The 576716-nt window shown below is 39.9% G+C and overlaps 9 protein-coding genes, 2 long non-coding RNA genes and 2 pseudogenes across 25 annotated transcripts; 6 read left to right on the forward strand and 7 right to left on the reverse strand.

Moving 5' to 3' along the window:
* Positions 1-1961: 1961 nt before the first annotated feature.
* TMEM156 (transmembrane protein 156) lies at positions 1962-79849 on the reverse strand. 4 transcript variants are annotated; one of them, XM_055384801.2, is made up of 7 exons: positions 79666-79824; positions 47849-48118; positions 42935-43195; positions 38094-38213; positions 35608-35691; positions 20326-20431; positions 1962-2097 (listed from the first exon to the last, which is right to left on the reverse strand). In XM_055384801.2, exons 1-6 carry the CDS (start codon positions 79751-79753, stop codon positions 20364-20366), a joined length of 891 nt encoding a protein of 296 aa, XP_055240776.1. In that variant the 5' UTR covers positions 79754-79824; the 3' UTR covers positions 1962-2097; positions 20326-20363. The 4 variants fall into 4 exon arrangements, with proteins under 4 accessions (XP_055240776.1, XP_004038602.2, XP_018880658.1 ...); XM_004038554.5 differs by lacking the exon at positions 1962-2097 and adding an exon at positions 15305-16885 and having other exon boundaries at positions 20326-20428; positions 79666-79849; XM_019025113.4 differs by lacking the exon at positions 1962-2097 and adding an exon at positions 15305-16885 and having other exon boundaries at positions 79666-79849.
* Positions 79850-92129: 12280 nt separating this feature from the next.
* Positions 92130-169921, forward strand: KLHL5 (kelch like family member 5). Of its 4 annotated transcripts, XM_055384804.2 has the most exons (12): positions 92313-92520; positions 109985-110461; positions 123354-123536; positions 128469-128605; positions 129332-129528; positions 133882-134094; positions 144032-144218; positions 150642-150866; positions 154939-155101; positions 160709-160921; positions 162847-163018; positions 168719-169921. In XM_055384804.2, exons 2-12 carry the CDS (start codon positions 110079-110081, stop codon positions 168773-168775), a joined length of 2130 nt encoding a protein of 709 aa, XP_055240779.1. In that variant the 5' UTR covers positions 92313-92520; positions 109985-110078; the 3' UTR covers positions 168776-169921. The 4 variants fall into 4 exon arrangements, with proteins under 4 accessions (XP_030866186.2, XP_055240780.1, XP_055240779.1 ...); XM_031010326.3 differs by lacking the exon at positions 168719-169921 and having other exon boundaries at positions 92130-92520; positions 162847-166051; XM_031010327.3 differs by lacking the exon at positions 109985-110461.
* LOC129533086 (uncharacterized) lies at positions 114195-229680 on the reverse strand. Its single transcript, XR_008679117.2, has 5 exons — positions 229471-229680; positions 189770-189907; positions 188304-188446; positions 149072-149186; positions 114195-116567 (listed from the first exon to the last, which is right to left on the reverse strand). It is a non-coding gene; the product is annotated as an uncharacterized lncRNA (long non-coding RNA).
* A 3-nt stretch (positions 229681-229683) lies between these two features.
* On the forward strand, positions 229684-333273 carry WDR19 (WD repeat domain 19). Of its 2 annotated transcripts, XM_019025463.3 has the most exons (37): positions 229684-229968; positions 233130-233221; positions 233928-233993; positions 236992-237117; positions 241897-242012; positions 246834-246949; positions 251007-251087; positions 252520-252632; positions 252929-253102; positions 261947-262017; positions 263191-263363; positions 263446-263560; positions 264481-264587; positions 265330-265452; positions 272292-272441; positions 275631-275778; positions 275907-276111; positions 279226-279385; positions 279594-279704; positions 282200-282309; positions 287701-287758; positions 291672-291812; positions 291894-291976; positions 292787-292870; positions 300520-300666; positions 301279-301403; positions 303230-303342; positions 304857-304925; positions 313434-313511; positions 315373-315469; positions 317484-317608; positions 320499-320580; positions 322332-322482; positions 324546-324669; positions 325655-325731; positions 326063-326187; positions 332957-333273. In XM_019025463.3, exons 1-36 carry the CDS (start codon positions 229963-229965, stop codon positions 326172-326174), a joined length of 4029 nt encoding a protein of 1342 aa, XP_018881008.3. In that variant the 5' UTR covers positions 229684-229962; the 3' UTR covers positions 326175-326187; positions 332957-333273. The 2 variants fall into 2 exon arrangements, with proteins under 2 accessions (XP_018881008.3, XP_055240781.1); XM_055384806.2 differs by lacking the exons at positions 229684-229968; positions 233130-233221; positions 233928-233993; positions 241897-242012 and having other exon boundaries at positions 236991-237117.
* Positions 333274-334908: 1635 nt separating this feature from the next.
* On the reverse strand, positions 334909-412409 carry RFC1 (replication factor C subunit 1). Of its 4 annotated transcripts, none has more exons than XM_004038561.4 (25): positions 412151-412409; positions 397310-397438; positions 391409-391484; positions 388355-388477; positions 373521-373753; positions 372564-372641; positions 369340-369417; positions 367273-367360; positions 366373-366659; positions 362903-363010; positions 358736-358915; positions 357427-357531; positions 354611-355007; positions 352580-352692; positions 350809-350923; positions 349052-349143; positions 348729-348866; positions 348492-348587; positions 348270-348368; positions 346253-346407; positions 346014-346131; positions 343075-343220; positions 339092-339305; positions 337297-337488; positions 334909-336297 (listed from the first exon to the last, which is right to left on the reverse strand). In XM_004038561.4, the coding sequence occupies exons 1-25, from the start codon at positions 412151-412153 to the stop codon at positions 336214-336216; spliced, it is 3447 nt and encodes a 1148-aa protein (XP_004038609.1). In that variant the 5' UTR covers positions 412154-412409; the 3' UTR covers positions 334909-336213. The 4 variants fall into 4 exon arrangements, with proteins under 4 accessions (XP_004038609.1, XP_018881010.1, XP_030866091.1 ...); XM_019025465.4 differs by having other exon boundaries at positions 352580-352689; positions 412151-412322; XM_031010231.3 differs by lacking the exon at positions 369340-369417 and having other exon boundaries at positions 352580-352689; positions 412151-412305.
* A 20919-nt stretch (positions 412410-433328) lies between these two features.
* LOC115934278 (adenylate kinase isoenzyme 6) lies at positions 433329-434116 on the reverse strand. Its single transcript, XM_031009928.3, has one exon. It carries the CDS (start codon positions 434105-434107, stop codon positions 433589-433591), a length of 519 nt encoding a protein of 172 aa, XP_030865788.2. The 5' UTR covers positions 434108-434116; the 3' UTR covers positions 433329-433588.
* Positions 434117-440620: 6504 nt separating this feature from the next.
* LOC115934408 (uncharacterized) lies at positions 440621-440720 on the forward strand (annotated as a pseudogene).
* A 7737-nt stretch (positions 440721-448457) lies between these two features.
* KLB (klotho beta) lies at positions 448458-492263 on the forward strand. The gene is made up of 5 exons (XM_004038563.5): positions 448458-449302; positions 475713-476223; positions 479245-479513; positions 487071-488214; positions 489034-492263. Exons 1-5 carry the CDS (start codon positions 448478-448480, stop codon positions 489417-489419), a joined length of 3135 nt encoding a protein of 1044 aa, XP_004038611.1. The 5' UTR covers positions 448458-448477; the 3' UTR covers positions 489420-492263.
* LOC129533089 (uncharacterized) lies at positions 483678-487227 on the reverse strand. The gene is made up of 2 exons (XR_008679120.2): positions 487113-487227; positions 483678-484085 (listed from the first exon to the last, which is right to left on the reverse strand). It is a non-coding gene; the product is annotated as an uncharacterized lncRNA (long non-coding RNA).
* A 2554-nt stretch (positions 492264-494817) lies between the features above and the next one.
* On the reverse strand, positions 494818-500003 carry RPL9 (ribosomal protein L9). Of its 3 annotated transcripts, XM_019025176.4 has the most exons (9): positions 499912-499967; positions 499543-499619; positions 499415-499461; positions 499217-499332; positions 498608-498703; positions 497417-497549; positions 495561-495641; positions 495227-495343; positions 494818-494919 (listed from the first exon to the last, which is right to left on the reverse strand). In XM_019025176.4, the coding sequence occupies exons 3-8, from the start codon at positions 499458-499460 to the stop codon at positions 495237-495239; spliced, it is 579 nt and encodes a 192-aa protein (XP_018880721.1). In that variant the 5' UTR covers position 499461; positions 499543-499619; positions 499912-499967; the 3' UTR covers positions 494818-494919; positions 495227-495236. The 3 variants fall into 3 exon arrangements, with proteins under 3 accessions (XP_018880721.1, XP_004038615.1, XP_063561301.1); XM_004038567.4 differs by lacking the exon at positions 499543-499619 and having other exon boundaries at positions 499912-500003; XM_063705231.1 differs by having other exon boundaries at positions 499543-499919.
* Positions 499961-518592, forward strand: LIAS (lipoic acid synthetase). 3 transcript variants are annotated; one of them, XM_004038565.5, is made up of 11 exons: positions 499961-500183; positions 501832-502004; positions 503238-503331; positions 504578-504658; positions 506100-506256; positions 506339-506396; positions 508562-508690; positions 511057-511202; positions 512277-512347; positions 514121-514232; positions 518063-518592. In XM_004038565.5, exons 1-11 carry the CDS (start codon positions 500139-500141, stop codon positions 518113-518115), a joined length of 1119 nt encoding a protein of 372 aa, XP_004038613.3. In that variant the 5' UTR covers positions 499961-500138; the 3' UTR covers positions 518116-518592. The 3 variants fall into 3 exon arrangements, with proteins under 3 accessions (XP_004038613.3, XP_004038614.3, XP_030865911.1); XM_004038566.5 differs by lacking the exon at positions 514121-514232; XM_031010051.3 differs by lacking the exons at positions 503238-503331; positions 506100-506256; positions 506339-506396.
* Positions 518593-518650: 58 nt separating this feature from the next.
* LOC129533088 (WD repeat-containing protein 5-like) lies at positions 518651-522933 on the forward strand (annotated as a pseudogene).
* Positions 522934-539918: 16985 nt separating this feature from the next.
* Positions 539919-568718, reverse strand: UGDH (UDP-glucose 6-dehydrogenase). Its single transcript, XM_055384808.2, has 12 exons — positions 568223-568718; positions 562509-562677; positions 555240-555341; positions 551830-552030; positions 551522-551719; positions 550929-551076; positions 549735-549829; positions 546775-546905; positions 546400-546533; positions 545580-545671; positions 545042-545152; positions 539919-541425 (listed from the first exon to the last, which is right to left on the reverse strand). The coding sequence occupies exons 1-12, from the start codon at positions 568252-568254 to the stop codon at positions 541315-541317; spliced, it is 1524 nt and encodes a 507-aa protein (XP_055240783.1). The 5' UTR covers positions 568255-568718; the 3' UTR covers positions 539919-541314.
* Between the last annotated feature and the right edge of the window lie 7998 nt (positions 568719-576716).

Here is a 576716-nt window from a genome sequence, read left to right on the forward strand (position 1 = left end):
ACTGTCTAACATCCTTTATATCCTACCGATTTTTCTGTTATCTGCCTTGCACGAGGATGTAGATTCCAGGAAAGGAGGGATTTTTCTGTGTTTTGTTTGTTACCATATTCCTAACACCCACAGCAGTGCTTGGCAAATAGTCGGTGCTCAATAATGATTTGTTGAATTAACAAATAGGTCAAAGTCTTCTGTGTATAATCTGTAAACGCTGAACGAGAGAACGGAAATAGCTGTAGTATAGGGTAATTTGTGGGAAAATATCTGGTTGGGTTACATTAGGAAATGTTAACTGTGAAGTAATGGTGCTCATTTTAATGGTATTTGGTGGTATAGCATAAAAGAGTATGATTGGGGAGCTTAGAAATGAGTAAGCTTTTTCCCAATAAAATTAATACGATGTACTCTTTTTTTACTTTGAAGAATTCGCTGTTTGAGGGGTCTTTCAAGATTCTTCAGGGTAAGGTAGACTGCAGTGAAAATTCAGAAGCCCTGAAGAAGTTAATGGTGGTGCACCAATACTCTGGAATATTATGCAACAGTAAAAACAAATAAAAAGAATGGAATAGATCCCTGTAGTGACAGCTCCAAGATGTGTAACTGAGTGAAAAAAAAAGAAGCTGTAGTATGATATTTGTCTACAATAACATGTTTGTACACACACACACACACGCACACACACCCCTAGAAGATCCAGAAGGATACACATGAAACTGTTAACATTGCTTATAACCAGAAGTGAAAGGGGGTGCCATGGGTGGGGGAAAACATCAGAATTTCACAATCATCAAAAGGGACTGCAATGTTATTTGCAATAATTATGTTTGTATAATGAAATATATTAATGGAATACTTATGTAACTAAATTTTTAGAAATCAAAACAGGAAGCAAAAGAAATTGCTTCTGATCAGGGAGGTAAGAGGATAGGGCCCTGCCAGAGACAGAAAGTGTAAAAACACACAGATTGTTTTTCACTAGAAGAGCCAGAAGTGTCCATGAGAGTGTCTAAATGATTTGAATTTATTTGTCATCGATGTGCCTGTAAGTTTCTAACACAAAGTTGATGACTCTACACATCTCTCCTTGCTTTCCTCAGAAAAGCCCAAACCAAGTACTTCAAATGCGTAATTTGTAAAGATTGTGATGATGTACACAGAAAAATTTGTCATTTCCATCTCATTGAAAAAGGCCTCTCACTTCCTTAGCCAGATCGTCTCTCTAATCCTCAGACTAAAACTGAACAGCTCTGGGATGATACATAATGACTACAGAAGCAATTTCAGAAACTTCTGGAGGGAAGCATCACACAAATGAATGATTCTGTGGTTCAGAATTATTAGCTTGATGCCCAGATGCATATCATATTTGCAAGAGGCAGTTTACAATCTGCTCATCTTAACAAATGCAGCACAAGGGGATTTAAATCCCTGCATTTGCCGTTTCTGTCTCTCCCTCTCCAAATTTATGGTGAAATTATAGACGCCAGTAATGTGTCAGGGTTGAGTGAACTGAGGTCTCTGCTCTGCTCTCACAGCTCCATTTCACTCAAAGGAGAGTAATAAATGGAAAGCAACAAAAAAGTCTCAGCAGATAATGAATCCGTGTCCTAATGACCTTCCCAAACTACAAAATGGATTCATAATTTACCTGATATTGCCCAAACCATTTGGTGCCTGTTGTGAGGTGTTAAACTATTTTGGACATTTTAGACCACAAATGTGCATTTTAAGCAGTTCCTCAATGATTCAAGAAGGCTCCGAACTACCTTTCCCTGTCAAGGTAAAATTTTCCATCAATGACAGTGGAAGGCATGTTTCCACCCTTCCCTGTTTACTGCCTTGATAATGATGTGATTGATTACTAAGGAGTCTTGGTCTGTTCTGCAGACCCTGGGACTACAGTGTGGCCATTTATATAAGATACGGGTGTTACAAGCCAATGCGTGGTATCACACATCTGTCTTTATTTTAAAACCACTTGGTCTCTGGCAAGGATTGTAGAGTGGAGGCTCACATTTATTCAAGGGAAGTCATGTGCAAAATAACATGTTTGCTTGCTGAACAGGTCTGTCACTTGCTGGTCATCTCCATCTGGGTTTGCTGCAAAGGAAGCAGTTGATCGGTCACTACTAGGGCATCAATACCAAATAGGAATAACACATATGAAATGGTCTGAAATTAGTAGGCTTTAGAAATGAAAAGCAGCTAGGCACAGTGGCTCACGCCTATAACCCCAATACTGTGGGAGGCTGAGGCGAGAGGATCGCTTGAGCCCAGCAGTTCGAGGCTGCAGTAAGCCATGATCGTACCACTGAATTCCAGCCTGGGGAACAGAGGGAAACCCTATTTCTAAAACTAAAAAAAAAAAAAAAAGGCTCACTGATTTTTAAAGATCTCTGTGTATTGCATCCAAATGTTGCCTTTTTTTCCATGCCAGAGCTAAAATGGAAATAAGTCATGAGATAAAGTAAAAGAGAACATCTACTGATTTTCATGAACTCATACTTTTTATTCATTTAATCACCTCTCTATCCTTATGTTCATCCAGTCAGTCCACAAACATTTATTACAATTGTTGTACACTTTCCCAAGTAAAATAAGGTTCGATTTGAAATTTACTTTGCGCTTCTTTCATCCAAAATTATATATTAGCTTGAGCAAAGCAATCCATTGGATATATCTATGGCTTCTGCAACCACCCACTATGCGCTGGTGACATTCAAATTTCTACATGGAGCTCAGATATCACTCTTGAATTCCAGCTTTATCATCAACTTCCCACCAGACCCCCGTTCATCAGTATTTAAGTGTCCCACTAAACTTAATCGAAACACATCCAAATTGAATTCATCCTCTTTCCGCCTCCTCTTATTCTCTATCTGAGCTGGATGTGTAGTGTGGCCTCTGCCAGAAGCCCAGCTATGGCCATAGATTGTTGCCTTTCCCCACCCTCAACACACAGTCAGTTTCCAAGTGCTATTAACTACTCCTTTGTGTACCTTCCTCCATCCCATTGCCTTGGTCTTGCTTCACTTTCTTCTCATCCTTCCTGCAAACTAGCATGATAGACCAGCCTGGTCTCAGCACAGGTCTCAGTTCCCTTCCAAACCACCCATGACATTCGTGTCAGCATAGTCTCTCAGAAGGTGCAAATCTGGTTATTCTTCTGTTTCAAACCTTCACTGGCTCATCCCAGCATTCAGGAATATGCCCAAACAAGGCCCTTTTATGGTCCGGCCCCTGCCTATCTTTTCAGGCACCTCCCACAAGACTCAAGTGTAAAATCCTCCAAAATCCTCACGAGTTATCCCTTGCACCGTGAGCCTTCTTACCTCTATATAGTGGCAATTTAACCCATGCAGCTACTACTACGTATTTTTTAGAGACCATGAGGGACTCATATGAATTGAAAGATTCACTAATATTGATGTCACAGACCAATGTGTTTGTAAAATCAGCATAGCATCATTAGCACAAATGAAACTGGGCTTTAATGGAATTTATCTTTGGCTAGATTGTTTTTTAATCTGGCTGTGGCACCACCCTAGAAGAGTAAATGAAATTCCACATGTCAGCCAGGCATGGTGGCTCACTCCTGTAATCCCAGCACTTTGGGAGGCCGAGGCAGGTGGATCACGAGGTCAGGAGTTCAAGAGCAGCCTGGCTAAGATGATGAAACCCCATCTCTGCCAAAAATATAAAAAATTAGCCAGGTGTGGTGGCACGCACCTGTAATCCCAGCTACTCTGAGGCTGAGGCAGGTGAATTGCTTGAATTTGGTTTGTGGAGGTTGCAGTGAGCCACGCCGCTGCACTCCAGCCTGGGCAACAGAGACTCCATCTCAAAACAAAACAAATAAACAAACAAACAAACAAAACAAAAACAAAAAAAAATTCCACATGTCCTCCTATGTCTCAGTATTCTTATTGTGGTGATTCAAGAACTGGTTTTTAGGGAAAACTGGAAAGAAAACACAAAGGATTTTTCTAGAAAATGTGTTTGCTCAGCCATTAATAAACTTGTTTTTCCTTAACCATCAGGACTTTGTTATTATGCATTGGAACCCTCCAAGAGAGGGATTTAAGGAGCAGCTTTTCTTCAGGTTGAACAGGGAAGCCTGGTTTCAGAGCACTGATTAACAGCTACCCATAGTGATTTTCTTTGAATGCAATCTGGCTTCCCTGTATTCCAATGTAATAAATCATTCTTTCAGCTGTGCAGTAGTATTTAAGGACTACCTGCTTAATCTTTAATTGGCTAAGTAGTTACAAGCTCAAATTATATAGTGTAAAAATATTGCAATAGATCACAGTGCTGTCAATTTTCTCCTACAGAACTCTGACATTCTCAAATGTAACAAAGCTCACCTCTCTCACATTAATGACTGAAATGTCCTTGGAATAGAGAATGGCATAGTTATTATTTGCAAAAAAAAAGTATACTTCTGTCTCCTGAATGTCAGGAGCCCACACGTCATGTGCATGTGAGTGTGTGTGTGTGTGTGAGTGTTGGAGGACATGTAGACCTTGAATTAGGGCTTCATTTTCTGTACATCACTGATGAAGTAGCTTTATATGTGTTCCCTTCACCACAGCCAACTTATCTTTTAACTAATCCTACTGTAAGGATCATTTAACTTATCCCTATCAAATGTGTCTCCTCCTCCAGGAAGTCTTCCCTTACTTCCGTCTTCCACCTAGATTCAGGTGCCCCTTTTCTGGGCTGCCACAGTGCTCCATTCATTGAGTCAACACTTACTGGGTAATTTTTATGTCAGGTACATGGCTTGGTACTAGTAACTTAGAGATGGATAAAACTAGTCCCTCAAGGAGTTAAGACCCAGCCTACCCCTGTCCAAACTACATTGTAATTGTTTGGGTCACCTGTCTCTGGTATCGGACTGTGCCTGGTATATGCTAGGTGTCATATTAACGAATGGATGGATAAATAAAAGACCTTTGCTTCAGCAACATGTTAATATCAAAAGGGAGACCATCCCGGGCTTTAATATGTAATAAATTTCCATTAAATTTCACTGGAAAAACTGCTAATAAACGAGGTCTGGGTGCTAAGGCGATGGAGGAGTCTCCACGCTGCTCAACTATTGTGTTGGGGTTAAACAGGTAAAAAACTAGCTTGTTTGGGGTACAGGTGGGCCAACCTGGGTCCCCAGCGAAGGGAGACCTACATATTCACGGCTCATACAACTGGGTCCCAAGAGAAGTCACATAATCTACTGTTAATTATACTAGAGGCACCATTAAATCACATTCCTTTCCTTATTTAAGAAGAAAACTAGCTCTTTAGCTCACTGCAGACCACCCCTTCCCCCTTTCCCCTCTCTCCCTTACAAACCCACCTTACCTAAGAAAAAGTTCAAATGTTTAGCCAATCAAGTCTAGCTTAGATTGTGCAATCTGACCCCAGCCAATAAAAAAAGAGCACAAGGGCAAAATTTACGTCAAGAATAAAAACTTTCACTCTCCTTTGTTCTGTGTGCTCTCATAGCGACTAGCCAAACAAGAAGCTCCCCTCTGCACAGAAGGAAATTTGCTTTGTTAAGAAATCCTTTTGTCTAAGTACTCGTTTTCCTTACGACTCCGAGCTTTTTTTCAAATATCTAATCTTCTCTTCTTCTCTCACCTCCTGATATGGTTTGTACCCGTGTCCCTACCCAAATCTCATGTTGAATTGTAATCCCCAATGTTGGAGGTGAGGCCTGCTGGGAGGTGATTGGATCATGGGGCAGAGTTCTCATGAATGGTTTTGCATCATCCCCTTGGTGTTGTTCTCATGATAGCGAGTGAGTTCTCCCGAGATCTGGTTGTTTAACCGCCCCCCATCTCTTGCTCCTGCTTTTGCCGTGTAAGACACCCACTTCCCCTTCACCTTCTGTCGTGACTGTAAGTTTCCTGAGGCCTCCCCAGAAGCAGAAGCCACTGTACTTCCCATACAGCCTGCAGAACCATGAGCTAATTAAACCTCTTTTCTTTATAAATTACCCAGTCTCAGACAATATCTTTATAGTAATACGAGAATAGACTAACACACCTCCCTACTGCGCCTGCTTCCCCATCCATCCCATCCCAACCAGCAGAGTCTCTAGAAGACATCCTGTGTGATTTCTGTCTCTGATGAAACTGCCGGCACTAAAGCATGTCATTGAAAGAGGTCTTTTTTGCTTACATTGATCTAATTCTTCTGTAAAGAAGCAACAATTACTAAATCTGGAGAACTTTTCTTCTAGTATGAGTCTAATTGTCAGAATAAAGTTAGTAGAAATAAAGTAGACAATTTTTGTTTTGTTTTGTTTTGTTTTGTTTTGAGACGGAGTCTTGCTCTGTCACCCAGGCTGGAATACAGTGGCACAATCTCGGCTCACTGCAACCTCCGCTTCCTGGGTTCCAGTGATCCTTCTGCCTCAGACTCCTGAGTAGCTAGGATTACAGGCGCCCGCTACCACGCTTGGCTGATTTTTGTATTTTTAATAGAGATGGGGTTTCGCGATGTCGGCCAGGCTGGTCTCAAACTCCTGACCTCAGGACCCGCCTCAGCCTCTCAAAGTGCTGGGATTACAGGCATGAGCCACTGTGCCCGGCCAACAATTTTTTAAGTATCCTTTTTTTCCTACTGAATTTTCTACACTGAATAAAGACTAACACAAGAAAAATATCTCGCTGTGATGTAATCGTTAAGCACTGTTGTTTTGTTTGACATACTGGAACTTTGTAAAGCTAAATTGCTTAAAAAGAAACCCTACATTGTTTGCCAAAATAAAAATGGAACAGAGATGATTTCCTTTCTCTCTGTAGACAAGAAATTTCAAGTAGAAAAACGTCTTTTGAACCCAGCAAGGGGAAAGGGGAAAGGGGACTTTCCAGAGACTCAGTCCATGACTTTTTCTTATCATTGCTTGGGTGTTTTTGTATCGTAATTAATTTTTTTTTTTAACCACAAAGGATCTCGACATGGCTTAAAAGAATTTCTCTTAAAAAATCAATTAACACATTGCTTATTGATCCTATTTTATGAGCATCCAAAGCAAAAAGCTTAATTCTGTGCAATTCTTCTCACAACTACCAAATAATTGAGTTCTTTGAGGTACTTTGTTACATAGGTAGAGATGAGAGAATGTTTGTTGTGTAGCGAACTTGTGGTAGAGTATGGTTTATAAGTAGGCCTTCCAAGCATTGTTGAGATCAAGAGATTCGCAATACGGAACTCTCTACTAGAAGTGTTTATGAAAAGGTATTTGTCTGTATTGAACAATCTTTTTTTCCTAAGAAAAAGATCATAGCCAGGCAAGGTAGCTCACACTTATTATCTCAGCTCTTTGGGAGGCTGAGGCAGGAGAATCACTTGAGGTCGGGAGTTCAACAGAAATGATTCACTTTTACCTCCATGATTCAGTGATTAAGATGCAACAGAGCAGTGGGTTAAGAGCACAGACTTTAAAACCAGACTGCCTGGGTTTGAATTTCAATCCTGCCACTTAAAAGCTGTGTGACCTTGAACAAGTTTCTTAACCTCTCTTTGACTTAATCTCTTCACTTATAAAAAGGGGTAATAATAATGGTACTTACCTCCTAACCTTGAGAGGAGAATATTAATTCATTAATTAATACATGCTAGGTGCTTCATATGGTACCTGGCACATAGTCAATACTGTTCTAAATTCCCTTCCCAACTCCTATCCCAACCTTGGGCTATTTTTTACAGTGGTTGCATGAGATATGGCTACCCTAAAGCAGCTGAAAAAGTAGAGCAGCTATATATCCTTTAGTGTGAGTGAAGGGAGATCCTTTCCCAATATACACAGCTTACAAGGGGCAGACTTAGAAATGGTAGATAATCACTTTCAGAACTCTAGCCCATATGTTTCCCTAGAGCAAACCACTTCCTTTCCAAACATGAATTTCATGTAAGAGAATAAACATTTACAGATAGCTGGAAAGAAGCAAGGCTCCATATAGGGACATAAACTAATGCCTGTCTTTGCCAGATACCAAGTCCCTGAGAGGTCTATCTCTGAAACAAGCCTTTAAACTACACAAAGCAAACTGTCAGTTTGGGGGGAAAATGAGGATTTTAAAGTCACTATCTCCTATTAAATATTGCAGATAAACACACACAGAGAGAAAAAGAAGAGAAGTTGTGCTTTACACTAAAAAGAGACTTGGGGAAAAAAAGCAGGCTGCACTACCCTAGGGAAAGGAGACCTTGTCTTCTTTCCAAGTTCCATCATTGACAACCTCTGTGATGTGATCTTGGGTGAAACCCTCAACCGCTGGGGGCATCAGCTTCCTCAGCTGTAAAATGAGGGAGATGAACTAGATCTATAAGATTTCTTACAGCTCCGACATCCTATGACTTTATAAAATAAAATAGATGTTAAATGTATCCAGCAGGCAACAGAAACTAACTCTGGAAACGTAAGCAGGAAAAGGATATTTTTGCAAGAATATCACTGGTAGCCCACAGAATCAAAGGGAAGGCTGGAGAACCAGGTTCAGAACTGATGTGGTTTGGCTGTGTACCCACTCCACTCTCATCTTGAATTGTAGCTCCCATAATTCCTACATGTCATGGGAGGGACCCAGTGGGAGATAATTGAATCATGGGAGCGGGTCTTTTCCATGCTGTTCTTGTGATAGCGAATAAGTCTCACGAATCTGATAGTTTTAGTAAGGGGATTTCCCCTGCACACACTTTCTTGCCTGCCACCGTGTAAGACGTGACTTTGCTCCTCCTTCACTTTCTGCCATGATTGTTAGGCGCCCCCCAGCCACGGAAAACTGTGAGTCCATTAAACCTCTTTCCTTTATAAATTGCCCAGTCTCGGGTATGTCTTCATTAGCAGCATGAGAACAGACTAGTACTAGAACCAAGGCAGTTTGGTGAGGATAGGGGATGTGTTTGGGGTTTAGAGGCAGGAATAACTGAACTATGTTACTGAAGTGAATGAACTTCATTTTTTCCACCCTTACCTCACTGAATCCAAAACTCAAAGTCCTAAGATAGAGGGCCAAATTAGTCTAGCTCAAGTCACATGCCACTCATTGGCTGGTGGGCAAGAACCCTTGATTAATAGTCCCACCAAGACATTGTTCAACCTGTGAGAGGTGATTCCCTAAGAGGACATTGGGGTATGATTATGAGAAGTGCAACGACTACTGGGCAGCTCTTCACTACAAATGTTGTGTCTGTCTTTGTGATACCACACATTGATAGAACTTTTCTAAGTCAAAATTGATGGACTATTTTCACAGCCCATCCGAAAACAGATGTAACTTTGGATAGAGATATTGGCCCCATGACAGCACTGTATCCATACACAGATGTGACCACCCATCACAAAATGTTAGACAATGACACATGCTTGCAGAACAGCCTTCGCATGCCTCAAGAGATTGTTCTGGGGGGAAAAAACACAAGTCTGTGTTTTGTTCTAAATGTTTCTCTCGGCTGGGCACAGTGGCTCACACTTGTAATCCCAGCACTTTGGGAGGCCAAGCCGGGTGGATCACAAGGGCAGGAGTTTGAGACCAGCCTGGCCAACATGGTGAAACCCCGTCTCTACTAAAAATACAAAAATTAGCTGGGCATGGTGGCACTCACCTGTAATCCCAGCTACTTGGGAGGCTGAGGCAGGAGAATCGCTTGAACCCAGGACGGGGAGGTTGCAGTGAGCCAAGATCACGCCACTGCACTCCAGGTCTGGGCAACAGAGCATGACTCCATTTCAAAAAAAAAAAAAAAATTGTTTCTGTCTTTGCACATCTCCTTGGATGTGAGAAGGAACATTCACAGAGGCACCCAAGAGTCATTTTCCTCTTCTTCCGTGTTTACAGAGCCCTGTTTTTATTCTGATGGTCAATTCTCCTCCCCAACTTGAGAATCAGGTTTATCCTGATTGGTTGTAATTAGTCATGATGGTCCCATACCCCCTGCCATTGGGTGGTTTAAGGGTAGCTCTGTGACCTTGCTCTAGATGCTCTGACATGAGAATAAATCTGCTGGGGATGGAGGAGACTTCTTGTAAAGGTTTCTTCACTTGTATAGAGGACACTGTGCCTATAGGTGTGGTGGCTCATGCCTGTAATCCAAGCTACTCAGGAGGCTGAGGCGGGAGTATAGTTTGAGCCCAGGAGTCCGAGACCAGCCTAGGTAACTAAAAAAGAAAAATCATGGTGTAAAGATATGATGATTGGGCTGGGTGCGGTGGCTCATGCCTATAATCCCAGCACTTTGGGAGGCCAAGGCGGGTGGATCACGAGGTCAGGAGTTCAAGACCAGCCTGGCCAACATGGCGAAACCCTGTCTTTACTAAAAATACAAAAATTAGCCAGGAGTGGTGGTGGGTGCCTGTAATCCCAACTACTTGAGAGGCTGAGGCAGGAGAATTGCTTGAACCCCACAGGCGGAGGTTGCAGTGAGCTGAGGTCACGCCACTGTACTCCAGCCTGGGTGACAGAGCAAGACTCCGTCTAAAAAAAAAAAAAAAAAAGATGTGATGATTGTTGCTGCTATGGCCCCATCATTTAATATAATTTTTCCTTGAAACCATGAGAGGGGAAGCCTGAACACAAACACCAACAATCTGAAGATGGCAAAGAGGAAAGAGAAGAAAGAACTTGAGTGCTTGATGATGAGTCTTGAATTAAGCAACCCTGGAAGCACCCTATTTAGAATTTCCCATTAGACAACATAATAAATCTCCTCATCATTTAAATCACTTTCACTTAGACCTTCTACTATTTGCAGAAGAATTATCTTTTTTTAGTTGACATATAATAATTGCACATATTTGTGGGATATAGAGTAATATTTTGATACACATGTAATGATTAAATCAGAGTAATTAGCATGTCCATCACCTCAAACATTTATCATTTGTTTGTGTTGGGAACCCTCACATACCGTTTTGTTAACTATAGCCACCCTGTAGTGACTATACAGTGACTTCCTCTCTGTAACTTTTTAACCATTAACCAATCTCTCCCTATCCTTCCCTCTCTCTACCCTTCCCAACCTCTAATAACTACAATTCTACTCTCTACCTCTACAAGCTAGTATTTTTTTAGCTTTTGCATGAGTAAGAACATTTGGTATTTATCTTTCTACATCTGGCTTGTTTCCCTTAACGTGATGTCCTCCAGGCTCATCCATGTTGCTGTGAATGACAGAATTTTATTTTTGTGTGTGTGTGTGGCTGAATGGTATTCCATTGTGTATATTGATATGGTTTGGCTGTGTCCCCACCCAAATCTCATCTTGAATTGTAGCTCCCATGGTGGGGAGGGACCCAGTGGAAGATCATTGAATCAGGAGGGCGATTTCCCCCATACTATTGTTATGGTAGTAAGTCAGTCTCATGAGATCTGATGGTTTTATAAGGGGAAACCCATTTTGCTTGGCTCTTATTCTCTCTTGCCTGCCGCCATGTAAGACATGCCTTTCACCTTCTGCCATGATTGTGAGGCCTCCCCAGCCATGTGGAACTATGAGTCCATTAAACCTCTTTTTCTTTATAAACTACCCAGTCTTGGGTATGTCTTTATTAGCAGTGTGAAGACAGACTAACACATATATGTACCACATTCTCTTTATTCATTCATCCATTGATGGATCTGTAGGTTGGTTTCATATTTGGGGTACTCTGAATAGGGCTGTAATAAACACTGAGGTGCAGGTAGTTCTTTGATATATTGATTTCCTTTCCTTTGGATAAATACCCAGTAATAGCACTGCTGGATCATGTGGTAGTTCTATTTTTAGTTTTTTAAGAAACTTTCGTACTATTTTTCATAATGGCTGTACTAATTTACATTCTCACCAACAGCACACAGTGGTTTCCTCTTCTCTGCATCCTCTCCAGCATTTATGTTATTTTTTGTCTTTTTGAGGATGGCCATTTGACTTGGAGTGAGATGATACCCCAGTATGGTTTTGATTTATATTTCCCTGATGATTAGTGATGTTGAACACTTTTTCATATACTTTTCTGTTTTTATGTCTTCTTTTGAAAAAAAAAAGTCTATTCAGAACCTTTACCAAAGTACGTAATTCCCAGTTCACAGATTTTTTAAATGTATATTTTAGTTTTCATGGCTCTAGGTTAATCTGGTAATACACCTTACTTAAATTTTCAAAACTTAAGAACTCCTTTCCACTCATTATCCTAAGATTGCCATCCATCAGAATAGTACAAATAGTTGGAGATGGCGAAGAAACATGTAGACAGAAAAAGATGTAAAATAGACAAGGAGACAGAGAAGGAAGTAAATGGAGTCAAATTATGAGAATAAACTGTGTCAGAAAATTGAGTCCAAGTCTTTATTCCACAATGTTTGACAGAAAGGGAAAGGAAGATAGTTCAGAGAGAGAGAAACAGACAGAAGTTATCTACTGACAGAAGGAGAAGGAAAAGATGGATGCAATTCAGTAAAATATTTGTCTATTTTTGAATTTTATTTTACTAAATATTAAGTAGGTACTAAAGTTCATTTTACAATATATATAAGCTATATAGAATTGTGACCCAATGAACTCTCGTACACCTGCCCCCAAGTTTATAAAAGAACATTATCCTTGGGCTAGAAGGCCCTGATGTGTGGGCCTCCAATTCCACCCCCTTACAGATAACCTGAATCTACAGCCAACATCTGGCTAACTCCATTAACCCAGATGACTATTGCTTGGGAGAAGCAGGTTGGAGAGAAGTGAGTACCTATCATCAGAGACTCAGAAGCTGGAGATGATATGGTTCCCTCCCTCACTCGCAGTCTGGTAGGGAAAGAGAAATGAATACATCTAGCTGTGGTACAAGGCAAGATGTGAGAAGTACCATGATAAGAGGACTAAATCCTAGAAAAACACAGAAAAAACAGACATTGTTCCATCTGGGGTGAGCAGGAGAAACTTCATGGACAAGGTGGCCTATCTACCTTTGGTGAAAAGGATTTATAAAGATGAAAGGAAAGGGCAAATGTAACAATCATTAAAAAGGCAGGGAAGAGAAGGTGGTCTGAATGACTATTTCATCCAGGGATGACTAAGTATAGGAGAGGGAGGAGTCCAACTTCAGGCTAGGATGAAAGTACAGAGTTTGGTAGAAATCCTCTGGAAAATAAAAATTCTTCTAGAAACTAAAAACTAGCCATAAGTTTGGGCAATATTTATTTTCTGCACACGGGAGTCTGGAAGGTTGTCATGTGTGTCTCTTCTCTCCTCCTTTCTCTGCCTACCCTGACTATCACCCCTGCATCAAATCACTTACCAAGCACCACCAATTCTTCATCCATATCCTCTCTTCTATCTCTTCTTTTTGTCACTCTAATTCCACTGTGTGCTTAATGACTGAAAGACTCCTGCATGGTGCCACGTTTCCTCTCTCCCTCTTCAATCTACACCTGAATTCTTTGAATGGCAGGCTAGGGACCTGGCTGCTTAGCAGGACGCAGAGGTCAAGGAGGTGAGTGTGGCTTACAGCTGGGGAGGAAAGCCTGCAGTGAGAGCCACGAACACAGGACTAAGCCACAAGTCATAGGGAGGGGGTATGGGTGGGTCAAGGTCAAGTTTGGAACCAACTGGAAAGCAGGGTACACGAAAAGCTAGTGGTGTCAATGGGAAGCCATCAATCATACCAGGCACCAAGGACCACTGGTTGGTTTTTACTGGGGCCAGTTGTATGGAGAGGGAGACAGAACTACCAGGCCAGGGGAGGCACACAGAACCAGTGACCACATAGCAATTCCAGTGAGATGTCTTCTTCCAGGGCCCAGTTCACCCAGCCTCCTTGTGCTCCTTGAAGACATCTTTGACAGTGCTCTCAGCCGCAGCCACTTCTATCAGGCACGCCCTCCATCCATTTTGCTCCCTTTGCCCTGTCTCTACCCCACAGGGCAGATTGTAGAAGCTGCACAGGGTTTGCAGCCTGACCAACCTAAGACTGAAGAATATCAATCAATAGGATTGGTAAGCTTCCCTTGGCCTCAGCTTCCTCAGAGAGAATGACACCTGATTCAGGGCATCATTGTGAGGAATAAATGAGAGTACATGGGGCCCATGCCACGTGTAGAGTGAAGGCTCGATAAATAGGTCTTCTTTATTTTTCAGAGACAGGGTCTCGCTCTGTTGCCTAGGTTGGAGTGCAGTGGTACAACCATAGCTCACTGCAGCCTCACACTCCTGGCCTCAAGCAATCCTCCTGCCTTTGCCTCTCACAGTGCTGGGATTACAGGTGTGAGCCACTGCACCCGGCCTAGTTCTTTACCCAACAAATATTTACAAAGAACCTACTGTGAGCCAAACACCTTACCAGCTGCTGGGGATATTATGGTGAGCAGAACCAGACATGTTCCCTGTCCTCATGCAGCTTCCAGTCTAGAGAGGAAGACAGACATTAATTTGTAACCACAAAAATAATCACAAAGTAATAGGTATGAAAAGGGCTATGGGGGCTGAGAACGTGTTTATTTGAGAGGTTTGGTGATTCTGAGAATCAGGAAAAGCCATCTTCAAAACCCTGCTCAAAAGCCTGCCCTAATTCCTCCCAACTAGAAGTGATCCTATTGGCTTGTAAATTCTCAGCAGGAAGCATGCATCCTGCAACTGACACTTAGCTTACCGTATTGTGTCCAGTATTTTCACCAGTGGTGTACACATCCTGTCTCCTCTGCCAGAGTGTAAATTCTCTGTAGGCAGAGTAGGCCATCTACATCTTTGTGTGCTTCACAGTATCTGTTAAAAGTCGATTATTTTAATGAATAGGCGAAATTAGCTTCCTGAAAGCTGCCACAATTTAACTGGACTCGAAGCTTAATGTATGCTTTTTGCAAGCCAAGTTCTCATTGATTTCTAAGTCATTGGTCAGAACATAAGAGGTGGTGTGTAGGGAAACAATAATTTGGCTTCTGAGAAATTGCATAATATCCATACCTCATAGGGTGTAATGCCCCTTCACTACTGCTGAAAAATCCCAGACCTGAGTTTGACTCACCTATTATTTAGGGATACACAGACAAGAAAAAGTGAGACTACTGTAATTCCGTTTGCAAAATCTTCAATCTCTAAATTTTACAATTAGAATCTCAATTTGTGATCTAGAGAAAAAAATAATCGAATATCAGAAAAAAAGCCTCTGTGTGCTGGAATATTCATGCCTGTTAGATTGCTTATGTAGGAAGGGAAAAATATCTTTTCCTTCTACCCTTTTAAATTCAGAGCTGAATCCTCTATAATAAAAGATTAACCAGAGAAAAACATAGTGGTTTATTTAAACAAGTTCTACGTAACACAAGGGCCATCCTCAGGAAGTGAAGATCAGAGGAAACAGTTACACTTGAGTGTTTTTAGTAGTAGGTTTGATGAAGAATGGAGAGACACTTGCAGAAATATGATCAGGCAAAAGAGTACTAGATCTATAGGAATAAATGGAGGGAAACTTAGCAGAGCCCGTTTGTTCAGATTCTCCTCTGGGTCCCTGTGTCTTGGGCGATAGGGAACTGCCTTTCCTCTGTGGATACAGGAAGAGCACCTCTCACATGAGGGTCCTATGATGTGTTTTAGAGGAAGGTCAGCAAAGGTTTTATTACCTGCTTCTGGGGAGAAAGGTGGCAAAGGAAGGTCAGAGTAATATTTCCACTTAAAATTTGCCATTTTCTCAAATCCTTCAGCTTAAAAAATTCAATTTGCCAAGGTGCCATATTTTTGGGCAGCATGTCCTCAACCCCATCACTGATTATTAAATCTGACCCTGCAGTTAACCCTGTAAATCAACTCAGATAAGCAACTGTAACCATATAATGATGGCCAGGAGATTAAGTTCCACCTTAACTCTGGAAAAGCATTTTTATATTTTAATGTCAAGAGCTGCCCTCTTGTCTATATGTGCTTTTTTATTGTCATTAGTAACTATAATTATGCTTGACATTAACAATGGCTATAACAAATATGAAAGCCAAAAGAATCAAAGGAAACGTTTTGCTATTAAAGTACTTAAGTATTTTATTTAAATTCGTTTTATTGGTATCTTTGAATTTTTTTTTTTTTTTTTTTTTTGAGACAGAGTCTTGCTCTGCACCAGGCTGTAATGCAGTGGCGTGATCTTGGTTCACTGCAAACTCTGCCTGCCAGGTTCAAGTGATTCTCCTGCCTCAGCCTCCTGGGGAGCTGGGACTACAGGCGCACACCACCACACCCAGCTAATTTTTGTGTTTTTAATAGAGACAGGGTTTCACCATGTTGGCCAGGATGGTCTCGATCTCTTGACCTCATGATCGTCCCACCTCAGAATCCCAAAGTGCTGGGATTACAGGCATGAGCCACTGCGCCTGGCCTCTTTGAATTTTTTTAAAAACATCCTGGTGCCAAAAGGCAGCAAGATTCATAAATGTAAACAAACATATAAATAAACAACCAGGCCCTCTTCCCTTTTAAATAATCTGTGAAATAAAAATAATCTATCTGCATAGGAAACAATTATCAAATCAGCATCTACAATGTGGCCCAATAAAAGAAAGGGTTTTCATATTTGATCCTGTTTTTGGTTCCTCAAAATTAAAAACTTGGCTCCATTCTGTGCTGTATAATGATAGATTTTTTTTTTTTTTAAGAAGAGAGAGAGTGGGAATTCTCTTGCTGTTTCCATGGGTTTCATCATCTTTTTTTCCATGACTCATAATGGCTTCTTGCAAACACTCTTGTTCCCTTGATCTCATGGAGCAAATGAATGCTCTTAAGCTAGTTTTCAACAACCAGTCAGCATTCCTCCTGCTTTCCAACTGTGCATCCTCAGCTGGACACAAACATTTTCTAGTCTACTCATTCACAAAATAAACTTATGAGTATTCTTCAAAGGGCTCAGTCCAACTTGCCCGGGGATATTCTGAAGATTTAAATAAAAGCAAGAAAATATTATTCACACAAAATTTTGTTAAGTGTTACTTGAATTAGAATGGGTAGAAAACAATTTTAAAACCGTTTGTTAAAACTATGCCTTATAAGACCACCAAAAAATGTTCTCAAGTCTCTGATTCAGGGCTCTTTCAGGGCAACCTGACTGCCTCAGCCTCCCAAAGTGCTGGGATTACAGGTGTGAGCCACCACACCCTTCCATGACTTCTTTTCCTTTGGGTAGATACCCAGTAGTGGGATTGCTAAATGGAACAGTAGTTCTATTTTTAGTTTTTTGAGAAATCTTCATACTGTTTTCTGTAGTGGCTATACTAGTTTACATTCCTACCAGCAGTGTATAAGAGTTCCCAAAGTTGGGACAGTTATTCTCTCTTTTCAGGGTGACCCCAGGACTGATTCTGTGTTACGCCATGGCACCCCCCATTATATCCCTGAGAAGACATTGTGCTCAGTGATAACAAACTTCTCAGCCTAGGACCAAGGAAACCTAGAGTCTCCTCTAACCTCTGCTGCTACAGCATGTTTGGTTTATTTTCTATATCTATCAAATGAAAGTGTAAGTGTTCATGCCAGTTTCTTTCAATTATAACATTCCATGATTCTAACACAGAGACATAGAAATTGGGATTTATTCATTTACTCAACAAATCCTTATTGAACATCTAAACGCTAGGCATCATGTCCTCTGAAGGAGGAGTCTCTCTATCGTGCTCCCCAAGTCCCTCTCTTCCCATGTGAACACCTTTATCATGTTACTTGAGTCTTTATTGGGATTAGGGCTTCTCTAATCTGACTCCTCCATTGACTACATTGTTGTTTTTGCCAATGAGTAGGATTCTTAACATACAGTAGGTGGTCAAAAATCATTTGGTGAATGAACAAAGAAAGAGGAACTCTTCAGATGCAAAGATAAGCTTCCCAGAATGAACAACCAGAAAGAGAGGTCTCAAGCATAATAATATCCAGTAATGTTTCATTGACACAATCACATGACTACACTATATGCTGCTTAGAAATTTCTGAGCCAACAGCTGACCCCGGTTGCACTGAGACCCAAAGTACTAAGACCTGCCTCTCTTTCACCTTGAACACAGACAGATTCTTGGCACTTAGTTTCATTTTGGCGTATTGAGCCATCTACGCTGGATCCCTTTGGCTGCCTCTCCCAATCTGCCCTCCACTCGTTTCCACCCTACTTGGTGCCCTGGGAGGCCAACTTACATAACTGCCTCCACTGGGCTCCAGTGCCCTCTGGCTCTGGCTGGGTTTGGTCAATGGGGGAGTACTAGCACATTAGAGGAAGAGAGGATGGCAAAGTTGGGGTTTGTTTGTACAAATTTATGGGGTACCTGTTAACTTTTGTTCTATGTATATAACGCATAGTGATTAGTGATCAAGTCAGAATACTTAGGATATCTGTCGCCCAAGTACAACACATTTTTGTGTAATTATAGTCACGCTACTGTGCTTTCAGACATTCAATGTATTCCTTCTATCTGACTGTACATTTGTACCCTTTAACCCATTTCCCTTCACTTTAATCCATTTCCCTTCATCCTCTCCCCACAACTTACCTTTCCCAGTCTCTGTTCTCTATCTTTCCACTCTACCTCCATGTGATCAACTTTTTTAGCTCTCATGTACAAGTGGAGAACATGTGATATTTGCCTTTTTGTCCGTGGCTTACTTCACTTGAGATAATGACCTCCAGTCCCATCCAAGTTGCTGCATATGGCACGATTTCATTTTTTATGAATCATTTTTATGAATTCATTTTTTATGTATATATGCACCACATTTGTTTATCCATTCACCTGTTGATGGGCACTTAGGTCCATTCCAAATCTTTGCTATTGTGAATAGTGCTACAATAAACATGTGAGTATAGGTACCCCTTTGCTATAGTGATTTATTTTCTTTTTCCGTTTCTTTTTTTTTTTTTTTTTTAGACATGGTCTCATTTTGTCTCCCAAGCTAGAGCGCAGTGGCATGGCATGAACACAGCTCACTGCAGCCTCAACTTCCCAGGCTCAAGTGATCCTCCTGCCTCAGCCTCCCCAGTAGCTGGGATTTCAGACACGTGTCACCACGCCTGGCTAATTTTTGTATCTTTTGTAGAGACAGGGTTTCACCATGTTGCTCAGGCTGGTCTTGAACCCCTGAGCTCCAGCAACCTGCCCACCTCAGCCTCCCAAAGTGCTGGGATTACAGATGTGAGCCACCACACCCTGAGGTGATTTATTTTCCTTTGGGTAGATACCCAGTAGCGGGATTGCTGAATGGAAGAGTAGTTCTATTTTAAGTTTTTTGAGAAATATCCTACTGTTTTCTGTAGTGGCCATACTCTTCCTACCAACAGTGTAAAAGAGTTCCCAAAGTTAGGATAGTTATTCTCTCTTTTCAGGGTGACCCCAGGCTATAGTGTCCCTTGACCAAATGTCACAGCTCCTGTCGGACAGCCCTCCTCACACACTGTGTGTGTGTGTGTGTGTGTGTGTGTGTGTGTGTGTGTGTGTATGTGTGTATACATGCATGCATGTCTGTCTCTGTCTCTGTCTCTCTGGGTTTCTTTCCCCTTTAGTCTTAAAGACAGTAGCAGGGCCCCACTATTCCTAGTCTCAGGGTGCTGCATTCTCCCTTTTTGTTTTTCCCACACCCTAGTTTAATATGCCCTTCATTAAACTAATCTCAAATTATTCAATTTGAGTGCAATATCAATTTCCTGATAGGACCTTGACTGAAAACCACCCACGTATTCTGAAGAGTAAATGATATAACCAATTACCACAAAGCACAATAAGGGGGATGCTTATAAATGCTAGTTTCCCTCCCCTTCCCTGTTATAATTTTTATACCCCCTACAATGGCTATTCCTAGTGTCTTTAACATAATTGCTACTTAAGAAAGATTTGATGAATGAATAAAAAAAAATTTCAACACTTTTGACCATACTTTTAGACTTAAATTCATGGAAATCAATGTGCATTAATTTAGATTATCAGCTGTTACATTTAGAGAAGTTTTTATTTCAATAATTGGGGAGGAGGCAGTTTGCTTTACACATCTCATTCTCTATTTTCTCATAGTCTAACTAAGTTATGGCTCAACTCCAGGAAAAACAGGGCCAAGGGATAAGCTTGTTAGCTTATCCCTTTTAAACTGCTCTCAGGGGCAGTTTAAAAGACGAACAGATTAGTTTAACAGACTAAGAGATCCATATACTGATCCTTCCTAGATCTTAGAGAAAATAGTCATTTTATTTCATGTCATCTAATTCATATGAACTGACTTTGCAAATTCATCATTTTCTACCTCCTACCAGATAGAAATGGAGTTTGGGATCAACTGTGCATCCTTGAATCTATCTGTGTTTATAATGAATAAAGTCGATAAAGCCGAATCATCACTCACCGTGTATATTGATCTCACTGATGCACTGTGGAAATAACTTATAGTTCTGGTATTGGGGGAAGCACTTCCTGGACTTGATCCAAAGGCAGCCTCTGCGTGGTCTCTGCTATTTAAGAAGGAGAACTGTTTTAGTCTGTATGTAGTAAATAGCAAAAAGAGACATGCTTATTCTAATGTAGTAAGTGTAGCAAGAGAAGCATGCTCTACCTCTAGAAAGGATTTTGGGACTTTCTACCCTCACTAATTTTCCTGCCTACCTCTCTAACACCTTTCACCCATTTCTCTCAACTCCTCACCCCACGTCCTGGGCACAAATACCTGAAGCATACGTAGAGACAACGTAGAGACAACGTAGAGACAACATAGAGAACAAATTTAAAGTCCAGTGTCAAGTAGCAAGCAAAGAATCTTAGTTTGGAAACTGACTGCAAACACTTTATTCTATCACATTTTCTTGAAATATGTCCCTAAGGAGAATATTAATGATGTCTTTGATCTCAGGGACAATTTTGCCAAGAAGCAAAGTCACAAATTAGATGAATTCTAATCTGTCTTCCTGCTCATGACTGTATGACTTTTTAAAATTCTTCTAATATTATCCTCAGCTGACTTCGAGGTGGAAGATGAAACTTTATTTCCTACATCATGGCATCTCGTTCATTCTCCTAAGATCCATGGTCTTGTTTTTCTAGCTTTTATATTGAGAATTGAGTTTTTGTTTCATAGACATCTCTACTTTTGATACAAAGCCCTGAACACAGGTGAAATTGAGGTGACCTATAATTTTTTTTTTTTAAGATGGAGTTTCGCTCTTGTTGCCCAGCCTAGAGTGCAATGGTGCCATCTTGGCTCACCACAACCTCTGCCTCCCGGGTTCAAGTGATTCTCCTGCCTCAGCCTCCTGAGTAGCTGGGATTACAGGCATGCACCACCATGCCCGGCTAATTTTGTATTTTTACTAGAGACGGGGTTTCTCCATGTTGATCAGGCTGGTCTGGAACTCCCAACCTCAGGTGATCCACCCACCTCAGCCTCCCAAAGTGCTGGGATTACAGGTGTGAGCCACCGTGTCCAGCCGAGGTGACCTACAATTTAAAGAGAAGTTTGGGTGGTTGCTACTTAAGAAGAGAAATCAGAAAGGGAGATTTAGTGTATTCAAGAAAATGATGCTTCTTGTCCATGAAGATGATCAAACACTGGTACAGAAATACTGTAGAACCTTCTCTGGGAATTTTTTTTTTTTTTTTTTTTTTGAGACAGAGTCTCACTCTGTCACCCAGGCTAGAGTGCAATGGTGCGATCTCAGCTCACTGCAACCTCCGCCTCCTGGGTTCAAGCAATTCTGTCTCAGCCTCCTGAGTAGCTGGGATCACAGATGTGTGACACCACACCTGGCTAAGTTCTGTATTTTTAGTAGAGATGGGGTTTCACCATGTTGGCCAGGCTGGTCTCAAACTCCTGACCTCAAGTGATCCTCCTGCCTCAGCCTCCCAAAGTGCTGGGATTACAGGCATGAGCCACCATTCCCTGCCTCTTTCTTTTTTTCTGGGGAGTAGTGGGGAGGGATTCACTGCCTTCTATACCCAGAAGGTCAATATTCTTGGCACATAGTAGGCTCACACACAAAAAACTGTTTTTGGAAGAATTTATTCTGAATGAGCCTGAGCAAACTTTCACGTGTGTAAGCACCAGCCGTTTGTATTTCCTTTTCTGTAGGCAGTCCAGTCTTATCCTTCACCATTTGCCTCCTGCATTGTGGTCTTTTCTTCAATTATTAGAAGCTCCTTATTTACTAGAGATTTAGTTGCTTACTCGATAAACTGCAAATAATTTTGCCCATTAGTTGTTGGTCTTTTATCTTAGCTTGTGATAGTTTTTTTGCTGTGTACATTTTTTTCCACATAGTGAATTTGATGAGTCTCTTCTCTGAGTTTTGTGTCATGATTAGAAAGACCAATTTTGCAGTTATAAATGAGTCATAGCATTGATTCTTCTATTACTTTTATAGTTTAATGTTTAAATTAAAATCATTGATCCACTTAAAAGTCACCCTAATGTGAGTGTGAGATCTTGATTAAGTTAACTTGTTGTCCTAAACGATTATTCAGTCGTCCCAATACCAGTCAGTTTGTAATCCAGTACCTTGATGGAATGAATACCTCTCCTCTATTCTTCTATTTCATTTTTTTCCTGGCTATTACTCACAGTTTACTTTTCATAGGGATATTGAAATGAACTTGTTTATTTCAAAAGATATTATTTTTATTTATTTAGGAAGAATTAGCATCTTTATATATTCATCTTCCTCTTCAAGAACATGATACACTTTTCCTTTATTCAAGTCATTTTTATGTCACTCAGCAGCATTTTACTGAAGTTTTCTTCAGAAAGATCTTGCAAATTTCTTACTAAGTTTATTCCTAGTTACTTTATTTATAATTGTTTTAAATGCAGTGTATCCTCTAACTGGTTATTGTTTAAATAGGTGGATCCCATTGATTTTTTAAATATTTTTGTACCCTGTCCCTTACTGAATTTTTCTTTTTTCATGATTTTTTAAGGGAATTATCTTAGGTTTTCCAGGTACACAATTGTATCATCTGCAAAATAAGTGATCATTTTACCTATTCTTTCCAATTTTGAAACTTCGTATTTCTGATCGCTTAACTAACTGTGTTGACTAGTACTTCCAATACAATGGTAGATAAAATGGCAGTAGTGGACACCCTGGAAAATTTCTGGCTCGGCAGGGCACGCTTTTAGTGTTTCCCTATTAAACATATTTCTGGGGTTTTTTGTTTGTTTGAGAGAAATATATTTTATCATTTTATCACATTAAGGAAGTATGTATTTGTCTTATTTTTATTAGAAGTTTTAATGAAAAATGCATTGTATTTTGTCAAATGCATTTTTAATATAACCAACCATTTATCTCTTTACATCTATAAATATGATGATGAGTAACAGGTTTTCTAATGCTAAACTGTCCTGTAATTCCTGGAATAGGCCCCCTTGATCAGGCAGGAGTGCGTATGTGTGTGTGTGTGTGTTATTTTTAAACTGTGCTACTGGATTGCTAATGTTTTATTTAGGATTTTTGCATGGATATACACAAGTAAGATTTCTCAATGATTTATTTATTTTTTCTTTCTTTCTCTCTGTTTTTTTTTTTTTTTTTTTAGACAAGCTCTTGCACTGTCACCCAGGCTGGAGTATAGTGGTGCCATCATGGCTCACTGCAGCCTCAAACTCCTGGGCTCAAGCAGTCCTCCTGCCTCAGCCTTGCAAAGCCCTGAGATTACAGGCATAAGCCACTGCATCCAGGCTGATTTCATTTTAGATTCAATCTTTCTTGGATTTGAATATTATTAGTAATGTTTATTTCAAAAATAGAATTAGGAAATATCTTTGGTCTTGCAACAGTTTAAATACATTGGAAATACCTATGTCTTAGAGATTGGTAACATTCTCCTGCGAACTGCTCTTCCTGTTACTTTTTGAAGGACAACTAACACATTTTCTATTTCTTCCATGACAATTTAGATTTTCTATTTCTTCTGGTGTTGGGTTTTATACATTTTTCCCAGAAAATTATATATTTTAACTGAAGATTTTTTTTTTAATTAAAAGTAACTTTTTTTTTTTTGAGATGGGAGTTTCATTCTTGTTGCCCAGGCTAGAGTGCAATGGCATGATCTTGGCTCACTGCAACCTCTGCCTCCCGGGTTCAAGAGACTTCCTGTCTCAGCCTCCCAAGTAGCTGGGATTACAGGCACACACCACCACGCCCAGCAAATTTTTTTGTATTTTTAGTAAAGACAGGGTTTCACCATGTTGGCCAGGCTAGTCTCAAACTCCTGACCTCAGGTGATCCACCCACCTCGGCCTCCCAAAGTCCTGGGATTGCAGGCATGAGCCACCGCGCCTGACCTGAAGATTTTTAAAATTAAGATAGTAACTACTCTTTAAGGGGCAAGAATAAATAGGCCATTTCCAGCAGATATTGAGGGCCCTTAGATGTCTATGGAAAAACTAAAATCACCACTAAAGTTAGAATTTCTTCTTACCCTTTAGACTTCTAAAGGGTAAATGACAAAACTTCTTTTGACTTATTAGGACAAAGAGGGGAAAATGAGACCCGAGGCCATCTTTACCTGGCCCACAGCACTCATCTCCTGCTCTCCTCCACACACATCCATTGCATTTGAGCCCCTTGGCATCCTTAACTTTTATTTTATTGTCATTAAGTACCAACCACATCTATGGGGCTATGTCTGTCAGCCCAGTCTCACACTAGAAGTTCCTAGCAGTCTGTGATTTTTTTTCTTTTCTTTTTTCTTTTCTTTTTTTTTTTTTTTTTTTTGAGAGAGTCTCGCTTTGTCACCCAAGCTGGAGGGCAGTGGTGCAATCTCGGCTCACCGCAACCTCCACCTCCCGAGTTCAAGCGATTCTCATACCTCAGACTCCCGAGTAGCTGGAATCACAGGCATGTGCCACCATGCCCAGCTAATTTTTGTATTTTTAGTAGAGATGGGGTTTCATCATGTTGGCCAGGCTGGCCTCGAACTTCTGATCTCGGGTGACCCGCCTACCTTGGCCTCCCAAAGTGCTGGGATTACAGGCATGAGCCACTGCGCCTGGCCTGTGATTTTGTCTTTCTAAAAGAATGGCTGTGGATCATTCTAAGATGGTCCCCAGGAGTCCCACCCCCCTGACGTGCAATACTCATTATAATCTCCTCTCCTTGAGCGTGGGCAAGACTATGAACCAGATGGGATTTCACTCCTGTGATTAGGTCATATTATAAGGCATAGATGAAGGGATTTTACAGGTATGACTAATATCCCAAATCAATAAAAGGGGAGGCCATCTTGGGTGGGCCTGACTTAAAGAGGTAAAATCCCTTAAAAGAGAAACAGCCCTTCCTGAGGTCAGAAAGACTCTCACTAGCCTTAAAGAAGCAAACTGCAGGCTGGGCGCAGTGGCTCACTCCTGTAATCCCAGCACTTCGGGAGGCCAAGGCGGGAGGATCACCCGAGGTCAGGAGATCGAGACCATCCTGGCCAACATAGTGAAACCCCGTCTCTACTAAAAACACAAAAATTAGCTGGGTGTGGTGGTGCATGCCTGTAATCTCAGTTACTTGGGAGGCTGAGGCAGGAGAATCCCTTCAACTCACTCGGGAGGCAGAAGTTGCAGTGAGCCAAGATCATGCCACTGTACTCCAGCCTGGTGACAGAGCTAGACTCCGTCTCAAAAAAAAAAAAAAAAAAAAAGCAAACTGCCATGCTGTGAAATGCCTATGGAGAGGGACTCCTGGTGGTGACTGCCAAGTGGCCTCTGGGACCTGAGGACAGCCTCCATGGGACAGCCGGGAAGACGCCAAGGCCCTCAGTACACAGCCGTAAATGAATTCTTCCCATAACCCGAGTGAGCGTAGATGCACAGCATCCAGATGGGAATGCAGTCCAGCTGACATCTTGATTTCAGCCTGTGAGACCCTAAGCAGAAGATCCAGTTAAGCCACGCACAGATATCTGACCAACAGAAACTGTGAGATAATAAATGTGTGCTGTTTTAAGCCACAAGTGTGTGGTAATTGGTTACACAACAACAGAAAGCTAATAAGTACAGTGACTGACAGACCCTTGGCCTGAAAATCAACAGAGGTAGTTATTTAAAATGCATGTTGCAGATCTATTGAATTAAGAATCTCTCTTCATAGAAGCCTAGGAGCCTGGATTTTTATAGACATCCAAGTTGATTCTGACGCACATTAAAGCTTCAGAATGAATTTACCATGCAAATAACAAAGCATCTTATAACCCACAATTCAACATTTGACATTGTTCTTTTGTTGTCGTTGTTGTTGTTCTTGTTTGAGACAGAGTCTGGCTCTGCCTCCCAGGCTAGAGTGCAGTGGCACAATCTTGGCTCACTACAGCCTCCACCTCCCAAGTTCAAGCAATTCTCCTGCTTCAGCCTCCTGAGAAGCTGGGACTACAAGCGTGCACCACCACACCGGCTAATTTTTGTATTTTTAGTAGAGATGGGGTTTCACCATGTTGGCCAGGCTGGTCTCAAACTCCTGGCCTCAAGTGATCCGCCCACCTCGGCCTTCCAAAATGCTAGGATTACAGGCTTGAGCCACTGGGCCCAGCTGAGATCATTCTTTATAAAGGTTAAGATATCAAAAGAGCCTATTCATGAAACTAAATAATTATCCAAGGAAATTAACAGAGTTCTTTTGGTTGAAAAGCCAAACCGCTGGTTTGGCTGGTGTTTGCTGGTGTTTATAGCATAAAATATAACTGTAATTTACAACAGAAAGCGATTGCCTGTCAAAATGATGGCTAGTCTAAAGTAATTCTCTAGTGGGGCATTATCTTCAGTTTCTTTCAGTATCCAAAGTCATGTAACTTATATGGTAATAGCAAATCTTCTAAAAATTGATTAAAAGGCAAAAAGGTAGGATATATGTCATTTTAATGCCTTCTTCAGAATAGCTAAAACGGGTGGAAATTTTTTCTAGTTCTACATAAGAAATACAATTTCTTTCAAATAATATTAATTCACCAACACTAGTTAAGGCAGTAGAAACAGTCAGAAATATTTTAAAGCTTCACAGCAGTCTTTTCATTAATTTATCAAATCTCTGAAACAAACATTTCTATGACTTCTTTTCAGAAACTTCAAAGAGCCTTAAAAAATTTTTTTAAATCCCAGTCTGAATTTTGACCTGGCTGAATCTAGTGAACAAAATGGATTTTCAGGAGTAGAAACTGATTAAAAATAAAACTCTATGCCTTATGCTCTCAAATAAAGCCCCTATCACGCTATCCCTGACCATGCCCAGGTGGCCCTCGGATGCTTCTTCTTTTTCTTCTTTTAGAAAAAGATTTCTATCGCTTTTCAAAGGTGCTTTATATCCATGACATCTGGTATCTAACCTCAACTCATCTTTCCCAAGTAACTTTTGATTCCCACTGAGTAATGGAAACTTGCAAGGTGTTTTCGTTACTTTGGTCCTGATGATTTTCATGTCAAAGACAAGGTCCATCTCCCACCATGAAAGCTCATCTAAAACTTCTTCATCCTAGCCAGTCTCTCTTGACTGCTAAGGGAATTTGCCCCAGCCATTTTTTTTTATTCTCTTATCTCCAAAACTACTTGTTCAGCTACATTTTATATGGTTATTAAATTGGAAAGCCAAAAGTAACTTTTAAAAAAATACCAAGAAGGAGTAAATAGGGTTAGGAGATCACACAGTATATGTCCCTCTGTGCCCTCCACTTCCCAAATAGAGAACTTACCCAACTTTGTTGTAATTACTCATTTGTCTGCCTCCTTGAGCACAAAGCTGGTATTCTGGGCACTGTTTTATTCCCCAGAACCTACCTTAGACACATAATAGGTACTCAACAAATATGGGCTGAATGATCAAAAGAATATCATTTAACGCCTCTGTGCCTCATTTTGCTCAGTAACAGGGTATGGATTCAGGCAGTTCAAGGAGCAATTCTAGAGGGCCACCCATGATTTGGGGGTAACAAAAATAAAATGGTCCTCTGATTTTAATCTATAAAGTCAGCACACGATCAGCACACAGACACACAAATTCATCTTCAAAAAATTATTCCCAATCCAAAGCTTGTTAAATGTTAAAACCTCTCTGTTAAATGAGCTTGTCAGGCTACCCCTAAAATGGGGAGAAAGTCTCAAGCTATCTGCCAAGGAATGCATTTTTTTTTTCTTTTCAGACAGGGTCTCGCTCTGTCACCTAGGCTGGAGTGCAGAGGCACAATCACATCTCATTGCAGCCTTCACCTCCCAGGCTCAAGGGATCCTCCCACCTGAGGCTCCCAAAATGTTGGATTACAGGTGTGAGCCACCACACCTGGACTGGCAAGGGAATGCATTTTAAGAACTAACCAACATCTGTTTCCTGTGATTTGACTTCCCACACGGATCTGATCTGTCTTGGGAGAGAAAATGCACATTTGCTGTCAGAAGTGTTTGATCTGTATTTCTCTCAATTGTATCATTCTTTATGGATTAATGCACTGGCCTTGAGGTTTTATAAACCTGTTGGTGTGAACTGCATTATACAATGGATCCTTCTTGATGTGCTGCCATTGCAGGAGGCTAAGTCCGCAGGCCTAAAGGGAAGCACTGGACCAGATAGATTCACCAACATGAGGCACCTGTGCAGCCTTGTGGGCAGCAGCAGCCAAGCAGCCAATCCTGGCAGGGTCCTGGCCTTGCCCCACACGTTCCATTCAAAGTTTTGGCAGTGGGGACTGACACGTGCACAACCAAGATCACTTCCCTGTGGCTTTCGCAAAGCTAGTGTGGCTGCCTTGAGGCTAAAAGGAGGAAAATAAAGGTAAGGATAAAATGAGATGAGAACTGTGAATTTTGATATATTATACTTGGGAAAATAGAAAGCACTATGAAGCACAAAAAATATTTTCACCAGCATCTTTTTAAGCCCTCCCAGGGGGCATGCACAGAATTTAGGAGGAGCCATATATATTCAGCAGGGGAGGCCTATGGGTAACTGACCTTGGAAATGATGTCCCTAGCTCCTTCTTTTCTCCATCACACTTTGGGAGATGCAGCCATCATGACTCTTCATGGAAACTATGGCAATAAATGTCTGAACAGTTATCCATGAAGCATTTGGGTTTCCTCACAAGAGCTTCTCCAAAAATGAAAGAATTCAAGTTAGTCTTCATAGATTACTCAGGTCAAGACAGCTGTGAAAATTTTCTGATGGTTTAGTGATTCTTATTCAGTTCAGTGATCTGGCTTCAAAAAACCTTCCAGTCTTAATTATGTCTCCTTATTACCAGAGAAATGCAGAACTTCAATATTGCTATACATCATTCTGACCTTTTCATCACATAAAAACATTAGCAGTTTTCTGTAAGCCCAAGATAGCGAGTAGCCTTTTAGAGCTAACAGAACCAATTATGGCCGCTTAAAATAGATTTCTGTTATTCAAGGTGCCAACTTCTTCCCATGTTCAAAGCTCCATCTGTTATTAACAATGATCCTAAAACTAGTCGTCTGCTCCAAGTCTAGTCAATGTGAAAATAAAATGAGGATGGAAAATAAATGACTGCAAAATTTTCCAGATTAACTAAAAAAAAAAAAAAAAAAAATCTTGAACTGACAGCTGCCAATATTCTGAGACACTGATTCAGTTTCTGGTTAATTCACACTGCAGATATCTTTAATACTCCAAAGGATAAAACTGATGAAGTGTTTAACCATTTTCTTTTTATTATTTTGGATAGGCATAATCAAAAGTTATAAGTTATAGGTGAAAGTATTTGAAAGGCTTTTGTAAGACAGCAGCAGCCATTCTTTCAACACAGTCAATGTAGAGTTGTATTTATTTGGCAAATATTTATTGGGTACCTACGACATGCCCATATATATGCATTATGCTATGAGCTGGGGATGCAGTGATGAGTATCATCAGATAGTGTCCTTGACCTCAAAGAGCCAACTGGCTCATGGGAGAAACACTAATCAAATAATAACACAAAGCACAATAACACAAAAATGTAAAATAGCAACAGTGATTGTTGCTGCAAAGAAAGATGTACGGTGTTATGAGGGTGTGTAATAAGGAGAATCGACCTAGTCCAGGAGGTCTGAAACAACTACGTTAGTTAAGCCAAGATCAGATGGGAAAGGAAAGATGAGAGCTAACGAGACAACATCAGGGTGGGAGGGGAGCAGGTTTGTAGAGGGTGGCAGGAGAGGCGGGATGGTTCAGGCAGGGACAATCTATATTAAGATGAAGGAGATGTTTATGTGCACATGTTTTACCATCAATTCTTCCAGACCTGACATATATGCCTGTCACGTAAAGGCATTCAATGAATGACTAGAATAAATCATCCTATTCCGCCTATAGATTCTTCACATTTGTGAATTTCTTCCTGCAAAAAGAATCATCCTCTTCACTTTGATCCATTCTGTAACCAAGCAGATGGCTGTAACCTTTCCTGTTTTATGAACCCAAATCTGTATTTTAAGAGTCATAAATAAGATAGTTAAGCAAGTAAAAATTAAATTTTCATGTTATCTTTCTTGGTTGCAGGACATCTGGCACCAGTAATTTATCTTCTCATCTGCAGGAAGTTGAAACCTGCTTAGTATTTATTATACCGGCCATAAACATGTTGCAAATTATAATTTTACATTGCCATTAGTTTTATTTTGGTGTAATATAAATTATTGGGTCATCCACTTCCTTTTGACATTTAGTAATTCTCTTTCACAATAAAACTCCGTTTTCTTTTGCTTCATGTTCCCTCAGAACCCACTCACATTAATTGCAAGAAAATTTCAGCCAGTGCCACAATGAGGATGACTCACATTGTTATACACAAGCTCTTAGGACCTTATATAGACAAAATGTTTCGTCTCAGTTTCCAGTGAGAAACTGAAAATGCAAAAGAGCAGGAAGGCTTTTGATCTGTGGCTTAAACCCCCACTCCCCCAGTTCACTATTGACATTACATGGCGTGCTAGAAAGTGCATCAGTTGGACAGAACTGAGTTTGAACCCTGGCTCTGTTAGAAACCAGCTATGAACCAGTTACTTAAACTCCCTTATCTTCAGTCTTCTTATCAGGAAAAAAATGAAGTTTTGAAATCAAATGAAATGATGTGCATGAAAGTACAGAACATACGGAAGGTGCTTAATAAGATATTAGTTTCCCTTCTCCTATGTCAACCACAGGTAGAATCTCCTTAATTACGTTGGAAGCTCTATAAAGGCAAGGACTGTGCCTATGGTATGTGCCCATTATATCACCAATGCTTAGTATAATGGCTGACCCATAGTCAGTATTCAGTAAATATTGGTTAAATACTTAATGGTCGTAATGGTTAATATCGAGTGTCAACTTGACTGCATTGAAGGATGCGAAGTATTGTTCCTGGATGTGTCTGTGAGGGTGTAGCCAAAGGAGATAAACATTTGAGTCAGTGAGTTGGGAAAGGCAGACCTGCCCTCAATCTGAGTGGGCACCATCTAATCAGCAGCCATGGAGGCCAGAATAAAAGCAGGCAGAAGAACGTGGAAAGATTAGACTGACTGAGTCTTCTGGACTCCATCTTTCTCCGTGCTGGATGCTTCCTGCCTTGGAACATCGGATTCCAGTGTTCTTCAGCTTTGGGACTCGGACTGGCTTCCTTACTCCTCAGCTTGCAGATGGCCTATTGCAGGACCCCACCTTGTGATCACGTGAGGCAATACTCCTTAATAAACTTCCCTTTATAAAGACTCGGCCTAGAGTTACTTTTGCATAGTTTTCAAAATCCCTTCTTCAAGACAGTCAATTTTTTTTATGATTCTTTGATATCCATAGCCCTTCTACAAAGCGTACTATGCCTTCTTTAATAAAGAGGAATTATATGCCCTGTAATTACTCTGTCTCTTTATTTGTTGTCTTATTTCCCAATCTCTCAGACTCATTTCTTGCTCATCCGCTCTTTTCACTCTATACTCATTTCCCTTGAGGGTTTGTGAGATTTAATAAGCTTTTATAGTGCCAGATATTATGCTAGCAACAACAATCCACAGATAAATAAGACAGAGATCACCTGTGTGAAGACGATAGTTAAATGAATAACTATCATTTAACTATCCTATTAGTTCTGTCCCTCTAGAGAACCCTGACTAATCCAATGGTGAAGAATTTCAAGTTTTAAGGATTTCACTCTTTTTGATGGACATATAGGGGAGATATGAAATGAACTTTTCACTGACCCACGCAGCAGGAGTGGATGGAAACTCTGATCCCGGAAACCTGATGTCGATATTTATTTGGCAGTCCAGCATGTGGACATGTCAGGGGTGATGACAAGTATGCAGAAAGCCAGAAGAGCAGATATTATCCCCTCTCCCTGCTTCCTGGCACCTGGAGTACCACTGTATGGCCTCCCCTCATACTCCTCCTTGGAGCTTGCAATCCTGAGGAGAGATGCAAAGCTGCAGGGTAGTCATAGGAGTGGCCCCAGCAGTTCAGAGGGGGGTGACACCAGCGGGAGCATTCTCACCAGACCATTCCTGACATGCAACTTGGGCTGTATTTTTGGTTTCCTGCCCTCCCTCACCTTAATGCCTGTTTATTTTCCATGCTCTGTTTCCCTAGCCTCCTGTTGTTTCTATGGGCTACCTACTGGTTTTCCAACAAATGTCCTCTCTGCAGTCAGTCAAGTGGGCTTCTATCATTTGCATCCAACGATTCAGATTCTAATCCACTCCTCCTGCCCCTGGCTTTGGTTTCCCAACATGGTCAACTCATTAAGCACTCACTGTTTCTAGGGGTACGTTTTAAAGTTACTTTTTTTTGAGACACAGTCTTGCTCTGTTATCCAGTCTAGAGTACAGTGATGTGACCTCGGCTCACTGCAGCTTCGACTTTCCAGGCTTAGACAATCCTCCCACCTCATCCTCCTGAGTAGCAGGGACTATAAGCATGTGCCACCACATCTGACTAATTTTGTTTATTTTTCATAGAGATGGGGTTTCACTATATTGCCCAGGCTGGTCTTGAACTCCTGGACTCAAGTGATCCTCCCACCTCGGCCTCCTAAAGTGCTGGGATTACAGGCGTGGGCCACCACACTCGGCCTAGAGTTACTTTTGCATGTTTTTCAAAATCCCTTCTTCAAGACAGTCAATGTTTTTTATGATTCTTTGATATCCACAGCCCTTCTACAAAGCGTGCTATGCCTTCTTTAATAAAGTGGAATTCTATGCCCTGTAATTACTCTGTCTCTTTATTTGTTGTCATATTTCCCAATCCCTCAGACTCATTTCTTGCTCATCCGCTCTTTTTACTCTATACTTATTTCCCTTTAGGGTTTGCGAGATTTAATAAGCTTTTATAGTGCCAGATATTATGCTAGCAACAACAATCCACAGATAAATAAGACAGAGATCACCTGTGTGAAGACGATAGTTAAATGAATAAGATGGAAAGTAGATTAATGCCCAGCCAGGAAACATAAGCTCTCACGCTTCTCAAAGCAAGGAGGAAAATATTAGAGACACATAAAAGATGGGGATTTGATTCAGTTTGACATCTCTTTCTACAGCAGCAGGATGCATTTATTCCATCAGTGTCCACCGTGCCCCTAGAATCTGCCAGGCACAATGTGGTGCCTGCGTCCTGGTAATCTCTCCTTATTTCTCTCTTGTAGGATGAATAAGCTTCTTTTGGAGGTACGAGCCCATTTATCTCTCTCTCTCTCTTTCTCTCTGTCTCTGTGTGTGTGTGTGTGTGTGTGTGTGTGTGTGTTGAACAATACTCACTTTTAAATGCATGAACAAATGGAGAGACATCCTGGAATGTGTGGCTAGTGTCGACAACAAGCTGCTTCTGCTGAATGTGACACACAGTCACCACTGCTTTGAACTACATTTTTTTTTTCTACCCATGTTACTGCATCTCCAGAGAACCATGCTGACACATTTTTCCCGTACATTCTCACTGCTGCCTATAATCCATCACTACAAAGAGAGCCTTAAAAACGGCACTCAAGGGAGACATGATTTCCTTTCCATTTCTCTGTCAGAAAAGCAACTTATAATAGGGAAGGAAAAGATTGCATTTAGGTTAAAGGAATATAAATAAGAAAGAGTCTGCCTCTTTCTCTCTTTAAGACGCTAAGCCTCAAAAGGGTTCTTGGTTTTAAAAAGGCCATCATCCCTTGACCTACACTAAACATTAATATTATATACCTGGTAATCAAGCCAGAGGATTTTTAGTGAGCGCTATTAAAGGGAAAGGATGGCTAAGACAGGTTTCTTTGGTGGATGAAAGTCACAGGCTCATAAATACAACTTTGTGAGGTTAGTCTTGTGGTTAGCTAGTACTTAAAATTTGTGATTCCCTCGACTATATGGGTTGACAGGGGAACTATAGACTTTTTCTCAGACAAGACGGCAGTGCTCAAAATTATGACTTGAAAACAGAAACGACCAGAATTCCTAAGGTGACCAAAAAGCCCCACAGAACTGTGTTAAAACAGTCCTCATATTTGGACACATGTACTGAGTAAGAGGGGAGCCCAGGGAAAAATGCCATTTTCGCCTTTTAAAAATTAATTTTGCCTTTGAAAACATCGTTATAGCTTTTAATTTATTAATCAAATAAGATTTTCATTGACTGGACAAAATTTCTACCAACTTACCCCACATTTAACTGGTGTCAAATGATTATTTAGCTAATGCTTATTATCAGTCATAGCTTAATACTTTCACTGCTAATGCTGGGTAGAAAGCCTAAATTTTTAAAATATTTGAGCTCCTTAGGTGCACTCAAGCTAGGGTTCCGTGTATCTGCTAATTTAAATGGCTAACAAAAGCCCCCAGTGAACAAAGTCCCCAGTGAAATGCGGTGCAAATCTCTATGTCGCTACTGATGCAGCTGTAGGGTGGGGGACTGGAGGTTTGCTCGGCATCCTCCCATTTTTGAAAACTGTTTACATGCCAGACTTGAAGCTTCCTTTTTTTTCTAACTTCTCACAAAGTACGAAGGCACCTACTCACTGGCTGTGTACAAGGAGCTTTGGTAACAGCACTCATAATTCTGTGGTTTTCACGGTCAAGGATATTATTTCTCTCTGCTAAAGAAGAGGGCTTTGTCCATGTCACATTCTCCCTCTTTCTCTTTTTAACGTGATTTGACAGCTTGAATCCAAAAGAAGGCTTCACAATTAGAAGAAAGGGATTGAACCACAACATCTGTGCTAACAGCCCCCATCACTGCTCTAATTAGAATTCCCTTATTCCATTTCTGTTTCTCAGGAGAGGACAGGGGGCTTTTTAATTGGGGCTATTAGAAGTTCTCTTTACACAATGACACCCTCTGCTAAGTGAAGGCTCCAGCGAAAGCCATGCCCACTCTGCAATTACTTCTTGCAATTCTGGGGAATAATGGTATCTTGTCTCATTTAAAAATAAATCTAAGGCTTATCCCTATCGCTTTCTCTCCTCTGCCTACTTACATGAATTTCTTCTTGCCAATTAAGCAAACTTTCCATTATTTAAGGAGATAGTTTAGATTGCTACTGTCCCCTGATAATAAGACATATTAAACTGGATTTCATTTGCCCACAGCTCTGTTATTCCAGATACAAGGCTAATTTACATAAGCTCAGATCTCAGATCTTGAGTTTACTGTGTAGTGAAACCATGCAGCTTTGGAATTTCCTGAGTGCCATTTTGTTTACATGCCACAGAACTTACCTGAAATAACCTGCACATTCAATGCTCTCAGTTTCTCCGAATCACTTCCTCTTAAGAGAACAGATGTAGGTTTGTCTCTATGACCTATTCCCAGAAAAGAAATGAAGTATTTAGATGATAAACAAGCGCATTGTTAACATATATTCCCCATGTTGGTTCAAACGATTACCAAAAAGAATGGAGCCATTCATGGCCAGGCACGGTGGTTCACGCCTGTAATCCCAGCACTTTGGGAGGCTGAGGTAGGGAGATCACGAAGTCAGGAGTTCGAACCCAGCCTGGCTAATATGGTGAAACCCCATCTCTACTAAAAAATACAAAAATTAGCCGGGCGTGGTGGTGCATGCCTGTAGTCCCAGCTACTCAGGAGGCTGAGGCAAAAGAATTGCTTGAACCCAGGAGGTGGAGGTTGCAGTGAGCCGAGATCATGCCACTGCACTCCAGCCTGGGGGAAAGAGTGAGACTCCATCTCAAAAAAAAAAAAAAAAAAAAGGAAAGCGACAGCTCTTATACACAGAAAAGTATATTTTTATCTTATTATATACATAGATATGATGTGAAGAATATTTAATGTATATTTAATATTCAATAACATTTAATGTCCTAAGTAGTGTGACATTGTTATTACTTTGTATGCTTGGATTTGCAAGCCTTTGAAAATCACTAAGTCTGTCATTTGGGCAGATATTTGTAAGAATTTAATTTGACTCCCCACTACTGGTCTCCTTCTAGACATTTTTTCTAGCTCACTTCTATCTCTCTTTGCTTATAGCTTTTCATACGGGAAAATGGGTCAAGAAACTCAGAACTATACACTATTTATAAATAACACACATTTACTTTAAATAATAGAATTTTCAAAACTAAATACCCTACATCTTAGTTCTGACATTTTACTAGCTGTGCAGCTTTGGATAAACACTTAACCTCTCTGAGTCTCAGGGGATTTTTATCTACAAAATAAAAATAGCATATATCCTGTTTACACAGTTTAAGAATCTGGTGAAAATGCTCTGAAAATGGTTATTCTACAAATAAACAGTATTGATTATGTTATTAACCACTGCACAAAGGGCTTTATTACTAAGGTATCAATGATAACACTTGATATGAAACTGCTCTCGAAAATATCTGCAACAAATACCTAGTCAAAAGAATGAATTGCAACTTTACTGAAACCTGGAGGCAACCACTTGTTCTGCCTACTGAAATGGCTAACACAGCCTTGCCTGGTAAAGAAGGAAAGAGTCTTGGGAAATCATACAACCACCACAATACTACTGTCCTTTAATGAAAACTAATTATGCACTAGACATTGTGGTAAACTTCGTAAGTAATCTCTGTATTTCCTTACCTCAACCCTGTGTGGTAGTGGTGATTATGCTTGTTTTACAGAGGAGGTAAGGGATGCTCACATAATTTAAATAACTTGCTTAATATCACATAGCTATTAAGTGGTAGTACTAGGACTCTAACATAAATCTATTTATTTTTAGTGCCTATTCTTATAGTAATACATCTTGCACTGTCTTTAAGAGACTAGCTACTCATATTATGAATTGTCCATTGGGCCTGATAGTCATCCATTTTATGCACTGGGGACATGCCAGTAGAGCCAGTATTTGCATGGGTACACACTGGTAGCATCATACCAGTAATTTACAATCAATGTCCATCCTGATAGGTGGGTGCCCAGGTCATACGAGTTATTAAATATTTTTAACGTTGCTCCTACTGTCCTGATTCCTAATTTCTAATTTCCTTTAGCTCAGCCCTGCCAAAAATCTGATACCCCCATGCTTATTAAAGATTGACTCTGCCTCACACCTGTCACCTACAGCCACTCTGCTCAAGATCTCCAACTCTGAAATTCTTGTTTTTGTGACTGAGTCTTGCTCCATTGCCCAGGCTGGAGTGCAGTGGCGCGATCTCAGCTCACTGCAACCTCCACATCCTGGGTTCAAGTGATTCTTGTGCCTCAGCCTCCTGAGTAGCTGAGATTATAGGCTTGCGCCACCATGCCTGGCTAATTTTTGTATTTTTAGTAGAGACGGGGTTTCACCATGTTGGCCAGGCTGGTCTCAATCTCCTGACCTCAGGTGATCCGCCTGCCTCAGCCTCCCAAAGTGCTGGGATTACAGGCATGAGTCACTGCGCCCGGCCTGAAATTCTTTATCCCCACTTCCTGTTCTTCTCTCTCTCTCTGCCCTCACTTCCGCTAAGCCCTGCTCAATGTCCAGCCCATCAGCTTCTTCCTATTCACCCAGTCTTTCTTCCTCTCTTACTCACTTGCCCGAGTAGAAGAAAGATGAATGAAGCTCCTTGCATGCTGGAACTGTGTTTTATCTATGTTTTTATTCCTTGAGTTACCAAGAATCACCGCTTATTCATAGTAGGTGCACAAGAAATGCTAAATTGTACTAAAAAGGAAATTAAATCCATAGAAGAGATCGGGAGTTCCTCAGCACTACAGGGATTATACTTACTCTGCCACTTTTGCACTCTTCTGTGGCCTTCAAGTATTTTGCGGATAGTGAGGATGATCAAAAATATAAAAACTAATAGAACTAAAATATACCAAGTGATCTTCATAGAACAAGTGATATCTGTAAAGAAAACAAATACTGTAAAAACCCAGTAAAATTATTCAACAGATAAAAGGCAATGTGGCAGCGTAGCTGAGTTCTACAACATATTCTGCCCTGAACTGAAAAGCTGAAATTATGACCATCACTGTTACAGGGTCACTAGCTCTCCTGAATTCTTTCTTGATATATGAAATGAAGGTATTATACGGGAAAACTTGAGTAGGTAGCTTCCAGCTATCCATGTAGTTCCAAAATTCTAGGATTCCTTTCACTTACAGGTTATGCTGATATTAGTTTCACTATCCTCGCTGTAACTAAGGTAAGACCACAACATAGCAATCCCAGAATCAGAACCACTTACAATTCATAATTTTGACCCTGGGCCAGGCAGCCCAAAAATATGTCCTCAAATCAGCAAAGATGCAGTGAGTACAAGGAAGATGGGGAAGAAAGAGAAAGGCAGGCAAAGGACTGGTCTGAGGCATATAAGTGGCCAGGACAATGAATAATCAGACCCTCTTTCCACAGGGTAATAGGCGGTAAGTACAGTGCTTTGCACGCCAATGATCAGATCAAGTGCATGTGCTAATTAAACGTAGTTGCCCTGGCCTAAATTTAATAAGGATACAGGTATAAACTCATTCATTCAGATGACAATGAGGCAACATGGGAAGGATGGTCACCATGCAGCAGTAGCTTAGCACGGTCTCCCGTGGTCTCATAAAGACACACTGGCCAGCAGAACCAGGAATCAGTGACTCACACAAGGGTGGCATCATCATAGCTAACACACAACTGTCTACTGACTCATTTTTTTAATTTTATTTTATCTTACTTTATTTTATTTTATTTTATTTGAGACAGAGTTTCGCTCTTGTTGCCCAGGCTGGAGTGCAATGGTGCGATCTCAGCTCACCATAACCTCCACTCCCCAGGTTCAAGCGATTCTCCTGCCTCAGCCTCCGAGGGGATTACAGGTGCCCACCACCACGCCCGGCTAATTTTTTGTATTTTTAGTAGAGATGGGGTTTCACCATGTTGGCCAGGCTGGTCTTGAACTCCTGGCCTCAGGCAATCCACCCGCCTCGGCCTCCCAAAGTGCTGGGATTACAGGCGTGAGCCACTGCACCCGGCCTGTCTACTGACTTTCTAAGCCCACCCTGTGTACACTCTTCTTTGCATACAAAACACGGCTGGTACTTATGCACCTTAGCAGAATGTATACCATGTTTATACTCTTGGTATGAACTGCCTTTGTGGGGTTCATAACCTGGGTGTCCCCTTTACAGGAACCCAGATGTGCACTAAATAGGCATTAAACATTCATTTAGAGAGGTGGCTAAGTAGAAAAAGGGCAGAGGTGGATTAGGATGGCAGTACTCAGCCTCCCCAAGACTATTCCATGCTCTTCAGCTGCCAGGCTTGCATTCCTCACGCAGCAAAATAAAAGCATGAAGTTAAATAGCAGAGAACACTGGCAGTGCCAGCAACGATCAGGATGGGTCCAAAGACCAAGGTGTCACTGGGCACTGATAAAGCTATGGAAACAGAACCAACTTCATATTGCAATAGCACAAGACACATGATGGGGAGCAGACGAGCCAGTGCAGCCACCAGCATGATCTCAGAAGAGTGTATCTCCTAGGGTCCTGTGCTGCCCACCCATCCCTGCAGCCTTCTTAGAGAGGAGCAAGGGGAAACAGACAGAAATCTGGGGGGAACATCAAGGAACAGTTTAAATTATTATCTCAGAGTAAATTTGCCAGACTGGATCACATTTAGTTTCACCCCCTGATGGAGAAGGCTTTTACTCCCACCAAAGTACAAAGTTTGTTGTTGCTGTTGCTTTGTTTTTTTGGTTTTTTTTTTTTTTTTTTTTTTTTTTTGAGAGAGAGTCTCACTGTCACCCAGGCTGGAGTGCAGTGGTGCGATCTCGGCTCACTGCAACCTCCACCTCCCAGGTTCAAGCGATTCTCCTGCCTCAGCCTCCCAAGTAGCTGGGTTTACAGGCGCATGCCACCATGCCCGGCTAATTTTTTGTATTTTTAGTAGAGACAGGGTTTCACCATGTTAGTCAGGCTGGTCTCGAACTCTTGACCCCAAGTGATCTACCCACCTTGGCCTCCCAAAGTGCTAGGATTACAGGCGTGACCCACCTCGCCCAGCTAAGAAGGCTTTTAAGCAAGATCAAATTAGTTTTTGCACAGCAGAGTAAACTATGAATAAAGTTTTAACTGTCTTTGTTTTTTTTTTTTCTTTTCTTTTTTTTTTTTTTTTTTTTTTTGAGACAGTGTTTCACTCTGTTACCCAGGCTGGAGTGCAGTGGCCTAATCACAGCTCACTGCAGCCTTGTCTTCCCTATCTCAAGCAGTCCTCCTGCCTCAGTCTCCAAAGTAGCTGGGACTAAAGGTGTGCACCACACCCAGCTTATTTTCATCCTTTTTGTAGAGTCAGGGTTTCACCATGTTGTCCAAGCTAGTCTCGAACTCCTGTGCTCAAGCAATACACCCACCTCAGCCTCCCAAAGTGCTAGGATTACAGGCATGAGCCTCCACCGTGCCCAGCCACCTTTAACATTCTACCCATGGCAAAATGAATACACTTTTCGCAGAATACAAGAGTACATATTTGTGCACCACTGCTATCTTTCTTTGTGGACACCCAAAAGCTGTTAACTATTATTTCACTTTGATTCTAGAATTTATGGATTTTTTTCCATGAACACACACACAAAAATCTTAAAATTATTATTATGGAAGTGCTTATTTTTTCTTTATTTTAGAAAAAATATAAAATACAGTTAGATGGATATACAAACGTACATTGAAAAAAATATGTTTTTGATGTCTATAATCTAAACTTCTTTACCCTTCAGATTTCACTACAGTCACCTTCTCTAGGCAATCTTTCCAGAGTCCATCTTCCAATTCATTCACTCCTCAGTCAGAGGGAACTGATCCTTCTGTTCAGATCTACTCAGATCCTCTTCCATAGCCTCCACTCATGCACACACCTTGAAATGACCCCTAATTGCAGAGGTTATAGGGCCGTGGGAAAACTTAGTCACAGGAGAAATTTCTTTGAAGTCTCACATTTTATCTTAAAAATGCATGCACATTATATATTTCTGTTTGCTTTAAAGTGAATGTAATATTTTGAAAATCATTACCTTTACAATAATTAAAGCTTTAGGAAAGCAATCTGAAAGGCTTCCGTATGTCTGGAATATCAAAAAGGACAGCAAATTACTCTCCCATAGCACCTGTGGCACTGGAAGGCACTTGCTGGTGTAGGTGAGAGGTCGCCCTCTTTCAGATTGTTTCATATCACCTAACTTCATGACCCCAATACCTGACACACTGCCTAGCATACAGCAGGCACTCATTAAATGCATGTATCAAAAGATGCTCTCCAGGAATAGATTTTTTGGGTGAAGTAGGGCATACTGCTTAGTAGAAAGGAATAATTGTGGTATTTCAGAATAGGGTAACTAGGAAGTTAATCAACCTTAAACAGAATTAATTTATGCAAGTATGTAAGATTTGTCTTTTAATCTCCTATTTTTTCCTCTAGGTGCCTAATCTGTACCTCACCCTATCTTCACAGCATTACATCAAACTCCCATTTCATCCAGGCCTGGTTCTCAGCTCCAAGAGAGAACATGTTAAATCAACTCAAAACAAAAATTTAATAGCATATCACAATGTGCTACATATATATAATATATATTATATATATTATGTATATAGTATATTATGTATATATATATTTTTTTCTTTTCAAGACAGAGTCTCACTCTGTTGCCCAGGCTGGAGTACAGCAGCGCGATCTCGGCTCACTGTAACCTCCGCCTCCCGGATTCAAGCGATTCTCCTGCCTCAGCCTCACAAGTAGCTGGGACTACAGGCACATGCCACCACACCCAGCTAATTTTTTGTATTTTTAGTAGAGACGGGGTTTCACTGTGTTAGCCAGGATGGTCTCGAACTCCTGACCTCATGATCCTCCCACCTCGGCCTCCCAAAGTGCTGGGATTACAGGTGTGAGCTGCCGCACCCAGCCAATATTCATATTTTAAAAGAAATGCCTCCCTTTAGTACACAAATATGGTGGTATTATTTCACTCACAGAAAATAGGCATGTTTCAAAGTTATTCTGTGGTGTCTCATACCTGTAATACCAGCACTTTGGGAGGCCAAGGCAGGTGGATTGCTTAAGCCTAGGAGTTCAAGACCAGCCTGGGCAACATGACAAGACCCCGTCTCTATTAAAAATACAAAAAATTAACCAGGTGTGGTGGTGCACACCTGTAGTCCCAGCTACTCAGGAGGCTGAGGTGGGAGGATCACCTGAGCCCAGGGAAGTCAAGGCTGCAATGAGCAGTGATCGTGTCACTGCACTCCAGCCTGGGCAACAGAGTGAGACCCTGTCTCAAACAACAACCACCACCCCACTGCAACAATAAAAAAAAATTATTCTGAGGCAGAAGGTCTTTCCAGTGCTCCTCAAATCGTGACCCATAAGTGCCTCCTCTTTCTCAGGTTACAGGTAGGCCCCATAAAAAGCATATTTTGAAAGAAAAATAAACAGATAAATAGACTAACATTCTTTCAGGCTATATTATTTCATCAGTAAAATTCTTCAGCTATTTGGCTTTCAGTTAATGTGATAGCCCTTACTTAATTTTACATATCTATATCGGATAACTCTTTTTCCCTTTAGTTTCCTTAAAAACTTACTTTTTATATCCATCTCCAGGTGCAAAGAAATGTGTATACAATCATTCGGGTATTCCATGATTCTACAAGTGTAGTTTATAGATTTCTCCTTGCTTGGCTCATCCTCCATGATTGTTGACCTTCCAGTGTGGTTTTTTAGATGACAGGTAGTGTTATATTCCTCCAAGTGGTCAACCAGAGGAGCTACACTGAAGTTAAAGTGCTGACAAGGTGAATGAAAATCATTTGCTTTCACTTCCATTGATCCTCTCCTGACAAGAACTAGAAAGTGATTAAGAAAATGTTATTTGCAAAATATTAATACATAGCAAGAAAACGCATACAATTCAAAACTAAATCTCTTCCTTTCTATACAAGAAAGTAGAAACAAGAAGTTACCCACACCAAAAATATATACAGATTTTTGAGACAGGGTCTCACTCCGTCTCCCAGGCTGGAGTGCAGTGGCGTAATCATGGCTCACTGCAGCCTCACCCTCCCGGGCTCAAGCAATCCTCCCACCTTAGCCTCCTGAGTAGCTGGGACTACAGGTGTGTGCCACTATGCTCAGCTGATTTTTTTAATTTTTTGTAGAGATTGGGTCTTGCTATGTTGTCCAGGCTGGTCTCCAACTTTTGGACTCAAGGGATCCTCCCTCCTCAGACTCCTGAATTGCTGGGATTACAGGCGTGAGCCACTGCAGCCAACCTAAACATAATCAGTAAGGTGGTTATATTTTTTAAGATCATGAAAACCAGGTTGTGGTAGTGTTGGAATAGGATTGGAGCATCTCAAAGAAAATACACACATTTCCCCAGTGACTTGTGGGACAGACTGTATTGTGTGACCAGTATGGCCACAACAATATTTCCCATTCCACACTGTACTAGTTTTTTAGGGCTGCTGTAACAAAGTACCATAAACTGGGGGGTTTAAAGAACAGAAGTCTGGGCCAGGCACAGTGATCATGCCTGTAATCCTAGCCCTTTAGGAGGCCGAGGCAGGCAGATCACCTGAGGTCAGGAGTTCGAGACCAGCCTGGCCAACATGGCAAAATCCTCTCTCTACTAAAAATACAAAAATTAGCCAGGCGTGGTGGTGTGTGCCTGCAGGTGTAGCTACTTGGCAGGAGAATCGTTTGAACCTGGGAGGCAGAGGTTGCAGTGAGTCAAGATTGCACCACTGCACTCCAGCCTGGGTAACAGAAGGAGACTCAGTCTCAAAAAAAAAAAAAAAAAAGAGCAGAAGTTTGTCTCACAGTTCTAAAGCTAGAAGTGTGAGATCAAGGTGTTGGCACGGTTGATTTGTTCTGAGGGCTGAGCCCCTCTCCTAGCTAATGGTGGTTTGCTGATAACCTTTGGCATTCATTGACTTGGAGATGCATCATCCTGCTCTCTGCCTTCATCTTCACATGTCATTCTCCCTGTGTCCATGTCTCTGTGTCCAAACTTCTCCTTTTTTGTAAGAATATCAGTCATATTGGATTAGGGCCCATCCTAATGACCTCATCTTAACTACATCTACAATGACCGTATTTCCAAACAATGTCGTATTCTGAGGTATTGAGGGTTAGGACTTCAACATGTGAATTTGAGAGGACCCAGTTCAATCCATAACACACGTTACCCTAAAAACTTCACCATTTGCTCATTAAGGAATCTAATTCCTTTCCCCTTGAATCTGGTAGCATTCGTGATTTGCTTTTAATTCCTTTTCCTGGCTGGGCTCAGTGGCTCATGCCTGTAATCCCAGCACTTTGGGAGGCCAAGGCGGGCAGATCACGAGGTCAAGAGACTGAGATCATCCTGACCAACGTGGTGTAACCCCGTCTCTACTAAAATACAAAAAATTAACTGGGCGTGGTGGCCCACGCCTGTAATCCCAGCTACTCCGGAGGCTGAAGCAGGAAAATCACTTGAATCTGGGAGGCAGAGGTTGTAGTGAGCCAAGATCACGCCACTGCACTCCAGCCTGGTGAGAGAGAAAGACTCCATCTCAAAAAAATAAATACATAAATAAATAATTTCTTTTCCCTTGAATCTGGGAAAGTTCGTGATTTGCTTATAACCAATCAAATACAGAGGAAGTGACATTGCATGACTAAGTCAGAAAAGGCAAAGAAATTCCTGTCTTGCTTTTCAGAACACTCATACTGGAGCCGTGAACCACTATGTATAAGTCCAAAACCTTAAGGCCACCATGAAGTGAAGACACCCAGACTAGCCCAGGTAGAAAGACCACATAAAGGAAACAATCAACAGAGTGAAAAGGAAACCTACAGAATGAGAGAAAATATTTTCAAACCGTTTATCTGATAAAAGGTTAATATCCAAAACACATCAGGAACTCTTATAACTCAATCGCAAAAAATATATATATCAAATATTTTTAAATGGGCAGAGGACTTTCATAGACATTTCTCCAAAAAAGATATATGGCCTATTGATATATGTGAAAAAGTGCTCAATATTACTAATCATTAGGAAAATGAAAGTCAAAACTACAATCAGAAACACCTCGCACCTGTCAGGATGACCATTACTAAGAAAAAAAAAAAAAAGAACAGGTGCAGTGGCTCACACCTGTAATCCCAATACTTCCGGAGGCCGAGGTGGGTGGATCACATGAGGTCAGGAGTTTGAGACCAGCCTGGCCAACAGATTGTGAAACCCCGTCTCTACTAAAAATACAAAAAAAAAAAAAAAAAAAAATTAGCTGGGCATGGTAGCAGGCGTCTGTAATCCCAGCTACTCAGGAGGCTGAGGCAGGAGAATCGCTTGAAACTAGGCAGAGGTTGCAGTGAGCTGAGATTGTGCCACTGCATTTCAGCTTTGACAGCAGAGTGAAACTCCATCTCAAAAAGAAAAGAAAAGAAAAAAAAAACATAAGCGTTGGCAAAAATGTGAAGAAATTTAAGCTCTTGCACAGTGTTGGTGGGATTGTAAAATGGTCCAGCTACTACGGAAAACTGTCTGGCGGTTCCTCAAAAAATTAAAAACAGAACCACCATATGATCCAGCAATTCTACCTCTTGGTATGTAGCCAAAAGAACTGAAATCAGCATTCCGAAGACACAATCTGCATTCTCATGTTCATTGCAGCATCATTCACAACAGCCAAGAATAGAAACAACATCAATGTCCATTGATAGATGAGTAGATAAAGAAAAAGTAAACTAGATAGATAGGTATCTAGAGAGATGGATAGATAGATAGACAGATAGATCAATGTCCATTGATAGATGAGTGGATAAAGAAAATGTAATAGACATAGCTAGGACCCACACAAAAAAAGAAAATTTATTTAATAAAATTATTGCTGTTTAAAACCATTGAGTTTTGGGGGTACTTTATTACAGAGCCACAGCAACTGGGACAATGTGTCAGTGTGCTGTTTTCACCTTTCAAGGAGGCAGAGAAGTAAGATCTGTGAGCTACCAACCCTTAAAACACTTCCTAGTTCTCTGTCATCATAGAGGCATTTTCACAATTTGCTTTCTGTTGGATTCAGCCCAGAACCTGGAGGAGTTACGGCACTACTTGAGTAAGAACTTCATCCAAAGTCAATGCCAAGGGGCAGAGGGGTGAGGGTTGAAACATTACCTATTGGGTACAATGTTCACTATTTGGGTGATGGGCGCATTAGAAGCCCAAGCCTCACAATTATACAAAATATATTCATGTAACAAACTTGCACATGTACCCCCTGAATCTATAATGATAAAATATTTTTTAAAAGAAGAGATACATAAATGCCCAATAAGTACATGAAAACAACAGAAAAATAAAGTAAATGCCAAGAAATTATGTTCCCATTCTCAAAGAATGTCAAAAAAATAAATTCCAGTATCTAGTGATAAGGAGGCAACCTCTCTCACTGAATAAATTTAAGTAATAAATTTGAGTTTGGGCTTGAGGCCATCAGCATATTTTATGATTGTAAAGGAATTATTTAATTTCTCAATGATCCATTTTTATTTGATTTAATTAAATAATATAGATTGGTCTCATGATAACTGCAAGGTTCAGTTAGGCACTGCAGATAATAAGCAGTTATTCTTTATCTATTCAGCTGTTCATTCCACAAAAATTTACTGAGTGTCTACTAGGTATTATGTCAGGCATTGTGCACAAAGCTTGAAATTTAGTAGTAAGCAAAGACAAAGGCCCTGCCCTCAAGAAGCTTACTGGAGAGTCAGAGAAGTAAAAAGACTTCACATACAATGACTAAATGTTAAGCAGGAGTAGGTATAAATGCAAGGGCTCAATGATTCCTTAGAGAATCAAAGTTTGATTTTACTATAAGAAACTACAGATTCACTTAAAATTGTTTTTTAAAGATTTACTACTTTTGAAGAGAGTATATGCCAAATAATCCTCTACCCATCATGTGTATGTGAATTACAGTGGCATTTTGATGTATTTTAAGAATTCTTTGTTTTCAATAAGTCAAAGTAAACCAAAACCAAGTAACATCCCAAAGCCCAGCAAGTCACTCATCAAGAGCCACATCACTGAATGTTCCAATGCCACTGGATCTAAAAATGGAATATATTGGCCGGGCGCTGTGGCTAATACACCTGTAATCCCAGCACTTTGGGAGGCCGAGGTGAGTGGATCACAAGGTCAGGAGTTCGAGACCAGCCTGGCCAAGATGGTGAAACCCTGTCTCTACTAAAAACAAAAAATTAGCCGGTTGTGGTGGCAGGCGCCTGTGGTCCCAGCTACTCGGGAGGCTGAGGCAGGAGAATTCCTTGAACCTGGGAGGTGGAGGTTGCAGTGAGCTGAGATTTCACCACTGCACTCTAGCCTGGGTGACAGAGCAAGACTCCATCTCAAAAAAAAAAAAAAAAGAATATATTATTAATATGTTTTTAACAGAATAAATTAATTTATACCTGATACCATTTTATTCTCACCTTCACTTTGTGTTTACCTTTTGATGTTTGTTCCTGAGAAATAAAATCCATGTTTCCTTTAGACTCACAAACCAAACACGAGGAGCACATTTTAAATTCACCTGTGATGTCTTGGCAAGTCCTGGTGAAGTTACGAAAATTGGAGGGATTTAGAAAGATTCTCATGATAATCTGAGTTTCCCTTACTGGTTGCAGAAAAGTCACAAAAGAAAAATTTAAGGAGGAGAGTGAATAGGTAAAATTAGATTGCAAACACACTTCCAGACATGATAGCTCCAATGTTCTTTCTGTAAAGAAAAAAGAAAAACACTTTTTTTACTGTAAAGTTTTGAGTTTTTGGCATTCAAATAAATACACAGTATGCTCCCAGTTTTTCTTAGGTGGATTCAGTACATTTCAGCTTATCAGAGACAAGACTGTTTTTTAAACTTGAATTAACAATAACTATTCCATTTAAATATTTCTATTTCATTATTTTTATTTATTTATTTATTTATTTGAGACTGGATCTTGCTCTGTCGCCCAGGCTAGAGTGCAGTGGTGTAATCATAGCTCACTGCAGCCTTGGCCTCCCAGGCTCAGGCAATTCTCCCAACTCAGCCTCCAGAGTAGCTGTGACTGCAGGGGCATGCCACCATGCCCAGCCAATTTTTAAAAAATTATTTGTAGAGACGGAGCCACGGTGCCCAGCAACATTTCTGTTTTAAACCTGTGAACATTCCCTATTAACTTTCAGAGAACAGGTGTCTTTATAAAGAAGCGCTTGGAATCTCAGCATTTTAACCATTCTCTATTCTGGGGAATTTTTTATGGACAAACCTTAGATTCTTCTGAATCCATCTGTTCCAAAATAAAGACTCAAGTCAATTGCATGGAGTTGAACAGGGTATGAAAACTTTGAACAGTATCTCTGTATCAGTTTCCTGGGGCTGCTGTAACAAATTTCCACAACCTTGGTAATTTAAAACAAGAAAAATTCATTCTCTCACAGTTTTGGAGGCCAGTTTCCAACATCGTTTCAGTAGTCAGAAGTTGAGAGGTCTACGTGATTGTACTACCTCTGGAGGTTCTAGGGAAGAATCTGTTCCTTGGCCCTCTGGTGGCTGCTGGCATTCCTTGGCTTGTGGCCACATCACTCTAATCTCTGTCTCCATAGTCATATTGCTTTCTCCTCTGTGTCTCTGTTTCTACTCTTCTGTCGTGTGAAATCGCCGTCTGCCTCTCTTGTATAAAGACATTTGTGTGGGATTTAGGGCCGAAAAGGCTAATCCAGAATAATCTTCACATCTCAAGACCTTCAACTTAGTCACATTTGTAAAGACCCTTTTTCCTTATAAGGTAACATTGACAGGTTTCCAGAATTAGCACCAGATATCTTTAGACGGCCATTATTCAGCCTACCACAACTTCTAAAGATGAAATTTAACAAGATGACAGCCTAATTTTTACTTTTGTCTGAAGACAAACATCAGATATGGAAATTATGGTATAATAGAAATAATACTGAGTTCAGAAACAAAAGACAAACACTCTAGGCTGGGTGTGGTGGCTCACACCTGTAATCCCAGTCCTTTTGGAGGCAGAGGTGGGCAGATTGCTTGAGCTCAGGAGTTTGAGATCAGCCTGGACAACATGGCCACCCCATCTCTACAAAAAATACAAAAATTAGTCAGGTGGGGTGGTGCACTCCTGTAGTCCTTACTACTCAGGAGGCTGAGGTAGAAGGATCACTTAAGCCTGGGAGGTTGAAGCTGCAGTGAGCCATGATCACACCACTGCACTTCAGCTTGGGCAACAAAGGGAGACCATGTCTCAAAAGGAGAAAAAAGATTCCAGTGCTATATCTGTCATTAGTCAAGATACTTAGACAAGTTACCTAATCTCCACGAGTCTAATTTTCTTACTAGCAAAATAGAGATAAGCCTGCTAATCTCATGGGGTTATAGTAACATCAAATTGTATAGTACATATGAAAACACTTTTGAAATTTGTACAAATATATGTCATTTAAAATGCAAATCCAGGCCAGGCGCAGTGGCTCATGCCTGTAATCCCAGCACTTTGGGAGGCCGAGGCAGTTGGATCACTTGAGGTCAGGAGTTCGAGACCAGCCTGGCCAACATAGTGAAACCTCATCTCTACTAAAAATACAAAACTTAGCCAGGCATGGTGGTGGGCACCCATAGTCCCAGCTACTCAGGAGGCCGAGGCAGGAGAATTGCTTGAACCTGGGAGGTGGAGGTTGCAGTGAGTCAAGATCGCACTACTGCACTCCCGACTGGGCAACAGAGTGAGACTCCATCTCAAATAAATTAATTAATTTAATTAAATTAACTGCAAACCTACATTCCACAGTAAAAATTTTAAATTCATCTTTCCTTTAGGACAAAATTATCTATGATTTAATTCATAAAAATAATCAAAGCTTACTGTGTAAAAATTGGGAATTCCTATTTAGCAGTAATGATCAACTAAGGAATAGGCAACCTATCTTTCAGAAATTCCCAGTCTGATAGTCTTTTGTTAGCATAAGAAAACAACTGACCACTTCAGGAGGCTGAGGCAGGCGGATCACGAGGTCAGGAGATGGAGACCATCCTGGCTAACACAGTGAAACCCCATCTCTACTAAAAATACAAAAAAAAAAAAGAAAAAATTAGCTGGGCATGGTGGCGGGCACCTGTAGTCCCAGCTACTCGGGAGGCTGAGGCAGGAGAATGGCGTGAACCCAGGAGGCAGATCTTGCAGTGAACTGCGATCATGCCACTGCACTCCAGCCTGGGTGACAGAATGAGACTCCATCTAAAAAAAAAAAAAAAAAAAAGAAAGAAAGAAAGAAAGAAAACAACTGACATGGTTAATTCCACCTTTATGTAGCATCTTCACCATTTCTCATATAATCGTTTGGGGCAAAATATATTTTTAAGATTTCTAAATAATATGGAGCACAATGAAAGAATTACTTCTCTTTTTTTTTGATAATTACCCCTACTCTCAAGTCAATCCTAAGCCAAAAGAACAAAGCTGGAGGCATCACACTACCTGACTTCAAACTATACTATGAGGCTACAGTAACCAAAACAGCATGGTACTGGTACCAAAACAGAGATATAGATCAGTGGAACAGAACAGAGCCCTCAGAAATAATGCCGCATATCTACAACTATCTCATCTTTGACAAACCTGAGAAAAACAAGCAATGGGGAAAGGATTCCCTATTTAATAAATGGTGCTGGGAAAACTAGCTAGCCATATGTAGAAAGCTGAAACTGGATCCCTTCCTTACACCTTATACAAAAATCAATTCAAGATGGATTAAAGACTTAAACGTTAGACCTAAAACCATAAAAACCCTAGAAGAAAACCTAGGCTTTACCATTCAGGACATAGGCATGGGCAAGGACTTCATGTCTGAAACACCAAAAGCAATGGCAACAAAAGCCAAAATTGACAAATGGGATCTAATTAAACTAAAGAGCTTCTGCACAGCAAAAGAAACTACCATCAGAGTGAACAGGCAACCTACAAAATGGGAGAAAATTTTTGCAACCTACTCATCTGACAAAGGGCTAATATCCAGAATCTACAATGAACTCAAACAAATTTACAAGAAAAAAACAAACAACCCCATCAAAAAGTGGGCGAAGGATATGAACAGACACTTCTCAAAAGAAGACATTTATGCAGCCAAAAAACACATGAAAAAATGCTCACCATCACTGGCCATCAGAGAAATGCAAATCAAAACCACAATGAGATACCATCTCACACCAGTTAGAAAGGCAATCATTAAAAAGTCAGGAAACGACAGGTGCTGGAGAGGATGTGGAGAAATAGGAACACTTTTACACTGTTGGTGGGACTGTAAACTAGTTCAACCATTGTGGAAGTCAGTGTGGCGATTCCTCAGGGATCTAGAACTAGAAATACCATTTGACCCAGCCATCCCATTACTGGGTATATACCCAAAGGACTATAAATCATGCTGCTATAAAGACACATGCACACGTATGTTTATTGCGGCATTATTCACAATAGCAAAGACTTGGAACCAACCCAAATGTCCAACAATGATAGACTGGATTAAGAAAATGTGGCACATATACGCCATGGAATACTATGCAGCCATAAAAAATGATGAGTTCATGTCCTTTGTAGGGACATGGATGAAATTGGAAATCATCATTCTCAGTAAACTATCGCAAGAACAAAAAACCAAACACCGCATATTCTCACTCATAGGTGGGAATTGAACAATGAGAACACATGGACACAGGAAGGGGAACATCACACTCTGGGGCCTGTTGTGGGGGGTGGGGACGGGGGAGGGATAGCATTGGGAGATATACCTAATGCTAGATGATGAGTTAGTGGGTGCAGAGCACCAGCATGGCACATGTATACATATGTAACTAACCTGCACATTGTGCACATGTACCCTAAAACTTAAAGTATAATAAAAAAATTTAAAAAAAATAAAATAATTACCCCTACTCATATATCTTGCTTCAAACTTGAAAAAAATCAAGCTCATGATTGATATTAAAGCATTTTTAAAATGTATATAATTTGTATTTTGATAGTAATTCCATAAGTGTTTAATTACTGGTGATTTTTGTTTTTATTTAATAAATTAAGAGCTCATTTACTAGCCTTCTATATTTGAAATTTCTTCTGTAATAATTCACATTTAATTTCCAGCTATACAAAATTTACTCAAATACACAATTTCATTATGTCTTAATATATTTATTTATTTTATTTTATTTTAAGATGGAGTTTTGCTTTTGTTGCCTAGGCTGGAGTGCAATGGCGTGATCTCGGCTCACTGGAACCTCTTCCTCCTGGGTTCAAGTGATTTTCCTGCCTCACCCTCCTGAATAGCTAGGATTACAGGCATGCACCACCACACCCGGCTGATTTTGTATTTTTAGTGGAGACGGGGTTTCTTTATGTTTGTCAGGCTGGTCTTGAACTCCTGACCTCAGGTGATCCACCCACCTCGGCCTCCCAAAGTGCTGGGATCTTAATATATTTATAATCAAAGTTGTAATCAGATTGTAACTATAATAAAAAAAATTGCCTTCACTAATAATGCCCCAGGAAGGATATGGAGATGCACCATCTGATGGAACTCCATAATCTATATCTTTTTTAATATCACTAAAATACATGAAAAACTGATTCCTTGCCATCTTTCCATTTTCCTCACTGGCACTTTTCATTTTATGAAACTTTCAACTTCTTCAATTTATATTGCTATGATATGACCTAAAAGAGAGATAGAGAAATGTTTACTGTCAATATTGCAGTCTTCTTATTCAATAAGTGACCAACTGAGCTTTCTAGAATTGATGACAGATCCTTTATATTCAGCTATGGGGTACTTTCGTGACGATTTTTAAACCTCAGCTTTTAATAATTCAATTGGAAAAGAAATAAATAGAAGACACATCCTTCCCCAGTATAATTTTAAGAAATAAATAAATTCTACTCAATCATTTTTGCTATCAGGTGGACTATATTCTCATCTCCATAAGCAAGGATTTATGAATTTAACTGCTGCCATTAATACTGCTGAGAGTCAACATCTAAATGTTCACTCTCAGAGATGGAAATGCATTCCAGAATTACTCCAGTACTAAGACTGCAACCTCTCAGAGGAAGTACATAGAATACTAAACAGAATTGGGAAAATACATGGCACTATAGGACAAATGCTCAAGTCAATTATTTTTTCTTTTTAAAGAAAAGCAACAGTAAAATTAAAGAAACATCAACTACCTTTCTTTTTAAACTTTTATTATAAAAATATATTATACACACATATATCAAATGTATTGTGCCAGTTAAATAATAATAACTAAGACCCATGTACCTATCACCCAGATTAAGAAACAGAATATTACCAATGCATCTGAAGCACCCCTATCTCTTCTCACCCCTACACTATAGCATAGTTTAGAAATATATACATATATATGGAATATACCGTATGTATTCTGTGATTTGCTTTTACTTTGCTTAACATGTTTTAGTCATGTTGATACATAGAGCTGTAGTTAATTATATATGGTATTTTTATGAATGAATATACTATAATTTATTTATTCATTCTTCTGACAGTGAACATTTGTGTTGTTCCATTTTTTGCTATTATGAATAATGTTGCTGTGAACTGAAACTCTCATACATTTCTGGTAGGAATGTAAAATAGTATAATCATTCTGGAAAACAGATTTTCTTATGAGTTAAACATATACTTACCATATGACCCAAAAATTCCACTCCTAGAAATTTACACAAGAGAAATAAAAACATATGTCCACACAAAGACCTGTACGTGAATTTTTATAGCAGCTTTCTTACTTATAATAGCCAAGAACTGGAAACAATTCAAATGTCTAAAAACTAGTGAATATATAAACAACTCTTGCTATATTCATGTAATGGGATACCACTCAGCCACAAAAAGGAACAAACTACAAGCAACAGCGTGGATGAATCTCAAAGGCATTATAAAGAGGACAAAATCAAGTGACTATATATTGTATGATTCCACTTATATGACATTCAAGAAAATGGAAAACTGCATTGGCAGTAGGAGAAGGGCTCTTCTGTAATGGAGCTTTGTAATGTACGATTCGGCTTTGTGTCCCTACCTAAATCTCATCTTGAATTATAATCCCCAGATGTTGAGGGAGGGACCTGGTGGGAGATGACTGGATCATGGGGTAGTTTCCCCCAGGCTATTCTTGGGATAGTGAGTGAGTTCTCACAAGATCTGATGGTTTTATAAGAGCCTCTTCCCTCTTTGCTCTCCCTTCTGTCTCCTGCTGCCTTGTGAAGAGCTGCCTTCTTCCCCTTCACCTTCCACCATGACTGTAAGTTTCCTGAGGCCTCCCCAGCCATGCAGAACTGGGAGTCAATTAAACTTCTTTCCTTTATAAATTACTCAGTCTCGGATAGTATCTTTATAGCAGTGTGAAAACAGACTAATACAAGCAAGAAGAAACTTTCAGGAGTGATAGAAAGTGTTATATCCTAATTGTGGTGGTAGGTACACTGGTGTGTACATTTGTCAAAACTCATCAAACTATACATTTAAAATAGGAGCATTTTGCTGTACGTAAATTATATGTCTGTGAAGTTGATGTTAAAATAATGCTACTCTGAAAATTGATGAACATGTCTTTAGTGTACACTAAGGGTTTAATTACTGGGTATTTAGTGTTTCTTCAGTTTTACTAGAAATGCCATATCATTATACAAAAATGGTTTGTATCAATTTATATTCCCACCCGCAGTGTATAAAAATTCTTTTTCTTTTTTGAGTCAGACTCTCACTCTGTTGCCAGGCTGGAGTGCAGTGGTACGATCTCGGCTCACTGCAACCTCCGCCTCCCGGGTTCAAGCGATTCTCCTGCCTCAGCCTCCTGAGTAGCTGGGATTACAGGCATCTGCCGCCATGCCTGGCTAATTTTTTTATTTTTAATAGAGATGAAGTTTCACAATATTGGCCAGGCTGGTCTCAAACTCGTGACCCCAAGTTATCTGCCCACCTTGACCTCCAAAAGTGCTGGGATTACAGGCACGAACCACTGCCTGGCAGTTCTTTCTTTTTGACACATATTCTGACCAGTGCTTTTCAGATTTTGCCAATTTGGTGAGTGTTAAATAGAATCTCATCATGGTTTTAATGTATATTTTCCTAATTTTCTCGATTTTTTCTAAGTTTTGATTTTTTGTTAGGTTGTCTTTTATTTAATTAATGTTTAGAAGTTATTTACGTTTTCTGCTTAAAATTTCAATGAATTCTCTAAATTTTTTATCAGGATATCTTCTCACAGTACCTTATCTATTTTTTTTTTATCTTTCAGTTAAAGGGAGCTCTTAATGTAGTGAATTTATCAACCACTTTCTTTCTAATTTGAGCTTTGTGTCTGAAGTCCTTCTTCCTTAAGGTTAAAAAGATCTTTACCTATATTTTCTTCTAAAAGTTGTTTTTAAAGTTTCGCCTTTCACATTTCATTTCTTAATATATGGAATGCCTGGGCACAGTGGCTCATGCCTGTAATCCCAGCCCTTTGGGAGGCCAAGGTGGGTGGGTCACTTGAGTCCAGGAGCTTGAAACCAGCCTGGCCAACATGGCAAAACCCCATCTCTACAAAAAATACAAAATAATAATAATAATAATAATAATAATAATAATAATAATAAGCCAGGCGTGGTAGCGCATGTCTGTGGTCCCAGCTACTACAGAGGCTGAAGTAGGAGGGTTGCTTGAGCCCGGGAGGTTGAGGCTGTGGTAAGCCATGATCATACCACTGCACTCTAGACTGGGTGACAGAGCAAGACCCTGTCTAAAAACAAAAAAACAAACAAACAAACAAAAACATGGAATTGTATACAGTATGATGTGTGGAACTAAATTTGTTTTTTCTTTATGTATAACCAATTACACTAGCATTTATTGAGTAGTCTATCTTTTCTTATCTGTAATGACACCTCTGTCATATAAAGTTTGCAGGTACATATAAGCATGTTTCTGGTTCTCAATTTTGTTCCTTTAGTCCATTTTTCCATCTTTGCAAAGATATCATGCTGGCAAACTACTTTTCCTGTATAAAAGCTCTTATATCTGAGAGGAAAAAGTCCCGTCGCCTTGTTATTTTTCTTCAGAAGTATCTTAGCAATCCTTCGCTCATTTCAATAAATTTTAAAATCAGCTTAAGTGGTGAAGTACCCAGTGGTACTTTTGACTTGATTCTAGAAATCAGTTGGAGAAGAAAGATATGAAACTGAATCCCTCCTATCATTCATTTCTTCCTTTCTTTTTATTTATTTATTTATGTATTTATTTATCTATTTTTTATTTTTTTATTTTTATGTTTCGAAACAGAGTCTTGCTCTGTCACCAGGCTGGAGTGCAGTGATCTTGGCTAACTGCATAACTGCAACCTCTGCCTCCCGAGTTCAAACGATTCTCCTGCCTCCGCCTCCCAAATAGCTGGGACTACAGGCGCATGCCACCACACCCAGCTCATTTTTTTGGTATTTTTTGGTAGAGACGGGGTTTCACCATGTTGGCCAGGATGGTCTCAATCTCCTGACCTTGTGATCTGCCTGCCTCGGCCTCCCAAAGTGCTGAGATTACAGGCATGAGCCACTGCACCCAGCCCTTTCTGTCTATTTATGTAGAGTTCTTTGGTTTCTTTGATATCTTTCAATATGTTTTCTAAATTTTCTCCATTATGATCCTATGTATTATTAGATTAATAATTAGTTAGATTTCCTCCCAGGTGCCTTGCTTTTTGTTGCTATTGTCAATAGCATCTTTTAGGAAATATGTTTTCTGTCTGTTGGTAGTATATGGAAATACAATTGACCTTTAAATATCAATCTTATTTTCTGCCATTTTATTAAACTTTTTTATTAACTTTAATTTTTATAGCTTTTGGGCTTTCTATGCAAATATGCATATTGACTGCAAATAATTATAACTTTATTTCTTACTTTCCAATCTTCATACTTTTTATTTCTTATACTTGTCTTACTGCAATGTCAAGGACGTCCAGTACCATGTCAAATAGAAATTATGAGAGTGGGCATTCTTGCTTGCTCCTGATTTTAAGAATGCTTACAATGTGTCATCATTGATAATATTTCTTATAATTATTTTAGATGCCCTTTATCAATTTAAGCAAATTCTCTTTTAGTCCTAGTTTGCTGGGAATTTTTAATTACAAGGGCTATTGAATATAATTGAATGCTCTTTCAACAATTATTAAGATGATTATATAGTATTTCTTCTTTGATCTGTTAATGTAGTGAATTACATTATTAGATTTTTCTAATGCTAACTTAATCTTGCACTCCAGTAATAAATCTAATTTGATCATTCTTCTACATTGCTGCTTGTGTATTCTTAATGTTTTGTTTCAAAGTTCTATGTCTATATTTATAACTGAGATTGGCTTGTAAATTTTTCTTTTTGTCTCATTTTTGTTGAGTATGAGTAACAAGGTATACTAGCCTTAAAAAATAAGTTGAATACCAAGAGGCACTCTTAAAACCAGACAAATACATGGAAACTCAACAACTTGCTCCTGAATGAAATCAAAAAATTCTTTGAAACAAATGAAAATAGAGAATCTACTACAACATCTAGGTTACAAGAAAAGCAGTGTTAAAAGAAAAGTTTATAGTGCCAATTCCTATATCAAGAAGATAAATCTTAAATTAACAACCTAAGCATACACCTAGAGGAACTAAAACATAAGAACAAACTAAACCCAAAGCTATCAGAAACAAAGAAATAACTAAAATCAGTGTAGATGAAATGAAATTGAGGCCCCAAAAAACCATACAGAGGTTCAATGAAACAAAAGTTGTTTTTTCAAAGGATAAACAAGATTAATAAACTGCTACCTAGATTAAAAAAGAAAAAGAGAAGATCTAAATAACCATGATCAGAAATGACAAAGGTAACATTACAACTGATCACACAGAAATACAAAAGACCCTCAGAGACTACTATCTCTGCATACAAACCAGAAAATCTAGAGGAAAATGGATAAATTTCTGGAAACACACAACCTCCCAAGACTGAACCAGGAAGGAACAGAAATTTCAAACAGACCAATAATGAATAAGGAAATTGAATCAGTAATAAAAAACCTACCAGCCCAGAACAGCCCTGGACCAAATTAATTCACAGCCAATTTCTACCAGACATAAAAGAAAGAGCTGCTACCAATCCTACTGAAATTATTCCAAAAAATTGAGGAGAAAGGATTCTTCCCTAATTTATTCTATGAAACCAGTATCATCCTGACACCAAGATCTAGCAAAGACACAACAAAAAAAGAAAACTATAGGCTAATTTCCTTGATGAACATAGATGCAAAAATTCTCAGCAAAATATTAGCAAACCAAATCCAACAGCATATCAAAAAATTAATTCACCACAATCAAGTGGGCTTTATTCCTGGGATGCAAGGATATTTCAACATATGCAACTCAATACATGTGATTCACCACATAAACAGAAATAAAAACAAAAACCGTATGATCATCTCAATAGACGCAGAAAAAGCATTCAATAAAATCCAACATTTTTTCATGATAAAAGCCCTCAACAAACTAGACATTGAAGAAACACACCTCAAAATAATAAGAGCCATCTATGGCAAGCTTACAGCCAACATTGTACTGACCAGGCAAAAGTTGGAAGTGCTCTTCCTAAGAATGAGAACAAGACAAAGATGTCAACTCTCACCACTCTTATTCAACAAAGTACTGGAAGTCCTAGCCAGGGCAATCAAGCAAGAGAGAAATAAAACGAAACCAAATAGGAAAAGAGAAGTCAAGTTATCTCTCTTCATTGATGATATGATTATATACCTAGAAAACCCTAAAAATTCCGTTAAAAGACTCCTAGATCTAATGACTTGAGCAAAGTCTCAGGATACAAAATCAATGTACAAAAATCAGTAGCATTTCTATACACCAATAACATTCAAGCTGAGAATCAAATGAAGAATGCAATCCCATTTAAAATAACCACAAAAAAACATGAAATAAAACACCTAGGAATACACCTAACCAAGGAAATGAAAGATCTCTGCAAGGAGAACTACAAAACACTGCTGAAAGAAATCATAGATAACACAAACAAATAAAAAAGCTTTTCATGCTCATGGATCAGAATAATCAATATCATTAAAGCATCCATACTGCCCAAAGCAATCTACAGATTCAACACTATTCTTACCAAATTACCAATGTCACTTTTCAGAATTAGAGAAAACTATTCTAAAATTCATATGAACCACCCACCCACCACACATACAAAATAGCCCAAATAGCCAAAGCAATCCTAAGCAAAAAGAACAAAGCCAGAGGCATCATATCTTCCAACTTCAAACTATACTACAAGGCTAGAGTAACAAAAACAGCGTGGTAATGGTACAAAAGCATTAACAGACACATAGACTAATGCGACAGAATAGAGACCCCTGAAATAAAGCTGCACACCTACAACCAACTGATCTTTGATGAAGCTGACAAAAACACTGGGGAAAGGATACTCTATTCAATAAATGCTGCAGAGAAAACTGGCTAACTATAGGCAAAGAATGAAACTGGACCCCTTTCACTATATACAAAAATTAACTAAAGGTAGATTAAAGATCTAAATGTAAGACCTCAAACTATAAAAATCCTAAAAGAAAACCTAGGAAATACTTTTCTAGACATGAACTTAGGCAAAGAAATTATGAATAAGTCCTCAAAAGCAAATGCAACACAAACAAAAATTGACAATTGGAACATTATTAAACTAAAGGATTTCTTCACTGCAAAATAAACTATCAACAGAGTAAACAAACAACCTACAAAATGGAAGAAAATATTTGTAAACTATGGATCTTACTAAGGGCTAATATACAAAATCTATAAGGAACTGAAACAAACCAACAAGAAAAAAACCAACCCCATTAAAAAGTGGGCAAAGTACATGAACAGACACTTCTCAAAATAAGACATCCAAGCAGCCAACAAATATATTAAAAAATGCTCAACATCACTAATTATTACAGAGATATAAATCAAAACCACAATGTGATACCATTTCACACTAGTCAGAATGACTATTATTTAAAAAATCAAAAAATCACAGACATTCACAAGGTTGCAAAGAAAAGGAAGTTTATATGCTGTTAGTGGAAATACAAATTAGTTCAGGCCCTGTGGAAAGCAGTTTGGAGATTTCTGAAAGAACTGAAAATAGAATTATCATTTGACCCAGTAATCTTATTACTGGGAATATACCTAAAAGAAGATAAATCGTTCTACCAAAAAGACACCTGCACTCATACGTTTATCACAGCACTATTCACAGTAGCAAAGACATGGAATCAATCCATGAGTGGTGGCTCGTGCCTGTAATCCCAGCACTTTGGGAAGCCAAGGCAGGCAGATCATGAGGTCAGGAGTTCAAGACCAGTCTGGCCAAGATGGTGAAACCCCATCTCTACTAAAAATACAAAAATTAGCCAGGCATGGTGGCATGCACCTGTAATCTCAGCTACCTGGGAGGCTGAGGCAGAGAATTGCTTAAACCCAGGAGGCAGAGGTTGCAGTGAGCCGACATCACACAACTGCACTCCAGCCTGGACAACAGAGCGAGACTCCATCTCAAAAATAATAATAATAATAATAATAATAATAAAAGAAAATATGGTACGTATACACCATGGAATACCATTCGGCCATAAAAAAGATTGAAATCATGTCCTTTGCAGCAACATGGTTGCAGCTGAAGGCCATTATCCCAAGCAAATTAATGCAGAAACAGAAAAACAAATACCACATGTTCTCATTTATAAGTGGTAGCTAAACGTTGGGTACACACAGACACAAAGATGGGCTCAACAGACACTGGGTATTCCCAAAGTGGGAAGGGAGGGAAGGAAGCAAGGGCTTAAAAACTACCTATTGGGTAATATGTTCACCACTTGGGCAATGGGATCATTAGAAGCCCAAACCTCAGCATCACACAATATATCCATGTAACAAACCTGCACATGTACCCTCTAAATCTAAAATTTAAAAATGATATAGTACTTAAAAATATATTAATGAAATACATTACATCAGTGGGTCTAAAAGAATATGAACTACATCTAGATGCTTCAAAATCACTTAATAAATATCACATTTATTTGCAAATTACTATATTCTCTTTGTAAAAGAGAAATATTCTTACATTATAAAGTCTATCTGTCTCAGACCAAATTATCAATATATTATAGCACTAAGGATACTGATGTAAATGTATTTTAGTGATAAACACTATAAATATTTATGTCAAAGTTATGAAAAAGCAAGAAATTTTCCCTACAAATATTTGCCAGGAAAATCTGCCAATGCAATTAGGAGAAAACATTGATTAGAAATAGGTGGAGAAGGCCGGGTGCGGTGGCTCACACCTGTAATCCCAGCACTTTGGGAGGTCGAGGCAGGTGGATCACCTGAGGTCAGGAGTTCGAGACCAGCCTGGCCAACATGGCAAAACCTGGTCTCTAGTAAAAATACAAAAATAGACCGGGCATGGTGGCTCACGCCTGCAATCCCAGCACTTGGGAGGCTGAGGCGGGCAGATCACTTGAGGTCAGGAGTTTGAGACCAGCCTGGCTGACATGGTGAAACCCCATCTCTGCTAAAAATACAAAAATTAGCCTGCCGTGGGGCAGGTGCCTGTAATTCCAGCTACTCGGGAGGCTGAGTCAGGAAGAATTGCTTGAACCAGGGAGGCAGACGTTGCAGTGAGCCGAGATCACGCCACTGCACTCCAGCCTGGGCAACAGATTGAGACTGTGTCTCAAAAAAAAAAAAAAAAAAAAAGGGGGGGGGGAAGAAAAAAAGAAAGAAGTGAAGGAAACAATGCTTGGAAGTGTTGGAAAAGAGTAGTATGAGGCTGGACATGGTGGTTTACGCCTGCAATACTAGCACTCTGGGAGGCTACTGTGGGTGGGTCTCCTGAACTCAGGAGTTCGCGACCATTCTGGGTAACAAAGTGAGACCTCGTCTCTACGAAAAAATACAAAAATCAGCCGGGCGTGGTGGCACATGCCTGTAGTCCCAGCTACTTGGGAAACTGAGGTCGGAGGATGGTTTGAGCCTGCGAGGCAGAGGTTGCGGTGAGCAGAGATCTTACCACTGCACTCGGCACTCCAGCCTAGGCGACAGAGCCAGAACCTGTCTCAAAAAAAAAAAAAAAGAAAAGAAAAGAAAGAAAAAAAAAAGAGTACTATGACATAATTGGTTTATTTATTTATTTATTTATTTATTTATTTATTTATTGAGACGGAGTCTTGCTTTGTCGCTAGGCTGGAGTGCAGTGGCACGATCTCGGCTCACTGCAACCTCTGCCTCCTGGATTCAAGCGATTTCCCCTGCCTCAGCCTCCCGAGTAGCTGGGACTACAGGCACACCCCGCCACGCCCGGCTAATTTTTTGTGTTTTAATAGAGACGGGGGTTTCACCATGTTGGCCAGGATGGTCTCAATCTCCTGACCTCATGATCCGCCCGCCTCGGCCTCCCAAAGTGCCGGGATTACCGTCGTGAGCCATCGCGCACGGCCAATTGTTATAATTATTTACAGACAAAAGTATGTATTTAAAAAAGCTAAAACAGTCAACTGAAAAATGGTAAAAATTAAGAGGATATATCTGTAATGTAGATATACCTATACATTTCACTATGTAAGATCATTCATCCAAAGGTTTAAAAACTGTCAAATACCTATATTTTATAATTGTAGTGTAATGTAAATATATAGGCCATGGTCTGCAACTTAGTTTCTATAAGGGATCATTTAGTAAGTGTTTTAGCCTTTGTGGGTCATATGGTCTCTGTTGCAACTACACAATTCTCACCTTATAGGATGCAAACAGCCACAGAAAATGTACATAAAAATAAGTATGGCTGCATTCCAATAAAACTTTATTTATGGATACTAAACTTCAAGTTTAATATAATTTTTATGTCATAAAATATTCTTTATTTACCAACCATTTTAAACAAAAGAGGCTGTAAAAGACCATAGTTTACTGACCCCTGAATAAGCTATAAGTGATATTATCACAAGTCAATCTGCCATGTATTACGACATCAAAAACAGCACTGTCAAAGTCCATATCATGTCATGAAGAATTTCATAAACTTAATGGAAGAAAGATGATTGACTAACAGATATATAGGCAGGAAGATAATTTTGAATGTAAAGGTTAGGAAGGGCAGGTAGAAGACATTGAGGGGTTTAATGAATCAATGAAATCATCTTCTCCAGTTTCTGTAGATAGAATCACAATAAATTCTGATATTGCTTTTGTCACACCCCTATGCAAAAATCAGCAACAGCCAGGTGTGGTAGCTCACACCTGTAATCCCAGCGCTTTGGGAGGCGGAAGTGGGCAGATCACTTGAGGTCAGGAGTTTGAGGCCAGCCTGGCCAACATGGTGAAACCCTGTCTCTACTAAAAATACAAAAATTAGCTGGGTGTGGTGGTGTGTACCTGTAATCCAGCTACTTGGGAGGCTGAGGCAGGAGAATCTCTTGAACCCAGGAGGCTGAGTTTGCAGTGAGCGGAGATTGTACCATTGCACTACAGCCTGGGCAGCAAAGCGAGACTCCATCTCAGAAAAAAAAAAAAAAAATCAGCAAGAATTTCCCAGTAAATAAAATTTTCATCTTTTTTTTAAAAAAGAAATAAATAAATGTCTCCTCTTTTTTATGCTTTGAAAAAAATTACATAAAATTGCATTTATCTGTTTGGTCTGTTTCGTGAAAGTTTGGCAGGACTTGCCTGGAAAATCATCTGAAACTAGTGTGAAAATCATCTGAAACAGAGAAGATTAAAAACCGCGGACTGAGTTTCTTTAATTGTTGTAAAACTCTTGGGCTTTCCATTGCTTCCTAAGTAAGTTTCCTAGATATGTGTCTTTGTGTTTCAAATTTATTGACATAAATTATTCACAATATCCTCATTACATCTTTAATTTTGCTATGTCTGTAGTTATATCCCTTTTTCATTTCTAACATTAGTTACTTGTACCTTCTCTCATTTTTTTTATTATTCAGTTTTGGCAGGCAGAATAAATGTCCCTATTTTAATTCCTGGAACCTGTAAATATATTACATAACATGGCAAAGTGGAATTAAGGCAGAAGATGGAATTCAGGTTGTTAATCAGCTGATCTTAAAATAAAGAAATTATCCTGGATTATCTGGGTGGATCCAGTGTAATCATGAATGTGGAATTGGGTAGCAGAAGAGTCAATGTCAGAGTGATACAATATGAGAAAGACTCAGCAGGCCATTGCTGGCTTTGAAGACGGAAGGAGGCCACAAGCCAAGGCATTCAGACAGCTTCCAGAAGCTGGAAACAGCCAGAAAATGGATTCTAGTCTAGAGCCTCCAAAAGGAACACAGTCTTACTGATACCTTGATTTTAGCCCAGGGATACCTCTGTTGAATGTCTAACCTACACTGTGAGACAATACATTTGTGTCATTTTAAGCCACTAAGTTTATGATCATTTGTTACAGCAACCCTAAGAAATTAACTGATATGGTTTGGCTGTGTCCCCACCCAAATCTCATCTTGAATTGTAGCTCTCATAACTCCCTCATGTTGTGGGAGGGACCCAGTGGGAGATAATTGAATCACGGGGGCTGTTTCTCCCATACTGTTGTCATGAACAGTCTGGTGAGATCTGATGGTTTTATAAGGGGAAACCCCCTTTTGCTTGGCACTCATTCCGTCTTTGCCTGCCACCAAGTACAAAGTCCCTCCACCTCCACCATGATTATGAGGCCTCCCCAGCCACGTGGAACTGTGAGTCCATTAAACCTCTTTTTTCTTTATAAATGATGTATGTCTTTGTCAGCAGCATGAAAATGGACTAATACATTAACATATGAATCTTTCCAGAGGTTTATCCATACAAATAGTCCTTTAAAATAACCAACTTGGCCAGGTGTGGTGGCTCACGCCTGTAATCCAGCACTTTGGGAGGCCAAGGCAGGCAGATCACGAGGTCAGGAGATCAAGATCAGCCTAGCCAACATGGTGAAACCCCGTCTCTACTAAAATACAAAAAATTAGCTGGGCATGGTGGTGTGAGCCTGTAGTCCCAGCTACTCAGGAGGATGAGGCAGGAGAATTGCTTGAACCCAGGAGGCAGAGGTTGCAGTGAGCTGAGATCACATCACTGTACACCAGGCTGGGCAACACAGCAAGACTCTGCTTAAAAAAAAAGAAAGAAAGAAAGAAAGAAAGAACCAACTTGTGATTTTATTGATCCTTTCTGTATCTATTCTTTTAAGTTCATTGACTTTTGCTCCTGTGTTTATTATTTCCTGCCTTTACTTTCTGGGTTTATCTTATTGTTCTTTTTCTGATGTTTTAGGCATAAGCATTTAAAGTTATATGTTTTGGTAATATTGCATAGGTTTAAACAGATAGCATTTTTTAATCATTCAGTTACTAGTATTTTCTATTCTCCATTATAATTTCTTCTCAACTATAGGTTATTTAGAAGTGAATTTTTTTAATTTCCAAATATATTACCTATTTTTAGCTTTCTTTTTGTTACTAGAATCTAATTTAATTTCATTTAGTCAGAGAAGTATATTAAAGATTGTTTGAAATGTATTGAGGCTTGTTTTTATAGTCTGGTATTATTGTATTAGTCTATTCTCACACTGCTAATAAAGACATACCCAAGACTGGGTAAATTATAAAGGAAAAAGGTGTAATGGACTTAAGTTCCACATGGCTGGAGAGGCCTCACAATCATGGCAGAAGATGAAGGAAGAGCAAAGAGATGTCTTCCATGGTGGCAGGCAAGCGAGCTTGTGCAGGGGAACTCCTATTTATAAAACCATCAGATCTCAGGAGACTTATTCACTATCACAAGACGCAGTATGGGGGAAACCGCCCTGTGATTCAATTACCTCCACCTGGTCCCACCCTTGACAAGTGGGAATTATTACAATTGAAGGTGAGATTTGGGTGGGGACACTGCCAAACCATATCAAGTATGTATATATATATATATTTTTTTGGAGACGGAGTCTTGCTCTGTTACCCAGGCTGGAGCACAGTGGCGCCATCTTGGCTCACTGCAAGCTCTGCCTCCCAGGTTCACACCATTCTCCTGCCTCAGCCTCCCGAGTAGCTGGGACTACAGGCGTCCGCCACCACACTTGGCTAATTTTTTTTGTATTTTTTTTAGTAGAGACGGGGTTTCATCGTGTTGGCCAGGATGGTCTTGATCTCCTGACCCCGTGATCCACCTGCCTCGGCCTCCTAAAGCGCTGGAATTACAGGTGTGAGCCACCGTGCCCAGCCCAAGTATGTATTTTTATTCCCTGAAAAGAATATGTGTTCCAGATGTTGAGTTCAATATTCTAAATACATCCATTAGGTAAAACTAGCTATTTGAATTGTTTGAATTGTCTATATTCCTATTCTTCACATGGTTGTATTTTATAACTGGGAAGTATGTTTAAAATCTCCCACTAAATAATGGATTCATAATTGTCTTTTTAAAGCTATCTTTGTTGGGGCATATAAATTTAGAACTGATGCATATTCTTGTGAATTGAACCTTCTATCCACATATCCCGACCTTCTTTATTGCTAGTAATGATGTTAATCTTAAAATCTTACATCAATACAATGGCATGTGCTTTCTTCAGTTACTATTTGTTCTGTATATTTTTCTCATCTTTTCACTTTTATCTTAATGCTTTAGATAGGTCTGTTTTAAATGGCATATTTCTGGAAATTGCTTTTTTAATCTAGTCTGATAATTTTTTGTCTTTTTACCTGGATAGATTTGCCCACTTACATTTACTGGGATCATTGGTATATTTAGATTTAATTATATCATATTATTAATGCTTCCTATTTGTACCATGCTTTCTCTACTGTTTCTTGCCTTTCTGGCTGTTAAATTGATTCAGTGATTTCTTTTTTCTCATTCCATTATTTTTCCCTTTAGTTATGTGAGGTTAGATACTATATTTCTATTATTTTAGTAGTTACCATAGTAATTTTTAACATGCATTCTTAAAGCCTAAAGTCAATCAACAGTTAACCTCTCTCAAACAATACAAGGGTCTTAGAATACTTTAACTCGGATCATCTCCTTCCTGACTTAAATGCTACTTTTATACAGCATTTTAGTTCTATCTTGTTTTTTCACTGACATACAAATTAGTTGAGTTTTTAAATTTTATGCAACTAATATTTTCAGGATTTGTTTAGATTTACTCACATGTTTATAATTGTTGTTGAGGTTTTTTCCCTGCCATTTCTTCTTGCATCTCTGCCCTTCCTTCTGGGATTACATTCCTTCTCCTTAAGCTAATTATTTAGTTCTTTCACTGAGGGTCTGATGATTGTAAACTCTCTGTGTTGTTTACCTGAAAATATACATCTCACCAATTCTAGGTCAACAAAAATTTTGCCTCAGCACTTTGCAGGCATTTTTCACTGCCTTCTGATTTTCATTGTTGTTTTCAAGAGATGAGCTATCAGACTATTGTTCTTTTAAACTTTTTAAAGACAATCTGCATTTATCCCTGGTTATTTTAAGATCTCTTGGCCAGGCACGGTGGCTCACACCTGTAATCCCAGCACTTTGGGAGGCCAAGGTGGGCAGATCACCTGAGGTCAAGAGTTCGAGACCAGCCTGGCCAACATGGTGAAACCCCATCTCTACTAAAAATACAAAAATTAGCTGGGTGTGGTGGTGGGCGCCTGTAATCCCAGCTACTCAGAAGGCTGAGGCAGGAGAATCACTTGAATTTGGGAGGCAAATGTTGCAGTGAGCCAAGATCACGCCACTGCACTCCAGCCCGGGCGACAGAGCGAGACTCCATCTTAAAAAAAAAAAAAAAAAAAAAAAACCTCTTCAGTTTTCATGCTCTGCAGAATTTCTCATCACTTATTTTGCTTAGGATTTGTTGGGTTTCCTGAATTTGAGGATTTATGTCTTTCAATGATTCTGTAAATTTCTTAGCCATTGTCTCTTCAAATATTGCCTTTACCCTATTCTATTTCTTCTATCCTTTGCAGCTTTGATTAGAAATAGCTCCCTTTGCTTTCCATGTCTCTTAACTTCTGTGCTGTGTTCTAGGTAATTTCTTCAGATCTCTATTCCAGTTCACTAATTCATTATTTAGTTGCATCTGATCTGTTCATTTCATTCCTTGCATTTCTAATTTATTATATTTTTCACAATTAGAACTTCCAGTTGGTTCTTTTTCAAATCTGCCTGGTAACTTTTAATAGTCTTTGTTCCTTGCTCATATTGTTTTTTAGAATCACAAAATTTGGCAGAGTATTGGATCTCCCCACGTATTTGTTTTATATTATTTTTAGGCTGGGGGAATAAACGACTCTGTTTGTCCTCCCTATTAACTTTGTGTGTATGAATTGTTGCTATTTTTGCTATTTTCCCAATCATAGTACCTTACATTTTGTTTTAAACTTCATACGTTTTCAGGTGCCTTTCCCCAAGTTTTATTAAGGTATACTTAACTGACAAAAAAAATATATATATTTATGGTATACAATGTGATGTTTTGAGATATATATATTGTTAGGTGATTAAATCAAAGCTAATAACATATCCATCACTCACATACCATTTTCATTTGTGTGTGGTGAGAACATTTACTCTCTTAGCAATTTTCAAGTATATAATCCATTATTATTAGCTATAGTCAATATGCCATACAATAGATCTCCAGAACTTATTCATCTGTCTAAATGAAATTTTGTATCCTTTGACCAACAACTCTCCATTCCCCTCACCCCACCCTGTCGTCCACGGTAAACATCATTCTATTCTGTTCTCTGCCACTGTGAGTTCAACTCTTTACAACTCCATATATAGTGAGATCATGTGGCATTTTTCTTTCTTTGCCTGGTTTATTTCACTTAGCATAGTATCCCCCAGATTCATTCATATTGTTGCAAATGACAGAATTTTCTTCTTTGTTAAGGTGGAATAGTATTATCTTGTGTATATGTACCACGTTTTCTTTATCCATTCATTCACTGATGGACACTTACATTGATTCCGTATCTGGACTATTGTGAGTAATGCTGCAGTGGATATGGGAGTTCAGAGTGATTCCACATCTGGACTACTGTGAGTAATGCTGCAGTGGATATGGGAGTTCAGAGATCCTTGGACACACTGATATCCTTTCCTTCAGATATAACCAGAAGTGGGATTGCTGAGTGATATGGTAGTTCCACTTTTTTTTTAAAGAGACAGGATCTTACTATGTTGCCCAGGCTGCTCTCAAACTCCTGGCTTCCAGCGATCCTCCCAACTCAGCCTCCCAAGTAACTGGGACTACAGGTGCATGTCATTGTGCCTTATTAGTAGTTCTTATTTTGAATTTTTTTTTTTTTTTTTTTTAGTTGGAGTCTCACTCTGTTGCCAGGCTGGAGTGAAGTGGCATGATCTCGGCTCACTGCAACCTCCGCCTCCTGGGTTTGAGCGATTCTCCTGTTTCAGCCTCCTGAGTAGCCAGGACAACAGGCACATCCCCCCACGTCCAGCTAATTTTTGGATTTTTAGTAGAGATGGGGCTTCACCATTTTGGCCAGGATGGTCTCGATCTCTTGACCTCATGATCTGCCCACCTCAGCCTCCCAAAGCGCTGGGATTTCAGGTGTGAGCCACCGCACCCAGCCTAATTTTGAATTTTTTGAGAAGCCCTTATGCTGTCTGTCATAATGGCTGTACTAATTTACATTCCCACAACAGTATACAAGCGTTGCCTTTTCTCCACATCTTCACTAGCACTTGTTATTTTTGTCTTTTTGATAATAGCCATCTTAGGTGTGAGATGATATTTCACTGTATTTTCACAAAATTTCAATTTGCATTTCCCTGATTAGTGATGTTGAGAACTTTTTCATATATGTATTGGCCATTTGTATGTCTTCTTTCAAGAAATGTCAGCCTGATGCAGTGGTTGATGCCAATAATCCTAGCACTTTGGGAAGCCAAGATTGGAGGATTGCTTGAGCCCAGGAGTTTGGGACCAGCCTGGGCAACATAGTGAGACCCCATCTCTACAAAAAAAATTTAAAAATTAGCCAGTGTGGTGACCCACACTTGTAGTCTTAGCTACTCTGGGGGCTGAGGTGGGTGGATCGCTTGAGCCCTGGAGGTCAAGAATGCAGTGAGCCATACTACACTCCAGCCTGGGCAACATAGTGAGACCTTGTCTCAAAAAAAAAAAAAATGAAAAGAAAAGAAAAAAATGAAAAAAGAAAAAAGTAAAAAAGAAATGTCTCTTCAGTGTCCTTTGCCCATTTTAAAATCAGGTTATTTTCTTGCTGTTGCATTGTCTGAATTCCTTATATATTTTGGATATTAAACACTTATATATATGGTTTGCAAATATTTTCTCTCATTCCGTAGGTTTCTTTTCACTCAGTTATTTCCTTTGCTATGCAGAAGATTTTTAGTTTGATACAATCTCATTTGTATATGTCTGCTTTTGTTGCCTGTTTTATGGGTCATAACCAAAAAAAAATTGCCCAGAACAACGTCATAGATATTTTTCCCTATGTTTCCTTCTAGTAGTTTTACAGTTTAGGTCTCCAAGTATTTAATCCATTCTGAATTGGTTTTTGTACATGATGTGAAATGAGTCTAATTACATTCTTCTGTGCTTACTCATACTTTTTGATGTAATAGTTTATGTACTGAAACAAACTAAATATTTTCTATTTTATATCTCATGATTCCAATACCTGAATTCTTTGAAGATCCGATTCTGCTGTTTGTTGTTTCTGTTGATTCTTGTCCATTGAGTCTTCATGTGTTTTATGATTTTTGATAATAGCTATTGTTCCTTGGAATTGTACTTTGGGAAATTATTTGAGGAATGGTGTAAAGATGTTTTCCTCCAGAGAGGATTGGTGTTTTCCTCTGGTGAGTGTCTAATGGCACCATTAACCCAAAGTGACTTTAACTACATTCCTGGATTGGACTTTTCACACATCACAGGTAATGATCCTCAACATCCAAGTTATGGCCAGCTCTGTTTACAAACTCTCAAAGGACTCTTCTGTCTTTCTCCACCCATAGCCAAAGTGAAGACAGACAAATTTCCTCAAAGCCAGACATAATTTGTGCTAGATTACTGTTTTATGGAGCATATCACTTTTTAGTATCTCAGTCATATCTCAGTCTTAGAGTTTGCCTTCTGTCTCCTGACATATGACCCAGTGAAACTGAAATTCCAGGCCACCAGAGATTTGCAGATGCTCCTGAGGCACTAATTTGTTCACTCTTGCTTACCCATATGTATTTATAATTCCTACTCATTTTCTGCCTCCAAGAAGTCTTATTGTCTTACCAGTTCAACTCTACATTTCTAAAGTTTTAAACACATTTTATTTCACATTTTTAGATATTTTGTGCCAGGAGTATTTTTCAGGGTATGGCTGCAAGAAAAGAAATCTCGACTATCCGTTGACCTCTACAAATAAGTGAAAACTTACATTAAAATCTTCATTATTTGACAGATAGTAGGCACACCAGAGGCTACTCTAGATCAACTCACATTTTCCCAAGACCTCATTAACTAGTTGTCAGGGAACTTTGGAAGAAATGTAGATTATTTCTTTGACTATACATATTCTAAGTGTTATTCATTCAGTATATTAAACTAGAGAAAATGAGAATTTTTTGCTACTAGAAATATTGCTAGTACAACCACTTTAGAGAAACATTTGGCAGCTTCTTGTAAAATTAAACATACCCAGTGAAATGGACTAACCGTTTGTGTACACCTAAAATTCCAATATGATGGTATTTGAAGGTGAGGTCTGTGGGAGGTAATTAGGTCATGAGAGTGGAGAGCTAATGGATGGCATTAGTGCCCTTATAAGAAGAGACCAGAGAGGTAACTAGTTCTCTTTCCATCCTGTAAGAATACAAAGAAAAGTCAGCATTCTGCAACCCAGAAGAGGACCCTCATCAGAATCAACCATGCTGGCATACTGATCTTGGACTTCCAACCTCCAGAACTGTGAAGGCTGTTGTTTACAAGCTACTCCATCTACAGCACTTTGTTACAGCAGCCCAAGCTGACTAAGACACCCAGGTATTCCACAACTAGAGCATTACTGAATAGAAATAAAAACATATACTGACACAAACATTTGTACAATAATATTCATAGCAGCATATTTATAATAGCCCAAACTTGAAATAACCCAGTAGATAAAGGGACAAATGTTGTGTATTTATATGATGGAGTACTTTGCAACAAAAAGATAGGAGCTACTGAATCACTCAGCATGGATGAATCTCAAAAACATGCTAAGTAAAGAACCCAGACCAGGCCAGGCACAGTGGCTCACGCCTGTAATCCCAGCACAGTGGGAGGCCAAGGTGGGTGAATCACTTGAGGTCAGGAGTTCAAGACTAGCCTGGCCAACTTGGTGAAACCCATCTCTACTAAAAATACAAAAAATAAAAATAAAAAAATCCAGGCATGGTGGTGGGCACCTGTAGTCCCAGCTACGCAGGAGGCTGAGGCAGGAGAATCACTTGAACCCAGGATGCAGAGGTTGCAGTGAGCCAAGATCTCACCACTGCACTCCAGCCTGGGTGACAGAGCAAGACTGTGTCTCAAAAAAAAAAAAAAAAAAAGATTGGAATAAACTCAAAAAGATTATCCACTTCAATAGCAAAAACTAGATTATATTTCAATTTGGAGGCCAATCATTGAAGGCTCTCTGGTAATATTGAGCAGAAAAGAGGGAAAAACATATCATATTGTGTATGGGTGATATATCTGTAGTGTCAGCCAGATCAGGAGCAAGGGACTACGGATTTATTCATAGGATATTTGGGAAAGACCATTTGAAATGTTTGCTGGAGGCAGGGAGCAAAGTTTGGGATAACTTTCGACATACCACAGCAATATTTGAAAGGCAGGTTTGAGACATAGGAGACGGCTCATTTTACTTGTCAAAATAAGAGAAGCAAATGAATATTAGGAAATTCCCTGTAGATAAAGAAAATGGCAGGAAAATGACTCAGGGTAAAAAGACACATACCTTTCAAGTAAAATATTCTGCAAAATAAATTTCACACGCTAGCACAACCTAAAATCTCTAGGTTTGTGATGAAATTTAATCTTTCAAAAATATGAGGATAACACTTGGCCTGCCTAAATCACAAGATGGTTGTGAACATCAGATCAGAAATGCCTCCTTCAAGGTTTTCTTTTGATTTCCTTAACAGTATGATTCAGCAAGTTTGCTCCCTCAACAGATATTCATTGAGTGTCCTTAATATGACAGACACTCTCTTAATTGCTTGAAACACATCAGTAAACAAAGCAGACAAAACCTCGGTTTCATGGAGCTTACATTCTATTTGGAGAAATCAGATAATTTTTAAAAATGCATAATAAATAAATCATATAGGTGATAAAATATAAGTGATAAGAGAAAAGAAACAGAACAGTGTAAGGGGAAGATATATCACCATATGAATGTTTTAGAGAAAGTCTTTTTTTTCTATTAAAGCAAAAAAGATATGCTACTCAGGAGGCTGAGGTGGGAGGATCACTTGAACCCAGGAATTAGAGTCCAGCCTGGGCCATAAAGCAAGACCCTGTCTCTCTTAAAAAATTTTTTTTAAAAATTAAAAAGCAAAAGAGATATACTAAGGGAGCATTTATCCACCAAAACAATGAGACAAGCAGTTAGAAAGCACCCTAAGCAAGGATTGTTGGTAGGTATTGCAACCTAACAGATTAGAGAATAAAGCCAGTTCTGTCAAAGTGATGAAAAGTGTTATATTTAACACATTTTTTTGCCCACACTTAGTGCCTAAAATATATACACGAAAATATCGTGTCCATTAGTGGCCATTTTAAAACTGTAATGATTCAGAAAATTCAATAAGAAACAAAATCTGGCTGGGTGTGGTGGCTCACACCTGTAATCCCAACACTCTGGGAGGCTGAGGCGGGTGGATCACTTGAGATCAGGAGTTTAAGACCAGCCTGGCCAACATAGCAAAGCCCCATCCCTACTAAAAATACAAAAATTAGCTGGACATGGTGGTGCGTGCCTGTAGTCCCAGCTACTTGGGAGGCTGAGGTGGGAAAATGGCTTGAACCCCGGGGTTGGAGGTTGCAGTGAGCCGAGATCACGCCACTGTACTCCAGCCTGGGTGACAAAGTAAGCTGTTGTCTCAAAAATAAACAAATAAATAAATAAAAATTTTTAAAAAGAAGCAAAATCTTACCACAAAGTACATTTATCCATCTAGTTTTATTCCTTCTTTCTAAAGATTTTCAGAACATTCTCTCTTGAGAATGATGCTGCGCCATGAGTGAGTAGAAATATTTGATACATTACAGTGAATTATTATTTTGTAAAATATATGTCAAAGTACTTGGCATATTACTGGCACATGTAAATGTGTTTGTTAAAATAAAAAAATTGTTTAAATAGTCATAAGGCCTTATTGGGGATTACTGATTAAATATTTATGAATAAGAAAAAGAGCATTCATTTTTGAAAACTAGAATAACACTTTCAGGAAATTAATTGCAATTACCTTTGATGTGGTGGTCATTATAATATAGACTTAAACACTGTGAACATATGCTCGTATTACGTCAGTTTATCCTATAGTTCCTTTATCCTTTGTTTTCTTCAATTTCACTGTTCATTATACCACCATTTCCATCACAAAGCGTGAAATAGAAGGGGAAATGAAAGCTGGTAAACAGAGTTTGTGTCAGTTTGGCTCTTAAAAGTGAGGAAGTCAAAACAGTTAGATAAAATTAGGTCTGAGGTGTTTTCATCTATACTATTCCTTTTTTTTTTTTTTTTTTTTTGAGACGGAGTCTTGCTCTGTCACTCAAGCTGAAGTGCAATGGGGTGATCTCAGCTCACTACAACCTCTGCCTCCCAGGCTCAAGCGATTCTCCTGCCTCAGCCTCCAGAGTAGCTGGGATTACAGGCACATGCCACCACCATGCCCAGCTAATTTTCCTTTTTCTTTCCGTCTTTTTTTTTTTTTTTTTTTTTTTGAGAAGAAGTCTCGCTTTGTCCACAAGGCTGGAGTGCAGTGGCGTAATCTCAGCTCACTGCAACCTCCGCCTCCCGGATTCAAGTGATTCTCCTGTCTCAGCCTCCAGAGTAGCTGGGATGACAGGTGTGCACTGCCATGCCCGGCTAATTTTTAGTTTTTTAGTAGAGACAGGGTTTCACCATTTTGGCCAGGCTGGTCTTAAACTCCTGACCTCAAGTGATCCACCCACCTTGGCCTCCCAAAGTACTGGGATTACACCGCGACTGGCCCCAGCTAGTTTTTTGTATTTTTAATAGAGACGGGGTTTCACCATGTTGGTCAGGCTGGTCTCGAACTCCTGACCTCAGGTGATCCACCCGCCTCGGCCTCCCAAAGTTCTGGGATTACAGGCGTGAGCCACCGCACCCAGCCTCATCTGTGCTATTCCTATCCTGTATTGCCACAAATCACTGGGAGTACACTTGTGTGACTCACTGCAATTGCCACTTTCAGGAACTATTGATATACTGATATGAGAATATTTTATTTAATAATCGTCATCATTTCTTCTCTTGAAAAGTGCTTTTGCAAGCAGGTAAGAAGGAATACTAGGTGATCATTTGAACTCTGACAATTATTTATTTCTCTTTGCAAATGGAAATACAAGGAACGTCCTCCCAAAGACTGACGTGGAAGCAATATTTATGTTTCCATTGCATCTTGTTTACATCCCTGTTTTAGTTAATTCCTGTATTTTATTTAGTTGTTTGCCAGTCAGTTGTCCTCCTGACTGAAAACTCCTTGATGGAAGAGTTGCCTTTCCTTTTTGTAGCCCCAGCTTTCTAGCACAGGTGAAAGAATAAATAAATAAAAGATCACTGGGATTTACATGAGGGTTAGCCAAGTTCTCTCTTAAACACTGTAAGTCCAACAAAAACAGGTTGGAAAGTTTCTTATTTGGGAGTAAGCTAGCTCCCTTAATTGCAAGAAACTCTGAATCAAAATATATCCACCACTCCCTTTTGTATCTCCATTATCTACATGTAATATAAATGCATCAAACCATTATATTAACTACTATATCTTAGCTGCCTTTCAAATAAATGGAAAGGTTAAAAAACACTGCTGTAAAATAGGTTATCTTGCTAATAGTGCATACCCAATGCAAACCCATTAAAAGTCTCACACAGTGTTGAAGTAGCTCCCTTTTTTGGTAAAGTTAGACTAAATAGCTTATACTGTGTGATTGTGATAATGGAATATTCCTACTAATAATTACTCAGAGACTCAGATACATTCTTGATGAAAAATGATCAAACAAGTTGCTTTATTTTTAACTTAGGACTTCAGAGGGCTTATTATTTCAAAATAAAATATATTAAACCTCATGAGTATATTATTCCTCATTAAGATTCCTTTTGAATTCATTTCACATCTTAAAGACAGGGTATCAGTGAATAATTTATAAGTAAAAATTATTTTATAATATTTATCTTAGAAATTAAAGTGAATAGAACATGAGAAAAAATGAAAAAAAAAAGGACAAGAAACAAATGGAGTAAGACTAGGCAGGGGAATTTCACAAGGTTAATTGCAGCACTTCTAGAGCACTCTTAGCTTACCATCAAATAATTTTACTAGCTATTTTATTTAGCATTAGTTGTCAATTTAACTCATTTCATAGGTCAACTATTATTGTGATTAAGAACTAATTTTTAAAAACCAAGACAATTATGTCCAAGTTTTCTTCATTTAATCAATATGGGACTATATTAAATGAGGCTATAAAAAGATGTTACTGGTGATCCATAAACCATTAGAAAAAAATAATGGTTTTTATTATTATTATTTTATTATTATTACACAATTGCATGTGTATAACATTCTGCCTAGTAATCAACTTTTTGTTTATGGCAGCTCTGTGCAAAATTCCTTCTACCACTAAATAATGTAAAAGAAGACAGTGGTTTTTGAACATTTTTGTTTGTTGGCCCCAAGTAGGGTTCCTTTGAAACAAAATTTCCCAATAAATCCACCTGAGTGAGGTGGTATGTGCCTGTAGTCCCAGCTGCTTGGGGACTGAGGCAGGAGGATTGCTTGAGCCCAGGAGTCAGCCTAGGCAACACAGCAAGACCCTGTCTCTTAAAAAAAAAAAAAATCCATCAACCCAGAAAGAGTTTGGAGTATTATCTATGCTGTTCTTGGACCAGGAGAAGAGAAACAGCTATTTTAAGTTTGGGAAGGCAGTAAAGGTAGTATTGGGAGCTGATATAACCAGTTTTGAAAGCAAGAGAACAAACATCATTATAAATGATGGTTGATTATTGACAAGATGAAGAAGAACTGACACATTACTATTAGGCCAAGGAAGTTTGGCTAAGATGGATTTTATAAGAGCTCTTTCTTCTACCTACCAATAGAAGGGGCTCCCATCTGTCCCCCACTAAGAATTTCTCTGTGCTTCATCTATCTTCTTTCTGCTCACCACTGCCCCAGAAGGCCATGCTTCTCACTTTGAGAAACAAAAACTAAAAGAACTATGTGTCTGCCCCAAAATGAAAACCTTTAACATGCTCCTATAGTCACCAGTTCTCATAAAATACTAACCAATAGTTAATTAAGTCATTTTTGGGATGATTACCTGGTTTTTATTAGATCCAACCTGATTTTTAAGAGGTGCTAGGTGTAGATAGATAGCTAGCTAGCTAGATAGATAGATATATAGATAGAACCTACTCCAGATAACTATTAAATGAGCTTACTCTCAGCCCACAATATCTTAAAAATAGATTATCTTTATTCTAACTATTCTCTTTATAACACATTTTCACCCAGTGGAATCAAGCACTGAAAATATGTGCTATGATTGCCTCATCTAAGTAACATAATGCCAGAAAACCAAATTGTAGTCATAGTGTTTATTTAGCAAAAATATTTTTAACTCGCTACTTAGCATCATGTAAATGCAACATCAAATAATCACTGAAATATGTCATCAAATATAATTAGGAAAATATTTTTATCTGGCTATTTAGCATTACATATATGCAAGAATAAATATTAATTGCAGCAAATAATCAAATATGAGTTTTTCTCTGATTTTAATCAAATTCATATAAAGACTATTTAATGATAGAATACAGCGTTTTCTTTTCACCTTTTCTTCTCATTAAATGCTAGGGAGCACAATTACCATCTGAACCTCACATTAATAAATGTTCAAGTCCTTTGCTAACATCAAAATAGTTTAAATTTATACCTATTTATTTTCCTAATCTAGGTTTCAGCAATTATATCACAATTTTCTGAAACATTCACAAAGTTAATTTTGTTCCATTTTTCTCCAGTTACAAATATATACACACACATCTGTTTAAATTTCCACTCACCTTATTTTAATTGTATTTTCAAAATATATAAATGCTTTTTCTTGTCAAAAGGTGACGGTAAGTTATCTGTGTGAAATAGTTGTAGTAAAGGGAATTCTAGCATTTTTAACACAATAAATATCACTTTCTTCATTAAAGAATTCCAAAATGTAAAAGCATACTTAAAGCTGCTTTGGGCCAGGCGCAGTGGCACAAGCTTGTAATCTCAGCATTTTGGGAGGCCGAGGTGGGTGGATCACAAGGTCAGGAGTTCAAGACCAGTTTGGCCAACATGGTGAAACTGTGTCTCTACTAAAAATACAAAAATTAGCCAGACATGGTGGTGGGCGCCTGTAATCCCAGCTACTCGGGAGGCTGAGGCAGGAGAATTGCTTGAATCCGGCAGGCAGAGGTTGCAGTGAGCCAAGATTAGGCCATTGCACTCCAGCCTGAGCGACAGAGTGAGACTCTATCTCAAAAAAAAAAAAAAAAACTACTTTGAAGAAAGTGTTTCAAAGAGCAAAATCATGATGCAATTATTGTAATCTCAATGTCTGAAATCTAGACTACAGATTTTAAATATTTTCATTTTTAGGTATGCTATGATAATTAAGTACTATGAATTAGGTTACTGTACTATATAACAGTCAACTAAAATTGCAATCTTGTTTTATTTTATTAGTTTTTCAGATCTAGAACTTCAGCCTATGCAGCATGTGTCCAAAAAGAGGATCTTTTCTGTAACCACTAGCTGACACTAATTTTTTTTAAATTAAGAAAGGAAAGCTAGATTACAATTATATACTCACCTTTCGGTGTCTTGAAATATTCCGGCAAAATTAAAATGAATGTGATCACTATTGCCACAAATAATTTAAGGAGGGCTGTTTTTGTCATGTCTCTTCACATGACACAAATGTGTTCCTTGCAGTACATTCATGGTATGTTGCTTCCTGCTTTAAGTTTCATCTCTGCAGTACTTTAGGTTAATGCAGTTCACCTCATACTCACTTCCTTTTGAGTAAGACTTAAAAAAAAAAAAAGGTCTTGAACTGAGACTTCACTTTTGAGTCACTTTCCATTAAAAAAAAAAAAAAACTACCCCCCAAATAAGCACTTTCAGACCATTTATTTGTCTTTCTAAGCAAGAAAGGTAAATAAATGATCTCAAGAAGCAAGGGGATCTTCTCCCCACCCAATTTATAAATATAAACCCACAGTATACTCACAAAAATAAAACGGTGGGTTGGGCAAAGTGGCTCACATCTGTAATCCCAGCACTTTGGGAGGCCAAGGCAGAAGGATCACTTGAGTTCAGGAGTTTGAGTCCAGACTGGTCAATAGAGCAAGACCTCCTCTCTACAAAAATAATTTTAATATAGCTAGGTGTGGTGGTGCACTCCTGTAGTCCCAGCTACTCGGGAAGCTGAGGATCACTTGAACCCAGAAATTTGAGACTGCAGTGAGCCATGACAGGCCACTGCACTCCAGCCTGGGTGACAGAGTGAGATCCTTTCTCAAGAGAGAAAGAAATAAAAGAGTGAATGTCAGTCATGTCTAGGTTGCATGGACATCACTCATTCATTTACTTATTAAATGATTGTCGATCCTGTTTGGTGACAGGTGCTGTGCTGAATTCTGGTGTTCAGAAAATAGTACATCTAGAAGATAGAAACATTTTAACCATTGCCAATTTAAAAGGAAAAAAAAGTATTGTTTAATTTGCATTTGCTTGGCTGATAGTAATTCTAAACATTTTTAATATTTGCTGGCAATTTGAATTTCTTTTGTTAATTGCATGTTCATGTCTTTTATTGCAGCATTTACATCCTTCCTGTTGATCTATAAGACTTTTTTCTCTATTGGGAATATGAAATCTTTGCATATGTTTTGCAAACATCTTTCCCAGGTTGTCATTTGCCTTTTCATTTTGTATATGGTGGGAGTTTTTCCACCCAACTATTTTGTAACAGATTATAAAACACGTACCTAAAAGTTTTATGCAGAGAAACACAGTTCTTCATTGCATTTCTAATATTACACGAAATAATGTATAGTTTATCAATTTAATCATTTATTCTTTTGTTTTTGTTTTTTGTTTTTTGAAATGGAGTCTCAGTCTGTCTCCAGGCTGGAGTGCAGTGGTGCAATCTTGGCTCACTGCAACCTCTGCCTCCCGGATCCAAGTGATCCTCCTGCCTCAGCCTCCTGAGTAGCTGAGACTACAGGCACGCACCACCACGCCCAGCTAATGTTTTGTATTTTTAGTAGAGACGGGGTTTCACCATGTTAGCCAGGATGGTCTCGATCTATTGACCTTGTGATCTGCCCACCTCAGCCTCCCAAAGTGCTGCAGTTAAAGGCGTGAGCCACCAAGCCGGGTCTCATTTATTCTTAAATACAAAGTTTACTTGCAGCCTGATTTTGGCTTCCTGAAATGCAACAAAACTTGGTCATCTCCCTTGAAGTGGCAGCATCTGACTCTCTAACATCCTGTTAGGGTTGATGATAATACTAATGGCCCACATCTCCATAGTTTTGTTTTACAATTTCCAAAGCACTTTTACAAATATTAGATTATTTTTTAAAAACACAAATATTAGATTATAAAGGGGATTCTAGGAACTGCTAGAAATGGCTACAAATCTGCAATTACTTACCCACTGCAAGCTTCTCCTTCCTATTTCAATGAAGGAATAAGAGATTAACGAATCTCAAACACAAGAGGTTGTTGCTACTACGCTAGTGTTTAACTTTCCTAAGTCTTATATCTCATATCTGAGACCCAGGTTCTCAAAAATACTTTAATGTGTTTATATTTCTAATCAAGACCAAACATCTTAATTAAATAATTATGCATTCTGTGTTAGATACAAATGTTTAAAATTGAGAGGATCTTTTATATCAAGGAGGTGCTCTACCCTAGAAAAGCAAAAGCAATATACTTTTTAGAAAATTGTAAATAGCAGCCTTAAAAAGGATAGTTTAAATTTAACTTCTACATATTTATTAATATACGAAATATATGCTTTTATATACTTTATATGAGTAATTTTTTTTCCTAGTTGAAACTGTCCTCTATCCCTTCACTATATTCTGTGGAAAGGTCTTTATTGGATCAACAGCAGCAGCAACAATCAATGGCATTTATTGAACATTTACTATGTGCTACTGCAGTGTTGAATGTTTTGTATGAATTATTTTATCCAATTCCCCAGCAACTCTCAGGGAGTTGCTGTTATTCCAATTGGATAGACAAAGAATATGGGGTATAGCGAAGTCAAGTAAGCGCTCAAAAGTCACATAGTTAATAAAGGGAAAAGCTAGGTGTCAAACCTAGCTCTCAACCCAACACTCCATTATACCTCCACTGTCAGGCTGTGTGGGAACATTTGTCAAGAAGGGCCACTTATAAAATAATAATCATAGCAAACACCAATACAGTTTTTACTATGTGCCTGATGCTGCACTAACCCAGGGTTTCTCACTGGTGGCACTATTGATATTTTGGAACAGGTCATTCTGTGTTGTGCGGGATATCCTGTACATTGTAGGATGTTCAACAGCTGGTTCCAGTAGCAGCCCTCTCCACCCCAGTTTTTATTTTTTTAACAAAAAAAAAAACAAAATTAAGAGACAGGGTCTCTATCACTTATGCTGGAGTGCACTGGCATGATCATGGCTCACTGTAGCCTCGAACTCCCAGGCCCAAGCAATCCTCCCACCTCAGCCTCCTGAATAGTTGGGACAATAAGCATGTACCACCGGGCTTGGCTAATTTTAAATTTTTGTAGAGATGGGGCTTCACTATATTACCCAGGCTGGTCTCAAACCCCTGGCCTCAAGCAATCATCCCACCTCAACCTCCCAAAACGCTGAGATTATAGGCATGAACACCACACCTGGCCTCCCCGCCCCAGTTTTGACAAACAAAAGAAAAAAAATGTTTCCAGATATTGCCAGATGTCCCTGGGGTGACAAAATAGCTCCCAGCTGAGAACCACTGCATGAAATGCTTCACTTATATTAGGTCATTTAAAAAAAAAAATTTATTTCCATAGATTTTGGGGGAAGAGGTTATATGAGTAAGTTCTTTAGTGGTGATTTGTGAAATTTTGGTGCACCCATCATCTGAGCAGTAAACACTGAACCTAATTTGTAACATTTAATTGTTGTAACCACCTTATGAAATAGTTACTATCATTATTTCCGTGTTAGTCACTTCAGGCCAGTTCTATTCTAGGTAACCTAATCAGCCAGAAAGTAAACTTAAAAGACAATCCATAACCTGGATCAGCCTAATTACTTATTTTTCTTTTCTTTTTTTTATTTTTGAGGCAGGGTCTCGCTCTTTTGCCCAGGCTGGAGTGCAGTGGCACAAGCAAGGCTCACTGCAGCCTCAACCTCCTGGGCTCAAGCAATCCTCCCAACTCGGCTTCCTGAGTAGCTGAGACTACAGGCACACATCACCAGGCCCAGCTAATTTTTGTATTTTTTATTTTGTATTTATTTTGTATTTGTATTTGTATTTTAGAGAAGAGGTTTCGCCATGTTGGCCAGGCTGGTCTCAAGCTCCTAGGCGCAAGTGATCCACTCAGCCTCCCAAAATGCTGGGATTACAGGCGTGAACCACCGTGCTTGGCCCCTAATTACCCCTAATTGTGTTACTGGCAGATAATCATCTACTTTGGCAACACAGCAATTCTTAGATTAACACATTTTTGTGGGGAAAAATAATCTCTTTTTAACAAGGTCTACCTGAGTATGGAGAGGGTCCCGGGAAATTCCAGTATCCTCATTCATTTTGTGGTTCATTCAAAAAATATTTACCCAACACTAACAAGACACCAGGCAGCGTCCTGAACGCTGGAGATCTAGCAGCAAGCAGGCAAGGTTCTCGCGCTCACATTCTAGTGAGAGCGTACATTCCAATGAGAGAGAGTAATTAAGTAAATAATAATTTATTTTCAGTTATTGTGGGTGTTCTGAAAAAAAAATCGGGCAAAGTATGAGGGAGAGATGTGCCAGCAGAAAGTTGGGCAGGGCACATGTTGGTGTAAATAAGGATGTTAATGAAGGCCTTGTCATTAATACAACACTTGGGAAAAGGCAAAACCACAGAGACAGAAAATAGATCAGTGGTTGCCAGAGGCTGGAGACAGAGGGAGGGGTTAATGACAAAGGGACACAAGGGAATTTTTAGGGTGATGGAAATGTTCTATATCTTGATTATGGTGGTGATTATACAACTGTGTGTTAGTCAAAATTCTAGAACTGTACCCTAAAAAAGATGTACATAATTTACTGTATATAAATTATAATTTAATAAACATAATTCTGTCTCTCTCCACTCACACAGCCTGTTTGCTATTTTAGAAACAGATAATTAAGAAAGGGGCTGTGGTGTCTTTGAGACTGGCGGCTCTCCCCTGGGCTGGAGCTTGAACTTAATAGAGCAGAAATCTAGAGAGAACCTCTGAGCAGGCCAACAGGAGACAGCAGTGGTACCTTCAGTGGCTGTGGCAAGGTTGCTGCAAAGAACTCCATGACATGAGTGCACACAGGAGGTCACCCCTTCAACAGCCAAGTTGAGTCAGCCCCTCAGAGAACCGCAAAAGGTGCTCAGCACTGCTCAGACCCCAGGCTGTGGGTCACTGAGCTGCCTTATCTTTGTTCACTCAGTGCATTTCTTTTTTATCATTATTATTTTGTTTTTTTGAGATGGAGTTTCGCTCTTGTTGCAGTGAGCGTGATCTCAGCTCCCTGCAACCTCCGCCTTCCAGGTTCAGGGGATTCTCCTGCCTCAGCCTCCGGAGTAGCTGGGATTACAGGTGTGCGCCACAACGCCTGGCTAATTTTTGTATTTTTAGTAGAGATGGGGTTTCATCATGTGGGCCAGCCTGGTCTTAAACTCCTGACCTCAGGTGATCCACCTGCCTCGGCCTCCCAAAGTGCTGGGATTACAGGCATGAGCCACTGCGCCTGGCCCACTCAGTGCATTTCTCCTCTAAGCGGGGAAATATGGTTTGACCTGCCACCACTGGGTTTAGAATCCTCAGAAGGCAGTTTGCCCCAGGCCCTCACACTCAGGCCTCCTGAGACATGGCTGGCCTTCTCATGCGCAGCCCACACAGGGCTGCTTGGCCCATTGTGTCCTGACCCCAGTCATCTGTGGCTGGAAAGGCAGTTTGTTTTCACTAACAAAACCCCCTGCACTGAGATTGCAGCTTAGACAGGAAAGAACCTGTTGGAGCCTCTTTCCTCAAAAGAACTATGAGTCAGGCTTGTCTGCCCAGCTGTATACTCACAGAGTTGGGGGGGGGGCAAGGAGGGAAAACCACCCTGGAACAGATTCTGGAACCACTGTGGTATATTTCAGCCTCTGGAAACAAAGTCTGGCAACCGAACCACAGAATTCATTATATTGTTAATTACATGCATAAAGAGACAGGAAAACATAACCAAAACATTCTTCATGATGGTAAATATAACAACCATTGAATATGTACGAGATAAAGTAAAATAAATTGCTCAGAGTTTGAAAGTATCAGGCCTGATAGATCCAGTATCAGGCCTGATAGATCCAGTCTCAGATAAAAAGAACTGGCTGCAACAAGAGAGCCCGTCTGACTCTAAGTAATACCATTTCTTGGTTTTCTTGGGGATAGAGCAGAGGAGAATGAAATGCTTGGTTTTGTTTTTTGTTTGTTTGTTTGTTTGTTTCTTCCTTCTTTGTATTGCTTAGCCCATTGACTCTGAATGTCTTCAAATGTGTACAGAGAGTGCCACCTTCTATTCACTCACTGTTTGTGTATTTCAGGTCAGCTGCTTGTTACTTAGCTAGAATCTTTCCCCAAGAATTCTGTGCTAAGTATAGTCACTGAATATAGAATGCAAGTGTGAATACAGGGATATGTGCTTTTACAAAGATGAACAAGATGGAGCTAGAAGAAGCTTAATAGTTGATAAGAACTTTACAGTTTACATATCTGTCCGATTCATCTTTATTCATTCTCTCCCTCATAACAAGTAGCAGTGTTTTCTATGCTGTAGCCCTCTTTATAATATTTGGTAAATATTTTGTGATTTCTGTACACAAACTGTCAGCACAGTAACAAACCTAAATGCTTAAACTTGTATAGTGGTTATGAACTTGTTCTCTCACACCATGAAAACAGAAGTCAGATTGAGTAGTTCCATTCTGTTAGTGAATCAGGAAGTAATATATCAAATACAAAGATTCATCCTGGAACTTTTTTTTTTTTTTTTTAGATGGAGTCTCCCTGTGTCGCCCAGGCTGGAGTACAGTGGCGCGATCTCGGCTCACTGCAAGCTCCTCCTCCTGGGTTCACACCATTCTCCTGCCTCAGCCTCCCGAGCAGCTGGGACTACAGGCGCCCGCCACCACGCCTGGCTAATTTTTTTTTTTGTATTTTTAGTACAGAAGGGGTTTCACTGTGTTAGTCAGGATGGTCTCGATCTCCTGACCTCATGATCCACCCACCTCGGCCTCCCAAAGTGCTGGGATTACAGGCATGAGCCACCGCGCCCGGCCCATCCTGGAACATTTTTAACTCATGAGACATCAACATCAGTTAGTAGTCTTGCAACTGTTATTTTCAAAATGTAAAATAATTATATAGAGATGCTGAAATAATTTTTAATACATGAAAGTATGAAATAATTTTTTCAATGCATGGAAATAAATACAAGAACTTTGTGTTCATAACCTTGTCCTTGTAAGTTTCTGAAATCCTAAGTTAATGACCTTCTAAAGTTTAATGAAACTTGTAGTAAAACACTATAGAGGAAAGGTCCTGTCTGTATATGTTATAACACTCAGTGGAAAAATGGCCATACTCAAGTAAGTTTTTGTTTGTAAAGGCTTCATATGCAGGGGGAGGGTGGATTTCATTCATTCATTCATTCATTCAGAAATATTTCTGAGTGCCTGCCATCAAAGACCTCTCAGCTAGTCAAGGAGATAGACAACTAAGCCAATGTTCACAGCCCATTGAGTAACTGCTACAATGAAAGAGGCATCCGGTGTACTTCGGGGGCACAAAGAAGGAACTCGCTCAGCTTGGAAAGTTCAGAATAAAGATCACCAGAGGAGGTGACCCTGGAGCTGAGTCTTGAGGGCTAGCAGATAGTGGAAAGCAGGGTATTTCGGAAGGAGGAAACTTATTTAAAAGCACAGCTGTGGGATAAATGATATGTTCTTGATGCTGCAAATAGTTCAGAATGGACATAGGGCTAAATAGGTAGATAGGGGTTAGATTACAAAGGACCTTACAACAATGCTAAGGTGTTTGAACTTTACTTTTAAAGCAACAGAGTCACTAAAGCATGTTAAACAAGGTCCTGAGGGATGAACAGAATTAAATTTGTATTTTAGAAAGGTTAAGGAGACTGACAGGAAGTACGGAAAGTCTTTTTGCAAAGACCTTTTTATTCAGTCAGTAACTATGGCCTGGTTACAGGAGACCTACTTATAAATGGGTGAATGGAAATACATGCATGAGAGAATGCACATTCCTTCCCCATGTCCCCAGCGCTGTGTTGGGCAGTTCTTTGGGGACTGCAAGGAGTGGCCTGACAGTGGGCCGGTGATGACCTTCCCAACACATGTAAAGAGTGAGTCACACCTGAAGAAGCAGCTCATATATTAGGACAGTCACCATAGTCCCACAGTTTGACCCGGACTATGCCATATCCCTCTAACCAGAAGAATGGGGACAGAGGACAAGTGGGGCTTTTAGTCTTGGCTGTGATTGGGACAGGCTTGTGGCGGCCATGTGAAAGACAGAAAAGTGGGCCAGGCATGATGGCCCATGCCTGTAATCTCAACACTTCGGGAGGCTGAGGAGGATCACTTGAGCCTGGGAGTTTGAGACCAGCCTAGGCAACATAGTAAGACTCCATCTCTACAAAATAAATAAATAAAATTAGCCGGCATGGTGGCTTGTAGTCCCAACTACTCGGGAGGCTGAGGTGGGAGGATCGTGCCACCGCACTCTAGCCTGGGTGACACAGCAGGACCCTGTCTAAAAAGAAAAAAAATAATAAGACAGAAAAATGACCTTACTGTGCAGAGAAAGAAAGAGAGCCTAGAGGGAAGGAAACTAGGCAGGTTGCCTGCAAATTTATATCTCCCCTTGGGGATGGAAGTTTGTTCCTGGAAGAATGGAAACTGAGAAGAGAAGCTGAGCAAATGAATAAAGTTATCGGTGTTGCTTATATTTTCCATAATATAGTAATAATTTCGTTTTTATTCTCCTTTAGATTTTAGCAAAGTTCACTTAGAAATTCTAGATTGGTTTAGCTGTGGTGAAGAGAGCTGAGGCTGGGCGTGGTGGCTCATGCCTGTAATCCCAGCACTTTGGGAGGCCGAGGCGGGCAGATCACGAGGTCAGAAGATAGAGACCATTCTGACCAACATGGTGAAAACCCGTCTCTACTAAAATACAAAAAGTTAGCTGGACATGGTTGTGCAGGCCTGTAGTCCCAGCTACTCAGGAGGCTGAGGCAGGGGAATCACTTGATCCTGGGAGGTGGAGGTTGCAGTGAGCCGAGATCATGCCACTGCACTCCAGTCTAGCAACAGAGCAAGACTCCGCCTCAAAAAAAAAAAAAAAAAAAAAAAAAAAAAGAAAGCTAAGGAAATTCCTTTCTTGTCTTTTCTTTTTTTCTTTTTTTGTATTTGGGCCAAACTGACAGGTGAACCAAGAGAAACCAGAGTGAGAATATAAGGTAAACTTCAAGGGACACACTTTTAGTTGGATTTACTTGGCCACCTTTCTCTCCTGATTTGGAGATTTGCTTCCCAGGGGTATGATCTGGTCATATTTATATAGCTCTCTATTTTAATGAGACTGATTCCACAGGAGGCTGTTCATGTCAGAACTTGGAGAGCAGAAATACTACTAAAAGAACTCCTAAGTCCTCTAAAAAAGATCACATTCCTGGGATCCAGATTTTGAACACATGTACTGTATATAATCATACTTTAATCTTTTAATCTTCCCCACCCACACACCCAGTAGGCAGAGTACAAAATGAAAAATCAAGCCGTTTCTTTATTAAGCGCATTTACATACTAGGGTTAAGTTCTCTTTACTATCTATTGGTATTACACTTTAACCAGACTAAAACATTGTTAACCTCATCATCATAATTATCAATTAAAATTATTTAAGCATTCACAAAAGACATCCTACTGACATCATGTATCAAATTATCAGTAGAGTTGTCAAATTTTCTGATTATGGCTGTGTTTCCTCTCATGGAAAATTATTAAGACTTTCACAGCATGTATTGATCCATCATTCCCTCTGATTCTATGGATCCATTTATGGGCGAAGTTATAAGATCTCAGCGTAAATTCTTAGCTGTGAATGCTTCTTCAAATCCTGTTCCTTAGTATTGCCAGAATGAGAGATAAAATGCCTTTTCAAATTCTACGTTTTTTTTCTTTTGAGATGGAATCTCGCTCTGTCTCCCAGGCTGGAGTGCAGTGGCTCAATCTCAGTTCACTGCAACCTCTCCCACCCAGGTTCAAGCAATCCTCCTGCCTCAGCCTCCCAAGTAGCTGAGATTACAGGCATCCATCACCACGCCCAGCTAATTTTTGTACTTTTGGTAGAGGTGGGGTTTCACCGTGTTGCCCAGGCTGGTCTTAAGCTCCTGACCTCAAGTGATCCACCCACCTGGGCCTCCCAAAATGATGGGATTACCCGCATGAGCCACCGCTTCCGGCCAAATTCTACTTTTAAATAAGGTAAATGTGAGCTGTGTTTTAGACCTTATTAATACATCTAAGTCATATGATTCAGTTATAAGATAAATTGCACGAAAGCTGTTTGGCCACTACAAAAGGAATACGAGCTATCTCTCCTATTTGGATTCATTAATTCATTCAAAAAATGTTTGTTGATTACCTACTATATGACAGACGTGGTGAATAATAGAGATTTAAAAGTAACAAAGCAAAGCTCTGCTCTCATGAAGTTTACATTCCAGTGGGAGCACAGAGATAAATAAACAGATGTATATGTCAGGTGGTGCTCAGTGCTGAGAAGTGAGGAGTTGGGGGGCGGGTTACAGGTTTACATGGATAGTCAGGAAAAGTGACATGATGGAGGAGGGAGTTAGCTGTGAGAACAGCTAAGAGCCTGCTAGACAGAGGAACATGTGAAGGCTGCATGGGCAAGCACTTGGCCTGTTGGCAGAAGAGGAAGGAATCCAGTGTCTGGGAGTAGCGTGAGAGCCCATGGAGGCAGCCAGATCACAGGTGATGTTTTATGTAATTGTTTTTACTGGGCTGATGGAGCAAATGAGCTGAAAATACATATCAGTAAATAAAATAAGTTTCAGGATAGAACAAACAATATATTTCACCAGGAAAAAAAAAAGATCATGTATGGGAATGCCTATTTCTTTCTCTCTTTCTTCTTCTTATTATTATTTTTTAGATGGAGTCTCGCTCTGTCACCAGGCTGGAGTGCAATGGCACAATCTTGGCTCACCGCAGTCTCCACCTCCCTGGTTCAACTGATTCCCCTGCCTCAGCCTCCCGAGTAGCTGGGGTTACAGGCACGTGCCACCATAACCAGCTAATTTTTATATTTTTAGTAGAGACGGGGTTTCACCATGTTGGCCAGAATGGTCTCGGATCTCCTGACCTCGTGATCCACCTGCCTTGGCCTCCCAAAGTGCTGGGATTACAGGCATTAGTCACCACGCCTGGCCGGGAATGCCTGTTTCTTAAATCAGGAATTTTTACTGCAATTGTAATCTGATTAGATTGCAATGCTTTTCTAGTCTTTCTCATTATAAACCTGAAAGAAAAATGCTGAACTAAAAATCCAAAACTGAACAAGTAACTATGAGCAGGGAAGGAAAAAAAAACAACTATGAGAAGAATGTCATTTGCGGTTAATGTACACAAAGGTAAACACTGAAAAATCCAATAAGGGCTGAAACGTAGTACCAAATTCCAAAAATTCAAGCAGTGGGTTTGTTTACACAATTGTCTTTTGTGTTTAAAAACAAAGTTACTGAGGTCATTTTTATCTATGGGCATAGGTGTCATTGCATAGGAGGTGGAGGGTGTCTGTTCCACATAGCTCCGATAAAAAATGTATCCTGTACTTTGTGGTTGGAACCCTCCTTGGGAGAGTTTGTCATGTATCTTCTTCCTGACTGTAACAATCTTAAATTGTCCCATCCGCTTCCCTTTGAACTAGCTGTCCATGTGAGTACTTCATTCTTTTACATCATATTGTTTTTTCCTAACCACTTCCCCAAGTGGAAGTGCACAAAACATCCCTAAATAGATCTCCCAGCCACCCCAGGCTACCACAATTTGGTTATGTTATTTGATTATCAGTCTTCTAGACCACTTGCTTTGCTTGCATTGGGTTTTTATTATGGAGACAAACTGAAGAGCTCCTGAACAAATGTCATTTGGCGGGGAATGACCACATTCAACCATCACGGACGGAGAGCATACAGCTAACTCAGAGTAACAAACACTAATCTACGAATAATGAACATAGGCATTATTTTAAGAACCAAAAGAAAGCACGTGGGCATTTGGTTTACACATCACTCAGAGACAAAGTAAGGAAATCCCTCCCTTCCTAATGCATCATGAGCTACGGGGGGCAGGGACCATAGCTGTTTTGCTCAAACCTGATGATGAATTAATATGTAAAGTACTTTAGTGTTTTCATAAGGCGCCAAATAAATTGTTATTCTCACAACCTAGCATATAGGAGTTCAATGTTGGGTAGAGGAATGAATAAAGAACCTACTTTTTCTGATTCTTATTATTCCACCACTGGAAAACAATGATTATGGTCACAGTGCTGAGGATCATAATTGCGATGCCACAAACCCACCACCTAGAGCACAATAATTATCAGATTATTGCAAGGGGAATGGTTACTGAGGCTGGAGAAGGGAGGCGAGTCTTAGTGAGTTCCCTCTAAGCTCTGAGACAACAGAGGCCGCCTCTCTCACGGCCTTCCAGCCCTGCAGAGGGACCTCTTGCTAACTTCCACCCCCAGGAATTCCCCTAACCCCAGTTTCAAGGGGCGGGGAACAACCAGAATCTTTGTCAAGTCCTCTACGCCACGCCCCCTCCTCGCCAGAGCCCCGCCCAGCCTGACGTCCCCTTCCCCCACTAGCTCGTCTTGCCACAGACGCTCCCCTTCCCCCACCCCCTTCCCCGGCTCGGGCAGTCCCCACACCGCGCAGGAGAGCAAAGAAACCCCCGGCGGGGCAGTGGCGGCCGCGGCCTCTCGGGGCGCGCGACCCGGCGAGGGGGCGGGGCCTGGCGGGAGGGGGCGGGGCGGGCAGCCGATTGCGCCGCGCCGGGACTGACGGGCTAACCGGTCCCCTACCCCCACCTACTCGCCCGCCCCCTCCGGGGCCACCCGGGAACTCTGACCCCCCGGCCTGGCGCCGCCTGACGGAGCGGGAGTGGCTCGCTCCGGGCCGGCCGGCGCCGGGGGTGAGGCTGCCCGGACGGGTCTAGGGGCGCGCGAGGGGCCGAGCATCCCACTCAGCTCGCCGGCCCCGGCCCCCGCCTCCCCCGCTCCTGCCGCCTGGCCGCCCCGGCCCGCCGTGACCCACGGCCGCCTCCGGAGCCCGACGCGGTAAGTGCGACTTCCTTCTCGGCGTCGGGAAGGGGGCCGCCTCGGGCAGGGCCCGCTCCCCGCCCCCACGCGACTCTCACGCCCCGCTGCGGCCGCCCCGAGCGCGCGGGGCGCGAAGACGCTGCCCCTCCCGGAGGCGGCTGCGAGGCCCTCGGGTCCGGAGGGGCTGGGTCGGGCGGGGGCCTCCGCACACCGCGCCCGGGGCTCGAACCCCGGCCCGGCCTCCCCGCTGCGCACCCCCGAGCACCGGAGCCGGCGCCCGGGCCGCCCTGGAGTTGTGGAAAGTTGTGGACGTGGTGCTGGTGGCCGGCAGTGAGGAGCGGACTGCGGTGCACACGTTGCTGCTTTCCCGGACTGTCCCTGCCAATAAAACAAACTGGAAACCATTTCGGATTTTTTTTTTCTCTCCTTAGTACTTGCAGGCAATTTTGACCTAAGTTTTTAAGCTTTTCTTTTAAATAATAGCCTCGCCCCCGGAGTGTGGAGAATAAGACGGGGACTTCATTTTCCCGAGACCCGGCGTGCCGGGTGAAACTTTTGCATTTAGGCATTTATTTCAGTGCATGCTCTGGGATCAGAAGCTGGCGGAAAAAGTTTGCTGTCAGAGAGTAAAGCATTACTGTCGTTTTTTATCGCTTCATTTCATTTTCAAAAATATTCTTTAGTAGTCGACAAATTCACAGAATTCAAAAGGTACAAAAGGGGCAGACAGGCTCACCCCCCCCCCCCCCCCCCGCACCCTCCCAATATTCTGTTTCTGGTGTCTTCTTCCAGAGGTTAGATGTGCGGATGCCCCTCCTGCTTGCTTTGAAAAATGGAGCTGCTGTTATGTGCCTGGCATCTGCTGGTGCTAAATAAATGTTGATTCTCCTTCCTGTTAGGAAACAGTTTAATAACTCTTTTTGGTTATTAGACCTCTGGCGGCAAAAAACCAATCATGACTTTTTTTTTTTTTCTGGTTTTCAGCATTTACAGATTTGACTGTATTGTGAATGTGTATGTCCTATTGGCTTGTTATGACTTATGTGAATACCTTTACACAAAGATGAATACACTGACGTTGTTGGGTAATTGGGCAGGGAGGGCAGAATCAACATGAAATTGTAAGATGCAATATGTACAATATATAGTTCCAGAAACTATATATTTGAAGCAATCTAGCGACCATGTAGTACCATAGGATAAAACAAACTAAATGGGAAAATTGAGGTAGAGCAGGAAAAGAAGAACACAAAGTCAAGAAAAAAGATAATACCAAGTTCCTATTTAAAAGATCCTGTACTAGAGATGAGTCACAGTTTGGGCCTTGGGCTTCCTGGGAGCTAGGTAAAAAGAGAAAAAGGAACAACATAAGTTTCAGCCTGTTTTGTCTGGGCGCGGTGACTCACGCTTGTGATTCCAGCACTTTGGGAAGCCGTGGCGAGCGGATCGCTTGAGTTCAGGGGTTCAAGACCAGCCTGGGCAACATAGTGAGACCCCTGCTTGAAAAGATAAAATAAAATAACAAAGTTTCATTTTGTTTCTAATTCCAAGATTAGAAACAAACCAGTTCTGCCCTAACCAAGGCGTTTTCCAGTAATGAGGCCTGAGAGGCGTATTTTCCTCATGGGCCCTAATGAAAAAAGGAGATATGGGATGCAGTTGACAATATCTTTAAAACGCCCCTAAGGAAAATAGTGAATTTTGCACGACAGTGTTTTTCAATACAGGAGAGTGATAAAACTGTTAACAATAAGTTTTCTGAAGGAGTGGAGTCACTTGACCCATTTATAACATTTAGAATGATCTAGAACAGTATTTCCCAAACTGTGTTCTAAGGAATGAGAAAATATTTCCTTTCTTGCAACAAGATTCTGAGCTCAAGTAAGTTTGAGATAACTAGATTAGAAAATTGGCTTTACTACAGAATTTCTTGGAGATTTACTATACTAATGTTCAAGTTGCTGTTTTAAAGCGGGATGTATTTTGTAATATTTTCCAAATCTATATGACTATGTAACACAAATTGAGGACCACTGAACCTAGAAAAATAGATGAATTAGCTGGGCACGGTGGCTCACGCCTGTAATCCCAGCACTTTGGGAGGCCAAGGTAGGTGGATCACTTGAGGTCAGGAGTTCAAGACCACCCTGGCCAACACGGTTAAACCCCGTCTCTACTAAAAATACAAAAATTAGCCGGGAGTGGTGGCACGTACCTGTAGTCCCAGCTACTAAGGAGGCTGAAGGAGGAGAATCGCTTGAACCTGAGAGGTGGAGGTTGCAGTGAGCTGAGATGGTGCCACTGCACTCCAGCCTGGGCAACAGAGTGAGACTCCATCTCAAAAAATAAAAATAAAAAAAGACGAGTTATCTATTCTTCAGGCAGTTCTTCATTAGTATTTCTTACAACTGAGGTTTAATGAGAATTGGAAAGCAAAGAGTTGAAGTTAGCCAATTTGTTAAGGACCAAAGTGAAGATAATCTAAAAGTCGGGATTTTAACATACTGTATAGCAAAGGAGAACACTACTTTCCCCCGAATTCTTTCACATTTCTTCATTGTTCTGCAAGTTGCCTGTTGAAGGACCTCTAGGGCACCTTCTTCTGTGCTTCGGGGTACTTAGTGTCTATGAATTAGACTAGGCATAGGCAAGTTGAAGTCCTTGAGGAATGACTTTATTCTTGGATGTAAATATGGGATTGACATTTTTTATCACAAACACTATTTGTACTGTTAATTTACTATCAAATCATAAGCATTCCATAGCTATGAGAAACCTAAGAGAACACAGTACAGAGTGGAAAGAGCGAAGATTTGAAGCCAGAAAGTCTGGGATTGTGTCACTGCTGTATGTACAGGGTTGTTTCCATCAGGTTGATGAACCTCCCTGAATCGATTTCCTTATTTGTAAAATTAGAATGATGAGAGCACATAAATTCATTTATGGAATAAATGTTGAGAATCTACTGGGTACTGGGTAGTAGAAAAACAGCTTTAAGAGAACAAATGAAATAATGTATCAAGAATCCTTCACTGTCTAAATTTATTCCATTCCTGAGTGCAGGTGGCAAGAGCATGGAAGGCAAGGAATTGCACCTATCCAAATGTATTTGGTTCCAGAGTTCGAGATGGCAAGCACAGAGAGTTGAGAGAATGAGGTGTTGGTCCAAAAATTTATCAGAATCCATTCGGTTCTTGTGTTCGGGTGATGAGTTTGGATAATGAGGGGCACTTCCATTCCAAAGTATTCTCTAAATGATAGTGCTATACAAAATGATACCATTCTGAAAATAGAGGGCCAGAGCTGTTCATTGCTTCACTCCATTTATGAGAAAGGGGTTTGCTGAGTATACCAGGCAGGATAGATTATGCTGTGGTAACAAAAGAACTCTCACATCCTATTGACTTTAAACAGCAAAGATTTTTTTCTGTTATACTACGTGCTGAAGCAGGTCAGCAAGAGAACTCCATTACAAATGGTCAGTCTCAGGCTGTTGGAGGCTGTATCTCAACACATGCTTCCGCAGTTGTTAGGACAGGGAAAAGGATTTGGTGATTTTTACATTGGCTTTTTTTTTTTTTTTTTTTTTTTTTTGGAGATGAAGTTTCACTCTTGTTGCCCAGGCTGGAGTTCAATGGCATGATCTCAGCTCACTGCAACTTCTGCCTTCCAATTTCAAGTGATTCTCCTGCCTCAGCCTCCCGAGTAGGTGGGATTACAGGCGCCCACCACCATGCCTGGCTAATTTTTGTATTTGTAGTAGAGATGGGGTTTCATCATGTTGACCAGCCTGATCTCCAACTCCTGACCTCATGATCCACCTGCCTCAGCCTCCCAAAGTGCTGGGATTACAGGCGTGAACCACCGCGCCTGGTGTACATTGGCTCTTCAGGGCTTCTGTCTGGAAGTGACACTTAACTTCCACTGCTGTTTCATTGGCCAAAAGTCACTTGACTACACCCAGCTTCAAGGAGATGGGGAAATGCATTTCTACCATGTGCCCAGAAAGAGGAGAACTGGAATAGTCTGTGAACGGTCTTAATGACTACTAAAGAGGCTTCAGAGTCCCATGAGCTAACACAGAATCTAAATAAATCAAAAGCCAAATATGTCAGTACAATATTCTATTTAGAAAATAGAAAACAGCATTTCTTTGTGTATGTGAGTGTGTTTAAACAGAATTATGCTAATGAGAATTATAAAGAACGTCTTTTATTAGTTTGAAATGAAATGCTTTTGAGAACTTCACAATTAAGTTTGTTATTTTGGCCAAATGAATTTCATTCTTTTTAAATTGTATGTCCATTCAATAAACATTTGTTGAATGTGTATAAGGGGCCAGGTGTAGTGGCTCAAGACTGTGCAGTCCCAGCACTTTGGGAGGCCAAGGTGGGAGGATTCTTCAGTCCAGGAGTTTTGAAACCAATCTGGACAACATAGTGAGACCCTATGCCTACAATAAATAAATAAAATTAGCTGGGTGTAGTGGCATGTGCCTCCAGTCCGAGCTTCCTTGGGGGCGGGGGTAGGGAGGTGAGATGATTGATCATTTGTGCTTGGCAGGTCAAGGCTGCAGTGAGCCATGATCAGGCCACTGCACTCCAACCTACGGGACAGCAAGACCTTGTCTCAAAAATAAATAAATAAATAAATATATAAAAGTGTATAAGGCACTGTGTTAGGCCTGTGAGGATAAAAAGATAAATGAGGGTCGGGCATAGTGGCTCACGCTTTTAATTCCAGCACTTTGGTAGGCTCAGGTGGGCGGATCACCTGAGGTCAGGAGTTCGAGACCAGCCTGGCCAACATGGTGAAACCACATCTCTACTAAAATTACAAAAAAAATTAGCTGGGCATCATGGTGCACGCCTGTAATCCCAGCTACTCCGGAGGCTGAGGCAGGAGAATCGCTTGAACCCGGGAAGCAGAGGTTGCGGTAAGCTGACATCACGCCACTGCACTTCATCCTGGGCGACAGAGTGAGACTCCATCTCAAAAATAAATAAATAAGTGGGGAGTTTACAATCACAATAGAAAATAGCTATACTTGAGTTTTCTCTCCCTTTCTCTTTAAGGCATCATTTACAGTATGTAAATGATGTGTATACACACATATATAAAATAGTGAAAAATACTAAATATATAAACTGTTGCACTTTGTTCCTCTCTGCCTTTTTGGACTTAAGGAGTATTTCATGACAAATTAAACAATATTACTTAAATTAGCGTAAGCAAAAGGAATGTTATGTTAGAAAAGGAATATAGTTTGTATCAGAGTCCAAGAGCAAGAAGTACAGCTGGGCCTCAAAGCAACTGGCACCAATAACAGACAGCTAGGAGCTAGGGCTACTTTCTCTCTCTCCAAGTCTATATGATTTCTTGCTAGTGTCTCTCTCTGCACATGTATTTCTTTCTTCTTTTTCTCTATTGATTAATTTTTCTCTATTTTGCTGTTACATGGATGTTTTAATCTAAGAGTTTATGAACTTGAAACTAGAGGCTTTAGCAATTTCAGACAATCTAAAAATTTTTAAGTGCGTTGTCTTTGTGAGCTGTTAACCACCAGACTTAGGAAATAATGCAGTTGACTCTAAGGTATAACAAATTAGTGTAACTGACAACTTTGTAGTAGAGAAAGAGGCAGTTATAATAGCTTTCAATCAAAGAAACCAAGGTGCCATGGAAAGTTCTACACAATTAACATCAGCTTGCAAATTCTAGTGGGACAGGCTGATTATGATAATCAGGATAAGAAGGTATAACTGGATCTGACTTAAGTAACTACGATATTCCCTCCCTGAACACTGGCAAATGCCATCTCCATTGTAATCCTTTCATCCATCCCTTCTTCCTCTCCCAGGGTAAGGATTGACTGAATTGTCTAACTCTTATAAGTCATCTGCTTTGATCCTCATACAGAGCTTCCTGGCTTCTCCTCATGGGTAATAATGCAGGAAGAACGGCACATGTAATATACTACCTAGCTCTGCTCTTTTCTTCCATCCAAACTGGTCTCCTAGACACTCTTTATCTGGACATTTTACATTTTAACATGCTATTATCATATCTCTTCACCAATTTAATCTAATTTTATTCTCAATAAATTCCTATCATTTTCTGTTAGACTCGTGTACGTAGCTTCGCTAGCAGAATTCCCTTGCATTTTCAAACTATGCGATAATCTCCTTTCTTCATGTTTGAATAATATCCATGGCTTCACCTCATCAGTGGCCGAAGAGATTAACTATGGGGAGACGGTATATGTTACCTGAAGAGGATTTCCCAGAAAAAAAAAAAACAAGAATATGAGTAAAAGCTGTGTATGAGATTAGATTCAGATTGTAGACTATCTGGAATGTCATATTAAGACTCTTAGACACTTGTTTCTGTGCAAATGAAGGGGTTTTCTTGGGTTTAACTAAACTTCAAATTCAGAAAGCTTGTTTACTGAGAAGGCTATCAGACAGGAATCATAGTTTGCCAGCAGGGCAGCATCAAATGTTCCTCCTCAGTGGGAGTGATTTTCACAGCAGTCCACACAGGCAGCTCATAGCCATCTGGGCAGCACCTCAGAGGAAGCTCACACTAGGTGGTGCAGGAGCTGCCTTGGCTTAAAAAAAGAAAAAACAAACAAACAAACCAGGTCCCACAGGAGCCAGTGTCTCTTACACAACTCCATAGACTGAGTTTCCAGGGTTCTGTAAAAGCTATGCTAATTAAAAGAGCCATCACAGGGAAGTCAAAGCTATAGCTTCCTTATGAGGTATTTATGGTTCATTTATAGTTCTTGAGTCTTGATGCAAATTTACTAATCACAGGGATCATTTTTACTACAAGTAGTGTTACCTAGTAACAGTTGAGGTACCTAGTTTTACAGATGGCCAGGGAACAGAGCCAAAAGAGTTAACTGAAGCTTAACTCTACTCATACTTGTATTATCTGCAGTGCCTTTCATTAAGAAGTATTCCATAATATTTCTTTTGCTTATTTTGATGTAGTGTGTTTTTACTCTTTTTAAATTTATTATTATTGTTATTATTATTTTTGAGACAGAGACTCGCTCTGTCACCTGGGCTGGAGTGTGGTGGTGTGATCTTGGCTCACTGCAACCTCCGCCTCTCAGGTTCAAGTGATACTCCTGCCTCAGCCTCCCGAGTAGCGGAGATTACAGGTGCCCGCTACCACGCCCAGTTAATTTTTTGTATTTTTACTAGAGATGGGGTTTCACTATTGGCCAGGCTGGTCTTGAACTCCTGACCTCATGATCTGCTCCCCTCAGCCTCCCCAGAGGGCTGCGGATCACAGGTATGAGCCACCACACCTGGCCCATTTACTCTTTTTTATAATGGAGAAAGTGAAATAAGTTGAGAGGAAGGTGAGCCTGGAAAGGCAGGCAAAGACTACTAGATCATTAAAAATCCTGAATTCCATGCTAAAGATCTTAGCTTTTATTTATCTTGTAGCTGATCAAAAACAAACAAAAGTAAATGTTTTAAGTAGAGTGATGTAGTCAAGAATTGCACTTTAGAAGGCTACTTTGGCGATAGCATAGAGAATAAGAGAGGATTTAGACTTGAAGTTGGTTGGTTCATTTCTACTTAATATTTGCCTTTCTTTGGGGAGCTATTTCTCTGATAAGCAGAAAGAAGGAATACTCAAGTCCATGCTCCGCAGGAGTTTAGAATTGCTGGCCTGGTTTCTGCATGGTTCTTTGGAGACGCCTGAATCAGTTTGTCCTAAATTTATTTGTCATCTCCTTCCCCCCATTGGAGTTTGGGAGGACTACTCTGAAGTGCCTCCTAAGAACATTGGATTTAATCTAATGCATGATTAACACTAAGAAATTCTAGCCTCAACTGATCTCCACTAATCTCCATTTGACCACTAACATCCTCATTTTGCTTTTTGCTGAAGTTAAATTACTGAACAGGTTATTGGTGGCTTTTCTTTGGGTCTAGTTTTAGGGCAAGCTAGACAGTTTCTTTAATGGTTAACTGGTTTAATTAACATTTGTAGTGATTAACCATTTCTAATTATGAGCAGTTGAGAAATAGTGCTTCACATTTTCTCCTCTTTATTGCTTTCACTGCCCATTACTACCCTTTCCCTACCTGACTTATGCTGTTCTAACAAAAATATATAATTTACAAAATCTGGATTGGTCCTACAGCAGAATCAAGTTGATCTGTGATTGGCTCATTATGTGATCAGGGAGCCCAGGCAACTTTAATTGATTATACTTGTGTCTGGAGAGTACTGATTGATTACTTTTCAAAAAAAAATTTTTTTAATCTCCATCACCATAAAGCTACGTGAAAGACAGAAACACTTCTGGATTTGGTTGAAGTCAGTAAAAGACAAATTTGTGGTTATCCAGATTGTTACTTTTTATGGCACATAAGATAATTGGGTGTCTCAGCACATGCCAACTGTAATGGATCAGGCAAGAATTTAGCAGTGGTTTTCCATCATTTTTTAAATGATATTACAGTTTTCATCCTTGTGCACAGCAAATATGTACTTAACATTGACAAAAATCTAAGGAGTGGATAGCAAGGGAACCTTGTGTTTTACCAGTCATCAAGCTGAAGGACTGTTTTCAAAAGTAACGATTTTGTAATATCATAGTAGTATCAGCTGTAATAACTTTTACAGGTGAGCTTAAAATAAAGGCTATATAATATTAATTTAGCTGAGTTTTAAAATGTCCCTTGCTTTACTACCAGGTATCAGTACTGATAGGTAGTTGTGGAATAAGACGATTCTTTTGATGTTACTGTGGGCCAGTACTTTGTAAGAAACAGCAGCAGCAATTGGGAGGGAGCTAAGTAGGGAGAAATCTGTGAGGCACTTGTACTTGGTGAATAAATGTCATTTTGGCATTTAACTGCAGTTACGATGAACTTAATTTAAGTTTCTTCTTATTTAAGAAATCATGTGTTCCTTAAGTATTCTGTTCCCCCTCCCCGCTGCCTTTTGTGCCTTACTTGCTTTTAGTTTGGTCAGATATTATCCGCAAAGAATTTATCTGCTCTGCTACTCTCTACTAGACATCTAACCTTGTCCAAGTCAACTATACTCTCAATCTACTTCCTCATTTGCACAACTACTCTACCTGCCTCACAAGGTATTTTTGAGTAGCGAATGAGAATACTTCTTGCTTTGAAAGCAAGAAGCAGTGTGGTGTATTCGAAAGTATATGGTTTTTAGGGTCCATCCTGGACCCTGCCACTCACCAGATATAGGTATTAAGTCAGGTTAATTAATCTCACTTCAGTATCTTCATCTATAAGGAGTGGTGGGCTGGGGGCAGGAATGACCCCTGTTGGACAGAGTTTTTCTGACAACAAAATACCCCAGTCAGTGTAAAGTATTTTATATATTATTGTGCTCATTTGGGCACTTAAGAGATAGTAGCTGCTGCTATAAATCCTGACCATTACTCAATACTTATATGTGCCATTTACTTAATCCTATTACTGAAGAGAGAACTGAAGACAAAGGAGGTGAAGTGATTTGCCCAAATTATACAGCCAGCTGGTGAGTGGCTTAGCTGTTGACTCAGGCTCTTTCTGCTGTGTCACTTAGGCTACCATTAATAAGTGATAATGTGGGAAAATAACAGCAGAAGCGCTCTCCACCAACTGCTTCTGAACTGACTGACAGCTCTAACCTGATGCACACTCTTCTGCTGTAAAATGTACTTACTGATACCATGGGCCAGCTGAACACTCATGGGTAAGCAGGCAGCTCCATAGCTGACCTGTACATCTCTGCTTACTCGTTGAATTGAGTACTTACCAGAAGTTGGTTCTGTTTATTCACAAACCTGTTTTTAACAGTTATACTTGTTATAGTAATTATAAAACATTAGTAAACATGTAAATTGATGAAAGTGTAAAGAAAAGAGAATTCTTCCTATGAAAATTAAGTTGAATGCTTTGGGATGCCTCTATATAAATGAGTTACTTTAAAAATTCTATCAAATTGGATAAAGGCTGGATAATTGTAAGAGACTAGGGAAAAAGTCATCAAGGTCTAAAGCAGGGCCTGTCAAAGGCCATCAACCAGCTACCTGGTCTTCAGACTACTAGGGGTCCTCAAGGATATAAGGAGTGCACATTAGAATATTAATTAACTACATTAGGCAAACTAATGCACACTGGTTCAGCAAATGTTTTGTTTTCATGGTGAGACTTTCTCCTTGAAGAAAGCGATACATTAATTTACAATCTGGCACAAGTTTTTCCTGTGGTGGACAGACCACTGGTCTAATGGATTCTGTATTCATATTATTTCAGAAGTGCTTTTAAGTTCTGTTTCCATTTATAGAAACCATAAGTGGAAATCATAGATGATGGATCATTGTGGGTACAGCTTATGCAAGAAAAAGGACCCAAACTCAGTAGGAGACCCCTATCAAATATATGGCATTAACCCTATATGAAAAGATTTACAAATGAATGTGCATGTATATGTTCAAGTTAAAATAACATCTTTAAAGGAATGTATTTATTATTTTTATGATTATTGACTTTTTTCTTTAGTGGACCATCTATAGGTTTCATCTGAAAAGGGGGCTTTCACTGTACTCAGAGTTCCAGGTTGACTGGAAATAAATCTTTGACCTCTGCAGCTGTCTAAGCTTGCCTTGCTATATCTTAGCTTATTGTATGCATTCTGTGTGTATCTTCGTCATGCTGTATTATAATTTTTAAATTTAATGTCAGTTCCTGCATTGTACGTGATATGGTAAAGGGACATAGTTTAGTTTAAAGGTTAAAGTTTACTCCATTTACTTTTTTTGCCTCGATTTTTTTCATCTTGATCTTCCCTCGTATACTTATAGGTATATATTACAGTGATTTATTTAGGATACACAAAGAAATAAAATCCCTATATTACATGGCTTTTACCATGAAGTCATCTTCAGTTTTCAGCATATATCAAAGTTCTTGACTGCTTAGTTTTCAGTCTACCATGTGGTTTGTAGAGCCAGATCTCTTGATATAATACAACTGAATTTAAATTGTGTGTGTATATGTGTATGTGTGTCAATCTTGCCCTGTTGTCCGAGCAACCGTGCAATGGCACAGTCTTGGTTCACTGCAGCCTCCACTTCCCAGGTTCAAGTGATCCTCCTGCCTCAACCTCCTGAATAGCTGGAACTACACTGCATCCGACTAATTTTTGTATTTTTGTAGAGATGGGGTTTCACCATGTTGGCCAGGCTGGTCTCGAATTCCTGACCTCAAGTGATCCACCCTCAGGGGTGCTGGGATTATAGGCATGAGCCACTGCACCCGGCCTGAATTTAAATTTGACATTTTAAAATTGTCATTTACCAATTAAATTAGAAGTATTTCCCAGTTGTTTTTAACAAAGTGAAAGATTTAACATGATGCTAGAAATCTTAGTTTTGAATTTCAAACTATAAGTTTTTTTTATTACAGAAGAAATTTTGGTGCCATGTGTTTGTGGTATCGAGTGAATGAATAGAATACAAAGATAACCAAAGATAACCAGTGTTAACCCAGGGCTCACTTGTTCACACTTTAAATTTCCAGTTTCTTAAATAGATTAATTTTTGGCTCTAGACTCCTATCCTAGCTGTTTGATTGCTTAATATATAATTAAAACCAAACATGTCTAAAGCCACACTCAATCCTCCTGAAACAATATCCTTACCTCCTTACTTATGTTAATTTTAGTGTTCTTCTTCCAGTCACTCAAATTTGAAAATGCTGTCATCTTTGACTTTTTCCTCTCCATTTGCCACAGCCATCCTGTAAGGTCTCTGTAAAATCTTCAACTTCTACCGCCCTTTCAGATCTTGTTGCTTCCAGTCAAGTTTGAGCTGTGCCTCTCACATGGTAGAGTTTTCTAACTTGTTTATGAGGTATCTTCCCTTGTAAATCCATTTTTCACCATTGCCAAATTAATCTTCAGATATTATCTGTAAATCCTCACCTCAAAAACCTCAACTTCAACCAAATAAAGGACATACTTACCTCTTCTTAATTCAGTAAGAGTTTCATTCAAGACCCTCTGTTCCTGGATTTTAAAATCTTTCAAGTCAAGAGCTGTGCCATTAATTTATTCATTTTTTAAAATTTAAAGTCAGAAATTATTTAAATACCATGCACTGTACAGGTTGTTAGGGATATAGTGGTCCCTGTCCTGATTGATTTTTGTGGTCTATTTCCTTATCTTTGCATTCTGTTCTGCTTACAGAACAAAAGATTTGTTGCATTTACAGAAATACAGGATATTTTTTACATTTTTAATGTTTGCTTTTTATGAGAATGGAGAAGCAGTACAGAATATCTGGTATATTTCTAGAATTAAAGTCAAGGTTAGTAAAAGTAGATCTCAAATCTTTTAGGGTAAATAACTGAAATTTTCCATCATACATTTTTAAGTGTTAGGGAATTTACATGTTGGTAGAATTATACTAATATTCAAATATTTTAAATCAAATTCTAATAGACCTAATTTGACAAAGTTTAAAAAGTATCCCAGAATTATTAAACTTTGGAGGGTGCTTCAAAATCATGCAATGCAACTTACTCTTTTTATAACTGAGGAAAAACAGAGGTGAGAGCTGCTGGGTTAGTATGGTAAAATTCTTGATTTTTTTAATGCAGTGTATATCACACACTTAAAACTTTAGAAATAGATTTATTAAAATTGATGAGCCATAAATACTGTTATCTAAAAAACTCTATGTGAAGAGAGATTGATGTAATTATGATTACTAATATAAACTAGTTACCAAATAGCCATGATTTAAGTTGAGTGAAGACATAGCTTTAAAAGCCACACTGTTGAAGTGAGCTCACCTTCAGTCTATCTTAATGACATTTCAGTGTTTCTATTGTAATACTGAATAGTGTCATCTTTTAAATTCACAGACAAGATTTGAGCAGTTTTGAAACAGAAGTTGCACATGGGTCCTTTAATTACATTCTGAAAAATGTATTCATAATTGACACATATTATCTATTTTAAATAATACGTGAGCTTTTGTATCTCAAGTTTAACCTGAAATAAAGCAAGGTTATAAAATTAGAGGTATAGAATATAATTTTGTAATTAGTTTGAAGAAAGTGTGTCCATTTGAAAAGACATCTGTTTAGCCATTGGATTTCAAGTGATAGAATTTTATGCCTTAAGAATGAATAGAAAAAAGAAATTCTTAGAATAACATTGTGATTTTTCTCCTAAGTTGAAAAAATACCATACGATTTTGTCAGCCAGGCACCATGGCTGTAATCCTAGGACTTTAGGGGGCCATGGCGGGTGGATCACTTGAGCTCAGGAATTCGAGACCAGCCTGGTCAACATGGCAAAACCCTGGCTCTACAAAAATTAGCCAGATGTGGTGGTGCATGCCTGTAGTCCCAGTTACCTGGGAGGCTGAGATGGAAGGACCACCTGAGCTCGGGAGGTTGTGGATGCAGTGAGCTGAGATCAAGCTACTGCACTCTAGCCTGTGTGACAAGAGTGATACCCTGTCTCAAAAAATATATATATATTTTGTCACCAAGGTAAATGTGTCTGTAATTTTAAAATTAGATTCTTAATTTATTTTATAATTTAAAAAATAGACAGTATAAGTGTATACTTTTATTATTGCTCTTATAATTGTTGGATTTTATTATAGCTCTTATAATTGTTGAATAATTTATGTATTCATTAGAGAAATATTTATTGAGCACCTACTGTCTCCTAGGTACTATTCTAAGTGTTGGGATTACAGTGATAACCAAAACAAAGCCCCACTTAAGCTTACTTTGTAGTGAGGATAAAGACAATAAGCAAATAAACATCTAATATGCCAAGTGGTGGTAACTGCTATGAAAAAAATTAGGAGGGTCAGCGGGCTTGTGAATGATGAGTCTAATTTACAGAGAGTAGTCAGTGAAGACCATTTTGATAATTTAACAATGTAATGATTTTTAATACGTATTGATCTTTTATAAATAATTTTCCTGGGAAATACTTGTCATCAGAGCTGGATAAATTTTGGGGCAAAACAATTTTATACTGTTGGTGAAAGTTGTCGGAACAGGAGAAAAAGTGTTATTTAAGTAAATGCTGAATTTCATGCCATAAAGGCATTAATGTTTAAGCTTACTTCATATTTTTATAAAGAAAATATCAGAAATATAAGAACTACAGATCAAGAAGATAAAGATTGATAACTTAATAGAAAAAAAATGAGGCCTAAATAGCCACTTCATGGAGGATATCCAAATAACCAATAAACATGAAGAGTTACTCAGCCACATTAATAATGAAGAAAATGTAAAGGAAAACCAAATGGGATACCATTACACACCTGTCAGAATGACCAAAATTAAAAAGACAATATGGCCAGGCACGGTGGCTCACGCCTGTAATCTCAGCATTTTGGGAGGCCGAGGTGGGCCGCTCACTTGAGATCAGGAGTTTGAGACTAGCCTGGCCAATATGGTGAAACCCCATCTCTACTAAAAAAAACAAAAATTAGCCAGGCTTGGTGGTGCACGCATGTAATCCCAGCTACTCAGGAGGCTCAGGCAGGAGAATTGCTTGAACCTGGGAGACGGAGGTTGCAGTGAGCCGAGATCACCCCACTGCACTCCAGAAACCCTGTCTCTAAAACATAAAAAATTAGCTGGACATGGTGGTGTGTGCCTGTAGTCCCAACTACTCAGGAGGCTGAGGCATAAGAATTGTGTGCACCCGGGAGATGGAGCCTGTAGTGAGCCAAGATCACACCACTGTACTCTTGCCTGGGTGACAGAGTTAGATTCTGTCTTAAAATAAAACAAAATAAAATGCACATACCTTCAACCCAGCAAGTCCACTCCTGGCAATAAATTCTGTAGATATAAAAGCCTCACAAGGATGTTTCTTTCAACATTATTTTAATGGCAAAAACCCAAAAACCTGAAATCAACCTGAATGCCCATTAGCAGGGAGATAGTTTAATAAATTGGTTTTTTTACAGTAATGAAATATCATGTAACTCTTAAAAAGATTATTAATTTATATTTCCATGTATATATAAAATTAGGTGAGAAGAGCAAAATGCTAAAAGATGAATACAATATGATCTCTCTTATAACAATAGCAAATCTCTTATATATGTGTATATAAGTTTGTCCATGATTTATAAACATGGAGAGAGGTGTGAAAGGCTATATGTACCAAGCTTGGCGTCAGCAATGATTACCATGGGAATGAGTGGAGGAGGATTGGCAAAATAAAGGTATCATTTTTCATTGCCAGATGTTTGCTGTCTCTGGCCCCTGCACACTCAATGCCTATAGCACTCTGGTCATTCCAACAACTAAAAATCTACCACCACCACCACCACCTATTTTCCAGAAGCCTTTAGGAGCAGGTTGATGCTTCCCTTGTTGAGAACCAGCTACTTAGAGTAACTGAAGTGTTTACAAAGATGATAGTGCCTGAGCTAAACGTTGAAGGATGAAGTGTGTTTTTTAAACCAGAGTTTCTTTGGGAGGCAGTGTTATAAAAGAGGGAACACCATAACGTAGACTGCCTTGACCAATGAAGTGGTGTGTCTATGTTGGAAAATGGTTAGAAATAAAGTTGGATAGCTAGAGTGAAGTTAGAAGGATGTTGATCAGAAGGAGTCTGACAAAGGTGAGAGGAGAGGGGAAAGTGTCATTTCACTCTCTAATGCGTCCTGCACAGTACCGCCAAGTTAATTTTCTAAAACATTGTCCTGTTCAACAGTCCATTCAATAATGTCTTTGCTGCATGCTCAAGGCATTTTATCTCATCGTATTCATCTAACTTTATCTCTTACTACACCTTAAAATTAATTTGGTATGGCTGGCTGATCAAACTGATTATTTCCCACTTCTTCCTTGTAGATATGCCCACTTCATGCTTTTATTAGAATCTTTTTCTATAGAAATCTATCATTCTACCTAAACAACGTTTTACTGTTCTTAGCAGCCTTCTCCCTAATGAAACTGGCCCATACCACTCCATTGCCATCCTGATATCTCCTTTCTTTCTTACAGTTTGTATGGTTTTTCCCGTATTATTTAGCATGAAATCGTACTTGGCTTTTTATGCTTCTCATTCTTGTTTCTCTGAATAATTTGTATTCTCTTAAAGAGTTGTGTGAGGTTAAGATAGACACCTCACAATATTTTTGTAAGCCTCCAAAGTAGTTTTTGTTTTTGTTTTTTGGTCAGCTTAGATAGGCATTGCCTTTTGTATGGAATTAGTTGATAAAGGAGTAAATACTGAGCACCCTGAAAACTCAAATTCTGCATTGATAGATCACACTTTAATATTGCAGCATTTTAATGTTTCTTATTTTACCTTATCAAATATTTTGTATTTGGTTCAATAGCTAGATTTAATTATTTTGGGGGTTAGGAACCAAGATATATATATCTCTGTGTCCCTGACAATGCCTAGTAGATTGCATTGTTCACAATAACTACTCAGTATTTTTGAGTTTATTTGTATTTGCTTTATCAATTTGCCTTAACTGTAACCATGTTCAAACCATTGTTTGTTTTGCTAACAACAGAGGGCACCATTAGGGCACTTGTACACCCAATAGTCCTATCCCAGTCCCTGGTAGCTTTTTTGAGCCGCACTTTTCCTTTTCCTAAGTAATGTCATAGAAATTTGGATGTTATACTAACTGGCAGTGGCCCATTTCTACTTATAGAGAAATCCTGGCCTCAGTTTATTTGAAAAAGAGTATTTGTTACATTTTGATCCTTTGTAGTTTTCAAACTTTTTATTCTCCTCATTATTCTTTATCCGAGTGAAATCTTACCCAGGATCTTACTGTATTAATTAGATCCATTTGTTTTCTGAAGGGAGAAGATAGAGGTGAAGGCAATAGTCTGGAGCCCCACCTTTGTACTCCCCTTTCCTCCTCATTCCCCATCCAAAGAGCACACCTGGAAAATCACCATAACTCATCTAATTTTACAAATGCTTTTTTAAAAACTTGTTTTGTGGTATTTCACTTAGGGACTTAGTTTAGAAATAGAAACATTTTAGTTTTAAAGTGATTATTTTTAAGTACAAAGGGAAATGCTATAGAGTACATTTATTGTTTCAGCAATGAAAGAGTTAATATACTAAGCAGCAGAGACTGAGATACTGCAACGGGGATAGTGTTTTCTGTCTCTGTCATTTGTGGTTTAAGAAAAAGGGGGTGGTGTTCTGCATTTGAAAGGACTTTAATGAATGCTGTCAGTGTTTGTGAGACCTAATGGTCAGTATGGGAAAGGAGAGCTGGGAAAGTGGTCTAGCTGCTTCAGGATAGGTGGATGAGAGTTTGCTCTGATTGAACGGAATGTTCCACCGTGTTTCATCTTTATTCATTATCCTTTGTTCTTTAAAATCTGATATATTGGCATAAAAGTAATTGTAGATATATATATATGAATGTGATTTATTTTCCTTTACATCTTTTTGTTGTGTACAGCAGGGCATATACTTCTCTTGTCTTGGTTGGATGCACAAATCTGTGTGCAGTGCTTTTTGCCCGTTGCCTAGACGATCACTTGGTTTCTCTGAGGATGTCTGGTTCTCGTAAAGAGTTTGATGTGAAACAGATTTTGAAAATCAGATGGAGGTGGTTTGGTCATCAAGCATCATCTCCTAATTCTACAGTTGACAGCCAGCAGGGAGAATTTTGGAACCGAGGACAGACTGGAGCAAACGGTGGGAGAAAGTTTTTAGATCCATGTAGCCTACAATTGCCTTTGGCTTCAATTGGTTACCGAAGGTCCAGCCAACTGGATTTTCAGAATTCACCTTCTTGGCCAATGGCATCCACCTCTGAAGTCCCTGCATTTGAGTTTACAGCAGAAGATTGTGGCGGTGCACATTGGCTGGATAGACCAGAAGTGGATGATGGCACTAGTGAAGAAGAAAATGAATCTGATTCCAGTTCATGCAGGTTGATTATCTTCTTACTGTTAGAAAAGGGGTGTGGGGGTATGGCTCTATAATGTTTTTAAATAATTTAGTATTTATTATTTAAAATCTGATTATATATGTACATCTGCATACATATATATAATATCTTGGTATGAACATGTGATACTTCTGCTAGGGTTTTTTTAATGTTCTAATATTCTGTAAAATTACAAAGACAACAAATAGCATTCATTTTGAAATATCTTGTGTTCTATATATAGATCTGGCTCAGCTTTGAAAATAATATATAGTAGCAATTTCATGTATCATTGCCTGTGGTTTGCTTCATTCATTAACCTTCTATATTCATATCAAAACTATAGAAGATATTTCTATAGTGTGAAATTTTATGTGACATTTTAGTTTATAACAGATGATAGAGTCATTTTTTAATTTAATGAAAAGGAAAGGTTTTACAAAGAGATGCACATTATAGTTACCAATTTTTTGACACAATTGTAGTTGTCAATAATATTTTTCTTATGGTTATTTCTCTTTGTCCTGTCTGTGTTACAGCTCTCCAGACTAATATAGAGAATACTAAGTAACATGTCTCTAAGATGACAGCTACTAATTCCTGTTACCTTCACTTTCACTGAAATGTGTGCTATTTAGGGAAATGAAGGACATTCCTTCAGGAGAGTTTAAGGGAATGTAGAGGGGCTAGATGTGATTATCTGGTGAAAAGGGGACAGGAAGAAGGGGAAATCAGTTAGAAGAAAGAAAATAAGGGAAAAAATTGGTAATTTCATAGTGACTTTATCTACCTTTATCTTGGAATCTGGCTTTATCTTTGAAATGGATTTTCTTATTCATCAGTTTAAACTACAATAAGATTATATAACAAGTTAGAGCATGAAAGTCATCTTTCTGATTAATCTTCATTCGAAAATATTTCTAAATATTACAGCTTATCATTTGTCTAATTTGATTATTATATTTTTCTCTTAAAATTTCTGTGCAGCTTTTGATAACACTTGTAATTTGTAAGTTGGTTATTAATGATGTAGGTGTCATATGGATTGAGACAAAATGAATTTATATATTTAAGTGTCTCTTACTTGAGGACATTTACCACCTTTTCCTCTTCTAACCTTAAGAATATGGAATTGGAAGGATAAAAAATGTTTACTCTAGTCATCTGTCATCATTTGTGTAATGGAGAGAGGAGAATATCTGTATGTAGGTAAATAGTGTATTTAATTTAATTTTTTTTAAATTAGTTCATGACTTGGCATTATCTTAAGGGAATAGAAGCCACTAATTTAATTTGGAGATCAATTGAGCTAATGTGGTTTCATTGTTTGTATTTTCTTTGGGGACTTGTTGCCATAAAGAGGACAATTTATATAGTAAAAGATTCATCATTTTTGTGGAGAACCAAAGAGTAAATGTTTCATTTGAAAATCAATATATCAAGAATATTTTAACAAAATTAGAAAAAATAAAACATTCATTTACCAACATAAGTAAATTCACGTATAAAACTCTTAACATGTTATCTACTACTGGAGAAATTATAATGTGAATATAAAATTTTTATACATGTGTAATCTTGGAAAAATTATACACACATTGGTTGCTATAATTCCTTACAACAAAGGTAGTTTGCATGGCTAATGATTACTGAAATAAAATTAAGCTATTCTTTAGTATGCATAGAGAAATATCTTGGTGGGCTCTTCATTATGAAATAAAAAGATTATCCTTTTTTGACTGAGAGATTGCTATGTGCATTCTTCAAGAATTTTAAATTGACGTTTTTCATTTATAGGAGATATAAAAATAAAATGGCATTTTTAAAAATCTAAAATAAATGAAGTTGTTTAAAAAATGCTACTCAAGAAGACTCATCAAAGTAAGACGGGTGTGGACAGTTTACATCTTCAGTGACCAAACTATTCCAAAAATAAAATTTCAAAAATAAAATGTACTGTGAGAAAATGTTTTTGATTTTTAGATATGAGGGGAAATATGTCAAAGGAATTTAATATTTTGGATGGTTTGAAATTTCAGTCTTCTTATTGCAAATAAGAAAAAAACATTCAAGATTTTAGAAAAGTCCTTTGTGTGTATATTCTTTTTCTCTATTTTTTTCTAGATTAAATAGATCTAATTTTTACATCTTCCTTCAACGCCCTGGCTGAGTCTTTGACCTTTGTCATAAAGATACATTTATTTGCCCTCAGCTTTTTGATTAAGTGAGCAGTCAGACTTCTCTAAGTAGTTGTTCACCTACTGTAAACAAATCAAAGCCTGTCACTGTTAATGTCACACTGACATTCATCAATTTTTTTTTTTTTGAGACAGAGTCTCGCTCTGTTACCCAGGCTGGAGTGCAGTGGCGTGATCTTGGCTTACTGCAACCTCTGCCTCCCGTTCAAGCCATTCTCCTGCCTCAGCTTCCCAAGTATCTGGGACTACAGACATGTGCCACCACGCCCGGCTAATTTTTGTATTTTTAGTAGAGACGCTGTTTCACCATGTTGGCCAGGCTGGTCTTGAACTCCTGACCTCAAGTGATCCGCCCACGTCCACCTCCCAAAGTGCTGGGATTACAGGCGTGAGCCACCACACCTGGCCTCATCAATTTTTTAAATATAACTTTGGAACAATTCTTTTTCTTATATAATATTTTGCAAATATTATATAGTAAATATATAGTAAACATTCTGAGCATACTACAGATTGATATCTTAAAATGTTAAAGACATAATGAAGAAATGCATATGATATACTAATTACTTGTTTTAACCGTCATAATATTTACATGGATTTCAGAACTTAAACTGAAGTTTTGAGTTATTAGAAAAAGGGGAAGACAGCTAAGTGGTCTTACATACTCAGAATCTCATTAGCCATGGTGGATCTGGACAGTTTAAAGCAGAAATTAAGGGACAGCATATGTTGGTCATGTTTTATCAATTGTATTCTAACAAGGAAAAATGTCTGTCTGAGTCTTAGACTTCTGGTAATTTCTACTGCCATCCACCTAAGTGATTTAAAAGTTTCTCGTCTTTTAACTTCGAGTTTGCCTCTGTAGCCTAGCTACCTTTTCTCCATGACAGTCATCTAAGTCATTACTTTGCTATTAAAATACAAACTTAGTCTTCTTATAACATGAGGAATTTTAGACCTTAAGTAACAGAGCCGTCACCTTTTATGTGAGCAATAGGATCCTAAGTCCTTAATTGAGGAATTCATACCAGGGCTAGCAAAATCTATATGGCGGCCCACCATGTAACCATAGTATAAACATGATTTATACTTCCCTTGATTTACTGACCTTGAAATTATGTAATTTTTGACATATTTTCAATTGGAGGAATTTTATTTCAAATTTCATTTATAAAGTTAGAGTTTAATATCAGGCTGTTTTTTACTCCTTTTGCATACAATTTTACTGCACTTTACAAGTACAGACGCCTCCTGACATAAAATTTTTCAACTTTACGATGATGGAAAAGCAACATGCATTCAGTATATTCCTCAACTTACAATGGGGTATGTCCCAATAAACCCACAATATGTTGAAAAAATATCCTAAGTTGAAAGCGCATTTTCTATTTTTGATGGGTTTATCCAGACATAACACCATCATGAGTTAAGGAGCATCTGTGTTAAAAAATAATCATTGCTGATACTAAGCAGTGCTTCCTAACTGTGAGGCACTGTTCTAAGCACTTTACTATATTAACTCATTTAGTCTTCACAACAAATTCTTGAGTTAGGTTGCTGCTATTATCAACCTAATTCTAATTTTATAGATGAGTCAAGTGAGACACAGAAAAGCTAACTTGCTCAAGGTTAGTAAGTAAAATAGCTGCATTTTTTAAAAAGAAACTTTATTTTTTTAGAACCATTTTACATTTACAGGAAAATTATAAAGATGATACACTAAGTTCCTATATACCCCATACCCAGGTTCCCCTGTTATTTATATCTCACATTAATATAATGCATGGGTTATAGTAATGAACCAGTGGTGATACATTATTGTTAACTAAAGTCCATACTTTATTCACATTTCTTTAGTTTCTTACCTAATGCCCTTTTTCTGTTCGAGGATCCTATCCAAGATATCGCATTACATTAAATCATTATGTCTCCTTAGCCTCCTCTTGGCTGTGACAGTTTCCTAGATTTTACTTGCTTTTGATGACCTTGGCAGTTTTGGGAGTACTAATCAGGTGTTTTGTAGAATGCCTTACTCAATTGAGATTTGTTTTCCCATAATTAGACTGAGGTTATGGGCTTTGGGGAGGAATACCACAGAGATAAAGTGCCATTTTTTTCACATCATATCAAAGATACACACCATTAATCTGTCTTACCACTGTTGGTAGTGACCTTGATCACTTGGAAATAGTTGCATTTTTGAACTCAATCAAGTTGTAGATTTCATGCTCTTAACAAACACTGTACTATTAATATATTGCCTATATACTTGTGACTATTCATTTAATCACAGAGTTCAGCTATAGCATATAGCTAATTATTCATTCTAACTAGTTTCACCTTCTTTCTTCAGTTAATTCTCTTCTCTTAGTTCTTGAGAATGCCAAGCTTGGCTAGGTTACAAGTATAATCTCTTGACTCACCCATAACTCTTTTTTTTTTTTTTTAGTGAGACAAAGTCTCACTCTGTCACCCAGGCTAGACTGGAATGCAGTGGCAGGATCTTGGGTCACTGCAGTCTCTGCCTCCTGGGTTCAAGTGATTCTCCTGCCTCAGCCCCCAGAGTAGCTGGGATTACAAGCATGTACCACCATGCCTAGCTAATTTTTCTGTATTTTTAGTAGAGATGGGGTTTCACCGCGTTGGCCAGCCTGGTCTCAAACTCCTGAGCTCAAGTGATCTGTCCACCTCGGCCTCCCAAAGTGCTAGGATTACAAGCATGAGCCACCACACCTGGCCCCATAACTCTTTATCCACAGTCTTCTACCCCATCTTACTGGTTGCTTGCCGCTCTGTCTTTCCACTGCAGATAGCCCAAACTCTTATTTTTTGGTCAGTTGATTTGCTACTCTTCAACTCATCCTGAAGGCATAGGTCCTCCTCCCCTCCCAACAAGAGGTTATCTGCATAATATCACCACTCCTCATGGGCATTCTCCTTTTTCTTGACCTTCTTTATGTTGTCTCTGCATCTTATTATTTGATCTAGTCTATTAATTCTGGTTCAGTTTTAAATTAAATTCCTCTAATGAAAAAAAAATGTGTTTCCAGGGATAGCAGAAGAAGTTTATAATGAACTTGTATCTGGAAAGGATAATATTGCATTGTCTCCCCTCTCACATATATGCCCACATCTTATCATGGACTCCATTGAGAATGTGACATAAGCTATGTGACCTCTCCCCAGAAAACACTGTGTGTGTGTGTGTGTGTGTGTGTGTGTGTCTGTGTGTGTGTGTGAAATATTTCATATAGGGTTCAAGGAGTTCATGAACCCTCTGAAGGCTATCTGTATGCTGCATCCATCAAAGTTCTTAGTTTTAAGCAACTGAAGTTGACTGGATGATTTAAACAGAAATAGGAAGTTATTGAATCATAATAGTTCCCAGAACTGCTGGGAAGGCTGAAGAATTGGCATACGAAAAGGATAGGTCCTACAGTTACACAGTTGACCTTTTAAACTCCAAATTGTTTAAGCAGAAAACCTGTCTTTATGCCATTTATTGCTCACATTTTATTTTACCTGTGTTTCACTTGGAACTAGAGAGTGAAGTTTTAAGTGTTTAGAATCAGATATATTAGGCATGAAAACAATGGTATGTACATACACACACCTCATAGTTAACTACATAACTACATAACTTGCTCCTTTAACTTTAGGAAGTATATTAGTAAGGCATAGGCTAAAATGATGTAACAAAGAGATTCAGAAACACAGTGGCTTAAATTAGATGGAAGTTTGTTTTTCTGTCACCTCACAGGTGGGCAAGTGGCCCAGGGCGGATAGGTAGCTCTGCTTCACAAGTTCATTCAGAGACCCAGGTTCCTGTTATATTATTTCTCCTTCCTGTAGGATATTATCTTTTCTCCATGATTGAAGCTTACTCAGGTGTCCCTCAGCATGCCAACCTGTAGGAAGGACCGAAGAGAGGAAGGGAAAACATTAAGCAAGCAACACAAGTTGCACGTATCAGTTCTGCATATATTCATTGGTCACATGGCCACAACTGGTTACAAAGGAGGCTCAGAAATACAGTCTCACCCTAGGTAGCCATGTCTCCAGCTAAAAGTCATTTACTGTGGTAGATATAAAGAATGGATCTTGGGTTATAATCAACAGAGTGCAGGAAGTGAAGATGGCTGAATAGAACTCTTCAGAGTTCTTTGGATCTAATTTTTAAGTGAATTTTTCCCTATTAACATTATATATATATACACACACACACATACATATTTATACTATTTTAATACTTTTTTACCATATATATATAATATATATATATAACCATAGAGCCATCAGAAAATAGAGATAAGTAAAAATGAAAAAAGTAAAAATCATCAACTACCCAGCCACCTCAAAATACCAACTGTTAATTTGGGGAAGTGTCCTTCTGGTATATTTTCTATACGTGTATAATGTGTTTTTAAAATAAAAATCTCAATCTTATTGTACATATTGTTTTGTAGCCTGCTTTTTTTGCCCTAATGTAAGTTTTTAAATTAGGACTCGTTGAAAATGACAGAAGCCCAAATCAAACTGACTTAAACAAAAACTAGAAATTTTTGGTTCACATAAATAAAAAGTCCAAGGATAGAGTCTAGCTTTAGACATGGCTGGATCCAAATGATCAAATAACACCAATAATCTGTTTTTCTCCATTTCTAAATTCTGTTTTCCTTTGTGATGGCATTATCTCAGGTAGTCTCTCAGTGCAGTAGCAGAAAGGCCATTAACAGCTCCAAGTTTACTTTTTGTCAGCTTAGCAAGCTCAATGGAAAGAAAGTGACACTTTTCCAAGAGTGTGATCAAACATCATGAAATTGACGCTGATTGGTCTTGTTTGGGTCCTGTGCCCACGTGAACCAACTGTTATTGCCAGGAGCTACAATACTCTTATTGGCCAGGCCTCATTGGCTTCTACACCTCTGACCATTCCCTGTAGACTGAGGCAGGGAATGTGTGGTTTCCCAAAAAGTAGAGGTGGGTTTTATTACCGTAAGAAGGAATGCTGGATAGGAAAAAACAATGTCCACTACACAGTTCTCCAGGCCATTAAATATTCTATATCTTTTCAAATGGCTCCATCATTCTTCCATGTATGGATTGTTGTTTTGTTTATTTAACCAGTATTCTATTTTTTTGAATGTAGATTGTTTCCGGTATTTCTCTATTAGAAACAACCTGTGATAAACCCTGTAGCTAGATCTCTGTACCTATTGATGATTCTTTCCTTTGGACAAAATCCCAAGGATGTTCACATTTGAGGGGTTTTGATTTGTATTTTCAAAGTCATTTCAGGAACATTGCTATTTTAATTCTCACCAGCATTGTATAAAAATGTCCATTTGCCCTTCCCCTTCATACTGGTTATTATTTAAGAAAATTGGATTCTTATAAACAGCATTTAACTCTCTTCACCACAGATATTCTGGCGCTATCCCAGGGGAAAAACGCCCTATAAATTTCCAAATCAAAATATATTTCTCTTGAGGAGGGAAAGGGTGAAGACATCCATTTTCCTTAGCTCTTATTATTTCTCTTTACACAATTGCCTTGTCTCCTCTTCTTCCTCACCCATATAAATGTCAAGACATATTTCATTTCTCACCTACTACTTGTTGACTTTTTAAACACTAGCCCATACTGATCTTCCCCTTTTCTGTATTCCAATAGCAATTATACTCCAATTAAAGATGCACAAGGTGATCAATTGGAGTAATGGTTAAAAATATATATATAAGCTTCTATTTATATTTTATCTTTTAAATTTCTGTTTTTTTCTGTATATTATATAGAAATTGTACAATGGTGTCTATATCTTTTATAAATTAGTAATTTTGGGCACATGCTTAAAAGTATACTGAAAAGGATATGTATCAAATTTAGAGACTGCTAGCCTATACCTAGCAACTTGTAGTTTTGAATATTTGTAGAAGATGACAAAAGATTCATAATATAGTAAGCACACTTCTTCAAAAACATGAGTTCTGAATGCCACAAAGTAGGAGTAAATCACTTACCTAGAGAGTGAGCCAAACAGACTATTTAGAGTTTCGGAAGAGCTTTTTTTCCTACTCATAGACAGTATAACTTTTATAAATTAATTTGTAAAACTTCTTTTGAAAAATTACTCCATTAAGAAATTCTAGTGTAAATTCTGGCGATAAAAGTAAAGGGATCTAAATAGTTTACAATAAAAAGGTGTATTGGCCATGGTGTGTATTGTGTGAGCACATGTACATGTAAGCACATTTAAAATCTGGGGAATTACAAGGGTTAGAGTTGCTATTTCACTTTTTCCAGATATGGAGCTTGACTCTTCAAATTCCAAATCCCTTCACTAGGGAATAATATATTTCTTAGCATTTCCCCAGTTTCTAACTGGTGCAGTGCTGCACATTGGTAGTTGCTCTGTGAATAGTTGGTGACTTGTTTCTATTTGATACTTGCCTCTTTTCTATGTTTAGGCATATTTATGACTTTAAAATTCATTGCCTACTGCAGAGAGAGACATAAGCTACAAATTAAATGTTTCCCTGTAGACTAGAAATATTCACCAATGTATTCATTACAGTGAAAGTCTAATATAAAAGATTTGAATGATCTTATGTAATTTTCTGAAATATGATTTACTATCTTAGTGGTATCATATAAGTAAAACTAAGCAGAGATGTTAGATGTATTTCCTCTGTTGTTATGTAAAAGATCAAGTAGAAATTAGAGAGAAATATATTTTAAATGCTTCAGGAATGGCCTATTCCCAGATATTTGTGTTGTGGGTTAGGATGTCTACTGAGTTTACTAAAAGCCATTTTAAATAAGAAGTATGAAATTTGGTTATAAAAAATGATAATGCCAGGGATCATTTTTTAAAAAAGACAACCATCCAAACAACATTATATAAAGACAAAAGACTGTAATTACAGGCCTTCCCATTGGCCACTGAAAAGCAGGGTTCTACTAACAATAGCTTTCCTTGATTGTGTACTAATCTGCACTAGGGCTGTGCGTGCATTAGATCGTTTAATAATCTTCTCTTGAGGGATCCCCTAAAAGACAGCACTATGTATTATTTCTGTTTTGCTGTTAAAGAAAGTAAGCCTTAGAGAAGTTAAATAACTTGTCCAGAATTATACATAGTGAGTGACAGAGTGAGAGTTGAACCGAGGTCTATAGGAGTCTAGACCAGCACTGCACAATGGAACTTTCAGCATTGATGGAAATGTTCCATATCTGTACTGTCCAATTTGGTAGCCACTAGCCCCAAGAGAGTACTGAACACTTGAAATACAACTAGTGCAACTAAAGAACTGAATTTTAAATTTTTATTTAAATTAAAATAGACTCGTGGGGCTAGTGGCTACTGTATTGGACAGCACAGCTCTAGAAACTTCCTAAAATGTGCTTCATCGCTCACCAATACCTCCTTAATTCTCTTTTCCTATTATATGCTAAACAAAAGATATAATAGGAACAAAAAGAGTAAGGAAGTCTTACCAGCGGTGCTTACCAGAGGCTGAGGATGGGGAGTGCCAAAGAGAGACTTGGGTCAGTGTGCACAAAGTTACAATTAGGAGGAACAAGTTTTCGTGTGCTATTGCACAGGAAGGTGACTATGGTTAATAGCTAAAAGAGAGGGCTTTAAATAGCTAAAAGAGAGGGCTCTAAATGTTTTTCACCACAAAGAATTGATAAATATTAGAGTTAATGAATTTGTTAATTAGCCTGATTTGAGCAGTTCACTACATATACATGTATCAAAACATCACATTATACCCTATAAATACATATAATTGTTATTTGTCAATAATATTAAAAAAAGTTATTTTTAAAATATGGTGTTCAAATCTCGCCTCCGACCTATTGAATCAGTCTCAGGGTATGAGGACTGGAACACTGCGACTGAAATGCTCCCTGGGTTGTCCTGACTTGTTTCAGCATCTGAACCAAAATACCCTGAAAGTTCTTGACAAGAAAATTATTAACTGGGCATATGCCAACATCAGAAGTAGCCTATAATAACAGTGATGATAGTATTACAAAGTTCTGTTGTTCTTTCAGAACTTAACATTGATTAGCATCTGTGTTAGATGATGGCAGTTCATCACTCAAACATTCAACTAATTTATTTGTTTAATCATCACTTGTAGTTTGGTATGAAGTACAAGAAATGTGATTCAAAATATAGGAGCCTTAAGAAAGACGTACTTGATTTATTTACTTGTTCTTGAATTTATGGCTTATAAAAATTAGATATTATAATTTCTTCCCCTCCTTAGGTCGCTAATGCTCTTATAATCATTTGTCAATATTTTAACAGTATAAAACTTTATCAAAAAATATTTTAAATCTTCAAGTTATTATTATTTTTATTTGTTTATTTATTTTTGAGATGGAGTCTCACTCTGTCGCCCAGGCTGGAGTACAGTGGTGTGATCTCGGCTCACCGTAACCTCCGCCTCCTTGGTTCAAGCGATTCTCCTGCCTCAGCCTCCCAAGTAGCTGGGACTACAGGCGTGTGCCACCACGCCCAGCTAATTTATTTTTATTTTTATTTTTATTTTGTATTTTTAGTAGAGACGGGGTTTCACCATATTAGCCAGGATGGACTCAATCTCCTGACCTCATGATCTACCCGCCTCGGCCTCCCAAAGTGCTGGGATTATAGTACCTGCGAAATCTTCAAATTATTATTCATCAAAACCACCATTATTTTTTTGCTTATGTTATCCTGTCTCCTAAATTTTAAAATAGTTTCTAATTCTCATTTATTTGTATAAACATATATAATTACATACTATTCAACCCATTTTTATAATAATGATCTTAAATGTGAAGTTGAGTATTACTTGACTTGGATTTTCCAAGTCATTACACCAGTAATATTCATAGTGTACAACACATCCTTTCTAGATAATATACATTTGACTTCTGTTGTCATTATTGACAATTATCCTCCAAGGGCATTTATCTGATGCCCATGTTTGTATGGTACTGAAAATACACTGGACTAGGAAGATTTAGGAAGGAATATTTATCAGTTAAGGCATTGTTAACTTCTAAAACAGATAAATCTTAGTTCAATGTGAGTGTTCTTGCTTGAGTGATCTTTTATGTATTTTACTTCTTCCTTTTTCTAAGTCTTCAATCCTCTCCCTTCAACCTGTGGATAGAGAAAGAAAATATGGAAAAGCCATATCTGTTCTTAGCCACTTTAAGGTGAACTGTGTGATGTAATAGTTCATTTCCATAAGAACACACCTATTTGCAAGAGAGGCCGGGAAATGTAGTCTAGCTATATTCTCAGGCGGAAAAAAGGATATTTTGGTGAACACATAGCAGTTTCTGTGATAGCCCTATCTCTGCCATAAATGAACTCTGACTCTTGGCAAGGCACTTAATCTCCTTAGCTTAAGTTCCCTTTACTTTAAAAGTAAGAAATATGGTGACTTTTTTCTTTTTTGATAAGGTTATTAGTTATATTAACAAGATTCTCTTAAGATATAGTGGGGCTTGATTCAACAAAGCATATGTCACAACCATCATATCCTTAAAAGAAGATCTGATGAGAAATGAGAACTAAGTTATGGCACAGTCACTGGTTTTATAGTTAATTGCATAACCAACCGACTTTGATTACTTGATTTAAGTGATCCTGGAGAGGAAAACTGGGTATGAGGGTGAGGAGGAAAGAACTGGACTCAGGACTTCATTCTTAGTCCTAACCTTTTCACTTTTTCACAGTTTTTATCAGTAAATCATATGAAAACAGAACATACAGGTGGGTGCAGTGGCTCACACCTGTAACCCTAGCACTTTGGGAGGCTGAGGCGGGCAGATCTCCTGAGGTCAGGAGTTCGAGACCAGCCTGACCAACATAGAGAAACCCCATCTCTACTAAAAATACAAAAGTAGCTGGGCATGGTGGTGCAAGCCTGTAATCTCAGCTACTTAGGAGGCTGAGGCAGGACAATTGTTTGAACTCAGTAGGCGGAGGTTGTGGTGAGACGAGATCGCGCCATTGCACTCCAGCCTGGGCAACAAGAGCGAAATTCCGTCTCAAACAAAAAAAAAAGAAAGAAAGAAATCAGAACGCCTACTCTTCAAATTATAATTTAGAAATTTCAAATAATTTTTTAGACAGCTGTATTAGGCTATCAAATTCCTTTAACCTGTAATATAAGTTATAGATTACCTGGGCTTTTGAGGACTGGACAGAGAACCAAAATAATTATTTATAACACTATTTTTATGACAATATATTTTTTAATGAACTTGACTTGAATTTGTATTTCCAAAATAATTTAATTGCCTTTCTGCCTTCAAAGATGAATGATCTCTTATATCCTTAAATATAACGTTAGGAGATGTGGTTATCAATATGAATATAGCTTAGCTCTTTTTCAGCAGAGACATTGGCTTTAACAGAGAAAAGACCTCACAAAAAGATACTACAAAGAATATATGTAGCAATTAATTAACAGTTTATATTCACTTACAGTGTTTACAAGAATCATATGACTTAAGGCATCATTGATTTTTAAGAGACTAAAATGATGAATGATTATACATTAATATTGATAGGTAGCATTGATTTCTTCTATTACATTTGAAGGCTTTCAAAGGACTTAATAGGAAAGATCTTTTTAATGTGATAGTGATATTTCAAAATGTGTGTTTTTTTTTCTTTTCAGGACTTCCAATAGTAGTCAGACATTATCATCCTGTCATACTATGGAGCCATGTACATCAGATGAATTTTTCCAAGCCCTTAATCATGCCGAGCAAACATTTAAAAAAATGGAAAACTATTTGAGACATAAACAGTTGTGCGATGTAATTTTAGTCGCTGGTGATCGCAGAATTCCAGCTCACAGGTAGTTGTTTTCTATATTTCTGTATGTGTGAAATATTTCCTCAGTAATTTAGATATGTATATTGAGGTAACCTACTTCAATTGACTATTATGTTTTTGGGAAGGGGTGTAGTTCATGGAATTTCCATCAAGAAAACAGTGCATATGAAATTATTACACATTTGGTGATCCTAAAAGGGTCATTTTCCTGCCGTAGAAGCGCAATAACAAAACATACTAGCCTCATATAAGTTGGTATTGTTTGGTGTAGATTGCAGCTACTATAAGAAGCTTTTATGCCATATTCTACCTATTAAATACTTTAAGTAAACTCAGTGGCAATTAAAGTTTGTGGATATTTAGAAGAAGAAAAGCTGGTGAAGTGGAGTAGCAAAAACTCTTAAGAGTTTTTAAAATAGCCATATCTATTCCAACTTCTGTTTGCTGATTTCCAAGAAGTATGAAAAGCAGTGCTGGGGAAAAAAAGCCTTTCCTACAAATTACATATTATTTCTTGAAGTAGGAAAAGGAAAAGAGCCATTTAATAAAGAATAATTCATTTTTTTATAATTATGTATTCAGTTGTTCATTGTTAATCACCACTATGATTCTCAAAGTTTTTTTTTTTTTTTGGATGCCCATCAAAACTAATTGACACTGTGTCCCAAAGGTTTTTTTTAAAAACCTTCCAAAGAGAGATAACATCGGAAAAAGCCTTCTAGACATTGGCTTAGGCAAAGACTTCATGACCAAGAACCCAAAAGCAAATGCAACAAAAACAAAGATAAATAGATGGGACTTAATTAAACTAAAAAGCTTCTGCACAGCAAAAGAAAGAATGTCTGTGAGTTAACAGACAACCCACAGAGAGGGAGAAAATCTTCACAATCTGTACATCCGACAAAGGACTAATATCCAGAATCTACCAAAAAACTCAAATAAATCAGAAAAAAAAAACAGTCCCATCAAAAAGTGGGCTAAGGACATGAATAGATAGTTCTCAAAAGAAGATCTACAAATGGCCAACAAGCATGTGAAAACATATTTGGCCGGGTGCGGTGGCTCACGCCTGTAATCCCAGCACTTTAGGAGGCTGAGGCAGGCAGATCACGAGGTCAGGAGATCGAGACCATCCCGGCTAACACAGTGAAACCCCGTCTCTACTAAAAATAACAAAAAAAAATTAGCCGGGCATGGTGGCAGGCACCTGTAGTCCCAGCTACTCAGGAGGCTGAGGCAGGAGAATGGTGTGAACCCAGGAGGCAGAGCTTGCAGTGAGCCAAGATCGCGCCACTGCACTCCAGCCTGGGCAACAGAGCAAGACTCTGTCTCAAAAAAAAAAGAAAACATGTTTAACATCACTAATGATCAGGGAGATGCAAGTCAGAACCACAAGGCAATACCACCTTACTCTTGCAAGAATGGCCACAATCATAAAATGAAAAAATAATCAATGTTGGCATAGATATTGGTGAAAAGGGGACACTTTTACACTGTTGGCAGGAATGCAAACTAGTGCAAACACTACAGAAAACAGTGTGGAGATTCCTTAAAGAACTAAAGGTTAAAAAAAAAAAAAAAAACTAAAAGTAGATCTACCATTTGATCCAGCAATCCCACTACTAGCTATCAATTCAGAGGAAAAGAAGTCATTATATGAAAAAGATGTTTGCACACAAGTTTATAGCACCACAATTTTCAATTGCAAAATTATAGAACCAGCCCAAATGCCCATCAATCAACAGGTGGATAAAGAAAATGTGGTGTATACATATATCGTGGAATACTACTCACCTATAAAAAGGAATGAAATAATGGGATTCTCAGCAACCTGGATGGAACTGGAGACTTATTCTAAGTGAAGTAACTCAAGAATGGAAAACCAAGCATCATATGTTCTCTCTCATAAGTAGGAGCTAAGCTATGAGGATGCAAAGGCATAAGAATGATACAATGAGGCCGGGCGCGATGGCTCACACCTGTAATCCCAGCACTTTGGGAGGCCGAGGCAGGTGGATCATGAGGTCAGAAGTTCAAGACCAGCCTGACCAAGATGGTGAAACACCATCTTTACTAAAAATACAAAAATTAGCCCGGTGTGGTGGCAGGTACCTGTAATCCCAGCTCTTCGGGCGGCTGAAGCAGGAGAATTGCTTGAACCCAGGCGGCAGAGGTTGCAGTGAACTGAGATCACGCCTCTGCACTCCAGCCTGGGTGACAGAGTAAGACCCTGTCTCAAAAAAAAAAAAAAGAATGATACAATAGGCCAGGCTTGGTAGGCTCAGGACCTGTAATCCTAGCACTTTGGAAGGCTGAGGTGGGTGGATCACTTGAGGCCAGGAGTTCCAGACCAGCCTGGCCAACATGGCAAAGCCCCGTCTCTACTAAAAATACAAAAACTAGCCAGTCATGGTGGCGTGAACCTGTAGTCCCAGCCACTTGGGAGGCTGAATCATGAGTATTGCTTGATCCTGGGAGGCAGAGGTTGCAATGAGCCAAGATCATGCCACTGCACTCCAGCCTGGGCGTGGAGACAGAGTGAGACTCTGTCTTCACCCCCAGCAAAAAAAAATGATACAATGGACTTTGGGGACTTGTGGGAAAGCGTGGGAAGGGAGTAAGGGATAAAAGACTACACATTGGGTACAGTGTACTCTGCTTGGAGGATGGGTGCACCAAAATCTCAGAAATTACCACTAAAGAACTTATTCATGTAACAAAACACCACCCATTGCCCCAAAACCTACTGAAATAAAAAAAAAAAAAACCTTCCAAAGTGGAAATAAAATCATTAGGAGGAATTGGCTTGGTATTAAAATTTTCAGTGACTCAATTAGCTTACATTTATTGAGATACTACTATGTACTGTGACAGAAAGTCCAGGTTATGAACGTGGGTTTGTTAGAAAAACTATTTCAACCCGAATTTCATAGAGGCACCTCAAATTCTGTATTTCCAAAACTGAACTCATTCATTACCTTACCTGCCATGCTTGTGTGAGCCATCAACATCTCACTTAGATGACTGATGCAAAAGCCTCCCAACTGGTCTCCCTGCCTCCACTCTTTGCCCCTACATTCTGTTTTAACATAGCTACCTGAGTGATCCTTTAAAGTGGAACTCAGATTCAGTCATTTCTTTGATCAAATCTTTCATTGACTCCTCATGTCACTGAGTGTGAAAGGGAAAGTACATGCAATGGCGTACACAATCCAGCCTGCCGTATCTCTCTAGTATTGTCCTATTGGTCTCTGTCTTGTTCAGTCAGCATCAGCCACTCAGAACCTCTTGTAGTTCCTTGCATGTGCCAGGCATGCTGCTCCTACCTTTGGAATTTCGCACTATTTCTTCTGCCTGAAGGCTATTTCCAGATACCTGCATGACCAAATCCTAAACCTCCTTCACATCTTTGCCCGTGTCACTTTCCAGTGAGACCACCTATTTAAACTTACCACCCTTTCCTCATTTGCCTTTGCCCAAATTTTTTTCCCCTTAGCACTTATCACCTCTTAATATACTACAGAATTTACTTCTACTGATCATTGTCTCCCTACCCTATAAATGTAAGACTCCATAAGAGAAGGGATCTTTTGTCTTATTTTGTACCCAATGTATCTCAAGTATCTAGAACAGTACCCAGTATTTACTGGACACACATCAGTATTTGTTCATTGAATGAATGAATGAATGAATGGGCAATTTTCTGAAGAAGCAACCAATGACCAATAAACATTTGAAAAACCTCACTAGCAATCAGATAAGTGAAAATTGAAACAACAATGAGATATCGTTTAACACTTTATGGCCAAAAATTTTAACATCTGATAGTATTATGGGGAAAATGTTAGTCTTATACAATGCTGGTGGGGTCTAAATTGGTACCTTACTTTGGCAAATCTTATGACTCAGCAGTGCCACTCCTGGGGAGGTAAGAAAATGGAATTAGAGAGGGAGCCAATGATTATCTGTATCATAATTTTTATTACTTTTAAAAATGAAAATGTTTATTTAAAATCTATTTAAGTGTGTTGACATGGAAATATCTTCAAGACATTATCCAGTGAAAAAATGCCTGTTTCAAAAATACGGCCAGGTGCTGTGACTCACTCCTGTAATCCTAGCTCTTTGGGAGGCTCAGGTGGGCTGATCACTTAAGGCCAGGAGTTCAAGACCAACCTGGCCATCATGGCGAAACTCCATCTCTACTAAAAATAAAAAAATTAGCTGGACATGGTAGTCACGTCTGTAATCCCAGCTACTCAGGAGTCTGAGGCAGGAGAATTGCTTGAACCTGGGAAGCAGAGGTTGCAGTGAGACGAGATCATAGCATGGCACGCCAGCCTAGGAGACAGAATGAGACTCTGTCTCAAAAAAAAAAAAAAATTATAATTTAAATGTATTATATATGACCATTAAAAACTTAGAGACATAGCTAATATATTTTATAATTATAAAAAATATAGTTTTATAGTGTTATTACAACATAATTTTTAAACAAAATGCAGACTAAGATAATAATCGAATATTATAAAAGTTTAAAACTTGCTAGCAAAAACCATTTTCAAATGTCTCCCATATATTCACTACTTCTATAATTAAATTTTTTAAAAAATGGCTTAGTTAATTTTCAAAAATGATAAACAAACAATAACTTTTACATTTTTTCCTTTATATAGTTGATTTGATGCTATGGGCTTGTAGCTTGTTTTCTGGATGTTATATAGCATTATTTGAGTAGTGAAGTGGTAAATCATTCACCTCAGCAGAAAATTTGGTAATGGTAATTTATTATTCAAAGGAAGGAACTAGAGCATAAAGCAATTTGTCAAGCTTAAAATGCATTTCCTAGTACCATGCACTGTGAGTAACAAATAAAAAAGAAACAGCAGCATTTATTAATGAACATCAACTCGAATGTGGTCATTGATTTTTTTTTTTCCTAATGTGTTCACAGATTGGTGCTCTCCTCTGTCTCAGACTATTTTGCTGCCATGTTTACTAATGATGTCAGAGAGGCAAGACAAGAAGAAATAAAAATGGAAGGTGTAGAACCGAATTCATTGTGGTCCTTGATCCAGTATGCTTATACAGGTAACAAGTCTGAAAATGTAAATTAAAACCTCTTAGATTTATGTTGTATTATTAGATTTCAGATTTCTGTTTTTAGAAAGCATGCCATAGCTAACAGTTAGTTCTGCTATTGTCATTACTACCCTTTGTATTTAACCTGGTGATGAATTAAAATTTCCATACTAAAACCTTTAAAATGGTTATCATAATTAAGTTTTTGAATGGCCCTTTAAAATGTTAATATAAAAATTAAATGAATTATGTAGTGTCAAATTTTTGCATTTAAAATTTGAGAGTTGGCCAGGTGCAGTGGCTTATGCCTGTAAATCCCAGCACTTCGGGAAGCCAAGGCAGGACGGATGATCGCTTGAGCCCAGGAGTTCGATGCTGCAGTGAGCCATTGGTTACACCACTGCACTCCAGCCTGGGCAATAGAACAAGACCGTGTCTCAAAAAAAAAAAAAATTGAGAGTTATACAGGTATATAGTAGACATAAGTTACTAACTAATGTATCATTTTAAAATTCTGAAAATAAGCCATTAGTTTTTATTTTAGTAGATGTCTCAAGGAGCTAATAATTTTTTCCCCATTTAGTCCTTTTTTTCTTTTTGGGATGTCTTAAACCATGTAGGTCTGTAATGCATGTAATGAGCTCTTATATGGAACCACTACTGTTAACATCAATTATTTTATAAAATAAGGTTAATGTAGTTCCGTGGCTAATGGAATTTCTTTTTATCATTAAGGCCGCCTTGAATTAAAAGAAGATAATATTGAGTGCCTGTTATCTACAGCTTGCCTTCTTCAGCTTTCACAGGTTGTAGAAGCATGCTGTAAGTTTTTAATGAAACAGCTTCATCCATCCAACTGTCTTGGAATTCGTTCTTTTGCTGATGCCCAAGGTTGTACAGATTTGCATAAAGTGGCTCACAATTATACTATGGTATGTATTTTTTGAAAGTGAGAAAGTCGATCCTCCATATGCATATTTCTTATTGTTGCAGGCTTATCTACATGTTACTGTTTTCCCATGGCTCTGCCACGTGTCTTGCGATTGAGCTTCATTGCCTAGTGTGTCATATTTTCATTGAGTTATAATGGGAAAGCACCAAGTAATACTTCTCGTGGGTATCTGAATCAAGCCCTAAGTTATTGCAGTCACTGGGAAGCAGAACAGTGGCCTAGGACTGTTCCATTAAGATTTTCAGATTTGCTGCTTTTTAAAATAGGACTCTCCCCAAACATTTTACTTTGCTGCACATGGATGAATTTCAGGATTGTTCACATATTCACTGATAGAAATTGGTGACAGAGGTTGCAGCATATTGGTAGAGGACAAATGGGAGGCTTTTTGTTAAGGATAAATCTGACTATGTATAAACTATTTACAGCCATGTAGAATGATGTTTTTATTCATTATAGAAAATTATGTGCTCAATAAATCGTAGAAGAGGTTCTGATTCAGTAGCCTGAAGTATAATAAAAGGAAATAATCTGTACAACAAACCCCCATGATACAAGTGTACCTGTATGATAAACCTTCACATGTACCCCTGAACTTAAAAGTTAAAAAATGGATTGACCTAGGATAGTAAGAAAATAAGGGCATGTTGAGAGCATAGTGTTAGGACCACCCTCTGTGGTCTTAACAGTAGAGGGGTGCAGGCAAGGGAGGGTGTATGGGTTTTTGAGGAATGTTCATGTTGCCACACTGTAGCAGTTAGTTCTTCACACCTGGGCAATGACTGAAGAGTGTTGCTTTAAATGCTTTAGTTTAGGGCAATACAGTTTCTAAGAGAAGAAAAAATTTGAATATTCACATACATGTGTACAGTTATGGATATTACCAATTTTATCAACATTGAGGAAATGTTATTTTGCCTACCCTCTCCTCCGTCGTTCCACTGAGTTGGGATATGAAGAGATTGAGAGTGCTTTAGGAATCTTTCATTAGAGAAATAGAGATTTGGAAAAATTGTAAGAATAGGTATTTACAAACTATTGGCAAGATCAGTTCTGTCTACTTCATGAGCTTGGTGTGACGATTAGATGAGTTAATGGAATTTTAACACTCAGAACATTGATTGGCGTGTCATATATCCAGTCAATGAGTCTCATTCCATTGTTGTCATCATCATTATATAGATTTCCTCTATCCAACACAATAGAAATTTATGGGAGGGAACAAAAGCACTCACAAAACTACAGCCTTTATGATTGGTTTTCCTCCCTGTGGTGTAATCATTTCTCAGGAATTTTTTATGATAGTCACAGAGTCTCAACTGCAAAAATAAAGAGATTGTACAACAGGACAATAATATATAGCCCTAGCATGCTATTATGTTGACATTTTAAAAATTAAGTCCATTGAAATGTTTTTTTCCCTCAGTCTTTATCGTTCTTTATAGATTCTCATTTTAACCATACACCTGCAGTTTCAACTACTTTTTTGAATGAGATGAATATAATTAAAGTTGGATTTTTTTCTTCAAAATCAGTTTATAATTTGAATAATCGTCTTTCTTCTAGGAAGGTGTTTTATTCAGGTGAAAACATTTGTATGCATTTAGGTCACTCCTGTTGTTTACAGTAGAGGCATGATTGCTGCTTTAAGGCTTACACAGAAATTAAATTTAAATTAGCTGGATGTTTTTAAAGCTATTTTCATAGCCAATTAGTTGTGGTAGATTTTTTTTCTCAAGGCCATTATTTAACATTATTCAGTTTTAACAGAGACATGAAATTGAATTCTAATAACAATAAGTAATTTAGAGGCAGATTGTCTGATTTGAATTGTTGCTATGGGAACCAAATGAAAATGTATAGCAAAATTCAATCTTCAATTTAAATAAATCCCTCCATAATTTCAGTTGCCTAAAGACTATTCCAAAGGGGGAAAGGTCACAATGCTAGCAAGTGTTTGGTAGCATGATAGTTGTGTATATTATAATATGGATTTAAAATATAAAGCATAATGCCACGCCAGTGAGTTCAATCAGCGAATGGTGCATGGACTGGGGATGTTCACTGATCCTGCACGAATACAAGTGGTAAAAGATGAGGAGTCCTCCCCAGGATCCATGAATCTGGAAACCTGTTTTCTCATTCTGCCTGCCACTGAACATGACCTGGAGCAAGTCATGTAACCTCTAAAAAAGTCAAGACTGGTTGTATGATTACAACTATTTAATGTCATTTTGAATTTATGACACAAATAAAAACATTTAATTTTAAAACTTAAAATTGTCTTTCTCAATCTAGAAGACTTATAAAAAACATTGAGATCTGCTAAAGTAGCTGCTTCAAAACCAAATTAATACTTTTGAAAAATACTTTGTATTCAACCTTGAGTTCAGTAGTATTTCATAAGTTGTTGAAAAACTCAGTTTTCACTTAATGTAAATTATACTAGAATGGAATGGGCATTATTCTGAAATAGATATATCAACAAATAATTCGTCAAGTGCATATTTACGTGATAGTCCTTTTGTTACTGATGAAATCCAATTAATGCCATTTGAAAGTATGGCATAGTTATACCAATGTATAAATCTGTTGATTATACTTTATATGTTTAAGGAATTGGAAATATATATTATTATTTCAGTTTCTTCACAATCTCACATAACATTTTATCATAAGTACCTTTCCATGTACCTACATGATCTTTGTCTTTGAAATTTTTAATGCTTATTTAATATACAGCTCCCTATAACTGAACATATAGGCTATTTCCCATTTTTTACCATTGTAAATAATAATACAGAGAAGTATTGTTAGGTAGTCAGCTTTGCTTTTTGCTTACAAATTATTATTAAGGTTTAAATTACAAGTGGGATAACTGGGTTTAGAGTTTCAACATTTTTATAGATCTTGCTATGTGTTACCAAAATAATGTCAGTATGCAATTCAATAGAACCTTTCGCTTGAAGCCATTCTAGCACTGAAGTTTTATTAAAATATGTTTCTGAAAATGATAATCCATCATTTAAAATAGACTCATTTAGACATCCTTGAACAAATCATGATAAATTGAAGCAATTGAAATTCATTAATTATTCATGAATGGTATTCCCCTTTAGAACTTCTACTGATAGGAATGTCAAGCTAATATATATTTTAGATCAGTACCTCACTCAGGTTACCACAGGCTATATGGAAAATATAATTCTCATTTTAATATAGAAGATAGTTATTGATAGTCCTTATCTCTAGCTCTAATTTAAACAGCTTTAGCTTCTTTAGTAAACCTCTGCATGCTGAGACAGCGATAATACATCAGGAAATATGAGAAAAACATTAAGGGACAATATGTGTCTAGTATTTGCATTTATAACTATGTCAACTATCCATTCATTAAGACTTAAAACCTTTCAAATCAGGTGGTATGTTTTCCTTCTCTCCAGATTATTTAGCGTAATAGCCTATCAAGGTCATCTCACACCTAAGGGCATTTTTATTTCCCATTTCAAATTATAGAGGATTTGATTCTAACGTGAGGCCAGGATTGAGTCATCTTCAGTCTAATGTCCTGATCCCAGGGCATTATAGGTCACTACTTTTTTTTCCACCTTTGGTCCTTTTTCCTATGAGACCAAAAGAACTTTGTAAATAAATTATATTAGAAGAGATTAAAAATTTAAAAACAGACCCTTAAAAGAGATTAAAAATTCGAAAACAGACCCAAAATCCTAGATGGTCTTATAAATATCATTAAAACGATCTTGAAGACCGATTTGACTGTCATATAACTCTAAGAACAAATACTCATTCCAGGGAGGATCTGAGAAGACATCTGTGGTCTAGAATGATTCTGGGAAATGTAGCCACTCTGGAGGCCATTTCTTAGTAGAGAAGTAACCAAGCTCTCTAGGTATTTGGCTCCACTGCTGGCCAAATTCTTCAGCACCCACAAATCCAAACCGCAAATCCACCCACTTCTGGTGTTAGAGTATCATACATCTCAGTGTCTAATTCATTATTTCTCTCTTCCTTCAAAAGAATTGCCAAAAGTATTTCCTAACTTGAGTGAAGCAACACTTAAATGTCCTAGGTCCATTTTTTAAATGTAATAAGTGATACAACACTTTAATTCTACTTGCGTATGTTTAACAACATAATTGCAGTTTTTTTTTTTCTCTGCTGTGTTTCTTTCCTAACAAGTAAGTATTACATTGTAAGGTCTAAAATATAAATTGTGTGTTGGTGGCTAACATAAAAAGCTTTTACTGTCTTCTAAGTAAATTGTGATGGTCAGAAGGAACAATATTGTTTATCTGCTATTTCTTCCCTCTAGGAGCATTTCATGGAAGTAATCAGAAACCAGGAATTTGTATTATTACCAGCCAGCGAAATTGCAAAGCTCTTGGCTAGTGATGACATGAACATTCCTAATGAGGAGACAATATTGAATGCACTTCTTACTTGGGTCCGTCATGATTTGGAACAGAGACGGAAAGATCTAAGTAAACTTTTGGCTTATATTAGGCTACCTCTTCTTGCACCACAGGTAATTAATAGGCACTTGTTTATAGGAATTTTTCTTTGCCTATTCTATCAAAGAAAGTAATTGTACATGTATTCCTATGAAACGTGTAGGTGAAAAGATAGTGAGCTAACAAAATTCTGCTTATGCTTTCAGTCCAGAAGATCTGGCTACCTAAATTGCTTCAATTAAGTAACATTTTTTTTTTTTTTTTGAGATGGAGTCTCACTTTGTTGCCCAGGCTGGAGTGCAGTGGCACTATCTCAGGTCACTGCATCCTCCGCCTCCCCAGTTCAAGTTATTCTCCTGCCTCAGCCTCTCAAGTAGCTGGGACTACAGGTGCATGCCACCATGCCTGGCTAATTTTTGTATTTTTAGTAGCGATAGGGTTTCACCATATTGGCCAGGCTGGTCTCAAACTCCTGACTTCAGGTGATCTGCCTGCCTCGGCGTCCCAATGTGCTGGGATTACAGGCATGAGCCGCTGTGCCTGGCCTCAATTAAGTAACATTCTTGATTTTGGGTTAGTAACTTAATTGACTCAGCTACAAACCTATCCTACCAATTGGAGGAGAATTACTAAAACTGCTAATGAAAGGAGCACCCGACTCTTGAAACCAGAAAATTTAGATTAATTTCTTTGCCACATGTTTATTAAGTATCCACTAAATATTGGATTCTGGTGATATATAGATTAACAAGGTATATTAATAGTCAAAGCTCTGACATTTTAAAACTCTGTGACTTGGCATATTCACACAGCTGAGTTTCTTCATCTGTCAAGTAGAGATAACATCTTCCCTGACTACCTCACAGGATTGTTATAAGGATCAGAAACATGCTCTATGACATAAAATGTGCTATGAATAAAAATATTATTTCAGAATTAAGAGATATCTAGTTGGTGTGTTCAAGGCAATCAGTCATAACATTTACATGCATAGTTTTCCCCTTTTTACAATTTTCACTGGAATATATAAAAATTTTCCCTGCATACTTTGCTGCCTATCTCAAGGCCTTGAATGGTGACATTCTTTCTTGAAAGCAGAAAAAGAATGAGCTGTTACTGTTCAAGTTCAGACTTTCTTTTTCTTTTTTTAATTTAAAGTGTCACAAATGTTCTCTTATTTGCAGTTATCTTGAGCATAATGTATTATTTCCTGCTGTTGTGAGCAAAAGTTACTGTTTGTTTTTTACAGAGACAGTAATCAATGTGGATGCTTTCTAAGACCTTCCTCTTCAGAAATAGAATATTGTATGAATACATAGAACTGAAACTGCATGTGTTGATGATAATTCAGAAAAAGTAACATAATAAAATGTTTCTCTTGAAATCAGATTTTTAAAAGGGAGTTACATTTTTACTGCTACTTAGCAGATTTTTAAAAATTCTTTCTAGATGAAATCAAACCAAATTTGAAAAATCCAATTCGACTTTGAGAAGAATCTGTGTAATTAAGTAACCTGACAATTGACTTCACTTCTGTAGTTTCAGATATTTATGATACTATATTTGCATGACTCTCATAGACCTTTAAAATATCTCTTATCCAGGATACTGCTGATAATCCTAGCCATAAGTTCTTAGGGTTGAAAGGCATTTTGGATATCATTTTTTCCAACACCTGTTATACAAATGAAGTGACAGACCAAAAAAGTAAATCCGTATGTTCAAAATTACAATGTGATTGCATAAATTCCTCTCTTTCTGCATTGTAGTTTTATTTGGTTTTTGCTATTTGGCTAACATCATAGGGCTAATAAGAGGCAGAGGTGGGACTTGAACCCAAGTACAGTTCTGTGCCTTGTCCACTAAACCATTCTGCCTCTTGAGTGTAGTGTGTGTAAAATTGCTGGGGGTGGCGGGGAGATGGTATGATGGTGGAAGAAATAGATTAAAAAATAAATCAGTGATTATAATGAGATGAAGACTGTGACAGATACATGAATGTGGCATTCTGAAAATAATAGAAGTAGCCCACCAAAAAGAGGGGGTTTTGACGAGAAGGCAGGGAGAATTTCTTACAGTGTTATTTGATCCACATTATGAATTAGCCACCCAAAAGAGGGGGCATGATAACCAGGAGAAATAGGAGCTTGTACTTCATCATGAAGTCATGAGCAAATATATTGTGTTTTGGAATTTGAAGGTAGTTTGCATGGCTGGAGTGCAGAAATAAAAGGGGATAAAGAGATGAGGCTGAAGAGGGGAATGGACCAGAACATGGAGAACCTCTAGTTATGCCAAGGAGTTTGAATTTTATCCTGAAAGCAATGAGGAAGCACTAAAGGATTTTTTAATAGGAATTTTATTTCAGAAATTTTATTTTATTTCAGAAAGATTACTATAACTGCATTGTGGAGAATGGATCTGAGGGGTCAAAGCCAAAAACCAATTAGGAAGGCTTTTGGAATTCAGACAAGTGAATTAGGCACACTGTGGCAGTGGATATGGATAGAAATTACCAGGCTCAAGAGCTGTTTATGAGGTCAGATTGACAAAACTTAATGACTGAATGGTGAAGGTATACAAAAAGAGGAATCGAGAATGACTCTGATTTGTGCGATTAGGTTAATTAAAAGGTGCCGGCAATTGAAACAAGGAATATAGAATGAAGAGCTAATTCAGGGGATGGGGAAGGAAGTTGAAGAATCATGTTCCCAAAGCTTCTTGGCACCTTTAATTCTTTTAGAGTCTAAGGACTCTGAAGTCCTTAGACTTTTTTGAAAACTACTTCCTTAGATTGTTGAATCCAAAGGCAAGAGAATGACACTGGCCAAGGAGTACACAAGAGTGCTTGGGATGGAACCCTAGGAAACACAGTATATAGTGGTTGTTCCCAAACCTGGCTAATTAACTGAGTGTTATTAAAAATTGATGTCACACTTGAAAAAGGACGAAGTTTTATCATCATCCTTTGCTACAGAGAAGACAAGGAAGAAAAATCCAGTGGATTAGCCCAGTGGTTCTTAAAGTGTGATCCCTAACAGGAAGATCAGCACTACTTGGGAGCTTCTTGGAAATACAGATTAGGCCTCACCCCACACCTACTGAATGTGAAACTGTGGGGCTGGGGCCTGGCAGATGGTGTTTTAATAAGTCTTCCAGTGGCTTTGATGCATCCTCGAGTTTGAGAAACATTATCCACCACAAGTAGTGGTGATGGAAGCCACATTGCCTTGTATAATTTAAACAAGTTACTTTACCTCTCAGAACATTTTTCTTTCCTACAGTGATAATACTGTGCTGCAGTATTGTGACATTTAGAGATATTGTCAGGGTTGATTTTTTTTTCATTGCCAAAAGTGAATGGCAAGATTGCAGAATTAGAGTTATCAAGTAATAAAGTTTTGAAGTAGACACTAAAATAATGAAGAAAATGTTGGATTGTATTCTGTATGTTTTATTTTAAAAGGTAGGAAAATATAACAATCACCAAATTGCCATATGCCAATCAAATAATAAATGACTAATATTTTAAAAATTGGGATTAGGTCTGTTTACCAAGAGAATTTATTTTTGTGAAATAGTTCCTTTTCCAATGATACCAAGTAAATGAGATTTTATTCTACTCTGTTAATATGAAACATTCCACTTACCCTAGCTAGAAGGGATTCAACTTACATACAGTAATTTTATCATCGTGTCTCCAACAGTAGATCCTTAAAATAATACAGGAAATAATGCCTGTGATTGTAATCCTCTATCAAATGATCATTTTTGTATGGTTTTTTTTTTCTTTTTAGACTGAGTTTTGCTCTTTTTTGCCCAGGCTGGAGTGCAGTGGCGCAATCTCATCTCACTGCAACCTCTGCCTCCTGGGTTCAAGAGATTCTCCTGCCTCAGCCTCCCGAGTAGCTGGGATTAACAGGCACATGCCACCACGCCCAACTAATTTTGTATTTTTAGTAGAGATGGGCTTTCACCATGTTGGCCAGGCTGGTCTTGAACTCCTGACCTCAGGTGATCCACCTACCTCAGCCTCCCAAAATGCTGGGATTACAAACTTGAGCCACCATGCCCAACCTTTGTATGGCTTTTTAAAAAACTCTGAATAATCCAGAAGAGAAGTATTTATGGTCATTTTATTTTATATTTTGAGGCAGGGTCTCACTCTATTGCCCAGGCTGGAGTGCTGTGGTATGATCATAGCTCACTGCAGCCTCAACCTCCTAGGCCCAAGAGATCCTCCCACTTCAGCCTCCTGAGTAGCTGGAACTACAGACACACACCACCACCACGACCATGCCCAGCCAGTTTTTAAATTTTGTTTTTTTTTTTTTTTGAGACAGAGTCTCACTCTGTTGCACAGGCTGGAGTGCAGTGACACGATCTCTGCTCACTGCAACCTCCCATCTCCCGGGTTCAAGCGATTCTCGTACGTCAGCCTCCTCAGTAGCTGGGATTATAGGCGCATGCCACTACGCCTGGCTAATTTTTGTATTTTTAGTAGAGACAGGGTTTTACCATGTTGGCCAGGCTAGTCTCGAACTCCTGACCTCAAGAGATCCACCCACCTTGGTCTCCCAAAGTGCTGGAATTACAGGTGTGAGCCACCATGCCCAGCTGGTTTTTTAAATTTTTTGTGGAGAAAGGGACTCACCATGTTGCCCTGAGTGGTCTTCAACTACTGGACTCAAGTGATCCTCCCACCTCGGCTTCTCAAAGTACTGTGATTGATTTTATTTTACTTTTGAAAGCATTCCAAACATTTCAATTTGATCAAATTTTAAACCATGTGTATAGAAATATAGGACATATATACATTATTTAAAAGATTTTGACACCTAAATTATGAACGTTTTCAATGTTTAGCCTGAATTTATAAGTATCTGAGTCTCCACTATTCTGCTCTCAGTTTAGTATTGTTTTCTACAGAAAGTCAGAAATATAAAATGAGTCAGTATTTACCTTTAGCATTCTTTTAGTTTACAAGGTCTTGATACTAAAACAACTTTTTTTTTTTTTTTTGGACAGGGTCTCACTCTGTCACCCAGGCTTGAGTGTAGTGGCACAATCATAGCTCACTGCAGCCTCAAACTCCTGGGCTCAAGTGATCCTCCCACCTCAGCCTCTCGAGTAGCTGAGACTACAGTCACTGTGCCCCATCACACATCTGACTAGTTTTTTTGTTTTTTGTTTTTTTTTTTTTGTAGAGACAGGGTCTCACTTTGTTGCCCAAGCACTCTCAAACTCCTGGCCTCAAGCAATCCTCCTGCCTGCCTAAGCCTCCCAATATGCTGGGATTATAGGCATGAGCCACCTCGCCCAGCCTCCAAAACATTTTTTTTAACATCTATAGAGTTAATAAATTATTCACATTCTATTTGTGTTTGAGGGGACAGTTTTAGAGCAATAGTCATAAGGTGAACAAATACGAAAGTGAGGATAAAAATTTACAAAATGAAAATTTATTCCGGTATTATGAATGCTTTCAGTTTAATAATTTGCTCTTCTTTTGTGGCAGAGAAGGCATTTAGTATTCACCAAAAATGCAGAGTTCGTGAAAGTATATATTTTGTAGTTTTTCTCTCAGTGTCTTCTGAATAATTTTCTAAATGATATCTGGTTCCTCCCATTTGATTAATCTGATACTTAGATTAATGGCTTTTTTTACTCAAATAAAATGAATCCTACTTATTCATAATTTATAGATACTATCTGTATATTAGGAAATATACTTTGCTTCAAATTGCAGTTACTATTAAGTCTCCCAAGAGTTTACTTTCTACATTTTTTTCACATTTATTTTTATTTAAAAACGACTAAAGTAATTGTATATAATAGAATTAACATAAACATTAAAATTAACCTTAATGAGCCAACTTTATGCATATTCACTAATGGTTTCTGTGACAAGTATAACTAGGTTTTGCATGCATAGAAAAAAATGTGGAGTAATTAATACCAAAATGTATATTCTGGTGTAGGTCAGGGGACTTAGGTCTTAATTTGGCTTTTTTGCCTTTGGTATGCAGTGCTAGTTTCCAAATACCACCAACTTTTTTATAGTGACTCTTCTTAGAGACTGTTTCTCTCTTCGTCTATAAAAACATGGACATATCATCAACATCATTAGTCACTAGGAAAATGCAAAATAAAACCACATTTTCCACCTTTCCGAGTGGCTAAAATAGAGACAAACTAACAATTGGCGAGGATGTGCAAAAACAGGAACCCTCGTATGGTGCTGGTGGGAATGTAAGACGGGGCTGCCACTTTAGAAAACAGTTCGGTTGTTTCTTAAAAAGTTAAACATAAATTTGCCATATGCCCCAGCAGTTCTACTCCTAGGTAATAATTACCCAAGAGAAATATATCCACACAAAGACTTGGACATAAACGTTCTTGGCAGCTTTATTCATAATAGCTTGAAACTGGAAGCAACCTAAGAAGCATCCATCAACTGATGAATGGATAGATAAAATGAGGAGTACCCCGATGGTGGAATATTACTCAACAGTAAAAAGAAATGAAGCACTGATAGGAGGAGCTACAGCAGGGACAAGTCTCAAAAGTGTGCTAAGGGAAAGAAGCAAGACACCAGAGTCTCCATATTGTATGATTCTCTGTATATGAAATGTCCAGCAAAAGCAAATCTGTAGAGACAGATTAGTGCTTGGGACAGAAGACGGGAATGAGGATCAACAGTAAATGGGCATGTGGGATCTAATTGAGGTGATGAAAATGTTTCAAAACAGTTTTATGGTAATGGTTCCACAACTTGGTAATTTACTACAAATCATTGAATTGTATACTTTGAATGGATAAATCAGGACACGTAAAATATGCCCCAATAAAATTGTAAAGAAATATATTGTCAAATACAACCCACAGTGTATCAAAAGGATACACTCTGACCAGAAAGGTCTTTTTCAAGGAATACTAAAATGATTATTAAGAAATCTATGAAGGGGCAAGGCATGGTGGCTCATGCCTGTGATCCCAGCACTGTGGGAGGCCAAGGTGGGAGGATCACTTGAGGTCAGGAGCTCAAGACCAGCCTAGCCAACATGGTGAAACCCTGTCTCTGCTAAAAATACAAAAATTAGCTGGATGTGGTGGTGCATGCCTGTAATCCCAGCTACTCAGGAGGCTGAGGCAGGAGAATTGCCTGAACCTGGGAGGCAGAGGTTGCAGTGAGCTGAGATTGCGCCACCACATTCCAGCCTGGGCGACACAGAGACTTCCCGTCTCAAAAAAAAAAAAAATCTATGGAAGTCTATATTATCTTTATTGAATATAATAAAAATAGATGACTAAATGTTACAGCAACTATTATCCTAAATAATGAAACACTAAAACCATATCAATTCAAACCAGAAACAAGATACTCTGTATCAGCCTAATTATTTAACATTGTTTAGAAGGCTTTAGCAATTGCAATAATAAAATAATTGGCATACACATTAGAAAAAGATACTCAACTATCCCTATTTGGCGACAGTTATGATTATTTGCATAACACGTAGAGTTTAATAAGGGAATTTGGTAAAGTAATAGGTTAATACAAGTGTAATCAGTAGATTTTCTCTCCTGCAAAACATATATGAAATAAACTTTTAAAACCCATTCCCAATAGCAATGAAAATAATAAAATATATAGGAAATATATAATCAAGAAAGGTATAATATGTAGAAACCTATAGAATAAATGGAAAGGCTTCTTGAACAGAAAGACTTAATATAAAAATGTCAGTTCTCCAAAAATTAAGAAAATTAATAAATTTAATTAATAAATAAATTTAAGTTCTTATTAGAATTCCAAGAGAATCAGGATAAAAAGAACTGAATAAATTTGTCTTAAGTTTACATGAAAAATAAAGGCACAAAAATACTGAAGGAAGCTATGAAAGTTAACAGCGAGGGAAAACTTAAAAATATTGGGTATCAGAATATGCTATAAAGACACTGTAATATACTATTTAGAAATAGGAATAGACAAATAGATCAATAGAACAGAATAAAGAATAAAAAAACAAATCTCATATACTTTGAGATCTATTTATGAGAATGTAGTATGGCCAAGATTCAATTCAGCTGGAAATGGGGTTATTTAATAAGTGGTACAGAACTGGCTATTGATCTTAAAGAAAATAAAAATGCTCTTCCACTCATACTCTATTTAAACATTAATTTAAAAAAATGAATTTCACATGGATCAATGGCCTAAATGAAAGAAAGCAATAAAATCTTGCCAGATAATCCAGAAGACTACATCTACAAACTGAAGCAAAAAGACAAGACTTTGTAACCAGGACTATGAAAAGAAAGACACATATTTGATGACCTAAATATGAAAAATTATTTGAATGGCAAAAGTATTATGAAACAACCTTAATAGAGAAATGATTAAAAATCTAGAAAAATACAATTGAAAAATAAAGGATTAGTGTGTGTATTACAAGGAACTCTTAAAATTTTTAATCAAAAGATAGTAGAAAAGAGGCAGATAAAGGAAGAAAAAAGTACAAATGGTCAAAATATTTTAAAATTCGTATATTCACTTATCAGGAAAATTCAAATTAAAGGGAAAATGTGATATCATTAACAAAAAGAGCTAAAACACTTATTCCTGGCAGGAATGTTGTGCTCTTTTGCTCTTATACATGGCTGTAATGGAATGTGAGCCACTTTGCTATACATGGCTATAATGGAATGTGAGCCACTTTGGAAAATCTGACAACATTGATCATACACATAGACACACACAGATACACATATATGTGCACACATATGCATACATACATACATACCTGGAGTCAATTCAATTCTTATAAATCTATCCTATAAAGGTAAAAATTAATACATAAGGACTTCTGTACTGGACTTGTTTTTAGTAGCAGAAAAAAGTATGTTTACATATACACGTATATATATATACATATATATACATATGTATATATGTATGTACATACTGAAACAAAATTAATGTCTGTAATAAGGAAATGGCTAAAAAATTAGCATATCTATATACTATGGAGTATTATTCAGTTATTAAAAAGAATAAATCAGAACTATACCTTTTCAGAAGACCTGGAGGAATTTTCTTGAGATAATGTTGAGTAAAGATGGTAAGATGCAGCAAAGTATATAATAAAACAATTAGTAAAAGAAAAAACTGTAAAAATTATTACATATATTTATATATGTTATATATATAAATGTATGAGAATTATGTCAGCAGAGGTTTGCATAAATATGAAGAAAATATGAAAGGCTGCACACCAGGTTGTTTATAAGGCAGGGAAGAATTGCAGGATGGGGAGGGGCAATGGAGAACCAAGCACAAAAGGAAAAGATTTTTAATTTTTTTGTTTTATTTAATTTCCAATGTGATCATATTTTCATTTTATTTTTTAAAAGACAAGGTGTAATCATATTTGTGCTAAACATATAGAAATTGTATTTGTGTTATATAAATATATAAAGCTGGATTCAGTGACACAAAAGGGATTTTAATGTTTTTAGACCAATCACTGTTTGGAGTTCTTTTCCCCTTGAGAAATTGGTAACTTTTGTTTTTGCAGTTGTTAGCTGAACATGGTTTAGCAAAGTTAAGTGAATGCAGCATAATTAGTCAACTCCTACTTATAATTATTCTTCCATTAGAATTATTTCTGATTTTAATAGTAAAATTATTTATTTTAGAAAATCTGGAAATTATAGAAAAGTAGTAGAAAAAACTTTATTTAAAAAGCACCAGTATTCCTACTACCCAGAGATAAGCATTACAGTACTAAGATTTTAGAGCATACCATTTATGCTACTCGTGTTTTGTTTTTCAATGAAATTTAAAATGTAAATCTTGTAAATGTTGCATATTTTAGTTAAAAATATGTGCCTATGCTTGAATTTTTTAAAAATATGTAAAATCCATTTGAGAACTATGTCATTTTTTTCTGTAAACCCTACCATTTTCTTAGTCATTCAGTATACATACCTACTATTCTTTTCTAGTTCCTGGCAGACATGGAAAATAATGCGCTTTTTCAGGATGATATAGAATGTCAGAAACTCATTATGGAAGCAATGAAGTACCATTTATTACCAGAGAGACGACCCATGTTACAAAGTCCTCGGACAAAACCTAGGAAGTCAACTGTTGGTACATTATTTGCAGTTGGGGGAATGGATTCAACAAAAGGTATCAAATAATCTTTTATTTGGGGGAGGGAGGACCAGAGAAAAAGATATTTTAATAAGTGTATATATGGCCAAAGAACTCTTTGGAGAAATGGCTGGCTGCAGGACAGGGGCAGAAGAAGTACCAGATAATTGTGTAACATCCTCTAGGCCAGAAAATAAGGAAGTGCTCAAAGAATGATGGAGATAGGTCAGAAGACACAGGAAACAGCTTGCAGGGGCTACTACTGTCCAAATCTGGGATAATTTGAGCATCAAAATAAATAATAGTAAAAGATTATAACCTATGAAATCAGTAAGTTTCCATGGTTCCACACCTATACAAATAAACAAGGGAGAAAGGAAGGCTCTTCCTTACAGAAGAATGCCAATGAATGAATATAGAAGGAAAGATGAGATTACAAAAGTTACCATTTAGTAACCACCAATAACCAATTCAGTCAAGAATTATCAGCGGATGCTGAGACTAGTGGGAAAAGTTTGAGAACAAGATAGTCTAAAAGTGTCTCTCAGCCACATGTTTACTAGTTACAAAGAGTAAAATAGTGTATTTACAGTAGAAAAACCTGGCACACAGCACTTAAGCAAACGATCAAAGATAATGTTGACAGAAATCAGACTAAGCAGCAGCATTGTGCAAGATAGGTTGCACGGAGAACTTAGCCGCCCATCTATGCCGTCCTTGCCAGGAGCATATAACCTGAATCTAATCATGAGGAGGAAACAAATCTAAGTTGAGAGACAGTCTACAAAATAACTTATCTGTCTATAGTATTCAAAAATGTCAGTGTCATGAAATATAAAAAAGATTCAGAAATTGTTCCAGATTATAGGAGACTAAAGAGACATGACAGCTATTATAATGCATCATCTTGGATTTTCTTTTGCTGTAAAGGACATAACTGAGACAAATGATAAAATCCAAACAAGGTCTGTAGATTAGATAATAACATTGTATAAATGTTAATTTCAGGCCAGCTACTGTGGCTCATGCCTGTAATCTTAGCACTTTGGGAGGCCGAGGTGGGTGGATTGCTTAAGGTCAGGAGTTTAAGACCAGCATGGGCAATATGGTGAAACCCCATCTCTACCAAAAATACAAAAAAATTAGCCCAACAATGGTGGCGCATGCCTGTAGTCCCAGCTACACGTGGGAGGCTGAGGCAAGAGGACCACCTGAGGCCAGGAAACAGAGGTTGCAGTGAGCCGAGATTGCACCACTGCACTCCAGCCTGGGTGACAAAGCAAGACTCCATCTCAAAAAAAAAAAAAAAAGTTAATTTCCAGATTTTGATTATTGTATTTTGGTCTTATAATTTCTCATTTTGAGGAAGATACACTGAGTATTAGGGGTATAATGCCATCATTTCTGCAAGTTACTGTTTTTTTGGTTTTTTTGTTTTGAGATAGAGTCTTGTTCTGTCACCCAGGCTGAAGTGCAGTGATGCTATCTCAGCTCACTGCAACCTCTGCCTCCCAGGTTCAAACAATTCTCCTGCCTCAGCCTCCTGAGTAGCTGGGACTACAGGCACATGCCACCACACATGCCTGACTAATTTTTGTATTTTTAGTAGAGATAGGGTTTCACCATATTGGCCAGGCTGGTCTCAAACTCCTGACCTCAAGTGATCTGTCCGCCTCAACCTCCCAAAATTCTGGGATTACAGCTATGAACCAGCGCACCGGGCCACAACTTTTTTTTTTGAGATGGAGTCTCGCTCTATCACCCAGGCTGGAGTGCAGTGGCACGATCTCGGCTCACTGCAAGCTCTGCCTCCTGGGTTCACACCATTCTCCTGCCTCAGCCTCCCGAGTAGCTGAGACTACAGGCACCTGCCACCATGCCCCGCTAATTTTTTTGTACTTTTAGTAGAGACGGGGTTTCACCATGTCAGCCAGGATGGTCTCGACTTCCTGACCTCGTGATCTGCCCTCCTCGGCCTTCCTAAGTGCTGGGATTACAGGCATGAGCCACAGTGCCCGGCCACAACTTACTCTTAAAACAGTTCAGGGAAAAAAAAATACCTACATAGCAAATACAGTAAAAAGTAAACATTTGGGAAAACTGGGTCAAAGGTATCTTAAGAATTCTTTGTACCACTCTCACAAGTTATTATTAATATTAAAAATAGGCCAGGATTATGCCTTTAATCCCTGCACTTTGGGAGGCCAAGGCGGGTGGATCACTTGAGGTCGGGAGGTTGAGACCAGCCTGGCCAACATGGCGAAACCCCATCTCTACTAAAAAATACCAAAAAAAATTAGCCAGGCATGGTGGCAGGTGCCTGTAATCCCAGATACTCAGGTGGCTGAGGCAGGAGAACCACTTGAACCCGGGAGGCGGAGGTTGCAGTGAGCTGAAATCATACCACTGTACCCCACCCTGGGCAACAGAACAAGAGTCTGTCTCAAAAAAATAATAATAACTAAAAATAATAGCAATAAACACTATGCATAGTGCCTACAGGGTGTCAGTATTATGCTAGAAGCTTTCTGTGTGTTATCCCTCAATATGCATTGATCTCCCCTTTCTTTGAACTCCTAGTACTAGCAGTCTGCAATCTCCTGACAATCTCTCTGACTTCTGGCTACCTCTCTGATGTCAGCTCATTCTATTAATACTTCTTCCCTCACTGATGCTTTTATTTCAACCCCATTGGCCTTTTCATTCATCTAACAGGCCAAACATTTTATCCATATCCAGGATATTGCTTTAGCTGATGCTCTCACTGGCGTGCTCTGCCCCCGGATATTGAAGTGCCTAGCAGAAATTATTCACTCAAATCTCTCAAATGTCAGCTTACCAAGGAGGCCTTCCATGACCATTCAATAGCAACCCCCGACTACCACTTTCTAACCTGAATAACATATAACGTAGTGCTATTTATTTGTAGATGCTTAAGTTTTAGATATAGGCCTGATGACTGCATGGTACAGAAATAAATAACTTAAGATAACTGATTAGGGTTACAGTATAAATATTTCAACATTGGAAAAGACTTTCCATTGTTCAGATAATCTGCAAATACTTATTAAGTATCATCTGTGTACCTGGAACTGGTGCTAGCTTTTGTAGTCATTACCAGCACTCTTCTTCTCCCTCTTTTTCTCTCCTTTTCAAGGCTTTAACTGTTATCTCTATATGTATGTATCATACCCTCACTTTGATTTTATTCTCATATTTCCAACTTGTATAAAATATCTATTTGATGCTCAGCTTTTAACTCAAACTTGGTACATGGAAAGGCAAGGAAACTTGCCTTGGTACATGGCAAGGAAAATGCATATCTGTCTTTTCAGCTTTCTGGGAGATGAGTTCCTGCTTCCCATCAAGGCTCATACATACAGTGGAAAATTCCCCAAGCTTGGGAAGGGGACTAGATACTAAGCACCCAAAGTAAACAATTCTCATTCTCTCTCTGTCTCTCTGGAACCTTAAATTCTGACAGTCATCAGGTCTTTTTTCAAATGGGCCTTATATCTAATTCTTCCAAATTTCTGCTGCCATTCTTCTAATTCCAGTTAGCCTTCTGTCAGCCTACATATTTTGGTCATGTTAATTTAGAGGGAATAGCATTCATTATGTTGTTAATATATGGAAGGCATTATGCTAAGCACTTAGCCTATATTATTTCATTTCATCTTCTTAACAGTTCTCTTTCATAGATAGGGAAGCTAGGACTTGGAGAACTTAAGCAACTTTCCAAAGATTACACAACTAATTAGTGATAAGATCAAGATTCAAACAGGCATTTTGGCTTTGGAGATGATACTCTACTCCATTAACTCTTCAGTGAACATGCCATTATTCTGCTCAAAAACTCCAGCAGTCTATTTCTTACCACATAAGATGCAAATGCCTCATTTAAGACTTTCTCTAATCTGGCCCTTCTGTTTGACCAACTTTATTTCTGAGTTTTTTTAGTGATTAAATACTCTGACCTATCCTGTTCAAGCTATCTGCCTGGCCCTAATTTATGTTATTTCCCATCTTTGTAATGAAGAGCAGTTTGCCTTAGTCGGATGGTAGTCTGACAATTGGGCTCTTGGTCTCTTCATATATCTGTTTAGTATAGGGCCAAACAAATCAGCTAATACGGGCTCCAAATAGCCACTGTGAAAATGTTAGAGTATATTTGTGCTTACTTTTATAAAAGGTTAATTATTTGGTATAAATTAGGGAAGTCCCAAGTGTTTACATAAAATTTTATAATTATTAGGATTTTGTTAATTTTGGATATTTGGATTATATATATATATATATATATATATATATATACACCTGAGACTGTGTTTTAATATTTTTATGTTTGAAATTAGCAAAATAACTTTTAGTTACCAATTCATATGAATATGATACTGCTTAGTAAACTAGATCTAAAAGAAATAACTTAAAATTCAAAAGAAAAGTATTCCCTAAATGTATTCGTGAAGAAAGATGATTAGCTTTTTATTTGTTGGAGGGAATTTTCTAATTTGATTTGATTTATTTGATGGAAGGGATAATATTTTAAGATCAAATTTAGAGTAATTAAATATACTATTACTATGTATGTTACTATTATAATGTAAGCATATGAGTAAAAAACCTCACTATAGCTAGAAACTATAAAGAAAAAGTATTCAAACATATTTTTCAACAGCTGTACTAAGTATAAGGGACTCTATTTGGTGCTGTGAAAAATACAGAGGTAAAGGCCGGGCAAAATGGCTCATGCCTGTAATCCCAGAACTTTGGGAGGCCAAGGCGGGAGGATCACTTGAGGCCAGGAGTTCGAGACCAGCCTGGCCAATACAGCAAAACCCGGTTTCTACTAAAAATACAAAATATTAGTTGGGAGTGGTGGTACATACCTGTAATCCCAGTTTGGGAGGCTGAGGCACAAGAATTGCTTGAACTTGGGAGGTGGAGGTTGTGGTGAGCCGAGATCATACCACTGCACTCCAGCCTGGGTGATAAAGCAACAGTCTGTCTCAAAAAAAAAAAAAAAAAAAAAAAAAAAATATATATATATATACACACACACACACACACACATATATACACACACATATATATACATATATACACACACATATATATACACATATATATACACATATATACACACACACACATATATATATATATGCATGCAGAGGTAGAAAAAGACTTGTCTATCCCAAATAATTTAGAATTCTGTAGGGTAAATAAAAAATAATAAAAACTATAACACAAGAAAATCTATATGTATAACAAAACTATTTCTAAATTTTAGGAAGTTATCAATAATACTAGTGCTCTGATGACCAAATTATAACAAATACTTTAGAATAAGTGTTAGTCAAGATTATAATTCTATAAGGCTAGCACGGCTTACATGATGTATTAGAAGCTTAGAAGAGAGAAGTGGGTTCTAGTTGAACTCTTCACAATTGGGGGTTAGGTTTTTTTAGAGGGTTTTGTTTCTTTTGTTTTTTTAAACATCTGCTCATCTTAACTCATAAAGAGAACAAAGGAGTCCTGGAATCTTCCAATTCTTAAAAAAAAAAAAAGAAAAGAAAAACATAGATGCCTTCAGGCAGCAACTTCCTGAACTCGCTACCATCATAGTTCCCAAAGTACCCGATCTGTACTTACCCCTGTCCTTGCTTATTGCAATAGAATATGTTCCCCTCCTCCCGTGAAAGACAGCTCTTCTGCCTATGCCTTGGATACTGTGCTTTCCTGCCTCCCCACAAACCATAATGAACATGGTTCATTATGTTCGTTATGATCCCTTTCATCTCCTGTATTTTTAGCTGCTTTCCTCTCAACCAGATCCTTTTCATTCACATTTAAGCAAACTCTGAGTTTTCAAATTTTCAAAGCAAAACAAAACAAAACCTTCCTCAACTCTTCTAGTAATTTCTATCTCTCCTTACTTTGATAGCCAGACTTCTCAGAAGAATCTTCTATGCTCACTGTGTTTCTTCATCTCCCAGTCACGTCTCAACCACTCAATAAGGAACCTCTCCCTGAAGTCATCAATGACCTCTGTGTGGCTAAATCCAATAATACTTCTTAGTCTTCATCTTATTTGATCCTTTCAGTAGGATACTGTTAGCAGACCTACTGCTATAAACTTTCTTCCTTTGGCTTCCATGACACTTAACGCCTCTGCCTTTTTTCCCCCCCACTTCTGGGTGTTGTTTCTCACCCTCCTTTGACAGTTAATCCTTGTCCATTTGACCTTTTCTTACTGGGGCCTGTGTATGCCCTGGAGAATAGTAGGAGATGAGGACACAGAGGTAGGCAGAGGCTAGATCATGCAGGACCTTCATGAAAGATAATAAAATTATTATTCTCAATGCTAATAAGATTATATTTTTGTATCTGTAATTTCATAAATTACCAATCATGGTATAATTTTTATTTACATAACTCCTATATATTACTATGAAGGAGCAACAAGCATTGAAAAGTATGATCTCCGTACAAATATGTGGACTCCAGTAGCAAATATGAATGGGAGGAGGCTACAGTTCGGTGTTGCAGTGCTAGATGACAAACTGTATGTGGTTGGAGGAAGAGATGGACTGAAGACTTTGAATACTGTAGAGTGCTACAACCCCAAAACAAAAACTTGGAGTGTGATGCCACCTATGTCCACACATAGACATGGCCTTGGTAAGTACAACTATGCAGATTCACTCAAAATATCACATAGCTCCCATGGCACATTTACATTCTGAACCTGGCAGAGGACCTGTGTGGCAGCCACTGCGTCAGCAGCAGTCACCAAGCATTCCTCACATGCTGCAATAAAGAATTTGGTAGGTCATCATAAAAGATGAGGCCGGATGCAGTGGCTCATGCCTATAATCCCAGCAATTTGGGAGGCCAAAGCAGGAGGATTGCTTGAGCCTAGGAGTTCAAGACCATTCTGGGCAACATAGGAAAAAACAGTCTCTACAAAAAATTTAAAAATTAGCTGGGAAATTTTTTTTTTAATTAAAAAATTTGGTGGCTTGGGCCTATAGTCCCAGCTACTCAGGAGGCTGAGGAAGGAGAATCATTTGAGCCTTGGAGGTCAAGGCTGCAGTGAGCTGTGATTGTGCCACTGTACTCCAGCCTGGCAAAACATCTATCTCAAAAAAAAAAAAAAAAAAAGGATCAATACCAGTGAAGGTATGGTTGAGTTTAGATAGTATGGTTTATACAATACTCAATTTATTAATACCACCAGAGTAGAGGCTTCCCCCAAATAACAATAGACAGTAATGAAAACTCTCTAGGGATGAAGATTGAAATGGGTATGGTGGTGGGTACAGTAAAAGATCAAAGAGACATAGATTTCCACTAGTTGTAATTAGTTCTCAGTGAAAGATGATCTTAAGTTTGAAGTTTGATAAGGAAATAAAACCAGAGGGTTAAGGCAAAGACACAGAGAAGGAGCTTAAAATTAACTATATGAAATTTAACACAGTAAACTTGTAAAACATTACTCCTGAGTCCATAAAATCAACTATTATATAGGCACAGACTGGGAAAATGTGAGTTAAGCATGAATGAGACTTAGAAATTTGGGTTGACCATAAAATCCAGGGTAAATAGAGTGAGTCAACTGCGTGCTTCCCCTCCCCTACCATGGGGAAGAAAATATAATTCTAACACAGGCTAAATCCTTATGGATATAGTACATAGAATGTGATTGCTCATAGTCCAGCTGTTTTGTGCAAATGACATTGTGCATTGAATACTGTCATTAGTTCTAGGTGCCATACAAAAGACTTTATTGAACTGCAGCAAGTTGAAAGGAAAATGATCACATAGCTCAAAACTGTCTTCTTTAAGCCCTAATTTAAAATTTTTGTGTCATTCAAAGCAGCAATGTTCTTATTAAGTTACCTTATAATTAAATTACTGTTACAAATTTGAACTTATGAAATAAACTTTTTTTTTTTGAGACGGAGTCTCGTTCTGTTGCCAGGCTGAAGTGCAGTGGCACAATCTCGGCTCACTGCAACTTCCGCCTCCCGGGTTCAAGTGATTCCCCTGCCTCAGCCTCCCTAGTAGCTGGGACTACAGGCACACGCCACCATGCCCAGCTAATTTTTGTATTTCCAGTAGAGACAGGTTTCACCATGTTGGCCAGGATGGTCTCGATCTCTTGACCTCGTAATCTACCCAACTCAGCCTCCCAAAGTGCTGGGACTACAGGCATGAGCCACCACGCCTGGCCTAAAATAAACTTTTAAGAAACATTCCTTTTATCTCTTCATATGTGGTAATTATATGAAAATTTCATTAAAAAAAGGAGTTCTGCTAAATTTTTTTTTTTTTTTTTGAGACAGGTTCTTGCTCTGTCACCTAGGCTGGAATGCAGTGGTACGTTTTTGGCTCACTGCAACCTCTTCCTCCTGGGCTAAAGCAGTCCTCCCACCTCAGCCTCTCTAGTAGCTAGGACTATAGGCATGCACCATCACACCTGACTAATTTTTTTATTTTTGGTGGAGACAGGGTTTCACTATGTTACCCAGGCTGATCTCAAACTCCTGGGCTCAAGCAATCTGCCTGCCTCAGCCTCCCAAAGTGCTAGGATTATACTTGTGAGCCACTGCACCAGGCTTAAAATTTATTTTCAAAGTCATTTTTTAATGGGTTGAATTAGGTGAACCCCTTAAGTTTTCTGCCCCCTTTGACATATTATGCATTGCATATATATGTATATATGTAAAATTAGAGAGATATACATATATCATAAACATGTATATACAGTATGTGTATATATTATATATGTATATTTTAATGTGTATTTATATTTTATGTTTATATATACACATAAAATGTGTATATGCACATATATAATGTGTATATGCACATATATACATATAAATAACATGTATGCATATTTATATACACATATGTGTGTATATATGTATACGTGCACACACACACACACACACATATAAAATCTCCAAAAGCTAGTACTGGTGGGGCACAATATATGACATATGAGTGGAACAATCTGTTGATTTGGATCATGCATGAATGGTGAGTATTTTTCTTATCTGGCTGTGATTTCACAAATTAAAATATACCTGTAATACAGGGGTTCTTTTGGCCCCCAAGTGACATATTTTATCTCACCTGGCCATGATCATGTTGCACCTCTTCTCAAATCCCTCTACCTCAAAGCCATCTCAAAGCCATCATGGAGACCGTTCTCCATCTCATTCAGAATAAGATCCAAAGTCCTTACAAGAGATAAGATCAGAGTCCTTATCTGCAGTCTCCGACTGTCCTGCATGATCCGGCTCCACACTCTCCCCCATCTCTTACATTTTCCCCCTCACTCACCCTGCCTAGCCAGATTGGCCACCTTGTTGTCCCTTAGACACAGTGAGCATACCTCAGGACCTTTGCACGTGCCGTTTCCTCTGCCTCACCTTCTCTTTCCCCAGCTATCTCCAAATCTACTTTCCCAACTTCATTCACATTCCTGCTTAAATGTTACCTTATCAGAAAGGTCTCCCCTGACCCTCTCTATCCTTTTACTCTGCACCACTTTTTAAATTAGCACTTGTTATTACCTAAAATATATTTTATGTCTATTTCCTGACTATAAGATTTATGAGGGCACAGCCCTTACCCGTTATATTCTATTGAGTGCCCAGTACTTAGTAGACATGCAGTAGATATTTGTTGAATAAATTAACAAATGAGTCTAGCTCAGCTCCCTGCTGATGAATCATACCAATAGATTATGGTATCAAATCTAACTGTAGTAAAATCTCATGAATTTGAATTAATAGGGGGGAAGGTATAAAAATACTTTTCCAAATATATCTTAAATCCAAATTGTTGAAAAATGTTTTAAATAGTAGCAGTGTATGCATCTGGTGCAGTTTTAAAATAATTTTCCACTGTTGTACCTAAAAATATTGCCTCTAAAACTTTTAATTTTTTTTAGAGACAGCGTCTCACTCTGTCATCCAGGCTGAAGGTGTGATCATAGCTCAATGCAACCTGAAACTCCTGAGTTCAGGGGATCTTTCACCTTAGCTAGGACTATAGGTGATGCCACCACGCCTGGCTAATTAAAAAAAAAAAATTGTAGAGATGGCACTCTTGCTGTGTTGCCCAGGATGACCTCAGAAGAGATCCTTCCACCTTGGCCTCTCAGAGCTCTGGGATTACAGGCTTGAGCCACCGTTCCCAGCCTCTAGAACTTTTTTCTTTTTTTTCTTTTTTTTTTTTTTTTTGAGACGGAGTCTCACTCTGTTGCCCAGGCTGAAGTGCAGCAGCATGATCTTGGCTCACTGCAACCTCTGCCCCCAAGGCTCAAGCGATCCTCCTGCCTCAGCCTCCCAAGTAGCTGGGATTACAGGTGCCCGCCACCATGCCTGGCTAATTTTTGTATTTTTAGTAAAGAAGGGGTTTTGCCATATTGGCCAGGCTGGTCTCAAACTCCTGATCCTCCCACCTGGGACTCCCAAACCGCTGAGATTACAGGCATGAGTCACCGTGCCTGGCCAGTCTCTAGAACTTTTAAAACCAGAATTACCGTGCTATTTCAACCCACCCACCCACCCACCGACCTACTAAGAATAGTGAGGAGGACACTTGTCTGCATCATAAATGTTTACTCAGTTCTATTTGTATGTTTAAGGCTTATTGTACTTATACTTCAATTAAAATGTGATTTTTAAGACAGCAGCCAATCTGAAGTCGTTAATTGTTTCCTTTCTCCTCATAGGTGTGGCTGTACTGGAAGGTCCCATGTATGCCGTAGGAGGACATGATGGCTGGAGCTATCTGAACACAGTGGAAAGATGGGACCCTCAGGCTCGCCAGTGGAATTTTGTTGCCACTATGTCTACCCCTAGGAGTACAGTAGGTGTGGCAGTACTAAGTGGAAAGTAAGGAAATATTTAAAGTTCCATTTAAAATGCAATACACCAAATTTATTAAGCTATATCATTTCTAATTTAAAGATATACATAAATACAGTGATTTGAAGAAACTTTTAAAACAATGTCTCTTTCTATAATAGTTGTAAATATATTGTTTTAATAGTTGTTAAGCTAGGCTTTCATTTTAATGTGCAGATACTATACATTTCTAGTTATCATTTTGAGTGAAGACATTTTATATTAATGTTCAATATTAATAAGTTGTACTATAAAAATGGTATATCTATATTAAAATAATATACTTTAAAAGTATATTATCTATATTATGTTTAAAAGTATATATGGTCTTTGAAAAGTAGTGTAGTCTTTCTCAGTGTTTCTCTAAAAATTCCTTCCATCTTTTCTACTGATTTATCTTGACTTTCACCTCTTTTCTTTCTTATCTTGGAAAACTGGTGAAAACTAGAATGGATTTATAAAGAGGTACTCTCTTACCTCTTGTCTGCTCTGAATAAACAAATACAGGTAGAGCCATCACTAATAGCTCTCAGTTACTCAGAGAGTAAATATTTTTTCAGTTCTTTCTTCTTCCATAAAATGAAGTTTTATGTGGTTGTTAAAGAAAGTTATTTGTGGGGTACCTTTTGCTCATTTAGAATGCTTTATCATTGTTTCCAGAAAAAGAAATGAATCAAGGTTAAAATAGAATTAAAATTATGTATAGAATTGTGTTATTGATTATTATAAGAAAAATGAAAAAAATAGTGAAATTTTTTATATTTTAGGACCTAAGATCTTGTTTCTTCAGGACCTGTCAGTTATGTTCTATTTTTTGATACTTTTTGTAAGCACTATTACATGTGATAAGATGGATAAATGGAAATCACTTTTTAGATGTTTTTTATCTCCATGCCCCTCCCCTCATTTATTTTAGCTAAAGAAATCACTTCAAAGTTCATCACTAGGTATCTTTCTAAACTCTTTGGTAAGAGTCAGCCATTAAAGAATCTAGTAAATGAGAAAAAAAGAAAATGAAACAGTATCTTCTCGGTTTTGACCCTTCGGTTTAAACCTTTGGGATTGATTCATTGGATTAATTTTTGTTCGGCAGCATATTTCTTAGCCCTTATTTCTAATAGAGGACAAAAGAATAACTGCCTTCTCTAAAACCTGATTTCTGGACCTACCGTAGCTTAGATTTCTAGGCATAGAAACATCTTACTTACTTACCTTTTCTTGCCCTCTAATGAGAAATATTTCAATCCTTAACCCACCTAAAGTACAGTTAATTGAATATAATTCAGAGACAACCTAATTAATCATATCAGAAGCTAAGGATCTCTAATCTACTAACTATTAAGAAATTTGATTTTGAATGTATAGTATAACTAAAGAATCTGGAGTAAGTAGAAAGTATGCAGTTGGTTGAAAAAAACCAACGATGCATCTTTTCTTATCATTGCTTTGTGATTTAGAACAAATCATTTCTCTGTGCCTCAATTTTTTTATTCTGTAAAATGAAGAGCTTTTATTTTTGTGGTTTTTGTTACTTTAACTTATTACTTATTTATTTCTTTATTTTGAGAGAGAGTCTCACTCTGTCGCCCAGGCTGGAGTGCAGTGGCATGATCTCGGCACACTGCAGCCTCCTCTGCCTCCCAGGTTCAAGCGGTTCTCCTGCTTCAGCCTCCCAAGTAGCTAGGACTACAGGTGTGCACTACCATGTCCAGCTAATTTTTGTATTTTTTGTAGAGACGGGGTTTCACCATGTTGGCCAGGCTGGTCTCGAACTCCTGACCTCAGGTGATCCACCCACCTCGGCCTCCCTAAGTGCTGGGATTACAGGCATGAGCCACCGCGCCTGACCTATTTTTACTTATTTATAATTTCTTTTTCTTTTTTTTTCTTTTTTTTTTTTTTTTGGAGGGGGTGGTGGGGAAGTGGACAGAGTCTTGCTCTATCTCCCAGGCTAGAGGACAGTGGGCAATCTCAGCTCACTGCACCCTCCACCTCCTGGATTCAAGCGATTCTCCTGCCTCAGCCTCCTGAGTTCCAGTGATTCTCCTGCCTCAGCCTCCCAAGTATCTGGGATTATAGGCACCTGCCACCATGCCCAGATAATTTTTGTATTCTTAATAGAGACAGGGTTATTTACCATGTCGGCCAGGCTGGTCTCAAACTCCTGACCTCAAGTGATCAGCCCACCTTGGCCTCCCAAATCTTAAAATTTTTAAGGTGTTAAAATTTTTCTTCCTACCATGTTTGACAGAAAGAAACCTTATTTAGACTTCCAGTTGCTCAGGCTACCTTTAAGCCACTGGCTGGCAAATATTTTTAGCAGTTGAATCTCTCTTTCAAATGAAATCTTAAAAATACCTCAACATTTAAAAGGCAAATGGAAGTTCAAGTCTATTTTAAACTTATTTAAAATGTATTACAAGTTCAAGCATATCATATTTACTTATTATAAAAATCTGTGAAGAAGAGTAAGTGCTGAAGAACAGAAGAATAAACTTTAAAGAACACAGCTTATTTCTGTGTTTTGTCTTGATTGTCTAAAATGAGGAAAATCTTGATCCACAGATAAGAGGCTGAAATGGTAACAGTTATTTTAACTACTAGAGTAATTTAATTGGAATTTCAGGAAATTCTTCAGTTAAATTGCCCAGTTTGAAAGTAGTAATAATTTTTTTTCTAAGTTGAATCTCAAACAGTATCTGCCAATTACTTGCATTCCTTTTACTTTTGAGACAGGGTCTAGCTCTGTCGCCCAGGCTGGAGTGCAGTGACACGATTACAGCTCACTGCAGCCTCAACCTCCCTCCCAGGCTCAAGCTATGCTCACACCTCAGCCTCCTGAGTAGCTGGGACTACAGGCATACACCACCATGCCTGGCTCATTTTAAAAAAAATTTTTTTGTAGAGATGGGATCTCACTGTGCTGCCCAGGTTGGTCTCAAATACCTCGGCCCAAGTAATTCTCCCATCTTGGCCTCCCAATGTGCTGGGATTACAGGTGTGAGCCACCGTGCCCAGCCTACTTGCCTTCTTGATCATAATTTTAAAAGTCAGGCAAGACCTAAATCTTATTATTAAAGTATATATAGGTAGTACAATACTTTCACAACTTGACATAATATTTCTCTTTTTATTGTAATAGACACTATCGTGGTGAAGAGAGATGAGTTCTGAGTCTTACATGGCATTTAATTGAGCCAGGTGATAGTTTTGAAAATTAAAAATAATTTTTAAAATTTGAAATTCAAATGAACCATTTTTTAGACTCCCTCAATTTCTTCATAGAATCCTATTCTTAGAACACAGCTTGAAAATCATTGCTTGAGATAATGATTATTTAGGAAGTGTTACCAATTGATTTTAACCCTTAATATTAGCTGAATATAAACATTGTTTGTACACTTAAGATCTCCTGTAAGTGCTATTTTCTACAAGAACACAGAGACGTAATTAATTTTTCTCTGTAAATGTTTATGCCATGATTATCATGTACTAGGCAGTGTTCAAAGTACTTTAAATTTAATTATTAAGCATCCTGTGAGGCAGGGTTTATAGATGATGAAATTTAGTTGGAGGTTAAATAACTTGTCCATAGTCACACTAGTAAGTGGTAGAACCAGAATGCAAACCCACAGAGTCTGGTTCCAGAGTTCATGCTTTTAATCATTGTACTATGCCATTCTTTACAATAAAGTCCCACAAATCCACTGTTCAAGAGGGTAAGATGCTTTAAAGCCTACTGTGTGTGGATATGTGTGGGTGTGCACATGTGTGCACACACATATGCATGTGTGAATTATTTTAAATCATTGATATTCCTTAATTGTTAAAGGCTTCTCATGTTCTGTGATCCGTACTTAGATAACTCTTCTACCAAGTATTAGTTGATGATAAGAATAATATTAAGAACTAGAACATAAACAAGTTACTAATAGATAAAAGTTTTTAACAGATAAAAAGTTTTATGATAAATTTTAATAGATAAGTTTCAAATAAATTTCAATTTCCATACTATTAATATAGTTTAAGTTTAGAACAAGATATTGCTACAACCATATGTTGCTGTTTAAGATATGGTCATCTTGGCCGGGCGCGGTGGCTCATGCCTGTAATCCCAGCACTTTGGAAGGCCGAGGCGGGCGGATCACGAGGTCAGGAGATCAAGACCATCCTGGCTAACACGGTGAAACCCCGTCTCTACTAAAAATACAAAAAATTAGCCGGGCGTGGTAGTGGGCGCCTGTAGTCCCAGCAACTCGGGAGGCTGAGGCAGGAGAATGGCGTGAACCCGGGAGGTGGAGCTTGCAGTGAGCCGAGATCGCGCCACTGCACTCCAGCCTGGGCGACAAAGCAAGACTCCGTCTCAAAAAAAAAAAAAAAAAAAAAAAAAAGATATGGTCATCTTATTATTTAAGAAACAGTTTCAGTGACACAGTGGCATACCTTAATTAGGAAATCTGTGGTTAAGTATGTAGATTTACCCAAATATAAATAACTAGAGTTTTAATTGGCAGAAATTTGGGATACTTAAAATATTATTTCTTGAGAAATGATAAAAACAGTTAAGTATTAACTAACATTTGTAAATTCAAAATGTATAATCTTTTCTATGAGCAACAATGTAAATTTACTCTTTTAAAAAACTAGTAGAGAAAATATTTATGGAGAGCTTACAAATGAATAGTAAGTACAAGAAGATTTTTGCTTAACAAGAAATATTGTGTTCAAATATTTAAAATATTTTACAAACTTTTAGGTTCAGAGTAAAAGACTTTCAAATTAGTGCAGTGTATTGATTGATAATGAATTTAAATTGATCTACTAGGTAACATTTAGGTCACTCACATGATAACCTATATCCTTTTCTGCAGTAATTTAAATTAATGAAGGATCATTGTTCATACATAACAAATGCTACTTTTTATGCCATTGTTTCAAGCTATATTTTTAATCTCCCATTTCACTATTACAAGTACATTCTACATGACTGTGTTGACTGTCCAACTGTTCATTAATGAAACTATGTGTCCCAATTCTGCTGCTTACTGGGTGACCCTGTGCAAGTCTCTTACTCTCTGTGAACCCTTGTTTCTTTACACTGTGAAACAGGGATTCAAACAGTTTCTCATATCACTGTGATGATTAAATTGGTACATGTGAAGTGCCTAACCTATGGTAGGTGCTCAGAGAAGGTTAGCTTCTTTCCGTGATAATAAAGTCTTAACTATTAAAAAAAAAAAGCCATGGTATATTTATATACCATATTTTGTCTATTCTAAGACATATTTTAACACCTCTGAATTTCCATGCATATTACAACCAATGGTGACTTGTCAAAGAGATGGCAGTGGTGAAACAGTTGTCATTGCCTTCATGTGCAGTTTGTTTTCCTTTTCATGTATATACAGAGTGATATATGATACTTACATGTGTCATTTCAAACATAGCATACTTTTTTAATGACACACACATTGACAGTGTGTTTTATAACTGATGGCATCTTAAATTCAATGAAATAACAACATAAGAAGAGCCTCTTTGTTCTAAGCATAATGGCACATGTCTTATTTATCATTTCATATATTCTTTTTGCAGACTTTATGCAGTTGGTGGTCGTGATGGAAGTTCTTGTCTCAAATCAGTAGAATGTTTTGATCCTCATACTAATAAGTGGACACTGTGTGCACAGATGTCAAAAAGGAGAGGTGGCGTAGGAGTGACGACCTGGAATGGACTGCTGTATGCTATAGGGGGGCACGATGCTCCTGCATCCAACTTGACTTCCAGACTCTCAGACTGTGTGGAAAGGTAATTTCCTGGGAAGAAAAACTAGGAACAAAAAAGAGATATATAAGTCTCTGATACTTACATATATTTGGAGAACGTGTTGGAGAATTGGAAGGGAAAGTCGGCATTCAAAAATGCAAAGCAACTTCACTTTATAACAGCCTGCTCTCACAGGAAGTGATACTTCCAGAAAAATAAGTTTGTATTGAGCATGCACTACATGCAAGGCAATTTTATTTTATATGGGATATTGGACCTAATAAGAAGAGGAGCTTGATGAATTTTAGGCAGAATGACTTAAGGGCTGTAGGCTAAATAAAAAGCAAAAAGGATAGGGACATTTCTATGTGTTTTGATATGAAATAAAAAACTAATAATAAGGCTTACAAACTTAAGTCATCCCAACTGGCCTCACAAAACTCAAGTGTGGTGCCAGGTAGACAGCCAAATAGCAGTGGAAGATTTGGATGGTAGGTCAGGTTCCCATTTATTATGTTTAGTCTAGTACAAGGAATACAGAGAATTGAATGGATTTAGGTGGTACAATCAATAGGAGCTTGTCTGAACACTCCAAAGCAGAAAGAAATACTGAAAGGCAGCCATTGTGGCTGGAGAGCAAAGAGTGATGGGGAGGGAAAGGCAGGAAAGGAGGCGGAGTGGGCAGGGTGGTGCAGATCATCTAGACTCCTTGAGACATTGTTAAGGGTTTTGGATTATAAAGAAAAATAGGAAGTTAATGAGTGCCCATGTGTGACAGAGAGTGTGTGTGTGTGTTTGTGTCTGTTGGACGTGATCAGATTTTTTTAAAGATCAGTTTGATGTATTTAAGTTGCAAGTGACCAAGTGACCATAAGAAGGATAAAAAGTAAAATCAAAGTTTGTTGATGATAATGAGCGCTATCTTAGTCTGTTTCCCATTGCTATAACAGAATATCCAGGACTGATTAATTTATAAAGAAAAGAGGTTTATTTAGCCCACAGTTCTCCAGGCTGGGAAGTTCAAGATTGGGAGGCTGCATCTGGCAGGTTCTGGTGAGGGCCTTGTGCTGTGTGATAACATGTTGGAGAATTGGAAGGGAAAGTCAGCATTCAAAAATGCAAAGCAACTTCGCTTTATAACAGTCTGCTCTCACAGGAACTAATGCATTCACACAAGAACTAACCAAGGAGAAAAACACTAATCCATCTTATCAACCTAATCACCTCTTAAAGGCCCCACCTCCCAACACTATTACATTGGCAATTAAATTTCAACGTGAGTTTTGGTGGGGATGAACCACATCCAAACCATAACAAGTGCTTTCTGTATTGGTGTTGTTTGAGAAAGCAGGAAAGTTACAACTGCATTTCACTATATTAGGGGGAAAACAATTCAGACCTATGCTCGTTGCATGTTGTAATCCAGGAAAGGAATGTGGAAGTGTTTATATACTTGGCCCCATGAATTATGGGCTTGCTGTTGTACTACACTCAGTGGAAAGCTGTTCATTGATACAACAGATTTTAGGAGCAGTATCAGTCATCTTAGCATGATGTATCTGCTCTTAGCTATACAACTTTGGGCAATTCTAGTTAAGACACCTCATGAAAGGAGCAAGACAGCCCAAAAATGGACAGCTACAATGATTGAGGGTGTAAGTCATCTTACATAGAGCTTAATGCATTGCTTTCCCCAAATTTTCAGTAGGTAATCTAAGGTCTGAAAGCAGTCTTCAGTATTGACACTAGCTCCTTTTAAGTGTTATACATCTGTTAAGTGGATCTATTAATATAATACTGTAAGTTAAAGTTTTCAGAGAAATACTGATATTTTTCTCTAAAATATGTTCAAATGTATTTGATTACATAGTAGATAATGAGTCAGAAGATAGACTTGAAGAACAAAACTGTTTTTACATAAATATTTTAAGAATAATGTCAGCTCCGGTTCTAAAATTTTCTTTCAGATATGATCCCAAAACAGACATGTGGACTGCAGTAGCATCCATGAGCATCAGCAGAGATGCAGTGGGGGTCTGTTTACTTGGTGATAAGTTATATGCTGTTGGGGGGTATGATGGACAGGCATACCTTAATACCGTGGAGGCTTATGATCCCCAGACAAATGAGTGGACCCAGGTATGGCATTCATGTTTCATTATTACACTGACTCTCTTTTTATTAAAACAATTCTTATGGTAAAACAGATCCCCTCAATCTTGTCCAATACTGAAATATATGGCATAAATATGACAATCACGTTTGGATTAACGATGAGAAAAAGAGGCAGTGTTTAATTTTACAACATAATTAAAATCCAGAATTACCTTTGAGATGTAAGTTAATACTCAGAGAAATTATTAATTATCTGCTACCACTTGCATGATGAAGTGTTCTAGCCTGATTAAAGCTGATAGGACTACAGGAGGGCTGTAACAATGGGAGGGGAGACTGGAAAATAAAAACAAGGATAGTAGTCAGAAAACTTTGAACAACTTGCCCATGTATGAGCAGTCGGATTTTTAAATACTCAACCCATTGATATTTGGGAGCAGATTAAAGTCCTGATAACCTAATGAAGATGGCAACCCTAAATTACACTGAGTAAGAAACCTGATCTGGCAGTCTTACTAACAGAAGAATTTCACCCTTGTGTATTTCTGGGAGGGTCTAGCACTTCTAAAAATGATCTTTTGAGATCTTTGCTTCCATCATCACCAAGAACAGAATCAGGAATTTGTGCTTGTGTCACCCAGTTCAGTACTTGGTACATAAAAGACAATAAATGTTTAACTGAGCCAAGATTTTCTTGTATACAAGGAGCCATGATAAGTATGGTCAAGAAAACAAAGCTTCTAGGCCAGGCACGGTGGCTCATGCCTATAATCCCAGCACTTTGGGAGGCTGAGGCGGGCAGATCACGAGGTCAGGAGTTCAACACCAGCCTGACCAATATGGTGAGACCCCGTCTCTACTAAAAATACAAAAAAATTAGCCGGGCATGGTGGCATGTGCCTGTAATCGCAGCTACTCGGGGGGCTGAGGCAGGAGAATCGCTTGAACCCAGGAGGCAGAGGTTGCAGGGAGCAGAGATCGTGCCACTGCACTTCAGCCTGGGTGACAGAGTGAGACTCCATCTTAAAAAAGAAAAAAGAAAAGAAAAGAAAGCTTCTGAGAAGACCCATGGTCATGTAACCTAAGGTCTTGGGTAGGTAAGATCTACATGTGCAAGAGGAGAATGCACCACACAAGGCAGTGGGTATTTAGTGTCCCGTGGTACAGGCGCCAAGTGATACGGGAGATAAGAGAGAAAAAAGAAAGTGGTTATGGGGAAAGCTTTAGTGAGAATGAAGTGGGATTTAAACCAAGCCTTAGTGAATTGATCCAATTCAAAAAGATTGGAAAGAAGAAATTGTGAGAAAATGTGAAAGAAATGTCACCAAAGCAGAATTGTGTAATACATGTTGAAGTATGACTGGTTATAAGGATCTGTGCTTGAGAGGAGAAGGAGTGCTTACTGGAGAGGAAGATTGGGGTCAGAATGGAGATCTGTGAGACCAAAGTGGGAGGATCACTTGAGGCCAGGAATTCCAGACCAGCATGGGTGACAAAGTGAGGCGCCATCTCTGCAAAAATTTGTGTTTTTTTTTGTTTTGGTTTTGTTTTTCAGACAGAGTCTTGCTCTCGTCACCTAGGCTAGAGTGCAATGGCACGATCTCAGCTCACTGCAACCTTCACCTCCGGCATTCAAGCGATTCCCCTGCCTCAGCCTCCCCAGTAGCTGGGATTACAGGTGCCCGCCACCACACCCAGCTAATTTTTCTATTTTTAGTAGAGACGGGGTTTCGTCATGTTGGCCAGGCTGGTCTCAAACTCCTGACCTCATGATCCACCCACCTTGGCCTCTCAAAGTGCTGGGATTACAGGCATGAGCCACCATGCCCAGCCCCAAAAATTTTGAAAAATTAGCAAGGTGTGGTGGCATGCACCTGTAGTCCTATCTACTTGGGAGGCTGAGGCGGAAGATCGCTTGAGCCCAGGAGTTGAGTCTGAAGTGAACCATGATCATGACACTGCACTCCAGCCTGGACGACAGAGCAAGACTCTGTCTCTTAAAAATAATTAATCATATAATAATGATTTTTTAAAAGAATGGGGATGTGTGAAGGCCAAGCTAAAGAGTTTGGTAACAAGAAGCCAGCAGAAACTTTCAACCAAGAGAATGATGCAGTTGGGGTCGCATAGGTTGGGTTAGGGGCAGGGGAAGTGAGGGCTGGATAAAAGGAAAAATATTTAGAGGATTGCTTCAGTTGCAAGGCTTGAAGCATTCAATGTAGATGGATTCAAGAGATATTGCCAAGTCTTGTTGATCTTTCTTTATATACACACACTTACTGGGTTGAATTGGGAGGTGTGGTCTCTGAAGAAAACAGGAAAGGAATGATGAGGGAAGTTCTCAGAAGACAATGGAATAGAGCATCTAAAGGGAGGAGTAGGAGTTTCAACAGTGTAAGAAAGAACGAAGATTTGTCATTTTTAAAGTTGTGGGACCCTCTGAAAATCTGATAGAAGCAGAAGCCAGCACACAGTTTCAAAAGTAAACAGAAGAGGCCAGGCACGGTGGCTCACACCTGTAATCCCAACACTTTGGGAGGCCAAGGTGGGCGGATCTTTTGGGGCCAGGAGTTCAAGACCAGCATGGCCGACATGGTGAAACCCTGTCTCTACTAAAAATACAAAAATTAATGCTCCTGTAGTCCCAGCTGAGGCACAAGGCTGAGGCAAAAGAATCGCTTGAACTCAGGAGGTGGAGATTGCAGTGAGCCAAGATCGTGCCACTGCACTCCAGCCTGGGTGACAGAGCGAGACTCCATCTAAAAAAAAAAAAAAAAAAAAAGTAAACAGAAGAATAGAGTGTAGGAGCTAGAGAGGCATGCAGTTTTTAAATGATGATGATAGAAAGTTAGTATTTATTGAGCATATCTTACAGGCCAGGCTCTGTTCTAAGCACTGTAAAGAATTTAATCTTCAGCAACCCTATAAGGTTGAGTTCTGGTATTTTTGCACTGTACAGGATGAGGAATCTGACACAGAAGTTAAACAGCTAACCCAAGGCCACATAGCAAATAAATGGTGGAGTTAGAATTAGAGCCAAGGGTTTTTTTTTTTTTTTGCTCCACAATAGAGATGACAAGAAGAGGGTAGAGAGAGATTCCAGATACTAGAAAGAAAGAAAAAGTGAAACTGAAGGGCACCTTTCTGAGAAAAGGGCAGGAAACAGAATTAAGAGCAAAGACTGGGGGCAGGGCACAGTGGCTTATGCCTGTAATCCCAGGACTTTGGGAGGCCAAGGCGGGTGGGTCACCTGAGGTCAGGAGTTCATGGCCAGCTTGGCCAACATGGTGAAACCCCATCTCTACTAAAAATACAAAAGTTAGCTGGGCGTGGTGGCATGCACCTGTAATCCCAGCTACTTGGGAGGCTGAGGCAGGAGAATCGCTTGAACCTGGGAGGCAGAGGTTGCAGTAAGCCAAGATCACGCCATTGCACTCCAACCTGGGTGACAAGAGCAAAACTCCCTCTCAAAAAAAAAAAAGCAGACTAGTCACCCTCAGACTAGAAAAAAGATCTTACCCTCCAAGGCTTGGGAAAAGAGAATTTGAGTGTAGAAAGGTACAGGGAGTTTTTAAGTGAAGAGAAAGAGAAGAAAAGGACTTAGATTGTGTGGGCTTTATCCTGTTTCTTAAGTGAGATCACTTGATGGAGGGAGGAAGGGATAAGATTGAGAGCTACAAGATTTCATTGGAAATTAGATGATTACCTAGTATCAGCTTCCCACTATGGCAAAAATAGTTGTGAATGACACCCAAGGAGCTCAGAAAGATAAGAATCTCTTTTTCTGACATGTATTTAAGCCCTAAGTCCAGTTATATATATGATTTAAGACCTATCAGCCAGTTATTTGAGACTTGTTATTATTTATAATTAATGCTTTATGCTAAATCACCCCATATCAAAATTGATCATCAGTGTCCACATAGCTATTTTGCTTGCAAGCCACCTCTCTATGTTAAAGCACCTAAAAATGTGAACTCATTATCATAGTATCTGAAAAATAAAAGTTTTCCTGGGCCAGGCATGGTGGCTCACCCCTGTAATCCCAGCACTTTGGGAGGCCGAAGCAGGTGGTTTGCCTGAGCTCAGGAGTTCGAGACAGCCTGGGCAACATGGTAAAACCCTGTCTCTACTAAAATACAAAAAATTAGCCAGATATGGTGGTGTGTGCCAGTAGTCCCAGCTACTTAGGAGGCTGCGGCACGAGAATTGCTTGAACCCAGGAGGTGGAGGTTGCAGTGAGCCGAGATGCGCCATTGCACTCCAGCCTGGGTGACAGTGCAAGACTCCATCTCAAAAACAAGCCAAACAAACAAAAAAATTTTGAAGTTTTCCTTTCAGTGTTCTGACAGATGGACATTTGTATAGCCACTAAAATGAGATGACAAAGTCCTAAGCCACTACCCACCTCACTACCAGCCTTACCTCAAAGCAAGAGGTGATTGCATTGTATTTAACAAATTCTCTAAGCTACACTTTCTAGCTAGTAGTCATGACAGTGTCAACTATTCACAATGTAGAGACTAAATGTCTTGGATGATTTGAGAAGAGCTACTAATTATAAACTGACATTTTGATATAAATGATTTTTGAGGTCAGTTCGATAATGCTATAAATAAGTATGGTTTTAAAATAGGTTATTTGATTGTTCCAAGAGACTTGCAGTGATCAAAACAACTGATTCAGATGGAGAGCTACTGAGAATTCTCTTATAACTGAAGTCTGACCTGTTCTTAAAATCTACTCATTGGTCTAGGGGGTCAAACTGATTAGGAAGTCATTTTGGCATTTGACAAAAATACTTTAGTACATACCCTAACATATATAAGTACAAAGCAAACTTTCTTAGTACTTTGCATTACTCACCCCCTCAATCCATGTTAACATTTTAACTCTCCTGGGTCAAATGCATAGATTCTTACTGTGTTCAGAGTAATTCTTCAGAACTATTTTTGTCCACACTTTTATTTCCACTATGAATTACCCAGTGTCTAGAGTTCCTATGGTTCAAAAAAGAGGTGAAAGATTTAAGAATTGTTCTTTATCCATAAATTTAGATTGTATTCCTTCCCCTAGCAACCCTCCCCCGACTTCTATCTCACTGTAATAGAGCTCATTCACCGAGTTTGTTTCCACTCCCAGGGGAGTTGGATGGGTAGCATTTATTATTTATTTAGTCTGCTAAAAAGTAGTAGAATGGGTTTAGACTTTTCAGCCATGCACGTAGAAGGTAGTCAAAAAATGTGAGGTTATGAGTTCTTCTAGAATAAGCAGATCCCCAGGCATTCAGAGTATTGTGTGTGCTATCTCTGAGATAGCATGGCTGTTAGAGGACCTCTCTAGATAACACTTGATCTTCCCTCCATATTGGTCACAGAGTTACTGTAAGTGTTCAGCATTTCTTCATATCCATACTGTGTATCGTTTTGGCTAAAATAGAGTGTTTCATGTAGATTAATTCTTGAGCTGTTTTAAAAATCACCTTTAAAGAAGAATGAATGCTACACAATCATGATGTACCCAAAACAACTTAGTCTATGAAACTTTGCCATGGAAGGTGGCTCTTGGGAAGGGGACCAGGCCAGAAACAGCGCTAATACAGCAGGGGCCAGGGCAACAACCCTTTGCCAACAAGTACAGGCTGTTTCAATATTTCACCAACTGGCATAGTAGTGTTGACATTTTAACCTACACATCCAATACATATCTCTTTTTCTTTTTTAGGTTGCTCCACTGTGCCTAGGAAGAGCTGGAGCTTGTGTTGTGACTGTAAAATTATAATTTAGTGCTCTGTTTTCTACATGAAGACACCGTCTTCCTTTATTAATGTAGTATAATTTTTCTATCAATGGATACATTTTTAGTAAATGTGCATTGTCACAATCCTGGGCACAAAGTGCCTGATGTCAAAGTGAAGATAGTAAAACAAGGGAGGAAGCAGTGGATGGACCAGGATTAATTCCTTTCATTTCTTAGTAAATTAAAACCTGCAGCTGGTGGATTGTGAACACACATTCCCGATGTAATAAGTGAGGACGAATGCACTGCTCTGGAACATAACCCAGTGCTAACTGGGGGTTTCATTTATTCAGTCAAGCACATCTTACTCACATCCAGATTTATTTTCCTACAGTGCAAACACACCAGATGAAACTTTAAAATGTTACTTTTTGTAAGCTTATCATAAATGAGTTGCAGTAATTTGTTTGCTTGTTTGTTTAACCACAACCACTATTTTAATGATATACTAAAGATAACACTATTTAGTTTTTTCAGAAACATCTGCATTGTATGTGTGTTGGTTGTGGATTTTGTTTCTAAAATTGGCTTAGTCCAATAAATAAAGAAAAGCATTAAGGACTTAAAGCAACAATAACCAAATAAAAACTTGATAGGATCTTTGAAGTCTATTTAAATATTCATTCCATTACATCTAGACTCACCAAGAACTACATGTTATGATGTTAAGTTGAAGTTGAAACATGATGTTTTGCATTAAATTTAAGATATGCAAATTTATGTAGAGAAAATAAATGTTATATACCCTATAATGTTCTTTCACCTAATTAGTTTTTAATTATATGGATTTGTTTTATATTATAAAAGATGTTTTGATTTTGTCTTTTGATATTGACAAAATTGTTTGGATATCCTTATGTTCTCAAGTCTGTATCTGCCTCCCCTGCCTTATTTCTTATGTTTTGCCACAGTTAACCCATTGTGCTTCTTTGTAATCAAACAGTTTGTGGGAGAATGGGCTTATTGAATGTCTAAAAAATAAGTTTAAAGTGTTTGTTACCCTAAGTTTTTTACATTTTTAAACTCTAATTACATATGTGAATGTTATTACTCTCAGTGAATTGTTATTGTTTGCAAAAATGCACTGGGCAGTAACATTTTGTGATAAATCCTATAAGATATAAGTCATTGAGATGTCTAAGATGCTTTTTATTTTAACCCCAGTTAATAACCACCTTATGGAAAATAATATTTGCTAATATTGTTTATTGTGAACTAGGAATCAAAGTTTTTGTATGCATCAATGCACTTAATCCTTATAACAACCTTATGAGGTAGTTCTATTCCCTTTTTATAGCTAAGGAAATTGGGGTACAGAGAAGTTAGCCCCAAGGTTATATATTGCAAGTAAGTGGCAAAGCAGGGATTCATACAAAGACCTTCTCACTCAGCAGTCTTCACTCTTACTATTCCTGCCACTAGGTAGAAAAGAAAGATTTCGGCCGGGCACAGTGGCTCACGCCTATAATTCCCAGCACTTTGGGAGGCTGAGGTGGGCGGATCACGAGGTCAGGAGATGGAGACCATCCTGGCTAACACAGTGAAACCCCGTCTCTACTAAAAATAAAAAATAAAAAAAATTAGCCAGGCATGGTGGCGGGTGCCTGTAGGCCCAGCTACTCGGGAGGCTGAGGCGGGAGAATGGCGTGAACCCAGGAGGAGGAGCTTGCAGTGAGCCGAGATCGCACCACTGCACTCCAGCCTGGGTGACAGAGCGAGACTCCATCTAAAAAAAATAAATAAATAAAAAATAAAAGATTTCATTTTATGTGAGGAATTATTTTAATAAAAAAAAAGAGGGTTTATGCTCTATAGTAATAAAATTTACCAGTAACACCCAATCAGAAAATTTTGGTTCCTTAGTATTTAGGGAAGACTTTTGTTTAAATCTCTTATGGAATTTTACATGTTTTGATTTAGAAAAGTAGATGCAATATAATATATTTCAAGTTTTATACATATTAGATGAATTGCATGGTATTTTAGGCAACTTAACTATAAACAAATTTATTCATAGAAGCATTGTTGCCAACAGTTTAGATGACCTAGATGAAAAAACACACCAATTGACAAAACTGGCTCAAAAGGAAATAAAAAATCCAAACAGACCTGTAACAAGTAAAGAGATTGAACCAGTAATCAAAAATCTCCCAACAAAGAAAGTCCAGGACTAAATGAGTTTACTGGCAAACTATGCCAAACATATAAAGAAGAATTAACACTAATCCTTCTCAAACTCTCCCAAAAAATGGAAGAGAAAGGAGCACCCTGTGACATTCTATAAGGCAGACATTACCTTAACACCAAAGCCAGACAAAGACCTCACAGGGTCTTTGTCTACAGACCAATATCCCTTATGAATATAGATGCAAAAAAACTTCAAAATACTAGCAGGCCAAATCCAGCAGCTTATTAAAATGATCACACAGCATGACCAAGTGAGATTTATCAAAGAAATGCAGGGATGGTTCTACATACAAATGTCAATCGATGTAATAATATACCATATTAATAGAATGAAGGGGAAAAAACAGCATGATCACCTCAATTGATAAGAAAAAGCATTTGACAAAATCCAACACCCTTTCATGGTAAAAACACTCTGCAAACTAGGAAGAAAAGGGAACTTTCTTAACCTGATAAAGACATCCATAAAAACCCACAGCTAACAACATAATAGCAAAACATTGAAAATGTTTCCCCTAATATCATGAAAATTCCTGATTTCCCCACTGCTATTCAACATTATACTAGAAGGTCTAGCCAGAGCAATTAGGCAAGAAAAAGAAATAAAATGAATCCCAAATAAGAAGAAGTAAAACTACATTTGCAGAAAACATGGTCCTATATATTAAAAATCCTAAAGAATCCACAAAATGATTCCAGCTGATTTTAAAAATTCAGCAATGTTGCAGGTTGCAAGATCAACACACAAAAGTCTAAGAAAAACCTGAGGGGAAATTAAAACAATTTCATTTACAATAACATGAAAAAGAATAAAATACTTAGAAATAAATTTGACCAAGAAAGTGCAAGACTTGGACACTGAAAAGTACAAAACGTTGCTGAAAGAAATTAAAGAAGACCTAAATAAATGGAAGACATCCTGTGCTGGCAGGCTGGAAGACTTAACATTGTTAAGATGGCATTACTCCCAAAATTAGTCTATAGATTTAATACAATCCCCATTAAAATTCCAGTGACCCTTTTACAGAAACCGAAATGCTGACCCTAGAATTTATATGGGATTGCAAGTTACTGAAGGTACTCAAGTCTGTTCAAAACAATCTTGAACAAGAATAAAGTTGAAGGACTCGCATTTTCCAATTTCAAAATTTACTGCAAAGCTACTTCAATCAAAACAGTGTTGTGCTGGTATAAAAATATATAAAGCAATAGAGTAGAATGGAAAGTCCAGAAACAAATTACGCCAATACACTATGGTCAACTGATTTTTGACAAGGGTTCCAGGGCCACTCAATGAAGAAAGAACAGTGTCTTCAACTAATAGTGCTAAGACAAGTGAATATTCACATGCAAAAGAATGAATTTGTACCCGTACTTCATACCATATATAAAAATTAATTCAAAATAGATCAAAGACCTAAATGTAAGAGCTAAGACCATAAAACTTTGAGAAGAAAATATAGGAATAAATCTTCATGACCTTGGATTTGGCAATAGTTTCTTAGACATGGCACCAAAAGCACAAGCAACAACAGCAAAAAAAAAAAAAAAAAAAAAAAAAAAGGACTTCATCAAAATTAAAAGCTTCTACATATCAAGGGACACTATGAAGAAAGTGAAAAGACAACCCACAGAATGGGAGAAAATATTTGTAAATCTTACATATCTGGTAAGGAACTAATACCTAGAATATATAAGGAACTCCGATGCTCGACAACAAAAAGACAAACCAATTTTAAAATGGGCAAAGGACTTAAATAGGCATTTCTCTAATGAAGATATACAAATGGCCGACAAACACATGGAAAGCGCTCAACCTCATCAGTCATTATGCACATCAGCGCCACAAGAAGGTACCACTTCACACCTATTAGAATGACGAAATAGACCTAGGATCTAAACCTACAGGAAAAAAAAATGAATAATAGAGAAAATAAATGTTAGAGAGGATGTGGAGAAATTGAAAACCTTCATTCATTGTTGGTGGGAATGTTAAATGGTGTAGCCACTGTGGAAAACAGTTTGGCAGTTCCTCAATAAGTTAAAAAAAAGAATTACCATATGACCCAGCAAGTCCACTCCTGGGCATATACTGAAAAGAACTGAAAACAGGTGTTCAAGCAAAAACTTTCACGCAAATATTCATCGCAGCACTAGTCACAGTAGCCAAAAAAGAGGAAACAACCCAAATGGCCATCAGCTGATGAATGAATAAACAAATTGTGGTATCTCCACACAGCACAATAGAATATTCAGCCATAAAGAGAAATGAGGGACTGATGCATGCTAAAACATGGATGAGCCTTGAGCGCATTTTTGCCAAGTGAAAGAAGGCAGACACAAAAGGCAACGTATTGGGTGAGTGCATTTATGTGAAATATCCAAAATAGGCAAATCCATGGAGACAGAAAGCAGATAAATGGTTGTAAGAAGCTGAGAGAAAGGAGTGGGGAGAGATTGCTAAAAAGGAGTTTCCTTCTAGGGTGATGAAAATGTTCTGGAACTACTTATTGGGGATGATTGCACAACATGGTGAAGGTACTCAATGTCACTAACGGTAAATTTCACATACACTTTACCATAATTTTTAAAAAGCTTTATTAGCTACATTGTGTTATGATACTTAAATGTCATAACAATAGCATTCTGTACGCTTCACTAGGATAAAAACTTTGGATTTATATGCATCTGGAAGAGAAATTTTTCACTGTAATTTGCAAATAAATGAATTTCTAAAAATCTAACAGAAAGGCTCTTAAATCTTAATTTCAACCTAAGAAGGGAGTGAGAAACAACGAGAACCATGAGGGGAGAGTTAACGGGGAACTTCCCCACCGTCCGGTACATGGCAGGCATTCTACAAATGTTTTCTAAAAGTTGAAATAGACATCTTTTCATGAACTCTGTAATATTTGAAATTATTGATCACTCTTACACAAAAACAAATATTCAATAAAATATTTAATTTTACTGTGACTAGATAATACTCATGTAATATTTTTTATTTTTTAACTGGAGTAAAAAAAATCAAATGCCATGAAAAATTACAGGCTACTTATGGCATTTTCATCATTCTGAATCTTAAAGAACTTATATGAACGCACCACCTCTTCCATGACAGCCTCTGTCCTCATTCCTAAGATGTAGGAGAGTACCGTGTTTATTTTGTATCTTCTCTTGGGGCTGAACAACTTGCGAGCCTCTTGAAGAAATGCCGTATTGACTGATGTGGGTATTGGCATCATCGCTAGACTTCACTGCCACCCTCATTTCCCCCTAGTCCTGGGTAATTATTTGGGCTAACGAGGTATAATCTAGAAAGCAAACCCAGGGAAGCTCGGGAAGCAAATCTAGTGCCCTGGATCTTTGCCCAGGCTCAAGCTGGTTCCATTTGACCATATTTCTTTGTGGATAATAAACAATTATATTTAATTCAGGTATTTTCACATAGTTTTGAGGACAGCAAAGATCACCTGGTGGCCATCAAGCAGACCATCTGGAGGCAAAACTCCTTATCTGAGGAATTCAGAAGTCATTAGACTGCCCTATTGTCTAAAGCCGGCATCTTGTACTAGGCTTCTTTACCAAAAATGTATTTAATGTAAGTAACTAGAATTTTTATACATCTCCGGAATGAATGTGTGTCAGAAGTTACTGGGCAACCCTTGCTGATGTCAAGGCACCAAAATGTCTACAAATGTAATCATTTACCATGACCTGTGTAACGAATGTGGTCAAAATTACCCTTACGCTCCTGCTTTAAGGTCCATAAATACCTTGTTATTACTCCATTTTCACACTGCTATAAAGAACTCACACCTGCAATCCCAGCACTTTGGGAGGCTGAGGCTGGGGGATTGCTCGAGCTCAGGAGTTCGAGACCAGCCTGGGCAACATCTTGAGACCCCTGTCTGTACTAAAAATACTAAAATTAGCCAGGAATAGTCCCAGCCACTTGGGAGGCTGAAGTGGGAGGATCGCTTCAGCCCAGGAGACAGAGGTTGCAGTGAGCTGACATTGCACCACTGCACTCCAGCCTTGGTGACAGGTGACCTTGTGTCAAAAAAAAAAAGTTACAAATAATACAACTTAAATGAGTACTGATTTTCAGGGAGGCGTTCACCTTCAGGGGAAGAAAAGGAAAAACAAAAAGGACGTAGAGTAAATTTGGGGGTTTTTTGTTTGTTTGATTGGTTGATTTTGTTTTGAGACAGGGTCTTGCTCTGTTGCCAGGCCTGATCATAGCTCACTACGTCCACAACTTCCTGGGCTTAAGCAGCCACCTCAGCCTCAGCCTCAGCCTGTCAGTAGCTGGGACTACAGGCATGCACCACCACGTTTGGCTAATTTTTTTTTTTTTCTGTTTTTATTTTTTGTAGAGACAGGATCTCACGTTGTTGCCCAGGCTGGTTTCAGACTCCTGGACTCAAGCGATCTTCCCGCCTCCTCTTCCCAAAGTGCTGGGATTGTAGGCCTGGGTCACCACACCGACCTGGCGCAAATTTTGTGGAAGGAAAGAGGTCCCTGCTTAGTGGTAGCTGGAGTGATGAGGTTAGGGAGAAGCTGTCATTCAGAGCCATCTCTGCAGTGACAAGAATAGCTGTGCTGTGTGAGAACTTCAGAGAAGAAAAATGTTGGGTAATAAGTTTGGCAAAAGCTGACCTACCTATTTTCTGATTCCATATCAAACTCAGTAGCAAAGCAGCAGAGAAGGACTGGCAGAGTGAGTTAATCCAATAGAGAATCCCTTGACCTCAGAAACTTTCTGATCAATAAGGCATTGAGCAAAACAATAGGGAGACTGAGATCCTATACAGTAATAGATGATAAAACAAAGGAGGGGAGAGAATGGTAGTTCCTTAAGGCCACATATGGCGGTATATTTTTGTATTCCCTGCAGCACTTAGCATTTTATCTATTGTTATACCTTCACATAATTAGCTTCCACTAATTATTCATCGAATATAAATATGAAGTAGATTTGATCTTTTGAGGTAAACCATCTCCGAGGTATTGGAGTGTGAGTTTATAGTATCACAGATTCTGAAACACAGAACAGAAAGAATCCTTGCGGCTTCCTTGTTCACATGTTGGTGGGGGTGGACTAGGAGAGGGGTGGAAAGCCTGGGCATGGAAGAGGGAAAGCCAGGATACCTTCAGAAAGTAGTGAGTGGCCCAGGCTGGCTGCAGTGTGGAACATGTGCAGAAGGATGGAGGGAACTATCTGCCAATTTATTGTTTTTAAAATTAATTTTAACGTTAAAATTTGTAATTCATTGTTTCAAATTAAAAATGCCAGCCATTCAGTGCTGGGATAAAGACTGCCAGCAGAATAAATAAAATAATAACAAAACTAATTTTTAAAATGCCAATCATGCCTTCTGTCTGTACATGACTAATATTATGGATGCTAGACGCAGTGGCTCACACCTGTAATCCCAGCACTTTGGGAGGCCAAGGCAGGAGGATCACTTGAGGCCAGGAGTTCGAGACCAGCCTGGGAACACAGGGAGACCTCATCTCTACAAATATGTTTTTTAAAAATTAGCCAAGCGTGATGGTGTGCACCTCTGGTCCCAGCTACTCAGGAGGCAGAGACAGGAGGATTGCCTGAGCCTGGGAGGTCAAGGCTGCAGTGAGCTACGATCAGCCTGGGTGACAGAGTGAGACCTTGCCTCAAAAAATAAAAAATAAAATAAAATATATGGAGACACAGCAGCTGGTCATAAAATTGCCAAAGATGCAATCAGCAAGCGGGCCCCCATACACTCAGTCCACCTGCTCCTCCCTCCCAACCTTGTTTAAGTAGCCATACGGACTGCTTCCAGCTGAAATACATTAACTAAGCGGTCTATTTTCTCTTCTCCCAGCAATATTACAACATATTTTCTTAAGAAAAAAAAAATTACAACTTTTTTTTTTTTTTGAGACGGAGTCTCGCTCTGTTGCCCAGGCTGGAGTGCAGTGGCACAATCTCGGCTCACTGCAACCTCCGCCTCCTGGGTTCAAGTGATTCTCCTGCCTCAGCCTCCTGAGTAGCTGGGATTACAGGCATGTGCCACTACATCTGGCTGATTTTTTTGTATTTTCAGTAGAGACAGGGTTTCACCATGTTGGTCAGGCTGGTCTCAAACTCCTGACCTCGTGATCCGCCCGCCTTGGCCTCCCAAAGTGCTGGGATTACAGGCATGAGTCACTGTGCCTGGCCTCAACTTTTATTTCAGAGTTAGGGGGATACAAGTGTAGGTTTGTTACATGGGTATATTGTGTGATGCTGAGGTTTGGGGTACGGATGATCCTGTCACTTAGGTGGTGAGCACAGCACCCAACAGATAGTTTTTCAGCCCACAGCCCCTACCTCCTTTTGCTCTCTAGGAGTCTCCAGTGTCTATTGTTCCATCTTTATGTCCTTTATAACAGATTTTCAAATGTTATTGTATTTTACTCAATATTTGGGTTGTGGAGAAATTTTATAATTTATTTGCATTACATAAATCCTTCACAATGAGAAACAGTCATTGCAAAGATTGTACCAGATGATTGGTCAGATCCCTTCCAGCTCCAGTATTCACTAAGGTAGATTGAATATTACATGACTGTCTCTTGGGAACCCACCCAGCAACTATAACATCTTTGAATATGAATCCCAGCCAGAACCTGGAATGCCACAGGAGTTGTTACCCCATTGCTTGAACTACAATCCAGTGATTCTCAACTACAGTGTCATGGTAGGATTACCTGTGCCGAGACTAGCTCAGTCGGGGAGACCCTAATCCAGTGGTGCTAGAGGAATTAAAGACATATACACAGAAATATAGAGGTGTGAAATGGGAAATCAGGGGTCTCACAGCCTTCAGAGCTGAGAGCCCCAAACAGAGATTTACCCACATATTTATTAACAGCAAGCCAGTCATTAGCATTGTTTCTATAGATATTAAATTAAAACTGAAAGTATCCCTTATGGGAAATGAAGGGATGGGCCGAATTAAAGGAATAGGTTGGGCTAGTTAACTGCAGCAGGAGCATGTTCTTAAGGCACAGATCACTCATGCTATTGTTTGTGGCTTAAGAATGTCTTTAAGCAGTTTTCTGCCCTGGGCAGGCCAGGTGTTCCTTGCCCTCATTCCCGTAAACCCACAACCTTCCAGTGTGGGCATTATGGCCATCATGAACATGTCACAGTGCTGCAGAGATTTTATTTATGGTCAGTTTTGGGGTCAGTTTATGGCCAGATTTTGGGGGGCTTGTTCCCAACAACTCGAAGAATTTTAAAATACATAGATGCCTGCACTTCACTCCAGGTGTGACATCTTGGGATGCCAATCCCAGCCAGAACCCAGGTGATTCTAATGTGCAGCCACCTTTAGGAGGATGACCAGGCCCCATTCCACACAATGGTGCCGTAGGCTCCTCTCACACCGTGTCCCTGACTCACCAACTTCTTCAAATCCGGGCCCTTTGTGTTATTCCACGAGCAAGCTTTTCAAGCACCCTCAAGCATGTTTACAAGAGCCAGTTATTTACATAATTATGAGATTACAAATAATTCTTTTTTTTTTTCTTTTGAGACAAGGTCTCACTCTGTCTCCCAGGCTGCAGCTTAATGGTGTGATCTCGGCTTACGGCAACCTCCACATCATAGGCTCAAGCAATCCTCCTGCCTCAGCCTCCCAAGTACCTGGGACTACAGGCATGCACTACCATGCCTGGCAAATTTTTGCATTTTTTTTTTTTGTAGAGATAGGGTATCACCATGTTGGCCAGGCTGGTCAAGAACTCCTGGACTCAAGAGATCTGCCTGCCTCGGCCTCCCAAAGTGCTAGGATTACAGGTGTAAGCCACCGTGCCCAGCCTGACATTACAAATCCTTTTTATCTGCTAAAGTTCCCTGAAGACAACTACTAGGTACTTTACTAGTTGTATCAAGCCGGTGCAAGATATACAATTTAATTTGTTTTAAAACATCATACCATGTGGAGGTTTCTACTAATTTAGTTGAGCTTTCCCACATTATACCAAATCAGTGAGGCTGACAATCATATTTTTGTAAAAGAAATGGAATATTTTAATCAAAGTTACTTAAAGAGATATTTGTGAGAGTCTAAAATGGATCAGAGCTTTTAAAGCCATGAACAACTCAGCAGACATTGGTTTCTGGGTACCATGTTTGAGTAGATTATTCAGAAGAATCATGCTGCTTAAAACCACCACAAATTCAGAATGAAACATAAAATATGTTATCTTTAAAGCATTAAAGCACAGACAAAATTTTCAGGATTAAGAGGTCAAAAATCTAAGTGAAAGCCAACCAGGTGCAGTGGTTCATGCCTGTAATCCTAGCACTTTGGGAGGCCCAGGCAGGATTGCTTGAGCCCAGGAGTTTGAGACCAGCCTGGGGCAACACAGTGAGATCTGTCCCTACAAAAAATACAAAAATTAGCCGGGTGTCGTGGTGCATGCTTGTAGTCCCAGCTACTTAGGAGGCTGAGGTGAGAAGATTGCTTGAGCCTGGGAAGTTGAGGCTCCAGTGAGCCAAGATCACACCACTGCAGTGCAGCCTGGGTGATAGAGCGAGACCCTGTCTCAAAAAAAATAAAAAAGAAAAAAGAAATCCAAGTGAAAGGAGAGAAGACTTGGAAAAATAAGTAGAGAACTGAAGCTCTTTTGCCCCAAGGGCATTTGCCAAACTCAAAATTTCCCCTTCGGTTCTGTTGACCTCCCAGGGGATGGGATAGAGAACTCAAAACCTAGGATCTGTCCAAGGTGGGAAGATCCTACTTCTACATAGCTGGGACCTCTAAGTACTACAGCTTCGAAGGTGAGGACAAACCGGAAGAACACCTACCTCACTCCCCATTATCAGGAGACTACAAAAAAGGAAAGGAAATGCATTGGAATGTCCAGGAAGAGGTGACCACAAACCAGTCTCCCCGGAAAGCTGCAGCCCAGATTCACATTACTTGAAAAAGGAATCTGAATAATCCTATTTATTTAAAGGAAATCTTCCCACAAAGAAAACTCTAAACTGGACGTGTTGGCTCACTCTTGTAATCCCAGCACTTTGGAAAGCTGAGGCGGGTGAATCACTTGAGCTCACAAGTTCAAGACCAGTCTGGGCAAAATGGCAAAACCCCGTCTCCACTAAAAATAAAAAAAGTGGCCAGGTGCCGTGGTGCGCACCTGTAGTCCCAGCTACTTAGGAGGCTGAGTTGGGAGGCTCGCTTGAGCCCAGGAGCAGAGGCTGCAGTAAGCCGAGATCACCCCACTGCACTCCAGCCTGGGCGACAGAGTGAGACCTCATCTCAAAAAAAAAAAAAAAAAAAAAGAAAGGAAAAGAAAACTCTAGGCCTTGATATTTTCATTGTCATTTTCTACCAGTCAAGGAAGACTAGACTATCTTTCTGAAAGGTATTTAAGCAGAAAAATAAATGCCCACAGAAAATAGCACAAGGGAAATGCCCTAGCTACGCAATTTTAGTACATTTCTCATTCATATTCCCTTCAACAATGCTAAAACGTGTTCATTTCATTACACTAAGCAATTCTATAATTACTCAAAATATGGTGAAAAACTTTCTTCTCTAATTCTATCTAGTCTTTCATATTGCTCACTAGATTGACTACCACTACTATAATCTGTTAAATAATGAGCATTTCAGAAAGTATTGTAATACCTAAAAATGTTAAATGATAGTCTAGTCGCAGGAATCAAAACCACAGTACATCCACATCTGCACACTGGTGACAAGTCGTCTGACCATAATAAAATAATAACTTAATATTATATATTTTAATAGTCATAATTTTAAAATTATTCTCTCTTGTTAGTAATAAAAATTATTCAGGTCAATTTTTCTTTGGCTTATCCAGCAGATGTTTTAGATTATATCAAAGTGTCAAAAATTATGCTAATTTATGATTCTTGGTTGTTTGCTGATTCTGCATAGTTAATGCTATTTAGCACACTGTCATTTTTTCAACTAATTACATTGTGCTTTAAGATTTGAGCTAAAGATTTTTTTGCACTGAATTATCTACATTCATATAATAACCTGTGAGTATAGACTCCCAGGGAGCCAGGTAGAACTATTCAATTAAAGTTCATGATAAAAATGTGACAAGTATTACTGGCATAAGGAATATACTTAAAATTAAGGGTTTCATCTGTATGACTCACACCTGTAACCCAAGTGCTTTGGGAGGCTGAGGCAGGAGGATTGCTTGGGGCCAGGAGTTCAAAACCAGCCTGGACAACATAGCAAGACCCCATTTCCTAAAAAAAAAAAAGTTTTTAATTAAAAAAAAATTTTTTTATCTGTAGTAAGGCAAAGTTCCCAAACAAATACATATTTAAATGAGCACCTTTCTGAAGGACAAAGATAGAGAAAAATGCCCAATATAAGATTATACCTCAGCATTCTAGGTCAAAAGACCTAGAAACTATAGCTCTATAGTCAGCAAACTACAGCCCACAGGTCAACTCTGTCTGCTATTTGTTTTTATAAATAAAGTTTTATTGGAACACAGACATGCTCATTTGTTGATGTCTGTAGCAGCTTTCGTGTTATGACAACAAAGTTGAATAGCTGTGACAGCGACTATATCTTTTTCTTGACATTTACAGAAAACATTTCCAACCTGTGCATGGGGGATCATTCTTCCATCACCTAGAATATGAGGCCTCCGAGAGGATGAGAATGAGGGAAAAAACTACAAAGAAAATGGTAGCAAATACTAGCAAAGAAAATGGTAAGCCAAGGTAAAGCTTCCAATGATAAGAAAGTAATTGAAAGAAGAGAACATGGGGTGAAAGACTGAGGAATGAGGGCCTGAGCTCCACATGTCAGGGCCACCCTGAGGAAGTCTCTAAGAGCCTCTGAGAAAGTTTTCTCTGGGTGTGAAAACAATTAGGGACTATCTTAGCTGTGGAGGCACCTAAATGAAATTGAGTTAAAAATTCATATTTTATTAAATTGCTTTAGACTTGTTCATTTGATTATTTTAACATAGGGAGGTTGAGTCAACTTGATTATGTGACAGACACTGTACTAAGTAAGCATTTCATATGTATGTTAACTCATTTAATTTTTACAACAGCTGTATGAAGTAGATATGACTATTCCCAGTTAATGATACGCAAACTAGCTAGTAAATGTCAGAGCCAAATTTCAAAACCAACCAGATCTGTATGACCTTAGAGCCTTTTAAAAAATCTTTGCAAGATTGCTACATGGAGGTGAGTTTAAGCTGTCTACATTACACAGGATGATACATACTTGATGCCAAGATACATCCTCACCACATCTGTGCTACATTTTAAGTTTTTACTTTTAGTGAGTAGAAACAGGCTATATAATTCTGCCTATTGTGTGCCTGAATGGATACACACACAGAGAGGTTTCATAAGTGCCTTTCTATTTTCTTTTTAAATATGTTCTGTGAAAGGACAAAAGAAGGGCATTTTAGAAAGGATGGCATAGTTAATGACTTGGGTGCAGAGGGCTGTTGCTGTCAATAAAGCAGAGAGCAGGGATGCTGAGTGGAGCAGTCATGAATGGAAATGAGAGGATGAGCCATTAGCAGGAAGTCATAAACCCATTATTAGAAGTTTCATGTCATTGAAGGGAGCCAAATGCTTTACAATTCTAAGGACTATGAATAGCCACCTAAGGAGGATGTGTCTGCTGCTGTGATGTATCAGACAGAGTCCAATCGGGAGACAGAAATCACAGGGTAATCTGAACAGGGAAGATTTTAAATAAATAATCATGTCCCATAACAGAGGATTGGACTCAGAAAGGATTGGCTGGTTATCAGGATCTGAGATTTGCTTTTGCCCTACTGGAGCTAATAAGCTGACCTGTTATGGTTTCATGGATGCTGGCAGAAGACATCCATGGGTTGAAGGAAAAGGATTTTATTACTGAAGGCACAGAAAGCAGTAGGAATATCGTGTTGGGGTCACTTCCCTGTGCCCTTCAATTCCCACAGGAACAAGACAGAGGATGCCAGGTGGAAATCCACGGAGCTTGGGAAATCCATGCTTTTATAGTAAGTGGTAGGCTATCCTGCTCTCTCTCCTGGAGATTTCTCCCTGCAAACACAACCCTGAGAAATGGCCCAGCTAATCAGTAGTGGGCGGGGACGCTCAGAACCCGCAGCAGATTGCCTCTCCCCTTCCTTCTGCAATGTCTCCAGCACCCTCTACCGACAAAATTAGCACTGTGCAGGCTGGCGAAGGAGAAAAGGGCTCATGTCCACGTTGACTGAGCAGGTAATGAAGACTGGATTTGTAGATGAGAAGCACTAATTAAAAACTGGTGTGGGCCGGGCGCGGTGGCTCATGCCTGTAATCCTAGCACTTTGGGAGGCCGCGGCGGGTGGATCACCTGAAGTCAGGAGTTCGAGACCAGCCTGGCCAAGGTGGTGAAACCCTGTCTCTACTAAAAATACAAAAATTAGCCCGACGTGTTGGTGCGCTCCTGTAATCCCAGCTACTTGGGAGGCTGAGGCAGGAGAATCGCTTGAACCTGGGGGGCAGAGGTTGCAGTGAGCCGAGATCACACCATTGCACTCCAGCCTGGGCAACAAGAGCAAAACTCCATCTCGAAAAACAAACAAACTGGCATATATGTTTATCAGCAGTACCAGACATGGCCGAATTATGATATAGTACTTAAATAATTTAAAGTTTATTTTTAAAAATCATTTCCCTTCCTTAATAATAATAATTTTTTTTTAACTGAGTCTTTCTCTGTCACCCAGGCTGGAGTCAGTGACATGATCTCTGCTCACTGCAACCTCCACCTGCCGGGTTCAAGAGATTCTCATGTCTCAGCCTCCCGAGTAGCTGGGATTACAGGTGCCCACCACCAAGTCTGGCTAATTTTTGTATTTTTAGTAGAGACACGGTTTCACCATGTTGGCCAGGCTGGTCTCCAACTCCTGACCTCAGGTGATCTGCCTGCCTCAGCCTCCCAAAGTGCTGTGATTATAGGCGTAAGCCACCATACCCAGCCCCTTCCTTAATAATTCAGGCCTAAAGCCATTAGGTAGTGTATAGGAAGGATGGCATCCACAGTGGTGTCGAGAGGACTCATGGTGACCCAATGTGGGGTATTGGAGTCCAAGCAGGGTGAAGAGGGTGGGTGACCTGGCACAGGGTCTCAGACCCCCATCAGAGTAAGGACAGCGTCCACACAGCACGGCAGCCTGGCCCGGACTGTCAGAGCCTGAGTAGGATGAGGGAGATATCCACACCTGAGAACAGCCCAGCACCTGGGGGATTAGAGCCTGGGCACGATGGGGAAGGTGCCTGTCCAGAGGACAGCCTGCAGTGGCTAGTTAGCCAGGGCCCAGGGAGGGAGAGGACAGCACCCCTGTGCATGGTGTGGGCTTTCAGAGCCCAAGCGTTGCAAGGAGGCCATCCACGATGGAGAACAGCCCGGAAAGGAGAGTGAGAGCCAAGCAGGAAAACATGGGCATCTGGGCCGGAGTGGGTGTGGTAGCAGAAATTGGAGATTGTTTCCATAGAAGATTGATCAAACTAGTAATTATCTTAAGGAAAATGAAAGACAAGGTTTTCACTGTTGGAGAAGGAAGTTACAAATACAGCAGAGGAAAAAACAAGGATGACCCCCGTGGTGTTGAATTGGAATTCGGCATATTGTTGTAAACTCACGGTTTTCAAGATAGAGACAATAGATTAATAAATACATATGCAAATATGTTCGTGTGTGTGTGTGTGTGTGTGTGTGTGTGTGTGTGTGTGTAGAAAGATAAGTAGACAGATATAGACCAACAGATATTCCTTAGGTAGACAGATATAGACCAACAGATATTCCTTAACTCTGAACTGAGCCAGCCTGAGAATAGCAATAAACACACCTCATGTCCAGGTCTTGGCTTCTAAATACCACTTTTTACAAAAAAAAAAAAAAGAATGATCTTCACTTTGGGAGGCCAAAGTGGGGAGGATCACTTGAGCCCAGGAGTTTGAGACCATCCTGGGCAATATAGTGAGTCCCCGTCTCTACAAAAAATAAATAAAAAATTATCTGGGCATGGTGGTGCACACCTGTAGTCCCAGCTACTTGGGAGGCTGAGGTGGGAAGATTGAGCCCAGGAGGTCAAGGCTGCAGTGAGCCATGATCACGTTGCTGCACTCCAGCCTGGGTGATGGAATGAGACCCTGTCTCAAACAAAAACAAACAAACAAAGAATAAAATATCTTGGAGAAATGGCTGATTCCAGAGCTGGGGCATGGAAAATACAAGGTGAACCAGGAACATCTTACCATCTAACCAAAAAACGAGGTTGTGCTCAAAGATTGATGAAGACATTGTGGCCCAGTTGGATGGGCTTCCACTGGCCAAATAGGAGACAATTTAAGCATAAAAATAAATAAGATCTAATATCCAGCATCTATATGGGACTTAAATTTACAAGAAAAAAACAACTCCATTAAAAAGTGGGCAAAGGACAAGAACAGACACTTTTCAAGAGAAGACATACATGCACCAAGAATCCATGAAAAAAAGCTCAGCATCACTGATCATTACAGAAAAGCAAATCAAAACCACAATGAGATACCATCTCACACCCCACTATTATTACAAAGTCAAAGAATAACAGATGCTGGCAAGGAAAAAGGAGCACTTATACACTGAAGTGCTCCTTTTACATACAAGTGAAAAAGGAGCACTTATGCACTGTTGGTGGGAGTGTAAATTAGTTCAGCCATTGTGGAAGATGGTGTGGTGATTCCTCAAAGACCTAAAAACAGAAATACCATCTGACCCAGCAATACCATTACTGGGTATATACTCGAAGGAACAGAAATCATTCTGTTATAAAGACATATGCACGTGTATGTTCATTGCAGCACTATTCACAATAGCAAAGACATGGAATCACCCTAAATGCCCATCAATGATAGACTGAATAAAGAAAATGTAATACATGCACACCATGGAATACTATACAGCCATAAAAAATAATGAGACCATGTCCTTTGCAGGGACATGGATGGAGCTGGAGGCCATTATCCTTAGCAAACTAACACAGGAACAGAAAACCAAATACTGGATGTTCTCACTTATAAGTAGGAGCTAAATGATGAGAACTCATGGACACATAGAGGGGAACAACATACACTGGGGTGGAGGGTGGGAGGAGGGAGAGGATCAGGAAAAATAACTAACGGGTACTGGGCTTAATACCTAAGTGATTAATTAATCTGTACAAGAAACCTCCATGACACAAATACCTATGTCACAAACCTGCAAATGTACCCCTGAACTTAAAATAAGTTAAAAAAATTAAATTAAAAAATGAGAACCATGAACTATAACCATTTGAATAAAATAGGAACACATAAAAATATAAATAAAATAAATACATAAATTGAAAGTTTGATGAGGAACAAGATGTTTACATCGTTTTAAAGTAGCTCCCCCCAAATATTTACTTTTTTCAAAGGTCAGAGAGTAACTTTCAGTTGAGAAGCCTTTCAGACATCACCTTAATTAAGTCATCAAACTGCACACCATCAGCTGGGTGTGGTGGCTCACGCCTGTAATCCCAGCACTTTGGGAGGCCAAGGCAGGTGGATCACCTGAGGTCAGGAGTTGGAGACCAGCCTGTCCAACATGGTGAAACCCCCTCTCTACTAAAAATACAAAAATTAGCTGAGCATGTTGGCAGACGCCTGTAATCCCAGCTACTTGGGAGGCTGAGGCAGGAGAATTGCTTGAATCCAGGAGGCGGAGGTTGCAGTGAGCTGAGATCACACCACTGCACTCCAGCCTGGGCATCAAGAATGAAACTCCATCTCAAAAAAAAAAAAAAGAAAAGAAAAGCCCATCATCAATACTGGGACAAATGAAAATCTTGCCTAAACTATGGAGACAGTAAAAAGATCGGTGGGCACTAGGGGTTAGGGGAGAGGGAAGGATGAGCAGACAGAGCACAGGGTTTTTTCAGGGCAGTGAAACTATTCGGTATGACACTATAATTATGGGTGCATGTCATTATGCATTTGTCCAAACTCATAGAATGTACCACACCAAGACTGGACACTAATATAAACTGTGAACTTTAGGTGATGATGCATCAATGTGGGCCTCAGTTGTAACAAATGTAGCACTCTGGTGGGGGATGTTGATGACGGGGGAAGGCTATGCATGTGTAAGGCAGGGGATATATGTGAACTCTGTACCTTCTGCTCAATTTTGCTGAGAACCTAAAAAACAAAATCTATTTCTTTAAAAAATCTTACTCCACATGATAGGATGCAATGAGAGGACGCAATAGTATCACTTCTGTGATGTTCCTGCCAAAGATGCATAATCTGGATCTAATCATGATAAAACACCAGACAAACTAAAATGGCAGATCATCCTGCAGAATAGCTAGCTTGGAACTTTCAAATGTGCTAAGGGATGAGATCTGAGGAAAGACTGAGTAACTGTACTAGATCGAAGACAAAAGAGACATGAGGCCGGGCACGGTGGCTCACACCTGCAATCCCAGCACTTTGGGAGGCCGAAGCAGGCGGATCACTTAAGCTCAGGAGTTCGAGACCAGCCTGGGCAACATGGCAAAACCCCATCTCTAAAAAATAAACAAAAATTAGCAGGGTGTGGTGGCGCATGCCTGTATTCCCAGCTACTTGGGGGGTGCTGAGGCAGGAGGATTGCTTGAACCCAGGAGGTCGAGGCTGCCATGAGCCAAGATCACCCCACTGCACTCCAGCCTCAGTGACAAAGTGAGACCCTGTCTCAAACAAAACAAAAAAGAAACATGACAGCTAAAAGCAGTGCATAATCCTGGATTGAATCCTTTTGCTATAAAGGACATTATTGAAACAACTGTCAACTTGAATGGCTCTGTGAATTAGATGATAGTAATGTATCAGTGTTTACTGCCTAACTTTTATGATTGTATTATGGTTTTATAGATAAGTGTCTTTGTAGGAAATACAAACTATTTCAGGGTGATGGACCAGCATGCTGGCAACTTATTCTCAAACAGTTCAGGGGAAAAGGTTTATTTAAACTATACTTTCAATTTTTCTGTAATTTTCTGATTGGTTCAAATTTTGGTTAAATAGTAAAAAAACAAAAATAGGCCCATTTTCAGGCTTGATACATGTTCTCCACATCCTAGGCTTCCTCCTTCCAGCTTCCACACAGCAAATATTTTTGTCTTCCTCAGATGCATAAGAAACATTAGTAGAGTTGAAAATAATCTACAAATAATTGATTATTGAAAACTGCACATCTGATCTCAGAATTGCCAGTGAAGGTTCTCTGCACATTACCTCATCAACTCTTTCATCCCAGGGGTATGAGATGAATTTTATGAAAATGATCCATACTTGTGACATTGCAGATGAAGCAGATAAAATTCTATTTTCCATTTGTTCCTTTTGGGGAATTCTTAGAAGTAAATTGATACCCTTCCCTGTGGAAGAGATAAGAGAAAGTGAATGAAGGTTTGAAAAGAAGCATGGAGACCTTCAAAATTATCAAATTTTTGAGTTTAAGGTGATATTTACACTAAAATAGCTTGCCAGTGATGAGCCAATGAAGGGAAAAGCTTACTTTTCAGTTAGTTATGATTTCCAGGGCAGAGGAAAAGTAACAAGGAGACAGGGTCAAAGGAAGTGAGAAGCTGAACAGAACTTTTAAAGTTTAAACTTAAAGAATAAAAACACAAGAGAACCAGAAACAGGTTCAATTATGCTGAATACTCTATTTCCCAAACCTATCTTCTACTTGTCTCATTAATGTCTATATTTCTGAGCTATATTAAACATTCCACTTCCTTCATTCCCGCCTTCATTATTTTTTAGTCTTTTTTTTTTTTTTTTTTTTTGAGATGGAGTCTTGCTTTGTTGCCCAGGCTGGAGTGCAGTGGCGCAATCTCGGCTCACCGCAAGCTCCGCCTGCCGGGTTCACGCCATTCTCCTGCCTCAGCCTCTCGAGTAGCTGGGACTACAGGCGCCCGCCACCACACAAGGCTAATAATTTTTTGTATTTTTAGTAGAGACGGAGTTTCACCGTGTTAGCCAGGATGGTCTCGATCTCCTGACCTCGTGATCCGCCCACCTCGGCCTCCCAAAGTGCTGGGATTACATTACAGGCATGAGCCACCAAGCCCGGCCTATTTTTTAGTCTTGAGACAGGGTTGAAGGTGGGTGTGGTGGCTCACACTTATAATCCCAGCAATTTGAGAGGCTGAGGCAGGAGGAACACTTGAGCCCAGGAGCTCGAGACCAGCCTGGGCAACATAGCAAGACACTGTATCTATTTAAAAAAAGAAAAGAAAAAGAAAGAAAAAAGAAGAAGCGGTGTTGAGGCTAGCGGCAGCCACAATTCGACTATATGAAGGTGTTGTGCTACTGAATCATGAGAGAACATGAGCAACTCATTTAGAATTCAGTGGGCAAAAAGAGACAATTATGTTGTCTTCTAAATCTTTGAAAATATTGTTTTCATGATTCTTTTAACCAAAGTACCCTATAAACAATTATTTTTATCTCTGAGCCATTATCACTCACAACCACCTCCACCATTCTGTTATGTTTAGCATGCCGTGAAATCACAAACTACACAGGATCAACTGCTTTTTGACAACATCTGAATCATGACAGAGAAATTAGAAAAATAAAATGTCTGAGTTCCAAATAAAATTTAAAATACAGTATATTCAAACTCAACATTTTAAGAAAATAATTGTATTTCCCTTTTCTTTTAAAAATTGATTTATTTATACAAAAATTACCTGGGCGTGGTGGCGGGCGCCTGTAATCCTAGCTACTCCGGAGGCTGAGGCAAGAGAATTGCTTGAACCCGGGAAGCGGAGGTTGCAGTGAGCTGAGATCGCGCCATTGCACTCCAGCTGAGCGACAACAGCAAAACTCTGACTCAAAAAAAAAAAAAAGATTTATTTAGAGAAATGTGGGAGACTTCTTTGGTAAAGTCAGTACTTCTGAAAGAGTATTTTCTCTCTTAAAAGACTGCGTCCACTCTGGAGAAGCACCCAGCTGTTCCTTTTGAAACTAAGCATGGACTCATCCTATGATCCAGCAAGGGCACTCGTGGTGTCACTCATGGTGTACCAGAGAAAATGAAGACTGACTCCCAGCACCTTCATTCATAACAGCCCAACACTAGGAACTACCCAAATGTCCTGTAATGGTGAATGGTTAAAGAACCTATGGGACATCCATACCATGGAATACGATCCAGCCATAAAATGGAACAAACCTTTCACACAGGCAACAACTTGGAAGAACCTCAAGGAAATTATGCTGAGTGAAAAGAAAAAAAAAAGCCAGTCCCAAAAGGGTACATACGACATAGTTCTATTTGTGTAACATCCAAAAAAATAACATAATTACAGAGATGAAGAACAGATTAGGGATTGTCAGAGGTTAGAGATATGGGGAGAGGATGAATGTGGCTGTAGAGGGATAGCTCTAGAGAGTCTTGTGGTGATGGTAGTATAGTTCTTGATTGTGGTGGTGGTTATGCAAGGCTATGGATGTGGTAAAAGTGTATAAAGTTACACACACACATGCACACAAGTGCATATGTAACTGGTGAAATCTGATTAAACTGTATGGATTGGACCAGTGTCAATTTCTTAGTTTTGATATTATTTTACAGTTGTGTATGATGCTAATATTTAGGAGGCTGAGAAAAAGGTACATGAGAATTCCCTCGACATTTCTTTGCAACCTCCTATAAATCTATCATTATTTCATAAGAAAAGAAAAAAAGCCCACATACACACATTAAATCTTTATATTTAAGGTGACTTGTTTGAAGATACAAAGACGAGCAGGGGAGCAGGGGAGGGAATTGCTAGCTGTTTGGTATGTATGGTGGCCACTCCCTATGTATTGCCATAGCAATATGGCAGCATTTCCTATGAACAGTGTATTTTTAATATATTAACCAGGAAGATAAAAATGTGTTCTGCATTCAGTGCTAGCCACAGAGTTTCAAAGACCTGATGGAACCAAAGTGTGTTAAGGCCTCAGCTCTGTGTTATACTTGCCAACCTTCTAAGGGTATGGGTATCACATAGAAGAAATCTAAGGACAGGTTTCAGGGCCCTTGATCATTCCTCAACCTGTCAGATCCTGAGTGTTTATCACAGAATGTTTCAGTAAATCAGTTATATTACTTGCCCACCACTTTCACTCCTCCAGAAGATTATTTCTCAAACAATAACAACTTTTTCTAGGTTCCAAATATTATATCCATTGTTTGGCCTTAGTTTGTGTGTGTGTGTGTGGTTTTTTTGTTTGTTTGTTTGTTTGTTTGGAGATGGAGTCTCACTGTGTCGCCCATGCTGGAGTGCAGTGGTGCGATCTCAGCTCACTGCAAGCTCTGCCTCCCAGGTTCACGCCATTCTCCTGCCTCAGCCACCCGAGTAGCTGGGACTACAGGCACCCGCCACCACGCCCGGCTAATTTTTTGTATTTTTAGTAGAGACGGGGTTTCACCGTTTTAACCAGGATGGTCTCGATCTCCTGACCTCGTGATCTGCCCGCCTCGGCCTCCCAAAGTGCTGGGATTACAGGCGTGAGCCACCGCGCCCAGCCTTGTTTGGCATTTTTAAATACCACTAGAGTATCCTTATATCTTTTTATGAAGAAAAATCTAGATTTCTGGTATGTTTTCAAAACCTGAAGTCTCTAGCTACTTGTAACATTTTCACATCTCTTATGCTGATTTTTCCTATTCTCTTAATTTTTAAAAAACTTTTTTTATTTCATTAGCTTTAGGGGTAGGAATGGTTCTGGGTTCCATGGATGAAGAGTGGTGAATTCTGGGCTTTTAGTGCACCAGTCACCCCAATAGTGTACATTGTACCCAATAGGTAGTTTTTCACCCCTCATCCCCCTTCCACCCTCCTCCCCCTTTCTTAGTTATTTATTTATTTATTTATTTTTGAGACAGAGTCTCGCTCTGTCACCCAGGCTGGAGTGCTGTGGTATGATCCTGGCTCACTGCAACCTCCACCTCCCGGGTTCAAGCGATTCTCCTGCCTCAACCTCCCGAGTAGCCGAGATTACAGGCACGCGCCACCACGCCCAGCTAATTTTTTTTGTGTTTTTAGTAGAGACGGGATTTCACCATGTTGGCCAGGCTGGTTTTGAACTCCTGATCTCAAGTGAGCCACCTGCCTCAGCCTCCCGAAGTGTTAGGATTACAGGTGTGAGTCACCACGCCCGGCCCATCCTCCCCATTTCTGAGTCTCCAGTGTCCATTATAGCACTCTGTATACCTTTGCTTACCCATAGCTTAGTTCCCACTTGTGAAAACATGTGGTATTTGGTTTTTTGTCCCTGTGTTACTTCACTTAGGATAATGGCCTCCAGTTCCATCCAAATAGCTGAAAATACATTATTTGGTTCTTTTTATGGCTTAGTAGTATTCCACGGTACATATACACCACTTAAAAAAAATAGAGACAGGGTCTCACTTTGTTGTCCAGGCTGGTCTCAAACTCCTGGCTTCAAGGGATCCTTCTGCCTCAGCCTCCCAAAGTGCTGGATTACAGGCATGAGCCACTGTGCTTGGCCTATATACATCACACTTTCCTTTATCCACAAGCTGATGGGCACCTTGGTTGACTCCATATCTGCAATTGTGAATTGTGCTGCGATACATATATGTGTGCAGGTATCTTTTTGATATGGTAACTTCCTTTCCTCCTTTTGGCATGCTTCTCCTCTGTCCTTTTGGGGAAGGCAGTATCTTCAATATTTTTAGCCTCAGAAGACATGGCCAGAAGTTTTGAAATCACCAGCATGAATTATTGAGACAAGGGATATCCCTTGGTCCCTGAGTGCTCCCCAGTGAAGACCTAAACACAGAGTTTAAAAAAAAATTAAAATTTCCAGATACAGTATCTTCTTAGATGTATTCAGAATGTGGGCAAGTCACAGCTTCTACCTAAGGCTGGTTATGAGACAAACAAAAAGCCTGGATCACAGAATTAAGTTAATTCAACAGGAGTTTTATGACAAGTTTTAATCTGATTTCCAGAAAAGCTAGTTTTTTGAGGTTTTTTGTTTGTTTGTTTTGCTTTGTTTTTGTTTTTTGTTTTTTTTTTTTTGAGACGGAGTCTTACTCTGTCACCCAGGCTAGAGTACAGTGGCGCAATCTTGGCTCACTGCAACCTCTGCCTCCCGGGTTCAAGCGATTCTCTGCCTCAGCCTCCTGAGTAGCTGGGATTACAGGCGCCTGCCACCACGCACCGCTAATTTTTTTGTATTTTTGGAAGAGACGGGGTTTCACCATCTTGGCCAGGCTGGTCTCGAACTCCTGACCTCGTGATCCACCTGCCTTGGCCTCCCAAAGTTCTGGGATTACAGGTGTGAGCCACTGCACCCAGCCGAAAGCTAGTTTTCTTTAATCAAGAAAAATTAAAAGTAAAGATTTAATGTTTGTAGATAGGTTTTTTTTAATTAAGGCAAAATTCACATCTCATAAAATTAACCATTTTAAAGTGAACAATTCAGTAGCATCCAGTACATTCATACTGTTGTGCAACCAATACATCTAGTTCCAAAAGGTTTTCATCATCCCAAAAGAAATACCCATACCCATTTAGCGCTTACTCCCCATTCTTCCTTCCTCTCAGCCCCAGCAACCACCAATATGGTTTCTATTTCTAGAAATCTACCTATTCTGAATATGTCATATAAATGGAATCATACAGTGTGACCCTTTGTGTCAGGCTTTTTTCATTTAGCATGTTTTCAAGATTCATCTATGATGTAGCATGAATCATTACTTCATTTCTTCTTGTGGCTGAATAATATTCCATCGTATATACCACAGAGCGTTATTCAAGGACCTTTGGATGCTTTCCTCCTCTTAGCTATTGTGAATAGTGCTGCTATGAACATACATGTACAAGTATTTAAGTATCTGTTTTCAATTCTTTGAAGGTATATCACCTATGAATGGAATTGATGGGTTATATGGTAATTTTATGGTGTTTAATTTTTTTTGAGAAACTGCCAAACCAGTTTCCACAGCAACAGAGCCATTTTACATTCCTGTGCATTGATTTTTAAAAACAGAAGCTATGAATCTTCAGAAATGAAGTAGGCTTTCCATCTGCTTCCTTGGATTTGGCATACTCTAGAATAAATCGGTGGTTCTCAACTCTGGCTTGACAACATAGGGAGCTCAAAAAGAAGAAGGTAACAGCCTCCATCTCTAGAAATTCTGTTTATTTCTAATAAATCTGGGTTGAGCCCATGCCACTCCAAGTGACCCTCAAGTAACTCTAATGGCTGCCAGGATTGAGAACTACTACTCTACATGAACTCAGGGGAAATAGTGCAAGAATTTTTTCCCTACAGAATAGGAATCATTAAATTGTCATGGAAACAGAACTCATTTCCATTTCTTAATTCCCTTGGCTGTTTAATTCACAGCCGTGTATCTGCACCTAGAATCATTCTTGGCACAGAATTGAACAAATATATTGGCTTAATGTTGAATATCCAGTTTTATTTTAAGCTTAAATGGATCATATAAAACAGCAATTAATAATTTTAAATGACATCAGTATTTTTAGCTACCAATAGTTAGAAAACCAGAAGGAAACCTGAAATTCTCTGGTTAGATGTTATTTTTAAATACACTATCTTTCTCTAGTTATTAACTATGTTTTTTAGACTTTATATGTAATATTGGTAGAAAATGATTTGTTTCCTCAAATAACCTTTATTTTATTTTTTATTTTTTATTTTTTATATATTTTTTGAGATGGAGTCTCACTCTGTTGCCCAGGCTGGAGTGTAGTGGTGCGACGTCGGCTCACTGCAGCCTCCACCTCCCAGGTTCAAGCGATTCTCCTGCCTCAGCCTCCCAAGTAGCTGGGATTACAGGCATGCGCCACCACACCCGGCCAATTTTGTATTTTTAGTAGACATGGGGTTTCACCATGTTGGCCAGGCTGGTCTCGAACTCCTGACCTCAAGTGATCTGCTCACCTTGGCCTCCCAAAGTGCGGGATTACAGGCATAAGCCACTGCGCCCAGCCTAAAATAGCCTTTATTTTAAAGTATGCAAGGCTAAATGATAAATTGGAAGCAAAAATATAAGATGATCAAACAATCCTGACATTTTCTAGAATTGTAGTATGCAATTAAAAATCCCTATATTTATATTTATTTATTTTTATAATGTGAATTCTATCTAAATGTCCCAGTTCTGTACTTAGTATTAAATGTGATTTTTCTCCATCCCCAATGTCACAGCTATCCCCCTTTCCCTTACCTTGGAAACTCTTCCTCCCCCACTCCAATCCCTGTGAATATATTTTTCTGATTTGCAGCAAACCATGCTATTAATTTTTCGCGTATCTTTCTGTTGAGCTTCGCATAATCTTGACCAGTTTTTATAGCAGAGTCTGACAAATATTACTTTCTTATTATGCCATCCTTTCCCAAATAAATTAGAGGTTTCTGAAAATTACTATAACAGGTATTTATTTATACTTAAATAATCAATTTTAAATTGCATAGCTATTAAAAAGCTCTGTGCTCTTTAGAATCACCCTTCCCGCCCCCCCTCCACACACACACACACACACAGGTTGTATAATGGCTTCACTAACTCTTCAATGAATATCCGAAACAAGTGGATGCCAGATTCTTTCCCAGAGGCCAGGTTTCATCATGTTCCTGGTTCTTACATTTTAGAATAGGAAGCTGAATTTCCCTTTTTATCCAGAAATTATATTTACAAAAGATTATTCAGATAAGGATACAACTATTTGCAACACAAATATTTTCAAAAGAATAGCACAAATAAAAATATCTTTAAGTTTCAAATAAATTATATTTCAAATGACTTTAAAATAAGTGTTTTGTAAGTTGGCCAAATCTGAAGATATTTCTCCAATTAAAAACAGAAACTAGGCCTGGCACGGTGGCTCACACCTGTAATCCCAGCACTTTGGGAGGCCGAGGCAGGAGGATCACTTGAGCCCAGGAGCTCGAGACCAGCTTAGGCAACATGACAAAACCCTGTCTCTACAAAAGAAATACAAAAATTAGCCAGGCATGGTGGTGTGTGCCTGTGGTCTGAGCTACTTGGGAGGCTGAGGTGGGAGGATCACCTGAGCCTGGGAGGCCAAGGCTGCAATGAGCTGTGATCGCGCCACTACACTGCAGCCTATGTGATAGAGTGAGACCCTGTCAAAAAATAAATAAATAAAATTTAAAAATAAAGAAAGAAAAACGAAAGCTCTATACTTATTTGTTGGAGAACCTAAAACACATACATCAACAAGGACATCTTCCTGCAGTGGATCATCATCATCTGGAAAATACTGACTTCAGATATCTTACTACAGGGAGAGTGTGAGAGAGAAATGCAAAGAGATAATGCTAGACCTGGATAAACACAATCTTTAGCAAATCTGGCCACATTTGCTGAAATAAGAATTCTGTCCGTTGAACTTCAGTGGCCTCCTGCCATTTTCTTCCTTCTGATAAAAGGTTAACATATCTAAAGCATTCTAGCAAATAGATCTTGATGACCTCATCAAGGGTAACTGTATCTTGATCCCTTGACTATATTAAATAAGAGGTACTAACTGCAGAAGGAATGAGAAAATGAATGAATGAACAAATGGACCCAATTGTTTCGTCCTAGGACTGCCCAGAGAAGGTGAAGCAAGTAGAGTCCCTGGTGACGTGTAAGCGTAAGTAGCAGATGCTAACCAGATGTCTCAAACTAAGCCTTGGTGATCAGATGGAAGACCCCAAGGGAGAGGAGTGACAATGACAGATACGGGGAATCCCCAGATCAGGGGTTGGGGTACAAGTGGGGGTTACAAGTGGGCTGACCTTGACAGTGTAGTCACAGGCTACCGATGCATCAGGTGTGGTGCACTCAGGTACATAGATGAAGCTGGAAACCATCATTCTCAGCAAACTAACACACGAACAGAAAACCAAACACCGCCTGTTCTCACTTATAAGTGGGAGCTGAACAATGGACACAGGGAGGGGAACATCACACACCGGGGCCTGTTAGGGGGTGGGGAGCAAGGGGAGGGAGGGAGAGCATTAGGACAAATACCTAATGCATGCAGGTCTTAAAACCTAGATGACGGGTTGATAGGTGCACCATGGCACATGTATACCTATGTAACAAACCTGCACGTTCTGCACATGTATCCCGGAACTTCAAGTAAAATTAAAAAAAAAAAGAAGTATAGACTCTCTGAGCATCAGTCTGGACTTCAAAACTAGGATACTGAGGTTAGAAACTAAGTTATCTCATGCTCTTAGCAAAAATGGGCAGGACCAAGATACTGATCATCAGAGCCCACTGACTGTCAGAAGGTAGGGAGAAAATTCAGCCACTCAAGCTGCATCACCCAGTCTCTGAATGCTAACCAACTCAGGGCTTCAAGCATGTAGTTCAAAGAAGATCACTTTGAAGGATATGTGGACAGATAGGAAGGAAATGTGGACAGTTAGCAAAGCACCAGGCATAGAACTGACCCTCAAAAACTATTTAAGCTCATATGTCAGAACTAGAAAGGAACCAAAAGTCATTTAATTCAGTTCCATCAGTATCAGTTAGAATTCGTGTAGGCTGCTTGTAACTGAAAGTAACATGGCTTAAACAAGACAATGGTTAACTTTATCTGTGTAAAAGAAGCCCATATAAGTGGCTTTTGAAAATTGTTATAACAACAATGAATGTATATAATTACAAAATATAGGTGCAGCACCAGACAGGGTCAAATTCTTAACACTGAAACAACCAAGGGAAACTCTCTACCTAGTCAATGACAAACCAGTTCAAACTTCTGAGATCTTAATTTTTTTTATCCTAATCCTAAGGAGTCTTGCTCTGAAGATTAGGGTTCAGTCCAAGTGGGGGCGGGGGATGGAGAGGGAGGAAGGGGACAACAGCTCCCATCTCCAATCCCTTCTATTCAGTTATTATGTCAGATCTGCCCGGAGGAACTCTACTGTCAATCTTCAAGTACGGATATCTTGGACAGAAATCAACTTTCACAACTTCTCACTTCAGATACAAGAAGCACAGGTAAAGGCCAGGCGTGGTGGCTCACGCCTGTAATCCCAGCACTTTGGGAGGCCGAGGAGGGTGGATCACTTGAGGTCAGGAGTTTGAGACCAGCCTGGCCGACACAGTGAAACCTAGTCTCTACTAAAAATCCAAAATTAGCCGGGCGTGGTGGTGCTCGCCTATAATCCCAGCTACCCGGGAAGCTGAGGCAGGAGAATTGCTTGAACCCGGGAGGCAGAGGTTGCACTGAGCCAAGATCATGCCACTGCACTCCAGCCCGGGTGACAGAGCGAGACTCTGTCTCGTTTAAAAAAAAAAAAATCAAAAGGCTATTTCTAATAAGAGAGACAACTTTGGCCACTGGAGAACATAAAGGAGGGGAAAAACACCTCAGTTTACCAAATTATGCTTTAAAATTACAAATTAAACATCAAAGAAGTTTCCAATGATGGTTGTTCCTCTTCTCAAATGTGCTATTGGAATTGATTTTTTTTTTTAATTAGCCTAGGGCAAAGAAGAGCTCTACTTAAATGGGCCAAGCACATACAAACATGCCAAATGGGCACTCTACCCCACCAAACTCTGAATTTAAAACAGCACTAGGTCCCAGAGACAGTAAATAAAATCATTAGTATATACACCTATTAACTTCTCCCTTTTCATACATTAGTTAGGCTGCTCAAAAAGACAGATGAATCCAGGAACATTAACTATAAATTACAGGAAATAAAATGGGGATCTGGCAACTATGGTTAGTGTTGCATCAGACATAGTTTCTGTATTAGATCTTTGTAAAATGCTCCTTGAGTAGTATGCCATGATTGGTCTTACTTAGTAAGTTACTTACTAACTTTAATTTATTGGTATTAAAATACCAATAAATTTCAGCTTCAAACAATAGTCAGAATAGAGACTGCACTTTACTTTCATTGTGCTGCCATAAAGATATTTAAATTCTCTAATGTGTGTTATAATCTGATAAACAGTGTTTAAATAGGTTGCAGTTTCTCATTTTATTGATGACAGGCTCATTAAGGATGATTCAGAAACCATAATATTAGAAGTTCTGTCTTCCTTCATTGCTTTCATGACTGAAGGGAACAGGGCACTAAAGAGAAGTACAGAGAAGTAATTTGCCCATAGAGACACAGCTCAAATACAGATAATGTGGCTCTAGCACCCTTGCTCCTAACCACTCCTCTATGCAGCATTAGAAATAAGAATGTTGGCCGGGCACAGTGGCTCACGCCTGTAATCCCAGCACTTTGGGAAGCCGAGGTGGGCAGATCACAAGGTCAGGAGATCGAGACCATCCTGGCCAACACGGTGAAACCCTGTCTCCACTAAAAATACAAAAATTAGCCGGGCGTGGTGGCACGTGCCTGTAATCTCAGCTACTTGGGAGGCTGAGGCAGGAGAATCGCTTGAACCCAGGAGTTGGAGGTTGCAGTGAACAAAGATCGCCACTGCACTCCAGCCTGGAGACAGAACGAGACCCCATCTCAAAAAAAAAAAGAAAAAAGAAAAAAGAAATAAAAGAAAGAATGCTTGGCTGAGAGCGGTGGCTCACGCCTGTAATCCTAGCACTTTGGGAGGCCGAGGCAGGTGGATTGCCGAGCTCAGGAATTCGAGACCAGCCCAGGCAACACGGTGAGACCCTGTCTCTACTAAAATACAAAATAATTAGCCAGGCATTGTGGTGTGCGCCTGTAATCCCAGCTACTTGGGAGGCTGAGGCAGGAGAGTCACTTGAACCTGGGAGGCGGAGGTTGCAGTGAGCCGAGACAGCACCACTGCACTCCAGCCTGGATGACAGAGTGAGGATCCGTCTCAAAAAAAATAAAAATATAAAAAAGAATGTTCATTGTTGCATTTTCTAATTTAAAAAACCTTGCTGGAAACTAAATGTCCATCAAAAAAAGAATGTATAAGTATATTGTGATGTAGCCATACAATGGAATACTGTTTAGCAGTTACAAAGGTATGCGTCAACATAATGAGTCCCAGAAACATAATGTTGCATTTTGTTTTAAAGGCATGTGGCTACGCACAGTGTCTCATGCCTGTAATCCCAGCACTTTGGGAGGCTCAGGCAGGAAGATCACTTGAGCCTAGGAGTTCCAGGCTGCAGTGAGCTATGATCATGCCACTGCACTCCAGCATGGGCAACAGAGTGGGACTCTGTGCCTAAAAAATAAGTAAATAAATACATAATTTAAAAGCATGCAAAACATGGTTCAATATAAAACCATGTATATATAAAAATTTGTCAAAAAATTCTATACAGTCTATATATTCCTTCCATATATTCTATGTAGTGTTTCCAGATACATATATATATAGCAAAAGTATTAAAATATTCATAGCAATAATAAATACCAAATTTGGGATAGTGGCTGCCTTTGAGAAATAGAATCAGGAAAAATAGGCATGCGGCCTTAAACTTATCTATAAGGTTTTGTTTTTAAAAATGTATTAGGCCAGGCGTGGTGGCTCACGCCTGTAATCCCAGCACTTTGGGAGGCCGAGGTGGGCGGATCACCTGAGGTCAGGAGTTCGAGACCAGCCTGGCCAAGATGGTGAAACCCCATCTCTACTAAAAAAAATACAAAATTATCCAGGCATGGTGGCGCATGACTGTAATCCCAGCTACTCGGGAGGCTGAGGCAGGAGAATCGCTTGAACCTGGGAGGCGGATGTTGCGATGAGCAGAGATTGCGCCATTGCACTCCAGCCTGGGCAACAAGAGCAAAACTCCATCTCCAAAAAAAAAGTATTAAAGTCCTCATCAAATAAGGAACAATGCTAAGACTATTCCGAATCTGGGTGATGGGCGTAAGAGCATTTATGATATTTATTTTCTTTATTGTTCTGTGTCCCTGAAATTTTACATGATAAAAGTCCAGCATTTGTTCACATTAAAATGGTTAATTTTATGTTATATGCATTTTACCTCAATAAATATTTTCTCTTTTTTTTTTTTTTTTTTGAGACGGAGTCTTACTCTGTTGCCCAGGCTGGAGTGCAGTGGCATGACCTCAGTTCACTGTAGCCTCTGCTTCCCAGGTTCAGGCGATTCTCTGCCTCAGCCTCCTGAGTAGCTGGGATTACAGGCATCACCTGTACAGTGTACAGTGCCACCACACCAAGCTAATTTTTGTATTTTTATTAGAGATGAGGTTTCACCATGTTGACCAGGCTGGTCTCGAACTCCTGGCCTCAAGTGACCTGCCCACCTCAGTCTCCCAAAGTGTTGGGATTACAGGCGTGAGCCACTATACATGGCCTCAATAAAAATTTTCTTAATATTTAAAAAATGAGTTCAGGTGGAACTTAAAGCTCTCACAAACGTTAATGACGTTTTCTTTGACCATATCTACATAATGCAAAAAAAAACACTTAATAAAAAGATGTAACTTTATTTTGTATTAATTATACCAGTGTGGGCCAGACAAGGTGGCTCACACCTGTTAATATAGTTTGGATTTGTGTTCCTACCCAAATCTCATGTGGAATTAGAGGAGGGACCTGATTGGCGGTGACTGGATCATGGGGTGGATTTCCCTCTTACTCTTCTCATGATAGTGGGTGAGTTCGCAAGAGATCTGATGGTTTAAAAGTGTGTGGCACTTCCCCCTTCACTCTCTCTCCCTCTTCTGCCACCATGTGAAGAAGGTGCTTGCTTCCCCTTTGCTTCCGCTATGATTGTAAGTTTCATGAGGCCTCCCAGTCTTGCAGAACTGTGAGTCAATTAAATCTCTTCTTCATAAATTACCCAGTCTCAGGTAGTTCTTTATAGTAGTGTGAAACAGACTAATACAGCTGTAATCCCAACGCTTTCGGGCGCCAAGGCAGGAGGCTCTCTTGAGCTCAGGAGTTCAAGACTAGCCTGGGCCACGTAGTGAGACCTCATCTCCACAAAAAAATTTAAAAATTAGTCAGGCATGGTGCTGCATGCCTGTAGTCCCAGCTACTTGGGTGCTGAGATGGGAGGATCACTTGAGCCCACCATTGCACCATCACACTCCAGCCTGGGCAACAGAGTAAGACCCTGTCTCAAAAACAAATACAAAATTGTATCATTGTGGTCCTCATAAGTGTGATTTTTAATAGGTGTATGGTTCCATATTCAAATCATTCTGGAAAAAGAATAATTAGGACCCTTTAAATAAAATATTCTTCATTCAGTGTACTACAAATAATAACTTGTCATTATCTACCTCCCTTACTCACTGGGTGACTTCATGTCATCTGAACCCTGGCTGAGACAATTAACTAGATGTAAGGGATTAACACAAATTGTTCACAATTTTTCTAAGCAGTCAAATATCCTCCAACTGAAAAAAATGTTCCTAATAAGAATGGTTTTTAATTTAGCTATTGACTAATTTCCCACCAATGTAGTATCACATTTATAATTTAGATTTTATTATTCTAAATGGCTATTTGAGGGCATATTAAGAAAGAAGCTACAATATAAAGAACAAGTATTAGAGTTAAAAAAACTAATAATTACATAGCCTCTTTGAACCTTTAAGGCCCTTATTTACAAAATGTACAACAATGCTTAGAGAAAAGGATAACTGAGATAATTATTCAAGAAGCATAAATAAAAGCTTTTTATAAATTCCAAATCACCCCACAGAAGTGGGTAATTTAAATTTAAAAACCAAACGATTGAATCAAAATATCAGTTGGCTTCTTTGCAGAAATCAACAAGCTGAATCCAAAAATTAGTATGAAAATTTAAGGGACCCAGAATAGGCAAAACAATGTTGAAGAAAAAGAAAAAAGTTGGAGGATTCACACTTTTTCATTTCAAAATTTATCACAAAGCTATAGATATTGAGACAGTGCTGTACTGTCATAAAGATAGACATGTTGATCAATGGAATGGAATTGAGAGTCCAGAAATAATCCTTAACATTTATGATCATTTTTGACAAGAGTGCTAAGATGATGGGGAAAGAATAGTCTTTGCAACAAGTGATGCCATACACATGCAAAAGAATGGACTTGGACCCTATTAAACAACATATACAAAAACTAACTCCAAATGGATCAAAGATCTAAATGTAAGAATGAAAACTATAAAACTCTCAGAAAAAAACAGAGGCATAATTCTGAATGAACTTGGATCAGGCAATCATTTCTTTTTTTTTTTTTTTTTTTTTTGAAACGGAGTTTCACTCTTATTGCCCAGGCTGGAGTGCAATGGCGCGATCTCGGCTCACTGCAACCTCCGCCTCCTGGGTTCAAGCAATTCTCCTGCCTCAGACTCCAGAGTAGCTGGGACTATAGGCACACACCACCATACTTGGCTAATTTTTTTGTATTTTTAGTAGAGACGGGGTTTCACCACGTTAGCCTGGCTGGTATCGAACTCCTGACTTCAGGTGATCTGCCCACCTCAGCCTCCCAAAGTGCTGGCATTACAGACGTGAGCCACCTCACCCAGCCAAAAATTTTAAAACTTCTGTGCTGCAAAACACATCAAAAAGTTGAAAAGATAACTCACATAATGGGATAAAGTATTTGCAAATCATCTACCTGATAAAGAAAGGATTTGTATCCAGAATATATAAAGAACATGTACAACTCCACAATAAAAACTTAAATAACCCAATTTTGAAAATGGACAAAGGATCTGAAAAGTCAGTTCTCTGGAGAATATACACAAATGGTCAATAAGCGCATGAAAAGGTACTCGACATCATTAGTCATAAGAAAATGCAAGTCAAAACCGCAATGAAAAATCACTTCACACTCACTAAGATGGCTATAATAAAAGGAACTGATAAGTGTTAGCAAAGATGTGGAGAAGTGGACCCCTCATACAGTGCTGATGTGATTGTACAATGGTGCAGCTGCTTTGGAAAACAGTATGGCAGTTCCTTAAAATATAAAACATAGAGTTAACACATGACCCAGCAGTTTCACTCCTAGGTATCTACCTAAGAGAAATAAAAACATATGTCCACAAAAAAAAAAATGTGTACACCAATGTTAATTGCAGTAATATTCAAAATAGCCCCAAAATGGAAACAACCCAAATAGCCATCAACTGATAAATGGAAAAAGAAAATGTGGTGTATCAATTCAATGAGATATCATTTGGCAATTAAAAGGACTGCAGTACTGATACATGCTATGACATGGATGAGCCTAGAAGACATTACACTAAGGGAAAGGGGCCAGGTGTGGTGGTGCACACCTGTAGTCCCAGCTACTCGGGAGGCTGAGGTGAGAGCCTGGGAGCTAGAGGCTGCAATGAGCCGAGATCACGCCACCGCACTCCAGCCTGGGCAACAGAGAAAGACTGCCTCAAAAAGAAATATATATATATATATATATATATATATATATGCAATCTGAGTATTAAATCACCTCCAAGAACCAAGTGTTTTTTCAGGAAAACATGGAGCATCTTTCTTTCATTCAGTTGCCAACAACTGTCCATCATTTACCATCCACACAGTAAAATATTAATGTTTACAAAAGAAAATACTTACTTTTATTGTACCATAGAACTTGATTTTTAAAATACAGGGCCATAAATTCCTTACCACAAAATGATCTTAGCCAGGTAGTTATAAACCTTCTATTTTTAAACCAAAAAAAAATCAAATAGCACTTACATATTGGTAGAAATATATGTCTGTGAGTGACCTATTACCTATTGATTTGTATTATACATCATATTAGACATTGCCAATGTCTTGTAGTCAGGAACAGACCTGTGGTTGAACAAGTTGTGTTTATTATTCACACACACTATGAGGCTGTGATCCCAGCTATGTGGGAAGCTGAGGCACAAGAATCACTTGAACCTGAGAGGCACACCATGAGGCTTGGCGCACCTCTTTAAGAGGCTGTTAGAATATGTCATGTCTGGTTGTGATTTGAGAGAGAGTTCAAGGAAGCAGGGGTTCACCGTATACTGAGTGTTGGCAGAATATGAGGACAATTCTGTGACTAGCTACCTCAATAAATCTTATCTATACGGAGGGCACTAGAGCATAGCTCAAGCTATAATTGGTAGAGAAGCAACTGTCACTAATATTAGCCAGGAAGGGGGATGTTTGGTATTTTGGGGATGACACAGTAGCCTTATTTTTTTGCACATTTAGAAAAAAATGTGTGTTTATCTTGTATTGCATCACTTTAGCATGGTCTCAGATTGGCCTTGTCTAATGCTGATGTTTTGTGAAACTATGTCCAACAGGAGAGCGCCAAAGCCTACCAGTGAGTGCCAGGCTGGCCCTGCAGGTCAAGGGCTGCCCTTCTCTTTCTCAGCATCCCTAATATGGTACATATGATTTTAATTGCCAGCACTTATAATGAACTTGTGATAAAATAGCTGTTTGGAAGGTAATTGTGAATAACTGTCATCAGAAAATGTTTAATAATAAATAATATGTTTAATACACAAGTCTTTTATTAAGAAATTTATAAAAGTCAACATACCAATTTGAAATAAAAACTTAGGACAATAATAAAATATTCTCAAAAATAATGATTTTTTTCTAAGATATTTTTGTAGAGGTTACTTTCCGACAAAATATCAAGAATAGCACAAAAAATTCACATCTACCGTTTACTTGGATTTACCAACTGTTTACATAAAGTGTCGCTTTGGCCCTAAATACTTCAATATGCATTTTCCTAAGAACTAGGACATTTTATGATATAACCACAGCACAGTCACTGAAATAAAGAAATCTAATGCTGATACAAAACGGTTTTGAGACTTGAGTCTCCCTCTGTTGATCAGACTGGAGTGCAGTGGTGCCATCTCAGCTCACTGCAACCTCCGCCTCTCAGGTTCAAGTGATTCTTGTGCCTCAGCTTCCCACGCAGCTGGGATCACAGGCGTGTGTCACCATGCCCATCAAATTTTTGTATTTTTAGTAGAGATGGGATTTCGCCATGTTGACCAGACTGGTCTCCAACTCCTGGCCTCAAGTGATCCACCCACCTTGGCCTCCCAAAGTGCTGGGATTACAGGTGTGAGCCACCGCACCAGGCCCTATTTTCTAACTTATGGTCCGTCCATATCCAAATTTCATCACTTGTCCCAATAATTTTTTTTTTTTTTTTGAGACGGAGCCTTGCTCTGTTGCCCAGGCTGAAGTGCAGTGGCACAATCTCGGCTCACTGCAACCTCTGCCTCCCAGGTTCAAGTGATTCTCCTGCCTCAGCCTCCCAAGTAGCTGGGATTACAGGCGCCCACCACTACGCCTGGCTAATTTTTGTATTTTTAATAAAGACGGGGTTTCACCATGTTGGCCAGGCTGGTCTCGAACTCCTGACCTCGTGATCCACTCACCTCGGGCTCCCAAAGTGCTGGGATTACAGGCATGAGCCACCATGCCTGGCCCCAATAATGTTCTTATAGATGTCATCTTCACCTGGAGCAGGATCCAATCCAGGTTTATGCACTGCATTTAGTTATCACATCTCCTTTGTTTTTTAAAAAACTTGCAAGTCTCTCAGCCTTTGTGTTGCTTAGCCTTGACATGTTTAAGGAATCCAAGCCAGTTATTTTGTAGAATGTCCCTCACTTTGGGTCTGTCTTATGTTTCCTTATGATTAGATATAGGTTACACACTTTAGGCAGGAATGCATTTTTATGTTATATCTGATTCTTGCCAACAAAGACAACTCAAGTATAGTTGCATAAATATACAGAGAAAATACAGTCCCAAGAGTGATTCATTTATTTCTTTCAATTGCTAATTGTTTATAATTTAAAAGTCGAGATCTAGAATATGATGTGGTGTATGTCTGTGGTAGCAAGTAGAGTAAGAATCTTTCTTCATTACATGATTATTTCAGTGCGGTATTTCCTTACAAAATAAACACTCTCATCAAGTTGATTTAGCAGTGCTGAGAGAGAGCAACTTTTACCAATTTCTAATGTAGGCCCATGGTTTACTTTATGGCAAAGCTGCACTCCAGGTAAACTCCAACTAGGAAGCCCAACAAAGGTACCTGATGTGAAGCAAGACTGGGTTTAAGGGATCTAAGCCAATTCAACATATTATTCATGATTTCTGCCATGCAGCAGCTTCTCTAACTTCTTTTGTTAATAGAGGCCTCCTGAAATCAATGTCTTGGTTATTGTGCTGGTATTTCTACCCATTTATTTTCTCCTTATAGACATATTCTAGTTGTAATGTACCAAGAAGATCTAGAAATTTGATATGTGCTTTTTTCTAAAACAAAGCTTAACTTATGGTCTTCTAGTGTTGTGGGGGGTGGGAAGAGAGAAAAAAAAAACAGAGAAACTCCACCTATAAAAATACTACCTACACAGATTCTACGATTTAAAAAAAAAAAAAAAACAGTTTCTGGGTACAGTGGCTCATGCCTGTAATCTCAGCACTTTGGGAGGCCGAGGCAGGCAGATCCTCTGAGGTCAGGAGTTCAAGACCAGCATGGCCAACATGGTGAAACCCCATCTCTACTAAAAATACAAAAATTAGCTGGGTGTGATGGCACACACCTGTAATCCCAGCTACTTGGGAGGCTGAGGTGGGAGAATTGCTTGAATCCGGGAGACAGAGGCTGCAGTGAGCCAAGATCATGCCACTGCACTCCAGCCTGGGTGACAGAGCGAGACTCCGTCTCAAAAAAAAAAAAAAAGTTTCTACATGTCAGCAATACGTACTACCCCCCAAAATCTAATAATGCAAAATATTTGAGGAAATAGGTTTTAAGCTTCACATGTATGAAATTGTCTTAAATGTTAAGCCCAAAAGATAATGATGATTTTATATCCACAAGTTAAGTCATAAGAAAGTAAATTATTTTTTGTTCAAAACAAAGGAGTGTGTGTGGATGGACACAACACAAAAGGAAGAAAGGAGAAAGGTGAGGGTGAATGAATGGATCAATAAAACAAAACAGCCCCAGAAAGCACAATACTAGTCTTTATAAAGCTGAACCATGAACTTGAAGAAAAGATGCACAGGTGAGAAAAATCATTCTTTAAATGCTTTCAGTAGAAACGGAAAAAAAAATTCTAGTTATTGCTATTTTATATGACTCATAGCAACTTAGTTTACACTGTGGAGGACAGTATAGCTCCCTACTTCAATCTTAGGTCAAATTTCTACCCACAAAATGTCTTGAACTTGTCTTCACCCTTCCATTTCTACTGCCAATACTCATAAAGTCCTTAAATTAGTTCTTATTTCAGTAGGTTCTAAGTATCGTAACTAGTCTGTCTCTAGCGTCTTATCCTTCCGATCTTTTCTCAAACTCGTAATCAAAGTTATCTTTCTTATGTCTATTACCTTGATTGTGTTGATAGTTGATAGGTATGTGCATATGTCCAAACTCAGCAATTGTATGTGTAGTTTATTACATATCAATTATACCTCAATAAAGTTGTTTTCTTAAAAAGCAAAGTTATCTTTCTACAACACATATCCAATCACATCCCTCTCCTCGGAAACCTTCAGTTGAAGACATGTAGTCCAGACTTCTCAGCATGACATACAAGGTCCTTCCAGCCTCAGCTCCCACAGGCCTGCATATTAGGAAAGGCATCAATCATGGAAAATGCCAGGACTTTCATATCGCCATGCCTTTGTTTAGATTGTTCTCTCTCTGGAATACCCATTCTAATCTCTTTTCCATCCAACCAAACCCTACTCGTCCTTCAAAGCCCATATCTTCAACATTATAAGCTTTTCCTGATTCTTTCCACATACCCTCAATCCATTGATATTAAACCCGTCCTATGCTCCACACTTCCTTCACACCTCAGTAACAGCAATAGGATTGAAGTACAGTTCAATGTAGAGCAAGGCACTTGATAAATGCTCAAAAAATGTTTGTTAAATGAGAGCATTGATTTTAAAATAATTTTGTGGGGTTTTTTTGTTTTTATGAGACAAGGTCTCACTGCAGTCACCCAGGCTGGAGTGCAGTGGCATGATCTTGGCTCACTGCAACCTCCACCTCCTGGGTTCAAGCGATTCTCCCACCTCAGCCTCCCGAGTAGTTGGGACTACAGGCGTGACCCACCACATCCAGTTAATTTTTCTTTTCCTTCCTTCCTTCCTTCTTTCTTCTTTTTTTTTTTTCTTTGGTATTTTTTGTAGAAATGGGGTTTCGTCATGTTGCCTAGGCTGGTCTCGAACTTGTGAGCTCAAGTGATCCACCAGCTTCGGTCTTCCAATGTGCTGGGACTACAGGCATGAGCCGCCACACCCAGCCCACCCAGCTAATTTTTAAATTTTTTTGTAGAGGCAGGGTCTCACTATGCTGCCCAGGCTGGTTTTAAATTCCTGGGCTCAAGCAATCCTCCTGCCTTGGACTCTCAAAGGGCTGGAATTACAGGCGTGAGCCACTGCACCCAGCCTGAAACTTTTTATTATGAAAACGTTCAGGCATACATAAGAATAGACACAATAGTATAATAAATTCCCATGTGATTATCCCCCAGCTTTAACAATTATGAACATTTTCCTCCAATCTTGTGTAATCTCTATTGCTTCCTGTCATCACTGTCTGGATATTCTCCTCCATACATTTTCTTTTTTGAAGAAATTGCATCTGTCATTTTTCAACCTAGAAAATATTTTTTATTAGTTTGATGGGTATTATACTTTTATTTTTATCAAGATTTATTGCGATATACATGAATTATAATGTTGAAATAAAAAAACAATTTCAACCTTGAACTTCTCGTTGCTTAATAACAGTAACAACATTACCTCACCTATTACTTATTGAGTGCCTACTATAGACCACGCATGGCTAGCAACCATCATATATGTTATCTCATCTTTTTAACAACCCTCTAAAGTGGATATTATTAGCTGTATTATAGACAAGAAAAGTGAAGCTGAGAAAGTTAAGTATATTTCCAAGTTATTAAAGGATTATTACTGAGTTCAAATCAGTTTGTCTGTGTTTTCCACTCTACCTCATTACCTCTAAATATCCCTTCCCTCATATCTACCTACTGAAATCTTCTTATCTATTCTGTCAGCCTAACGAGAAAAAACAGAATACATAATAAAAATCAGAAAATGAGGCAGTAATCAGGGTCCCTAATTTTAAAATTATAAAATGATATAAGATAATAAAATTATATAAAATATCAAATGCATCTTGCAGCTTAAAAATAATAAACTGAAAAGTGACTTTCAGAAGGCATATAATAGGAAAAGATTTGTTGCTTCATAAACAATCAATATTAAAAAATACATGCTGTTTTTCATATAACTCATATGACAAAAAGTGAATGGGATTTTGGAAACAATTATCTAGGGATCAGTGACCTCAAAGTGTGCTCCCTGGACCAGCAAAATCAGCATCAGCCAGGAACTGCAATTTGAAATGCAAATAAGTTGACTTATTTGTTATAAGAAAACTAAAAATCTATTTAAGATTATATACTTTTTTATTGCTCGATACTGAACAGCATAATAAATGTGTTAAATTTTTTATTTGACCTAAATAAACGTGTTAAATATACACATATACCATATTCATAAATACATAGTAAAATAGATATACATAGGGGCAAAAACCAGAAGGAAATATGCAAAAAAAGTAATATACCTTGATAATGGGATTTTGTTTTCTTTTCTCTTTTTAACTAATTAAATTGTCTCTAAAACTGAATTCCATAAATATTTTTATTCCTATTTTATACATGGGAGCACAGATACAGAGGAGATAATTTTCCCAAGGTCAAAGAATCAGTAAGTTCCATGAACTGGGTTTAAAGTAGAGGTTCATGACCAAGTTCAATTTGCTATTACACCATGTGGTCCTTAAGCAAGTCTTAAGGACCACATTTTACAATAGAAACACTTAAAATATAAATATGTATTGTAAGGCAATGCACAAAAATAAATTTTTTAAGAACCCAAATGTGATGTTTAATATCATGTTTAAAGATTAAATGTGCAATGGTCATTATCTACCAGCTTTGTTTAGTTACTAGGTTTTTGCAATGTTGAAAAAATTATGCTCACAAGCTTGAAAAATGTCTCAGCCAATTTCTCGAAAATATGTTAAATTGACCATATTATTATGGTCAATTTATTATTATGTAGTTTTTATTTATTATGTAATTTTTATCAAACTTCAGGTAAAAGTGAATAGTAAAAATGAAAAACTAAGATAGTAGAATTTTATAATATAATAAAAAAGATAACAATGGGTATAGTACATCAGTAAGTTCTAGCATTCCTAAAAGACTTCCAAAAAAAGTCCTTTGGTAGGACTAAGGATTGTTGAGTGGGCAATATTAATCATAAGGAAAATGATTTAGAAGAGGGAGAAATGTAAGGTTAGTTAATAAAAATAGAATAAAGTCAGTGAAAGTAGGGGAATTACGTAAGTTACTAAGACCTTATAGAAAACAAAAAAACAAAATCCAACCAAAAAAAAAAAAAAAGACAGAATAAAGAGGAGACTAATGTGGAATGTTTACATTCTTGCCTCTACCAGAATTCTAGGCCAAAAGTAGAGCATCAGTTTGACTTTCTGGAAAGATTTCTTCTGAGACTGAATTAATTGATATGGTTTGGCTGTGTCCTCACCCAAATCTCATCTTCAATTGTTACTCCCACAATTCCCACGTGTCATGGGAGGGACCCAGTGGAAGGGAATTGAATCATGGGTGCGGGTCTTTCTCGTGCTGTTTTCGTGACAGTGAATAAGTCTCACGCGATCTGATGGTTTTATAAAGAGGGGTTCCCCTGCACAAGTCTCTCTCTGCCTGCCGCCATCCACTGAAGATGCGACTTGCTCCTCCTTGCCTTCTGCCATGATTGTGGGGCCTCCCCTGTAAGTCCATTAAACCTCTTCTTCTTCCCAGTCTCGGGAATGTCTATATCAGCAGCATGAAAACGGACTAATACACTAAATAAATATAAGGTGTCCTGGCCATAGGACCCCCTCCTGAGTATAATAAAAATATATGTGGTATTTTAACACAATTAGGAGGTAGCAAGCTCTCTACCCCGGGTGAAGGTCTGGAGAGGAGTTTGGGCTGTGTTTAGTATAAAAGAAGATCTGCATCTGATACCATATGTAAAAACTAATTCTCTCTATATTAAAGACTTAAGTGTAAAAAAATTAAAATCATTCAGTAAAGTCTCCTATAAACAGATAAAAACTTCAAAGCCAAGACTAGAAACCAAGTAGCTATTTTTAAAATAGACATGTTTAACTACACAAGAATATGAAAAAGAGCTCTTACAAATTGACAATAAAAAAAGAAAAACAACTCCATAACGTTAGATAGCAGAAGAACAAATTGAAATAGCCAACAAACATATGAAAAGTGTTCAAATTCATTAGCTCTCAGGCAAATGCAAGTTAAAGAATGAAACCTTATTCCTACCAGACTAGCAAAAATTAAGAGAACCTATGAAAATTGTTGATTGTTTCTGGTGAGAAAGTGAAGGAAAAGTACTTTCATAAGTTGCTAGTGGGAGCATTAAGCATTATAATCTTTTTGAAAATCACTCTGATAAATCTATTAAAATTAAAAATACATATACTCCTCAGCCCAACAATTCTACTCATGGGAATTTATTCCAAAGAAATAAAAGTATGATTATGTTAAACATAAGGACCTCAATGTTCTAGTAGCAAAACCCTGAGCATAAAGTGGATGCCACAGGGGAAAGATGAAATGGGATTTGGAGCAATATCCGGAAGATATTGTCGAATGAGAAAGGTAAGATACAGAAAAAAAAAATGTGTATACGTTACCATTTGTTCAACAGTGCCACAAAAACACCATTACATATATGGATACACACACACAAACACATATACATGTGTGTGCCACATTTATGATTTATGACCATAGAGGAAAAGTATGGCAGAATTCATATTAAGCTGCTAACATGTATTGTCTTCTTGTAGGGAGGGGGAAAGGGTTTATGAGGAGGAAGAAGGGAAGGGAAGAAATGGTGAAAAAAAAGGAAGGAAAAAAGCTACACTAAAAATTATTACACTCTTTTTAGTAGATCTTACTGCTACCCCTATTTTCCCTTCTGCTGACCAAGGTGGTCCACCACATTCCTAAGAAACATGAAACATATTACACTAAAAATGAGGGCTGCAAAAGCACTAAGCAACTGGAAAAAATTATACAGGTTAAAGAATAGGTAATTCTTATATGAAAAGAGCAAAATTATATCCATTCTTTCATTTTTTTAGCTAGCTAATACAAGGAGTTTCTTTTATCAATAAGTATCTTATTGATGGCCAATTCCTAGCTAATAAATGCCATCAATTCATATTAAAATATAAACTGAGTGTTTATTCTGTGCAAGGCACTACTCAAGGCACTGTAGAAAACACAAAACAATCAAGGTCCCCCACTTTCCTTTCTGTTTTAACATGTGGAAGACTGGAAGACTTCCATTCTCACATCTTCTAGTCTGCTCAAAGCACTATAGAAAATCCTAAATGCAAAAAGTAGCATCCTCTTTTTCACAAGAATGGGAAATGTCATTCAGTGTAGAGCTCCCATTAGTTACGACTAGTTCTAAAAGTATTCAGTATCTTTCATATTGTAGCACTGCCTGTATTCTTCCAGTCAAGCTAAACTGTCCTCAGCTCCTTTGGTGTCTCTCCGTGAAAAGATTTTTCCTGTGTGCTCCTTGAAGCTACCCAATGAAACTTAACCACCCAGCTTCCACTGGCTAAGGGTCTTTTCTCATTCAAAAATCTCCTATACTCTATGTGAGCTTCAGTGAATTCAGTCTCACTTCCTCATGCTATTCAGTTCTATTACAAGCCTTCCATCAAACATTTAAGAAGAGGAAAAAATAAAGACAAAAACCAACGCCCTAACCCCCAAATCAAACCAAGTGAAACACATTTTACTTCTTTTTATTTCCCTCTGGGGAAAAACATTATTCACCCTCATGGCTTTAACTGCCAATGACTATATGCCAATGACAACATGTCTAGCTGTGACCCCTCGTAAGGCCCACTTCCAAGTTAGACATTAGACATCTCCAACTTGATATCCCATGAGTCCCTCATGATTTAATATACTCCAAACCAAACTGATACTCCCCAAATCTCATCTATCTGTATATCTTAGCTACTTATTCGGCTGCAGAAGCCAGAACCCTGAGTCCTGCTTGATTTATAATTTTGTTTTGTTTTATTGCTTATTACTGTACAACTATGTAGCTTCTCGAAGACTGATTGAGTCTTTGATCTCTGTAACTGGCATGATGCAGTATCTGGCATATAAAAGTTGAACAGGTCAGGCATGGTGGCTCACACCTGCAATCTCAGCACAAGGGCAACAAAGCGAGAACTCCACCTCCATAAATAAATACGTAAGTCAGCCAGATGCAGTGGCATGTGCCTGTAGTCCCAGTTACTCAGGAGGCGAAGGCAGGAGGATTGCTTGAACCCAGGAGTTTGGGAGCAGCCTGGGCAACATAGCGAGGCCTTGTTTCTGCTAAAAATCAAATAAATTAGCCAGGCATGGTGGTGCACACTTGTTGTCCCAGCTACTCAGGAGGCTGAAGCTGGAGGACTGCTCGAGCCCAGGAGATCAGGGCTGCAGGGAGCTATGATTGTAGCAGTGCACGCCAGCCTGGGCAACAGAGCAGAGGCCCTGTCTCAAAAACAAAAAAAAGTGCACTATGAAAAATGTGTATATGGATTTTAAGATTATTTTGCACCAAAATAAACTTGTATCAGCTTGTTACAACATGTCCGAACAAGATCTAGTTTGAGGTAGTAAAAAGAATAAGACATCGGTTTTAAAAAGATCCCTATCAGAGCAACATGCTACTGAAATTGAAACGAAACAAACATTGACTTTATGGTGGGGCATGGGTGGGAGAATGGTGAAATCACTGATGCTTTACGGGAAGTTTATGGGGACAATGCCCCAAGGAAATCAGCAGTTTACAAATGGATCAGTCCTTTTAGGAAGGAACAAGACAAGCTGAAGATGAAACTCACGGCGGCAGACCACCCACATCAATTTTTTAGAAAAAAATGATAAAAATGTTTGCAGTGGTTCACACCTATAATCCCAGCACTTTGGGAGTCCAAAGTGGGTAGATCACAAGGTCAGGAGATCGAGATCAGCATGGACAACATGGTGAAACCCCATCTCTACTAAAAATACAAAAATTATCCAGGCATGGTGGCGTATGCTTATAGTTCCAGCTACTCAGGAGGCTGAGGCATGAGAATTGCCTGAACCCAGGAAGCAGAGCTTGCAGTGAGCCAAGATTGTGCTGCTGCTGCTGCACTTCAGTTTGGGCAACAGAGTGAGACTGTCTCAAAAAAAAAAAAAAAAGGATGTGGCTCAAGATCCTGAAGTATTGCTTTAAAGAACTGTAATGGGAAATGAAATACGGCTTTACCAGTACAATCCAAAAGGCAAAGCACAATCAAAGCAATGGCTACTAAGAGATGGAAGTAGTCCAGTCAAAGCAAAAGCAGACCAGTCAAGCGCAAAGGTCATGGCAAAAATTTCCAGGGATGCCCAAGGCATTTTGCTTGTTGACTGTCTGAAGGGCCAAAGAACAATTAGATCTGCTTATTATGAGTGTTTTAAGAAAGTTAGCCAAGGCTTTAGTTTAAAAAAAAAATGCCTGGAAAAGCTTCAGCAGAGTCCTTTACCATGACAATGTTCATGCTCATTCCTCTCATCAAACAGGGGCAATTTTGCAAAAGTTTCAATGGGAAATCACTAGGTTTTTGCCTTACGGTCCTGATTTTGCCCCTTCTGACTTCCTTTTGTTTTCAAATCCTAAAAAATCTTGAAAAGGCACCTATTTTTCTTCAGTTAATTATGTAAAAAAGACTGCATTGACTTGGTTAAATTTCCAGGATTCTCAGTTCTTTAGGGGTGGACTAAGTGGCTATCATTGCTTACAAAACTGTCTTGAGCATGATGGAGTTATTTTGAGAAATATGTTTACATTTTTAATTTTTATCTTTTAATTTCATCTTTCAAAAACTTTTTGAAGTCCCCTTGTATAGTACACTGGATTCTTGACATTAGTGACCTCAGAGACTTTTTTTTTTTTTCTGAGACAGAGTCTTGCTCTGTCACCCAGGCTGGAGTGCAGTGGTGTGATCTCACCTCACTGCATCCTCCACCTCCCAGATTCAAGCGATTCTCCTGCCTCAGCCTCCCAAGTAGCTGGGATTACAGGTGCATGCCACCATGCCCAACTAATTTTTGTATTTTTAGTAGAGACAGGGTTTCACCATGTTGAACCACTCATATTCATGAGTATGTCAACATTTGTACAGGTTTCTGGCTTTCTACTGTCAGTTTGGCTCTGTAACATATTTTTTTCCTCTTGAGAATTATTTACCCCAAAGAAATAAATTTAATCACTTATTAATACAAATGATAACATGTAGAATAAAACAAATTCCAAAAAGTTGCAAATGCCAGATAGGAAACTAAGCTCACTCACAAGATAAGTGATCTGATGGCACTACACATCAGCCTCAAAGCTTGTAATTCAAATACTCCATGACTTTCAGAGCCATTTGCAAGCAGCTGAAACTGCAAATGCTAGATCTGTAATTGTCAGTGGAGTCTGTTTTTACATGTTAAAAGAAAACAAATGTACTATGCACAATAATGTCATTGATTTTTAAAAATTCTTTGTTGAAAGAAAACCAATATTTTACACTGTTTATGTTTAAAAATAATACTTCTCAGGTCTTTCTACATAGTAATTTTATGATTTGTTTTTAATGAAGCTTTCAAAGAAAAACTTTGGTCTCAAACTTTAAAATGGGTGAATTGCATAGTTTTGAATCTTCGCAGCTTGAGAAAAATTACTGGTAATTATGTTTAAAATTAGAACTGGTTGCATTGTGCTTTGCTTCTGATTTCTGTTGGCACTTGTGATAGCTTTTAAATGACCATAAATTCTTTGTGATTATTTGCATTGAGCAGTGGAGTATTTTTCCCCTCCTCTTATCTCTGGGTTGAATCTATGAATCGGTTAACCAAAAGATTGTGGCAGAAGTGGGCATCATGCCAGTTGACAGCTTCCAATTTTACCTCTTTGAGCTTACTCTTGGGATGCTCTCTCTCAGAATCCAGCTACCATGTTCTGAGAAGCCCAAGCCACGTGGAGAGGCCACATATTAAGTAGCCACATGTAAGTAAGCTTTGGCTAATAGCTCCAGGTGGGCTCCCAGCCAATAGCCAGCAGCCAGTAGCAAACATCAAATGTCAGCCATCTGAGTGAGCCATCTTGGACATTCCAAACTAATCAAGCCCACAAATGACAGGAGCCTATGCCAACATCACATAGAGGAGAAAAACCATTGTGGAGAGCCCAGTCAACCATAGAATTGTGAAATAATAAAGTGGTTATTACTTTAGACCACTAAATTTTGCTGTTGTGCAACAACAGATTTATTTATTTATTTATTTATTTACTTTGAGACAGAGACTCACACTGTCACTCGGGCTAGACAGCAGTGATGCAATCTCAGCTCACTGCAACCTCTGCCTCCCGGGTTCAAGTGATTCTCCTGCCTCAGCCTCCCAAGTAGCGAGGATTACAGGTGCCCGCCACCATGCCCAGCTAATTTTTTGTATTTTTAGTAAAGACGGGGTTTCACTGCGTTGGCCAGGCTGGTCTCAAGCTCCTGACCTCGTGATCTGCCCACCTCAGCCTCCCAAGTGCTGGGATTACAGGTGTGAGCCACCACACCCGGTCAGATTTTTTTAAAATGCTATTGCATGCTTTCATATCAGTTGGCCCTATTGAACACTACCATTGGGGGATGAAAGTTTATTGTTCGTATGGTCCACAAATAAAGGCTTAAAACTTGCTTCTTAAATGTGCTATTTTAATTCTTCTGATAGTACACACATCATCTCAGACTGTACTGCTACTGAATTCTTTCATAATAACTGATGTGGATATGATATTTGCATGACCTTGTGAAATGAAACCACATTCTTTCATACTTAAAAAAACACTTTCTTGTTACGTAAGCACTCAGTTTCCCCACTCTAGAACCTCTCTGATTGTACGTACTTCTCATACCCTCTCTGATCGTACGCGCTTCACACACCCTCTCTGATCATATGCGCTTCTCACACCCTCTCTGATCGTACACGCTTCTCATACCCTCTCTGATCGTAGGTGCTTCTCACACCCTCTCTGATCACAGGTGCTTCTCACACCCTCTCTGATCACAGGTGCTTCTCATACCCTCTCTGATCATATGCGTTTCTCATACCCTCTCTGATCATACACTTTTCATACCCTCTGATCACATGCACCTTTTCGTGCCACATTGCTGGCATACTTACTAGCAAATTAATAACATTTGACACTTGGTAGGGATAAATTTGTCAAAAAAATTTGACACTTGGTTTTTTTTTTTTGTTTTTTTGTTTGTCTGTTTTTCTTTTTTTTTCGAGACGGAGTCTCACACTGTCGCCCAGACTGGAGTGCAGTGGCGCGATCTCAGCTCACTGCAACCTCCACCTCCCGGGTTCAAGCAATTCTCCTGCCTCAGCCTCCTGAGTAGCTGGGACTACAGGCACGCACCACCAGGGCCAACTAATTTTTGTATTTTTAGTAGAGACGGGGTTTCACAATGTTGGCCAGGATGGTCTCGATCTCCTGACCTCGTGATCCGCCCGCCTCGGCCTCCCAAAGTGCTGGGATTACAGGCGTAAGCCACCGGCGCCCCACCAAAATTTGACACTTTGAAACTGCTTGTCATGAATCTTTTTTAAAGTCACATGAGTCAGGAACTGTATCTATCACAATATCATATCTATAATAATGATGATCTTGCTACACAGAAGTGCTATAAAATTTAACCAGTTTATTTTTGCATATAAAAACCAAAGTTTGCTTCTCAGATTTTAGAAAATACTATTTCCCTTATTGATCATAACACCTATGTTTTATGAAGTGTATCTGCCAGTTTTTTACAGCTTAATTGATATGTAATTTATAAGCCACAAAATCCACCATTTAAAAGGGTGCAATTCAATGGCTTCAATATATTCACAGAATTATACAATTATCACCACCATGTAATTTTAGAAAAATTTTCATCACTCCCCAGAATAAAAACATCCACACACCACTAAACTACTTTCTGTCTCTACAGATTTATATATTTGGGATATACAGTATAAATGGAATCATACAATATGTGGCCTCTTGTGACTGGCTTCTTTCACTTAGCATAATCCTTTCAAAGCTCATCTCATAGTACATGTTGTAGCATGTACTTAATTCCTTTTTATTGATTAATAATACTTTGTTATATGGATTTGCCACATTTTGTTTATCTATTCATCAGTTGATGCACATTTGTGTTGTTCTAACTTTGGGGCTATTATGAATAATGCTATTATGAATGCTGCCATATCCTTCATTTTTGGACATATGCTTTCATTTCTGTTGGGTAGATACTTAGAAGTGAAACTGCTAAGTTAAATGTTCATTCTATGTTTAACATTTTAAGGAACTACCAGACCGTTTTCCAAAATGGTCACACCATTTCAAATTTCTGCCAGCAATGTATGAAGGTTTCAATAGCTCAACATACTCACCAACAATTGTTATTGTCTTTTTTATTTTAATCATCTTAGTGGGCATGAAGTGGATCTGTGGTTTTGATTTGCATTTCCCTAATGACTAATAATGTTGAATAACTTTGTATAAGCTTATCAGCCATTTATACCTTCCTTGGAGAAATGTCTATTCAAATCATTTTCCCATTTTCAATGGGTTATTTGTCTTGTTTTAGGGTTGTAAGATTTCTTTATCTATTTTGGATATAAATATTTTATCAGATATATGATTTGCAATTATTGTCTTTCAATCTATGGGTTATCTTTTTACTTTCATGATGTCTTTAGAAGCATAAAACTTTTTAATTTTGATGAAGTACAAGTTGTCTATTTTTTTCTTTTGTCACTTGTGATTTTGTTGTCAGGTCCAATAAATAATTGTCTAAACCAAGGTCAGGAATTCTTAGGCTTTTTCTAAAAATTTTATAGTTTAACTCTTACATTTAGGACTTTGATCCATGTGAGTTAATTTTTGTATATTCTGTGAGGTAGGGGTGCAATTTCATTTTTTGCATGTCCCAACACCAATTGTTGAAAAAATCTATTCTTTCACCCATTGAATTGTCTTGACAACCATTGAAAATCAGATGGCCTCAGATGTATGGTTTTATTTCCGGACTCTCCATTCTGTTGTGTTGATCTATATATAGTATCCTATGCCAATACCACACTATTTTAGTTGCTGCAGCTTTGTAGTAAGTTTTGAAAATGTGAGTTCTCCAACTTTATTCTTTTGTTTTGGGTATTCTGGTCCCTTAAAATTCCAGTTTAACCATAGTGGCACATTGGTTGAACTAAGTACAGTTGATGAACTAAGGCTGATATATTTTTGTCATCCAAAGTCCACAGTTTACATTGGGGTTCACTTTTGGTGTTGTGCAGTCTATGGGTTTTCACAAATGTATAATGATATGTATTCACCATAGTAATACAGTATTGTATAGAATAGTGACACTGCCCTAAAAATCCTCTGTGCTCTGCCTATTTCTCCTGCTATATCCATAGTTTTGTTATAGTTATATCCATAGTTTTGCCTTTTCCAAAATGTCATATAGTTAGAATCATACAGTATGTGGCCTTTTCTGAATGGCTTCTTTCACTCAACAATTTGCTGCTAAGGTTCCTACATATATTTTCACGGCTTGATAGTTCACTTCCTTTTAGTGCTGAGTAATATTCCATAGTCTGGATATACCATGGCTTATTTATCCATTCACTTACTAACAAACATCTTGATAATCTTGATTGCCTCCAAGTTTTAGCAATTATGAATAAAGCTGCTATAAACATCTTTGTACAGATTTTTGTGTGGACATAGTTTTCAATTCATTTAAATAAATACCAAGGAATATGACTGCTGGACTGTATGTTTGCAGTATGTTTAGTGTTGTAAGAAACTGCCAAACAATCTTCCAAAGTAGCCGTACCATTTTGGATTCTCACCAGCAATGAATGAGAGTTCCTGTTGTGCCACATCCTCACTTGCATTTGGTGTTGTCAGTGTTCTGGATTTTGGTCATTCTAATGGGTGTGTAATAGTCGTTGTTTTAATTTACAATTCCCTAATGATATATGATTTTGAACATTTCTTTATCTTGCCATCTGTATACCTTCTTTGGTGAGGTGTCTGTTCGGGTCTTTTACACATTTTAAAATCAGGTTTTTTTGTTTTCTATTGCTGGGTTTTAAGAATTCTTTGTATATTTTGGGTAACAATCCTTTATCAAATGTGTTTTTTGCAAATATTTTCTCCCAGTTTGTGGCTTGTCTTATTCTCTTCACAGTTGTCTTTTGCAAAGCAGAAATTTTAAATTTTAATGAAGTCCAGCTTATCAATTATTTCTTTTTTTTTTAATTTTATTATTATTATTCTTTAAGTTTTAGGGTACATGTGCACAACATGCAGGTTTATCAATTATTTCTTTCAGGGACCATGCTCTTAGTGTGATATCTAAAAAGTCATCACCATACCCAAGTTCATCTTAGATTTTCTCCTATATTCTAGAAGCTTTATAGTTCCACATTTTACATTTAGGTTTATGATCCACTTTGAGTTAATTTTTGTAAAGGCTCTGTGTCTAGATTCATTTCTTGCATGTGGATGTCCAGTTGTTCCACCACAACTTGTTGAAAAGACTACTTTTGCTCCACTGTATTGCCTTTACTCATTTGTCAAAGATTAGGCAGGGCACCGTGGCTCACGCCTGTAATCCCAGCACTTTGGGAGGCTGAGATGGGTGGATCACCTGAGGTCAGGAGTTTGAGACCAGCCTGACCAACATGGTGAAACCCCATGTCTACTAAAAATACAAAAATTGGCTGGCCGTGGTGGTGTGCAACTGTAGTCCCAGCTACTTGGGAGACTGAGACAGGAGAATCACTTGAAGCCAGGAGGTGGAGGTTGCAGTGAGCCGAGATTGTGCCACTGTACTCCAGCCTGGGTGACAGAGTGAGACTCCATCTCAAAAAAAACAAAAAAAATCAGTTGACTAAATTTATGTGGGTCTTTTCTATGCTTTCTATTCTGTTTTATTGATCTATTCATCAATTCTTTCATCAGTATCATGTTCTCTGATTACTGTGGCATAAGTCTTAAAGTCAGGTAGCGTCAGTCTTCCAATTTTGTTCGTCTCCTTCAAAACTGAGTTGGGTCTTTTGCCTCTCCGCATAAACTTTAGAATCAGTTTGTCAATAGCCACAAAATAATTTGCTGGGATTTTGATTGCATTCAATCTGTAGATTAAGTTGGGAAAAACTGACATCTTAACGATTCTGAGTTTTCCCATCCATGAACCTGGACTATTTCTCCAACAAAGTTTTATAGTTTTCTTCATATAGATCTTGTACATATTTTGTTAGATGTATAGCTATGTATTTCATTTTGGCGATGCTGGTGTAAATGATATTGGTTTTTAAATTCAAGTTCTACTTGTTTGTTGCTGGTATAGGGGAAAGTGATTGACTTTTGTGCATTAACACTGTATCTTGCAAACTTACTATAATTACTTATTAGTTCCAGGAGGGCTTTTTTGTCCATTCCTTCAGATTTTCTACATAGACAATCACATCATGTGCAAACAAAGACAGTTTTTTCCCCCTCCCTTCCCAATTAGTATACCCTTCATTTTCTTTCTGGTCTAATTGCATTAGCTACAACTCTCAGTATGATGCTCAAAAGGAGTGGTAAGAAGGGGACATCCTTGCCTTGTTCTTGATCTTAGTGGGAAAATCCTCAAGTTTCTCACCAGCAAGTATGATGTTAGCTGTAGGTTTTTTTGTAGTCAGTCTTTATCAAGTTGGGAAGTTTTCCTCTATTCCTAGCTTGTTGAGAGTTTTACCATGAATAATGTTAGATTTTGTCAAATGCTTTTTTCTGCATCTATTGGTCTACAAACATAGCTTTTCTTCTTTAGCCTGTTGATGTGATGAATTATATTCATTGTTTTTCCAATGTGGAACCAGCCTTGTATGCCTAGAATAAATCCCACTTGGTTATGGTGTATAATTCTTTCTATATGTTGCTGGATTTGATTTGCTAACATTTTGTTGAGAATTTTTGCATCTATGGTCATGAGAGATATTGGTCTATAGTTTTCTTTTCTTGTAATGTCTTTGTCTTGGTTTGGCATTAGTGTAATGCTGGCCTTATAGAATGAGTGATGAAGTATTCACTCAGGTTCTATTTTCTGAAAGAGACTATAGAGAATTGGTATAATTTCTTCCTTAAATGTTTGGTAGAATTCACGAGTGATCCTGTCAGAACCTGGTGCTTTCTCTTTCAGAAAATTATTATTATTATTATTATTATTATTATTATTATTATTATTTATTTATTTATTTATTGAGACCAAATCTTGCTCTTGTCACCCAGGCTGGAGTGCAGTGGTGCAATCTTGGCTCACTGCAACCTCCACCTCCGAGGTTCAAGCGATTCTCCTGCCTCAGCCTCCCGAGTAGCTGCGATTACAGGCGCCTACCACCATGCACGGCTAATTTTTGTATTTTTAGTAGAGGCGGGGTTTCACCATGTTGGCCAGGCTGGTCTCTAACTCCTGACCTCAGGTGATCCGCCCGCCTCAGCCTCCCAAAGTCCTGGGATTACAAGCATGAGCTACTGCACCCAGCCTAGAAAATTATTAATTATTGATCTGATTTTTAAAATAGATACAGGCTATTCATTAGTAATTCATTAGTACAGCTGACATTAGTAATTTTTGAGCTTCTGTCTTTTCTTCTTAGCCTAGCTAGAGGCTAGTCAATTTTGCTCTTTTCAAATAACCAACTTTTGGTCTCCTTTCTCTATTGATTTCCTATTTTCAATTTTATTGATTTCTGCTCTAATTCTTATTATATCTTTTATTTTTCTTACTTTAAATTTAAATTTTCTTTTTCTAGTTTCCTAAAGTGGAAACTTAGATTATTGATTTTTAGAGCTTTCTTCTTTTCTAAAATATGCATTTGATGCTATAAATTTCTATCTTCCCCAGGCATGATGGCTTATGCCTGTAATCCCAGCATGTTGGGAGACCAAGGTGGGAGTATAGCATGAAGCCAGCAGTTTGAGGCTGCAGTGAGGTATAATTATGCCACTGCATTCCCACTTCAGCCTGGGCTTCAGAGCAAGACCACAACGCCAAAAAAAAAAAAAAAACTAAACAAAAACAAACAAACAAAAAAATCCCCTCTAAGCACTGCTTTCACCACATCCCACAAATTTTAACAAGTGTATTTTCACTTTATTTAGTTCAAAATATTTTAAATTTCCCTTGAGATTTCTTCTTTGATCCATGTGTTATCTAGAAGTGTATTGTTTAATCTCCAAGTATTTGGGGATTTTCCAGCAATTTTTCTGTTATTGATTTCTAGTTTAAATACATAAGGATTGAGATCAGACATTGTATGGTTTCATTTCTATTTGCTCTTCGTTCTTATTTTTGTCTTCTACACTTTTTTAACCTGCCTTTTGTGGTTTTAACTGAGCATTTTATATTATTCCATTTTCTCTCCTTTCTTAGCATATCAATTATACTTTTCTAAAATCTTTTTTATGTAGTTGCCCTATATTTAGCAATATACATTTACCAAGTCCACTGTCAAATAACACTTTACCACTTCACAGGTAATGTAAGTACCCTATATAATATAATAAAATATTTCTATTTCTTCCCTCCCATTCCTTAAATCATTGTTATCATTAATTTCCCTTACATATAAGCATATATTTATACATAAGCATGTCATTGAATATATTATTGCTATTCTTATTCAGAACTGTTACCTGTTAAATCAATTAAATATTAGAAAAAATAGTTAATTATACCTTCATTTATTCTTTTCCCAATGCTTTCTTTCTTTACGGATATCTGAGTTTCTGACATATATCATTTTCTTTCTCTCTAAAAAAAAAAAAACTTCTTTTAATATTTCTTGTTCAAGGCAGGTCTACTGGCAACAAATTCCCTCAAATTTTTTTTTTTTTTTTTTGTCTAAGAAAGTCTTTACTTCTTCACTTTTTAAAATCTTTGATTTTAATTTAAAAATTAGCTTAATGATAAGTATAATTTAATGTCTATATGTAATACCGTGTGTACATCTACATGAACACTGTATGTTTTACCTTGGTTTTATATCAAAGTTTTTACTTAAATCTTTACCAAGAGAAGAATCACCATCTGTTAGTGACATATTGCAATTAAACTATGAAACGATTCTGAATTTTTTTTTCTATTTTGAAGATACTTTTATTTTTAAGGAGGAATTAGTTTCTCTTCAGATGTTCATTTTTGACTCTGAAAATTTTAATTTTTTTTGGTCTAGACTGGTTTGAAACAGTGACATTATTTTGTGTACTAGGATGTCCTCTTGTTTGGACAGATTTATATACTAATTAGAAAGCTGCTAACACCCTTATTTCAACTCATTGAGAGAATTTAGATTCTTAAAACATAAGGAAAGATAACTTGTTGGAAACATTTTTATAACTTTAGTTAAAAACAGTATAAAAAACATAAAACACTTTTTTTTTTTGAGACAGGGTTTCACTCTGTCACCCAGGCTGGAGCGCAGTGGCGTGATCATAACTCAATGCAGCCTTGAATGCCATGTGATACCCTCAAAGGATTCTCCTGGCTTAGCCTCCCAAGTAGCTGGCACTGTAGGCACATGCCACCATGCCTGGCTAATTTTTATTTTTATTTTTTTTTGTAGCAAAGGGGTCTTGCTTTGTTGCCCAGGCCATTCTCAAATTCCTGGGCCCAAGTGAACCTCCCACCTCTGGCCTCCCAAAGTGCTGGGATTACGGGCTTGAGCTGCTACTCCTGGCCATGAAACACATTAAAACATTTTTAAGTCTACATGAAACAACTGTACCTCCTTCATAGTACAGGATCAACTTCCTCATCCTTACACAAAAATATTTCTCAATTCCATTTACTGATATTCAGGGATTTGAATCCTCATATAGTGTTCCTGTAAAAATGTGTGTGTGTGTTTTACATTAAATCATAAATCAGTAGTATTGTTTGAGTAACCCCCAAATAATGTTTACATGAAATACTCTTTTTTTTCAAGTCTTGATCTGATTACTGACCACTACATCCTTGTAGTATCAAAACACTTAGAACTAAAGTAGCTTTACTGTTGAGTCAGGAGGAAAATGCATGGCAAGAAGCAGTTCCAGTTTGAAAAAAGACAGGTCAAGATCCTTTCACCAAAGTTAGCCATTTTGAGTTTGGCATCTAATCAATGAGGAGTGGACTCCTTCACTTGTGAAGGATAATTTTACAGGATACAGAATTCTAGATTTGTGGGTTTAAAAAAAATTCTCAGTACTTTAAATATTTTATTCCGCTCTCTTCTTCCTTTCATGGTTTCTGAGAATTCAATGTAATTCTTATCTTAGCTCCTCTATACGTAATGCCCCCCTCCCCTCAGCTTCTTTCACGATTTTTGAAAAATATTTTATTTTTCAAAGTTTAAATACGATATGCCTAGGTGTGGTTTATTGAGCACTTATCCTGTTTGGAGTTCTCTGAGCTTCCAGGATGTGTGATTTGTTGTCAGACATCAACTTGGGGGAAATTAATCATGAGCATTCTTCATTTCTGTTAGTGTTTTTGATCTCTAGCATTTCTTTTTGAGTCTTTATTAGAATTTCTATCTCTCTGCTGGTATTTTCCATCTGCTCTTGCATGTTGTCTACTTTTTCCATTACCTCCAGTAGCACATTCATCTTAGTTTTTTTTTTTTTTTAAATCCTGGTCTAATAATTTCAACACTCCTGCTATATATGACTCTAGTTCTCCTGCTTGTTCAGTCTCTTCAAGCAGTGTTTTTTGCCTTTTAGTATGCCTTGTAATTTTTTGTTGAAATCTGGATGCTATGGTTTGAATGTCCCCTCCAAAGCTCATGTTGAAACTTAATCACCAATGTGGCAATATTGAAAGGTGGGGCCTTTAAGAGGCAAATGGTTCCTGTGTGCCCTGCTTTCATGAATGGATTAATTCATTCACAGATTCATGGATTAATGGGTTAATGAATTAGTGGGTTATCATGGGAGTGAAATTGGTGGCTTTACAAGGAGACCTTAGCTAGAACGTTAGCACACTCAGCCTCCTTGCCATGTGATATCCTGTGCTGCCTCAGGACTCTTCAGAGAGTCCGCACCAGCAAGAAGGATCTCACCAGCTGCACTCCCTTGACCTTGGACTTCTCAGTCTCCGTAACTATAACAAATGAGTTCCTTTTCTTTATAAATTACCCGGTTTTATGTATTCTGTCATAAACAATAGAAAACAACTAAGACACCAGACAGGATATACTGGATAAAAGGAATACTTGTAAGTAGGCTTTTAGTGGTATGTGGTAAGGTACAGGATAGGGCAAGTGTTCTATAGTCCTGTGATTAGGCCTCAGCCTTTAGTGAGCCTATGTGGATGGTAAAAGTCACCAGTACTTCCTTTTTTTTTGAGACGGAGTCTAGCTCCGTCACCAGGCTGGAGTGCAGTGGCACAATCTCGGCTCATTGCAACCTCTGCCTCCCAGGTTCAAGCGATTCTCATGCCTCGGCCTCCTGAGTAGCTGGGATTACAGGCATGTGCCGCCACGCCAGGCTAATTTTTTTTTTTTTTTTTTTTTTTAGCGGAGTCTTGCCTTGCTCTGTCGCCAGGCTGGAGTGCAGTGGCGCGATCTAGGCTCACTGCAACCTTCCCCTCCCGGGTTCAAGCGATTCCCCTGCCTCAGCCTCCCGAGCAGCTGGGACTACAGGTGTGCACCACCATGCACAGCTAATTTTTTGTATTTTAGTAGAGACGGGGTTTCACCATGTTGGCCAGGCTGGTCCTGAACTCCTGACCTCAAATGAGCCCCCCACCTCGAACTCCCCAAGTGCTGAGATTACAGGTGTGAGCCCCTGAGCCTGGCCACCAATACTTCTTTTTGTTGTTTTTTTGACGGAGTCTCGCTCTGTCGCCCAGGCTGGAGTGCAGTGGCGCCATCTCCGCTCACTGCAACCTCCGCCTCCCGGGTTCACGCCGTTCTCCTGCCTCAGCCTCCCGAGTAGCTGGGACTACAGGCGCCCGCCAATACTTCTTAATCTCCCACACTTAAGTGGAACAGGATGGTTTATGGAGGCTGAAGTTGAGTATTTCCCTTCTCCCAGGTAGTTTAGGCTCTGATAAAACCCCAGCAGACTAGGCTTTGGTAAAAATACTTTCTCCTGAGGGCAGGTCTTGTTAAGAACTGATTGCTCTGGCTATTTTTAAATGGTTACCCTTTCGGCAGAGGAATCTTTCAGTAAAAATTTAAGTAATTAACCTAACTGTAAAGAGGCGTTTGAACCAGAGCGATTCCATTTTGAGTGAGGGCTAGGAAAATGAGGCTGAGACTTGCTGGGCTGAATTCTCAGAATTTAGGCATTCCTCGCCTCTAGATGTTTACGATTAAGGGAACAAATTAATAATGTTTACTAAAACAGACCCAGACTTGGGAGTGTCCAGATATCCCGATATCTGGAGAACAAAGGCATTCCTAATTTTGCTTTAAAGATAATAATATCAATTCTTGCAAAATAATTAAGAAAATTAATCTTTGATCACAAACCCTTGTAGCAGAGCACATCTCCCCATATATACAAGCATCGTACCTAGGGTGGATGCGTCCCTTCTCTTACTTTCAGGAATGTCCTACTCTGTCTATGGAGTAGCTGTCCTTTCACCACTTTACGTGTTTTAATAAACTTGCTTTTACTCAGCACTGAGAACTCGCCCTGAATTCTTTCTTGCGCGCGATCCAAGAACCCTCTCTTGGGGTCTGGATCCGGACCCCTGTGGTAACATAACTGAAAACCCCAGTGCAATGGCATAGCATCCTACTTAAGAATTTGCAAACATTCATCATTAGTTATTTCAAATCATTGATTAACTTTCTCTAAGCCAATCAGATTCCTACCTGATGTCGAAAAGAAAAGCAAAAGGTAGACTGTTTCAACACTTTCAGACGCTTGGGTAAAAGATGCACTTTCATGCTATAAATAATGCAGCGCAAATACTATACAACAGGGCTTTATGCTTGGGGAAAAGCTGCCAGATCCAAACTCTAAAGGAAAACTATTGGAGCTCATTTTTCCTGCCCACGTTAGCTAGCACATTTTGTTGAAATTGAAAAAAAAAAAGATTTTGGTGAAACTGAAAAAAAAAAGCACCAACAACCCTACCTTGAAATAAACAATTGTACCTCTTATGCCTCTTCCCTTCTACCCCAGAAACCTGGAAGAAAAAAAGATATACCCGAGCTCGTCCAACACCTCTTTGAGTGGACTGTATAGGAGTATTTGGCCCATCCTGCCTCCTTTAATCCAACATTCTGCGTCTTTTTTCCTTCAGCTTCTCGGCGCCCCCTTTGGCCAGCACTGACATCTCAGTCATCGCGGCCCAAAATTTACGCACGCGCCTTTGAGGGCTCACAGAGCCCGTCTCTCCAGGACGAATCTCATCCAATCAGAGCCAGCCAGGAAGCCGAGGCTCAGCAAGGCCTCGCGACTCCCAACTTCCCAGGGTTAGCGTCTCTGATGTCATGTGATTCCACCCTCCGCCTCTCACCCACCCTCGCAGAGGGCGGTGCGCTTGGCCCGGCCCCGCGAGGCACCGCCTTTGAATTAGCACTCGCTGATTGGTCGCTGCTCGCGCAGTCTCCTGGGTGACGGGAACGCGGTAGCCTGCTTGGTGGAGACCGGGTGCGCCTGCGTACTTCATAGTTCGCGTAGCGGCTCGAGCGTGGAGATGAAGGTAAATAACTTACAAATCCCCAGGGTGGGGCGGGAAAACGCGACTACTGGCCCTTGGTCGCTTTTAAAAGAGGATATCTGTCCCTCTCTCTTCTGAGTTCGTTGGAAATGAGGAAGAGAGAGAGGTGGCCAGAGAGAGCGGGGGCGAAGCTGAAGGGACGAGAGAAAGGAAAGAAAATAGGAGGAGAGGAGAGGGCGGAGAGAGAGGCCTCTCGTTTTGGGGACTGCAGACGCCGTAGAAGCGGTGCAGAAAGTGGGAACCCCTCCCTGGCCGAAATGAGCGGACTGGATCTAAAGATACCCCAGCTTCGCACGCGGAAAGAACTGGTCGAGTTAACGCGTTTGGAGGGTCGCTGTGAAGTTGACTGGGTCCGATGTCACGAGCTACCTCATTTCTTGGGGCTAAGCCTCTGGCAAGCCGCGCAGCTGCCCAGCGCCTTAAAAAGAATGAAAAGCCTCCTAAAGAATAAACTAAAAATCTATTACCTGTGACCAGTCCAATCACCTGCTAGCGAGTGTACATTATTGACGGGAAATCTGCACCCGAACACTCAGGTCTCACGCTCATGTGCCTCGTCCTCTGCACGCACGGTTTCTAGGCTTGGGCTTCTTGTTCACCCCACTTTCTGATTTATCAGAGCAGTCCCCCCTTGCTCTGCTCTGGCAAAGAAATGGAAGGCTTTTTTTTTTTTTTTTTTTTTTTTTTACAGAGTCTCGCTCTGTTACCCAGGCTGGAGTGCAGTGGCGCAATCTCTGCTCCCTGCAACTTCCACCTCCTGGGTTCAAGCGATTCTCCTGCCTCAGCCCCCCGAGTAGCTGGGACTACAGGCGCGTGCCACCACACCCAGCTAATTTTTTGTATTTTTAGTAGAGATGGGGTTTCACCGTGTTGGCCAGGATGCTGTCACTCTCCTGACCTCGTGATCCCCCGACCTCGGGCTCCCAAAGTGCTGGGATTACAGGCGTGAGCCACCGCGCCCGGCTGGAAGGCTCAATTTTAAAATTATTTTAGATGTCCTCATGCTTCTTCGTGGCTATTAGTGTGGAAATTGGAATTGACGGACCAGTAATCATAACTCCCATTTTTATTTCTAAAGCTCTTTACAATTTATGAAATATTAGAAGTGAAGAGTTATTGTTCATGATTTACAGTTGAGAATTTTTTGCTGGAGGCAATTTAAACGACTTACTTAAAGCCCTACAGCTAATAAGCGACAAACAAAATTTAAGTCTTGGTTTTTTGGTTATGAAACTAGCAGTTTTTCCTCTGCACGGTGTGTGGAGCATCTGTAGAGCTCCACTGAAGAAAAATAATATGAGATGACAGCTAGAGGCAAGTCAGCCATTGAAGGTAATGAAATTCAAGTTTAAGGACTTCTCACTTGCATGAAGGAGTTCCAGGGTGAAATGGTCACAAAATTGCAAAAGTAAGATGCTTTTAAATATTCTTTCTTCGTGAGTTTCTTTATGCTCTATAAAACTTTTATGTCCCATGATCGTAGCCCACCTCTACTTTCAATAGAGGGGAATTTCTTCTTTAGCATGTAAAATGCTCATTGGGACAGGGTGCGGTGGCTCACGCCTGTAATCCCAGCGCTTTGGGACGCCGAGGCAGGTGGATCACTTGAGGTCAGGAGTTAGACACCAGCCTGGCCAACATGGTGAAACCCTGTCTCTACCAAAAATATTTTTAAAATTGGCCGGACGTGGTAGCATGTGCCTGTAATCCCAGCTATTCCGTAGGCTGAGGCAGGAGAATCGCTTGAACCCAGGAGGCGGAGGTTGCAGTGAGCCAAGATCGCCCCACTGCACTCCAGAGCCTGGGCGACAGAGCAAGACGCTGTCTAAAAAAAAATAAAAATAAAAGTAAACAACCTCATTGCTTTGTGTTTGTTTGGTTGGTTGGTAATTTATTTATTTTGAGACGAAGTCTTGCTCTGTCACCCAGGCTGGAGTGCAGTGGCACCATCTCGGCTCACTGCAACCTCCACCTCCCAGGTTCAAGGGATTCTCGTGCCTCAGCCTCCCAAGTAGATGGGATTACAGGCGCGCGCCACCATGCCCAGCTCATTTTTTGGTATTTTTAGTAGAGACGACGTTTCGCCATGTTGGCCAGGCGGTGTTTAATTTTGAGCATTGTAAGAGTTTTGTGTTGCCACACAGATTAAGTCCCGTGTAATAGTATCCAAATTTCATATGCCTAGAAACGGGCATCATTGTTTAATCTATAATTTAACCTAATATTGAAATCTAAATTTTTTCACTGAAACTCATATTCCTAAATTTTCTAGATCAACACTGTCTGATATAAATGTACTGTGAGCTAATGTAATTTCATATTTTTATTGACCATTAAAATTTTTTAAGAAAACAGGTAAAATTTATTTTAATAATATATTTTATCTTACCCAGTATATCAAAAATGTTATTTCAACATGTAATCAATATAAAAATTAACAATGAGATAGTTTACATTCTTTTTCCAGTTGTTGAAATCTGATATACGTTTTATATTTACAGCACAGCTAGGTTGGGATTACTTATATTCCAAGTCCTCAATAGCTACATGTGGTTTGTAGCCTCCATATTGGACATCACGTTTCTTGATTGTTTCAAGGAAAAGAAAGAGTTTTCAGTTGATAACATTATTCACCCAGTAGCCAAGTTAAACACTTAATGATGATGTAAATATAACTAATGGAACTAATAGAAGAAAATAATGTTGAAAGGAGTGAAGACATTTTGTGTTTTTATCATGTTTAAGATAGCAATTTTTGTTCAGTTTAATCACCAGGAATCCGTGCCACAGATAATTAACTGAATTCAGGCTTCAATTATTTTAGTCTTTAACATCTGCAAAACACTAAAATTACATATTTTTGTAAAATTAACATTCAGAAACATTAAAAAGCCAAAAAAATTTAAAATAGAAGCCCTCCTATATCTTGAGATCTGTAATTTACCAAGTAGTTGTGTATGTTTAGTTGGTTGGTTGATTTTGTTTTATTTCTTTTGTTGTTAACTTCTAGATAAGCTCTAACATAATCCTCACTATCCTGAATCCTATGAAAACATGGTTTTCATGACCATGTTTTGATACCTTTTCTGGTCAACACTTGATTGTATGTTTTGAAAATATTAAAAATTGTGTTTATTTTTTAGCGTATTTTCTCACTGCTAGAAAAGACTTGGCTTGGCGTGCCAATACAGTTTGCCTGGCAAAAAACATCAGGAAACTACCTTGCAGTAACAGGGTAAGAAACCAATGAATGTTTTAAGCAGTGGTTTTATGCCCATGTATCACACCATCTACTCAGTAGAAGTTTTTTTTGTTTTGTTTTGTTTTAAATGGAGTCTAGCTTTGTTGCCCAGGATGGAGTGCAGTGGCACGATCTCAGCTTGCTGCAACCTCCGCCTCCCAGTTTCAAGTGAACCCGGCCTCAGTAAAAGTTTTTGTCTAACAGTTATATGATAGGAAAAGGAATATATTCATCTCCATTAACATGAAAGTTCATAGAACCTTTTCCCTGGTAATAACTTTTTATGCAAATTATGAAACTATCAGGAGAAAACACTGAAATCATTTGGATGGCAGCTTTATATACATAGATAAATGAAAGAAACATTTAGGCCAGGTGCAGTGGCTCATGCCAATAATCCCAACACTTTGGGAGGCCAAGGCAGGCAGATCACTTGAGGCCAGGAGTTTGAGACCAGCCTGGCCAACATGGTGAAACGCCATCTCTACAAAAATACAAAAATTAGCCAGGTGTGGTGGCAGGCATCTGTAATCCCAGCTACTTAGGAGGCTGAGGCAGGGGAATCGCTTGAACCTGGGAGGTGGAGGTTGCAGTGAGCCAAGATCACACCACTGCACTCCAGCCTGGGCAACAGAGGGAGACTCTGTCTCAAAAAAAAAAAAAAAAAGTAAATCATATCTTTATGTTCGATTGCTTTCAGAGCTGATTATATTGTGAAAATCTTTGATCGCCATGGTCAAAAAAGAAGTGAAATTAACTTACCTGGGTAAGTACAGAAGTAGATTTAAAAAAACCTGTCAAGTTTTGTTGCCTAAAAGATTAAAAAAATACTGCCTTAAAATTATAATCAAATAGAATCTTTTGCTTCTTCCATTTGCAAAGGGATTTGTTTTTTTAGCCATAAGTAGTTATGAAATATGTAGAGATATAGCATGAATTAGAGTTTCTATCTATAAACACCCATATACTCACAGAGAAGCCTTACGGCAGGATTATAAATCAGACCGTGTGAAAGAATTAGAGTCCACACGAAACAATTCTTTTAAATTATAAACAAGTCTTAGTGTTTGTATAGGCAGGTAAGATAAACCTGTATCTACTTTAGTTTTCCATCTCTAATAAATTGTTGGAAAATAGTGACTTTCCACATAACTTTGTAAAGGGTGAAGGCTTTATCCATTTTCAGGAAATCATTCTACATTATACTAAGCATAATTGAAGCATTTTTAATGATTCAGTGTAATCACTACCTGTATTAGTTATTCTACTGATGGTCTCAGTGGTTATTAAGATGTATAAAGGCTGTGTGTGGTGGCTCATGCCTGTAATCCCAGCACTTTGGGAGGCCAAGGCAGGTGGATCATGAGGTCAGGAGATGGAGACCATCCTGGCTAACATGGTCAAACCTCGTCTCTACTAAAAATACAAAAAAATAGCTGGGCGTGGTGGCATGTGCCTGTAGTCCCAGCTACTTGGGAGGCTGAGGCAGGAGAATCACTTGAACCCAGAAGGTGGAGGTTGCAGTGAGCCGAGATTGCACTACTGTACTCTAGCCTGGGTGACAGAACGAGACTCCATCTCAAAAAAAAAAAAAAAAAAAAAAAGATGTATAGAGCCCCTCACCTAAACTGACTTATGCTGCTGTGCTTTTAAAATTCATGTTTCTTTCTGTAGTTTATTGACCATTTTTGAAAATTAGGTTTTACTTCTCTTGGTCTCTAACAGCCTTTCCTACCTCCTGCCCTGCCCCACCCACCTAATGCTATCATTTTGGCATTTTCCATTAACTCTCTTAATTGTGGCTTCTGGTTTCTATATTCCTGCAAACAGATCAAAGAAGCTATAATTATATGTGAAATGAAAGAAGGCACTCAGTGAAAATTGTCTTGGAGTAAATTGCGTGAGCTTTATTGTGTGATCTCTGTGACATCTATTTCTGTTACATAATGGTCTCATTTCTTCTGGATTGTTTTGCTGTATTCATAATAGTGGAATTTGACTGACAGAGGATCTCCAGATAAGGAAAATGCTGTTAAATACACAATCTTTAATTAGCAGATGATTTTGTCAATAATTTGAAAGCTTCCCTCTTCCATACTCCCCAAATCTCTGAATATACTTTAGAAAATGAAGATCCTAAAACATATTTCAACATTTTGAAAAATAAAATAATTGAAGTAATTCCCAACTGTCTTAAATATAAATCAAAGTATGGGTTATTTAATACCCAAGAATGAAAAATAACATCAGAGAAGAAAAGGTAAATATTTGTATTAAGGGTTTAAGAAATTGTAAAGTTTTTTATAATATACATTTGGTTATTTAATACCAAGATGAAAAATATATGTAATACCAAGATGAAAAATAACATCAGAAAAGAAAAGGTAAATATTTTTATTAAGGATTTAAGAAATTGTAAAGTTTTTTATAATATACATTTTGGAATAATAGCAAGAATCGTGTTAAATAGACCATTTCCTGTTTATAACTATGTTGTTACCTTAATCAAATTACTCTCGTTATTTTCCATCAAGATATAAAATGAAAATAATGACCAGGCACAGGGGCTCACACCTGTAATCCCAGTACTTTAGGAGACTGAGGCAGAGGATCGCTTAAGCCCTGGAATTCAAGGTTATAGTGAACTATAATCATTTGAGCCCAGGAGTGTGAGGTTATAGCCAAGTATAATCGCACCACTGCACTCCAGCCTGGGCGGCAGAGCCAGACCTTGTCTCAAAAAAAAAAAAGGAAAGAAAAGAAAATAACATTTCTTATTCACCACTTTAGAATTCTATCTTTCCCTTTTTTACAATCCTATATCTATCTACCCAATCACTCAATTTATCTAGCTATAACTTTGCTGCTTTTCTTTTTTTGAAACAGGGTCTCTCTGTGTCTCCCAAGCTGGAGTACAGTGACACAAACATGGCTCACTGCAGCCTTTACCTCCCGGGCTCAAGTAATCTTCCCACTTCAGCCTCCTGAGTAGCTAAGTAGCATGTGCATGCCACCACGCCCTGCTCATTTTTTTTTCTTTTTTTTTGGTAGAGATGGGACCTTGCCATGTTGCTCAGGCTGGAGTGCAGAGGCGCGATCTTGGCTTACTGCAACCTCTGCCTCCCAGGTTCAAGCAATTCTCTTGCCTCAGCCTCCCAAGTAGCTGGGATTACAGACATGCACCACCATGCCCAGCTAATTTTTGTATTTTTTAGTAGACACGGGGTTTCTCCATGTTGGTCAAGCTGGTCCCGAACTCCTGACCTCATGTGATCCGCTTGCCTCGGCCTCCCAAAGTGCTGGGATTACAGGTGTGAGCCACTGCACCCAGCCACTTTGTTTCTTATCAATACCTTCTTTTCCTCTCTGTCAATCTAAAATAATCTTTCAAAAGTTGATTATACAAATTATGTCTCGATTCCAGATGTGATTCATTTGTAAAGGTGCGTGGTGAGTTTGTTTTATCAAAAGGCAGGGTTCTTTATAGGATTGAAGAAAATCTGCTAACTTAAGTCTGATTATATTTAATGTAGTATATGAAAATGGTATTAAAAGTAAAATTTTAAATTTTACCATCCCCTCAACCACAGCAAAAAATTGAAGTTAACATTACCCATGCAGTGAATAATGAGTTGTATTTCTCACTTTAGAGAGTGTATTATCTGTTCAAAATAGATTGAATAATCTTGTTGTAGACAAAAATCACAAATAGTAATTTTACTTTAAAAAACTGAATAGTGGTATTTTGCTCTCTTTTTTAAAAGTAACTGTGTTGCCATGGATTGGGATAAAGATGGAGATGTCCTAGCAGTGATTGCTGAGAAATCTAGCTGCATTTATCTTTGGGATGCCAACACAAATAAGACCAGCCAGTTAGACAATGGCATGAGGTAAGATAACTTTTTAATTTTTTAAAGCTTCACTTAGAAACATGAATATTTGTAGGTTTGGTGCTAACAATTCTTTACTACTTTCATTTTAAAGATTCCTCAATGAGTTATTTTCTTAGAAAAGGATTATTTTTATTATTGTTACCCAATTAGAATGAAATTGTTACAACTGTGAAATATAAATAGCTTCTTAAAAAGTTGCTTTCAGTGGAACAGACTAAGAAGTGCAGAGATGAGACAAAATATATATGGGAAAATCCAGAGATGGGCTTGACCATAGGCATGGCTGGATCTAGGAGTTATAATGGTGCAATCAAGACTTTTTCTCCATCTCTCAGCTCCTCTTTTCTCTATATTGACTTCATTCTAAATCAGATTCTCACCCACGACTACTGGTAGCTATCAGTATGTATCATTCTTCACAGCAAGTCATGCCAGAGAAAAGAGCATGTGCCTTGACATCACCAGAGCCCATTCAGTTCCTCAGCAGGTCTCTGAGTGGAGTAGGCAGGGCCATGGATTGGTACTCCCACCAAGTGAAAGGAAGAGCAAAGGGCAGGGCAGTTCCCAAATGGAAAAAAATCTTGGGCAGACACAATAAATGACAGATATCTGCTAAAATAGAAACCAGTTTCCAATATGGAAAAGAAAAACTTGTCAGCATTTCCAACTAAAACTTTGCCATTTTGACCTTGGACAAATTGCTTAACCCCTCTCCAAGCCTCAATTTCTTCATCTGTATGACATGGGTATAACATGCTTCATGGCTTCATGTACCCCTCATGTGGGGAGGAAGAGATCATATACATGCTATGAGACCAGACTATAAGTTTTCAAGTTATTTACTAAGGAATAACTGAACCCAGAGAAAGCAAGGCAGTCATGTAGCGCAGGATCAGATACAGCCTAGTGAGTGCAGTGCCTTTGACCCTCCAAAGTGACTGTTGAGGCAAGTAGCTGCAGAAGATACTGTCTACCAATGTAAAGTCTTCCTGAGTCTAAGAACCTTCATTTCTTGCTCTGTCCTCTTACACTTTGGGTTTACATCACTTTTCAGAAAGACTTTATATACTCTCTGTGCTTCCATTCAAGGGAAAGTTTAATAAACTTCAAGTACTGGTTCTTGAGCCAAATTCAGCAACAGTAAGGCCATGTTCTCAGTCAGAGCAAAGTGCATAATTAATCCCCTGGTGTTTCTAACTGGTCTATCTCTGCCTCCAGCTCTCTGTCTTCCTACAGTGTCTGTTTCTCCACATCATCTCAGGATTGTTGTGATGTTTAAATATATGTCATGGCCAGGCATAAAATTAAGACCCAAGTAAATGGTAGATGTTATCGTAATTGTCATTAAAATAAAATTAAGGTTGCTTTACTGTTGATGTTTATATTTAATGTCTAAAGGACTTTTGTATATACAAAAGCATACCCACTGTTTGTTCTTTATTCAAAGGTCAATCTGTTACACTAGCTAGTTATTAAACAAAACTTGGAATATCAATTTTTCTTAAGTATTTTTATTTAAGAAGGTCCTGTTGTACATGGCCACCTTGCTTCCTCTGGGTTGTTATTCCTTAGTAAATAAATGCTTTTAAGCAATTTAGGTTTTATAAAATTTATCTGAAGTGAGTCTTTTGAGCACTTCAAACACCTGAAATATTACCCAAAACCTATCCAAATGTAATTATCACAAAACTTACTGTGGTGCCACTTAACTAAAAATATATTAATTCAATGAGCTGAATTCATTTATTTTTGCTATGTATGCATTTATACTCTTTTAGAATTATAGCAGTATTTACTCTGCTCCTGCCTAGGCCTAACAGAAGTAGTCATTTAATTATGTAACTGGGATATAGCCATTTCTTTCCAGAGAAAACCCTATATGTAACATCTGCTTCATCAACCAGTTCATTCTTGGATGGATCACAGAACATGGTTGCTTCTCCCAAGGCAATTTGGACCTGAGTACTAGGTATCCTACTCAGTGTCTTTCTAAATTGACCTTGAGTTGTCGTATTAGTAAAATTCTTTTAAGCCCATGCCTTATACATAGGTTGCAATTTTTTGTAACCTGTACATTTCCCTAGCATGATATATTCTTTAAATTTTGCTTGGCCAGAGATACATGTAATTGTTATATGTTGTCCTGATCCAATGGCATTATTGGAAATTTACATATGCTTTAGTATCATATTGTAATTTGCAAGGGTTTCTACAGGCCTTATATCCTAAGAGAATAGGGATGGAGTCTGTTCAGTTAGCTCTTCTTTTGAGAACATTTGATTACTTGATCTTCTTAGAACACATTATTTAACACTTTCTTTCTAGTTGGTTGTTGAGTAACTGTCAGTGCTGATAAACTATTGAATGGACTAATGTTATATTTATCTTATTATATATGATCTCTGTTGCTGATCAGATCTTGTTATACAGTTCTTTTCTCTGATACTATTTTTAGCTCATGCAAAATTATTTTTATTCATATTTTCTTTGAAGGAGTCTCCAAGACAGGATTAACTGTGTAAGAGATTTCTTACAGGAAATGCCTATGAGGGAACATAGAGAGGTTAGAAGAGATTGGAAGAGCTGTTAGACCTCAGTGCATGCCTGACCCTTATAAATGAGAGAGGGAAAGAAGTAAGGTTGGGAAGAAGTATCTTAAATTGTAGCACAGTTGTTTGTTTGTTTGTTTGTTTGTTTGTTTGTTTGTTTGTTTGTTTTTGGAACGGAGTCTCCCTCTTTTGCCCAGGCTGGAGTGCAGTGGCATGATCTTGGCTCACTGCAACCTCCACCTCCCGGGTCAAAGCGATTCTCCTGCCTCAGCCTCCCAAGTAGCTCGGTGCCCACCACCACGCCCAGCTAAATTTTGTATTTTTAGTAGAGATGGGGTTCCACCATCTTGGCCAGGCTGGTCTCGAACTCCTGACCTCAGATGATCTGCCCACCTGAGCCTCCCAAAGTGCTGGGATTATAGGCGTGAGCTGCCGTGCCCAGCCTATTAAATTGTAGCACAGTTCTAATTAAGAAAGTTCAGCTAGGTCTGTGGGGAGTCTTTGGGCAAAAGTTACCTGTCAAAGGAGTTCTGCCCAGGAATGGGCCCAGCAGTTATCCCTCCCTCACTCAGTCATTGTCTGGGAGCAGCCCATGAGAAAGCACAGCCCAGCTCATTGAGGTGATGGATTCCAAAGCCTAGCAGCTGGGGCTCATGGGCAGTTACACTTTCTGCAAACAGAGGGAAATCTGAGAGGCACATTATTGCAGCTACGGCATCTATTTTAAAAAAGGAAAAAAAGATTAAAATGCATATTTATCTTTTGTAAAATAGATACTTAATAGAAGAACCTAGCAGCCTGGTATGTTACTACTCCCTTACTTGCTAAAATTAATTTTTTTTCTTTTCTTTTTTTTTTTTTTTTGAGACAGAGTCTCACTGTGTCGCCCAGGTTGGAGTGCAGTGGCACAATCTTGGCTCACTGCAACCTCCGCCTCCCGGGTTCAAGTGATTCTTCTGCCTAAGCCTCCTGAGTAGCTGGACTACAGGTGCATGCCACCTCACCCAGCTAATTTTTGTATTTTTAGTAGAGACGGGTTCACCATAATGGCCAGGCTGGTCTCGTACTCCTGATCTTGTGATCTGTCCACCTCGGCCTCCCAAAGTGCTGGGGTTACAGGCGTGAGTCACCATGCCCAGCCTAAAATTAATTTTTTAACTAAGCATTTTATTATATGCTTCTATTATTACAACTAATTTTTCCACATACTTTAAATTATTTTTTCTCTTCCAAGTAACATCGTGATTTTACGACCTTTCACAAACTCAACTTGTATCAAATAAGTATGTAATTTTTAATCCTCAAATTCTCCTAATTTAGCCAGAGGAAACCTCTTTAAACTTACTCTTTTGTCCTTTTATCACTGCCCTCAACATTCTTGGAAGCAGTGCTGCTTTCTGAAAACCATACCATGGTCTGTCAGTGGTGCTCAAAGTTTAGCTGCATCAGAATCCCCTGGAGGGCTTATGAAAACACAGGTAGCTGGGTGCCACTTTCAGAGTTGCTCGGTCAGTATGTCTGGGCTGGGATCTGAGAACTGGCATTTCTCACAAGTTCCCAGATGATGCTGCTGGTTCTGATTTCAAATTTTGAGAACCACTGTTCTTGACTCATTGTGATTTCTTTTCTCAATATATGGAAAGAGGTACTCTCCAAGAAGTTCTGCTTCCCCTTAGTAGGGAATTGTATAACACTTCAACCTCATGAATTGTAGAATGCATGTCAGAACTGGTGGTGGGCAAAAGTGTTTTCTACCTGCTTTTGAGCTACTCTTAATAGTGACGGAGCTGGAAAAGATATATCATTTTTAAAGTCACGAATTCCCAATGATTTTTACCATTTAATATGTTATTGGGTGCCACTTTTTTTAAGTATGAGGTTTCACCATCCATTAATATTTTTGTAATCACATTTAGAGCTGAAACTATCATTAATAGACAAATTAATAAATATCTCATCATAGGTCATCTCATGAATTTTGAGGTTCCATCATAACTGAAGTCTACATTCATTATACTTTTGTATTTTGAGTCTAACTGACCCTAAAATCATTCTGTAGCATCTCCAAAATATCTTTAGCATTTAGTCTTTGTCCTAAAGCATTAAGTTGTATTTTGTACTTTGGCTTCTAAGTAGATGTTAAAATTATCCAAGGAGTACTTTTTTAAAGGACTGTTTAGAGGTTATGATCGTGAATTGTTTAGTAATTTATATCTTAATGTTACAGGGATCAAATGTCTTTCCTTCTTTGGTCAAAAGTTGGAAGTTTCCTGGCTGTTGGAACTGTTAAAGGAAATTTGCTTATTTATAATCATCAGACATCTCGAAAGATTCCTGTCCTTGGTAGGTGATAGCTGGAAACACTGCTAAATATTTGAGATGCTCTACCTCAATGTAAATTCTGCCGCCTCAGGTTTCCCTGATCTTGCAAGGGAAATTTTGCAGTACAAACCCGCTCCCCATGTCCCCTGCAAGTCTTACATTTAGCTAAACATGAAGATCCCTCTTCACTGCTTACTAAGAACTTGCCAGGGTACATAGAATAGATTGAGTTAAAGTCAGGCTGTGCCTTTCGCATCAGGACATTAACAGCATGGCTTCCATTTGTCCTTTCCCACCCAGACTGTACCTCTGGACGAGGAATAGCTCATACACATATGAACACATTTTGATAATATGTGCTATTTTTGTTATTAATTTTAGTTAATTTAGTTGCATTATAATATGTGGTCATTTTAGTCCACATAGTAGGTAGATTAAAACATTTACTGCTTGGGTCCGTGGTGGCTCACGCCTGTAATCCCAGCACTTTGGGAGGCCAAGGTGGGTGGATCACGAGGTCAGGAGTTCAAGACCAGCCTGGCCAAGATAGTGAAACTCCGTCTCTACTAAAAATACAAAAAATTAGCCGGGCGCGGTGGCAGCCACCTGTAATCCCAGCTACTCGGGAGGCTGAGGCAGGAGAATCACTTGAACTCGGAGGGTGGATGTTGCAGTGAGCAGAGATCGCGCCACTGCACTGCAGCCTGGGTGACAGAGTGAGACTTCATCTCAAAAAAAAAAACAAAAAAAACACATTTACTGCTTGGATAGAAGCAAGATTTCTAATTCTGACCCCTCACCTTCTCCAAATCCTAGTTAAATCTAGATGTGGACTGTGAGTTCCATTTGCCTCAGGATATGCAGCCAGAGGGTGTTTTTATGTCCCTCCTTGTTTGACCTTCTTGTTTTGGCTCTTTGATTCCCCCAACCTCTGGTCACTTGGCGTCTGCCCTCTGAATAGCCAAGAAGAAACATCTATTCTTGTCAATTATTGTAACATCATTGTGATGAATGGTAGAACCTAGTGGGCTTAATTGCATCCAGGTGGCCAGGAAAAGTATGACTTACTGCTAATAAAGGAATTACACTCTGGAGATCATGGCACCCACAGATACTTGAGAAAGTGCCCTTCCATTCAAGACGATCATTTCAAATTATTTTTACATATATGTATCTCTTTAATGTTAACATTAATTTTGGGTGCTATAGCTAAACATTAATGTCATTGAACTATTTGAAAAGTTAAACTAAATTTTTTTAAGTTACAAATATCAACTTTAAATTAGTTTGTCTATTAACTGTTATTATTGGTGTTAAGACTAACTTGATTTCTGAGCACTGGAAGCAAAAGGGCTTTGAGGTATATAAGGAGGAGGAGGAAGAAGAGATTTTCTTCTCCCTTTCTTGGGTATAGAAAGATGTCTTTGGCATCTTCCTACTTGTCATTGTATAGTCTTTTCCCCTTCCTAATGCCTATTTCTTTGGACACCCAGTTCCATTTAACACCCAAGTCCCTTAATCTATGATCAGCAAAATCTCTGTAGCCCCAGTCTCTTCTCTGAATATTTCCTTCACTTTTGTGTTCTGGTCTCCTGATATGACATACTGTCTATATCCTGAAAACTCCCAAATTTATATCTTTTCCACAGTGTAGACTCATACCTCCAACGCTTACTCAACATCTTCAGTGAGGTGTCTAGTATACACTTCAAATTTAGTATCTCCAAAACCTTCTTGACTCACAGCTTTTCCTTCCACCATTGTTGACATTCCATTCTTCCAAATCATTAGGCCAATGTTTAGGGCCATCCTTGACTCTTTTCTTTCTCATACTCTCCATAACTAATTTGTCAGAAAATCTTACAGACTCAACCTCCAAATATCTCCAGAATCCAGCCGGTCTCACCATCTCTACTGCTGCCACCATGGTGTGGTCTCAGACATTTTCTACCTTAATTTCTGCAGTCTCCTCTTTACTGGCCTCTCCATTTCAACTCTTGCCCCACTCTAGAATCTTCTCAACCCAGAGGCCAGAATGAGCCCTCTGCTCAGAACTCTTCAATGGTTTCTGTCTCACCCAGAATAAAAGCAAAAGGCCTTAAAATGGCCAGAACAAATTTTCCATAATCTGGCCTTCACAACCTCTCTGACCTCATCTCATGTTCTTCCCTCCTCATTTGTCTGCTCCAACCACATTGTCCTTGCTGAGCCTCTAACACACTAGGCAAACCCCTGCCTCGGGGTCTACTCACTTAAACCATTCATTTAATACCTGCTTTCTGCATAGGTACTGTATTAGATTCTATGAGGGTACGAAGAATAAAATGAATGTGGTCTCTGCTCTCAGTAACAGCTAAAATAGCTGACACTGTGATAGCATTTCATATGTACCTTGCACTTTGGTCAGTGCTTTAATTCAATTGATCCTCAACCCTATGAGAGGTCCTACTATTATTCCCAATTTATGGATGAAGTGAGTAAGGAATAGAAAGGTTGGCTGGGCATGGTGGCTCATCCCTGTAATTCCAGCATTTTGGAAGGCCGAGGCAGGCGGGTCACTTGAGGTCAGGAGTTTGAAACCAGCCTGGCCAACGTGGTGAAACCCCGTCTCTACAAAAAATACAAAAAAATTAACCAGGTGTGGTAGTGGGCTCCTGTAATCCCAGCTACTTGGGAGGCTGAGGCAGGAGAATTGCTTGAACCCAGGAGGCAGAAGCTGCAGTGAGCTGAGAAGATTACACCACTGCACTCCAGCCTGGGAAACAGAGCAAGACTCTATCTCAAAAAAAAAAAAAAAGAAAGAAAAAGAAAAGAAAAGGTTAAGTAACTTACGCAAGGTTTTTTCAGTAGGTAGTGGAGCTAAGATTCAAAGCTAGGCAGTCTGGCTCCAGAATCTATACACTTAACTATTCTTCTCATTAGTAGAATTACCCTTGGGACTCTTGAGGATTTATCTATCCCAAGACCTTCAGAAATGCCCATAGTGTCAAGCGTGTAATTTCCCTGAAAAAAAAAAATATATAGTTTTTGCACTGACTGGAAAGCTCAATGAAAAAGCTTCCCAGTAGTTAGTGGCTATCTGATATTACTCATTAGCATAGTTACACAGTTCTTAACACAAGTCTTACTGAGGTGCATTCAAACAGGTACATCAGTATTATCATAAATTATTATATATCTTTTAGTTGTTACTGTTTTTGTTTTTCTGAGAGATAAGGTCTTGCTCTGTCACCCAGGCCAGAGTGCAGTGGTGGGATTACGGCGCACTGCAGCCTCAATCTCCCAGGCTCAAGGGATCCTCCCACCTCAGCTTCCCGAGTAGCTGGGACTACAGGTGTGTGCACCAGACTTGGCTAATTTTTTTTCTTTAATTTTTGTAGAGATGAAGTCTCACTATGTTGCCTAGGCTGGTCTTGAACTCCTGGGCTCATGCAATCCTCCCACCTCAGCTTCCCAAAGTGCTGGGATTATAGGCATGAGCCACTGTGCCTGGCCTCTTTTAGTTATACCTGAACAGTTAAACTGCGAATGTTAAATCTGCTTATGTCAAAGGTATACCACACCATGAAGCTGAATATAAGTAAAGTTAACTTCACTGCTCTGGAATTTACTTCTCTTAAGACATTAACGGCCGGGAGTGGTGGCTCACGCCTGTAATCCCAGCACCCTGGGAGGCCGAGGCGGGCGGATCACGAGGTCAGGAGATCGAGACTATCCTGGCTAACATGGTGAAACCCCGTCTCTACTAAAAATACAAAAAAAAATTAGCCAGGCATGGTGGCGGACGCCTGTAGTCCCCGCTACTGGGGAGGCTGAGGCAGGAGAATGGCATGAACCCAGGCGGTGGAGCTTGCAGTGAGCCAAGATCGCGCCGCTGCACTTCAGCCTGGGCGACAGAGCGAGACTCCGTCTCAAAAAAAAAAAAAAAGACATTAACTTTGGAGCCAGGCACAATGACTCGCGCCTGTAATCCCAGGACTCTGGGAGGCCAAGACGGGTGCATCACTTGAGCTCAGGAGTTGGAGACCAACTTGAGCAACAAAGTGAAACCACATCTCTACAAAAAATACAAAAATGGCCAGGTGCGGTGGCTCACGCCTGTAATCCCACCACTTTGGGAGGCCAAGGCAGGTGGATCACCTGAGGTCAGGAGTTCAAGACCAGCCTAGCCAACATGGTGAAACCCTGTCTCTACTAAAAATATAAAAATTAGTTGGGTGTGGTGGCTCGCCTGTAGTCCCAGCTACTTGGGAGGCTGAGGCGGAAGAATTGCTTGAACCTGGGAGGCAAAGGTTGCAATGAGCCAAGATCACGCCACTGTACTCCAGCCTGGGCAAGAGAGTGAGACTCTGTCTCAAAAAAAAAAAAAAAAAAAAAAAGAATTAGCTGGGTGTGGTGGCATGTGCCTATAGTCCCAGCTACTTGGGACCTGAGTTGGGAGGATGGCTTGAGCCTGGGAAGCAGAGGTTGCAGTGAGCTGAGATCACACCACTGCACTCTAGCCTGGATGACAGAGCCAGAATCTGTCTCAAAAAAGAAAAAAAGACATTATCTTTGCAGGTTTGGTTATATGATAAACAAAGAAATCTTGTCAAGGAGCAGAATATCTTTTTACATTAGGGCTTGTATCCAGATAAAAATTTGGAAAACAGTAATGCCTTTATATGCCATTATTTTATACCTTGGTAATAAACTGTTTTAAATAAGGTTGCTTAGACATTAACTGCTTTGATGAAATTCTAAATTCTTGTCTGTTTAATTTCTTGGTATATTCAGATTGGCATCACAGATTTTTTTCTTTGAGAAATCCATATGTCTGTATAAAAATAATCTCTTTTTCAGGAAAACATACTAAGAGAATCACTTGTGGATGTTGGAATGCAGAAAATCTGCTTGCTTTAGGTGGTGAAGATAAAATGATTACAGTTAGTAATCAGGAAGGTGACACGATAAGACAGGTAATACAGTAACGTCTCTTTGGTCTGATATATTCAAGCTTTCCCCCCAAATAAATAGTTTGTCTATCAAACTAATCTATACAATTTTTAAAAATCTATATGTGAGGTATATATGTGTGTGTGTGTATACACAATAACTTCAAAAACCTTTCTGTTTATGTGTCAGAACATTTTTCTTTGATATGAATATGTTATCCAAATATCCTCCTTTGTATATTTCCCTTTGGTATTAACATGGATTATCAGCTCTGTGGTTCTAGTCAGACAGTGTATTTGTGAAATAACTCTTATTTTATATATGTGTATTTATAATACAAATGTTAATAACTGGTAGATCTTGAACTCAGAGTCAAATCTGCCTAATTCTAAAGCCCATACCTTTAACTGATAAATTGCTTCTAAACTAATCCTAATGGAATTTAATTTTAAGATTAAATGTTTCTACTATTCACATTTCTCAAGATTGATTAGCTCTTTCAGAGGCTCCCACCTTATGGGAATTTGTATCACCAGTAGCTACATAATGTGACCAATGGGAAATTTCACTTTGGACTACTGCTTATGATTTAGTATTGCTAGAGCAATATTGACTAACACATTCTTTGAATACCTGCTAGGCACATGGCACTGTGCTATATACTATAGAAAGAATATGAAATATGGCTCTGTATTAGCCAATCTATTGCTGCATAACAAATTAACCATTAATCAAAATGTAGAAGCTTAAAACAACACTTACTATTTCATGGGTTTGTGGATGAGGAATTTAGATGCAGCTTATCTGGGTGTCTCTGCCTTAAAGTCTCTACAAGCCTGCAATCGTGTTGTCAGACAGGGCTGCAGTTTCATGTGAAGGCTCAATAGGGAGAAAAATCTGCCTCCAAGCTCACTTATATGGGTGTTGACAGGGTTCAGTTCCTTACAGATTGTTAGATTCAGGGCTTCAGTTTCTCTCTAGCTATTCACTGGAAGCCTTCCTCACTTCCTTGCCACATGGATCTCTCCATAGAGTGCCTCACAACACAGCAGCTGGCGAGAGAGTGAGAGCAGCCATTGAAGACTGAAGCTGCATCTCTTTGTAACCTAATCACAGAATCACTTTTGCCATATTTTGTTCTTTAGAAGTGAACTACAAGGTATAGCCCACAAAAAGTAGGGCAGGGATGGGGACCACACAGGCATAAAACCAGAAAGTGGGGATCATTGTGGGCCATCTTAGAGGCTGCTGATCATAGGGCCCCACTCTTAAGAAGACATTACTAATATTATAAAACATATACATGGCCTTATTGATTAATTGTCACATTTTGTGGTACAAATTACCTGTCCTACAACATTTGGGAGATAGAGGAGATCAATGAAAGTTTGATTGTGAGTCTCTCAAAGATAGAAGGCTATCTGAATCAGTCAGGGTATAGACTAAACTGTTGGGACAGAGAGTCCTAAAACTTCAGGGGCCGGAAGAATATGATAGTATGGGTTGGGGTCGGGGGTTTCCTCTCTCTTTTTCTCATGTAACAGAGAGACAAAGTCACCTACGTACCTCTGCTTCACTAAATTGTACCGAGTCTCAGGTTCCTTCCATCTTATTGCTCTGCCATTTTCTAGCGTATTGTACCCTCATCTGCATGATTGAAGCTAGTGTACCAGGATCACATCTGCATTTCGGCTCCAGGGAAAGGACAAAGAGAAGAAATAGAGTGTAAGAAATTTGTAAAGGACTTGATCTGCAAGATGCATTTATTATTTCCCTTCATATCATATGACTAGAACCTAGTCATGTGGCCAAATCTACCTGCTCCCAGGAAAGCTGCAATTTTAGTCCAGCTAGATGACTATGTACCTTGCTAAAACTTATTTTAGTAGATAGTGCAAAACATTTACTCATTCAGTACAAGCAGAACAGCAAGGAAAAACTACAGCTTGTTCCTGGGTTGTTCAAGCCTGAACTAACTGAAGATATAGGTTTTGATTGGGCATTTTTAGAAAATAGGGCTGAAGAAGAAAGTCGATTCCTGTATTTGTTTTAATCATTCTATTTTCAATGCCCTTTAGAAATAGAATGGTAGATATGGTATAAATGCTACAACTCCCCTCTCTTGTGTCCATATCAGACATTACCGATAGATAGTGGATTTTTTTTCCCTCCACTGAATCAAAATATGGCCTTAGAATATTTTTTCCGTATAGCATCCCAGGAAGTCACTACAATTCAGCCATTATTTACATACAAGATAACTGTTTTTCATTTCTAATCCTTAAGAAGTCTGCTTCCAAAATTAGACATACTACTTAAGCTGTCATGTAGTAAGCAAAATATACATTATAAGTGTTGCTTTGTTTTGTGTTTTTCCTTAATTGTTTTAACTTTGGCGTTCTGAAGATCACTATGGTGTTACTTGTATGGATTTATTTTTATTTATCCTGCTCAGGATTTGTCTTGCTTCCTGAATCTGAAGATTGTTATCCTTTGTCAATTCAGGAAAATTCGTAGTCATTATCTCTTTGAATATTACTTCTTGCCCTTTCTATTCTGTTTTTCGGGAGTGTCTGTTAGATAGCTGTTGGACCTTCTTATGTCTCTTAATCTCTCCTCTTCATAGTTTTATCTTTTTATCACTCTGCAACCTTTTGGATGATTTCCTCATATTAGTTCACATATTCTTTCTTCAAATTTGTCTAATCATCTGTCTATACATTGAGTTTTTTTATTTTAATGACTCCTCATTTTTAGAAAGTACTTTGTAGTTCTTTTAAAAATCCACTTGAAATACATGAATAGACAGTTCACATAAAAATGTATAAAAATGGCTCTCATACACATGAAAAAAATTTCAAAGTTACTCATAATTAAATAACTACAAATTAAAGCCACACTGAAATACCATTTTTCACCTATCAGGGTGGCAAAATTATATAAAATATGACAACATATTCTGTTGGTGAAACTGTAGATAAAATTAGTATGTCCCTTCTGGAGGAAAATTTGGAAATAGCTAACAAAACTACATCTGTATGTACTTTTTGACCTAACAATACCATTTCTAGGGTTCTACCCTTCAGATACACCTCCTATAATACAAAAGTACATATGCACTTAAAAAAAAACTGCCTGAACTTAAAAAATTCTTTTCTCATATTTATGAGTTCTTTTACAGCTTTAGTCATTTTTAAAATATTTATTTTAGAATTTCTCTCTCTGATAATTCTATTATTTTTATATCTGCTAACTCCTTCTCTTGATGCATTGTTTCTTTACGAGTTTTGTAATTTTGAATTATGAGCTCATCTTTAGCAAAGTTTATGTGTGGAAATTTTTTAAAACCTTGGTAGAGGTTCTGGGTTAGTTTTTTCCAAAACTGCAGGGATAGTATGAGCCTGGATCCTTCCATATTTTATGTTAATTTCTCATCTTGGGAGCTACCAAACGACCTAACATACACATTTGAACCTCAGACTATAATGAGAATAGGAAGGGAGGTCTTTAATTAAATCCTTTTTCCTTTTTCTTTTTCTTTCTTTCTTTTTTTTTTTTTTTTTTTTTTGAGACAGGGTCTTGCTCTGAAGTGCAGTGGCATGATCATAGCTCACTGCAGCCTCAAACTCCTGGGCTCAAGCGATCCTCCCATCTCAGCCTCCCAAAGCACTGAGATTACAGATATGAGCCACCCCACCCATCCTTTAATTAAATTATTGAAATGAACTTTGTTTTGTCTGACTCAACACTCAGGCCAAAACAAATGGATTTCCTTATTATCTCCCATAGCTAGCTGCTCTGGATAGCTGCAGCATCAGTTTCTGCACACACTCTGGTTTTAGTGTGATCTTTGCTGATGGTCCCTGTAAATTTCCCTTTTCTTCTTTCAAGCTTATTTATCTATTTAATAAGATATATTTTCTGTTTCATCTAGAATTTCTAGATATTTGTGACAGTAGGATTTTCAGGTTCTTAGTCCAACATTAGTCAGGAATGAAAGCAAGTTATCCATTCTATTAATATTCAGAATGAATTTAAATATTGGGTTTGTTCATAGTGATGATGTTTTTACTCCTTTAGACACAAGTGAGATCAGAGCCTAGCAACATGCAGTTTTTCTTGATGAAGATGGATGACCGAACCTCTGCTGCTGAAAGCATGGTAAGAATTCTAATCAAATCCATGTGCAAATCATTTGGGTAATTTTGTGGAATGTATAATTTACTTTTCTTGGATGACTAAAATAGTGATAAATAAATTAGGTCCATTGACTGTATTTTAAGCCAAGGTAGAGCTAGGTCTTTTAGTCCCGAAAAGTTGTTTTAATTGCTACTGACTACCTGGCATTACAGCAAATGAGGACAGCTTTCTGTTACAATTGGTATTGCTCTTTTCATTCTTGTGATAGCAAAAACATTAGGGGTACCTTGCAGAACAGAAGTATTAATTCATATATTATTTTTAAAATTTTTACTCTATGAGATGTGGTTAGCAGACCTCTTGAAGTTGTAGGCTTGTTTGTTTTTTTTTTTTTTTTTGAGACAGAGTTTTGCTCTTTTTATCCAGGCTGGAGTGCAGTGGTGCGATCTCAGCTCAGTGCAACCTCCACCTCCTAGGTTCAAGCGATTCTCCTGCCTCAGCCTCCCAAGTAGCTGTGATTACAGGCATGCGCCACCACACCCAGCTAATTTTGTATTTTTAGTAGAGATGGGGTTTCTCCATGTTGGTCAGGCTGGTCTCAAACTCCCGACCTCAGGTGATCCACCTCCCTTGGCCTCCCAAAGTGCTGGGATTACAGGCATGAGCCACCGCACCCAGCCAAAGTTGTAGCTTTTGGTTAATACTTAGATGCATTTTCCCTGCCACATCTTAACATTCTGAAATCAGGATGATTTTCACAATCAATATGAATATATTTAATAAAGTAGTAGTTCTTTGTTTCCTAAAAACCTATTAAATTGATAGTGACTTACAATTGAGAGCATCTTATAATCAAGAAAATACATGATAATGAGCCCAAATAAGTAATGTACTTTTTTTCTCCCCAACATAATTACATCCTCCACTGGGAATTACACTTAAGAATTTACTTGCATGAGTAGCAAAGAGACACTAGTTTAGCCAACACTGACCTGCAGGTGATGGAACCAATGATGATATAAAAGCCAAGCTGGAGTATCCACAGGAGTGTGGACCTATAATCCCAAATGGCTTAAGAGCAGAACAGCCTCTTAGAGTGGAAGAGTCTTTATAATCTAAATATGAATTCATTTGCAGTGGAACTGTCAGACTTACAATCCTGTAGTGTGCAGTACTCTAATGAAAGGTATAGAAAATTTAAATGGACACTCCACAAAGGAATTGTAGTATATTTCAAAGGGTATATTGAAGATGTGTAAAACCAAGGACGCTTACCAGTTTATATATTAGTAAATACATTTTTAGCCATATTATTATACTAGTTACAGCATTTAGCACATCTAAATTGGGCTTATTATTTTCACAAATTAGGTTCAGCTGTTGGATTTGCTTAATGGTCTTTTCATGAAGTACTAAGTAACTCATTTCACAGTCTCCTAATCTTTTCTGGCAGATAAGTGTGGTGCTTGGCAAGAAAACTTTGTTTTTTTTAAATCTGAATGAACCAGATAACCCAGCTGATCTTGAATTTCAGCAGGACTTTGGCAACATTGTCTGCTATAACTGGTATGTCTGCTATAACTGGTATGTACAAAAAGCTCATTACAGAAGGACATCTGTAGATTTTTCCTTACTAATTGTATTCAATTTTTGTTTGTAACATTCAATTCTATAAGTAACATTTTCTGATTCATGGTCTGTGATTTAGTGTGCAAAACTACCTAGTATATTATCTGATACAAAGTAGGCCCTTGATAAATTATATTCTATAATTCCTTAATTTTAAGGTACTTGCTAATTTACCATGTTGCCACTGATAACTAATCTCCTTGTTTACCATATTGTTGCCTTCGTTGCTATAGGTATGGTGATGGCCGCATCATGATTGGTTTTTCATGTGGATATTTTGTGGTCATTTCTACTCATACTGGAGAGCTTGGTCAAGAGATATTTCAGGCTCGTAACCATAAAGATAATCTAACCAGCATTGCAGTATCACAGACTCTTAACAAAGTTGCTACATGTGGAGATAACTGGTAAGTTATTTTCACATATTTTTAGGAAAGTTTATATAGTAAATACTTAAGTGAATCAGCCAAACTTTGTTAGCTAATATGAATCTGGCAATCATGTTTACAATTTAAAACGTCTAAGACTACTTTGCTCCTGATTTTAATATTCAGGGCAAAAATATAAAACAAAGTATAGTTGAAAATCAATCTTAAAAATAAAATAGGTAGTTCTGGGTAACATGGAGTAAGCACACTCCACCCCATGTCTCCCACTGAGTACAGCTATAAAACGTGAACAGAATGCATGGAGCAGATATTTAAGGACTCTGAAAAGTAAATAGTAGCAGGCAGATTGGAAAAGAAGACGGAATTTGAAGTGCCAGCTAACCAGCAGGGAGTCTCCCACTTGTCCTCTGCTGTCTCACAGCCAGGACTCAAGGAAGTCTGAAACCTAGAAGTAGGCACCAAAGCACAGAGAGAGTTTTAAGGAAACTCTCTGGTTCTGGCTTAAGTTGCAGGAAAGAGAACTTATAATGCTGAAAGGCAGTTGGGGAAATCCCCTGGTTTTCTTTTCTTTTTTTGTTCTTTGTTCTCTAATGCTCCAGCCACCAAGCAGTCTCCCCATGGCAGTGGCAGCAAGAACAGTGGCACCAAGGACCCACAGGCACCTAAAACTCTGATGGAGGATAATATTCTCTCCAATTAGAGGCTGTGGCTTCAAGAAGATAGGGCAAACCACTATTGCCTATTTTTCTCTCTGTCCTCCCTTGGTCACAAGTGCTCATACAGTGTGGGAATTATGTGGTAGAACAGAGTAACTAGAGATCAAGCATTAATAGAGGACCAAAATTAGGAGCCCTAGGGACTGGAAAGTACTAGATTGATCACAGGGAGGAAGGAACTCAGGAAAGCAACCCTGTAAAGATATTTATGAACTCCTGGGTTCATCCTTAAGCGCATATGTATAGACTTATCCTAAACATACACCAAAGACCCTGTGAACTGAACTGAGACATAGATCATAGCCAAGGTCTTATACTAGCCACTGAGTGGGCCATAGAGGGATATATCTGAATACCACTGCAAAGGTGTTGAAAACAGAATTGACATTGAAACCGTCAGCTACAGAAGGCTCCTTGAAACTTGTGGCCTGAACCCAGCCAGGTTGATGGCCTGCTGAAACAGAAATATTAACCTTCTCCATGGGATTTAGATTAGACACAATCTCATAATTTCGCAATGTCCAGAATAGAACCCCAAATTACTTGACATATGAAGAATTAGGAGAATTTTAACTCGCTCAGGAAATAACAATAAAAAGACACCAATGCCCAGATTATGCAGACAGCAGATATAGAAATGCCCCAAGAGGTAAGGGCTAATGCTCTTGAAACAAATGGAAAGCTAGAAAGTCTCAGAAAAGAAATAGAACCAGTAAAGAAGAACCAAATGGAAATTTTAGAACTATAAAATGCAATAAATTTGATAGACTTAGTAGCAAATGGAGAAAATAAAGAGTCAGTGAACTTGAAGAGAGATCATTAGAAAATATCCAATCTGAACATGGAAGAAAAAAATGAAACAAAATTATTTGTCCCAGAGACCTATTAGACAGTAACAAAAGGTCTAGTATTTGTGTCTTCAGAATCCCAAAAATAATGGCTGGAAACTTTATGGCAAAAGACATAAACCTGCATATTGTAGAAGCTCAGCAAGTCCCCAAAAGGATAAACCAGAAGAAATCTAGGGCTATTCACATCATAATCAAACTGTTGAAAAATAAAGACAAAGAAAAAATCTTGAAAGCAGCCAGAGAGCAACATTTTGAATGACAGTGGATTTTCTCACCGTAAAGCATGGAGGCTAGAAGGAAATGCCACAATATTCTTAAAGTGCTAAAATAAAAGCATTGTCAACTGAAATTCTTTATCCAGTGACAATGTATGTCAGTAAATGAAAGTGAAATAAAAGCATTTTTAGATGAAGGAAAATGAAGAGACTATCTTGCTCTCTAAAAGAACTGCTGAAGGAAGTTCTTCAGATAGAAGAGAACTGAGAACAGAAGGAAATTTGGGACATTAAGAATGAAGGAAGAGCAACAGAAATGGTAAATATCCGGGTAAATATAATAGACATTTTTCTTTTGAGATCTTTAACGTATATGTGATGGTTTAAAACAAAAATTATAATATTGCTCAGTAGGGTGTTTAATGCATGAAAATGCAATATATAAGACAACTATACTATAAAGGGGAGAGAGGGTAAAAGCTTTTGTATGCGATAAGACTTCTACATTCCACTTGAAATGGCAAAATATTGATTCTAAGTAGACTATGAAAACTTAAATATGTGTATTATAATCTAGAGCAACCTCTAAGAAAACTATTCAAAGAAATATACAAAAGCACAATAGATAAATTAAAATGGAATACTAAAAAATGTTCAAATCTAAACAAAGGAAAGAAACAGGAATAAAAACAAATAAGACAGAGGGAACAAATAGAAAGCAAATAATAAAGCAGTAGACTTCAATTCAAACATGTCAACACATTAAATGTAAGTGAAAAACTTATTAGACATAGACTGAGTGGAATTTTTTTTTTTTTTTTTTTGAGACAGAGTCTCACTCTGTTGCCCAGGCTGGAGTGCAGTGGCATGATCTTGGCTCACTGCAACCTCCGCCTCCCAAGTTCAAGTGATTCTCCTACCTCAGCCTCCCAAGTAGCTGGGATTACAGGTGTGCACCACTATGCCTGGCTAATTTTTGTATTTTTAGTAGAGACGGGGTTGTACCATGTTGGCAGGCTGGTTTCGAACTGACCTCAAGTGATCCACCCGCCTTAGCCTCCCAAAATGGTGGGATTACAGGTGTGAGCCACCACGCCCGGCCTAGAATGTATTTTTAATGACCCTATTAAAAGGGTCATTGTAAGAAATTCACTTCAAATATAATGATATAACCATGTAAAAGGATAGAAAAAGACCATACAAATGCTAACCAGAAGATAGCTACTCTAGCCATCATTTACATTGATATGTTTGAACTTGGCACAGCATTTAACCTTGTATTAGGTACTGTAAGTGACCTAAAGATGACTCAAAGTATATGGGAGGATGTGTATAGGTTATATGCAAATACAACATCATTTATATAATGGACTTGAGCATCTGTGGATTTTGGTATCCACAGAGGGATCCTGGAACCCAATCCTCTTGGGATACTGAGGGACAACTGTAATGTATAGAACCAACTACGCAGAAGGTCAACAAGGATATAAAAGACTAGGTCAGCACTATAAACCAACTAAACCTAATAGAACACTGCACCCAGCAGCAACAAAATTCACATTTTTTTCAAGTGCCTGTGGAACATTCACCACAATAGACTACCCTGGCTCATGAAACAAACCTCAGCAAATTTAAATTGAATCATATAAAATATGTTCTCTGACCATAATGGAATCAAACTAGAAGTCAGTAACAGCAGGAAAACCTGCAAACACTTGGAAATTAAACAACATATTTCTAAATAATTCATGGGTCCTAGAGCCCCAAAGCAATTAAAAAATACATAGAACTGAATGAAAATGAAAATATATCAAAATACGTGGGAGGCAGCTAAAGCAGCATAGAAGAAAATTTATAGCACGAAATGTTTACATTAGGGGGAAAAAGGGCCTCAAATCAGTAATCTAAGTTTCTACCTCAAGACACTGAAAAAAGGAGCAAGATAAACATAAAGCAAAAGGAAGAATATAATAAAAAGAAAATTGTGAAATGGAAAATGAGAAAATTTTAAATATCAGCCTGACCACCATGGAGAAACCCTGTCTCTACTAAAAATACAAAACTAGCCGGGCATGGTGGTGCATGCCTATAATCCCAGCTACTCGGGAGGCTGAGGCAGGAGAATCGCTTGAACCCAGGAGGCAGAGGTTGCGGTGAGCCAAGTTCGCACCATTGCACTCCAGCCTCAGTGACAGAGCGAGACTCTGTCTCAAAAAAAAAAAAAAAAAAATCAATTAAACAAGAAGCTGGTTCTTTGAAGAAAATAAAATTGATACGCTTCTAACAAGCCTGACAAAAATAAGAGAATAGACACAACAAATCACCAATATCAAGAATGAAACAGGAGTATCCCTACAGATCTGAAAGCCATTATGAGAATAATAAAGGAATACTACAAACAATTTTACACTCAAAATTTGACAACCTAGAAGAAATGGGACAATTCTTTGAAAACTGCAAACTACCAAAACTCAACCCAAATGAAAACAGATCATCTGGATTAGCCCTATAACTACAATAAAATGGAATTAGTGATTTAAGTGCTCCCAAAAAATAAATCTCAAGGCCTGTATGGTTTCATTGAAGAATTCTGCCAAACACTTGAGAAAGGATTAATACCAATTTTTTTAAAATCTCTTCTCGAAAATAAAGAGTAGAGAACACTTCAACTTATTTTATAAGGCTAGTATTACCTTTATACCAAGACCAAACAAAGACAGTGTATTAAAAAAGAAAAATACAGGTCAATATCTCTCATAAACTTGAGCATGAAAATTCTCAACAGAATTTAATAAACTGAATGTAGCAATGTATAAAAAGAATTATACTTCATGACCAAGTGTGATTTATTTCAGATACTGAAAATATCAAATGGTTCAATATTTAAAAATCAGTGTAATCTATGTCAGGTGCAGTGGCACATGGCTGCTGTAATCCCAGCGCTTTGGGAGGCTGAGCCAGGAGGATCACCTGAAGCTAGGAGTTCGAGACCAGCCTGGGCAATATAGCGAGACCCCATCTCTAAAACAAAATAGCCAGGCATGGCGGCATGTGCCTGTATTCCTAGCTACTCAGGAAGCTGAGGTGGGAGGATTGCTGAGCCAAGGAGTTTGAGGTTGCAGTGAGCTGCAGTTGCATCACTGCACCCTAGCCTGAGCAACAGAGCAAGACCCTGTCTCAAAAAGAAAACAAAAAAAAATGTAATCACTCTATCAGAAGCTAAAAAAGACAAACCATATATATAATCACATCAATTGACACAGAAAAAGCATTGCACAAAGTCCAGCACACCTTCATGATAAAAACTCTCAGCAAGTTAGGAATAGCAGGTAATTACCTCAATTTGATAAAGAACAATATAGGCCGGGCACAGTGGCTCACACCTGTAATCCCAGCACCTTGGGAGGCCAAGGCGGGAGAATCACTTGAGCCCAAGAGTTCAAGACCAGCCTGGGCAATATGGCGAGACCCCATCTCTACAAGTTGCCTGTAGTCCCAGCAACTTGGGAGGCTGAGGTGGGAGAATCACTTGAGCCTGGGAGGTTGAGGCTGCAGTGAGCTGTGGTCGTTTCCTGTAGTCCCAGCAACTTGGGAGGCTGAGGTGGGAGGATCACTTGAGCCTGGGAGGTTGAGGCTGCAGTGAGCTGTGATCGTGCCACTGCACTCCAGCCTGGGCAAAAGAGTGAAACCCTGTCTCAAAAAAAAAAGAACAACTACAAAAAACCTACATCTAATATCATGCTTAATGGTGAAAGACGGAATGCTTGTCCCTTAAGATTAGGAACAAGACAAGAATATCTGCTCTCATTACTCTTACTCAACCTAGCATTAGAAGTTCTAGCCACTGCAATAGGCAAGAAAAAAAAATACACAGCACTCAGATTAGAAAGGAAAAAGGAAAACTATCTCTCTTTGCAGATGTCATGATCATCTTGGGATTTTCTACATAAAAATCTTGGAATTTTCTACATAAAAGCAACTCCTGGAACTAAAACTAATAAATGAGTTTTAGTTTATTTTTCTGCAAAAAAGCAACTCCTAGAACTAAAACTAATAAATGAGTTGAGCAAGATTGTAGGATATAAGATCAACACACAAAAATTAATCACATTTCTATATACTAACAATGAACATTAACAATGAAAACAAAAATGAAAACCAATACCATTTTCAGTCACTCCAAAGAAACTGAACTGCTTAAGTGTACCTCTAACAAAACCTGTACAGTGTCTTTGCTGAAAATGATAAAATGCTGATTAAAGAGATCAAATTAGACCCAAATAAATAGAGAGATATACTGTGTTCATAGATTGAAAAGCTCAACAAAGTGAAGATGTCAGTTCCCCCAGGTTGATCTATTGTTTAATGAAATTTATATCAAAATCCCAGCATGCTTCTTTGTAGGCATAGGCATGCTTATTCTAATATAGACAGACAGATAGAGATAGATAGATAGATAGATAGATAGATAGATAGATAGATAGATAGATAGATAGATGTAGATAGGCACAGATCCTAAAATAGCCAACAGCAATCTTAAAAAAGAATGATAAAATGGGAGAAATCATTCTTCCCAATATAAAAACTTGTTTAGCTACAATCATCAAGACTATGTATCATTGGCAGAGGAAAAGACATATCAATCAATGGAACAGAATAGAGAAGACAGAAATAAACCCATACAAATATGCACAGTTGGTTTTTGACAAAGGTGAAAAATAATTCAATAAAAGCAAGATACCCTTTTCAACAAATGGTACTGGGGCAATTAGACATCCACAAATGAAAAAAAAATTTTGACACAAACCTTACACCTTAATAAAAAATTCACTCATGGACTTAAATATAAAATGTAAAACATAGGAGGATATCTTTTGGATCTAGGGTTAGGCAAAGAATTCTTAGACTTGAAACCAAAAGTACGATCTATAAAAGGAAAAATTGATAAAGTAGATTTCATCAAAATTTAAAACTTTTGCTTTGTGAAATACTCTGTTAAAGATGAAAAGATGGCCGGACACGGTGCCTCACATCTGTAATTCCAGCACTTTGGGAGGCCAAGGCAGGCACATCACCTGAGGTCAGGAGTTTGAGACCAGCCTGGCCAATGTGGTGAAACCTTGACTCTGAAAATAAATAAATAAATAAATAAGATGAAAAGATAAGCTGCAAAATGAGGAAATATTTGCAAACCACGTATCCAACAAAGGGCTAGTATCTAGAATATGTAAAGGACTCTCAAGACCCAACAGTATGTCATATGTTTAACATCTGTATATGTTATCAACCCAACACTATGTTGATACTATTTTTGTTTAAATGTCAATTATCTATTTACATGTCAATTTATGCAACACGAAAATAATACATTTACTTATATAGTTACCGTTAAACAAAAACCCAACGGTAAAAAAAGCAAACAACCCTATTAGAAAATAGGCAAAAGACATAGATTTCACCAAATAATAACAAATACATGAAAAGATACTCAACATGATTAGCCATTAGGGAAATGCTAATTAAAACCACAATTAGCTATTACTACCCATCTATTAGAATGACTAAAATGAAAAATAGTGATAACACCAAATGTGGGTAAGGATGAGGAGAAACTGGATTACTCATACATTGCTGGTGGGAATGCATCATGGTACAGCTACTCTGGAAAACAGTTTGGCAGTTTCTTAAAATACTAGACATGCAATTACCATATGATCCAGCAGTTACACATCTGGCCACTTATTCCAGAGAAATGAACACCTACATTCAGATAAAAACCTGTATATGAATGTTTATAGCAACTTTATTTGTAATAGCCAAATACTGGAAACAATCCAGATGTCCTTCAGTGGGTGAATGGTTCATCCATGCCATAGAACACTACTCAACAATAAAAAGGAACAACCTGTTGATACACCCAACAACTTGAATGAATTTCCAAAGGATTGCACTGAATGGAAAAAAGCCAGTCTCAACAGGTTGCATATTATATGATTTCATTTATATAATGTTCTTAAAGAGATAGAATTATAAAAACAAAGAACAGATTAGTGATTCCCAGAGGTTAGAGATGGAGCTGGGGTCAGAAGGAAGGAGGTGAGTGTTTATAAAAAGGCAACATGAGAGATCCTTGTGGTCATGGAACTATGTATATCCTGACTATGGTTGTGAGTCTCATGAATCTCATGTGTGAGAAAGTTACTAAACACACACACTGAGTACAAGTAAAACTAGGGACGTCAGAATAAGATTTGTGGTTTCTATCAATGTCAGTATCCTGATTGTGGTATTATACTATAGTGTTTCAAGATGTTACTATTGGGAGAAAAGGGGACATGGAATCTCTCTATCTCTCTATATTGCCTCTTACAACTACCTGTGAATCTGAAATTATCTTAAAAGTTTAATTAAATGAAAATAATGAGGGAAAAAATGTAAGAGGAAAACACTGGAAGAAAAGAGAAAGGAGAAAAGGAGATTAGGAGGAAAGAAATGTTACAACTATTAGTTCCCAACATTGTACTACACAACTTTCATTTACATCAACTTACTTATTCTTATTACAACCTTATGAAATAATGTTATGCCCGCATTTTTCAGCGCTTTCAACCTGATCCTTCTGATCCAAATTTAATGTTATTTCTATACTATAATTCACTTCCTTTTGTATGAAAGAACTCTGGGCAGGGGAGAAAGGGAACACATTGTAAAGAGAAACCTGTATCATCTTACAATAATTAATACTACTCAGGAGAATATTTTCGTACCCAAATTTCTTCAGGACAATTTTAACCTCCTTATTCCTGAAGCTATAGATCAGAGATTAAGCCAGGCACAACCCTGCCCGCCCCCCATCTCTGCACACAGTAAGCAAATGAACAACGACAACAAACCCAAAAGTTTAAAGATAAAATATAATGAAGTACAGAAATTCTAATATTTTCTTAACCCAGTAGATCATTCTGTACATCACATTTTGGAGACCAGTAACCTATTCCATGGTTTATAATTTTTTGTGAACTAAAACAGTTTTATATAAAGATCATATATATTTTTTAATAATACATTTTTGTTTTTCAGCATTAAAATCCAAGACTTGGTTGACTTAAAAGACATGTATGTTATACTCAACCTGGATGAGGAAAATAAAGGTATTGATTTTTCTGAAGCAGATTGACACTTTATCATTCCAGTTACAGAGAGTAAGGTTGTGTTTGTTATTGTGTGATTTGCATTCGTTGTAGGAGGAATACATTTTTTTTTTTTTTTTTTTTTGAGACGGATTCTTGTTTTGTAGCCCAGGATGGAATGCAATGGCATGATCTCTGCTCACTGCAACCTCCACCTCCCGGGTGCAAGTGATTCTCCTGCCTCAGCCTCCCAAGTAGCTGGGATTACAGGCATGTGCCACCACGCCCAGCTAATTTTTGTATTTTTAGTAGAGATGGGGTTTCACCATGTTGGCCAGGCTGGTCTCAAACTGCTGACCTCAGGTGATCCGCCTGCCTTGGCCTCCCAAAGTACTGGGATTACAGGCGTGAGCCACTCTGCCTGGCCAGAAATAAATTTTAATACTCTTCACTAGAGTTCCCTAAAATAGTCTCCTTATTTTAGTAATTATATTGTCATACTGCTTGACTAGAAAGATATGTCTACTTTGATCCAGAGATTTATAGTGAATTTTATCCTAATTCTAATGTAAAGTATAAATTCTTATATACAGTCATGACCCACATAATGACGTTTCAGTCCACATACATGGTCCATATTTACTACCTTTTCTTTCTTTCTTTCTTTCTTTTTTTTTTTTTTTTTTTTGAGACAGCATCTTGTTTTGTTGCTCAGGCTTACTGTACATTTTCTATATTTAGATATGATTCAATGTGCAAATACTTACTGCTGTGTTACATTTGCCTGCAGTGTTCAGTGCAGTAACATGCCATACAGGCCTATAGCCTAGGAGCAATAGGCTATACCATATAGCCTAGGTACATAGTAGGCTATTTGATCTAGGTTTGTGTAAGCACACTCTATGATGTTCACACAACAACAAAGTCACCTAGTGACAGATTTCTCGGAACATAGCCCTGTTGTTAAGTGACACATAACTGTACTTTCCCTTTGAGCCACAGGGAATGAGCCAGTGCTCATATTCTTATGCCAATCCATGGCAAATTTCCTAGTCTAAAAAAAAAACTACTTAAACTAGTAAGGAAAATATTTGAAAATTGTTATGTCTCTGGTAGCTTAAATGAAAATATTTGTTTGCTGCCTGCAACTATATATTGTTTTTGAATAATCATTTATTTTGTCGATTATTTCAGGATTGGGTACCTTGTCCTGGACTGATGATGGCCAGTTGCTAGCACTCTCTACCCAAAGGGGCTCACTTCATGTTTTCCTAACCAAGCTTCCCATACTTGGGGATGCCTGCAGCACAAGGATTGCCTATCTCACCTCCCTCCTTGAAGTCACCGTAGCCAACCCTGTTGAAGGAGTATGAAAATGGTGTTATTTTTCTTTTATTTATTAATAAAATAAGTTTAGCCGTTGATTTATTACTATTTTCTCTATTATAGGAGCTACCAATCACAGTTTCTGTTGATGTGGAACCCAACTTTGTGGCAGTAGGTCTTTATCATCTGGCTGTAGGAATGAATAATCGAGCTTGGTTTTATGTCCTTGGAGAGAATGGCAAGTCTAAATCCAGTTGTTTATTCTTATCTAGCACATAATTTCTGTTATTTGGGAAGCACTGCAAGTTTCTTTTAGGACCAAGTCTTTCACTCTTTTTTATTCACATATCTCATTCTTAGCTTAAATGGTTTTGTAAGTCTTCTAAAAATTTGCATAATTTTTAGAAAGCTTTTATTCTTTACCTTTGTAGTGATGGCAGCATAGCATAGTGGGTAGAGTGTGAGCTTCAGAATTAGAGAGGCCCTGGATTTAATTTCCCCTTCTGCCTCTGTTAGCTAAGTGACTATAGACAAATCACTTTACACTTGTGAGCCTTACTCATCTGGAAAATGAGGATACTTCTACTTTTAATGGATCATGAGGAAGATTAAATAAAATGCGTGGTCTCACTTGGCACAGTGACTTTTTTTAAGCACTCTTAAACCTAGTGGGTGCTTAATAAATGTTAGTTCTGTCTCCCCTTTTATTCTTTGAATAATAGCTATTAGCATGTGAGGAAAACCTTGTTTTGTTTTTTCTTCCCCTGCCTCCTCCCCATCACCTTTCCCCAATTCTAGGTCAGATAACCCTCAGGAATAGAACAAACCTGAAAATTAACCTGTTAAACAGGAAATACCATTAAGTTTCTTGCAACTTAAGGTTTAATTCTTTAATTGTTTTGCATATAATTTTATTTTCTATTACTTTGTTTCAGGTAAACCATAATGGAATGCCTGAAGGCAAATTTATATGGCAACTAAGATTAAAATGAAATTTAATCTTTAAGATTCAATTTAATTATTTAATCATTTAAGATTAAAATGAAATTTTAAGTTCAGAATATTTTTGCAAAAGCACACCTTTTAAAATTATTTGCAAGTATGTATGAGATAGTTTTACCAATATTTTAATGTGTTGGTTTTTAAAAATTGCTACAGCTGTGAAAAAATTGAAAGATATGGAGTATCTGGGAACAGTAGCCAGTATTTGCCTTCATTCTGACTATGCTGCTGCACTTTTTGAAGGCAAAGTCCAGTTACATTTGGTAAGTATAATTTTGATGTCCTGGAGACGCACTAAGTTATAATGAACAGCCTAATGTCTGATTATTAAGAATATTGGTCAGGAAGCAAGGATGTACAGACTAACTGGAAAGCCAGGTGTGAGTAAAGGATTAACAAAACCCTTCCCCTTCTATATTAGAAGTTCTGTTGACTTTCTAACCCTGTTCCCCAAAAACCTGATAAATACCAACAGTGCTACTCACAACATAGCCTTTAGTAAAACAGTAATAATAATAATAATTACCCTGTTAGTAAATTGGAGCTAGAAGGAACTATACATGAACTATAAAAACCTGATGGGAATGCCATACCTTTGGGCTTCCTGGAAGGTGTTGACTCATATTCGGGCATTTTGTGTGTGGGGGTCTTTGAAACCATGCCTGCTGAGTTGTTCAAGAGATGTTGGCACCTGTGAAGAGGGGGCTTCTAAGTCAGGGCATCTCTCACATCTGTTTCATGGCTCTTTACATCTAGGAAGACAAAGAGATTAACGATTAAATAGCTGCAGAGCCTGCAGTAAAGACTGTTCACACTAAGAGGGACATCTGTGCTACCTTGCTGGCAAGCCGTGGTTCCTGTCTGATAGCTTTCTGACTAAACTGACCTCTGGTAGTCTTGGGAGCCTGAATGTTTAGTTGAACTTGAGAAAAAGACACCCCTAGATGTTGTATAGATGGTTTACTCAAATAAATCTGTGAGCCATTATTATTCTTTACGTTTTAGATAGAAAGCGAAATCTTGGATGCTCAAGAAGAACGTGAGACTCGGCTTTTCCCAGCAGTGGATGATAAGTGCCGTATCTTATGCCACGCCTTAACTAGTGATTTCCTCATCTATGGTACAGATGTATGTATTGCCTTCTTTTTTAGAGAACACTGGGAATTTTTAATTTTTATTTTGTGATCTCAGTCATTCTCTTTTCCTACCAGTCTTTTTTCTATATTGAATCCAATACAATTAATGAAGTTATCTGTGATTAATTATATACATTCATGTGTCTCTTTGCAGTGGGGATACATTCTGAGAAACGTGTCATTGGGCAATTTCATCATTGTGTGGATGTCATAGAGTGTGCTTACAGGAACCTAGATGGTACAGCCCACTGCACACCTAGCCTGTGTGGTAGAGCCTATTGCTCCTAGGCTACAAACCAGTACAGCATGTGACTGTACTGAATACTATAGGTAATTGTAACACAATGCTATCTAGACATAGACAAGGTACAGTATATGTGTGATATAAAATATTTAAAATGGCATGCCTGTATAGGGCACTTACCATGATAGGAGCTTGCAGGACTGGAAATGGCTCTGGGTGAGTGAGTGAGTGGTGAGTGAACGTGAAGGCCTGCAGCATTACTGTACACTACCATAGATTTTTATCAACACTGTACAGTTAGGGACACTAAATTTATTTAAACATTTTTTCTTCAAAAATAAATTAACCTTAGCTCACTGTAACTTTATAAGCTTTTAAATTTAAAAAAACTTTTTGACTCTTTTGTGGTAACACTTAGCTTAAAACACAAACACATTGTACAGTTACACAAAATATTTTCTTAAAAAATATTTTCTTATATCCTATTCTATAAGCTTTTCCTTGTTTTTCACTTTTTTTAACTTTTAAACTTTTTATAAAAACTAAGACACAAACACACACATTAGTGCAGGCCTGCATAGCATCAGGATCATCAGTATCACTGTCTCCCACCTCCGCATCTTGTCCCACTGAAAGGTCTTCAGCGGGAATAACATGCATGGAGCTGTCATCTCCTGTGATAACAATGCCTTCTTCTGGATACCTCCTGAAGGACCTGGTTGAGCCTGTTTTACAGTTAACTTTTTTTTAATAAATAGAAGTGCACTCCAAAATAAAAATAAAAAGTATAGTATGATAAATACATAAACCGGTAACAGTCATTTATTATCATCATCAAGTATTATGTACTACACATAATTATATGTGCTATACTTTTATATAACTGGCAGCACACGAGGTTTGTTTACACCAGCATCAATACAAACTTCAGGGTAATGCCTTATGCTCTGACATTATGACATCCATGATGTCACTAGGCAATAGGAATTTTTCAGCTCCATCCTGATCTTATGGGACTACTATCATGTACATAGTCCATCGCCAACCGAAACATTATGTGGCGAATGACTGTACATATATAGAACACACAGGTGGCACGATTTGTTAATATCAGTGGTTTTGTGATTTTTAAGCAATTTTGATGGCCTAGTGAAAAGTTCAGACTTTGGAGCCTGGCAAATCTGGGTTCAAACAGCAGTTCTATTACTTGCTAGCTGGTGCTTAACCCCTCCAAGCCTTGTTTTCCTTATCTGGGTGCTTTAAGGATTTAATTTGGTGATGAACATAGACAGTTCAACTTCAGATCTCTAATGCCTGCATTTAGTAGGCATTCAGCAAATATTAAAATTAATTGAATATTGAGAATCTGACTTCAATTTCTTAGTCCTTTGAACCATGGGTACCCTAAATCTCCAAATATTACATTAGCCACATGCACATAAACTAGTTATAGCATCTTATATTTGTAAACAGTTTTCACAGATTTTTCAAAGCATATCATGCCTGTTACCTTGTTCAGTCTGTAAAAGAATTAAGTTGTTAGAAAATGCTTTGTTTTCCACTTTAGCAAAATAGTGGCCGGGTGCAGTAGCTCCCACCTAAAATCCCAGCATTTTGGGAGGCCGAGGCGGGTGGATTGCTTGAGCTTAGGAGTTCAAGACCATCTTGGGCAACATGGCGACACCCCCATCTCTAATAAAAATACAAAAAAATAGCCGGGCGTGGTCATGTGTGCCTGTGGTCCCAGCTACTCAGGAGGCTGAGGTGGGAAGATCACTTGAGTCCCAGGGGTGGGTTGCCAGTGAGCTGAGATCACGCCACTACACTCCAGCCTGGGTGACAGAGCAAGACCCCGTCTGAAAAACAAACAAACAAACAAAAAAACAAAAAACAACAACAAACAAAAAGTTTTTACTACTTTAAAAGTTTCCACTTTCTCACATGAAATTATCATTATCATTATTGTTTTTTAGAGACAGGGTGTCACTCTGTCGCCCAGGCTGGAGTGCAGTGGCACAATCATAGCTTACTACAATCACAACCTCCCGGGCTCAAGCAATCCTCCTGCCTTATCCTTCTGAGTAGCTAGGACAGATGCATGCCACCATGTCGTGGTAATTTTTAGTTTTTTAAATTATTTTTCTTTTTTCTTTTCTTCTTCTTCTTTTTTTTTTTTTTTTTTTAGAAACAGACCTCCTTGATTTTTTTTTTCTCTTTTTTTTTTCTTTTTGAGACAGAGTCTCTCTCTGTCGCCCATGCAATTCTCTGCCTCAGCCTCCCTAGTAGCTGGGATTTCAGGCACCTGCCACCACACTCAGCTAATTTTTGTATTTTTAGTAGAGACGGGGTTTCATCATCTTGGCCAGGCTGGTCTTGAACTCCTGACCTCGTGATCCACCTGCCTCAGCCTCCCAAAGTGCTGGGATTACAGGCGCAAGCCACCGTGCCCAGCTGAAACATTTTTTATATTTTCTTTTTATTTATTTATTTATTTTAGAAACCTGCTAATTAGTTAAATTTTTTTTTTTTTTTTTTTTTTTTTTTTTTTTTTTTTTTTGGTGGGGGTAGAAACTGGGTCTCCCTCTGTTGCTCGGGCTGGTCTTGAACTCCTAGTCTCAAGTGATCCTCCTACTTTGGCCTCTCAAAGTGCTGGAATTACAGGCATGGGACACAGGAGCCTGGCCTAAATTTTTTTTTTTTAACGAACATGTTTTAAAGCATGCTTGTTGCCATCTGAGAGACTTTTTAAAATTTATGTTTGACCTAAACTAGTAAGTCTTTGAGATAATATACATCAGTAAGGTAGGTCTCATGTATCAGGTAATTTGGTGATATGGAAAAATATGGAATAGGAAATTTGTATGACACTAATAGTTTATAGAGCCCTGATCTCACTTATTTTATCTCATTATCTATAAAATACACAGGGAAATTTTCAGGAGGAAGATACTGAAGATTGAGAGGCTAGCAAGTCTGTAGCAAAGTGGAACTTAAACTAAGATTTCCTGATGGAAAATCTACTCTTTCCACTATGCCACAGTGCTTTTGGAATAAGTGTAGTAGTCTGTTCATAAAGCAGCAACTGTCCTGGTTTCATTCTTGAGTGATTCAGAAAATATCATGTTTTTTGGCAGCTTTATTGAAGTTTAATTGATATGCAAAAAAATGCACTATTAAAGTTATACAGTTTGGACGGGCGTGGTGGCACATGCCTGTAATCCCAGCACTTTGGGAGGCCAAGGCAGGCTGATTGCCTGAGCTTAGGAGTTTGAGGCTCAGAAATAGTGAACATACTCATCACCCCCAAAAGTTTTCTCCTGCTCCTTTATGATTCCTCCCTCTCATCTGTCTCCACCCCATGCTTTTTCTGTAACTGTAAATGTAATAAATGTTTGTATATTCTAGAGTTTTATATAAATGGAAACATAAAGTATGTACTACTTTTTGTTTGTCTTTTATTCAACATTAATTTTTTTGAGCTGCATTGTGCTGTTGTGTGTGTCAGTAATTCATTTCTTTTTATTGCTGAGTAGTAGTAGTCTATAGTATGTATATATCATAATTTGCTTATCCAAGAAATATAGGTGAACATTTGAGTTATTTCCAGTTTGGGGTATTTACAAATAAAGCCTCTATCAACATTCGTGTTCAAGAAACTGGCAAACTGTTCTCTAAATCGGTTGTACCATTTTACATTCCCATCAACAGTGTATGAGTGTTCCAGTTCCTCTCTGTCCTCACCAAGACGTGACATAATCAGTCTTTTTCATTTTAGCCACTCTAATAGATGTGTAGTGGTATCATTGTTATTTTAATTTGGATTCCTAATGAACTAATGATGTGGCACTTAGCATATTTATTTGCTTTCTGTATATCTTTGGTGAAGCGTCTGTTCAAATTTTTTGACCAATTTTTGATTGAGTTGTTTTCTTATTGATTTATGAGAGTTCTTTATATATATTTGGATTCAACTCCTTTATCAGATGTGTGCTTTGCAAATATTTTCTTCCAGCGCACAGATTGTATTTTTATTCTCTTAATAGTGTCTTTCAAAGAGAAGATTTTTTTTAATGTTTACAAAGTCCAGTTTATCAATTTATTTTTTCATGGATCATGCTTTTGGTGTCATAGCTAAAAAATCTTTGCCTAACCCAGCGTCACAAAATTTTTTCCTATGTTTTCTTCTAGAAATTTTATAGTTTTATGTTTTGCATTTAGGTCCATGATGCTTTGAGTTAAATTTTGTTTATGCCGTGAGGTATAGATCACTTTTTGCAAATGATATCCAGTTGTTCCAGCACCATTTTTTGAAAAGATTATCCTTCTCTATCTTGCCCTGAATGGAAGTCCAAAATGTTATCTTTTTTTAAATTTTAATTAAACTTTCTGTTTTGAGATCCTTGTAAAATTCACATGCAGTTGTAAGAAACAATGCAGAGAGAAGTCCTAGGTACCCCTTTACCTAGTTTCCCGCAGTGGTAACATTATAGTAATCACAACCAGGATGTTGACATTGGTACAGTCAACATACAGGACAATTCTGTTACCACAAGGATCGCTTGTGTTGCTGTTTTATAGCCACTTCCCTCTTGCTGCCACCCCATTCTTAACCCCTGGTAACAAATAACTTGTTCTCCATTTCCATAATTTTGCCATTTCAATAATGTATAAATGGAATCAAACAGTATACAATATTTTGAGATTGGCCTTTTTTTCACTCAGCAGACTTCTCTGGAGATTCATCTAAGTTGTGTGTATCCGTAGTTTGTTCCATTTTGTTATTGAGTCGTATTCCATGGTATGGATGTACTAGTTTGTTTAACATTTGCCCATCGAAGGGCATATGGACTGACAGCCAAGTGGAGTTTCTTTTTGAGGTTATGAAATGTTTTAATATTGATTGTGATGAAGTATTGCACAACTCTGTGAATATACAAAAAACCATGGAGTTGTATCCTTTAAGAGGGTGAATTTTATAGTGTGTAAATTATATCAATAAAGCTGTTAAAAATAAGAATAAAAGTACAGTCCTCTTTGTTTTTCATTTTTTGTTTTTGTTTTGAGATGGAGTCTCGCTCTGTCGCCCAGGCTGGAGTGCAGTGGCGCGATCTCAGCACACTGCAACCTCCACCTCCTAGGTTCAAGAGGTTCTCCTGCCTCAGCCTCCTGAGTAGCTGGGATTACAGGCACACGCCACCATGCCCAGCAAATTTTTGTATTTTCAGTAGAGATGGGGTTTCACCATGTTTTAGCAGAGACGGGGTCAGGCTGGTCTGGAACTCCTGACCTCGTGATCCACCCACTTTGGCCTCCCAATGTGCTGGGATTACAGGCATGAGCCACCATGCCTGGCCAAATACAGGCATCTTTAAAACAGGAAAAAGAATCAGTTGAACATATCTGTCTCTATTTCAGGCTTCCATTGATCTGTGTATCTGTTCTTCCACCAATACTACGCAGTCTTGATTACTATAGCTATAAAAAGAAAGCCTTAAAATTGGGTAGACTAATTTCCCACTTTATTTTCTAAATTGTTTTAGCTCTTCTAGTTTATCAGTCTGTATAAATTTTAGAATAATTGTGTGTCTATCTACAAAAAAATCTTGTTGAAATTTCTTTTATTAGAATGATATTAAACCTTTATATCAGATGGGAATAATTAACATGTTAATTTCCCATCCATGAACACAGTATACCTCTCCATTTAGTTAAATATTTTGTGTCTTTCATTAGTGTTTTGTAATTTTCAGCATACAAGTCCTGGGCATGTTATGTTTAAGTTTATACCCAAGTATCTCATTTTTTGAGTAATTGTAAATGGTATTGCATTTTTAATTTGGTATGTACATGTTCATTGCTAATATACATTCAGTTGATTCTATCAGGTGGATTTTTTTGTCTTAAAATTAATTTTCTAATTTATTAATAGCAAAAAAATTGAAATAATGTATTTAAAAGTTACTCCTATATAATAGGGGTATTTCTAGCAAGTAGGAAATCTAAAAATCAATTATGCTTTAATATCACTAAGAATGTTAGAATTAATAGACTGTTTAATCACAGGTACATTCCCATTTTATTTTTATTTTTATTTTTTTGAGTCAGAGTCTCGCTATATTGCCCAGGCTAGAGTGCAATGGTGCGATCTCGGCTCAGTGCAACCTCTGCCTCCTGAGTTCAAGCAATTCTCCTGCCTCAGCCTCCCAAGTAGCTGGGATTACAGGCACCCGCCACCATGCCCAGCTAATTTTTGTATTTTTAGTAGAGATGGAGTTTCACCATATTGGCCAGGCTGGTCTCTTGGCCAGGCTGGTCTCGAATTCCTTACCTTGTGATCCGCCTGTCTTGGCCTCCCAAAGTGCTGGGATTACAGGTGAGAGCCACTGCGCCCAGCTTTTCCCATTTTATTTATTTTCTTGAGTCTGTACCTTTCACATATACTAAATATTATTCTTAGATACTTCATCAAAAACATGACATTTTTCTCTTAAAATTAGAACATATGTTTAATTTAAATGTTGAAAGTTAGGATTTCCTTGACTACCTTTTATATTTTCATGGCTGGATTTTTTTTTTTTTTTTTTTAGACTGGTGTCGTTCAGTATTTCTACATTGAAGACTGGCAATTCGTTAATGATTATCGACATCCTGTCAGTGTGAAAAAGATTTTTCCCGACCCAAATGGGACCAGATTAGTTTTCATTGATGAAAAAAGTGATGGATTTGTTTACTGTCCAGTAAGTCTAGAACATTTTTAAATGTTTATTTTTTGAAATGCAATATAGGGGAAAAAAGTGTGTTTAAAGCCTATCTCATGTAAAATTTTCTATTAATTAGTGCCAAGGATTGTAGTTCTTTGCTGTCATCTTCATAATATCATGTTTATGATAGATTTCTCATGAGTATATCAAGAAAACTTTTTCCATTATTCTGTAATTTTTCATAGTGGCCATCCCAGAAAGATTTTTAATGGGAAAAATAGTTATATCCTATACCTCTTTCAAACTTATCATATACTTACTGCACAATACAATAATTATAGTGTATCTGCCTGTATGTGACTTTTCTCTCCCGATAGGCAGTGAGCTTATCTGTGCCTTCTGCCCACCTCAGTTGATTTCCTCTTTCCTTGAAGAACCTGAGCACAAGGAACAGGTATTTCTGTATTAGATGAATAAAAATGGATGAACCCATTTTAAAAATCAGTCACTCATATTTTTAAACATCCTTAACTTTTTTGAAAATAGATTTAGAAAAAAGGAGATGTGCCTTTACGTTAGTTAACTATAATTGGATTTTTCATTTACTTTTTATATCCTGTTAATGGTTTACTATGTTTTTGGTCAAATTCACATAAGCTACAGCTGCTTGTGGACCCATCCTTAATACTGTTTCCGGGTGCCTAGGTCTCACTGTGTTGTCTCCCCAATGTAAACAGCCTGCTCCTCACTGCTACACTTCGCTTGATACAAAGACTTACTTCCTCCCCATGCCCACCCCTTCTTCCTTTCCTTTCCTTCCCTTCCCTTCCTCTTCCCTTTCCCTTCCCTTCCTTTCCTTCTCTTCTCTTTTTCTTTTCTTTCTTTATTTGACAAGTATAACAAATTTCCACAGATGTACCTGGATTATATATGCCAAATTCCTAATCTGCTAGTTCTTACTCAATGCATTCCTCTCCCAATTGCAAAGCAAATGAGGAAGGATGACATAAATGAAGATAAACCTCGAGTTTCCTCTACTTAATACAGAAATTCCACCTTGTATAGGTTTCCTTTCTATAACAGGGAACTAATTAGAGCTGCCTTGAATTTCCCCTGTGTGCGTTCACCACAGTTAGAAACTGTGGCTTAGACAGAATACACAAGAGAGTAGGAGGGTAAATCAGGTATCTGTGAGGAGTTAAATTCAGAAATAGGGTGTAGCTGCTAGGAAAAGGGTAAGGAGTAAGATCAGCCTTAAACAAGGTGATTTCAATCATTTTTACTTTCTCCATTTACAATTCTCTTTTTCTTGATAATTTCTGTTAAAGAGCTCTCACTTTGATTGGATTTCCAGTTTTTCTGTCTGTCTAAGATGGAGACAGTTCTAGTACCTACTTTGTAGGGTTGTTAAATGAAAAGTAAATAGGATGATGCATGTAAGCTTTTAGTATAGTGTTAGCCACATAATAAGCACTAAACCTTTTTTAAAAACAGTTCGGCCACTAGTCCAGTGGCACTGATGTGCTCATCTATACAAAGTGAGAATCAGTATAGCATAGTGGTTAGAAGCAGAGACTCAGGAGCCAGACTGCCTGGGTTCAAATACTGGCTCGTCAACCTACTAGCTGTGTGACTTTGGGCAGATTTCTCTGTACTTTAGTTTCTTCATCTGTAAAATGGGAATAATAATAGTATCTGTCTTCTAGAGTATAAGGTTAGAATTAAATGAAGTAATTAGTACAATATCTTGTAAGTAGCACTGTCCAATGCAAATATAATGTGAACCAAATATGTAATTAAAAATTTTCTATGAGCTACATTTTTAAAAGGTAAAAAACAAACAGATGAAATTAATTTTAATATATTTAATTTAACCCTTGAGGAATCGCCACACTGTCTTCCACTATGGTTGAACGAATTTACATTCCCATTAACAGTGTAAAAGCGTTCCTCTTTCTCCTCAGCCTTGCCAGCATCTATTGTTTCTTGACTTAATAATCGTGATTCTGACTGGTGTGCAATGGTATCTCAATATTATCATTTCAATGTGTGATTGAATATAAAAAAAAGTAATGAGATATTTTACAATCTTTTTTTCATGCGAACTCTCTGAGTGTGTAGTTTACACTTAAACATATCTCAATTCGGACTTGGCACATTTCAGTGCTTAATAGGTACATCTGGCTACATGTAGATGTTGTAATAGCAACTACTATGTTAAATAACACAGCTTTGTAGTATGAATTATTATTTGCAAGAATTTTATATTTCATTCTCATTTTGAGAGTAGGATGAGGCAGATATTTTTCAGTTCCCTATTCAGGATATATATAAGCCTACCTGCCTGAGTTCACAGGACTTATATGGACTGATTTTTGTAAATAGCTTATTTAGTATAATATTACAGTCAGCCCACCCTATCTGTGGGTTCCTCATCCATGGATTCAACCAACTGTAGATCAAAAATATTCAAGGGAAAAATGGATGGTTTTGTCTATGCTAAACCTGTGCAGAAAACTTTAGTTGCCTATATTCCCAATACAGTATGACAACTATTTACATAGCATTTATATTGTATTAGGTATTATAAGTAATCTAGAGATGATTTAAAGTATAAGGGAGGGTGTACATAGTTCATACACATATTACACCATTTTATTCAGGGATTTGGCCATCTGTGGGTTTTGCTATCCGTGGGAGATCCTGGAACAAATCCCTCATGGATGTTGAGGGATGATTGTATATTTATATTTGTTGACATGCATTTTAGAGAAGCTTTTGAAATAAAGCATCCCTAGTGTAATTTACTTCAGTCGTGTGAATTAATTTGTTTCTTAATACCCAGTATTATCAAATACTCAGTATTATTGAAAAATTTCTAAACACAAGTACAAGTGTGTTCGTAGTTTAAATTTCTGTCATCCTGAGCAGCTTTAATTTTTTTTCCTTAACCTGAAGCTTTGTGTCTAGACTTGTGGGTTCTCCTACAAATTTGCCAGATTTTAGATCAAACCTTGGATTTTCCAAATAACTATAGTTTTTTCAAGCCAGACCTAGGATAGGAATGGAAAAAGAAACTTTCTTTCATGTTGTTGTTGGAGTGATGCTAGGTTGAATATGACTCAGTAAGCTAAGCCAGCTAAGGCTGCAAACAGACTTCTACCACGGCAAATGATAATGATTCAAGTACAGACTTGGGGCAAATCTGTAAATTTTATTTTGTAGGTTAATGACGCTACCTATGAGATTCCAGATTTTTCACCAACCATTAAAGGTGTTCTTTGGGAAAACTGGCCAATGGATAAAGGTGTATTTATTGCTTATGATGATGATAAGGTGTACACTTATGTCTTTCACAAGGACACTATACAAGGTACTAAACCCCTTTTGTGTGTATTCGCTGACAAATGAATTTCCCATTGCAGTAAAATTAAAACATTCTTTCTGATGTTTGTGCTGAGTATTAGCTTTCAGCATTGCGATGTCTGTTTTATAATGTAGGAGCCAAGGTTATTTTGGCTGGTAGCACCAAAGTTCCTTTTGCTCATAAACCTTTGCTGCTATATAATGGAGAGTTGACCTGCCAAACACAGAGTGGAAAAGTAAACAACATCTACCTTAGCACCCATGGCTTTCTCAGCAACTTAAAAGATACGGGGCCTGACGAACTGAGACCAATGCTGGCACAGAATTTAATGCTAAAGAGGTAGGCTTTCAAACACTTCTTTTGGAACTTCTCATTTGCTTTTGTGATTTTAAAGGTCAAATCCTATAATTATTTTATCTTATTTTATTGCTTTATTCTTTATCCTTGCAAGAGTTTTTTTTTTTTTTGTAAATGTAGAAGTACAAGTGCAGTTGTGCTACATGGATATAGTGCATATGGTGAAGTCTGGGCTTTTAATGTACCCATCACCAGAATAGTGAACACTGTACCCAGTGGGTAGTATTTTATCCCTCAACCCTGTCTCACCATCCCACCTTTTGGAGTTTCCAGTATCTATTATTCCACCTGTATGTCCATGTGTACCCATTGTTTACCTCCCACTTCTAAGTGAGAACATGCAGTTTTTGACTTTGGGGCATTTCACTTAGGATAATGACCTCGAATTCCATCCATATTGCTGCAAAAGACATGATTTCATTTTTTTTAATGGCTGAGTAGTGTTCCATAGTGTGTATATCTATATATACACACCACTTTTTAAAATCCAGTCATCTGTTGATGGACACTTAAGTTGATTCCATGACTTTGCTATTGTGAATAGTGCTGCAGTAAACATATGAGTGCAGGTGTCTTTTTGATAAAATGTCAAATCCTATTCAATAGATGGAGATAACAGCACTTACCTTGTTCATTTTGCAGGGATATTGTGAGGCTCAGATAAGATAGTCAGCTGTTTTTATTATGAGTACTTTATTACAAGAAAAGCCCTTAAGAACAAAACGGTTTCTAAGCTTCCAAAGAGCCCAGTTATTGGGAAATCCTAATAAAATAAACCTAATTATTTCAACAATATCTTGACTTCATCATAGCGAGGTTTGATTTTGCTTTGCTTATAATTTCCTTTTCCTGTTTTTTTCTCTTGTCTCCTAGAGCCACCGTGAATTCCTTTGACGTTCTAATTCTTCCGAGCCTCTCTTAAATGTTGCTGTTTATTGGGGTCTCATGAGTTTCCTTCTCTTCTTACTCTAATTATTCTTCCTGAGTGAATCTCCTCTGCTTAACATGGCTCAACATACCACCCATATGAAGCTGACTCTAAAATCTGTGTCTTTATCTTAAACCTGTACTTACAACTACCTTCCAGTCATGTGTCCTTAGAAGTCCATGAGCTCTTCAAACTTGCCCTTTCTAAAACTGAACTCATCAATTTCCACAGGCCCCTATTTTCCCTCACTGTAATCACACATGCACATGCCTTAACACACATATACACCAGCTCCTTTCCTCCTCCTGTGTTCCCTAGTCTTTACCCAGGCCCTCACCTGGAATAATGTGTAATGTAACTACCCACTTCCTAGCTGCTCTGTCTGCCAATAGCCTTGTAACGATCTCATCTGTTCACACACTTTTGAAGATGTGATTTGATCCTCTTATTTCCCTGCTCAGGATCCTTCAGTGACTTTCTATTGCCTTTACAAACAAATCCAAATTCCTGGGGGACCTCCATGACCTACTAGGCACTTCATGATTTAACACCAGCTCAACTGTCTCCACTCAAGTCCCTCTCTGTTCCACTGGCTGCTGAAATTGCATATATTTTATGATTCTTCCTGGAATGCCCTTTCCCTGTCTCTGAATGTAGTAACCCCTCTTTCTTTACCCATCAGCGATAAGTGGAGCCATCTCCTGCTCCAGGAAGCCTTCCCCGACTTCCCCACCACCACAGGCAGTCCTGCTTGGGGTCTTTCTGATGTGTTGCCTCAGAGCCAGGATGCAGTATACACAGTGGTGAAGAGCATGACACCACTTACCTCTGTGTGCCTTGGGCTAGTCTTTTGACGTCTCTAAGCCTCATTTTCCTAATCTATAAAGGAGACATAATAATAATACTTAGTGGGTAGGGTTATTAGGGTAAGAGAATTTATGCAAAAGACTTAGCACAAAGAGTTACCTATTGTAAGTACTCAGTTACCTCTGTCAAACTATGCTATAGTCATTTGTTTTCTTATCTATCTCTTCCACCTTCCCCAATTGTGACTGCCTTAAGGACAGCAACTGTGGTTGATTTTTGTATCATGTTTCCAAGCACGTAACAGGAGTTCAGTAAATGTGTGTTGGATGAAAAAATGGATAGGTGAATAGATAAATGGATGAATGAATAGATAGATGGATGTAATATATTCACTCATGTAGAGGTTCCACAAAAAGTTTAATTGGCATTTATGTTCATGTTTTAAACCAGAGGTCGGAAAACCTTTTGTGTTAAGGTCCAAATGGCAAATATTTCAAGCTTTACGGGCCATAGGGTCTCTATCGCAGCTACTCAGTCTGGCTGTTGTAGCAGGAAAGTGGCCACAGACAATCCATTAAAGAGTGGGCTGGGCCGGGGACGGTGGCTCACACCTGTAATCCCAGCACTCTGGGAGGCCGAGGCGGGTGGATCATGAGGTCAGCAGATCAAGACCATCCTGGCTAACATGGTGAAACCCTCTCTGTACTAAAAATACAAAAAATTAGCCGGGTGTTGTGGCATGCGCCTGTAGTCCCAGCTACTCGGGAGGCTGAAGCAGGAGAATAACTTGAACCCAGGAAGCCGAGGTTGCAGTTAGGTGAGATCACGCCATTGCACTCCACCCACCCTGGGCGACAGAGTGAGACTCCATCTTCAAAAAAAAAAAAAAAAAAAAAAAGAGTGGGCTGATCAGTGACTTTGTTCCACTCAAGCTGTATTTTCAAAACAGCAGCTGACTAGATTTGGCCCATAAGCCATAGTTTGCTGACCCCTGTTTTAAACTTCTAAATTTATAGGAATAGAATACTAATTTTATTAGACTTATATGACAACACAAATAATATTCATCTATGTGTGAAATAAAAAGAAATAAATGAATAGGATTAGCTTAGTTGTTAATTGAGTAGGCTGATTACAGAGTAGATTCAGATTAATAAAAGAAATTTAGGGAAAAACATTTATCTGTATAAAAAAGGAAGAAAGCTTAAGTGTTTTTTCATTACTTGTAAATGACAATTACAGGTTAAGAAAAGTTTTAGACAGTTTATCTGGGGCACGCTATTAGATGACATGTAGTCTGAAAATTGCCTAACATGTGGCAAGTGGAGCATTCTGATTAAGCTTATGTTCTTACATCCCAGGTTTTCTGATGCTTGGGAAATGTGCAGGATTCTGAATGATGAGGCTGCCTGGAATGAGTTGGCCAGAGCTTGTCTACATCACATGGAAGTGGAGTTTGCAATCCGTGTTTATCGGAGAATTGGAAATGTTGGCATAGTGATGTCCTTGGAACAAATAAAGGTAAACAGCATGTTATAGAATTATCAAGTTAAGATTTAAATGCTATTTTAAGTTAAATGCAGTCTAAATTTTTTGCGTTTAATCTTACCTCTTAAACAAGTGAATCGATAGAACATTACCACTTCCTACTGATCAAAGTCCTTAAAAAAAAAAAAAAAAAGTTAAACTCTTGCATTTTTTTTCTCATCAGAATTGCTTTTATTTGTAGGGAATAGAGGACTACAATCTTTTGGCAGGACACCTTGCCATGTTTACCAACGATTATAACCTGGCTCAGGACCTGTACCTTGCATCCAGCTGTCCTATTGCTGCCCTGGAGGTATGGCAGCAAGTAAGAATGGAAATTGTGTAAGAGGTATCCAGTGGGGAAATGGGGAAAAAAAAAAATGGGGCCGGGTGCAGCGGCTCACGCCTCTAATTCCAGCACTTTGGGAGGCCAAGGTGGATGGATCGCCTGAGGTCAGAAGTCCTAGACCAGCCTGACCAATATGATGAAACCTCATCTCAACTAAAAATACAAAAATTAGCCCAGACGTGGTGGCATGTGCCTGTAATCCCAGCTACTCGGGAGGCTGAGACAGGAGAACTGCTTGAACCTGGGAGGTGGAGGTTGCAGTGAGCCTGTAATCCCAGCTACTTGGAGGCTGGGGCAGGAGAATTGCTTGAACCTAGGAGGCAGAGATTGCAGTGAGCCAAGATTGTACCACTGCACTCCAGCCTGGGTGACAGAGCGAGACTCCATCTCAAAAAAAAAAAAAAGGAAAGAACATAAGAACATCAAAGGAGGATCACCCCTTCTATATAATTAAAATTTCTCAGCACAGACACTATATGCCTTCCCCCTCCTAAAATTCAAACATGTCAGTTTAAGAACCCCTGAGTACTCATTAATTTGTAATGTTAATCATTAAAATTATAATTCAAAAATGTTTATTCTGCATTTTGTGGAGGTATAAAATGCATGGTATTATAACATTACTAATTGAAATCTAAATGTGTCCAAAGAGAACAGATTGTGTAAATTACAAAAACATATACAAGGAAAAATATCACCATATATTGAGTGCTTACGTGGGCCAGGCACTTTTCTAAGCACTTGTCATGTATTAATTCATTTAACCCTCCCAACAATCCTATGAGATAGGATTGGTTTTTTCTCTATTTTCCAGATGGGAGAACCGAGGCACATTTATCCTTATTGTGTGAAATTCTGTTGTGTATTAAAAGGTGAGCTAAGGACTAGTGTACCATCACTGGTTTCCCAGAGGTGAGCATTGCAGGAGAGGGCCTAGAGCAGGATGAAGGGCCTGGTTAGTTCAAGGGCAGGGAAGAAGGGAAACCTGGCAATATAGACTAGCAGTGAGGAGCATAGACTTCACAGTCAGACATGTCTGGGTTCAAATTCCAGCTCTGCGTAAGCTTGGACATGTTATTCAACCTTTCTGAACCCTAGATCCTATTTCTTTAAAGTAGGAAGAATAATATCTAACCCATGGGATATTTGTAAAGATTTAAAAATCAGAATGAGGTCTTTTAGCACAGTGCTTGATCAATAGTAAAGACACATAATTAGCTATTGTAATCATTAATATTATTTCACCTAAAACTGGCATTTCTACAACTATGTAAAAGAGCTTGTTTTGGGAGCATTTGTTATTAATTTTACCACTTTCCTTTTACAAATCATTCTGTAGCAAATTTTCATTTTTAAATTTTAAGTGAACTAAATTAACTTTGTTATAAGAAAAATTTAGGTAATTTTACAGTATTATTTAAGATAATTGGGACACCCTGAGAAGTTTTCAAAACTTGGATTAATACTCACTGAAATAGGAATATGGCTGCGATGACTGAGGGGAAATATGTCATCTCAACTCTTTTGCATTTAACTGTGGGCACTTGTCATGTGCTGCTAGACTTGGAAAGGATTTGAGGTAATGGATTGATAATGGAGAGGGGTGATTACTCTTTAACCTCACTTTGAAATCTGATGAGTTAACCAGGTGAAGAGTTCAGAGGCAGAGCCCTACTGCCCAGCTCTGTCATGTACCAGCTGTGTAACCTTATATACAGAGGAGCCTCTCTTTGCCTCAGTTTCTGGATCTCTAAAATGGATACAAGAAAGTATTAATACATTGCAAAAGGGTAGTTGTGAAAGATAAATAAGCTAATCCCCTAGAACAGTCAGATAATAACACTTGAAAAATGTTAGCTATTATTGTTTAGGAAGTATGAATAAAGTGAGGAATGAACTTTAAAAGATTAATGATGAGTTTATATTTAGAATTATGTACCAGGCAGAGAAAAAAGACCACAGGAACTAGGAAGAAAGATATATTTACATTTTAGTTACATTTGCTATTACTCTTGTGATAGAGCTTCAGATTTTCTAAGAAAAACACACCAATTCCTATAGCAAAGTGTTCTCAACTTTTTAAAATCACTACCTTCTAAAAATAAAAATTAATTTTAATTTAATTGATTACATTAATTTAATTTGATTACTCCCTGTGAGAAAAATTAAATACTAAGAACTAAGATTTTGTTAGATAAGACTGAGTTTTGGAGGGCCACAAACCATAATAATAGCTAAGATTTTTTTGCCCCTCCAAGAATCAATTTTTGCCTCCTTCAGGGCTCTATCAAGACCCTATTGAGAATGCATACTATAGTAATATATTATCATTGTAAAGATCAAGTTTCATTATTTAAACAAAAAGGTTTTGTAATTAGTTTTATTAAAACTAGCTCTTTGTGGTAACTTTGCAAAATACTTTTGCTCATTTGAAATTAAGGTCTTTCTCTTCTTAACAGATGAGAAGGGATTTACAGCATTGGGACAGTGCTCTACAACTGGCAAAGCATTTGGCCCCAGACCAGATACCTTTTATATCAAAAGAATATGCTATTCAGCTTGAATTCGCGTAAGTCTTTGTTTTTATACATTTCAGTCAGTAGCTAATGACTGCAAATATCTTCAGTTTGAAACTTCCATTAATGATAAGGCCCTCCATTGATTTAATACTTTTTTTAGAGAAAAAATACTGTATTAATTATATATCTGAAAAATGTTTTTTCTAACAATGTCTTATCCATGCATTATCCACTTTAAGTTTTCAGCATCAAAATCTAAGTCTGGATCTAAGCTGTTTCTGCATTTAGAATCTAAATGTTATTATTATTTTTTTTAATAGAGACAGGATCTCTCCCTGTTACCCAGGCTGGAGTGCTGTGGTATGATCATAGCTCACTGTAGCCTTGAACTCCTGTGCTCATGTGATCCTCCCTTCTCAGCTTCCTGGGACTATAGGCATGCACCACAAGGCCTGGCTAATTTTTAAATTTTTTTTAATTTTTAGAGAGACAGGGTCTCACCATCTTGACCAGGCTGGTCTCCTGGGCTCAAGTGATCCTCCCAGCTCACATTCCCAAAGTGCTAGGATTATAAGCGTGAACCACTACGCCCAGCCTAATTATTATTTTTAATCACATGTGGCCATCAACAACTATGCATAGCATCACACTGCTTTTCCTAACTTATGTTCATGGTTCTGACCTCCTTTAACACTTTGAGGATTTGCTCTATAATTTCAAACCATAGTGAAAAACACCGAGGTTTCATCTACATTTTCTATTTGCTTAGAATTATAGTTTTTTCTAACAAAAGTAGACAAATGGGACTTAATTAAACTAAAAAGCTTCTGCACAGCAAAAGAAACAATCAACAGAGCAAACAGACAACCAACAGAATGGGAAAAAATATTTGCAAACTATGCATCCAGCAACAAGCGAATATCCAGAATCTGCAAGGAACTCAAACAACTCAACAAGAAAAAAAAAATAACCTATTAAAAAGTGGGCAAAGGACATAAATAGACATTTTTCAAAAGAAGACATATAAGCAGCCAACAAAAATATGAAAAAATGCTCAATATCATTAATCATCAGAAAAATGCAAATTAAAACCACAATGAAATACCATCTTATACCAGTCAGAATAGCTATTATTAAGAAGTCTAAAAATAATAGATGTTGGTAACGATGTAGAGAAAAGGGAATGCTTATATACTGTTGATAGGAATGTAAATTAGTAGAACCTTTATGGAAAACAGTATGGAGATTTCTCAAAGAACTAAAACTAGAACTATCATTCAACCCAGTAATACCACTACTGAGTGTATACCCAAAGGGAAAGAAATCATTATATCAAAAAGATACCTGCACTCATATGTTTATTGCAACACTATTCATAATAGCAAAGGTAAAGAATCAACCTAAGTGTCCCATCAGTGGAGCACTGGAGAAAGAAAATGTGGTATACACACACACACACACACACACACACACAGACACACACACCATAGAATACTACTCAGCCATAAAACAAGAATAAATTGTGTCTTTTGCAGCAACATGGATGGAACTGGAGGCCAAAAAGAAGTAACTCAGAAAGTCAAATACTGCATGTTCTCACTCATAAGTGGGAGCTCAGCCATGGGTACACAAGGACATACAGAGAGGAATAATAGACACTGGAGACTCCAAAAGGTGGGAGGGTGGATGAGGGTTGAAAAATTACCTGGGTACACTTAAAGTCCAGACTTCACCACTACCCAATATATGCATGCAAAGACCTGCACTTGTACCTCACAAATACATATATTTTTTTAACTAAATGATTTTTTTATTACAGTTTTTCTTTCGTGAGTTGCACATGTATGAAAATTAGACAATTGCTGTTGCAATTCAAGCCAAAAACTCTTCCCAGGAGGATATCGAGTGCTTGAGTAATAGTCCTTTATGATGCATGAATAGGAGTCACAAATCTCTCTTGCCTTTGGAAATTCCATAATCTATTCTGAGAAATTTAGAATTTTCTAGTGATCTTAATTGCTAGACCCTCTTAATTGTCAATAGTCTTAATTGACAGACTATACATTTTTATTGCAGTGTTGCATCGAAGTGTAATTTTAGAGGCATTTAGGATCCAGTTTTAAGTTAACATTCAGCCATGGTTGGTGCTACCAATGCAAATATCTGCAGAGAAAATAAATGAATAATTTATTTGCAAATATAATTTTGTACATGTATGTGTAATGACAACCAATTTCTTTTGACATTTATTATGATACATTCCAACATTCAAAAATATTAAAATATGGAAAAAGATTAGTCTTTAAACAAAGAAAGTATAGTTCTAACATTTGATTTTTTCTATAAAACATTTTTACATAGTTCCACTTTACTGTCATAGAGACTTTGGATTCATTGAGAATACTGACACATAAATTCGTGTTGTAGGAGTTATTCTGTCAAAAAGTACTCTTTGGACCAGGTACGGTGACTCATGCCTGTAATCCTAGCACTTTGAGAGGCCCAAGGGAGGAAGACTGCTTGAGCTCAGGAGTTTGAGACCAGCCTTGGCAACATAATGAGAACTTGTCTCTACAAAGAAAAAAAAAAGGAAAGCTAGCCAGGCCTGGGGTCACATGACTGTAGTCCCAGCTGCTAGAGAGGTTGAGGTGGGAGGATCGCTTGAGCCCAGAAGGTTGAGGCTGCTGTGAGCTGTGATCACGCCACTACCCACCAGCCTAGGCAGTGGAGCAAGACCCTGTCTCAAAAAAAGAAGTACTCTTTCATTTCTAACCATGATATCTTATTTCAAATTTTCTATTCTACAGATTGAAAACATTATAGAGATTTTATTTCTTCTTAACCAATCTTGATTTCAGTTTGCCACATTTCTGTTCCTTATAAATGCCTATACCAAAAAGTGATGTTGGAATCTTAGTACATAACACAAGAGACAGAGCCCCATTGCCCTGGCCCTCCACCTGCATCCTGAGGATGACTGAGTCTTAGAATATAAAACTTCTGTGCTAAGAAGGAAAGATGATCCACCAAGTCCTGTCAGAGTACAGACACCCCAGTAAGCCCTCGGACCATCCAGAACTCTTCGATTTTCACTTCCTTCAGGAAAATTGCAGTTTTGTAACAAATTCTCAAACTTGTCTCATTATGGTCAGATGAATTGAGTTCAATTGAAAGCCTCTGTGTTGTTGTTTCTAACCCTTTCTGCTCATCACTTGACCATAAAGCCACCGATTCTCAAAGCTTTCACTGATATTTTTATGCAGATCTTCGGACCCTAATGTACACACACCCTAGCCCCCAATAGTCTGAAGGAATTTCCTTGTGATAATAGGAACTAACCTAGGTATAGTTCATTGTCATCAAATACCTGAGTAGCCACCAGCTATGACTTTGACACCTAAGACCCTAGGCCTGTGTTCAATTTCAACAGTCTGTTTAATTATGCATCCAAGACAGTGATTAGGTCAAAGCAGGGCCAGTCTATCAGGTCTGGGTGAGATTTAACTTACTAAAGTCTGGGATTAAACTAATGAGTTAGTTCCATATGAGAGCTTCAAAATAAAATAATAAATAATCCAGTGAGCTAAAAATAACATAAAAATAAAGTGAGAGTTCCAAAGTATTAATTTAGCTTGCCCAAGGAAAATCTCAGGCTCCTGTGGGAGGAACTGTCGACTCAATTGATTATATCAGCTGAGCTAGGGATATCTCCTGAGAATGTCTCCTCCCTATTCTCAGGAAAAATCCCTAGCTTGGTTGAAGTCATCAGGTCCATACTGGTAATTTCCACTTAGGAACATTGCTGACTATGGAGTCCTAGGCTGACCAAAAGAAAGTTCTCAACTGCAGAACAGCTTCTTTTCCAAAAATATCCTTGTACATTAATAGATGAGGAAAGTGAATGAGGCTTAGAGAGGTTTAGTAACTTGCCTAAGCTGATAAAGTAGTGATAAGGTAGATCTCAAATCATGCCATTTCAGAGCTGATTAATTTATTCTGGAGAAGATGGTTTCTTAGAGGAAGATAGATCCCAAAAAGTATCTCAGGCAAATCACTGATTCATTCTATCCCAAACAATGAAAATAAATTGAAATAATAAAAGTCTTCTGTATATGAAGATCCATGTTAGCATCAGTCATGGGAAGAGAATATTATTATTGTTATTTTTTTTTTTTTGAGATGGAGTCTCACTCTGTCACCCAGGCTGGAGTACAGTGGCGCAATTTCAGCTCACTGCAAACTCTGCCTCCCAGGTTCAAGCAATTCTCCTGCCCTTAGCCTCCCGAGTAGCTGGGATTACAGGCACATGCCACCACACCTGGCTAATTTTTGTATTTTTAGTAAGAGAGGGTTTCACCATGTTGATCAGGCTGGTCTTGAACTCCTGACCTCATGATCCGTGTGCCTCGGCCTCCCAAAGTGCTGGGATTACAGGTGTGAGCCACCGTGCCTGGCCCGGGAATATTATTTATATCATGTATATTAATACTTTTTCTCAGTGTAAGAACCAGAGCCCTCAGTACTGTAATCTCCAATGTATTCCTCCACTTCTACCCTTTAATAAATTGACAGCCCTCCAGATTCCCTCAATATATATTCCTGTAAATATTGGGCCTTTGGTTAAAAAAAAAAAAATGTGTTTTATGGTCACATGATTGTCATTTAGTGCCCCAAAGGAAATAATTAACCAAAAGTAGCCAATAAAATTAATGTAGCTTCTTATCAGAAAAAATAGCTAATACATGCTAGGCTTAATACTTAGGTGATGGGTTGATAGGTACAGCAAACCACTATGGCACATGTTTACCTATGTAACAAAGCTGCACATCCTGCACGTGTACCCCCGAATTTAAAAAAAAAATTAATGTAGCTCCTCAAAATGCCTAGCATACCACACAGTAAGTACCTTATAGTATAGCATAACCCGGCTTAATAATTACTTTTAAAATAGCAACATAATGACAGACTGCACTTTGAAAGAATGCATCTGTAGTGTTCCACATCTTTTGTGAGCTTAAGCAACTCAGTGACAAAGATTATCTTTTAAATCTTGTATTTGTAAATTGGTCTACTACTCCCCAGTGGTGGCTCATGCCTGTAATCCCAGCACTTTGGGAGGCCGAGGTGGTGGATCATTTGAGCCCAGGAGTTCAAGACCAGCCTTGGCAACATAGTGAGACCTTGTCTCTACAAAACATTCTTTTAAAAATTTGCAAGGCATGGTGGCGCATGCCTATAGTCTCAACTACTCAGGAGGCTGAGGCTGGAAGATCACTTGAGCCAGTGAGGTCGGGGCTACAGTGAGTTGTAATTGTGCCACTGCACTCCAGCCTGGGCAACAGTGAGACCCTGTCTCTAAAAAAAAAAAAAAAAAAAAAGGAAAAAGTATATGTAAATAAAATTCTAAAATATATATTAAAATTCACTCTTTTTTTTTTCAGGGGTGATTATGTAAATGCTTTGGCTCATTATGAGAAAGGAATAACAGGTGATAATAAGGTAACCTTGGATAAAGATAAGATATGCCTAATTATGTCTGGGTTTGTTTTCAGTTTCATTTTTAAAAATCATGGTCTTATTTGTATTGTATTTAATATCTAGCAGGTGAGCGTTTTCTTTGGTTTACTAACAACCTTGCAAGGAAATAGTTAAATCATTTTAAAACACTTCAAGCTCTTAAAATCTGACGATGACAATATTTTTATCAGTCTGATAAGTTTTACATCCTTAATATAAGTCTAATTAAAGTTGGAAATAAGATTTTTATCCTTTCTTACTTATAGGCTATGATTTTCATAAGGTTTTTCCTTTTGCTCTTTTTAAAAGTTTCAGTAGGCTGGGCGTGGTGGCTCACACCTGTAATCCTAGCACTTTGAGAGGCCAAGGTGGGCGGATCACAAGGTCAGGAGTTCAAGACCAGCCTGGCCAATATGGTGAAACCCCTTCTCTACTAAAAAAAAAAATACAAAAATTAGCCAGGCGTGGTGGTACACGCCTGTAGTCCCAGCTACTCAGGAGACTGAGGCAGAAGAATCGCCTGAATCTGGAAGGAGGAGGTTGCAGTGAGCCAAGATCATGCCACTGCACTCCAGCCTGGGCGACAGAGCGAGACTCCATCTCAAAAAAAAAAAAAAAAAAAAAGTTTCAGTAACCATTTTGAAAGTGAATTTCCAATCCGTAAAACTTCATTCTGCTGTTTCTTTCTCATACTGTATCTTTTAAGATGACCCTGGAGAGCATGACCCACTGTGCCACCTCTTTTTCCCATCCCAGAATTCTAGCTTAAAAAGCTAAGATTTATAATAATAATTGCTGTTTTTAAGCTAGGTAATGTCTTGTGAAGCTTGAAAATCTTTTGACTTTCTGTTTTATATATAGCATTTTTATTACAAAAGTCATGCAACCTCATGATAGCTAATTTGAAAAATCATCAAAATATGTTAACATGAAAAGTGAGTCCAGGCCAGCCTGGCCAATGTGGCAAAACCCCATCTCTACTAGAAATACAAAAATTAGCCAGCCGTGATGACGGGTGCCTATAATCCCAGCTACTTGGGAGGCTGAGGTGGGGAGAATCGCTTGAATCCAGAAGGCAGAGGTTGCAGTGAACTGAGATTGTGCCATTGCACCCCAGCCTGGGCAACAGAGTGAGACTATATCTCAAAAAAAAAAAAAAAAAGTGGGTCCGGGGCCAGGCACAGTGGCTCACGCTGGTAACCCCAGCACTTTGGGAGGCTGAGGCTGGTGGATCACTTTAGGTCAGGAGACCAGTCTGGCCAACATGGTTAAACCCTGTCTCTAATAAAAATACAAAATTAGCCAAGTGTGGTGGCACATGCCTGTAATCCCAGCTACTCGGATAGCTGAGGCAGGAGAATCACTTGAATTGGGAAACGGAGGTTGTAGTGAGCTGAGATCACACTGTTGCACTACAGCCTGGGCGACAAGAGGGAAACTCTGTCTCAAAAAAAAAAAAAAAGAAAGAAAAGTGAGTCCAATATTCTCTCCTCCATCCACACCCCGTAATGGTAACTACTGTTAATGATTTTATATATTTTCTTCCAGAAGCTCTTCTACGCATACTTGTAATATGGATTTTTTTTTTTTTACCAAAAATGAAATCATTCATTTCCATTCACTCAGCAAAGATCATTGAGTATTCACTCTGTGCAAAGCAGCATTTTGCTTTCTTCGTGGCCTTTCCAAATCAATACATATGACTCTGTCTTAATGTTTTTATTTTTGAGACAGGGTCTCATTCTGTTGCCCACATTGGGGTGCAGTGGAAGAATCACAGCCCACTGCAGCCTCAAACTCCTGGGCTCAAGTGATCCTCCTGCTCCAGCCTCCCTATTAGCTGGGACTACTGGTACATGCTACCACACCCAGATAATTTTTTATTTTTATTTTTGTAATAAAATTAAAAATTTTTATTTTTATGTTTATTTTTGTCTCAGTTTGTTTCCCAGGCTGGAATGTAATGGCATAATCGTAGTTTACTGAAGCTTCAAACTCCTGACCTCAAGCCATCCTCCCGCCTTAGCCTCCCTAAGCACTGCGATTACAGGCATGAGCCACCATACCCAGCCAGTCTTAATCTTTTAAGAGCTTCTAATATTCCATTGTTTGGATGTACTATAATTTTTTGTATCCACTACCTTACTGAAGTATAGTTGTGGGGTTTTTTCTATCATCAAAAATACTGCAGGCTAGACACAATGGCTCATGCTAGTGATAACCAGTACTTTGGGAGGCCAAGGTGGGAGGAATGCTTGACACTAGGAGTTCAAGACCAGCTGGACAACAAAGCAAGACCCCTATCTCTACAAATTTATTTGTTTATTTTTCTTTTGGAGATAGTCTTTCACTGTGTCGCCCAGGCTGGAGTGCAGTGGTGCAATCCTGGCTCACTGCAACCTTTACCTCTTGGGTTCAAGTGATTCTCGTACCTCTCAGCCTCCTGAATAGCTGGGATTACAGGCATGGGCCACCACGATTGGCTAATTTTTGTATTTTTGGTAGAGACAGGGTTTTGCCATGTTAGCCAGGCTGGTCTTGAACTCCTGGCCTCAAGTGATCCGCCCACCTCAGCCTCCCAAAGTGCTGGGATAATAGGCTTGAGCCACCGCGCCCGGCCCATCTCTACAAATTTAAAAATAAAAAATTAGCTGGGTATGGTAGCATTGCATCACTGCACTCCAGCCTAGGCAATAGAATGAGACCCAGTCTCTTTAAAAAAACAACAACTTTTTAAAATTAAAAAGTAAAAATTAAAAAATTAAATTCATTTTTTAAAATCACTGCAATGAATATTCTACCTAGTACATGTATCTTTAGCTACCTATGATAGTATTTCTGAAGAATATTTTCTTATAAGTCACAAAGTGTACTTTTCATTTTTGACATGGCTAAATTGCTGTTCAAAAGAAATTGTAGTAATTCACACACACTCCATGTATGATAGTGTCCCCTTCATTCTCAGCAAAACTGAATGTTATCAGTTGTTTTATCTCTACCAAATTTATAAGCAAAAAAATATATTTTATTTTATGTGTATTTGATTATTGGTGAAGTTGAGCGTGTTTTTATTTATTTATTGGCCAATTGTATTTTGTTTCCACTTGTATTTTTTAATGAATTGTCTGGTCATGTCCTTTGCTCATTTATCTCTTAGGTTTTTGACATTTTCTTTGTCTGGCTACATCAATTTTAGTTCATTCTTTATTTACACCGTCAAATACAGTAACCACTAGCCACATGTGTCTACTTAAATTATTTAAAGTTAAATAAAATTTAAAATTCAATTCCTCTGTTGCACCAGCCATATTTCAAATGCCCAGTAGCTTCCATATCAGACAGGGCAGATACAGAGCATTTCTGTCATCACAGAAAGTTTTACTAGACATGCTGATTTAGATAAAATATAATCTGACATTACATCTTACTAGTAGAGATTAGTTATTTGATAAGTTTCTTTAGCTGTCTTTGGTACCTTTAATGAATTTAACAATTACTAACGAAGTTTTTATGTTTCATCATGCCTCATAGAGAAATCTTCAATTTGATAAATGGTTTTCTTCTTAATTTTATTCATAGCATTTATGCTATATAGCCAGTATATTACTTTTTATATTAAATTTTATACCAAAAAGACATATGAGGGATAGTAAAAATTTGGTCTTAAGCATAAAGTTGATCTAGGCTTTCGCAGAACAAAATATAATTTTGTAATAGCTGGGTTTTTTTAAAAAAAAAAGTCTCAAGTGTTATTTTAAAATCATGAGGCTTCCCTGAAAAGATAAAAGTAAACCATAACCTTTGGACTCATTTTAGAGTTAAATTCATTGTTCTGTCTTAAACACATCGTGTTAAGCTAGAATCTGATTTGTTAGTGTTTGCCTTGTGATTGCAGGAACATGATGAAGCTTGTCTGGCTGGAGTGGCCCAGATGTCCATAAGAATGGGAGACATACGTCGAGGGGTGAACCAAGCCCTCAAGCATCCCAGCAGGGTCCTTAAAAGAGACTGTGGAGCCATATTGGAGAATATGAAGGTCCTCTTTTCTCTGCATCAATATTCATGTGGTCTTTTATACATAATAACTTAGTATTTTAATAATCCTGTCTTATTTTAGCAATTTTCAGAAGCGGCCCAACTGTATGAAAAAGGTCTCTACTACGATAAAGCAGCATCTGTTTACATCCGCTCTAAGAATTGGTAAGAGCTGCCTGCGGTTTGTTTCTGAACAGGACTGGAAATGAATGTGCCTCTGGGGTCTCCCCACTTGCCTCCTTGCCATGCTTTCTCCCTGTCCATTCTGTTCCCCTATCTAGACCTACCCTTCATCTCTTTTGTTCTCCTTAGATAAGTTCATATTAATAGTTCTTTTTCCAAAGAATAGCACATTCTCCTGGTTTGGTGTGGAGAAATCCTTAATCAGATAAATTAGTAGGAAAAAACAAAAACCCCGTTGTCCTAAAAGAGTTAATGGACTAACCATTTTCCTAACTTTAGGGGTGGGAGTGGAGTGGGTGTTAGGAGTAAAAGCAATTAAATCAGCTTTTACCTATAGGAGCCAAGATTTTCTTTTTTTTTTTCTTTTTTTTTTTTTGAGACAGAAGCTCTCTCTGTTGCTCAGGCTGAAGTGCAGTTGGCATGATCTCAGCTCACTGCAACCTCCACCTCCTGGGTTCTAGCAATTCTCCTGCCTCAGCCTCCTGAGTAGCTGGGATTACAGGCGTGCTGCCACAATGCCTGGCTAATTTTTGTATTTTTTTTTTTTTCTAGTAGAGGTGGGGTTTCACCATGTTGGCCAGGCTGGTCTTGAACTCCTGACCTCAGGTGATCTGCCCGCCTCAGCCTTCCAAAGTGCTGGGATTACAGGCCACTGCACCCCGCCAGGAGCCAAGATTTTTGAAAGATAGTAATAACTGGTTTTTGAATCCTAAAACCTAACATTTGGTTATAGCAGGCTACTTTTGGAGTGAACACAGTACTCATACTGTTCTCCTGGACCTACCTTTCCAGGGCAAAAGTTGGTGATCTTCTGCCCCACGTTTCTTCTCCTAAGATCCATTTGCAGTATGCCAAAGCCAAGGAAGCAGATGGAAGGTTTGTACACTTTCTCAAATTTATACCAATTTAAAGTAATGTAAGCTTTACAAATTAACCATTGATATTTGCAACCTTGTAAGAAAGGCAAACCAGAGAAAGACAGAAAACACCTTTAATTACCGCTTGTTGGCCTGAAGTGCCAGACTATTAAAATCCTCCTGTACCTCATATACTTCAAGTGTTTCCTTTACATACTCAAATATAGACTATTATCTCTTTTTATTTGAGGGTTTTATAATGGAAGTTGAAATTTCGATATGGCATGAAAATAAAGTGATTGTTATTTTATTAAGAAGGATTATTATTTTATAAATCACAGATGCAGGGGAAAAGAAAAGTGAAGAAACACGAATTCCACACATACAGCTGCTTGCTTAAGCCACATATGGCTGCTTGTTTAAGCCTGCTTAAGCTGCTTAACTATCCATTGCTATATTTTAACCGTATTTAAAAATGTATAACTCTATTGTAATACAGTTAAAATATAGCAATGGATAGTTAATATCCTAAACATACAAAGATCTCCCACTACTTAATACAAGAAACTCAAAGACACTAATAGGAAAATGGGCTAAAGACAAGAACACAAGCGCCAGAGGAGGAAACACAATTATGAAATTGTATTTGATGTAAACATGAAAAGGTCCTACCTCACTAATAGTAATTAAATTAAGGCAACTTGTCATATTTGGAAATATTTATTTTAAACTAATAACCATGTTGTCAAAATGTGCTTATATTACACAACTGATAGAAATGTATCTTTTGGGCTGGGCGTGGTGGCTCACACCTGCAATCCCTGCACTTTGGGAGGCCAAGGCAAGAGGATCACTTGAGGCCAGGAGTTTGAGGACAGCCTGGGCAACATAGAGCCTGTCTCTATAACAAGTTTAAAAATAAAAAATTTGGGGGGTGGAGCCAAGATGGCCGAATAGGAACAGCTCCAGTCTACAGCTCCCAGCGTGAGCGACGCAGAAGACAGGTGATTTCTGCATTTCCAACTGAGGTACTGGGTTCATCTCACTGGGGAGTGCTGGACAGTGGGTGCAGCGCATTGTGCATAAGCCGAAGCAGTGCAAGGCATCGCCTCACCCGGGAAGCACAAGGGGTCAGGGAATTCCCTTTCCTAGTCAAAGAAAGGGGTGACAGACGGCACCTGGAAAATTGGGTCACTCCCACCCTAATACTGTGCTTTTCCAATGGGCTTATCAAACGGCACACCAGGAGATTATATCCTGCACCTGACTCGGAGGGTCCTACACCCACGGAGCCTCACTCATTGCTAGCACAGCAGTCTGAGATCAAACTGCAAGGCAGCAGAAAGGCTGGTAGACGGGCGCCCGCCATTGCTCAGGCTTGAGTAGGTAAACAAAGCGGCTGGGAAGCTCCAACTGGGTGGAGCCCACCACAGCTCAAGGAGGCCTGCCTGCCTCTGTAGGCCCCACCTCTGGGGGCAGGGCACAGACAAACAAAAGACAGCAATAACCTCTGCAGATTTAAATGTCCCTGTCTGACAGCTTTGAAGAGAGTAGTGGTTCTCCCAGCACGCAGCTTGAGATCTGAGAATGGGCAGACTGCCTCCTCAAGTGGGTCCCTGACCCCTGAGTAGCCTAACTGGGAGGCACCCCCCAGTAGGGGCGGACTGACACCTCACACGGGGCTGGGTACTCCTCTGAGACAAAACTTCCAGAGGAACAATCAGGCAGCAGCATTTGCAGTTCACCAATATCCACTGTTCTGCAGCCACCACTGCTGATACCCAGGCAAACAGGGTCTGGAGTGGACCTCCAGTAAACTCCAACAGACCTGCAGCTGAGGGTCCTGACTGTTAGAAGGAAAACTAACAAACAGAAAGGACATCCACACCAAAAATCCATCTGTAAGTCACCATCATCAAAGACCAAAGGTGGATAAAACCACAAAGATGGGGAAAAAACAGAGCAGAAAAACCGGAAACTCTAAAAATCAGAGCTCCTCTCCTCCTCCAAAGGAATGCAGCTCCTCACCAGCAACTGAACAAAGCTGGACAGAGAATGACTTTGACGAGTTGAGAGAGGAAGGCTTCAGAAGATCAAACTACTCCGAGCTAAAGGAGGAAGTTCGAACCAATGGCAAAGAAGTTAAAAACTTTGAAAAAAAATTAGATGAATGGATAACTAGAATAACCAATGCAGAGAAGTCCTTAAAGGACCTGATGGAGTGAAAACCATGGCACAAGAATTACGCGATGAATCCACAAGCCTCAGTAACTGATGTGATCAACTGGAAGAAAGGGTATCAGCGATGGAAGACGAAATGAATGGAATGAAGCGTGAAGAGAAGTTTAGAGAAAAAAGAATAAAAAGAAACGAACAAAGCCTCCAAGAAATATGGGACTATGTGAAAAGACCAAATCTACGTCTAATTGGTATATCTGAAAGTGACGGGGAGAATGGAACCAAGTTGGAAAACACTCTGCAGGATATTATCCAGGAGAACTTCCCCAATCTAGCAAGGCAGGCCAACATTCAAATTCAGGAAATATGGAGAATGCCACAAAGATACTCCTCGAGAAGAGCAACTCCAAGACACATAATTGTCAGATTCACCAGTTGAAATGAAGGAAAAAATGTTAAGGGCAGCCAGAGAGAAAGGTTGGGTTACCCACAAAGGGAAGCCCTTCAGACTAACAGCTGATCTCTTGGCAGGAACTCTACAAGCCAGAAGAGAGTGGGGGCCAATATTCAACATTCTTAAAGAAAAGAATTTTCAACCCAGAATTTCATATCCAGCCAAACTAAGCTTCATAAGTGAAGGAGAAATAAAATACTTTACAGACAAGCAAATGCTGAGAGATTTTGTCACCACCAGGCCTGCCCTACAAGAGCTCCTCAAGGAAGCACTAAACATGGAAAGGAAGAACCGGTACCAGCCACTGCAAAAACATGCCAAATTGTAAAGACCATCAAGGCTAGGAAGAAACTGCATCAACTAATGAGCAAAATAACCAGCTAACATCATAATGACAGGATCAAATTCACACATAACAATACTAATCTTAAATATAAATGGGCTAAATGCTCCAATTAAAAGGCACAGACTGGCAAATTGGATAAAGAGTCAAGACCCATCAGTGTGCTGTATTCAGGAAACCCATGTCACATGCAGAGACACACATAGGCTCAAAATAAAGGGTTGGAGGAAGATCTACGAAGAAAATGGAAAACAAAAAGCAGGGGTTGCAATCCTAGTCTCGGATAAAACAGACTTCAAACCAACAAAGATCAAAAGAGACAAGGCCATTACATAATGGTAAAGGGATCAATTCAACAAGAAGAACTAACTATCCTAAATATATATGCAGCCAATACAGGAGCACCCAGATTCATAAAGCAAGTCCTTAGTGACCTACAAAGAGACTTAGACTCCCACACAATAATAATGGGAGACTTTAACACCCCACTGTCAACATTAGACAGATCAACGAGACAGAAAGTTAACAAGGATATCCAGGAATTGAACTCAGCTCTGCACCAAGCAGACCTAATAGACATCTACAGAACTCTGCACCCCAAATCAACAGAATATACGTTCTTTTCAGCACCTATTCCAAAATTGACCACATAGTTGGAAGTAAAGCACTCCTCAGCAAATGTAAAAGAACAGAAATTATAACAAACTGTCTCTCAGACCACAGTGCAATCAAACTAGAACTCAGGATTAAGAAACTCACTCAAAACCATTCAACTACATGGAAACTGAACAACCTGCTCCTGAATGACTACTGGGTACATAACGAAATGAAGGCAGAAATAAAGATGTTCTTTGAAACCAACGAGAACAAAGACACAACATACCAGAATCTCTGGGACACATTCAAAGCAGTGTGTAGAGGGAAATTTATAGCACTAAACGCCCACAAGAGAAAGCAGGAAAGATCTAAAATTGACACCCTAACATCACAATTAAAAGAACTAGAGAAGCAAGAGCAAACACATTCAAAAGCTAGCAGAAGGCAAGAAATAACTAAGATCAGAGCAGAACTGAAGGAGATAGAGACACAAAAAACCCTTCAAAAAATCAATGAATCCAGGAGCTCGTTTTTTGAAAGGATCAACAAAATTGATAGACCACTAGCAAGGCTAATAAAGAACAAAAGAGAGAAGAATCAAATAGATGCAATAAAAAATGACAAAGGGGATATCACCACCGATCCCACAGAAATACAAACTACCATCAGAGAATACTATAAACACCTTTACACAAATAAACTAGAAAATCTAGAAGAAATGGATAAATTCCTCGACACATACACTCCCCCAAGACTAAATCAGGAAGAAGTTGAATCTCTGAATAGACCAATAACAGGCTCTGAAATTGGGGCAATAATTAATAGCTTACCAACCAAAAAAAGTCCAGGACCAGATGGATTCACAGCCGAATTCTACCAGAGGTACAAGGAGGAGCTGGTACCATTCCTTCTGAAACTATTCCAATCAATAGAAAAAGAGGGAATCCTCCCTAACTCATTTTATGAGGCCAGCATCATCCTGATACCAAAGCCTGGCAGAGACACAACAAAAATAGAATTTTAGACCAATATCCTTGATGAACATTGATGCAAAAATCCTCAATAAAATACTGGCAAACCAAATCCAGCAACACATCAAAAAGCTTATCCACCATGATCAAGTGGGCTTCATCCCTGGGATGCAAGGCTGGTTCAACATACGAAAATCAATAAATGTAATCCAGCATACAAACAGAACCAAAGACAAAAACCACATGACTATCTCAACAGATGCAGAAAAGGCCTTTGACGAAATTCAACAACGCTTCATGCTAAAAACTCTCAATAATTTAGGTATTGATGAGACGTATCTCAAAATAATAAGAGCTATCTATGACAAACCCACAGCCAATATCATACTGAATGGACAAAAACTGGAAGCATTCACTTTGAAAACTGGCAAAAGACAGGGATGCCCTCTCTCACCACTCCTATTCAACATAGTGTTGGAAGTTCTGGCCAGGGCAATTAGGCAGGAGAAGGAAATAAAGGGCATTCAATTAGGAAAAGAGGAAGTCAAATTGTCCCTGTTTGCAGATCACGATTGTATGTCTAGAAAACCCCATCGTCTCAGCCCGAAATCTCCTTAAGCTGATAAGCAACTTGAGCAAAGTCTCAGGATACAAAATCAATGTATAAAAATCACAAGCGTTCTTATACACCAATAACAGACAAACAGAGAGCCAAATCATGAGTGAACTCCCATTCACAATTGCTTCAAAGAGAATAAAATACCTAGGAATGCAACTTACAAGGGATGTGAAGGACCTCTTCAAGGAGAACTACAAACCACTGCTCAATGAAATAAAAGAGAATACAAAGAAATGAAAGAACATTCCATGCTCATGGGTAGGAAGAATCAATATCATGAAAATGGCCATACTGCCCAAGGTAATTTATAGATTCAATGCCATCCCCATCAAGCTACCAATGACTTTCTTCACAGACTTGGAAAAAACTACCTTAAAGTTCATATGGAACCAAAAAAGAGCCCACATCGCCAAGTCAATCCTAAGCCAAAAGAACGAAGCTGGAGGCATCACACTACCTGACTTCAAACTATACTACAAGGCTACAGTAACCAAAACAGCATGGTACTGGTACCAAAACAGAGATATAGATCAATGGAACAGAACAGAGCCCTCAGAAATAATGCTGCATATCTACAACTATCTGATCTTTGACAAACCTGACAAAAACAAGCAATGGGGAAAGGATTCCCTATTTAATAAATGGTGCTGGGAAAACTGGCTAGCCATATGGAGAAAGCTGAAACTGGATCCCTTCCTTACACCTTATACAAAAATTAATTCAAGATGAATTAGACTTACATGTTAGACCTAAAACCATAAAAGCCCTAGAAGAAAACCTAGGCAATACCATTCAGGACACAGGCATGGGCAAGGACTTCATGTCTAAAACACCAAAAGCAATGGCAACAAAAGCCAAAATTGACAAATGGGATCTAATTAAACTAAAGAGCTTCTGCACAGCAAAAGAAACCAACATCAGAGTGAACAGGCAACCTACAGAATGGGAGAAAATTTTTGCAACCTACTCATCTGACAAAGGGCTAATATCCAGAATCTACAATGAACTCAAACAAATTTACAAGAAAAAAACAACCCCATCAAAAAGTGGGTGAAGGATATAAACAGACCCTTCTCAAAAGAAGACATTTATACAGCCAAAAAACACATGAAAAAATGCTCATCATCACTGGCCATCAGAGAAATGCAAATCAAAACCACAATGAGATACCATCTCACACCAGTTAGAATGGCGATCATTAAAAAGTCAGGAAACAACAGATGCTGGAGAGGATGTGGAGAAATAGGAACACTTTTACACTGTTGGTAGGACTGTAAACTAGTTCAATCATTGTGGAAGTTGGTGTGGTGATTCCTCAGGGATCTAGAACTAGAAATACCATTTGACCTAGCCATCCCATTACTGGGTATATACCCAAAGGATTATAAATCATGCTGCTATGAAGACACATGCACACGTATGTTTATTGTGGCACTATTCACAATAGCAAAGACTTAGAACCAACCCAAATGTCCAACAGTGATAGACTGGATTAAGAAAATGTGGCACATATACACCATGGAATACTCTGCAGCCATAAAAAATGATGAGTTCATGTCCTTTGTAGGGACATGGATGAAGCTGGAAACCATCATTCTCAGCAAACTATTGCAAGGACAAAAAACCAAACACCTCATGTTCTCACTCATAGGTTGGAATTGAACAATGAGAACACATGGACACAGGAAGGGGAACATCACACACCAGGGCCTGTTGTGGGGTGGGGGGAGGGGGGAGGGATAGCATTAGGTGATATACCTAATGCTAAATGACGAGTTAATGGGTGCAGCACACCAACATGGCACATGTATACATAGGTAACAAACCTGCACGTTGTGCACATGTACCCTAAAACTTAAAGTATAATAATAAAAAATAATAAAAAAAATACAAAAACAAAAATTTTTTTAAAGAAGTGTAACTTTCTATAGCCTCTGGAAATTAACTTAGAAATATCTATTAAGGAACTTTTAAAGGAGATTTAATACCCTTCACTTTTAGAAAAGTAACCTTAGGAAATAGAGATATACACTGAATGTCTTGTTGAAATGGAGCTGAGAGCTGGTCAGGAACTGAAGAGGGGTCCTGAGCTCTATCTAGAGGTCAACACTAAAGTTTGAGCTTTGTGACTGAGGCTATATAAAGGTTTTATATATCAACATTAAGCTGTATCTATAATTGTGAAAAAAATCTACATTTTTTATATTACTATTATAATCTTCCTACTTAAAAGGAAAAAAAACAGTAAAATGTTTAAAAATATATAGCTTTGATTCAGATGGGAAAATACAATTTAATATTGATATTTTACTGTTCATTTATCAAATTCCTAAACAGAACATTTTAGTGGGATGGTTCCTGGTATTTTTCTGATAAAGGAAAAAGAAGTTCAGGAAAAATAAGCAGTCACCATCAATAAAATTTAAAAGTGTCCTAAACATTTATCAACATTTTCTCCCCAAATTGACAGTGTTAAAAAAAGTTTATCTGAGCTATTTTTTTACAGATACAAAGAAGCTGTTGTGGCTTACGAAAATGCAAAACAATGGCAAAGTGTAATCCGCATCTATCTGGATCACCTCAATAATCCTGAAAAAGCTGTCAATATTGTTAGAGAGACCCAGTCTCTGGATGGAGCCAAAATGGTAGCCAGGTAACATAATACATTAATATTTTTGGACTTTCAAAAACTAACCATGAAAGTAAGCCTCTGCCTTCTATCATCAAATATATTAATTCAAAAGGAATATTTAGTCTTTATTTTTTTATCAGGTCTAAGCGTTTAAATTCAAAGGCTGTCGTGGTCAGCAGACGAGAGTGTGTCTTTCAAGTGTAAGCATATAATATAGAACTACACGCTGGGTGTGGTGGCTCACACCTGTAATCCCAGCACTTTGGGAGGCTGAGGCAGGTGGATCACCTGAGGTCAGGAGTTTGAGACCAGCCTGGCCAACATGGTGAAACCCCATCTCTACTGAAAATACAAAAGATTAGCTGGGTGTGGTGGTGCATGCCTGTAGTTCCAGCTACTTGGGGAGGCTGAGGCAGGAAAGTCGCTTGAACCCAGGAGGCGGAGGCTGCAGTGAGCCGAGATTGCACCATTGCACTCCAGCCTGGGTGACAGAGTGGGACTCCATCTCAAAAAAAAAAAAAAGAACTGCAATTTATCTAAAAATTTTGATTTTTAAATGGTTTCTCCTGGTTGAAAAATTTTGTAAATCACAAATTTATATTGAGTCTAGCTAATTAAAGTACTTTGCTTTAGGTTTTTTCTACAGCTTGGTGACTATGGGTCTGCCATCCAGTTTCTTGTCATGTCCAAATGCAACAATGAAGCTTTCACACTGGCTCAGCAACACAACAAAATGGAAATCTATGCAGATATTATTGGTAAATATCATTTTTTCCCTGGTTCTCTTCAAGATGTTTATCATAAAAACACTCTGTCTCTTATGATCTAATTATCAGATTGGTATACATACAAGAATGCGCCTGGTGTAAATGTTTACCATTTATACATAGACACACATGTATCTATGTTATGTGTTGGATTTGAAGATCCCTGCTACTTCAAGGTGAGATGATATTATTAAAAAGGACTATTTTCAAAAATTAAGGGTTTTTCTGTGTGAATTCCAAGAGAGGCTAGATTTCCCAAATCCTGCTATTTTTATCAGCCAGTAGTAAATCAAAGATTTCAAAATGAAGGTGATAGGAAATGCAAGATGATTTTTGAAAATGTAAATATTTTCATTAAAAAATTGAGTTACAGATTAAGAAAAATGCTTACTTTGATGAAGAGTGATATATACAAGATGTGTTTTTCAAAGATTTGGACAGTCCAAAGGATAATTTGATATTCTGAGAATGCCTGCTTAGAGGTTTTCTTCTCATGTTTGCAATTATTTTTAGAAACTACTGAAATAATTTTCAATTTTCATTTCATGGACCATACATAATGTTATTTGTGTTTTGTTTTCTTTTGTTTTTTTATTGTGCTAAAATATATATAATATAAAATTTCCATTTAAAAGTGTACAATTTGGTACATTCATTCACGTTGTTATGCGGCCATCACCACTGTCCATCTCTAGAACTTTTTCATCATCCCAGACTGTCTCTGTACCCGTTAAATAATAATTCCCCATTGCCCTCTTTCCCCCAGACCCTGGTAACCATGATTTTACTTTCTGTATCTGTGAATTTGACTATTCATGGTACCTCGTATAAGTGGAATCATAAAATATTTGTTCTTTTTGTGTTATTCTGTTTTTTAAAATCCACGAAATGACCATAAGAATTGATGTTAGGATTCACAAGAAAATATTTATTTCAGTCTTCAAGGAAACAAATTAATTAGGTAAAAGCTTCTTGGGATGCTTTGGCTTCCCAAATGGCTTCTTGCGAAGTCATTAAGATAATTAGAGAAAATAGAGTTAAAAAAAAGAAAACGAGTACAGATAGGCAACTTTAGAATTGCCAATGTTTAACTTGACAGATGACATTTCTGTCCTAACATTACTACCACCATTTCACTAAAGCAGTTTTTCTAAGTTCGTAAGAATATGGTTTGTCTTATATAAGATGTGTATATTGGGGGGGCGGGGGGTGTGGGCCTCCTCCCACCTTCAGAACACACACATACTTTTCCCCACTTTGCTTTATGACTTTCTCTTATAAACTCCCTCTTCCTCCAGCTGGAGGCGCAGCATGGTTGTTATACTTTAGTATTCTATTGGGCCCCAACTCCCATGGGTAAATGTAAACAATGAGTTGGAATTCCAGTAGCTTTTGGGGTCCTTCTTCCTCTATGCTTAATATATTTAAGCCCCAAGCCAAAGGAAAGACAGTCATATCTTTAACCAGCATCTACTGGCTACTTGAATGTCATCTTCCCTACTTGTCTGACAAATACACAGACTATTGTTTAAACCAGGGATTGCTGAGAGGGATGCATTCCATTTGTATTACTAACAAAAACCTTATAATTTCCTCTCCTGGTTCACATTTAGAGTTAAAAAAAGAAGATGGAACAGAATTAATATTTGGAGTAATTGTGATAAGTACGTTTTGTGATGAAAACAGATATTAATAATTACATTGATGTTTGCTGTTAAGAGTTTTTAATCACCTATTTTTAGATTTTATTTTCAGGTTAGCAATAAAAGGTAAACAAATTTTGCTCAGATATTTTACTCAGTAAACTTCTGTTATAGGTTCTGAAGACACTACTAATGAAGACTATCAAAGCATTGCCTTATACTTTGAAGGAGAAAAGAGATATCTTCAGGCTGGAAAATTCTTCTTGCTGTGTGGCCAATATTCACGAGTTAGTATTTGCCAAGAAAATATACACTGACTCCGCAGGAATAATTGTAGGAAATATATGTAAATGCCAGGAATAATTGTAGGAAATATACGTAAATGCCAGTAACTCCCACTCAGATTTGAAATCTCAGAGCTAACTCTGAAATCTTCCTCTCCCTCCCACACCCAGTCACAACCTTCCTTCGTAATACCTCTCACATCTGTCACTTTCATTCTAACTACTGTCAGCTCAATCCAGGCCCAGATGACCTTGCTTCTGATTATTGCAGTAGTTTCTTATTTTTCCTGTTTTTAGTTTGTCCGCCTTTAGAGTTTGTCATCCTTCACTTTGTTCCCCAAATAATAGTTGCTTTCACTGTTACAGAGCCCCTTGGCCTAAGGCAGGGGTTACAGTGTCCAAAGAAGGGACATCATAAGTGAAGCTATGGGGTAAAGCTGCGCTTTGTTCATGTGACAGGGTAGGGACTACTGAATGGCACATGTCTTAAGAAGCCAGCTGTTTCTCACCTCCATAAAGTTGTTGTCATTTAGGAATCCAGGCCCTGTAGTGCCAGATCATATGATTTTTTCAAGAGAAACGGAAGCTTGGGGCTGCCAGTTTTGAAATATGTGCCCCAATATTTATAGAATACCTCACTGGCCAAAAAAAACATGTCTGTGTGTGAATTCAGCCTACAGGCCACCACCAACTTGTTGTTGCTGGCCTCTTAGATAAAGTCCAAACTCCTTAGCTGGCACTTAAGAGAAATTTCCATAGTTTGACCAACCAGCCAGAACTCCCTAATCTGGCACCCAGCTGTTTCCATGGAAGAGTCCCACACTCCTCCTTCATCCATCCTGTTCTCCATCTGGGTTCCTCTCTGCTCTCTACACCACCTACCACAAACCTATTTGTCCTTCAAGTGACACCTTCAGGATCATCTCCATGCAAAACCATCTTTTCTTCCTCAGAGCACCTATTAAAAAAAAAACACTAACAATCCAGTCCATTTGTCTTTTTATAGTTGTAAATTTCTTCCTAAGTGTGGTGTTACGGTGTTCAGGAATTAGACAATTATAACTTAAAATAATCGGTCTCATATTATCATCATATCACACAGATCTTCTTAGCAAGATTGTACATAACACAGAAAATAGGGGCCGTGCCATACCATTCCTTGTATTCTCCACGGGATCTAGCGAAGTCCCACACACATAGTAGCAGGTTGTCAGTAACTATTTGTTGAAAGAATAAATGAATGAAAATAATTAAATCTTCCTACTGAAAAGGGCACATTTTGCCTTTTCATTTCATCAGGACTAGATTCTTCAGAGGGTTAACTGGGTTCTTCCATTTTTTAAACTATATCCAGCTTTTAAGGACATATTTAAGATCCAACACCATGCAAGCCCCTGGTTGAGATGAAGATACTTTCACAGACTGTAATTACTTTGTGTAAAAGCTGTGTGAAAGCTTTGTTTTCCCTAATGTGAAAACATTCTGAAAATTTTTAATTGCTGTAATTCTCTTTTCAGGCACTTAAACACTTCCTGAAATGCCCAAGCTCGGAAGATAATGTGGCAATAGAAATGGCAATTGAAACTGTAAGTACGCTTTCAATGAAACTTTCAAGAATGCCAATTTTTTAAAAAACTTCTTGAAAAAAATTTTAAATATATGCAGAAGTAGACCAAACAGTATTACAAACCCCTACATACCTATCGTGTAACTTCAACAGCTGTCAATACATAGACAGCCTCATTTTTTTCATACCCTCACCCTCTTTCCCTGGTTTTTTTTTTAAGTAAATTGCAGTCACCATATCATTTCACTTGTGGATACAATATCAGTGTCTAAAAGATAAGAACCTTTGGATTTTCTTTTAGGTGTAACTTGCATACAGTAAAGTTCACAAATCCTAAGTGTACAACTCGATTAGTTTTTTCCTCTATGCATACCTGTGTACCCCCCACCCAGATCAAGATATAGAACATTTCCAGCTCCCGAAAGTCTCCACATGTCACCCCCCAGTCAATATCCCCCACCAAAGGTAACCACAATTCTGACTTATATTCTTATAGATTCGTTTTGCCTGTGTATAAACTTCATAGAAACAGAATCACACATGTCTCCTCTTATGTCCAGTTTCAGTCAGCATTATGTATGCAAATGTGTCCATTTGTGTTATTGCACATAGCAGTAAGTCATTCTTTTTTTTTTGAGACAGAGTTTCGCTCTTTTGCCCAGGCTGGAGTGCAGTGGTGCAATCTCGGCTCACTGCAACTTCCGCCTTCCAGTTTCAAGCGATTCTTCTGTCTCAGCCTCCCAAGTAGCTGGGATTACCGGTGCCTGCCACCTTGCCCAGCTAATTTTTGTATTTTTAGTAGAGATGGGGTTTCACCATGTTGGCCAGGCTGGTCTCGAATTCCTGACCTCGTGATCTGCCCACGTCAGCCTCCCAAAGTGCTGGGATTACAGGTGTGAGCCACTGCGCCCAGCCCAGCAATAGGTCATTCTTCTTCATTGCTGTGTAGTATTCCACTATATGACTGTACTACAATTTATTTACCCCTTACTCTGTTAATGGACTTTTGAGTTGTCTCCAGTTTGGGCATATTATGAATAAAGCTGCCCTAAAGCTGTTCATGTCTTTTGGTGAACAAAAACCCTCAGTTTTATTGGGTATATATCCAGGAGTAGAATTATTAGGTCATAGTATTCTAAATACAGGTCTTTTTGTCAGATATATGTTGCAAAAATCTTCAAAGGCATGGCTTGCCTTTTTATTCTCTTGACGAACATAAATTCTTAACTTTTAATAAAGTCCGACTCATGAATCTTTTATAGTTAGTGCTTTTTGGTCCAATTAAGAAATTTTAAGCTGGGTGCAGTGGATCACTTGAGGTCAGGACTTCAAGACCAGCCTGGCCAACATGGTGAAACCCCATCCCTACTAAAAATACAAAAATTAGCTGGACATAGTGGCGGGCACCTGTAATCCCAGGTACTTCAGAGGCTGAGGCAGGAGAATCACTTGAACCCAGGTGGCAGAGGTTGTAGTGGGCCGAGACTGTGCCATTGCACTCCAGCCTGGGCAACAAGAATGAAACTCCATCTCAAAAAAAAAAAAAAAAACAGAAAAGAAATCTCTGCCTATCCCATGATCATGAAAATATTTCCCTTACATTTTCTTCTAGTAGTTTGTTCTATCTGTCTCATTTAGGCTTATGCCCATCCCGAGTTAATTAGGTATATGGTGTAAGGTAGGGGTCAAGGATATTTCTTCTCAATGTGGATATCATGTTGACCCAGCACCATTTATCAAAATACTATCCTTTCCACCACAGAATTGCCACAGAGCATTTGTCATAAATGAAATTACCATGTGGTATGAATCTGGTTTGGGATCCTCTAGTTTTTTCCATTGCTTTAGTCATCTGTCCTTGTACCAATACTCCATTGTCTTGATTACTATATGGATTATATATTATAATCTTTCTGTTTCTGTGGATTTGCCTATCCTAGACATTTAATATAAATGGAACCATATAATATGTGGCCTTTCGTGCCTGCTTCTCTCATTTAGTGTCATGTTTTCAAGGCTCTTCCATGTTGTAGCATGTGTCAAGAATTCATGCCTTCTTATGGCTGAATAATATTCCATCGTATGAATATACCACACATTGTTTATTCATCAGTTGGTGGGCATTTGTTGTTTCTTCTTTTTGGCTATTATGAGTAATACTGCTATTAACATTTGTGTGCGAGTTTTCATTTCTCTTAAGTGTATTACTCAGGAGTGGAATTTCTAGGCCATATGTAAACTCTGTATTTAACATTTTGAGAAACTGTCCAACTGTTTCCTGAAGCAGCTGACCACTTACATTCCAACAGGCACTGTGTGAGGGTTCCAGTTTTTCTAACAACAATTCCTTGATATTGTCAGCTATCTAGTTAGGGTTTGAATTTCTTCAACTCTTGCATAAATGCTTTCATACAGTTTTTAGTTCACCTCAGTATCAAGACAAGGCTCATGTATTACATTTAGTTTATATGGGCCTTAAGTCTCTTTTCATCTCCCTTCCCCTCCCTTATTCTCTCCTTCTCTCTCTCTCTCTCTTCAACTCTATATCTCCTAAACACCGCCCCACACACATACTTGCTATTTATTTGTTAAGAAAATGGGTCATTTATCCTGAGGAATTTCTGACATTTTGATTTAGCTAATTACATCCTTGTGGTATAATTTCCCTGTATTTCCCACTAACTAGTAGTTAAATCTAGATGCTTGATCAGATATGGATGATATTTCTGTAAAAACAACTTCATAGATGGTACCGTGTACTTCCTATTCTCATCACAGCAGTAGAGCCACATCTTTTTTTTTTTTTTTTTTTTTTTTTTTTTTTTTTTTTTTGAGACAGAGTCTCACTTTCTCACCCAGGCTGGAGTTCAGTGGTGCGATCTCAGCTCACTGCAACCTCTGCCTCCTGGGTTCAAGTGATTCTCCTGCCTCGGCCTCCAGCAGTAGCTGAGATTACAGGTGTGTGCTACCATACCCAGCTAATTTTTTTGTACTTTTAGTAGAGACAGGGTTTCACCATGTTGGTCAGGCTGGTCTCGAACTCCTTACCTCAAATGATCTGCCCGCCTTGGCCTCCCAAAGTGCTGGGATTAAAGGCATGAGCCACCACACTCAGCCTAGTAGGGCCATATCTTAAATCAACTTGGGCTGCCATAACAAAATACCATAGTCTGGTTGACTTCTGGAGTTCGGAAAGTCCAAGATCAAGGTGCCAGTAATTTGGTTCCTTATGAGGGCTCTCTTCCTGACTTGCAGACAGCAGCCTTCTCACTGTGTCCACACGTGGCCTTTCCTGTACATGTATGCAAGGAGAGAGATTTCTCTCCCTTCCTCTTAAGGCTACAATCTAACCCTAATTACCTCCCAGATGCTCCATTTCCAAGTATCATTACATGAAGATTGGGGCTTTAACAGATGAATTTGGGGGATGTAGGGGGACAGAAACAGTTCATAATAGCCCATATTTTTTTGGTCTCTTTTTTGTTGTTTTTTTGTTGTTGTTTTTTGTCGCACAGGCTGGAGTGCAGTGGCACGATCTTGGCTCACTGCAAACTCCACCTCCTGGGTTCAAGTGATTCTCCTGCCTCAGCCCCTTGAGTTGCCCACCACCACACCAGGCTATTTTTTTTTTTCTATTTTTTAGTAGAGACGGATGTTTTAGCATGTTGGCCAGGCTGTTCTCAAACTCCTGACCTCCGGTGATCCACCCACCTTGGCCTCCCAAAGTGTTGGGATTACAGGCATGAGCCACCGCGCCCGGCTTGGTCTCTCTTTTTATGGTGTTAAGATTGATTATTGGGTGTAGGTGTGGTCAGCCTGATCAATCTATGATAAGCTTTCCCATCAACTTTTCACCTAATGATCTCAGCAACCATTGATGATTATTACTTAGATTGGGGTGTCCAATCTTTTGACTTCCCTAGGCCACATTGGAAGAAGAAGACGACTTGCCTTTAATTAATAAGTCCAGAGGGCTCTGATTTGGGTAGTTCAAGTGTCCATTGCAGGTTTAATCAACTGGTGGCCACAGGGATGGAATATCATGCCTGGGCAAATTGGGTCAAATTCCCACCACTAGACAAAGTTCAGTAGCCATGGAGATGGGGTCTGTTAAGACATGGAATTTCCACTAGAACTCCATGGTTGAAGTGAAGTAGAAGCATCTCTCAGAAGAGCTGAAGGAATGAATATTAGACAAAATTATGGATGTCCCTTGCAGCTGTCAAATTTCTCTCCTTTCATTAGTATTCTGTAATCCCACAGTACTTTCTCATTGTTGTGTTTCTAATGGATTTTGTTAAATTTTATTAAGGCCAAGGACATGCAGTCAGTGAAACCAACATATTTGTACTTATTGCTGGGATTACTTCATTCAGACAAGTCCATTCTGAATTTTACTACTGGATTTTTTTTTCAAGTGCAGCTGCAAGTCATTTTATTCTCAAGCTGCAAAACCTGTAGTGGCTCCCCATTGCCTCCACAATTCATTCCCAAATTATCCTTCATGGATCATAAAATCTTAGAAATACCTGGAAGTGAACCAGTCTAACCTTTTTCACTTTACTGATGGGGAAACTGAGGTACCAGAAGATGATATGACTAACCTACAGACACCCAGATAGAAAGTAATTGATCTGGGACTAAAACCAAAGCTTCCTTTCCTTCCCACTTACCTCTTACACTCCTCTAGGTCAGCAGCCTGTGCTACAACTAAATTGGCCACTTTTTTCCCCCCGTTTTGAGACAAGGTCTCTCTCTGTTGCCCAGGTGGCACAATCACAGCTCACTGCAGCCTTGACCTACTGGGTTCAAGCAATTCTCCCACCTTAGCCTCCCAAGTAGCTGGGACTACAGACATGCCACCGCACCCGGCCAATTTTTTATTTTTTGTAGAGATGGGTTTTTGCTATGTTGCCTTGGCTGGTCTTGAACTCCTAAGCTCAAGTGATCCTTCCACCTTAGCCTCCCAAAGTGCTGTGATTACATGTGTGAGCACAGTGCCCAGCCTTAAACTGCCCTCTTTTATTTGAATAGTTCCGGGCTCCGCTTCCTTCGTTCCTTCGCTCTTGCTCCTTACACCTAAAACACCCCTCCCCCTGCACCTCTGCATGTCATACCCCTACCCAATAAGCCTTTCCTAAACTGTCCTCGGGATGAAATTTCACCCTCCCTAGAATGGTCTAAGCACTTTGAATGTCACTTATTGCTATAGTAAGTCCCTTCAGATTTACAAGTTCCTCAAGGTCCAGAACCCATCTCTTCAACAGAGTGTTTAGCACATGGCGGTCACTCAGTATTTGTTGAATTGAGCACATGTTGGTCCCCAGCTCAGTGAAAACAGATGATACAAGTTTCCTTCACAATCCTCCATTTCTTTCTTTCTTTCTTGGGGACCTTCCCCTGGGGGAAAAAAAAATCACTTTTACTCGTGACTTGCATTTTCTCACAATCTGTGTGCTCTTTCACCTGCTGATTCGCAGCCAGAAGCCACACCCCTGAGTTACTGGGTACATCGTCAAAATGCTTGTGCTTCACCCACCCCCACCCACCCCTATCCTCAACACCTCAAGGCTCTGAAATGCCTCCTTGGTTTATGGAGGGGGAAGGGAAGTACGAGGCCCCTCACTGGGAGATGATGGGAAAGGTGGGGCTCACTGGTGTCCCTCAGGTGAGTTGGGAGAGTCCTCCTTACCTCCTTGCACTCAGCTTCTGCCTTCCCCACTCCATGAACTTGCTTGAAAAGGTCCCCACAGATTTCTCACTTGCTAAATATAGAAGTCTCGTCTCAGTCTTCACCCTACTCCATGTTACAGTCACATTTTACCCTATTATACTACGTCTTTCTGGACATTTTTCCGCTCAGAACACTGCATCTTCTGTTCTCCACTTCCTTCTCAGATGGTCCCTTCTCAGCCTCCTTCCCTGGCCCCTCTGCCCCTTCAATGCCAGCGCCCCTCAGCATTCCATCCGCACCCTGCCGTGAGTTGCCTTTGCCTGGCCACATCTATTCCCTGCTGGCTCTCCTGTCTGCCTGTCTGTCCTGACACTTCAAGTGTGCTCCGCTCTCCCTGGGGGCAGCTGCCATTATTGCTGGTGATAAAAACAATAGGGACAGCCGGGCATGGTGGCTTACACCTGTAATCCCAGCACTTTGGGAGGCTGAGGTGGGCGGATCACCTGAGGTCGGAAGTTCGAGACCAGCCTGACCAATATGGAGAAACCCCATCTCTACTAAAAATGTAAAATTAGCCGGGAGTGGTGGCATATGCCTGTAATCCCAGCTACTCGGGAGGCTGAGGCAGGAGAATCACTTGAACCCGGGAGGTGGAGGTTGCGGTGAGCCAAGATCATGCCATTGCACTCCAGCCTGGGCAACAAGAGCGAAACTCCATCTAAAAAAAAAAAAAAATAGGGACACCTATCGAGTGCTGACCCTAGCAGTGGAGTAGCCACATTTTGCATATGTAATAGTGAAAATTACTTATTGCTTCTCTGAAATTTAAATTTAACTGGGAATCCTGTATTTTTATTGTCTGTATTTGACAGTCCTGTCTACTTGGCACCTGTCCAAGCCCTGTACATGTATTGACTTATTTAATCCTCACAACGGTTCTGTGAGTTAGGTGCTATTATTGCCCACATTGAGGCCCCAAGAGTAATCTGCCCGCGATCACATGGGTCTCAAGTAGTGTCACTAAATTGACCTCCAGCAGGCTGGCTCCAGAGCCTTTGCTTTAACCATTTCTCTGTCCTGGCTTATTCACCCAAAGCCATCCACAGAAGCCATCAAGAGAACAAGCTCTATCATTTATGTACCAACGTCCCTGCTTTACTGAAGTGGCAAGAGCAGAGGTGACACAGATTGGTGAAAGCCTAGCTTTTTCCCCTGACGATGACCACAGGCAGGGCAGTGTGCAGAAATCCTACAGCCTGAGAGCCTCTGCACCTGCAGGTTCAGGGTTATCTCTTTATTACTCAAGTCTACTGATTGCATCCTTCCTCTGCCAGACAGATAACTTGCAGACTTGTCCTCATACCTCCCCTGAGGTGTAGCAAGCAAGGCCATGTGTGGCTGAGTCCCCAGTGATCATCTCCTCCATTTTCCAGTGGCTTTTCTCATTGTAATGTCATTACCATGACAAGACTGTTCAGTGTTCCTTCCCCTAAGCTGAGCTCCAGGTGTGTTTTTGGCTCACCCCTTTTTAATAGACACAGAATTCTGAAGCCTCCTAATTTTGTCAGTAATTCCCTAGTGCCTCTCCTAAATTCCTGACCTCACACATTCTGTTCCTGTTAAACTCATACATGCCCATCCTGCAATGTGGTACATTATTTTTCCTGCTCAACACCACCCAATACTTCAATGATTTAACTCACCTTTATGGAGATAACTTTTTTTTTTTTTTTTTGAGACAAAGTCTCACACTGTCGCCCAGGCTGGAGTGCAGGGACGGGATGTCGGCTCACTGCAACCTTTGCCTCCCAGGTTCAAGCCGATTCTTGTGCCTCAGCCTCCCGAGTAGCTGAGATTACAGGCACGCACTACCACACCCAGCTAATTTTTGTATTTTTAGGAGAGACAGGATCTCGTCATGTTGGCCAGGCTGGTCTTGAACTCCTGGCCTCAAGTGATCCACCCACCTCAGCCTCCCAAAGTGCTGGGATTACAGGCATGAGCCACCGTGCCTGGCCTGGAGATGACTTTTAAGTAAAGATTTCTAAGCCAGCCTTCTCTCCAGAACCCCACCCACGTTTCAGCTGCTTGCTCTTGTCCAGGCTCCCCTGGCTGGGACCCTCACTTCTTTACACTTTCAATGACATGTAGTCATGCGCAAGTACATTTCCTCAGGGAGCCGCTGCAGAGGAGGGCACCTGGAATGATACCGATGTGTCAGCGCTTGTGCTTAAGATGCTGTCCTCAAGGTGTCATAGTCATTTAAGAAAGTTTTTATTAAAACATCCAAGGTCCAGGCACGGTGACTCATGCCTGTAATCTCAGCACTTTGGGAGGCTGAGGCGAGCAGATCACGAGGTCAGGAGATCGAGACCATCATGGCCAACATGGTGAAACCCCATCTCTACTAAAACTACAAAAATTAGCTGGGTGTGGTGGTGCGTGCCTATAGTCCCAGCTACTCGAGAGGCTGAGGCAGGAGAATCGCTTGAACCCGGGAGGCAGAGATTGCAGTGAGCCAAGATCATGCCACTGCACTCCAGCCTGGTGACAGAGCGAGACTCTGTCTCAAAAAAAAAAAAATCCAAGAAGTACATTCTCTGTGCATGTGAAAGAAAATATGGTATTTTGATACAGCAGCTAAGAAAAAGCTTCTAAGGATGGATTTTTATTAATGGAGACTCTAGCAACAAATGAAGAAAGGCCCTGATCCTATGTCATATTTCAGGCACTTTACTATAGATACTATTAATGTTTTTTATTCCGTCTCCCTAAGCAGAAGATTGTCTTTTTCTCCACTCTTGCTCGGTTTAAGATGCTGAATTTGCTGGGTTTTTCTCTCTTATTAAACAGGTTGGTCAGGCCAAAGATGAACTGCTGACCAATCAGCTGATAGACCATCTCCTGGGGGAGAACGATGGCATGCCTAAGGTACTGAACACGTGGGCTTCGTGTGCATCCTCAGGTCTCAGTTACAGTTTGATTCTGCCTGTTTTTACCCATCATGCTTTTACAACATAGACATGAAAAATTTTCTCTCTGCCAGTAGTGTAGATCATCTAGACCAGGAGCATCCAATATTTTTGCTTCCCTGGGTCACATTGGAAGAAGAAGAATTGTCTTGGGCCACACATAAAATACACTAACACTAACAATAGCTGATGAGTTTTAAAAAAAAAATCGCAAAAAAAAACTCATAATGTTTTAAGAAAGTTTACAAATTTGTGTTGGACTGCATTCAAAGCTGTCCAGGGCCACATGTGGCCTGCAGGCTGTGGGTTGGACAAGCTTGATCTAGACAGACCCTGCGTTTTGGAGGATAACGTATATTCACTCTTTAAAATTGGCTTTGCCACCTATGAGATAGCCATGCCCCTCTAGATAACAATCCTCACCACATACAATTTTTCTCAAATGTTATAATTTTGTTTATTCTAGGAACTATGAAAAAAAGATCACTGACGTTGCAACTATGACCTAGCACTCATCTCTAAAACTCAGAGGGTGCTTTGTTTACATTTCAAAAATTATGGAAGTTAACAAAAATCAGATTAAGCATAAAGGTAGTTCTCTATAACATAAAATAGAAATAAATTGGCCAGGCGCGGTGGCTCATGCCTGTAATCCCAGCACTTTGGGAGGCCAAGGCGGGTGGATCACTTGAGGTCAGGAGTTGGAGACTGGCCTGGCCAACATGGCGAAACCCCGTCTCTACAAAAAATATAAAATTAGCCAGGCATGGTGGCATGCGCCTATAGTCCTAGCTACTCAGGAGGCTGAGGCAGGAGAATTGCTTGAAGCCAGGAGGCAGAGGTCGCAGTGAACCGAGATTGTGCCACTGCACTCCAGCCTGGGCGACAGAGTGAGACTCCATCTCAAAAAGAAAAAGTAAGAAAGAAATCATTACAAGCATATTTTCAAAATATGCGACTCACTGTGGCTTCCTACAGAACGTCCATCTTCTCCCAGTCCTGGTGAGGAGAGATCCACACACCTTTGAGAATGCCCCAGACCTCCTTCTTCCCCTTTGCTTTATGTTCAAGGAGATTTGCTGGTGAAGAACTCAAGTCACTGATTGGAAGCGAGGGCAATAGAATGTCACAGCTGGAGAGGACCGTAGTGGTCCCTGAGTCCATTTTCTGCATCTTACAGATAAAGCCACAGAGACCCAGAGCAGCTCAGTTAACTTGCCAAAGGATACAGGCCCTTCAACTGCTCCAGCCACCTCCCATGGTGTCCACTTATTCCAATAATCTGAAAACCAGCGTCAGATGCTCGCAGCTGTCTAGAGTTGGAATAGGAATGGAAAATGGCCAAAGGCCAAAGAAAATGTTATAGGTCAGAGAAAATTGATATGCATATAAAAATTATTGAAAGTTTGCAAAGTTCATATATCATGTAAGAATATATTTTGTTTCCAAGTACATGAGAAATACTCTGTGGAGTAGGGTCAGGAATAGACTCAGATCCTGTGGTTCAAATCCTGACTGGCCCCCTCCTGTTGTTTCAGCTTCTTATCTGTGAAATCGGGATAACAATAGTGCCTTCTTCCTAGGGTGGGTATGAGGATTTAAATGCATTAGTATTTCTCAAGTACTTAGAATACCACCTGGCCATATTGAGCTCTGAATAAATGTTTAATAAATAAACTAATTCTTTATTCATTGAGTTTTTAAAGCAATATCAATTCTCAGTTACTGGCAGATGAATGTGATTCTAACTGAAATACAAAAATGTAATCTCCCCTTAGCTAATGAAGAAAGTAATGTTTCTATAATGGTTTATGTGTCAGGATGCCAAGTACTTGTTCCGCTTGTACATGGCTCTGAAGCAATACCGAGAAGCTGCCCAGACTGCCATCATCATTGCCAGAGAAGAGCAGTCTGCAGGTAGGTCCGTGATACGTATGTGTTACTTCCCAAGCAGGCAGCAGAATCAAGCCCCAGCCCCTTTTCTGTGTAGGAAAGAGTAGCCCCTACATTTCTAACATAGGCTTGCTTTGAACCCAAAAGACTAAAGAGATGACCATTTCTAGGTTTCAGAGGGGTTAAACAATGTACTGTCCCAGGAGACTGTATAAATGTAAGAGACTAAGACCATCTCTTGTCAATGCTATTTCCTCTCCTCCCCCACAACCTCAGAGGTTCTGTCTCATGAATGATGTCTCCTCTCACCCCTCCAGCCCACAACCCCCTTCCTACAGTCTCACGGCATTTTCTTTCCATTCCCTGTGTTTGGCCTTAACAATATGAGACATTAGGCGATGGAGGGTAATGATGCGGTGCTGTTACAGACCTAGTTCTTTATAATATGCAGAGGCTTGATAGACTCTTCAGGATGGTTCTGCTCACATGTGCTCTGTCAATACTTATTGAGTGAGTAAGAGGATTAGTCTGATATCTTCATTAATTTTTATGAGCTGATCTTCTTAAATCTTTATAAATGTGGACACAATTTTGGAAAATATGCAGTCAAATAAGTCATTACTTTATTCAGCTTACGTTGATCTAACAACACCTTCTTTCTGTCAGATGCATGCTAGGAGCTCAGGATACAGAGAGAACTGAGCCACAGTTCAGCCCTCAAGGTCATGATTTGATGGGAGAGACAGAAATTAAATTCAGAGTTGGACAGGATGACAAGTGCCGGACTAGAAAGAAAAATAGGCTGAAAAGGCACAATTAAAATAAGAGCGACTGCTGGGTTACCCACAGCATCCTGAAGGTTAGGGTAGGGAGAGTTGGAGGATGGAGACGAGAGAAGGCAATGAAAGCTTTAGCTGAGTTTTGAAAGGATGGGGGAGCAGGTGACGAGGGGAGTGGAGGTTGCTGGGAGCCAGAGTGCTGGGATTTGGGGAAATGGGGAGGTGGGGAAGTGCTGGGATGAGGAAAAGTGCTGGCAAGGCTGCAGCATTTACACACCTGGAGAAGGAAGGGAGGGAAAACCAGGCCAGAAAGGAGCACAGAGGCCAATCCTGAAGGGCACAAGTCCTCTGCTCAGGAATTTGCACTTCCAGGCGTGAGTGGCGCCATTGGAGGGTTTTATGCAGGGGTGTGACCTTGAGGTGTTTGGGTGTGGATCAAGGCTTGAGGGTTTTGAAGGCATACTCTGACATCAGATGTGGGCCCAGAGCAATCCTGATGAGCACTACAGCAGAAGGAAATGATGAGAAGCATTCACAGTGGGCATGGGAAGGGAGGCTGGAATTGGGAGACTGAGAGTTATACTCAGAACTCCATGGCCTGGTGGACCTCAGGGCCGGGGCGTGCCCTGAGGAAGAGTAAGACATCAAGGAGGGCACCACCATTTTTCACCAGAGCAACTGGCTAGATGTTCATAACATCAATTAAAATAGGAAATCTGGCCGGGCGCAATGGCTCATGCCTGTAATCCCAGCACTTTGGGAGGCCGAGGAGGGTGGATTTCTTGAGCCAAGGTGTTTGAGACCAGCCTGGGCAACATGGTGAAAACCTTGTCTCTACAAAAAACACAAAAATTACCCAGGCATGGGAGGATCACTTGAGCTTGAGAGGCAGAGGAGGGTGGATTTCTTGAGCCAAGGTGTTTGAGACCAGCCTGGGCAACATGGTGAAAACCTTGTCTCTACAAAAAACACAAAAATTACCCAGGCATGGGAGGATCACTTGAGCTTGAGAGGCAGAGGTTGCAGTGAACAGAGATTGTGCCCTTGCACTCCAGCCTTGGTGACAGAGCAAGACCCTGTCTCTGACAGACAGACAGACAGACAGATAAATAGGAAATCTGCTGAGTTGCTTTGAATAAGACATTATTAAGAGATTACTAATAACAAGATTAACAAAATCCACTAGTAAGATGGGGGTCCATAGAATGTCCTCAGATGTCACCCTTTGCAGTAATGTCGTTTTACCACCTTTTTTCAAGGCAATTACCGGAATGCACACGATGTTCTCTTCAGTATGTATGCAGAACTGAAATCCCAGAAGATCAAAATTCCCTCCGAGATGGCCACCAACCTCATGATTCTGCACAGCTATATACTAGTAAAGGTGAGGCCCATGGAGTGACTTGGGACATAACCTGCCAGGTGTTTGTCCCCCATTGAGATTTTCTCCAGGCCCTTCTCCGTTGGATTCGAGTGATTGTCTAGATCTCTGTATTGTTAAGTAACAAAACAAGATACAGAACATATCTACAATACGCTGCTTTGTGTGGAATGAGGCACGGGGCAGGAGGCACAGCACCAAACTCCAGTGTGGGGACAGGGAGACAGGGAGATGAGGGGGACCAGGCTTCATCATGTATCTTCTTATAGTGTGTGCGTTGTTTTGTTTTGTTTTTGAGACGACGTCTTGCTCTTCACCCAGGCTGGAGTGCAGTGGCACGACCTCAGCTCACTGCAACCTCTGCCTCCCAGGTTCAAGCAATTCTTCTGCCTCAGCCTTCCAAGTAGCTGGGATTACAGGCACACACCACCACACCCAGTTAATTTTTTTGTATTTTTAGTAGATATGGGGTTTCACCATGTTGGCCAGGCTGATTTCAAACTTCTGACCTCAAGTGATCCGCCCGCCTTGGCCTCCCAAAGTGCTGGGATTACAGGCATGAGCCACCACGCTCAGCTTTCTTATATTGTTTTGATTTTGAAACATGTAAATGTATTACCTGTGCCAGAAAAATAGATTTACTTAAAACATCTTTCTTTATGCAAAACTTGTTAGTTTATTTATTCTGTTAGTGGATTTCATAAAATTCCACTGTTTTGTAAATATTGTTTAGTTTTCATCCAAATATAAAAATAATACGTATTCCCTAAGAAAGTTTAAAAAATATAGAAAAGAATTTTTTTTTTTTTTTTTGAGATGGAGTCTCGCTCTGTCACCCAGGTTGGAGTGCAGTGGCCCGATCTTGGCTCACTGCAACCTCCACCTCCCTGCTTCAAGCAATTCCCCTGGCTCAGCCTCCTGAGTAGCTGGGATTACAGGCAAATGCCACCACACCCGGCTAATTTTTTTGTATTTTAGTAGAGATGGGGTTTCACCATGTTGGCCAGGCTGGTCTCGAACTCCTGTCCTCAGGCAATCCACCTGCCTCGGCCTCCCAAAGTGCTGGGATTACAGGCGTGAGCCACTGCGCCCAGCCAGAAAAGAATTTTTTAAAAATTCGTCCTTTAAGTCCATCACCCAGATATAACAATTGTTAATAGTGTTGTATATATTCTTTGTACTTCTATAAATGCATGTTTTTTACCAAATTGGGATTATGTTTAGTCGTGTATATTCTGTTTTTTTAAATCAGTAATTATCAATACAAACAAAAATAGATCCTGCAAACATGAAGTACTTGTATGTATAATTTACATAAATGAGGCTGGGCATGGTGGCTCACACGTGTAATCCCAGTACTTTGGGAGGACAAGGCAGGAGGATCACTTAAGCCCAGGAGTTTGAGGCTGCAGTGAGCTATAATCACACCATGGCACTCCAGCCTGGGCAACAGAGCGAGACCTCAACTCTAAAAAAAGACACAATACAACTTACATAAATGTCATGTATATTCATGTGTACATTTATATATATACATATCTCTGTAAAGATACAGGCAGACTCCAACTTACATATTTTTTCAAATATTCATTTATGTCACAGTACATCTTTCCATATTAATGCTAAATTGGTTCTCTGACCTGTCCACAAGAGCAGTCATGTTATGAATGATTTACATCCTAATTATTGTCTATATCAGCACTGTCCAGTAGAATGTTCTACAGTGATAGAACTATTCTATACTGTACTGCCCAATATGGTAGCCACTAACCTGGCTATGGAGCACTTGAAATGCAGCTAGTACAGCTGATAAACTACATTTTTAATTGTATATGATTTTAACTTTTAAATTTAAGTAGCCATACGTGATTAATGCCTACCACAGGAGACTGCACAGGTATATAATGCTGATTCTAAGGGAAATGCATCTGGAGTTATAACTTGCAACCTCCAGGAGTACATTTCCCTTCAGAGAGGCAGGAGGATCCTTCTTCCATAAAGAAGGGGGTTTGAAGGAGAGAAGTCTTTCTCAGCTGCAGACATGAGTGGTGATTCAATGTCCTGGAAGCACAGAATCTAACAAAATGGAGTCTTTAGGAGTGCAGGGGGCACAGAAACACATTGGTGGAAGATGCGGGGCAAAAATAGGAATTCCTATAAGAGGCCCTCTTGCAACAGAGCTTTCTAGCACCATAAGCCACAGGGGTGCTTCTTGAGTCCTTTTCTTTTTCTCTGGCCCCAAGGGTTGGCATCATTCCACACTCACCCTGCACATTCTCACCAAGTATCCTCAGCCCTGACCCCACATCTGTCTGCTTCTCTCCATCCCCACTGCCCCACCTTTTTGGCCTCCTTGTCTCACCCCTGGATGACTGCAGTGGCTTCATGGCCTGGCCCCTGCTGACTCTCGAGGCTCACCCCATCCTAAACGCACCCCTCGATGTGTCACTGACCCTCCTGGCCCTTGCCCAGTCTCAGGCCTTCCGCCCATCATTGCCCTCTTAGCACAGACACGGCGCCTTTCCTTTAGCAGATCATTCTCTCTCTTTCTACCTGATTCCTGACTCACACAGCTTTTGGGTCTTACCAGAACTTGGTGAAGTTGGTCCCCCAAGAATGGCCAGTAAGAGATAGATCGGGGATTAGAACCCATACCAAGTGGGCTAGGGCAAAGTGAAAAGCAGAGCATAGAGTAGGTGAGGCCATGGGGCCAGGCAGCAGCTGTTGAAGAGAAAAAAGTGGAGGGATCTCTAGTGGCATCAGCCAGGAAAGTCTACAAGGATCCCACAGTGACCCTGGGCCATCATCAAGGAGTTGTTTATTTAGGGGAACAAAGCATGAATTGGGGCTAATCAACGACTATAAGAAGAGTAAAATATGTCATTTGTTTCAGATTCATGTTAAAAATGGAGATCACATGAAAGGGGCTCGCATGCTTATTCGGGTGGCCAACAACATCAGCAAATTTCCATCACGTAAGTACCACTGACCAGAGCTCTCACCCATGCCCCATGCCCCATGCCGCATGCTAGCACAGCGCCCCTTTTGCAGGCTTCCCTCATACACTAACTCGTTTAATTCTCACAGCAGCTTCATGAAGTGGTATGTCAGGGCCCCAAGACCACTCCCAGGTTTGATGACTCTTCACTGGGAGGATTTACAAGAGTCAACACACAGTAGTACCAAAGCCGAGATTTATCACAGCAAAAGGATCTGAGGCAAAATGAGCAGAAGGATTCACGCAAAGGCGAGCAGGTGCAGGCACGGACCTCCAAGAGTCCCTTCCCAGTGGAGCACACAGGACGCAAGTTCCGTAACTCCTCCACAACTGACTTGTACAACATGGTGAAACGTAGAGTGCCAAGAAGCTCATTAGAGACTCAGCAGCCAGGAGTTTTATTGGGGTGTGGTCACATAGGTGCCCCCTGCGTGGCATGTGCCCAGTTTTCCAGGCTCCCAGAGAGCAGGTGTTCGGCATAAACCACATTGTTTGTACAAAGATTTTAGGCACGGTGAGCCACTCATCAGTTCTGGAAACGGTGGGAACCGTCTCCAAATCTATGTTCCAGATGCGAGCCAAGGGTTAGCTGTTCAAGCCTTTCCAAGGATGACAGTCTCAGGCCTGCACACACAAGTACTTTTCTGAACAAACTGGGACAAAAGAAGTAACATTTGCCCAAGATCACATTGTCAGCTAATAATAGTCTGACTCTGTGTTCGCAAGCACGGTAGGACGTTGCCTCTGAAAAGGCCTCACTATTCCAAAAGACATGTCATGATAACATTCTTAAGTGATTAAATACTGTCACATTATATGACAGGGATCAGCAAACTTTTTCTGTAAAGGGCCAGATGTTAAATATTTTAGACATCGTGAGACATATGGTCTCTGTCACAACTGCTCAACTCTGCCATCTTCTCATGAATAATACATAAACGAATGGGCATGACTGTGTTTCAATAGAGCTTTATGTTTGGACACAAATGTTAACCACATACACTTTTAACATGTCACAAAAATATTTTTCTTTTGATGTTTTTTCAACCATTTAAAAATGTAAAAATCATCCTTAGCTCATGGACCATACAAAAAGTCAGAGGGCTAGATTTGGTCCATGGCTCATAATTGGCCAACCCACATTCTCTAAGTGTATTTTTGTTGTTGTTACATCAAAGTCTACCATGCGGGCAAGGTATGGGATAGGACAGGCACTCTCATGACTGCTGGTGGGGATGGAAATTGGTATGGCCTTTGCAGAAAGCAGTTTGGCAATTTGTGGTAAGAGTATTTTTTAAAAGGTCCTGTTTTTGAGCCAGTAATTCTGGGTGTCTGTCCTGAAGAAAGAATTTGATGCCTGCAGAGAGATTAGTGTATAAAGTCATTAATCCCCCTAATGCTTTTATCAGCAGTCCTGTCAGATGCAAAAAATATATCTAAGAGGCGTGAAAGGAAACTCACGGAAGTATTGCCTCAAGGGGTGCAGGTCCTAGTGTTACAAGGCAGAACATGGTGGTGTCATCAAAGGAAAAGCACTTGATGGGCAGTTAGCCTGACCCCACAGCTACGTACTTTCCTCATTAAACAGATCATATCTGGTTCTTTGCAGAAAAAGCAAAGTTCAGAGACCATGACCCTGTTTTCCTACAGAACCAGGGTGGAGTCCCGCCTGTATCACTGAGGACAGGAGACACTGTGCTGTTGCTGCTCTCCCCTTTTCTCTTGCAGACATTGTACCCATCCTGACGTCAACAGTGATTGAGTGTCACAGGGCAGGCCTGAGGAACTCTGCTTTCAGCTTTGCAGCTATGTTGATGAGGCCTGAATACCGCAGCAAAATAGATGCCAAATACAAAAAGAAGATCGAGGGAATGGTCAGGTAGGCAGAGATGGCTATTTCTGCTATCTAATCATATTTCTCAAAGGTATTTCCAAAAATGTAGCTGCCAATATGCAGGCTCAATAAGAAAACGGTGGGGGGCCAGGTGCAGTGGCTCACACCTATAATCCCAACACTTTGGAAGGCTGAGGTGGACAAATCACTTGAGGTCAGTAGTTCAAGACCAGCCTGGCCAATATGATGAAACCCTGTCTCTACTAAAAATACAAAAATTGGCTGGGCGTGGTGGCGCACACCTGTAGTCCCAGCTACTCAGGAGGCTGGGGCAGGAGAATTGCTTGAACCTGGGAGGCAGAGGCTGCAGTGAGCCGAGATCATGCCATTGCACTCCAGCCTGGGCAACAGAGCGAGACTCCATCTCAAAAAAAAAAAAATGGGCATAGCAATTAGGATTGTATTCAGCTCTAAGCATCAGAAAACCTAACAGCAGCTTGATCAAGTCAGTATTTATTTGACTCATACACAAGGCATCACAGTCCAGGGCTGGTATCACCGTGCCTTGATGCCACCAGACCAGATCCCCGTCTTCCAGCTTTGACATCCGTAGCATAGAGGTTTCCTCCTCATGGTGGCAAGACATCTGCCACACCCCCAGACATCATGTCCTCGTTCCAGGCAGGAAGAAGTAGGGAAATGAGACGTCAAAGGGATCTTCGCCTTTTCGTTCAGAAAGGTACCATCCTCAGGACCTTCAATTTTCACCTCCGTGGCCAGTACTCTGCTTCATAGGATTTAAGGCTGCTAAGTGGAAACAAAGTTCTGTTGGCAAGGAGATGGAGAGAAGCAGCGAACTATGTCTGCCAAAGAGGGATGAACAAAATAGTGGACATTCAGTGGAAGTTCCTCTCAGTGTGAGGAACTTCATATTCACAGGGCCCACTGCCAGCAGAGAGCTCATTTCCAAATCCTGTGCAGCCCCAAAAGCCCTTAGGCACATCCTTGCTTCAGAAAGCAGTCAGTAGCCTGGTTTTTCTAGGTTTTTCTAAAGGAAAACTAGGAAAAAGTAGCCCTTGCATTTGGAAAAGAAAAAAGTCATTGCAGTCATGGAGTAATTCTAAACAACCACTTTTTCAGAAGTGATGACATTTGGGGTTCCTGTTCATTGTTCATTACATTATGACGAGACCCAGGTACCTGAATCTTGGACCCAGACCTTAGCCCAGGGAGATGACTGGATTGGTAATGACAAATGGAAGCAAATGACACTTCACTGGTAGCTGGGCTTGGGAGCTACCCTCATGGCAGAGAGCTCTAAGCTGGATAGGAGTACATGGAATACTCCTTTTTTTAAGTCTAAGTAGCTTCAGACCAAATCGGTCTGACCCAGAATACCTGCTAGTATGGAGAGTGGGATGGGGAGAAGGTAACTAGAAAATGCAAGATCATGTTTACCCCAACAGCATAGAACCACGCTAGCTGGGGCTCTGGCTGGGAGGAGATGCTAGTCATTCTCTCCCCATGCACAAATGGTTTATAGCTATGTGGTCCAATATGGTACCTGCTAGCCACATGTGGCTATTTTAATTTAGTTAAAATGGAATAAAAGTTAAACTTAGTTCTTCGCACTACCCGTATTTCAAGTGTTCAAATGTGGCTCATGGCTACCATATTGGATAGCACAGAATCCGAACATTTCCACTGTCACAGACAGTTCTATTGGACGGTGCTGGTATAACTTGTACCACTTCTGTTACACAAAAGGGAGAGACAGAGGGAAAATACCAAGCTCACCACTCCAGTAGCACAGGAAGAGAGAAGACTGCAAGACCTACCCATGCTTTCTGCCGTTGAATGTGCTATGAACTCCAGTTCCCAAAGGTGGCCCATGTAACACCCTAGAACCTAACCGATCCTAGGTACTCTTCCTCCTCCCTGGAGTGGATCAAGGGCTGGTGTGAGCTTGTAAGTATCTCTCTAAGCCCAGAGTCTGACTATGAAGTAGGTGTGTCATATGTCCCTGGTTTTCTAAATATGCTTTCTCTTTGCCATCCCCGGTACATGAATAAAACGGCATTTTTAAATGACATGATTCTTCCTCACAGGAGACCCGATATATCTGAGATAGAAGAGGCCACGACTCCATGTCCATTCTGCAAATTTCTTCTCCCAGAGTGTGAACTCCTCTGTCCTGGATGTAAAAACAGTATCCCATATTGCATTGCAACAGTGAGTTCCTTTATAGTAATTTCCCTTTCTTTGCATATATATTTGTAACCCATTTGAATACTTGATGTATGTCAATATTTTCTTCACTTTTAAAATAATCTTATCCCTCAAATTTCCTGCAACATCTAGCATTTTATTTAATAGTCAATACAGTTAAAGGTGATATTCAAAGCAAATAATAATAGTGGAGGCACTATCACTGCAGGACCAAATAGCACAGACTCGGGGATCAGACCGTCCCGGGCTCAGTCCTCTGTAGTAACACCTGCCTACTGAATCAACCACAGATTGACGAGCTACACAATTCCTTGGTGCCATCCTGGCAGGCTGCAGCACTTAATAAGCAGTAGTTTTTATTATAATATTGAGACCTAGTATCAGAGAACTTTAACATATCAGGTTATTTATAATTTACTGGATTAATTTAAGCTTTATTTTAAAGAAAACTAAATTCAGGTAATATCACAAAACTGAATATTATTCCTTTAAACATGAATCTGATAAGTAAAACCTAGCTTTAATCCTTTTAATGCTGTCTCTCTGTTACCCACACATGTGAAATAGCAATGATTTTATAATTTAGAGGTCTGACTTATAACTGGAATTCAATTATTATAATTGAATAACAGGCAGGGTGCAGTGGCTCATGCCTGTAATCCTAGCACTTTGGGAGGCCGAGGCAGGCGGATCATTTGAGGTCAGGAGTTCAAGACCAGCCTGGCCAACATGGTGAAATGCTGTCTCTACTTAAAACACAAAAATCAGCCAAGCATGGTGGCGCACGCCGTAGTCCCAGGTGCTCAGGACTCTGAGGCAGAAGAATCGCTTGAAGCCAGGAGGTGGAGGTTGCAGACAGCCAAGAGTGTGCCACTGCACTCCAGCCTGGGTGACTGGGCAAGATTCCGTCAAAAAAGAAAAAAAATTGACTAACAGTGGGAGTTTTTAAAATAAAGATGAATTTAACTCTTAAACATCCTGTTTCCAGGGTCGACACATGTTGAAAGATGACTGGACGGTGTGTCCACATTGTGACTTCCCTGCTCTATACTCAGAATTGAAGATGTAAGTGTGCATCACGTCACTCAGTCTCACTGATTTCTCCCGACACAGGCCTTTCATTCTACCTCTTTTGTTCTGAAGCATTCTTCTATTTGTGTTCCTAAGGATCTCTAAAGACTCAAATTGTCTTCTGGGAAGAACCTCCTATGACCTTTGAGAATATTATCTTTAAAGAGGATCTTGCATGAGACTGAATAGTTCTGATTCTCAAATTGCATGGTGGACATGTGTTAAGAGGTGTAGACAGAAAGTAGTTGTCTTTCTCATTAGAGTAACCCAAAGCTAAAGGAATGTTATATATTTAATTTACTCTGCCTTTCCCTCCCCTAAACAGCATGCTAAACACTGAAAGCACATGTCCTATGTGTTCGGAAAGATTAAACGCCGCTCAGCTGAAAAAGATTTCAGACTGTACCCAGTACCTGCGAACGGAGGAGGAACTGTGAGTGGCATGTGCAGGTGAGTGGCAGAGCGCCCACGCACCTTCTGGGCGCAAGGGTCCACAGCGTGCATGCAGCTTTTTACTGTGTATCAGTATCAACTCCTTTTAGTGCATCATGGAACTTGCCAGATTTGAACAATCTGACAACCACCTTTTGATGTATTTTTTTTAATGCTAAAATGCAGGTATTATCATCTCCATAATGACAAAGGTTGTTTAGCCAAGCAGTATGATTCTGACTAGACCAGATTTTGTCAAATCTCACAGGGGTCTTTTTAATCACTCCATTAAAACTAGAGCCAGCTAATAAAAGTTTTTTTTTTAGGGTCTGTGATATAATTCAGGAGAATATATTGTAAAAATGTTGGCTTCCAGAGATTTGGAAATAATCTCCATTTCTTTTTCTTTCCAAGTCCCATTTTTGTCACGTGGAAGCTACACATATTCCTTCTACTTCATTCCATTGGAAGCACTTACTCGTGGCCACACATACTGCAGAGGAAGGCAGGGAAATGTAGTCTTTAATTGAGAAGCCAAAAGCCGTGCCAAAACTCAGGATATTCTTTTACCAAAGGGAAAAGTGAAAGTAATTCATCTCTGACACAGCATCTCACACTTAGCCTGGTTAGACAGGAGTCAGATGTCCCTCCACAACCTCTCTGTGTTTTCCCTTCCTCCGGAAGCGGCAGCTCCAGCCAACCAGTTGGACAGGACAGAAACCTACATATTATCTAGATACCTCTCACCCTCAGCCCCCATGAGCAAGGGCTCTCAGGCTATCTCCAGTATATCTGGTTCGTGGTTCTCTTGGCTTTTTATTGCACCTGCAAAAACAAAGAGCCTCCAAGTCTGTCCATGAATAGGCCCAGCCTCCTCCTCCTGCCTCAGGTCTGATTACTCACCATGTTGCAGCCCCGCTGGCCTTCTTGCCCTTCCCTGGCCACTCCAAAATGTTTTCCACAGAAGTTGCACCCTCTTACATTCCCACCATCAGCACACAAGCGTTCGTCTCTCCATTCCACATCCCTGCCAACAGCTGCTGTCTGTGTTACTTTTTTTTTTTTTTTTTTTTTTGAGACAGTCTTGCTCTATTGCCCAGGGTAGAGTACAGTGTCATGATCTCGGCTCACTGCAACCTCTGCCTCCCAGATTCTAGTGATTCTTGTGCCTCAGGCTCCCTGAGTAGCTAGGACTACAGGCGTGTGCCACCACGCTCGGCTAACTTTTGTATTTTTAGTAGAGACGGGGTTTCACCATGTTGGCCAGGCTGGTTTCGAACTCCTGACTTCATGCGATTCGCCGGCCTCAGCCTCCCAAAGTGCTGGGATTACAGGCATGAGCCGCCACACCCAGCCGGGTGTTTGTCTTTTTATTGTTCAGTTCTAAGAGTTCTTTATATGTTCTAGATACAAGTTCTGTATCATGTATATGATTTGGAAGTATTTTTTTGTGGGTTTTTTCCCTTTTCTTGTTTTTTTGTTTTTTTTTTAATAGAGGCAGGGTCTTGCCACATTGCACAGATTGGTCTCGAACTCCTGGGCTCAAACAGTCCTCCTACCTTGGCCTCCCAAAGTGCTGGGAATACAGGCATGAGCCATCATGCTCAGCCTTGATAGCATCTTTGATGCACAAGTATTTTATTTTGATGAAGTCCAATTTATCTGTTTGATTTTCACCCCCTTTGGTTGCTTATGCTTTTGGTATTGTATCAAAAACCATTGCCAGGCTGGGCACAATGGTGCATGCTTATAATCCCAGTGCTTTGGGAGGCCAAAGTGGTAGGATCACTTGAGCTCAGAAGTTTGAGACCAGCCTGGGCAACATAGTAAGACCGTGTCCCTACAAAAAAATAATTAGCCAGGTATGGTGGCATACACCTGTAGTCCCCGCTGCTTGGGAGGCTGAGGCAGGAGGATCACTTGAGTCTGGGAGGCTGAGGCTGAAGTGAGCTGTGATCAAGCCACTGTACTCCAGCCTGGGCAACAGGCTCAAAAAACCAACCAACCAATCAACCATTGTGTAAAGTAGACACAGTGGCATGCAGCTGTTATCCCAGCTACTCAGGAGGCTGAGGCAGGATTGCTTGAGTCCAGGAGTTCAAGACCAGCCTGGGCAACCCAGCAAGATCCCATCTCTAAATAAAAACAGTGCCTACTCCAAGGTCATGAAGATTTACACGTTTCCTTCTGGGAGTTTTATAGTCATTACTCTTATATTTAGGTCTTTGATCCACTTAGTTTTTGTGTCTGGTGTGAGATAGGGATGCAGCTTCCTTCTTTTGCATGTAGATATCCAGCTGACCCAGCAGAATTTGCTGAAAAGACAAATTTTCCTCATTGACACTGGATTATTGTCTATTTGAATTGTAAGTTTTTTATGTATGTATTCTAGATACAAGTTCTTTGTCAGATATATTTTGCAAATATCACACTCTGTGGCTTCCCATTTCTTTTTCTGAATGGTATCTTTTGATGAGGTTTTGATTTTGATGAATTATAATTTATTAAATTTTAAATTTTTTGGTTATTGCCTTCTTTGTCCTAAATATATGTGTGTGTGTGTGTATATATATATATATAGAGAGAGAGAGAGCCTACTAACAAGTCAGGAACATATTTTTCTGTTTTCTTCTAGAAGCTCTAGATCTGCAATTTATCTTGAAATAATGTTTCCAGTGTGAGGAAGGGTTGGGTTTTCTTCCCCTCAAATGGATATAAAATGTGGGCCTATTTCTGGACCCTCTCTTCTTTGCCGTTGACATGTTTTTCCCTTATTTTAATACTACACTATCTTCATTACTGTGGCTTTATAGAATCTCTTAAAGTCAGGTATTGTGGATCCTCCAATTTATTTTTTTTCCAAGATTGTTTTGGCTGTTATTCTTTTTATCTTTGTAGACAATTTTAGAATCAGTTTCTCAAATTCTGTTTTAGAAACCTGCTCAAATTATGATTGGGGCTTGTATTAATTTTGTTGCTCTACAACAAATTATCACAAATTTAGCATCTTAAAACAACACACATTTATTATCTCACAATTTCTATGGTTATGGGTCAGTAGTCTAGGTGTGGCTTAGCTGGGTCTTCTCAGGGTCTCTCAAGGCTATAATCATCGTGTTGACTGGAGCTGAAATCTTATCCGAAGTCTGTTTCTAGTCTATTTGTTAGGTTTTGTTTTCTTTGGCGGGGGGAGGATTCTGATCTTTGTGGTCAGAAGACTGAAGCCCTTAGCTCCTACAGGCAGTTTCCTGACACGTGACCCTCCCCACAACACGAAACTGCTTCAAGTCCAGTGTAAGAGCATCTCTCATATTTACAATCTCTCCCTTCAGGTAAAGTCTGGACCCTATTATAAAGGGCTCACCTGATGAAGCCCACAACAAACTCTCTTTTGATTCGGTGTCCGTTGATTGGGACCTTAACTACATCTGCAAAATTCCTTCATCTCTATCATATAATTAAATCTAATATGGTTATTATCACATCATATCACAAGCCCTGCCCACACTCAAGAGGAAGGTATTACACAGGATAAGTATCACTGGTGTGGGAAATTTAGGGACCATCCTAGAATTCTGCCTATCACAACAGTTACATTGATTCTGTAGATCATTTTGAGAACTGACATCTTTAACAACAGCAGTCTGCCAATCTATGAATATGGTATATCTCTACATTTATTGAGATCTTTTTCAGTTCCTCATCACTGTTTTGCAGGGTTGTTTTTGAGATGGAGTTTCACTCTTGTCGCCCAGGCCAGAGTGCAATGGTGCAATCTCAGCTCACTGCAACCTCTGCCTCCCGGGTTCAAGCAATTCTCCTGCCTCAGCCCCCCGAGAAGCTGAGATTACAGGCACTCGCCACCAAGCCCGGCTAATTTTTGTATTTTTATTAGAGATGGGGTTTCACCATGTTGGCCAGGCTGGTCTTGAACTCCTGACCTCAGGTGATCCACCTGCCTCGGCCTCCCAAAGTGCTGGGATTACAGGTGTGAGCCACTGTGCCCGGCCTATTTTGCAGTTTTGAATAAAGAAGTCTTTCGTGTCTTTTGTTACATTTATTTCTAAATAATTTGGGGAGATTTTAATACTCAATGAAATTTAGTTTTTTTCCATTTTCTAATTGATTAAATAGGAAAGTGCAATTAATTTTTATATACTGACCTTGCATCCTATAACCTTTCTAAATGGACTTATGTCTAGTAGTTGTACTGTAGAATCCTTAAGATTTTCTGTGTAAACAGTCATCTACAAATAGACAAAAAATTTACTTATCTTTCCAATCTTTATAACTTTTATTTTTCTTCTCATACGCACTGGCTAGGACCTCCCCTACAATGTTGTGTAATAGTAGAGTCAACATCCTTGTCTTGTTCTCAGTGTTGGAAGAACGCATTTAGTATTTCCCTATTGTGATGTAAGATTTTTCAGAGAGGTCTCCTAACAAATTGTGGAAGTTTCCTTCTAGTTTACTAGGTGACAAATTTTGTCAAATGCTTTTTCTCTATCAATTGAGATGATATGGTTTTTTCTCTTTAATCCATTTATATGGTAAGGTATATTGATTTTCAATGTTAAAGCCAACTTTTACTCTGGAGATAAACTCACTTGATCATGATGTATTATCCTATTGCTGGATTATTTTGCTAATATTGAGAATATTGTGTCTGTGTTCATGGGGGATACTGGTCTGCAATTTTCCTCTGTTGTGATTTTTTTTTCAAGTGTTTGTTATTATCAGGCTGAATTTAGGTCTACAGTTTTGTTACTTGTTTTTTATTTGTCCTATCCACTTTTTGTTCAGTTCCTCTTGTCTTGCCTTCTATTTGACTAAATATTTTTTCGTATTTGATTCTTCTATTGACTTTTTACCTGTTTTTACAAAATTTTCTACTTGATTAATATCCTATTATATATATATATACACACACACAAATATACATATGTACACATTATAAATCCTGTAATACAATGATACAATTTTTCTTTAGTTGTGTCTTTTTAAAGGAAATTATAAAGAAAAAAATACAATGTAGCTTTACATTTACCCACATTTATAACTTCAATGTTATTCTTGCCTGAATCCAAGTTTCCATATGGTATTATTTCCTTTCAGCCTGAAGTACTTCCTTTGACATTTCTTACATGTGCAGGTTTGCTGGTGACTTCTTCTCTGTCTTTATTTTCCTTCATTTTTGAGGATATTTTCGCTTGATATGGAATTCTGAGGTTTTCTTAAAGCACTTTCACGACTGTCTCCAGTATCAAACTTCATTGTTCCCCTGTATTTACTGGTTTCTTTCTGGCTACATTCAAGGCATTCTCTATTTTTGGTTTCCAGAATTTTGACTATACTTGCCTGGGTGTGGTTTTTAAATTTTTTTAACTTAGGATTTTCTAGAATTCTCGAATCTGTATGTTTATATTTTTCCCTCAATTGGGACATTTTGAGACATTATTTCTTCAATCACTTTTTCTATCCCTTTCTGTCTTCTTATTCTGGAACTCCAGTAGTATCTGTGTTTGACTACTTGATGCCCAAAGGTCACTAAAATTCTTTCCTCTGTCATCTTTTTTTTCTGTTCATATTGGATAATAGTTTTGATCTATATTCTAGTTCACTGACCTTTCTTCTAAGTAAAATTTTTTTTTTTTTTTTTTTTGAGACAGGGTCTCACTCTGCTGCCTGGGCTGGGGTGCAGTGCCACAATCATCGTTCACTGCAGCCTCAAACTCCTGGGCTCAAATGATCTTCCTGCCTCAGCCTTGCAAGTAGCTAGGACTACAGGCATGTGCCACCATACCCAGCTTTTTTTTTTCTTTTTTTTAGACATGGGGTCTCACTATGTTGCCCAGGCTGGTCTTGAACTCCTGGACTCAAGTGATCCTCCCACCTCAGCCTCCCAAAGTGTTGGGATTACAGCTGTGAGCCACCATTCCTGGCTTTCTAAAAAAAAAAAAAAAATTTTTTCAGATTTTGTCCCAAGTTTATAACTGTTATCTATGGGAAAATTAAACTGCAAGTGGAACCTTGTATTTTTAAAAAACATCCACAGAATCTCTCCAAACACTATCAATCACGGCATTAGATTATGCTTTATAGAAAACTTCAAGTAACCAGACCATGGTACATCATAGCTCCTTGCAGATATGTCTTCATTGAGTTATAATTATGCACTATCCTTCAGAAACGTCATTATAGCCAGGCGCAGAACCTGTGGCCATAGTCGCAGCTACTCAGGAGGCTGAGGCGTGAGGATCACAGGAGCTCAGGGCTCTAGGAGACTATAATCATGCCTATGAACAGCCACTGTACTCCAGCCTGGGCAATGTAACAAGACCCCATCTATCTCCTAGGAAAAAACACACACACACACACACACACACAAAGTCACTGTAAGCATCCTTATTCAGTGAATACTGGTTGAAGCTGTTGTTCACTGGCTTTTAGACAATTATAACAACTGTTTAATTTCAGGAAAATTTTTTCTCTACAAATTGCTGAGCACTTTGCATTTGTTCTTCCCAGTGAGATGGCTGTTATCAGCATCCTTACTTCATTACAAAGGCTCAAGAGCTTACCCACACAATTTTAGTCAGTTGGCAAGGCTAGTACTGAAACTTGATGCGGATTACAGTCTGGAGATTTCTAACTTGAATGTTTCCTGTTCCACATTCTAGAAACAGGCAAAAAAAAAAATTCTTCTTAGTATGTTTGGCTTTATTACTAAATGCCAGCCATTACTTGAAACGCTTCTAGAGGCATGTGTTCTGTTTGTCCTTTCTAGATACAATGCTCCTGAGAAGACGGCATTTTCCACAGGAGGTTGTTTCCTCCACTGGTGGATTTAAGAGACGGTCCTTTCTGGATACAGAGAAATGAAACAACAGTGACCTCTCCAGGTCGGCACTTTCCGCTTCTGTACGGTGGCAAAACGATGACATGTAACCTTGCTGTTTATTGTACTTTGTATATTTCCCCTTCAAAGTCTTACACACTCTAGCCTCTGCATTGTTAATAGTAACCTATGACATAATTGTAAATATTCAGCTTTTTGCTAACTTTTGTATTTTGAAAAACTTTAAAATAAAATTGTTGACTAGATATCTGTGATGTTTTCCTGGATTTGGAGACAGAAAAAGAGATAAAGGTAGTTCTGAAGGACATTGTCAAGTTTGAACAACACAGATGTGAACAGCGTAAAAAGCTTGAAATGAAAAGTTGTTGTTTATACAAATCACAGCTATTAAGCAGAATCAGCCCAGAAGCAAAACATCAAAAATTAGGAAAACCAATCTTGTAAAGAATGAATGAAACTATCATCAGCTTATATCTGCCGAGTCATTCTACTGCATACTGCAGAATTCCCGTCACAAAATTAAGTCATTTGACTTCCCCTGAAAACATACATTGTTTGGAATCTCTTCTCTGAGGCTGTGTGAAGGTTCTTTCCCCATATCACACATACAACACACACCATCCGTACACACACACACTCTGTCTCTCGCTCCAAGGGAGTCCACACTTTTCCCACATCAGTATATGCTTCCTTGCCATCCAAGGCCAGTCACCAAAGTCTGAGCAGCTGACAGAAATGAGTCAGGGAGTCAACTGTGAATGAATCCGATGACATTATTTTACAGTATGGCCCCAGCAACCTGAGCATTACAGTGGTACCCAGGGGCCTAAGCTAGGGCCCAAGGTGCCAGTAATGTTTGTTGTATAGCATCCAAGTATCCCAACCGCATGATGCCTCCAGCTTCAGGACCTGTCCTTCCCTCCCAATGGCCGGCCAGAGAACAGGCCAGAGGCCTTGGCCTTACTACGTGGTACAAAGGTATTATCATAAAACCTACCCACAGTCCCCTGCTTCCTCTAATATGCCTGGAGGTATACTGTAAGGCTGTAGGAATAAGAACCACAGGCACCTGGGACTGTGAGAGTGGGCAAATAATTCTCTTAGGAGTTACAGGCCTTAGACTTTTCACCATGAGCATACTCATACTGGAGCTTGTTTAGGAAGCTACTCATCCTAGTACAAATAATCTACCCCATCAGTAACTTTAAGAGATCAAATCATGGTGGTGCTACACAACTGCCAACATTTAACAAGATGAAGGCTAAAGCTGAATGGTGTGTAAGTAACAAAATGGCCGTGTCTCAATGGATCTCGAAAAGAGCAAGTATACAGTTTTATGCTGTAAAGATGGCATGTGCCATCAAGTGGCTCCAAAAGGCCACATCATCGGTGGCTCCAATGAAGACTCAACCCCAATACAGACCATTCAGATTCCCATCCAAACTGCTGCAGAACCACCAACTGCCTCCTACCATGAATCTCACTCATTCACCTCATGGTCAAGAGGGCTTCAAAGAGGAATCAAACAGACCTATGCCATCCTCATAAAGGGCATATTTACAATTTCTAATTCTAAAAGAAATGCTATTAATTTTACACACATATTATCCCAATCTTGGGTTTAAAACATTTAAAATTACAAACAAAATCATAATGAACAAGTGAAGGACACTATGACGCATCCTGGCTGCATGGAGGTTCAAGTCCCTCTCCTGGGGGCTGCAGAAGACATAGGGAGACGTGACTTGCATATCCAAAAGGCATAGAAATGGAAGAACAAGAATAGGAAAGCCAGCCTCACCCTACTGGTGAGAAAACCTTTCCTGAAGCATAAGAGTTTCAAGATGGACTTTACAAAGACAGGGTCGTGACTCAGCAGGCAAGGGCTTAGGCAATGTTTTATTTCCATAATGAATTAATCTCCATAAAAGACATTTTTCACACTGGTAAATACAGTTTAAATGTCTCAAGAACTTTGTCTCATCACCCAAACAAGACTACCAGTTCCTTAAAGCAGGGAATACGATCCTTATTTTACATTCATTTTAGTATATACCTCACAGAGGTAGCACAGACCTCTGAGCATTTACCAACAAGATTAAAAAATAGCTAGACATCTAAATTCCAGGCTAGGTCCATAGCCTCATGGCCACTCAACACATACAGTTATAGGAATAACCTAAACTTCCAACAGGGTTTGTGGAAGCCATCACAGGACAGGACGAGATCTCTCAGGGGCAAAGTGAACAAAAGCCAGTGTTCATTTTGTCCCCCACCGTAGTGAACTTAAGAGCCTGACCCAGCCTGGTTCCTACTGGTTTGAACCTGATGGGTTGAGACTCCAGAAGGATAAGAATGTCTGAGAATCTTCTGCAGCCCCCCACGCTGCAAAGCCCCATAACAGACCACTGCATGAAATCCTATTCACAGCAGAGACGTGGTCAACACACACAGAGGGAGTGAGGCTGGGAATCCGAGTTCTGACTCCTCGGCTGCCAATGTTATGTTTCACACAACAGGTTAGTAAGGAATACAGTGAGCTTTTTTAATCCAATCATTTGCAAATTAATAAGGAAGTAATATACCAACATAATATTTTGCTGTACAAGATGACAATCTTAAAAAGAATTTGTACACATATCATGTGGAACATTTTTATTCCTAATTTATACTTTGAAAGATATCTGACAATGTACAAAGAATACCCAGTTCTAGGTGGTGACTGTTTTGTATAATCATTTATTTACAAAATTTCACCACATAATAGGAACTGCCTTTAAAAAAAATCAGCATTGGTCCTATAAAGGCCATTAGGATAAATTCTTAAGCCTACAAAAGACGCCTTAGTACTACTGCTCCCAGGCTCATTATTGTTAACTAAAATCTGACTCCAAAGCCCAGGTGTAGTTTCTAGTTCCAATTCTACAGTCATTCAGAAGCACGTCTAACTAGATTGACAGAGGACAGTGGAGGACCCAAGCAGTCCTATCAACCTCTATAAGAGGTGTACATAAGCCTACTGCTCATACCCTTCTAGCCATACCACCCTTTATTTATAATGGGACACTAGGTCATCCCATTATGCTAAAACATGGTTGCTCTGGGAAAAAACAAGGCTTTCTCTAGACCAGCTGGACTGGTCAGGAGGGAGAGTAAAAAGTGGCTGTCGCTAGTGAAAAATGGTTTCATTTCTTCGAACTTTTTCCTTTTCCTTTTCTGGGCTCCTTATCTTTTTCTGGTTTTGAAGGCTTTGAAGATTTTGTCTTTTTCTGTTAGGGGGAAGATAACAAAATAGTTAATAGCTGTGTTTATGAGTAAATGAAATAAGTTCATCTCTATAACAAATCTAATCTTTACCTGCAACTTAATTAAAAAAGAAGAGAGGCTGCAAACATCGAGATCTTGAACTACTGTGACCCATGAAGCGCTTACAGCAACAACTGCGCCACTTACAGCCTTTAAAAGCTGGCAGTAAAAACTTTTAGTTTAGAATTTAGAACTAGGATCCGTTCCCCATGTAAGGCAGTTTCTTGGATTTAGAACAGAGGTATACTTAGGAAAGACAAAATAAGCAAGAGATAATTGACAAATAGGGTAATGTTTAGATGAAGAATTTCCTCTTCTTTCAGTTTCAGATTAGAGGTGTAAACAGTCATTTTGTGAAAGCAGAAGAGAGGGAGGGAGACCACCTGTTAGGGTCGACATGAGAGCCACAGTGAAGAAGGCCACTATTCCTACTCCTGCATACAGAAAACAGAAATGAAGGGCAAGAAGCACCCACACCCAGCAAAGGACAGAGAAGGATCGGATGAGGTTCCTTGGCTCAGCCAGCTGTACACAGCAGGCTGATACCACAATTGGTTTTCATCTTTCCCATCAAAAGACAAGAATGTTTTGCTCTAAGAAACTTCTACAAAGCAGTTTAGTGGCTATAGCAAAACATAAGCAACAGAAGAAACTGTTTTGTTACAAACATTTTTCTTGAAAGCATACACCAATGGCTAGATAAATAAAAATGGTACTTTTTCTAACAGAACATATGGCCGTCAATATCATGGCCTGTTTTCTTGCTGTTTGGCTCTTCGACTACCATAAGAAACTTTATAAAAATGAAATCTCTACCTTCTCCACCCTCAACCATGATGAACAAAAAAACTTAAGAAGTATTTTCAAGTTATTCTGCTATGTGCTGAAAAGGCCCTATTATTCACCAGGCAAGGAAAGATCATCTATTTTGAGGTTCTCCTGTCTGTGGCTTAAAATACTACCTTGATCATGGCATCAGTTTCTATAGCATCTTGGTCTTTCTCATCAGATTGAGAGTCATCTTCATTTAATTCTTCGTTGTATTCCGAATCCAGGGATGGGCTTGTGCTGTGTCTAGATGCCTTTATAGCTTGAAGTGAGTATGGAGTAAGGTGGGCTTCCTTATTGTAAGCTCTTGTGAAGGCTGCTTTCACCTATATGAAAGGAGTAGATGGAGTTTTTAAAAATCTAAGTCCCAAACAATTCTTTTAAACTCTGTAAGCCTAAAGAGACCCTGGGAGCCCCTTGCAACTGTTTGCAAAGTATTTATGTATATACATGTAAATCTAAGTACGTGCATTTTTCTATGGATAAGTTCCATATTTTTCATAACATTCTTAATAGAGCCCATGACAAAAAGATTGAAGGCAGGGCACAGTGGCTCATGCTTCTCCATGAGAATCTTGAACCCAGGAGGTGGAGGTTGCAGTGAGCTGAGATCGCGCCACTGCACTCCAGGCTGGATAACAGAGTGAGATTCTGTCTAAAAAAAAAAAAAAACATATATATATATGTATTTGGGAACTTTAGGCAAACAAACAAACAAAAGGTCACTTCAAGTCATCATGTTTACCTATTCAGCATTCTCCACATTTCTACAAAGTAGTAAGCAAAGTTAATCAGTGAATCAGTAAATCAAAAACGGGCTCGGCTGGGTGTGGTGGCTCATGCCTGTAATCCCAGCACTTTGGGAGGCCAAAGCAGGCAGTTCACATGAGGCCAGGAGTTTGAGACCAGCCTGGCCAACATGGGGAAACCCCATCTCTACTAAAAATACAAAACTTAGCCAGGCGTGATGGAGCGCACCTGTAATCCCAGCTACTTGGGAGGCTGAGGCATGAGAATGACTTGAACCCGGGAGGCAGAGGTTGCAGTGAGCCGAGATCGCACCACTGCCCTTCAGCCTGGGCAACAGAGCTAGACTGTCTCAAAAAAAAAAAAAAAAAAGGTTGGGGGAGCTCATCACAAGATATAAGTTGGCCTTTAATTTCCGCAAAACACGAGATACCTTTTCCATAATAATAGTAGTTACTTCAAAATACTAAGTAACTTGAAAGTCTTACCTTCAAGCTTCTAAACATAATTCCTGAATTAGTCCATGAATTCTAACAATGGATGTCTGCTGTGAGAATTTACTGATAACCATAAAGTCGGGTCAAAATTCTGGGGAGGGCAAACTACAGAGAATATGTCTTCTAAAACGCATTCATTACATAGGTGCAAGAGTTGGGTATTGGATGTTACATATTCATGATGTATCACTTTAGTTTTTTGGTCTCATTATAAGAAAAGTGGGGATACATTATTACAGAGAAGATTATCCAACTGGAATAAATACTGAATCCACAGATTAGGTAGACTAAGAAAAAGAAAATTTGTACAAATCCTCAGCCAATAAACACATTTTATTTTTACAACCCATTACCACCAGAGCTCACAGCTCAACTTTTAATTCCCTAGACTCATCCTCTCATCCTTTATAAAGAATATATTTATATTTGCTCCTCAAATTTCACTTCTTGCTTTTCCACTGAGCATAAAGCAAAGATAAAAATACAAATTGTAAAGTCAAGCCCAGAAGTCTACTCTTAATACTGCATTCAAATAGTATCTTTGGAAAATATAGGCCATAAGAAGCAACAAGCATTTGAGGGGAAAAAGAAGTAAATCTTAAAGCATCTAAAACACCTCTGAAGTATTGTCAGTACAAACCTGGTATTAGAAAGTGACGGAGAACCAGTGAGTGACATGATTTACCTTGGGATCCAGCTTTGAAAAGGGACTAGGTTTGCCACCCCAGCTGCTGATTTCCATGATATTCTCAAAGTCTTCTTTCATCAAATAATATGTGTCCATAAGTGCAACAACATCCTGTACTCCGTCTACTCCTTGTGAGGTCAAGGGCTGTACAAGTGCATCCCTTAGAAGCGACAGATAATCCATGTTTACAGTCCTTTTGCTGGAGTAAGTTCTGAAACCACAACAAAAGAGACATAGTCAACAGCAAAGTATCAACTCAAGTCATACTGTGCATAACAGCACTGAGTTAATCAGGCAGAGTTCAATCCAATTTCAATAATGCTGAATGGAATGCCTACTATTTGACAGCCAGCTGGTGTAGTTTAGAAAGCCCAGCACCACAGCATGAGGGTAATGGGTACACATCACTGTGCCCAAAGGAAATTTTCTACTTACCTACATCAGTGACTGAAAAACATACATGGATTCTACTTCCACCCTACTCTTAAGGCCCAGGCAACAGAATGTTTCTTTGTGTTCATAAATATGACTCGTTCCAAGTTCCAAAATATTAAAAGCATCAGTATAAGGCAATGAAATTCCCTATCTCAAGTGTGTGAATGTGTATAACACCTTTTGGTCCCTGATTATAACACACAAAATCATATATGAATGCTTCCCTCACATTTCCTAATACTGTTACTCTGAAATCGTCAGTTCTAGAGCCGGCTTTTCCCCAAATCTAAGAAAATTACAGAGTGTTCCCACAAAATCAAAAAGTGATCCACAGTTGCCAGAGGAAGGTTTAGGGAAATAGTCTCTGGTCTGCTGAGAACTCGAATGTTATCATAAAATGACTCTTTCTTTCTCTCTTAAATGTTGTCACTTCTTAAAGACAGAAAGCCACTGAACAAAACAATATTTCAAATGCCACCATCCTAAATCTTTCCAAGCCAGCTGCCTCTATCTTCAAACCAGGCATTTATATGTATACATTATTTATTTATTTATTTATTTATTTATTTATTTATTTATTTAAAGACGAAGCCTCACTCTTGTTGCCCAGGCTGGTGTGCAGTGGCGCAATCTTGGCTCACTGCAACCTCCACCTCCCGGGTTCAGGAGGTTCTCCTGCCTTAGCCTCCTGAGTAGCTGGGATTACAGGCACCCGCCACCACACCCGGCTATTTTTTTTTTTTGTATTTTTAGTAGAGACAGGGTTTCACCATCTTGCCCAGGCTGGTCTCAAACTCCTAACAGGTGATCCACCCGCCTTGGCCTCCCAAAGTGCTGGGATTACAGACGTGAGCCACCGCACCCAGCCTGTATACGTAAAACTTCAAAAGTTGTTGTTATCAGAACCAGCATCAGAAGCAAAAAGAAATGATTCTTTACAAATTGTCTATGGGTCCTGCTCCTGCCTTCAAGGAATTGAATGTGTGAACTATAAGAAGCCACAGCTTTCCTCCTGATCAGAAATCTAGACTCACCCTCGCAACTATTACCTAGACAAAGAGTTTTTAAAACTCTCCTATTTTAATTTCATCCATTTCCTCTAGATTGTCTTCCATAATTAAGCACGCTAGTACTTAAAGGAAGTAGTGTGAGTCCCTAAGCCACAGTACCCCCAGAAATCATGAAACTATTTCCAAAACTGTTCTACAATGTTTTACAGTATCATCATCTTCTAACAGACTCATAGAAAAGTCAAAGATGCCATTTAGTGTACCTAAACCAAGGGTTCTTAACCTCAGGAATCTGTAATTCCCCTAAAAGTGTTTTCTTTGTGGATCTGTGCATTGTCAGGGGAATAAAAATCAAAGCATTCAGATTCTCAAAAGCATCTATGACTCCCAAAAAGGTTACAAACCAATAAGATCACTCTTCCATTTTTTAAAGAAGAGAAACGGACCTACAAAAAGTTCAGTGACTTGATCAGCGTTAAAAAGTAGGGAGGTCTTAATTTACTTTAAAAATTATGAATTCACTATAAATGTCTTTGCTGATAATAATGGCCTAAATATGACCCAACTACTAGATGAGGAAGCCTCAGTTCCCACCCCCAAAAATGTTTGGTCTAATGAGGGAAGAGGACAGTGAAGAATAGCCATAAAACAACCCGGAAGTCCAGGGCTCAAAATCTACATGGAGTCAAGCGGGAGCATCTTAGAGGGCTACCCTAGGGCAGAGCGACCCATGACCTTTAAAAACGCCAGGTAAGGAGCAGGAAAACAGCAAGAGGCAGCCGCAGCCTTGCCAATGAGAAGAGCCATGGGGAAAGCAGACTTTCCAGCTTCTGGAGGCCACCTGCACGTCTTGGCTGATGGTCCCTGTCTCTCTTCTCGAGGCCTGGCGTAGCATCCTCAGACCTTTCTGACTCTGACACTACTGACTCCCTTTATGAAGACCCTTGTGATAACTGCACAGATAATCCAGGAAAATCTTCCCAGCTCAAGATCGGGACTGAGGGTTGATGCCTTCTAAGATCTTGATAAATTTGTGTTGTTTTAAGCCATTATGTGTGTTGTAATTTCTTACAACAGCAACAGAAAACTAATACATGGGTAGCACAAAAGACTCATGCCATAGGTTAGAAAGAGAACAAGATAATAAAGTAGAATTTTACAGGAACAGAAAAAAGGAACTAGCTCAGGTCAGCTCTAACCAAAACTTAAAAGTGGAATGGGGGATCAAATATTAATATTCCTTCCAGGGACCAGATGGCAAATTAAGATCACTCAAGTAGTTCATGGTTAAAAATGAATCCAGGGGCCGGGCGTGTGGCTCACGCCTGTAATCCCAGCACTTTCAGAGGCCAAGGAGGGTGGATCACCTGAGGTCAGGAGTTCGAGACCAGCCTGACCAATATGGTGAAACCCTGTCTCTACTAAAAAATACAAAAATTAGCCAGGTGTGGTGGCATGCACCTTAGTCCCAACTACTCAAGAGGCTGAGGCAGAAGAATTGCTTGAACCTCAGAGGTGGAGCTTGCAGTGAGCCAAGATCACACCACTGCACTCCAGCCTGGGCGACGCAGTGACACTCTGTCTCAATTAAAAAAAAAAAAGAAAAGAAAAGAAAAAAAAGAAAAATGAATCCATAGGCCAGGCATGGCAGCTCACGCCTGTAATCTCAACACTTTGGGAGGCCAAGGCAGGCAGATTACTTGAGGTCAGGAGTTTGAGACCAGCTTGGGCAACACGATGAAACCCCATATCTACCAAAAAATACAAAAATTAGCCGGACATGGTGGCGTGCGCCTATAATTCCAGCTACTCAGGAGGCTGAGGTGGGAGAATCACTTAAACCCGGAGGTGGAGGATGCAGTGAGCAGAGATCGCATCACTGCATTCCAGCCTGGGTGACAGAGTGTGACCTTGTCTTAAAAAAGAATAAAAAGAAGAATCCATAAAGTGTACTTAATATTTATGCATATGCACATTTTCCAAGTTTCTAAAGCTCAACAAAATTGTACCAAATGCAAGTATTTTTGAACTTCCTTAAACTTTTCCAAGCACATTCATTTTCAATGATCTGAGCAGCCTCCTCCTGTTACATGCTAAACTGTTATTTCCTATCCCAAATGACTAGGTCAGTTTACTACTAGAGTAAATTGGTAAAAAATAGTTCATTTCTTTAAACAGTTCAATTATTTTCCTATTAATTATTCTGAAGCTGCGAAGCTATTCCCACTAATAGGCATAATAACAATAACAGTAACAGTGCCACCTCAGACTTATGCAGTCTTTAAAATTTTAAATTATGACATCTACCATTTTATTGTCCAAAGTATCCTTTTAAGTGGCAAAACAAGTGTTATACTGATTACAGATGATAAAACTCAGGCCCATAAAATATAAGGAACTTATCCAGGATCATTCATCTAGTTACCACTAAAATAAAAACTAAAACACAAATCTTTTGACTCACATGATCATTACTGGATAAAGGCCAAATACACCAAATTGATAAAATACCCGAAACAGAGTAATCCCACCTACCTGAGACTCATATGCAAGGCCAGGTCCTGAACAATACGATCATGTTTGCCTGTAGACGAGTGCTTCCCCAGCCAGCTTGGGAAGGTGGGAAACTGGGTCATGTACCCCCTCATCAACTCTCCAGGAAGAACACTGGCATAAATGGCCTGAAAAAAAATCAATTGCAGTCCAGAATTTATGTTCCATACAAAGTTACTTCCTTATTAGTCATTGGCTTCCAAACAGTCTACAGAAGATAAAGCAACACTGTACCAAATACCTACCTACAGGGCAGTCAGACCCTTTCTCTAACTCTGATCTGTTGGTACAGGAAACTTCTCCCAGAGAAAACAACAGATTGCGGTACACACCTTGATCCAACATGTTATGGCCCTCAGGGAGATCATGTCGCCAACTCAGCCTCCTCAAGCAACTAATCTCAACATACCGGTTACCTCACCGATGCCAACGTCACAGCAAATAATTACTTAAGAGGGATATGATGGTCTTTAACATAAATGACTGACAACATAGGTAGATTAAAGCATAGAAAGACTAATGATTACAGTCAATTAAACTGGCACTTGAGAAAAGTTTTTTAAAAATGTAACCTTAGATGTCTTCTATGTCCAGGGTTTTCACTTTCTTAAAGGCTGGAATTATAGTCTACATAAATTTTGTATACTGCTTTACTCTAGTAATTCCCTCACAAGCACTTTTTCATATTAGATAATCTTTGCAAATAGTTTTAAAGGCTATAAATACTTCTTCAAGAGGATTCATCATAATTATTCTCCTACTGCTAGACATGGAGATTTTCTCCAACTTTTTGTTATCAGAACACTTTAGGAAGTATTTTTGTACATTAAGCTTTTCCTGTGTTAAAACATTATGCCTTTAAGCTACAATTATTAAGTAAACAAAACAAAACACATAAAATGTAAAAGAAAAGATTCTGGGCCAGGTGCAGTGGCTCATGCCAGTAACCCCAGCACTTTGGGAGATGGGCAGACAGCTTGCACCCAGGAGTTCAAGACCAGCCTGGCCAACATGGCGAAACCCCGTCTCTACAAAGAATACAAAAATTAGCTAGCATGATGGCGCACACCTATGGTCCCAGCTACTTGCAGGGCTGAGGCGGGAGGATCACTTGAGCCCAGGAGGGCAAGGCTGCAGTGAGCCATTATCACACCATTGCATTCCAGCCTGCCTGACAGAGTGAGACCTTGTCTCAAAAAAAAAAAAAAAAAAAAATTCTGTATCTCCAGAATGAAATTTTGTTTCTTGTTTTCAAGCAATGTGTGAGTAGAATCAAGAGAAGCATTAGGCCTTCTGGAAGCGTCTTACTTATTTTATTACTCAGGCCAATAATCCTGTATAACTATACAAAAGTCAAAAAGAACGAATAACTCTCTTAATTACAAATGTCTATCAAATTCTGTTTCGAGTTAAAGATCTCAACCTAAATACAGTACCCAATATAAAACTGCCTTTTTAGCAAGGAAGAAAATCCGAATGAATGCATCAGAGACATGGCTGCTGGCCTGCCCTAGCTGCACTGCTTCTAGAAGCCGCTACTCAGTGACCACCTGGGAGAGCCAAGAATGACCAAAAATAAAAAAACAAGGATTCTTAAGGTAAAACACAGCAAATGAAACTTTTGATTCACATCTTACAACCAAAATCTAACATTCCTATTTCTATGTGTCCATTTACATTAAAAAATTTTTGAAATATAGAAAAATAAGGCCAGATTGGGCCAGGCGCAGTGGCTCATGCCTGTAATCCCAGCACTTTGGAAGGCCAAGGCGGGCGGATCACGAGGTCAGGAGATTGAGACCATCCTGGCCAACACTGTTGGGAACAGGCCCCCCAAAATCTGGCCATAAACTGGCCCCAAAACTGGCCATAAACAAAATATCTGCAGCACTGTGACATGTTCATGATGGCCATAACGCCCACACTGGAAGGTTGTGGGTTTACGGGAATGAGGGCAAGGAACACCTGGCCCGCTCAGGGCAGAAAACCGATTAAAGGCATTCTTAAGCCACAAACAATAGCATGAGTGATCTGTGCCTTAAGAACATGCTCCTGCTGCAGTTAACTAGCCCAACCTATTCCTTTAATTCGGCCCATCCCTTCATTTCCCATAAGGGATACTTTCAGTTAATTTAGTATCTATAGAAACAATGCTAATGACTGGCTTGCTGTTAAGAAATACACGGGTAAATCTCTGTTCGAGGCTCTCAGCTCTGAAGGCTGTGAGACCCCTGATTTCCCACTTCACACCTCTGTATTTCCGTGTGTGTGTCTTTAATTCCTCTAGTGCCGCTGGGTTAGGGTCTCCCCGACTGAGCTGGTCTCGGCAAACACAGTGAAACCCTGTCGCTACTAAAAATACAAAAAATTAGCTGGGCGTGGTGACGGGCGCCTGTAGTCCCAGCTACCCAGGAATCTGAGGCAGGAGAATGGCATGAAGCCAGGAGGCGGAGCTTGCAGTGAGCCAAGATCACGCCACTGCACTCCAGCCTGGGCAACACAGCAATACTGTCTCAAAAAAAAAAAAAAAGAAAGAAAGAAAAAAGAAAAATAAGGCCAGATTAGGAAACAGACAATAGTTACCACAGAGTATTATAATCTGTAACAGACTATATTTTTGCCACAAGAGCCATAACATTTATCTGGTATTTAAAATAACTACAGGATTAGCTGGGTATGGTGGCAGGCACCTGTAGTCCCAGCTGCCCAGGAGGCTGAGGCAGGAGAATCTCTTGAACCCGGGAGGCAGAGGCTCCAGTGAGCCGAGATCATACCACTGCACTCCAGCCCGGGCAACAGAGCGAGACTTGATCTCAAAAATAAAGTAAACAAAATAAAATAAAATAAGTACAGCAGCTAAAAGCTATTTAGTTCTCTTAGTAAAAGCAGGGCCTGCATGTTAAGGAGAGCCCTCTGCTCACCTGCGCAGGCAGAAGACTCCAGTTTTGCTTACTCCGGATCTGGCTGTCCACTAAGTCACCATCGCATATGCTGTCTGCTGCTCTGCTTAAAAGCATCAGGTGCTTTTTCATGTCACCCCTGCAGGAAAGAACCAGTCTGGATTATCCCACTCTCCACACCCCAGGTCCCTTCTTCATGGGTATTTAGCCTTTGCAGTGCTGGATACTAAGCACACCTCTCACCAGCTCTGGACACTCACCCTGCTGCTACAGGCTTCACGTGTATGTAATTTTCCTGGACGAAGAGGGGTGCTATTGAATAATCATGAAAAAAGAGATCTGACTTGTCTACAAGTGACATGTGAGCAGTCTCCTCTCCAGCTGCAAACACTTTCCGGGCAACATCAAATGGGCCCTGAAAAAAGAGAGGGACACACCTATTAGAATTGCCAAAATTCAAAACAGTAACATCACCAAATGCTAACGAGGATATGGAACAAGAGGAATTCCATTCATTGCTGGTGGGAATGCAAAACTGTACCGTTTGGTAGTTTCTTACAAAATTAAACATACTCTTACCACACGATCCAGCAACCACGCTTCTTGGTATTCACCCAAATGAAACTATGTTCACACAAAAATCTGCACAGGATGTTTATAAGCAGTTTTATTTATAATTACCAAAAGTTGTAAGCAACCAAGATGTCCTTTTAGTAGGTAAATAATTTAACTGTGGTACATTCACACAATGTAATATTATTCAACAACAAAAAGAAGTGAGCTATCAAGCCATGAAAAGACATGGGGGGGGCAGGGCATGGTGGCTCACCCCTGTAATCCGAGCACTTTGGGAGGCTGAGGTGGGCGGATCACTTGAGGTCAGGAGTTCGAGACCAGCCTGGCCAACATAGTAAAACCTCATCTCTAATAAAAATAAAAAATTGGCCAGGTGTGGTGGCAGGTGCCTGTAACCCGAGCTACTCAGAAGCCTGAGGCAAGAGAATCACATGAACCCGGGAGGCAGAGGCTACAGTGAGCCAAGATCATGCCACTGTACTCCAGCCTGGGTGACAAAGCAAGACTCCGAAGAAAAAAAAACCAAAAAAAAAAAAAAAAAAAAAACAAAAAAGTTATGGAAGAACCTTATATGCCATTACTACGTGAAAGAAGCCAATTGGAAAAGTCCACATACTACATGATTCCAACTATACCACATTCTAGTAAAGGCAAAACTATGGACACAGTAAAAGGATCAGTGGCTGCCAGGGGTTGTAGGGAGAAAAGAGGAAAGGAAGAATGAACCGGTAGAGCACAGAGGATTTTCAGGACAGTGAAACTATTCTGTATGATACTACAATGGTGAATACATGTCATTTGTCAAAACCATACAACGTACAACACCAAGAGGGAATGCTAATGTAAACTACGGACTCTGGGTGATAATGAGGTATCACTGTAGGTTCATCGATTGTAACAGATATACCACTGTGGTGGGGGATGCTGGCAGTGGGAGAGGCTGTGCGTGTGAGGGGGACATGAAGTATGTGAGAACTCTCTGTACCTTCCACTCAATTTTTAATCCATAGGCCAGGCATGGATCACCATGTTGGCCAGGCTGGTCTCAAACTCCTGAGCCTAAACTGCTCTAAAAAATAAAGCGTATAGGCCAGACGTGGTGGCTCACACCTGTAATCCCAGCACCTTGGGGGCCACAGCAGGAGGATCACTTGAGGCCAGGAATTCAAGACCAGTCGGGGAAACATAGCGAGACCCTGTCTCTACCAAAAATTTTGAAAATTTAAATAAATAAGAAAGTGTATTAACTTTTTTAGAACCTGCTTAATCATTGCTCTAACTATAAATTCTGATTAGCAACTAGGTAAAATACAACACAGAGGAAACTGATACATACCTCTAGTTTCAGACAGGTCATTAAACTAAACCATTTGACATGGATTATTCTGAACAGTGCAAAACCATTCCAAACACGAAAGCCAAACATAAGGAACTCTGGAAAAGCCATTTTATAATTGTTGAAGCATAAGTATAATTTAAAATTTATCCCTTTCTCAAAATTTATAATTGACATTGACAATCTTTGAGAAAAAATTCATTTGAATTAGAAACACTTTCAGCAGCTGTCTATACTTCCTACTATATATCCCTGGATTCCACAGGCATACCAAGGAACTATAATAACTACTTCTATCAAGCTACCTACAGAACAAGAAGTGTTTTGGCTTAGGAAAGTAACTAAGACATGGACATTTATTTTACCATTTTGATATCCTTTTTGGCTCTGTGAGAATCAGCTTTGGCCTGGTCATAGGTTAATGCTTTACTTCGTGCACACCACATACTCAGATTATGTAAAACCTAAAAGAATCACAAATAAGACAACGTCAAGATAGGAAAATCCTGTTGCTCCCCATCCCTACAAGGTGGAAAGCATTAGTTAAAAATAATCAACAACTGTTACATGATATATATTTAATTTACCTGTCTGATATCTTGATTGGCTCCCAAAATTATTTCATTCATAGCTGGAGGGGGAATCTTTAAACCTTCTTTAAATGCAATAGACATCATAGCACCCTGAAATTGACAAGGCAGGAGTCCTCAATGATTTTTAACTCATATAATCAGGTATTTTAAAAATATTTATCAGGTACTTTAAAAAATTGACCCTTAAATAAATAGGCTAGTGTGATGGAAAAAAAATTTCAATCATCATACCTTAATCTGTTCAACCCGAGGTCTTTGAAAACGAAGATCAAAACAATAATGAACCAGAGAGCGAATCTTGGGATGATTTCTATCATTGCACATACAAATAATGGGAATTTTAGTATGTTTTATCAGGCCAATTAATTCCTGAAAGGCAAGTTTGCAACACAAAAATAATTATTTTAAAAATGACAAATACCACACAAGGTATTTTAGGTTCTAAAAATCTCCTCAGCAACATGCCTTAACTGCCCTAAGTATGAGAGAATGACAATGTTTTAACAATCTAAATTATCAACAGTGAAACTGCAAAAATACAGCACTTGAATTACCTGAATTCCTCCCCTATCCTCATTGCCTGCCATGCCATCTACTTCATCCATGATGAGAGCATGTTTCGTGCTTACTGAAGAGGCTGCTCCATCTGACCCAGGTTGAGGAGCAATGGGATGAGACAAAAACAAAATAACAATTGCTCAAAAACTGCTGCTCTGTAGAAAATTATGTAACAGATATTAAACTTCAAAAGCTACAAGAATATGCAGCACTGGACTACAGAGTGTTGTTAAAGAAAAAAAAAAAAAGAATATGCAGAGAAGAGAAACTCTCCCTGCCACCCATTCCCCTGCAGACCCCAATTCCCTTCCCAGAGGCAAACAACAGTCTCTTATATGTCCTTTAAGAGATATTCTACACATATGTGCATAAAAATATACAACTGAGTTTTGAATTTTTTTTTTTTTTTGAGACAGAGTTTCACTCGTTGCCCAAGCTGGAGTGCAATGGCACGATATTGGCTCACTGCAACCTCTGCCTCCCGGGTTCAAGCGATTCTTTTGCCTCAGCCTCCCGAGTAGCTGAGATCACAGGCGCACGCCACCACACCCGGCTAATTTTTGTATTTTTAGTAGAGACGGTGTTTCACCATGTTGACCAGGCTGGTCTCAAACTCCTGACCTCAGGTGATCCGTCCGCCTCGGCCTCCCAAAGTGCTGGGATTACAGGCGTGAGCCAACATGCCCAGCCAGTTTTGTCATTTTATGTATTTTGGTGATTCATTCTTTATCTTACAGATACAGAACACTTCATTTTTTAAGGAAATTTAATACTCCATTCTACACTTGTATCACTTTACTTAATCACCATTAATGAAATATACAGGATGCTTCCAAGCTTTTTTCTATTGTCATACTAAATGACTATCCTTATCTATATGGCATATATATGCCACTTTGCACATATAAAAGTAAAATAATAGCTAAATTCCAGCAATTGGAATTTCTGGGCTAGACGGTATGTGTAATTTGAGAAATACTGCTGGACTCTCTCCAGAGTTGTACCAATCTACCCTCCCACCAGCCATGTCTAAGAGTGACACTTCCTGAGCAAATTATTTTGAACAATGTGAAGGCACCAAGAATTCAGATGACAAAACAACACACCATAGACTCTAAATAGGCACTGTGCGGTCCTTAACTTGAGCATCTTATTTTCCATGAACTCTGGCCATAGAGGACCACTAGCTACAACCTGAAACACAGTGGGCATTTGCACACTGTCTTCTCTTTTACTACCTTTGCCTGAAATGACCTCTTCCACCTCCAAATGGTTTTCTTTCTCATTCTTTGAGGTCTTTCAAAACAATTATCACCCCTTTAACTCAATGCCCCAAGCATAATTACTTCTTCATCTGCTGGCCTTATTACCTCACTCTGTATTACATACCTTATTACATACATGCAGAGTGAGGTTAATAAGGTAATGAGGTAATAAGTCACACTGCATTACACATGGTTTTTTATTTTCTTTCTCTCTTTACAGGATTCACCTGTGAATCCTCTAAAATCATATGAAAAACGCATAAATATGTGCATGTACACATTTTTATCACATTCTTAGAAACCTCTAAGACCTATGAAAGGGTAAGTACTGCCCCATAAGAGTGATGTCAGACGGCTTTATTCTCTTGTTAGCCCCAGAATTTAGTAGGGTGCTTGGCACACAACCTGTGTTCAATACTGGTTACTGAACGTTGAAATGAACATATTTTTCTTATATAACAACAACAGGAGGTCAAAAAGCCACATACTTGAATAAAAGCCTTTGATGCTGGTATTGTTCAGTGACTCAGCAACAATCGCCTTCAAACTGCTCTTACTCCGGGTGTCACTTGCATTCAGTTCCACATAGCTGTATCCCAACTCCTAATCAAAATATTGGAAACCACTGAAGGCACAATACAAATTAACTCCACCACCCCCGCCAAGAAAGGCCAGTTAAGAAAGAAAGAAGGTACAAAATTAATATAAAAACCCATAGGTAAAAGTATAAAGTACGATACTAACAGACAATGAGATTAACTATAGTATGCCTTACAATATTAGAAATTTTTAGAATATCATATACATACATATAACATACACATATAAACACAAATAAGTTTGGTCTTAAAACTTCAGCTGACAAATCACTAAACTGGAAGAGTATATTCAAACAAGCAATTTTACTAAATTTACTTCTTAAAGTCCTAAAAAAAGGATTAAACATAATCATCCCAACAATTCACTATCAGACACAGAATTAATCTATTATAAGATACCAGCCAGGTGCGTTGACTCACACCTGTAATCCCAGCGCTTTCGGGAGGCCAAAGCGGATGGATTAATTGAGGTCAGGAGTTTGAAACCAGCCTGGCCAACATGGTGAAACCCCATCTCGACTAAAAATACAAAAAATTAGCTGGGCGTGGTGGCGTGTTCCTGTAGTCTCAGCTACTCTGGAGGGTGAGGCATGAGAATCACTTGAACCTGGGAGGCAGAAGTTGCAGTGAACCGAGACCGGGCCATTACACTCCAGCCTGGGCGGCAGAGTAAAACTGTGTCTCAAAACAAAAAAACAAGATAAGATATCAAAAAGTAATCCTCTCTAAGATAATTTATAAAGTTAAATCATTCTTTGTCACGATACTATCCCAATAAACAATTTTCCTCTGAAATCAGGAAAATTCAAAGTATTCTGATTCATTTCCCAAAACTGATTACCTTATGCCTTAATTCGTAAAAAATATAATGATAAAGAGAGAAAAAGAGTTGTGTTCACAACTGTAGGGACTAGGAAAAAAATGTTGTTTCACTTTTTCATTAATGTTTATAAACACAGTGGAAACAGATAAAATTTTATTTAAATTTTATGCAGATGCATACAACAAAGAAACAAAAGAAACCACAAGCTTATGCAGCAGAGGACTGAGAAATCCAGCAATAAATTTCTAATCTCTTATTTCATCACTCTGATACTAACACGTGAACTCTGATCTGCTCTAGTGCCTAAGCAAGTCAAGTTCTCCCATTGTCTACAGGGATTCAGTAGCAATAGAGACAACAGGAACGAAGGCAGGATCACACAGTGCTGAAGAGCAGAACCCTGAGTCGCGCTACGGGGTGAAAACTGGGCCTCCACCCTCCTCCCTAAGCCTATTTCATTTGACACATGTGGATGATGACAGTACAGATAATTATTCAGTACACAGAATTATTCAAAGGCATTAAGATATTTGCATCTTTCAGAGTCTAGAATACATGTTTTTGTTATCTATAATACACCCACGTGCTTAGTACACTGCCTCGCTCGTTGGTAAGTATTGCTTATTACTTTAATTACCAATATTTTAAAAGGATTAAAATTACAAACATCGCCAGAACCAAAACAGGTTCTAAAGGTTTTATTTTAGAAAAATAAACACAGTTTATATATAGACACCACACACACATGCACACGCACAGATGTGGGTACACACTTTTATCTCCTAGCCATGACCACTCGAGGTTATCTGTCCAACCACGCTGCGACAACGCACCCACCTGACACACCAGGGAAGCTGTGGTGGTTTTGCCAACACCAGGAGGGCCTGACAGCAACGCTGCTTTAAAACTAGAGCCATCATCTTTGCCGGAAAATTTACCAAACTTTGCTGCTAGGAAAAAAGAAGATCCAGAGTGTTAACCTATATCACCTAACAGAAATTCAGGCACGGCAGAAATAGTTATGCCTAAACTTTGCATAGACAGCTGTCCTCCAGTTTAGTTCTAAATTTGCAGACTATTTTCTACAAAGCATAAACAAGTTTCCAGAGCATTCAGTGAAATTCTACTTCCTACCTCACCCCCACCCAAAATAAAAAACTAAAACCAACTCACTTTAAAACTCTTGATTTGAAATAATAATTGTATGAGTTTCCTTTCCTGTGAACGCACAGGCCATGGAGCACGCTGCCGGGGCTCGATCCCAACTCCATCCATCCTCATGCCACCTCTCACCAGCCGTGGGTACTTTAGAAGTGACTTAGCCCCTCTGTGCCTGCCTCCTCCTTTGTTAGATGAGGAGAACAACAGTAAAGTTGCTGCTAAGGATGTTGTGAGGACGGAATGGCTGAGCACAGAGCCATGCAAGCTTCACTAAATGTTAACAAGCATAGTAGCTACATGGTCACAAGCAGAAAAAATGACTTGAAGATGCTGCGTCTGCAACTATCTTGTGCCCCTCAACACTACAGCACTCTTCCTCCCCTCACCACGTGAGCACCTGGCACATACATCATGCTCAACTCATACTCTATAACTGACAGAGACAATGGTTTTCAACCTACTGCCAGCGGGCATGAAGACAGGGACTAGAGTTCACCCGAAGCTTTAAAACAGTCTTCTCGGCCGGGTGCGGTGGCTCACGCCTGTAATCTCAGCACCGGGGGAGGCCAAGGCGGGTGGAGCAAAAGGTCAGGAGTTCAAGACCAGCCTGGCCAGCATGGTGAAACCCCATCTCTACTAAAAATACAAAAAACTAGCCGGGCATGGTGGTGTGCACCTGTAGTCTCAGCTGCTCAGGAGGCTGAGGCAGAAGAATCACCTGAACTCAGGAAGCAGAGGCTGCAGTGAGCCGAGATCGCACCACTGCACTCCAGCCTGGGCAACAGAGCGAGACTCTGTCTCAAAAAAAAAAAAAAAACAGTCTTCTCCAGGCACATGAAATGCCTGTCTCCTCTTTTAAGGGAGATGTTATGAAGTTTCAGAATGAAAAAAGTGATTTAACTTAAATTTAGTCCTGTATCATTACAATATATTATTTTTATAAATAAACAGGCATCATTGGCAATGATGATCGGCAATCTAGTCATCACTGGTCTATGTTGAAAACACTACTAAAACATTTGTGATCTCAAAGCTCAGTTAAGAAAATACTTTGGACATTAAATACATATTGGAGCTTTTCACTCTCCACAACAAATAATACATCATAAACAAGGACAGAAACTACAGAAGCACAGGCCTATCGGGCCTGCCACAGCAAATCGTGCTTGCTACTGGGAGTTTAGGCTGACTGCCCTGCACGCATGCCTCTGTTATTTATTCACAGCTTTCCTCCTAGTGCCCTTGCCACTCAGGGGTCTTGCTGTCACATGGCTTCAGACCTTGGGACACATACTCTTTCCTACCCAACACTCATCTCTCCCTCCCTTCGCCTAGCTAGCTCCTACTTTGTTTCCAAGTCTTAGCTTAGCCATCCCTTCCTCCGGGATGGGAGCACACACACCCTGGCCCTGACCACACATCTTCATCCTCACAGCACCCTGGACTTACCCCTCTAGCAGTACTTGGCAAATATATTTTAATGGCTGGTTCAGGTATGCCTCCCCCACTGCCTGTGAGCTCCTGAGAGGGACTGTTTTGTTCACAACACCACCAGCAGGGTCTAGTACTGCACCTGGGTTCAGATCAAGCTCTTAATAAATGCTTGCTGACAGAAGAATGAATCGTTAGATTTTCTCATATATGTGCCACTGAGCAATCACATGTTGATATACACACACACAAAAATGAGTGAGGTTGTAAAATCACCGTGTTTTTTATCTTCGGAAGAACTCTTTTGCCAGTTTCGGAGCCAGCGTAGGAGTTTGTTGGCACAGCTCTGGTCACCTTGCTGTCCAATTATGGTCTTGAGCGAGGTTGGCTTATATTTATCCACCCAGAGCAAATTTTCCACTTTGTTTTCACTGCTGTCATCAGCCAAATTCCTAGCCTTGCTGTCACCACTTGTCTCCTCGGCCACCTGCTCCTTGAAATCCAGGCTTTTCCAAAACACATCTGTTTCCTTTTTTATTGTCTTTGCCAAACTGTCCCTTTTGGAAGTCGGCCTGCTCTTTTTAGATTCTGATTCCTTTTTAGATGGACTAATTTTTCTTTTTCCTTGGACATTTTTTTGGGGTGTTCTCTCCAGTTTGGACTCTTTCTTCATCTTAAGAAGCGGAAAAATGAGGAAAAAAGAAACCTGATGAAACATACAGAATTTCTATCCTGCTAAACGTACTACAGAGAGCAATCAGAGATATCCAAGTGGGCTACTCAACCTGGGCTGGTCTTTTCACAACAGACTTTCCTGTTTGTGGAAATCACCACCTTCTAAACTATAAAAATTAACAAACACACCAGAAACCACCAAATGCAATTTCTAAAAGTGAGAACATGTTGATTTTTAAAAGTAATAAGTACTCCAATTTTAGTTTGAAAAAAACAAGGTATAGTGTTGAGATTTTTGTTTCAAAGTTTCCTAATTAAAAGTTAATGCCTCGACAAAAACTTGTACACAAATGTTCATAACCACATTATAGCTAAAAGATGGAAACAATCCAAATGTCCATCAACTGAAAAAGAAACAAAATAGGATGTGTCCACACAATGAAATATTATTTACCCCTAACAAGGAGTGAAGCACTGATACATGCTACAACCCAGGTCAACCTTGAAACCACTATGCTAAGTGAAAGAAGCCAGACACAAAAGGCCATATATTCTAATGTCTCCATACACACGTGAAACATCCAGAATAGGAAAATCCATAGAGACAGAGCAGAGCAGTGAGTGCCACGGGGTGGATAGAATGAGTGGCTGCTGATAGGTACAGGGTTTCTTTTCAGGGTGATGAAAATGTTCTGGAATTACACAGTGCTAATGGTTGTATACTCTTGTTAATATACTAAAAACCACTGATTTGTATACTTTATAAGGGTGGATTTTATAGTATGTAATATCTCAGTTTTTAAAAAAATTAGTGCCTCTTTAGCAGTGGATGCTAAAATTAGTGGATGAATGTTTAAGGACAAACAGGATATAAGCATAAGTACCTCTTTCTCCTGCCAAGATAGTTATCGATTACAAAGGAAAAAATAGTCACTTTACTAGTGAAGAAACCCAGCACTAGTTTCAGTGGGATGCTGAATCATCTTAACCAAATAATCAAGGTTATCCTCACTAATAATAAGACGTTATTGACATCCTGTATCTATGACAGGATGCACTGAGGACACAAGATCACATCCATGGTGTTCTTAGAAAAAAGGCATAACCTCAACCTAATCATGAGAAAACATCACAGATCCAAACTGAGAGACATTCCACAAAACTGACCAGTACTCATTAAAAGTGTCAAGGTTGTAAGAAGACAAGGAAAGACTGAAGAAATGTCATCGACGGGAGAAGACTAAGAAGACACAACTAAATGCAGTGTGGGACCCTGGAACAGAAGAAGAACTACAGGGGAAAATGTAAGGTTCGAAAAATATGTACAGGTTAGTTAACAATATGGCATCAATGTTAATTTCCTGGTTTTTATAACTATGCTATGGTTATGTAATCGAAATCATTCCCTAGATTTCTCTAACCGGAATAACCTGGATGGACCATCTTGCCATTTGGGTGACAGAGCTGGGGACATTAAAATCTTGGAATGCTGGCAATCCTGTGTCCTGTGTGTAAAAAAAGATGGTCTACAGTGGGAATGAATGAGGCTAACTAGTAGAAACAGAGAGACAGAAACTGAAGGGGTCCTCACAGCTTTGTAGTCTGTGGATCCAGTAGTTCCTAGACCAGACCCTCCCTGCCCATAGTTTAGTTATGTGAGCCAACATTTTTCCTTTTGCAAAAGCTAATACAGGCTAGGTGTCTGCACAATTTAAAAAGTCCTAATACAGTTCTAATTGAAAACAAATTTATCATGCTAATACCTATTAAAATATCCTTTAAGGAACTCTTAAACAATAACCTTTGCATAAAGTCAACATGAGAATATGGCCAGGAACAGTGGCTCACACCTATAATCCCAGCACTTTGGGACGCTGAGGTGGGTGAATCACTTGAGGTCAGAAGTTCAAGGCCAGCCTGGCCAAAATGGTGAAACTCCGTCTCTATTAAAAATATAAAAATTAGCAGGCATAGTGTCAGGTATCTGTAGTCCCAGCTACTAAGGAGGCTGAGGCAGGAGAATCGCTTGAACCCAGGAGGCAGAAGTTGCAGTGACCCAAGATCACACCACTGCACTCCGACCTGAGGGACAGAGCTAGACTCTGTCTCAAAAAATTAAAAAACAGTAATAATAATAGTAATATGCAAAATAAGGAAAGTTTGATAAGTAGATATGTTATATGCAATATACTGTCCTTTCTCTACTCATATTCCCTGACAAAGATAAGGAAAAACAACAAAGTAGACATCTTGAAGCTGAGTCTTCCAGCTCAAAAGGAACTAAGGTGGTTCGTTTGTGGTAGACAGGGATGTTAATCTTTCAGCCAACAAGCCTGTATCCACCCAAGACATATGTCTATGAAATTAAAAAGTTAATATACACCAACTTAAATAAATCACATTCATTTTATACGAACCTCAGTTTCAACTGCTATTTCGTACTTGGATTTCTTGCCTGGCATAGTCCGAATCAGATTCAACAGGCCATCTTCATCAATAATTTTTGTCCCCAAGGCTGCGGCCTGTTGATTAAAAATGCAAACCATCAAAACTGCATCCTGCATCCTACCATTCCCTTCTGTTAAAAAAAAAAAAAAATTCTAGGGCCTATTAGTAGGTGAAAAACCACATTCGTAAATTAAGATAACACTGGAATTAAAAAAGAAAAACAAAAAATAGCACATCCATTGAAAAAGTAACATTGAAAAGAAAGAAAATAACAGATACATTCCCTAAGAGCAGCAGGTTGGCATGGGAAGTGGTCCATTTCTACTTTTGTGGACTGCTTTACCTTTCCTCCCCTAGAAAGGGGCAATGGCCACTAGGGCCTAAGACCAGCTCTTCATACCTTCTCCCATATTTAATGCATATGGCAGACATTTCCCCCACCTTCTTCCCTGCTGATGGAACTCCAATGTGTCCTTCTTCAAGTGATGAATGATGACTGGTCCAAGGCAACCAGAAACGTCTTGGTTCTTCCCAACCTCCCATACAGCTCGGAGTGGCCAGGTGACAGCTCTGGCCAATGAGCCTTATGTGAAATTCTATAAGACATGTTTCTGGGAAAACTCTCGTCAGGCCAGTCACAGCTCTTATGACATACTTGCCACTGTTCCCTTTTCCTGCCTTGAATAAGAATTTAAATGCCTAGAGCTGCAGCTACCTTGCAACCACAAGGCAACATGCATGAGGACAAAAGTTAACACAATAAGGACAGATGGAGGAACCACATCGTTGAGATGCCGAACTATCCCAGCAATACCTCCAGAATTCTTGTGATAAAAATTAGCAGCTGTTTAATCCACGGTTAATCAGATATTCTGCTGTTTGGAGCTAAACACAATCCTACCCAACAGGCTGCTGATTCTTTTTCTAAAAACACCAATTTAAAAAAACCTAAGATGGTGTATACAGTGGCATATATAGGAATACTTTGGACTGGAAGAAAAAGAAAACTGCATTTGTTTCTATTTTCAAAAATAAAAAAAGACTTAAACTTAAATACACTAAAAAAAAGTCAAGTAAACAGGAACCATGCCTTCCATTGGAAAACCAAAATCCTGGTGTCAGAGCCAATAACACTTCTGTGGAGAACAAATAATGTAGGCAAGAAATTACTTTTCTATTTCTTTCCTTCATTTAACTCTGAGTAAAGGGCAAATCACATCAAGAGTGTGCCAAGGCAGGCAGGAGGTGTCATGGTGTTGAGAACAAAGCAGTACCCACCTTATCACTCTTGGACTGTCCACTATCACGACCCATCACAAGATAATTTGTTTTCTTGCTGACATTTCCTGTTACTTTTCCCCCATAACGTTCAATTAGAGACTTGGCCTCATCTCGTTCAATAGACTCCAGCACGCCTGTGATTACAAATATAAGGCCTTCCAAGCAATTTTCAGCTCCCTAAAAACCAAAATGTTCAAGCAGAGAGGAAATTACATGGTAGCTTTCCAAAGAAACATTTGGCATCAAAACTGCAGGAAGTTGATTTTTCTCATTTCACATCATAAATAACCTTGGCATGGAAAGTTTGCTGGAAATTTACAGCAAATAAGCACCACCTGAAATTAGATCCTAAGAAATTTTGATATGGCTAACATTTAATAAACTTACAAAACAAGCAGTGAAAAACATACATCCAACACTGTTAGCAAAGCTATTAAAATTACCCATTCATACTATTTTCCATTACGCCCTCTTCATATCTAAACTACTAGTTAACTTGCATAACTGTAAATAAACAACCAAATGCAATCCATCTGTAGAAACTCTTGCTATTCAGGAAACTGCTTGTTCTTAAGAACTTTCCCAGCAAGAATTTAATAGAAGCAGGTATACTCCTATCATTTTGATGTTTCTGTTAATGTTTCGAAACAATGTACCTTAAAATCAGAATCACTTCTTATCATTTTCAAATACTTCTGATGCTTTTCATCACATTAGTGATCAGAAATGAGGTCTAATTCCCCAATCCCTGCCCGCAAGAGCTAAGTAGGATCTTAACTGTAAGTTGAAGGGAGTTTTGCCCGAACTCATGGATTGTACAAGAACAAACTGCTGCTGCGTTGGATGGTCTGCCAATGGATTGTGGTGTGGCATATCTGAAGGCTACTGAATGCAACTTATAATGCTTAATAAAAAATCTTTACTGTTTTATGGGAAAAAAGGGAAAAAAAGGCAACTCTTGCTATTGTTAAAAAGGGAAAGTTTTGATTCTAAAAAGCTAAGCAAGTGTGAGCTCGTGCCTTCCTCTCTGCTCATTACTCTAGGATAGTAAATCTAGCAATCTTCTAGTAACTTAAAGGCAAGATTGTATTATCTCTGGATTGGAAAGATAACTCTCATAATGTATAATATAAGAGATACTTGCCAAAGACAGCTGGATGGAAAAGACATTAAATCTTAATTGGAACTATGTTGAGTTATATATTTTTGCAATGGTTCAATAAAATTATACAACCAAACAAAATGAAAATTATACATGACATTCCAAGTTACTTATTACTCTTTTAATAGAGAATTGAGATTAACAAACTTAAAATGGGCTTGAAAAGCAGCAGCCAACCAAAATTCAAAGACTGCCTCCATGTAAGTTCAATCCTTCACCATTCAGATGAAGAATCTTTCTCAGAAGACAAAAAGAAACAGCTATGAAGGTGCTTGGAAAGAAAAGATTTGACTAACAACATCTCAGGGTCCCTTGAAGCCTTTATGGGTTCTTGGATTGAAATGATCTACTGTAACACTACAAGAACTTAACTACTTCTGAACAAACTCAAAACAACCCTGGAAAAATTGCACATGCAAGCCCCTATATCCCATATCCCAAATATCTATTATCTCCCAAATTATCACCCATTATGGCTCTGATTATCTTTTTACTTATCCAATCTTAGCACTTCTAGCCTCCCTATCAAACTCTTCTATTCTAGAATTTGGCTAAGCTCTTACTCCAGGAGCAGCCAGCCACCCCTAGTATCCTCAACCTCTTCTCCAACATTCCCTCCATAGCCTTGCCTTTACTGAAACCTGTCTGTCCCCTCAGGGCACCACTTTGACTGAAGTCCTCTCAAGCAGAACTTGTTTGGTCTCTCATACCCATGTACAGGAGGCAAGACTGGCATCTTCCTGCAGGCTCCCATAAAACCCATAAGCCCCTTAAGGCCGACCTTCTCGCTCCCCACCCCGGTCCCAGCTACACCATCTCTCCCTCTCTTTATTAGGGGAGCTATTAATCTCTATATGTACTTATATATACCAAGCAAACTGAAAATTAAATTAATACATATATTGTATACTTATCCCCTTCCCTCCTGCCTTCTCAGAAATCTCATGCTACAATTGATTCTCCTTCTCCTGCTGGTATAACTTCCATCTCTCCCTTTCTGGTAGGACCTATCCCATTAGCAAAACGCATGCTTTAAATATCTCCTACCATAAAAATATGTAAATCTCCCCCTAAATTCCACTTTCCATTCTAGCTAGAAGTCACTTCCCCTTCTAGTCCTTCTAGCTAGAAGTCCTCCCACTTCTTTCTCCTTCACAGCCAAACTTATCAAAAATATCTACTTTTGCTGTCTCCATTTTGTCTCCTCACACTCACTCTTCCACCCACTTCCATCAGGCTCTGCCTCCACTGTCCTTAGCTCTTGCTAAGGCCACTAAGGATCATTAATTCATGTTACTAAATGGAACAATTTCCGGTCTTCCCTTACCTGGAATCTTAACAGCATGACAGACTTAACTACTCAATCATTTTTGAAATACTCTCTCTTCCCTTTGCTTCTGTGATCCCACGCTTATCAAACTTCTCTCCCATATTTGTAGCTGCTACTTCTCAGTTTCCTTTTGGTTTCCACCCTCTTCTACTTCACAAAGAAGCAGGGGCCAAGGCCCTCTTCTCTTCTTGTTCTGTACTAGTTTACCAGACAGATGCTATTAATCCCTTCATGCCAAGAATGCCCAAGTTTGTCCATCTAGTTCTGACTTCTGTTCTAAGCTCCAGTCCCACATATCTGCTTGTCTACTCAGCATCTCCATGTGGACATCTCACATAACCCTAAAGCACAGTGTGGCCAACAACGAACTCATTATCATCTCCCCAAACCAGCCCTGCCACCAATCGCATGATCCACCAAGCTGCTCATGCCAATAACAAGATCATCCCCAATACTCTTTCTTCTCACTTTCCACTTCAATTATCACCAAGTCCCATAGATTTTGCCTCTTCCAGTGAAACCTCTCCACTTTTCGACATTTTCACTGCTCCCCCAGACCAGTCCCTATCACTTCTCACCATCTCTCCTGATGATCTCTGTGTAGCTATTTCTGCCCCATCCACAGCACTTGGTACATCAGCAGCCAGAGCGATCTTTCAGAAATTCAAATCTGGTCATGTTATCCCTCCACTTTAAAATTCCTTCTCGGCCGGGCCCAGTGGCTCATGCCTGTAATCCCAGCACTTTGGAAGGCCAAGGCGGGCAGATCACCTGAGGTCGAGAGTTCGAGGCCAGCCTGACCAACATGGAGAAACCCCATCTCTACTAAAAATACAAAATTAGCCAGGCATGGTGGCGCACGCCTGTAATCCCAGCAACTCCAGAGGCTGAGGCAGGAGAATCGCTTGAACCCAAGAGGTGGAGGTTGCCGTGAGCTGAGATTGCGCCACTGCACTCCAGCCTGGGCAACAGGAGCGAAAACTCCGTTTCAAAAACACAAAATAAAAATTCCTTCTCTTAGACAAAAGTCTTAACATTAGGCCCTGCAAGATGTGATCCTATTAACCTCTTTGGCCATTCTCATCCCTTGGTCACTATGCTCCAACCACAATTTTTCTTTCAGTTCCTCAAACATACCATGCAAGAACCTTCCCCCTGCAGGAACATCATACATTCTGGCCCCTCTGCCCAGACCACCACGCCATCACAACCCCTTCACACCTGTTGAATGCCTTTCATTCTTCAAGTCTCCATTTAAATGTCACATTCTACATGCCCCACCAAGGACCAGGTTCCTCTGTTATACTACCTAAGGGCATCTTAGATTTTTCCCTCATAGCACATATCCCAATTATAATTAAATTATTTATTTAATGTCTCTTTCTTTAGGCTGTAAGTGCCATGCAAGCAAAAACATTAGTTTTGTCACTGGTATAGTCTCAAAGCTCAGCCTTTCTAGGGCTACTTGTTATTTAAAGGGAAATTTTTCTAAGTATCAAGCAGTGATTCATAACATGAAAAAACATCCCTAATTCTTGAAGATACTAACTGAAGCTTTTCTGTTGCTCATTTTTAATTATTAATCCTCTGCTGCTATAATCATAGTGAATACATACAGGGACCCATACGGCAGAGGCCCTCGCAGAATGGCATGCCCTCTCAGTACTCTTACCTTTGGTATTTCTTTGGAGCCCAGAGCCTTGGGACCTTCTCGATTTAAGTAGCTTCGATAAGCTTGATAATTAGTGCGTTTCTTTTCAGAATCTTCAGGACTTACAGACTTTGGGAACAGGGAAAGGAAAATGAACAAAGTCATACAAAATTCATGCAAAATTTAAAATACATATCTAGAAAGAAACATTATTTTTATTGTGTCACTTCTGTGTCTGGCTGTGAAATTAACAGTTTTAGCTACACAAGTACTTCCTAACTTACAGACAACTGACTTACGAACATCCCTGCATCAGCGCTTCTCAAAACTTTCAACTCTCTAAAGCCACACACCTCACGGCAAATTATGGGAATAAGCCAAGTTGCCAGCTCCAAGCAAAGAAATGCAAAAAGTGTTTTACTTTAGAAATTCACCTGAATTTTAAATTATATTTCGTGATATATCCATATATCCATGTTTAACAGGAAAATACATTTTTTCCCCAAGTAAACCTGATCACCCAAGAAGATATTCTGTGTTAATCCTATGACCTTCCATGTCCCTAAAGCACCAGCCTGCATCCCTAAGGACATAAGCATTCCAGTAGGAGAATCTAAACAGTCAGCTCAAAGAAGGTACAAGCTTTACTCCAAAGAGAAGACACGTTCTCTATGCTATTTCATCTCCTCCCATTCTACTTCTCTCGAGGAATTTACCGTAGGAATATCTCAGAAAATCCTGGGGAAACTTTTCAAACTATGCATCCCTAGATCCACCTCCAAGTTTCTCTTTCGGAGATATGGAGTATGGCCAGAATGTGTTTATGTGGGGGAAAAATATCTTAGATAGTTCTCATTTAAGAACCACTATCAGGTGTTTGTTATTTTTCCACTTCCTATTTTACATTATTTTTAACTTGTAAGCAATCCCAAATCCTTTTGAGAATAGACAAAATAGTAACTTCTATACAAAGAAATGGCGGCCGGCCGCAGTGGCTCACGCTTGTGGTCCCAGCACTTTGGGAGGCCGAGGTGGGTGGATCACGAGGTCAGGAGATCGAGACCATCCTGGCTAACACAGTGAAACCCCGTCTCTACTAAAAAAATACAAAAAACTAGCCGGGCTTGGTGGCGGGTGCCTGTAGTCCCAGCTGCTCGGGAGGCTGAGGCAGGAGAATGGCGTGAATCTGGGAGGCGGAGCTTGCAGTGAGCTGAGATCGCGCCACTGCACTCCAGCCTGGGTGACAGAGCAAGACTCCGTCTCAAAAAAAAAAAAAAAAAAAAAGGAATGGCTTAACCAATAAAATAGTTCAGCTGGTTTGGCTAAGAGGTCGATAAGCCATTAACAGGCTGGTCCTAGAATCTAACCCTACTTTCTAACAATGGTTCTCAAATGTTGGTGTGTGTTCATATCATATGAGGAGCTTATTAAAATACAGCTGCCCACACCACATTCCCTGGGAAACTCCATATTTTTAACAAGTTTCACAAGAGAGTCCAGTGCATACCAACATGGAAAAACGATTAATTTACGACACTCATTCTATGAAAAGAATTCTGAATGGTAAACAGCGTATACAATAACTTTGAAGGACACCCACTTTATGAAGTCAGAATTATTTGACCAAGACCAACTAAATGTATTAAATAGACTTTACTTGACGTTTCCAACCAAAACTGCTTAAGTAAAAGTTTTGAGTTATTTCTATTCTAACTTTAAAAAGTACAGTGAAGAGTATCATTTAAAGATTTCCTCTTTCTTCATAAAAACAGACCGCCTCTGTAAATGGAACATGTTTTAGTGTGCCTGAAGAAAATCATTCATTTACCAGATAAGCATTTAGTGCAGAAAAAATCTGAGACCAAAAAGTTAATTGCTCCTTTAAGCATATTTATAAGCATTGTCCACAAACAAAAGCATTCTGAAATCATCACCATTTCACTGTTCTGTGCTAAAATATAATGGTGATGACCAGTTAAAATAGGTGATATTCTACTTTTAATCCTAAGTGCCTAAGAGGCATGAATGAATAGTGGTTTCTCATTATGAATCTAAAGTAGTTCCAAATTGGAGATTCAGAGACCGTTCGCTTCTCAAATATATTTCCTAGCAAAATTTTTCAAAGATATTCATTATCTCATCATTTTTTCCTTTAAAAATAATTTCAGTATTGCAACACTGTTGTACAAGAATAAAAAAGAGTAAATTTAGGACTAAGCCAAATAACAATCATTTTAATAATAATAGCTAAGATGGCACTTATTAGGTCCCAGGCACTGCTCTAAGTGCTTTTACATATGAAGTCATTAGGTACTATTATTATTATTCCTATTTTACAAACAGCACCAAAGCACAGACAGGGGAAGTGACCAAACCTGCTAAGAGGCCCAGAGCCTGAAACTGGCTCCAGAGCCTGTGTGTGGAGCCACTATGTTATACTGCTTCAGAGGACCTGAGTTCAAGGCTGGCCCTGCCACTTACCAGGTGGATGATCTTAGCATAGTTAAACTCTTTCAGCCTGTTTCCTCGTCTTTAAAAGTTGAATAATAAAAATAAATATCTCACAGGGTTGTTGTGAAAATTATATGAGCTACCACATGTAAAGTATTCGCACAGTATCTGACACACAATAACAATAAATATGGGCTTACTTAGCTATATTAATACTCCATATCCTACAACAGCTTCTAAATAAGATATCTTAAAAATATTATAATGACTTATGATCGTTAGAAATAAAACTTGAAAACAAACCCAGACTAACACATAGCACCAAAATATATACAGCAGTCCCCCTTTATCCGAGGAAGGTATGTTCCAAGACCACCCCAGTAGGTGCCTGAAACCACAGACAGTACCAAACTCTATATATACTTACATGTACTGTTTTTCCTATCTAATAACCAAGCCGGCTACCAAGTGACTAACGGGTGGGTAGTGTATCCAGCATGGATATGCTGGACAAAGAGATGATTCACATCCTGGGTGAGATAAAGCAGGTTGGCCAGAGAGATTTCATCATGTTACTCAGAAGAGTACCCAATTTAAACCTTATTAATTGTTCATTCCTGGAATTTTCCATTTAATACTTTCAGAACATGATTAACCACAAGTAACTGAAACTTCAGAAGGCAAAACCATGGATAAGGGGGAATACTGTACTCCCTAGAAAGTTCCCACCAAGGCCGGGCGCGGTGGCTCACGCCTGTAATCCCAGCACTGTGGGAGGCCAAGGTGGGCAGATCACCTGAGGTTGGGAGTTCAAGACCAGCCTGACCAACATGGAGAAACCCCGTCTCTACTAAAAATACAAAATTAGCCGGGCATGGTGGCACATGCCTGTAATCCCAGCTACTTGGGAGGCTGAGGCAGGTGAGTTGCTTGAACCTGGGAGGCAGAGGTTGCAGTGAGCCGAGATTGTGCCACTGCACTCCAATCTCAGCAACAAGAGCAAAACTCCATCTCAAAAAAAAAAAAAACAAAGTTCTTACCTCTTTTTTAGCTGGAGAACTTTTGGTTTTCTTAGGAGTTTTTGTCTCTCCTTTCAATTTAATGGCATTTTCTTTTCTTTTTGAGGCCACAGGCTCTATTTCTTTATAAGAGCTCTCTTCTTTACTTTTCATAATTGCCAGCTTAGAACTGGCCTTGGGAGAAGAGACTTCTCCTATTTTGTCAGCTGATGACTTGGAATGTTGCTGAGATTCTTTTGAACTTTCATATTTACTTTGCTTCCTAGGACTGTAGCTCTTTCTTTCATCTGAAACTTGTGCTGTTTTTACTAGGAAGAAAGAAAAGATTATGATTGTTGTTTTTGGAAAATGATAATCTATATCAACTTTTCTTTCATTTTTCAACTGAGTAATCTTAGCACAGAATATACCCTGAAGGCCCAAAATCCTAAAGTGTCAAGACCATCTGTTTATAGTAAATCTATAAATACATTTACTTATAGGACTAAGATCATCTAGACTAGCAGATGATTTGCTATCAGAACCACTGAAGAATAAAACCTACAAGCAATAAGCAAGAGAGCTGAAGATGACCTGGCCAACTATGAGTCAACTCTGAGACTACCTCTGACATGAAAAGCTCAAAACATCTAGGTTCTTCATCTTTATATATTGAAATCCACATATTGCACTATACTTGGAAATTAACAAGAAGCCAGGAGTTTTAACACAATTCTCACAGTAATCATAGAGCAGATGGGCATTCTGTACCAGCTAGCATCCAAACAGCTTTCAAAGTTTCTAAGTTCAATATGCTCTAATAGTCCTATGAAATAATGTCTACCTAACAATACATATTTACTGAATAGGATACTTAAACTTATCATGAATTTACTTCCATGAAGACAAGTGCTCCATCTTACTTTTTTCTGCTAGTATTACCTTTATGAGGATATTTATGTTTTTCTGCTTTACTTAAATTGGCTTGGACAGATGAAAACGTTTCTCCCGCTTCTGTGTCCTTTCGAGCCTAAACAAATTTTAAAAGTGTCAGATGTGACAAATAATAGAAAAACTATTACCATAAAATCTGTTGTTAAAATCCATTAAAATTTTAAGGGTCACCTTTCAACTAGCAGGACACTACAATAAACTGTCATCCATTCATCCACAAAATTTCCAAGGCAAATGAGGCATATTTTATTACTTCATGTTACAAATGAGGAAACAGATGAAAGGGTATAAAAATACATCTATAAAAATTATCCCTCTTCATCCCAACCTGTAAATCTGGAAGTAGAAGCCTTATTTCTCCTTCATCTCAACTCTCAAATTGTTAGTATTAAGCAGTTAAAAACTAAAATCTAAACTTAAAAGACTAAAATAAAAATAAACAAAAGCTTGAAAGAAAATGAGAGCACTTTCTCAAAGGGGAAAAAAAATATCCATTCTTTCCACTGCTCCTTCAAAACTCCATTTTATAAAAAGTTCACAAATTGAGGTGTGTGATAGTCTTTTAAAGTAATTATAATTTGAGTGTCTTTAGATGAAATAAGACTTTTCAAATGACAAAGTCTCTACCACTCCCTACTGTCTTAATACCTGCCTGTTCAGTCTTAGCTCCTGATGTATCTAGGTTTACAACTCTCTGCTTTAAAGAAGTAAAATCTTTTGAAGTAATCACATATTGACATTGACAATTATATTAACAGAATGTGATTCATCAGAAATAAAGCTAATCTCCTGGAGATAAATAAAAAATAAAAATAAAAAAATTTAAAAAATTAAAGTCTTGATGTTTTAAAGATTCCCCAAAATAAGACTGAGGCAGGCAGATCACTTGAGCTCAGGAGTTCGAAACCAGCTTGGGCAACATGGCAAAACCCCATCTCTACAAAAAACACAAAATTATTAGCTGGGTGTGGTAACACACGCCTGTAGTCCCAGCTACTTGGGGGGCTGCGGTGAGGGGATCAATCAAGCCCAAGAAGTCAAGGTTGCAGTGAGCTGAGATAGCACCACTGCACTCCAGCGTGGGTGACAAAGTGAGACCTCGCAAAAAAAAAAGAAACAAAAAGAAAAAGATTCCTCAAAATATACTCATTATTATATGAGACTGTCATAATATAGATCTTAGAGTTAACTAATTAGAACTGACAAAACTGTGCTTCCTGAAAAGACAGTGATTAATATTGAAGTTATTAAGCTTGTGTTCCAAAAGAATTTTTATGAGCATTATTTTCTGAACAAGTACATAAGAACTCCTATGATAAAGGAGTAAGGAAAAGGTAAACTGGGCACAGAAGCTCATGCTTCTAATCCCAACACTTTGGGAGGCTGAGGTGGGAGGATAGCTTGAGCCCATGAGTTCGAGGCTTCAGTGTGCTATGAACGTGCCAGTGTAATCCAGCCTGGGCAAGAGTGAGACCTTGTCTCAAAAAAAAAAAAAAAGAACTAAAAGGCCAGGCATGGTAGCTCACATCTATAATCCTAGCACTTTGAGAGGCTGAGGCAGGAGAATCGCTTGAACTCTGGAGTTCAAGACCAGCCTGGCCAACATAACAAAACCCCCTCTCTACAAAAATATACAAAAATTAGATGGGTGTGGTGGCACACACCTGTAGTCTCAGCTACTCAGGAGGCTGAGGCAGGAGGATCACTTGAGATCAGGAGGCAAAGGCTGCACTGAGCCCAGATCATGCCACTGCACTTCAGCAGAGACCCTGTCTCTAAAATAAAATAAAATAAAATAAAATAAAATATAAAAAGAATAAGGAAAAGATATAATTCTTTGTTTTGTGATAAAAGGTTCTGGTTTGTTTTGATGCCGTCGCCCTTCTTTTAAGAAGAATAAGTTTCTCAATGAGCTTCCCCAAAAACATTTTTATAAAATAATTTAACTTCTTTCTGGAAAAGTTATTCATGTTTTGGCTAGAGCCTAGAACACGCAAGTATGAACACTGATCTGTACTGTATATTCAGAACGCAAATAGCCCAACATTATGCCACCTTTTTGGTCTTGGGTTCTTCATCCAACATGGCTAATGTTCTGGCAAACTCTTCATCTTCATGCAACTGCCTCTCCAGCTGTAAAATGTGTCAGCAAAGTGAGTTGAGTTGCTCTTTTTCTTTTCGTAAATAGAAGTTTTAAATGTCTGATTCATATATTTAGAAGAAACTAGAAAAACATTTTCCAGAAAATAATTATGACATTTTCCCACTCAACATTAATAGTGAAGTATCACAGGTTTGTTTCACTAAGCTGAATCAGATTTTGGAACATACAGTTCTGGTTTTGCAGGGATGACAGATAAAGTGAGCATATTTTTAAAGTCATATTTCTTACTTATAAAACATGAGGTCTGTACTTTTCTCTTAATGGTTCTTATGCAACACAGCTTTCTTATTTCTATTTATTGTCTAAAAAGACCTCTGAAAGGAATCTCAACCTAATAGGAAAACACAATCATCTGGGGAGCACAAAAATAGTGAATCTAAGAATTTAAAAAAAGTATACAGTATTTTTTTGGCACATATAGTAAGCTATATACAAATGTAAAATCACTTTTACTATCAAACTCCTATTTTCAATTACTAATTCAAATGCATCTGTTCTCACTTTTGAAAATTTAAGTCATCATGTCAGGAGTTCTACTAACATGCTAATGTAACACAGAGACATTCTAGTTATCTCAGTTATTTCAAAATACTTTCACATTCAGCAAAATGGAGCTCTTCCAAAAGAGAATATATAGCAGTGGAGTATCTTTCTCATTATAAACCAAATGGCTGTATGCTCCCTGGTAAAATGGCCTTACGTGATATTCAATAAAAAACACCCTACATTATTCAAACAAAGAAAAGGACTTCAAAATCCACTCAATCTTTTAAAAGTGAAGCGGAAAAAAAAAGGGAGGAAAAACTCTTACAGGGATAATTAGTAAAGACATCTTCAGTTACTGACACCTAAAAGTCCTTAATCAGATTAATAAATTACCCAAACAAGATTCTGAAAGAATGTGATAAAAATGGAAAAACAGGGGATTGTGATACAAAGTACCACACCTGGTTTGGAAAGGATTAGGTAACCCTCTAGTATTTGGATCAGGAGAAGTCAGGTTCCTAAAAATTACTTCCTAGTTTGACCTAGGCTACTTGTGCTACCTTGAGTCATGTGGATACTCGCTTGTAGTTTATGTAATTCAGTGTGATCAAATAAGATAGAAAAACATTTTGAAAACACAAACTAAACTGCCAAAGTAATAAAATGTGAACAATCACAATATTGTTCTCTCACAATAATACTTATCAAGAGCCCATTGTATGCCAGACACTAAGATAAGCACTGATGTAACAATGGTTGAGTGAGACATAAATGGTTGAGACAAATGGTTGAGTGAGAGTCCTGGTGAGCGGACCTTAGAGCCTATACTTGCCATTCTAATTAAATAGCAAGTATAATAAATGATAATAGTAGCTATGACAGAGTGTGACAGAGTATATCGGAGGAGTTTCTAATATAGTTGAGGTAGTCTGGGAAAGTGACACTTAAGCTAAGCAAGAGGAAGGGAGTTCAAACAGCCAGCAGCTAAGTCTGGAACCTCTGACAGAGATGAGCGCTCCTCCCTGAAATACTTTCTTTGGCTTCTGTAAGATATCAACCTCTCCTGATGTTCCTACTTCACTAGCCACTCTCTCCTCTCCTTTGCTGGATCATCCTCCTTTTCCTGACCTCTAACAGTGGCCCAGGGCTCAATCCTGAGACCTTTTTTTCTTTTCTATTTGCATTATCTCCCCATGATCTCATCCAGTTACACAGGTTTAAATATTACTCAACTGGTAATGATTTCCACATGTCCATCTTCAGTTTAGACTTCTCCCCTGAGTTCCTGACTCTTCTACCCAACCACCTACTCTGCCTTTCCATTTGGAAGTCTATTAGACATCTCAAACTTAACTTGTCCAAAAGATCTCTCTGTACCAAACCTGTTCTGCTTCCTGTGTTCCAGCCTTAGTAAATCGTATCACCATTCACCCAGTTGTTAAGGCCATAACTGAATATTATTTTCCAAGAGACAAGGTATTGCTCTGTCACCCAGGCTGGAGTGCAGTGGCACAATCACAGCTCATTGCAGCCTGAACCTCCCAGGCTCAAGCAATCCTCCCACCTCTGCCTCCCAAGTATCTGGAACCACAGGTGTGCACCACCATGCCCAGTTGATTTTTGTATTTTTGGTAGAGATGGGATTTCCCTATGTTACCCAGCCTGGTCTCAAACTCCCAGGCACAAGTGATCCTCCCACCTCGGCCTCCCAAAGTGCTGGAATTACAGGCATGAGCCACCACACCCAGCCTCATCTGTGAATCTTCTTCCCTCACACCTTACATCCAATCTGTCAAAAACAACTTGTACCTTTCAAGTCACATTCAGATTATGCCCACTTCTCACTGCCTTTTCCTATTACAAGCTGACATCTCTCACCTACCATTCAGTCTACAAACTGATCTGCTTTTGATCTTGCCCCCACCATGAACTATTAACATCATCGAAGCCAAAGTAATTTTCTTTTAAGATCCATCAAGTCATGTCACTTTTCTATTCAAAACTCCAATGGGGCTGGGTGTGCTGGCTCACACCTGTAATCCCAACAATTTGGGAGGCCAAGGTCAAGACCAGCCTGGCCAACATGGTGAAACTCCATCTCTACTAAAAATACATAAATTAGCCGGGTGTAGTGGTGGGCGCCTGTAGTCTCAGTTACTGGGGCAGGTGAGGCAGGAGAATCACTTGATTCCCAGGAGGTGGAGGTTGCAATTAGCCAGATTACGCCACTGCACTCCAGCCTGGGCAACAAAGCGAGACTCTGTCTCAAAAAATAAAAAATAAAAACTCCAATGGTTTCCCATTTGGAAGAAACTAAATTCCAAAGTCCTTATCATTAACATCCTTTTTGTAGGTATCAAAGACCTATCATGACCTACAGGATTTGCTGCTAGCCATTTCTTCAAAATCATCTCACAGCACTTGATCAATCTTCTCTAAAAATAAATCTTTCAGTAAATAATTCTCCCCGGTCTCATCATTTATCTTGTATAGAAATTTAGATTTTCACTTATTAGATTTTAACTTATTTTACATGTAACTTCCAATGAGGTTCAATTCAAAACCTGGCTGGACTAAATAGCTAGTCACAATATCAAGTTACTAATGATTCTAAGCAAAATGCCAATACCTCCGCATCTTCATCAAGCTGTAATTGCTTGGCGATGGCTTCATCATTTAATCCAGACTCATCTGTATTTTCTGAAAGCTATATTTCAAAGAAAATCAAGCAAAATCAGCATAAACCTTAAGTTAAAAATAAGGCACTTTTTCTTGACTGTTGCTGATTAAATACACCAATGAGAGATAAGTGTATCAGTAACAGCTGCAATGTACACCAGCCAGAAAGTCAAATTTATGGCTACTCCCTGACCATATCCAATCCCTAATAAATATCCTATAGACAGACCTGTCTCACTTAGTTCTATTGATATGTTCAAGAGAAGTACCAAAAATAAAAATAAAAAAACCCAATCCTGTAGATTAATGTCTTGGCTTGACAAGTAGCCCAGAACATTGGCAAACCAATATGTGAGAATGATTACATTGTTCTATGGAGGAAGTGATAGAATCAACAAACACACACTATGGGGCAGGCTTTCTTTAACTCAGGGGACTACTTTCACCATAATTTATCTGGTATGTCTGTTTCCTAAATGGCCAGAAACAGATGAAGCCAATATCTGCCAAAGTAGAGAAGGTCAGAAGTGTAGCATAGGTATGCTCTATTTATAAGGAATCTATTTATTATCTCATTTGGAAACAAATTTATCGCTAATATTGACTGGTTGATGTCAATAGTAAAATGAGTTTGCATTCTGAGAACTCAATTTAAATTCGAATAATTATCATTTTTTCTTATGGCTTAAATGATCTTTTCCCGCTTTCAAGAATTAAAAAATTAAATATGTAACATTCCAACTTCCTCATCCTTTAAAATGAGGGCAATACATTTTATCCATAATCATAGGAAAATTATTTTAATTATTAAAACATGTTGCCTATTTACTACATCCTAGTTTCTCCTGTTAATATTAGTGAATGGGTATAAATCCTGAGCATACTTGCTTATACGTAGAACACTTACCTCTTTTCTTTTGCTTGCCACCATCTTCTTATTAGATCTTTGGACACTTCCAGTTCCAAAATAATCAAGTACTGATGTGGGTGTAAGTTTTATTGGTGATAAAGGCTTATTCTTGGTCTTAGTGTTTTCTTCATTCTTTTTCATGTTTGATGTTCCAAGATGACTATTTGTAGATCTTCCATTCTCTTTTGACTTAGAGGCCGCCTTCTTACACATAAAGTCATCTTCTTCATCTTAAATGAAATGTAACCAAATATTTTTTATAAAACATCAATTCGGTTATACAAAGAAAACACTTCTACCAACTTTATAAAAAGTATACAAGAGGCTAGACATGGTGGCTCATGCTTGTAATCCCAGCACTTTGGGAGACCAAGACAGGAGAATCATTTGCGCTCAGGAGTTCAAGACCAGCCTGGGCAACATCATGAAACTCCTTCTCTACAAAAAAATTAACAAAAAATTAGCCAGGCATGGTGGTACACACCTGTAGTCCCAGCTACTAGGGAGGCTGAGGCAAGAGGATATAAACCCAGCAGGTTGAGGCTACAGTTAGCTGTGATTGCACCACTGCACTCCAGTCTGAACAACAAAGACCCTGTCTCAAAAACAAAATAAACATCCAAGAACTTAGAGATGCTAATAACTTTTTTTCCCCCTATCTCCTAAATTCAACCATCATCCCCACATTTACCAGTGCCAGGCCTGTAATACGCTATATCCCCCAGTTACTACCAAGAGTACACAAATATTTACTGAGCACTCATTATGTACCAGGAACTTAAGATACAGCAGTGAATAAAAAAGACAAAATCCTTGCCCTCATGGAACTTAAAGTCTAGAAGAGGAAACAGATATACAAATAAACAAATATACACTGTCAAGTTAAATGTTCTATGAATAAAAAGTAAAACAGGGTGAAAGAATTAAAGAGTGATGAAGGGTACTCTTTGAGATAAGGTAGTGAGGGAATGCCTCTTTGATAAACAACATTTTAACGGAGGCTTGAAATGAAGATACCTCAGGCAAGAATATTTGGGCAATTAAAACTACAAATGGAAAAGCCGAGACGGAAGTGTGCCTGGAGTTCAATGTGGCTGCAGCACAATGCGGAGGCGTGCCAGAAGAGTTCGGGTGAAAGAGGTAGGGGCCAAATCCTGGAGGACTTTCTAGGCAATAGGAATAATTTTAGTCTTTATTATAGAAAGGGAATCCACTGGAGAATTTTGAGAATAGTTTGTGACCCAACTTAAGGCCTGTCATTTGGAAAACACACTGCAGAGCGGGGAAAGTGAATGCAGTGAGACCACTTAGAAAGCTACTGCAGTTCCAGATGAGATACGGAAGGCTTGGACTGTGGTGGTATTCGCAGAGGTAGTAAGTTGTCAGGTTCTAGCTATATATTGCAGGTGAACCATCTACTGTTATCTAACCATTCATTTAAGACCATAAATTCTTTGTTACATTTTATTTTTCTAAAAAGTTTCCACAAAACATCTGGCTTTAAATATCTTTTTAAGCATTCATGACAATGTTTAGATAATTAGGAGCTCCAAAAATGTACCTCAAAAGGGCCTCAATAAATTTGTTTGCTTCAGTGACTCACAAAAAAAAAAAAAAAAAAAAAAAAAAAGCTTTTCGATTTGGCCTATAAACAAAAGAAATCCAATAAAAATGAAAATCTAAGAGACAAACATGAGGCCGGGCATGGTAGCACACACCTGTCATCCCAGTACTTTGGGAGGCTGAGGCGGAGGATTGCTTGAGCCCAGGAATTCAAGATCAGCCTGGGCAACATAATGAGACTCCATCTCTACCAAAAAAAATTAGCTGTGGAGGCAGGCGGATCACTTCAGGTCAGGAGTTCGAGACCAGCCTGGTCAACATGGTGAAACCCCATCTCTACTAAAATTACAAAACTTAGCCGGGCGTAGCGGTGCGCGCCTGTAGTCCCAGCTACTCCGGAGGCAGAGGCAGAGGGTGCAGTGAGCTGAAATTGTGCCTCTGTACTCCAGCCTGGGAGACAGAGCAAGACTCTGTCTCAAAAAAAAAAAAGAAAAAGAAAAATTAAGCTGGGCATGGTGGTGCAGGCCTGTAGCCCCAGCTACTCAGGAGGCTAAGGCAGTAGGAGGATCGCTTGAGCCCAAGAAATGGAGGCTGCAGTAAGCCTCGATTGTACCACTGCACTCCAACCTGTCTCTAAAAAAAACTTTTTTAATACAATTGAAAATAGGCCAGGTGCAGTGGCTCACACCTGTAATCCCAGCACTCTGGGAGGCTGAGATGGGCGGATCATTTGAGGTCAGGAGTTCATGACCAGCTTGGCCAACATGGTGAGAGCCCGTCTCTACTAAAAACACAAAAATTAGCTGGGCGTGGTGGAGTATGCCTGTAATCCCAGCTACTTGGGCAGTTGAGGCAGGAGAATCACTTGAACTGGGAGGCGGAGGTTACAGTGAGCTGAGATTGCACCACTGCACTCCAGCCTGGGCGACAGAGTGAGACTCCCTCTAAAAAAAAAAAAATTTTTTTTAAATAAAAGACAACCATGAAGACTAGGTCATGGTGGGGATGGGGGACGGTTCACTGTATCAATTTGGTATGCAAAGCCACATATGAGTGGCTCCTATGTCCTCTCAACTGCTCCCTCATTCAACTACGAACATTTGCTAAAGGCCTTACGTCCCAGGCACTGTGTTATCCTTACATGGCTGCCATTTCAAACATGAAAGTATCTAATGATAGGTAAAAATCAAAAGGATTTAGCCTTACCTTCTAATTATTATATTTATATTAAAATGAAACTATAAATTTTGCAACACATCACTCTTACAGGTTTCTGATTACTAAATGTAAAAAGTAACCCGCTATTTAAAGCAAGCATGTAGTAGAAATCTCTGAGGATGCCAGTGCCCTTCACTACAAGCACATTTTCTCTAATAATTTACAGCTCACCCCTCCCTCCAAGGGCCTCCAAAAACCACAGATATATCCATTAGATGGCTCCACACTCTTGACCACAATCAGCTAGACCAGGAGTGAGCACTTCAGCAAGGTGGGGCCAACTTTATCCTTGATTTGCTCAACCAGTATGTACAAACCAAGGTGCAAAAGGTTTATTTCTACATTCAATGAGATAAGTTAGCAGGCTCCTAATAAATTTCCCCATTTTGCTTACACTAAAGTGTTTGCAACTGAAAGAGTTAAATTAAAACATACTTGTTTCACTTCTCTTCAACTATAGTCAATCTACCGTCAAGCTTTAATTAAAAATTTATCCATAACTCTTTCTAAAGCACATCCAAGGCCTGATACAATTAACAGATTTCAGTTCAACCACGTTACAAAGAGTCAACAGACTAGGTTCAGTCATTCATATATATGTGTGTGTGTGTGTGTGTGTGTGTGTGTGTGTGTGTGTGTGTGTGTGTTCTCCCTACCTAACTACTGGTTCTTCTCTGCCTCTTTGCCAGACAGGAAAAAGGCTTTGCAAAAGGCTAGGTAACATCACCATTCCATTTATAACAGCCACATGGATCACCCATAATAGTCCTAGTAACTAACCATTGAGAATATAATCTCAAAGTCCTTTCCTTTTCTCTAAAATAACACAGTGATCATGGTATTATAGAAACTCAAATTTTTTAATACTTGACAGCTGACCAGCTATACCCAGTATATGTTAAATTTCTTATCTTATTAAATTTTATAATGTTTATTTGCTTTAAGTTCAACAATTGTACTTCTGGGCAAGAGGGAGTCCCTTAATGGAGAAAGAACAAACTTAAATCGTCTCTGAAATGATGGTGCTCTACCAATTTCCCACCACCTTAAAAATGCCTAAAATACTAACATTCCATTTCCACTACACCTAGCCGTGCTTATAAGCAGTATGACAGAAAACCCCATAGCTGAGTGGGTGAGATCAACTACTATGGAGAGCAGATTGTAACACGGCAAGAAAAGGGGAAGACAAAAAGTAAATGACCACGTAGGCAAAGATGGCCTCAACAACCATAACAATGGCAGTACAAACAGAGAGATGTGAGTATTGTGTATAATATGGGAAAACAAATAACCTAAATATCTATTAATATGTATACTCAACCATGTAACAAAATCTCTACAGCAATAAAAATTATAACAAATATCTATATTTGCTCATTGAAATATATTCATATGTTTACTAGGTGGCAAAAGCAGATGACATAACAGTATGTTTAATGACACTGTTTATCTATAGATATATACATAACTTTTAAATTCACATTCTAAAATCTGAAAAGAATCAATAAAACATTAACAATTTTTATCTCTGATTAGGGAAATATGGGTAATTTTTATGTTTTTTCCACACCTTTTGATATGGCTTGGCTGTGCCCTTAACCCAAATCTCATCCTGAATTCCCACGTTATGGGAGGGATCCAGAGAAAGGTGAATGAATCATGGGGACGGGTCTTTCCTGCGCTGTTCTCGTAATAGTGAATAACTCTCATGAGATCTGATGGTTCTATAAAGGGGAGTTTCCCTGCACAAGCTCTCTTCCCTTGTCTGCCGACACTTGAGACGTGCCTTTCACCTTCCACCATGATTGTGAGGTCCCCAGCCATGTGGAACTGTAAGTCCAATAAACCTCTTTCTTTTATAAATTGCCCAGTTTTGGGTATGTCTTTATTAGCAGCGTGAAATCGGACTAATACACCCTTTTCTCCATCTAATGTTTTACAACAAATTGACTACATCCTAGAACTCTCTGACCCCTTAGCTTTCAGAGTTAGTGCTTTAGTTTCTACCTCCTCTCCACTCATCTTTGCTTACTTCTGTTCATTATTTATCAGCATCTCTGCTATTCTGTTGCTGGCTTCACAGACTTCATGGTATCTTTTTATTTACTATTAATAAGTTTTTATTGAGCATTAAACTACATGCCAAGAACTTTATAATAAATTATCTTTAGTCAACTAGTCCTACCTCCTTATTCAATACATAGACCCCATTTTCCACATTTCTAACAAAAAAATAGACTAGACTTAAATACTTTCAAAATCGAGCAATGTCAATTCACCTTCTTTCTTTAGCGAATAGCAAAATACTATACTCCTTAGGAAAGTTTTTCCTTATATTAAGTCAAAATACTTCCCTGTGAATTCCACCTACTTTCCTTAATCTATCCGCTGAACAGGGAGAAAAAGTTTATCTACTTTTTCCACATTCAGCCTCTGAAGACTGCCCTTATTTCTTCCTTACGTCCCCTTCTCTATAAATAGTAAAACAGTTTCAAGCCAATCAACATTTAGGTTACTGGGAAGATTAAATTTTTCTTGAAGGGCCAGACATGGTGGCCCACGCCTATAATCCCAGCACTTTGGGAGGCCAAGACGGAAGGATCACTTGAGCCCAGGAGTTCAAGACCAGCCTGGGCAAAAGAGCAAGACCCCATCTCTACAAATACAATAAGACAAAATTTTAGAGGCTAAGTGCCCAGTGTAGCACCTAGCCATGTTCCAGCCATTCAATAAATAAAAGTAGTATTCTCTGGGAAAAACAGTGCTGAACCAGAAGTCTAGAAAACTAAAATTCTAACCTAAGTTTGACTTACTATTTTTAATTAATCATCTGGGTTTCACTGTGATCTTCTGTAAAATGTTGGACCAAACGAACTCTTAAGATTTTCCCCTTTACAATTTTATGACCCTATGGGTAGCCATATAGATTTTTTTAATATTATACACAATATTGGTAAAAATGTGATGAGTTTGTACTAATAAAAACACTAATTATAAAAGTGTAAATTACTGTGACTTTTCTAGAAAGTAATTTGGTAGAACACACCAGAACCTTAAAGAAGTTCATATCCTTTAGCATAGTAACTCTTGGAGATAATCAGAGGTGATGACAAACATTTACATATAAATTTAGTCTAGTCATCACACTATTAGGAACATGAAAAGTATAAGCAATTGAAATGCTTGAAATCGGGAAAATATTTATATAAATTATGGTCTAACTATACAATGGACTCATGAAGCCATGAAAGATTAAGCCCAAATTTCGAGGCTGGGAAAAAAAAAAAAAAAAAACCTCATGAAAATAGCAAAACGGCTGTCAAAAAAACAAAATACATCACTCTGTCATGTGCACCCTAATGTTATAGGTATAAACATCACCCCTAAAAGGGGAGGTTCTTGTTATGAGCCTCCTCTACCAGAGATCTCTTTACAATAGTGGAGGGTAACAGAGCCCTTCTCTGAATACGTGAATTTAAATTGAACAATGTCTTCAAGCTATAGATTAAAAAAATGTACTGTAGCTAAACACAGGCATAATTTTATAAACATTTTTATAATTTCTGAGAAAAATTTAATTACACATGGCTCTCCAAAGAAAAAATACGGGAGTGTTCTACAAGGTACTTCAAGTATGTTTTCATCGTGTTAAACAAAAATTGCAAATAAGGCTCCTTTTCTCTGTTAACTACAAAATAAACAGCTATCTAGGCCCCTAGGAAGGTACCAGTAACTCTAGTAAAACACAGTTATGAAAAGAAAAAGGGAGGGTAATTCTCAAGGACTGGCTCTCTTGCTTTAATACCTATTTAGTGCCCCCTGATTTGCCAATTTCCCCATACTCCTCACAGTTATGAGAATAACATTAAAAAAAGCAAATTCATGATCCTAAGCATTGAGATATTTCTCACAAATATAAGGGATTTCATATTTATTTTATAAATAAATATGGTACCCTATAAGCCACAGGCATATCTGAAAACACTGTCATCTTGCCTTGATGAAACCAGAAAACTTGAAGAACGAGCAGTCCTACTGTTTCTCTACTATGACTTCTGAACTAGTTGTCTTAAAGTTCCTTTGCCCTTAACATTTTAAAGGCTATACCAATATATTATGGAAAGAAGACAAAACAGGCCAAGAAGACAACTAGCTGCTTCCAACAGACAGTGACTTAACAGGTGTTGCTGTAAGGATCCTCATGTAAAATAAATATTTTACAATCCTACACAGTGCGTAGAGATGAAACATTCCAAATAAAGTTGTAGTTGTTCTTTTTTAACATTTGTTCTTGTTTTCTAATAAGCTTAAATTGGATTCCGCCTCATAGGAAGCCAAAGGCAAACTATGTTCTCTTCTCCCCAGAAACTTACAATAAAATAATGATAAACAGATCTAAGTCAAATTGAGGAGAACTGGGGTTGAAAATCACGAACAATTGAACACTTAGATTTTCCCTCTAGGATATCTGTCTTCTTGTAAAAACACCATTTATTTTTATTTATAGGCAACATAACCTCAAATGTGGTACCAACAACCAAGCAAACTAGCATTATCACATTATCCTACACACAGCAGAGGAATTGCCTGGGAGAGAAGATTGCTTTAACACTCTGTGTTAGATACATTCATTTATTTAGAAGAATAACAAAAGAGAAATAAAAAATGTGGGGGTCCATATAAAAATCTATTTAAAAGGGAAGAAGGAAAAAAGTCTAATTCTGGAATTCATACTGCTGAGAATCTGGCCTTTCCAAACAGATCTCTGAATTCTAATTCTGTGATTTTCTTTTCTTTGGTCTAGAATACACAAAAAGCAAATTAATGAAGAGATCCAGTTACGGGGATTAAAATAATTTATTTAGCAACAAAAACTAAAAAAGGAATCAAGGTGTTTAAAGCCTTTTTCTATAAAGTTCCTTTTCAATATTTCCTTGAGTCAAAAATCTAAACCATCATTTTGGTTTCAGAGACAGAAAAAGGTTCATGTACGTGCCAAGCCTTCAATAAATACTGGTTAAATTAAGTGGATGGAAGAGAAACTAAACATAGCACTTTTGCCCATTTATGTGGTAAATCAGACATTCTATACATATCAGCATAAAATAAAACCCCTAAGACTGCTCATCTTCAATCAAGAAACCAGAGATCTCATGATTCACTACAAATGAATCCTCTTAGAATCAAACAGAGTCAGTTATATTTTTAAAATAAACCTTATTTTATAATTCATGGGGTCTAGTGAGGTAGCTGAGTAATGATAAATAAGAGAGAAAAGTACTGGCTTGAAATGTGATGTTATCCACCACACAGGTACCGAGTCCACTGGAATGCCTGAATAAGAAAAAGTGGGGGAAAGGCCTGGGCAGTTGGCCACAGGTACATTACCCAAAGCTTCTTACAATTCTAAGGCATAAAACGGGCAATATTAGGAAATCTGCCTGACCACAGAGTTAAGGGAGTGATTCTGCAATCAATGCAATTTCCCCACTGCCATTCACATACATCTTCCCCACACAAGAGGAGAGAACAGTGCTGGTCTCAGTACGAAAGCCAAGTATAAGTCATTTTGTATATTATTTTATTATTATATATTGTATTGTATTAGTACTTAATGATATTTTCATCACATAATCCTACTTCCTTGGCATTCAGGAATACAGTCCTATGTCTCTCATAGTTTTCACAAGTGCCTGACAGTAAAGTACATGTCACCAGAACAGTCTGTTCATTTTCAAAGATGCTTCGGAACCTCAGTATCTTAGTGTCTCATTATTTACTGTGCCCTTTTCAAATCTCCTTCCTCTCCATATGCCACTTAATTTTTTTCAGGTCCCATAATACACACTAATAACAGAGAATTGAAGAACAAATTACCAAAAAAGATTATAAGAAAGCATCTAGCTCTCATAAATATGTGCATTTGCAGATAAAATTGCTAAAGCACTATCAGTGACCTTTGAATCATCATATAAAATAGAAGCCCCTGAAGATTAAAGAAATGAAGTCCTAATTGTCAAAAAAGAGAAAGGCAGATCCACAACCACAGAACTACAGAAGACAGGTTTAGTGACAATGCTATACAGTAACATCATGAACTGGTCAGGAGCAGCATATGGCACTCAACTGAAGTAGACAAGGGCTCACTAAGCATAAACCAAGGCCTAAGCCTTCATTTATTCTGTGAGTTATCAGACTAGCAGGTGAAATGAATACTAAAAATGATATCTGGACTTAAAGTATCCACCAAATTCTCTTCTGATAAGAGGCAGGGTTTCTAACCTCCACGTTACTGACATTTGAAGCCAAGTAACTCTCTGTCCTGTGCATTGCGGGATGCTTAGTGGCATGCCTGGCCTCTGCCACTTACATGCCATAGCATCCCCTAGTTGTGACAACCAAAAATGTCTCCAGATATTGCCAAAGGCCCCTCAGAAGGCAATATCACCCTTGGTTGAGAAACACTGATTTATGGCAAGATAGAGAAATACAAAACAATAGTCATTACCAAGATTCTAAGTAATTAGTTATTCATAAGAAACTAAACAGCTATATCCAGGGTGCTGATGATGATTCAAAGCAAATTTTGAAAAAAACTTTATTTGTCCCTTAATGCTAAACAATTTTAATAATGATTCAGGAAGGAACACAAAGATAAATCTATCAAATTTATAGAAGATATAAAACTAGATGACATGAAAAAATAAGTGTATGAGAGACATCCAAAGATCTAGATTCTTCTACTGGGCGGGAAGGAAGAAGGGAGGGTTAAGCCATTAAGTTATGAAAAAGCAAGCTGTAGGCCAGGTGCAGTGGCTCACGCCTATAATCCCAGCACTTTGGGAGGCCAAGGCAGGCGGATCACCTGAGGTCGGGAGTTCGAGACCAGCCTGACCAACATGGAGAAAGCCTACCTCTACTAAAAATACAAAATTAGCCAGGCATGGCGGTGCACACCTGTAATCTCAGCTACTCAGAAGGCTGAGGCAGAAGACTCGCTTGAACCTGGGAGGCGGAGGTTGCGGTGACCCAAGATCGCACCATTGCACTCCAGCCTAGGCAACAAGAGCGAAACTCCGTCTCAAAAAAAAAAAAAAGGAAAAGCAAGCTGTAGAAATTTTACAATAAGATGCTACTCAAATAAGTGTGTGTGTGTGTGTGTCTGTGTGTGAAACATTTACTTACGTAATTTAAAATAATATTAATTTAAATCTCTCATCTTCAAAAATTCTAAATTTAGTTTCTTTTATACAGAATTTTAGTGTACAAATTATTAATTTTTTAACAAGTATAATCAAAAAAATACAATACTCACTTGAAGGAAATTTTCTACCTTTATCACTTTAGGTTTCCCTGCAAACATCTAAGAGAAGCTCTCTATCATATACAGAATATATACCTATTTGTCTGATACACAAGACTATATGTCTCTAAAAGTTAGCAAAGAGAATGCTACACACATCCCCAAGAATATTTTCTGCTACTATTTTCCAAAGTCACAAGTCACTGTTATTACATGGTAACCTGTCACCTAGAGAACACAACATAGCCTATTTTTTTCCCATTTAAACACTCCTCAAATAATTTTAACTTCAGGAGTACTAACTGCCTCCAGAATTATATGCACAATTAAAATTACCAGTCAAACAATTCAAGACAGGAAAAACCCCCACCATTTTCGATCAAACAGCAGGCCCTGATGAAACCGTAATAAAAGGTCAATCTTCGCCAAACAAGACTCAAGGTCTCTCACTTCATTAAACAGCTAAAAGTAAATATATTTACCCAGTACAACAAGTATTTGGGTTTTTACCAACCTTGAAGAACATTTTACTAGAGTCAATAGTTGGCTATAAAGATATTTATAAGCAGTTCTTTCCTTTTCCTGTAACTTGGGAAATTAATGTGGTTAAATTAGTTTTTAAAAATCAATAAATCCTAGTAGAAGACAGATCTAATCAAAGTGATGATGAAAAATATTTCTCATGGAGTGAAATGGAAAGCCTAAAAATCTGTATAACAATAATCTAAAAAGCTAGCTGTATAATAATATAAGCAAAAATACTTGAAACCTACATTTTTCCTAAATCTGTTTTTCATTGTTTATAAAGCACTATGCAATAGAAGTAAAATGCAAGCCACATATAAAATTTCAAATTTTCTCATAGCCACATTTTTAAAAGTAGAAAGAAACAAGTGAAATTAATTTTAACTGTATATTTTATCTAACCCAATAGATCCAAATTATTAGCATTTCAAAACGGGATCAATAACAAAAAATTAACAAGGTAGTTTACCTTTTTTGTGTAGGAAGTCTTTGAAATTGGTGTTGTTAAAATAAATTTTATTGTATATATCTAAAGTATACAACATGATGTCAGGGGATACACAGATAGTAAAATAATTACTATAGTGAAGCAAATTAACATATCCATCATCTCACATAGTTACTCATTTTATTTTTGTGGCAAGAGCAACTAAAATGTACTAATTTAGCAGGAATCCCAAATACAGTACAACTTTATTAACTATAGTCCTCATGTTATACATTAGATCTCTGGACTTGTTCATCCCATGTATCTGCTACTTTGTAACCTCTAATCAATATCTCCCCATGTCCTCCCCAACGCCCCTGCAACCACTGTTGCAATCTCTATTGACTTCTTTTTTAAGAGTCTGCATTATAAGTGAGATCATGCAATATTCTTCTTTCTGTGCCTGACATTTCACTTAACATAATGTCCGCCGGGTTCACACATGCTGTGGCAAATGACAGAATCTTCTTTTTTTTTTTAAGCCAAATAATATTCCATTATTATATATACCGCAATTCCTTCATCCATCCACCATGTGACACTGAGGTTGTTTCCATATCTTGGCTATTGTGCATAATGCTGCAATGAATATGGGATTGCACATAACTTTCTGAGGTGGTGATTTCATTTCCTTTAGGTATATGCCCAGAAGAGAGATTGCTGGGTCATATGGTGGTTTTATTTTTAATTTCATTGGGCTCCTCCATGCTGTTTTCCAAAATGGCTGCACCAATCTACATTCCCACCAATGGTGTATAGGTTCCCTTTTCTGCACACCCTGAATAACGTTTGTTATCCCTTTACTCTTTGATAATAGCCATCCTAACGAGTGAGGTGTTATCGCACACTGGTTTTGGTTTGCATTTCCCTAAGGATTAATGATATTAAGCACTTTTTCATATACCTGTTGGCCACTTTTATGCATTCTCTGGAGAAATGTCTATTCAGGTCCTTCACCCATTTTTAAATTTGATTGTTTGTTTTTCTATTGAATTGTATGAATTATTCATACATTGTAGATATCAACCCCTTATCAGATATATGATTTGCAAATTTTTTCCCAATCTGTAGGTTGTCATTTCATTTTGTTGATTGTTTCCTTTGCTGTGTCAAATCTGTGTGTATTTCACATTTACAGCGTTCTCAATTCAGGCTAAAAGCACATTTCAAGCGCTCCATAGCCACAAATAACTAGTAGTTCCCATACGAGACCACACAAATCCATAACATAAGTGGGCCAAATATCATTTCCAAATTTCTAAAGCTCAATTACAAAATCAACAGAAAGCCCTAAGTAACTAAACAAATACAAAATGTCTTTAAAGGCAGATGTAGGCTTATAAGAAAGTCAAAATATAAGAATAACAGTTAATACTTACCGAGCATTTACTATTTTAGACCCTAAGTCAGACCCTATTTTAAATGCTTTTCAAGCATTATCTCATTTGATTATCACAAAGGCTGCTGATGCAGGTACTAGTGATGTCTCCATTTTACATATAAGTAAACTAAAACACAAGGAAAGTTAAGTAAACAAGGCCATGCTTTTAAACAGTATACACGCTATGCTGCAAGAAAAATGCCAATAGAACCAAAGGTTGTTTTTAAAATCAGAATACAGAAGATAAGAAAAGATAAAGTATGCAATAATGAAGAAAAAAATTCTATCTTTTGGAATTAACAGGTTTTTTAAAACTGAATCATGTCATATGACACTTTTTCACAAGAAGCTCCAATCTCCAGACAAACAATACAGTTTTAGATTAGAATTTTTAAACTATTAAACAAATATTGGGAACACTTATTCTATTTTATGGAATGAGGTATTGCCCAATTCTATTATACACACACACACATTTTATTTAACCTCATACTGGTAATATAAAACAAAAATATTTATGACCCAATATTGAAAAGTATGGTTTTAGCCTAACGTAAAGAGTAATGAAAGCATTACTTTAACGTCACGGATTTTCCAGTACTATATTAATTTGGAAAAGCTGCACTTTTCTTTTTTGAAACTCTTATATTTGTGATTTTATTATGCCAATCTTATTGTGGACTTTTTTTTAATAGTCTCATTCTCTTGTATGAAGGAAAGGGCTTATCTTCCTCCCATTCACCTATCATTTCAAACAATAAAGTATGAAAAGATAAAACAGGCAATAATAAAGCAAGCTTCTTCCCTACATCTCAATTCTAAGAAAAAAATAGAATAATGCATAATACTGAACACCACCTGAGACAGGTACATCATACCCCAAGATTTTTAGCTAAAACATGAGGACAATGTTTACTTTCACATGTATATGCTACCAGCAAATGACACAAATACTGCCTAACGTTCATAAAAAGTCCAGATAAAAAGCTGGACATCTCTTCACAAAACAACATTCAAAAATTGCTCATCTTAATGGATGACTGGATACAGAAAGAAAAAATTGCTTGTCTGAAATAACCAGTCCCATGTGAAAGAAAATCTGTGATCAGAGCTTAAATTGTCTGACCTTTTTGTTTACTTAAAATCACAAGATAACAACAGCCCTGATCCACAGTTGAAGGCCATGGCTGGCTGCACACTAACTTTGACGTTTTTCAGGGTGTCACTGGAAAGCCCTATCATACCACCTTCAGTTACATAATAAACCTATCACTATACTGTTCTTACTCTCCCCTCCCACGTATTCAAAACTTCACAAAGGTAGCCAGAGCTAAGAGGAGAGCCTCTTAATTTAAGAGTTCGTTTACACAATGTGCCTGGGCAGATATTTAGCAATAGCACAAAAAGGTTAAGAGTCAATCAGCCACCTGCCCATAACAAAGAAACATCTGTTTGGTAAAAATTTTCCAAAAAATATGTTCACATCACTTACTTTTTGTCTTTGATATTTTGAACAATTTCATCAACAAATGTTTCACGTAACCTACAAAGTTCACCTATGGACTTTGTTTTTCTTTTTATTTTTTCCTTTGGACTGCCTACTCAATGTGTCAGGCACTGGGTCTGGCCCTTTCACATACATCATCCCATATTATTACGGTTATTGTCTCCTCTAAGGGTTAACAACATTACAATCAAAATGACTTCACCACTAACTTATCTGAGTTTTTCTCCTAGGATGACAATATAACTCTGGGATCCTTACATAAAAGAACAATATCCATGAAACAATTACTTACACAACAAAATATTTAAGATTAGCACATAATTATTTATAAATGTCCTTTGCACTTTCATTACTCTTAAAACAGATGTAACAGAACTAAATTTAAGTACAAAACAATCTTCTTTAAAAAACCCAATACTTAAATTTTTAGTGTCACCAGAGAATACAAGGAATGCAACATCCGTGCTAAATAATAAATCACAAATGTGAATAATCACTCTACACTTAGATTATTGACTTTGGCCTGCCAGATAAAAAGCTTGCATTAAAAAAGTAGTTCTAAAACAACCCAATACTATTTTAATATGTGATTCAAGATTAAGCTTCAACTTATATGATTCAATACAAGCACTTAAAAAAAATTCCAAGAGCAATTTCCCTGTAATTGGTCCTTAATCTACCGGAAATGCAAAAGATGATCCCAGCCTTCCCTGACAAATATAACTCAACAAAGCAAAAAGGCAGTAGAAATTCCATTCAAAGTGAAGGAGGTACATTTAGACACCAACAAAAAACTCAAGAACATAACACACACGGCATCTCATATACCACAATGCAACCTTACCTGTTTCTGAAATGTATGTAACAGGATCCTGCCGTGAAATTTTACCAGGTTTAGAAGATACTGGCGGTTTTTCTGGTTGCTTTTTGGCATTTTTTACCTGCAACGACTCCTCTGACTCTGAATCTGTATGTGAGAGAAAAATAAAACAAAACTTTGAAAAGAACTATTATAATATAGTGCATGTTTAAAGTAGTCACGGTGAACCAATTCCTCAAGGTCTTTTTCAAGGCACATGTCTTCTGTGAATTCTCACAGGTTACTTTTACTCAGTGTTAAGCCTATGTATTAGTTTCCTATTCCAGCTATAATAAATGACCACAAACTTAGTGGCTTAAAACAACTAAGCCACTAAATTTATTATCTTCCAGTTCTGGAGGTTAGATAGATGGCAAATATGGGTCTCATTGGGCCAGTCAAGGTACCAGCAGGGCTATGTTCCTTTCTGAATACTCTAAGAAAGAATTTTATTTGCCTTTTCCAGTCTCTAGTGGATGCCAGCATTCTTGGCTCAAAGACCCTTCCTCCATCTTCAAAGCCAGCAACATCAAGCGAAAGCCCTCACGTTGCCATCTTCCGGATCCTCTAATCTTCCTCCACAGTTAATCTCACTCTCTAAACCCTTTTTCTACCTCCCTATTCCTTGTGACTACACTGAGCCCATCCAAATAATCCAGGATAATCTCCCTATTTTTTTTTCTTTTTTGAGACGGAGTCTCGCTCTGTTGCGGAGTGCAGTGGCGTGATCTCAGCTCACTGCAACCTCTGCCTTCCAGGTTCAAGCGATTCTCCTGCCTCAGACTCCTGAGTAGCTGGGACTACAGGCGCGTGCCACCACGCCCAGATAATTTTTGTATTTTTAGTAGAGACAGGGTTTTACTATGTTGGCCAGGCTGGTCTGGAAATCCTGACCTCAAGTGATCCGCCCACCTCAGCCTCCAAAAGTGCTGGGATTACAGGCAAGAGCCACCACGCCTGGCCTAATCTCCCTATTTTTAAGGTCATCTGATTAGCCATCTTAACACCATCTGTAACTTTTACTTCCCTTTGCCATATAACCTAATATAGTCACAGGTTCTAGGAATTAGGCTGTGGATATCTTTTGGGGTCATTATTCTGTCTACCACAGCCTAATCTCCCAGGGCACTTAAATATAAATCAGAACAAAGTGTGAGTACCTGGCACAGTGCCTGGTACAAAATAGATGTTTCATAAACTTTAGTGTCCTTCCTCTTCCCCTGCACCATGTATTTATAAATCCTGTCACACTGTAGTAAACTGTATCAAACAAATGTCCAGTTTCCCAACAAACAAAACTCCTGAGGAAGAGGAACGCGTACTTCTTTCAAATTCTTTACAATATAGAGCAATAAAAGGCACAGAGTAAACACTTAAGTACTTTCAGAATTCAGAACCTTTGATAGTACTGTGAAAATTTTGACAATCCTTCTTTAGGCACATTTTTTATTTTAAGAATTCACACCAGAAGGCCGGGTGTGGTGGCTCATGCCTGTAATCCCGACACTTTGGGAGGCCGAGGCAGGCAAAATCACCTGAGGTCAGGAGTTCGAGACCAGCCTGGCCAACATGGTGAAACCCCTTTTCTACTAAAAGCTACAAAAATTAGCTGGGCATGGTGGTGGGCACCTGTAATCCCAGCTACTTGGGAGGCTGAGGCAGGAGAATCGCTTGAACCCAGGAGACAGAGGTTGCACTGACCCAAGATCATGCCATTGCACTCCAGCCTGGGTGACAGAGCAAAATTCCGTCTCAAAAAAAAAAAAAAAAATTCACACCAGATAAAAATAAAACAGAAAGAGAGAATTAATACAGCAGATCTTGTCCACAAAAGCAAAAACTGAAACTTTCTGAATTCTATCATTTTACCATCATTTTGTGCATCATAAAAAGCATGCAAAAAAATTCATGTTCCCTATTTTAAAATTATGTTCAAAGAAAAGCCTTTAAATTGTTTATTCCTTTTTAAATGCAACCCAAAAAGGCCAGATCTTTCAATAAAGCACAAAAATTTAATTTTAGATCTTTGCTTTAAAAACAGTATTCTAAGGCACTATTTTTCAAATTTAACTTCCAACAACCTCAACTGGAAAAGAAATTAATACAAGTATTTTAAAAAATAATAGGGCCAGAGGCTCATGCCTGTAATCCCAAGACTTTGAGAGGCCGAGGAAGGCGAATTGTTTGAGGCCAGGAGTTTGAGACCAGCCTTGTCTACGTGGTGAAACCCCATCTCTACTAAAATTATAAAATTTCATCTCTACTAAAATTATAAAAATTAGCTAGATGTGGTGCTGCACGCCTGTGGTTCCAGCTACAGGTGGCTGAAGCACAAGAATCGCTTGAACCTGGGAGGTAGAGGTTGCAGTGAGCCAAGATCGCACCACTGCACTCCAACCTGGGCAACAGGGCAAGACTGTCTCTAAATAAATTAATTAAATTAAATAAAAACACATATATCACATTCAAAATAAGTTTGACAAATGCTGCATACTATATCACTTTCTGAAGGAATCTTTAATACAAACATATTTTGGTTCTGATAAGTTCTATAATAAAATTGTTTGAAATTTTACTTGAGCATACAGCCCTCTTCTCACAGGACTTATTAACATCTCAGAGAGCTATGTATCTCAGAACACAGTTTATTTATTTATTTATAATTTTTTTGTTTTTCTTGAGACAAAGTCTCACTACCCAGATTGGAGTGCAGTGGCGATCTTGGCTCACTGCAACCTCTGCCTCTGGGGTTCAAGCAATTCTCATACCTCAGCCTCCCGAGTAGCTGGGATTGCAGGCGCGTGCCACCACGCCCAGCTAATTTTTGTATTTTTAACAGAGAAGGGGTTTCACCATGTTGGCCAGGCTGGTCTCGAACTCCTGACCTCAAGTCATCTGCCTGCCTTTGCCTCCCAAAGTGCTGCGATTGCGATTACAGGCATGAGCCACCGCACCCATCCTTAGAACATAGTTTAAAGCACTGTTCTAAGGGATATACAATAACTTTAAAACTTTAAAGCTCCTCAGAAGAAATATTACCTGAATCATAGATGATCCTCTTTTTCTTGCTTGGTTGCTTTTGTTTGAAGTCATCCTCTTTAAGGGAGCTATTTACCTATAAACATCACAATATAATTAGAACATAAAGAAGCCTATATAACTATCTTTTTTTTTTTTTGAGACGGAGTCTCACTCTGTCATCCAGGCTGGAGCGCAGTGGCGCGATCTCGGCTCACTGCAAGCTCCGCCTCCCAGGTTCACGCCATTCTCCTGCCTCAGCCTTCTGAGTAGCTGGGACTACAGAAACCCGCCACAATGCCCGGCTAATTTTTTGTATTTTTAGTAGAGACGGGGCTATCCTTTTTTCTCGTTAGATTTGGGCTCAGTCGTTTTAACCAGGGGGAATTTTGCATCCCCACCCCCCAGAAGGCATTTGTCAATGTCTAGAAACATTTTTACTTGTCACAAATGAGGGTAGGGAGGTTTACTGTCATGTAACAGGTAGATCAGGGATGCTACTAAACATCCTACAATGCACAGGACAGTCCTCCACAACAAAGAATTCTCCAGACTAAACTGTCAGTAATATACCCTTATTGGCTAAAAATAGGCCAGACAGTAACTGTACCACAATGGGAAAAAAATAATTACAGAAAACACTATATTATTATTCAGCTCCACTTTTAACACTAACCTATGTATACAACAAAGAATAAAAGGATATCAGATATTACAAGGCAAGTGCTTCCTGAAAATGAAACGACAGAAACAGGAATAAATGCTAAGCTAGTGGCCTACCACTAGCCAATGCCTGTTAGGAAACTAAATAGAACCAGCCAGGCTCAGTGGCTCACGCCTGTAATCCCAACACTTTGGGAGGCCGAGGCGGGCAGATCACCTGAAGTCAGGAGTTCAAGACCAGCCTGACCAACATGGAGAAACTCCGTCTCTACTAAAAATACAAAATTAGCCAGGCGTGGTGGTACATGCCTGTAATCCCAGCTACTTGGGAGGCTGAGGCAGGAGAATCGCTTGAACCTGGGGGGCAGAGGTTGCAGTAAGCCAAGATCGCGCCATTGCATGCCAGCCTGGGCAACAAGAGCAAAATTCCATCTCAAAAAAAAAAAAGTACTAAATAAAACCAATGCAAAAGGTATTATTATATATTTTGTAGTTAAACATCACATTTCTAACATATTCAAATTTTCTCAGAAAGCATCAAGAAGGCAGACAGTGAAAAAACTGATTGTAATCAATTATAAGGTAGAAATAGAAACTATTTCTATCCATTATAATAAAACTTCAAAAACATAAGAACAATCAACTAGCTTGCAAGAAAATGGAACAAATGAGCAATTATAATTTATATATACCACTGGATCAAGGACAGAGTCAGAATCAACTACACCTCAAAAGTAAGAGAAGAAGGTATCAAGTAAAGGAGAAAGCCACAGAAAGAAATCCCAAATTCTGCCTGTAAACTTTACCCAAATCTCTGGCTATCTCCTGAATTATACATATGTGGAACAACTCCTACAGCTTAGCTAAGGTTAAAAGAATTGAATAAAGATTTCAGCTGCTGCCCATTACAGGGGAGGCAAGAGTTTGGAGCTTGAGTACAGCCAAGATCAATGCCTGATAAACCAAAAGAATCAACACTCTTTGAAGGAATATAACAGGATCCAAAGTTCCTACACTGTATCATTCACAATGTCCAAGATAAATCCAAAATAACTAGAACATGCAAAGAGGAAATGTGACCTGTGGAGGCTAATTTCATATGTGAACCTGACTGAACCACAAGATGTCCAGATATTTGGTCAAACATCATATTAGGTGTTTCTACAAGGGTGTTTTTGAATGAGCTTAATATTTAAATCAATTGACTAAGTAAAGCAGACTGCCCTCCCCTAATGGCATTAAGCCTCATCTAATCAGCTGAAAGCTGAAAAGAACAAAGGCCAACCCTCTGCTGAATGAGAGGGAACTCCTCCTGCCCGACTGCCTTAGAGCTGGGACATCTCTGGGACACTTTCTTCCTGCCGTTGGACTCCAACTAAAACATCAGCTCTACCAATTCTTGGTAATAAATCTCTCTATGTATACACACATACATCCTATTGGTTCTGTTTCTCTACAGAACTCTGACTGTATAATACAGATTTTGGTACCAAGAAATGGGGTACTACTATAAAACAAACAAACAAACAAAAACAAAACAAAACCTAAAATACAGAAGTGACTTTGGAATTGGGGAGAGGCTAGACGTTTTCTAGCATGTAGAAAAAGCCTAGACTGCCATGAAGGAACTGCTGGTAGAAATATGAACGTTAAATGTAATAACAATGAGAGCTGACGAAGAGAAGAGAAGAGCTAGAGAAGAAGCCTCTTTCATCTCAGAGAATACATATATCATCATGAACAGAATGTTGGTATAAATATGAATGTTAAAGGCCAACCTGGTAAGGTTTTACATGGAAATGAGAAAGAGATTATTGGAAATTGGAAGAAAGACAATTCTTATTATAAAGTGGCACAGAACTTGGCCAAGTTGTGTCCTAGTGCTTTGTGAAAGATGGAACCTGTGAATGATGAAATCAGATATTTAGCTGAGGAGATTTCAAAGCAAAATCTTGAAGATGCGGCCTGAGTCCTCCTGACTGCTTGTAGTCAAATGCAAAACAGAAGAGATGAACTAAAGAAGAAACCGGTCAGCCAAAAGGGACCAGAACTTGAAGATTTGTAAAATTCTCAGCCTGTCCATATTTCAAAAAATGAAAAAGCAAGTTCTAGGCCATGTGTGGTGGCTCACGCCTGTAATCCCAGCACTTTGGGAGACAGGCCAATCACTTCAGGTCAGGAGTTTGAGACCAGCTTGGCCAATATGGTAAAACCCCATCTCTAGGAAAAATACAAAAAATTAGCTGGACGTGGTGGCACATGACTATAGTCCCAGCTACTCAGGAGGCTGAGGCAGGAGATTCACTTGAACCTGAGAGGCAGAGGTTGCAGTGAGCCGAGATTGAGCCACTGCACTCGAGTCTGGGCAACAGAGCAAGACTCTGTTTCAAAAAAGAAAAGAAGAGAAAAAGCATGTTCTAAAGAGAATAGCAAGGGTGTAGCTGGAGTATCACTTGATAAAGAGATTATGGGATTATACAGGCAAAAACACTGTCAGTTTGAACTGAAGAGGATGGAGAAAGGACAAAATGAAAGAAGGCTGTCAGACTTCTGAGATTCCAGTGACAGGACAACACAGCTATTCTTCAAGAAAAGGGAAGAATGGCCCCAAAAGCAATTCAGAGATCAACCATCAGAACTGCCTCTTCAAAAGATGGAGCTTGGTTTCAACAGATGAGACAGCCACCACCCAAAGCCTTGTGGGCAGGATGGCCCAGCAGAGCTGCAGAAGCAGGACAGCTGCCTGTGGCTGTGGGGGTAGGGCCACTAACCCAGTGGGTCTAGAGGGCAGGGCATCAAGCCAAAGAGTATTATTTTCAAGGCTTATGTTCTGATTGAATTTGCCTTGCTAGGTTTTGGACTTGTTTGGGATCCATCACCCCTCCCTCCCTTCTGATTTCTCCTCTTTGGAATGGTAATGTCTAGCCTGTATGTCTGTTCTACTATCATATTTTAGAAGCACATTCCTTATCTGGTTTCACAGGTTCATAGCAAAAGAGAAATTTTCCCTCAGGATGATTCATACCTCAAGTATCACCCATATCTGATTTGGATGATATTGACATGAGACTGTGGACTTCGGACTTGATGCTGAAATGAGTTAAGACTTTGGGGGCTGTTATGATGGAATGAATGTATTTTGCATGCAAGAAGGACATAAATTCTGGGTGGCCATGGATGGAATGTTATATCCTGAATGTCTGTGTCCCCAAAATTCACACGTTGAAGCCCTAACCCTCAGGGTGGCTATATTTGGAGTTGGAACCTCTAAACAAGTAATTAAGGATAAATAAGGTCGTAAGGGTGGGGCTCTGATCTGACAGGATTCGCATTCTATAAGAACAGACACCAGAGTGCTCATTCAATCTCTATCTCTCTTTCTCCACCAGTGCTCAATCTCTCTCTCCACCCATATGCACTAAGAAGAGGCTATGTGAGGACAACACGAGAAGGCGGCCATGTACAAAGCAGGAAAACGGCCCTCACCAGACACCTAATCAGCCAGTACCATCTATTTTGTAGTATTTTGTCATGGTGGCCTGAACTAACACATGACCCAAAGAATCAGGACAAAAGGCACTTAATGAAGACCAATCTTGATACAACACAGATGTCAGAATTAGCAGATAAGAATTTGAAAGCAGCTACTAGACCGGGCACGGTGGCTCACACCTGTAATCCCAGCACTTCAGGAGGCCGAGGCAGGTAGATCACCTGAGATCGGGAGTTTGAGACCAGCCTGGCCAATATGGAGAAACCCCAACTCTACTAAAAATACAAAATTAGCCGGGCATGGGGGCTCATGCCTAAAATCCCAGCTACTTGGGAGGCTGAGGCAGGAGAATCGCTTGAACCCAGGAGGCAGAGGTTGCGGTGAGCCGAGATCGTGCCATTGCACTCCAACCTGGGCAATGAGAGCAAAACTCCATCTCAAAATAAAAACTAAAGCAGCTACTATAATTACACTCAAGGACATAAAAGAGAGAAATTAAAGCTACAAAAAAGAAACAAATGAAAATTCTAGAATTAAAAAATACAATATGTAAAATAAAAAATTCACTAGATAGCCTTAACAGTAAATTGGTGATAAAAGAAGAATCAATGAACTTAAAGACAGAAAAAGAGAAAGTACTCAATCTGAAAAAAAGACTGATAAAAATGAACAAGGCTCAATGATCCGTGAGACAATATCAAAACTCTAACGTTTATGTAATTGTAATTCAAGAAGAGAAGAGAGAATGAGGCAGAAAAAATATTTGAAGAAATTATAGCAAAATGTTCCCAATTTTGATAAAAGATATAAATTTACAGATTAAAGAAGCTCAGAAACCAAAAATGGGATAAACAAAAGAAAACCACACTCAGGTAAGCCATAGTCAAACTGCTGAAAACCAAAAATTAAAAAATTCTTTAATGAACCATGAGAAAAACAAGACACATGAGAAAACAATATCAATGACTGGAGGCATCTCATCAGATAAATCAGAAGCCAAAAAACAGTGGAACATCTTTAAAAGGCTTAAGTTTTTTAAAAAACAGTCAACCCAAAATTCCATACCCAGCAAAAACAACCTTCAAGAATGAAGGCAAAATAAAGACATTTTCAGATTAACAAAAACTTATAGAGGTTTATCACCAACAGACCTACACTACAAAAAATGCTAAACAAAATTCTTCAAGTTGAAAGAAAATGATATTAGACGAAAACTCAGATCTTCAGCGAGAAATGAAAAGCATCAGAAATAGCAAATACGTGCATAAAATAAAAACAGCAATTTTTGCCTTAATTTTTTAAAAAAATACACATCTATTTAAAGCAAAATTACATTGAATTGTGCAGTATTAACATATGTAGGTGTAATATATATGACAACTAGGGCATAAAGGATGGAGTGAATGGCTGGCACGGTGGCTCACGCCTGTAATCTCAGCACTTTGGGAGGCCAAGGCGGGCAGATCACGAGGTCAGGAGATCGAGACCACCCTGGCTAACATGGTGAAACCCCGTCTCTACTAAAAAATAGAAAAAATTAGCTGGGTGTGGTGGCGGGCACCTGTAGTCCCAGCTACTCGGGAGACTGAGGCAGGAGAATGGCATGAACCCAGGAGGCGGAGCTTGCAGTCTGCCAAGATTGCACCACTGCACTCCAGCCTGGGCGACAGAGCAAGACTCTGTCTCAGAAAAAAAAAAAAAAAACTTATAAGAACTGAGTTTATTTTACATTTCATTCAATGCAAAATTATATCCAGAAAACTAACCTTGATTTCCTTTATTCCTTTCTTTGCTTTTAAAGTGTCTTCATCAGACTTTGTTTTCTCATTCTTCTTTACTGTTTCACTTACAAGTTTCTTTCCACTTGGTATTACTCCAAAGAATTTCCGAATGTCCTAAAAGCAAAAAACAGGAGATTCATGAATAAACATTAACTGCATAAAATTATAATTTCAATTGTAAGATGGGACAGCTTTATATACACACTGGGTTACCCTGAGTAATTTTTCCATACCAAGATAGTTCCACGAATATAGTAGCTTTCTTTTCATGTGCAAAAGTTAACTGATAACTTTACCTGAGTTAAGAATAATTTGTCGGCCAGGCGCGGTGGCTCACGCCTGTAATCCCTCCACTTTGGGAGGCCGAGGTGGGTGGATCACTTGAGGTCAGGAGTTCGAGACCAGCCTGGCCAACATGGTGAAACCCCGTTTCTACTAAAAATACAAAAAATTAGCTGGGCATGGTGGCAGGTGCCTGTAATTCCAGCTACTTGGGAGTCTGAGGCAGGAGAATTGCTTGAACCCAGGAGGCAGAGGTTGCAGTAAGCCCAGGTCACACCACTGCACTCCAGCCTGCCTGGACGACAAAGAAAGACTCCGTCTCAAAAAAAAAAAAGAATAATTTGTCTAATAAAAAGTAATATAAATTCTCAGAATCAGGCCAAAAACAGGCCAAAATAAGCAAGTGATATTTTTGCTAATGACATCAGAGTTATTAAAGAGGCAAGTGGCAGTTACTTATTATTGATCAAACATGCACATACACATACACATCCCATCATCCCAGGCATAGCTGGGGAGAAGACAAAGTTGGAGAATATGATCCTTGTCTGTGGAACATATACTCCAGTATGAAAGAAGAATAACTCTCACAACCCTAATCATTCCTGGCAACTAAAAAGCTTCAAATTGTTTTCCTTTATATGATTTTTCAACATCCTGAAGAAAAAAAACCTTTGATGCTTATTACAATATGCTCTTTAATTACCCGTGTTAAACCACAGAATTCAAATTAATCACACTGAAACATTTACAATGTAATTTACAATTAAAATCACTCACTTTTCCTAACCTTTGCATAGTCTTCCCCACCTCTCTAAAATTTAGTTTAAGAAACTGTGGTATAGAGGAAAGGGAACAGACCTTAGAATCAGAAGCCTTAATTCAAATCTGTGCTCTAGTGCTTTTTACCTGTGTGATCTTGGGCAAGCTACTTTATCTGTTTTCTCCTCAGTAAAGTGGGACTAATACTGACCCTTTATGTGGATTAATAATGCATCTACCACAATTCTGGCCCAGTAAAAATCTTACCCTCACCTCATTTCTGAACTATCATCCCTTCATATTACTGAAACACTCTGTTTATCATTATCTCTGCTTATAGAGAAGGGTATAAGAAGAAAAAATAATGAGAATGTAGGATCTGAATTCCAAAGAACTGGATTTAAGAACCACCTGTATCATTTTCCCTCTTCCTATCCTTGATGGTTGTAATCACCAGTTTTTATCACTTTTTATCCCTACAACCTACCTCTCTTTATTGCGAGAGAAATGCCTATAAAAGTACTTTGTAAAGTGTTAAGAAAAGTTAGCAATTATTTCCTAGATCCTGACAATAATTGTCATACTCTTACAGTGTCAAAAATCCCAAATAAGTGTGACACACACACACACACACAAATAACTTCGTGGCTAAGCCAATAAACAAAGCAGATAATTGAAGTACATAGCATGTTAAATAATTTTTTGAGGCCAAGTAAGGTAGCTCATGCCTATAATCCCAGTACTTTAGGAGGCCAATGCAAAAGGATCACTTGAGACCAGGAGTTCAAGACCAGCCTGGTCAACATGGTGAAATCCCATTTCTACTAAAAATATGAAAATTAGCCAGGCACGGTGGTGCATGCCTATAATCCACCTGCTCTGAAGACTGGAGCACGAGAATCGCTTGAACGTGGGAGGCAGAAGTTGCAGTGTGGCGAGATTGCACCACTGCACTCCAGCCTGGGCGACAGAACGAGACTGTCTCAAAAAAAAAAAAAAAAAAAAATTAAAAAAAAAAGATTAAAGACTTCTCTGGCTTTATATCCTCTTTTGTAAATCTCCTAGTTACAAATCCATCCTAATTAAGTCTAAGTTTAAAAGATACTGCTTACAGAATGGGTGTCTCAGCTATGAAACTGAGACATCTGTACCAGATGCTAAAGAGAAGAAGAACAATAAAGAAAACCACAGTCTTTCCTATAATTACAGAGAATCAAGTCTGAGGCTGACAACTACTTTATTGCTTCTGGAGCAAATGAGTTTCGTATCAGTTTCACTTTTGAAATTACACAGCGATTCTTCACTCAAACAATCATGACTGTTCTAAGTGAGCTCATAGATGGAAACATTTTAAAAATAAAAAGTAGTGATTGTTTAAACACATACACACAAAGACAGAGTGATAGTGCATGCGTGCCATGGAAATAACCAAACTGTAAATTAATAACCTGGTTAAAGCAAGTGGTGGTTTTCAACCTGTTTTCGGACCAAAAATGCTTAAAACTGAGAAGAGAAAGAAAACAAAATGTAATTCAGGAAACAGAGCCACTGTTAACACTGATCTGTCTGGTTTTTGTCTGTACAAAAATCTGCACTGCCACTCCTTAGCACTGTTACACCATTTCCTCCCTACGTAATTATTTCCACTCACATCCTCCTTTCTTTCCCTTTGCATTACTTTACCCTACTCCCCTAAACTCCCCCATACTCTGATGGCAACGTAAGAGTTAAAGAAATTGCAGCATCGTAACCTAACTCAGTATACACTAAAAATCAAAGCTTTTAGAAAGTAATTTTCATCAGAACGGAAGCCATTCTACTCATACTTTTTTAGAACTATCTCCAGTGTGAGCAGCCATCTGGGGTATAAACATCTAAGAGGCAAAGGTCAGCAATTTGTCCTTAATTTATAGCACGTGACTTCACCTGACTCTTCCAATTAACATTTGCTGTCCAGTGTTCTAGACCTTCAAAGACTTCATGAAATGCACAAAAACAAGTCTAACTCGCAAATAATGAATCTAAACACTTCTCTTGCCTGCACAGAATAACTCTTGTTGAGCATATGAGTGGAGAAAGGAACAAATATTTAAATTTAGTTTTCAATCTTGGCAAGTAGAAGACCCTCAAAGCAGAACATCAAGGCCAGAAACCATCCCTAAAGAAAGGCAGACTTTACTACACAAGAAGTGCCATAAACAAAGTTAAAATGCAAGCAACAGAGCTGGGCACTGTGGTGCACACCTACAGTCCCAGGTACCAGACAGGCTGAGACAAGAGGATTGCTTGAACCCAGGAGTTCAAGTTCAGCCTGGACAACATAGTGAAACTATCTCAAAAAAAAAAAAAAAAAGCAACTAACTTAAAAATATCTACAACAGGCTGGACACAGTGGCTCACGCCTGTAATCCCAGCACTTTGGAGGCCGAGGCAGTTGGACTGCTTGAGACCAGCAGTTTGAGACCAGCCTGGCCAATACAGCAAAACCCCATCTCCACTAAAAATACAAAAATTGGCCATGTGTGGTGGCGCACGCCTGTAATCCTAGCTACTCAGGGGGCTGAGGCACAAGAATCGCTTGAACCTGGGAGGCAGATGTTGCAGTAAGCCAAGAATGCCCCTTTGCACTCCAGTCTGGGCGACAGAGCGACACTCATCTCAAAAAAAAAAATATATATATATATATATATATATATACACACACACACACACACACACAACAGGCCAGGTGTGGTGGCTCACACCTGTAATCCCAACACTTTGAGAGGCCAAGGCGGGAGGATCATCTGAGCCCAAGAGTTTAATACCTGCCAGGGCAACACAGGGAGACCCCCATCTCTACAAATAAAAAAAAAAAATCAGCCTAGTGTAGTGACACATGCCTGCATGCCTGTAGTCCCAGCTACTCAGGAGGCTGGGGTGGCACTTGCGCGCCAAGAGTTTGAGCCTGCAGTGAGCCATGACCATCACACCACTGTACTCCAGCCTGGGCAACAGAGCAATAACCTATCTTAAAACACACACACACACACAAAACATGTAAAAGGGTTCCTACAAATCAATGAAAGATAACCTAACCAACAGAAAAAATAAATAAAAGCTCCTAATAGGCAAAGTATAAAACAAATGCAAATAGCCAACACACATAAAAAATGCTAGATGTCACAAATAAGCAGATAAGTTAAAACTTGATCATTTTCCCCTAAGTTTTAGAAGACTGATAATGCCCATATCTGTCAAGGATGTGGGGAAACAGATGCTCACGCACTATACTGCTGATAAAAGTGAAAACTGGTATAACCTTGGCTGGGCACAATGGCTAACCCCTGTAATCCCAGCACTTTGGGAGGCCGAGGTGAGTGGATCACGAGGTCAAGAGATCGAGACCATCCTGGCCGACATGGTGAAACCCCATCTCTACTAAAAATACAAAAATTAGCTGGGCACGGTGGCACACACCTGTAGTCCCAGCTACTTGGGAAGCTGAGGCAGGAAAACCGCTTGAACCCGGGAGGTGGAGGCTGCAGTGAGCCGAGATCATGCCACTGCACTCCAGCCTGGTGACAGAGCGAGACTTCACCTCAAAAAAAAAAAAAAAAAAAAAACTAGTATAACCTTTATGGAAGGCAATCTAGCCACACTTACCAAAATTTTAAAGGTACATACCCTTTGCCCAGTAATTTCATTTCTAAAAGAAATGGTAGGCAGGGCGTGATGGCTCACGCCTGTAATCCCAGCACTTTGGGAAGCCGAGGCGGGTGGATCACGAGGCCAGGAGTTCCAGACTGGCCTGACCAACATGGCAAAACCCCATCTCTACTAAAAATACAAAAATTAGCCAAGCTTGGTGGTACATGCCTGTAATCCCAGCTACTCAGGAGGCTGAGGCAGGAGAACGGCTTGAGCCCGGGAAGTGGAGGTTGCAGTGGGCCAAGATCACGCCACTGCACTCCAGCCTGGGAAAAAGTGCAAAACTCCGTCTTAAAAACAAAAAAATTCATTGAACACATGAACGGTTATTTCTCAGGCCACTGACCTTCACAACTGCACTCAGAAAGAGAGGTTCTTGATTATGTAAACCAAAATTAATGGTAGATTTGTTTTTAAAGATTATGTATTAAAAGAATCTTTAATTGGGATTAACTTTGTGCTATGACTTTACCTAAGAAATTTTAAGAAGGTATTAAATTAATGCTGATTATATATTATTTCTGAGCTAAGTTAATAAAACTGAGTTTCTATAATTGATTTTCTGTTACTCTCATATTAAAACATTGTGGCTACAAAAAACAAAATTATACTTTCACTTTTAGTAGGACATTTCCTCTTCTTTAAAATTTATTTTAAGTCAAACAAATAACTTTTTTAAAGAAATCAGAAATATCTCTAGATTTATAATTGATGTTACTAATTTAACAGTCTAGCATGGGTCTCAAAAACTTCTCTGAGGAAAACACTGGTGAGTGAAATGTAAGTGTGGTCTGAAAAACTTTTGAACAGTAACAAGTTCTAGCTAGGAAGAATTTTAAGAGCCCGCATCAACTTTTTTCATTCAATCATTCATTTATCCATTCAAGAAATATTTACTCAGAGCCTTTTATGGACCAAGAACTATTTTTGATGCTTGGGATAAACAAAACAGGCTAGGTCTCTGTTCTTGTGAAGCTTTCATTCTACTTTCTGTTCCTAATCTTTCTTTAATCCATCTTTAGAAAACAAAGCAGAGCATAGAAAAGAAAGAACAGAAGAAATAAAGCACACTGAGGGAACAGAAATAGAGAATAGAAACTACTTCCCCTACTCACCCCAGTATCTGTTAAGTCTACCTGAGAGGCCACTCCCATGACAGCAAAAAGACCCATTTCTACTGCTGTTGTGGCAAGAGGGAAGAATAAGATTCTGAAGTCATAATATTTACTATCAATGAGCTTTAGACTACGCATTCAATGAAATACTCTATCACAGAAGTTTCCAGGTACCTGATCCAAAAATACAAATCAACACAGACATATTAAAATAGCAAATGGAAATAATTATCTAATTTAAGTTTAAAAAGCATCTTTTCATACCTGCATAACTGGGATAACTAAAGCATTTGAGACTGTTTATGCCTGATCTAATGGTTTATTTCAGAATTTTGACATTTTCACTAGGGCTAATGTACTCCGATTATGGTTTTTATTCATCCAGGAGCTAACTTTTTTTTTTTCCCCCCTTGAGACAGAGTCTTGCACTGTCGCCCAGGCTGGAGTGCAGTGGGGCGATTTCAGCTCACTGCAACCTCCAACTCCCAGGTTCATGCAGTTGTCCTGCCTCAGCCTCCCAAGTAGCTGGGATTACAGGTGCCCATCACCACACCCAGCTAATTTTTCTGTATTTTTAATAGGGACAGGGTTTCACTATGTTGGCCAGGCTGGTCTCAAACTCCTGACCTCATGATCCACCTCCCACAGTGCCAGGATTACAGGCGTGAGCCACAGCGCCCGGCCCAGAAGCTAGCTTTTTACAACTGACTTCTGAGCCAAAAAAATCAAATTTAAACTACTTAAATGAACACAGCAATAAAGTCCAACTGGGCCAAGCGCAGTGGCTCACACCTGTAATCCCAGCACTTTGGGAGGCCAAGGCGGGTGGATCACCTGAGGTTGGGAGTTCGAGACCAGCCTGACCAACATGGAGAAACCCTGTCTCTACTTAAAAATACAAAAATAGCCAGGCATGGTGGTGCACACCTGTAATCCCAGCTACTAGGGAGGCTGAGACAGGAGAATCGCTTGAACCTGGGAGGCGGAGGTTGCAGTGAGCTGAGATCACACCATTGCACTCCAGCCTGGCCAAGAGCAAAATTCCGTTTCAAAAAAAAAGAAATTAAGTCCAAACTGAAAATAGACCTACAACATAATAAAATAACTGTATTTCTCTAGGCAATATTATTTGTCGCTAAGTGTTTTAATAGCTTAAAGTCATGCAACAGTGCGAGGGATGTTTTTATACCAGGAAGTTTTACCTTCTAGTTTATTTGTATTTTTAGTGGAAATATAAAGTTCACTTGTAATTATTCATTCCTCTAATATTTGTGGAAAACGCACCATGAGCCACGCGCTATATGGCAGTTCCCTCTCCTTGTGACCCCTGCCCTTACAGAGCTTATATGCTAGTGAAGGAAGTTGTCAACACCTGCAACAAGTTGCTCATTTATTAAAATAAGCCAAAATGTGTGCGAAGGAAACAAAGCAGGTGCTCTCCCACTAATCATGCCAATTGTTTTTATGCTTTTGTGGATGAAAGCTACACGTATTTTCCACGGAAATATGAAAAAACAAACATATGCACAAAACTTTGTATCCAATGTTAGGGGTTTTCCCCTAAAGCCTATTGGGAACCCCAAGTCAAAACTCCAGAACCACACACTCACACTGTGCGAACTAACTCACACCTACTTAACCCCAGTACCACTTATGTACATACCGATACTTCCTAAATCTTGTGTCTGTTTCTCCAGACCAGCTCTGAATTCCATATTTATGCAGCCAACATGCAGCCAAATCCATCTCTGTGCAAATCTCCCAAAGGTGCCTCCAACTAATAATGTCCTCAACTAAATTTATCTTCAGCTGGGACCTGCTTCTCTCCCTTTATTCCCCATCTCCATGCATAGCACCACCATTCACCCAAAACAGAAACACGGCCACTGCTTTTCCTCCTCCCTCTGGCCCTCCACCTAATCATCCAACCTAAACTATCTCCCAAATACTGCTGTCTTCTCCCCTCTATTCCCACTGCCACTGCCTTGATTCAGGACTTCGTTTGTTTACTTAACACAACTTTCTAGAGGCCTCACTCTGTGCCATGCAACGATTTGAGCACTTTTAAAATATAAAGTCATTCAGCCCATCAATCAACAAGTAGATAAAGAAACTGTGGGAGATATATATATACAATGGAATACTACTCAATCATAAAAAGGAATGAATTAATGGCATTCACAGCAACCCAGATGGGACTGGAAACTATTATTCTAAGTGAAGTAACTCAGGAATGGAAAACCAAACATTGTATATTCTCACTCACCCATAAGTGGGAGCTAAGCTATGAGGATGCAAAGGCATAAGAATAATACAATACGTGGTGGCTCACGCCTGTAATCCCAGCACTTTAGGAGGCCGAGGCGGGTGGATCACGAGGTCAGGAGATCGAGACCATCATGGCTAACACGGTGAAACCCCATCTCTACTAAAAATACAAAAAATTAGCCAGGCATGGTGGCGGGCGCCTGTAGTCCCAGCTACTCAGGAGGCTGAGGCAGGAGAATGGCATGAACCCGGGAGGCGGACCTTGCAGTGAGCCAAGATTGCGCCACTGCACTCCAGCCTGGGTGACAGAGCGAGACTCTGTCTCAAAAAAAAAAAAAATAATAATAATAATACAATGGACTCTGGGGAGTCAGGGAAACGGTGGAAAGGAAGTGAGGGATAAAAGACTACAAACTGGATTCATACCTACTACTTGGGTGATGGGTGCACCAAAATCTCACAAATCGCCACTAAAGAACTTACTCATGTAACCAAATACCACCTGTTCCCCAAAAACCCATGGAAATAAAAAATTTAAAAATAATAATAAATAAATAAAAATGAAGGCAACACAAAAATGTTTTCATTTTTTGGCCGGGTGCAGTGGCTGACACCTTAATTGCAGCACTTTGGGAGGCCAAGGCGAGTGGATCGCTTGAGGTCAGGAGTTTGAGACCAGCATGGCCAACGTGGTGAAACCCCATCACTACTAAAAATACAAAAATCGGCCAGGTGCGGTGACTCACCCCTGTAATCCCAGCACTTTGGGAGGCCAAGGTGGGCAGATTACTAGAGGTCAGGAGTTTGAGAACAGCCTGGCCAATATGGGGAAACCCCGTCTCTACTAAAAATACAAAAAAATTAGCCAGACGTGGTGGCATACGTCTGTAGTCCCAGCTATTTGGGAGGCTGAGACAAGCAAATCGCTTGAACCCGGGCGGCAGCGGTTGGCGGTGAGCCAAGGTCGCGCCACTGCACTCCAGCCTGGGTGACAGGGCGAGACTCCATCTTTATACAAAATAAAATAAAATACAAAAATCAGCCTGGCATGGTGGCGAGCACCTGCAGTCCCAGCTACTTGGGAGGCTGAGGCAGGAGAATTGCTTGAACCTGGGAAGCCGAGGTTGCAGTGAGCTGAGACTGTATCACTGCACTCCAGCCTGGGCAACAGAGCGAGACTCTGTCTCAAAAAAAAAAAAGGAGAGAAAGCAAATTATGTCACTATGTTCATTTTATCTTTGAAGAGTACACAGTTTTATGCAAAATAAGTACCGCAGTATGCTGCAGAGCGGTTGACAAAATATTGTATTTTGGTTTTACTTCTCTATTTTGAAAGTAATAAAGAAATATAAGTATTTCTGGTTAATATTTTAAAACAGCCCACCAAATCCATGAGCAGAAATGGATTATCATCAACATACTTCACAAAACTCTATCCAAGTACAAAAATCTTTTATCCTGAAAACCAATAAAATGCAAAATCATATATCTGAATAAAATATATAATGATTTAACTGGTGGGAACACAGAAAAAAAATCATGAAATAATTGTAAAGTATTTAAGCCAGGCGCGATGGCTCACGCCTGTAATCCCAGCAGTTTGGGAGGCTGAGACGGGCAGATTACCTGAGGCCAGGAGCTCGAGACCAGCCTGGCCAACAGGACAAAACCCCGTCTCTGCTAAAAACAGAAAAATTAGTCAGGTGTGGTGGCACATGCCTGTAATCCCAGCTACCTGGGAGGCTGAGGCAGGAGTATCGCTTGAACTTGGGAGGCGGAGGTTGCAGTGAGCTGAGATCACGCCACCACACTCCAGCCTGGGTAACAGCAAGACTCCGTTTCAATCAATCAATCAATCAATCAATAAAATATTTAAAATTATACTAAGGCCTTATACCTTGGAAGCAAAAAGTAAGTGGTTGGAGGGCTTTCCCCCTAAAATCAGGAAAAAGTATGTCTGCTCTTGCCACTTGTACTCAATGTTGTCGAGTTTCTAGCAAAAGAATTAGGCAATAAAATGAAATAAAAGACAACTACATTGAACAAGAAGTAAACCCATGTGTTTACAGATGAAACAATCTTACAGAAAAACATAAGAAATCCACTAAAAAATTTAGAATAATGAGTTCAGCAAGGATACAAGATCAATATACAAAAATCAATTGTATTTCTGTATACTTTTGCAATAAACAATCCAAAAATCAAATTAGGAAAGCAGTTCCAGCTGGGCGCAGTGGCTCACGCCTGTAATCCCAGCACTTTGGGAGGCCGAGGTGGGCTGATCACGAGGTCAAGAGATCGAGACCATGGTAAAACCCCATTTCTACTAAAAATACAAAACAAAATTAGCCGGGTGCAGTGGCGGGTGCCTGTAGTCCCAGCTACTCGGGAGGCTGAGGCCGGAGAATGGGGTGAACCCGGGAGGCGGAGCTTGCAGTGAGCCGAGATGGTGCCACTGCACCCCAGCATGGGCAACAGAGCGAGACTATCTCAAAAAAAAAAAAAAAGAAACCAGCTCCATTTAAAAAATCACCAAAAAGAATAAAATACTTACGAATATATTTAACAAATGAAGTGTAAAACTCATACTGTGAAAAACTACAAAATACTATTTAAACAAACTGAAGACCTAAACAAATGAAGGCATCCCACATTCATGGATCGGAAGATGTAATATTGTTAAGATGGCAATATTCCCTAAATTGACCTACAGATTCAATAAATTCCCTATCAAAATTCCATGTGGCATCTTTGCTGATTCTAAAATTCATATAGAAATTCAAGGAAATGGAATAGCCAAGACAATCTTGAAAAAGAACAAAGGTGGAGGACATACTTCCTGACTTCAAAAATTATGACAAAGCCACGGTAACACAGTTTGTTGCTGGCATTTAGATAGATATATAGATCAATGGAACAGAACTGGGAGTTTAGAAATCAACTCTTGCATTTACAGTCAACTGATTTTTGACAAGGGTGCCAAGATAATTCAATGGAGAAAGAAGAGTCTTTTCAAAAAATGGTTCTGGGACAACTAGATGTCCACATACAAAAGAATAAAATTGGACCTCTATACTTCACACCCTATATAAAAATTAACTCAAAAATGGATAAAAGTCCTAAATGTAAGAGCTAAAACTACAAAGCTCTTAAGCATAAATCTTCATGACCTTGGATTAGGCAAGAGAAACTTAAATGATGAAAAAAAGACAGACATGCAAGGATGTGGAGGAAGAGTATTTCAAAGAAAGAAAATAGCAACAAAAGCCCGGAGAGAAACAGAACCAACCTAACACACTCAAAAGACAGAGAGAGAAAATCAGAGAGGTAGGTAGGGGCCTTAGAGGCCAAGTTCAGGTACATATGCATGGCAAAAGCATATTATTTGGCAAAAGCTATATTATAATAAAGTCGAGCACTTCTCCAGGGAGAGCATTCCACATAGTAAACCATGATGTGAAAGTTGCCTGCCTCTCGGAGTGGAGCAATGAAACAGTTCAGACCACAATTTATTTAAACTGACCTCACGGCTCTTCAGACAGCTGTTCCTTAAGTCTCATGTGTGTTTAATTCAACCTTATGCATATTTTCAATAATTATACCAACCAATTAATTATATATGCTGACTTCTTAAAAATGGCATCTCTCAGGTTTTATTCACATTTTGTGCAAACAATTAAATCTCAGTGAAATTCAAATTGTCTACATGGCTTCTTTATTTCTTTTATTTTTAATTTTCTTTCTATTCCTTTAGTAGATAATATATTCACATGGTTCAAATTTCAAAAGGATAAAAAGTCCCCCTCTTATCCTGCCTCTCAGACACATATTTCCCATCTCTGGAGGCAACAAATATTATCAGTTGGTTCCTTCTGTATCTTTCCAGAGAGATTTTATATTTTGGCAATTGTTTCATATCAGAGTATAAAGTTTTCTCATTTTTATAAAGGTTGCACAGTATTCCACTGTGTGAATACACATACTTTATTTCTTTATTGATAACTTTTAATTGGAATTTTTGTTTTCAATGCAGCTCCCAGGGCAAGAGCTGTCTATGGATGGGCTTCAGAAGATAAGTGAATAGGCCAGGCACAGTGGTTCATGCCTGTAATCCCGGCACTTTAAGAGGCTGAGGCAGGTGGATCAACTTGAGGCCAGGAGTTCAAGATCAGCCTGGCCAACATGGTGAAACTTCATCTCTACTAAAAATAAAAAAATAAAATAGCTGGACATGGTGGCACACACCTGTAATCCCAGCTACCAGGGAGGCTGAGGCACAAGAATTGCTTAAACCTGGTAGGCAGAGGTTGCAGTGAGCCAAGACTGCACACTGCACTCCAGCCTGGGCAAAACAGCAAGACTCTCAAAAAAAAAAAAAAAAGAAGAAGAAGAAGAAGAAGATGATAAGTGAACAGGCCAGGCACAGTGGCTCACGCCTGTAATCTCCATGCTTTGGGAGGCCAGGGTGGAAGGATCGCTTGTACCCCGGAATTAGAGATGGCAGTGAGCTATCATCACACCACTGCACTCCAGCCTGGGCAACAGAGCAAGACCTTGCCTTTAAAAAAAAAAAAAAAAAAAGAAGAAGATAGGTCAATCCCTTAAAATGGTGTGTATATGCCCATATGCATTTCTCTGGGCAGAAAATTTGCATATCATTCACTGTATTTATCAAAGGAAACTGTAACTGAAACAAAGATTGAGAACTACTGTCCTTCATACCCAACGACACAGTCTGAGGGAAAAAAAAAAAAAAAGAACTACTGTCTTATAACTTTGCACAGGTGTTCAATAAACATTTGTTGAATCAATTTTAGTCTAGGGTTTTTGCTAATTGTTGCACTAGAGACTGGAGGGCTAAATTAAATATCAGTATAATACAAAATTCTTATCTACGTCATAGAATGTTTACCCATTAACAACAAAACTGACCAATTTGACCTATTTCTTTTCTGAGAAGAGGTCTATTTTTTATCTGCACCATGAACAGGAGTACTAAAGAAAGAAAAGAACCAAAAGTAAAAGCACCTGAATGATCAAAAGTTGACCACACAAGCTATGTTCACCATAAATGACAGAGGAATCTACCATGCCTCTTAAAATCTATGTAACTTTCCATAGAGTCCTTTCTGAGAAAATAGATCATTGGTAGCTGTGTAGTTGCCTAACATGCCAGGCACCAGAACCAGAACGGAAGCTTTACCTATACATCTTGCCTAATCCCCAAAACAATCACTATGGCAGCTATTATTTTCCCCTCTTTTACAGATAAGGAAACAGAGGCTTAAAGAGATTAAACTTAAGCTATTTACTTGCCCAAGACCACGTAACTATTAAACTAGACTATACTAACATAGTAATATAACTATAAATTAATATATAAACCATTAAACTAAAATATTACCACGTTCTTCATCTTCAAGGCTCCAAATCTCAAGCTTCCAAAATACCACAGTGCTTTGGCCTCCAAAATGTAATGATGATCATTATAGGGAAGTAGTATAACATGGTGGTCAGAAACACCAAGATTCTAATTCTAGTTCAACCACCTACTAGTTATATGATACACTGTTTAAATTCCAAAAAGGTGCTTGCACCATCTGTAAAACTGCATCGATGTGGGTTGAAATGAATTAAAAAAAAAAAAAAAACCGTGGAAAACCAACAGTTGACATATTGACCTAAAGAAGATGCTTGGTACAAGGTAGCTACTATCATTACTGTTGCCCTTTTTTGAGAAGAAACACAAAGGCCTGCAACGTTTCCCAGTGTGGCATAAAATTTTCACCCCCCCTAGAATGTTGTCACTGTGACACGTTGACCAATGATTGAAAAAATTTATATCAGATTGTTAAGTATCTTCTAGCTTAATGAACATTTTAAATGGTCCTTTAAAAATATTTCAAACACAGAGCCATATCCATTGCCATACCATCAGGAATGTCTGCTTTGCTGGCTGCATAATCATTTCACTTTCAATTTGTTTGAACATTTTATCCAGAATTATGCAGTGAGGCTTGGGTTTTTTTCAGATTTTAAACATCAGGTGGTAAGAGGATGACAGCTGTCAAATGTCTTGCATCTGTTTCTATTCGCTGTACTTCTTTTTCCTAGTAAGCCGTGTTATCCTTTTGACTCCTATGAACTCATCTAAACAAAATAAAATATCCTCTCCACGCCCTCGGTCTCAACACCGCTCAGGTGATCGTTAATGACGAGCGGAGATGAGACGAGCTGAGCTGTTAATGATAAAAGTTTAAGGCCCTACACAACATATTCCCTAAGAAAGAAAAGTTTGTTACATTCTTCTCCCTCGTGACCCAAAGCTTGAAATCCACGCTTTAGGCAGTACTCAAACTGAGGTTCGGGCAACGCCGAACAAGAAAATAACTTTACCAATGCGTCCCAAAACCACCATCCTTCCTCTCTTCCTTTCTCCCTTCCCCCAAGAGTGGGGGGCGGGGGGAAAGTGCAAGTACACGTAGCAACAAAATCCCTGCGCGCTGGCTGCCGCCCAGAGCCGGAGCCCGCGATGCAATGAAAGTTTTGCGTCCAGTGCCCGGTGTGCGGCCCCTTCTCTGCCTTTGCTAGCCTCCGGAACCACCCACCGCCATCCTCCCCCACCCTGCATACCAGGAGTGCCCGGTCCACACCAGGCCTGCAAAGCCCCCCCAGACCCCGAGCCGCACAGCCTCCCCCAGCGGCTCACCATCGCAGCCCCAGGATGAAGGCGCTGGCTGGCTGGCGGGTGGGCAGGTTGAGGAATCCGTTATCGGGGCTCAGGATCCATTCGCGCCAACAACTTCTCCCGCGAAGTGCAAGAAGGCGAAGACAGTGGCGCACGGTGATGACGTCAAGAGGCGCGAGCTTTGCTTGCGTCCCGCCCAGAGGCGGGAGGTGCGACGCCTGCCCAGGTGCTGCCCCGAGGGCAGGCGGGCCGCTGACATCGAGAGGAACCACGGTGCTTTGGTGTGAGCTCGGTTTTTGGCGGGGGCGCTAAAGTAGGGGGATCCGATATTGGTTTCCTTGGCAGGCGGGGTACCCAAGTACCTCCCGGTTACACGTCTGGACAATGCACTTCCCTACAGTAACTTTGAAAAGTTTTTACTACCAACTTTAGTAAGATAAATGTTTTAGCTGTGCGTTTTACATATTATGTGTAAATATCTATTCTGTAATAAGGTTTCATCAAGAGGCCGGACGCGGTGGCTCACCCCTGTAATCCCAGCACTTTGGGAGGCCGAGGCGGGTTGGTCACCTGAGGTCAGGAGTTCGAGACCACCTGACCAACGTGGTGAAACCCCGTCTCTACTAAAAATACAAAAATTAGCCAGGGGGTGGTGACGTGTGCCTGTAGTCCCAGCTACTCGGGAGACTGAGACAGGAGAATTGCTTGAACCCAGGAGGCAGAGGTGCAGTGAGCCGAGATCGAGCTACTGCCCTTTAGCCTGGGCGACAGAGCGAAACTCCGCCTCAAAAAAAAGATACCGAAAGCTTTGGGGTAAACCAGTTTTATATGAATAGATTAGCAGTTGAATCGTGGAATACAATGAAACATTTGCGTACGATTTCAAGAGAAAGATTAGACCATAAAGAGTTCATTGGAGAAAGCAGTATCTCCAGCTTTGGCTCTAGCTACACTTTTGAAATTCTCACCCATCCACCCCCTGTTGGGTCTTGCGCTTTATGACACCAACATTTCTAGGGCGAAAGATAGAAGAGCCTGGAATACAACAGAGGCTGAGCATTGACAGCTTGTATTTATTAAACGCCTATTGTTGTACGTGCAGCTCTGGACTAGCCTAGCTCATTTTATCCCCATGATGACACTGACTACTCTTATCCCGAATTTACAGACAGACTGTTACTTATTAACAGGGCCTCACTGCACTGTTCCCTCTGAAGCCAGGATGCTAGGTCTCCAGCCCCACCACGTGCTATTTATGTGACCAAGGGCAAGTTACTGTGCCTCGGTTTTGTCTTAGCAGACATATCACACAAATTTTTGCCCATAATTTTAGAGGACCTACACCAATTTATAATGTTCATTGTGTTATAAATCAATGAGTAAATAAGACACATAAAAAGTTGTACGTGTCTTTTATATTACATTCCTCTTAACTTTTGCTTTTTTTTTTTTTTTTTTTTTTGGCATTTGAAGCCTTCCTTGAGTTTAAATGAGACTTAAGTCAGGAGACTGTAACTTCTTTGTGAGATTGTTTTCTTTAGGAATATTTATTTACATGAAAATTATCTCAGAAATATACCAGATCTAAAATGACTGCATATGCTTTGAAACTCCTCCCTTGAACCTGGACTGGCCTATGACTGATTTGATACAATGGAAGTGATACTATGCCAATTCCAGACCTAAGCTTTAAGAAGACTGGCAGCTCCTGTCTTGCTCTCTTGGAGCACCATGTAAAGCCAGGGAGGTGGTCATCTGAGACCAGCCTTATAGCCATCTCCACCAGGCACCATGCATGTAAATGAAGCCATCTCAGATCCCATCCAGCAACTGATGGAATTTCACTAGCTTTGTTGACCCCATTCAACACCTGGGAGAGCAGAAAAATCACCCAGTCAAGGCCTGTCCAAATTTCCTGACCCACAGTAGCGTGAACATAATTAAATGATTGCTCTGTTAAGGTAATAAGTATTGGAGTGGTTTCTTGTAAAGGAATAGATATCCAGAATGGAAATATTTTTGAAGACCCAAAATAGGACTGAGCATGGTGGCACATGCCTATAATCCCAGCACTTTGAGAGGCCTTGTCTCAGGAAAAAAAACAAAAAAACAAAAAAAAAAAGTGAAACCAATCAGAAAAGATTTCCCTGCTGATCCATGCCTTTTTGTTAGCAGAATAATGGCATGGAAAGAAATTCACTCCTTGAAAACAGTATGGATATAAGCTTTTGCCTATCACAGCAAGTTTACATTTATGGATGCCTGCTGCATTAGCACATGTCGGCACTGTTATTCCATCCTTCCCATCCTTAATTCCTTTATGGGCTAGCTCATCAGCCATAGTTAGTATCTATCTGGGGCAAATAACACCAAAATAGTAATGTTTCAGCAATCTTGTAGACTTGGTCTGGTGTCAGATTTTCATGAGTGAAAATATTGGCAAATTCATCAACACATTTCTCCACTGCTTTGTGATCAGCAGATGCTTTATTGCCACAGATTTTTTAAAAATGTAACACCCTGTCTTTTCTTAAATTTATGCAACCAGACAGTTGAATATGCACAATTCCCTTCAATTTTTAGTTCATTGCAATACATCTTTGTTTCATGATCAGCATACCATCACGTGGCATGTGTTCACTATGATGCTTATGAATTTATGCTTTCAACACATGATTGAGATTTTCTTTTTTAGCTTTACGTAGTTTTTTTTGGGGGGGGTTGTTTTGTTTTTTGTTTTTGAGGCGGAGTCTTGCTCTGTCGCCCAGGGTGGAGTGCAGTGGTGCCATCTCGGCTCACTGCAACCTCCACCTCCCAGGTTCAAGCGATTCTTCTGCCTCAGCCTCCTGAGTAGCTGAGATTACAGTCGTGCACCACCACACTTGGCTATTTTTTGTATTCTTAGTAGAGACGGGGTTTCACCATCTTGGTGAGGCTGGTCTTGAACTCCTGACCTCGTGATCTACCCATCTCAGCCTCCCAAAGTGCTGGGAGGGTTTTTTTGGTTTTGTTTTTTTACTTTTCATTAACTTCTGTTCATCACTTTCAGCATAAACCTTCAACAGTTTTTCCTTCTGTTTCTTCAAATCATATATGGTGGTCATTCCAATCCCATACTCTTTTGTAAGATTTTCACACTTATACTGCTGTCCAACTTCTCTAAGGTTGACTTTCTGTGCCACAGATAAACATAAGTGCTTCCTCTTTTTCTTATCACTGTTACCCAAAGGGGTATCTGCAGGCCTTTTTGACATTTTCAGCAATATCTTTATACCACAAAGCAGAGAATAATCAAAAAACCGCAGAAGGCCAGGCACAGTGGCTCATGCCTGTAATCCCAACACTTTGGGAGGACAAGGAAGGAGTATTGCTTGAGACCAGGAGTTCGAGGCCAGGAGTTCAAGACCAGCCTGGGCGACAGAGCAAGATGCTGTCCCAAAAACAAAAAAAAACAAAAACCACTGTAAACATTCTGAATGTTAACTATAAAGAAAATGGATAAATTGAAATATATTCATACAACAATAAAAATCAATGAAATACAGATCATACATCATACAACACTACAGATCAGTCTTATATACTTTTTTTTTTTTTTTGAGATGGAGGCTTGCTCTGTCACCCAGGCTGGGATGCACTGGCGCAATCTCAGCTCACTGCAACCTCTGCCTGCCAGGTTCAAGCAATTCTCCTGCTTCAGCCTTCCAAGTAGCTGGGATTACAGGCATCCACCACCATGCCTGGCTAATTTTTGTATTTTTAGTAAAGACAGGGTTTCATCATGTTGGTCAAGCTGGTCTCTAACTCCTGACCTCAAGTGATCCACCCACCTCGGCCTCCCAAAGTGGTGGGATTACAGGTGTGAGCCACTGCACCTGGCCCAGTCTTATATACTGATATGGTTTGGCTCTGTGTCCCCACCCAAAACTCATCTTCTAGCTCCCATAATTCCCATTGTTGTGGGAGGGACCCAGTGGGATAGGAGATCATTGAATCATGATGGCGCATCTTTCCTATGCTGTTCTCATGATAGTGAATGGGTCTCATGAGATCTGATGGTTTTAAAAACAGGAGTTTCTCTGCACAAGCTCTCTCTTTGCCTGCTGCCATCCACGTAAGATGTGACTTGCTCCTCGTTGCCTTACACTATGATTATGAGGCCTCCCCAGCCATGTGGAACTGTAAGTCCAATAAATGTCTTTATTTTGTAAATTGCCCAGTCTTGGGTATGTCTTTATCAGCAGCGTGAAAATGGACTAATACAGTAAATTAATACCAGCAGAGTGGGGTGTTGCTAAAAACATACTAAAAAATGTGGAAGCAACTTGGGAACTGGGTAACAGGCAGAGGTTGGAACAGTTTGGAGGGCTCAGAAGAAGATAGGAAAATGTAGGAAAATTTGGAACTTCCTAGAGACTTTTTGAATGGCTTTGACAAAAATGCTGATAGTGATATGAACAATAAGGTCCAGGCTGAGGTGGTCTCAGATGGAGATGAGGAACTTGTTGGGAACTGGAGCAAAGATGACTCTTGTTATGTTTTAGCAGAGACTTGCAGCACTTTGCCCCTGCTCTAGAGATCTGTGGAACTTTGAACTTGAGAGAGATGATTTAGGGTATATGGTGGAAGAAATTTCTAAGGAGCAAAGCATTCAAGAGTTGACTTCGGTGCTATTAAAGGCATTCAGTTTCAAATGGGAAGCAGAGCATAAAAGTTTGGAAAATTTGCAGCCTGAAAATGCAGTGGAAAACAAAATCCCATTTTTGAGGAGAAATTCAAGCCGGCTGCAGGAATGTGCATAAGCAACCAGGAGTTGAATGTTAATCACTAAGACAATGGACAAAATGTCTCCAGGGAATGTCAGAGACCTTTGCAGCAGCCCCTCCCATCACAGGCCCAGGGAGGAAAAAGTGGTTTCGTGAGCCAGGCCCAGGGTCCCCGTGCTGTGTGCAGCCTAGGGACTTGGTGCCCTGTGTCCCAGCCACTCCAGCCGTGGCTGAAAGGGGCCAATGTAGAGCTTGGGCTGTGGCTTCAGAGGGTGCAAGCCTCAAGTCTTGGCAGCTTCCACGTAGCATTGAGCCTGCAAGTGCACAGAAGTCAAGAATTGAGGTTTGTGAACCTCTGCCTAGATTTCTGAAGATGTATGGAAATGCCCGGATGCCCAGGCAGAAGTTTGCTGTAGGGGCGGAGCCCTCATGGAGAACCTCTGCTAGGGTAGTGCTGAAGTGAAATGTGGGATCAGAGCCCCCACACAGAGTCCCCACTGGGGCGCTGCCTAGTGGAGCTGTGAGAAGAGGGCCACCGTCCTCCAGACCCCAGAATGGTAGATCCACTGACAGCTTGCACCATGCACCTGGAAAAGCCGCAGACACTCAACATCAGCCCATGAAAGCAACTGGGAGGGAAGCTGTACCCTGCAAAGCCACAGGGGTGGAGCTGCCCAAGACCATGGGAACCCACCTCTTGAATCAGCATACCTGGATGTGAGACATGGAGCAAAGGAGATCATTTTGGAGCTTTAAGATTTGACTGCCCTGCTGGATTTCAGACTTGCATGGGGCGTGTAGCCCCTTTGTTTTGGCCAATTTCTCCAATTTGGAATGGCTGTATTTACCCAATGCCTGTACCCTCATTGTATCTAGGAAGTCACTAACTTGCTCTTGATTTTACAGGCTCATAGGCAGAAGGGACTTGCCTTGTCTTAGATGAGACTTTAGACTGTGGACTTTTGAGTTAATGCTGAAATGAGTTAAGACTTTGGGGGACTGCTGGAAAGGCATGATTGGTTTTGAAATGTGAAGATATGAGATTTGGGAGGGACCAGGGATGGAATGATATGGTTTGGCTCTGTGTTCCCACCCAAATCTCATCTTGTAGCTAAGTAAATCGGTATCTTGTAGCTTGTAACATCTTGTAGCTCCCATAATTCTCACATGTTGTGGGAGGGACCCAGTAAGATGGATGGTTTGTAAATATTTTCTCCCATTCTGTGGGTTTTCTCTTCACTTTGTTGTTTCCTTTGTTGTGAAGAAGCTTTTAACTTGATGTGATCCCATTTGTCTGTTTTGACTTTGGTTGCCTGTGCTAGTGGGGTATTACTCAAGAAATGTTGGCCAATGTCTTGGAAAGTATCCCCAATGTTTTCTTGTAGTAGTTCCATATTATGAAGTCTTAGATTTAAGTCTTTAATCCATTTTGATTTGATTTTTGTGTATGGCGAGGGATAGGAGTCTAGTTTCATTCTTCTGCATATGGATATCTAGTTTTCCCAGCACCATTAATTGAAGAGACTGCCTTTTCCCCAGTGTATGTTCTTGGGACCTTTGTCGAAAATGAGTTCATTATAGGTGTGTAGATTTGTTTCTGTCTCTCTATTCTGTTCCATTGGTCTATGTGTTGGTTTTTATGCCAGTACCATGGTGTTTTGGTTACTATAGCTCTGTAGTATAATTTGAAGTCAGGTAATGTGATTACTCCGGGTTTTATCTTTTTTGCTTAGGATAGCTTTGGCTATTCTGGGTCTTTGTGGCTCCATATAAATTTTAGGGTTGTGTTTATTTCTGTTAAGAATGTCATTGGTATTTTGATAGGGATTGCATTGCATCTGTAGATTGCTTTGGGTAGCATGGACACTTTAACAATATTAATTATTCCAATCCATGAACCTGGAATATCTTTCCATTTTTTTGGTGTCCTCTTCAATTTTTTTCATCAGTGTTTTATATTTTTCATTGTAGATGTCTCTTACTTCTTTGGTTAAGTTAATTCCTAGGTACTTAATTTTTTTTGTGGCTATTGTAAATAGGATTTTTTTGTTTGTTTTTTGTTTGTTTGTTTGTTTTTGAGACAGAGTCTCGCTCTGTTGCCCGGGCTGGAGTGCAGTGGTGCAATCTCGGCTCACTGCTACCTCCACCTCCTGGGTTCAAGTGATTCTCCTGCCCCAGAGTAGCTGGGATTACAGGCTCCTGCCACCATGCCCAGCTAATTTTTTGTAATTTTAGTAGAGACAGGGTTTCACCATGTTGGCCAGGCTGGTCTCAGACACCTGACCTCAGGTGATCCGCCTACCAGCCTTCCAATGTGCCCAGTGACCCACCATGCCTGGCCTCTAAATAGGTTTACTTTTTTATTTTTCAGATTGTTCACTGTGGCATATAGAAATGCTACTGATTTTTGTATGTTGATCTTGTATTCTGCAACTTTACTGAATTTGTTTTATCAGTTCTAAGTTTTTTGGTAGAGTTTTTAGGTTATTCTGAATATAAGATTACATTGTCTGCAAATAAGGATAATTTGACTTCTTCCTTTCCAAATTATATGCCCTTTATTTGTTTCTCTTATCTGATTCCTCTAGCTAGGACTTCCAGTATTATGTTGAATAACAGTGGTGAAAGTGGGTATCCTTGTTGTGTTCCAGAACTTAGAGGAAAGGCTTTCAGCTTTTCCCTATTCAATATGATATTAGTTGTGGGTCTGTCATATACAGCTTTTATTATGTTGAAGTATATTCCTTATATAATGAGTTTCTTGAGGGTTTTTAACATGAAGGGATGTTGAATTTTATCAAATGCTTTTTCAGAATTAATTGAGATGATCAAATGGTTTTATCCTACATTCTGTTAATATGATTTATCACATTGATTGATTTGCATATGTTGAACCATCCTTGCCTCCCAGTGATAAATCCAACTTGGTCATGAGGATCTTTTTAATGTATTGTTAAATTTCATTTGCTGGTATTTTGTTGAGGATTTGTGCATCAATATTCATCAGAGATATTGGCCTGTTGTCTTCTTTTTTTTTTTTAATGTGTCTTTGTCTGGCTTTGGTATCAGGGTAATACTAGCCTTGTAGAATGAGTTTGGAAGTATTCCCTCCTCCACTATTTTTTGGAATACTTTGAGTAGGATTAGTAATAGTTCTTCTTTAAATTTTTGGTAGAATTCAGCAGTGAAGCCATTAAGTCTCAGGTTTTTCTTTACTGAGAGACTTTTTATTATGGCTTCAATCTTGTTGCTTGTTATTGGTCTGTTTGGGATTTGGATTTCTTCCTGGTTCAATCTTGGTGGGTTGTATGTGTCTAGGCATTTGTCCATTTCTTCCAGAGGTCCAATTTATGGGCATATAGTTGCTCATAATAGCCACTAATCCTTTGCATTTCCATGGTATCAGTTATAATGTCTCCTTTTTCATCTCTGATTTTATTTACTTGAGTCTTCTCTTTCTTTTTTCTTCACTAGTCTGGTTAATTTGTCAATTTTGTTTAACTAAAAAAACCCATTTTTGTTTCATTGATCTTTTGTATTGTTTTCTTCATTTCAATTTCATTTATTTCTGCTCTAATCTTTATTATTTCTTTTCTTCTATTGGTGCGTTTGGTTTGCTCTTGTTCTTCTAGGTCTTTAAGATGCATCATTAGCTTGTTTATTTGAAATTTTTCTTCTTTTTTGATGTAGGCACTTATAGCTATAATCCTTCCTGATAGTACTGCTTTTTCTGTATCCCATATATTTTGGTATGTTGTGTTTCCATTATCATTTGTTCCAAGAATTTTTTTTCAGTTTTCTTTTTAATTTCTTCATTTACCCATTCAGGAACATATTGTTTAATTTCCATGTATTTGTATAGTTTCCAAAATTCCTCTTGTTATTGTTTTCTATTTTTATTTCATTGGAGTCAGAGAAGATGCTTGGTATTATTTCCATTTTTGAATGTTTAAGACTTGTTTTGCGACCTAATCTATGGTCTGTCCTTGAGAATGATCCATGTGCTGAGGAAAAGAATATGTATTCTGTAGCCATTAGATGAAATGTTCTGTAAATATCTATTAGGTCCATTTGGTCTATAGTGCAGATAAGTGTGATTTTTTTGGTATTGATTTTCTGTCTGGAAGATCTGTCCACTGCTGAAAGTGGGGTGTTGAAGTCTCCAGCTATTATTGAATTGGGGCCTGTCTTTCTCTTTAGCTCTCATAATATTTGTTTTGTGCATCTGGGTGCTCCAGTGGTGGGTGCATATATATTTTAAATTGTTATATCCTTTTGCTGAATTGACCCTTTATCATTATATGATGACCTTCTCTGTCTCTTCTTATAGTTTTTGTCTTGAAATCTATTTTATCTGATGTAAGTATAGCTACTCCTGCTATATTCCTGTCTTCTAGGTTTTAAGCCCTGCATGCATTAGGTATTTGTCCTAATGCTCTCCCTCCCCTTACCCCCCAACCCCTGACAAGCCCCGGTGTGTGATGTTTCCCTCCCTGTGTCCATGTGTTCTCATTGTTCAACTCCCACTTATGTGTTTCTCTTTAATCTTATGCATTGTCTATGTCTTGAAAAGTTGTTGTAGTTATTTTTAATTGGTTCATAATTTAGTATTTCTACTTAAGATAAGAGTAGTTTACACACCACAGTTACAGTGTTATAGTATTCTGTTTTTCTGTGTACTTCCTATTACTAGTGAGTTTTGAACCTTTAGATGATTTCTTATTGCTCATTAACATCCTTGTCTTTCTAAATGGAGTATTCCCTTTAGCATTTTTTTTTTTTCAGATGGTGTCTCACTCTGTCACCTAGGCTGGAGTGCAATGGCATGATCTCAGCTCACTGCAACTTCCAGCTCCTGGGTTCAAGCAATTTTCCTGACTCAGCTTCCTAAGTAGCTGGGATAACAGGCATTCACCACCATGCATGCCCAGCTAATTTTTTGTATTTTTAGTAGAGGCAGGGTTTCACCATGTTGGCCAGGCTGGTCTCAAACTCCTGACCTCAGGTGATCCACCTGCCTCAGCCTCCCAAAGTGCTGGGATTACAGGCGTGAGCCTCCACCCCCAGCCTCCCTTTAGCATTTCTTACAGAACAGGTCTAATGAAAGCTGAGGGTGAAATCCTTCAGTTTTTGTTGTCTGGGAAAGCCTTTATTTCTCCTTCATGTTTGAAGAATATTTTCATTGTACATACTATTTTAGGGTAAAAGTTTTTTCCTTTAGCACTTAAAATATGTCATGAAACTCTCTCCTGGCCTGTAAGGTTTCCACTGCAAAGTCTGCTTCCAGACATACTGGAGCTCCACTGTATGTTATTTGTTTCTTTTCCCTTGCCGCTTTTAGGATCCCTTCTTTATCCTTGACCTTTGGGAGTTTGAGTATTAATTGCCTTGAGGTAGTCTTCTTTGAGTTAAATCTGCTTGGTGTTCTAGAACTTGGATATTGATATCTTTCTCTAGGTTTGGGAAGTTCTCTGTTATTGTCCCTTTGAATAAACTTTCTACCCCTATCTCTTTCTCTACCTCCTCTTTAAGGCCAATAACTCTTAGATTTGCCATCTTGAGGCTATTTCTAGATCCTGTAGGCATGCCTCATTGTTTTATATTCTTTTTTTCTTTTGTCTCCTCTAATTGTGTATTTTCAAATAGCCTGTCATCAAGCTTACTAATTCCCTCTTCTGCTTGATCAATTCTGCTATTAAAAGACTGATGCGGCCAGACACAGTGGCTCACCCCTGTAATCCCAGCACTTTGGGAGGCCGAGGCGGGCGGATCACCTGAGGTCAGGAATTGGAGACCAGCCTAACCAACATGGAGAAACCCGGTCTCTACTAAAAAAAATACAAAATTAGCCGGGTGTGGTGGCACATGCCTGTAATCCCAGCTACTCAGAAGACTGAGGCAGGAGAATTGCTTGAACCCGGCAGGCGAGGTTGCAGTGAGCCGAGATCATGCCATTGCACTACAGCCTGGGCAACAAGAGTGAAACTCCATCTTGAAAAAAAAAAAGAAAGACTGATCCATTCTTCAGCTTACCAATTGCATTTTTCAACTCCAGAAACTACAGAATTTCTGCTTTATTCTTTTTTTTTTTTTTGGAATGCAGTGGCACGATCTTGGCTCACTGCAACCTCAGCCTCCCGGGTTCAAGCGATTCTTCTGCCTCAGTCTTCCTGAATAGCTGGGATTACAGGCATCTGCCATCGCGCCCAGCTAATTTTGTGTTTTTAGTAGAGATGGGGTTTCTCCATGTTGGTCAGGCTGGTCTCGAACTCCCGACTTCAGATGATCCACCCACCTCGGCCTCCCAAAGTGCTGGGATTACAGGCATGAGGCACCACGCCTCACCCCTATTCTTTTTAATTATTTCAATCTTTTTGTTAAATTTATCCAATAGAATTCTGAATTCCTTCTGTGTTATATTGAATTTTGTTGAGTTTCCTCAAAACAGCTATTTTGAATTCTCTGAAAACTCACATATCTCTATTTCTCCAGGATTGGTGCCTTATTTAGTTCCTTTGGTGAGGTCATGTTTTCCTGGATAGTGTTGATGCTTGTAGATATTCATCTGTGTTTGGGCATTGAAAAGTTAGGTATTTATTGTAGTTTTCTCAGTCTGGGCTTGATTGTATGCATCTTCTTGGGAAGGCTTCCCAGACATTCAAAAAGACTTCAGTGTTGTGATCTAAACTGTATCTGCCTTAGGGGGCACCTCAAGCTCAGTAATGCTGTTGTTCTTGCAGACTCACACAGGTACCGCCTTGATGGTCTTAGACAAGATCCAGAAGCATTCTCTGAATCGCCACACAGAAACTGTTATTCTCTTCCCTTACTTTATTCCAAACAAATGGAGTCTCTCTCTCTCTCTCTTTCTCTCTCTCTCTCTTCTCTCTCTGTTCTGAGACACGTGGAGCTGGGGGTGGAGTGACACAAGCATCCCTGTGGCCACCATCACTAAGACTGTGCTGGGTCAGATCTGAAGCCAGCACAGCACTGGGTCTCACTCAAGACTCCCTGTAGTCACCCCTTGGTTACAGCCTATGTTCACCCAAGGCCCTGTGGCTCTACAATCAGCAGGTTGCAAAGTCAGTTGGGTCCGTGTCCTTCTTTCAGGGTGGTGAGTTCCCCCAGGCAGGTCCAGAGGTGCCATCCAGAGCCAGGGACTAGACCTAAAAACCTTAGAAGTCTACCTGGTGTTCTATTATACTGCGGCTGAACTGACACTCAAGCCACAAGACACAGTCCTTCCCACTCTTCTCTCCCTTCTTCAAAGGCAGAGGAGCCTCATCCCATGGCCACCACCACCACAGGCCCACAGGGAGTGCTGCCAGACTACCACCCTTGAGGCCCAAGTGTTCTTCAATCAGCTGTGGTGAATGTTGCGTGGCCTGGGACTCACTCTTCAGGATAGTGAACTCTCCTCTTGCCCAGAGCAGGTCCAGAAATGCTATCCAAGAGCTAAGTCCTAGAATTAGGGACCCCCAAGAGTCTGGTTGGTGTTCTTCCCCACTGTGGCTGAGCTGGTACCTAAGGTGCAAGACAAAGTCCCCTTTACTTTTCCCTCTGCTTTTCCCAAGTGGAAGAAGTCTCACCCATAGCCACCACAGCTTGGAATGTGCTAGGTCTCACCTAAAGCCAGCATGTCTGAGTCTCACCTGTGGCCCTTGACGTAGTACCTGGGTATCACTGCTGGTTTTTCAGGGCCCAAGGGCTCTTCAGTTAGCAGATAATGAATACTGCCAGAACTGGGACCTTCCCCTCAAGGCAGTGGGTTCTCTTCTGGCACAGTGTGTCAAGAAATGTTGTCCAGAAGCTAGGGCCTAGAAAGGGGACCCCATGACTCTGACCAGTGCCCTATCCTGCTGTGGCTGAGCTGGTATCTAAGATGCAAGACAAAGTCCTCCCCACTCTTCCTCTCCTCTCCTCAAGTAGAGAGAGAGGGTCTCTTTTGGAGCCATGAGCTGTGCAGCCCCGGGCTAGGGGAGGGGCAATGTCAACACTTTCTTAGCCACCCTGCCTGGTATCTCAGTAGGTTGCATGCCCCCCAGTCCACTGCCTCTGGGCCCAGTTCAGCACTAGGACTTACCCAGCAGCTGCAGTTCTTGTGGCCTAGACGATCTTTCAAGTTTATTCAAGGCCACAGGGTACTTTAGCTTGAGATGACGAGATGGCGGGGCTTGCGGGAACTCACATTCAGACTGTTGAGATCCGCGATTCCCCTCTGGCTAGGGCTGGTTTAAATGCTCCCTCAGTGGTCGGGCATCAGCTGAGTTTGGTCTGGCTTTGTCTTTGTTATAATAGGGCAGTACTGAGTTCAATGCCTCAGAATTGCTGAACTCTCACTCTCCACACACCGAAATGCTCTCTGCACCACATTACCGCTGCTGGGGGGTGGGGGAGGGGTGATGTTGGTAATTCAAGACTCTCTTTCCTACCTTTAACCTGTTTAGTGCCTCTTTCGCGATATGAAGTTAAAACCTGGTACTGTGAATGCTCATGTGATTTTTTCATTCTTTAAAAGGTGCTTTTTCGTGTGTAGATAGTTGTTAAATTGGTGTCCCTGCTGGGAAAATGATTGGTAGAGCATTCTATTCTGCCATCTTGCTTTGTCCCTTTTTTTTTTTTTTTTTCCGTAAGAGACTGGGTCTTGCTCAGCTCTGTCACCCAGGCTGAAGTGCAGTGGCATGATTATAGCTCACTGTGACATCAAGCACCTAAGCTCAAGTGATCCTCCCACCTCAGCCCAAGTAGCTGGGACTGCAGGCATGTGCCACAATGCCAACCAATTTTTTTTTTTCGAGACAGAGTCTCGCTCTGTCGCCCAGGCTGGAGTGCAGTGGCGCGATCTTGGCTCACTGCAACCTCCACATCCTGGGTTCAAGCGATTCTTGTGCCTCAGCCTCCCGAGTAGCTGGGATTATAGGTGCGTGCCACCACACCCAGCTAATTGTTTGTATTTTTAGTAAAGACAGGGTTTCACCGTGTTTGCCAGGATGGTTTCGATCTCCCAACCTCGTGGTCCACCCACCTCGGCCTCCCAAAGCGCTGGGATTACAGGCGTGAGCCACTGTACCCGGCCCAGCCAATTTTTTAATTGTATTTTTGTAGAGATGAGGTCTCGCTGTGTTACCCAGGCTGGTCTTCAACTCCTGGGCTCAAGCAGTTCTCCTTCCTGGGCCTTCCCAAAGTGCAGCATTACAGGTGTGAGCCACCGTGCCCAGCCCTGTTTTTTAACTTTTTGTGTGATTGTTTGTTTGTTTTTAGAGACAGGGCCTCACTCCATCACCCAGGCTGGAAAGCAGTGGCACTATCATAGTCACTGTAGCCTCAAACTTTTGAGCTGAAGCGATCCTCCTGCCTCAGCCTCTCTGGTAGCTGGGAATACTGCATATGCCACCATGCCAGGCTTATTTATTTATTTATGTACAGACAGGGTCTTGCCCAGGCTGGTTTTAAACTCCTGGCTTCAAGAGATCCTCCTGCCTCAGCCTTCCAAAGTACTGGGGTTACAGGCATGAGCCACCATGTAGGACCTGTTGTGTTTTGTTTTATTTTAGCTTTTATTGAAGTGTAATACACATGCGGAATAATAGTTAAGTCTTAAGTGATTTCCATTCTTATTTACCTCTCTGAGTTTTCATATTCACTTCAGTTTTGGACTTATAATTCCCTTCTGTGTCATATTTTTATTACTTTAAATAAAATTTTAAAATAGTTTATGAAAGATTAACTCCAGTGTTGAATTGCAATTGGAGGATATGATTTTTTTTTTTTTTGAGACGGAATTTCACTCTTGTTGCCCAGGCTGGAGTACAGTGTCACCATCTCAGCTCACTGCATTCTCCGCCTTCCAGGTTCAAGTGAGTCTCCTGCCTTAGCCTCCCAAGTAGCTGGGATTACAGGTGCCTGCCACCACGCCCAGATAATTTTTGTATTTTTAGTAGAGACGGTGCTTCACCATGTTGCTCAGGCTGGTCTCTAACTCCTGACCTCAGGTGATCTGCCCACCTCGGCCTCCCAAAGTGCTGTGATCACAGGCGTGAGCCACCGCACCCAGCCGAGGACATGATTTTTAATAGATATACAGATCAGTTGATTGATAGACATAGAAATAAATATGAATGTGTGTGTATGCATGGGTTAATATACATACTTACATTCCTTAGCTCTTAGCTCTGTCCACTACAAGGTCCTAGGAGCAATGACATCCCAGTAGCAACAATGAGCATACCTAAAACCCAGATATTTTTTTCTAAGTCCTATTCTCCAATAAAAGGAACTTGGAAAAGCAGTTGATTTTATAGCTGGGAAGGAAAAAATACAGAAGAGGCTGAAACACCTTATGGTGCCAAAAAATAAGAAAGTGATCAAGGATGAGGATATGTGAAAAAGCCATAGTATCCAAACTAAAGGAGCTCCTGATGACCAAAATTAGAACAATTTGAACCACAAAATAGCTAATAATACTTATTATATGAACATGTGTATATATATATAAAGATAATACATATATTTGTGCTAAACCCACATAATAAAATATCTATAAATTCATAGTGAAATAAGTAACTGAATAAACAAAAGACACCTCTTTCTTACAGAAACAGTTTAAGTAATATATATATATATATAGAAAGAATGAGAGAAATACTAAATCACCATTAGGAAAACCCCACAATAATAATTATTACAGGCAAGATCTACCAATTGATGTTAAAATCAATGGATGAAAGTTTGAGGAGAGGCAGGACACGGTGGCTCATACCTGTAATCCCAGCACTTTGGGAGGCCGAGGTGGGCAGATCACAAGGTCAAGAGATTGAGACCATCCTGGCCAACATGGTGAAATCCCACCTCTACTAAAAATACAAAAATTAGCTGGGCATAGTGGCGCGCGCCTGTAGTCCTAGCTGCTGGGGAGGCTGAGGCAGGAGAATCACTTGAACCTAGGAGGCAGAGGTTGCAGTGAGCCGAGATCGCACCACTACAATCCAGCAGCCTGGGGACAGAGCGAGACTCCGTCTCAAAATAAATAAATAAATAAATTAAATAAAATAAAGACAGTTTGAGGAGAGAGAGGATTATTAGCATTGTCTAAAAGTATTGCCTCCAAGGGCCGGGCGACATGGCTCACTCCTGTAATCCCAGCACTTTGGGAGACTGAGGGGGGCAGATCATGAGGTCAGGAGTTTGAGACCAGCCTGGCCAACATAGTGAAACCCCGTCTCTACTAAAAATACAAAAAATTTGCTGGGCGTGGTGGTGGGCACCTGTAATCCCACCTACTTGGGAGGCTGAGGCAGGAGAATCTCTTGAACCCGGGAGGTGGAGGTTGCAGTGAGCAGAGATCGTGCCACTGCACTCCAGCCTGGGTGACAGTGCAAGACTTTGTCTCAAAAAAAAAAAAAGTATTGCCTCCAAGATATTTATCAATTACAAAGGGGAAAAACAGTCATTTTCTTTCACTTTAACAGTGGCTATTATGAGGAAAGCAGGCAGATATCATCAAGGTTGACATCACCAGTAGTTACACATGTTAACATCATGTATCCCCTGGTATAATGTATAAAGAGGTACACAACATCACTTCTATGGTATTCTTGCCAAAAAATGCATGATCTAAATCTAATCATGAGAAAACAACAGCTAAACCAAAACTGAAAGGCATTCTACTAAATAACTGACCAGGATTCATCAACATCAAGATTATGAAAGACAAGGAAAGATTGTCTTTCCCTGACTTTCATTGTCTTTGCTTGTCCAATCTGTCACAGATTCAAGGCATGACAATTAAATGCAATGTGTGATCCCAGAACAGAAAAAAGACACAGGTGGGAAAAGGGTAAAATTTGAATAAGGCCCGTACTCTAGTAAATAGTATCATATTGATGTTTATTTTCTGTCTTTCATAATTGTATATGATTATGGAAATTGTTAACATGAAGCAAAACTGAGTAAAAGATATAATATTAACTCTCTGCACTATTTTTGCAACTTTTCTATAACTTTTTTAAAATAAAAACAATAGATAATCCAAAGATGGATGATGTACTTTTGACCAAACAGGATTAGGATTGGAGGTAAGAGATGAGAGTTTGTTTTTTGGAGCCAGATGTGGTGGCTCAGCCTGTGATCCCAGAACTTTGGGAGGTCAAAGTGGGAGGATCACTTGAGGCTAGGAGTTCGAGACCAACCTGAGCAACATAGCGAGACTCCATCTCTATTTATACATATATAAAGAAAAAAGAGGCCAGGCGTGGTGGCTTAAGCCTGTAATCCCAGCACTTTGGGAGACCAAGGCAGGTGGACCACGAGGTCAGGAGTTCGAGACCAGCCTGGCCAATATGGTGAAAGCCTGTCTCTACTAAAAATACAAAAATTAGCTATGTGTGGTGGCGTGTGCCTGCAATCCCAGCTACTTGGGAGGCTGAGGCAGAAGAATCACTTGAACCTGGGAGGCAGAGGTTGCAGTGAGCCGAGATCGCTCCTCTGCACTCCACCCTGGGCAACAGAGTGAGACTCCATCTCAAAAAAAAAAAGAAAAAAGAAATGAGATCAGAAAATTTGCATTATTTTCTGTCTAATGTATAATATGCTTGTGAAGTTTCATTAAATATTTAAGAAGGATCCTTTGCAAAAAAAAGTATAATTAACAAATTGTTAGGCCAGGTGCCGTGACTCACACCTGTAATCTCAGCACTTTGGGAGGCCAAGGTGAGAGGATCGCTTAAGTCCAGGAGTTTGAGACCAGCCTGGCCAACAGGGTGAAACCCCATCTCTACCAAAAATACAAAAAATTAGGTGGGCGTTGTGGTGCATGCATGTAGTCCCAGGTACTAGGGAGGCTGAGGCAGGAGGATCACTACAGCCTGAGAGGTGGAGGCTGCAGTGAGCCATGATCATCCTGACACTGCATTCCAGCCTGGGAAAGAGAGTGAGACGCTCTCTCAAAAAAAGAGAAAATTGTTAATAATCTGGAATTTAAGTCTCTATGATTTCAACAAAACACTTCTCCATGTGAAGTGAAGATTTTCTTTTCTTTCCTTTTTTTAGACACAGGGTCTTGCTCTCCAACCCAGGCTGGAGTGGTGCGGTGGCATGATCGTAGCTCAGTGTAGCCTCAAACTCCTGGCCTCAAGCGATCCTTCCATCTCCACCTCCTAAAGTGCTAGGATTATAATCATGGGCCACCACACCCGGCCTGAGAAAAATCTCCTGATGAAATACTTTTTCACTAAATTTCAAGGACGTCAATGGGTTGGTTTTCTTCTTTGATAACCACTCCTTCTCAGATGGTCATGTTCATTGTTCCTGGTTTTCCTGTCTTCTTAATACTTAATTGCCCCAGAACTTGTTTCTATACTCACTACTTAGTGATCTCATCCAATCTCATAGCATTATATACCATCTGAATACTGACATTTCCAAATTCCTATCAACTGCTAATTTTTCCCATGAACTTCAGACTTACATATCCGTTTTCCAACTTCACATTTCCATTTGGCCGCACAATAAATATATCAAAGTTATATCCCCAAAACTAAACTCCTGATCTTCCTTCACAAGCCTGCATCTCAACTCAACTGATAATACCTCCATCCTTCCATTTGCTCAGGCTGAAAACTTTGAAGTAATCCTCTCCTCCTCTCCTCTCCTCTCTCTCTCACACACACACAAACATATGCACACATTCATATTTAAACCATCCGCAAATTCTATTGGCTCAATCTCCAAGACACAGCCAAAATCCAACAATTTTCACTGCCTCCAATACTACCTACAGGTCCAAGCTACCATCATCTGCATCTCGTTATTATCTCTTTACTGATATCCCTGATTCTGCTTTTGTTCCCCTTACAGTACACTCTGAACATGGCATCCAGAGTGATTCTTATAAAATGTAAGTTAGATCATATCACTCTTTCGGCTGAAAACTCTCCAGTGCTCTTCTTTTCACTAAGAATCTAAGACGAATTCCTTCCCATATCCCTGTACCATCCGGCCCGTTACCTCTCTGTACTTACTGTCTGCCATTCGCTCATTCCACTGCAGCCACACTGACGTCTTACTTCCTGAAGGTGCTGGACGTGCTTCTACTTCGAGGGTTTTTCACTCACTCCTCATTATTTCCCTACTGTGATCTGTATATACCATCACCACCCCGACCACAGTAAAATCTACTCACAATAAATATGACCAAGCACCAGCACCATGAGACTCAGCAGAAACAGACAAAACAGATTTAGAGTCCAAATGATTTACAATTCAGAATATGGAATAGCCACATGTGACATACTTATTGACGTAATCACAAAGAGAACATTATCTGTTGGCCTTCAGCACAGGAAACAGAAATCACTCCAAGTATTTCATTGAAAAAAGTGTTTTGTTTTTGTTTTGTTTTGTTTTCAGGAAATTTGGTACTTAATATGGTTGGGGGGGGGCAGGGCGCAGGAACGGAAGGAACAATGCCAGACACCATCACTAGACTTTTGGCTTTAAGGTCACACTTAGAAGGTACAACTGCTGTTGCTACTGTCACTGCCACTGCCACAACCTCTGCGCGCTCATGAATCTGGAGACATTCCATGGGATGTCGAACTGGCTCCTGAAAACTCTCAGGCATACCAGAGAGGACCCTTCAGCCTCCACCACCACAGGAAGCATCACCTCTGTTTCCCTCAAAAGTTTATATGAAAATGATCCACAATCTAGAGCCCTGAACCCAGCCAAACAAACACATGTGTGGGAAGAAAAGTACATTATTATTATTATTATTATTATTATTTTGAGACAGTCTGACTCTGTTGCCCAGGCTGGAGTGCAGTGGCATGATCTCGGCTCACTGCAACCTCCACCTCCCGGGTTCAAAAGATTCTCCTGCCTTGGCCTCCTGAATAGCTGAGATTACAGCACGCACCACCACACCCAGCTAATTTTTGTATTTTTAGTAGAGACGGGGTTTCATCATATTGGTCAGGCTAGTCTTGAACTCCTGACCTCGTGATTTGCCCGCCTTGGCCTCCCAAAGTGCTGGGATTACAGGCATGAGCCACTGCGCCCAGTCAAAAAATACATTTTTTTAAAAATGTGTTTCCTCGGTAATTTTTCTCAGGAAGCTATTGGAAAATATGCTTTATCAAAATGTGGGGTAAACAAAGAAGAGGCAGATATGGAAAACAGAAAACAGGCGACCCAGCACAGGAGAAAAAGGAAGGGAATCCCCAAATCACAGCCGTGCATAAGCGGGAGAGGGCAAACTGTCTGGACTACAGCAGTGTCACTCAAGGGACAGGCACAGTAATACTTGTCGCCACTATACCCTCTGGCCAAAGCTACTGGGACATACGCTCCATGAAAATGACACAGTAAACCAAGAAAAATGAAATCATTCAAAGAACAGAATTCAGATTAGGAGGAATTCCTAAGATACCAGCAAAGGGAAGTCTCAAGAGGACGAATAGGCAGCTGAGAGCAGGCATAGGACGTTACTAGATAGAGGGAAACAAAGATCTCCAGGAGAGAACTAAAACGAATATATGTATAGAGGACGTGGACCTTGTGAGAAATTGTACCAAAAGCTATTGGCAGGTATGAGAAGATTTAGTAACAGATGCAAATATAACTAAGCAAATCAAAAAACAAGGCAATTGGCCGGGTGCAGTGGCTCACACCTATAATCCCAGCACTTTGGGAGGCTGAGGCAAGTGGATCACTTGAGGTCAGGAGTTCGAGACCAGCCTGGCCAACATGGTGAAACCCCGTCTCTACTAAAAATACAAAAATTAGCCAGGCATGGTGGTGCACACCCGTAATCCTAGCTACTCAGGAAGCTGAGGCAGGAGAATCACTTGAACCTAGGAGATGAAGGTTACAGTGAGCCGAGATCACACCACTGCACTCCAGCCTGGGAGACAGAGTAGACTCTGTCTCAATTAAAAAACAAAAACAAAAACAAAAACACAGCAATTATTAAACTATAGGAAAAACAAAAAAGTAAAAAATAAGACATAAAGTACGTTATAGTACTCAGCATTGAATAATGTTTATATAAACATAATTTAGAGTATAAATATTTATTTAACTACAAAGGTAGACTTTTTTTTTGCATAATATACTGTTATATTCTTTAAAAAATGTACACATGTACATATACACTGTGCAGGCATAAAACCTCTAAAAAGACATATAGGAAACCAGTAACATTATTTCCTAAAGGGAAGGAACCTGGGGTGCCTGGGGATAGGGTGGTCTGGAAGGGAGACCTAACTTTTCAACATGCTCTTTTGTACCTTTTGAACTTTGTATCGAGTACAACACTTAACTTTTTTTCTAATTTAAAGAAAGAAAAAAGGAATACTCTGTTGCTTTATCTTTAGTTTTACTTTAAGAGATCATCTGCATTTTTTTCTGTAATAAACTTAAAAGATATCCACCCATTTTGTCAGATTTATTTATTCTTTAGCAATTTAAGTATTAAAATCACAGTTTTTGTCTCAATCCTTAATAATACTATATTCATTATATTTCATGTTTAGCTTTCTCATGGAGAAAAACAAACACAGGCATAAACCTATATACTATCCACCTGCTGGTTCTGCAACATGATTTTAATAAAGTGTTACTGACACTTGAACAATTTCTATGATGTCGGCAGAGATATCAACAAGAGTGATTATTAAGTAGCTAGCCTTATAAGTCAAGAGTTATGATCTTTGATCCACTGCTCAATCCATTTCAAGATCTGATCTACATTATTTTCTAGCTCTTCTGGTTTATTACTGGGCAGCTGATGCACGATCTCTTCCTTGTAGGATGCTGTGGCTTCTTCATAAAGAACTTGAAAAATCTCACACTGAATATTGTCTGTTAGTTTCTTCTCATTATAACCGCTTGTTTCAAGTCTTTCGTACAATACATTGGTATCTGTTCTCAGCACAAAAACTATATGAAACCAGCGTTCAGGGAAGAAATCACAACCATGGTAATCAACAATAACTCCACCTTCTCTCATTTGGTTATCTAACTCATCAACTACTCTGTCTTCATCTAAAATGGGACAGTCATACTCTTCATCATAGCCATCATACAATTGCTCTTCTCGAGCTAAATCACCCACATTAATGTATTTCAGTCCTGATTTTGACGCAAGTTCTTTGCCTAGTGTGGTTTTTCCAACCCCTGGTGTACCGGTGAGCAGGATGTTCGGGAGCAACATGGTCCCCGCCGCGACCGACTTTTTTTTTTACCAATACGAAATGATTGTATAAGAAAGCCAAATCTTTATCTACAATAATAGGAAATCAATTGACAAAATCTAAAATTGATGAGTTAAGGCCGAATGTGGTGGGTCACACCTACAATCCCAGCACTCTGGGAGGCTGAGGCAGGTGGATCACCGGAGGTCAAGAGTTCAAGACCAGCCTGGCCAACATGGTGAAACCCTGTCTCTACTAAAAATACAAAACTAGCCTGGCATGGTAGCACATGCCAGTAATCCCAGCTACTCAGGAGGCTGAGGCACAAGAATCGCTTGAACCCAGGAGGCAGAGTTTGCAGTGAGCTGAGATGGTGCCACTGCACTCCAGCCTGGGTGACAGACTGAGACTTCATCTCAAAAAAAATTAAAAAATAAAAATAAAATTAATGAGATGAAAGATGGTATCTGCATATTACAGAAAGTATAAATATGGAGATATTTGACTGCACAAAACTGAAAAAAACTTTTGCACATGTAAAATATTAAAAGTTAAATAATGTTCTAAAATTGATTGGTGATGGTAGTGCAACTCTGTGAATATACTAAAAAACATTGAATTTAACACTGTCAGTGGACGAATTGTTTGGTTTGGGGATTATAGCTCAATAAAGCTGTTAAAAAACAAATTATTGGGAGAAAATATATGCATGTATATCAAACGAGATTTAATCATATATATATATATGATTATATATTATATAAAGAACTCCTTCCAAGATACAGAATCAACCTAGGTGTCCATCAGAAGATGAGTAGATGAAGAAAATGTGGTATATGTAACAAATGGAATACTATTCAGCCATAAAAAGAACTAAATCCTGCCATTCTTAGCAACATGGATGAGTCTGGAGGTCATTATGTTAAGTGAAATAAGTCAGGCACCAAAAGACAAATACCATATGTTCTCACTCATATGTGGGAGCTAAAAAAAATTGTTTTGATCTCACAGTAGTAGAAAATAGAATAGTGGTTACCAGAGACTGGGAAGGGTAGCGGGCAGAGGAGATAGGGAGAGATTGGTTAAAGTATACAGAATTACAGCTAGGTAGGAGGAATAAGTTCTAGTGTTCTATAGAAATGGAGGGTGACTATAGCTAAAATAATTTATTGTATATTTTCAAATAGCTAGAAAGGATTTTGGAGGTTCCCAGCATAAAGAAATGATAAATGTTTGAGGTGATGGATATGCTAATTACCCTGATTTGATTATAACACATTATATACATATATTGAACTATTATTCTGTATCCCATAAGTGTGTACAACTATTGCGCGTCAATTGAAATTCTTTAAAAAGAAAATCAAGCCAGCACAGTGGCATGTGCCTGTAGTCCAGGCTATTCGGGAGGCTGAAGCAGGAAGATCAGTTGAGCTCAGGAGTTCAAGTTCAGCACAGGCAACATAGCAAGACCTAATTTCTGAAGATAAAATAGTTTTTTAATAAAAAAAGTTAAGAAAAATGAAAAAAAAAAAGAACTAGATGATCTCCAAGATCCCTTCTAGCTGCAAAATTCTGTCATTGTACAAAGCACTATGAAGTAGTGCTTTGAATATAGAATTCCTGGAGTATATATGTCTGCCCCACTCATTTAATACTTGGCAGATACTATTTTGTATTCTTAAACTTTTATAATTTTTGTTATGTTTTCTTCTTAAAATGTAAATTCCATCTGGGTGCAGTGGCTCACGCGTGTAATCCCAGCACTTCGGGAGGACAAGGCGGGTGGATTGCTTGACATTAGGAGTTCGAGACCAGCCTGGCCAACATGGTGAAACCCCATCTCTACTAAAAATATAAAAATTAGCTGGGCGTGGTGGTGCACGCCTGTAGTCTCAGCTGCTCAGGAGGCTGAGGCAGGAGAATTGCTTGAACCCAGGAAGTGGAGGTTGGAGTGAGCCGAGATCATGCCACTGCACTCCAACCTGGGCAACAGAGTGAGACTATGCCTCAAAAAAAGAGAGAAAATAATAGTAATAATAATAAAATGTAAATTCCTTAAATTTACATTGCTTAACATGGCCTCTTGTCTTAGTCAGTTGGGCTGCTATAACAAAATGCCATAGACCAGGTGGCTTCTAAACAACAGAAATGTATTTTTCAGTACTGGGGCCTGGAAGTCCTAGATCAGAGTACCAGTGAAGTGGGGTGCTGCTGAGAGCCCTCTTCTGGTTGGCACACTGCCATCTTTTCATTGTATCCTCACATGGCAGAAAGAGAGTGAGAGGACTGGGTGCAGTGGCTCACATCTGTAATGTCAGCACTTTGGCAGGACAAGGCGGGCAGATCACTTGAGGTCAGGAGTTTGAGACCAGCCTGGCCAACAAAAATTAGCCCAGCGTGGTGGCTAGCATGTATAATCCCAGCTACTCCAGAGGCTGAGGCAGGAGAATCACTTGAACCCAGGAGGTGGAGTTTGCACTGAGCCGAGATCGTGCCATTGCACTCCAGCCTCGATGGCAGAGTGAGACCCTGTCTCAAAAAAAAAAAATAGCAAAGAAAAAGAAGTGAGTGAGAGAGCTCTCTCTGGGGTCCTTTTTTTTTTTTTTTTTTTTTTTTTTTTTTTTTTTTTTGAGGCGGAATCTTGCTTTGTAGCTCAGGCTGGAGTATAGTGGTGTGATCTCAGCTCACTGCAACCTCTGCCTCCTGGGTTCAAGCAATTCTCCTGCCTCAGCCTCCCCAGTAGCTGGGATTATAGGCACACGCCACTACACCCGGCTAATTTTTGTAGAGACAGGGTTTCACCATGTTGGCCAGGCTGGTCTCGAACTCCTGACCTTATGATCCACCTGCCTCGGCCTCCCAAAGTGCTAGGATTACAGGCATGAGCCACCTCGCCCCGCCTGGGGTCCTTTTTATAAGGGCACTAATCCATTCATGAAGGCTCCATCCTGATGACCTAATTACCCACCCAAAGACCCCATCTCCTAATACCATTACACTGGGGGTTAGGATTTCAGTATATGAGTTTGCCGGGAACACAAGCACTCAGTCCATTGTAGCCCTCAATATAGTAAAATATTCAATAAATACTTAATAATCGTTAAGAAAAGATGAAGTCCCTATCCTGATTCACTAAGTTGTAATAAATATTTCATAAATTCATCATCTGTTTTCATAAATATTTGAGAATTCTGTAAGAGTATTTTTTTCTTTTTCCTTCTTCCTTTTTTTTGAGACATGGTCTCAGAAACAGTCACTTTGTCACCCAGGCTGGAGTTCAATGGTGTGATCATGGCTCATTGCAGCCTTGACCTCCAGGGCTCCAGCCATCCTCCCACCTCAGCCTCTCAAGTAGCTGGGATTACAGGTATGTGCCACCACACCCAATAATTTTTGTATTTTCAGTAGAGACAGGGTTTAACCATGTTGACCAGGCTGGTCTTGAGCTCCTGGCCTCAAGTGATCCACCCGCCTTGGCCTCCCAATATGCTGCGATTACAGGCGTGAGCCAACATACCCGGCCTCCAGGTAATTTTTGTATTTTTTGTAGATGGGATTTCACCATGTTGCCCAGGCTTGTCTTGAACTCCTGAGCTCAAGTGATCCACCCACATGGCCTCCCAAAGTGCTGGGATTACAGGTGTGAGCCACCACGCCCAGACTAAGCCACAGTATTAAGTCATCACTATCATAAAGATTTCTTTATATGCAGGTTTTGCTTATTGATTGATTGATTGAGACACGGTCTCACTCTGTCGCCCAGGCTGGAGTGCAATGGTGCAATCTCGGCTCACTACAACCTCCACCTCCTGGGTTCAAGCAATTCTCCTGCCTCAGCCTCCTGAGTAGTTGGGATTACAGGCATGAGCCACCATACCCGGCCTCATTTATCTTTAAAAAAACAAATTTTTTATTATGGTAAAATATTCATAACACAGGCTGGGCGCGGTGGCTCACGTCAGTAATCTCAGCACTTTGGGAGGCCAAGGCAGGCGGATAACGAGGTCAGGAGTTCGAGCCTGGCTAACACAGTGAAACCCCATTTTTACTAAAAATACAAAAAATAGGCCGGGCGCGGTGGCTCACGCCTGTAATCCCAGCACTTTGGGAGGCCGAGGCGGGTGGATCACGAGGTCAGGAGATCGAGACCATCCTGGCTAACACGGTGAAACCCCGTCTCTACTAAAAATCCAAAAAATTAGCCGGGCGTGGTGGCGGGCGCCTGTAGTCCCAGCTACTCAGGGGGCTGAGGCAGGAGAATGCCGTGAACCCGGGAGGCAGAGCTTGCAGTGAGCCGAGATCGCGCCACTGCACTCCAGCCTGGGCAACAGAGCGAGACTCCCTCAAAAAAAAAATACAAAAAATTAACTGGGCATGGTGGCACACGCCTGTAATCCCAGCTACTCGGGAGGCTGAGGCAGGAGAATCGCATGAACCTGGGAGGCAGAGGTTGCAGTGAGCCGAGATCGCGCCATTGCACTCCAGCCTGGGTGACAGAGCGAGACTCCATCTCAAAAAAAAAAAAAAATCATAACACAAAAGTTATTATTTAGCTATTTTTAGGTATACAGGTCAGTGGCATTAAGTACATTCATACTGTTGTGCAACCATCACTGCTATTTATCACTAAAACTTTTTCATTCTTTCAAACTGAAACTCTACCCATTCAACCCTAACTCTACTGCCCATTCCCTCCTCCCTCCAGCCCCTGGCAACAAGCATCCTAGTTTCTGTCTTTATGAATTGAATTTGACCTCTCTAGGTACGTCACATAAGCAGAATCATACAGTGTTTGTCCTTTTGTGTCTGGTTTATTTCACTTAGCATAATGTCTTCAAGGTTAATCCATGTTGTAGAATGTGTCAGAATTTCATTCCTTTTTAAAGCTAAAAAATATTTGTGTGTATACCACATTTTGTTTATCTAATCGTCAGTCATTGGACATTTTGGGTTGTTTCCACCTTTTGGCTACCGTGAATAATACTACTATGAACATTAGTGCAAAAAAATTCTGTTTGAATCCCTTTCTTTTTATTTTATTCATTTATTTATTGATTTATTTTTGAGACAGAGTCTTGTTCTGTCACTCAGGCTGGAGTGCAGTGGAACGATCTCAGCTCACTGCAACCTCCACCTCCTGGGTTCAAGCAATTCTTGTGCCTCAGCCTCCGGAATAGGGATTACAGGCGTGCACCACCATGCCCAGCTAATTTTTGTATTTTTGGTAGAGATGGGGTTTTGTCATGTTGCCCAGGCTGGTCTCAAGTGATCTGCCCGCCTCAGCCTCCCAAAGTGTTGGGATTACAGGTGTGAGACACCGCACCTGGACATTTTTTAAATTTGTGATAAAGACAGCGTCTTGCTATGTTGAGCAAGCTGGTCTCCAATTCCTGGGCTAAAGTGATCCTCCCACCTCGGCCTCTCAAAGTGCTGAGACATGCTCTTGGCGAAGTCCCTGCTTTCCATTCTTTGGGGTACCTACCCAGAAGGAGAACTGCTGGATCATATGGTAATTCTGTTTAATTTTTTGAGGAACTACCATACCCTCTTCCACAATGGCTGCACCATTTTATATTCCCACCAGCATGGCACAAACATTGTAATTTCTCCTTATCTTTTCCAAAACTTATTATTTTCTGGGTTTTAAAAAAATAATAATAGTCATCATAATGGATGTGAAATTATGTTATTGTTATCTACATGTGTTCTCATTTAATCAGCTTAATGAACTTGCTCTGAAAATTTTCATTTCTTGCATTTTCTCATGTGAAATCTGAAATCATTTAGTGATAAATTATTGCTCACTAGCAAATAAATATTCAGTACACTTTTACTTTATTTTTATTCCTTTTCTTTTTTAAGGAAAAGGTACTTCAGTCCTAGAGTACACTTTTTTTTTTTTTTTTTGGAGACAGAGTCTTGCTCTGTCACCCAGGCTGGAGTGCAATGGTACGATCTCTGCTTACTGCAACCTCCGCCTCCGGGTTCAAGCAATTCTTCTGCCTCAGCCTCCCAAGTAGCTAGGACTACAGGTGCACGCCACCACGCCCAGCTAATTTTTATATTTTTAGTAGAGATGGGGTTTCACCATATTGGCCAGGCTAGTCTCGAACTCCTGATCTCATGATCCACTCCCCTCGGCCTCCCAAAGTGCTGGGATTACAGGCATGAGCCACCTCGCCCAGCTAGAGTACATATTTTAAAACTTAGCCTTTGTCGAGAAGCTTCTTTTTTTCCTTTTTTGAGAAAATCTCACTCTGTCACCCAGGCTGGAGTTTGGTGGCACAGTCATGGCTCACTGCAGCCTCAACTTCCCAGGCTCAAGTGATCCTCCCACTTTAGCCTCCCTAGTAGATAGGACCACAAGTGTACACCACCATGTCCAGCTAATTTTTTATTTTTATTTTTTGTAGAGGTGGGGTCTCACCATGTTATCCAGGCTGGATTTTGTCTTTTTAATTTCAAATTTCAATCATTCATTGCTGGCATATAAGAAAACAATTGACTCTTGTATATTAATCCTGCATCTTGTGCTCACTTTGGAAACACATTTACTAAAATTGGAATGATACAGAGAAGATTAGCATAGCCTCTGTGCAAGGATAGATTTGTGAAGCATTCTTTATTTGTCTTCAGCTTGGGCAAGAGTGACACCCTATCTCTGAAAAAAAAAAAAAAAAGATTTGTGAAGCGTTCTTTATTTGTCTTCAGCTTGGGCAAGAGTGACACCCTATCTCTGAAAAAAAAAAAAAGATTTGTGAAGCATTCTTTATTTGTCTTCAGCTTGGGCAAGAGTGACACCCTTTCTCTGAAAAAAAAAAAAGAAAGAAAAAAGAAAAACAAGAAGAGGAAAAGACACAAAGAAGGCCATGTGAGGCCAGCCACGGTGACTCACGCCTATAATCCCGGCTCTTTGGAAGGCCAAGGCAGGTGGATCACCTGAAGTCAGGAGTTGGAGACCAGCCTGGCCAACATGGTGAAGCCCCATCTCTACTAAAAACAAAAATTAGCTAGGCATGGTGGCTCATGCCTGAGTCCCAACTACTCGGGAGACTGCAGCAGGAGAATCGCTTGAACCTGGGATATGGTGGTTGCAGTGAACTGAGATTGTGCCACTGCACTCCAGACTCCAGCCTGGGCAACAGAGCAAGACTTCATGTCAAAAAAAAAAAAAAAAAAAGGCCAGGCGTGGTGGCTCACACCTGTAATCCCAGCACTTTGGGAGGCCGAGGCAAGCAGATCAGGAGGTCAGGAGTTTGAGACCATCGTGGCTAACATGGTGAAACCCTGTCTTTACTAAAATACAAAAAATTAGCCAGGTGTGGTAGCATGCACCTGTAGTCCCAGCTACTCGGGAGGCTGAGGCAGGAGAATGGCATGAACCTGGGAGGCAGAGGTTGCAGTGAGCTGAGATCATGCCACTGCACTCCAGCCTGGGCGACAGAGCAAGACTCTGTCTAAAAAAACGCCATGTGAAACAAGCAGAAATTAAAATCATGTTGCCACAAGCCAAAGAATGTCAAGAGCCACCAGAAGACTCAAGGAAGGGTTCTCCCTCAGAGCCTTCAGAGGGAGCATAGCTCAGCTGACGCTGATTTTGGTTAACTGTAGAAGCTGAAATCCAAGAGATGCCACCTGCCCATTTGGAAACCACTACAAAGTAATCAACTGCAACACATTCTTTGACACAAGAAGGGGATTAGAAAAAAGGGTTGCTTCAAGAGTTTAGTGGCGGACTTCATACTTTTTAATTAAAAAAAATACGTTTTGTTTTTACCAAAAAAAAAAAAAATCTTGTATCTTGCATCCTTGCTGTAATCACTTATTAGTGCCAGGATTCTTTGGTTGGTTCTTTAGAAGTTTTTACATAGACAATCATTATCATCTGTGAACAAACACAGTTTTGTTCGTTGCTTCCCTGTCTATATGTTTTATTTCTTTTGTTGTTGTTGTTTTACTGCATTAGCTACAACTTCCAGTGTAACGTTGAATAGAGGTGATGAGAACAGACATCCTTGTCTTATTCCTAATCTTAGTGGGAGAGTATCTAGTTTCTCAAATAGACTTTTTTTTAAGAGGCAAGGTCTTACTATGTTGTCCAGGCTGGAGTGCCGTGGCGAGTCACAGGCGCAATTATACTGCACTAAAGCGTCGAACTCCTTGCTCATACAATCCTCTTGCCTAAGCCTCCCAAGTAGCTAGGACTATAAGTGTACACCACCACGCCTGGGTTTCAATAAACTTTTACATCTAATATCAACTATTTGTATTCTTTTAATGTTCATTTTTGGGTTTTGTTGTTGTTGTTGTTTTGAGACAGAGTCTCACTCTATCGTCCAGGCTGGAATGCAGTGGCACGATCTCAGCTCACTGCAACCTCTGCCTCCAAGGTTCAAACGATTCTTCTGCCTCAGCCTCCCAAGTAGCTGGGACTACAGGTGCACACCACCATGCCTGGCTAATTTTTGTATTTTTAGTAGAGATGGGGGTCTCACCATGTTGGCCAGGCTGGTCTCGAACTCCCAACCTCAGGTGATCCACCTGCCTCAGCTTCCCAAAGTGCTGGGATTACAGGCATGAGCCACTGCACTGGCCCATTTTTGTTATTAAAAGTTAAAAAATCAGATTAAATATACAAAAGAAGAAAAATAACTATAACCCTTAGCTCACAGTCCAAACACAATACGGCAAAATGTGGGCATTTTCTTATAATTTCTATATGTGGTTATTGTCCTAATGGTTTTTTATTTTAAGTATTTTAATGCTACTATATATTCTCTGAAAATGTTAATGACTCTACAACATTTCATGAATATTCAAATGAATATTCCATGCCTTAGATAAGTATTCCCCTATAGATGGATCTTTAAATTATTTATAATTTTCCTCTGTTATAAATAATATTGCTATAAAAATATTTTTGCATGGAGGACTTTATATATTTAGAAACAATTCATTACATTGTATTTCAGAAATTCTTGAATCAAAAAATTTTAGGTTCATGGTATATTGGAAAATTACTTTCCATGTGGTCGGACACAGTGGCTCAGGCTTGTAATCCCAGTACTTTGGGGGGCTGAAGCAGGTGGATCACTTGAGGTCAGGTGTTCAAAACCAGCCTGGCCAACACGGTGAAATCCCATCTCTACTAAAAATATAACAATTAGCACCTGAGGCAGGAGAATCGCTTCAACCTGGGAGGTGGAGGTTGCAGTGAGCCGAGATCACGTCACTGCATTCCAGCCTGGGTGACAGAGCGAGACTCTGTCTCAAAAACAAACAAACAAAAATAGCCAGCTGTGATGGTATGCATTTAAATAATCCCAGCTACTTGAGAGGCTGAGGCAGGAGAATTGGTTGAACCCAGGAGCCAGAGGTTGAAGTGAGCTGAGATCACATCACTGCATTCCAGCCTGGGCGACAGAGCAACACTCTATCTTTAAAAAAAAAATAATAAATAAATAAATAAATATATATATATATATATACACATATATACTTTTCATGAGTATTGTGCAAACTTACATTGCAATCAACAATCTAATCAACATTGGTTTTCATCACTTATCATTTTTATTTTTGCTAATTTTATAAGATAAAATATTGACCAGGCACGGTGGCTCATGCCTGTAATCCCAGCACTTTGGGAGGCCAAGGCAGGCAGATCACCTGAGGTCAGGAGTTCAAGACCAGCCTGGCCAACATGGTGAAACCCCATCTCTACTAAAAATACAAAACTTAGCCAGGAGTGGTGGCAGACACCCGTAATCCCAGCTACACGGGAGGCTGAGGCAGGAGAATCACTTGAACCTGGGAGGTAGAGGTTGCAGTGAGCCTAGATCGCGTCACTGCACTCCAGCCTGGGTGACAGATCAAGACTCCGTCTCAAAAAAAAAAAAAAAAAAAAAAAAAAAGATTAAATATTATATACCTCTTTTTATGTATGTTTGTAATTACTCATGGTTTAATTTTTTATTAGCCACATTTTTCACTAGTTGCATTTCTTTTGTGTATTTTTTAATTCATGTTGTTTGGCCATTTATCTGTTAGAGATTTAGTGGCTTTCTTGTTGATTTGCATGAATTACTTATAGCCATTTGCCTTACTTTGGCCATTTGCCTTCTAGATTTGCTTTGACATTTTCCAAGTTTGTTATTTGCCTTTAAATTTTATTTTTTATATTTTAATTATAAATTATTTATATATCATCATATGTAAATAGAATAATATATATAATCTACACATTTACATAATTTAATATTTACTTCTGTTTTCTTTTAGTTTTCTGTGGCTATATTTTTTAAATTGTGGTAAAATCAAGTAATATGAAATTTACCATCTTAACCATTTCTGTGGTTATACATTTTTGAATTAAATATATTTGTGAGGATCTAAGATATTACGTTTAAAATTTTATTTTCATAAATAGTAAAGTAATGTACCAGCTCCATTCATTCAATAGATAATTATTAATCATTTACTCTAATAAGCAATTATAAACATTTAGATAGGAGATATTCTTACAGTGTGGTGGAGGAGACAAACAACTCCAGGATTATGTGATAAATGCAGTGATAGAGGTATACATAGTCTACTACAGCTACTTTTTTTTTCTTAGTAGAGATGAATTCTCACTATGTTGCCCAGGCTAGTCTTGAACACCTGAACTCAAGCGATCCTCCTGCCTCAGCCTCCCAAAGTGCAGGGATTACAGGTGTGGGCCCTCATGCCCAGCCTACTATAGATACTCTCATTCATTCAATAAATACTTTAGTGACTGCTATATGTCAAGTACCATGCTGGGCCACAGACAATCAACAGGGAACCAATCATGGTCCCTGTTTTGGTTTTTAAAAAAGAGAGAGAGAGAGAAACAGAGAGAGAGAGAGAAAACTTACACTCAAACAGAGGATACAGATACATTTATTGTGTGGTTAGCTGATTTATTGTGTGTCATAATAGAGAAAACATGGGCTGTCATGGGAAAACAGAAGATCCATCTAAATCCAATCAGGCTAGGGAGTCATAGGGAGTCAGAAAGGCCTTACTAACGAAGAACAGAAGACCAAATACCGCAGGTTCTCACTTATAAGTGGGAGCTAAATGATGAGAACACCTGGACACATAGAGGGAAATAACACACTGGGGCCTATCAGAGGGTGGAGGGTCGGAAGAAGGAGAGGATCAGGAAAAAAAAACTAATGAGTACTAGGCTTAATACCTGCCTGCTGAAATAATCCATACAGCAAACACCCATAACACAAGTTTACGTATGTAACAAACTTGCACATGTGTCCCTGAACTTAAAAGTTAAAAAAAAAAAAAAAGAAAGAAAAGACGGCCGGGCGCTGTGGCTCACGCCTGTAATCCCAGCACTTTGGGAGGCCGAGACGGTCGGATCACGAGGTTAGGAGATCGAGACCATCCTGGCTAACACGGTGAAACCCCGTCTCTACTAAAAATACAAAAAATTAGCCAGGCGTGGTGGCGGGTGCCTGTAGTCCCAGCTACTCAGGAGGCTGAGGCAGGAGAATGGCGTGAACCTGGGAGGCGGAGCTTGCAGTGAGCCGAGATCCCGCCACTGCACTCCAGCCTGGGAGACAGAGTGAGACTCCGTCTCAAAAAAAAAAAAAAAAAAAGATAGACATGAGCTAGATGAAGGGAGAAACATACTCTGTGCAGAGAGCACACGTATCAAGGTACAGGGGTAGGCTGTGTACCCCTTAGTCAACTGAGAGAAGTGAAGCTAAAAATGTGGGCAGGAGCCAGAACAAATTGTCTTTTATGCTAAATCCTGGCATCATGTCCTGAATAATCTTTCCCTTTCACACAAAAATAATATTAACACATAACTTACTATGTGTCAGTCTCTGTTCCAAGTGCCTTACATGTACTGGCTCATTCGTTTCTATATTCCAGAGAAAACCATTTGGTTCAGTGTATTAACTCATTTAATTCTTACAATAATCCATGAAGTGCGTATTATTATTATGCCTTTTCTTAGTTAAGAGGAAACTGAGGGCAAGTCACACAGCTATATTTAAACTCAGGCAGTCTGCCTCTAGAGGCTCAATCTCTTTTTTTTTTTTTTTTTTTTTTTTTTAGACAGAGTTTTGCTCTTGTTGCCTAGGCTGGAGTGCAATGGCGCGATCTCGGCTCACTGCAACCTCCACCTCCCGGGATCAGGCAATTCTTCTGCCTCAGCCTCCCGAGTAACTGGGATTACAGGCATGTGCCACCATGCCTAGCTAATTTTGTATTTTTAGTAGAGATGGGGTTTCACCATGTTGGTCAGGCTGGTCTCGAACTCCTGACCTCAGGTGATCCACCTGCCTCGGACTCCCAAAGTGCTGGGATTACAGGTGCGAACCACTGTGCCCGGCCTCAATCATTTTTTTTTAGAGGTGAGGATAGTCTCACTATATTGCCCAGGCTGGTCTCAAACTCCTGGCCTCAAGCAGTCCTCCCCACTTAGCCTCCTAAGTAGCTGGGATTATAGGTGTGAGCCACCTCATCTGGCACAGAGACCAAACTATTAACCACTCTGCCTCTCATTCATATGTGATACTTCAAATATTTAAAACATTTATTTATTTATTTATTTATTTATTTATTATTTTTTGAGACAGAGTCTCATTCTGTCACCCAGGCTGGAGTGCAGTGGTGCAATCATGGCTCACTACAGCCTTGACCTCCTGGGCTCAAAGCAATCCTCCCACCTTGGCCTTCTAAAGTGCTGGGACTACAGGCATGCACGACCACACCCGGTTAGTTTTTAATTTTTTTTGTAGAGATGGGGCCTCATTATGTTCCCCAGGCTGCAAAACATTAAATTTTTTACAGGTTATTTGGAGGCTATCGATTCGGTACAATATTTCTTTCTGTATGTGCATGTATTTCTTTCTGTATGTTTATCTTTATTCCAGAATCATGCTGAAGGTAGTCTATGCCTTTGCTATTTTCTTTTTCAGGTTTTTCTTTCCTTTTTAAAAATAAATATTGCCTATTCTTCAAGGGAAATTTCATAATAATTATCTTTCTTTTTTTTTTTTTTTTTTATTTTGAGACCGAGTCTTGCTCTGTCGCCCAGGCTGGAGTGCGGTGGTGCGATCTCAGCTCACTACAACCTCCACGTCCCAGGTTCAAGAGATTCTCCTGCCTCAGCCTCCCAGGTAGCTGGGATTACAGGCGCCCACCACCATGCCCAGCTAATTGTATTTTTAATAGAGACGGGGTTTCAACATGTTGGCTAGGCTGGTCTCGAACTCCTGACCTCAAGTGATCTGCCTGCCTTGGCCTCCCAGAGTGGTAGGATTATAGCCGTGAATCACTGTGCCTGGCCTTTCATAATAATTTTCTTGAACTAAAATTTGGGATTAGGCCAGGCATGGTGGCTCACACCTATAATCCCAAGCACTTTAGGAGGCCGAGGCAGAAGGGCTGTTTGAGCCCAGAAGTTCAGGACCAGCCTGGGGGACATAGCTAGACCCCACCTCTACCAAAAAATCAAAAATCAGCTGGGCATGGTGGCATGTGCCTGTTGTCCCAGCTACTCGGAGGCTGAGGAGGGAGGATTGCTTAAGCCTGGGAAGTTGAGGCTGCGGTGAGCTGTGATGACACCACTGCACTCCAGCCTAGGCTACAAAGCAAGACTCTTATTAAAAATTAATTAATTAATTAAAAAATTAGAGATTAGAGATTTTAGTTAAGTTAAATAAATAAAATAAAAAATAAAATTAGAGATTAGAGGATTTTAGTTAAGTTAAATGTATTAAATTGAAAAGTATTTCATTTTTCCATCCACAAAGTGCTATATTTTCTCATTCAAGTCTTCTCTCAAATCTACCAATACATTTTTACAATTTTCCTAAAATAGGTGACATTTATTAAGATTGTTCTTAGATGTGTTATAATTTTGTGGAGGAGTGTAATTTCTTATTGTGTTTTCTAATTCTTTACTATTGGTATGTAGGAATGCTATATACTTATATATGTTATTTTTCTTGATATATGAGATTATAAAATTACCACATAAAAACTCTAAAAATAGAAAAGCTATATACCTTATTCAATAATGTTCAAAACATTCAGAAAAGATTTGGGTCAATATGAAAGGCTACACAGAAAATAATGTGATTTTAATCCAGTGTTTACATATGTGTTAGTTACACATTCAAACTCTTGTCACCGATGCATTTTCATCTAATTTTTTCCATAATGAGAGAGAAGGAGACGCGTTGGTGACTGCAATAGGGCCACCTCCCTCAAATTACGTTGCTCTCTATGACCCATCCTCAGTCTCCCAGTTCAAGCTAATCATTGACAGAGCTTTACAATCACAAGCTTTTACTGAAGCTTTGATAAGACAGTCCAGCAGTTGGTGGCAAATGAAGCCAGGCTGTGCGGCAGGATCTCCAGGGAATGAATGGATTTTCTTCAGCACTGATGAAATAACTATACGCTATAGGAATACAATGTCCAACGGGGGATTGCAAAGATCTGTCATCCTGTCAGCACTTATTCTGCTACGAGCTGTTACTGGATTCTCTGGAGATGGAAGAGCTATATGGTCTAAAAATCCTAATTTTACTCCGGTAAATGAAAGTCAGCTGTTTCTCTATGACACTTTCCCTAAAAACTTTTTCTGGGGTATTGGGACTGGAGCATTGCAAGTGGAAGGGAGTTGGAAGAAGGATGGAAAAGGACCTTCTATATGGGATCATTTCATCCACACACACCTTAAAAATGTCAGCAGCACGAATGGTTCCAGTGACAGTTATATTTTTCTGGAAAAAGACTTATCAGCCCTGGATTTTATAGGAGTTTCTTTTTATCAATTTTCAATTTCCTGGCCAAGGCTTTTCCCCGATGGAATAGTAACAGTTGCCAACGCAAAAGGTCTGCAGTACTACAATACTCTTCTGGACGCTCTAGTGCTTAGAAACATTGAACCTATAGTTACTTTATACCACTGGGATTTGCCTTTGGCACTACAAGAAAAATATGGGGGGTGGAAAAATGATACCATAATAGACATCTTCAATGACTATGCCACATACTGTTTCCAGATGTTTGGGGACCGTGTCAAATATTGGATTACAATTCACAACCCATATCTAGTGGCTTGGCATGGGTATGGGACAGGTATGCATGCCCCTGGAGAGAAGGGAAATTTAGCAGCTGTCTACACTGTGGGACACAACTTGATCAAGGTACTGTACAGCTAGCTTCTTATTATAGCTTCAGAAAACACTAAGAATTTAAGAATTTACCTTCTGCCTCAGTAATTCTCTTCACTGAAATCAAGGCAACTGATTTTAAGCTAATTCAAAAGATCTATCCTCAAATTTTGCATTTAAGTTAGTGTATGTTTTATTTATCTAAGATATTTTTAATGTATTAATCCAATTAGTTTTTTCAAAAGTTGCACTTTGAGGCTATTTTTAAATCTACCATTATACACTACAGTGTGAATATATGTGCTTACTTTCATTCTGTGGGAAAACAGTGCTTCATAAATTTAATTGTTGGAACCCTTTTCTGACAACATGCAATCATTTCAGAATTATCTTAAGGCACAACCATTTCAAATATGTATTTGTTGTTTAAGTATAGCTAACTTAGCTAATAAGTAAATAAAGTAAGTAAATAAGTAAGCTAAATAAATGTTAGCTAACTCATGCATATTAAATACAGAAATTTAAATATACTTCACTTTTGATTTTATTTGTGTTACATAGCAAAAAAGAGAAGATTAATTGTTATGGGAGCTAAACACATTTCTTCCCATAAGAACTGGGAAGAATCTGCTCTACTAAAGCAATTTTCAAGCAATATATTTCAAAAGCTAGAGATAATGTTGAGAAATGTTAAAATTAGTAAAACAATAGTGAAAATACAAGCAAAATAATAGGTAATATTTACTGAGTACTTATTATGTACCACAGACTACATTAAGTATTTTACATGCATCGTTACAGTTGATCCTCTTAACAGCCTTATGAACTAGTCTTATTATTCTTCCCATTTAAAAGATAAGGAAACTGAAGCTTAATGAGATTAAATAATTTTCCCAAGGTTAAGGAGTAAAATACAGCTGTTGTGGACATGGGTTTTTTAAATGACAACATAATTAACACTAACTGTCTTCATTAAGAATGCTTTGAAAAGAAGACTCAGGAATTTGCAAGAGATTTAGCCTCACATTGAGGCTAATATCTAGAATCGAATTTAACTTTTTGAGTCAAATAGTTTACTTAGGAAAAATAAATTACTCTGCACACCTGTTACATTTTTAAAATGAAAAAACTTTATCAATATAATTTTATAATGTGCTACAAAAAGTAATTTATTAATAATCAAAAGCTAAATATACAGAAGTAGAAAAAACATACAGCAACATAAAATAATTCCATGTCTAAATTTGTACATACAAAAATATCTGCTATCACTTCTTTTCTTTTTGAACTTTTCTGGATTATTACACATGTGCATTGTACTATGCTTTCAGATATACCTGCCCTTGAGGTAAACAGATTGCATTATGATTTCAAGGTCATTTGCATATCTTTGACTAGAGTTGTATATAGAACATATTAATGTGTGGGTATACTGTAATTTGACAAAATAAGACCTTAAAGGGTAGAAATTGTATAGGTATTTAATAGTTATCAAGATTATGCATACAAAAGTTAGAAAAATATTCCTCTCATTTAGTCCTTTGAATTTTTTTTTTTTTTTTTTTGAGACAAAGTCTCACTCTGTCACCCAGGCTGGAGTGCAATGGCGCAGTCTTGGCTCACTGCAATCTCCACCTCCCAGGTTCAAGCAATTCTCCTGCCTCAGCCTCTCGAGTAACTGGTACTACAGGCACATGCCACCAGCCCAGTTAATTTTTGTGTATTTAGTAGAGAGGGGTTTCACTATGTTGGCCAGGCTGGTCTCGAACTCCTGACCTTATGATCCACCTGCCTCAGCCTCCCAAAGTGCTGGGATTACAGGTGTGAGCCACTGCGCTCAGCCAGTCCTTTTAATTATTAAAACAATTCATGCTCATGTACATTTAAAAATATCAGATTGGGCCGGGCCCAGTGCCTCATGCCTGTAATCCCAGCACTTTGGGAGGCCGAGGCAGATGGATCACAAGATCAGGAGTTCGAGACCAGCCTGGCCAACACAGTGAAACCCTCTCTACCGAAAACACAAAAATTAACTGGGCGTCGTGGCACGTGCCTGTAGTACCAGTTACTCGGGAGGCTGAGGCAGGAGAATCCCTTGAACCCGGGAGGCAGAGGTTACAGTGAGCCGAGATCACGCCACTGCACTCCAGCCTGGGCGAGAGTGAAACTCTGTCTCAAAAAAATAATAAATAAAAAATAAAAATATCACATTGTACCAAAGGCTCTAAAGTGAAAAAGTTAAATCCCTCTCCCTCTCTTCACTTGACAATCCCAGGCCAAGGACACTACTGTTAATAGTTTCTTATACATTCTTTTTAAAGTTTTCTATGCAAATACATGCATGAATATGTTTATTTAACCTTTGTATAAAGAAAAATATTCTAAATTGTTGAAAAGTCATTACCTGGAAAAATGTCAACAATTAGAGTTTTCATGAAAATGTATTTTAAGGATTAAAGCCTTAAAATTGGCTGATAAGAATAAACAGGCAAAAAGCTTTAACAGATATTGCTTCCAAACATAGTTGATAAAATGACATATTTTCAGATGTTTTCATTTTCCTCTAATTTGAGATATTCTCTGCCTTTAACACAAAATTAGCACTTTATGATCGTGAGATAAATTTTATTATTTTAAATGGAGGGATGTGTTTTTCAACTATTGTGTTTTCCAAATAATGTTTGTATTGCCTTAAAAGTTCTAAATCACTAGACTAAATAAATGGTGTGAGGGGTCCTTGAAATCAGTCAGAAAGTGAAATACACTGCATGACCCAGTGACTTATAGCACTAAAGAAATCTTGCAATGATTTGGCAGCCTGAGGTGAACTTGTTTTTCCCACTTGTCCCCTCGCTGTCTTGACTTTCACGTAGAAAACATTAATTTGATATTTTATGTTGCAATGAAGTATTTCTTCCTTATCCTGCCCCCTTGTGACCCAGAAGAAGCATTCTTTAGGAATAGTTTTTAGACCGAAACATTTATTGAGCTACACAAGCCTAATATAAAACTGAATTCTGGGGGGTATGGACCCCTTCATTCCCCACTTCTCAGATAGAGAAAAGGTTTCATAGTGGCTATTGGGGTCCTTTTCGTTCCAGAATGATCTGGAAAACTCCATCTCGGTTTGAAATGTTCCCATTTGGAGGAAACCTGAATGGTCCAGAGGGTCCCAAGACTGACTTGCAATTTAGATTCCACTTTATTGCGGATGTAGGGAGTACCTTAATGCAGGTCTAAGACTCAGGTAAAAATTTTCCATAATCACACCTACTAATGGATGAATCAACTCTAAGTTTTTGTTTTTGTTTTGTTTGGTTTTGAGACGGAGTTTTCGTTCTTGTTGCCCAGGCTGGAGTGCAGTGGCACAATCTTGGCTCACTGCAACCTCCGCCTCCCGGGTTCAAGCGGGAGGCTCAGCCTCCCGAGTCGCTGGGATTACAGGCAAGTGCCACCAAGCTTGGGTAATTTTTTGTACTTTTAGTAGAGACGGGGTTTCTCCATGTTGGTCAGGCTGGTCTGGAACTCCCGACCCACAGCGCCCGGCCTCAACGCTAAGGTTTTTTTTGTTTTGTTTTGATTTTTTTTTTTTTTTTTTTTTTGAGACGGAGTCTTGCTCTGTCGCCCAGGCTGGAGTGCAGTGGCGCCATCTTGGCTCACTGCAAGCTCCGCCTCCCAGGTTCACGCCATTCTCTTGCCTCAGCCTCCCGTCAACGCTGTTTTTAACAGTATTTGAAATAGAATGAGGATGTATTTTTTGGCTTGGCCATTTTTTTTTTTAAAAAGACAGAGTCTCACTCTGTCACCCAGGCTGGCGTGCAGTGGCTCGATCTCAGCTCACTGCAACCTCCGCCTCCCAGATTCAAGCGATTCTCCCGCCTCAGCCTCCTGAGTAGCTGGGATTACAGGTGTGAGCCACTGCGCCTGACCCTGGCTTGACCATTTTTAAGCATGGTAATCATCACTTTAAATATCATCTCTTGGCCTGGCATGGTGGCTCATACCTGTAATCCCAGAGCCTATGAGTTGGAGACCAACCTGGGCAACATAGCAAGACCCCCTTCTCTATTTAAAGAAAAAAGAAATAATATCTATGTATTCTAAGTGAAGTAACTCAGGAATGGAAAACCAAATGCCATATGGTCTCTCAGATAGTGGGAGCTAAGCTATGGGTATACTGAGCTTATGTATGCATCTGCATACCCATAGCTTAGCTCCCACTATATAAGAATGATACAATGGACTATATATACAGAATGATATATACCTACATACAGAAGGATATAATCAACTTTGGAGACTCAGAACAGGGAAGCTGGGAGAGGAGTAAGGGATAAAAAACTGCATATTGGATACAATGTATACTCCTCTGGTGATGAGTACACTAAAATCTCAGACTTCACCATTATACAATTCATCCGTGTAGCCAAAAACCACTTGTACCCCAAAACTATTGAAATTTTAAAAATATTTTTAAAAAGAGAAATATTATGAACATTTACATTTCAAAAGGACATAAATAAATAAATATTATCTATACTCTTTACACAATGTTGCCAGGTAACTATTATCCTCATCTTAGAGTGTGATATTTTGAATATGCATGATATTGCTCCCCTATGTAAAATCCATTAGTGGCCCCCCCAAGCTTTGGGGATAAAGTCTCAATTTTTCACCAAGACCTTTGAGATACAGTTCCCAGCCTCCTTCCTGGCCACTCTCCCATCCTCTTGCACTTCATATTCGATCATAACACCCTACTGCCAGTGTCTCAGTCTCTCCTTACTATTTCTCTCCAACCAGCCTCAACTATCCCACTCTGTCTAGCTCAAATGCCCTCTTTACTTCGTGATGGTCACCGCCTCCAAGTCATTCTTGCCCCTTTAGGATATAAGTGCCCCTTCTGCTGGCTTCCATAAGATGAGCTTGTTTCTAGCATAGCACTCATACGACATGATACTTTTCCATCTCCCCAGCTAGACTGAGAGTTCTTTCAAAGGAGAGACAATTTTTAAATTTGCCTTTATGTTCTCAGCACCTAGCACAGAATATTTGTACATATTAGGTGTAAATGTTGGTTAAATGAATGGTTTAGGATTTCTGTCTTAAATACTGTAATCAAAAACTAATCTCAAGTTCAATCTTCATATTTCATTGCATTATTGCAAACTGTCGAAATATTACTGATATTAATCGGGTGGTATATTAGTCAGGACTTTTTTGGTGGCAAGTTACAGAAATCTAATTCAAATTGGCTAAAGCAAAAAGGGGCAATTTCCTGGCTCAGTAACCAGACCACAGGGATGAATGGGCTCAGTGACCAGGAAGGCCCTTTATTTCAGCCTCTCATGTCCATTTCTTCCTCGGGTTGTGTCATTTTCTCCTTTGTAGAGGAAAGATTTCTCTCTCCCAAGTTTAGTTTTTTCAATCCCAGAAATGTATTTGGCCTATGCAGCAAAGCCCCAAGGGTTCACATTAGTAAAGGCAGTAATGTCTGTTTTCATTCTATTTTTAAATCAATAAATACATATAATAATTTAAATTTGTACATTTCCCTTTTAGAATGGAACATTTGAGAGTCTCTGAGTAAACATGCACAGAGGTTTGGGAAGGTGAGTTTGCTCATGAGACAATAACTCATTCTGTTTATTACTCCACTAAATATTGCCAAAGCGGGGCAGAGTTGCTCCTGCCTGTAATCCCAGCACTTTGGGAAACCGAGGGAAGAAGATCCCTTGAGCCCAGGAGTTCAAGACCAACCTGGGCAACATAGTTTTGTAGAGACAAGACAAACCTTGTCTCTACCAAAAATAAAAAATCAGCTGAGAGTGGTGGCACATACCTGTAGTCCCAGCTACTTGGGAGGATGAGGTGGGAAGATCACTTAAGCCCGGGAGGTCAAGGCTGCAAGGAGCTATGATTGTGCCACTGCACTCCAGCCTGGGTGACACAGCAAAAACCTGTCTCAGGAAAAAAAATAAATAAAATAAATTAAAATAAAACAAAAAATACTGCCAGCTTTCATGACAGTTTTGACCATTTCATGACTTCAAAAATCTTTGTGTTTTACTAGTCACATTGGGTTAGGGGGAAAAATGTTATCTTTCATAGATAAATACTGTTTACATAGTACAAAGATTTCTCAAACCTGGTCACTATTGACATTTGGGGTCAGATAATTCTTTGCTGTGGTGGGCTGTCCTGTGCAATGGAGGAGTTCGGCAGCATCTAAACTCTACTCACTAGATGACAGTAGCTCCCCCATTTTCAGTGTTGTGACAATCAAAAATGTCTCCAGACCTTGCCAAATGTCCCCAGGAAGTCAAAATTCTTCCCCCTCACTCCACCCTTGAAAACCACTGACTTATTCTATAGTAGACAACTGGTTAAAGACATGAAGCACAAAGAACAAGGACATTGACATGTAACCAGTATGAGAGGCATAAAAATGATTATTTTACACAATTGCCTCAAGGAGATCTTCACCAGATCTGTAAGTTGCATACAGAAACTCAAAATTAATGTACAGCCTATACTGTTTTTAGAAAAAAAAAAACAGTGCTTTTAAAATGTTAAAAGAGGAAATAATATTTAATCATCAACATGATTACATCTAGTTTGGCTTTTCACATATCGAGAATAAAGACTGTCCCTCCTGGCTTTGCCTTATTTGTGAAATACTTGAAAGAGCTGCCCCAAACCATTTTTCTTATATTAAGCATTAGTTATTTCTTAACCATTAATATTTTCTTATATTAACCATTCATGAACAAAACACTAATCTTACTTTTTTAAAAAGCTTTTCCTTTTTTAAAAAGCAAAATTCGGCCAGGTGAGGTGGCTCACACCTGTAATCCCAACACTTTGAGAGGCTAAGGTGGGCACATCACAAGGTCAGGAGTTCGAGACCAGCCTGGCCAATACGGTGAAACCCCATCGCTACTAAAAATACAAAAATTAGCCAGGCGCGATGGTGGGTGCTTGTAATCCCAGCTACTCGGGAGGCTAAGGCAGGAGAATTGCTTGAACCCGGGAGGCGGAAGTTGCAGTGAGCCGAGATCGTGCCACTGCACTCTAGCCTGGGTAACAGAGCAAGACTCTGTCTCAGAAAAAAAAAAAAAAGCAAAATTCAACTATTCAAATAAAATATTACATAAGCAATGTTTATCCATTTTTGATGCTGTAACATTGTGTTTCACAAAGTTTGGTGGGGGGTGGGTTTTTTGGTTTCTTTTTTGAGAAGGAGTGATTCTCCTGCCTCAGCCTCCCAAGTAGCTGGGATTACAGGAATGTGCCACCACTCACGGCTAATTTTTGTATTTTTAGTAGAGACGGGGTTTCACCATGTTGCCCAGGCTGGTCTCGAACTCTGGGCCTCGGGTGATAAACCCGCCTCGGCCTCTCAAAGTGTTGGAATTACAGGCGTGAGCCACTGCACCTGTCCAAAGTTTGGTTTTTTATGTGTCACTTTATGTTCTATTTTTCTGGTTTTTTGTTTGTATACATATCTAAGTATCATTATGTACTATTGTTTACTAAAATATTTTTCTGTTAGAAATATATTTTGAGGCCAGGTGCAGTGGCTCATGCCTGTATTCTCAACACTTTGGGAGGTCGACACAGGAGGGTTGCTTGAGCTCAGGAGTTCGAGGCTGCAGTGAGCTGTGATCATGCCTCTGCACTCCAGCTTGGGTGATAGAGGGAGACTGCGTCTCTAAAAAAATAAAAAATAAATAAAATTTCAAAAATATTTAAGTCATAAAATGCTTGTCCTTATTACATAATGAAAATAATTTAAATAATGTGCATTATTTATTAGATGGTAAAATGCCCAAATTTATGTGCATGTATTATTAGCATTTAAAATATTTATTCTATTAATGTTTTAAATTTAAATAGGTCTTAAAATACAATAGTCAATAAAATATATTTATATAAAATAAAGTATATGTCAACGCTTTTTATATTTTTTTTATTACCACACACAAATGATGAAATAATTTTTTAAATTCCTCATGGGTTCAAGAGATTGCTTAACACTGTGAAAGTGGCTTTCAGGATAAGATATGTTGGGAAACCCTACTCTAGGTCAAGGCCTCACCAACTTTTTCCTGAGCCTAGGATAAAACTGGATTTCTTTCCTATTTTTCCACTTCTTTGACTAACTTTGTTTTAACATTTCCTGGCACAATTCCTTCACAGAAGCTCACACATGCTGGACACGTGTTAGGCATTCAATGCATAATTGATTATTTTCAATTTAAGGAAGATCTACCTTGTTCCAGAAAGGATTTAAACCTGCAACAACAACAACAAAAAAAGTAGATTGCAGACACACACACACACACACACACACACAGGCATAAACATTAGTCTTTCCAGAACACACAAATCAATTAGATATGTCTCTTTAAAATATTGTACATTAAAAACCCATCTTGAAACAAGCTGCAGAATTTTGATGACTGTTAAAACTCAGTGATGTGTTTATGAGGGTTTATTATTGTTTCTATTTTTGTGTATTATGACAATTTCCATAATTAAAAGTAAAAAATAAGTAGCATAAGAAGGTAAAGAGAATATTTTACATTTAAAAATAAAAGACTTTTTCCAACAAGAAACTAAAAAAAAATTTTTTTAAATCTTCATATAGTTCTCTTCTTAAAGGCTCTGTTAAAATTATTAAACAAAATTTAGTATTTAAACTGCAAAAACAAGAATCAAGTGCAGTGACTCATACCGGTAATCCCAACACTTTGGGAGGCTGAGGCAGGAGGATTGCTTGAGTCCAGGAGTTCAAGATCAGCCTAAGCAACATAGTGAGACTTCGGTCTCTACAAAAAATAAAAATAAAAATAAGCTAGGCATGGTGGCATGAGCCTGTAGTTACCGCTACTGGGGAGGCTGAGGTGAGAGAATTGCTTGAGCTCAAGAATTCAAGTTTAAAGCTATGATGGCACCACTGGACTCCAGCCTGGGTGACAGAGTGAGACCCTGTCTCAAAAAGTAAATAATAAAACTGCAAAAACAGCCGTGAAAATGCCACCATTCCCATGATTAATAGCTAAGCCTTCTTTGCCAACGGACTGCTGCAACTGCTTTCTTGAACATGAAGAAGGCCGCAGTGTTTCTTAGGCACATTTAAGTAAACAAAATGTCATTTTAAAGACTCTTTTGCCCAAATCCCCCACCAATGTCTTGAAGATTAAGTGTAATATTTTGAAATGGAAATACTAGATGGAGCCTTTTTAGTTTGTCTTGGTTATATAGAAGCAAAATCTCCAAGGATTATCTGAAATTATTTTCTTTAATTGAAAAAAAGGATTTTTTTAAACTCCCTTGGTAAAGTCAGGTTTCAGGAGAATAACATATCATAATTAATTTGTGCTAAGTCTTATAGCTAAAAAATTAGCCAAGCTTTTTTTTTTAACAAAGGATAAAAGAAAGAGGGTTGAAACAAACAACAAAACCTATTACTTTCTTCCTTCCACCACTTTCCCCTCCCACATCAAAAAAGTGGTTTTTTGTTTGTTTGTTTGTTTGTTTGTTTGTTTGAGACGGAATTTCGCTCTTGTTGCTCAGGCTGGAGTGTAATGGCGTGATCTCAGCTCACCGTAACCTCAGCCTTCCGGGTTCAAGCAATTCTCCTGTCTCAGCCTCTGAGTAGCTGGGATTACAGGCATACACCGCCACGCCAGGCTAATTTTGTATTTTTGGCAGAGACAGGGTTACTCCATGTTGGTCAGACTGGTCTTGAACTCCTGACCTCGGCCTCCCAAAATGCTGGGATTACAGGCATGAGCCATTGCACCCAGCCAAAAATGCTTTTTTTAAAAAAAGAAGAAAGAATAAAGAACAGCCTTAATTCTTAAAGTGAAGGATTGAGACAATTATTACAGATAACTTTTTGACATTCTATCATATTCTTTTAAATTACTATTGTAAGAACTTTTATTGCATACATACTGTAATATCAGAAACATACTAGGTACCTGTAATATATTATCTCATTTAATTCACTCATCAGCTTTGCCAGGTAGGTGTTCTGAAACTCAACTTACAATTGATGAAACTGAGGCCCAGAGATATTTGCCCAAGATTACATAGAGGATAAGTATCAAAGCCAAAATTAAAGTCTGATCTGTGTCAATCCAAGCTAGCAAGTTCTGATGACATAAATCAGCTGCCCCGCTTCAATGAAAAAAAATTTACAGCTTCAAAACCCATGTCCGTCACTTGTTTTGATACTGTCTCAGAAGATCTTTTACTTTGCTTTGCTTATTAAAAGACCAAAACCATCTCTCTACATGTTTAATTTGTCCATGAGATCTATGAACCATTTATCCCCTGACTCACATATTAAAAATTGGGTTTTTCATTTGTCCTCATGATTTTAATTATTTGCTCAAAATTTAGCATCCCATTAAAGTGATGTTAAATCACTTAAGTATGGCCTTGACGATATCTTTTTTATTTTTTTTGAAGAGTCTCGCTCTGTCACCTAGGCTGGAGTATGGCAGTGGTGCAATCTCAGCTCACTGCAACCTCCACCTCCTGGTTCGAGCGATTCTCCTGCCTCAGCCTCCCAAGTAGCTAAGACTACAGGCGTGAGCCACCGCGCCAGCTGATTTTTGTACTTTTAGTAGAGATGGGGTTTCACCATGTTGGCCAGGCTGGTCTTGAACTCCTGACCTCAAATGATCCATCCACCTCAGCCTCCCAAAGTGCTGGGATTACAGATGTGAGCACTGCGCCCGGCCATATTATCTAGAGTTAGCACAGTTCTTCACTTGATTAGCTAATGCATGGTACCTGCATATAATGCCAACCCATCTCCATCATGATCTAAGACACCTCTAACAAAATACAGTATAAGAAATACTGATCAGGCCGGGCACAGTGACTCACCTCTGTAATCCCAGCACTTTGGGAGACTGAGGCAGGTGGATCACTTGAGGTCAGGAGTTCAAGATTAGCCTGGCCTACATGGTGAAATCCCGTCTCTACTAAAAATACAAAACTTAGCTGGGTGTGGTGGTGCAAGCCTGAAATTCCAGCTACTTGGGAGGCTGAGGCAGGAGAATCGCTTGAACCCAGGAGGCAGAGGTTGCAGTCAACTGAGATCGCACCTCTGCACTCCAGCCTGGGTGTCAAAGATGCCATCTCTAAAAAAAAAAGAAAAAAGAAAAAAGAAATACTGACCAAATACATTAAAACTATTATTATTATAGATGTTTTTAACTAAGTTTGAATAAATTATGAAAACTGCTTGTGGAGAATTGCCAAAGAGAATTTCTATAACCGGAATACCATTGTTAGTTATAAGAATCGTGTAAAAAAAAACTTTTTCAACTACAACTGGTATTCTAAAACCTTCAAGAGAGCAATATTTACTTTTTCTAACCATTAAGTAGAAAAAGTTATACTTCAGTAAATGATTAACAAGAGTTTAAATAAATGTTATTATAAATGCTCAGAGAATAATATTGCGATCCTATTTAAACAGCTTGATTTGATATGAGCACTCTCATACATGGAAAATCAGACCCAAATGGAGATCAGAAAATATTTTAAGTAATGGAAACAGTGCTGGACATGATGAAACTATGAACTGAGGGAAACTTTACATGACTTTATAATATAAAATAAGTCATGTAATAACATACAGAAAGTTTTACTGAGCAAACTCAACATTCGAAAACAGCCTATTTTAGGCCGAGCACGGTGGCTCACGCCTGTAATCCCAGCACTTTGGGAGGCTGAGGTGGGTGGATCATCTGAGGTCAGGAGTTCAACACCAGCCTGGCCAACATAGTGAAACCTGTCTCTACTGAAAATACAAGAAAAATAAGCTGGGTATGGTGGCGTGTGCCTGTAATCCCAGCTACTCGGGAGGCTGAGGCAGGAGAATTGTCTGAGCCCAGAAGGCGGAGGTTGCAGTGAGCCAAGATCGCACCACTGCACTCCAGTCTGGGCGACAGAGCAACTCCGTCTCAAAAAAAAAAAAAAAAAAAATTAGCTGGGCGTAGTGGTGGGTGCCTATAGTCCCAGCTACTTAGGGGGCTAAAGCAGGAGAATCGCTTGAACCTGGGAGGCGGAGGTTGCAGTGAGCCAAGATCGTGCCACTGCACTCCAGTCTGGGCAACAAGAACAAAACTTCGTCTCAAAAAAAAAAAAAAAAAAAGGCTATTTTAAAAAGAAAAAGATATGATTAAAACTACTGAACATTAACAACAATTCTGTTGCGGAAAAGTAGTAGGGAAGCTGAGAATAGACCAGAACCTTCTAATTTACTGGCCAGTGAAGAGTGAATCACAGAAGTAATTAAAGTAATCCTTGGGTGATCTAGTAGTGTTACTTGAAAATGTTTCTGGGTAACCCTGAGGTTGGTGAAAGCCAGGATCTTTTAGTATTTGGGGGAGTTCATTGCTTGGTTCTGCTTAATGTCATATCTTGACCAGAGATTACATGACCAAAGTCTTGAGTAAAGGGCCAGGGTCTACTGTTATGAGTTTTTCTTTCATGTTAATCATGTATAATACATGACTCCTCCTTACATTGTTTTGAACATCAACGTATTATTATAGAGGACAAAATATTCCTTAATATAGAATGAAATTCAGAGGAGCTGAACTTTACATTTAAGTCTGCTTTTTCCTTTGAGATTTTTGGAAGTGGGGGGAAGCTGAAGAGTGATAGCATAGAATAATTAAAGTCACCAACAGGAACTGTTTCAACCAATGCCCTTGACTTCTTTTTTGTGAGATAGGGTCTTACTCTGTTGTCCAGGCTGGAGTGTAGTGGCATGATCATGGCTCACTGCAGCCTCAACTTCCTGGGCTCAAGTGATCCTCCTGCCTCAGCCTCCTGAGTAGCTGGGACTACAGGTGCACCTGGCTAACATTTTTAGTTTTTGTAGAAACAAGGTCTGACTCTTGTTGCCCATGCTGGTCTTGAACTCCTGGGTTCAAGTGATCCTCCCACTTCAGCCTTCTAAAGTGCCGGGATTACAGGCATGAACACCATGCCCAACCCAACTTTTTTAAACTACAAAAATAATGCATTTGTATTGCAAAACATTCAAACAACATAGAAAGACATTGTTAAAAATAAAGGTTATCTTCTTTCCTTACTCCCTAACCACACACCACGGGAAGTAACCACTGCCAGCAATTTGTTCAATGTCCAAATTTTTTTCTATGTATATATGTACACATAACATATACATACCTACATATAGTGATTTTTGAATCGTATTATTACATTTAGTTTCAGTTATTATTTCTCAATAATCGAAATATAAAAGCATACTGTTTTTATTTCACTCATTTCCATATTTTTTTCTCCTGTTAGACACCATAGGTCATCTAAAGGCAGGGGCTACCTTGTTTTTCTAAATGTCTATTACAGTGCCTTGTATTTGTTAAATAAATGTTTGTAGACTTGAATTTAAATAAATAAAGTAAATGGATGAAGAGTGACAAAAGGGATAAAATAATAGCTGGAGGTTGAAGGAAACTTAGACAAATAAAAATGACTTATCTAAACATGTTTTTGCTGATGTATATAACTTTGTGTAATGAACAGGATGAAACGTAAGGTAATGCTGATGAACTCTCCATGTGATTGGGTTCTGAGGGGCACCCCAGGTGGTGAAGCGGGACGCAGGCATAATCAAAACTATGACTCCGACCAGGCACGGTGGCTTATGTCTGTAATCCCAACATTTTAGGAGGCCAAGGTGGGTGGATCACTTGAGGTCAGGAGTTCAAGACCAGCCTGGCCAACATGGCAAAACCCCGTCTCTACTAAAAATACAAAAAAAAATTTAGCTGGGCATAGTAGCCCAAGCTTATAACTCCAGCTACTCGAGAGACTGACGCAGGAGAATTGCTTGAATCTGAGAGGTAGAGGTTGCTGTGAGCGGAGATCCTGCCATTGCACTCCAGCCTGGGCAACAGAGCAAGACTTCGTCAAAAAAAAAAAAAAAAGACAGGGTCTCACTCTGTCACCCAGACTGGAGCTCAGTGGTGCAATCAGCTCACCCTAACCTCCGCCTCCCAGGCTCAAGCAATTCTCCTGCCTCAGCCTCCCAAGTAGCTGGGATAACAGGCGTGTGCCACTACTGCCCTGCTAATTTTTGTATTTTTAGTAGAGGCAGGGTTTCACCATGTTGGCCAGGCTGATCTCGAACTCCTGACCTCAAATGATCCACCCCCTTCGGCCTCCCAAAGTGTTGGAATTACAGGCATGAGCCACCGCGCCCGGCCGCCTCTGAGTGTTTCTTAGAGGCTTTCTCAGTCTACTGTCCCTTGGTTTTGTGTCATGTCTGTTGCATACCCCTTGCATTTTCACAGCCTGTTCAATCACCTTCGGGTCTATGGTGGAAAGGGTATTTCAAAGGCACATAATTTAATTTGCATGATATCCTGGAATGACAGTGAACTAGAAAGGTGAAGTACTTAGTTCTATTTCTAGCTTTACCACTAACTGATATCTTGGGCAGGTCATTTATGTGGGAGAGAGGGAGGTTCAGCTTCTTCATCTATAATAGAAACTTTAAAAAATTGAACAAAATGACCTCTGAGGTCCACACTCTACCTCTAATTGGCAGGCAAGAGCACATAGGGCGATATAGCCTGGGCCTGATTCACCTTGTGCAAGTTACCTAACCTCTCCACCCCGTGGTTTCCTCTCCTCTAAGTGGGAATGATCACAGTACCTACCTCGAAGAATTTCAGTGAGGATTAGGTGAGAGAGTATACACACAACACCTGGAACAGTGTCCGGCAGATTTGGTACTAGATATGTGTTAGCTCTTATTAATATTTATATTATTCAATTTCTATGGCTCTTATTTCCATCACTGTTCTGTTACATTCAGTTATGAAAATCACTCATCTCTAAGACCCTTTTAATTATTGCTTGATTGAATGCCATGCTGTTCTAAATGCTATGCAGACAAGTATCTCTGTCCTTTCAGTCCAACTTTTTTTTTTTTTGAGACAGAGTCTTGCTCTGTCACCCACACTGGAGTGCAGTGGTGTTATCTTGGTTCACTGCAGCCTCCACCTCCTGGGTTCAAGTGATTCTCCTGCCTCAGCCTCCCGAGTAGAGTAGCTGGGACTACAGGCGCGTGCCACAATGCCTGGCTAATTTTTGTATTCTTAGTAGAGACAGGGTTTTACCATGTTGGCCAGGCTGGTCTCAAACTCCTGACCTCAAGTGATCCACCCATCTCAGCCTTCCAAAGTGCTGGGATTACAGGCATGAGCCACCGCGCCCGGCCTCAGTCTAACATTGACAATGGTGTAAAGATCACCATTCACAGGGGAAGACAATCCAGCACAGGGGTGGTCCCTGAGGGATTCACTTAGCTTTTGACATCAGTGAGGAAAATAATCCAACGCTAACGTTACTGGTTTTAGGAGAGAGGTGAATCGAGAATTACATATAAATGTTACACATAGAAGCGCTGTGCTAGGCACTTGGACAACTAATGGTTTTCTGAACACCCCAAATTTGCTGACAGGTCCTCCATGACCTCTCTAGATGATACTGAATTCCAAAGGTATATAGATATTTTTCTCTCAACATGCAATTGTGGAATGTAGTACCCTCATTCGAGGACTATTTAGCTCTTTTAATAACCAAGTACAGCAGAGAGAAAATGTAATTTTAAAACAATATGTCAAATGGTCTTTCCCGAATAGCTTCAAAATTTAGAACTGGCAGGGCATACAGAAAGCAGGATGGTATAGTAAAGTGGGTTCAAATCCCAGCTCTGCAACTGTAAACTTCAATTTCTTTTCTAAAATGGGAAAAATAAGACTTGTCTTGCAGAAGCTGTATTATCAATAAGGTACGTCAAGTAACCAACAAACTAGCTGATCCATAATAGGCATTCATTCAACAAATATTCTAGGCCAGGCTCTCCCCTGGGCATCTGTGTGGACAACTGTGAACACAATAAATATAGTCAGTCTCTGCCCTCAAGAAGCTAATAGACCTGGTGTGGAGCCACACTGCATGAGCCTGAGACTTTTACAATAGTGGGGAAGGATCTTTTTTTTAAAATAAAAAAAATTTTAAAGGGAGACAAAAATCAGTACAAAAGTAAATATTTGGCCAGGTACAGTAGCTCAGGCACTTTGGGAGGCCAAGGCAGGAGGATTGCTTGAGTTTGAGACCAGCCTGGGCAACATAGTGAGACCCTGTCTCTGCAAAAATAAATAAATAAATGAGCATTTATTTAGAATGAGAAAAACATCACAATAAATTATGATAGTTATTTTTTGTTTTTGTTTTTGTTTTTGAGACAGGTCTCGTTCTGTCACCCAAGCTGGAGTGCAGTGGCACAATCATGGCTCATTGCAGCCTCAACCTCCGTGGGCTCAGGTGATCCTCCCACCTCAACCTCCTGAGTAGCTGGGATTACAGGTGCACACCACCATGCCCAGCTAATTTTTATATTTTTTGTAGAGACGAGGTTTTGCCATGTTGGCCAGGCTGGTCTCGAACTTCTGGGCTCAAGTGATCCACCAGCCTTGGCTTCCCAAAGTGCTGGGATTACAGACATGAGCTACCACGCCTAGCACAATAAATTACTATAGTCTTAGAGTCCTTTTTTTCTAAAGTCTCTTTAGGGAATTTGCAAGAACTGCTCACCTAGAAATGCTTCCAATTGCAACTAGGCTCCCTGACCCACCCAGGGCATTTCTAGGGACCTAGGCAAGCAAGGCGTCCTGAAGCTAAAGCTTCATTAGGCTCACAGTAAATCTGGCTTTGCTGCAGGCTCTACACGTGATGGCCCTTGTTTTTATTATTATAATAATTTGTAATCTCCATGGTGGTTTCTTTTTCTTTTTTTTTTTTTTTGAGATGGAGTTTCGCACTGTTGCCCAGGCTGGAGTGCAGTGGCGCTATCTCGGCTCACTGCAACCTTTGCCTCCCGGGTTCAAGCGATTCTCCTGTTTCAGCCTCCCTGGTAGCTGGGACTACAGGCATGTGCCACCACGCCTGGCTAATTTTTGTATTTTTAATAGAGATGGGGTTTCACCATGTTGGCCAGGCTGTTCTCGAATTCCTGACCTCAAGTGATCCACCCGCCTCGGCCTCCCAAAGTGCTGGGATTACAGGTGAGAGCTACTGTGCCAGGCCTCCATGGTGGTTTATATGTTGACTATCTGTATTCCCAAATCCTGAGGAAAGGCTTCAAGTCACCAACCCAGACCATTTTAGCTTCAGTTATACCATGAGATATAGTCCTTTTGCATGAAAAAATTACTATCAGGATCACTAACAAAAAGCCTTAAATATCATTACACGCTCTACAAAGATGGCATGCAAATGCTCTCCTCCGGCAAAGAGAACTTCACTAAAGCACTAATTTACTAATGCTGATTTCTTCCAATTTCTAATAGAGGGAAACTAGATGCTTCATTTAATCAAATTAGGAACTTTATTCTAGACTTTTTTCCTTCTGTGTTGCCAGGTATAGATTCTGGCTCAGCCACTAGTCTAATTTAGTTATATTATCATTGAAATCAGAATTCTTTTACAGGACATTTGTTTTAAAGGAACAAATATGCTAGAGTTTAGTTTTTACATTCCTTCAGGAAAATTCTGAGACAATACAAACTGAGAATAATCAATAATTTGTTAGAATAATTTTTTTTTAAGACAAGGCCTTGCTCTGTCACCCGGGCTGGAGTGCAGTGGTGTGAACACAGCTCAAACACAGCTCACTACAGCCTTGACCTGCTGGACTCAAGTGATCCTCCCACCTCAGCCTCTTGAGTAGCTGGGACTACAGGCACATGCCACCATGCCCAGCTAATTTTTGTATTTTTTGTAGAGATAGAGTTTTGCCATGTTGCCCAGGCTGGTCTTAAACTCCTGGGCTCAAGCAATCCATCCTCCTTGGCCTCCCAAAGTGCCAGGATTATAGGCATGAGCCACCACATCTGGCCAGAAAATTTGAAAATATAATGATTGAAAAAAAACAGGGGGAAATTCATTAAAATGTAATACTGAGTTATTTCAACTATAGAAAACATGAATTTGGGCCAGGCGCAGTGGCTCATGCCTGTAATGTCAGCACTTTGGGAGGCTGAGGCGGGCGGATTACTTGAGGTCAGGAGCTTGAGACCAGCCTGGCCAACATGGTGAAACCCCGTCTCTACTAAAAACACAAAAACTAGGCCGGGCGCTTGGCTTACACCAGTAATCCCAGCACTTTGGGAGGCCGAGGCGGGCGGATCACTAGGTCAGGAGATTGAGACCATCCTGGCTAACATGGTGAAACACCATCTCTAATAAAAATACAGAAAATCAGCCGGGCGTGGTGTCGGGCACCTGTAGTCCCAGCTACTCAGGAGGCTGAGGCAGGAGAATGGCGTGAACCTGGGAGGTGGATGTTGCAGTGAGCCGAAATTGTGACACTGGTCTCCAGCCTAGGCGACAGAGCGAGACTCCGTCTCAAAAAAAAAAAAAAAATTAGCCAGGTGTGGTGTTGCATGCTTATAGTCCCAGCTACTCAGGAGGCTGAGGCAGAAGAATGGCTTGAACCAGGGAGAAGAAGGTTGCAATGAACTGAGATCGCGCCACTACACTCCAGCTGGGTGACAGAGCAAGATTCCTATCTAAAAAAAAAAAAAAAAAAAAAAAAAGCCATGAAATTTGGACCATTAAAAATAGGATGGTGAATATTTTCTTTATGAAAGGCTGTAACTTTTGTTAATATTTAAATTCTTTCCTAAGAAAAGCAAAGGTAAAATAATGATTCCAAAAGAGTTTCAAGATTGCCAAAAACTTTTTAAAAAATAATAGTCACATAACATAAAGAAATAATTGTCACATAATTTTATAATTTTTTAGCAATGAACAGTAAAGGTCACATACCTTAAGCAGCCAATAATTTTTTTTTTTAAGAGACGGGGTCTTGCTCTGTTGCCTGGGCTGGAGTGCAGTGGCATGATCATAGCTCATTGCAGCCTTGACCTCCTGTGCTCAAGCAATCCTTCCATCTAATCCTCTTGAGTAGCTGGGACTACAGGCATGCCACCATGCCTGGCTAATTTTCTTAATTTTTAGTAGAGAAAGAGAGTCTCACTATATTGCCCAGTCTGGTCTTGAACTCCTGGCCTCAAGTGATCCTCCCACCTCAGCCTCCCAAAGTGCTGAGAGTACAGATGTGAGCCACAGCATCCAATAAATATTTGTAGACTGCAGCATGGATGAATGAATGAATGTTAAACAATCTGGAAGAGCAGCATTTGGTAATTAACATAAAAGTTGATAGTAGGCTGGCACAGAGACAGAGACTTAGGCTGGCGGATTGCTTGAGGCCAGGAGTTCGATACCAGCCTGAGCAACATAGTGAGAGGTTGTCTTTACAAAACAAACAAATTAAAAAATCAACTTGAGGCCGGACGCGGTGGTTCATGCCTGTAATCCCAGCACTTTGGGAGGCCAAGGCAGGCAGATTGCTTGAGGTCAGGAGTTCAAGACCAGCCTGGCCAACAGGGTGAAACCCTGTCTCTACTAAAAATACAAAAATTAGCTGGGCGTGGTGGCAGGTACCTGTAGTCCCAGCTACTCAGGAGGCTGAGGCAGAAGAATCACTTTAACCCAGGAGGCAGAGGCTGCAGTGAGCCAAGACCGAGCCACTGCACTCCAGCCTGGGTGACAGAGGGAGACTCTGTCTCAAAAAAAAAAAAAATCAACTTGATACCAAAATAGAGAAGGGCTAAGCAGATGAAAAGATGAATCAAATTGAAATTAATCCCAAAAGGACAACAAGTAAAACTCAGTAAGCTGCAAACAATAAATGAGGGCAAACGTGTTCAGCCATGAGCCTTGGCAAGTAAAGGCTTGGGAGTGATTTGCAGAACACTCTTCACGTCCACACAGTCTCCATTACGATTTTCTAGACCAAGTTAAATTATTTTCAGCTTGCTCTTTCAAAGTACTTCAAATTTACGTTTGTGTCATTTTCACAGGGTCTTCACAGATATTATTACCTCATTTGACCTTCACGAAAATTCTCTAGGGTGTTTATTTTTAGCTCAGTAGAATGAAGGGAAAAACAGGTCTTTGACAGTGAAATGATCTGTCCAAGATCGTAAAGCTGATGAGTCAGCAGAGCTAATACAAGAGCCCAGGTCTCCTGCTTTCAAGACCAATGTTATTTCCCATATAGTACCAGGTAGATGAGTAGCACCTTTATATCATTCTCAAATGCCATTTATCCCCTAATAGAGCTGTCAATGTTTTATATCACATGGTCACAGAACACTCACACCAATGGACAAAATGTATGGAAAGCGATTTGGGAATATTTAAAACAATTTTAGAAATAGGTAGTCCAGGCCGGGTGGCTCACGCCTGTAACCCCAGCATTTTGAGAGGCCAAGGCAGGCGGATCACCTGAGGTCAGGAGTTCAAGACCAGTTTGGCCAACATGGTGAAACCCCGTCTCTACTAAAAATACAAAAAATTAGCTGGATGTGGTGATGGGTGCCTGTAATCCCAGTTATTCAGGAGGCTGAGGCAGAAGAATCGCTTCAACCCAGGAGGTGGAGGTTGCAGTGAGCTGAGATCACACCACTGCACTCCACCCTAGGCAACAAGAGTGAAACTACGTCTCAAAAAAAAAAAAAAAAGAAAGAAAAGAAATAGGTAGCCCATTCCTGGCATTAATGAAAGGCAATGATTCAAATAAATTAAAGGTTATATGCCCAAAGTTAGCTATTGAAACATTTATGACAGGAAAAGAGAAAGAACAAAAGAACAAAGAAAAATAAATTTTTATCAAAAGAGAGAGATAGCTAAGTAAATCATTATTATACTAAGATATTCTGAAAACCAAAAACAACATGGAAAATGTTTAAAGTTATTTTATTTCTTAAATTTTTATTTATTTCTTAGTTTAATTATTTCGAGATGGAGTTTTTTTTGCTCTTGTTGCCCAGGCTGAAGCGCAGTGGCGCGATCTCGGCTCACTGCAACCTCTGCCTCCCAGGGTTCAAGCCATTCTCCTGCCTCAGCCTCCCGAGTAGCTGGGACTACAGGTGCGCGCCACCATGCCCAGCTAATTTTTGTATTTTTAGTAGAGACAGGGTCCCACCATGTTGGCCAGGCTGGTCTCAAACTCCTGATCTCAGGTGATCCCACCCACCTCCACCTCCCAAAGTGCTGGGATTACAGGCATGAGCCACGGCACCTGGCCTTAAAGTGATTTTAGCTGGGAAATATATTTGGAAAGCCTGGGTGGGAACACAGAAATATAAACCTATTTTGTTATGCTTGTGGAGTTTTTAAATAAACTTTATTTAACCATTGTTATTTAATAGTCTATTAAATAGTTTAAACAACAGACACTTTTATAGTACACATGAACATATTTCAGCCAAAATGTGACCAAACTCATGCACAGATTTGGAAATGGAACTTTTGACAAATGACTGAGGGTTCCTTGAATACACTGGTGTGATGTGTTTGGCTTGCTCATCTGTCTTCAACCCATCTTTCCAACAGTGTCCTGTCATGTCTTCCTCTGGCTCCTAATCCCTTCTTCATCTATTTCTAAAATTGTGCCTACTATCTTATTTGTTTCCTATCATCCACAGAATTTATTTGAGTCTGGACTTCCAGGGGCATCAAAAAATGCTGCCACATTAAACTGGAGAAGAGAACAGAATGAGATATTAGGTCCTGGTTGTCTCTCAATGACATTAGGGCCTGATAGCTGGCTCCAAAAGAAAAAGAAGCTGACTTTCCCTTTAAGCTACTGAATCTAAAGAACAAAGGTTGAAGCTCCCTTAAATCAATCATTACAGAGGTAGATGGCTTTGTACAAATTAGAGGGTGACCTTGGAAAAGTGTAGAATGGCTGTTGTGCAAGGTTGCAGGGCCCAGGTTGCACTCCCCTACTAACCTCATTTTAATTTTCCCAACAGATCTCCTTTATGAGTGCCCAACCAAAGAACACACATAGATGGATATGGCAAACTCACGATCTTGGAGCAAAACTTTTTACCTTGTTACTTGGCAAATAGGATCAAGTTATAACCAAAAGTACTGCACAGAGGACCTCCCCCACATTCTCTACATGAGAATGAAGAGGCTGTCTTCAGCCTAGAGCAAAGATAACCCTAGATACCTTGATAGCCTAGGTAAATAGCAGCAAAGGTGAAAGAGACACTGTGGAACGTGAAGGTCACCTTGACAACACATCCATATGTATATCCAGAAAACCTGCATGGAAAGCTACTGCAAAGATATGTCTTCTGAGCTCTACTGTTTCTCATTCAAAGGCTGATGTAACCAACATTTTTATCACAACTTAGGTCATCTTTCATATAATCACTGAAATTTAGTGTCTGCAAAGGCAAGACATTAAATTTGCAAAGCAACAAGTTTAAGGCTCACAATCCAGGCTACACGGGCTCAGTGCTTTCCAGTTTGCATAGAGAGGTGCACAATAGGCCTGAAGGGAGGTGCTGATCACTGGGTCTTCCATGAATGATAGCTCTAAGGCTACCAAGGGATTAAGTGACTGGTTAGAAAAAAACAAAGAATTCCCTCCTTTGAATCCTAGTAATTTATGACTGCTTTTGTTTCTAATCAGGAAAAAAAAAAAAAAAAAGCGGTTCTCAAGAATTTCTGTCGTGATTCTAGCCCCAGAAAAACCCGGAAAGAATAGCTGAAACCATTTAAGGTAGTGTCCGTCCCAGGCTCCTCTGTGATTCTTCCAGAAGTTGCAATCTCAGGTTGGAGACAAAGAAAGAGGCTACATTCTGAATACTTCTCTGAGAGGAATTTTTTTTTTTTTTTTTTTTTTTTTTTTGAGACAGAGTCTTGCTCTGTCACCCAGGCTGGAGTACAGCGACTCAATCTAGGCTCACTGCAACCTCCGCCTCCTGGGTTCAAGTGATTCTCCTGGCTCAGCCTCCTGAGTAGCTGGGACTACAGGCACATGCCACCAAGTCCAGCTAATTTTTATATTTTTTTTTAGTAGAGAAGAGGTTTCACCATGTTGGCCAAGCTGGTCCCAAACTCCTGACTTCAAGTGATCTGCCCACCTCAGCCTCCCAAAGAGCTGAGATTACAGGCATGAGCCACTGCTCCCGGTTGGAAAGTTTTGTTTTTTTTTTCCCTGAGTCAGGGTGTCACTCTGTCCCCCAGGCTGGAGTGCAGTGGTGCCATCTCAGCTCACTGCAACCTCCGCCTCCCTGGCTCAAATGATCTTCCAACCTCAGCTTCCTGAGTAGCTGGGACTACAGGCACGCATCACCAAGCCTGGCTAATTTTTGTATTTTTTTTTTTTTTTTTTTTGTAGATATGGGGTTTCGTCATGTTGACCAGGCTGATCTCGAATTCCTGAGCTCAAGCAATCTTCCCACCTTGGCCTCCCAAAGTGTTGGGATTACAGGTGTGAGCCACCCACCCAACCACCAACCAAGAGGAAAGCATTCCTTTTTTTTGAAACGGAGTTTCACTCTTGTTGCCTAGGGTGGAGTGCAATGTCACGATCTCAGCTCACTGCATCACTGCAACCTCCGCCTCCTGGGTTCAAGCGATTCTCCTGCCTCGGCCTTCCGAGTAGCTGGGATTATAGGCATGCGCCACCATGACCGGCTAATTTTGTATTTTTAGTAGAGATGGGGTTTCTCCATGTTGATCAGGCTGGTCTGGAACTCCCGACCTCAGGTGATCCGCCCGCCTCGGCCTCCCAAAGTGCTGGGATTACAGGCATGAGCCACCATGCCCGGCCCGAGGAAAGCATTCTTAAGGATCCTTGGGAATACCTGGGTGCTAAATGGTACCAGAATCTTCCAATGAAAATTGAGTAAGGGCAAGAGGACAGAGGTATACCTCAAGGAATTTATTTCTCCAGAAAATCTTCCAGGAATTTATTTAAATTGTTTTTTCTTGCATAAAACAGGATGGCACGTTTCAGAATCCTCACCCCTTACCTCAATGCCTACTTTCCCCATCTAACAGGATTTATGGAATATTTTCAGGGTCCACAGGATCGATCTGGTTTGAATCCATTGTTCATATCTGGTTTTCTTTGACCTACATAAAAGGCAGTTTCAGACAGTTTATTCTGATATAAAATATCTCCAGTGAGCAAAAGAAAAGCTAAGGAACAAAACTGAAAGCAGGCTCTGTGTGCTAACGATAATGAATCTGTGCATTTGTTTTAGAAACACACAAATAGTGGGGGCCGGGGCCGGTGGCTCATGCCTGTAATCCCAGCACTTTGGGAGGCCGAGGTGTGTGGATCACCTGAGGTCAGGAGTTCGAGACCAGCCTGGCCAACATGGTGGAGCCCCATCTCTACTAAAAATACAAAAATTAACTGGGCGTGGTGGCGCTCACCTGTAGTCTCAACTACTAGGGAGGCTGAGGTGGGAGGATCACTTGAACCTGAGAGGTGGAGGTTGAGTGAGCTGAGATGGCGCCACTGCATTCCAGCCTGGGTGACAGAGCAAGACTCTGTCTCAAAGAAAAAAAAAACAACTCAAATAATGGAGAAAATGAGAGACCAGGGAAGAGATGTCAAGAAACAAGCAAGTCAAATGCTGAGGGGAAGAGAGTGGTTCTGACACAGATGAAGGACAATTCCACAGCTAACTGGGACACAGAAGTGGCCTTGGCATTTAAGTGACATGGAGTCCTTAATGTTTGCTCCTTCAGCTGTGGCTGTGACTGTTAACTCAGCCATGGCTTCTGGCTTTTAATTTTTTTTTTAATTTAATGCCATATTTTATGCCATTTTATGTTTCTCTTTCACATGCTGCATCCTTATTTTCCTGATAAGAAACTTTCTGAGGGTAAGTTCCTGTGCCATCTATCTCAGTCTCTCAGCCCAGGGCAAGCCAGGCATGGAAGTAAGTGCTCAGGAAGTATCTATCATATTAAATGGACCAGAAACCCATCACGAGGCTGTGTTGTAAGAGAGCTCAACTGGAAATGCAAACTCCAGGAGGACCAATAATAATAACATCCACCTTTTGGCAGTACCTCCTACGTGCTCTATTCTATGCTACATATTTCATGCATATATTAGCTCTAAATCTGACAACAACCTTATAGGAGATTTTTTTTTTTTTTTTTGAGACAGAGTTTTGCTCTCGTCACCCAGGCTGGAGTGCGGTGGCACGATCTCTGCTCACTGCAACCTCTGCCTCCCAGGTTCAAGCGATTATCCTGCCTCAGCCTCCCAAGTGGCTGGGATTACAGGTGCCTGCCACCATGCCCAACTAAGTTTTGTATTTTTAGTAGAGACGGTGTTTCACCACGTTGGCCAGGCCGGTCTCGAACTCCTGACCTCAGGTGATCCGTCTACCTCGGCCTTTCAAAATGCTGGGATTACAGGCATGAACCACTGCGCCTGGTGGATATTGTTGTTATTAACCTCATTCTACAACTGAGGATACTAAGAGATTTCAGAAAGGTTAAGTGACTTGCCTAAGGTTACACAATAAGTACGTGAACTTCAAGCCTAGGTGTGCTGACCCCAAAGCTTACACTCTTTCCACTGGTCTTCTGCTGTGGGCAGTGCCGACCACCCTTTAATAATCATAGCAATAATAGCTAAGGCTTATATAGAGCTTACTCTGTGCTAGGCATGATTCTAAAGCAATTTACGCAGGTTAACTCACTCAATTCTCACAACATCCCTAGGAGGTGGGCTCTATTATTACTCATTTATAGGATTCAGGGCCTGTGTTGTCCTGGACTTCTAAATTAGGACCAAAGGGAGATTCTGTAGAATGGTGAAAGATCACTGCTCTGGGCCAGGCGCGATGGCTCATGCCTGTAATCCCAACACTTTGGGAGGCCGAGGAGGGTGGATTACCTGAGGTGAGGAGTTCCAGACCAGCCTGACCAATATGGTGAAACCCTGTCCCTACTGAAAATACAAAAATTAGTCAAGCGTCTTGGTGTGCACCTGTAATCCCAGCTACTCAGGAAGCTGAGACAGGAGAATTGCTTGAACCTGGGAGGCGGAGGTTGCAGTGAGCTGAGATCGCACCACTACACTCCAGCCTAGGCGACAGAGCAAGACTCTGTCTCAAAAAAAATAAAAAAATAAAAAAATAAAAAATCACTGCTCTGTATCTTCTCATGTAGAGGAGGAAACCCTACACACTACCCCAAGAGGGCCCAGGAAGGGAGCCAGGCAGAGGGGAAATAAGAGCCTAGACTAGGCTTTCTGCCAGCCTCCAGCTCTCCTGTAGCAGAAGTTTTAGGTTGGAAGCACTAGGGGCATAGAGAACAGACTTTGAGGTCATCAGGGCTCCCTGGCAGTTTTCCCCTGAATCACTGTATGCTGCATTAATTTTATCCATGAAAAGGCCATTTACCAGCCATGTTACAGCCCTTGTAAGTGAGGACAACAAAGATCAATAATATTTTCTTCTTTTAGGCTCACTCGAAAGTTTGGCATAACTACAACACACATTTCCGCCCACATCAGAAGGGTTGGTTATCGATCACGTTGGGATCTCATTGGATCGAGCCAAACCGGTCGGAAAACACGATGGATATATTCAAATGTCAACAATCCATGGTTTCTGTGCTTGGATGGTTTGCCAACCCTATCCATGGGGATGGCGACTATCCAGAGGGGATGAGAAAGAAGTTGCTCTCCGTTCTACCTATTTTCTCTGAAGCAGAGAAGAATGAGATGAGAGGCACAGCTGATTTCTTTGCCTTTTCTTTTGGACCCAACAACTTCAAGCCCCTAAACACCATGGCTAAAATGGGACAAAATGTTTCGCTCAATTTAAGAGAAGCGCTGAACTGGATTAAACTGGAATACAACAACCCTCGAATCTTGATTGCTGAGAATGGCTGGTTCACAGACAGTCGTGTGAAAACAGAAGACACCACGGCCATCTACATGATGAAGAATTTCCTCAGCCAGGTGCTTCAAGGTTGGTTGTACACTTGCTTAATTTTTTAAAAATTCTAAAAACTTACAGGATATTTAAAGTCACCTTTGAATATGTAACTATTATTGTTGGGCTTTTTTTTTTTTTTTGAAACGGAGTTTCTCTCTGTCGCCCAGGCTGAAGTGCAGTGGCACCATCTTGGCTCACTGCAACCTCCGCCTCCCGGGTTCAAGTGATTCTCCTGCCTCAGCCTCCCAAGTAGCTGGGATTACAGGTGTCCACCACCACGCCCAGCTAATTTTTGTATTCTTAGTAGAGTTGGGGTCTCACCATGTTGGCCAGGCTGGTCTCAAACTCCTGACCTTAAGTGATCTGCCCGCCTCAGCCTCCCGAAGTGCTGGGATTACAGGCATGAGCCACCATGCCCGGCCTGGCCTTTTGTATTGTCCAATTTTTTTTTTTTTTAATGGAGCCACTCGGTGGCCCAGGCTGGAGTGCAACAGTGCAATCTTGGCTCACTGCAACCTCTGCCTCCTGGGTTCAAGCAATTCTCCTGCTTCAGCCTCCTGAGTAGCTGGGATTACAGGTGCATGCCACCACACCCAGCTAATTTTTTATATTTTGGTAGAGATGGAGTTTCATCATGTTGGCCAGGCTGGTCTCGAGCTCCTGACCTCAAGTGATCCACCCGCCTCAGCCTCCCAAAGCACTGGGATTACAGGCATGAGCCACCGCACCCAGCCTGAAATTTTTTTTTTCTTTACTTTTTGAAACAGAGTTTCACTCTTGTTTCCCAGGCTGGAGTGCAGTGGCGCAATCTCAGCTCACTGCAACCTCCACCTCCCAGGTTCAAGCAATTCTTCTACCTCAGCCTCCCGTGTAGCTGGGATTACAGGTGTCTGCCACCACGCCCAGCTAAGTTTTGTATTTTTAGTAGAGACGGGGGTTCACCATGTTGACCAGGCTGGTCTCGAACTCCTGACCTCAGGTGATCCACCTGCCTCGGCCTCCCAAAGTGCCAGGATTACAGGCATGAGCCACCACACCCAGCCATTGTATTGTCCAATGTTGACAGCACTTTTTTATGTTATTCCCATGTCCTTTTTAAAATAAAAGTTTGAGAACAGAATCCTTTCAGACTAGGGCTACACCCTTAATTGGCAAGAAGATGCTGTTTCATTCCTTATAAAGGACACAGTGCTAAAAGAGGTATGCTTAAAGTTTCCTAACAGTAGTACTTTATTCCAAGATGTTGAAAGTTTTCCTGGAAATTGTGATCTTTATACTCTATTACATGACGGTATGATGAAAAGGTCAGAAGACAAAATGAGTTGTTTCTATTGCTCCCAGAGACTTTTGGCCCCCACTTAGCCCCTCACTCCTTCTCTATTACTCAAGTAGTGACATCTACAGGTGGCTGATAGAAACAACGGAGCAGAAGACAAGCTGAGGTTATGATGGTTCTGTTCCCTGGAGTTGGGCTCTATTTCACTCTCATATTAAGGAATTCTCTGTGGATCTTTCTAAAATTCTGTTGCTCTCTTTAGAAGTCACAAGCCAGGAAGAAAATCCCAGGTGCTGCTGGAGAGAGCCTTCAGGGAGGGTCCTGAGGGAGAGCAAGACCCTGCCGCCCCAAGTTGCAGGAAGGAACAGCATGGAACCGAGCCACGCCCAGCTACGGGCCATGCACATGGGGGCCAAGGCTGAGGGCTCTGCCTACAGGGTCTGGGTCAAATGCCATGCTCTTGGGCAGAAGGGGTGTCCATTCCCCAGGTGTTACCATTCCACCTTTCCTTAGGAACCTACAACAGCTATAGACTAGAACCAGGGCCTGTTAAACATATTTATCTTCTTGGAAACTCTTGGCTTGGACTTTCCTCATTTTAGGAAAATAATGTCAGTGACAAAAATCCCCAAAATGCAGAGATGAGGAGGCATTTCTATGAGAGAAGTGAAATCTTTTAAGAAAGAAAAAAGGATTCAGGGCTAATTTGGGTATTTGTTGTTTGGACTGCTGCTGTTGATTTTCTTTTCTCTTTTCTCTTTTTTTTTTTTTTTTTTCCTGAGATGGAGTTTTGCTCTTGTTACCCAGGCTGGAGTGCAATGGTACAATCTTGGCTCACTGCAATCTCCACCTCCTGTGTTCAAGCGATTCTCCTGCCTCAGCCTCCCAAGTAGCTGGGATTACAGATGCCCACCACCATCCCCAGCTAATTTTTGTATTTTTAGTAGAGACAAGGCTTCACTATGTTGCCCAGGCTGGTCTTGAACTCCTGACCTCAGGTGATCCACCCACCTCAGCCTCCCAAAGTGCTGGGATTACAGGCATGAGCCACTGCGCCCCGCCTGTTGATTTTCATTTCATTTTTACACAATTCCTACAAGTTACTGAATCAGAGTTTTAAAGCTAGAAAGGTCCTTAGAGATCCTATTTTCCAATCTTTTTTGTTTAAAAATGAGGAAACTGAGGCCAAGAAATTTGCCCAATAGCATGCTCCCTGGAGCATAGCAGGGTAAGCTCCTCAGCCCCCTGCTCTTTAGCCCAGCCAGTTCCCATTCTCTTACATCACTTTTCTTCTTTTACCTCCTTATGTCTACATTCATTTACGTTAATTCTAAAAGCAGCTTTTTTTTTTAACTCCTTGAAGGATAGTTTCCTAGAATTAATAGCTTATCCACAAATAAGAACCAACTCAAACTTGAAATAAGAAACTCTTGGTCATGAGCACACATATGCATTGGTCCCAAAGAGTTCTGGAAATTACCATGCCCTCTGACACAGATTTGCACACCAAGTCTCAGGAGTATTTAAGGTGTGATCCTTTAACAGTGACATACACTTGTTCCAAGTGGGAGTGGGGGGATCAGGAGATACCAGTCTGGATGATAGTAATTGCCACTTTTGAAGTATAAACATGAATTTTCTATTTGATACAGCAGACCTGAAAATTAGGGGAAAGGTTCGTTTTACAATATGCTGTCCTCTGGCATGTTAGTGAAATTGTAAACATGAACTAGAATGTTTAGGCCTCTGAACATCTCTGCTTTCTTTTCTCTGTGCAGCAATAAGGTTAGATGAAATACGAGTGTTTGGTTATACTGCCTGGTCTCTCCTGGATGGCTTTGAATGGCAGGATGCTTACACCATCCGCCGAGGATTATTTTATGTGGATTTTAACAGTAAACAGAAAGAGCGGAAACCTAAGTCTTCAGCACACTACTACAAACAGATCATACGAGAAAATGGTTTTTCTTTAAAAGAGTCCACGCCAGATGTGCAGGGCCAGTTTCCCTGTGACTTCTCCTGGGGTGTCACTGAATCTGTTCTTAAGGTAAGTGGTTACTTCCAAATTAACCATAAACTGGGAAAAACAGCACACACTATTTCATTTACTCAATGACAGCTAAGAGATAGCTGTCAGACAATATCAAATACCACAATTGTATGGAGGTTATGAAGGAGAGCTAGGGAAAGAGAAGGGAGAAAAAAGAAGGAAATAAATGCTGAGAGCCTTTCATGGGCCAGAACTCATAATTGGTGATGGAGATGGAGAGGTGAAGAGGCTGCCCTCAAGGAGCATACAGTCTAGAGGGAACTTACTGTCATTTCTGTGTCAGGTTTTTGTTATAATAGTAATGTCAAAATGATAGGAAATTTGTTTTCAGATTTTTGTTTTGCCAAAAGCAAATTATTAGCAGCACCTTGTTTAACTGATTCTTGCTGTTTCGCAGAGTTGGGTAATTTGCCTTCTGAGGTCTCTATATCCCAGTGGAGCCTCCTCACACATCTCATTCCTCACCCCCTTAAGCTGTCCTCAAAAGTCACCTTCTCCATAAGGCTTCCCTCCACTCCAAAAACCATCCTCCTATCACTTCTCTTCCTCTTTTCCTGCTTTTCTATAGCGTACTCGCCACCACCTGACATACTATGTGCTTTCCACATTTTCCATACTTATCACCTGTCTTCCCCTACTAGAATGCAAGCTGCATAAGAGCAAAAATGTCTGAGGCTTTGATGCCTGCTACATGCCTCACTAGGGCAGTGCTGGGCACATGGCAGGTGCTTATCCTTTAGAACCAGGTGAATGAATGAGCTCATCTTTTAGTTGTTATTATTATTATTAACTATGCTACCTGGAAATCAAGAAATCACCTTTTAGAGCCAGGTGAGACCTTAGAGACCTCCCATTCCAAATCCTTCATTTTATGGGGGGAGGAAAGTGAGACCTATCAACTTGCTAACAAGTGCTGGCAGAACTGTTAACATACTGTCTTCAAGCTTCCACATGCACAGTGATTTAACTGCTGTATGTATGCACATTCTCTCTACTTCATCTTTTTTTTTTTTTTTTTTTTTGAGACAGGATCTTGCTCTGTCACCCAGACTGGAGTGCAGTGGCACAATCACAGCTCACTGTAGCCTCAATCTCCTGGCCTCAAGTGATCGTCCCACCTCAAACTTGAACTGACACTACAGGTTCACACCACTATGCCCAGCTAATTTTTTTATTTTTTTGTACAGACAGAGTCTTACTATGTTGCCCAGAGTGGTCTGGAGCTCCTGGGCTCAAACACACAGCCTTCCTCAGCCTCCCAAAGTACTGGGGTTGCAGGTGCAAGCCACTGCATCCAACCTACTTAATCTTGAAACCCTCATCTTACAGGCAAGGCAACTAAAGTTTAAGGGGGTTACATAACTTGCCCAAGTTACCTAGGTCTGTCTTCCAACCACTATGCTTTAAGACTTCACAATACCACACCACACTATTGCATTGTTTTTGTTGTTGTTGTTGTTGTTGTTGTTGTTGTTGTTGTTGTTGTTTTGAGACAGAGTCTCGCTCTGTTGCCCAGGCTGAAGTGCAGCGGTGCGATTTTGGCTCACTGTAACCTCTGCCTCCCCAGTTCAAGTGATTCTCCTGCCTCAGCCTCCCAAGTAGCTGGGATTACAGGCACCTGCCACCATGCCTGGCAAATTTTTCTTTTTTTTTTTGGAGACGGAGTTTCATTCTTGTTGCTTGTCGCCCAGGCTGGAGTGCAATGGTGCGATCTTGGCTCACTGCAACCTTCGCCTCCTGGGTTCAAGCAATTGTCCTGTCCCAGCCTCTCAAGTAGCTGGGACTACAGGCGTGTGCCACCACTCCCGGCTAATTTTTGTATCATTAGTAGAGACGGGGTTTCACCATGTTGGCCAAACTGGCTTCGAAATCCTGACCTCAGGTTATCCACTCACCCCGGCCTCCCAAAGTGCTGGGATTACAGGCATGAGCCACCACGCCCAGCCAAATTTTTGTATTTTTAGTAGAAACAGGGTTTCACCAAGTTGGCCAGGCTGGTCTTGAGCTCCTGACCTCAGGTGATCAACCCGCCTCGGCCTCCCAAAGTGCTGGGATTACAGGTGTTAGCCACCGTGCCCAGCTGTGAATATTTATTTATTTGAAATAGAGTCTCACTCTGTCTTCCAGGCTGGAGTGCAGTGGTGTGATCTCAGCTCACTGCAGTCTGCCTCCTGAATTCAAGCGATTCTCCTGCCTCTGCCTCCAAAGTAGCTGGGATTACAGGTGCCTGTCACCATGCCCAGCTAATTTTTGTATTTTTAGTAGAGATGGGGTTTCACTATGTTGGCCAGACTGGTCTCAAACTCTTGGCCTCAAGCAATCTGTCTGCCTTAGACTCGCAAAATGCTGGGATTACAGGCGTGAGGCACTGCACCCAGCTCTCTGTGGATATTTAAACAAGACTTTAGCAAGAGCTCAGGGTGATTAAAGGGGGAAAGGTATAGAGAGCAGAATAAACAGTGTCTCATCTTCAGCTTGTGTCCCCTCCAGAGCCAGTTCCTACCTCTTCCTTCACATGGCAGAGGCAGGAGAGTTCAATATTATTCATATTCAAATTTTGCTAAGTGCTCCAAAAATGTCTTTTTCCCTATCACTTTAATTGGGTTTATATATTTCAAAATTCCAGACCTAGCAAAGACTCCAGGAGATATAAGAGTTTCTTTGCCTGCCTGTATGGGAGACCCAACCTACAAGATCCTGCTTCAGCTAAAACCCACCTGTTCCTCAGATACTGTGAATGTCTGCCCCTTCTACATTTCAGAGCAAGAATTGATCATGAGGTCAGGAAAAGCAGTTCTGTGATCTGTCAGGTCTGGGTTTCATATTCATCTCTGGAGCCCAGCAAGGAGCCAGGTTCACTTGAACCACTTGGATTAAGAATGAGGATAAGGCTGATCTGAGTGCGGTGGTGTTTACAACTTATTGGTTACAACCAGTTACAGATTTCTGTTCCTTCTCTACTCCCACTGCTTCATTTGGTTAGCCCAAACATAAATAAATAAATAAATAAATAAAGATGAATGGTTTGCCAAGAAAAATTACGGTGCTTTTTGAAAAATCAGCCAATAAATATATGGATAGACACTGTGTACACAGAAAACTAGATGTCCTCTATAGGGAGACTGATAAAATTAAAGTAATACTTGAAAAATATTACTAAGCCAGACCGGGCATGGTGACTAACTCCTGTAATCCCAGCACTTTGGGAGGCCAAGGTGGGAGGATCACTTGAGCTCAGGAGTTTGAGACCAGCCTGGCCATTATGGCAAAACCCTGTCTCTACAAAAAAAACTGGGTGTGGTGGCGTGGGCCTGTAATTCCATCTATAATTCCATCTACTCAGGAGGCTGAGGCAGGAGAATCGCTTGAGCATGGGAGTAAGGTTGCAGTGAGCTGTGATCGTGCCACAGCACTCCAGCCTGGGCAACAGAGCAAGACCCTGTCTCAAAAAAAAAAATTACTAAGCCTAACTTTGCACATTTCTATCTTATTTTCCCTAGCCTCTTAGCATTCTTTTCTCCTCTAACATTTTATTTTGAAAAATTTCAAACATACAATAGAAATGCATATTCCCTTCATCAAGACTGACTGACTGTTAACATGCTGCCATATTTGTTTCAACTCTGCCTCTCTCCCCCTTTTTTTTTTTTTGAGACAGAGCCTTGCTCTATCACCCAAGCTGGAGTGCAATGGCGCGATCCCAGCTTACTGCAACCTCTGCCTCCCGGGTTCAAGAGATTCCCCTGCCTCAGCCTTCCAAGTAGCTGGGATTACAGGTGCCCCCCACCATGCCCAGCTAATTTTTTGTATTTTTAGTAGAGATGGGGTTTCACTATTTTGGCCAGGCTGCTCTCGAACTCCTGAACTCGTGATCCACCCACCTCAGCCTCCCAAAGTGCTGGGATTACAGGCATGAGCCACTGCACCCGGCCCCTGCCTCTCTGTTTTATAAACTTTTGATAAATTGCGGACATCATTACACTCCACCCCAAAATATCTCAGCATGTATCTCCTAAGAACAGGACATTCTTATTATGATTCTCAGGAAATTTAACACTGATTCAACGCTATCTAAAATACAATCCATATTCAATTTTTTTAATGTTCCAAAAATATCCTTTATAGATTAAAAAAATCTTTGATTAAGAATGCAAGCAAAGATCAAACGTTGGTTGTCATGTATTGTTAGCTTCCTTTAATTCAGGACAATCACCTCATGGCATTGACGTGTTTGAAGGGTCCAGGCCAACTGCTTGTAGATTTCTCTGGTTGTTCTTCTGAGTCTAATGACTCAGTTAACCATTTCTGGAAATAATACTACATAGATGATGTGCCTTTGTATCATATCAGGAGGTAAATGATGTCAATTTGTTTCATTACTGAAGATATTACTGTGGTTGAAGTAGTATTACCAGATTTCTTGATTAAGGTGGCATTCGTGGCTAGGCACACTTGTTCACTCCTGTAATCCCAGCACTTTGAGAGGCCGATGTGGGTAGATCACTTGAGCCCAGGTGGTCGAGGATGCAGTCTAGTGTGGGCGACAGAGCAAGACCCTGTCCCTCCTCCCTACTCCCCCCAAAAAAAAGAAAAAAGAAAAAAAAGGTGATATGTGCCATATGGTAACTTTTCCATTTTTAATTAAGAAGTAATCTGATGCTGGCCAGGCTCAATGTCTCACACCTGTAATCCTAGCACTTTGGGAGGCCGAGGTGGGCGTATCACTTGACGTCAGGACCTGTCTGGCCTGTCAGGACCAGCCTGGCCAACGTGGCAAAATCCTGTCTCTACAAAAAAAAAAAAAAAAAAAAAAAAAAAAATTAGCCAGGCAGGGTGGCATGGGCTTGTAATCCCAGCTACTTGGGAGGCAGAGGCAGAAGAATCACTTGAACCTCAGAGACGGAGGTTGCAGTGAGCCAAGATCGCACCATTGCATTCCAGCCTGGGCAACAGAGTGAGACTTTGTCTAAAAAAAGAAAAAAGAAGAAATCTGATGTTGATACTTGGGACTCTATGAATATCCTATTCCTCAACAACATTTCACTCCATGGTTTTAACATTCTTTCATGAACCGGGCCGGGCACAGTGGCTCACCTGTAATCCCAGCACTTTGGGAGGCCGAGGTGGGTGGATCACTTGAGGTCATGAGTTCAAGACCAGCCTGGCCAACATGGTGAAGCCCCATCTCTAATAAAAATACAAAAACTAGCCAGGCGTGGTGGCGGGCATCTGTAATCCCAGCTACTCAGGAGGCTGAGGCAGGAGAATCGCTTGAACCCGGGGGGCGGAGGTTTCAGTGAGCCAAGATCGCGCCATTGCACTCCAGCCTGGGCGACAAGAACAAAACTCCGTCTCAAATAAACAAACAAACAAACAAACATTCTTTCATGAACCTTGCCTTAATCATTACTTTGTAGATTGCAAAATGGTAAATTTCTAATCGGATTATTCCCTCTACATTTATTAGCTGGATTCTCTTAAAATTGATGTTTTATAATTCATTATTGTCACTATGATATTGTTCCTTTTGATGCTCAAGTTCTTTCAGATTTAGTCAATGGGACCCCCTCAAGCTGTTTCTGTCTTTTCCACATTTCCCTTTCAGTTTTTAAGCACTTTCTTATTTTCTGGCACAAGATGCCCACCTTCATCTCATTCTTCTCCTGGAAAAAGCCATTTCTCCAAGGAGTACAAGGTCCTTTTGGTGGGGAATAGGATTTTAGAAACAAGCTCTGGGAGCTGGAGTTGGGATTGGGATGCATCATCTTTAACTAGAAAATTAACCTCTTAGCAGACTAATCATACACACTTGCTGAGATTAACGCTTTCTGAAGGTTTTTAACGTAAGACATTGTTATTTGATCTTGCCTTGCCCCATAGCAAGACTGCCTTTTATAAACATCCTTTCAATACCATGATGTTCTGAGTTTTCAAAACACTAAAACTGGCCATCTAGGCTAGGAGGATTTTACTCAAATAATGAATTATATACAGATTTAACTTCATGCTCACATGATCAATGTTCTCTTAGTTTAATGTTCTAGATAACTGGTTGGCAGATGGCAAATGGGCAGTGATATGGTTTTGTAATTAAACTATGAAAGATGACACATGAAAAAACAATTAGAGGGAAAATATTTACCAAAGGTTAATTATAGTTTTTTCCTGGTGTATTTAAATTCTGTCATGAGGGGAAAAAGAAGTACTTTAAAACAAGTACTTAACTTTTACTTTCCCTTATTAATCTTGAATTTGGGAATGTTTTTCTTAAGGGCTTTGTTTTAGTTTGGACTCAAGGGCCTAGCAGGCAATTATTGGCACTAGGGAAAATGAAAGCCAAGTCATGACTACATTGTGTTTGTATAGCCCTTTAGAGTTCCCAGAGCACCTTCCCAGAGTCACTGAGTCCTCACAGCACACCTGTGAGGTGGGTGCGATTACTCCGTCACTATATAGTTGCCAAGCCTGAGTTTCAAAGGGGCAGAACTAGAACAGGAGTCCAGGGCTCTCTCCTTCGTGGAGAGACACAGAATGAGACTCTGTCAGATCCAAGTGTCAACCTTGGGAGTTTCTAGGGATAGTCTACTGTCCTTTCCACCCATAACCCAAGTGCCTTGCATAGAAAATGTGTCAGCATTCTGTTGGATGAATAAATGCTATGTTCTCACAGGTACATGGGTCGGGGAGACATGATGGATGCAAATATGTTATCACTTGGACTTTTCTTTTCTTTTTTTTTTTTCTTTTGAGATGGAGTTTTTGCTCTTGTTGCCGAGGCTGGAGTGCAATGGCATGATCTCGGCTCACTGCAACCTTCGCCTCCTGCGTTCAAGAGATTCTCCTGCCTCAGCCTCCAGAGTAGCTGGGATTACAAGCATGCGCTTCCACGCCTGGCTAATCTTGTATTTTTTTTTTTTTTTTCTTAGTAGAGACGGTGTTTCTCCATGTTGGTCAGGCTGGTCTCAAACTCCCAACTTCAGGTGATCTGCCCACCTTGGCCTCCCAAACTGCTAGGATTACAGGCATGAGCCACCGCGCCCGGCCTGGATTTTTTAAATACAAGTTAGAAATTTGCATTCAGCAAAAGCAAGGGGTCATTGCCTACCCCATCGCACCAGCCTTTTTAAGGAATTGTGCCTGGGGTCAACCTCCTCTTCTCAGTGAAATCTCTACAACAGGAATTTCAACTTTGTCTTCAATTTATGGCAGGGTTTAGAATCTCTTTTGTAATTGCTTTTAACTGAGTGTACCAAGCCAATTTCCTGATGCATTTGAACAGAATCACATCAAACCCCACCATATATAACCTAGGGTTTAAAGTTAAATGAACTGGAAAATGGCTTCCCAGTGTTTTCTCAAACAACTTGTTTTCCAAGCCAGGGCCTGGGTGTGGCTCCTCCTCTGTTTTCTGGTCTCCTTGGGAGATTTCAAGGGCTGGAAGAAGCCTGGCGTGGTGGCCTGTAATCCCAGCACTTTGGGAGGCAGAGGTAGGCAGATCACTTGAGCCTCCGTCTGCCAGCGCATGCTTGACCTGAATGAGCTTGTTTTTCACAGCCCGAGTCTGTGGCTTCGTCCCCACAGTTCAGCGATCCTCACCTGTACGTGTGGAACGCCACTGGCAACAGACTGTTGCACCGAGTGGAAGGGGTGAGGCTGAAAACACGACCCGCTCAATGCACAGATTTTGTAAACATCAAAAAACAACTTGAGATGTTGGCAAGAATGAAAGTCACCCACTACCGGTTTGCTCTGGATTGGGCCTCGGTCCTTCCCACTGGCAACCTGTCCGCGGTGAACCGACAGGCCCTGAGGTACTACAGGTGCGTGGTCAGTGAGGGGCTGAAGCTTGGCATCTCCGCGATGGTCACCCTGTATTATCCGACCCACGCCCACCTAGGCCTCCCCGAGCCTCTGTTGCATGCCGACGGGTGGCTGAACCCATCGACGGCCGAGGCCTTCCAGGCCTACGCTGGGCTGTGCTTCCAGGAGCTGGGAGACCTGGTGAAGCTCTGGATCACCATCAACGAGCCTAACCGGCTAAGTGACATCTACAACCGCTCTGGCAACGACACCTACGGGGCGGCGCACAACCTGCTGGTGGCCCACGCCCTGGCCTGGCGCCTCTACGACCGGCAGTTCAGGCCGTCACAGCGCGGGGCCGTGTCGCTGTCGCTGCACGCGGACTGGGCGGAACCCGCCAACCCCTATGCTGACTCGCACTGGAGGGCGGCCGAGCGCTTCCTGCAGTTCGAGATCGCCTGGTTCGCCGAGCCGCTCTTCAAGACCGGGGACTACCCCGCGGCCATGAGGGAATATGTCGCCTCCAAGCACCGACGGGGGCTTTCCAGCTCGGCGCTGCCGCGCCTCACCGAGGCCGAGAGGAGGCTGCTCAAGGGCACGGTCGACTTCTGCGCGCTCAACCACTTCACCACTAGGTTCGTGATGCACGAGCAGCTGGCCGGCAGCCGCTACGACTCGGACAGGGACATCCAGTTTCTGCAGGACATCACCCGCCTGAGCTCCCCCACGCGCCTGGCTGTGATTCCCTGGGGGGTGCGCAAGCTGCTGCAGTGGGTCCGGAGGAACTACGGCGACATGGACATTTACATCACCGCCAGTGGCATCGACGACCAGGCTCTGGAGGATGACCGGCTCCGGAAGTACTACGTAGGGAAGTACCTTCAGGAGGTGCTGAAAGGTAAGGGCGGGGCCCCTTCAGACACAGGGCAGAGCGAGATTCCTGTTACCTGACAAGAACAAAGAATGGGAGCAGCAGGCTGGTGCCTGACAGCATCCAATTTGTGGCACCCAAGTCCTGTCAATTGAATTTTGTCCTGAAAACTGGCCTATGGGATTTTTGAAAAAATTTTAAAATCATAAAAGTAACACACACCAATTATAGAAAACTGGGCACGTGGAGAAGTTTTTAAAAAATCACCTGAAATCTCACTCCCCAGGATAAACAGTCACTATTTTGGGTTACTTATTTTCAGCATGCTTGCTAAGCTTTAAAAAAATGTTTGTGGGTAAGTAAGTGTATAAATTTATGGGATGCATGAAATGTTTCGATACAAGCATGCAATGTGAAATAACCACATCATGGTAGCCTAAGCGAGTGAGAGTGAGTGAGTGGGTAAAACCAACTGTGATTCCTGGGCTGCACCAAGAGCACATCTGAGGTTCACAATGAGGCCAAACAGGCAACGTTTTTCTGCTTGTGACCCTTTAAACAAAAGTGACAACCTTCATTGCTCTGCTCCTTAAATTTGCTTTTTCCTCCAAGAGTTTTTGGATGATTTATGGATCAAGTTTCACTACAAATTTGTAAGAATTAAACATATTTTCACCTTCTCCTTTACATAGATCATAAAAGAATAAATGTCAAAAAAAACCTCTAATAAAAATCACTACCTTTATTATGGGCATAATTTTAGCTTGTTTCAATGAAAACTAAATTCTTCCTCAAAGATGCTTCATAGTCCATTTGTGATTAATGTTAATTTCTTATCTTTTTCAGCATACCTGATTGATAAAGTCAGAATCAAAGGCTATTATGCATTCAAACTGGCTGAAGAGAAATCTAAACCCAGATTTGGATTCTTCACATCTGATTTTAAAGCTAAATCCTCAATACAATTTTACAACAAAGTGATCAGCAGCAGGGGCTTCCCTTTTGAGAACAGTAGTTCTAGATGCAGTCAGACCCAAGAAAATACAGAGTGCACTGTCTGCTTATTCCTTGTGCAGAAGAAACCATTGATATTCCTGGGTTGTTGCTTCTTCTCCACCCTGGTTCTACTCTTATCAATTGCCATTTTTCACAGGCAGAAGAGAAGAAAGTTTTGGAAAGCAAAAAACTTACAACACATACCATTAAAGAAAGGCAAGAGAGTTCTTAGCTAAACTGATCTGTCTGCATGATAGACAGTTTAAAAATTCATCCCAGTTCCATATGCTGGTAACTTACAGGAGATATACCTGTATTATAGAAAGACAATCTGAGATACAGCTGTAACCAAGGTGATGACAATTGTCTCTGCTGTGTGGTTCAAAGAACATTCCCTTAGGTGTTGATATCAGTGAACTCAGTTCTTGGATGTAAACATAAAGGCTTCATCCTGACAGTAAGCTATGAGGATTACATGCTACATTGCTTCTTAAAGTTTGATCAACTGTATTCCATCATTCTGCTCTAGCTTTCATCTCTACCAATAGCTACTTGTGGTACAATAAATTATTTTTAAAAAGTAAAACTCTGGGCTGGGCGCTGTGGCTCACACCTGTAATCTCAGCACTTTGGGAGGCCAAGGCGGGGAGATCACCTGAGGTGAGGAGTTTGAGACCAGCCTGGCCAACATGGTGAAACCATGTCTCTACTAAAAATACAAAAAATTAGCCAGGCGTGGTGACAGTGGTGCCTGTAATCCCAGCTACTTGGGAGGCTGAGGCAGAACTGTTTGAACCCAGGAAACAGAGGTTGCAGTAAGCCAAAATTGCGCCACTGCTCTCCAGCCTAGGCGACAACAGCAAGACTCTGTGTCCAAAAAAAAAAAAAAGCAAAAGCAAAACTTTGTTTTGTTAGACTCTACAGCAGAGATTTAACACTCTTCTTTAAACTGGATAGTCAGTGATAGATAATATATATTCTGTCACTGGTGCTTTCTCTTTTAGGTCAGGGTGGTTCTAAAATGGAAAGAAAACACAATAGGGTAAGTAGTGCTTGTCTAAGCCAGTTACAACACAGACTCTTAAAGAGGATCAAGCCCTTCCTTTTTCTAACAACAACAAAAAATCACCTATAGAATATCTAATTTGTGATCTTTTACTAGATCTTTTTTAAAATAATGTAATTTCCGGCCAGGCACGGTGGCACCGCCTGTAATCCCAGCACTTTGGGAGGCCAAGGCGGGTGGATCACCTGAGGTTAGGAGTTCGAGACTAGCCTGGCCAACATGGCAAAACCCCATCTCTACTAAAAATACAAAAGTTAGCCGGGCATGGTGGTGGGCACCTGTAATCCCAGCTACTCAGGAGGCTGAGGCAGGAGAATCGCTTGAACCCAAGAGGCAGAGGTTGCAGTGAGCCAAGATCATGCCATTGCACTCCAGCCTGGGGGACAGAGCAAGACTGTCTCTCAAAATAAAAAATAATAATAAAAATAAAAGTAATTTCCAAAACCTCATCTCATGGAAAGATCACAGGATGAAGGAAAGCTAGACTCAACTCTGTGAATAGAAGTTGCTATACTGTAAGTAAAGCAACAATTCAGAATACTGAATTGAGTTTAAATTGTTTTATACAGCACCCTTTTGGGCTAGGGTTAATTACTAGATCTGACTTGGATAATCTGACATTTTGGGAAATGAACTCTGTTCTTGAGACTTGTTCAGTGTATTTTAAACATCTGAGGAAGAAAAATATGCACCTATTTATACCTATTCTTTCTTTAGGTCAACATTTAACACCCACTGCACACATTAATTTGTCCTTGTCTGCTCACTCCAGCAATTTAGACCTTAACAGTCACAAGAGATGTTCTTCTGTTACAAAGCCTTAGGAAATTAAGGCAGTTTTGATTATATTCTAGGTCCACCTACGTCTGAAGCTAAATTCAGTATCTAACTGCTAATGAACAAGTTTCCAAAATACTGTAAAAAGAAAATACAATTAGTCAATTTGAGTAAATGCAAACATGATGAGAAATCTATTTGCTATTTGGCCTGGCAAACGGGAACAGTAAAATTCTGCTTTACTCTTCTGTAGTCTCCTTGCCCCAGCTGCACCCAGTACCCCAAACTTGGCAATTTTGAGGTATGATTTTCAAGGAATTTTTTTAGTATTAATATCTCCCTCTGAGAACTATGTACCTAAGGTTATGCATACAACTAGTCAATTCTGTTTTTATTACTCTAACTATGTATAAACAGTAAGTCATTTAAAACAATCACTTGGCTGGGTTTTTTCCCCTTTGTGCCACATCGATTCACCCTGACCCAAGAACTCCAGGGAAAATTCTTTAATGTCAGCTGGGCAATTCATTAACCTCTCTTTAACATCAAGGTCTTGGGGGAAAAAAAAAAAAAAGGTCAGCCACAGGAATAACAAAAACCTGGAATTTATCTTTCAGGTTTTGCTTTCTCTTTCTCACTGTTTAAAGTATCTCGTACTCACAGTTCACAAATCTATTAACCTTCACTGTCTCTTTCACATTAAGAGCTTATGCTTAAAGCATGCCCCCCTTTCCTAACTTGCTGGTTTACCATAAACTCCCCTAAATAATAAAATTCCTAACCCAGTACTGAGAGTCCTCCTTCTCTGCCACTTGGGCATTATTTTACTAGTTTTTAAGCCATCATCGCACAAGAATCCAAAAACCCTTAAATTTTTTAACCACTGGCAAATATGTACAGCAAATTAGGTTAAGCATTTAATCTGGCTCATGCTCTATCATACTAAAGATTCAGGTTTATCATAAACTCCTTAAAAACCATCAAAGGTCAACCAGAAACTGATAGCTCTTGAAAGGAGCAAACAGGTAAGATCTTTGGAGTTTAAGCTTTTCTGAGATGTGTTGTGAAAAATCTAACGTGTTTATTGTATATTCAATGTAACAACCTGGAGAATCACAACTATATTTAAAGAGCCTCTGGAAAATGAGGCCAGTACAGTGTGACTGCATGTTTAATTTTCAATGTAATTTATTCCAAATAAACTGGTTCATGCTGACCACTTGTATTCAACTAACAACCTGGTCAATTTTAAGAACTGTTGAATGTGAAAGGGTTTGGCATTGTAAATGGGCTCTGCCCCAAGACCGCCTCCCCTGAATCCCTTTCTGCCTAGTTGTGCACCAACTTGGTATGTTACTTCTGGGTATATTTTCTCAAAAAATGTGGCTCACACCTGTAACCCCAGCACTTCGGGAGGCCAAGGTGGGCGGATTGCTTGATTCCAGGAGTTTGAGACCAGCTTGGGCAACGTGGCAAAACCCTCTCTACAAAAAATTAGCCAGGCATGGTGGCACGTATTTGTGGTCCCAGCTACACAGAAGGCTGAGGTGGGAGGACTGCTTGAGCCTGGGAGACAGAGGTTGCAATGAACCAAGATCACGCCACCGCACTCCAACCTGGGTGACAGAGACCCCGTCTCAAAAATATGTGGACACCTACATCTAAAAATTGCAAAAATAGTGCACAAGTGCTTAGCCATAGTAGACACAGAAGAATTAAGTTTTCCCTGGAGAACTAGGCTCATTTGTTATACCCAAGTTATTAAAAAAAAAAAAAAATCACTGTTTAGCTAGTCTCTTAAGTTACCTTACGAAGGTCAGACCCAGCATGCCAGTCCATTTCATGCTCAAAGAAATCTCATTTACTCCCACAGCAGCTACTCCCCATAAGCTGATCCTCTCATGAGCATCTCCACCCCACTAGAATATTGCCACTTGGAAATTTCTCCCACAAGCCTCATACTGTTTTGAAATCCTGTCAATAACTTCCTAAAATCTCTCTTCCAGTCCCACTGCTATTACTGAGTTCCTTGGCAATCCAGGAAACAGCTACATGCCATTGTTCTGGTAGCTGGAATACACCAGAGTACAAAATTACCTCCTTGTGAAGGTTACATCCTAGCAGAAAAAAGCACATCATCAATACACAACAAATTGTAAATATTAAAATTACAAATGCTATGGACAAAAACAAGTGGAGAAGGGTAACGAGACAGTAGGACAAGCTTAAGGAGCGGGTCTACTATTTTTAATAGGGTGGTCAAGGCAGGATTCACTGAATAGACCTGAAGGTAAGTGAAATTAGCCACACAGCTCAGCTGAGAGCATTCCAAAGGGAAAAAGACAACTTAAATGCTTAATGACAGAGTGCTTGGTATAGAGGATTAGCCAGGTCAATTCAGCTATAGTGCGTAAGTCAGAAAAATTGAGTTAAAAATGGCTGCAGGTACAATGGGGAAGCTATTTTAAAAAGAAAAAAGGGAAAAAAAAACCTGTTGCAGGATTTGAAACAGTGCTATAATCCATTTCAAAATCAGTACCCTGGCTGATGCTGAAAATAGACAGGAGAGGAAGATGACCAGTTAAGACTGTCACAGTAATCCAGGTGAAATTCCCAGGTCTTTGTTTCATTTTCTACATTGTAAGAAATTTGTATCTAACAGACCCATATTTCCCAACCTTTCCAGGATGTGATCTTACTTCACGTTGATCCCATTCATCGCCTACAACCCCAACCCCGTTATTTCTGAGCAAATCCTAGATTTATGATTTCCTCCAAATTTCTTAAAAACCTAACCACAGTCATCAAACAACAAGACTCCTTAATGTATGTTCAATGAGTGTACTTGAATCCAGATCTACGACGTATAGGGCATGGTGACCCATGCCTGTAGTTCCAGCCCTCTGGGAGGCCAAAGAGGAGCACTTAAGGCCAGGAGTTCAAGACCAGCCTGGGAAACATGAGACCCCATCCATACTTTAAAAAAAAAAGACGTGACGGTGCCTGCCTGTAGTCCTCGCTACTAAGGAGGCTGAGGCAGCTAGGAGTATTGCTTGAGTCCAGGAGGTTGAAGTTAACAGAGCTATGACTATGGCACTGTATTCCAGCCTGGGCAACTGAGTAAGACATTGTAAGACCCAAGATAACATATATGCCAACTGATCACGACCTCTGTCCTTATATTTAATTTTTCTGATAAAGTACCTGACCATACCTTACAATGAAGGTACTTAGTACGTTTTCCTGACACATTTGATCAAGGATGAATGTTAAATTTTGCTTTAGAAATTGCAGTTTCCATCAAATGAGATGTAGAATTCACGAAGGTTTGGGGGTCACCATGTTGACCTAAGTCTAGTTATGGTGGCCTCGTACCATATTTAAAGTATAACACATGGAATTAAGAGATTATGGAAGGGTTATCAGTTTTTAAAAACAAGTTCTAGGGTATGGAAGTAAATGGCTGAGGTAAAGGACAAGATTATTGAGACCATGAACCAAACCAACTACACCTTCTAATTCTAATCACTCTGTTCTACTCCTCAGCTGTTTTTCCACCGGTGACTAAGACAACATTTGCCTTACCAAATATTCAAATTCATGCCTCAGCAAATTTAGACACTTTCAGGGTATTCCTAAAGTTCTATATGCAATGATGAATGGCCTCATGTTTGCCTGTCACTGGTACAATATTCCTCTTGCCTAAAATGTATCCTTGCTATTCCTTCAAGAACCGGATTAAAGCTCCTTGTTCCACGAGGGAAAAAAAACTAGCTAAAAAGGATAACAGGTTTAAGAAGAAGGTCCAAATCAATAGGTCTTTTATTGCATCATTTAAATATCACGAGTAGGTCTTAAGTGTCATCTGGCATCTTCTTTCTGTAGCCAGGTAACTGTAAAAAAAGAAAAAAAATCTGTAAATCCCCATCAATACACTTGCCCAGAAAAGTACTAATCTTTTTTCTGTACTACTCTAAATAATCTAAAACATACCTCAAGACTATGACTTACTGATTCATAGTAAACTATAAGTAGTAAAATGCATGCCAATTCCATCTTTTATTCTGTCAAATTTACTGTGTTCCAGAATGCTTAACTCTCCATTTTCTATTACTACAAATTCAGTTTAAGTCTTTTAGTAAATTAAGAGCTTCATTCAACTAAAGCAGTAATAAAACTTAAGACACTGTAAGAACTTACCTCTTAGATCTTATTCATCAGCCTGCTGAACAGTTCCTTTTTCAGAGACATAGATACCATCCAAAAATTTCCTGATATCCTTGTTTTTAACTGTTGTGGCTTGCTGAATCAAAGCCGCTATAGGAGTGAAGATAAAGCAATTAATACATCAGCCTAACCCATCTTAAAAAGAAAGTATTTCATTATGTGCTGTACTTAAAATTTCAGAATGTGACCTTTTTATTTTCACAATTTAAAAAGCTAATCAAATAAAAATTAGCAAAATACTGTATTTTAAACAACAAGATTTAGACAAAATCTTGTAGGCATAGTTAGACATAGTAAACATACAAACCTGAATTTGAAACAAGCTCAATGTCATTTCCTTCAAGGATTAATTCATCTTTCTGGGCTTGAGATACTGAACAAGCAACACCTAAAAGGGGAGAGGGCATTTGCACAGCATCAACACAAAACCAGATCTGTGTAAAAAATATTTAAATTGCAGAGGCACTAATTTATTCCATGTAAAACTCCATGCACCAAAAGAACCTTTTCTTAAGATTTTGAGGCCGGGCACAGTGGCTCACGCCTGTAATCTCAGCACTTTGGGAGAACGAGGCGGGCGGATCATGAGGTCAGGAGATCGAGACCATCCTGGCTAACACTGTGAAACCCATCTCTAGTAAAAATACAAAAAATTAGCTTGGTGTATGTGCCTATACTCCCAGCTACTCAGGAGGCTGAGCAGGAGAATCGCTTGAAGCCAGGAGGCAGGGGTTTATTTTTAACATATGGGTTTTCATTAAATGTTGCTGACCATAGCTAGTATCAGAGTATTTTTGGACAGCCATTATTTTGATACTAAGAATCTCCCTTCTTCCCACCCCTCCCCACCCCAATGGAATCAAAATGCATCAACAGGCCAAGCCAGGTATGATTTAAGAGGCCAAGGGGGAAGAACTGCTTGAGCCTGCAAGTTCAAGACCAGCCTGGACAACATAGCAAGACCCTGCCTCTACAAAAAATTTAAAAATTAGCTGGGGCCAGGCACCATAGCATTCCTTGAAATCAGCCTGGGCAATGTGGCAAAACAGTCTCTACAAAAAATCAAAAATCAGCTGGATGTGGTGGCAGGCACCTGTAGTGCCAGCTAGTGGGGAGGCTGAGGTGGGAGAAACACCTGAGCACGAAGGTGGAGGATGCAATGAGCTGAGATCACGCCACTGTACTCCAGCCTGGGCAACAGAGCAAGACCCTGCCTCAAATAAAAAGCACTAAGCTTTAAATTTTTTTTTTTTTTTTTTTGAGACGGAGTCTCGCTCTGTCGCCCAGGCTGGAGTGCAGTGGCGCGATCTCGGCTCACTGCAAGCTCCGCCTCCTGGGTTCACGCCATTCTCCCGCCTCAGCCTCCCGAGTAGCTGGGACTACAGGCGCCCGCCACCACGCCCGGCTAATTTTTAGTATTTTTAGTAGAGACGGGGTTTCACTGTGTTAGCCAGGATGGTCTCGATCTCCTGACCTCGTGATCCACCCGCCTCGGCCTCCCAAAGTGCTGGGATTACAGGCGTGAGCCACCGCGCCCGGCCAGCTTTAAATTTTTTTAAAGCTACCGTGTTTACTATGTATTACGCATGCACTGTTGTTTTTCAACTTTAACTCATTTAATCAAAGATGTTTGCAATTTTAAGCTGCAGAGAGATGACATGCCCAAGGTGGACAGTGAGAGCTGAAATTTAAGCTAGGCTATTAATCACTACTCATGTAGTTTTCTCTTTAGATTTTAAAGGTTCTCACCACGAAGAAATAAATGGAGTGATGGATGTGTTAATTAGCCTGATTTAGTCATTCCACAGAATATGCATGTGTTGAAACATCACATTGTGCTCCATAAATACACACCATTATATACACCTTTTGTAAATTTAAAGTCTTTTTAAAAGATTTCATTTGCCAAGTTAAATACAACCACCACTGCAAGCTACTCCAATCTATCAACTTTCTGAAATTGTAATCGATATAATGATATAAACCCTTAAGTAGCACCAACAGTTTTAAGTGTAATCAAGAGATAATTCTAAAACAAATCTGGTTTTACTCAGCACAAACACAAAACAACAGCCAACTAAAGTATGGAAGTTGGGAGTGGAAAAGGAGGAAAAAAAATATGAAGGAAAAATTTCTTAATTCTGTCTGAGGGTATGCACATACCTGGTCTCATCCGAACCCTGCGGATGTATTTTTCACCCAAGAAATTTCGGATTTCAACAAGAGACCCATTCTCCTGGATAACAACGTTGATGGGGAAGTGAGCATACACAGACCTCATCTTGTAACGGAAGCCCTATGTTAAATAAATAAGCAAGCTATTAGCAATGCTGAGGAATATTTTTAATAGTTTTAAAATTTTCTAAGATGCTTATACTTATTTTAAAATGTAACACTCACTGTCAAGATTTTCTAATAACTGTCACCTGAACCAAGCCTTATAAACATTGTTCTGTCTATTCAGTGGACTGTAAAGCTCCTTGCGGAGGCTTTATTTCACTAGCTCTTATGCCCTCAATGAACAATGCTGCCTTCTTTTAATGAGAACCCCAAAGCCCTGATCTTAGACATTAGACTAACTTTTACTGAGTTACTAAGGTACAGCACATGGCACGAATTGAGACCACCAAGCCAAAGGCAGGCCCCCTGCCTTCAAGGAACTTAAGGCTAAGAGCAAGGGTAGATGGGGGAATCTTAACAGATTTATAATAGATGTACAGGGTGCCATTATCAGGTGCATTCTAGAAGGTATAATGCAAAGAAAACCATTTCAGCATGAACTTTTTATCTTGAGGGGAGAGACGGTGGGTTGGAAAGAATAATGACATACATTACGGCAGCAGACAGAAAACTCAAACTACATCTTTTTCTATCCCAACAAGGGGTCCTGATGGTGAGATTTGACTGCCAACTAGTACTGCAACTGTAGATTTCCCATCTTAAAAAAAGAAAATTCGGAAGGTGTGAAAATTCATCATTAGCCTACTTTTTAAAAGTCGTACCCATCTAGCCATGCATGGTGGCTCATGCCTGCAATCCCAGTACTATGGGAGGCCAAGGCGGGAGGATCGCTTGAACTCAGCCTGGACAAAATAGCGAGACCCCAGTCTTGATTAAAAATAACAAAAAAAACAAAAAACCCAACAGAAAAAAACAAACATGTTGTACCCATCTGGTCTTTGCTCTCAGCTCTATCGCTTAAAGACCCACAGATGCCTATTTTTGCCAAGTTCTTGCGTATTACACCAAATAAAATACATAACCCATTCTCTGAAAGAGACACTTATGCTGTATAAAGCACAGGTTTGAGAAACCTCCCTTTCCAAAACAAGGAAGTCTGATACATCTGCTTACCAGTGTAACACCCTTGATCATGTTCTGTACATGACTACAAATAGTCCGAACGGTAGCCAGTTCCTTTCTGTTACCCCACCATTTGTCAACCCGGAGCTGTAACAGAACAAAAAATGTATTCTTTCCAGAAATATGCAGGCTTAAAAGACAACAGACCACCTACCGAATTACTTTAAGATTCTAGAATTAACCCTAATCAAAGCACATGGTTTTCAACTGCAAAAATCCAACCACCTATAAAACCTCCCAACAGTTAAGCTTTGTAGAAGCTGCAACAAACTTCCCTTCTGGAAAATTAAATCATCAGGTTTAAATGACCTACCGCCGGTTCCTGTGATTTTTACAAAGCAATCACTAGGAAAATAAACCAAACTTCTAACACCATTAAGACGTGTCACTGATGACCACTATTACATTTGAGCTTTATATAACTGGCTGTATTCAGAATCTGGTTTTTCAATTTCACTAAACAGGCTGGTATTCTGGACAGCAACATTTAAAGCTGAAGCACTGAACCTCAATTCGAAAATTGTTAAAAGCAACCAAATGTGATGCTGTTATAAACCACCTTCCAACGAGCAACTGAATTATCAGAAGAAAAACCCTCACCCTCTTTTTTTTCTTTCCAAGAAGACTGAGTTCTACATTGATGTGATTGAAGTCCCTCCGCAGGGTTCCTCTGGGGCCCTTCACGATAACTGTGCGTCCCTTCAGAGTAATGTCGACTAGAAGAGAGAACACACTCGTCAGGCCACACAACGCTTGGAACGTGCAGTAAACATGTAAGTAAAAGACATCGTCTCATACCATTTTCTGGAATGTCGACAGTCTGATTGCTGAGAATGGTCTTCATTCTGAAACACAAACACTGGGGGTGAGGCCGACGCAAGGCCCGTTTTTCCACCAAACTACGCCGCACAGAGCTCCACTCCTACCGGAGACTGCCAGGCGGAAGTTCCAGACAGGATGTCGGAGGACGGGAGACCGACAGCGGGCCCCAGTGTGTCCCAGCCTGGAAAGAGCAGCCCCAAAGCGAGAATTACGAGGCCCAGCAGTCGAACTCCCGCTCAGCCCAACCCTGGAAGTCCTATGCGGGCGGTGCCATCCCGGCAAGACTGAGGGGCGGGAATAGGCCAAAAAGCCCAGAACAGGATTCGCATCCGGCGCCGCCAGGCTCATATGGCGCTTGCCGAGCTGGGGGACAAACAGGACAAGGTTCCGAGATTGGGAGCCGCGCCGCAGCCTTTCCCAGAGCAGATGGCTTCAGATTCCCAGTAGCCCCACGAGCACAGAAACATCCTTACCTCGCAGTAGACGCAGCAAAGAAAGAACGTCTGTCGTCATTACGTACTTGTATCTCGTAAGGGGCCTCCGTATTGCGTCATGAGTGCGCGACGCACGTAAGGCTAAAGCAGCCAATCGTGGAGCAGCTTGACTGCTTGTCATAAATGGAGCGACGTAATTTCGACTTGTCCTTTCCCGGGAGTTAGCGATCCTTCAACCCCTGCACTGCGCTAGTCCTAAAGAGGAAATGTCTCTACGCTGCGGGGATGCAGCCCGCACCCTGGGGCCCCGGGTGAGCGGCGGGGCGAACGGGTTTGGGCGTGGGGTGGGGGGATCCTATCCCTTCAGAGCGCCCATGCCCAATAATAAAGGCCAGTGCATTTACTGAACATTTACTTCTAGCCAACGGCAGTTTTAAACGTTTTTCGTGTAATCTCATGTAATTATCCCGCCAGCCCCATGATATAGAGTCTCTGGCATCAGTTTGTTTGCAAGTCTCTCTGGGCCAGCACCGAGGACTTATTTTCTGCTTAGAGTGGTTTGTACCCTATATTTATGGAGCACTGCAGTGAGCACCCCACATAGCTATTCTGTCTTGGACTCTTACTGTGTGTGAGACACCACTCTAGCCGCAGAGAACACAAACCTGTCCGCTAGGCTTCAGCTGCAGACATTGAGAAGTGCAGTAGCAATCGTGCAACACCCTAACAGGCACTCTTTGAGTTGTCGAAGGTTCTTTTGAGATACATGTGCAGACTCGTGGATTTTGTAGTGTTTTGGCTATCTCATACACGTTTGTGTTCAGATGTAAAAGCCGAATACCGTGATTTCTTATGTTCTTGACTGCCACGTTCAAACACAGAAACAATGTAACCTAGAAAGTAAAAACGTTCATCCTGGCCAACATGGTGAAACCCCGCATCTATTAAAAATACAAAAATTAGCTGAGCGTGGTGGTGCGCGCCTGTAGTCCCAGCTACTCGCCAGGCTGAGGCAGGAGAATCGCTTGAACCCGCGAGGCGGAGGTTGCAGTGAGCCGAGATCGCGCAACTGCACTCCAACCTGGGCGACAGAGCGAGAATCCATCTCAAAAAAAAAAAAAGAAAAAAAAAAGAAAGTAAAAACGTTAGGCTTGGTTTTCCCCCTTCCAGTTGTCTGAAACCAACTGGGCATTATTAACCTACGTTTCAACAATTATGCTTATTCAAAGCTCGAGAGATTTATTGCACACTTCACTTTAAACGCCCCTGATTCAAGTCAGGACCAGAACAGTTTTAAACTGTGGCACCTTCTTCAGTTATTGCAGTTCAATCTTGTTGAAAGACAAATATCTAGTTCCTGGTAGGTGGAGTACATGAAAGTGTGATATATGTTAGTTCCAGAGATTTTCGGGCCGGGTGCGGTGGCTTACGCCTGTAATCCCAGCACTTTGGGAGGCCGAGGCAGGTGGATCACCTGAGGTCAGGAGATCGAGACCATCCTGGCTAACATGGTGAAACCCTGTCTCTACTAAAAATACAAAAAAATTAGCCGGGCGTGGTGGCGGGCGCCTGTAGTCCCAGCTACTCAGGAGGCTGAGGCAGGAGAATGGCGTGAACCCGGGAGGCGGAGCTTGGCGGTGAGCCAAGATTGCGCCACTGCACTCCAGCCTGGGCAACAGAGCCAGACTCCGTCTCAAAAAAAAAAAAAAAAAAAAAACAGATTTCCAAATCTATTATAAACTCAGTAGTAAACAGTCAACTCTTACTCTCTTTTAGGTTTGGTTCCTTCAGTCATCTTTTATATTATATTCTAATGCCCTAGAATACTAGAGCTCCTAGTTTGACATAATTTCTGAATCACTTTTTTGGCTTTACCCTTCCGTTTAGGTGTTATGATGGGTTAAAACTAAATTATTACGGACTCCACTAAATAAACGTCATAATTAACTCTTTCTTTAGGTATTTGGGAGATATTTTTGCAGCCCAGTCAGACCGTTAAGCTCCTTGCCAGATAAAAAAAAGGAACTCTTACAGAATGGACCAGACCTTCAAGATTTTGTATCTGGTGATCTTGCAGACAGGAGCACCTGGGATGAATATAAAGGAAACCTAAAACGCCAGAAAGGAGAAAGGTAATTGAAAATTTGAGATAATTTTAACGTCTCGTTCCTTTATTGTGCATTATTTTCAGATATAACCAAGCCCTAGAATCTGTTTTTAATATCAGACTTGTTAAATTTAGCTAAAAATCATTAGAAAGATGTGATAACAGAACTAGATAGAACAAGTAAGCAGATGAAATTTTTGGAATCTTTCTCTTTTCTCTTGCCCTTACTGTGTTACACTGCCATCTCCCCATTTTCTACCCAGCATCCAACTTCTTCAGAGTAAAGATTACTGCTTTGCTACTAGTCTGTTAGATCTGGGTTAGTAGGTGTTGATGATCTAACTTGTGCTTCTCCTAGTCAATTTACATGTGACCTATGGATACCTTGCCTTAATTTAAAAGAATAATGGAATTTTATGTAGAAGGTAGATTGAGTTGAGAGATAACTTAATCCTGCTCCTTCTATATCACAAGTGGATGGAAGTCATGGAGAACCAAGGATACACAGTCTCCACTCCAAATTTTAGATCTTTTTTCCATTGAGTAACCACTATAAAATCTAGAATGTAGAGCAGACAGTGCACAGTTGTGATCTTTCCTCAGTCTAAACAAGTAGAGTACTTTTTGGCAGTATCATTCATGAGGGATGAGATACTCGAAAACTTGCTCATTCTCTTATTAGAATAGTGTAACTCTGCCTTTGCAAAAAAGGTAGACGTGAGTATAGCGCCCTGTTACACTCCATTATTGGTGTTTTCTTTTTTTTTGTTTGTTCTTGAGACAGTCTTGCTCTGTCACCCAGGTTGGAGTGCAGTGGCACAATCTTGGCTCACTGCAAGCTCCGCCTCCTGGGTTCAAGGGATTCTTCTGCCTCAGCCTCCCAAGTAGCTGGGACTACAGGCGCCTGCCACCACGCCCAGCTAATTTTTGTATTTTTAGTAGAGACAGGGCTTCACCATATTGGCCAAGCTAGTCTCGAACTCCTGACCTTGTGATCCGCCCACCTCAGCCTCCCAAAGTGCTGGGATTACAGGCATGAGCCACCACACCCGGCCATTATTGGTGTTTTCTAAAGTGGTTTGAGCAAGGCTAAATTTGATTCTGTGTTCTTACTCCTATGACAGAAATTATAAGAGTTATTCTAAGGTTATAGAAAAAATTATTAACTAGGAATTGTAATAGAAGAAATTAACTTCAAAGCTGTGTAATTATTTGGCAGCATATTTGTTAATAGATAGTTATGTTTGGCTTTCCTTAGGTTAAGACTACCTCCATGGCTAAAGACAGAGATTCCCATGGGGAAAAATTACAATAAACTGAAAAATACTTTGCGGAATTTAAATCTCCATACAGTAAGTTGTCAAAGTGTAAACTATCCCTCTTCACCAAAAGCCATGTTTCTACATTTATATAACTTAAAAATTATTAATAAATATATAAATAATAGCAAAGAAAGTAAATATGTTAAGTGATACATTACTACCAGGAATGGAAATATATTTAGAATCATTTTTCCGGCAAACAGAGATTTTTTGCCCTACAAGTTTGGAAACAAGGCTTTGTTTGTTTTATATTGCAAATTAGATACATGATTTGTTGGAAAGAATATAAAATTAAATATGAAGCTATGTCACATACACAATGCCATATATAAACCATACTCCTTTACTTTTAACTCATCAGTATACAATCTTTCAGACTTTTTTATTTGCACATATGAAGTATATACATTCGTAAAGTTTTTAATTTAAAAATTGGATTTTGGCCAGGTGCGGTGGCTCACACCTGTAATTCCAGTACTTCGGAAGGCTGAGGTGGGAGGATCACCTGAGGTCAGGAGTTCAAGACCAGCCTGGCCAACATGGTGAAACCCCGTTTCTACTAAAAATACAAAAAAAATTAGCTGGGCGTGGTGGCGTGAGCCTGTAGTCCCAGCTACTTGGAAGGCTGAGGCTGGAGAATCATTTGAGCTTGGGAGGTGGAGTTTGCAGTGAGCTGAGATGGCACCACTGCACTCCAGCCTGGATGACAGTGAGACTCCATCTTAAAAAAATAAATAAAAATTCAAGTCTGTCCATTCTTACATAATTATGTAAGGGAGTACACCTCTATAGGACATGCTCACTACACTCTAATCTTAATATAGAGTTTGGCAGTTTAACAGCTTTTTTTTTTTTTTTTTTTTTTGAAGACAGGGCATTGCTCTGTTATCTATGCTGGAGTGCTGTGGCACAATTGCCTTGACCTCCCAGGCTCAAGTGATCCTCCCTCCTCAGCCTTCTGAGTAGCTGGGAGTATAGGTGCACATTACCACGCTTGACTAACTTTTTGATTTTTTGTAGAGGCAGGATTTCACTATGTTGCCCAGACTGGTTCCAGACCCCTGGGCTCAAGCAATCCTCCCACCTCAGCTTCCCAAAGTGCTGGAATTACAGGCATGAGCCAGCGCTCTTGGTCTTAACAGCATTTTTGAATAGTGAATGTCTTAAAAAATATGTTGTAAACAATGAGAAGTTTAAAATGTCTAATCGCAGTCACCAACTGTTTAGTTGGTGGATATTGTCAACCTAATGGTGTTCCATTTCCTTTTGCATACAGGTATGTGAGGAAGCTCGATGTCCCAATATTGGAGAGTGTTGGGGAGGTGGAGAATATGCCACCGCCACAGCCACGATCATGGTAGGGCCAGCCTCAACCTCTATGGCTTTAGTCTAGAAACTGCAAGGGACTATTTTGTGTCTTCCTCCTAAAAATGTGCATTATGAATCTCTGGTCAGATTTTTCATTACATTTGCATTTATGAAAAATATTAAGAAAAAACCTGATGGAATAATCCAACCTGTTGTGATCTCACCCTTCTCTGAATAAATCTATTATTGGTTCTTTCATTTATGTGATAGTTAATCACGTGCTGCCTTGAGATACCTCTCCTATCAATGTTTGGAAACATTATTCATGATTGCTTAGCTTTTTATGTGTTTTCTGTTTAATATATTCAACAAGAAGGAGCTGTGCTTTCTGTTTTTACATCCATAGAGACCTGCACATTGATCTGTCATATATTTTATGTCTTTTAAAATCATCTTTTTTTATTATTGAATAGATATAAAAGTATCTTCATAGGCCGGGTGCAGTGGCTCATGCCTGTAATCTCAGCATTTTGGGAGGCCAAGGCAGGCAGATCATTTGAACCCAGGAGTTCGAGACCAGCTGGGCAACATGGTAAAACCTTGTCCATACAAAAAAAAAGTTGTTAAAAATTAGCTGGGCATGGTGGCACTTGCCTGTATACCCAACTTCTGAGGAGGCTGAGGTGGGAGGATCACTTGAGCCAAACAGGTCGAGGCTGCAGTAAGACATGATCATGCCACTGCATCCCAGCCTAGACTACACAGCAAGACCCTGTTTCAAAAAAAAAAAAAAAAAAGTATCTTATAAACTGTGTAAGTTATAAAGAATAACACAACAGACACCCTCATACCTCCAGTCTGAGATTAAAACGTTAGCATTATCTTTGAATACCCCTCTGTACCCCCTAAACTGTATATTAGAATCCCATTTTTCAGTTGTGTTTCTATTTTGTTTTAAGAAATGGGGGTCTCACTCTGTCACCCAGGCTGGAGTGCAGTGGCACAGTCATAGCTCACTGCAGCCTCGAACTCCTAGGCTCAAGTAATCCTCCTATCTCAGCCTCCCTAAATACCTGAGGCTACAGGTACATGCCACTACACCAGCTAATTTTTAGAGGCAGGGTCTCACCGTGTTGCCCATGCTGGTCTCAAACTCTTAACAATCCTCTCACCTCAGCTTCCAGAGTAACTGGGATTATAGGAGCAAGCCACTGCACCCTGCTTTGTTTTTAAATTTAAATTTTGTGTCCTTTCCTGGTCCCATCCCCTTTCCCCTGAACACTATTCTTATTGTTGAGTTTATTATTTCCCTTTTTAGTTTTATCACGTATATTTGTGTTCCTTGACTATCATTTAGTTTTGAATGTTTCAGATTTCTTATAAACAGAACCAAACTGTATGCATTCTTTGCAACTTGCTTTATTCTCTCAACATTATGTCCTTAAGGGTCATCTGTCTATTTCATTTAAATTGTAACATTTCTATTCTAGTTGATGGGTGACACATGTACAAGAGGTTGCAGATTTTGTTCTGTTAAGACTGCAAGAAATCCTCCTCCACTGGATGCCAGTGAGCCCTACAATACTGCAAAGGCAATTGCAGAATGGGGTCTGGATTATGTTGTCCTGACATCTGTGGATCGAGATGGTTAGTGTGTCATCATGGCCTCTACCAGAAACTGGCTCTAAATGATGACATCATCCTGAGCAGTGGATTCTTTTGTTTCTAGATATGCCTGATGGGGGAGCTGAACACATTGCAAAGACCGTATCATATTTAAAGGAAAGGTACTTATTTTTGCATTTGTTTGTGTAATTTAAGGACCTTTTTGGACCCATATGAGTTAAGTTTAAGTTCATTACCTTGAAGCAGGGATTATTCACTTTTTGAGGAGTTTCATAGTTTTCTGATAATTCACTGGAAATTATGTACACATTTCTTTGGAAAAAGCATATTTGTATGTACAGATACATATTTGCAGAGAATTTTAGGGGCTCAGTGACATGAACTTACCCATAGACCTTTAGCCCATAGAATCCCTCCCTCATATTAGAGCATTAGTCTAAACTTTGAATAATTTTCTTTAAAAAGTATAAACCTGGTCTTCTTAGTAATGATTTTTTTTTTTTTTTTTTGAGATGGAGTCTCGCTCTTTTGCCCAGGCTAGAGTGCATGGCACCATCTCACTGCAACCTCTGCCTCCCAGTTCAAGCATTTATCCTGCCTCAGCCTCCCGAGTAGCTGGGATTAGAGGCCCACGCCACCACGCTCAGCTAATTTTTGTACTTTTAGTAGAGATAGGGTTTGACCATGTTGGCCAGGATGGTCTCAAACTCCTGACCTCAATTGATCCACCCACCTGAGCCTACCAAAGTGCGGGATTACAGACCTGAGCCATCGCGCCCGGCCTGTTTTTTTGGGTTTGTTTTGTTTTTTCTTTTAAGAGACAGTCTTGCTTTGTCATCTAGGCTGGAGTGCAGCGGCCTGATGATCATAGCTCACTGCAGCCTCAAACTTCTGGGCTCAAGCAATCCTTCTGCCTCAGCCTCCCGAGTAGCTGGGACTACAGGTACACTACCACGCTTGGCTAATGTTTTTACATTTTTTTTTAGAGACGGAATCTTGCTATGTTCCCCAGGCTGGTCTCAAACTCCTGACCTCAACCAATACTCCTGCCTCGCCCTCCCAAAGTGCTGAGATTATTCTAATTTTCTACAGCTCAGTACTAGTTTGGCACCTAAGCGCACTTAGTAAATTTTTTAAATGATTCCCTAGTATTTTCTATTTTCTATTTACTATAGTTCATTTTTGAAAAATCTGTTTGCAATCCACTAGGTTTATTTTACAAGCTTCAGTGGGTCTCAGCTTTCAGTTTAAAAAAGCAATAGAACCAAGCACAGTGGTTCACGCCTGTAGTTCTAGCACTTTGGGAGGCCAAAGCAGGAAGATTGCTTGAGGACAGGCGTTGAAGACCAGCCTGGGCAACATAGGGAGATGCTGTCTCTACAAAAAATAAATTAAAATAAAAAATAGCTGGATGTGGTAGCATGTGCCCATAGTCCTACCTGCTTGGGAGGCTGAGGCCGAAGGATTACGTGAGCCCAGGAGTTCAAAGTTACAGTGAGCTATGATGCACTGGGCAACAGAGCAAGACCCTGTTTTTATTTAAAAAAAAAAAGATTATAGGATATGTTCTTTGAACATCTCTTATGTTCATGATAAGGGTGTACATGTGGTCTTTTCTACATCTGTTCTTTCAGGGAACAACTCCAGACACTTTGCCAGTGGGTTTGTGAAAAAATGTGTCAGCTGTTTCAGTCGTTTTTGCTGGTGTCAAAGGGAACAGCTCTGTGACCCAGTTCACATTATAATACTTGAATGAATAGATACAGCCACAATATAAATAGGAAGATTAATGTTTAGCTCGTACTTCGTTTAACAAAGCTCATGACTCAGCAACCCAGAAAATAGTTTTTAAAACCCGTAGCACTTGTGAAATATTTGCCTAGAGGAAGGGAGGAGAGCATGATTTGATGACTTTTTAAAGCAAAAAATACTCACATTTATATAAGAAATACTTCAATTTACTTTCCAATGAGTAAAGTTTTATATTTAATGTTCTAATATTTCATATTTTAGTTTCTTACAATTATTTACTTTTTCTAAAACCTACTCAAATTAGGTTTAAAAGTCTACTATATATAATTTGAAATTTTATTCGGTTTGCCTACAGGTGTGTTTTAACCACTGTGTACATAGTATTTAATGGTCTGCTTTTTTTTCTTTTTAATAATGGTTCATGTATGAACATCTGTATGTTCATCCTTTTCTTGACAAAGTTCTAAAGGTTACTGTGTTGAAGCATACTGAACGATTACTGATAATTTCTATTTTGAGGAACAGGTATGTCAGTTCTTTCTCTCTGTTTGATAATTCTCTCTTTTCCCCTTAGGAATCCAAAAATCCTTGTGGAATGTCTTACTCCTGATTTTCGAGGTGATCTCAAAGCAATAGAAAAAGTTGCTCTGTCAGGATTAGATGTGTATGCACATAATGTAGAAACAGTCCCGGAATTACAGAGGTGAATACGTGTACAAAGTAATGTTGGGAAGTTAGGCGGGTCAAAATATGCCATACATCCTTACCTTTTCCAGGGCTGAACTTTGCCATTGACTTTTACAAAGTAAACTCTATTCTTTTTTGTTTTTTAGGCAAACTCAATCTATGTCTGTTACATAAAAATCAGAAAATATCACCAACAAAAGCAGCATAAATATCACCCATAATAGTATTTCCACCCAGCAATATCAGTTACTAACACCTTAGTGTTTATATTATAAACACTATATTTATACTACATATTTGTATTTTTATATTTATAATATACTTAATTTTTATATTACAAACATTAAGATGTTAGTAACTCATATTACTAAGTTACTGTGTGTGTTTTAATACCCACAAATAATGAACATCTTTTTTTCTTTTGTTTTAAAATAATATCATACTGCAAATTTCAATAAGTTGTTTGTTTCCCCCTCCCCACAAATAAAGTTTTCAAAGGAGGGAAAAAATTACACTAGAGCAATTGCTTTGGTTGTAATTCTAAAGAAAAGACTTCAAAAATATATTTGGCTGGATGCTGTGGCTCACGCCTGTAATCTCAGCACTTTGGGAGGCAGAGGCAGGCAGATCACCTGAGGTTGGGAGTTCGAGACCAGCCTGACCAACATGGAGAAACCCCGTCTCTACTAAAAATACAAGATAGCCAGGCGTGGTGGCACATGCCTGTAATCCCAGCTACTCGGTAGGCTGAAGCAGGAGAAGAATCACTTGAACTCTGGAGGCGGAGGTTGCAGTGAGGTGAGATTGCGCCATTGCACTCCAGCTTGGGCAAGAAGAGCGAAACTCCCATCTAGAAAGAAAGGGAAAGGAAAAAAAATATATATATATATTTTATATTATATATATTCATATATATTTATATATATATATATTCAGCACTAATATGTGTAATAAATGATGCAGAAGAAAAACTCGTGGCTCACGCCTATAATCCTAGCACTTTGGAGGCCGAGGCGGGCGGATTACCTGAGGTTGGGAGTTCAAGACCAGTCTGGCAAACATGATGAAACCCCATCTCTACTAAATATACAAAAAATTAGCTAGGTGCAGACCTGTAATTCCAGCTACTCTGGAGGCTGAGGCAGGAGAATTGCTTGAACCCGGGAGGCGAAGGTTGCGGTGAGCCGAGATAGTGCCACTGTACTCCATCCTGGGCGACAGCAAAACTTTGTCTCAAAAAAAAAGAAAAAAATTCATATCATTCAGATGTACTTTTTAAAAAAAGTAGACACTATGCTTTCTTATTCCTAATAATTTCAGTAATTAAGAATAATCATTGGCAAGTAACACTGATGTAAGAAAAAAAGTAAGGATTGTTATCCACATCCATTCAAATTTTAGAAAAATGAACATTTTAAGCTTCGGGCAAGAGTAATATCATTTTTTTCTTTAATTTTAGCATTTAGCAGTGATTTTATTAGCTTCTACATATGATCTGTGTCATAGAGCCTGAAAGAAGTTACAGTAAACAATAACCACCATTTTCACTAAATCATAAACAGTAGAGACCATAACTTAATTTCAGTGGAGAAATTCTGTTAAAAAGTGATTTCTATAATGTCAGTTTCACAGTTATTTTTAAATTCATAAATTTGTTTCTTCTCTTTCGTGTTAACTAGTCTCTAATGAAAAACAATTACAGAAAATTAAGCTGCATTAGAATTGAAATGAAATCCAGTTTAACATCAGAAGCTTTCTGGCCTTTTGGCTTAAAGGATAAGTCATTTAAGCCATGGTGGTTTGGCCATTGTTGAAGTCTAGGACACAGCCTGTTCCAACCTCATCATGATACCACCACCAGTGGGTGCCAGTTTCCCTGGTTTCACTTAAAAACATGATCCTTTCCAGTGAAAATTCCAGAATCATGCATTTCTTTACCTAATATGTGGCAGTGTTGTATACTTACCAGCAGAGGGCAGCTTAGTCTTCAGAAAAGAAATGAACTTGAAAGTTTCAACCCTCTGACGTGTGGGTTCAGCTTATTTTTTTCTTTGTTCAGTATGGAGACTCTCTTACTTCTGCTTTTTTTCCTTTCTCTTCTAATTTTTCGCTTCAGAATTCTGGTTTCTCAATGCATAAACTGAAGTAATTTCTTCCATTCTACTTTTCTCTGCCCCAGGCTTGAGATAGAACTAGGGAGCCCAGTGAGGCCTTTTCTTTCCTAAATTAACAGTTAGCCATCTGTGCATAAATGCTACCTTTGAACTATGTGATTTAAGATAATGTGCAGAATGTACTTCTCTGGTCTTTCAGGTTGCTTGCATAACTATGTACTTGGTTGAACTTGTAATTCTTGCTGACAACAGTCCTGCTGTTTTCCAGTAAGGTTCGTGATCCTCGGGCCAATTTTGATCAGTCCCTACGTGTACTGAAACATGCCAAGAAGGTTCAGCCTGATGTTATTTCTAAAACATCTATAATGTTGGGTTTAGGCGAGAATGATGAGCAAGTATATGCAACAATGAAAGGTAAAGAAATTGAAAAATGAAAAATCTTTCCCATGTAATTTGAGTAATAGCAGGAACCCACTCACTTTGAAGGCCCTTCTAAGAACAAAGAAAAGTATATGGTTATAGATGGCAGCATGAAAAGGAAACCAACTTGCACATGCACCCTCAAATCTAAAATACAAGTTAAAAAAAAAAAAGCAAAGGAAATAAATTTTCTTGGAATTTCATGGAGTGATATGCATGACGCTCAGGATACAAAATTTATATCCCATTTTATTCCCCATCCTTGCATCCACTGAAAGCATGATTTCATCCACTTTTCTCATTCTGTCATTGGACACTTTTGGAGAGCCAGCCTGGTACCAGGCACTGACAGTTCATAGATCAATGAGACTAATCCAGGCCTCTGAGAAAGAGGTTACTTGTAGCATTGTCACATAACATGGTGTGCTTTGGACTTTGCTGAACTTTAGTCCTGTAAGTCCATTTGCTTTGTGATTCTTGGACTTTTTAAACTTTGGAATTTCAAAGTTTTAATTTTAGCTGAGGACCCTTGGACTACTTGTAGTTATTTCGTGGTTCAAAGAGTAATAAGTTCATATAGTAATCAAGACCTGCTGTTTACCACATTGCACACAGTTTATTAGAAAGATTCTGATATGTCATAGTTTAAATCACAGCCCCCACAGCATATCTTGTGCATTGAGTAAAAGCCTAATGCAACATATTTGCTCTATAATATAGGTGCATTGAGGTTTTTGCATATACCATTTCCCATACCTTTTCTACCAAACAGACTCCTACTCTAAAATACCCTCCACTACTATTTTAGCATTGATTCCATAGTATTAGAAGTATTTATCCTTGTATGTATCAGCCCTACATGACTGTCTTAATTATTATTGTTTTCAGTCCTTACCACAGTCCCTGGCACATAATACTTTTGAATGAATAGATGTTGTCTTATTCCCCAACATGAAGATTATGGACTGTCATAAAGTTCACACCGTTTTTAAATATTCCTTAGGAAAATTATGCTTAGATCTACAATTAAAGTATTTGCTAATGTAATGTGTGCTTTTCTTCCTACAGCACTTCGTGAGGCAGATGTAGACTGCTTGACTTTAGGACAATATATGCAGCCAACAAGGCGTCACCTTAAGGTACACGTATCTTGATTTGCTTTTTTTTTTTTTTTTTTTAAAGACGGAGTTTTGCTCTTGTCACCCGAGCTGGAGTGTAGTGGCACGATCTCGGCTCACTGTAATCTCTGCTTCCTGGGTTCAGGTGATTCTCCTGCCTTACCCTCCTGAGTAGCTGGGACTACAGACGGGTGCCTCTACATCCGGCTAAAATATACATATATATAATTTTTTTTTTTTCTTGACACAGAGTCTCGCTCTGTCACCCAGGCTAGAGTGCAGTGGGGCAATCTCGGCTCACTGCAACCTCCACCTCCCAGGTTCAAACGATTTTCATGCTTCAGCCTCCTGAGTAGCTGGGATTACAGGCACACACTACCACACCCAACTAATTTTTTTGTAGTTTTAGAGACAAGATTTTGCCATGTTGCCCAGGCTGGTCTCAAACTCCTGAGCTCAGGCAATCCACCCACTTCGGCCTCCCAAAGCGCTAGGATTACAGGCGTGAGCCACCGCACCCAGCCAATTTTTTATATTTTTAATAGAGATGGGGTTTCATCATTTTGGCCAGGCTAGTCTTGAACTCCTGACCTTAGGTGATCCACCTGCCTCAGCCTTCCAAAGTGCTGGGATTACAGGTGTGAGCCACTGCGCCCAGCCCATGTATAGCTTTTGACTCCCAAAAAAACATAACTACTAATAGCCTTCTGTTGACCGGAAGCCATACCAATAACAGTCAATTAACACACATTTTGTATGTTACATGTACTTATATATATATGTATGTGTGTGTGTATATCTGTATATACACACACACATATATACACACACACACACACATATATATACACATCTTATTCTTATGATAAAGTCAGCTAGAGAAAAAAATTTTTTAAGAAAATCATAAGGAAAAGAAAACATATTTACTAGTCATTAAGTGGAAGTGGACCATCATAAAGGTCTTCATCCTCATCATCTTCATGTGGATGAGGAGGAGGGAGAAGAGGAGGAGTTAGTCATGCTGTCTCAGGGGTGGCAGAAATGGAAGAAAATCCTTGTATAAGTGGGCCTGTGCAGTTACCATGTTGTTCAAGGCTCAGCTGTATTCTTATAAGTCCCAGTTTTCATTTTATTATCTACATAAATCAGCTACGTTTGCACATATTTGCTGCCTCCCCCATTCTCTTCACAAATTTCACAACTCAAGTGAACCTAGAGAAAAAGAATTTAAAAGCTGGGAAATGGCACTCATTTACACTTGGTTATTGTGTAACTTGTTTTTGTTATGTTAGAGCCAGAGGTGAAGAAAGAATGGGAAACCATTCTTTCTATTTCTATCATGGACATTTATCCATTCGTTCAAGAAGCTTGTGTTGAGCAGTGACCATGTGCCAGTCACAGTGCTAAGCAGAAGATACAAGTTGAGTAAGACAGTCTTGTCCTCAAGAATTGGATAAGCATGAGTAATTCTTGAATTTAGCTGTTAACAAAGGAAAAATATAGATAAATAATATCTGTACATAATCTCTTCTTTCTCTGTCCTTTGGAATAGCCAGTGTAGCACAAAATTGATATGCTTCCCTGTCTCTGTAATTCCCTGTATTTACATCCCAATAGAGTGGCCAAAAAGTAACCAGTAAACACATAGTCAGGGAGGAGGGAGAGGACAAAAGCCTGGGGGTGGGGGCAAGATAAATTATGCAGTGAAGAGCATTCTGCATACATAGGTATAGACTTTCTGCAGAATCAAAGTGGAATTCTAAAATCTGATCAGAAGTAATTATTTAAATCTAGGTTGAAGAATATATTACTCCTGAAAAATTCAAATACTGGGAAAAAGTAGGAAATGAACTTGGATTTCATTATACTGCAAGTGGCCCTTTGGTGCGTTCTTCCTATAAAGCAGGTAAGTTAGATTGTGGGGCATGGTTTCATTTAGGCCATTAACTTCCCACATTAAGTTCTACCACCAGTCACTAAAACTCTTGACAAATTCTAATACCTTTGGTGGTCTTGGTAGAGGGCGTAGTTTTTTTTCTGGAACATCCTTAGGAGCTTTGCTCCATGGGGATCATATTAAGAAAAGTTTCTCTTACTCTTTTGTTTCTTAAACAAATTCAGCCCCCTGCTTTGTAACTCAGCTACTATAGTAAAAGCAGAAACAATTAGTTTATTAATTTTTTCTATGTGTAGATTTCAGTAGTAGGTTATTCAGAAATGACAGAGCATGTCAAGCATCTAATAGGGTTTTCTGAGAAATACATATTTATTTGGAAATGATGCCAGCTGCATCTCCAGACTCAGTTTCAATCAGTTTAAGCACTGAAAAGTATCTATTTTATAGCATTGCTTGCATCATTAAATTTCTTTGTATTTTTCCCCTAGAGGCAACAGAAAAATATCCGTAAGATTATTTTTCTCCGTAGAAACGTTTAGTTGTTTTACTAGCTACAGTGCAAATTTTTTTTACCTTTGGAATTTCAGCTCTTATTTTAATCAGTAGCTTGAATTGATTTATGAAAATAAAATCATTTTCCAAGGGATAAAAAGTCATGTGATAATGATTGTCAGAGGATCCAAAAGAACATATCTGAAGACCGAATTTAATCTAGAAAGTGTTTATGATGTCCCTGTCAGTTGGACTTAACAATTATAATGATTAAGAATAAATTGGCTGGCCACGTGGGGTGGCTCACACCTGTAATCCCAGCACTTTGGGAGGCTGAGGCGGGCAAATCACGAGGTCAGGAGATCGAGACCATCCTGGCTAACACGGTGAAACCCTCTCCACTAAAAATATAAAAAAATTAGCCGGGCATGGTGGCGGGCATCTGCAGTCCCAGCTACTCGGGAGGCTGAGGCAGGAGAATGGCATGAACCCAGGAGGCCGAGCTTGCAGTGAGCCGAGATTGTGCCACTGCACTCCAGCCTGGGCAACAGAGCAAGACTCTGTCTCAAAAAAAAAGAATAAATAGGCCAGGCAAGGTGGCTCATGCCTGTAATCCCAGCACTTTGGAAGGCAGGAGGATTACTTGAGCCTAGGAGTTCAAGGATGCAGTGAGCTATGATCGTGTCAGTACAACTCCAGCCTGGGTGACAGAGCAAGACACTGTGTCTCAAAAATAAAATAAAAAAAAGAAACAGCTAGGCCAGGTGTGGTGGTGTGTGCCTATAGTCCCAACTTCTTGGGAGACCGAGGCAGGAGGATCGCATGGGCCCAGGAGTTCAAATACAGCCTGAGCAACATTGTGAGGTCTCATCTCTTTATTTTTTATTTTATTATTATTATTATTTTTTTAGATGCAGTCTCTCTCCATCGCCCAGGCTGGAGTGCAGTGCCACAGTCTTGACTCACTGCAACCTCTGCCTCTCAGGTTCACGGCATTCTCCTGCCTCAGCCTCCTGAGTAGCTGGGACTACAGGTGCCCGCCACCACGCCTGGCTAATTTTTTGTATTTTTAGTAGAGACGGAGTTTCACCGTGTTAGCCAGGATGACCTCGATCTCCTGACCTTGTGATCCGCCCACCTGGGCCTCCCAAAGTGCTGGAATTACAGGTGTGAGCCACCGCACCCGGCTGACCTTGTCTCTTTAAAAATAAACTAGGTATTGGCCAGGCGTGGTGGCTAATGCCTGAAATCCCAACACTTTGGGAGGCTGAGGTGGGCAGATCACAAGGTCAAGAGATTGAGATCATCCTGGCCAACATGGTGAAACCCCATCTCTACTAAAAATACAAAAATTAGCTGGGCATGGTGCTGCGCACCTGTAGTCCCAGCTACTCGGGAGGCTGAGGCAAGAGAATAGCTTGAACCCGGGAGGCAGAGGTTGCAGGGAGCCAAGATCCTGCCACTCCACTCCAGCCTGGCGAAAGAGCGACACTCCGTCTCCGAAAGAAAAAATATATATACAAAAATTAGCTGGGCATGGTGGTGTGTGCCTGTAGTCCCAGCTACTTGGGAGGCTGAGGCAGGAGAACTGCTTGAACTCGAGAGACAGAGGTTGTGGTGAGCCAAGATCATGCCACTGCACTCCAGCCTGGGCAACAGAGCAAGACTCTGTCTCAAAAATAAATAAATAAATAAATAAATAAACTAGGTTTTTTTTTTATCTAAAGTGATGATATTTTAAACGATTGCTTTATATATTGGGGTCTAAATCTTAAATATGTTTAAGTTAGACAAATTCTATTTGAAAAACTTAGTGCTCCAGTATTAGTAATATTCAGTATGTTCCTAGTTCCTATAAAGACATTTAAGGCTGGGTGCAGTGGCTCACGCCTGTACTCCTAGCACTTTGGGAGGCCGAGGCGGGTGGATCACTTGAGCCCAGGAGTTCAAGACCAGCCTGGGCAACATGGCAAAACCCCATCTCTACAAAAATACAAAAATTAGCTGGGTGGCTGAGTTGCTGGGTGGTGGTGGGCACCTCTAGTTCTAGCTACCCAGGAGGCTGAGGTGGGAGGATCACCTGAGCCCAGGAGATTGAGGCTGCAGTGAGCTGTGATCGTGCCACTGCACTCCAGCCTGGGTGACAGAATGAGACCCCGTCTCAAAAATAAATAAATAAAAATAGTAATTTAAAACATTTTAATGAACTAATAGCTCATCATAGTTTGAAAACCCAAGAATTTGATTCAGCACTGACTGACAGAATGTGGGGACTTTGAAAACCAGTAATTGTAAGTGATTTAGTCTTCAAGCAGCACTGCTGGCAAGCTAAAAATACATGTGAAGGATAGAAGCACTATCAGCTTCTAGAATGGTTAGAGTAATGTCCTTTGAAAGGAGTTTTTCTTTTGCTAAAGAAAAATTTCTAACATAAAAGGAAGTAAATTATGAACTTTCTGATGCTTTCTAAATTACCAGGAAAAGATCAGATTCTGGTACATGATGAGCATTAGACTAAAATGATGGATTAGGGTCTGATAAAGTTGGTGCTACTCCCACGACATTTGGAGGAGGTATGGAGCAGCATGGATTACTTGGCTGGGTTATGAGCCTTGGGATTTGCAGAGATTATATGTAGATAGACTCATCACAGTTCTACTCATATGTAAGATGGCAAAGAGAAGTTAATCAGACTCCTCATAAAATCAGGCCTCTAGTGCTGCACTCTACCAATAAGCGTTGAGTCATGCTGTAACAGCAATAGACTAAATGGAACACTAATGGCCTAAAAAGAGAATGTGCCCTCTAAGCTGCTAACTTATTGTGTAGGCACAACTCAGGCGATGGGGAGAAAGCCCATTACAAATGAAGAGCTCTTGCTTCCCTAGAGGGGAATAAGCTAAAGAGATTCCATCAGATGCGTCTGCTCAACTGCAACGAGGTCTGTTTATAAACATCAGATCCAGCCTAATAATATAGCAAAATTGCTCTTGGAAATGAATTTTGCCAAGAGCAATACTTTGACAGTGATGAGGGATAGATAGTGCACATAAAGTAGAATTAATGTGCAGACCCATATATACAGTAGGGTCACCTTTTGTAATATTGGCTTACTAGAAAGAATAATAGTAGGAGACTCTAGTCATTATTGCTGGGGAGAAAGGCCAAAGATATAGGGGATATTTAGGTTAGAAAAATATTGCCATTGAGGTTTGAGAAGAGAGAAGTGCCAATAAATACAAAAGTCTTCTTTAAAGGGGAAACACCAAAAATATAATTCTGAAATAGTTGTCTCACTGTTATTTACTTTAAATTGATATTAATGTGTTTTCCTTTTTCCTAAATAGGTGAATTTTTCCTGAAAAATCTAGTGGCTAAAAGAAAAACAAAAGACCTCTAAAACTTCAACAAGACCTTCAAGATCACAGAAATTTTTAAAATTTGATTCCAGTTAATAACAGAGGTGGTGCCAGAATGCCTGGACTGCAGTGGATGCACCCCACCTCTTTGCTTAAAAAAAAAAAAAATGTCAATAGCCAGGCATAGTGGCTCATGCCTGTAATCCCAGCGCTTTAGGAGGCCAAGGCAGGTGGATCACCTGAGGTCAGGAGTTTGAGACCAGCCTGGCCAACATGGTGAAACCCTGTCTCCACTAAAAACACAAAAATTAGTCAGGCGTGGTAGTGGGCGCCTGTAATCCCAGCTACCCGGGAGGCTAAGGCAGGAGAATCACTTGAACCTGGGAGGGGGAGGTTGCAGTGAGCCAAGATCGCTCCATTGCCCTCCAGCCTGGGTGACAAGAGCAAAACTCCATCTCAAATAAATAAAAAGGAAAAAAAAAGTCAATAAACTGTACAAATTTAATTACAGTAATTCATTTGGCTTTCAGTGTATCTTCTTTGTCCCAATTAAACAGTTGCTTGCTGTGATGTAATCTTAAAATATCTTCGTAAGAATTTTCTTTTAACATAATTTTAAAATGCATTAAAAACATGGCATGGTGGCTCACACCTATAATCTCAACATTTTGGGAGGCCAAGGCGGGTGGATCACTTGAACCCAGGAGTTCGAGACCAGCCTGGGCAACATGATGAGACCTTATCTCTACAAAAAATTAGCCAGACGTGGTGGCACGCACCCGTAGTCCCAGCTATTCAGGCTGAGGTGAGAGAATCACTTGAACCTGGAAAGCAGAGGTTGCAATGAGCTGAGGTGGTGCCACTGCTCTCCAGCCTGGGCGCTACAACTGCTCTCCAGACTCTGTCTCAAAAAAAAAAACCCAAAAACTTCCAGAAGATTTTCCAACCCACTGTTAACATCATCATTACATTTCATTTATGAAAAATAAAAACTTCATTTATGTTACTGTGATGAAACAGTCAACATAGATTGAAACTCATCAGTTTAGCATTTCATTCAACTTTAGCATTCATTCAGCGTAGATTGAAACTCATCAGATTAGCATTTGTCCTTGTAATATTGGAATAATTTAGAAAGGCTTAAGAGTGAATGTTGGCCAGATGTGGTGGCTCATGCCTGTAATTCCAGCACTCTGAGAGGCCGAGGTGGGCAGATCACCTGAGGGTCGGGAGTTTGAGACCAGCCTGGCCAACCTGGTGAAACTCCATTGCTACTAAAAATAAAAAAATTAGCTAGGTGTGTTGGCAGGTGCCTGTAATCCCAGCTACTCAGGAGGCTGAGGCACGAGAATTACTTGAGCCTGTGAAGCAGAGATTGCAGTGAGGCGATATCGTGCCACTGTACTCCAGCCTGGGCAACAGAGTGAGACTGTCTCAAAAAAAAAAAGTAAATGTTGAGTTTTTACATTGGTGTGACTACTTCAGAACCTGCTAAATAGTTTTATGCTGATTACATTTAGTCCCTCTGAAAACGCCAAGGCCGTAATGCTGCCTAAGACATGGAAATAGAACCTAGAAATATTAACCCTTATTTGTATAGTAGCTTGCTAAATCCACATGCCCTATTCCTTTTATTTCTCACATCGGTTGTATTATATGATGATAAAGGCCTGAGAAAGGAATTTCCTTCCAAAATACTAATAACTCAGATTCATCTTTTGACTGAATCCTGCCTTTCTACTTTTTCTGCATATCTAAAAGGACACTTTTAGGTGGCCATGTTGTAAAATATGTAAAGTGGATAGCCAATTCTGTTTTGAATTCTTATAACGAGCCAGTATTATAAAAGTAATGCACATCCTTGCCAGGTGTGGTGGCTCACGCCTGTAATCCCACCACCTTGGGAGGCTGAGGCGGGTGAATCAGTTGAGCTCAGGAGTTTGAGACTAGCCTGGGCAACACAGTCAGACCCCCATCTCTACCAAAAATACAAAAAATTAGCTGGGTGTGGTGGCACATGCCTGTAATCTCAGCTATTTGGGAGGCTGAGGCAGGAGAATCACTTGAACCTGACAGGCAGAGGTTGCAGTGAGCTGAGATCACATCACTGTACTCCAGCCTGGGTGACGGAGACCGTGTCTCAAAAAAAATTTTTTTAAGTAATGCATGGGCCGGGCATGGTGGCTTAATGCCTGTAATTCCAGCGTTTTGGGAGGCCGAGGCAGGTGGATCACCTGAGGTCAGGAGTTCGAGACCAGCCTGAACAACATGGTGAAACACTGTCTCTACTAAAAATAAAAAAATTAGCCAAGTGTGGTGGTGCATATCTGTAATCCCAGCTACTCAGGAGGCTGAGACAGGAGAATCCTTGAACCTGGGAGGCAGAGGTTGCAGTGAGCTGAGATCACACCATTGCACTCCAGCCTGGACAATGAGTGAAACTCCTCCTCGCCAAAAAAAAAGAAAAAAAAAAAAGTAATGTATGTCTTTATAGATCCTAGTAAATTCTGGGATGCAAATTTAACCCTACCAACTTTCTTTCGTTTTGAGACAGTCTCACTCTGTCAGGCTAGAGTGCAGTGGCGCGATCTCAGCTCACTGCAACCTCTGCCTCCTGGGTTCAAGTGATCCTCCTGCGTCAGCCTCCCAAGTAGCTGGGATTACAGGCGCATACCATCACGCCCAGCTAATTTTTGTATTTTCAGTAGAGATGGGGTTTTACCGTGTTGTCCAGGCTGGTCTCGAACTCTAGGCCTCAAACGATCTGCCTGCCTTGGCCTCCCAAAATGTTGGGATTTGTGAGCCACCACCGGGCCTAACCGTACCAACTTAAAATAGAAACATCTCAAGCTACCTTATTTTACAGGAAAAAAATGGATTACTTTTCAGGCTAATTTTGTGACATTTCTAGATATTATCTAATAGTTAGGCCCTTTGCACAGTGTAGGCCAATGGCAGGTAAACATTTGTTAGCAGGAGAATCATTTGGTGAAATAAAATTCTCAGCAGGCGCGGTGGCTCACGCCTATAATCTCAACACTTTGGGAGGCCGTTGCGGGCGGATCACCTGATATCAGGAATTGACACCAGCCTGGCCAACATGGCAAAACCCCGTCTCTACTAAAAATATAAAAAATTAGCTGGGTGTGGTGGCACGTGCCTGTAGTCCCAGCTACTGAGGAGGCTGAGGCACAAGAATCGCTTGAATCCAGGAAGCAGAGATTGCGGTGAGCCGAAAATGCACCACTGCACTCCAGCACGGGGAACACAGTGAGACTCTTGTCTCAAAAAAAATAAATGAATAGTCCGCGCTCCCGCCCAGGGGGGGATGCGCTGACGGCCCGAGCGCCCGGCCCTCCGCAGCAGCCCGGCAGACTGCTTCTGTCACCAGGACCCTCGGTCCACGTCCCCTGTGCGGCCAGCGTCAGAGCCATGGCGATGGAGGAGAGGAAGCCCGAGACCGAGGCAACGAGAGCACAGCCGACCCCTTCGTCATCCACCACTCAGAGCAAGCCTACACCTGTGAAGCCAAACTATGCTCTCTAAAGTTCACCCTTGCTGGCCGCACCAAAGCAGTGTCCTCCGTGAAATTCAGCCCGAATGGAGAGTGGCTGGCAAGTTCATCTGCTGATAAACTCATTAAAATTTGGGGGACTCATATGATGGGAAATCTGAGAAAACCGTCTGGTCACAAGCTGGGAATATCTGATGCAGCCTGGTCGTCAGATTCTAACCTTTTTGTTTCCGCCTCAGATGACAAAACCTTGAAGATACGGGACGTGAGCTCGGGAAAGTGTCTGAAAACCCTGAAGGGACACAGTAATTACGTCTTTTGCTGTAACTTCAATCTCCAGTCCAGCCTTACTGTCTCAGGATCCTTTGATGAAAGTGTGAGGATATGGGTTGTGAAAACAGGGAAGTGCCACAAGACTGCTAGCTCACTCGGATCCAGTCTCGGCCATTCATTTTAATCGTGATGGATTCTTGATAGTTTCAAGTAGCTATGATGGTCTCTGTCACATCTGGGACACCGCCTCAGGCCAGTGCCTGAAAACGCTCACTGATTATGACAACCCCTGGTGTCTTTTGTGAAGCTCTCCCCGAAGGGCGGATAAAGCCTGGCTGCCACGCTGGACAACACTCAAGCTCTGGGACTACAGCAAGGGGAAGTGCCTGAAGACATACACTGGCCACAAGAACGAGAAATACTGCATATTTGCCAATTTCTCTGTTACTGGCGGGAAGTGGATTGTGTCTGGCTCTGAGGATAACCTTCTTTACATCTGGAACCTTCAGACAAAAGAGATTGTACAGAAATTACAAGGCCACACAGATGTTGTGATCTCAACAGCTTGTCACCCAACAGAAAACATCATCACCTCTGCCGCGCTAGAAAATGACAAAACAATTAAACTGTGGAAGAGTGACTGTTAAGTCCCTTTGCTCCCGCATGTGATAGACTGTCAGGAAGTTGACCCGGATTGGCAAGAAACATGATGTCTCGGAGGTGGTCCCCTGGGTCTGTGCCTGGGGGTCAGGACCGGGCCTGATTTGAGCCTCCTTTTTGAAGATGATTTGGCCGAGTGTGGACCACCAGAAAGTTCTAAGAGTTGCTGGTGACATTTCTTGCCAATTCTCTAACACTGTCTAGGGAAGAGTTCCTAGTCTGTTGTGTTCAAACAGAGTCAACAAAAATTTTTAAATTTTTGTTACAAAAGGGTGAAGTTCAATTTTAAAAATAAATAATAAATATAATAAAAATCTCATGGAACTTCAATGTAAAATAATTAAAATGGCATTTTATTAGCAGTGTATGTTAAAGTTTCAGATTTGTAACATTTAATCTGTAAATAAAAATAGTGAATAAGTAAAATGAAGCAATATGCAAAATTGGGATTTATGGATAACAGTTGCTGTCTTCAGCCTCAAGAGTCTACTTATTTGTTTTGGTTGCACAGTATTGAGAACAATTCTAATATAGCTAAATAATAGTAAATTTCAGTTAATAGCATAGCTTAAAAAGAAAAAAATAGTAAATAATTTTTTTAAATGGTAAAACACCTCATCTTGGAATGTCTGGATACTTTCCAGTTAAATTTAATACAGAAACTTGAAAGAGGAGTAGCAGGAGATGTTTTTGTTTTGTTTTGTTTTGTTTTGTTTAGTTTTGTTTTGTTTTGTTTTGTTTTGTTTTGTTTTGTTTTGTTTTGTTTTGTTTTTGAGACAGAGTCTCGCTCTGTCGCCCAGGCTGGAGTGCAGTCATGCGATGTGGGCTCGCTGCAACCTCCACCTCAATTGATTCTTGTGCCTCAGCCTCCTGAATAGCTGGGATTACAGGCACGCACCACCATGCCTGGCTAATTTTTGTGTTTTTAGTAGAGACAGAGTTTCACCATGTTGCCCAGGCTGGTCTGGAACTCCAGGACTCAAGTGATTCACTCATCTCGGCAACTCAAAGTGCTGGTATTACAGGCACGTGCCAACACTTCCAGCTAATTTTTTATATTTTTATTAGAGATGGGGTTTCACCATGTAGGCCAGGCTAGTCTCAAACTCCTGACCTGAAGTGATCCGCCAGCTTTGGCCTCCCAAAGTGCTGAGATTACAGGCACGAGCCACTGCGCGCAGCTGGGGCTGCTATTTTTGAATCTGCTTTTAAAGAGCAGGTGGTACCTTTCCCTTCCTCTTTTCCTTTTTCCTTGCTGGCTAGAATGAAAACATGATGCTTAGAGTGGGAGCAGCCATCCTGGAAATGAGATGGGAGACTTGTGTCAAGGACAGCAGAGCGACCAGATGAGGAAGGCTTGGGCCTTTTCCAGCCCTCGACCACCTACCTGGACTTTTGTGTGAGAGAGAAATACATTACTATTCTGCTTAACACACTATAATATTGGGTCCCTCTTGGAGCATCCAAGTTTATATTCTAATGCAATTTATAAATTATGTTTATTCTAATGCCCGTAAAATAAATGCGTATTAAAATTAAGAAAGATATATATGCACCTAAAATTATCTCCCATGTTACTAGCATTATCTAGTGAGTAGTGTCTCTTACATGTGTGTATTCAAGAAAAAGGAAGGGAAGAAGGGAGCAAGCTGTCACTGTATCCAACTTATCCTCTGCTTATACATATTATTTTGCAAGGCAAACACTAATGATATATTTCTTCCTGAGTTTTTGGTCTAAAACTTGAACACACTCCCAGTATGTGGTGATGATAACAGCTAGTTGGAGACCACATGCTCTGGAAAGCTAGGATAAGTCTCTAAAGAGTGACTAACAAAGTTCATGCCTTTTTTTTTTTTTTTGAGATGGAATCTCGCTCTGTCGCCCAGGCTAGAGGGCAGTGGTGCGATCTCAGCTCACTGCAAGCTCCGCCTCCTGGGTTCACGCCATTCTCCTGCCTCAGCCTCCCAAGTAGCTGGGACTACAGGTGCCCGCCACCATTCCTGGCTCATTTTTTTGTGTTTTTAGTAGAGACGGGGTTTCACTGTGTTAGCCAGGATGGTCTCGATCTCCTGACCTCATGATCTGCCCGTCTTGGCCTCCCAACATTCTGGGATTACAGGCATGAGCCACAGCACCTGGACTTTTTTTTTTTTTGAGATGGGATCTCACTCTGTTGCCCAGGCTGGAGTGCAGTGGCACAATCTTGGCTCACTGCAGCCTCAACCTCCCTGGCTCAAGTGATCCTCCCACCGCAGCCCCCCAAATAGCTGGGACTACAGGTCCCCACCACCACACCTTCCTATTTTTTTTTTTGTCATTTTGGCAGAGATGGGGTCTTGCCATGTTGCCCAGGTGGGTCTCAAACTCCTGAGCTCAAGCAATTCACCCACCATGGCCTCCCAAACTGCTCAGATTATAGGCATGAGCTACTGCACCTGGCCTTTTTTTGTTGTTTTTTTAAATAATGTGATAGCTGCGATTGTGCCACTGCACTCCAGCCTGGGCAAGTGAGACTCTATCTCAAAAAAGCACAAAAAATCGGCTGAGTGTGGTAGCTCATGCCTGTAATCCCAGCACTTTGGAAGGCTGAGGCGGGTGTATCATCTGAGGTTAGGACTTTGAGACCAGCTTGGCCAACATGGTGAAATCCCATCTCTACTAAAAATACAAAAATTAGCCAAGCATGGTGGCGGGCACCTGTAATCACAGTTACTCGGGAAGCTGAGGCAGGATAATTGCTGGAACCAGGAGGCAGGGGTTGTAGTGAGCCGAGATTGCACCATTGCACTCCAGCCTGGGCAACAAGAGTGTGAAGCTCTGTCAAAAACACACACACACACACACAATAAATAAATAAAATTTTTAAGTTAAAAAAAGAAAGTGACTACAAAAATAAAAAACACCTCAATGTTTCCTTTTACCATTTTAACCTTTTTTTTGAGACAGGATCTTGCTGCATCACCCAGGCTGGAGTGCAGTGGCACAAATCGGCTCATTGCAACCTTGATCTCCCAAGCTCAAGTGATCCTCCCACCTCAGCCTCCTGAGTAGCTGGGACTACAGACACATGCTACCACTCCTCACTAATTTTTTTTTATTATTTGTAGAGTCGGGATCTCACTATGTTGCCCAGACTGGTCTTGAACTCCTGGGCTCAAGTGATCCTCCCTTCTCGACCTCCCATAGTGAGGCAGAAATTAGAGAAAGAAGAAATAAAAACTAAAGAGAAAGACAAGTTTTCCTGTATTAGGCTGTCTCATCCCAAAAAGCAGTAACAGACACAGCCCAGGTGCAGGCAAGGTCCTGATAACACTATCTAAGAAGTCAGAACCCAAAAGGAATGTGCTCTGGAGGCTCTCCCAGCACTCCCCAACATAAGGATAAGAAAAACAAAATTCCTCTTTTAGCCCTTTACCCCCTCCCCATAAATATTTTGCAAGTTTTAGAAGTTCCTGTTTCTCCTTCAATGCAACTGCAAGGTCACAAGCTATGCTAGAGATTACGAGACCTGTCACTGTTTGATTAACTGTCTTTATTCTGCTTCTGTAAGCTTTCTTATAAAAATTGAGCCCTGTCTTTGTTCTGGCCTCAATTTTTTGGATGTGAATCCACTGAGCCAGCGTACACCTTAATAAAAATCCTCCTGTAACACCCATTTGGTCTCTTCGGTCCTCTGATTCCTGCAACATTTTGGTGAGCCAGCCGGGAGAGGAGATGACAGGTTTGCTGTCTCCTTTGCCTGTAGGGCTGGAGCCCCAGACTGGCGGGATACCTGTGACCCCAGGTGTGCCATCAGGAGAACTTCAACCCGGAGGGGAGATCAGCTCTCCTGCGACCCAGTGTCCCTTCCCTGACAGCGCAACGGAACCTAACGGATACAGGACGATTCCAGGGACAGTGCGCTTCAGGACCACGGTAAGGTACTGGGGCCCAAGGCAGGACCTGTCCCATAAGGAGGGAAGGGGAGCCTGATCACCTTCCAGGGTGCAACTAGTAGTCCGACACAGGATGAGAGAATGGCTCGTAAATGTTGGGGAAACTTACACCCTAACCAACCCAGGACGCAAGAGTGTCAGGGAAGCAATTGGTCGTGTATTTAGGGTAGTAACTGGGGTCGGAGGACAGCCAGGACACCTCGACCAATTCCCCTATATCTACTCATGGCCACACTCAGGTTATGCAAATGCCTCTCAGGGAAACAAGAGGACCCCCCTCTATTATAATGAACAAGGTCAAATCCAGGGAAGGGAATGAACCTTCATTTACCAGCCTTTTTCAACCACTGATCTCCTAAACTGGAAGCACCATACCCCTTCCTGCACAGAGAAACCTCAGGCCTTTATAGATCTGGTGCAGTCCATCTTCCTAACACACAATCCAACTTGGCCAGATGTCAAACAGCTCCTCCTGATGCTGTTTAATACTGAGGAGCACCGGAGGATAACTCAGGCAGCCCTCTACTGGCTTGAAGCAAATGTACCAGCAGGCACAGTGAATGCTCAGGCATATGCTCAAGGCCACCTCCCAGAAGCAGACCCACACGAGGACCCAAATGATGTAACCCAGTTTCAGCACCTGCAGAGGTACCAAGAGGCAATCCTGCAAAGGCTGAGAAATGGTGGGAAAAAGGCAATCAACATAGGGAAAATCTCAGAGATGCTCCAGGGAGCAGATGAAAGCCCTAGCCAGTTTTATGAAAGACTGTATGAGGCATTCTGGCTTTATACTCCATTTGACCCTGAAGCAGCTGAAAATCAGCACACGGTGAACACGGCATTTGTAGGACAAGCCCAGGGTGACATCAAACAGAAGCTGCAGAAGTTAGAAGGGTTTACAGGCATGAATGCCACCCAGCTTATAGAGGTGGCCACTGAGGTGTATGTTAACCGTGACCAAGAGGCAAAGAAGGAAGCAGAACAGAGGCTTGAGAAAAAGGCCGATCTGTTAGCGGCAGCCCTCGTAGAAAGGGAAACTAGTATTGTAAGAGGATGTGGACGTGGACATGGATGTGGAAGAGGTCAAGTTAGGCAGAGATCTGAGAGCCGGCCGAGGCTAGAGAGAGATCAATGTACATGATGCAAAAAGAAGGGACACTGGAAGGATGAATGTCCAGAAGGTAATGAGGAGAGTAGTCAGGGCCATGGTATGAAGAGGCCATCTGCCAAGGGCTGCCGCACCCTGGGGGAACTAGATACTGATCTAATCAGGCTGGCAGGGGCTGAAGGATATGAAGACTGGGACAGACTGGGCTCCTTCTCTTTAGGCCCGCAGGAACCAATAGTCACATTAGAAGTTGCGGGCCAGCTAATGGACTTTATGGTAGACACTGGGGCTGAACACTCAGTAGTGACCTGACCTATAGGGCCACTAATCACGAACCATACAACTATTGTAGGAGCCACTAGAGTCTCAGAGAAAAGGCCTGTCAGTCAAGGAGGTGTGTTATAGGAGGACGAGAGGTCCAACATGAATTCCTATACCTCCCAAATTGTCCAGTTCCTTTGCTGGGAAGAGACCTACTCCAAAAATTCCAAGTACAGATTGCTTTTGGGCCACAAGGAAATATGACTTTGAGCCTAACTGAGCTGAAGGCCATGATGTTAACCCTTACTGTCCCATAGACTGAGGACTGGAGGCTATATGCAAAAAAGACTCCAGAACTGGGAGTAAATGAAATGTATCAGTTACTTACTAAAATTCCTGGAGTATAGGCTGAAGATAACTCACCAGGGCTGGCTGTAAATCAGGCACTGGTAGTAGTAGGGTCAGAACCAGGAGGCCCCCTTCATTGCTGTGTAAGTATAGTAGATAAGGTGTTCTCAAGCCAGAGAGATCTTACAGACCAACCCCTCGGGGCCCCAGATGTTGAATACTTTACAGATAGAAGCAGTTTTGTACTGGAAGGGATCTGACGAGCCGGGTATGCAGTAGTAACATTAAACTCAGCAGCAGAGGTACAGTCTCTGCCCACCGGAACATCAGCCCAAAAGGCAGAACTAATAGCCCTGACAAGAGCCCTTTTGCTAGCAAAAGACAAAAAAGTCAATGTCTGGCCAGTCATGGTGGATCATGCCTGTAATCCCAGCACTTTGGGAGGCTGAGGCGAGCGGATCACGAGGTCAGGAGATCGAGACCATCCTGGCTAACACAGTGAAACCCCGTCTCTACTAAAAATACAAAAACTTAGCTGGGTGTTGTGGCGGACGCCTGTAGTCCCAGCTACTCGGGAGGCTGAGGCAGGAGAATGGTGTGAACCCGGGAGGTGGAGGTTGCAGTGAGCCGAGATGGCGCCACTGCACTCCAGCCTGGGTGACACAGCGAGCTCCGTCTAAAAAAAAAAAAAAATAGTCAATGTCTACATGGATTATAAGTATGCCTTTGCTACATTACATGTTCATGGAGCTATATATAAAGAAAGAAGACTTTTAACTGCAGAGGGCAAAGAAAGTACAAAGAAGAAATTATACAGCTCTTAAATGCTATATGGGCTGCTCCAAAGAAAGTAGCCGTTATGCATTGCAAAGGGCACCAAAAGGCAGGAACACTAGAGGCCAAAGGAAACAGAAAAGCAGACAGGGAGGCAAAACAGGCAGCAATGACTACCCCGCACTGTAAAGAGGAGATCCTAGCTTTGCCTCTCCTCCCAGAGCCTCCCCTGCCAGAGGTCCCAAATTATTCTCCAAATGAAACGGGCCTAATTTGCCCAAGAGGCCAGAAATTACATTGAAGGAGGATGGTGGAAATTCTCAGATGGGAGGCTAGCCATTCCTGAAATGGTAGCCCCTAAGTTTGTAAAAACAATTCCATCAAATAACTCATATTTTTTAAAATTGGCATTAGAGACACTACTTAGACGCCATTTCTGTGTGCCACGACTCACTGCCATTGCCCGAGCCATTTGTGAACAATGTCTAACTTGTGTTCAGAACAACCCTCGGCAGGGGCCTACCCAGCCCCCAGGAATTCAAGAAATAGAGGCCACACCTTGCGAAAACTTGCTTCTGGACTTTACCGAGCTGCCCCAAGCAGGAGGCTATCAGTACATGTTGGTGTTCATCTGCACCTTCTCAGGGTAGGTTGAGGCTTTCCCCACCCGGACAGAAAAGGCGCAGGAAGTAACTAAAGTACCAGTAAGAGACATTATTCCCAGATTTAGAATGCCTCTAACTCTAGGGTCAGACAATGGACTGGCATTTGTAGCTGAAATAGTTCAAGATCTAACACGGCTGTTAAAAATAAAATGGAAATTACACATGGCCTACCAGTCACAAAGCTCAGGAAAAGTGGAGTGCGTGAACCGGATGGACACTCAAGCAGCTGCTGAAGAAATATTGCCAGGAGACTTATCTGAGATTAGATCAAGTCTTGTCCATGGTCCTCCTCTGAGTCAGGCGCACCCCCACTAAACAAACTGTGTATTCGCCCTGTGAGATTTTGTTTAGCCGGCCACCCCTAATCATAGGTCAAGTTAGAGGTGATCTCCGTGAGCTAGGAAAACTAACTTTGAGAAAGCAAATGCAGGCTTAGGGATAGCCACGTAAACAGTTCATAGCTGGGTACGTGAAAGATTACCTGTTGAGTCTAACAGACCCAGCACACCCATTTAAACCTGGGGACTTTGTTTAGGTTAAAAAAATGGAATCCAACCACTTTGGGACCCATAAGAGATAGGCCCCATAGTGTAATCTTGTCCACTCCCACTGCTGTTAAAGTTGCAAGAATCGTGCCTAAGATCCACCACAGTCTGCTGAAACCGGCGGCCCAAGACCAGTAGATCAGCCACCAGGACCCAGACCACCCGACCCGACCCATCCTGCGACAAAACTAAGCTGCCAGTAGAGACAGCAGCCCTGCTCTGGTCACTCCAGAAGCTGACCAGTCTGCACATGGTGGAAGCTTGTAGAAACAACAGCCCTGCTCTAGTCACCCCAAAAGCTGACTAGTCTATGCACAGCTGAAGCTTGAAGAATCATCATCAGGGAAGTAAATGTAGCCAGAGATCTTAAGCCCAATAACTTTCTGTATAATATTAATTGTTTTGCTGGCCAGGCATGGTGGCTCACGCCTGTAATCCCAGCACTTTGGGAGGCTGAGGCAGGCAGATCAAGACGTCAGGAGATCGAGACCATCCTAGCTAACATGGTGAAACCCCGTCTCTTCTAAAAATACAAAAAATTAGCCGGGTGTGGTGGCGGGCGCCTGTAATCCCAGCTACTCCGGAGGCTGAGGCAGGAGAATGGCGTAAACCTGGGAGGCGGAGCTTGCAGTGAGCCGAGATCGCGCCACTGCACTCCAGCCTGGGCGAGAGAGTGAGACTCCGTCTGAAAAAAAAGAGAAAGACCAATAGAGGAATCCCTCACTGCATGCATACCACATGGTTAAGAAACACAATAGGTAAGACTTTATTATACTATACATATTATGAGTGAATAGGAAGCCATCTGGGGACTTGCATGCACAACCAGACAACCTATTCAGGCTGTGACCCAAGAGATGGCCGGCCTTCTATATGCTATAATCCCAAGCTCATACCTGAAACCCAAACCTGAAAACCAAAAGAGTCCCCAGACTCCTTCTTCAGAGGTTGGTTTTCGTCTTTTGGTGAATTTAAAACATGAACAGAAGTGGTGCTGGCTATGTTAAGTGGTTGCTTAATACTCCCTTGCCTCTTACCCCTCCTTGTCAGAAGCATTCAATCGACTTAGTAGACAAAACAACCACCACTCGACTAATGGCTCTAACTAAGTACCAGCCATTGCCAACTGAAGAAAATTATGCTGCCATGAAGAATTAAATAATAGTGATGCTTTCTATTAAACTTCATTTATAAAAAGCATTAAAGGGGGGAATGAGGCAGAAATTAGAGAAAGAAGAAATAAAAACTAAAAGAGAAAAACAAGTTTTCCTGTATTAGGCTGTCTCATCCCAAAAAGCAGTAACAGACACAGCCCAGGCCAAGACAAGGTCCTGATAACACTATGTAAGAAGTCAGGACCTAGTAGTGCTAGAATTATAGTCATGAACCACCACGCCCAGCCCACTTTAACCATGTTGAAGTGTACAATTCAGTGGCATTAAGTACATTCCCAATGTTATGTAACCATCAGTGTCTCTATTTTGACAAGTGAATGAAGCCCAAGCTCAGTGTAGAGTTCAAGGCCTTCCACAATTTGTCCTTGATCTAACCTTCCAGTCTTCTCCAGCTATTCCTCCTCCTACTCCCTTCAACTCCAGAAAAAAAGACAGCTTGCTTTCCCTAAAAGCAGCCTGAATCTTCCTGCTTCCATCTTTTTCTTCCCATTGCTTCTGCCATGGACCTGCCAATTCAAACCCACCCTTCCCCTACTAAGATCATGTCTCTTTATTAAGATCCACCTCAAATGCCACCCTCCTTCTGGGAAGCCTTCCTGTTTTCCTCAGCTGGAGTAATCTTTATCTCTGTGTCCACACAGCATTTTTTAAAATCACTTATGGCTATTTTCTTGGTTGGGCCAGTTATTTGTGTACCTGCCTCTCTTAAGATCTCTCTCATTCATCTGCGCCCTCTGTTAGCATCTCACAGTATCTGCATTATAATAGGTGCACAGACACCTAATTTGAAATATTATTCTTTTTTGAGATGGAGTTTTGCTCTTGTCCAGGCTGGAGTGCAGTGGCACGATCTTGGCTCACTGCAACCTCCACCTCCCGGGTTCAAGCAATTCTCTAGCCTCAGCCTCCCAAGAAGCTGGGATTACAGGCACATGCCACCACGCCTGGCTAATTTTTGTATTTTTAATAGAGACATGGTTTCACCATGTAGGCCAGGATGGTCTCGAACTCCTGACCTCAGGTCATCCACCCGTCTCAGCCTCCCAAAGTGCTGGGATTACAGGCATGAGCCACTGCGCCCGGCCCTAATTTGACATATTCTAAGTAGAGTTACTTAAAGGTGAGTACAAATGAGCTTACTTTACACATTACAATTAGACCTTACCTTCACCCGCTGAGTTGTCTTACTGAACCCTCCTCCATGTCCCCTATCCCATACCTCCCGTAGGACCTCAGACCCTTTCTGGGTGTCCCCAGGAGGTTGGAGGCCATGTGTTCACTTCCATTTCAGCTGCTGTTCAAGCAATTTTGCTTTAGCAACTTTCTGATTACTTACTCATTTATTTATTTTTTGAGATAGAGTCTTGCTCTGTTGCCCAGGCTGGAGTGCAGTGGCGTGATCTCAGCTCACTGCAACCTCTGCCTCCCAGTTCAAATGATTCTCCTGCCTCAGACTCCCTGAGTAACTGGGATTGCAAGTGCCTGCCACCACCCCCAGCTAATTTTTTTTTTTTTTGAAATGGAGTCTCACTTTGTTGCCCAGGCTGGAGTACAATGGCGCAATCTCACTTCAACCTCCGCCTCCCTGGTTCAAGCCATTCTCCTGCCTCAGCCTCCTGAGTATCTGGGATTACAGGCACCTGCCACCATGCCCAGCTAATTTTTGTATATTTAGTAGAGACAGGCTTTTACCCTGTTGGCCAGGCTGGTCTCAAACTCCTGACCTCAGGTGATCCTCCCATCTTGGCCTCCCAAAGTGCTGGGATTACAGGCGTGAGCTACCACACCTGGCCAATTTTTGTATTTTTTTAATAGAGACAGGGTTTCACCATGTTGGCCAGGCTGGTCTCGAACTCCTGACATCTAGTGATCCTCCAGCCTCAGACTTCCATACTACTGAGATTACAGGTGTGACCACCACACCCAGTGCAACCTTCTGATTCTTTCCTTGAGATGCTATTTCATTATTCTGTCTAAAGCCATTGGTGCTTGTTCTCTTTTCTTCTTCTTCTTTTTTTTTTTTTCTGAGACAGTCTCACTCTGTTGCCCAGGCTGGAGTGCAAGGGTGTGATCTTGGCTCACTGCAGCCTCTGCCTCCTGGGTTCAAGTGATTCTCCCTCCTCAGCGTCCCAAGTAGCTGGGATTACAGGCGCCCGCCACTATGCCCAGCTAATTTTTGTTTTTGCTTTTGTTTCAAGATTGAGTTTCGCACTTGCTGCCCAGGCTGGAGTGCAATGGCGCAATATCGGCTCACTGCAACCTCTGCCTCCCGAGTTCAAGTGATTTTCCTGCCTCAGCCTCCCCAAGTAGCTGGGATTACAGGTGCCCACTACTATGCCCAGATAATTTTTGTATTTTTAGTAGAGATGGGATTTCACTATGTAGGCCAGGCTGGTCTCGAACTCCCGACCTCAGGTGATCCCCCTGCCTCGGCCTCCCAAAGTGCTGGGATTACAGGCGTGAGCCACTGTGACTGGCCGTTCCTCTTAATAATGATCATAATGCAATACCTCTAAAAGTAGGGTATTTTCAGCTTCAAATAAGAAATGTCCTATTCAATCTTGTCATTAAGAAGGACATTTATATCACCAAACAGGAAGTGGGCTTCAAGGTTCATTGATTCAGGGACTCAACAAAGTAATCGAGGATCTAGGTTTTTCCTTCTATTATCTCTGCCATCTTTGGTGTTGGCTTCACCCTAGTCTGGTAGGATGGTGGCTGTGGCTGTCACAACCAAATACCTGTTATCCAGGGATCATATCCAGCCACAACATCCAGAAGGAGAAGAGAGGGCAACTTTCCTTGTAGCTGTTTCAGGAATGTGTCCCAGGAGCCTTACTAACAAACTACCCCTCAATTCTCAATCGCCAGCATTGGTCACAAGGTTGTTTCTGAAGCAATCATTGGCAAGAAAAATCATTGGCAAGGGAAATTTGTAAACAAAAGTAAGATGGACCATCCTTGGATCTGAAGGTGAGGTAAGCAGGTGGGGATGAACATCTGAATACTGGGGCTCTGTTAGGAAGGAAGAAGGGGGAATGGATCCTCTGGATGGGCAACCAACAAAGTCCCCCTAACATTTCTGGAGTGTTTCCTGTGTACCACGCCCTGTGCCAAGTGTTTTACACTCTTATCTGATGTGATCCTCACAAACAGCCTTCTGAAGTGTACTGTATTATCCTTGCTTTATATATGAAGAAATTGACTTAAGAAAGTTGACTTATCTGGGCCAAGGTCCCATTTCTACTAAGTGGTAAAAGCAAGATTCAAACTTGATCAAAAACTGGAAGCTACCATTGTTATAATAATTGATTCAGACAGGAATCATTAGTAGATGCTAAAACTAGTGGATGAAAGTTTAAAGCAGTAACAATCTTTTTGTTTGTTTGTTTTGTTTTGTTTTGTTTGAGATAGAGTCTCGCTCTGTCGCCCAGGCTGGAGTGCAGTGGCACAATCTCTGCTCACTGCAGCCTCAGCCCCCGGGTTCAAGCAATTCTCTTGCCTCAGCCTCCTGAGTAGCTGTGATTACAGGCGCCAGCCACCACGCCCAGCTAATTTTTGTATTTGTAGTAGAGATGGGGTTTCACCATGTTGGCCAGGCTGATCTCGAACTCTCCTGACCTCAGGTGATCCACCCACCTTGGCCTCCCAAAGTGCTGGGATTACAGGCATGAGCCACGGCTCCTGGCCTGTTTTGTTTTTTAGACACAGTTTCACTCTGTCGCCCAGGCTGGAGTACAGTGGTGAGATCTCAGCTCACTGCAACCTCCACCTCAAACAATCCTCCCATCTCAGCCTCCCAAATAGTTGGGACCACAGGCATGCACCACCACACCTGGCTAATTTTTGTATTTTTGGTAGAGATGGGGTTTTGCCAGATTGCTTAAGCAATCTTCCTGCCTTGACTTCCCAAAGTGCTGGGATTACAGGTGTTAGCCACTGCACCTGCCCTATTTCCTTATTTTTTAGGAAATAAAACTCCAATAGCCAACCTCCAAGATGGCTCCCAGTGATTATCACCTCCTGATATCCATGTCTCTTCAGACAGTGAATAGAGCTATCTGGTTAAACAACAGGATATTGTAGAAATGATGGGGTATGATTTCTGAGGCTAGATAATGAAAGACATTGGAGGTTCTGTCTTGTCCTCTATTGGTTTTTTCACTCTTGAAGATGCCAACTTGCTGTGCTGTGTCATGAGGATATTCAAGCAGCGCTATGAGGAGATCCAGTTGGCAAAGAACTGAGGCCTCCTGTCAACAGCCAGCACTAACTTGATAGTCATATGAGCAAGCCATCTTGGAAGACAATCTTCCAGCCCCAGTCAAGCCTTTTGATGACCAAAGCCCTGGTTGACATTTTGATTACAACCAGACTTTGACCCAGAACCATTTGGCTAAGCTGTTCCTGAATTCCTGACCCACAGAAACTGAGATAACCCTGAAGTATTTAGGGGAAAAGGGCATCATGTCTCCAACTTACTCTCTTTTTTTTTTTTTTTTTTTTTGAGACAGAGTCTTGCTCTGTCACCCAGGCTAGAATGCAGTGGCACAATCTCAGCTCACTGCAACCTCTGCCTCACGGGTTTGAACGATTCTCCTGCCTCAGTTTCCCAAGTAGCTGGGACTACAGGTGCGCACCACCATGCCCGGCTAATTTTTTGTATTTTTAGTAAAGATGAGGTTTCACCATGTTGTCCAGGTTGGTCTCAAACTCCTGACCTTAGCCTCCCAAAGTGCTGGGATTACAGGGATGAGCCACCGCACCTGGCCTTGCAACTTAATCTGAAATCATTCAGGAAAAAAATTTATATAAATATAAATTTTATGTGTGATGTATACAGGAAGGATAAAACAAAGCAAATATAATATTAATATTTACTGAATAAGAAGGGTATACAGCATTTTTGTACCATTCTTTCAACTTTTCTGTAAATCTAAAATTATGTCAGAATTTAGGGTTTTCTTTTTTTAAAAACTAGCAACCTTTGATCTAGATCTACCCTTCATAGATATTTTGGTGTGTGTAGTGTAAAAATTTGTTTTTAAACATCGTGGCAACACTTATAAATTGAGAGATTTTATACAAAAATCCAGATTTTTACAAAAATTAGTCGGGCATGGTGGTGGGTGCCTGTAATCTCAGCTACTCAGGAGGATGAAGCAGGAGAATAGCTTGAACCTGCGAGGTGAAGGTTGCAGTGAGCCAAGATTGCACCACTGCACTCCAGCCTGGGCGACAGACATTCCATCTCAAAAAACAAAAACCAAAAAACACCACACCACCAAATCCAGATTTTTAGCTTTTTCTTGAGAAATAGGAAGATAAGGCACCAGTGACAAGTACTGCATAACAAAGTATTGGCTTAAGTCTGCATGACAAGTATTGGCCTGACGCCTGGTTAATTCTTTGCATTTGAGAAGAATGACTTTTACCTGGGCACCTTTATATATCCAGAGAAGCAGAATGACTAATATTAAAAGCTGGAGAGAAAAGTCACATAGTCTGTCCTGAATTCTGGTTCTGCCACTTATTAAGGTGTGACCCTGAGCAAGCTGCTAAATCTTCCGAGCCTTCTGCCTGTAGTCTGAATCACAGGATCAGAACTTACCTCAAAAGACTTAAATGAGTCCTAGAATAACATGGGGAAGTAAAAAATGAAATGAAATAAAGACTTACGTGAGGAACAGATGAGAAAATGCACCTAAAGGACTTTACATAGTGCCTGTCCAAAATGTTCAGTGTTAATTACTGTCCTTCTAGTGATTCCAGAGCCTACACGTGGTTCTGGTGCAGTGGGACCAGCTTGTTATGGTGCTAACAGGAGTGCTCATTGCCTGCCAGTCACTGTGACAATAAGATCTTTGTGTAAACATTCATCTCATGTAATCTTTGTAACAATTCTTCGAGTTAGAGATGGATTATCTGTTTTACAGATGGGAAAAATGAGGCTTTCAGGTAGCTTAGCCAAGAAGTCTTAAGTGGAATTGTAGGAGAGAAAATTGTAGGAGAGAGATTTTGTTCATCCTTTTGTATCTATGTGAATGTCTTTTTACCATGTCCATATATTATTTTCAATTTTTTTTTTTTTTTTTTTTTTTTTTTTTGAGAAGGAGTTTCACTCTTGTTGCCCAGGCTGGAGTGCAATGGCATGATCTCGGCTCACCGTAATCTCCACCTCCCGGGTTCAAGCAATTCTCCTGCCTCAGCCACCTGAGTAGCTGGGATTACAGGCATGCACCACTACACCTGGCTAATTTTGTATTTTTAGTAGAGACGAGGTTTCTCCACGTTGGTCAGGCTGGTCTCGAACTCCCAACCTCAGGTGATCCGCCCACCTCAGCCTCCCAAAGTGCTGGGATTACAGGCATGAGCCACAGCGCCCAGCCTATTATTTTCAATTTTAAGTACAGTTAGTAATCTTACCAATATTCCTCTGCCCTACCAAAAATATATTAGCTAATAAAAAATTGAAACTTTTCCTGGTGGTAGGGATCAGGTATAAAAATTTAAATATATATATTTTTAAAAACTGAAAGTTTGTATCATTAAAAAAACAACAATTGTCTTTAACTGGTTGAGGAGAGAAAAAAAGACTAACCACCTTCTTTCAACTTTTCACATGAAGGTCTCAAATTGCTGTTAAGTTACATGCCTAATTACTGAGTTTTTCCTCCCATTTCAAACAGCAAGTTTATCTGGCTCTATGAGCCCTCTTTTGCCCATTTTCCTCCATTTACCAGTAACTTCTTTTTCTTTTTTTTTGAGACAGGGTCTCACTCTGTCATCCAGACTAGAGTGCAGTGGTACAATCTCGGCTCACTGCAGCCTTGACATCCTGGGCTCAAGTGATCCTCCCACCTCAGCCTCCCAGTTAGCTTGGACTACTGGCACGCACCACCACTCATGGCTAATTTTTTGTATTTTTTTAGAGACGAGGTTTCGCCATGTTGCCCAGGCTGGTCTTGAACTCCTGAGCTCAAGCGATCCACCCACCTTGACCTCTCAAAGTGCCGGGATTACAGGCATGAGCCACCACACCCGGCCAGTAATTATATCTTACAATAATTGTTTACGTATCAGTTCCAGGCATTGAAACATCTTGCAATTTAAAACAAGTACCTATTTCTTTCTTTTCTTTTTCTTTTTTTTTTTTTCTGAGACAGTTTCGCTCTTATTGCCCAGGCTGGAGTGCAATGGCGCCATCTTGGCTCACTGCAACCTCCGCTCCCAGGTTCAAGTTGTTCTCCTGACTCAGCCTCCTGAGTAGCTGGGATTACAGGCGCGTGCCACTACACCTTGCTAATTTTTTTGTATTTTTAGTAGAGACAGGGTTTCACCATGTTGGCCAGGCTGGTCTCGAACTCCTAACCTCAGGTGATCCCCCACCTCAGCCTCCCAAAGTGTTGGGATTACAAGCATGAGCCACTGCACCCGGCACAAGTACCTATTTCTTTTTTTCTTCTTTTTGGAGCTCTTTCAAAGGATTTATTTGCTACAGAATTGCTTCAGTCCACCAATGAGATGAACTCAGGACTTCTTTGTTCAAAAGGATTTTGCTTATTGCTGTGTTTTTACAAATTCAGCAACATCCAAATAGCAATTCTTAGGCTGGGCACGGTGGCTTGAACCCCAGGAGGCAGAGGTTGCAGTGAGCTGAGATCGTGCCACTGCACTCCAGCCTGGCCAATAAAACAAGACTCTGTCTCAAAAAAAAAAGAACAACAAAAAAAAAAGAACAATTTTTTGCCAGCATTTGGCATATCTAGACAAGAGTAGAAAAAGTTTGAATCTATAGCATTAGATGTCTAAAAATAGAAAAAAAAAACCATTTAAAAGTTTAAAAATTCCTCATTTGGACAGGACAAGTGCCTAATTCTATCTGCTTTAGCATACATCTTCATACATCTTTGGACTTACAATGCCGTTACTAGAATATAAAATTACTAAGCAGAATACAAGAATATTTTCAAGCAGAAATGTAAAGCAAATTCTAATTAATAAACTCATCCTCACTTCAAAGTCTTATGAGTAAAGGCTCACCTTATGTTCGAACTCTAGTATTTGTCTCTTTCAGAGGTATGCAGACTTTCTTAAAGGACCAGGTAGGAAATATTTTAGGCTTTGCCAGCCAAGAGGTAAAGTTGAGGATATTATGTAGGGATTTGTATAACCATTCAAAATGTTTGTGCTTTGTTTGTTTGTAGAAACGGGGTCTTACTTATTGCCTAGGCAGTAAGTTGCCCAGGCTGGTCTCAAACTGGCCTTAAGTGATCCTCCCTCTTTGGCCTCCCAAAGTGGTGGGATTACATGCATGAGCCACCATGCCTGGTCAAACCATTTAACATGTGACCATGTAAAAATGTAACAACCATTCTTAGCTCACTCACGGCTGGCCAGATTTGACCCAGGGGCTACAGTTTGCCAATGTTTATTTGCTAAATTCCCTCCCTTTGTTGCATCATTTGAGAGAATGATATAATACCATTTTCTCTAAAAAGTGAGGTGTCATTTTTTTCCCATCTAATGTCAGGCTGTCATGACTCAGTTACTTGTGAATTGACAAAAATTACACCCATATAGTTGTTGATGGAGAATGTTTTATTTATGTAATTTTCATCTGTAGAGATGCTTCTGTCCTCATCTTTATATTTGTTTCCCTCTTCTCATTGAACTGCAAAATTCCTGAAGGATGAGACCTGGGCTGTTTAATGCAAACTGTACATTCTCAGCAGAGCACAAGTATCAAAGGGACATTGGATATATTTTAATAATGATCTAACACAAGCAAAAATAACCACTGAAAATATAAAACTCAACAAGAGACATAAGAAAAAAGCAGACAGAAAACAAAAAAAAATTCTTATTTTAGAATGATGCTATACGTAACTTGTAAAATATTTCCTAAGTTTTTATACATGAGATTATATTGGTTTCCTTATTTAAAGAAAAAAATTACAATTAAGAATGGAAATTAAAATGTAAAACCAAGATAAATATTTGTGGCTTTTGGACTAAAAAAAAAAAGATTAGTGAGGAAAACCAAGAAATAATGGGGAGAGAAAGAAACACTACTACTAATTTTCTCTTCATGATTAAAAAAAAAATCTTTTAACCATATTTGGGGTGACTGGAAATTAACAGTGATGATTTTGAGCTAAAAAATCAGTGACACATTTTATTAAAACAAAAGGAACAAAGGAACTTTAACCAGACCATACATGTAAAGGCTATTTAGCATAGCAATTTCATGGATTCAAAATATATCTTTAATGACAAACAAACCAATAACCAGGAGAAATGAAGACTGTCCTTCCCTTTATAATGTGATATTAAAGTGTGGCCTACGGACAATTTATAAAGTAAAGAGTTTGAAGTTTAATTTTTATTTTACAAAAATTGACACTATTAAAACCAGCATGATTATCTTTCACTCATCCAATAACTGAGCTAACAGTATTATAAAAATATGTAAAAAAATTCTAGATTCATAATTACCAGATATGCTAATATCCATATAGCTAGTATAAATCTGATGATTAAAAAAATAGTTTTGTTTCCTTAAAAACACTTGGTTCATGGGCCAGGCGTGGTGGCTCACACCTGTAATCCCAGCACTTTGGGAGGCCGAGACGGGTGGTTCACGAGGTCAGGAGATTGAGACCATCCTGGCTCACATGGTGAAACCCTGTCTCTACTAAAAATACAAAAAATTAGCCAGGCACTGTGGCGGGTGCCTGTAGTCCCAGCTACTTGGGAGGCTGAGCCAGGAGAATGGCGTGAACCTGGGAAGCAGAGCTTGCAGTGAGCCGAGATTGCGCCACTGCACTCCAGCCTGGGCAACAGTGAGACTCTGTCTCAAAAAAAAAACAAAAAAAACACTTGGTTCATTTACCATTTAATAGCAGATAGATATTTGCTATCCCGAAGTACCAAAAAAAAAAAAAAAAAAAAAAATCACAAATAAAAATGGCAATCTCTACACTTTAGGTTTCTTGTTAGGTGGATCTTGAAGACTAAACTTCGGAATTTCACCAGAAGAAGCATATGGAATTCTCTTTGAAGACACCTTTTTGCCAATTGTTTCAATCTGAAAAAAAATAAAATTTAAGAGAACTATTAACAATTATATAAGTGTAAGAATTTATAATGTACTGAAATGGGAGCAGGGGGAATCTAGATTTTTTTCTTAGAAAAGGATTCTCAAGTTGTCTGGGTTGCTATGACAGATCTTTGGTTTCTTCCCTATTTTTTGTTTCTAGAATTAATCTATACCCCATTGTAATATTCATATCTAGACTTTCTCACTCCTGCCATTCCCCACACCTGACTCCCTCAAAGTAGTCAATTATGTGCCACCACTGTCTTTAGAAACATGTATGAAATTAACCTACCAGTTTCCAGTGAGTTCATATTTTATTTCAAACTCCATTCTCATTTCAATTTCCCTTGTACTAAAAAACCTGCAAAAGCTAACAGCATAATTCTTTTTTTTTTTTTTTTTTCTTGAGATGGACTCTTGCTCTATCGCCTAGGCTGGAGTGCAGTGGCCTGATCTTGGCTCACTGCAACCTCCGTCTCCTAGGTTCAAGCAATTCTCCTGTCTGCCTTCTGAGTAGCTGGGATTACAGACGTGCACCACCACACCTGGCTAATTTTTGTATTTTTAGTAGAGATGAGGTTTTACATGCTGGCCAGGCTGGTCTCGAACTCCTGACCTCAAGTGATCTGCCTGCCTCGGCCTCCCAAAGTGCTGGGATTACCAGTGTGAGCCACTGTGCCCGATTGGTAACAGCATAATTCTTTTTTTTTTGAGATGGAGTCTCACCCTGTTGCCTGGGCTGGAGTGCAGTGGCACGATCTTGGCTCACTACAACCTCTGCCTCGCAGGTTCAAGCGATTCTCCTCGCCTCAGCCTCCCAAGTAGCTAGGATTACAAGCGCCCGCCACCACACCAGGCTAATGTTTTTGTATTTTTAGTAGAGACGGGGTTTCACTATGCTGGCCAAGCTGGTCTCGAACTCCTGACTTCGTGATCCATCCGCCTTGGCCTCCCAAAGTGCTGGTATTACAGGCGTGAGCCACTGTGCCCTGCCAACAGCATACTTTTTTTTTTTTTTTGAGATGGAGTCTCACTCTGTTGCCCAGGCTGGAGTGCAGTGGTGTGATCTCCGCTCACTGCAAGCTCCGCCTCCCGGTTCACACCATTCTCCTGCCTCAGCCTCCCAAGCAGCTGGGACCACAGGTGCCTGCCACCACGCCTGGCTAATTTTTTTTGTATTTTAGTAGAGATGGGGTTTCACCGTGTTAGCCAGGATGGTCTCGATCTCCTGACCTCATGATCCACCTGCCTCGGCCTCCCAAAGTGCTGGGATTACAGGCGTGAGCCACCGCACCCGGCCAGCATAATTCTTAAGAATTCAGACTTCAGAGTCTGAAAGGCCCCAGCTGGAATCCTGACTGGCACTTGCTGCATTACCTAAACTCTCTAGGTCTTTCTTCCTCACTTGTAAATTGTGTTACCACCACTTAACTCAAAGGGTCGTGGTAAGTATTAAATTAGGTAAAGTGCTTAGCATACAGCAAGCCAGCCTTCACTAAATGATAATCAATTTTGGTTTTGCCTATCACATTTTTCATTTATTCCATATATTCAAAATCATCATCTTATCATTAAAAACACTACTACTTCAACAGTCATGAATTTATCTCCCCTCCACAGCAGAGATAAACATACTACTCACTTTTCATGTCTTTTGAATTAAAAATTAATATTTAATTCTGACTCATACCACAAAGAAAGGGCTTCTGCTTTATATTAACCAGTTGTCTCAGTGACTTACAAATTCTCCTTATTTCGTGATTCCATTCCTAACTGTTTTTTTTAATTTCTCACTAGGAAAGTTAACTTTTACAATAACTTAAAATCATTTAAAATATGTATTTCTCTACATATCTTTTCCCTTAGATGAGTAAAACAGGAATGAGAGAAAATGTGTCTATGCCTTGCAAATAACCTTTTAAAAATAACATTCCTGAGTTTAGTCATGACTGGGAAAAACAGTCATGTTGTTACTCACTAGGGAGGGGTGGAATAGAAGAGTCCCCAAGGTCTTGGATGGAAGAGTTCACAGACAAGGATGCCATTTGATTCTTTCCACAAGTAAATCTCTCATGAATGAGAAATGGGCACTGAATTCTAAATAAGGACCTTCAACAAGTTGGTGAGAGGTTAAGAGAAACAGATCAGATATTTTTGAATAGCAGATTAGGCCTTACTGGTACCTCTCCAAGACAGCTGGTGCTGAGATGTGCATAGCAAGCTATCAAACACTGCTGCTTTTCTGCTTGCTTGGGCACTACGTTGACAACAACCCCCTGGCATATTTTTTTATTCTCCCTAACTTACTCCACCTCCCCATCCTCCTATCCCCATATGCACACTGCTCTGAGGAAATGGAAAATAGCTCCTTATTAATACTTTTGGGACTCCTTGGAGAACTGAAATAGATGTAACATACAAAAACACTGTTCTGGGTGGAGGCTTCTGTCAGCTTTCCAAATGTTCCATAATTGACAAACTGTTTTTTGTTTTTTGAGGCAGGGTCTTGCTCTGTTACCCAGGCTGGCATGCAATGGCATGATCTCAGCTCATTACAACCTCTGCCTGCTGGGCTCAAGCAATCCTCCCACGTCAGCCTCCCATGTGGCTGGGATTACAGGCACAGGCCACCACGCCTGACTAATTATTATTTTTTTTTTTCCCGAGATGGAGTCTTGCTCTGTCACCCAGGCTGGAGTGCAGTGGTGTGATCTTGGCTCACTGCAACCTCCGCCTCCCAGGTTTAAGCGATTCTCCTGCCTCAGCCTCCAAAGTAGCTGGGATTACAGGTGTGTGCCACCACACCCAGCTAATTTTTGTATTTTTGGTAGAGATGGGGTTTTACAGTATTGTCCAGGCTGGTCTCAAACTCCTGACCTTGTGATCCGCCTGCCTCAGCCTCCCAAAGTGCTGGGATTACAGGCGTGAGCCACTGCGCCCGGCAATTTTTGTATTTGTTAATAGAGACGGGGTTTCACCATGTTGGCTAGGCTGGTCTCGAACTCCTGGCCTTAAGTGATCCACCTCCACAGCCTTCCAAAGTGCTGGGATTACAGGTGTGAACCACCATGCCTGGCCAGTTCACAAACTTTGAATCAGAAGAGGGCCAGTACCACTGAAACTCCCATATGTTTCATTCAGACCCCTCACAGCACTGGCACAGTGCTGAGTACTCAGAAGGTATAGGATGAATACCTGCTGATTGACCAAGACCTCTTTCTTTCTCTACCTTTAGATCGCAAATTTAGGGAGGAAGTAGAGAAGCAGAGTAGTCAGAAAAATCCCATAGGGACTTCCTAAAGAACTGACATGTTGCCCCAGAGTTACGTTACTGCTAAAGAAAATAAGAAAATTCTAAAACCCACACAATGGGTTTAAAAAGCAAATGAGCACTTTCCTAATTGTTGAAATAAACTTCTGATATTGATTTGGTTCCCCAAAAGAACTTCCCTAGAAAGAAGGTATCATCTTAATTAGCCAAACATATTCTGACCTGCTGTGATGGTCTTTTGATGTCAACTTGACTAGATTATAGTCCCCAGTTGTTGAATCAAACACTAAAGACCAAACAAAAAGAAAAAAAACAATCCAGGATCATGATTACCTGGAAGCCAATGGTTTGTAGTTCATTGTGGAGCCCATCCAGGACACGCCGTCCATCGAAGATAAAGGCTGGCTTTAGCATTTTTTTATGAATGCGTTCATAATCCAATTCCTGTAAAGACAAACCACAGGAACAATTAAAACACATACGTGGGCCGGGCGGAGTGGCTCACACCTGTAATCCCAGCACTTTGGGAGGCCAAGATGGGTGGATCACGAGGTCAGGAGATCGAGACCATCCTGGCCAACATGGTGAAACCCCGTCTCTACTAAAAATACAAAAAATTAGTTGGGCGTGGTGGCAGGAGCTTGTAGTCCCAGCTACTCAAGAAGCTGAGGCAGGAGAATGGCGTGAACCCGGGAGGCAGAGCTTGCAGTGAGCCGAGATTGCACCACTGCACTCCAGCCAGGGCGACAGAGCGAGACTCCATCTCAAAAAAAAAAAAACAAAAAAAAACCACATACATGAACACATACTCAACCCCGCTGATAGTGGAACACCTCTAGAATTTTCCTTAGTATCTTTTCTGTTACCTTACCTTAAACATGTCCCACTCAGTGCAAATAACAACAGCATGGGCACCATCACATGCTTCATATGGATCCTTGGAAATGGTCACGAGCCGGGACACTGTAACAACAGCAACAACAAAAAAAACAGAATAAGAAAGGAGTTATATGACATTACAGTAGTTCCCCCCTTATCTGCAGGGATACATTCCAAGACCCCCAGTAGATGTCTGAAACTGTGGAGAGTACTGAACCCTATATATACTTACACACATACCTGTTTTTTGAATCTGATTGCCAAAAGTTACTAAGTGACTAAGTAGCATATGGAATGTGGATATGCTGGACAAAGGAATGATAAATGTCCCAGGCAGGATGAAGCAGCACACAATTTAAAACTTATGAATTGTTTATTTCTGGAATTTTCCTTCTAGTACTTTCAGACTGCAATTGACCGCAGATAACTGAACCCGTGGAAAGCAAAACCACACATAAGGGGATAGTACTATAGGTATTCTAACACTAGGACTGCAGGAAGAGTTGGGAATAATCTGATTGCAGTATCAATGGGAGTGATGGTGGGAGGCCCCAAACCCTGCTTTGGAAGCATCTCTTTGGAATTTTGGGGATTTGTGGAGTATGTTGGAAAAATCAATGGACCAATCCACAGCTGATCACTTCAAATCAGTGTTGATGACATTATGCCTAAGACTTTAATTTCAGAGAAATGAGGTTGAAAAGAGGGCCTACCAATGATATACATGATAAAACTGAACAACCTAAGGTTTCCAAAAGATAAAAAGTTTTAAGGTCTGGACTCAAAATGATTCACGAGACTCAAAGCCTTACCTTGGTCATCCTCTGAAACACCTGGATGAGAAAGATCCACAACTATTTGTTCCCTAGGTACTTTTGGATCATATATATGTAGATGTGCGCCTTCATCCATCAAATATTTGCTAATATATATACTAGAAGATTCTCTATAGGAAAAAAATATCAGTATTGGTAAGCTTTATGTGGCATTATATTCTAATACCAGGGAGTTTAAGATACAGGTAAAATTATATTTCTTAAGCTGGTAGAGTGGTGAAGATATGGATATTTATTTTTATTCTTTATATTATATATATACATGTATTTTATGTACACCTCTCCCAATCAAAAAATTAAGATGAGTTAACACAATCTCAAAAGGGTTGAAATATTTTTAAAAACTGATACCTTGTATCACCAGTGTCCTTTTTGAATGCAAATCCCAAAATAGCTATCTTCTTATCAGTTACTGTATTAAACAGACTATCTATGATCCGGGAAGCAAACCTCCTCCTCTGGTAGTCATTCATGTCTATGACCTGAAATTACATGTACAATTGTGCAATGATTAGTTAAAAGAGGCACAGCCTATGACACACATTACTCAGAATTTTATGGTCAGTGCTATTGTACAAATACAATGCTTACATATTAACAAGAGGCAAAAATTAACCAAACTCTAGTGCCTATGGATTAAAAAAAAAAAAAAAATCACTCATCCCCTTCCTTAAAGCCATCCTAGGCCAGCAGTGGTAGCTCATACCTGTAATCCCAGCACTTTGGGAGGCCGAGGTGGGCAATTGCTTGAGCTCAGGAGTTCAAGACCAGCCTGGGCACCACGGCGAGACCCTGTCTCTACAAAAAATACAAAAATTAGCCAGGCAAGGTGGCGTGTGCCTGTAGTCCCAGCTACTTGGGAGGCTGAGGCGGGATGGCTTGAGCACAGGAGGCAGAGGTGGCACTGAGCCGAGATCATGCCACTGCACTCCAGCTGGGCGACAGAGCCAGACCCTGCCGTAAATTAAAAAAAATAAAAAATAAAAAGCCATTCTAAAAATTTCTAATTTCATTTGGCTTGATTTTCCATGCATAAGGCTAGGATGGATGCCAAAAGTGGAGCGCACAACCAAGTTTTAATTCTAAGCGCATTCGAGGTTCAGCTATGAGACCAACCTAAATAAGGCACATAGGAAACCATACTCTCCTTAGCCCGTGTCTCCAAACTCTGTGGAAACAAGCTACAAGCAATGAAACCCCAAAGTATTCCTTCATTTGCTTGTGCCCCACTATTCACAAAAATTCAGTTTCAGCGGAAAGTGGACAGGCAACAAACAATGTGCAGAGTTCTAGCTGCCTCTGGATGAACCATAACACCACAACTATTTGACAAGGTTTTTTAACTAACTAAATGTTATAAGGGTCTCTGATCACTTAATCTGTTAAATTTAGGTTGGTAACCAGGTGGGCAAAGCAAAAGAAACTTTTTTAAGGCTTTAAGCTTCCAGGGACCATCTCAATCAAACCCTGAGAGCTTAAGCAATTAGCCCAAAGTGTTGGAAAATCAAGAGTTTATCTGCATTTTTCACACAATGAACAGTGAGATAAAGCCATCATGATGGATTGACTGGAATGACACTAATTGTATCTGTTTTCACTTAAAAATGTGCATTTCCGGCTAGGCAGGGTGGTGCGCCTGTAGTCCCAGCTACTCAGGAGGCTCAGGTGGAAGGATCACTTGAGCCCAAGAGTTGGAATCTAGGCTGGACAACACAGTGAGACCCTGTCTCTAAAAAGCAAAACATTTTAAAAAAAGAAACGTGCATTTCTTTAGATTCCCTCCCATATCTACTGCTGAAACCTGAAAAATTATAAACTCGGGGAAAATATTTGGGAAAGGCACATATACCGACTAGTAATTGGGGCAAATTACTTAATATCTCCATGTCAGTTCCCTCATCAAATAAAGAGGATAATGTTAGTGATGAGGATTAAATGAGATACTGTACGTAAAGTGCCCAAAAGAGTACCCAGTACAGGGTAAGCATTCAATAAACATCAACTCTACTTCCCAGAGCTCACTTAATGCTTCCAATTTGGAAGGGGTTTCTAATTTTAGCTCTGTGAGTCTGACAGGTCCAAAACAAATATCAACAGATACAAAACCACTTGAAAGCATGACAATATAGGTTCTGTTTTTTTGAGACGAAGTCTCGCTCTGTCATCTAGGCTGGAGTGCAGTGACACAATCCTGGCTCACTACAACCTCCGCCTCCTGGGTTCAAGCAATTCTCATGCCTCAGCCTCGCCAGGCCAGTCTCGAACTCCCAACCCTCAAGTGATCTGTCCACCTCAGGCTCCCGAAGTGCAGGGATTACAGGTGTGAACCACCATGCCCGACCAATGTTACAATATAGGTTCTTATTTTATTTTGATTTTATGCCTTTCAAGATAGAGAAGAATTAGGCTAGGTTCACTGGCTAACACTTATATTCCCAGCACTTTGGGAGGCAAAGATGGGAGGACTGCTGAGCCCAGGAGTTTGAGACCAGCCTGGGCAATATAGTGAGACCTTGTCTCTACAAAAAAAATTTTTTAAATAAAAAAATTAGCCAATGTGGTGGTGCGTTCCTGAAGTCCCAGCTACTTGGGAGGTTGAAGTAGGAGGATTGCTTGAGCACGGGAGGTCACTGCAGTGAGCAGCGATGGCACCACTGCATTCTAGCCTGGGTGACAAAGTGAGATCTTGTCTCCAAAAAAAAAAAAAAAAAAGAGAAGAATTATAATTAAGGATAATTGTTTTTGTTTTACTCTGGGAGCAAATTAGAATACTGGCTTATCACAAACTTCCGTCAACACTGATTAGCAGGAAAGATAAATTAAAAACACAGATACCCAATAAATAAACATAAAATAAGCAAATTGAATATACTAATTTTTGACTTCCTGGAATAAATAAATTCCATCAAAAACATTTCATGGACAAAAAGTGACATGCTTAATGAGAAGCTAAACAGCAACTGCTATTATTATTGCTATTATTATTATTATGTCAGAGACAGGGTCTCACTCTGTTGTCCAGGCTACAGTGCAGTGGAGCGATCATAAGTCAGTCACTGGAGCCTCCAACTCCTAGGCTCAAGTGATCCTCCCACCTCAGCCTCCCAAGTAGCTAGGACTACAGGTGTGCAACACCATGCCTGGCTAATTTTTAAAATTTTTGTAGAGATGGGGTCTCACTATGTTGCCCAGGCCAGTCCCAAATTCCTGGCTCAAGTGATGCTCCTGCCTTGATTCCTAAAGTGCTGCGATTACAGGTGTGAACCACTATGCCTGGCTAAACAGAAATTATTACCTATAAAGATTAATACCTGCTGCCAATAACGAGCTACTTCTGGCAAATTCAGAGCCTCACAGAGATAAACCAAATTCAGAACATCCTTTTGGAAGCAGCTCCCACCAAACCCTGCAGAAAGAAAAAAATGAACAATATTTTCATGTAAGAACGAGAAAACTCAATCATGTGACAAATTTCTTTATACTAAATCAGAAAGCTTATACTAAGATTTTTTAATAATAAAATTCAGATGGATAAATAATGGGCTTATAAATTATGTAAAATTTGCAGGCAACTAAACAACTCCACAAGTAACTTCCAAATAATTTTCTAACTAAAATTTCATTATGGCTACGTTTAACTTTTTATATTGTTTCCTTTTATCTCCTATTTTTTTCTCATTCATCTAGTATGACTGCCCCACATTCTTTAGCACAGGGTCAGCAAACTTTTTCTCTTTTTGAGACAGAGGCTCCCTCTGTCGCCCAGGCTGAAGTGTAGGGGTATGAACATGGCTCACTGCAGCCTTGACCTCCCGGGCTCAGGTGATCCTCCTACCTTAGCCTCCCAGGTAGCTGGAGCTACAGGTGTGCACCACCATGCCTGACTAATTTTTTGTCTTTTTTTTTGCAGAGCTGGGGCTTCACCATGCTGCCCAGGCTGGTCTCAAACTCCTGGGCTCAAGCAATTTGCCCGCCTTGGCCTCAGACTCCCAAAGTGCTGGGATTATAGGCATGAGCTACTGTGCCTGGTCTGGGTCAGCAAACTTTCATGGTAAAGGGCCAGACAGTAAATATTTCAGCCTTTGTGGACCATTCAGTTTCTGAGGAGACTATTAAACTGCCACTGTAGCTCAAAAGCAGCCATAGACAATATGTAGTCTAATGGTCATGGCTGTGTTCCAATAAAATTTATTTACAAAAACAAGTTGTGGGCTGGATTTGACCCAAAGGCCATAGTTTGCCCACCCTTGCTCTAGTGCAATGCAGTATGCAGTAAGGAATAATATGGCTTTGGCGTTAGAAACATCTAGTCACTCAGTTGCATGACTTTGAGCAAGTTGCACAAATTTCCCTGAGTCTGAATCATCTCTAAAAAAGAAAATAACAGCATCTACCTAACAGGTTATAAGGATTCAATGAGATATATAAAGCACTGGTACCAGCAAATAATATGCCTTCAGTAAATAAACACTAGCTCTTTCTACTAGAGAAAAATTTGAATTTACCAACACTGGCTTTTAGAAACTTGTTTCCAATTCTCTGGTCCATTCCAATTGCTGTTGCTACCTCTTCTACATCAGCTCCTGTTGCTTCACACAGAGCACTTATGGAGTTAATGCTGCTTATTCTCTGGGCAAGAAAAGCATTTGCTGCCTTAAAAAAAAAAACATAGAGAAGAGTAAGATAAGCTAAAACAGCAATTTTATACATCTAAGTTTATATTTCATTGCGTTGATGCAAATTACTGAGGGAGATATATAAGATACTGATGAGCTCAATTTGAGGAGACAATGGATGGGTTAGAAAGGGAAAATGTTTTAAATTACAGAGGACAGATGATTAAGAAAAAGGGTAAAGAGGGAAAGAGTGATAAAAACCAAATTACTATTTTAAGATTTCAGAATTTTTCAGAATCTTTTATACCCTCATATATGATCTCCCTTGTGAAAATTATTTCATAATTTGAATGTGCAAGAATATGATCTTCAAAAGCATAACCTCTTACTACTATTAAAAAAGTATCTATGTAGTTTATCAGGCTTGAAATAAATAAATATTTGGCTTTAATTTAATGAAGAGTTGAATGCTATATACTAACCAGTTTGGAAAGCTCTGAAGACCAAGTATTAGTGGTGAGGATCTTTTCTCTGGGAACCCAGTGCTCATATACAGCACACAGGGCCTGCACAGCTCTCTGGCCCTCTGGAGTTTCATCCCCTCCAATCAGTACTCTGTCTGGGTTCTTTAGGTCCTTGATGGCTGTTCCCTCTGCCAGAAACTCAGGGTTGGACAGCACCTAGAATCCCAATGCAAAGGAAAGTTTTAAGCTAGAATTAATTATGGGCAACTTTAACACATCAGTATTTACATAAGAATAACCAGATTCTAATGCTTCATTTTTTATACCTGTAAATTCAAGTTGGGTTTTGTGTTTGCATCAAATATGCGACGGATACTTTCTGCTGCCCGCACTGGAACTGTGCTTTTCTCAGTCACAATTTTGTACCCATTTGAGTTTTGCACAATGCGTCTAGCACAAGCTTCAATATACTTCAGATCTGCTGCCCGGCCTTTCCCCATTCCATAGGTTTTTGTTGGGGTATTCACCTGATGTAAGTAGATGGGATAAAGAACAGTGTGAGATAGGGATTTCAAGATATACCCTGAACTACTGGTTAAAGTGTGGAGTTAACAATCATCAGTAGCCCTGATTTAATCCTCTGTTAGTTCCACAGAAATAATACATTTTATAAATATAATAATCAGAAGAAATAGCTTGAAGCATCTAGAGAACTCATTCAATAAATTTTTGTTAGGAAGCTACTATCTATATGCCAGATAACTAGGGCAGGCAGATTCCAGCTAAGCCCTGAAGATACATAAATGAATGAGACGGTTATCCTAAAGGACTTCACAATCTGAAATGAAATGTAAGCCTTTTATTCCCTTTCTTTATTGTACATAATATATTATTATAGTCCTTAAAAATAAGTTTTAAAGTCTTTTTTTTTTTTTTTTGAGATAGAGTCTTGTTCTGTTGCCCAGGCTAGAGAGCAGTAGTGTAATCTCGGCTCACTGCAACCTCTGCCTCCCAGGTTCAAGCGATTCTCCTGCCTCAGCCTCCCAAGTAACTGGGACTACAGGCATGCGCCACCACACCCCACCACTTTTTTTATATTTTTAGTAGAGACAGGGTTTCATCATGTTGTCCAGGCTGGTCTCGAACCCTGACATCAGGTGATCTGTCCACCTCAGCGTCCCAAAGTGCTGGGATTACAGGCGTGAGCCACCGCACCTGGCCTCCTTTCTTATTCCCCTATTTTTACAGTCCTATATCAACAGTCTTTTAAAATATTGCAATATCATTTACAAATGCTTTCTGAGTTCATTAAAGCTAGACATTCCCTATCATCTTCAGGATATAGAATACTATGTGGACAAAGAGTTGCTTTTTTTTTTTTTTTTAAGATGGAGTCTTGCTCTGTCACCCAGGCTGGAGTGCAGTGGCGCGATCTCGGATCACTGCAATCTCTGCTTCCTGGGTTCAAGCGATTCTCCTGCCTCAGCCTCCTGAGTAGCTGGGATTACAAGTGCGCCACCACACCCGCCTAATTTTTGTATTTTTAGACGGGGTTTCACCATGTTGGCCAGGGTGGTCTCAAACTCCTGACCTCAAGTGATCTGCCTGCCTCAGCCTCCCAAAGTACTAGGATTACAGGCACGAGCCACTGCACCTGGCCAATGGGCGAAGACTTTCATTTAGAAAAAAAAAAAAAAATCATGGGCCCAGAGTCTAGGCATTTAGTTTTGGATTACATGTAACCTTGGAGAAGTGTGGCTGCCTCTGCCTCAGTGACCTCATTGGAAAATGAGGATAGTGAGCTTTCTAAAAACTAACACATGAATATTATAATGCTCTGACAAAAATGAAAGTGCTCTGAAAAGTCTAAAACTTAAAGGGAATAGGAATTATTTTTGAACTAATAGTAAGTAGTACTAACTCTCTTCTCTTGATGAGATTATAACCCAATGGGAGACTAAATAAAGGAACCAAGTGAAAATAAATCAAAACTTGAAGATTGAGTTGAGGTGTGAAAAGCAGGAGGAAAAAGTTGTTTACATGCATGGAACAACTTAGGGCAAGAGTTACATGTAATGGTGTATGGAAAGGCAAAGACAGCTCATGATGTAGGGTGAAACTGGCTAGAGATGGGAGATGATCAGACAGCTTCCCCTGGTAAAGGAGCTTTGAAAACAACAGTTGAAAACTGATTGCTACAAAATAATTCCTGTCTGGCATTCAAAAACAGATTATTTTTAAATGTCCTTTCTGCAGAAAATTATTCTATTACCATTCCAGGCTCTGGTCACCTAAAAATTAGACTAAGTAACTCATTGATTTTTTCCAGGTACCTAGCTACTCCAAAATATTTTCTTATTTTTTTATGCCTCCACTCTAACTTTCTGCAAGTTTAAATAGGGGATGGGTAGGTAAGTCATAAAAGCTGCATCAATTTCTCTGAAGTGATTAAGGAGGTCAAAAAGAAGAGACTGAATTTTTTTTTTTTTTTTTTTTTGAGACAGGGTCTCCTTCTGTCACCTAGGCTGGAGTGCAAGGTACAATAATGGCTCATTGCAGCCTCAGCCTCCAGGGTTCAATCAATCCTCCCACCTCAGTCTCCCAAGTAGTCAGGACTACAGACATACAGCACCACGGCCAGCTAAGTAGAGACAGGGTTTCACCATGTTGCCCACGCTGGTCTCAAATTCCTATGCTCAAGCGATCCGCCTGCCTTGGCCTCCCAAAGTGCTGGGATTACAAGCATGAGCCATCATGCCCAGCTCGTAAAGATCTTAAGTCATATAACAACCTCACTCAGCTTCCAACTGGTGATAGCTATATCATTACATACAGAATATTTGAGTAGATGGTTACTAGGACAGCAAGATGTAAGTTGCTTTGGTTCAAATAGTGGTTTACTAGAGTTTAATCTCAAGTGTTGGTTCTGTTTTTTTCATTATAAAGGTAGGACAGTTCAGCCACATTATGAGGTAAAGGTGTCTGTTGGTTAGCCTGATAATCTAACCAACATATGCCAAGTTACAAACAATTAATGTAAAATTCATTTAGAGAGGAGATGCCTGTAAGTTTGCAAACTGATTTTCTTCATCTCACCTCTGCCAACCACTGGAAACAAGAAATAATGAAATAAATACGAAATATACTATCATCACATGTACTCTCATGTTACCAGCATTTCCTAGTTCTTTTTTTTTTTTTTTTTTTTTGAGACAGAGTCTCACTCTATCACCAGGCTGGAGTGCAGTGGCGTGATCTCGGCTCACTGCAACCTCTGCCTCCTTGGTTCAAGCGATTCTCCTGCCTCAGCCTCTTGAGTAGCTGGGACTGCAGGTGCACACCACCACGCCCAGCTAATTTTTGTGTTCTTAGTAGAGATGGGGTTTCACCATGTTGGCCAGGATGGTCTCAATCTCTTGACCTTGTGATCTGCCCACCTTGGCCTCCCAAAATGCTGGGATTACAGGCGTGAGCCACCGCACCCGCCCATTTCCTAGTTCTAAATCTCAGATTAGAACTTTGAGTTTACTTGTTCAATGACTTGTAATGACATATTTGACTAGATGATTACGGGGTTTTGTGAACTGTCAGACAAAGTGACAACCAAAATTCACCAGACAACTCTATACTAAGCAATGTAGAGGCTTAATACCAATGGATTTACTATTAAAGTATGATGAAACTTTTATATAGACAAGAATACATTAAAATTCACACAACAAAGGAAAATACTTACAGAAATAAATACAAGATCAGCTTCTTTGATGGCATCATCAATATTGGTAGAAAAAAAAAGATTTTTTCCTCGACAGGATTCTACCACTTCTTTTAGTCCTGGCTAAAAAGAAAAAAGAAAAGGAATTGTACATATAGCTTGCCAGTGATATGAGATAACCTAATAGTATAGAATTACATTTGTTAAAGGGGATGGTAATATTGTAATATAAAGGTCTAGGTTGTGCTCAAATTACCTTTGTAGAAAAGTTTAGGATCATATACCAAAGGCCATAAGTGCACATCTCATTTTTTAAATAGGGACAGGGTCTCACTCTGTCACCCAGGCTGGAGTGCAGTGGTGCAATCTCAGCTCACTGCAGCCTCCGCCTCCTGGGCTCAAATGATCCTCCCATCTCAGCCTCCCAAGTAGCTAGGACCACAGGAGCCATGAGGCCTGGCTAATTTTTGTATCTTTTTTCGGCAGAGATGGGGTTTTGGGGTTTCACTGGGTTGTCCAGGCTGGTCTCAAATTCCTGGGCTCAAACAATCCTCCCATCTCAGCTTCCCAAATTGCTGGGATTATAGGAGTGAGCCACTATGCCCAGCCCATTTATTTTATTTTATTTTATTTTTTTTGAGACAGAGCCTCTTTCTGTCACCCAGGCTGGAGTGCAGTGGTACGATCTCGGCTCACTGCAACTTCCGTCTCCTGGGTTCAAGCAGTTCTCCTGCCTCAGCCTCCCAAGTAGCTGGGATTACAGGCATGCACCACCACACCGGACTAATTTTGTATTTTTAGTAGAGACAGGGTTTCACCATGTTGGCTAGGATGGTCTTGAACTCCTGACCTCAGGTAATCCACCTGCCTTGGCCTCCCAAAGTTCTGGGATTACACGCACAAGCCACCACACCTGGCCTATTTTATTTTTTCATACAGGGTTTCGCTCTGTTCCCCAGGCTGGAGTGCAGTTGCATAACAGCTCACTACAGCCTTGACCTCCCAGGCTCAGGCAATCCTCCCTGCTCCTCCTCCTAAAGTGCTGGGATTATAGGAGTAAGTTACCACGCCCTGCCTCATAAGTACACTTAAGTAAATAAAGTAAAATGGAAATTGCCATTAAACTTGCTACAATCAGAAGAGCAGCTCATTTAATGCTTTATCATTGTTTACCATGTGACTAACTCATAAGAGTTAACTATTAACTATGAGTATCAACACAATTTTCAGAAAATTCAAGGTCCTCTGTGATTTCAAGCAAATATAAGATTTTGCATTGTCATTATGAATGCACATTTTTACTCCCAATAATTCAGGCCATAGAACTGGCTGTGAAAGTCAGTTTACTCCATATATGCTTAAATAAATATACATTTTTCTAAGTCCTATTGCAAGGAACCCTTTTATTTAAAAAAAATTCCCAGTTTAACAGGAGATATATTTATGTTAAGAATATGGAGGGGTATAAAACCACTTAACAAATATTCTTATAAAAAAAATCAAGCCTAAATCTGATTGGACCTGTACCTTTAGATCTAACTACCAATTTACATTAAATAAAGAATAAGTTGAAAAACTCCAAGGAACTGAACCAGCAAAATCTAGACTGAAAAATTTCTTTTTTTTGAGACACAGTCTTGCTCTGTCACCCTGGTTGGAGTGCAGTGGCACCATCTCGTCTCACTGCAACATCCACCTCCCAGGTTCAAGTGATTCTCGTGCTGCAAACTCCCATGCAGCTGGGATTACAGGCGCACACCACCATACCTGGCTAATTTTTGTATTTTTGGTAGAGACGGGGTTTTTCCATGTTGGCCAGGCTGGTCTCGAACTCTTGGCCTTAAGCGATCCACCCGCCTCAGCCTCCGAAAGTGCTGGGATTACAGGCATGAGCCACTGTGCCTGGCCTAGACTGTGATAATTTCTAGCCAATAAACAAACTGGTTTCTTCAACCAATAGATACTGGTTGAAGCCCAACTATTGTGGGCTACCAGCCTGGGCAACATGGCGAAACCCCATTTCTACTAAAAAAAATTTAAAAAATAGCTGGGCATGGTGGCGCTTGCCTGTAGTCCCAACTATTCAGGAGGCTGAGGTGGGAGGATCACTTGAGCCCAGGAGGCGGACGTTGCAGTGAGCCAAGATCGGGCCACTGCACTCCAGCCTGGGCCACAGAGCAAGGCCCTGTCTCAAAGAAAAACAAAATTATCTTTTAGAGATACATGATAAAGTATTTATGGATGAAATTATAAATAATCAGCATGGTGGTAGTTGGGAAGGAGGACTGGCCACGTAGATAACTGTTGAAACAAGATGATGGGCACACGGAGATTCATTGTACTATTATCTTTAATTACATGCTTGAAATCTTCCATAACAAAAAGCAAAAAGAAAACAGACCTAAACCACTGAAGCTCACTCTTAGGGGAGAAACTTCAAACAATATCCATCCATAATATTATGGATGTTTAGAAAACTATGTCTATAGCAAAGTGAAAGCCCTTCAGGGGCCATAGGTCTGGCATTACATATAGAGGCAACTCCCTTTTCTTCAATGGTTCCGAGGTCTCTTAACATAAGTAATTGGAGGATGTGAAAAATGTACATTTGAATTTCCATTAGTTTGATTAAAATAACAGGACAAGCAAGATATATGAACCACTACAACCATGAATATGACATCACCAGTCACAGTAATGGGTTTCCTTGGTTATTTTGGTTAGATTCTAGAAAATAAGGGAAAAGTTTTATAGAGTCAGGATTTGCAGAGAATAAAATTTAATTCAGTCATGTGTATAATCTCCTAATATTTAAAGTTACTAAAATCAGAGCAATGCAGAATTCATATACATATAATAAAACCTCAAAATGAAGACTTGCATAATTATATTAAAGCCAAAACTGATGCAGAAGCAGTTAATAATATAGGTTCTATCTGTTATTAGGTTCATTATGTAATTATCATAATTGGTATTTAGAATTTATATGGTACTTTTATTAGAAGAACTCAAATCCTTTCACAGGGTAAAATTATCCTCAGTAAAATGAAAATTTTACCCAGAAAAAAAGCAAAGCAAATTATCCATTTTGTTTTTGTTTTTTTTTTTAAAGTAGTTACTACTAAATTTTTTTTTTTTTTTTTTTTTTTGAGACAGAGTCTCGCTCTGTTGCTAGGCTGGAGTGCAGTGGCGCGATCTCAGCTCACTGCAACCTCCACCTCCTGGGTTCACGCGATTCTCCTGCCTCAGCCTCCCAAGCAGCTGGGATTACAGGCGCGAGCCACTACACCCATCTAATTTTTTTTTGTATTTTTTTAAATACAGACGGGGTTTCACCATGTTGGCCAGGATGGTCTTGAACTTCTGATCTCAGGTGATCCACCCACTTTGGCCTCCCAAAGTGCTGGGATTACAGGCGTGAGCCACCACACCCAGCCTAAACTGTATTTTTTAATGAACAAAGTTTAAAAAGCAATGTCTATTCAATGAATACGACAACACAAAAGGAAGTGTTTTAACTGTTAAATATTAACAGAATCTACTATTTTCTCAGTAATTCATGTAATGAGAGAAGAAAGAACATTAACAGTAAGTCAGATCCCACTGTATGCCCTCTCCTAGTCACTACTATTCCCAAATTACCATCTTGCTGAATTCTATAATCATAGATTAGTTTGCCTGTTTTTGAAACTTACGCAAATGGAATTATACAGTATGTACTCCTTTGTGTCTGGCAACACTACTTTTGTAAGATTTTAACCATATTCTTAAGTGCAGGAGTAGTTTCATTGATTTTCAACACAGTACAGTATTTTGTTGCAGTATTATAAAATAATTCATGTAGCCATTCTTTTTGTTTGTTTGTTTGTTTTTTAAGACGGAGTCTCACTCTGTTACCAAGGCTGGAGTGCAGTGGTGCAATCTCGGCTCACTGCAACCTCCCCCACCCAGGTTCAAGTGATTCTCCTGCCTCAGCCTCCCGAGTAGCTGGGGCTATAGGCATGCGCTACTACACCTGGCTAATTTTTGTATTATTTTAGTAGAGATGGGATTTCACCACGTTGTCAAGGCTGGTTTAGAACCCCTGACCTCAGGTGATCCGCCCACCTCAGCCTCCCAAAGTGCTGGGATTACAGGCGTGAACCACCGCACCCAGCCTCATGCATCCATTATATTGCTGATTAATATTTAGGTTGTTCCTTCTGTCTTTTAGTGCACATATGTATGCATCTCTGTTGGATATACACTTGGAATTGCTGGGTCACAGACTAATAGTTTTTTTTTATTTTTTCAAGAGACAGGGTCTCACTTTGTTGCCCAGGCTGGAGTGCAGTGGCGCCAACAGGGCTCACTGCAGCCTCAGCCTCCTGGGCTCAAGTGATTCTCTTGCCTCAACTCCTCAAGTAGCTGGGACCACAAGCACATGCCACAATGCCCAGTTAATTTTTAAATATTTTTTAGAGACAAAGTTTCACTATATTGACCAGGATGGCGTCGGCCTCCAAAAGTGCTGGGATTACAGGTGTGAGCCACCGCGGTTGGCCTTTAAAAAAAAAAAAAAAGAAAAGGAACAGGGGTCTTGCAATGTTGCCCAGGCTGGGTTTGAACTCCTGGGCTCAAGCAATCCTCTCGCCCGGCCTCCCAAACTGTTGGGATTACAAGCATGAGCCACTGTGCCTGGCCTATATTTTCAGCTTTAGTAGATACTATCAAACATGTCTGCCAAGTGACTGTACCAATTTATATTCTTACCAAGCAGTGCATAAAATTCTAATTGCTAAACACTTGGTATTGTCAGTAATATCATTTTAACCATTCTGATGGGTGTCATTATTCTAATTTATTTATTTACTTATTCGGAGACAGAGTTTCATTCTGTCAACCAGGCTGGAGTATAGTGGTGCGATCTCAGCTCACTGCAACCTCTGCCTCCCAGGTTCAAGCAATTCTCTCGCCTCAGCCTCCTGAGTAGCTGGGATTACAGGCGTGAGCCACCACACTTGGCTAATTTTTGTATTTTTGGTAGAGACGAGGTTTTGCCATGTTGGCCAGGCTGGTTTCGAACTCATGACCTGAAGTGAACTGCTCACCTCGGCTTCCCAAAGTGCAGGGATTACAGGTGTGAGCCACTGTGCCTGGCCGTATTTTTTTTTTTTTTTAATTTGGAGATGGGAGTCTCACTATGTTGCCCAGGCTGGACTTGACCCCCTTGGCTCAAATGATCCTTCTGTCTCAGCCTCCTGAGTAGCCAGAACTACAAGGCCATGCCACCATGCCTGGCTTATTTGTGAAGACTAGAATACACTGCTGGCAGAATTCATTACTGAATGTTTGGATATAAGTATGGTTTATGGGGTTTCAAATGACTTGCAACCCTTTTATCAATATCAGCATTATAGAACTCACCATCAAGTTATCTTTCTAAAACATTTTTTAAAATTACTCTAAACCAAATATAGTAGTAATATATTTTTTTTTTTTTTTTGAGACGAAGTCTTGCTCTGTAGCCCAGGCTGGAGTACAATGGCGTGATCTCGGCTCACTGCAACCTCTGCCTCCTGGGTACAAGCGATTCTCCTGCCTCAGCCTCCCGAGTAGCTGGGATTATAGGTGCACACCACTGCACCCGGCTAATTTTTTGTATTTTTAGTAGAGACGGGCTTTCACCATGTTGGCCAGGCTGGTCTTAAACTCCCGACCTCAGGTAATCCGCCTACCTTGGTCTTCCAAAGTGCTAGGATTACAGGTGTGAGCCACCGTGCCACCAATATTTCAATCCTAAATCTGATTCAGATATAATAAGTAAATCTGTGTTTTTGAGTGACTATTACTCTATAGGTGCTTTTTCATAGATTTCCATATCTTATATTCCTATAGATAGCAGGCAGACCTATCTTAGAGATAAAACTGGATTGAGACTTTCCTTCTAAAAGTCTAAGGCAACTAAAGTCTATGGTTGATAATAGTCATAAATAAATAAGCTTTAGCCGGGCATGGTGGCTCACACCTGTAATCCCAGCACTTTGGGAGGCCGAGGAGGGGCGATCCCCTGAGGTCAGGAGTTCAGGACCACCCTGGCCAACATGGAGAAACCTCATCTCTACTAAAAATACAAAAATTAGCTGGGAGTGGTGGTTGGCACCTATAATTCCAGCTACTAATGAGGTTGAGGCAAGAGAATCGCTTGAACACGGAAGGCAGGTGTTGCAGTGAGCTAAGATCGGGCCATTGCACTCCAGCCTAGGCAACAAGAGTGAAACTCCGTCTCAAAAAACAAATAAAAAATAACCAAGCTTTTCTTGGGGAAAAATATAAACATATTAATGTTAGCTAGAAAATGCTACCATCAAATTTTCAAATGCTTTTCTGTTGAGTTTCAAAAGCATAATATGATGAACTCATTTTACAGTGAAATAATAAAAAAAAGGAAACCAGATAGCTCAGTAAAATAGTTAGAAGCATATTTTTCTAAATTCTCTAAATTCACAAAATTTTGAAATTCCAGTTAAAAATATCTGTGGCACCAAACTCTAAATATGAAAGATGCCATTTGTCCATCTAATGTTTATGTGACGTTAGTAAAATAATCCAAAAATATATTAAATTTATATTAATATTATTAAAAGTTGTATTTATTTTATTTTTACAGGATACCACTTTTTAATTTTATTATAATATGGTAATGATACTAACAGACAAAATTAGGAAACAGGGAAGAAGGCCAGGTGCAGTGGCTCACGCCTGTAATCCCAGCACTTTGGGAGGCCGGGGCGGGCAGATCACCTGAGTTCAGGAGCTCAAGACCAGCCTGGCCAACATGGTGAAACCCCACCTCTACTAAAATACAAAAATTAGCTGGGTGTGGTGGTGGGTGCCTGTAATCCCAGCTACTCAAGAGGCTGAGGCAGAATTGTTTGAACCCGTGAGGCGAGTGTTGCCGTGAGCTAAGCTCGCATCATTGCACTCCAGCCTGGGCGACAGAGGAAGACTCCGTCTCAAAAAAAAAAAAAAAAAAAAAAAAAAAATGAAAACAGGAAAGAGAAAAAATTATCCATAATCTCACTGCACTAATACACCATTCTGATAGACTTCTTTCTGGTCATTTTTCCTACCCACATTACCCGAAGTAATGTGTTTTAATGTCCATGTGTTTTGTATCCAGATTTTTTTCATTTAATTTCTTATCAGTTGCTGTTATAGATTTTTATATTAATAGTGCATATAAATGATAGAATAAAGACAGTAAAAAAACAAACAGCATAAAAACAAAGAGTTGTTTAATATGTTTACCTCATAAATAGGAAGTGTAGGAGAATTCCACGCATTGATTCTTGATTCATTGACATCAACAACTGTTACCCTGATTTCAGGACACATATGAGCAATGACACTACATGTGGGTCCTCCAACATAGCCTGCACCGATGCAACAGATCTTCTTAATTTCAAACATGATTGTACTAGAAGGAAAACAGTAAGACTGTTCTAGTATTGAAAACAGAAAATTTAAAGAAATCATATTGTACATTAATTACACTTTATAAAAACTGTCAAGGTGACAGATATCTGGAAAGATTTCCTACATTCACTCTGAGGAATTATGGAAATAGTGATTTAAAAAATAACATTCCAGTTGGATGACCTAGCCTGTTCTCAGCTGCACTAGCATGAAACATATGGAAATAATTACAGTAACTGATATTACTGAAGGGGAGCCACAAAGATTATAATGACCTAATATTTAGAAAGTAAAGAATCAAAGTAAAACCTTCCTTAGGTCTATAATACACTAGGACAACTTTGATTGCTGAGAGAAAGCTCCAGGATGAACATACTTGTACAATTCTTGCTTAAATAAATGCTAGCGTACAAAGATGAGTTTATAACAGGTTTAGATTACGATGATATAGAATAAGATTAGTTCCACAGTCCAGAATTGGCCTCTGAGATTATATGCCCTACACACTACTTTGGCTTTCAAAGTTTACTTTTAGGTACTAGGCAATAATCTTAAACTCCATTTCAACTTTAATCAGAAACCATAAGGTGGTTAAAGAAAATGTAATTTCTGTAATTACCAAAGCTGTTACACAGATTTTTTTTCTTCCCAATGCCAGCAGAAAAGTGGGTTACACAGATTTTGATAGATTTTCAAAAGCATTAGGTGAACTGATTCACACTAATCAAAATGACAAGGAACTGATTTATACATAAGTATGCTCATTTATCCGTTATAATGAGAACTGTCAAACTGATCAGATTCTTAGAAGCAAAGAATGGTTTTGCCTTGCCAAGACCTCAGACATCATCTAATCTAACCCATTCACAGATTCCAAAGAGAAGGAAAATGGTAATCAGAGAGTTTAAGAATTTTTTAATATACTCCTGTATGGATCAGAGAACGCACTCTGGAAGGCTGGCCTAATTTGAATGCCTGGCAAGAAGAATATCCCTATTATGAAAAAAGACAAATCATATAATTAAGATTATCCAGTTCTTTTTGGTTTGAATCTGTATTAAACAATATTCTAAATTTTCGTTTGGTTCTCTGGATAGATTTCCCTACTAGAAGAAAATGAGCTGACTAATCCATGTAAGTATCCTGGACTGTTTGTAGCCTGTGTTAATAAACTACCAATCTGGCTTATACATTGATATTTAGTGGTATAGATATCAACTCATGGAGTCTGATCCCTCATGACTTTTTTTTTTTTTTTTTTTAATGAGACAGAGTCTTGCTCTGTCGCCAGGCTAGAGTACAATGATGTGATCTCGGCTCACTGCAACCTCCGTCTCCTGGGTTCAAGCAGTTCTCCTGCCTCAGCCTAACGAGTAGCTGGGACTACAGGCACACACTACCATGCCCAGCTAATTTTTGTATTTTTAGTAGAGATGGGGTTTCACCATGTTGGTCAGGATGGTCTGGATTTCTTGACCTCGTGATCCGCCCACCTCAGCCTCCAAAAGTGCTGGGATTACAGGCATGAGCCACCACGGTATTTATTTTTTTTGAGACAGAATCTCACTTTGTCACACAGGCTGAAGTGCAGTGGCACCATCTCAGCTGCACTTATTACAACCTCCGCCTCCTGGGTTTGATTCTCGTGCCTCAGCCCGCCAAGTAGCTGGGACTACAGGTGCATGCCACCACACCAGATTAATTTTTGTATTTTTAGTAGAGACAGGGTTTTGCCATGTTGCCCAGGCTGGTCTTGAACTCCTGAGCTCATGCAATCTGCCTGCCTCAGCCTCACAAAGTGCTAGCATTACAGGCACGAGCCACTGTGCCAGGCCCCTCATGACTTATAAAAAACGATTAAAAGAAATAGAATTTTGGTAAAATAGTAAAAATGGACAGAATTTTGAATTATATGATTCAATTAAATAGAACAGTATTCTATTTGAATCTGTATTCAAATAGTATTCTTAGCCATATGAAATAAATTTTTAAAAATTATTTATTCTGGCCAGGCACGGTGGCTCATGCCTGTAATCCCAGCACTTTGGGAGGCCGAGGAGGGTGGATCACCTGAGGTCAGGAGTTCAAGACCAGCCTGATCAACATGACAAAACCCCGTCTCTACTAAAAATACAAAATTAGCGGGGCATGGTGGCACATGCCTGTAATCCCAGCTACTTGGGAGGCTGAGGCAGAAGAATCGCTTGAACCCGGGAGGCGGAGGTTGCAGTGAGCTGAGATCGTGCCATGTTGCACTCCAGCCTGGGCAACAAGCACGAAACTCCATCTCAAAAAAAATAAAAAATTATTGATTCTGAATAATGTTCATATGGTTCAAAATTAAATCTGTTGTAACAAGGTACACACGAGAAGTCTCACTCCAACCCCTTCCTTATCTACTTTGCTATCCCCTACTTTGCTTCCACACAAGCAATCCGTTTTCTTGTATATCCTCCCAGCTACAAGTAAATATACATATATATTCTAATAATCTTGTCTTTCTAAATTCAATAGAATACCAGATATACTATTAACACCTGGCTTTTTTCACTTAATTAAACCCAGTATATCTAGAATACCTAAAGAGTAGAATCTCAAAGTAATGTTGGACCAGAGGATCTTTTAGGGTTACCACTTAATCTCCTAGCCAAAAGGTTATTAGGGCAGCCTTTACTCTTAATCTCAACCAGGACAGGTTCTGCTAACACATTTATTAAATGTAGAATCAGTGTCTACTCGTTGCAGCTCCTGGGCTTAAGGAGTTCATAGTTTAATAAGGCACAGCCAGGCTAACAGTTATTCGCTGCTGCTCCCTGCTGTATCCTTGACTCCTAGAATAGCAGCCTCTCAATGATTATTAATTGAATGAATGAGTAACTCTCCACAAGGGCCTCTCTTTTTGAGATGAAGACTTCTGTGTAAATAGCTTTAGTTCAGATTGCCGATCATAGTATTTTTGCAGTAATTGACCAGAATACTATCAACTTTTTTTTTTTCCTGACACAAGGTCTCACTCTGTTGCCCAGGCTGGAGTGCAACAGCACAATCTGGGCTCACCGCAGCCTCCGCCTCCCAGGTTCAAGTGAGTCTCCCACCTAGCCTCCCAAGTACCAAGTACCTGGGACTACAGGTGTCCACCACCATGTCCAGCTAATTTTTGTATTTTTTCTAGAGACAGGGTTTCACCATGTGGGCCAGGCTGGTCTCAAGCTCCTGACCTCAGTTGATCCACCTGCCTCAGCCTCCCAAAGTGTTGGGATTACAGTTGTGAGCCATCGCATCTGGCCAAGTTCTTTTTTTGAGTTACCTAAAGAACTTCAGCATGTTTCCCCAGAGTTACTTCTTATCTGCCTTGATTGTGAGACCACATTTCAACTTGCTTTACGTACATCAGCTGGGATAGACTACTGATGGCAGGTGAACTTGTATCACAGAACTGGATGTGTTTTACACAAGCTTTATTTTGGGTATTCTCGCCTTGCTATTTCCCATGAAATACGGCTTACCGATGACAATGGGAGAATCAATGAAAAGGCTGATGTACAATCTGTGCAAGTCCAAATAAATGCTCACTTGGAAGTTTCAATAAAATCTTCAATAAGCTTTAACATGGAGTCTGACATAGTGTTAGTGACACACTTTGCATGACACAGATGTCTGCCAACTCCATTTTTTATTTCTTTTTTCTTTTTGAGACGGAGTCTCACTGTCACCGACGCTGGAGTGCAGTGGCACCATGCCGGCTCACTGCAACCTCCGTCTCCTGGGTTCAAGCAATTCTCCTGCCTCAGCCTCCCGAGTAGCTGGGATTACAGGTGCCCACCACCACGCCCAGCTAGTTTTTATATATTTAGTAGAGATGGGGTTTCACCATATTGGCCAGGCTGGTCTCGAACTCCTGACCTCAGGTGATCCATCCACCTCGGCCTCCCAAAGTGCTGGGATTACAGGCGTGAGCCACTGCGCCCAGCCCCATTTTCTTTTTTTCTTTTTCTTTCTTTTTTTTTTTTTTTTTTTTTGAGACGTAGTCTCGCTCAGTTGCCCAGGCTGGAGTGCAGTGGCGCAATCTCGGCTCACTGCAAGCTCCGCCTCCCAGGTTCATGCCATTCTCCTGCCTCAGCCTCCCGAGTAGCTGGGACTACAGGCGCCCGCCACTGCGCCCGGCTAATTTTTTTTGTATTTTTAATAGAGACGGGATTTCACCATGTTAGCCAGGATGGTCTCGATTTCCTGACCTCGTGATCCGCCCGTCTCGGCCTCCCAATGTGCTGGGATTACAGGCGTGAGCCACCACGCCCGGCCCCCATTTTCTATTTCTACTTTTATGTACCCTCTGGCCCTCTATTCTGCTGTCAGAGACATAGGAGTGTTTCCTTATTAAATGGGTTATTTTGAAATGAGTTTTTACCTCTGTATTTTGGGAGAGTCACAACAAACCAAACCGTTCCAAAACTACTCTTCATGTAAAATTTCATAAATTCAAATAAACATTCCAACCCAGAAGGGGTCACTAACAAATAACAAATGCCCTACTACAATCTAAACGGAATATAATCCTTCTAGCCCCAGCTCTCTACAGCATATTTTGCATAGGTACCCAGGAGCTAACGATGGGCATTATAGTTGGATACATCAGCTTCACACATTTTAATCATTTCCAGAAATTAAACAGTAAAAGATGCCTGACCAGAGAAAAATATTTAATCAGTAAGAAAGCCGGTATTAATTTCATGTCTAAGGGTTATCATGTAAAGCTGTGGAAGTAAACAAGAAGGAAGATGGATTATGCTTATCCAGTTATAGATTTTGTTAGAAAAAGGAGTACAGCAACGGGAGAAGAAATGAGATCTTTTCAATCAGGGTTGTCTACCCCTTACCTTAAACTGGATCCTGGCCACTAATAAGCACATCTCAGAGCAGACAGTCAGCTCTTTCATTTCCAGAACCCCCCTGAAGAAAGACTACTGTTCTCCATTTCTTAAGGGATTTGAAGAAACTCAAAGGTTCACTGTGTCTTTGAGGTCTGTCGATAGACAGTTACTGCTCTGTATGCCCATGAATAGATCCCTATCAGGGAACCCCTCTTTTCTCTATAGTAGAATTCCTAACCCTACTAAGTTATCTTCCTATATATTTATAGGACGTATAATTTTTCAAGATCTCACACAAACATGGTCTCCCGAGGCACCCAGGAAAGGCCTTCCCCGACATCAAACAGAGCAATTCTGTGGTGTAGGGGGCCAACAATGGATTCCAGGACATCCCGGACAGATATCACGACAGTCTTAGTATTTTGCTCTCAAGAGGACTTTCTGGCTTCGTTTCTCTTTGGTTTCTTAAGAGGGGCGGCATGAGAAAAGCAGGAGCCCCTCAGGTGAGCGGACTCTTAAACACAAACAAAAGACTACGACTCTGCGGCCAAAATGAGGTCCCCAACGAGAGAACCGCTTCCTGTGGTGGGCGTTCGGCTTTGGAGGCGGCAGGGAAATCTCATCCAAGTCAGGAAAGTGGGTAAAGGCAGAAAGAGAAGGGGCTGGAAGACTCACGAGTCTTGAATAAGAAGCCCAGACGACCACATCCCCAGGACAGCAATTCCAAAATGCGGTTCCCGCCCTAAGCCCCAAAGAGACGAAGGTCGTGAGACGGGAAGCCCGGGACCCAGCGCAGCGAGCGACCGGGAGCAGCGCGCACACCCCAGCTCCGCTCCCTCCACATCCCGCCCAGACCTGGGAGCATCCCGCCCGGGCGGCGGGGCCAGCCCGGGAGCGGCGCTTACCCACTTCCCAGCAGCAAGCGCAGGGACCACTCCTATCCCGATCGTTCGGACAGCACCTTCCTACGGGCCGCGCCGCCGCAGCTTCTCCACCCGCGCCCCGCTCCGTCTGAGCTCCCTCTCGGCGCACGCCCCTCCCTCAGGCTGCCACGCGTTACACTCTGAGTCCCGGGCCTGAGCCCGTATTTAAAGGCTTTTGCCTGAGAAGGCGGAGGCTTCATTCCCCCGCAGCCAGGCCCTCCTGGACTCTGCCCTCAGCTGCTTCCTAGCTCCCCCTCCCCCTACACAAGGCCCAGGGCCGGGTCTCTATTTCCTTCAGGGCTCAGAGGCGGGGAGACTGGGGCTGTCCTGGTTGGGAGGGCCTGCCCCGCCCCTGGCCGAGCTGGGCAAATCCGCTTTAGCCAGCTCAGCGGCTCCGCCCCTACCGCGAGCGGCGCTGGGCGGGGCTGCGTGCGTGGCGTGTCCGCTGGACCAGGGGACGGGGGCGCGCCGCAGGTGTAGGCCCTTTGCGCGCCTACCCGGCGGTCGTGGGTCGAGGAGGGGTCAAGAATTGTTGTCTAGCAGCCCTCTCCCCGCTGCCCTGTCCTGGCCGAGGCAAAGGCCGCGTGCGCTCCGCGTCTGCCAGGCTTTAGGGCTGCGCAGACACTGGGTGGGTGGTGGGCCGAGGCGACCGGAAGGTCCTGGCCGCCTTTCCGGTCTCCTCAGCACCCTGGAGCGCCGCCCTCGGGTTTCGGTCTCCTGGATCTGCGGGTCGGTCTCGGTGGGCGGATTGCTCCTCGCCCACAACCTCGAGGCCCCGGGGTCAACCGCGCCCTCCGGGCCGGCAACCCAGGGTTTAGTCAGATTCCTCCTGACCCACCGCTTCTGGGAAAGAGGCGCCTCCCGTCAGGAGGATGCTGAGTTCCTCATGACTGGACCAGTGAGTGTCCACTCCCTGGTCCCTGGCGGGAGAGGCGGGACCCCCACGCCCTCCTGGCGCTCTTTGCAGAGATGTTCCTCGGGCCCAATCCGGGATTTGGGATGTCTGTGCGTACTGTGGAGCAGAGAGTTTGCAACATGTAAGTGCCGTGCGTGAGGAAGAGTAAAATTAACCTATGGAGCCTGCTCATTTTTAATGTGGAGGGCAGTTCTGTTCCTTTCTTTCGCCGCTTCGAGGTCATTTTAACACTCAAATCTAACATACAAGAAAAAAAGCCAGGCATAGTCATGGCCTTTTATTTCCCTCATTAAGGATTACATCAGGTGACATAAGCCATTTTAACATACATCATGAAGAAAGTGATTAGTAATTTATAAAGGCACATTAAAATACCATATAAATTACGGTTTTCTTGATAGGATCATGATGGTGACTTTAAGAAAGTGGTTGAATGTGGATGAAACAGTTTGCTGTGGATTGTAGCACGTGTGGCAGGATATGTAGGCTTGTTGGTTGGTTGTTTTGTTTGAGACGGAGTCTCCCTCTTGTCGCCCAGGCTGGAGTTCAGTGGTGCGATCTCGGCTCACCTCAACCTCCTCCTTCCGGATTCAAGCGATTCTCCTGCCTCAGCCTCCCGAGTAGCTGGGATTACAGGCGCCCACAACCATGCCCGGCTAATTTTTATATTTTTAATAGAGACCGGGTTTTGCTATGTTGACCAGGCTGGTCTCAAACTCCTGACCTCAGGTGATCCGCCCGTCTCGGCCTCCCAAAATGCTGGGATTACAGGTGTGAGCCACCGTGCCTGGCCAGTATATGTAGGCTTTCTGCATTCTATGCAGTTCAGTTCATTCATCCAACAAATATTTAATGCCTGTTGTGTGTCAGACGTTATCCTAAAGGCTGAAGATGCAAAAGGGATTAAGACTCAATTCCTTTGGCCAGGCACGGTGGTTTACGCCTGTAATCCCAGCACTTTGGGAGGCCATAGCGGGCGGATCACCTGAGGTCAGGAGTTCCAGACCAGCCTGGCCAACATGGTGAAACCCCGGCTCCACTAAAAATACAAAAAGTTAGCCGGGTGAGGCGGTGGGCACCTGTAATCCCAGCTGCTCAGGAGGCTAAGGCATGAGAATTGCTTGAACTCGGGGGCCGGAGGTTGCAGTGAGCCGAGATCACACCACTGCCCTGCAGCCTGGGGAACAGAACGAGACACTGTCTCAAAAAAATAACCAAACAAAAAAGACTCAATTCCTTCTTGCAGAGCTCACAGTTTGGGTAGAAGAGATATGTAAACAAGTAATTGCACTAGATATGACAAGTACATCTTTTTGAACATACATAGATTTAAGTTACCTAATACAGTTTGCTTTGTAATAAAAACCACTTATCTTAGTCCCTTCATTTTGAATTCAACATTTTTCTATTTAGTATTCACCTCACATTCTTTTTTAGTATTTTGGTAGAATCAGACTCTTCAAAACGGTTAATAGGATTTCAGAAATTAAGTCAATTTTCAGTGCCAGCTAGAATGGACCTTTGGATTTAGGACAGAGGTTCCCCAAATGTGAGCTGGGGACTGTAGACAATCTCCGAGGTTCTTTCTGGGATCCATGAGGTCAAAAAGTTTTCATGTGTTACTTGCTTTTTTCACTCTTGTTCTCTCACAAGTGTACAATGAAGTTTTGTGGAGACTATAATGTGCTATCAAAGCAGATAGAATTAAGCTGTTTTTTAAGTCAGATATTAGAGATTTACAAAAATGTAAAACAATGCCAATCTTATTTTTTGTTTTTAAAATATAGTAATTTTTCATTAAAATATGATATTTATGTTAACATGTAATGGGCTTATTGTCAATTTTAAGGAATTAATCTTTTATATATAATTTATCAGTTTTCATTTCTAATATGGTAAATACCAATAGTTACAATCCACATGAAAAAAACTTATTTGAGTCTTCAATTTTTAAACATGCCAAGGGGTCTTGATACTACAAACTTTGAGAACTGCCAAGGTAGGCTAGTTATTTTCAAATTATGTTTCATGGAGCCCTGAATCCTCTGGTAGTGTGTCAGAAATCTGTGAGGATAGAGAATCAGTAGGAAGTTAAAGATAAGGCTCTGGGTTCCCACATCTCCCCGTCTTCTCTAATGGCAGTTCAATTTTTCTCTGTTTATCTGTTTTTTTGTTTTTTGCTTTTTGTTTTTCTTTTCTTGAGACGGAGTCTCGCTCTGTCACCCAGGCTGGAATGCAATGGTGCAATCTTAGCTCACTGCAACCTCCACCTCCCACGTTCAAAAGATTCTCCTGCTTAGGCCTCCCGAATAGCTGGGACTACAGGTGCGCACCACCACATCACGCTAATTTTTGTGTTTTTAGTAGAGACAGGGTTTTGCCATGTTGGCTGGGCTGGTCTCAAACTCCTGACTTCAGGTGATCCACCTGCCTTGGCCTCCCAAAGTACTGGGATTACAGGCATGAGCCATCATGCCTGGCCTGTTTATCTGCTTTTTGTATCAATTAGGTGGAGACTCTCAAACTTCAATTCTTGACTACTGTGTACCTACAGGCTCAACACCAAGTGGAAGCTGCCAAGGCTTGGGGCTTCCACCCTCTGAAGCAATAGCCCAAGCTATGCCTCAGCCCCTTTTAGTTACAGCTGGGGCAGCTGGGACACAAGGCACCAAGTTCCTAGACTGCACACAGCAGAGGGACCCTGGGCCCGGCCCACAAAACCATTTTTTCTTCCTAAACCTCCAGGCCTGTGATGGGAGGAGCTGCCATGAAGATCTCTGACATGCCCATTTTCCCCATTGTCTTGGTGATTAACATTCGGATCCTCCTTACTTATGCAAATTTCTACAGCTAGCTTGAATTTCTCCTCAGAAAATGAGATTTTCTTTTCTGTCATGTTGTCAGGCTGCAAATTTTCCAAACTTTTATGTTTTGTTTCCCTTAAAAGCTGAATGCCTTTAACAGCACCCAATTCACCTCTTGAATGCTTTGCTGCTTAGAAGTTTCTTCTGTCAGATACCCTAAATCATCTCTCCAGTTCAAAGTTTCACAAATCTCTAGGGCAGGGGCAAAGTGCCGCCAGTCTCTTTGCTAAAACATAACAAAAGTCACCTTTGCTCCAGTTCCCAACAAGTTCCTCATCTCCGTCTGAGACCACCTGATTGGATTTCATTGTCCATATAATTATCAGCATTTTTGTCAAAGCCATTTAACAAGCCTCTAGGGAGTTGTAAACTTTCCTGCATTTTCCTGTCTTCTTCTGAGCCCTCCAGACTGTTCCAACATCTGGCTGTTAACCCAGTTCCAAAGTTGCTTCCATATTTTTGGATATCTTTTTAGCAGTGCCTCACTCTACTGGTACCAATTTACTGTGTTAGTTCTTTTTCATGCTGCTGATAAAGACATACCCAAGACTAGGAAATTTACAAAAGAAAGAGGTTTATTGGACTTACAGTTCCACATGGCTGGGGAAGCCTCATAATCATGGTGGAAGGTGAAAGGCATGTCTCACATGGCAGCAGACAAGAGAAGAGAGAACTTGTGCAGGGAAACTCTCGTTTTTAAAACCATCAGATCTCATGAGACTTATTCACTATCACAAGAACAGCACGGGAAAGACCTGCCCCCATGATTCAATTATCATCTGCCGGGTCCCTCTCACAACATGTAGGAATTATGGGACCTACAAGATGAGATTTGGGTGGGGACACAGAGCCAGTCATAGTAAGGTATTGTTTGGGTAAAACATAAGCCTTTCTTTCCTTTCTTTTTTTTTTTTTTTACAGGGTCTCACTTTGTCACCCAGGCTGTAATGCATTGGCATGAACACGTCTCACTGCAGCCTCAACCTCCCAGGCTGAAGTGACCCTCCAACTCTGCTTTCACAGTAGCTGTGATATGGTTTGGCTGTGTCCCCACCCACATCTCATCTTAAAACCCAGTGGGAGGTAATTGAATCATGGGGGCAAGTCTTTCCTGTGCTGTTCTTGTGATAGTGAGTAAGTCTCATGAGATCTGATGGTTTTTAAAAGAGTTCTGGCTGGGCATGGTGGTGGGCACCTGTAATCCAAACTACTAGGGAGGCTGAGGCAGAGTGAATTGCTTGAACCTGGGAGAAGGAGGTTGCAGTGAGCCGAGATTGCACCGCTGCACTCCAGCCTGGGCAACATTGAAGACTCTGTCTCCAAAAAAAAAAAAAGGAGTTCCTCTGCAAAAGCTCTCTCTCTTTGCCTGCTGCCATCCATGTAAGATGTGACTTGCTCTTCCTTGCCCTCACTATGATTGTGAGTCTTTCCCCAGCCACGTGGAACTGTAAGTCCAAATAAACCTCTTTCTTTTGTAAATTGCCCAGTCTTGGGTATGTCTATCAGCAGCATGGAAATGGACTAATACAGTAAATTGGTACCAGTAGAGTGGGGTGTTGCTGAAAAGATACCTGAAAATGTGAAAGTGACTTTGGAACTGGGTAGCAGGCAAACATTGGAACAGTTTGAGGGCTCAGAAGAAGACAGGAAAATGTAGGAAAGTTTGGAACTTCCTAGAGACTTGTTGAATGGCATTGACAAAAATGCTAATAGTGATACGAACAATAAGATCCAGTCTGAGGTGGTCTCAGATGGAGATGAGGAACTTGTTGGGAACTGGAGCAAAGGTGACTCTTGTTATGTTTTAGCAAAGAGACTGGTGACATTTTGCCCCTGCCCGAGAGATCTGTGGGACTTTGAACTTGAGGGAGATGATTTAGGGTATCTGGTGGAAGACATTTCTTTTTTTTTTTTTTGTGACAGAGTCTTGCACTGTCGCCTGGGGTGGAGTGCAATGGTCTGATCTCAGCTTACTGGGTTCAAGCAATTCTGTCTCAGCCTCCCGAGTAGCTGGGATTACAGGCGTCCGCCACCACGCCCTTCTGATTTTTCGTATTTTTAGTAGAGACGGTTTCACTATGTTGGCCAGTGGAAGACATTTCTAAGCAGCAAAAGCATTCAAGAGGTGACTTGGGTGTTGTTAAAGGCATTCTGTTTTGACTGGGTGCGGTGGCGCACACCTATAATCCCAGCACTTTGGGAGGCCGAGGAGGGTGGATCAAGAGGTCAGGAGTTCAAGATCAGCCTGGCCAATATGGTGAAACCCTGTCTCTACTAGAAATACAAAAATTAGCTTGGCATGGTGGTGCACGCCTGTAGTCCCAGCTTCTCGGGAGGCTGAGGCAGGAGAATTGCCTGGACCCGGGAGGTGGAGGTTCCATTGAGCCAAGATCATGCCACTGACTCCAGCCTGGGCAACAGACTGAGACTCCGTCTCAAAAAAAAAAAAAAAAAAAAAAGGCATTCAGTTTTATAAGGGAAGCAGAGCATAAAAGTTTGGGAAATTTGCAGCCTGACAATGTGATAGTAAAGAAAATCCCATTTTCTGAGAGGAAATTCAAGCTGGCTGCAAAAATTTGCATAAGTACCAAGGAGCCCAATGTTAATATCCAAGACAATGGGGAAAATATCTCCCAGACATGTCAGAGGTCTTCATGGCAGCACCTCCCATCAACAGGTCCAGAGGCCTAGGAGGAAAAAGTGGTTTTGTGGGCAGCACCCAGGGTCCCCATGCTATGTGCAGCCTAGGGACTTGGTGCCCTGCGTCTCAGCTGCTCCAGTGGTGACTGAAAGGGGCCAACATAGAGCTCGGGCTGCTGCTTCAGGGGGTGGAAGCCCCAAATCTTGGCAGCTTCCATGTGGTGTTGAGCCTGCGAGTACATAGAAGTCAAGAATTGGGGTTTGGGAACCTCCATCTAGATTTCAGAAGATATATGGAAATGCCTGGATGCCCAGGCAGAAGTTTGCTGTAGGGGTGGGGCCTTCACGGAGAACCTCTGCTAGAGCAGTGCAGAAGGGAAATGTGGGGTCAGAGCCCCCACACAGAGTCCCTGCTGGGGCCCTGCCTGATGGAGCTGTGAGAAGTGGACCACCGTTCTCCAGACCCCAGAATGGTAGATCCACCGACAGCTTGCACCGTGTGCCTGGAAAAGCTGCAGACACTCAATGCCAGCCTATGAAAGCAGCCTGGAGGGAGGCTTTACCCTGCAAAGCCACAGAAGTGGAGCTGCCCAAGACCATGGGAATCCACCTCTTGCATCAGTGTGACCTGGATGTGAGACATGGAGTCAAAGGAGATCATTTTGAAGCTTTAAGATTTGACTGCCCTGCTGGATTTCAGACTTGCATGGGTCCTGTAGCCCCTTTGTTTTGGCCAATTTCTCCCATTTGGAATGGCTATATTTACCCAATGCTTATACCACCATTCTATCTAGGAAGTAAATAACTTGCTTTTGATTTTACAGGCTCATAGGCAGAAGGGATTTGCCTTGTCTCAGATGAGACTTTGGACTGTGGACTTTTGAGTTAATGCTGAAATGAGTTAAGACTTCGGAGGACTATTGGGAAGGCATGATTGGTTCTGAAATGTGAGGACATGAGATTTGGGAGGGGCCAGGGGTGGAAGGATACGGTTGGGTTCTGTGTCCCCACCCAAGTCTTATCTTGTAGCTCCCATAACCCATGTGTCTTGGGAGGGACCTGGTAATTGAATCATGTGGGCTGGACGCGGTTGCTCATGCCTGTAATCCCAGCACTTTGGGAGGCCAAGGGAGAGATCACTTGCGATCAGGAGTTTGAGACCAGCCTGGCCAAACATGGTGAAACCCCATCTATACTAAAAATACAAAAATTAGCCAGGCACGGTGGCGGGCACCTGTAATCCCAGCTACTTGGGAGGCTGAGGCATGAGAATCACTTGAACCTGGAGGCGGAGGTTGCAGTGAGCCGAGATCACACCACTGCACTCCAGCCTGGGCGTCAAAGTGAAACTTAGTCTTAAAAAAAAAAAAAAAAAGAATAATGGGGGTGGGTCTTTCCTGTGCTGTTCTCATGATAGAGAATAAGTCTTACAAGATCTGATGGTTTTAAAAATGAGTTATTTCTCTCTTCTCTTGTCTGCCACCATGTGAGTCATGCCTTTCACTTTCCACCATGATTGTGAGGCCTCCCCAGCCACATGGAACTGTAAGTCCAATAAACCTCTTTCTTTTTTTTTTTTTTTTGAGATGGAGTCTCACTCTGTTGCCTAGGCTGGAGTGCAGTGGCGCGATCTCAGCTCACTGCAAGCTCCGCCTCCCAGGTTCACGCCATTCTCCTGCCTCAGCCTCCCGCATAGCAGGCATTGTCACAGCCGCCCGCCACCACACCCAGCTAATTTTTTTGTATTTTTAGTAGAGACAGGGTTTCACTGTGTTAGCCAGGGTGGTATCGATCTCCTGACCTTGTGATCCGCCCACCTCGGGCTC

Source organism: Gorilla gorilla, chromosome 3 (genome assembly GCF_029281585.2).
Source record: "Gorilla gorilla gorilla isolate KB3781 chromosome 3, NHGRI_mGorGor1-v2.1_pri, whole genome shotgun sequence".
Classification (NCBI taxonomy): domain Eukaryota; kingdom Metazoa; phylum Chordata; class Mammalia; order Primates; family Hominidae; genus Gorilla; species Gorilla gorilla.

Excerpts from the sequence above, each read along its gene's own strand:
- TMEM156 (XM_055384801.2), bottom strand. The coding sequence starts at position 79,753 with ATGACAAAAACAGCCCTCCTTAAATTATTTGTGGCAATAGTGATCACA. Across the intron at positions 48,119-79,665 it reads ATATTTCAAGACACCGAAAG|AAAGAACATTGGAGCTATCA; the intron begins GTGAGTATATAA and ends TTTTCTTTACAG. Across the intron at positions 20,432-35,607 it reads GAATGTGCAGGTTATTTCAG|CAGAGACCACGCAGAGGCTG; the intron begins GTAAGTTCTGTG and ends CTTCTTAAATAG.
- KLHL5 (XM_031010326.3), top strand. The coding sequence starts at position 110,079 with ATGTCTGGTTCTCGTAAAGAGTTTGATGTGAAACAGATTTTGAAAATC. Across the intron at positions 129,529-133,881 it reads TGGCTCACAATTATACTATG|GAGCATTTCATGGAAGTAAT; the intron begins GTATGTATTTTT and ends TCTTCCCTCTAG. Across the intron at positions 144,219-150,641 it reads GGGAATGGATTCAACAAAAG|GAGCAACAAGCATTGAAAAG; the intron begins GTATCAAATAAT and ends ATTACTATGAAG.
- RFC1 (XM_004038561.4), bottom strand. Across the intron at positions 346,132-346,252 it reads GTGAAGCCTGTAGCAGCAGG|GGGTGACATGAAAAAGCACC; the intron begins GTGAGTGTCCAG and ends TCTTTCCTGCAG. Across the intron at positions 336,298-337,296 it reads AAACTGATGCCATGATCAAG|AAAAAGACAAAATCTTCAAA; the intron begins GTAGTATTTTAA and ends TCCCCCTAACAG.
- RPL9 (XM_004038567.4), bottom strand. The coding sequence starts at position 499,460 with ATGAAGACCATTCTCAGCAATCAGACTGTCGACATTCCAGAAAATG. Across the intron at positions 499,333-499,414 it reads TGTCGACATTCCAGAAAATG|TCGACATTACTCTGAAGGGA; the intron begins GTATGAGACGAT and ends TCTCTCTTCTAG. Across the intron at positions 495,344-495,560 it reads TGAGCTTGTTTCAAATTCAG|CGGCTTTGATTCAGCAAGCC; the intron begins GTTTGTATGTTT and ends TCACTCCTATAG.
- LOC115934278 (XM_031009928.3), bottom strand. The coding sequence starts at position 434,107 with ATGTTGCTCCCGAACATCCTGCTCACCGGTACACCAGGGGTTGGAAAA.
- UGDH (XM_055384808.2), bottom strand. The coding sequence starts at position 568,254 with ATGTGGTCGTCTGGGCTTCTTATTCAAGACTC. Across the intron at positions 562,678-568,222 it reads GGGCTTCTTATTCAAGACTC|TACAATCATGTTTGAAATTA; the intron begins GTGAGTCTTCCA and ends TTTTCCTTCTAG. Across the intron at positions 551,720-551,829 it reads AACCCAACTTGAATTTACAG|GTGCTGTCCAACCCTGAGTT; the intron begins GTATAAAAAATG and ends TTGGGATTCTAG.
- KLB (XM_004038563.5), top strand. The coding sequence starts at position 448,478 with ATGAAGCCAGGCTGTGCGGCAGGATCTCCAGGGAATGAATGGATTTTC. Across the intron at positions 449,303-475,712 it reads TGGGACACAACTTGATCAAG|GCTCACTCGAAAGTTTGGCA; the intron begins GTACTGTACAGC and ends TTCTTCTTTTAG. Across the intron at positions 476,224-479,244 it reads CCTCAGCCAGGTGCTTCAAG|CAATAAGGTTAGATGAAATA; the intron begins GTTGGTTGTACA and ends TTCTCTGTGCAG.
- WDR19 (XM_019025463.3), top strand. Across the intron at positions 233,994-236,991 it reads AGTGAAATTAACTTACCTGG|TAACTGTGTTGCCATGGATT; the intron begins GTAAGTACAGAA and ends CTTTTTTAAAAG. Across the intron at positions 322,483-324,545 it reads AAGATCGAGGGAATGGTCAG|GAGACCCGATATATCTGAGA; the intron begins GTAGGCAGAGAT and ends TCTTCCTCACAG.
- LIAS (XM_004038565.5), top strand. The coding sequence starts at position 500,139 with ATGTCTCTACGCTGCGGGGATGCAGCCCGCACCCTGGGGCCCCGG. Across the intron at positions 502,005-503,237 it reads AAACGCCAGAAAGGAGAAAG|GTTAAGACTACCTCCATGGC; the intron begins GTAATTGAAAAT and ends GGCTTTCCTTAG. Across the intron at positions 511,203-512,276 it reads AGTATATGCAACAATGAAAG|CACTTCGTGAGGCAGATGTA; the intron begins GTAAAGAAATTG and ends TTCTTCCTACAG.